The sequence below is a fragment of the Lampetra planeri genome, chromosome 39 (genome assembly GCF_965212315.1).
Source record: "Lampetra planeri chromosome 39, kcLamPlan1.2.h2, whole genome shotgun sequence".
Taxonomy (NCBI): domain Eukaryota; kingdom Metazoa; phylum Chordata; class Hyperoartia; order Petromyzontiformes; family Petromyzontidae; genus Lampetra; species Lampetra planeri.
Genome location: NC_136145.1, coordinates 6919761 through 7496476, shown reverse-complemented (window position 1 = coordinate 7496476; position 576716 = coordinate 6919761). Strand labels below are relative to the sequence as shown.

Sequence of the window (576716 nt, the reverse complement as noted above, 5' to 3'; positions counted from 1 at the left end):
AGTTAACATCTCATAGCCACCGTGATGATGAGAGAGAGACACACAGACTCCAAATATACAGCAGCACGCATCAGAGTCGGGATCGAACCCACGACCTCCTGTATACCAGGCGAGGTAGTTAACATCTCATAGCCACCGTGATGATGAGAGAGAGAGACACAGACTCCAAATATAGAGCAGGCAGGCATCAGGGTCGGGATTGAACCCACGACCTCCTGTGTACCAGGCGAGGTAGTTAACATCTCATAGCCACCGTGATGATGAGAGAGAGACACAGACTCCAAATATACAGCAGGCAGACATCAGGGTCGGGATCGAACCCACGACCTCCTGTGTACCAGGCGAGGGAGTTAACATCTCCTAGCCACCGTGATAATGATGAGAGAGAGAGACACATACTCCAAATATACAGCAGCAGGCGTCAGGGTCGGGATCGAACCCACGACCTCCTGTGTACCAGGCGAGGTAGTTAACATATCATAGCCACCGTGGTGATGATGAGAGAGAAAGACACACAAACTCCAAATATACAGCAGCAGCAGGCGTCAGGGTCAGGATCGAACCCACGACCTCCTGTATACCAGGCGAGGTAGTTAACATCTCATAGCCACCGTGATGATGAGAGAGAGAGACACACAGACTCCAAATATACAGCAGCACGCATCAGAGTCGGGATCGAACCGACGATCTCCTGTATACCAGGCGAGGTAGTTAACATCTCATAGCCACCGTGATGATGAGAGAGAGAGACACAGACTCCAAATATAGAGCAGGCAGGCATCAGGGTCGGGATCGAACCCACGACCTCCTGTATACCAGGCGAGGTAGTTAACATCTCATAGCCACCGTGATGATGAGAGAGAGACACACAGACTCCAAATATACAGCAGCACGCATCAGAGTCGGGATCGAACCCACGACCTCCTGTATACCAGGCGAGGTAGTTAACATCTCATAGCCACCGTGATGATGAGAGAGAGAGACACAGACTCCAAATATAGAGCAGGCAGGCATCAGGGTCGGGATTGAGCCCACGACCTCCTGTGTACCAGGCGAGGTAGTTAACATCTCATAGCCACCGTGATGATGAGAGAGAGAGACACAGACTCCAAATATACAGCAGGCAGACATCAGGGTCGGGATCGAACCCACGACCTCCTGTGTACCAGGCGAGGGAGTTAACATCTCCTAGCCACCGTGATAATGATGAGAGAGAGAGAGACACATACTCCAAATATACAGCAGCAGGCGTCAGGGTCGGGATCGAACCCACGACCTCCTGTGTACCAGGCGAGGTAGTTAACATCTCATAGCCACCGTGGTGATGATGAGAGAGAGACACACACAAACTCAAAATATACAGCAGCAGCCGGCGTCAGGGTCGGGATAGAACCCACGACCTCCTGTATGCCAGGCAAGGTAGTTAGCATCTCATAGCCACCGTGATGATGATGAGAGAGAGAGACACACAAACTCCAAATATACAGCAGCAGCAGGCGTCAGGGTCAGGATCGAACCCACGACCTCCTGTGTACCAGGCGAGGTAGTTAACATCTCATAGCCACCGTGATGATGATGAGAGAGAAAGACACACAAACTCCAAATATACAGCAGCAGCAGGCGTCAGGGTCAGGATCAAACCCACGACCTCCTGTGTACCTGGCGAGGTAGTTAACATCTCGCTCACCACGGCGCCAACAATGGGAGGTGGCATCAGATCCGTGAATCTCGCGTGTTTACAAAGCGGCTCGCTTCACGGCCGGGTTTCCCTCGCCCCATGACTCTTACTGGAACGACGAGGCCTCCTTCCTGGAAATAGAGGTGACCTGTGGGTTTACAGGAAACCCCGTCTGCTGCGGTTGTGAAAGTTCCACTGCTGTTGTGGCTGGAGTGTCACCCCTCCTGTGATTCTAGTGTGGCTGTTACTGTAGTTGAAATGCCACTGCTATTGTGGTGGTAGTGCCACTATTATTGTGGTTTTGGTGTTACTGCTATTGTGGTAGTACCACAATTATTATGGGCGTGGTGTTACTGCTATTGTGGTTGTGCCACTATTATTGTGGTTATGCCACTACTATTGTGGTTGTGGTGCTACTGCTATTGTGGTTGTGGTGCCACTATTATTGTGGTTGTGGTGTTACTGCTATTGTGGTTGTGCCACTATTATTGTGGTTATGCCACTATTATTGTGGTTGTGGTGTTACTGTTATTGTGGCTGTGGTGCCACTATTATTGTGGTTGTGGTGTTACTGCTATTGTGGTTGTGGTGCCACTATTATTGTGGTAGTAGTATCACTGCTATTGTGGTTGTGGTGCCACTGCTATTGTGGTTGTGAATTCCACTGCTTTCATTTGGGGAACTTGACACTTTGGCCAAATGCCCAGTGAATGAACTGGTGGTGTTACGCCAAGACAAGCACAACGCGGATTAGAGACCATGACGCAGGTGACTGACATCATTAAAACTGTTAAGAAACTTATGTTTTATTGTATGCAAGTGGAGTTGGGCAGGACATGTCATGGCGACAAGGAATGATGATGGGCGGATGGTGAAGCTGGAGTGACGGAGTGGCAGCCAAGGAACGGAACGTGTCCGAGAAAAAATTTAAAACCGGGCAATAGAGCTCAGTGATTGTCAGCACTGTGAGAGGTTGGCCACAGATTGGGGAGGCCTCATCCAGCAGTGGATTGAGCATGGCTGATGATTTCTCAATATCGAAATGAGCATCGAGCGATGACTCATCTCCATTGGGGTGTGCCCCCCCCCCCACCCTGAGCACGTGGTGGAAATTCCACATTCCTGCGGCAGAAACGTGTCTCGCGATACGAAAGGTCGACCGGTCTTGACGACTGCTGTCGTTGTAATGGACCTTCGAAAGACGATGAGACATCGACCCGTGGCCTGAGTAACAGGAAACACCAAAAGTTCAATCTAGATTTGAAGCTTTCGTGACTGCAGGAATTCCATACTCTTTGGTTCTTTCGGTAAAGTCACGTAGGTAGAAATAAAATAAAACAAATCACGACGTTTCGATGGCAACACAAGCAATCGTCATCAGGTGGGACAACCACAGCAAGAAAATGCTGAAGAGCGTGGCCAATTCGTCACTGGTACAGCAACACCGGTGTGTTGGAGAGCCAAGCCCTCTTGTGCCTGGCAAGGTGCACGAGGTTGTGTTGGAGAGCCAAGTCATCGGTGTTGCTGTACTAGTGACGAATTGGCACGTTCTGTTTACGTGACAACCCTTACTAGTTGGCTGTGTCGGGTGGTGGCAGGTTTTAACGACACATTTTTTATTTACGTGATCTAACCCAAAAACAGCCTCTATTATGGATGATATTGGTCGCGAAAGCCCACGTGTTTAACTGTGTTAATAATGGGCAGCTGCCAATTAGACGTATACGGTATATACATATTCACAACAAAATGTTATACATATAATGTTCGGTAAAGTCACGTAGCAGCTCTCCCGCCGACTTAAGCATTTTCTTGCTGTGGCTGTCCCACCTGATGATGATCGCTTGTGTTGCGATCGAAACGTCGTGATTTGTTTTATTGTATTTTCACCAAAAGTTGTTTGCGAGTTTCAGTTCCTCTCTAGTGACGTCACCGCGTGACTTCGATCCGGCACGGCAGTGACGTCACTACATGGGTACTGAAAGTATTTTTTAAATATATTTACTCGTGACCCCAGACCATATGAATACAATGAGTGGCCTGGGCTGTCAAGTAAGGGGCCGTCCATAAATGACGTCACGCACCTAGGAGGGGGGGGGGTCAGACATTTGTGATGTGTGACGAGGGGAGGGGGGGGTTGAGAAATGTGACGTCACATCAAAATGCGCAACTTTAAATAAATATAGACAACACGTTCTACTTAATTAAATAGACTTTCTAATAAATATTTTCTCCTACAACATCAGAGTGCAGCGCCACATTGAATACGCACTACAATGACAATAGTTTAAAGCGATTTGAAGCATGTTTTATATATTTGGGGGGGGGGGCAGAGCTTTGTGACGTCATATTTGAGGGGGGGGGGTCTGACTTTTGTGACGCCGTGTGACGAAGGCGGGGGGGGTCAAAAATTGTTCAAAACTGCGTGACGTCATTTATGGACGGCCCCTAAAGTTTCGTAAGGTGAGTAACGCTTAAAGTGACTTTCAGGTGCGTTCTAGTGACGTCGCCGAAGTTAAGCGTGACGACATTGCTGACGCTTCCACGTGAGTCGTCACAGATGACGCAGTGACGTCACTGAGAGTTATTTTAACGCGAGTCGATTCATTTAAAGTGGATTTGGACGTCAAAGTGGACGTATGTGCTACGTAGGAGTTCGAGTCATTTCCACGCAGCGTTATTGACGAACTTGTTGGGAATGTGGTGGTTTATTTTTTTACGTCTGTTCATAACACCAAGAATAGTTTCTCGGAAAACAAACAATTGTTTCGCATTTGGAATTTTTTTTTGTATTCTTGGCTCGAGCTCCGGCAATGACGTCACCCGAATTTAAATGAGGAGGGCCGCGTGCAGTCGCGCGCGCGCTGATTGGTCCACGAGTGACGTCACCCGAATTTAAATGAGGGCCGCGTGCAGTCGCGCGCGCGCTGATTGGTCCACAAGTGACGTCACCCGAATTTAAATGAGGGCCGCGTGCAGTCGCGCGCGCGCTGATTGGTCCGCGAGTGACGTCAACGAATTAAAATGAGGAGGGCCGCGTGCAGTCGCGCGCGCGCTGATTGGTCCGCGAGTGACGTCACCAGAATTTAAATGAGAGGGCCGCGTGCAGTCGCGCGCGCGCGCGCTGATTGATCCGCGAGTGACGTCACCTGCAATTCCCCCCAGGAGGATGGTGGTGATGATGGTCATGATCATGATGTTCATGATGATGGTGATGTGAATGATGGTGATGATGTTAATGATGATGTTCATGATGATAATGATATTCTAGGTTCTTTCGGTAAAGTCACGTAAATGGGAAATAATAAATTGTATTGTTTTATTTTTATTAAATTGTTTTATTTTTATGATTTTAAACAAATGGTTTTATTTGTATTATTTTATTATTTCTCTTCTACGTGACTTTACCGAAATAACTAAGAATATGAATCGCTTTAAATCGAAAAATGATGTTAATGATGGTGATGATGTTCATGATGATGTAAATGATGGTGGTGTTAATGATCGTGATGATATTCATGATGGTGATGATGTTAATGATGTTAATGATGATGATGATGGTCATGATAATGGTGATGATGTGAATGATGGTGATGTTAATGATGGTGATGATGGTCATGATGATGATGTTCATGATGGTGATGTGAAATTATGTTAATGATGATGTGAATTATGGTGATATTAATGATGGTGATGATCATGATAATGGTGATGATGTGAATGATGGTGATGTTAATGATGGTTATGATGTTCATGATGATGATTATGTTAATGATGATGTGAAATTATGTTAATAATGATGTGAATTATGGTGATATTAATGATGGTAATGATAAGGATAATGGTTATGTGAATGTTGGTGATGATGGTGATGTTGATAATGGTGTTAATGGTGATATGAATGATGATGTTAATGATGGTGGTGATGTTAATGATGGTAATGTTAATGATGTGAATGATGTTGATTATGCTAATGATGATGTTAATGGTGATGTGAATGATGATGGTGTTAATGTCAACGCTTACTTCTGTCGGATACAAATTGCTACAAACGCAATGGCAAAGTTTTGATATCCTAGATGATGATCTGAGTGGAAATGATGAGTTTTGTACGGCCAATACGAAATCAACTGTCAAGAGATGTCCTTTCATAATACAAATATACACTCAACACTTTCAAATAAGCACATCCAAGCAGTGTGTAACTCTACGAAGATATCCATTCGGCTCTTAAGTGATTCATCCATTTGAAGTGCTACCAGAGTGTGTTAATTTCAGATAGCCACTATGACGGCGGCATGTTTACGCATGTGGCGGGCAGTGCAAAGTGGCAGGGGGGGGGGGTCACAGATGGTGGTGGTGTGAGTAGCAAAGGCCAGATCCACCTTGGGTGCCCAACACGTGGTCACGGTCTTCCTTCACCGAGCCACATGGATACCTGAAGCACAAAAGGAAAAACATGTCTCTTATCGTTGTTGTGTGACCACTGTCACAACAACAACAGTACCCCGATCCACAGCACATATGGCGCTGACACAACCACTACCAAGTCCCTGTCTGTGGCTTCATCAAGCTGAGTGTGAAATTGTTGACATTGCACTGCACCAACAACAACAAAGTCCCAGTGAGTGACCCCTCCCCACCCACCCCCCCCCCCCGTGTCTACTGAACGTCTGTGACTAAAGAGCTTGGCAGCTCTTCGGATTCCTCCCGCAGTCTAAATACAGATTCTGCTGGAATTCGTATGTTTTGGGTCTTTCGGTAAATATTATTTGGTTCTTTCGGTAAAGTTACGTAGAAGGGAAATAATAAAATAATAAAAATAAATAAAATAAAATTCTCACGTTTCGGCCACAACACAAGCAGCCGTCCTCAGAGCTGTCGGGAAAACAGTGTCTCAAAGAACCAAGAATATGAATCCATGCAGTCACGAAAGCTTTAAATCGATAAAGTCACCGAGATAGGTTCAAAGAACCTATCTCGGTGACTTTACCGAAAAAACCTAAGAAGATGATTCCTTGCAGTCACGAAAGCTTCAAATCTAGAATTAATGCCCTCTACGGGGAGGAATTCCACCTATCTGTTAGAGTTTTTAACAGACAAAGAGACAAGAAGTCACAGCTTCTCGAGACGCTGGCCTTCCTCAAGAGATGCCGAGATAACAAAGTAATACCCATCGCTTTCACACTCACATCCGCTGCTGTGTCCTCACCGAACTCCAAACAGATCTTATTTAAAGCCAGCCTATCACTAATCTCGGAGAGAATAAGGTTACTCCGATCTGAACTCGATAATTTAGACAAGACTCTCTTACAAACACATTTAATGTTAACACAAAAAATGTCACCTTCTGATTGGAACCACGTTGATAACATGACTTCTGCTTCTGCTGACTCACTGTCAGCCAAATGCAAAGCTAACCTGATTTCTAAATTCAACCTCCTATCTAAGAAGAAACCAGAGCCACACATCGCAAAGCTGGATGTTAACAAGACCGTGATTAATCAGAGTAACATCCCAATTTCTGACACTCTAAAAACGGTACTGGCCAAAGGACTAAATTTCGCCGTCACCCCTAAATATATACCAGTAGAGGATATGATTTCCCAGATTGATGTAGCCCTCAGAGGCATAGGACACATCCATGCGGATGTAGCAAGAGCTGAAATAGCTACTATTCTTAAGAATGCTAAGAAACCCACTAGTAACATCAGCAAAAACGAACGCTCTGAACTCGCGGACCTAAAAAAGAGAGATGATATAGTCATCCTCTCGGCAGACAAGGGCAATGCCACGGTCATCATGAATAAAGATTCATACAACAACAAAATCCTGGACCTTCTTAATGATGGGAGTTACTCCAAAATTAAAAACGATCCCACTAAAAGCCTAACGACGAAAACCAACAGTATCATCACGAGTTCGACTTCCCTAATCGAACCAAGCAAACGTCCCTCTCTAAAACCATCGGCGGCAAGACCTCCCAGACTCTATGGTCTTCCCAAAATCCATAAGGAAGGCACCCCGCTACGACCCATTGTGTCGACGATAAACTCTCCTACGTACAAACTAGCCCGTTTTCTATCAGATACTCTGCTCCCTTTCACAGGCAAGACCTCTTCAGCAGTACTCAACTCAACCCAATTAGTCTCTATGGTTAAGGACATGGTACTATCTCCTGATGACATCCTCGTCAGCTTTGATGTAGTATCTTTGTTTACCAAAGTCCCAGTACCGGACACCCTAACAATAATTGAGGACTTAGTCCAACATGGATTGAATTCTGATGCACCTGCGCTGGTTAGGCCTTGCCTCACCAACACCTATTTTACCTGGAATGGCACCTTCTACAAACAGAATGAGGGTACCCCTATGGGCTCCCCTTTGTCACCAGTTATAGCCAACATATTCATGGAAAAGTTTGAATCAGACGCCATCCAGACATCCACCCTGCGTCCTTCCCTGTGGAAGAGATATGTGGATGACACTTTCGTCATCTGGCCACATGGCCTCCCAGCATTGAACCACTTCTTGGACCACATCAATTCTAGACACCCATCCATCAGATTCACCATGGAAGTGGAGAAAGACGGTAAACTACCATTCTTGGATATTCTGTTTGAGAGGAGTCCTGACGGTTCCTTGGGACATTCTGTCTACAGAAAAGCCACCCACACAGACTCCTACTTGAAACCGGATTCCCACCACCACCCATCTCAAAAGAACTCTCTCATCAAAACGCTATACCACAGAGCACATGGCATTTCTGACAAACACCACCTGACCGGTGAATTAAGACATGTACATCGGGCCCTCAGGATGAACGGATACTCTGACCGTACTATCCGCCAAGCTGTCTCTCCGACCACACAGAAACAGCCACATGAAACTCCGACCAAAACCATCACGTTACCATACATAGCTGGCGTGACCAAAAAGATCTCCAAAATTCTAAACAAACATAAGATCCAAGTCCGATTCAGTACAGTGCATAAAATCCGTGATCTGATTCCATCTGTGAAGGATGTCGTTCCTGACTTACAGTATCCTGGAGTCTACAAATTGAGTTGCATTTGTGGTGATTGCTACATTGGAGAAACGAAACGTCATGTTTCTGATCGTGTCCGCGAGCACAAGTCAGATCTGAAACACGGCAGAACTGATTCTTCTGCCGTGGCCGATCATTGCTACAACTCGGTGGGCTCTCATGAAATTGTCTTTTCCGAGACCAAGGTTCTCTGCAAACCTCCCGGCTACCATCAAAGGTTTGTACACGAAGCCATACAAATATACAAACACAGACATAATTTCAACCGTGATGATGGGTACAAACTTAGTAATCATTGGAAAGATGTTATCAACCACGCAAAAAAGACTTAATCACAAATTTTTTGGACCATCTTATCTGACAGGCACTATTTTACTGTACTTTACCGAGTGTTAACATCCCCAGTTATTTTAACAGTACTCTCTTCATTGTTCAGCCAGCATTGGTATAAACATGGGCATTTTCGTTCTTTTGTCTATCATGTGTATTAGACCTCCCCCTCCTCCTCTCTGCCCATTGTGTTGGCGTGTGCAGTAATTGGCCGCTTGGGCACAAGCGCTTCCACGTCCATCGCCCACCCTTTTGGCCTCGCCCCCCCTCCCTCCCGATACGTTCCATTCATTGGCTACCATAGTCTGATGAGCTCCCCCTAAGTTTGTACCCATCATCATTTTCGTTCTTTTGTCTATCATGTGTATTAGACCTCCCCTCCTCCTCTCTGCCCATTGTGTTGGCGGGTGCAGTGGCTGGCCGCTTGCGCACAATCGCTCCATTGTGTTGGCGTGTGCAGTAATTGGCCGCTTGCGCACAAGCGCTTCCACGTCCATCGCCCACCCTTTTGGCCTCGCCCCCCCTCCCTCCCGATACGTTCCTTTCATTGGCTACCATAGTCTGATGAGCTCCCCCCTCCCTCTCCCTCCCCCCTCAACTCGCTTTTAAGGGATTACATCTTGAATCATTGCCTCACTTGATACAGCTAATCTGGCTGTGACGGTCCCACCTGATGACGGAGACTTGTGTTGCCTCCGAAACGTCGTGATTTTTGTTTTTATTTTATTTTACTTTCTACGTGACTTTACCGAAAAAACCTAAGAAGATGATTCCTTGCAGTCACGAAAGCTTCAAATCTAGAACCAAAAACAACTACGACGTTTCGATCGCAACACAAGCTGTCGTTGTGTTGCGATTGAAACTTAGTTTTTAGTTATTTTCTTTGAACCGATCAACGTGACTTTAACCGAAAGACCTCAAATAATATACAGATTTCGATTTAAAGCTTTCGTGACTGCAGGGATTCATCTTCTTGGTTCTTTCGGTAAAGTCACGTAGAAGGGAAGTAATAAAATAATAAAAATAAAACATAATAAAACAATTCTCACGACGTTTCGGCCACAACGCAAGCAGCCGTCCTCAGGCGAAGAATGAGAACATTATCAAGCTAGGAGCTTATGTAGGTGTAGCGAGGAGGAGCGCCTTAACAAAAGAATGTGCATATGAAGAGGAATTTAGCATACCAATGGGCAATGAGTAGGAGGTGGGCGGAGGGGTTTCAAAGTCCCATTATGCCCATGCATTATGCAGGATAAACAGCACCACGGGGGGGCGCAAGGAACAACGTTAATAAAGGAAAGGAATGTTAATGATATGTAGCTGCATTTACCCAACAACCACGTAGAAAACCAAAGTAAAAACTACATAAAAAACTAAAATATAAACTGATACTTACTATACTCTACAATAAGCTGAGTTGCTAACAACAAATAATAACTTACAATTCTACGTCGTAAGAAGTATATAATATACTTCCATCTAAACTTTATTCTCTTAGCATATACAGTACTATATACTGCCATAGATAAACCCAACATTAAATTATATACTGTATTGCTGTAAACCACCCTATACTTTATACATTTTAATATAACACTATGTATTATTCAACTCACCCTAATGTGTATCGAAATGGTTTATTACGTCCTTCCAATGATTGCTAAGCCTGAATCCATCTTCTCGGTTAAAATTGTCTCTGTGTTTGTATATGTGGATCGCCTCATGAACGAATCTCTCATGATAGCCAGATGGCTTGCAGAGAACCTCCGTCTTGGAGAAGTCAATGTCATGTGAGCCCACTGAGTTGTAACAGTGGTCTGCCACGGCTGAGGTGTTTGTCCTACCGTGTTTTAGATCAGCTTTATGTTCACGAATGCGGTCTGAGACGTGTCGTTTGGTTTCCCCAATGTAACTGCTACCACAGAGGCAACTTAGTTTGTAGACGCCAGGGTACTGTATGTCTGGAATCACATCTTTTACAGACGGTACCAGATCACGGATTTTATGTACTGTGTTGAATCGGACCTGGATCTTGTGTTTAATCAGGATTTTGGAGATCTTTTTTGTGACCCCAGCAATGTAGGGTAAGGTGATGGTCTTGAAAGGCTCCTCAACAGGATCTTTCTTGATGGTTGGAGTGATGGCTTTGCGGATTGTGTAGTCGGAGTAACCATTAGCCTTAAGAGCTTGGCGTACGTGTTTGAGTTCACTGGAAATGTGTTCATGGTCGGAGATGCATTGGGCTCTATGATATAGAGTCTTGATGAGGGAATTCTTCTGGGATGGATGGTGGTGGGAATCCGGTTTTAGATAAGCATCCGTGTGGGTGGCTTTCCTGTAGACAGAGTGGCTCATTGAACCATCAGGTCTCCTTTTGATTAGGACATCCAAAAAGGGTAGCTTGCCATCATTTTCGACTTCCATGGTGAATCTGATGGCTGGGTGTATGGAATTGATGTGGTCGAGAAATTGGTCTAAAGCAGGCCGGCCATGTGGCCAGATGACAAAAGTGTCGTCTACGTACCTCTTCCATAAGGTCGGGCGTAGAGTGGCAGTCTGGATGGCGTCCGTCTCAAATTTATCCATGAAGATGTTGGCTACAACCGGAGATAGGGGGGAGCCCATTGGGGTGCCCTCAATTTGCTTGTAGAAGGTTCCATTCCAGGTGAAGTATGTATTGGTTAAGCAGTGTCTCACCAGGGGGGGTACCCCAGCATTTAGTCCTTGATGAACCAAGTCTTCAATGATTGCGATGGTGTCAGGCACAGGCACCTTGGTGAACAAGGAAACCACATCAAAACTGACAAGCAGGTCGTCTGGGGACAGGGCAATCCCCTTGATTGTCGATACCAGGTCAGTAGAGTTTAGTACTGCAGAGGTGGTTTTTCCAGTGAAAGGCCGTAGGATTTCGGACAAAAAACGAGCCAGTTTGTAAGTGGGGGAGTTGATAGTAGAGACAATGGGACGAAGAGGTGTATCTTCTTTATGTATCTTTGGCAAGCCGTACAATCTTGGTGGCCTAGCTGCAGAAGGTTTCAACGAGAACTGTTTGGTCTGATCAAACACAAGATCCAGGTCCGATTCAACACAGTACATAAAATCCGTGATCTGGTACCGTCTGTAAAAGATGTGATTCCAGACATACAGTACCCTGGCGTCTACAAACTAAGTTGCCTCTGTGGTAGCAGTTACATTGGGGAAACCAAACGACACGTCTCAGACCGCATTCGTGAACATAAAGCTGATCTAAAACACGGTAGGACAAACACCTCAGCCGTGGCAGACCACTGTTACAACTCAGTGGGCTCACATGACATTGACTTCTCCAAGACGGAGGTTCTCTGCAAGCCATCTGGCTATCATGAGAGATTCGTTCATGAGGCGATCCACATATACAAACACAGAGACAATTTTAACCGAGAAGATGGATTCAGGCTTAGCAATCATTGGAAGGACGTAATAAACCATTTCGATACACATTAGGGTGAGTTGAATAATACATAGTGTTATATTAAAATGTATAAAGTATAGGGTGGTTTACAGCAATACAGTATATAATTTAATGTTGGGTTTATCTATGGCAGTATATAGTACTGTATATGCTAAGAGAATAAAGTTTAGATGGAAGTATATTATATACTTCTTACGACGTAGAATTGTAAGTTATTATTTGTTGTTAGCAACTCAGCTTATTGTAGAGTATAGTAAGTATCAGTTTATATTTTAGTTTTTTATGTAGTTTTTACTTTGGTTTTCTACGTGGTTGTTGGGTAAATGCAGCTACATATCATTAACATTCCTTTCCTTTATTAACGTTGTTCCTTGCGCCCCCCCGTGGTGCTGTTGATCCTGCATAATGCATGGGCATAATGGGACTTTGAAACCCCTCCGCCCACCTCCTACGCATTGCCCATTGGTATGCTAAATTCCTCTTCATATGCACATTCTTTTGTTAAGGCGCTCCTCCTCGCTACACCTATATAAGCTCCTAGCTTGATAATGTCTCATTCTTCGCCTGAGGACGGCTGCTTGCGTTGTGGCCGAAACGTCGTGAGAATTGTTTTATTATGTTTTATTTTTATTATTTTATTACTTCCCTTCTACGTGACTTTACCGAAAGAACCAAGAAGATAATATACAGATTTAATATGTATATTAGTACAGTATACTAATACTGTGTACTAATATAAGGATTCTGATTGGTCGACCCAGTTTTGGATGACGTCACGGCCATCTCTTCCCGCCCCCCCCCCCCGCCGCCGCCCCCCCCCCCCGCTGCAGGCTCCACCCACTGCCTCTCTGATTGGTCACCGCGCCTGGCGCGCTGATTCGCTGGTGACTTGCCTTGGCAGTGGTGCACAAGCACCGTCAACAACAACAAGGTAGCCAGCACGTTCGTCAACAACAACAAGGTAGCCAGCACGTTCGTCAACAACAACAAGTTAGCCAGCACGTTCGTCAACAACAACAAGTTAGCCAGCACGTTCGTCAACAACAACAAGTTAGCCAGCACGTTCGTCAACAACAACAAGGTAGCCAGCACCGTCAACAACAAGATAGCCAGCACGTTCGTCAACAACAACAAGTTAGCCAGCATGTTCGTCAACAACAACAAGGTAGCCAGCACCGTCAACAACAAGATAGCCAGCACCGTCAACAACAACAAGATAGCCAGCACGTTCGTCAACAACAACAAGTTAGCCAGCATGTTCGTCAACAACAACAAGGTAGCCAGCACCGTCAACAACAAGATAGCCAGCACGTTCGTCAACAACAACAAGATAGCCAGCACGTTCGTCAACAACAACAAGTTAGCCAGCATGTTCGTCAACAACAACAAGGTAGCCAGCACCGTCAACAACAAGATAGCCAGCACGTTCGTCAACAACAACAAGATAGCCAGCATGTTCGTCAACAACAAGAACAAGATAGCCAGCACGTTCGTCAACAACAACAAGTTAGCCAGCATGTTCGTCAACAACAACAAGTTAGCCAGCACCGTCAACAACAACAACAAGATAGCCAGCACCGTCAACAACAACAACAAGTTAGCCAGCACCGTCAACAACAACAACAAGATAGCCAGCACCGTAAACAACAACAAGTTAGCCAGCACGTTCGTCAACAACAACAAGTTAGCCAGCACCGTGAACAACAACAACAACAAGATAGCCAGCACGTTCGTCAACAACAAGTTAGCCAGCACGTTCGTCAACAACAACAACAAGTTAGCCAGCACGTTCGTCAACAACAACAAGATAGCCAGCACGTTCGTCAACAACAACAACAAGTTAGCCAGCACGTTCGTCAACAACAACAACAAGTTAGCCAGCACGTTCGTCAACAACAACAACAAGATAGCCAGCAAGTTCGTCAACAACAACAAGATAGCCAGCACGTTCGTCAACAACAACAACAAGTTAGCCAGCACAATCGTCAACAACAACAAGTTAGCCAGCACGTTCGTCAACAACAACAAGTTAGCCAGCACGTTCGTCAACAACAACAACAAGTTAGCCAGCACGTTCGTCAACAACAACAACAAGATAGCCAGCACGTTCGTCAACAACAACAACAAGTTAGCCAGCACATTCGTCAACAACAACAACAAGTTAGCCAGCACGTTCGTCAACAACAACAAGTTAGCCAGCACGTTCGTCAACAACAACAACAACAAGTTAGCCAGCACGTTCGTCAACAACAACAACAAGTTAGCCAGCACGTTCGTCAACAACATCCCTCCCCTTGTGTGTGGCCTTAAAAGGAAAGTTATACGGCAGGCGACGTTTCGGACCATTGCCCTTATTCACAGCATATAAATAGGGCGGGCCAGAGAGTGAGAGAGTGGATACGAGTTGAAGTGTGCACTGTACAACACGTGCGCTGATAATAATGTAACTTATTACGTTTTTTCCCCCGATCAATTAAAAAACCCCACTGGCATTTGAATAGTCAAAAACAGAGATTTAAAAACGGCATTTAAGTAGTCATCTCAAGTTTTCGTTTTTTTCTCGATTTGCATGACTCGGGGAAGATCTGTTGTGACATTCTGACCAGCCCCTTACTGAAACATCTTTGACAAAGAGCTTCACAGCTCATCGGATTCCTCCACTCTCAATAAATAACTGAGTCGCCCCGCCCACCCCCACCTTTCGCCCCGCCCCCCGCCACCTTTCGCCCTCTCCGATTGGTCAACACCGCCGTGATTGACGTCTTCCGCTTTCCGAGCTCCTCCTCCCTCGCGTCGCCTAGCAACATGCGCGTGACGTCACGCGACGGGTACCCCCCCTCCGGCCCCGTGGTGGGCAGCAGTGGAAGATGGCGGTGCTGGGCGAAGGCCGCGAGTTTGCGTTGTCGTGCGGACGGCTCGGCTCGGACCCAGAGCGCCTCACGCTCCTCCACGTCAAGCTCACAGACACGGCCATCAAGGCTTTCGAAGTGCACCAGGCGTCCAAGGTGAGAGGGGGTTTGTTGGTGAGGTTGGGGAGGTTTGTGAGTTGCTTACTGTACAAGTACGTACATTTGCTGTCGATCTCCTCCTCCAACACTGATGGACGTCCTCGCCCCAGGATGGTTGGTCAGAGTTTGGTTGCGAAGGGTTCAACAGTTAGTATATATTTGTTTCATTTACCGGCGGTTGAATTGTGATTGTGACGAGTAACTTGCTGGTCTTATTGCTACGACTGTAACGATGGAAGTGGTGTTGGTGGTGGTGGTGGTTGTTGTGTGCTAGAATAGAAATCGCTTCTGTGCACTTTATAAAAAGAGGTTATCGCTTTGACATTAAGCGAATTAAAATAGTTAAAACGATTAGACGAAATCGTCAATGGAGCCTTTCGACTGCGTGTGTCCATTAAAAGTGATTGGTAGTGAAACTAAAAACAGGCGTTGTCGCACTTAACCATTTATACTGGAACTCAGCAACAACAGATGATGTTAACACAAGATCTCAACTAGTTTTCACCTAAAGGAGGTTAGTGTCTTGTATGTTAGGTAACGTGGGTTTATTTTGTCAACGTGGTTACGAGATAAATCGATGTCTGCTGGTGTGGGGTGGGGGAGAGTGGTGAGGGAGAACGTCTGGAACGAACTAGAGGCCATTACAAGGCGCAGTGCTTCTTTAAATTGTTTTATCTTCGCACAGTGTCTTTAAAGTATATAAATGTGCATCGTAAATGGCTTCGTGATGTTAACGTTTTGGTAAATTAATGTAGAAGCTAATGCCAAGCGCAGTGCGGTTTCGATAAACGAAACTACTGAGGGTGGTTGTCGTGGTTGTTGTGGTGGTGGTGGTCGAGTTTGGGGTACGTGGACATTGCAAAGTGCAATTCGTTAGTTGATCAACGATGCGCTTTCTCTGCCCTTAATTTTAAATGTTTAAAAGACTGTTTAACACGTAGCAGGCTTTCGCGACCAATATAATTGATTATAATCAACGTTTTTGGGGTTAGATCGCGTTATTTATAAATGTGTCGTAACCCTCCACCACCCGACACGGTCAATCAGCAAAAAAGTGTCACGTTGACAAAATACAAACATTGTTGGTTCTTTCGGTAAAGTCACGTAGAAGGGAAATAATAAAATAATAAATAGAAAATATTTATTTATATAATTTTATGAATTCCCTTCTACGTGACTTTATCGAAAGAACCAAGAATATGAATCCCTGCAGTCACGAAAGCTTTAAATATAAAAGACAAATAGTTCACTACTTTAGCCCACCGGTGTGTTGAAGAGTGAAACCACAACATTTAAAACATTTTTGAGTAGTACGACGTTTCGCTGGTAATTGCATCCAGCATCATCGGGCAATTCACCAGAATAAAAAAAAAGTGTGACAATTTTTTGCTGATTGGCCGTGTCGGGTGGTGGAGGGTTACGACACATTTATAAATAACGCGATCTAACCCAAAAACGTTGAATATGTTAAAAAGACTGTCGTGGATTTTGGGACTGAGGAATTCGCGAACTCTCTGCGTCACCCTCTCACACCACCCCCCAATCCGCCTTCCTCCTCCTCCTGACAAAATGGACAGAAACGCCTTTCCCTAAATTATTGAACGGACGCCAAGTCCAAGCAGTTCGGAATGCGAAAATGTGTTCACCTATAGAGCGCATATGGTGAATAACATCTATGCACTCTACTGCACACGCAAACGAGTTATTGTTTTTTAGTTTGTAATTAAGTAAAAGCTCGGCCGAGGTTCGGACGCTAGCTGAACAAATAAACAACGTAACGGCGGGGGGTACACTTTTAAAGTGAACAACATCAGCGGTTCAATGGGCCACGCCGGAGAGCAAGCGATGAGTAACTTGTGTGTCTGTATAATGTGCAATACACAGGCGCGCACGCATGCTGATATAGCGCCCAGCGGAGATGCTAATCTGCTGATGGTTTGCCTGCTGTAAATAGAACCCTGCGTGTGTGTGTGCGTGCTGCGTTCTGCTGCAGTTGCTTGGCATGGGCACGCCGTAGCAGCCACTGCACTGCTGGGGGGTGATGGCTTTGTTAGCCCTTGTATGGAGATGTGACACTCGGGGATATTCCACGGGTCAAGGGGTAACAACTAGGGGAGGGTGGGGGCAGTGTGGCCGGAAAATGGCAGTAACACAGCAATCGTTACTAGTACAGCACTCCGCGGTGTGCTGGAGATCAAAGCCAGTTCATTTACAATCTGAGTACGACGTTCGCCAGTAATGTCGTACTCAGATTGTAAATGTTGTGGCTTTGCTCTCCAACACACCGGTGTACTGTACTCGTAATGAATTGGGATGTTCTGTTTACGTGACAAACTTTACTAATCGGTTGTGTCAGTGGTGACCGGTTTAACGATACATATTTACGCGCTCTAACCCCAAAAAACCCTGTATTATGGATGATATCGGTCGCGAAAGCATGTGTGTTAAACTGACAGCAATCGATGTTGAATGTATCCGTAACGAGTCTTGAATTGAGGCCTGCTTCGTATGTGTGCGTTTATCCAACCGCTCTGGTTTTAACCGCGCAGCACCAAACACTCCGTAATGGAGTTAACCAAACATCCCCACTATTTCGGGAGACCCTCGTGAAATTGCCTGGAGACTTTCCTGGATAAAGGAGAGGGGATTTGATTATTTTTAGGAGAGGGGATTGATTATTTTTAGAAGAGGGTTTCCCCCATCTCTGGCTCCCATCTCGTCTACCGAGAGGCACCCCGATTATAAAAGCATTGCGCAACCTAAACATATACGTATACCTACTATAATCACCCAGGAACGTCTGTCCTTAACGCTCGTGACGTCACTCCATATCAACCAGCCCCCCCTAATTAATAATCATGAGCAGGTGACGTCACTCCACATCAAACAGCTTCCCTCATTAATAATAATGAGCAGGTGATGTCACTCAACATCAAACAACCCCCTCATTAATAATCATGAGCAGGTGACGTCCTCCAAATGCACCCACCCCCCTCCATTATTATTACCTACTATAATGAGAAAATGTCTGTGTGCAACGCTCGTGACGTCACTCAACGTCGACCAGTCTCGCTCATTAATAATCATGAGCAGGTTACGTCCTCAAGATGGACACGCCACCACATTCATAATGATTAGCGGCTGACGTCACTCCACATGGGGGGCCGAGACGCCTCCTCCCCCCTCCTCGGCGTCAACTTACAACCCTCACTACAAAGGCAGAACCCTCACGTCACGTGATCTCCGTAACGCTATTGAGACATCGAAGTAAAAAGGACGTCATGATGAACAAGGGATTATAACCTTAAAATGAAATAGGTCTGTGTCACCGCGCCCTTACAAATTGCACACGCAAGTTTCAGATTTACTTCAATACACCCGTCCTTGGACGGGCAAAAGGCTAGTTTAGTAAATAGTAGGTGAACGAATGTAAACATTTCGGTTTTATTCGAATTGTTAAGGATATTTTTAAAGCTTTCGGATTTAAGATCACTTATGTCAGTAAAAAGTAACACGATGGCAGCGACGTCACTACTTGGGACGTCATGTCTTCGGATTAATCCTAAACAAATCGGATACGACATTTCGTGTCAATGCTCGATTCGTGGGATCAATTCCGGAATGAATAACACATTCCTATTATATTTGTATCCAGGCTGTGTGTTATAGACTACCAAGAGATTAAGCTTTGTTATTCTGAAAAAGTACTTTCATAGTGAGCTCTGGCACATTAAACATTATTTATTATTATGCTTCTTTACTCAGGAACGCCTTGCTGAGTCTCACGACTCATTTTCAGGAGGGTCCTGCCAGGTTTTGCTATTTATGGGCGATTGCTATTTATATTAAAATGGAGTAGTTTCTGGGGCATTTAAAAATGGACTACACAGTGGTCTGCTATTAGGAATGAAGTCACAGGAACTTTAATGGCCACCCCGAATCAAACTGGATATCTATTTCGTGAATAATACACCTGCGGTAATAACCAGGGCGGCCGCTGAATGAGAACCGTGAATCTGCAACAAGTGGTGGATGCGCTACCACTAGGCCATGCCTTTGTCACAGCCGATTACAGTGAATGTGACTTTATAATATTTTTTCCTCACGAACAAAAATTTCACTAAGGTCAGTATCCTGTTTATAAACCTACATGCAAATAACAGATGTTTATTGAGTTGCCTCTTTAGAATTGCTGCCTTGTATTGTCCTGCAGCTGTTTTATTTGATCACAAGCAGGCCTAAGATGTGTGTTCTTGTCATTTTCGAAAATTAGCCTTTTATGCACGTGTGTGGCATACATTTGGCTATAAATTAATGGAAAGTCACACGGGATTTAAATCTTTGTGATGGTGTGTAATAGAGTGCAGACATGAACGTGGAGCGCTTTCTCAGTTACCCCGTAATTGTACTTGTTACATTTGCCGAGCAGATGTCGCATGTTTAAAAGTTCGCTGTTGCGCCGGGTCTTGATGCATCTGGGAATATTATAAAACCATCGAAACATTGATGTAATCCTCACTTGAATTTCAAACCATTATCTCTCCCGCAAACAAAAATGTTGGTTAAGAAGCGGATGTGCTCAGTAATGCAAATCGGCGGGTAATTGTGCACGCTTTAAATTGTCAGATGTAACCTCGAGTGTTAACTCTCTGACGTTTGTCTAACGGACTGAGCTTTTAAACCAGTGTTAGGTAAAGACTGGTGTCGAGAGTGCACTGGATGCAAGGGTTTAAATGGAGAGCTGAGGCCGAATCGTCCAATAGGATGATGTTATGGTTAAGAACCTAAGGACACTATGTTGCTGCATGCCAGTGCAGAGATTTTTGCACGAAAAAAGAAGCAAATATTTGGCAGGAATCGCACGGCTCTGGACTGCATTCATTAAGTTGTGGCCTTTACGCTGTATAGCATTTAAAAATGGATATTTTCTTTCTGAACGGCTTAGATTCGGCTTGAGTTTCAAAGGACTGGATCTTCACTTTTGACATTGAATGTTCTTTGGCTTCGTACGTTTCGTGCAAACACACGCTTGTTTTCTAGTTTACCTTTTTAAAACAAAAACACAAATTCCTTTCGCTATTTTGCTTAAAGATACACTTTGAGCACTCGCTTTTAATATCATATCCGTGAAGGTCAGTGTAGAGTTTATAATTTATTTGCACATTTGTGTGCTTGCTTGTTTATGCTTTTTAGCACAACGTATCACATTGCATGCATCCCTTGCATACTTGACACGATTCTATTGCACGGTCCTGCCCCCGCCGTTCCTTTGAGTCATTTTACACATGGAATACACCCCCTCCGAGTGAGTGACATGTCACTGCAACCGGCTCCACATGTTGGTCGCCCAATTGAACAAACGCAGCGAACTTTCAGGAATAGCCATTTAATCACGCGCGCAGGTAACACAGTGCCGTTCTGTTTTAAGATGCATGTGTTCGCTTTAACTGCTCCACAGGTTGGTTGCACGGCGGGGAGGTCATTAACCATTCTTGTGGGGCATAATTCAGGTGCCGGATAAATGCTTTGGGAAATGGGGAATTGAATACACTGCATGCTGGTGTTGCAGTAAGAAACATGGTACATTTTCGTTTGGAGATTTTGTAAAAGCCAACGGTGTTTGTTCAACTTAGGAAGAAGGCGGCAGCAAGTCTTTAATTATTTGGCACAACGTGATTGATAGCAATGATAAATGGGGGATTTGTAATGTTTCAGCCTTTCGGACAATTGATACTGTTAAGAAGGCAAGCACTTGTGTATTATATGAACACCTGACTGCATAAAGATGTAATTTTTAAACTGGGGGAATTGTTTTTAATTGCATACTGTTTAGTCTGTCATCATACTTAAGTTGCATCGCATTCACTCAAAGTAGAGAGTGTAACATGACAACAAATAATGAATAACATTTCTGAAGGATGTGTACTGTACCCATTCAAGTAATTTTCTAATACAGCTTCTAAAATGTCATTGTGGTAAAACAAATAAACCTTGTATTAATGATAAAAAAAAAACTTTCTCTGGATCCGCTGTGGCCACATGTTTGCATGTGCACACCGTGTCCCACGTTCCATGCCGTGTGAAATTCGCTGCTTCATATTACATTGCCGTGCCAAGAGAGAGCAGTGCAGTCAGTGCAGGGTATAACTTTATCCTCGCTGGTAACCCTAACCCCCTAACCCTTTAAAACCTGGCCTTTAACCCCGTGCCTTAACCCTCCATTGAATGCAGTGGTGGCAGTTCAGCACGGAAGCTCAAGCGTGGCCGGAGAAACCCAAAGATTGGCGAGGACTGCCGGGGAGCGGAGGGATAAAGGGTGCAGAGACGCCATGGGGTTGCAGCCGTTGTATCTGTAGCTCCCTGCGTCACTCGTGGGACCGTATCCGATTGCACCCGTTGCGTGACCCACGGTACCAGCCAAAACAGCAAATTAAAACAAATTGAGTCTTAATAGTGTATTCATAAATATCACGATGTTATTGCAAAGCGATTACAATTGATGAAGTTAGTAATCCGCGTGTCTTTGCGCCAGCTCGCACACTTTGGCGTCTGCTGTCTGCGGCTCAGTGCGGTTTCTTTCCATTCAAAACTATGCCTGCCCCGGTTGTGGGGGTTGACCCAGGCTTCTGGTTTTAGCCAACTTTTAACACTTTGAGCACTTTGCCTGTTCTAGTCATTTTCAAAATGCCACGGTGTTTTGTGGTGCTGTGTAGCATATCGCCCTCGCGTACGTGACTAGGTATTTTATTTTACACAATACAAGACCTGTTGGTCAAGGCATGTATGGGGGGGGGGGGTGGTTATTTTATCGAAACAAATTGGAGAGCAAAGTGACGTAACAGATTTAAATGATCTCTGTAATTGTTTTTGTCAAACAAACCGTCAAATTTTTTGCTTTCTTGCCGAGTACGAACTATAATGGATGGATAGTGATACTGAACTTGTACACAATATGGAGTTTGTTTATTATTGCTTAATGTTGTTTTTCATTTTGTGGAAACTTTTTACATTTTGCTCTTTGGTACTACAAACAAATATCTGGATAGCTTCCAGTCTATGTCTGGACGAAAAACTGATATGTACCTTTGACAGTGTGCTTTGAGGCTGCTGGTCTACCTCTCTTCATAGTGTTTGCATTTAGATCTACTGTATTAATAATGAGTGATTTGCCCTGGAGGTGTACTTTGTATGTGTCATAACCCCTGTAAAGCCACCTTATTGCATTCTTTTATCGCAAGCTCTGTTAAGAAGAGGCATCATAAAGCAGAGTTTCTGCTGCGTGACCTTGTTTTTCGTGGGTCAGGAAGTTTTAAAAGCCACGCTTTTAAAGGCCAGCATAGTGTGTTTTTAAATGGCAGACACAGATCCGTAGGGTTTACTCACACTTGGCTGTACGCTAACGGTAGCATTAGGGGCAAACAAAACAAGCCGCACACACACGAGTGAGTGTCGCAGCCTCCAGTACAGTTTGAACCTTACACTCCATTGATGCAAATAGACGTTTTGTACGTGGAAGAAAATAAAAGGTTCTCGTGGACATAAACTGGTTTGACTAAATCGGCTTAAACTGTTTAACCTGTTTTGAAGTCAAAATCTGCATCCCTGCGATGGGTTATAATTCGCAACATTTTGGGAAATGTTTTACCCGCAGAAGATACGTTTGTGACCGTAGGATTGGTCCTGGGCCTCCCCGAGGTCGACTCAGCCTCAAATGAGTACCTGGTGCGGTGTGTAAACATTGCCACTGGGGAGATAAAGACGTGGTGCTTGCCACCCACCCCTCGTGTACCGTGTCGGCTTTGATAGGTGACAGCACTTTCCCCAACAGTCTATTGAGACTATATGGGGCGTCTTTGTCCTGCGATCATGCCTTGTATATCACATGACATCACCATACTTGGCCAGTAAATGTTATAATCGGCTAATTTAACTTTTGTTTCGTGTAAAAGGTGTTGTGGCTGATTGTGGATGCCTTTTTCCAGCAAATGGATTCACCATGGCTGATAAAGATTTAGTTTTTTCTTCATAATTTGCATTAAATTGGTTTAATATCCTGTTGTGTAGGAATAAGCGGCGTTTCATCCGGCAGACCTGAAGGGATGGTGCGGAGATCATGCTTGCGTTTGGTTCAGATGTGCTTTCAGTGCATGCAAATGCGAAAGGGAAAATTTAATTTCCGCAGTGTATGCAACAGCAAGATATTTTTCTAAGACGTGCATTTTTGTTAGTTAATTATGCTTTTGGCTCGTTATTAAATCAATGTACCTATAAAGTCTGCACATAATGCTGTCAAGTTTTGTTGACAAAGCACAATGCCTTTGTGTGATAAACAAATATTTGGTGAAAGAGAATTGAGGCCTTTGGTTTTTTTAGAGGCAGCCGGACATGGTTTTTTTTTACATGAAATATTTATGTTCGCACTTTATAATGTGCTACAGAAAATGCCAGCTGCGCAGTATTCCTGTCTGTGGAGGGTTTGTCAGCAAAAGTTGGCGTGAATTCTGTTAATTTCCTTTCAGGCTGCCGAGTGTTGAGATTAACTTTAATGTATGAGAGCTTTCAACCAAACCAGGAATGTTGGCTATGCGACCAGGTCTGAACCATTTTTGTGGATTAAAAGATTAATTTAAAAGATAAATATATGTTCATTTCATCCTTTCTGTTTGGAGGTCATTTAGTTAACTGGGCTTATCCATCTGCTGCCTACATACTTCGATATATCATTATATGCTGAAACTTGATACGAACCATTTTCATTTTCACTTCTAAAATACCATGATCTGGTACTGAACGGTTATTTCAATGGTAAGCAACGCACGTTGTGTAATATATATACACACACTTGCTTATGACCAATGTGCGTGGCGGTGTACAACCGCGGCACTGTACACGAAACCATGCTTCCATATTGGGAAATGCCTATTATTAAAATAGGTTCAAGTTAGTGTGTCGCGTGTCACACAAGATAAACTCGCACTCTGGCAAGAGTTTGGCTAAAAAAAGTAATGCGCTCTCCTCAACTCCTTCCATACGGTAGTCTAGCGGGCGCACTTAACTCTCACGGCAATTAAAATAACTATACTTGTAGTTTATAGCCTTAGTGAAATGTCAACGCTTAGCATTTAGGGTTTGCACTATTTTTAATCGGTGGACATTAACTGCTATGGCGAATGGATCAGTCAAATTTACATTGATGATAAAAACATAAAGCAAGCTCAAAATTGCTTAAAGAAGCATGGGGACAATGGCGGAGCCAGGATTTTCAGGTAGGGGGGCAACCCCTCCAGCAATGAGGAGTTGTTAGTAAGTAAGGACTTGTCCCTTGCTTTTTATTCGACTCGTGTGCGGCGATGGCGCAGCCATCGATCGAGGGTCGAATTCGAACCGCGTTGTGTGATCGGCATCGCGCTCGCTAAAGGTGTTTGCCTTCAGGGAAGTTGTGTACTGTATACGCAACTGAGCACAATTCTGTGAGTCACTTATAATTGCTTTGCCGTTACTTATTGCCAATTATGGACTCAGACTATTATCCTATCATCTCGTAGAGTCCCTGGCACATAATAATATGCTACACAGTGGCAGTGGGGGGTCGCAAAATGCCGATTTATTACTAATAATGATCCGATCGAAATGAGGGATTTCGATCGGATCATTGGGGGGCAGAGGTCGCAACCGGGTACCCGATACCCGTACCCTACCCGATACCCGGCTACCCGTACCCGGCCAGGTACGGGTACGGGGAAGCCGTTTGCGACCCTGGTGCGGCCGGGTACGGGTAGGCCGTGAGTCACCGGTGAGTAACCGTTTGTCACTCATTTCGGGTAGGGTACGGGTACAGGTAGGGAACGGGTACCCGTACCCGGCTGGGTATGGGTACCCATTTGCGACCCTGGTGCGGCCGGGTACGGGTAAGGAATCAAAACCCGTTTGCGACCTCTGTTGGGGGGGCACATGCCACCCCACCCCCCCCACTGGCTCCGCCAGTGCATGGGGAGAACTACATTCTTGCCATTGAATTGAGAGACAGAACATGAGAGCACACGTAGGTTAGAGGTATCGGTGTTTATAAAACTACGACAGCTTGGGCAGGATGCCGATGGAAGGGATGATGGTCGGTGGCCGAGACTAAAAATGGAGCGGCAGCCAAGTGAGGGAACGCATCCGAGCAGACGTTCACCACATCACAGCGCCGAGAGATGGTGACGGCTCGGATGACGATGATGAGAACTGCACTACTAAGTCAGGGAGTAGATGGCACAGTAGTCTAACTTGGGCTACCTGGCTGTGGAGCCGATTCCGCGTCACTGTTCTACACATTCTGCTGCCCACCTGCCACCAACACTGAGGCAGAAACTAATAACAGCTCAGGTCAGTACTGGCTCAAACGATGTGGGCCCTAGTTATAGCCAGGGTTTTACAGAACACCAGGTTACATGATAGCATCATTATTATACATGTACAGGCCATCGCTGTACTATGAGACCTCCTTTACCAGTGGCAAAATATAGTAATAGGTTTTCACCCTTTCAACTGGTACAAAAACTGACACCTTTATACAAGGGATCATGTTTGCAATAACCACAACACAGTGCATATCATTATCAGAGTTGTTTCTTTTTGTTTGAATTTTGACTGCTTGTGTTGTGATTATTGCAAACATGATCCCTTGTATAAATGTGTCATTTTTTGTACCAGTTGAAAGGATGAAAACCTATTACTTATCCAGGCCATCGGTCGCTCCACTGCTGGATAAGAGGCTCTCTATGCCATGTGTGTTGTGGAAGTTCGTTGACAGTGCTTGGGCAGAGTGGTCAGTGTGGGTTTGTGAAGACGGGGAAGAGCGTAAAGGTACAGTAAGACGATGCATTTTACTGCTCTGTCTTGTGCTGTAAATCGCATAGCCCCACAGCCTGTAGCAACTTGTTATACTTGGTGGTTACTCATCCAAGCGTTATCCAGGCTCAACATTGCTGATCTTTGGAAGCCTACCAGGATCGGGCACCTTCCAGCTGATTGGTTCACTGGCAGCATCATTGGGGGTAGCAACATATCCTTGGTGTTTGGAGTTGGCCATCAAGGCAAGTATTTTTTGTTCAGGGAAAGATAACGCGGTACATTTGATATTGTTGTAGCACAGGTAGAGAGACATGTGCTCTGTTATCTCAAAACACAACTTGCCCAGCAATGCAGAGTGTATTCTAACCTGGATGCTCGTGTGAATGACAGCCAGGCATTTACAAGTGCCATCCTTATTTGTTTTTTACGTTTTCTGACCCTAGCTGGTTTCTGCAGTGGTTATTATCGTATCGGTTTGTTAAATTATTGTTTTACGTTGCACATTGTACACCCTGACAAGATAATTATCTTTACAGAGAACGAAATGAGTGTGTTATGCAAGTCACACTACAGTGCAGTAGTTACAAATGTACGGTTATTAATTGCTGAATAAGCGCTGAATGTATTTTTCATTGAAGAGCGATTTAAAAATCACAGGCATTTGCTAACTGAGCCATATGCATTGGGAGTTTGACAGTAACGTTGTACCCTTTCTTTTATCTTCTCCAGCATTCCCTGTCATCCCAACCGACCATCCGCTTTGGAGGAGGCAAAGGGGTAAGTCAATCGCATTGGCCGTGTTTGCCGACCATCTGTATGGCACGCTGGGGAAACGGTCTGCCGAGGTCCTTCCCTCTGTGTGTGTGCGCGCGCCTCTGTACATGAAAGTGTCCTTGTCAAGATGTGCCACAGTGTGGGCCAAACCATTAACTGTTGAGTGACAAGCCAAGCATGTGCAGTGCATCGGTTGTGTTGAAAAAAATGGCATGTTTCGTCAAATCCGCTCTATTGATTGCCGTTCTCCATTTGTCCTAAAATTGATTGTACTGTTTGTAGTAGTTAGCACACGGTGCCAGCACTCTTGAGTTCGATACCCAGTCATGGCCAATGTCGGCAGTGGTGAATTCCACTTCACCCGTTCCACACTGATCAGCTTAGTGAAGTTTAGTAAAACAAAACCATTGTGGGGGGAGACCTTAGTCTAGCACTGGCTGTACATTATTATTTACATTTCACTTGCATCCTGCGATTAGTGCACATGGGGGACGTGACTGGACTAGATCCTGTGTTTGTATCCGAGACCGCTGATGATGATGGTTTCATCTGATCCTTGAAATGTCTGGTTCAGTAAATATGAATGTGAAAGAATGCCCAAGAAAAACGAAGGTTCCTGAGTGCAGGCTGAACACCTGCTCTGACATAATGAATAAGTTGAGGTCGTGGTAGGACCAAGTACGTTAATTATAGTTACAAAGATGTCACCGCAGCGTCCAGTAAACCTTTATTTTGTTAGGGGTATAAAGATCCATCAATTTACTGCTTGCTATAGATTATTAAGCTCCCATTACATGTGTAGAATCTCGTGTGCAAGAAGTAATGTTTAATCTTTTTTGGTGATGGTTTCATGTGACCCCTCCAGCCACTAGAGGCAGCTAGAGGCACAACACTGTTAACCATTATTATTGTTGAATTAAATTGTCACCCAGAATCATCATGACAATTCCTTGAATCTCATTGGGGCCAAATTTTTACACCCCTATCCGTTAAACTTTGTCGTTCAAAGTGGAGTTGGTGCTGAGAGAGAGGTCACTTTGTATCCATGTACAGTACTTTATGTGCTTTTTGTTGAGCCCCAAAATCTAGCGCCATGGCATGACCGTGTGTTTGTGTGGTTTCAAGATCCTGAAGGCGCTTCAAGTAACTAAAAATGTTGTGTCGTGTCAGTACAGGAGGAAATGTTGGCTTTACCGTGTGTAGGATTTATAAGCTACAGCGAGCAAACAAAGCCAAAATTTCTGTAAAATATTTATTTGGGCTGGGTCAGTGTTTGCAGCTTGTTGATCTAGATATTGACATTTGGCCACAGGTCTTAAAATCATAACATCTAGCAGCTTGAAAAGTCAACTGCTTATATTTTGGCTTGGTCACGTAATCCTGAAATCATTCTTCCAAAGAAAATTCTGCTAGGAATCACGATGATTGCCAAAAAAGACATTTCTGTGCTCTATAATAACTATAACCAACAATTCTCTCTACTGTTAAATGACTGCTTTTATCTTCATCTGGCCATGATTCTTTTTTTAAACATATGCAAAAATGTTGGATGGAACCCCTTCTGTTAAATCAGATCCAAGAAAAACTCGAATTCACACGATGCGTACTTGTTCCAGGCGAACTGTTACCTCTTTATGGGCACATAGAAGCTGACCTAAATGTTCCCATTTAATTTGGTTGAATAAATAGTGGCACGCTATAACATGAAACCCATAATGCAGTAATGCATTGAGCATGGTACTGAATGCCGCGCAGTGCCCTCTTAACACCTGTTTATGCATGATGAACCTCTTGCCCAAGCACAATCCATGCTCAGTGCTGCATTGCTTCTGAGATCAGGCACTTTCTGGGTTAATTTGATGGGGTAATATTTTGGGACTCAAAGGGTAGTGCAGCAAATGCATTGGTGTGTGCAGGCAGTCCTCGACTTCGGGAACGGGTTACGTTTCCGAGACCCTGTTCCGTAAGTCCATTTGTTCGTATCTCAGAACTCAATAGTTAATTGTATATTCGGTCAGTGTTATAAAATCTGTTATCATTCAGCAAAAGAGAGAAGCATTGTTAAACTCATAAATAAAAAATAAATATTGTACTTTTCCACGTAATACGGTCATAAATACTATGTAGTAAATAAAACATTAAATAAAATAACATAAAAAAAACGTTTTATTTTCACTTCCATTGCGTCCTAATGCTGGCTTGCTTGTTGCCGGAAGGGGCATTTCTAGGAGGAGACTCGTTACATCTCGTGGAGGATTGCTCCGCCGAACAAAATAGTTCCGCGGTTTGATTCATAAGTACGACAGAACATTTGCAAATCGGATGGTTAAAAAAAAATTCCATTTTGCGGGGGTTCATAATTGTGGATGTTTCTAAGTCAGACGTTCGTATTTTGGTGACTGTGTGTGTATTGTATTTTTATGCTCCCATGTCTGCTCTCTGCGTTCACAAACTCACTGACTCGCGTGGTGAAGTATGGTAAACAAACCCCCACAACCTGCACGATGGGGGGGGGGAGGCCCTCATTTGGCTGTGGATTAACAAAACGGCTGTACATGTGTGTACATGTACACAAACAATGAGATATTTGGAGATATTTTAATTATAGTTTTTACAAAGAAGAGAAACAACACCGGTCACGTGAAATGTGTCTGCCAGTTTGAGTAAACACGGACAATTCGGTAGGGTCACGCCGTTCCCCCATGCGCCGCAATCGGCAGCTGCGAGCCAGAAGTCGCAACCGGGTACCCGATACCCGTACCCTACCCGGTACCCGGCTACCCGTACCCAGCCGGGTACGGGTACCCGTTTGCGACCCTGGTGCGGCCGGGTACGGGTAGGCCGTGAGTCACTGGTGAGTAGCCGTTTGTCACTCATTTCGGGTAGGCTACGGGTACGGGTAGGGTACGGGTATCCGTACCCGGCCGGGTACGGGTACCCATTTGCGACCCTGGTGCGGCCGGGTACGGGTAAGGAATCAAAACCCGTTTGCGACCTCTGCTGCGAGTCGAGCCTGGACTGATTGCCAGCCTCGGTCTGTCCGTGACCCCACTCGACCGGTGGAACGTGTTGCGGCCGCCACAGGTGTCTGACCTCAGGCATCTCGTCCCCACCGACCAACTTGGCATGCAACCGCCCTCATCGCCACTGGCATTACTGGCGTTGGGTAAAATGATGGGGGGCGGAGAGGCATACCTGGTGGAATGGGGCCACATGATCATAAAAGGCCGCTTGTCCGGGTTAAAATGTGAGCAGACAAACAAAACCCAGCGATGGATTAGCTACCCAATAGAGCCGATTCAGTGGTCTCAAGGTAAAATATGATGACTTGCTGCAGTTCATAATTTCTAAGACCTTTTTACTTTCAGTAGGTATTTGTGCATTCTGGGTTTCATGATTAGATCGGCGCCCTGTTGATTTCGCCAAATGAAAGAAAATAGCAATATGTTGAGCCATTTCTGTGCCCATAGCGAGAACATTTTTAAGGAAGAGGTGCACAATATCATTCGAGTTTTATTTGGTTGTAATCGATGGAAAAAACTTGAGTTATAATATGGATTGTCCAATGCCTTTTAGCTCCAAAGTGGGTAGCTAAAGTCATTTGAAGCATCAGGCATGTACATGTGTTACCACGTCAGTTGAATTGCTGAGTACATGGACAGCCCGTTTGTCAATCCAATACTGGATGAAGGCCTCACCACTCTGTCCAGACAGTTTGGGTTATTTATCCATATTTTACCATATTCGTTTTGTTAAAGTTGATGGTGGCACAAGTACAAATACAAGTTTAGATTTTTCTACACTGCCATCTCCTGCCCACAATGCCTACTGCACGCATTTTGTGTGAATGTGATCACCCATCCAAGCACTATCCAGGCTCAACCCTGTTTAAGTTCCCCGGTCTGATGGGATTGCATGCCTTCCGAGTGATTTATTATGCGGAGTGAGACTAGAATGCCGTCACTAAGGAGATGCCCCTGTGGCGATGTATACTCTGCCTCGTTGGCTGTAGGTGACGGCTGCATATTACTGCTCTGTGTGTTATCGCAGAGAGGAAGAGAGAACGAAGCTAGGCCTATGTTTAGTAATGCCACAATCTAAGGAAAACCCCAAACGAAACGCAGTCACCGAGCAAAGTGTGAATTTGTAGAAGCACTGACTTCACTTTTCATGTGTTGTTCTGTACGATATGTGTATTCATGTTATAATGTTATACCATATGTCTAATGCAGGTTACCTACCGTGTGTATATTCTTACAATAGTTTCTGGCTTCGGCAGTAAAGTGTGTATAGAAACAACCTGGTTGTGAGATTAGCCGAATCTGTCGGCGTACATGCGGTTGATGTATGTTCAATCTCTTGTGGGCTTGTGTCGGCAGTTCGTTATAAGAGGAGGAGGCTGAAGTTGCCGTGTAATTGTGCATGCCCACGCATGTGGAAATGTACAGTTTGGCTGGTGCCTTTTTAATTGTGGCTGAGCAACTCTCACAAGTTGAACGAACGTGATAAGCAGCCAAAATGTTGGATTAAGGCGTCCAAAGCTGCCCAAACAACTCTACCTTTAACGGTAGTTTAAAGGCTATGTCAACATGGCCACAATCGTAATCGCATTATTATGCGATTTGCATAATATGTTGCTTTTCTGATGAGGTAGTAGCTTGGCTTCGTATTGTTGACGAATTAAAAAACCCCAGCACCACCGTGCTCATATGCATGACATGGTCGCAGGGTTTAAAGTTACACACAGCTGTGATGCTACTGTCATCTCTCGCGCATAAACTTATCGTACCTTTTGTACCCAATTGTTGGCATTTTTGGAAAATCCTATGACCCAGTAAACTTACCCAAAAAAAAAAGTAGTGTGATCACGTGCGCATATATATGGCAGTGGTAAAATGTGGGGTTACCTCTGTTTGAATGTTTCTTCTTAGTCAAGCGACTCTGGGGTTACATTCACGTGAACTGGGGTTTCCAGTAATGCTGGGAGTAGTCACATCCTGTTTGTATTCGCCGTGACAGTCATATTGGGGTGTTGCAGGATGTTTTAAATGCCAAACGGAGTCTCGTTGAGTGGTGACTGATCCTTACAGCACAGTTAAAGAGAGCTTTAAGAAAGGTTAATGCAATCTCTCTAAACGCGGTGGTTGTGCAATACATTTTGAGAGCCGGAATGATTCGTCGCTTTTAAAAAAAACATTGTTAAACTCGTTGTGTACACACATCACATTTTTTTTTCCGGAAGAAGTAATAATTTTTTACGTGCGTTGACATTTTTTTGTGAGGCTAATTGTCTAACGAAATGACACCAGCTTGTTTCAACGAGATATACAGAACAGACGAGACGTCACGTCACAAATGAGAGACTGTACGAGCAGCACCGTACAGACCGGAACTACCTTACAGAAAAAAACAAATGATTGACGGTACGGAAGAGACAAATATTGATGCTTGAATCGAGTTGTGACCCAAAGTGGTGAGAATTCACGGAGTTAACCGGGAGTTTCAATCATTACCTACCCATGGTATCTGTTTCAATGCACACGAGGTGCGTGCAACCCTTTGTCAGGCCGCTGCTGAATCAGTCGTGGGGCTTGTGTGGCCTTGCTTCACATTGCGGGTTGGTGAAGAAGGGGGGGGGAGGGTGCCAAGAACCAGCTCGGATATCACGCACTGACGATAACCGTGGCTGGGGATCGAACTCGGGTTGCTGCATTCACGGCGTAAGCGCGCTAATTATGGTGCCACGGCTCCTTGTGTGCGAATCAATTTTGGGCTCTGCTGTCTTTTTGACTCGCACAAATTAAAGTGTTTAATGCCCCTATATAGCCAGCGAATGTATTTTAGAGAAAGGAGTGCCAGCAAACTCTGTGTCCTCATGTATTTATAGGAGGTCTGTGCAGATATTTAAATATCCAGTGACGTGCACATCACCCGGAGGTAACATGGTGGCTGCATTATTGCACTTTGCTACCATTGATCTTTTTTTTAGATCCTTAAACTTGTGTTTCGTTTTAGCCACCACCACATGGTTCGGGGTGACAGGCTACAACATGTGGCTACGACATCGTGCATATTAACAATGTTGGTTGGGGTCTTTTGTTATGTTAAAAAAAACCTCAAGTTGTGGATACCATCAAAAAACATTGTGTCATCACAGCAAAAACAACTTTTGGCCACTCACATTGCCTGGACAGCTGATGTGTATGTATAGTGGTCAATTATCAAACCTGCTCTTCATTTGAAAGAGCTGTGTGTGCAACAACATTTTTCATTGTGCCTACTCTACTGATAAAAAAAAACCCCAGTGGCCACCGTGTATCGTGTTTAATGTAGGAATGTTAACAGTGCTTCTACGTTACATACGAGCGCTGGAAGAAAAAACAACTTTACAGCTGCACCCAAAGAGCACCTGGAGCCTGCTTTCGCTCACAGGTTCTATTCAAGACTGATTACGAAAAGTTAGGGCTATTGATCATGTCACAAAAGTGAATCACAATAAGTTTAGTTTTTTGGGTTTGGCTGTAACCCCCACACACACTGGTCTCCTGCTACGGTGGCAGGCCGAGCCCTTTAAATTAACAGCTCAGTTAAATGGCATTCTTTTGTGTTTGCTTGTGAAAAATGCAGCCCTTTTATTGGACCTCGGCTAATCGGGTTGCATCCTGTTATTGGCAATGCAGCCAGTGGGTTTTATGGTAACTGGACTTAAGCAATAGTGATGTACCATCATTTGTGTCGGTGATGACAGAGTTTGGCCGTATGCTGCAGCAGCAGAAGTGCAGTGCCGGCAAAGATGGCGAAAATAGATTATCGTTGTTATATACTCGGTTTACACGAAATTCCCCCTGAATTAGATGAAGCTTAGAAACTCGGTAAAATACGATTAAATCTCAACGTATGTACAGTGCAACATTGGATTACACTTTCAACCGCACCCCAAACCGCAGTAGTAGCACTAAGGGTTAGCAGTTGCCGTAACTATGATAGTAAGTTGTCCATGTACTGCCCTTTTGTAAATCCACTGCTGGATAATGTTCGTGCGGATTATTATCCAGTACTTCACCATGCTGGTCGGTGTGGGTTGGTCAAGGCAGGCAGCAGAGAAGTACAGTACATTTTAGATTTGAAGCTTTCGTGACTGCAAGGATTCATATTCTTAGGTTTTTTCGGTAAAGTCACGTAGGTTAAAAATTAAAATTAATAATTAATAAGTACAGTACAACAATTCATTTTGGCACGCTCCTTTATGCTGCACCACCACGTTGCCTCACAATTCCAAGGACAAGTCGGGTTCAGGTTGGAGCTGGGCTATTCGATTTTATTTGAGTACTGTAATTGATAAGGATACCGATTGTCGGTTTGGTTTCTGGACTTTATAACTTTTTTATTTTACCAGGGAAAGGCCACTCAGCTATATAGCTCTTTTTCAGAAAAATTCTCGCCACAAATTATAGCTCAACGAAGTGACTTATCGCGTGGAAATTTATAGCAGCCAAGTACTCGTAAACGCATGTTTCTAAATGTGGAGGGGAAAACCGGAGGACCCAGAGAAAAATCCACGCGACCACAGGGAGAGAGAGACACCGCAAACTTCAAATATACAACAGCAGGCATCAGGTCTGGATCGAAGCCACGACCTCCAGCATATCAGGCGAGGTAGTTAACATCTCGCCACCGTGGCGCCCCTTAATCGGACAATGCCAAAATAATTCTAGATTTGAAGCTTTCGTGACTGCAAGGATTCATACTCTTAGTTCTTTCGGTAAAGTCACGTAGGTAAAAATTGAAATAAAAATTAATAAAAATAAAACAATAAAAATCACGACGTTTCAGAGGCAACACAAGCTTCCGTCTTCAGGTGAAACGGAAGCTTGTGTTGCCTCCGAAACGTCGTGATGTTTATTGTTTTATTTTTTATTAATTTTACCTACGTGACTTTACCGAAAGAACTAAGAGTATGAATGCCAAAATACTCTTGAGGTCTGTTCCCACGTGTGCCACTGGACGGGAGATCAAGGAAGGGGCTTGATGACATCAGCCTCGTCACGCTCGTTGTGATTTGTTGGGAATTTCCTGCCTTCAGGGGGCAGGATGTCGGGACAGCTGTAATGTTTTGAGGGAGCCCGAGTAATTTACCCAAAATAAAGTAGTCGGTTAGAATTTTTATTTGACTCATTAACTAAATGGACTGATTTTCCCGGCTGTAGCTTTGGGTGGATTTCGTGTGATGTATGAATGAAGTGAAGGATTGAGCACAATGGCACATGCATGTACATGCACTAGAGGAACGGTTTAACACTTTCTCAACACAGTTTCATCAGAATCTTTATTTACGCTGCAGGATGAAGCCGATGAACTATAAAACTCTTTGACAGATGTCCAGTCGGGGCGGGTCAGAACGATGCAACAAACAATACAAAAACATGATAGTGCAACGTGTAGGTCAAGTAAGCAAGTGACACAAAAATAAACAATTTTTATTTTACCAGGAAAACCCCAATGAGCTATGAGCTTCTTTTTCAGAAGCGACCTGGCCACAAATGATAGCTCAACGAAGTGGCTTATCACGTGGAAATTTATAGCAGTCAATTAATCTCAACGCATGCTTCTATCCTGTGTGCCCCAGGGCAGTCTGGCTCCAGTTGTAATATCTGTGCGAAAAAGACGACAGTCACGATTTACGTGTTTCATTCAAGTACTTGTGACATCACTGCATTGGCTACTTTGTCAGCAGAGGGCAGTGTGGAAAAATACATTGTACAGTACTCTGCTATGCTCTCCAATTTCACTAATTTGCTGTAAACAACGTGGTCAAATTTCGATTTAAAGCTTTCGTGACTGCATGGATTCATATTCTTCGTTCTTTCGGTAAAGTCACGTAGAAGGGAAATAATAAAATAATAAAAGTCAAACATAATAAGATAAAATTCTCACGACGTTTCGGCCATAACGCAAGCAGCCGTCCTCAGGTGAAGAACAGGGCTGTCGGAAAGACCGCGTCCTAATGAACACTGCTAAGCTTGGCAGCGTATTTTTAAGCTGGGTCGGAGGAGGAGAGAGCCTTGACAAAGGAGTTTACGTGGTCAAGTACGGTAAATTATATCCCATGACCTGCGCTGTATAGGGAAGCCTTTACCCAACAGTGGATTGTCCAGTCCAACAAATTGATGTCACTAAAGGTTTGCATAGTGATGCATTACCTGGTGGAGGGTTTATTCTCGATAAAGAAGCTTCTTCTAACTCGTATCAAGTGGCTTGTTATGCACATGCCAGGTAGAGCTGTGTAAGCTGAGAGCTTTGTGTTTTTTGGGCATCGTTTTTGTAAAGCGACAAGCCATACTTTACATAAAGTATGCTCGTTGTTGTGTTTGTGTGCTTGGGAGGCCGTTGGCGATTAGCTGTATGCTGGTAGGTAATTTCTCAAATTAGAACAATTGCTATAATCACACGAAGATTTTCATAATAATCCCCCTAAATGGTATTACATCACCTCGGCATTAATGGCATGTTTTACAAAATACAACTGGATCTCTGGTTTTAGATTCGAAAATAGTAAAATCAACATTCACTGCATTTATAATCCCTTATTATAAATGATGCTGACCAATTTCTCTCGTAAAACCGAGGTATTTTATGTAATTGCCTAGATTACCTTAAGCACTTGAATCATGTTGGCAGGCATCACAATGACCCCCCTTCCCACTCCCCCAATATTTGTACCGGAATCTAATGAAATTAAATCTTGTTATAGCGTTATTTTTTTTATTTAGTTTACTGCAAACGGCTCGTTTTTGACATCGCGAGCAGTCACTGGCAAGCCCGGGCAGTGATACCGTGTCTCACGTTGGACTTTGGCCGAAACAGCGTGATATTTCCGCACTGACGTTTGTGGCAGAAACCACAATCAACACGCACTTGTTTTCCCATTTAGCAGTGTCACCGACCACGGGGGGGCCATACGGAGGACACACGCACGTGGGATCACGATTTATTGTTGACTTGCGATTGGAGCAGATCGTATTGCCGGAGGCACCTTTGCAGATTCAGGTGCCGTCACTGCAAGCTGCATTGACGCCTAAAAGTTTGAATCGGCATGCTTGTTTAAAAAAAACAAAAAAAGTGAAGGTGTCTGCGGCATGCCGGCTCTTGTTGCGTCAGGCGAGGATGCAGGAGTGACGCGCCAGGAGGCGCTTACCAGGAGGCGGTGTCGGGTCTTTGGAACGGTGATTTAATGCGCGCACGTCACGTGTGTGCATTTCAAGTGGCATTTCACCTGTGCGAAAGCCATCATTGCGCTGGAGAAGTCCGGCGGCGCGCCGTCGATGCTGTTAGGAATCGCTGCGACGGCGGGTTGCCTTTTTAAATCCTTTATATTAAGTTCGCTTGCTTGCTTAGGACCGTGCAAATCTTTCGGTCGTTTTTTAACCCACTTCCCGTGATCCAATCGAGCTGACATTTTCCACACAGACTCGTTGTGCGTGACAATTAATGTTCGTGAAAATTTTTTTCAAAAATTTTACACTTTTTAGGACAAAAATATTATATTTAATTACCAATTGCTTAATGGTGCAATGCAATCATCTGACCCATAGGTGGCAGCCATCTCAAGCCAGAGGACGAGAGGACTCTAGCCGCCACGCATATAAAGGATTTATAGTGAAAAACTTTGTTTTTACGGGTTATACTTATTATCCTCGTGCCTTGCGCCAGAGCAATTACATTGTCTCCGTGACAACGCAGGTCGGCTTCCGTAGCGTCAACACATTTAGTTAATGCATGCGTTATAATTTGTGCCGTGCATGGCTCGGCGGCTGACTATTATGGACCCATGGGAGTCTGTAAAACGCGCACGGGGGTGCGTGCTTGTGTTTTGTTTACGCGTGCAATGTGTTATTATCAGTAGAAAGCAGTAGATGTAAATATTGAGTCAGCTTTTGCTTGGCCCCTTTCTAATCTCGAGTCTGTGATTTGATGCCTCGTGCTTCAGCCATTTATCCCCATATGGCTGCACGTAAAACAAGTTCAGAAGCACCCTGTCTTAATCTATCTTAATTCCTGTATGCAGGGGATTGCGGGGAAAGGACAGAAAATGAATGGAACTTGTAAACACAATAATGGAGATGGAGCGCTGACAAGAGTTCGATGCCTGTAATGGGTGTTCTTCATTAGACTCGGCACATGAAATGTGACATGGATTGACTGCAGGGCATCACAACTCGAGTTTTAATCTGGGAGAGCAGCGGCAGTGCCGTAAATTCACGCTACGGGGGTTGGCCTTGTCGCATGTTTCCAAAAACGTCCCGGATTTGTGCCGGAACCCGGGACAACCCCCCCCCCCATCCACTTACTCGTAGCCGCAGCTTGCCGTCACGCCGCTGATGTGACTACGGGAACGGTCGCTGAGGTCAGCCGCGAGTGGGCCGTCCTTAGTCTCGCATCGGCGGACGCATGCAGCGTGTGACGCAGGCAGACTTGGGAGCATATTGATTTTCTCTCGTCGCTATACAGCGGGGCGTGAGCGTCTGCGTCAGCTCTCGGGCGATTTGCGTGCGTACGCCGCGGTCCGTGGCATCCTGTGTCGCTTTCATGCTCGTTGACTGACATATCGGAGTATCTCCGTGAGTCACCGGGGACTTGTCGCAAAGCACAGCTCCTGCAGCAAGGCAGGGGTAAACGGGTGGTCTGTTGTCATCGTATTGATAGCTACATTTCGGCTACATCCGGTGGCAATGAGTACAACTTTTCCCGAATACTGCTTTCTATTCATAAATGTAACCTGGGGTTATTATGTTTCTGCGTCATGACGGGATGGGCTGTGTGTGTGGATGTTTGAGGGCTAATACAAATATTCAGGTGTGTAGCTGTTGAATTATCCACAGACTTCTATATTTACTGATTTATACTTTTAGTAAAGGAATCTTTTATCTTTGCATTCCAATTAATCGTGTGTAACAAAACATCTACGTGACTTTACCGAAAGAACCAAGAAGATGAATCCCTGCAGTCACAAAAGCTTTAAATCGAAATCAATTGATAGATTAAAATGTATTCTTGTGCTCATGATATTATATCGTCAAATCATGGTTGTGATAATTGGTTCATAACAATTAATTTAAATTAAATGCAAATGTTATGTTACCATTACGTTTAGGGTAATATGCAAACTAAACTGTAGAGATAATACAATACCAGAGAAAATGAGCACGAATACAAATTAGACGGGTAAATGAGACAAAAAAAAACTGGACATGTTTTTGAATTTTGACAATTCATATAATTTACGGGGAGTGGTGTAGGGTTAAATTGTCACATTGCCATGGTAATGATGATGTTTAGTGGCCTTTGTAAAAGGAGATGTTGGTTTCTCTATATACGCCTTCGTGTTGTGCATGTCCCACCTATTTGCCAAGTGTCTGGATTTGAGGTTGCATTTATACGTTCTATAAATACAAATCTTATTACATTGCTCTGAAAATAGTCTAGACTCGGCGTTCAGTCATGGCTGAAAAATATGCTCTTCATATTTTCTTTCGTGACGTTTTTCGCTGCTTGTTATACAGGATGTGGAACTTTCTCGTGCCATGTTTTTCACGTTAATAAATTAATGACGGCCATTTTCATTCTGCCAACGGATGGAGGCCCCCCCTCCTGTACACACACACACCATGTCAGTCATGGTGTTTTTTTTCCATGCCACACTGGTGAGTGCCGATTGGTGAAGGGAAAGAGAAGGCAGACAGGTCTGACATCACTTGCCACTGATGCAAGCTGTGAACCGGGAATTAAACTCGGGTTACCGGCTTTGTAGGTGCACTGCACCACTGCTCCACAACAGATATTCTCCAACACAAATAAACCAATGTCGTTGCTTCTTTTGTTATTCATTTGTCTTGTCCGCAGGTTATGAAGATCCCTGTGCCAAAATCGGAATGCCTGTCAGGGCTGCGGTGTTTTTCCTTCGATGTGTCGAGCGCGGGGAGGGACGGTCCCCAGGCGAGCCTGGAGTGCATCAAGCAGTACACGGACAGGTACGGTGGCCCCGCCGCAGCCTGCCGTCACGCAGAAGCAGCAGCAGCGCAATTGCGTCACCGCCCATCCTTATCTGCAGTCTGCACGCGCCGGTTTAAAAAATCTCGTCTGCCCAAGTTTCCCAAGTGGCTTGTGTACAGTGTACACAGCGAGAGGGGGGGGGCGCTTGTGGCAATCTATTCTTGACACAAGCACATTAGTGGTCGTATAATTGCCCACCCCCCCAATTCTGCATACCTTATAAATAAAGCTGAAAGCGTAATAGCGTGTGCTAGATAAATAAACGCGCGTAGGCTCTGTTTGTTTGTTTTTTACGCTCGGCAGGATGGTGAAGTGAAATGTCTCTCGGTGTCTGCACCAGCATTGCACATTGGGGTGCGCTATCCCTTCCTATGTAGGCAACGCAACTCATAAATCACCACGCTTTACAGCATTTACATCATGTGGTCCAACACCATGTGAGACTAGGCTCTAAGGAAAGCTGTCTCGGGTGTGGACCAATCAACTTCAAGGACAGTGCATACATTATCAGAGTTATGTTATTTTTGCATTATGACTGCAGGTATTGTGGTCTATGCAAACATGACTCCTTGTAAAAAAGGTGTCAGTTTTGTTGCCAGATCAAAGGGTAAAAAACCAATTATCACCACGCTTTACTTACCAGGCCATATTCATGAATGTCTTGCTTTTGATGCCTTTCCTATGCAAAGGCAAATGTAGAAAATTCCATCATTGTGTACATTTATGCTCCAAAATCAAATGGTTCGTTGACGTGGCGTAGCGGTGCAGCAGTACGGATCAATCAGCTGCCCTGGTTATTTAATGCAGGTGTAGTAACCAAAACAGTTACGTGAAGTCCGCTTCACACTGGACAATTAAGGTCCTGTGACATCGTTTGAAACAAAAAATTGCCTGCAAATTATTTAGTTGAAATAGACGCAGCAATCATCGCCCCCTCCTGCAAAAACTTGGTAGGAGCATCCTGAAAGAGACGTGAGGCTCGATAAAGTATGGTAAACTATTCCCACAACCTGGGCGGCATGGGGAGGCTCTCATCCAGCAGCCGATTAATAAAAGGCAAGTGCATGTGCATGCCTTTACTGTTTCAGCAGTAGTTGACGACACCAGACAACAACATGAATCATGTTGATGCCGTTGTCTTGTAGAGCCATTAGAAATTAGAAATGGCTCTTCTTGATGTTTCGCACTTTGCACACAGATTGTTTGTGCTTTTCTACGCTCTGTTTTGGATATGTCTGTGCGCCCTGGTTTCACCGAGTGCCTTAGAACCCTTTCATAAACACGTTGTCAATGCTTCTGCAACGCTGTTTGTTTTTAAACTATAACGTATTAACACAACTGTTGTGGCTTTTGGGGGTCCTTTATTGACCTTACTTTGTCTGACAGTCGTTTGAGAGGCTTCAGACAGTGTTTTTATTTTGCTGTTGTCACCGTGAGCTCATGGAAATCCGCCAACATCGGAAGCTCCTCTTTGAAGGAAGAGAAAAAAAGCAATCAGCGTTTTTTTTGCGTGCATTTTCTCTCTCCGCAGCCTTGCACAGTTTTGGTTTACGCAATTCCGAGTGGCACAGTTTCCACAAACTGTAGGACTTCTCTTTGTTTTGCAAAGAGCATTTTGTCGGCCCCCTCCCCAAGCCCCTGACCGAGCGAGCGGCACTCGGGGACATAGTCGCACATGCGGGGTGGGGCGTAGAGTGTGAAAGGAAAGGCACCGTTAAGCACGGGGAGGCTTTGCGGGGATTAAGCTCCGCTTGTTTTACCTCTGCTCCTGATAAACATTGCCAGACTGGCCCCCCCCCCGCGTGCCCCAAGGGTGTAGAGCTGACATGAAATGACCCTTACCGTTTACAGTGCTTTTATAAACAGAAAGAGCCCCCCCACCACCCCAGGTGGATTGCAGATGGAAAAATCGTGTCGTGTGTCCATTGAGCCGTTGCTAGCATCTGTCGTACCACATTCTAAACAGATCCAACATTGTGCAAACAGCGATCCCGATTAGCACGTTTGTCTGCGTACGGTGAGAAAGAAGTTCACCGTACATACGTGCAAGGATTAGCTGCGGTTAACGTTAATGTTGCCTTATTGACACCGTTCGAACGCAGTGGATCATTTTTACCTGCTAACATTTACGTGGGTGAGAGGTAGTCCATTTATTATTGGGAATCCAGAACGCTGTTTCGCATGGTTATAACATGTAAACCCTGGAGTAATTATATTGCTTGAATAAATGTAGATGCCGTGTAGTGTGCGCACCAGCAAGCAATGTGCAGAGGTGGTTGTTTGTCTTTTTCTGTTACAGGGTAGGCACGTTGTGTTGTAAATCATCATGGCTGGTGGATGATTAATATGCCCCTGGCACGGCACAAATCGGCCGACTTATGTGAATTTATTCATAATAAACGATTTTTGGGTTTAGATCGCGTTATTTATAAATGTGTCGTAACCCTCCACCACCCGACACGGCCAATCAGTAAAAAAGTGTCACGTTGACAAAAGACAAATAGTTCACTGCTTTAGCCCACCGGTGTGTTGAAGCGTGAAACCACAACATTTACAATTTGAGTACGACGTTTCGCTGGTAATTGCATCCAGCATCATCGGGCAATTCGCCAGAATGGTGAGGCTCTGCTGTGTCTCCCGTTCTTATATAGAGCAGCAGCAGGGTGACGTCATCATTAACTCATTAACTCATCATTATGTGAATTTAAGATGGCCTCGGTGATGTAATATATGCATCGTATTTCTCATCCTGTTAACTAGTTATTACAGTGTCATCGTCTGCAGTGGGGGAGAAAAAGCAGCTGCTGAATAAATAAGTAATCCGTGGAATGCAAAGTCACGTTTGCACGGCTGAAATAGTGCGAGGGACACACACGACATGAAATTCTTAGCAAAATCAACAAGTTCTTGACTGGTGGCACTGCAACGGCTACTGTCGGTAGCTCGAGAAATAGTGCGCTTCACAGTGTGATAGCATCACGTGAAAACATCTCGCCGATGATGAGCATTTTTTAATCCTTTATATTAAGTTCACTTGCTTGCTTGCTTGCGCGCTTACGACCGTGCAAATCTTTCGGTCGTTTTTTAACCCACTTCCCGTGATCCAATCGAGCTGATATTTTGCACACAGACTCGTTGTGCGTGACAATTTATTTTCGTTAAAAAAATTTTTCCGTAACTTTACACTTTTTAGGGAATTTTTTTTTTATATTTAATTACCAATTGCTTAATGGTGGCAGGCAATCTGACCCATAGGTGGCAGCCATCTCAAGCCAGAGGACGAGAGGACTCTAGCCGCCACGCATATAAAGGATTTATAGTGAAAAACTTAGTTTTTATGGGATAATTTTTTTCAGTTGTGATTAATAGCACAATACATGAACTGTGAGCGTCCCAGTTGGATTTTAAAACCAGGTAATGAGCTTATGTATGGAGGATGCGATGCAAAAGAGCACAACGATTGTATTTCTTAGGTGTGTCGAAGGTGTACGTCCCAGATTGTCCAATGTAGATGGGAAGCGTTGATATTTAGAAAGAAATTAACGAGCGCTCCGATGCCACCGTTTCACTCCTGTTCTTTTTTGTCACAACAGTAATGTTGTCCAGAGCTCTTTTGATCGTAATTTTAAACTCATTTATTTTTAAACAATGACGTTTTAAACACGTCGCGTCAGCCTGCGACACGCAGTGCACCTATTTACAAGATTTGCTGTTAGCGAATTGTGGTGTACCTTTAAGTACTGGATGTCCCAAGCTTTTGAAGGCTGTTAATTCTCTCTCGGAAGCGTTTTCGTGTCATACCGCGTGTTGTTTGGTGCTGACTCCGACGTTTCGGCCACATACTGGGAGCTTCTTGCCGAACTAAAATGAAGAATATTCATATTCTTAGGTTTTTTCTGTAAAGTCACGTAGGTAAAAAATTAAAATAAGTATTTTATTTTACTTTTATTAATTTTAATTTTTTACCTACGTGACTTTACCGAAAAAACCTAAGAATATGAATCCTTGCAGTCACGAAAGCTTCAAATCTAGAATTAAAATGAAGAAACCCATTCGAGAGGCTCCCAGAACGTGGAGCGAACGTGGGGCATCATTTCGAAAAATGTGGTACAACCAAAAAACACGTCGCAAAGCTATGCAGCACAACTGTGAAAAAGGTTTCAAATGTATTAGTTCATGTACAGCCCTTATGTCTATCCACTCTCTCTTTTGCGGTTCATTGGGTTGTTTGAATGCACCGCGACAACCTGCACGGTGGTGTTAACTCTGCACTACACCTCCAAATGTACAAAGCCGTCGCCTGTGCTCTATCCCCAATCCGCTGCGTGCACAGCAACGGCTCCTGCCTGCTGGACTGCCTGGGCAGCGTTCAGGACAAGATAACGGTGTGCGCCACCGACGACTCGTATCAGATGACACGCGAGCGCATGACGCAGGCCGAGGAGGAGACGCGCAGCCGCGGCGTCATCGAGATCAAGCCCGGAGGCCCCTTCCTCGGTGGGTTTCGCCCGTCGCGGTCGAGCAAAACGCGTTCGTTGCCTCCGTCTCAAGCGGGGTGGGGGGGGTTGGCAAGCACGATAACGAGAAGAGCCATGTTTGTGATAATTCGGCACAAAACTCAATATTTCAAGAGCCGCGGTGCGTGCGGGTACGTACCTCCTCTTTAAGGACCGCTTCGAGACGTAATGTTATGTAATGTACGCAATTTTACATTACGTAGCGTACGTACATTACGTAACGTACGTACGTACATTACGTCTTGAACAGAGGTCGCAATCGGGTACCCGATACCTGTACCCTACCCGATACCCGGCTACCCTTACCCGGCCGGGTACGGGTACCCGTTTGCGACCCTGGTGCGGCCGGGTACGGGTACGGGTAGGCCGTGAGTTACTGGTGAGTAATTGTTTGTCACTCATTTCGGGTAGAGTACGGGTAGGGAACGGGTAGGGAATGGGTACCTGTACCCGGCTGGGTACGGGTACCCATTTGCGACCCTGGTGCGGCCGGGTACGGGTACGGGTAAGGAATCAAAACCCGTTTGCAACCTCTGGTCTTGAAGCAGTCCTTAAAGAGCGGCAGGTTTTGGCGACCCCTGGTCTAGAGTTATGGTCGTGGACGTGGCGGCGTCAAAAGCGTGTCCACAGCTGGCGTTGTGGTGAAAAAAAATAAAAAAGACGTTCCTCTACAAAAGTGCAGCATTACGGCAAAGGTACAGCCCTGCAATGACTTGTTAATTCCGCAGGCGGCAGAAGGGCCTCTCCTCGAGGGAGCTCTCGAGAGCTCTTCTCAAAAGCGTTTTGGTTTACACTTCTCCCAAGGGACTAACGAAAACCATAGTGCGCTTGGGAGCACAGTGCACTTAGTTGGCACCAGGAGATAAGGCCTCTTTTTTTTCCCTCCTGATGACAATGGCTTGTGTTGTGATCGAAACGTCGTAGTTTATTTATTTATTAATTTGAACCTGTATACATGACTTCACGGAAAGACCCAAAGAATAAAAATAAGGCCGCAGGGGAAGAGGAGGAGGAATGCTCTGAGGAAGAGGCCACCTCCCCCAAGCGGGCTAAGGCAAGTAGGGAGGCCGGCGAGCGCTCCTCCTCAGTCCCGTCTCGCTCGGCAGGGAATGGAGGCTCTCGCCAAACACTTCGTTCGTGGGAACGTCAAAATGTGAAGAGGGAGGAAGTTGATAGTGGGGCTGGAGGTTATAGCTTCTAACTTTGCCACAGAGTATGTTCAGGATAAGGACAAGGGCTGTAAGCATGCCGTTCAACCTGCGTATGTTAGACATGGCGCGCCGAGAATGAGGAAAACCGGCAAAGAGTTTTCGGTCGTCCCAAGTCTGTTGAAAAGAGATATGACCTCTCAGAAGACCGGACGTGTGATAGTGCTGTCTTTGGTGGCGGTGGCAAGAATAGTCATGCCGCACAAGCCCTCGCTAGTGGAGGATGCGGTGCTGCTGCTGCTGCCCAATGTATTGGGCAAGGCGACACAGGGAGCGCTGCAAGGAAGCCTTCTGGTGCAGCTTGCACTTGCAGGGGCTTATGTGGCATATTCGGGCAAGCTCTCTCACTCAGGCGGCTCTTCAAAACTTTATGGGCAGAGCGAATGGCAGGACCTTGAAGGAAGCTTACGAGGAGTTGCGCCTGGTCACCGATGAAAATCGCGTGTATATTAAAATCCTGCTTTTTAAATGCGTTAGCTTAAATTTAATACCGTTGTTTTCTTTTTGCAAATTGCTTTTTGCCATGCAATTTACGGGCATTCAAGTGCTGGCATCCTTATAAAATAAGAAAAAAACATGTAAAATGTATGTTCCTTCATCAATCCACAGCTGTGAATATATTAGTAAACGAGAAATAACGACGAGATAAAAAAAAACATATCCCAAGTGATCGGGGTGCGTTTAAACAAACGCGCTGTTTGCAGTTCATTGGCATCGCTGCTTTCGGGTAATAATACCCACATTCTAGCCGAGGCCTCTCTCCGTGGTAAATAAGCGTCGCGTGACGTTGCCGATGTCGATAAAGCTGTCGTGGACGATCGCTTCCAACCACAACACATTGCCCCGTTTGCGTAATATGTATCCTCGCCACACAGCATCCTGTACATTACGTTGGCGCACCGGGATAAATATATGTCGTGATACCCACGTAGGCAGTCTCATTCCCCTTTCATATTGACAGCTTACAGCGGTGACTGCCCACTACCACCACCACCAGCATCTTCCTTTCAACGCATTCCAGTGGCTTTACTCGGCGCAGGTGGCTGGGAATTGCGTCACTTGAAAAAAATATAAATATATATAAATGTGTTGCCGCCGGTAAGCGTTTGACGTAAGAAGTCGCAATGGAAACGGGAGGAGGAGGAGGGGGGGTGACAGCGGGAGAGAGGGAGGGTTGGAGCAGCTGGCCGCTCTTTCCGCGCAGCGCTCCCTTTTAATCAGGGCGAGACGCTTCTTTACGTGACATTTTCCGGACCGAATTGGTAATCTGATTTACGTTTCATTTATTAGCGGCGCGCTGCTGTAAGTGCACCGTTGATAAAAGGAGAAGAAGAACAACAAAAGTGGTGATTTGTTGCAGAATGAGACATTTTGAGGCAGGAAATCGTCACAGCATCGTCATATTCTTCTCTAACTAGGTGTTCTCATTAAAAGTACACTTGGAGGTGTTTATTAAAATAATTGAAACCAGAATTGGTGATTACACCGCAGACTTTAAAACGTAAATTGAACGTTTATGCAAACACTAAGGGTTTATGAGCTGTGTTTTTGTTGAATAATAAAAAGAGTGCCCATTAATCATCTCTGCTTTGGTGCATATGACAGGTTCGTCTAATTGGTAATTTTCATCTCCATGAAGGGTATAATGTACTCCACAGCACATTCAGTAACTGTTTAATTTTATTCTTCCCCAGGCACCCATTAGCGGTGTTTGAAAAGCGTATAATTTCCATGCAGAGTTATTGCTGAACACGACAGTGCAGTGGGAGGGAAAGTGGGACGTTTTCTGCTCCAAACGTAAACGCTCCGTCAACGTGGCAGCCTGCATCCTCGATTGATGAGATGCCTGGCAGGAGTCCCATTTGTTCCCCTGTCATCTCCTCGTGGGGCGGACATTTTTCACCCGCGATCCGCTCTCCAGGTCTGCGCGAAAACGCCACGCTGACTCGCGCGATTTGATTCCGATTCAATTTCATCCTTTCCCTAATATACCTGCACATATATTATTTACGCGGCTTTGTACACTGTTGTTGCGTACGTGCAGCACTGCCAGTCTGAACATTCACTTTTTTCTCTCTCTTAAGTTACGTTAAAAATAAGAGGGCATAGTTGGGTGAAATTGACAATCGGAATGGACATCGCTTCGGTGGTTTCTCTCAGATTGCTTCTCGGCATTGAGTGGCTTTTCCCACGTGTTTCTCCTGATTAAAAGATTTAGTTGCTTGAGCTCTCAAAGCCGCTGTGGTGTCCTACAACACTCCGTCCTCGACCCTCCCAAACCCGCTCATCTCACTATATCTCCTCCCTCCTGGAAAAACACGCGGCTAGTTGTAATGCCGACCATCACTTCCATGCCGATGACGAGCAACTCAATATTTTTCGATTTAAAGCTTTCGTGACTGCAGGGATTCATCTTCTTGGTTATTTCGGTAAGTCACGTAGAATGGAAACAATAAAATAAAAAAGCATATAAAAATAATAAAATAATATTTTATTATTTTTTATTGTTCTTTTTTATTATTTCCATTCTACGTGACTTAACCGCAAGAACCAAGAAGACAACTCAATATTGCCGTAGACTCTATGAACCCGGCTTCACTGTGCACTCTCACATCCTGCCTTAACGTCAAGGCTCCCAGTAAAAGCCCCCCTGTCAACCTTTGCCGAATGAGATGTTGCCCGTTTTCTTCTGATGCTCACATGCTGTCAACTCCCTGCCACAGTTCAAGTTCAGGCTCGACAACTGCCTATTTCTTCTTATGACACTCTTTTTAATATAAAATTTAAAACATTATGCCCAGTGCTCTGTGCAGTGTCTTGTGATGCATTTTAATGCTGGATAAATTTAATACTTATTGGAAATTGTAAAAGGTTTCTGTTCAATTGAACCCATTGTATATCCGGCGGATACAGGAGTGAATACACTCGGGTTGTGTCCTCTGCGCAAGTGGCTCTCCGTACGGGGAGTGTCTTCGTATGGGGAGGGGGGAGCCCATTTTCTACTTAACCCTGTCCTGTTCCGATAACCTATGTGTGCGTGATGATGTACGTGTACGTCTTCCGTTTTTCATCCGATTCCGTATGTTCACGTCATTGGAACCGATTACGGATGGAATCGGAAGTAAAAGGCCGTGCGGGAGGGCGTGTGGCACAGTTTGGCGCCAGCTATCGTAGAGTGAGGTCGTGTCGCTCCATTTCTCTGCAGTCAGTACAGTGTCTTTTAAAAACAGCGGCGCTGCACCTCTAAATAAAATGAACACTGAACCGCTTGAGCATTCCAAGATTCAGCGGTGGACGGAACCCACCTTGAAACTTGCAGACGTCTTGGAATTGGTTAAGTAGGGGTGGGAGGAGGAGGGGGGGGGAAGCGGGGGGGGAAACTATATCTTAAAGGGGGGGGGGGGTCTGAGACTGACTTCCAGGTGGGTGGTTAAAAAACTACGGTCTTTAAACACTTTCCCCTCACCCTCTCCTCCTTTCGTTTCCCGGCAGTATATTCAGGATAAGTTCACCTCTTTACTTTTGTTCCAGACCCTTCTCCAAGAAGATTCTGGATGGTGGGGGGGGACTATATTGTGTGGGCTGTTAAACAAAGAATCTGATATTGCGTCCAATTCTCTCTCCTTTCCTTTTAGTTTATAGCTGAGATCTTCCATCGCTGCCAGTGTATACAGTGAATGGTGCCAGTGTTTCGGGGGTGGGTGGCTGGTGGTCCTTCCACTTTGCATGGCTTTCCTAGCTGAGATATCGAACGCCTGGCTTGGGTCGTGCTGCAGATTTGATGTGCCCAAGGTTTTGAGCCTCAAAGGGAGGAGTCAATTGAGGGTGTAATGTTTGTGGAGCTAATTCTGTTGCAGTGTTTAGTGATGCGTAAAGTAAAACCTCAGCGATATCCGGGCATGACCAGAGAAGGCATGGTGATATGTCTGGGTGGTATCTGGGGCAGTCCACAGAGGTGGTGGAATATGTTAACCTCCTGTCATTGGCGAGGTATCTTCCATGTATGAATTAGAATCTGATGGTTTTTAGTGGGAGAGATCGAGGGCTTAAGGAAGTGGCGCACGCCAGATCTGTGTCCCTTTCTGCCGGGAGGGGGTGAGTTGGCCCAACTGGCTCTCCCATAATCTCTCTCTCCCATAACCGTGGAGTGTTTGGTCTGGTCTGTTCCTCCCCAGGGTGAAGAAGTCAGTATGCTTCTGCCATCTTGTATTTCTCACCACCTGAGGTTACTTGATCGGGGGGTGGGGGTGTGCCGCACAGGTCTTTGCTCGGGGTTTTGTGTAATAATGTCTCCGATCGGAAGGAATTTGTAGAAATGGGAGTTTGGCAGGTCATGTTGGGGGCCCGTATGTTTTGAAATGAATCAAGGTTTCCATCCCCAATTGTGTGAATGTTGGCTGCCTTCCAGAATGGCCTATAAATTGTTGATGAACAACCACAGCATTGTCGGTGCAAAGCAACATCTATGCACAGGCACTACCTAGCAAAGTAGCAGCACTTATCCTGAGAGTCAACCATCATCAGCATGGTTCAGGCCTGCGCTAACCGTGCATTCTACGATCGTCAACGCTGAAATAAACAATGGCTGCTGCTGCTGCTTTTGCCTCCCATCCCACGGCTTGCAGGCAAGCGCACGGTGCGCAAGCTGCCCGCCAGCACGCTGGACCTGGCGCCGGGCCGCAAGCGCTCCATGCCTGTGAACGTCGCTGGCGCGCTACGCAAGAGCAACGTTGCCACCCCCCCGAGCGTGCCATCGTCCGTGTCCCAGCGGTCGTACCGTGAGCGCGTCATGCACCTACTGGCGCTCAAGCCCTACAAGAAGCCGGAGCTGCTGCTGCGCCTGCAGCGGGATGGGGTGAACCAGCGCGACAAGATGCAACTCTCCCCTGTACTCACACAGGTGTGTATGTTTGTTGAACGTCTTTCCCACCGTACGTAGCCAACCGTGCTAATCGGAGGTGCGAGGAAAGGACAACAAACTGAGCACAGTAACACATTCCTGCGGAGGGAGCTGGTAGGAACGTTGGGTTGCTCGGTCAATGGCCAGGGTCAACGGCGGTGTGGTGTATTCCGCAAATATGCCCGACTGTGAGGGCGGGCACAAGCCGGCGTGAGTAGGTTAAAAGTTTAGTTTTATAAGGGCACCAGGGGTTACCAGCCCCTTCCCACCCACCCAGCCCCACCCAGCCCCACCCCACCCCCCACCCAGCCCCACCCTCCCACCCAGCCCCTCCCCACCCAGCCCCTCCCCACCCTCCCCTCCCCACCCAGCCCCTCCCCACCCAGCCCCTCCCTCCCCACCCAGCCCCTCCCTGCACGACGGACGGACGGACACAATAATCCCCAGTGGGCTGGTGTAACCAGGAGGTTCCTACCAGTATCAGTTTTCAGTCTAGGTGTAAAAGTGCATAGCTCGAGTGGCTTCCTAATATCGGAGGGGAGAGCGTTCCAGATGGCCGCAGAAAAGCATCTGCACGTGCGCGATACAGTTGACCATCTTTGTTCAATGGCAAGCCAAAAGCTGCTGCAAGGATGACCAGAGTTCACGTGATGGTTTATGCGCCTTGACGAAATCAGCAAGGCATTGTGATTCATTTGCGGCTCATTTGTGGAAAGCACTTTGTGTACAATGAGCGCGACCTTATAATGTATCTTTTGGCAACCTGAAGCCAATGCAGCTCAGCAAGCACTGGACAGGCATGGTCGGATCTTGCAGTACCCGTGACGACATGTGCCAAAGAATGTTGTACACGCTGCAGCTCTGTAATGTTTTTATCGGACGCTCCGTAGAGTAGTGAGTTGTAATAATTGAGCCTTGTCGATACTCCGCCGCATGCCATCACCGTGTTGGCCACGAGGTGAGCGGTGGCGTTGCGACGGCGCCAGCAACCCCCCCCCCCCACTCCGCTGTAGTGGCACACCGTGTCTTCTGTCTGGTGGCAACAACCTCGACTTGGGTGCTATTACAGGTGTGGCCGTTGACGGTTCATAACAAATGATGTTGTGGTGCTCATGCAATACGGTAAATCCACTATAGCGGATGTGTGAAATTACACATTGTTGGAGAATTAAAGCAAAACATGGGCTCTGGCTTTTTTTGCATAATTGCTTCAGTTGTGTTGAAACCAAACATGGGGATGTAAGCGGAAGTGGCAAAGACATTTCAAAATTGCATCAAGTAGTTTAAGACAACATTTGTTCCTACTACATCCATAACAGGTTTTTTGGGTTAGATCACTTCAATATGAATGTCATTAAACCCGCCACCACCCGACACAGCCAATGAGTAAGGTTTGTCACGTGAACAAAACATGCCATATTCTTTGGGTCTTTTGGTAAAGTCACGTAGATATTAAAAAAAATAATGAAAAATAATAAAATATCACGACGTTTCGACCGCTTGTGTTGCGATCGAAACGTCGCGATATTTAGAAAAATATTTTATTATTTAAATTTTCTATCTACGTGACTTTACCGAAAGACCCAAAGAATATAAATGCCTGCAGCCACGAAAGCTTTAAGTCAAAACATGCCAATTCGTTACTCGTGTTGGAAAGTAAACCCACGACATTTACAATTCGAGTACGACGTTTCACCGGTAATTACAACCAGTAAAGCATAGGAAATAGATTATCTTGTGATATATGATGATTATAACTTATATTTTCCTAGAGAAAAGGACACGTTTCATTTTCCTGTTGGCTAAAAAATATCAGAAACGCTGTAATCCTGTAAAAATTCTGAAAACATTTGATATTCTAGTAGGATAGTTGGAACAAAGTTACAATCTCGCCGATGTGTTCCACTTGACTCACCGTCTTTCAGCTTGGGTCTCCTCATTTTGAAAAATGGACATTGCTTCCCTGTGCGGGCCTGGGACATGAAGATTGATGTACGCCACTTAGCGTGAAATTTGCATCAGTGGCGAAGCAGTGACATCTTTATAAGCGGGACAGCGAGGAGCAAATTTGTGTTTCGCAAGCAGACACCACCCACACCTGGCTGTGCAGGGATGGGGGCCAGCGTTTGAGTACAAATAGGATTTACATTTTCTGCTATTTTTGTCTGGCTTTTATCAAGCAAGTGACAAGCCTTTGCACTCTGCAGTAATGAAAAGCTATTGCTGGGGCCGATGCTCTGGGGTTCTGGTTAATGCCATTATAGATCTAGGTTAAGTCACAGCTGTGTATTCGTGGCTAATATATGCATCCACCGCTTTACATGTGTCCTTAAATGCACCGTGCAGCGTCTGTCATCTCTGTGCAGCAGTTGCCCCGACCGTTTTTAAATGAGCACCGACAATTGCTGTCGGATGCTTGCACCCAAAATGCACCCCGATTATCATTTCCATTCTGTAATTCATTGTTTTAGTAGAGCATCTGCAAGATTAGAGTCAAATACGGTAGTATATAGATACATCTGTGAGACTGTGTGTAATTTCGGTGTATTACAAAGTCTCTTGGACTCTTTCACGATTGTCATGAATGTTTTATACGGTTTCATGCGTACAGTAATTCAGGTGTATATTAGCAAGTCGGTATACTGCGTTCCTAATTTACACGTAGGCCTGCCATTCCTGCATTCTAACAGTATCGCCTCTTCAAATGCTGACAATTGCGAGGCTGGTTTTTCACACGTGAGCATGCCGTGCCCGTTGTGATTAATGACCCAGGGATTACCAGGCGCGCTCTCTCGTGCATTGTTTCGGACCATCTGTTCACCGGGGACTTTGATTGGAGGGCAGTTGAAAGAGCGTTTGAAAGATTGATGGAGGCTCTCACGCTTTTGACTAGCCAGCAGATGTCACCAGCGCCCAGTGATATTATTCAGGTTCAAGGCACTGATTGGTTGCTCATTGTTGCTTTAATGAGCCATTCTTTGTCAAGCATCAATCGGTGCGACTCAAAACGAGAGGGGAGTTCCGATGCACTGGAGGCAGCTAAGAGAAGTCACCTTTGAGCGAGCCCGCAATTCACGCTTTTATCACCGTAGATGCCGGCAATGTACACTTGCGAGAATCCGCTGTCACTAAGCAACCGAATGCATCGGCTACATCTGTTGCGTGGTAATGGAGAGGAGTCCAGTGAAAAGTCTGCTTGTGTACGAACCCGAGGGGGGAATAGAGGCTTCTTTGTTTCAGGGGTCATTGACCGCCCCACTGCTTGACACAAGCGAATTGTCTGTGAAAGTAAAGCGGTCTCGAGTGGTGTTCTGAGACTCTGTTGTTGTTGTTGTTGTTTGATTGTTGTTTTTCATTTCCCCCTCCTCATCAGGTGGCAGTGCTCAATGCGAAGGACAACACGTTCACCCTCAGAGACTCCCTCTACCGCGAGCTCCAGAAGGATTGGCCAGGCTACTCGGAGGAGGAGAGGCAGCTGATGCAGAGGCTTGTGGCACGGTGAGAAGCGTCGACGTGCCGTGTCTCACAGCTGCCTAGCAAAATAGACGCTGTACTCTTTGGTTCTTTCGGTAAAGTCACGTAGGTGAAAATTATGATAATAAAATTAGATTAAATAAAAAGTGAAAACAACTAAATTAAATGATTTTATTTAGTAGTTTTCACTTTATTTAAAAAACATTTTTATTTTTTTATGTTCACCTACGTGACTTTTCCAAAAGAACCAAAGAGTATGGATCCTTGCAGTCACGAAAGCTTCAAGTATAAAATAGACGCTGTTGCATTTCCACGGTACGGCCAGTGATGTATTTTTAATTTCCTTTTGTCGGGATACGTTTTCACTTCATTAGCTTTCAAATTGGTTCAATGAGAGACCTCGGTTTTTTTTCTTCTAGCAGGCACATGTTTAGCGGCGGGGTTCAGTGTGTACTGACATCTCAATATTAGTCGCATTCATTTCTGAAGTTCATAAAGCCTCTATTTTTGGAGACAGCCAATGGTTTTGCAAGTTCTCCCTATACAATGAAATTGTTGGAACGTGTAAATGGCTTCTTTATTGGAAATGCTGCACCAAACTTGACCAACTGCTTGGCATTGTATGGCAGTAATTTTCCACGGCTTTGTGAACTAAAAATGTATAAAATAAATCCAAACGAGCAAGGGGAGGGAATCATGAGCTTTGTGTAATGGAAAGTGAATATCGATGTCTTTAAAAGATTTTGCTTAATTAGTAATCATGTTGAGCCTGGCATTTCACTTATGACCTTAATGCTGTGAATCTCGGCAAGTTTATGTAACACGACTTTTCTAATGATCTGCCTCCATGGATTACTGTTGCGTAAGAATAGAATTGCCCCCTTGAGGCGTTTTGGCCGCTTATGAACATTTTGTAGTTTTGTGAGGTGTTGAGAGTCCGTGTGAATACAAGTTGGCTGACTCACTGGCGCCTGAAAATGCGCTTGCTTTGATAAGCCATGCAATGTGTTGTGTGATGCCGTGGCCCTTTTGGATTTTGTAGTTTTGCCTCTGATTTAATTCCCTTTCGGCACTTAAATATTTTTTTTATCAGATTGTACTTGTGCACTTTCTAGACTGGTCTCCCCTACTGCGCGTGTGATGATGCAAGCAATTCTGCCTTTAATTATTTCAACGAAAGTGTCCCCAAAAACAGCCCGCTTGCCCAACGTGTTCTTGGAAATGTCGCCGTTGTAAGAATTTGCAGCTGTGCAAAATCTACGGCTAAATTTAATGAGCACAGGGTCAAAACGCACGTGAGGAAAGGACGCCACAGTCACCTTGCATAGCCTCCCGTTGCCCATGGAGCTGCATTTTCCATTGTGAAAGCGAACGGTGGAGTATATAACACCATGGTGGTAAGAGGAGCAGGGTAAGCCGCTGTTACAGTTATGACACCTGGAATGCGTCCGCTGTCGTGAGAGCTCAGAAGCTAAGCTGGTTTGAGCTTGGATATTGCTTTGATAAGCAACCATTGTGCATGAAACAGGTGTCATAAGCTGCTTCTGTTGCTGCTGCAGAAGGCAGTTCAGCATTCTCCCTTGTACTATACCATGCTCTGACGTTTCTGACCCGCACTGACGAGCGTGGTGAAGTATGGTCAAATAACACCCCCCCCCCGCCCCGCTTGAGGAGGCCCTCATCCAGCAGTGGATTGACCAAGGGGCACGACACGTACAGGGATGAGGAGAGTCGTATGCGACTTTGTGAACGTGTCTTTGTGTTGAGACACAGACCCTGTAGTTCCATCATCGAGCATCAGTGACCACTTGTCTTTTATCAGATGAATATGCATTAGCCAACCATGTTGTGCAGGGAACCAAACTCAAAAAGGCACTGCCGCTCTTTGCAGTATGTACATCTGTACAGTTGGTTCCTCGGGATGAGCCCAGGATTTCTCTGTAGTGCAAGAAACTAACAAAAAACTTAACACGGAGCTACCTGTGCTTCACCATATGCTTCCTGCTATTGAGCGCGATGTGATGTTGTATTTTATAGGAAATCCTCTGGACTGCAGAGCTCGCAGAGTCAAAATTCTCCAGCTATGGTTGAACCGCTGGCAAGGTTGAGCCCTGTTAAAGACAGCCATGCGTCTACTCCACAGGTAACAGCATCCTCTGGAACAATCGCAAGATGTTACTCAGCATTGAGTTTGTGTTCAATCCCAGCGATTTTTTTTACGTTGATGCCAACATTTTTCTTTTATGTTTGCATCGGCTGCATCTGTGCATTGGCGGCACCACACAGCCTTGGCACACGTACATGTGACCAGAACTCATTTTTACAACGTAAATAATTAACGTCCAGGTGTTTACAATGTTATTTCTTCTCACAGCAGCAAAAGCGAACGCTTCCGGCAGAATTTGTGGACCCAAAGGCGAGCAAGAAGCAGCGTGTCTCGCATCTGACGAGCCGCGTGCCGCCCACATTCAACGGTCACGCAAACAACAAATCCGTGGGTCCGCGGGCGGCGGTCCCCAAGCCCCACCGCCCGATCCCAACCACCGGCAACGCGTACACGACGGCCAGGCCCAGCTCGGACGGCGGCGCCGCTGCCGACTCGGCCAAGCGCCGCTGCGACACCAACTTCACGCTTGTGAGCAGCTCGGACGAAGGTGCCGCGGCCGGCGTGCAGAACGTCTCCAAAGCTCCGGCGGAGGAGTCGAGCCAGGTGAGCTCCAGCTCCGTCGCCAAGACGTCGTCCTCGCCGGGCGGCGATGCCGAGCCGCTTGCCGCCAGAGCGACAGAGCACAGGACGGCCACCGGCCTCAGGACAGATGACGTTTGCGTCGCGGACAAGGAGAGCAAGTGCCAAGCCGAGCGAACGCTTGCGAATGACAGCAGCGCCACGCGGGAGGGAGCCTCGAACTTGGCCGAGCGGGCCTCCGACGCCGGCGCGAGGAGTAGAAAGAAAGCCAAGAAAAACCGAGACCGGGAGAGGAGGAAAGATGAGGATGCACGGAGTCTCGCGGAGGCGCGCGAGGACATCGAGAACATCAAGGAGGAGATGGACCTCAATCCCAAAGTGAACGAAGGTACGCGATCTCGCTCCCTCGGTGGCGTCCCGCGGCTCTGGATCAACGAGGTAGTTAAAGCCCGCGTCGGCTTCTCTCCCGTCTCCTCGGGTGCTTCGCATGGATTCATCGAGTAAATAGAACGCGCTGGCGGTGGCGGCGTCATCATCGGCGTGTACCGCGGCAGACGGGTGCAGACAGCCCGTGCGGCTTCCCAGGAGAGCTGGCGTCTTCATGGGTGCCCGGCTCTGGTGCATTATCGCCACGCATCGCGCCTAGACTAGCATGGAGACCCATAGACTCTGGTAGAGAACTGGAATGTGCTGGGCGTAGCTTCATTGTTGGCGCTTTTTACACCGGATGGGTGGATGCAGCCCAAGTAGCTCCCCAAGAAAACGTGTCCGGTGGGAGCCCAGCACCGGTGCAGAAGCGAGATTGACCTTTTTGACTTTTCAGTTGGCAGCCACGTGGTAATACTGCACTTTATTTATTGGCCAACATATGAGCACACCCTTAAGTTTATCAAATGTTGATTAATGACTCCGGGAGTGGCCGTGTTTTCATGTCATTGTTGAACACTTGGTCATCTTTTTTAAGATTCCTGTTGAATGGAGTTGGTTCCGGAGAGGAAACCTCGAACAAGGGGCAGGATAAAAAAAGGCAGTGATTATTTACTGACTTAGAAAGGGTAGGAGCCACTGGAACCTTCATCTGTAAACTTGTTTTGAGCCTTCCGCTATCTGCCTGGAACATCTTTAGACTCTTAAGACAGTGTTCATGATGGCCATAACCTAGGCAAGAAGGGTTAGCCAGCTACAAGCTTTGATGGCTATAACCCTCCCTTTAAATTAATATCAAGGGAAAGAGCAGTCGTTGAGAACATCCCCAGAGTTTGTTCCCAAGGCCTTGGCAGAGCTTCACGTCAACCAGGATATTGTACTTGCTGTTTTCTGCGCTGGGCCTTGTCGCTGGCACGTGGCGGGGGGGGGGGCAGGCTGCACGGGTTGGGTTCGGTCAGAGCCGCTCTTTGTGTGTTGTACGGTCAGCACAAGAAGGCGGCAACCAGCCTCTATGCAGAGGGTGCCGGAGTGCATTCAAGAGGCATATACGGCAAGGGTCCGGTGGGCCGGTGTCATCGCCACTCGACCGGGGCAGTGGCGGCCTTGTGAGCTCGGAAGGGCTGCAGTTTATCTGGCCGAGATCTGCAGAGTGGCCGTGTGGCGTTCTCCCCCGCACCATTGACACGGCATTCTCGGCTGGACATGCTGCTGCTGTCCCAGGAAGGCCGGTTAGGGAGGGCTGTCTCTAGGCGGCGGCGTCACGGTAGACCTGACACATTTCCCAGGCAGGGAGGGGAGAAACGTTTTCCCTCCGCCTGAAAAAGTCTCCGTTACAGGTTCATAAGTTCGGATTTGGATTGTCGGCACACCGCCCTGTGAATAAGCAGTGCCGTTGTACTTGCGTTCAGCCCAGTCTGTATAGGCAGTCACCAACACAGTCCGGTCCCGCCCCTCTTCCCCACACAAAACGTTTCCAGGAAAAGAAAGGAGGAATGCATATAAAAAATTGGGTTGAATTGTTAAGTTTTGATTTAAAGCTTTCGTGACTGCAGGGATTCATCTTCTTGGTTCTTTCGGTAAAGTTACGTAGAAGGGAAGTAATAAAATAATAAAAATAAAACATAAAATAATTCTCACGACGTTTCGGCCTTGGTGGTGTTTCATTCTTCACCTGAGGACGGCTGCTTGCGTTGTGGCCGAAACGTCGTGAGAATTATTTTATTATGTTTTATTTTTATTATTTTATTACTTCCCTTCTACGTGACTTTACCGAAAGAACCAAGAAGATGTTAAGTTTTATTGTTAATTATCATTTGGTGATGTTGGTCAGATTAGACCTTTCTCGAATTTGTTCTCACCGAAGGCGGAGATGGCGCATCCCGTTTTTGTAGAGCCCTCGGATAGACTCGTCTGCAAGGGACGATGTGCCACGTGGTGCGGGCAGGGAGAGACCTGCCTGGCATTAAGTAAATTATTTATTAAAGTATGTTAGTTCCTGGGTTTCCAGCACAGGATGTAGATACAGATTTGGAGTGCGTTGGCAACCGCCTGTTCAAAATTGGGCTTCACGTCGGAACAAAGCCGTTTTATTTGTTGTGCAGCCTTTGCCATTCTGCTCTACGAGTGCGCTGCACAGATTGAACATTGGCCTCTGCGAGGCTAATCAGTTTTCAAGCGAGGATGGCAGCTACAAAGCAGCTGTATCGCATTAGTCACTGGGATGCTGCCCACTGTGGGCGCCCCGCCAAGGCGCCGTGTAGGCGGCATTTAGTAGTAGCGCTCTGCTGTGGGGCGTCGATTCAGAGAGTGTAAACCCTTCTTGGCCCACGTTTGGAACTACTTCCTGTCATTAACATCGGCGCAGTTTCTCAACTATAGCGTCGAAACGGTTAAGTCACCGGTTAAGTCACCGTTGGCTTTCGATACATGAGGGCGTAACAGTACCCAAGCCTTGCTTCACTGCTTGTTGTTAGGGATGACCTCGTTTGTTATTAATTTCACAGCTGACAGGTTGGCAGTTTTGCAAGTGTCATTCCTATATTTTATTTGATATTAGGCGTATGCACGTTGAGAATGGATTGAATTACTCGGGGCTTGTATTTATGATTCGTCCACTCAGCCTCGTACGTAATAAGATTTTTTTTTAAATGTATTTCAAAAATATTCAGTAAAACTCTGCACAGCTGAAATTAGCGATCCACACAAAATGTGTGCTCGTATTTCACTACACTGAATTATGTTTCTGTTCCTGGGATATTTTTGTTTGTACGGATCCAAGAGACAACCCACTTGGTAAGTGGGCTGCAATGGTGAACAGGCGAGTGTAATGAATGGTGGCACAATATTGCCCTCTGGCGTTGCCTTGCAGCTGATTGGCAGTCGCTGTAGAATCGGGGACAACGCGCGGTGGACGGACCGTTCCGTCGGCCTGATTTTCGGCACCGACAAATGTGTTCGTCGCTCCGTGTAATTGGCCTGCCATTATGTGAACACTTTCATTCTGTGAATGCCCTTAGTTCTAGATGATTAGTTTGACACGATGTCACACGGTGCACTTGCCTAGAGGATTGTTGTTTCCACGGCGGCATTTGCAAACCGCGCATCCAACATTAATTGTGGAGCAATTATTTTGATGGCAGTCCTATTAACGGGTTGGGGGGGGGGGACAATAAAGTTATGGAGCATCGCTGTTTATTTCGTGTTGTAAATTTCGGGTGTCTGCTTGGAAAATTGAATCGTGCCCAGGATTGAAAACAACATGACCGGAAACAAATTATTGGAACTTAGGTGCAGACCTGATGGAGGTAATACGCACTCACTTATTTGTCGCTGGCACTTAAAATGTCTCGAGTCTTTAAGTGAGCGCCTAATGAAATCGCCTCTTCAGGTAATTTTCATTCTACCCATTAGCCCTGGTCGCATAAAACGTTTGGGTTTGCGAAGTACTTGCGTGCGTATTGTTTTTAACGTTGTATTTTGTGTTTTTTTTCCCAGGGGACACCGAGGCTGACATGACTCTGAATGTCACAACTTCAGCGGCAGATGTCCCCGACTACGTGATGTGAGTCTCGCACGTTGTACGCGTCAGGGTCTGCCCCTGTGAGCGCGACACCAACTTCACGTGTCAGAGTTTGTGTACCAAGTAACGAAATCCACCTCCCCCTTATGAAATGTGCACCGAGCACTGTCCTGCAATGGTCCATAGTAATTCCCGGTTGTAAAAAGTCATGTTTTGTTTGTTTTATAGGAAGTGTTGACATGAACTTTTGCACTTGTTTACTGCTAAAGTCCAAGGTTTCCATCTGAAAATGTTAGTTGTCATTTTTACAGTAGAAACGTACTGACTAATGCGTTGGAATTTATGTATACAGTACGTAAACTTTGTAACCAGATAAGAGTCCGTTGAGATGACAATCTTTACTTGTGGGTTGAACTTAACATGATAATTTTAAACACTGCCGATCTAGAACCTTGAAATCTTTTCTCGTCAAAACAGACATCGTTTCGCTAAAACACATTAAAAGTCAAACCACAGCCACAAACAAAAATCCACACAGCTGTGTACAACACGAGCCTTCGGGGGTGTATCATGACACCCAAATCCCATGATTGCCAACCCCCCCCCCCCCGAACCCTTGCCACCCGACAGAAACTACAAACCCATCGCGTCCCCAGAGCAGCGTCAGAGTTACAAGAACGACTTCAACGCGGAGTACGAGGAGTACCGGGAGCTGCACGCTCGCATCGAGAATGTCACGAAGCACTTTGTGCAACTCGACGCGAAGCTGCGCAAGCTGCAGCCCAGCACGGAGGAGTACAAGGTCGGAGCGCGCGTGGCCACGCACTCACACACACGCACCTCGCTCCCGCGCGTGCACGTCTAGACCAAAATAGCCGCTGTAAATAAGTCGGGGGCGCAGCAATAAAATGTGCACTTTGATGCGCCTTCATGCGGGCTGTGATGCGGTAAACGGATATAAGCTGTGTTGTGAAGCTGATTTTGTTTTGCTTTTTGATGTTGGGAGGGTTTTCCTTTCCTTTCGCCTAAACATTGGAAGGGCCTTTCTTCGATGTTTGTAGTACATATCTAGTAGAACGCTGTTGAAGCCAGGCTTGCGGATCCAGCTGCGTGCACCCCAGCGGTCAACCTAAGTCTGGTTATGCCGTTGAATAAACATCTTGCCATAACGCTTTTCGTTTTATTTTGCAGAGTGTTCAGGACCAAGTTTTGAAAGAATACAAGCAGATAAAAAAGGTAAGCATATCGGGGTACGAGAGTCATTAATTCAAGTTGTTAGATTAATATTTGAAGGTGCCTGCTGCTGCTCCGTGTAGATATAAATTGCTGCTGTAATAGATTGCACATGCTTTGCTTGCTTAGATAACAGCCTTGTGATGCACTAAGCATGACCACACTGCCGCGCTCATCAAAATGTAATCACTTAAAATATATTATGTTTCGTAATTTGATCTTGCATCACAGCATTGGCTTGACTTCGAGCTCATGTTAGCAGTTGTTTGAACCCCCCCCCACCCCCCTTCCTTCCTTTCAACTCCAGATCAACCCAAATTTCCGTGAACAGAAACACCGCTGCCAGTATCTGCACCACAAGCTGTCGCACATCAAGCACCTCATCATGGAGTACGATCAGACCAGCGTGACCGTCTGGTAGCACCGCTTCAAACTCCGTAGCATTTCCCCCCCACCCCCCCCCCCCCCCCACGTCGTGACAACGCCGTTTTGCATTTCGGCGATCCCAAATGTTGTCGACCAGCTTCTGCGAGCTTCTCAACGTCAGGCATCTCTTTGAGGCGGAGGGTCAACCGGGTGAGGCTCACTTCAGCCAAGCTACGAGGAAGCCATACAAAAAACTAAATAAAAGCAACTGCAAAAAAAAACATTTCATAGCGGGCATTGGCAGATGGTACGTGTAAGGCAGCGTGGCCAAGTTTCAATTTATATTCCTTGACCATGGTCGTTGTTTTCCCTTCGGCAGCCCAAGTTGATGCGTTTCATGGTGTAATTGGCATAAGGTCTTGGATTGCTTGACTAAGAAAAAAGAGGGTTAGCGTGGTGCCGATTTCCCTTGCGTCTAGAAGTGGCCCCCTGAATGGCCTGTGGCTTCACGGCGCTTGATTTCCTGCGCAGTGGCGTTACGCAGCCTGGGGCTGCACGGGTTTCACTCTGGACCATCACCGTGCATTGCTGCCAAAATAATTTCGTGCACTAGAACTGGGTGCAGTACAGGGGGCTTTTGTTTCATGGACTGTGGCATATGTGTAGGGTGTTGGCCCTTTGTAAAAAAACAATTATATCGGCTGTTGTGGCGTAGGCGTTTTCCTTTCTCGGTTCGGTTATTTAATATTAGGCGCTTTTCAAGGGCTCTCTTAGTTATTTGGGGGGTTTAACCGAGAAGCTCCATTGAGCTCACGGGGGTTCAGGTGTGGAGTCGTGAGTCTTTTGATCTGTTTGCCCTCCCCTATGCCAAGGCACGAATTGCCCTTTCCCATGGCTCCTAACAAACCTTTTTTAAGTGTATTTTTAGAAATAATGACCAGTATAGTACAAGTTGTACGCTTCCACACACACGGTGGTACACACATAAGCAGTGGCTTCGAGCCAAATCCTTCTTTGGGTATAATCCTTTTTTGTCTGTGAAATAGGGAGAGGCTCATGCACACCCCTACTCCCCCCCCCCGCCCGTGTTAGGTGAGGTCACTCATATAATTCAACTTCGCTTCTTATCCTCTAGGTGTCACTGGCACACGCGGTGACATGTATATTTTGTTTTATCAGGTAAGGCCCACAGAGCTACATAGCTCTTTTCAGAAGCGACCTGGCCACAAATTTGAGCTCAACAAAGTGGCTTATCACGCGGAAATTTACAGCAGCCAAATACACTCTAAACGCACGTTGATTCTAAATGCGGAGGGAAGAACTAGGAGGAAAATCCACACAACCATGGGGAGAACATGCAAACTCCAAATGTGTAGGCTTCAGTGGTTGGGATCGAACCCACGACTTCCTGTATATTAGGCGAGGTAGTTAACATCTCACCACCGTGGCGCCCGATATGTAGCGTGGTGTTAACAATTATCGCGGCTACAAAATTGCCTTGACTGCCTCTCTGCTCATTCATTACACAGCTGTGTGCAAGGCTGCTGCAAAAAGGTGTCTTAAGTGTATTACTCTCCTGCTTGTTTCTGTTAATCTGCGTTACATTGCGTCTTTACCAGTCTTGGTCATTAACTGCCGCAGGAATTACACACTTGCCACAGTGATATACACACACACACGCTGACCTGCATAGGTTACCACGTTATTGTGAAGATGCTCTACTCCTTACACAACGTCGCCATCTTTCAGAACAACAGCACTTTATATTAATTTACCCCCCTGACTCAAACCCGTGCAACACAACGAACATGCATGCTTTTATGATGCCTCATGTCAGGGAGAACCATTTAACTGTGCGGAGGAGTTAATTTCTTTTCCCCGAAACGTCTTACTACTTGTGGTGTAAATAGATGCACTGCGTGGTGCGTGGGCGATATGGGCAGTATGGCTGTAATTGGGGCTTTGGGGTAAAAGTTTACCTCTTACCCAGTGGCAAACTTTTCCTTAAAGTTACTTTTAAATGCAAGCTATTTTAGACAAAGGAGACAAAGTTGGATACAACTGGTTTAATGCGATGCTTTCTTTTGCGCCGGTGGGGGAATCTCAGCTGCCGCTAAATGTTTGGATTTAGTGTTGTACATTGTATTATATTCCCTTACTCGTGAACACGACCCGACACTTCACGTTCTGTTGTGGACAAAGCTGGTGGTGCTTGTGGATCAGAACTACAGAATTGGGATGTTTAACGGGGACGTCATGCCGCCGAGGAAGACTCACTAAATGCGTGGGCTTACTCTTGAGAATGTTTTCTGTAATTTAATAGTTTTGTTTTGATGTTCACTGGAAAATCCAGGGAATTTAAAACTGGGGGGGGGGGGGGGCGGGAGGGGAGGGGAAAGACTAGCCTATGATCTTCACAAAGACCACATCTAAATGATGCTTTTCAACTAGTTTTGCTTTTTGCATCGGTGCACATTTGACACGATACGCGCACAAGGTCTAAACATCTGGATTAACTTAATGATAATTATTTACGACCCAATTCTCAGCATATTTATGGTGACAAACGAAACGGATTGACAAAAATAAAGCGTCCATTTCAATCCTTATCAATCCACTGCATGTGTCTTAAAAGTGCAAAAAGCAAAATAAAGGAATTCGCTTCGCTGTATCTTCTTCTCTACCGGGAGTTGCCGAGTGCACAAAATAATATATAGTTACGCTAGTTTTTCGGATGGGGAAAAAACAGCTGCCTACTTTCCCTCTCTGTTGAAAGAGAGAATAATGTACTTTATTACTTAATTGCATTTCCAAGCCGAATCCTGTACTGCTAAGCATTTAACGTGTAGTTAATATGCGCAAGTTAATCTTAAGATGTTGATAACATGATTACAGTGGGCTTTTGAATGAGTTTTGATGACCAGCCACTAAACATGCATAGGATGATTAGAGTGCGTTTACTGGTAGTCCATTTATAATTCAGTATTGAATGCTGCTATGGTGCGTACACTTTCTGTGCAAAGCTGAAGTCGTTATAAGACTGCCAGGGCATGCAACGTCTCATGTGGCATGCGGTGGAGCCTGAATTCCATTTTGTTTTCGTCACTCACATGGAAGTGAAAAGTGGCACCTGGGCTGGCCTGCCCCAGGACTGAAGCAACCTTGGCCAAAATTCAGCCCTGGAAATTGGAAATGTTGAGAGAGTGGTTGTGTGCTGAAGGGATGGATGGATGAGCGAGAGAATGCTGTGAGGGCGAGCACGGGGGACACACGTGCTTGCCTTTAACTTAAAACAAAGTACGTGTTTGGTTGCAGGAGCAAACAAAATACTTTAACGGCTTTGCTAAACAAAACCTGCAAGTTTTGTGTAGTGTGACCTGCCCTATTGTTTAAAATGAAACGACCCTCGCGTAAGAGCACGTGAATGGTACTCGTTTTTTTTGCCGTCGTGATAATCTGGGAAATGATAGTTTGTGCATTTTCGCAGCGTTGCCATGTGCTGCGCCATCACGGCTCTCGTGGCTTCCATGCAAACTTAACATCAAAATTCGTGCTGTTTTTCCACGCTCCGTCAATGTAGAATTGAGGGGACAGTTTACCAGATGTTCTCGGTGCAAGAGAAGCCTGGGGTTTTCAAAAGGTTTATTTTCTGTTTGTTTTTAAAAACTCGACTGCGTTGGTCATTTTGAATTGCTGTACAATATAAAATTTAATCGCCTGTGCAACGGTAGAAATTCATATTTTGAGAACTGGTGTACTCGCCTAAATGCGGCGCTTGGATTGGCTCCGGCTGCAGTGACACGAATATTAAAGCTGGCTTGCCCTGCAGCCACTGTTCCAAGAATAAGCATGCAGATGGATCGGTCTTTTCAGAACTGCATTCATGCCACATACTTCTGGTGCCAATTTCCAACCAGAACAAATCCAGTTTGATTGCATCTCCATGTGCAGGCGATGGTGCGGTCAGTCATACCAGTATTCTGTGCCTGCTCATGGCGTTTATATTCTCATCTACGTAGAAACGCACTGTTTTTTTTTCTGGCCGGCATTTAGGGCAGGATGTGCTGTGTGTACTTGCTGTTGATTTGTCCGGCGTTTTGAGAACGGTGATGTCTTTGCAATCTCTGCCCAAATAAAAACTATTTTGGGACAGCATGCCCAAGGACTTCGTGGTCTTACTCTGTCAACACGACATTCTCTTCGTCGTTTTCCTTTGTAATGAAAAAAAATGATTCTAGATTTGAAGTTTTCGTGACTGCAAGGATTTATACTCTTTGGTTTTTTCGGTAAAGTCACGTCGGTGAAAAATTTAAATAAAATAAATCACGACGTTTTGGGCGCAACACAAGTGTCCTAGCGAAAACACACCACTTAAAATGTCCAACAGCCCTGTCAGTCTGCCCATACCAATGTCGGTCATGCTAACATGAACCCACTGAGAGAGACATGGCCATTGTGAGTCCACTGAGAGACACGGCCATTGAGAGACGGCCATCATGCACCATGGTTGTAAGGTGGGGGTCACTGACCATTTTAGTAGTCAATGATTTTGGTCTTGACCAGACGTACAACTGTTTTACAAGTGTATAGCTTGGTTATGACCAGTGCAGAACAGCTCCAAACGTCGCTTTCATAAATACGTAACTGAATATCCACAATCACAATTTAAATTGAGAAGGTAATAAGATATATATTTTTTAATCCATTCAATTTTGAACAGGATTATTGTTCTCGTAAGATTAGGCATTACAACTCGATGTTTAATTTTATCAAAAGCCACGAGCATTCAAGAACCCCAACATCCAATGTACTGCTCCAAATGTAGTTACTAAACGTGCTTTCAATTCAATTTACACCAAACATTCAAATGTGTCAGAATAATCTTTAGTTCCGTGTTATATAAAGGGTCTGAAATTGACAATTTTACATTTTCACCCCAAATTTCAGTGAGCTCGTTCTTCACATCGTGTTGACAGGGGTTGCATTCTTATATACAAAACGTGCATTTAAGCTGTTCAATTGTACATGTGTTTATCAAAAGTTATTTACATTGATGACGTTGCAAATTAAACCGCTGCAAAATGTTATCCAAAGTGTTGCTTGTAATTTTCCAACCGTTTCGGGTTCATCGCATCCAAGCAAGTCGAACAGCACTTACCCACGCAAATAAACGCACTACAGTTGTAGAGAAAGCAATTTTGCATTAATACACAAAGCAAAATGAATGTTCCTTTGCGAAATGCACTCGGTTCAAATTACGAAAAGGATATACGGAAATGGCTTAACTGTCCATTAGTGCTTCTTGTCAAGTCACAAACTGTTGCTGCAAGCGTCGTGTGTAGTTTGTCAACCATTCGTAGGTGGAGTTCCATTCGGAACGCCTAAACGTGATGTTAGCAAGTGTGAAGTATGCAGTCAACACGTTCCTTCGGGGTGGGCAGGTAGGAACTTGGTTGGACAGCGCATTCGTGCAATCCGTGTCACGTGGCGCAAGCTGCGTGGGGCGACGCGTCACGTGGTGCTGAGCATCACGTGGTGCTGAGCCCACCCGAAGCGCCCTATGAAATACAAATCGAGGGCATGGCTGTGCACGACAGACAAATAATCCATGGTGGGCAGTGTGGAACTGTTCCTACTTGTATTAATCGTTCTTTATAACGAACAAAAACTCCCAAATATAACTTCGTGGGCAGCTACGGAGTTTGTCACGATTGTCTGTTAATTTTCGTAAGTGCAACTTTTTAAAATGTTATCTATATGGTCACTAAATGTGAGACGAGTCGTCACCATCCATGATCAATCTACTGACGGATTGAAGGGCTCCACGCATTGGGCAATTTCATTGGTTTGTCTTTACAGTCGACGTCCCCTATACCGTCAATCTCGACCGCAGGCCAAAGTAAAATTCGGCGCCAGGGAATTGCCGCGCGCTTTTAAAACACCAAACTTGCGCGCGCCAAATTTGTCATTGAACACATTCGATGCCACCAAAATCATGAAAGCGAAATTAACAAAACCCGTTGGTTTTTTTCCCTCCCTTGGAAATAAATTCTCACAATCGGAGCAGCAAAGAATCGATGGTGTTACACAGTATTGTTTTTGGTAGAGTACCCCCCCCCCTTATCCATTGGCACATTAGGAGCCGGAGCAGGGCTCTGGGCGGTGCCACAAAGTGGTTCTCCACTGGATATTTGCCACGTTGAACGGAACCCAAACCGTGATACGCTGGCCTCAAACGGGATCCTGTATCTGGCTGGAGACCAACTCCTGCCAGGGGTGGTGCTAATGACGCATTCATCGAATGCGACTTCGCTCAATACACCCGAGGACAAAGCATCACTGCGTTTTCGACGTGCGCCTGCATTCACAGCGTGTTACCTTGTTGGCACGGCTCAACTTCTGCGGTGGAAAAAACAAGCTGACGCGGCTCTGATGTGCAATGAAAAAAAAAGAGGCGTGTACGAGCTTCCCCCGGGGTGGCGTAGCCGACGGGCTCAGGGCTTGAGCTTGAGCCAGGGGTGCGTGATCTGGAGGATTCCAAGCACGGAGGAGATCACCCCGCACAGGCCCACGACGCCGGGCGACGATTGACGCAGACCCAGGCGGTCCAGCGGGATGACGACGTCGCACAGGTTCTTCACCAGGTCCAGCAGCACCGCGTGGTTCGTCCGCATGACGTGGCACGTCAGCGCGCAGTACCCACGCACCTGCACGCGCAGCAAAAAATCGATGGTGTTACAGTCTTGCCAAAACTCGTACGTAAATATACGTACGGCCTCACTATGCTGTGTCAGTCATGGGGGGGGGGGGTTTTCGGAGCAAATTTCACTGAGGGTTGGTCGGAGAAGGGCCGATTCTAATACCATTGATATCAGCCATATCCGAGAAACAATGGGTCACCGAATTCATAGCATAGCCCGCTAAGCACCTCAGGTTTCTATAATATACAAACAAATCTATTTCATGTTTTCCTAAGATGAATCGGCATCCACAGCCATACCCAGTATAACCTTTTAAACCGAGTCGCCGTAACGATGATGAATACAATTTCTAGAATTAGCATAGGCCGGACAAGCGTGTGCGCGTGTCTGCAACGGTGGACGTGAAGACAGTGCGTGTGCCCGTGTGCCCGCGTACCCACGTACCCGCGTACCCGTGTACCCACGTACCCGTGTACCCACGTACCCGTGTACCCGTGTACCCACGTACCCGTGTACCCACGTACCCGCGTGCCCGTGTACCCGCGTACCCGCGTGCCCGTGTACCCGCGTACCCGCGTGCCGGTGTACCCGCGTGCCCGTGTACCCACATACCCGCGTGCCAAGCCGCGCCGGGTCCCCGCTCCCCTGGGAGTACTCCTCTCCGTTGGCCCACTCGGCCACGGCGCCGCCGGACCGGCCCCCTCGCTTCCCCCGCGCTCGTGCCTCCCTGTCCACCAGCAGCGCCACCTCGTAGGCGTCGCGCGCCAGGCCCATGAGCAGCACCAGCAGGTAGAAGCGGAACGCCCGCTTGCTCCACTTGTCCGAGTCAAGCTTCGCGATCAGCCCCAACCTGATGCAAGCGCGCGTGCACACGCGCCAACGCGGGTTAACGTGCTTCCCGTAGGAAACGTTTTTAAACTACGGGCAGCAAGCCTTCAATGCATCAGCTCTGTCTTTACTGGAATGGAAGAGAAGACAGAAATGAGAGTGGAAGGGATTATTTGCGATGTGCTGTGCACCGGGGTCCACAGTGATCATAAAATACTTTCAAACACAAGGGCATGTTGGACGGCGTAACTTAATCCACGTGGATACAGACTTTTCCTAACTTGTGATAAGTTTAAATTTGATTTAAAGCTTTCGTGACTGCAGGGATTCATATTCTTGGTTCTTTCGGTAAAGTCACGTAGAAGGGAAAACAAGATAATGATAAGTTTGTTTCTCCATCGGAACCTCAATTGCCAGTAGCAAAATATGATAATTGTTTTTTTACCCTTTTATCTGGCAACAAAACTGACACCTTTTTTTTTACAAGGAGTCATGTTTGCATTGACCACAATACCTGCAGTCGGAATGCAAACAAAAAACATAACTCTGATAATGTATGCACTGTCCTTGAAATTGATTGGTCCACACCCGAGACAGCTTTTATTAGAGCCTAGTCTCACATGGTGTTGGACCAGATGATGCCAAAAGGCACAAAAAAAAGTGTCAGTTTTGTTGCCAGATAAAACGGTAAAAAACCAATTATCAAGTTTGTTTCTGTTTACTCAAGTTTTATTCCGTTTGTGCTGTCGGTGTCACGTCAAGCGATGGAAGTAACTTATCGGAGCTCACACAGCAGTGCCGCCCTCTATGTGACGAGAACAGCTCACTGAAGTAATGTCACAGTGGGGAGGGAGAGACACTTCCCATCTGCCCTGCCACTGAGACGCTACGACGTTGGTGACACGTGCCATTTATTGGTTCGCAGAAAACGTTCATGTTTCAGGTCACTCAAACACGTTTAACATACAAACATAAATAATAAGATAACTAATTGGGCGTGTGGTCAAATTGATGTTTTATGTCTCACAGCTGAAATTATCCATATTAAGGAGACAACCGAACGCAAGATGACGCGTTTTTTTACTCGGTCATTGGTAACTGGGCTTAGACCAACAACTCGCAACGCTTGAGAAGCCGTCTGTGAGGCACAGGAGGAGCGCCAGAAGTGGAATCTAAACACGTGCCTGCTCCTACTGGTGTGTGCATGTAAGCACACACCACCGGTGCTGAACGTCTTCAGCTTGTTGATCCATTACAGCAAGGTCAGGTCTGACACCAGCATTGAATTCAAGATGCGATCGTGACCGCACCATGTAACTCGCCAAAAATTAAATCTTAGGTACTGTTACAGACACCGTGATCCAATGTGCCAAGTTTAGCCTTCGATGGCGATAATTTTCCAGGGGCGACCGCGTCACACGGCGACACGGAGCTCCGTTCGCGTCGGTGAGGCTCGTGCAATCGCTTGGCATGAGTTGGCCAAAGCAACGGGGGGGGGGGGGGGAACGCCTATGACAGGCTGACCCGGTACACCCAGCACACGCCTGGCGAGTGCTGCCACTACGATCAGCGAGTCGGCTGCCCACTGGCATGGTGTGTTGGTGCCACTGCCGCCGCTGCATACTTTCCAGCCCAGAGCAAGTTGTCGCAGGCGAGGTAGAGGCCACGGTTCAGCTGTGCCACCGTCAGACACAGACGCAGCACGGGGTCGGACAAGTGCACGGTCCTCCGGGCGGCAACCACGCAGTCTGCCGACTGACCCAACCGTAGCACTGCAGAGGGGGAGGCTCGTTGTTATTCTCAGAAATAACCTCCACTCTGCAATATAGTGGCTGTGTGTAGTACGGTGTTTGTATTGGCAGTGCGTAGTGGCTCTGTGAGGTTTTTGTTGTCGCAGTGTATAGTGGCTTTATGTCTTGTTGACTCCATAATGCGAATTGACCCTCAACATTGGACGTCAATGTGTAATGGCCCTGGCTTTGTATCTCTGCAGATTGCCGAATGGAACGTGTGCGTCAGTTACTGTCACAGTTTCCTCTTCCACAGCACCAGGATGGCTATGGCTGCATTGGGATTGTTTTTTGTTTCTGAAAATCAAAAGGTCAAATGTAGGCTCCCTTGTGATACGAAGCATGTATTATTCATTCTGAGTCTCAGGCAGCCAGACTAAGGTGTCAATCTCCTACGTCGTAATCTACACGTCACTGCATCAGACACGATTTTACAGAAAAAGGATGAATTTTTGCCCGGGTCACTTTTATGCGCACCATCTATAGTGATATAGAAATATCAAGTCAACACTTGCTTCGTGTACACGTGACACAAAAAAATAAACACGGGGTGTTTTGTTTTTTTGAAGCTTCAAAAAGACAATGTAATGCATCGCCATTGAAACACTTGCATATATTTTGGTTTTATATTCAACAAAACGTACATCGCATTCTGTATATTGTTATTCTGCAAGTAAGAATATTTTGTCAATCCACTGCTGGATGAGGGCCTCCCCCACACCCTGTGGGGACGTGGGGATTATTGGACCATACTTCCTGGTCAGTGTGGGATGATGGCGGGGAGAATAAAACATTGTACAAATAGATTTTTCCAGACAAACCTCTGCTGCCCATATAGCCCCACAGTTGATAACAACGTGTTGTGCATGGTGGTCACTCGTTCAATCACTATCCTGGGTCAACGCTGCTTAACCTCCAACATCTCATGAGATTGGGAACAATACAGGTGATTTGTTCATAGGTCATCTCGTTATTAACCTAATGGGATTGTTACCGTTTAAAAACACCCCGGCTGCCACGCGAGTGAATGGACAAGCGAGTGTATGGACTCACTCTTCCTGCCCATACTCAGGTGAGTCTCCAGCTGCTTGAGGAGGGCTGCCACGTCGCCACTGAGCCCAGCCGTGCCCGCCAGGTGGTGGAGCAGCGTGCAGGTGTACTGCGCTGTCCTGCAAGACAGTCGCCCATCCTCGCGTTCAACACCGCGGCTCCACGGAGCTTCTCGTCGCATGGGAGCTGAAGCAGCAATCGCCTTCCTCCCTTCTGCAATTAACCTGGGTTTTCTCAAGTGTCGTGAGCTGATGGGTTTAGCCATTGGCCGGCTCCAGAGGGGTGCTGGGATGGGCCCATTTGGCCCACCATAGTTCACTCTCCTTAGCGGCATTTAAACTAAATTATGCAAAATTATTATTTTTTATCATGTAAGGTTCACTGAGCAAAAGAGCTCTTTTTCAGAAGCAGCCTCTCCACAAATGATAGCTCAACGAAGTGGCTTATCACGTGGACATTTATGGCAGCCAAATACTCGAAAAACATATTTCTAAAAGTGGATGGAAAATCCCATAGAAAAATCCACACGACCACGGGGAGAACATGCAAACTCAAAATATACAGCAGGCGTCAGGGTCGGGATCGGGATCGAACCCACGACCTCCTGTGTACCAGGCGAGGTAGTTAACATCTCATAGCCACCGTGATGATGAGAGAGACGCAGACTCCAAATATTCAGCAGCAGGCGTGAGGGTCGGGATTGAACCCACGACCTCCTGTGTACCAGGCGAGGTAGTTAACATCTCGCCCCCCCACACAACAAGTCTACACCCACCCCCCTACCCGACCCCCATCCGTGAGGAGCTGGTGCCAGACCCTCACGCGTAAAAATGTAACGTTAAATGCACTTAATTTGGCTTTACATAGACCAGGGGTGGGGAACGTCCGACCCGCGGGCCGTATAAGGCCCGCAAAATCATTTAATCTGGCCCTGCCAAGGCAACCGCAGGCGGGACTCGAGATTCAATAAATCTAGGAGCAAACCTGGAAAAGCAGTTGCGAGTAGCAACACCATCAATACCGGCTAGCATCACACGCCTCGCCAAAGAGAAGCAGTTACAGCCATCACATTAGGGGCGAGTTAATTAAATGTTTGACCAAATATAACGGACTAATTTTTAAGTTGATAATTTTGTATGGCCAGCGAATGATGTTATATAAATATCCAAATGGCCCTTGGCAGAAAAAAAGTTTCCCCACCCCTGACTGAGACGAGGAACATCACTCTGTGCAGCAGCAGTGGGTGGGTAAGTGCCGCCCCCTACTGTATGGACCAGAGGTCACTCGTTAACCTCTCAGAGGTAGCTCTGCGGTATCTGCTTTCACGGATCGCTGTCCTTGCCACAGACTGAATGTCTTTGTCAGTCTCATGATGCGATACCTATCACGCAATTTGGACAAACATGTGGAGGCAGATTCTCATGTTAATTCGACCGTGCCGAGAGACGCTGTAACAGAGTGTGGGACAAGGAGAGACAAGATGGAGCCAATGGAGAGGACATGATGAGGGGTCTAGGATTAATGTACACTCACAGATTCACCCCACCCACGGAATCGATTGTCAACATTTCGAATTGCGAGGCAATTCTTGTAATGTATAACCACGTGGTGGATGTAGTTGTAAGTGCCAAGTGAATTCATTGCATACAAGAAACCAGCATCACTCTTAGCCATGGTCTATCCACTGCTAGATGAAGACGCCCACCCTCCCCCCATCACCATCCCTCGCGTTACTGCAGCACATGCAGTAGCAATGCGGAATAATCGATTCTCACAGCAAGATACAAGGCACATTATCGTCAGTGTGAGACTCAATGCAATCATCGCCGCATGATGCCCAGTGGGGGCCCAACGCGTGCGGCAGATACAGGGAGAGAGGGGCAGAGACAGGGAGAGAGGGACAGAGAGAGAAAGGCAGTGACAGGGAGAGAGGGAGAGAAGGGACAGTGCTGCGGCGCGTGCGGAGGTCACTCAGTCTGGGGTAGAGGTCAGGTGCAAGATTTTCATAAATTAAACAAAAATAAACAAAAAAAGTTACCAGGTAAGGCCCACTGAGCTATGTAGCTCTTTTTCAGAAGCGACCTGGCCACAAATGATAGCTCAACGAAGTGGATTATCACGTGGAAATGCATAGCAGCCAAATACTCTAAACGCCGTGATGTTGATTCTAAACGTGGAAGGAAAACCAGAGGACCCGGAGAAAAATCCACGCCACCACAGGGAGAGAGACACCGCAGACTCCAAATACCAAATATACAGCAGCAGGCGTCAGGGTCGGGATTGAACTCACGACCTCCTGCGTACCAGGCGAGGTAGTCAACATCTCTCAGTGTCTGGGATTGAACCCACGACCTCCTGTGCACCAGGCGAGGTAGTTAACATCTCTCAGTGTCTGGGATCGAACCCACGACCTCCTGTATACCAGGCGAGGTAGTCAACATATCTCAGTGTCTGGGATTGAACCCACGACCTCCTGTGCACCAGGCGAGGTAGTCAACATCTCTCAGTGTCTGGGATTGAACCCACGACCTCCTGTGCACCAGGCGAGGTAGTCAACATCTCTGTGTCTGGGATTGAACCCACGACCTCCTGTGCACCAGGTGAGGTAGTCAACATCTCTCAGTGTCTGGGATTGAACCCACGACCTCCTGTGCACCAGGCGAGGTAGTTAACATCTCTCAGTGTCTGGGATTGAACCCACGACCGCCTGTGTACCAGGTGAGGTAGTTAACGTCTCTCAGTGTCTGGGATTGAACCCACGACCGCCTGTGTACCAGGTGAGGTAGTTAACGTCTCTCAATGTATGGGATTGAACCCACGACCTCCTGTGTACCAGGCGAGGTAGTCAACATCTCTGTGTCTGGGATTGAACCCACGACCTCCTGTGCACCAGGCGAGGTAGTTAACATCTCTGTGTCTGGGATTGAACCTACGACCTCCTGTGTACCAGGCGAGGTAGTCAACATCTCAGAGCAGGAGGCGGTGTTGAAAGGGAAGCGAAACTCTATCCAGGCTGCACAATCAGAGCCCGGTCCCTGGGCCAACGAGGTGAGGGGTGACGATGGCGCTTCGAGGGTTGTTGCGGCCCTTTGGATGGGAGCCACCCCACGTCGTACGGGTCGCGTGGCGCTTACTTTGACCATACTTCACCGCGCTGGTCAGTGCGTGATCGGAGGCGTCACTTGGAAAATATTTATTTTGTTGTTTATTAAACGTCCTTCATTGCGAGAGTGATTATAATCAGCGCTGCCCTCGCGAGAGGCCCGCCGAGTCCTCACGCCCCCGACGAGAGCGGGCGGCTCAAGTTGTTTCTAACATCGCGGCCTGTTGACGACCTTCTTCCAGCAGTGGACTGAGCATGGCTGTAATAATTAGCAAAGGAGGGCTCACTCGACGTTTACAAAACCTAACGCGGATACGCGCAGACAGGTAGCGCGGCGCACGCGATTGGTCAATCTCGCCCAAGCCCCACCCCCCTCGGGCCGCTTCGGCCAATGGCGGCGCAGGAACGCATCGCGCCACGCCCCCACCGCGCGATGCGCTGTGCGGATTCTAAAGCGAAGGCTTCTTCACAAACAGCTAGGCCGCGGCTGTCGTTCGCTCCCTCAGCGTTGCCCGCAGCCTCCGCAGCCTCCGCCGCTCGGCTAACGAGGGCGCGGCCCCGCCACCCACCGATAGATCTTCTCCTTGGCCGGACTCTGCGCCGTGAACTTCACGAATGGCTCCATGGCGACCTGGGGGGGAGGGGGTGGAGGTGGTCGCCTCAGCACCGCGCGACGAGTGGCGAGCCGAGTGCGCAAAGGCCACGGCTTCTGTCTGCCGCGACGTGGTGGCCAACAGCGCAGGAAGCAGTTTCTGTCTGAATCGCTTCTGTCTGCCACCGCTTCTGTTCGTGTTCGCGCATTACGATTGAATGACTTTAAAACCCTCACTCACTCACCCTCACTCACCCTCTCACTCGCTCACCATCTCACTCACTCACCCTCTCACTCACTCACCCTCTCACTCACTCACCCTCTCACTCACTCACCCTCACTCACCCTCACTCACCCTCACTCACTCACCAAGCCTCTCTCACTCACTCACCCTCTCACTCACTCAACCTCTCACTCACTCACCCTCTCACTCACTCACCCTCTCACTCACCCTCTCACTCACCCTCACCCTCACTCACCCTCACTCACCAAGCCTCTCTCACTCACTCACCCTCTCACTCACTCACCCTCTCACTCACTCACCCTCTCACTCACTCTCTCACTCACTCACCCTCACTCACGCACCCTCACTCACTCACCCTCTCACTCACTCACCCTCTCACTCACCCTCTCACTCACTCACCCTCTCACTCACTCACCCTCACTCACCCACTCACTCACCCTCTCACTCACCCTCTCACTCACTCACCCTCTCATTCACTCACTCACCCTCTTACTCACTCACCCTCTCACTCACTCACCCTCTCACTCACCCTCTCACTCACTCACCCTCTCACTCACTCACCCTCACTCACTCACCCTCTCACTCACTCACCCTCTCACTCACTCACCCTCTCACTCACTCACCCTCTCACTCACCCTCTCGTTCACTCACCAAGCCTCTCTCACTCACCCTCACTCACTCACCCTCTCACTCACTCACCCTCTCACTCACTCACCCTCTCACTCACTCACCCTCTCACTCACTCACCCTCTCGTTCACTCACCAAGCCTCTCTCACTCACCAAGCCTCTCTCACTCACCCTCACTCACTCACCCTCTCACTCACTCACCCTCACTCACCCTCACTCACTCACCAAGCCTCTCTCACTCACTCACCCTCTCACTCACTCACTCACCCTCTCACTCCCTCACTCACCCTCTCACTCACTCACCAAGCCTCTCTCACTCACTCACCCTCTCGTTCACACGCTCACCCTTTCGTTCACACGCTCACCCTCTCGTTCACACGCTCACCCTCTCGTTCACACGCTCACCCTCTCGTTCACACGCTCACCCTCTCGTTCACACGCTCACCCTCTCGTTCACACGCTCACCCTCGTTCACACGCTCACCCTCTCGTTCACACGCTCACCCTCTCGTTCACACGCTCACCCTCTCGTTCACACGCTCACCCTCTCGTTCACACGCTCACCCTCTCGTTCACACGCCCACCCTCTCGTTCACTCGCTCACCCTCTCGTTCACACGCCCACCCTCTCGTTCACTCGCTCACCCTCTCGTTCACACGCTCACCCTCTCGTTCACTCGCTCACCCTCTCGTTCACTCACCCGCTCGTTCACACGCTCACTTTTTCGTTCACACGCTCACTTTTTCGTTCACACGCTCACTCTCTCGTTCACACGCTCACTCTCTCGTTCACACGCTCACTCTCTCGTTCACACGCTCACTCTCTCGTTCACACGCTCACTCTCTCGTTCACTTACCCTCTCGTTCACACCCTCACCCTCTCGTTCACTCACCCTCTCGTTCACACGCTGACCCTCTCGTTCACACGCTCACCCTCTCGTTCATACCCTCACCCTCTCGTTCACTCACTCACCCTCTCATTCACACACTCACCCTCTCGTTCACACACTCACCCTTTCGTTCACACACTCACACTTTCGTTCACACACTCACCCTCTCACACACTCACCCTCTCGTTCACACACTCACCCTTTCGTTCACACACTCACCCTCTCACACACTCACCCTCTCATTCACCCACTCGCACACCCTCTTGTCCACTCGGGGGCCGTCCCTAAATGACGTCATGCGATTTTGAATAATTTTTGACCCCCCCCCCCTCTTTGTTTCACGACGTCACTAAAAGTCAGACCCCCCCTTAAATATGACGTCACAAAGCTCTGCCCCCCCCCCCCTTAAATAAAACACGCTTCAAATCGCTTTAAACTATTGTCACTGTAGTGCGTATTTAATGTGGCGCTGCATTCTGATGTTGTAGGAGAAAACATTTATTAAAAAGTCTATTTAGGGGGCCGTCCATAAATGGCGTCACGCACCTAGGGGGGGGGGGGGGGTCAGACATTTGTGACGTCACGTAAAAATGCGCAACTTTAAATAAATATAGGCAACACGTTCTTAATTAATTAGACATTTTTTTGTGTCCGCTGTCCGCGTGTCTGCGTTGCTCTCTGCGACCGCTAGGTGGCGCTCATCGCCGCTTGCTCCGTCGATGGTGGTGAACATTCGAGGTTTATAAACCGCTTGCCCTCGGAGGCTAACCTCCCTGTCTGTCCCTGATCGAAACGTCGTGATCTATTCAGTTTCTAGCTACGTGGCTTTGACCGAAAGAACCAAAGCGTACGATGGCTCCCTGTTGCTGATGACGAGCGCTTGTGTTGCGATCGAAACGTCGTGATATTTTTGTTCACTTTATTTTTATTCTTCAGACGCTGTCTTTCTGACAGACATGTTCTTCACCTGAGGACGGCTGCTTGCGTTGTGGCCGAAACGTCGTGAGAATTGTAATTTATTATGTTTTATTTTTATTATTTTATTACTTCCCTTCTACGTGACTTTACCGATAGAACCAAGAAGATGAATCCCTGCAGTCACGAAAGCTTTAAATCGAAATATATGTACCTCGTTGTGTTTTTATATTACATTTTTCAAGTGATGCAGTCATTTTAGCTGTGACTGCATCAAGTGATGCAGTCATTTTAGCTGTGACGGTCCCGCCTGATGACGGAGACTTGTGTTGCCTCCGAAACGTCGTGATTTATTATTTTATTTTATTTCCATTATTACTTTTATTAACTTTTATTTTTTTACCTACGTGACTTTACCGAAAAAGAAAAAAACACCTAAGAGTATGAACCCGTGAGATGAATCCACGCGTGCGAGCGAGACGCATTATGGAATCATCGTGGGGCTGTGCGGAGTTGTGTCTGTGGCGTGGGCAGTCCGTGACTCAGCAGTGAACTGAGCATGACTGATGATGATGATGGGAAGACAGCCGATGTTGAGCTCCAGCGTATAGCAGCACAGCGTCTGAAGGATGAGTGAAATCGTTTTATATCGCAATCTCCGTCAAGGAAGCACAGCCAGATAGATTCCAAGGGGGGCCATGCTCATACGAGTATTAATGTGAAATAACATCCTTCACAGCGCGCTCTGCGTGCATCATGTGAACCATGTAAGGCCGGGGCTGTGTGTTCTCGTCGCGTTTCGCAGTGAGAAAGAGCTGCCTGGCGAAACGTGTGTGTGTTGTGGTGCTGGCTTCTCGCAACATCTCAATTAGAGACAAAGCAGACGCACGCACGCACGCACGACGCTTCATCCACCCACTCCCCCCCCCCCCCCAATTTTTCACATCCACCTCCAAAACGAACACCGAGCGTAACGAGGCGTGAAATACGCCGCCGCAGGTAACGTGAAGAACAAATAAACCCGTAAAACAAAGTTTTTCACTATAAATCCTTTATATGCGTGGCGGCTAGAGTCATCTCGTCCTTTGGCTTGAGATGGCTGCCACCTATGGGTCAGATGATTGCATTGCACCATTAAGCAATTGGTAATTAAATAAAATATTTTTGTCCTAAAAAGTGTACAATTTTGGAAACATTTTTCACGAACATTAATTGTCACGCACAACGAGTCTGTGTGGAAAATGTCAGCTCGATTGGATCACGGGAAGTGGGTTAAAAAAACGACCGAAAGATTTGCACGGTCCTAAACAAGCAAGCGAACTTAATATAAAGGATTTGAAAAAATAAGAACTCAGCGCAGCAGCGCTCACAAATGGCAATGAGGCTTCCCAGAATGTTGGCGTGAGACGTTTCGAGACGAGGCCCCCTTGGATGCCCCCAGGTGCCGACTCGCTGCGTCCGGACAAACTCGGTCCATGATGTGCAGGAGGGGGGGGGGAGTTCGTTGCCCTAACAAGGCCGAACCTCGCGCCCTGCGTGCCCCCCCCAACCCACGGAGTCGTTGCTTCGTGACTTGCCTCGTCGTGACGACTTCGTGGCATTGCGTCGGTTCAATCTCCCGGCCACGGCGGTTTCGAACAACGTGGGGCGAGTTCGTTTAAACTCGCCTCGCCAGTTGCCCGCCCAGCATCAAACAAACATGGGCACGGCGCAGTTAAGCCCGCACGTTTGAGATTTATTTGACATTAGGGGCCGTCCATAAATGACGTCACGCACCTGGGGGGGGGGGTGGGGTCAGACATTTGTGACGAGGGGGGGGGGGGGGTTTAAGAAATGTGACGTCACATCAAAATGCGCAACTTTAAATATTTGAGGGGAGGGGGGGTCTGACCTTTTGTGACGCCGTGTGACGATGGGGGGGGGGGGGGGGTCAAAAATCATCCAAAATCGCGTGACGTCATTTATGGACGGCCCCTTAGGTTAACCCACTACAACACTTGAGCTTGGGTTTCCTGAGTTCGATTGCCGGCCACGGCTACACATTAGCGGCGAGCGGTACCTGAACCGGTCATTCGCCGCCCACCTTCACCAACCAGCACTGACCAGCGTGGTGAAACAACCCCCATAACCGATATTGTGCAGTGGATTGACAAGAGGGTGGGGGCTATGATTGTGTCAATTTGTATGTATTATGCAGCCCGCGATGCAGTAGAAATTAAAAATTCCGGACACCACGTGTTGAATCTGCACGTGCGTTCACCTGCTTAGGGACGTTGGTTAATTGACCAGGCGCAAATCCCCAGCGACTGTTCACGTGGGTCAACGTGCGTTTAGAATCCGCGATGAACCCAGACAGGTCACCGCACGCTTTGCTTTCTCCGGCACGGATCGGCGTTCGTGGTATCGCGACACCCCAAATAGTTTTTTTTTTATTTTATCTCGAGAGTCAATCGCGCGACTCTGCAATGAGAATTTCTGCTGCGCGAAACCAAATGTTCCCGTGCAAATCAGATGTGCGCCCTTTACAGAACTCGTTGTGTTCTCAGTTGTGCTCGTGCGTGGAACGCATTTCCTAGCTCCACGATAGTCACGATGCTTTTTTTTATTCTTACGCAACCAAATCGGCTTATTCAGAGAACTCGCTCGGGAGGTTTTCAGGAAAACGTTTTCGTCCAATTCACGGGAAATCGGTGAAATGAGAAGGGCACCGGGAGTAGTTGCCACACATTCTCATCATGCCGCTTTGTATGCGCACGTGAGACGCCTCGATCACCTGTGCATTTTCACAACAATTCCGACTTGAATTTCGATGTAAAGCTTTCGTGACTGCAGGGATTCATCTTCTTGGTTCTTTCGGTAAAGTCACGTAGAAGGGAAGTAATAAAATAATAAAAATAAACATAATAAAATAATTCTCACGAATGACACTGTCTCCCCGACAGACCTGGGTCTTCACCTGAGGTCGGCTGCTTGCGTTGTGGCCGAAACGTCGTGAGAATTATTTTATTACGTTTTATCTTTATTATTTTATTACTTCCCTTCTACGTGACTTTACCGAATGAACCAAGAAGATGAATTCCGACTTCGTGTCAATCTTTCCGGCATCAACGCTGATAACGGCACAGCCGATCGGACGTTCATTACAGCAGCGATGAAGGCAGCAGCCTTTGACAAGGCAGCGGTGGCTTTAGGCAGTGTAAAGTCATTTCCAGCTACCCTGCTACGTTGATTTGGGGGACCGTGGCTGATGTGTCCTGGCCAATGCGTGCATCGTCGTCATCGTCCCGTGTTCCAGCATTGCCACCCTGTGAGTCGATGCACTCCACACATCTTCTCCGCGTTCTCTCATCCTCTCATCTCTCCTCCTCTTTCTCCCGCAATCTCCAGTCCCTCGCCTCTACCCACCACGCCGCAACTTCCTTCATTAAACCCTCTCGCGCGTCGTGTCCGCTGTGACGGGTACGCGATTATTCACGTGACTGATATGGAACTATATGACGTTTATTCCACGCGCTTGGGGTTGTATGTTTGCGTGTACGTTGAACTTGTTTCGCACAGTTGTGAATGCACTAAGGTCCATAAGTCGGCAGAAAACATCTCGTGATATTTAACACGTAGCAGGCTTTCGCGACCAAAATTATTCATAAATTTCGATTTAAAGCTTTCGTGACTGCAGGGATTCATCTTCTTGGTTCTTTCGGAAAAGTCACGTAGAAGGGAAGTAATAAAATAATAAAAATAAAACATAATATAATAATTCTCACGACGTTTCTGCCACAACGCAAGCAGCCGTCCTCAGGTGAAGAATGTTGCTTGCGTTGTGGCCGAAACGTCGTGAGAATTATTTGATTATGTTTATTTTTATTATTTTATTACTTCCTTTCTACGTGACTACCGAAAGAACCAAGAAGAATATTATTCATAATCAACGTTTTTGGGTGAGATCGCGTTATTTATAAATGTGTCGTAACCCTCCACCACCCGACACGGCCAATCAGCAAAAAAAGTGTCACGTTGACAAAAGACAAATAGTTCACTGCTTTAGCCCACCGGTGTGTTGAAGCGTGAAACCACAACATTTAAAATGTTTGAGTAGCACGACGTTTCGCTGGTAAGTGCATCCAGCATCATCGGGCAATTCGCCAGAATGGTGAGGCTCTGCTCTGTCTCCCGTTCTTATATAGAGCAGCAGCAGGGTGACGTCATCGTTTAACGTACCAGGTGCATCGTAACAATTGCCTGATTTTTCGATTTAAAGCTTTCGTGACTGCACGGATTCATCTTCTTGGTTTTTTCGGTAAAGTCACGTAGAATGGAAATAATAAAAACATAAAAATTAAACATAATAAAATAATTCTCACTATTTTATTATGTTTTTTATTTTTTATTTAATTATTTCCATTCTACGTGACTTTACCGAAAGAACCAAGAAGAATTGCCTGATTACTAATCTAGTATATAATTACAATACCCCCCCCCTCCGCCTCAAATCGTTGCACCTGATGATTTAAATGATGACGTCACCCTGCTGCTGCTGCTCCATTTAAGACCGGGAGCCGAGCAGAGCCTCACCATTCTGGCGAATTGCCCGATGATGCTGCATGCGATTACCAGCGAAACGTCGTACTACTCAAAAACTGTAAATGTTGTGGTTTCACTCTTCAACACACCGGTGGGCTAAAGTAGTGAACTATTTGTTTTTTGTCAACGTGACACTTTTTTGCTGATTGACCGTGTCGGGTGGTGGAGGGTTACGACACATTTATAAATAACGCGATCTAACCCAAAAACGTTGATTATGAATCTCGTGATATGTTGAGGACTGCAGCGCTTGGGCAATTGTCGACGCCGTCTCCACGGGCTACCTGCTGCTGCTGCCTTTCAACTTGGTTCCTCGGCGATTGCGAGAGACGCAATTCGAATGACCGCCGCGATGCACACAACTAAGACGGAATAATAGCGGTGCATTCACAATCGGCATCCTTGGAGTTCGTGATAAGCTGCAGGGATTCACGTTCGTTTCCTCAAATCCCACCCTCGCCTCTGTCCGCCCAGCAGTAACACTGCGGGTCAGAACACCACCACGGTTTAGTCGATTGGTAGGTGGATACGCTCACCTCTTTCAACACGCCTGTTCAGCGTGGAAGAGGAGACCAAAGTTGCAGGGCTGAACCTTTGCCTTCCTTTTTTCGAGCGACGCGCGCAGTAATAACAGCACCCAGAACCATTCGCGCTCACCGCAAGAGCTGCGCTCGAAGGGAGAGGTTGTCCAGCACCAGCGGTGGCTGTTGGATCCATCACGTGGTGCGGTGGTTCCAACACGTGGTATGGTGGATCTATCACGTGGTGCGGTGGTTCCATCACGTGGTGTTGTGGCTCCAACACGTGGTGTGATGCCAACACGTGGTGCGGTGGAGTGGTGCCGACACTGCGGCAGCCGGAGCGGTGACGGTGGGGTTTGGTCTACGGAGGCAGCCTCGATATCATTCTTTTGCAATGACGGCGGCTTTGTTATTTGCCAACGCCGGAATTATTTGCGCCCATTTTCACATCGTTTAAAAAATATATATATAAATCAAATTATCTGGGCGATGCTGCTGCTGCGCTGGCACTGGTGCACAAGGCATACATAACAAAGACTCGACACATTTGTCAACAATAACAACACCGTGGTGTCTGTGTCGCCTTATAAGGAAACATAATATAGGTGACGGTTCGGGCGATGGCCTTTCGTCATAGCACGTGCAGGAGGGCTATTGCCCAAAACGTCTGTTCCCCCCCCCCCCCAACTCCCAGACAAAGGGTAGCAGCACTCCCTGTGTGTGAATTGAATCGTCCGATGAGAGGCCGAGATGCGCGCGTCACTGTGGACCGACATTAACCACCCTGGGTGACGACGATTATTATATTATTTTATTGTATTTTTATTTTATTTTACTTTTTATTCATTTTAATTTTTTACCTACGGGACTTTACCGAAAAAACCTAAGAATATGGGTGACGTTTCTTTGCCTCTATTTTGTCCCAGCTCAATAACGAAATGCCAAAACAAAGTTAATTTACTCCGATTAGCCTCTCGTCGAAATTGTTTTTGGGTGATGTGTGTTTACATTTCTGCATTTTGATGTATTATCTCCTTTGCTGTTGTGTTTGTTGTTGTTGCCTGGATGAGTTTGTTGGGCCACAACCGCCAGGTCCCGGAGCGAGAAGCTGACGTGGGGTGGCTGCTACACTCGCAACCATTTATGGTTTCGGAGAAATTGGCCCCGAGACTCCGCTGTTGTTGCGAGCTCTGCGTCGTTCTCAAATTGTATTTCAACGCAATTAATGCAGAAGTTTATGGTGACATCGGTGGGGGGCTTGGGGGGTGGGATGCAATGGAAGAAAGATGAAAGAGGAAGATGAAAAAATTGTCTGTGCAAGAAGCGAGAGCAGTTTTCTTAAACAATTTATGTAAATCGAGGTCACGCATCGTCGTGGTTTGCCGCACACACACCCCGTGGTATACGGTGCCCCGATTCTCTGTTCTTGAAGTTAAACGACATGTATGTTAAACTTCTTTCGCACCATACGTAGCCAACCGTGCTAATCGGAGGTGCGGGGAAAGGAAAACAAACTAGACACAAAAATAAGTTCTAAATTAATTAATTAATCTAGATGATTTGAAAGTGCATAGCTCCAGTGGCTTCCTAATATCGGAAGGAAGAGCGTTCCAGACGGCCGCAGGATGACCGGAATTCGCGTGAAGGTGGTTTATGATCAGCAGCGAGGTGGTGGGGTGGTGATGGTGACGGTAAGGGGCCGTCCATAAATGACGTCACGCGATTTTGGACGATTTTTGACCCCCCCCCCCCCTCTTCGTCACACGACGTCACAAAAAGTCAGACCCCCCCCCCCTCAAATATGACGTCACAAAGCTCTGCCCCCCCCAAAAAAATAAAACATGCTTCAAATCGTTTTGAACTATTGTCATTGTAGTGCGTATTTAATGTGGCGCTGCACTCTGATGTTGTAGGAGAAAACATTTATGAAAACGTCTATTGAATTAAGTAGAACGTGTTGTCTATATTTATTTAAAGTTGCGCATTTTGATGTGACGTCACATTTCTCAACCCCCCCCCCCCCCCTCTCGTTACACATCGTCACAAATGTCTGACCCCCCCTAGGTGCGTGACGTCATTTATGGACGGCCCCAAAACCGTCCAGTGGTGTCCTCTTTGCAGTCTTGGTGCTTGCCCAAGAGATGGAGCGTGCAGATCAGGGGCGGTTTCTTCATTAGGGCGATCGGGCGACGCACCACCAATGTCATTCAACCACAGTCACGCTAGCCGTCACTGTCAGCCTCTGGATATAGTCCAATCAGCGTCATGCTACGTTCTGTGGAGTACCGCCTCTTTTTGGGCGATTTCCCTCCAGCTGAGAATCGCCCCGAGTGGTCCCATAGACTTACATTCAAAGATGCTTTTTTTCAAACGGGGGCGCTGCAATGCATTCTCTATGGCTTCCGGGAGGGCTCGCCCTAACGTGCTTACGTCATCATACGTGCTAACGTCATCATACGTAAGCACGTTTCATCCAATAATATAATTTGTCGCCACCTAGTGGAATCTTTAATAAAATAAACTTGAGTGGTTTGTTTTAATAGTGAGTATAGAAACAAACAAGATGTATTGTAAGAGTCACTTTATTTTTCATTAATATTAAAGAAGTGAAGTTGCCTTTACATGCTTAAGCTGTTAATTTATCCATTGCATGGGTGGACCTTATCCTTATCAATCATCCAGACATTTGCCCCCCCTGAGAGATTTTGCAGGAGCCGCCACTGGTGCAGATATAGACACCTGGGAAGGGGTGGGAATACCCATATTTGACCTCACCACGCGCGACCTCGATCAATCGACCAACTTTGGTGTCCAGACGTCTACGGCTGGGTGGACAGAGCATCCCGGGGGTGGGGGGAGTGGGGGGAGTGAGTGGGGGGAGTGGGGGGAGTGGGTGGGGGGAGTGGGGGGAGTGGGTGGTTGATAATCTTGCGCCACTCTTTCAACTGCCGCGCCAGGAGATCGAAACGGCGGATGGAACCGGCGACCTCTGGTTTGTAAGTCCGTTGTGCGAACGCTTATGCCGTGGCAGCGTCCCTTTAATCGTAATAGGAGCGTTGCGGTGGCTATGAGATGTTAACTACCTCGCCTGGTACACAGGATGTCTTGGGCTCGATCCCGACCCTGACGCCTGCTGCTGCTGTATATTTGGAGTTTGCGTGTCTCTCTCATCATCATCACGGTGGCTATGAGATGTTAACTGCCTGGCCTGGTATACAGGAGGTCGTGGGCTCGATCCCGACCCTGACGTCTGCTGCTGCTGTATATTTGGAGTTTGCGGTGTCTCTCTCCCCGTGGTCGCGTGGATTTTGTTTTCTCCAGGTCCTCCGGGTTTTCCCTACACATTTAGAAACATCACGCGTTTAGACGATTTAGATTATGTGGCTGCTATACATTTTCACACGATATGCCACTTAGTTGAGCTCTCATATGTGACCAGGTCGCTTCTGAAAAGAAGCTCAGTGGGCTTTACCTGGCAAGATGAAAAAAAAAAGTGTTTCTTTTTTTATTGTTATCATTACTTCCTTACGTTGCCTAAACTTTGCACTTCGATCGTGTTTCTGTATCGTTTGTTGTTGTACCGTTCTGATCCAGTGCCCCGACTGGACAAAGAGCTTTATAGTTCATCGGATTCCTCCTGCAGTCGACATACAGATTCTGATAATGCACGTGGTCTTTGTGCAGGCGGCAAGGGCTCAACTTCAATAAGCCCGCGTGTCTGTGCCTCTGCCAACCATTGAAATCTTATTAAGAGTTAAAACAACATCTTGTTAACTCAACATTGGGCAAACGTGGTTTAGTGAGTGCAGCCTTTGTCAAGATGCTGTTTCATTCCATTAAAAAACTCGTTCACGCGGCTTTCAGTAAGCTCTGCCTCTGAAGTCGAAACGCGTTCCCTTTGTCAATGCGTCTGATGTGCTAAATGGTTTACCTTCATGCACATCCTCACGGCGAGATGAAGCGGGCTAAGGGGCCGTCCATAAATGACGTCACGCGATTTTGGAAGATTTTTGACCCCCCCCTCTTCGTCACACGCCGTCACAAAAAGTCAGACCCCCCCCCCCCTCAAATATGACGTCACACAGCTCTGCCCCCACCCCCCCCAAAACATGCTTCAAATCTCTTTAAACTATTGTCATTGTAGTGCGTATTTAATGTGGCGCTGCACTCTGATGTTGTAGGAGAAAATATTATTCAAAAGTCTATTAAATTAAGTAGAACGTGTTGTTCATATTTATTTAAAGTTGCGCATTTTGATGTGACGTCACATTGCTCAAACCCCCCCCCCCTCGTCACACATCGTCACAAATGTCTGAGCCCCCCCCCCCCCCCCAGGTGCGTGACGTCATTTATGGACGGCCCCTACGGTGACACGGCAAACCCACATTTATAGCCCGAATATCTATCCCGGCGGTGCAGCGGTGCGGCGGAACTCGTTTCAGCTTTTCGTGGGAGTGACACTCTGAGGCAATAATGCTGCGTTCTCTAGAGGCGCCGTGGCTTTTCGCTTTGCCGAGTCGATGGCAGATCGGTTGGGCTGAACTTGGGGACGCCTCTGAACTTATTAACGGTTGCGTGGCGTGACATTTCCCATTAAAGCCAGAGTAAATCCGAATGAAAACAACTTAATTTGTTACATCATGGGACCTCCTCTGCCAGTACCAAAATAAACTAATAGGGGTTTCCCCCCTTTTTTCTGGCAACAAAACGGACACATCTTTTGCAAGGAATCATGTTTACATTAACCACAATACTTGCAGTCAAATGCAAACGAAAAACAATACTCTGATAATTTATGCATTGTCCTTGAAACTGATTGGTCCACATTGCATTTGACTGCAAGTATTGTGGTTAATGTAAACATGATTCCTTGCAAAAGGTGTGTCCGTTTTGTTGCCAGAAAAAAGGGGGAAACCCCTATTAGTAAACTTAATTTGTGTTGAATATTATCTTTCGATTTAAAGCTTTCGTGACTGCTGGGATTCATCGTCTTGGTTCTTTCGGTAAAGTCACGTAGAAGGGAAATAATTAAATTATTTTATAATACATTATAAAATAATTCTCACGACGTTTCGGCCACAACGCAAGCAGCCGTCTTCAGTGGAGAACAGGTCTCTGGCTTTCGACAGACCTGTTCACCTGAAGACGGCTGCTTGCGTTGTGGCCGAAACGTCGTGAGAATTATTTTATTATGTTTTATTTTTATTATTTAATTATTTTCCTTCTACGTGACTTTACCGAAAGAACCAATAAATTGAATATTATCGTTCAAGCAGTCTCACGTGCGTTCTTGGGTTGTACCCACGGTGTCGTTCGTCACGATGTACCCACGTGTCGTTCGCCACTGTCGGCCACGTGAGCACCTCCAGCTTCACCACGTGACCCTTTTACCGTTACCATAGTTACCGAGCTGTGTGTGATGGCCACTGTTGTGTGCAAGAAGATTTTTGTTGGGCCCCCGTCTCCGGATGCCGACCTCCCCCTTGGGGTCGGCGAGGTTGTACACCGATGATGATGATGATGCTCTATGAGACATCTCCTTTACCAGTAGCAAAATATAGTAATAGGTTTTTACCCTTTCAACTGGTACAAAAACTGACACCTTTATACAATGCATCATGTTTGCAATAACCACAACACAAGCAGTCAACATGCAAACAAAAAGAAACAACTCTGATAATGATATGCACTGTCCTTGAAGTTAATTGGTCATTTGGTCCAACACCAATGGAGACTAGGCTCTAAGAAAAGCTGTCTCGGGTGTGGACCAATCAACTTCAAGGACAGTGCATATCATTATCACCAGAGTTGTTTCTTTTTGTTTCCATTTTGACTGCTTGTGTTGTGGTTATTGCAAACATGATGCCTTGTATAAAGGTGTCAGTTTTTGTACCAGTTGAAAGGGTAAAAACCTATTACTAGATGATGATGCTGTTGTCCTTCCCCCGCACGTCCGATTAGCAGGGTTGGCTACGTACGATGTGAAAGCAGTTCAACATACACACATACATAGATGCTGCCCCCCAACCCAAACGTTCTCTGCTCATGACCCCTCAGCCTCCCTGCCGCTCGAATTTTCGTCCCCCGAACTCACGGCTTCTTTTTTTGTGTTGGTCAGTGTTATTGTTCGTGCGAAAATCCATCGCTCATTTTTTTGTTGCAATAACTCAAAATTCCTCCACGGTATCCGTCACGATGATGCTCTGGGTTGACGATGAGATTAAAACATTCCACCGTGTAATTTGTTTATTCAAGAAACATACACACACGCGTATCGTTATTTTATTACAATATCCCAACGTGTGGAGTAGAATAAACTCCTTCAAAAAAGTTTTTATAAAAAACAACGATTTTATTATTAACAACTTCGTTTAACTCACGGTTGAGAAGTACCTCAATGGCACCTGACACGTGGCGCCTGCTTCTTTGGCGAGGCGATTCCACAGTTTAGGGACTGCGGAGTTTTTGACCTGCACAAAAATATATTTAATTAATAAGCCGTCCATACAAAATGTAAATTGCTTTACAAAAAGCCAATTAAATTATGCCAATTTTGATACAGGTGTAGCGCCGTAGATGGGCCACACTTACCTGCAGTGGTGGACAGGGCCCATCAAGGGCGGTACCTCGTGCCGGCAGGGGGGTCGCTGCATTACCCAGCCCAAAAGCAGGGGGGGGGGGGGGGCTGCGGGGTGTTCCGGGATCCGCCGGGACCCCGCCCCTCCGTTGGGAAGGGGTATAAAAGGCGGACCTCTCCAGAGGTTCAGGGCCAGTCCAAGACAGAAGCCAGAAGACCAGCCAGCCTAGGACCCTGGGACCCCTAGCCCCACTGTCCTTGTAAGGGCCGTGGCTCTGTGCGGGCCAGTGGTGAGACCCTGAGACTGATGTCATTGTAAGGGCCGTGGCTCTGTGCGGGCCAGTGGTGAGACCCTGGGCCTGATGTCACTGTAAGGGCCGTGGCTCTGTGTGGCAGTGGTGAGACCCTGGGCCTGATGTCATTGTAAGGGCCGTGGCTCTGTGCAGGCCAGTGGTGAGACCCTGGGCCTGATGTCATTGTAAGGGCCGTGGCTCTGTGTGGGCCAGTGGTGAGACCCTGGGCCTGATGTCCTTGTAAGGGCCGTGGCTCTGTGTGGGCCAATGGTGAGACCCTGGGCCTGATGTCCTTGTAATGGCCGTGGGTCTGTGCGGGCCAGTGGTGAGACCCTGAGACTGATGTCATTGTAAGGGCCGTGGCTCTGTGCGGGCCAGTGGTGAGACCCTGAGACTGATGTCATTGTAAGGGCCGTGGCTCTGTGCAGGCCAGTGGTGAGACCCTGAGACTGATGTCATTGTAAGGGCCGTGGCTCTGTGCGGGCCAGTGGTGAGACCCTGAGACTGATGTCATTGTAAGGGCCGTGGCTCTGTGCGGGCCAGTGGTGAGACTCTGGGCCTGATGTCATTGTAAGGGCCGTGGGTCTGTGCGGGCCAGTGGTGAGACCCTGGGCCTGATGTCATTGTAAGGGCCGTGGGTCTGTGCGGGCCAGTGGTGAGACCCTGGGCCTGATGTCATTGTAAGGGCCGTGGGTCTGTGCGGGCCAGTGGTGAGACCCTGGGCCTGATGTCATTGTAAGGGCCGTGGGTCTGTGCGGGCCAGTGGTGAGACCCTGGGCCTGATGTCATTGTAAGGGCCGTGGCTCTGTGCGGGCCAGTGGTGAGACTCTGGGCCTGATGTCATTGTAAGGGCCGTGGGTCTGTGCGGGCCAGTGGTGAGACCCTGGGCCTGATGTCATTGTAAGGGCCGTGGCTCTGTGTGGCAGTGGTGAGACCCTGGGCCTGATGTCATTGTAAGGGCCGTGGCTCTGTGGGGGCCAGTGGTGAGACCCTGGGTCTGATGTCATTGTAAGGGCCGTGGGTTTGTGTGGACCAGTGGTGAGACCCTGGGCCTGATGTCATTGTAAGGGCCGTGGCTCTGTGTGGCAGTGGTGAGACCCTGGGCCTGATGTCATTGTAAGGGCCGTGGGTTTGTGTGGACCAGTGATGAGACCCTGGGCCTGATGTCATTGTAAGGGCCGTGGGTTTGTGTGGACCAGTGATGAGACCCTGGGCCTGATGTCCTTGTAAGGGCCGTGGTTCTGTGGGGGCCAGTGGTGAGACGCTGGGCCTGATGTCATTGTAAGGGCCGTGGGTTTGTGTGGACCAGTGGTGAGACCCTGGGCCTGATGTCATTGTAAGGGCCGTGGCTCTGTGTGGCAGTGGTGAGACCCTGGGCCTGATGTCATTGTAAGGGCCGTGGGTCTGTGTGGGCCAGTGGTGAGACCCTGGGCCTGATGTCATTGTAAGGGCCGTGGGTCTGTGCGGGCCAGTAGTGAGACCCTGGGCCTGATGTCATTGTAAGGGCCGTGGCTCTGTTTGAGCCAGTGGTGAGACCCTGGGCCTGATGTCATTGTAAGGTCCGTGGGTCTGTGCGGGCCAGTGGTGAGACCCTGGGACTCCCGGCCTGACGTCCTTGTAAGGGCCGTGTCTGGTTGAGCCAGTGGTTGAAACCCTTGGCTGGGTCGGGTCAGATAACCTCCCCTAGGTAATTCATAGCCGGAGGACCTGAGAGCGTAGCCGGTGTCAGGCACGCTAGCCGTAGGCTGTGTTCCGAGGCTGTATAGATGGGCTGTTACTGTTGTGCGTTATAAATAAACGCGTTGCCTCTAAAAGTGTCTCCAAGAACTCACTACACAGGCATGCATTGTCACCGGATCTGAGTACGTGTGCAAAATTTGGAATTGATTTGACAACAGGAAGTAGACTAACTTTTGATTGCAAGATTTGACCACGACAAACACGAGTCAAGTTAATAAAACCGTTCAATTAAACACGACGCACCGGATTCGTGTTTTTGGCCAAAAAAAACCCCAAAAAATTGTCAGCTGCACTTTTTTTTCGTCAATGCCTCAATCCACGCTGACACCATACGGAGCTCTTCGCTTTTCATAAAATAACAAAAAACATGATTGCAGCAGCAACAACAATAATAACAACACCGTTTTTTCCAACATCTTGAGTTTAATTTTTTGTATGTTAATACAATTCCTGTAATGTACTTGTTTTTAACATAACTCTATTTTACGTTGGTAAACAATTGATACTGCTCATTATTACCTTTTGTGTTTTGCGTAAATGTGCGAGTGCAAAAGAATTAGATTTCTGCAAAATGTGTTCAAGATAAACAAACGTAAAAATATAACAATTGCAGCGTGTATACATACACACAAAGATTCCCCGAATAGCCTCTCACAGACTGTTGGGGCAAGTGCTGCTAGCGAGTAGCACCTATGAAGGCCGGCACTGTGGCACACGAGGGGGTGGGTGACCAGCACCACGCCACCTTTGTCTCCCCAGTGGCGATGTTTACACACCGCACCAGTTACTCACTTGAGGCCGAGTCGACCTAGGTGAGGTCCAAGACCGGTTAAAATAATCGTCACCGGTACTGGTCTTGAGTGGGAATCGAACTCGGGTCACCAGGAGTCGCCAGGGTCCATAGTGCAGCGCACTAACCACTACACTACCGCCCCCCACTGCGTACACACACGCAAAGACTACGATCCCCCAACTTGTCTTAACAACACACTGTTCGGGCAAGTGTTGTCAGCGAGCACCTATTAAGGCCGGCACGGCTTGACACATGGAGGTGGGTGACCAGCACCACGCCAAGCCGCCTTTGTCTCCCCACTGCTGATGTTTACACACCGCACGAAGTACTCGTTTTTAAGGCTGAGCCGACCTGGGGGGGTGCCTAGGACCATGTTTGATATTCATCACTGGAGGTGGCATTGTGTGAGAATCAGAACTCGGGTCGCCGGGTTCATGGCGCATGGCGCTAACCGCTGCGCCACCGCTCCCCCCACACACTTATTAACTCCCCACATTGGCATGCACGCGCCTCCTCACGCCTACCACATCATCTACATGCGCACGCGTTCGTGGCACAACTCTCTCAATAAAGAGTTTGCTCGCGCCTTGGCTGTTAAGAAACGGGTGGAATATATCACGTGATGATGTATAGCAGGGGTTTCTTCTGTGTGTGTGTGGTGTGCGTGCACAGAATGATGTAAATCACGGTGCTATTAGGACAATTTTACCAAAACAAACTTTTGTTCTTTGGGGCCGTCCATAAATGACGTCACGCGATTTTGGAAAGACAAAAAGTCAGACCCCCGTCCCGTCAAATATGACGTCACAAAGCTCTGCCCCCCCCCCCCAAATAAAACATGCTTCAAATCGCTTTAAACTATTGTCATCGTAGTACGTATTTAATGTGGCGCTGCACTCTGATGTTGTAGGAGTGTTGTTATAACAATTCTATATTTATCTAAAGTTGCGCATTTTGATGTGACGTCACATTTCTCACCCCCCCCCCCTCTCGTCACACATCGTCACAAATGTCTGACCCCCCCCCCTAGGTGCGTGACGTCATTTATGGACGTCCCCCAACCGGTGTATCATCATCTGTGAAAAAAAGAGTTTCATCGCTGATCGGATTCCTCCTCCCGTCTAACTCGCGATTCTGATTCTGATGAATCCACCAGAAACTTTCGAACCCGCTGCATCTTTACGATCTGCGAAGTTTCTTTTTTTTTTACGACGCCACACGAAACGACAGCAAACCCTCTTCCTGCTCCCTCACGCGGGTTTAGGGGCCGTCCATAAATGACGTCACGCACCTAGGGGGGGGGGGGGGGTCAGACATTTGTGACGATGTGTGACGAGGGGGGAGGGTTTGAGAAATGTGATGTCACATCAAAATGCGCAACTTTAAATAAATATAGACAACACGTTCTACTTAATTAAACAAACTTTTTAATAAATGTGTTCTCCTACAACATCAGAGTGCAGCGCCACATTAAATACGCACTACAATGACAATAGTTTAAAGCGATTTGAAGCATGTTTTATAATTTTTGGGAGGGGGGGGGGGCAGAGCTTTGTGACGTCATATTTGAGGGGGGGGGGGGTCTGACTTTTTGTGACGCCGTGTGACGAGGGTGGGGGGGAGGTCAAAAATCGTCCAAAATCGCGTGACGTCATTTATGGACGGCCCCAGGCCACGCGAAGTTCCAAGCCTCCTCCAGCGAGGCTCAGCCGCCTAACATTTCTCTCCCTCCACACTGCCACACAGTCTACACTGCTGTACAAACTCGTGTTAAGTGTGCAATACTGTGCACGGATACACGCGCAGTATTGCACGCTGCGTTATTAGTTTTCATTCTGTGCATTTAACGTGCAAGTTATATTCAACGCTAACAAAAATATTGATCATATTTAACAGTAGAAATACTTCCTGTTTTTATTCATATTTGGGTTGATGTAGGCCAGGGGTCGGCAACCTGCGGCTCCGGAGCCGCATGCGGCTCTTTTGAACCTTGACCGCGGCTCCGGGGCGGATGCTAGCGAGGGGAGGAGGCGCACTGTGACACCTGCTCTGGCGTTGCCGCTGCTGACAGGTCGCCGCTCCGCTCCACACTGCCCGCCCGGTGACAGGCAATAACGTTGCCGTTGCTTTGTCACATGTTTGGAAGAAGTAAAAACCTTCCTGGGCAGCAAAGAGCTCACCTTTGCTGAGCTGGAACAGCCAGAGTGGCTGGAAAAATTACATTTTATGGTAGACATGACAGCACATCTAAACACGCTAAATACAACCCTTCAGGGGAAAGGAGGCACAGCCCTGCACATGCTGGAGGAGGTTTTGGCATTCGAGCGCAAGTTGACAGTGTTTGTCAAAGATTTACAGAGAGGTACACTGTCTCACTTTCCCTCTTTGAGAGAGTTCAAACAAAGTCATGATACGATAAATTTGGAATATTTCAAGTCTGCAATCACCACAATGCAAAGTTCGTTTGGGAAACGATTCTGTGAGTTCAGAGAGGAAAAAACGACATTATCCTTCCCTGTCACTCCCCTGGCGATCGATCCATCCCTATTGAATATGACTGCATTTGCAGGTGTAAGTCAACCTGATCTTGAGATGGAACTGGCCGATATAGCCGACAAAGATATATGGGTGTCCAAGTTCAAATGCTTGACCGCTACTCTTGAGGATGTTGCCCGTCAGAAGGCCATTCTGGCTCAGAATCATAAATGGAGTGATATTGAAAACCTTCCCAAACAGGACAAACTTGTATTCGAAACATGGAATGCCATCCCCAACACTTATATAAACATGAAAAAGTATGCATTTGGAGTCCTGTCGATCTTCGGCTCCACATATGTATGTGAGCAGGTCTTCTCCAACATGAACTATATTAAAAACAAACATCGATCACGCCTCACAGATGACAGCTTGCAAGCCTGTGTGAAAATGAAGGTGACGTCTTACAGCCCTGATGTGCAGACACTGTGCACTGAGGTTCAGGAGCAAAAATCCCATTAACCAGGTAATTTAGCTATTAATTTGCAAAAATATATTTTACATTGTTAAGTGAAAAAGTCCTTTTTTATTCAGATTGACAGCTGACTGCACGATCCTGTATATAGCAATAAGGTAAGAAACAATATATGCAGTGTTATATTTGTTTTAAATGTTGCAATGGTTTTGCGGCTCCCAGTTTATTTTTTCCTTCGGAAACGGGTCCAAGTGGCTCTTTATGTCTTAAAGGTTGCAGACCCCTGATGTAGGCTAACGTAAAACAACAGGGCGGGGTGGCTGGGTGTCTTATTACGAACCGTTACCCAAACCACCGGAGTTTATCAAATTTTCCTTTCAATTTTCAGATTGCGGATAATTTCACGAACGTGACGGTCAAGGGTTTGCCTCAACCGACGGATTCAAATCGCGCCGTCAATTTGTCTGTAGGGGAAGACGTTTCGCGGAGCGCCCCGTCGCAGGAGCACACTTTGAACGGCCATCGCACGACGTAACGATGTTCCTGCAAAAACCTTGTTGAAATTGTATACGGAATATATAGCGATGTCGCCGAGTAGCGCAAATTGGATTAACAACGCAATTTCAAGAAGGCGCAGTGGGTGGGTGGGGGGAGGTTAGAACGTTCGTCAAGCCGAACGTGCCCAGCCATGAATATTTACGATGGGTCGGTGAAATTTCTCGCGCAAAGTTGCAACTTTCACAAGCCGCTGGTTTATAGGCGGCCGTGCCGACACACTCACCCGATGTTCCCACTCGAGCCCAGCATCTTTTTGACGTTGCAATGAAACTCAAGTTAAATTAAGTCGGATAATTAGTTTTTTACCCTTCTAGCTGGCAACAAAACTGACACCTTTTTTTACAAGGAGTCATGTTTGCATAGACCACAATACCTGCAGTCATAATGCAAACAAAAAACACAACTCTGATAATGTATGCCCTGTCCTTGAAGTTGATTGGTCCACATCCGAGACAGCTTTCCTTAGAGCCTAGTCTCACATGGTGTTGGACCAGATGACGCTAAAAGGTTCCAATGGTGTTAAATTAAGTCATCACTCTATAACCCGGTATACATGCCAACGACGTCGGGCCAAAAACGTTGGTTGGAACCATCGGACTAACGTTAGCCCAACGTTAGTCCAGCGTTGGTCCAACGTTGTACCGTGTTTTAAGCTCTTTTTTAAAATCCTTTATATTAAGTTCGCTTGCTTGCTTACGACCGTGCAAATCTTTCGGTCGTTTTTTAACCCACTTCCCGTGATCCAATCGAGCTGACATTTTGCACACAGACTCGTTGTGCGTGACAATTAATTCCAAAATTTTACACTTTTTAGGACAAAAATATTATATTTAATTACCAATTGCTTAATGGTGCAATCATCTGACCCATAGGTGGCAGCCATCTCAAGCCAGAGGACGAGAGGACTCTAGCCGCCACGCATATAAAGGATTTATAGTGAAAAACTTTGTTTTTACGGGTTATACTTGTTTACAGATGATGACTTGATTCAATATGAGAGATATGGCTGGTTCTCTCTGGGCACTGCACTTCCTGCTGGAGTTGACTGCACGCAAAAAGTCCGTCACATTAAGTTTGCTTCTGTCTGCTCTGAGAATGATGAATATCGGTTGGGCGGTCATGTGACGAACATCATCACTCTCAGTGGCGGGCGGGATGAGTGGGAGAGCGTCGTCCCTCAAGCGTTGTGGACGGGAGGTCACCGGAAATTATCTCAGAGGCAGCTCTGTGAGATCCACTTCCGAGGGCAGATCTATAACGCGGAGGGATGCTCTGCTCTGTAGGAAATCCGAATTAATGATTCGTCATGGAGAGTAAAACCTGGATAAAATTGGCAGATTTTTTTTTGTACAACTCTGTTATGTTAGCCCGTCGAGGCCTGGCGGAACGAGGCCTGGCACGTGGAGGCATGGCGCACAGCTAACCGGGCTTGCATGTGAGAAGCAACTTGGCGGAATGCATTTACAAATGACAACAGAATAAACGTGTACGGTGTTTAGGCAGCAGTGTCACAGCCAGCGGGAGAAAAATTGTGTCACGCACCCATAATCGCCACACATGGAAATAAATTCGCCTTTTGCTGTAGGGGCTGGCTGGAGACTACACCAAATTATTCTTGTCAGCTGGAGAAATAATGCTGCAGTTGTAACTTCCTTATAAAGGCAGTTATGGTTGGACGATTTTTTTTACTGCTTCCTGGCCCTGATAAATGACGTTTGATGATGGTGGTGACGATGATGATGCTGGCTCATGTCGGTGGCTACGGTGGTGAACGTGGACGTCGCTTGTTTAAATCTTCTCCACCGAATCTTGCCACCTACGTGGACTCAGAACTACACAACAGCTGGCCCAGACATCTTACCGCTGGCTCAGACATCTGACGGGTGGCCCAGGGTTGGCCCTTGGAACTCACAGGTGGCTCTTCTTTACGATGGCTCAAGCGGGCTCAAGAGTGGCCGATGCAGCTTTAGGAGTGGCCCATGGAGTAGGTGAGTAGTGACTCTAGGAGCTCCCTGCTATCCCTGGGTGGCTTGAGGTTCGCACAGTTGGCTCAGAACGTACACGGCCGTGGGCGACGGCTCCCTTGCCGGCGCGCGCGTGTCGCGGTGCGCCCGGCGACCGTGCCAGTGGCTTCGGACAAGATCCACGAATGCCGAGGACACGGAGAAGGAGAGGTATGACCTCCACGGGGCCAGGTGCGCTAAGTGGCCACTGGTCGGATCTGAGTCCACAGTGTTCTGCTGCTGCTGCCCCTGGTGCTTGTGAACGGCAGCCGAGGCGGCGTCTCTGTCCGTGGATGTCGCACGGAAGCAGCGGCAGCGGCAGCAGCGGCGGCGGCGGCAAGCGAAGCCGGGACCCAGTGGCACGGAGAAGAAGCCGTAGACGACCGGGTCGACGCACGCGTTGAGCAGCCCAAAGAGGAAGAGGCCGTGGCTCACGGCCTCGGGGATGTGGTCTTCGGAGGCCATGGCGGGCCTGATGCAGTACCACACGCCGAGCAGGTAGTACGGCGTCCAGCACACGACGAACGAGCTCACGATGAGCGCCGTCATGCACAGCGTGCGTGCACGCGCGCGCGACAGCGTGCGCAGCCCGTGGTTGCATGCGCGCATCTCCCTCAGCTCCACTGCGGGGACAGGGGACACCGGGGGATGAGGACACGCAGAGACACGGGCATACAGGGACATGGACGCACGGGACAGAGTGGGATAGAGACACGGGGAGAGAGGGGCACGGTTTAGTTTGAAGGCGTGGGGGGATCCACACGGTGGGATTTGTCTGGGGCCCGCACCCCCCTATGGACGGCCAAACATGGGGGTTTGGGGGCATTGGGGCATGAAGAAATGAAGACGATTGGGTACATTGAGATTCTGCGACACACAAAAGACAAAGGTATGAGGGCATAAAGGAGATTGCTCGAGAGCGCATGACGTAGACACGTGGGTGTCAGGGGCATGGCGGCACAGAGACAAGGGCAGCACGGAGCATGGGACTCGGGGGGGGGGGCACAATGGGACACGTGGGGGGGGGGCACAATGGGACACGTGGGGGGGGCACAATGGGGCACGTGGGGGGGGGGCACAATGGGACACGTGGAGGGGGGGGCACAATGGGACACGTGGGGGGGGCACAATGGGGCACGTGGGAGGGGGCACAATGGGACACGTGGGGGGGGCACAATGGGACACATGGGGGGGCACAATGGGACTCGGGGGGGGCACAATGGGACACGTGGGGGGGGTCACAATGGAGCACGTGGGGGGGGGCACAATGGGACACGTGGGGGGGGCACAATGGGACACGTGGGGGGGGGCACAATGGGGCACGTGGGGGGGGCACAATGGGACACGTGGGGGGGGCACAATGGGACACGTGGGGGGGGCACAATGGGGCACGTGGGGGGGGGGGGGCACAATGGGACACGTGGCACTGGGATGAGAAGTCATGGCCATGAGATCACAAAGACACGGATTCCACAATTATCCTCCGTTCCATGAGAACAAAAACAAAGCCGTGGCTGAGAAGATGCCACGAATTGGAAGTTGCCTGAATTAACCGGAAGAGTAACAAACTCTACCGCATAATCGACGATTTACCATTCTGGCGCGGTGCACTCGATAATTTTTGCAATGTGCTAATGATGCAATTGAACCGATACCGATGCCCATTTATAAATGCAATTATTTTTGTTAATTATCACCAACATAAATTTCTATTTAAAGCTTTCGTGACTGCAGGGATTCATCTTCTTGGTTCTTTCGGTAAAGTCACGTAGAATGGAAATAATAAAATAATAAAAATAAAACATTATAAAATAATTCTCACGATGCTTCGGCCACACAAACTGCTTACGTAGTAAATGAGTGAGTTTTGCTCTTTAACTTTTTAAAAATCTTTTTCGAATTAGAGGGGGGGGGAATGTAAATGGCATGCGGCGGGGGACATCGCGCCTCCTCGCATCCCGCACGGGGGGAGGGAGCATCGCTCGTACCACTGGTGCCACTTCCATATCACCACCACCACTCACACGCAGACAAAGGTCCCCCGTGTAGCCTTAACATACTGCTGGGGAAAGTGATGTTAGCGAGTAGTAGCACAACTGTTAAGGCTGGCATGGTCAGGGCAATGCCCGGCCACCTTTGTCTCCCCAGTGACAAAAAAATGCAGCCGGCTCTGGGGAGGCCCAGGACCGGTTAAAATAATCGTCACTGGTGTTGATGGCCGTGAACGGGAATCGGATTCGGGTCGCCGGGTTCGTAGCGCAGCAAACTAACTCTTACACTACCGCACGACCTTTCGCACATACAAAGAAAGCGCCCCCATAAAACCTGAACAGACTGTTGGTTGCAAGTGCTGTTACCAAGCACCTAGGAAGGCCGGCACGGCACACGAGGGGGTGGGTGGCCAGCACCACGCCCGGTCAACTTTGCAACCCAGTGGCGATATTTACACACCGCACCAGGTACTCATTTGAGGCCGAGTCGACCTAGGAGAGGCCCAGGACCGGTAATAAAAAAAAATCTCAATGGTGGCGGTGGCCGTGAACGGGAATCGAACTGGTGACCGGGATCGTAGCGCAAGCATAGCGCTAACCGCTGCAGCACTTTGACACACACACGCGCGCGCGCTCTCTCGTCCATGCACTGCCTCTCGCCCGCTTGCTCCACTGACCGCTGTTGACGCGACGCGAGATCTGCAGCAGGATGCGCCCGTAGGACGCCATCATGACGACGAGGGGCAGCAGGTAGAGGCACGAGAAGGTGAACATGAGGTAGCACACCTCGTGCCAGCGGCGCGGGAAGCTGCCGTGCGTCACGCACTGCGTGAAGCTCTCGGTCGACGGAGCTCGCGCCACGTGGAAGAGGAACAGCTGGGGGGGGGGGGGCAAAGAAAGACGAGAGAGGTCCCCCGTCAACGCGGAATGCGGCAGGTACAGGGCAAAGACCCCCCGTGTAGCCTTGACACACTACTGGGGCAAGTGCTGCTAGCGAGTGGCGCCTATCAAGGCCGGAACGGCACACAGGAGGAGGTGGGTGGCCAGCACCACGCCCGGCCACCTTTGGTGACGTTTGCTACGCACCGCAACGGGTGCTCATTTGAAGCCGATTCGACCGAGGGGACGGGGCCCAGGATGGGTTCAGATAATCATCACCGGTGTTGTCGGTGGCCATGAACGGGGATGGAACTCGGTCGCCGGGTTTGTAGCGCAGTGCGTTACGTTGCTGTGCCGCCACTCCTCCGTGATGTAAACCACGCGCACACGCACGCATTGTGACTTTGCGTCACGATGTCAGTAGCTGATTCAGAGACTTACCAAGGAGAGGGAGGAGGGCAGTTCTGAAATGTGAAGCTTTCAAATAGGGGCCTATTTTAGTGAATACGTAATTCAATGTATGTTGTACAGAAATGATTATCAATACCTGTACAATGCTACATTTTGGAGTTTCAAGGCGAGTGGGGTGGCGAAAGCCCCCATCGTGGAAAGTTATCATTCCTAGAGCCGGGGCACGGATATCTATTGGACAACCACCCCACGAAATGGTACATATTTTATCGACCCCGGAGAGTTGATGGCCTGAGTCAATTGCCCCAGTCAAGATGTAAACTCACAACCTTCCAATAGCGAGCCGCTCGCTCTACTGCTGAATCGCCAGGCTGGCTATAGCAGCAATCACAATCATCATCATGGTTACCGTATTTGTAAGAGTACCTGGGGTGCCACGTTGGAGAGATGTTAACTACCTCGCCTAGTTTCCATGAGGTTGTGGGTTCGATCCCGACAATGACGCCGGCTGTATATTTGGAGTTTGCATGTCTCTCTCCGTGATCGCGTGGATTTTTCTCCAGGTCCTCCGGGGTTTTCCCTCCACAATTAGAATCAACATCACGCATTTAGAGTATTTGGCTGCTATAAATTTCCACATGAATAAGCATCATGTGGCCAGGTCGCTTCTGAAAAAGAGCTATATAGCTCAGCAAACCTTACCTGCTAAAAGAAAGTACTGTGTAGTTTTGCACTGCTTCCGTGCAGTAATCTCGAGGTACGGGAACCAAGGGAACATTTGAGATAACCACTTAAATAATTACTGGGTACGGACGTGAGTGCAGACCAAACACAATGTCCACAAAACATACAGTATAGATGATACAAACAACACGTTACAATAAACGACGGTGATTTATCCGCGCGCCAATTTCATTCGTTTTAAAACTGATCATTGTGGGTTGCATTCACATTATTCCTGAGTAAGCTGTTCCTCGACTCTGCTGCCAAAGCACCAAATTGACGAAAGTGAAAAACCAAACCACTTTGGCTGAAACATCCAAAGTGGTTTGATGCTCACGGTGGTGGCGAGTAGACTTTGTCACTCACCCACAGTTAGCACGGACAAGAGACATCGTTCTAGATTTGAAATTATCGTGACTGCAAGGATCCAAACTCTTTGGTTTTTTCGGTAAAGCCACGTAGGTGAAAAAGAGAAAATAAATTAAATCACGACGTTTCGGAAGCAACACAAGCAACCGTCATCAGGTGTTGACTGCAGTCAAAAGAGTAGAGACATTGTCGTTGTTGTTGTTGTTCACATTGGGGTCTCTTAGCCACAGTGGGGTGAGCACGTGGCGGCCTCTGTCAGTCGATCTGTAACCACCCAGGTCTCTGTCCCCTCGATAAACACATCACGTGGTGCTGCTGCGTTGACAGCGGTGCACAATGCACAAAGACGCATCTCAACACATTCACCAACTGCACTGTGGCTTTAAAATAAACGAGCATCTTTGCCCGTCCTAGGGCGGAAAGCCGGTAATATTTACGAAAACATCGAGCAGAGTATAATTGTATTGCTTGTGTAAATGTAATGGCAGTGAATCTTGCACGAAAGTACGTCATCAAACACTTCACTGCAGTTAACTGTAGCGCTGTATTAATGGCAGTGAATCTGGCACAAAACTACGTCATAAAACACCTCACTTAATGTCACTGTAGCGCTGTATAAAAACTGACCTTCAATTTGTTCAAATTCACTGCTCTGATACTTTATTATCTTCTGCTTTCGGTCGCTGGGGTTGAAATAAATTGGAAATCGATACAATATTCATGGAAAAACACCGAGAAAAGTAAATTTAACCATAATGTAGAAGCATCAATTAGGCTTATCTTTTGTCTCAAGTGTTGAAGAAATAAATAAAGACACAAAATCCACTTTGTTGCTGCGTAGAATTATTTATTAGATTCACTGTCAATGAAGAAACGTCAAACAAAATTGGCGAAATAAAAAGTTTATTTCCACTCGACCTACGTGAGTGTAAAAATCCACCCGCTCATGAATATTAATTAGGGGGGGGGGGGCTATTTTGCAGTGACGTCACGTACTGATGTAGCACTGTGCTGCATATATACATTTTTTACCGTCACTTTCTGTAAAGAAACGTCATATTTGAAGCGACTCTGCGAAACCAAATATCTTTCCACTCGACCTTCCGCGTGAGTGTAAAAATCCACCCGCTCATGATTATTTTATTATTAATGACGGGGGGGGGGGCATGTTGAGTGACGTCACGCACGTTACACACATTTCTGGGCTATTGTAATAGTAATGTGCAATAGGTGACGTTATGGGTACGAGTTGTGACCATAACTTCACCTGTTGTGTTTTTGGTTTTTAAGGCAGTGTTATACTGGTAGGAACCCACTGGTTCCACCAACCCACAGGGGATTGTTGTGTCCGTCCGTCCGTCGTGCAGGGAGAGGCTGGGTGGGGAGGGAGGGGCTGGGTGGGGATGGGAGGGTGGGGAGGGGCTGGGTGGGGAGGGAGGGGCTGGGTGGGGAGGGAGGGGCTGGGTGGGGAGGGTGGGGAGGGGCTGGGTGGGGAGGGTGGGGCTGGGTGGGAAGTGGAGGGTGGGGAGGGGAGGGTGGGGAGGGGCTGGGTGGGGAGGGGAGGGGCTGGGTGGGGAGGCTGGGGCTGGGTGGGGGGTGGGAGGGGTGGGGCTGGGTGGGGAGGGGCTGGTCACCCCGTGGTGCCCTTATAAAACTCAACGTTTAACCTACTCACGCCGGCTTGTGCCCGCTCTCACAGTCAGGCATATTTGCGGAATACACCACGCCGCCGTTGACCCTGGCCATTGACCGAGCAACCCAACGTCACTACCAGCTCCCTCCGCAGGAGGAATGTGTTTGGCGAAGTGTCTGCGGGTCTCTTCCATGAATTGCGGGCCAACGGCCACTCACTCAACGTGGCTTCAGAGTGAACCAAGCCTGGCACAAACTCATACACACCGTACAAACATGTGTGCGCATGTTTGGTGTGTATGAATTACACTGTGTAACAAAACATTCTTTGTTTTTTGTTCCTGGCTAGTGTTACTTTCCAATTGCTTATGCCTCAAAAGTAAAGAAATTGCCTGTTATTCCGCACAAACTTTGCTTCTGTGACCATGACAGTGATATTTTAAAATGCACCTATTTTCAATGAGAAAACGCGGTGTGCATTTGTGTCATTCCTTCACATAAAGTCCTGGTCACAGAAGCAAAGTTCGTGGGGAATAATAATAGCCATCTTCTATACTTTTGAGGCATAAGCAATTAGAAAATAACACTTTGTATTCAGGAACAAAAATCGTGTTACATCGTGTTACAATTGCAGACTATTGCTGGACAGTGACAAGAGACGCTTCAATTAGTGAATACAAAAGACAGGCCAAGAAGCGCCGAGTAGACTCTGAATAAAGGACAAAACTAAGAACTTATACATTTTGATTTAAAGCTTTCGTGACTGCAGGGATTCATATTCTTAGTTCTTACGTGACTTTACCGAAATAACCAAGAATACGTACTTATATATATACATAAAAGTTTGTTTCAAAATAAATTTTATTTATATAACCCTTTCGCTGATTTTTAAAGTGTTACGTGAACAGGACAGGTGACACATTATCATGTAAAGCAACCACAAACATGAAAAGACCCAGGTTGACAATTTCTGAGTAAAACTCTTCACAAAACACATAGACGTGAAATGTGAAAACTCAAATATCTTGGGAACAGCCGGCAAACAGTTGTTTTAATTGTCATATTCGAATTCAGCACATCAAAATCCATAGCGAACGGCACATTACATCTCTGAAGCAGACGACGTCTAAACAATAGTAGACCAAATTCAGACTCTGCCTTCTCGACAGACCTGTTCTCCACCTGAAGACGGCTGCTTGCGTTGTGGCCGAAACGTCGTGAGAATTATTTTATTATGTTTTATTTTTATTATTTTTTTATTTTCCTTCTACGTGACTTTACCGAAAAACCCAAGAAGATGAATAGTAGACCAGTGTTATGGACGCGGGCTGTTCGTTTGTGCGAAGCGTGCGAATCAATGTGGATGTCCAAATCCTGAGTGGACACGCACCCGCAGCACGTGGTGGTGGATGTGCCAGCGAGCTTGCGCCTGTGTGAATGTCAATGTGCGCGTGTGTGTGTGTCATCATAATGTGTATAACGTGGAGGAGGCTCGTGAAGGACGCTGCTGCTACAGCTGCTGCTGGGCAGTTGGAGGCAGTCGCCCTCCAGCAACAACGGAGGGCAGAGGAGCGACGCTCACAACAACGAGCGGAGCGCCGGGCGGTTAAAACACAGCGAGTTGGCACAGCTGGTGCATCGGCCACTCGGGTCGGTCCCGCGTTCGACACTTCACGTGGCATTATCGTGCACCTAGCCTGGCATAAGCGCCGTGGTGACGTCACCGCCACTTAGTGGCGAAGATCAATTTTGATTCCAAGCTTTCGTGACTGCAGGAATCAGGCCTGATGACGGTCGCTTGCGTTGCGATCGAAACGTCGTGATCTTTTATTGTTTTCTTCTACCTACGTGACTTTACCGAAAGAACCAATGAGTAATGTTGAAGTGCTTTCGCACCGGACGGAGACAGCCGTGATAATCGGGAGGTTCTATACGAACCCGGCGACCCGAGATCGATTCCCGCTCACGGCCAACACCGGTGACGATTCTCTGAACCGGCTCTGGGGATCTCCTAGGTCGACTCGGCCTCAAATAAGTACCTCGTGCGGTGCGTAGCCATCGCCACTTGGGGAGACAAAGGAGGCCGGTCATGGTGCTGGCCACCCACCCCCTCGTGTCCCGGCCTTCACAGGTGCTCGCTAACAGCACTTGCCCCAACAGTCTGTTAAGGCTACCTGTATTATGGATATTTCGCGACCAGTGTCATCCATAATAGAGGTTTGTTTGGGTTAGATCGCGTGAATATATAAATGTGTCGTTAAACCCGCCACCACCCGACACAGCCAGCTAGTAAGATTTGTCACGTAAACAGAACGTGCCAAGTCGTTACTCGTACAGCACTAACCGGTGTGTTGGAGAGCAAAGCTACAACATACAGGTAGGAACCACAGGTTCCACACTGCCCACCAGGGATTATTTGTCTGTCGTGCATATGGGGAGGGGAGGGTGGGAGGGGTGGGGCTGGGTAGAGAGGGGAGGGTGGGGAGGGGCTGGGTAGAGAGGGGAGGGTGGGGAGGGGCTGGGTGGTGGGTGGGGAGGGGCTGGGTGGGGAGGCGAGGGTGGGGAGGGTCTGGGTGGGGAGAGTGGGGCTGGGTGGGGAGGGGAGGGTGGGGAGGGGCTGGGTGGGGAGGGTGGGGCTGGGTGGGGGGTGGGAGGGGTGGGGCTGGGTGAGGTGGGGCTGGTCACCCCGTGGTGCCCTTATTAAACTCAACGTTTAACCTACACACTACACTATACACTACTTATACAGGTAGGAACAACAGGTTCCACACTGCCCACCAGGGATTATTTGTCTGTCTGTCGTGCACGAATGCGCTGTCCAACCAAGTTCCTACCTGCCCACTCCGCAGGAACGTGTTTGACTATCTGCAGTACGACGATCGCCAGTAATTAACGACAGATTTATATATTTACGCGATCTAACCCAAAAAAACTGTATTATGGAGAATAGTTCTATATCCACGTGTGTTATTAATAAACGTTATTTATGCATTAACTATGAATCTCCCCACAATAATATACGTATTTAAACAATTGCCATGTATTTAAATTGTGTGTATAAATATTCTTAGGTTTTTTCGGTAAAGTCACGTAGGTAAAAAAATAAAATTAAAATTAATAGAAATAAAATTAAAATAAAATTAAAATCACGACGTTTCGGAGGCAACACAAGCTTCCGTCTTCAGGTGGAACCGTCACAGCACGATTGCTGTATCAAGTAAGAGAAGATAAACACACACACACACACTTCAACGTGCTGTGTCTTTGGTCAATCCACTGCTGGATGAAGGCCTCGCTCACGTGTCACCACTCAGCTGACCCTTGCCTGACCCCCCCATCGTTCAGGCTCACCGCTCACACACCAATAACTCGGCACTCACCTCTGCTGTAACGGGCAACTGGCTGTGTGTGTCTGCGTGATGGGGCCGCACCGAGATCCGTGTCGACAGCAGCGCCGCGTTTTGCTAAAGTGCGTTATTCCTCCCAGCGACTTTCTGTGTGTTCCTCTGCATGTGTGTTTCTCTCTTGGTGTGGTGTTGCTCTGGTTGTCCCTCTGTGCTACCCATAACATCTTTCCCTGTGTGTCTTCTCTGTGTATGTACCTCGTGTCTGTCCACGAGTCCTTGTCCTCTGTTTTACGTTGGTATGTTCAGCCCAGAAGATTAACACAAACAAGTATATCCCGTAAAAACAAAGTTTTTCACTATAAATCCTTTATATGCGTGGCGGCTAGAGTCCTCTCGTCCTCTGGCTTGAGATGGCTGCCACCTATGGGTCAGATGATTGCATGGCAGCATTAAGCAATTGGTAATTAAATATAATATTTTTGTCCTAAAAAGTGTAAAATTTTGGAACAAAATTTTCACGAACATTAATTGTCACGCACAACGAGTCTGTGTGGAAAATGTCAGCTCGATTGGATCACGGGAAGTGGGTTAAAAAACGACCGAAAGATTTGCACGGTCCTAAGCAAGCAAGCAAGTGAACTTAATATAAAGGATTTAAAAATGTAGCAGTCTTTTTAAATACGTGGTCAACCAGGTTAGTGTCTAACTGTGTTGTTGGCCGACTGGTTTGCATCGCGTTATGTTTCTAAGGTTTGTTGAGTTTTCGTCTCCCATCTTCTTGCTGTATTTGCCTCCATACAGTTTGCCGTTCTCTGTGTAATATGTGCGTGGTGTCCCCCTGTGTGTTCCCTCGCTATGTGTTTTACCCCATTTCTACCTGATGATGAGCGCTTGTGTTGCGTTCGAAACGTCGTGATTTATTTTAATTTTATTTTATTTATTAAAATTTTATTTTATTTCTACATACGTGACTTTACCGGAAAAAAAAAACAATGAGTATAAAGTGCCACGTGTTGTCCGGCAGGTGGAGAACCAATCACAGCGCCGTACGGGCAGCCCCCGCCCTTTATCAGTCGGTTACCAACGAGAACGCTGAGAATGAGTTGTGTGGTTTTTTTAAATCCTTTATATTAAGTTCACTTGCTTGCGCGCTTACGACCGTGCAAATCTTTCGGTCGTGTTTAAACCCACTTCCCGTGATCCAATCGAGCTGACATTTTGCACACAGACTCGTTGTGCGTGACAATTTATTTCAACATTTTAGGAATTTTTTTTTTATATTTAATTACCAATTGCTTAATGGTGGCAGGCAATCATCTGACCCATAGGTGGCCGCCATCTCAAGCCAGAGGACGAGATGACTCTAGCCGCCCGTTTCAAAGACCAATGTGGGCTGGGTTGTGGCCCATTGAACACGCATATAAAGGATTTATAGTGAAAAACTTTGTTTTTACGGGTTAATTTTTTAAAGAGATTCTCTTCTACTACACCGGCCCATCTCAGAGCGCCGTTTACACCACAGGCGACTTGCTCCACACGTCATTTCAACCGTTGGTGCGATGTTAACTCCCTCGCCTGGTATGCAGGAGATCGTGGGCTCAATCCCGACCCTGATGCGTGCTTGCTGCTGTATATTTGGAGTTTGCGGTGTCCCTCTCCCCGTGGTCTCGTGGATTTTTCTCTGGGTCCTCCGGGTTTTTCCTCCACGTTTGGAATCGGCGTCACGGGTTTATAGTATTTGGCTGCTATACAGTTGAATAGAAGCCACTTTGCCGAGCCATAAGTTGTGTGTACAGGTCGCCTCTGCTCAAATAAAAAAAAATTGTTCAGTTTAAATTTCGATTTAAAGCTTTCGTGACTGCAGGGATTAATCTTCTTGGTTCTTTCGTTAAAGTCACGTAGAAGGGAAGTAATACAATAATAATTATAAAACATAATAAAATCATTCTCACGACGTTTCGGCCATAACGCAAGCAGCCGTCCTCAGGTGAAGAACAGGTGAAGACCAGGTCTGTCGGAGAGACAGCGTCCATTCAGACGTTGTCTTTCCGACAGCCCTGTTCTTCACCTGAGGACGGCGTTGTGGCCGAAACGTCGTGAGAATTATTTTATTATGTTTAATTTTTATCATTTCATTATTTCCCTTCTACGTGACTTTACCGAAAGAACCAAGAAGATGAATTGTTCAGTTTAGTTTAAACATTTAAGAAAGGGTACCCCCAGTGGCAGCTGTCCATGTGCGACTCACGAAGCGACTGCATCTGGCCTGCAAGCGGCATTCGTATGCCAGTATGGGGTGCGACGATTAGTTGTTTAATCCCGATTGAACGTGACAAAACGACATCGTCAGCGTTGTTGTCAAAAATATACAAATAACGCAACTCAGCAGACAATTACCCTCCCATCATATAAATATGTTGATGGGGGGTTGCTTTTTTGTTTACACCCTATCAGCTGCACGGCCTTGTGGGTGTGCATTATTTCAGTAGCATTGGTTCAACACAAACAAACTTTGGCCCGGCTTTGACATTCAGGCTGCCATCAGCAGTCAGCAGACTTGCTGGGATCAACGTTGTCGCTGGGATGGGTGAAAACACCCCAGCAGTCGTGTTCGTGTGCGGAGAGGCAGATACTGGGAGTATTCCCAGTAAACAGTTCACCGTGTTGTCTGTCCGCTTATTCATTGTGTAACACGCTGTGTATATTAATAGGGGTTTTCCCCCTTTTTTCTGGCAACAAAACTGACACATTTTGCAAGGAATCATGCTTACATTAACCACAATACTTGCAGTCAAATGCAAACAAAAAACAATACTCTGATCATTTATGCATTGTCTTTGAAACTGATTGGTCCACACCAGAGGCAGCTTTCTTTGGAGCCTAGTCTCATATGGTGTTCGACCAGATGACGCCAAAAGGCTGTGTATATATTTATTGTGTATGCATGCTGTGTATAGAGTACACATCGTCGGCTCTGGGGGTGTTGTTTGTGAATGTAAACAGGGCTACGCGGCAGGGTTGACCGAGTGTGAGCCGCTTATCTTGTTCATGGAAGAAGAAAAACAAACTGATGTAGAACCCCCCATATTAATAACAATGAATACTTCTAGATTTTAAGCTTTCGTGACTGCAAGGATTCATATTCTTGGGTTTTTCGGTAAAGTCATGTAGGTAAAAAAATAAATAAAAGTAAAATAAAAAAATAAAAATAAATAAAAATCACGACGTTTCGGAGGCAACACAAGCCTCCGTCTTCAGGTGGAACCGTCACAGCACACTTGCTGTATCAAGTAAGATGATTTTTATTTATTTTACTTGTATTAATTTCAATTTTTTACCTACGTGACTTTACCGAAAAAACCCAAGAATAACAATGAATACAACAAAAAGCGCATATTCGGTATTGGCGCCACGATGATTATTGTACAGCTCAAGACCGTCACGCAGGAAGGCGCTGCTGTTTCACAGACAGAGCCTTGCGGTAGTGTCACTGCAGGGGCCGATGTTGCCACACGTGGACTCACAGTTGAGTACATTCGCAAGGAAACGTATTCACGTTTTGTTGTTGCAAATGTGGGCCGTGCAGCCGGGCACACAACGGCCCACTCTTGTCAAACGACGCCACGGCTTCTTTACCTACCGTCCACTGCGAAAGCGAACGGCGGGCAGCAGCAGCAGCAAATGTTACGATTAAAATACACCCGCGGTGTTACCCAGGGCGGACTGACGGAGTCGAGCCGCGGAGCCTTCTCTGGCAAAACAAGCGGGCTACCCCTTGCCTCCTCCCCTGCCCACTCACCCACCCCACCCACCTCACCCAACTCACCTTACCCACCTCACCCAACTCACCTCACCCACCCCACCCACCTCACCCAACTCACCTTACCCACCTCACCCAACTCACCTCACCCACCCCACCCACCTCACCATACCCACCTCACCTCACCCACCTCACCCCACCCACCTCACCCAACTCACCTTACCCACCTCACCCAACTCACCTCACCCACCCCACCCACCTCACCCAACTCACCTTACCCACCTCACCCAACTCACCTCACCCACCCCACCCACCTCACCATACCCACCTCACCTCACCCACCTCACCACACCCACCTCACCCCACACCTCACCCACATCTTCTCACCCACTCACCCACCCACCTCACCCCACCTCACCCCACCCCACCTCACCTCACCACACCCTACTCACCATACCCACCTCACCCACCTCACCTCACCCACCTCGCCACACACCGCACCCACCTCACCACACCTCACCCCACCTCACCACACCCATTTCACCATACCCACCTCACCCCACACCTCACCCACTCACCAACCCACCTCACCCACCCCACCACACCTCACCCCACCTCACCACACCTCACCCACCCACCTCACCCACCCACCTCACCCACCTCACCTCACCACACCTCACCACCCCTCATCCACCTCACCCCACCTCACCCACCTCACCCCACCCACCACACCACACCTCACCCTCCTCACCACACCCCACTCACCCACCCACCAGGATGAGTGAGTGAGTGGATTGCGTGGGTCCCGCGCCACCGACCCCAACCCTCGCGAATCGCACCTGGGGCAGAGCGAGCAGCGCGCTGAGGCTCCACGCGGCGCACAGCAGCGTCTTGTTGCGCCGCTTGGCGCGCGACACCCGCAGCGGGTCCGTGACGGCGGCGTGCCGGTCCAGGCTGATGACCACGGTGACGAAGGCGCACGAGTACATGGCCACCAGCTTGAGGAACATGAGCAGGCGGCAGGCCGCGTCGCCTCCCCGCCAGCCCACCGTGATGTTCCACGCGGCGTCCAGGGGCATGACCACGCAGGCGGTGAGCAGGTCCGACAGGGCCAGGTTCACCAGCAGGATGCGCACGTGGGAACGCCGCGGGCGTCGGTCCCTGGACGCGCTCCAGAGCACCGCGGCGTTGCAGCACAGCGAGAGGGCGCACAGCGAGAAGGTGACCGCCACGCGCACCTGGGACGCCGTCGTGAAGGAGGGGATGACGATGCCCTGGCTGGGAAGGCTCGCGGTCGGGGATTGGAGGCGATGGATTGTCGTGGCGGGTGATGATGAGGGTGAGGATGGTGGTGGTGGTGATGGTGACGAGGTGGTGGTGGTGGTGGTGAAGCTGAGAGGAAGGCCGCTTGATGGTGAGATCTGCCACATGACGGTCCACGTGGGCGATGATGAATTCATGGTGATTTTTTGCGAATCTAGCCAGGATCCTGCAAAATAGACGTCACCTTTAACAGCCTGTACTATTAGCATCATTATCGCCATTAATAACAATCTGGAAAATTAGAATGATCGCCATCATTAACAATCTGGAAAATTAGAATAATTAACAATGTACTATGAGAATCATCATCGCCATCATTGACAATCTGGAAAATTAAAATAATTAACAATGTACTATGAGAATCATCATCGCCATCATTAACAATCTGTAAAATGTTAATAATCTGCGCAAGGTGCCACTTTAAAATTAAAGAGGTATTGCATTGTCGCGTTATAGGCGTGCGTGAGTTTAACCGCACAATCAATTTGTAGCTGCGCCCGTTACAGAGACACACCTCCTGGACACACTCGGGAACGAGCCGGTCCCCTCTCAAGGGGATGACACACGCGCTATATTTTAACAAACTAAACACAAGAAATGAAACACTAGGTAAGCATCTCGTTGCAATGCCACTGCCATTAAAACAAGTGTCTGCCACGTGGTTATAGTAACGTACCTTATTTACGGTAAAGCTCTACAGCTTTTAAACATCACAACCCAGGAAGAAGACGCGCGTTCCACTCTTGCATACAAAGATCCTCCGTATAGCCTTACCATACTTTTGGTGCGAGTGCCGTTAGCGAGCACCTATTAAGGTAGACGTGACCACGCGCACACGTGTGCAGCGCACACACACACGTGTGTAGCACGCGCACGCTGTGTGGTGGTGGTGATGCTATATATAGGCGGGGCATGCCTCATCCCATAGGCGGGGTGCTGAGTTTAGACATCCGCAGAAGTTCCACGAGCACGGTCGTTACTCAGCACTGGCATCATCGACGCTTGGAACGGTGGGAAGGCGTACGAGACTTCCGCGGATTTCTTCGCTTTTACCGCTGATCCCATTTAGCGGCGCTGAATAATGTGGTGCATAGATCGAATGGTTTGTGTCTGTCTTGCCGAGGTGTTCGTGGTGGTGGTGGTGGTGGGGAGGGAGGGAGGAGGGTGGGATGAGTCGGCGATTATCGAGTAGTCATCATCATCACTCCTCCCTTCGCCCGCACCTTCAGTTTCATTTCAGTTTCATTGATTAGGTATCGCCCTGTGAGCCATTCGGCTCTTGAATCGGGTGCAACCGCAACAAACAAAATACATGAACAAGAAAACATCTTAAAGTGACTTTGCGCAAACAGAAAAATCCAGGAAAAAACAGCAATGTCTTCCAGAAACAAAGCACCGTACACCAACGCTGTGCAAAAAACCCAGTGGGATGCAAGTCAAACAACAACAACAACAAAAACAACAAATTATCACGGCTGGGCTACGTACGGTGGCGCGAAAGAAGTGAAACATTCATACAATCCAGCATTCAACCATCAGTCACCATTATCACAACTATCCATCATCACCAATGGTCATACCCGTCGTCATTAATGAAGCATCATCGCCGATGAAATCACCAATAAACCAATCATGACGTCATCATTATCAACCAAGCGAGCATCACCAATGGGATGTCATTAATCAGCAATTAAAATCAAATCGAAGCATTCGGCGTCACCACGAATCAATCCAGAAACATACTAATCGAACATTCTAATCATCAACCACGAAATCGCGGTGATCATCAATAATTCATTCAGAATCGAGACTCGTCACTAACTTAGCATCATCGGGCATAAGGGGACGTCCATAAATGACGTCACGCACCTAGGGGGGGGGGGGGTCAGACATTTGTGACGATGGGGGGGGGGGGTGAGAAATGTGACGTCACATCAAAATGCGCAACTTTAAATAAATATCAACGACACGTTCTACTTAATTAAATAGAATTGTTATAACACTAATTTAGATTCATTTTCATCATTAACTATTTGATTATTTAAATTTACTAAGGTCACCTTTTATTTATTCCATGAAGGAGCATTTGCTTCTCCATGGGAGAATGGAATGGAATGTTATGCTAAATCTCAGCTTTCCAACGCCTCCTTTTTAATAAATGTTTTCTTCTACAACATCAGAGTACAGCGCCACATTAAATACGCACTACAATGACAATAGTTTAAAGCGATTTGAAGCATGTTTTTTTTTGGGGGGGGGGGCAGAGCTTTGTGACGTCATATTTGAGGGGGGGGCGGTCTGACTTTTTGTGACGCCGTGTGACGAGGGGGGGAGGGGGGGTCAAAAACCGGCCAAAATCGCGTGACGTCATTTATGGACGGCCCCTAACTCATTCCGAGGCATTCTGGGACGAAAACGTTGAGCACCACTTGCTGCAGTAGTAATCTCCTTTCGAGACTGGTCCCTGCCACAGGAACGTGGCATTTCAAATAGTGGCAGAGCACAGCCAAATCAAAGCCATCACTGACAAAGCACGTGGCTGGGTGAAGAGGGGAGGGGGTCGTGGACCGGCAGCGATGGCCGCCGTGTCTGGCTGGGCCACGTGGGGCAACCGAGCCGCGTGGTAGGGCGGAGAGCGCTCCCCTCTGGCCTGCTCGTCGACCGTCAGGGCACGCCGAGAGGCGGCCACAGAGAGAATGAGAAGGGAAGACAATTTCGATGTAAAGCTTTCGTGACTGCAGGGATTCATCTTCTTGGTTCTTTCGGTAAAGTCACGTAGAAGGAAAATAATAAAATAATAAGAAATAAAACATAATAAAATAATTCTCACGACGTTTCGGCCACAACGCAAGCAGCCGTCTTCAGGTGGAGAACAGGTCTGTCGAGAAGTACTAATCGCATATCTGCATTTGCCATAAATATGCTAAATTCCTCTTGATATGCAAATTACTTTGTCAAGACGCTCTTCGCCCCTCCATCCCAGCATAAATAGTCGCTCCAAGCCTGGGGCGTGCCATTCAGACTCTGCCTTCTCGACAGACCTGTTCTCCACCTGAAGACGGCTGCTTGCGTTGTGGCCGAAACGTCGTGAGAATTATTTTATTATGTTTAATTATTATTTTATTTTCCTTCTACGTGACTTTACCGAAAGAACCAAGAAAAAGGAAAGACAAATTGGCTTTTACCCTTTCTGGTGTTAGGATTTTCAAACTTCAGATATATGCCGAGTGCATTGCCTTTGTCCTGTTCGCCTTTTGGCGTTCTCTCGCTTGCGTGCATGTTTTGCCACAAGTAGGTGTGGTGCTACAGACTCGACGCATTTAAATATGAATCTATTTTAGTGGTTGAACACTTAACACATCCTGCTTTATTTCCAGAAAGGGTAAGGCCTATTCTTATATTTTAATCATTTTTTTAAATTGTCAAAAAAGTTCCATAGAGATAACAGTAATATGAGTTGGAGACTACACTCCACATTATGGGGCCTGAGAAATATTTTTAAAAAATGGCGTATGAATAGTTACCTCACAAGTCGTTATTGTGACAAACACTTCAAAAGTCTTTGCAGAAACATGTTAACTCCCTTGCCTGGTCTGCAGGAGATCTTAAGTTCGATCCCCCGCCTGTATATTTTGAGTCTTGGGGGGGAGGGTGGGGCAGAGCTTAGTGACGTCATATTTGAGGGGGGGGGGGTCTGACTTTTTATGACGCCGTGTGACGAAGGGGGGGGGGGAGGTCAAAAATCGTCCAAAATCGCGTGACGTCATTTATGGACGGCCCTTAACTCATTTCGAGGCATTCGGGGACGAAAACGTTGAGCTTCACTTGCTGCAGTAGTAATCTTCTTTCGAGACTGGTCCCTGCCACAGGAACGTGGAATTTCAAATACTGACAAAGCACGTGGCTGGGTGAAGAGGGGAGGGGGGCGTGGACCGGCAGCGATGGCCCCCGTGTCGTCAGTGACGGAGGTGTTGGTGCGAGAGGCGTTCCTCTCGGGGAAGGGACAAAAGGCGCCGAGGCATTCCCGCACGAGCCCGACCGGGATGCAATAAACGAGCGTGGCACAAAGGGATGTCCACGGGAAACGGAACGGACAAACCAACAAGCGGCCCGGAAACTAAAAGAAAACAAACCTCGTTGGACTCGGTGAGAGCAGAGGGTAGCAAGCCCTGGAGGCCGGACCTGGTTCGCTTTCAACAACAACAACCCTCCAACAGGAGGGGGTAAAAGAGAACTACATTACTGACTGCCATCGATGCTCAAACCACCTTAGAGGAGATAGAGAAAACCCAGACACATTATGAGGGAATGGAAGAAAGGAAGGGGGCGAAGCGTCACGTTGCAAGACTCCACCAGGCGCCCTCCACATCTCTTCTCAAGCCGCTAAAACTCAAGAGGCTGCATGGCAGGAGATTCCGTTTTTTTTGTTTTAGAGCACAAGGCAAATGCTTCTTAATGTAGATGAGCGGTCCTTGGGGAGCGTTGCCCTCTGCTCCCTTCGGCAGGCCGAATGCTCTCAGTTGACACTCCCCCTCCCCTCTTCTTGGTTCTTTCGGTAAAGTCACGTAGAATGGAAGTAATAAAAATAAAACATAATAAAATAATTCTCACGACGTTTCGGCCACAACGCAAGCAGCCGTCCTCAGGTGAAGAACAGGTCTCCTCGACAGACCTGTTCTTCACCTGAGGACGGTTGCTTGCGTTGTGGCCGAAACGTCGTGAGAATTATTTTATTTTGTTTTATTTTATTATTTCCCTTCTACGTGACTTTCCCTAAAGAACCAAGAAGATGAATCCCTGCAGTCACGAAAGCTTTAAATCGAAACTCCCCCTCCCCTTTGAGTCCAGCCTGCGTATTGGCTTCTTGGAGCTCCAGCAAGTCCAGCCTCGTTCGTCTTGACCTTACCAGCCTCTTCCCGCTGAGCCTTCGCTTAACTTCTCATGGAGCTTCAAATCAAGATTATTAGTTGTGCGCCTTTTGGCGTCATCTGGTCCAACCCATGTGAGACTAGGCTCTAAGGAAAGCTGTCGCGGGTGTGGACCAATCAACTTCAAGGACAGTGCACATTATCAGAGTTATGTTTTTTGTTTGCATAATGACCGCAGGTATTGTGGTCTATATAAACATGACTCCTTGTAAAAAAAAAGTGTCAGTTTTGTTGCCAGATAGAAGGGTAAAAAAACTATTATCATATTTTTACTGGCAAATGAGGTTCCAATGGTGTAAACTCCCCCTCCACTTTGAGTCCAGCCTGTGTATTGGCTTCTTGGAGCTCCAGCAAGTCCGGCCTCGTTCGTCTTGACCTTACCAGCCTCTTCCCGCTGAGCCTTCGCTTAACTTCTCATGGAGCTTCAAATCAAGATTATTCTCATTGAGAAGCAGGAGAAGAGGGCAGCGTTTTCCTCTCTCCTTTCCACGAGGGTTTGTAGATGTTCCCACGCTCCTTTCTCCAGGAAGCTCTCTGGTCTCGTCCTTGACCAGGGAAGCCAGCGGGGACGAAGGCATGGGTGTTTTTTTCTTCCCCCGAGGGCCCCAAGGCCGTAATTATAATATATATTGAGGGGGCCACATCCCCCCCCCCCCCAATATTCAAATATGCTCAAAGTGCCCCCCCCAATTTATTTCTATAAAATAGATTTCTATTTATATGATTGTGGTTATGGTTGTACTTTATTAATCCCTAATCTCTGCCATTACATACAATTAAACAAGAAAAAAAAAGAAAAAACAGAGCAATGTAATACAATACACTATTAGACATTACTGTAAAATAAAAAAAAAGTCCATCCTGTGTGTTCGTGAATTTTTCATATTTTAGGCAGGAATTTCGTTTTAAAATTTAGATTTTTTTTTCTGGGTTGGGACTCCCAGACCCCCTGGAAGATTTGGTCCCCCCCCAATGTTGACTCCGTGGCTACGGCCTTGGAGGGCCCTATCCACCACGACGCACGAGGCGAGAGGGGTGAAATCTCCCTCGCCTGCCACGGGAGCAGACTTGAGCTGCGCACTGTGGGCTCTGGAGCACAGACAGTTTATAAATTGCCCTGAAAGGCAACAACAACAACAACCAACAAAAATCCCACCTGGAGCTAAGAAATAAAGAAAAAAATCGGCTGAAGAGAAAAAAACAAATCTGGTGTACGGAGTAAACAGGGTTCATATTCTTAGGTTTTTTCGGTAAAGTCACGTAGGTAAAAAATTAATAAAAGTAAAATAAAATAAAAATCACGACGTTTCGGAGGCAACACAAGCTTCCGTCTTCAGGTGGAACCGTCACAGCACGATTGCTGTATCAAGTGAGAGAAATTCCAAGAAAACAGTCCTTGTATATATACTGGTTGAGGGTGGGAGGAGCCAAGGTAGGCCCTGAATATTATTTTTGTGAGGTTCGGTGCGGCTGAAGCACGCTGCTAGGAATGAGCCTTTGTTGTGTAAACTAGGTGCGGATGATGAGGGTTGTTGTTGTTTACAGTAGGGGTTGGAGGTCCGTTCAGCGCCGCTCACTCGGCCATAACGCCACCGGAAGTCTATCCTTTCAATTCGTCATCCGATCCGTCATCGGACAGGCAAGCAAGACGTTCCACAATTTAAGTGTTGTCATGATATCGATTACACTTGCTTCAATAATTTTCATTCTCAAGTCTTCATTCCTGATTCTGTTCCTTCTCGTTAGGATTCAAATCCTCCCGTCCATTGCTAGATGGCACACCTGCAACTTTCTCACTTGGTTCTATGGTTAGGGACCACGTGCGTGCCCCATTAGGCCATCAGTCTTAAAATACAAGCAACCATTCATACATTCATGCACGTTTCATCATTAACGCAGCGTTAATCAAAGCTTTGAGATATATAAATGCGGCTATGGTGATTGCCACTGGGCTGTAAGGCAATGAAAATGAGAAAATGGCCATGTTGCCTAGAATGTATTTTTATTGATGGAACCCAAACAGCAAGTTGATTTGGACGTAAATTGTATCTACATTTAAAACAGTGCATAAAAATGTAACGGAACTCCTTACGTTACAACTGACATCTTGGGCTGGTAAACCAAAGTGACAGCACGCATTTACACACAAACCGGACAGTGCCTCGTTGTGTTTCACATCACTTTCTTTTTTACAAGCTTCCAAAACACGAATGTCCCAATAATGTATAATACGTTCACTGGAAGAGCAGATTTTTTTGTTTTTAAACAGAACGCAACCCCCCGTTGTCCAGGAATTAACCCGAATTTCGTCACGGACGGCTGGCCCAGTTTGCAGTGGGACGCACGGATCAGGATTGACTCCGGATCTGCACCAAGGATGGATTCTCCCCAACATCAGATCAGAGCATCATTGTGCCTTACGACGAGAAAACAACAGAACCATCACACATTCGGCAAACCGGAGTGGATATCGGTTAAGATGTCAAACGCTACCAAAAAATAATAATTGGAGAAAAATATTAATTCAAAATAGCTTCACCAAAACAACCTGCATTTTGTATTTTTTTGCGACTGCATACAAAAATGTGTTACGATCCAACTAAACACGAGCACGATCACTTAACACTGGCCATATCGCCCGTCCGCTTAGCTTTCGTGGTCCAAAAAAAATCATAGAAATCGCTGTACGAGTAACTTCTTAATCCCATCTCCAAGCAGATTTTTTTTTATTAAGAAATGGGGGTGGGGGGGGGGAGATCCTGCTAAGCTCAAAAGGCATTGTATTTTACAGCATTCTCTTAGAGTTTACCCAGAACACGCCCGGGGTCCACGAAAATCAGCAGAGCCGAACGTGTACGTTGCAAAAGCCGGGTTTGGTTTCACCTCTGGATTAACACAAAAAAACACAATCCCATTTTCAAAGTCGGACTTCCCCTGTGTACGTTTGCTTTTTTTGTTTAACAACTTAATAACACTAAATAAAAAAAACACACACATTCGTGACTTTATTCAAGGTGTTACGAGTGGTTCTTGCACGAGGCCCCGCAGATGCCCACGAGCACTGGGAGACGACGCGACACCTGCCAAGTGGTTCACGCCGCACGCAAAAAAGGTAACACTGCCTCCAAACGGAACCAACGCGCTCGTTGTCATCACAGTATGCCGACAAGAGAGACGTTTTAAAACAACTGTGGAGGAGGTAGTCTTATACATGTCATCTGGGTGGTTTTTTTGGGGAGGGGTATGCGTGTTTCACTCGTGAACAATTTTACGTTGCAGAATTATCATGACGTTTAAACGTGACGCGAACACTGCCGCCTGTCACGGCGACATCGCTCAGTTGCGGAGGGGTGAAGGGAGGGGGACAATTTTTTGCTGTCGTGGATTTCATACAATTGTTAAGATTCCTCCCCCTTCTCCGCCCTTTAATAAGTGGGGCGCCGCGGTGGCTATGATGTTAACTCCCTCGCCTGGTATACAGGAGGTCGTGGGTTCGATCCTGACCCCGATGCCTGCTGTATATTTGGAGTTTGCAGTGTCTCTCTCCCCGTGGTTCGCGTGGATCTTTCTCCGGGTCCTCTGGTTTTTCCCTCCACATTTAGAATCAACGTGTGTTTTAGAGTATTTGGCTGCTATAAATTTCCATATAAGCCACGTTGTTGAGCTATCATTTGTGGCCAGGTCGCTTCTGAAAAAGAACTGTATAGCTCAGTCGGCCTTAACCGGCAAAATAAAAAATGGTTTAGTTTTATAGTTTAAGTATGCCAAGCGCAGACCAACGGGGAGAATTTGCTTAAGCACCAAGTTGCCGATGCGTCCGCGCATTTTTCGAATAACCTCTACAAAATAAATTAAAAGTTCGTGTGAAACTGTCAAAGAATTCCACATCCACGTGCTGTTGCTTTACAAACGTTAAATACTATATATAGGCATCCTCAAGTCAAACGTACTGCATGCCTTTAGCGTAACGGTTAAAAAAACAGGTCAGAGAACTCAGAGCCATCTCATTAACCAGAATATTACTGCAGCTTACAGAGCTATACACACACACACATATGAATGTGGTCAAAACTTTTGATAATGATGAAATAATAAAGATTACAAAATCTTTTAGATTTTTCAAAAAATTTCCCAGCCTGCGACGTCAATGCTCTTCATCTGCGATGAGACCAGGCACACGGAAATCAACTGGCGTTGAAAGGAAATCTGCATAAAGGGTGAGCGAAGATTAATTAATTTACGAATCTAAACGTTTCGACTGCCCGTCATATACACGTACGAGTGTAACATGCTTTTAGCCAGTTTAATGGGTTGCTGGAGTGATTTCGATTTAAAGCTTTCGTGACTGCAGGGATTCATCTTCTTGGTTCTATCGGTAAAGTTATGTAGAATGGAAATAATAAAATAATAAAACATAATAAAATAATTCTCACGACGTTTCGGCCACAACGCAAGCAGCCGTCCTCAGGTGAAGAACAGGTCTGTCATTTAGACTGTCTTATCGACAGACCTGTTCTTCACCTGAGGAAGGCTGCTTGCGTTGTGGCCAAAACGTCGTGAGAATTATTTTATTATGTTTTATTTTTATTATTTTATTATTTCCATTCTACGTGACTTTACCGAAAGAACCAAGAAGATGCTGGAGTGATGTTTGGAAGTACACCATACTCCTTTGTTAAGCCCCTTGGCTTCCCTAAGTCTTCGTTGGAGGTGTGAAACATCAAGTTTAGACCTCCCAGACTGCATGCCAGCAAGCGACTCAGCAATTCAACCAAATCAGACATGCTCATGAGAAGAAGCCGGGACAAGGAGCCATTGATTTAACAAGCGAGACATCGCAGACGACTGCTGCAAGGAGATGACAGTCGCCAGCAGTGTGCGGCATTTCCCCAACCCGCCGAGAGTGGTGGAGATCGGCGCGGAACCCATCCAGGTGAGTGGAGGGTGCAGACACACGCACACACTACACGCACAGCCCCTAGTGTCAATCCACTTCCCCCACACGGTGCGGCTCCTTGTGGGTTGAAGGCGGGGGGCGCGTGTACGCGTGAGCGGAGAGCGGTGGTGGTAGGACTGTGGATTCCGCTGCGCCCAGCGCCTGCCGTTTGTGTATGGCGGTTTCTCTCATGCAAGCAACTTTTCGAGGCTCAACCCGTGCATGGAGTCCTAAATCTGACGGGTTCGATCGCATCCTCGGTGATTTTGACATCGGGTGGCCAGTTATGTGGTGCACAGCTTAGTTTCCAAACCTAAGGACGACCCACACCAACATTCCAGATGACACGCGTGAATTACGAGATAATGCGCCGGGGATGGGGAAGCGTGAAACGAGGGTGCGGATTGGCGGGCAAAGTTGTACGTGCCAGCAAACGTGATCTCCTTGCAGTAGTCGAATCTTTGTCCCTTGTCAATGAGATGCTGGGTGCCCCAACTTGTAAGTCCTGAGCGATCACATTCCCAACCGCCCTGGGTGTCTATCAAGATGAGACAAGACTGCCATTCATCATCATCATCTCTCCATCTCTCTCAGCTTACAAACCAATTACACACTCTCGCGTAAAAAAAAACGCCAAAAATAAATTTCAGAGAATTGACAACTTTCCGGCCTAGCTGTATATTTTATATAGAATATGACTGACGTTAAGTTGTTACAGCGTCTACTGGCTCCTTGGATTGGTTCAAAAACAAACTTCGCACTCAACTATAACACGTTTCTAAACTGTTGCTTTTCCAAGAGAAGTGGATTGTTACGTGATCGCTTCAATTGCGCGAGTTGGAATGCGCCGTTGTTGAACAAACTCCCGGGTGGCTTTGGGGGTAAAGCATTGGCGAGGCTGCGAGTTAAACGACGCCAACTGGAATCCCTGGTGGCTGGTGTCACTCCAACAAGTTAAAACCTTCAGCGGTAGGCATCGGCTGTTTACGGTTTAACCACTGCTGAACGACTCCATTTATTTAACTTAACAATCAAGACTCACGAGTTATGGGATGTTTTGCAAAGGTCCCCTGAACCTTAATGTTTTTCAGTCAAACCTTTCCCTCCGAAGTAACCCCCGCCCCCCCACCCCGACTCATGCGAGAACTCAACTCCAGGCAGTTTAATACTTCATTCAAAATGTGTGAGAGTTTACAAACCCCACACCCCCCCTGCAAACCCCCGCGATGTCCCGTTTCTGGCATTTTATTCACTTGCAAGAGCGAGCGATGCTTCATTACGCAGGGCGGATTGGACAGATGTGTCAGAAAAGTTCTACTGGTATATTTACTTTGCTAGAAGGAAAGGTACCAATAAATAAGGCAAACAGGAACACTGTCATGTCGGGTGAAGCAAGGTTTTCTCACTTGTCGTACGCGCCTCACCCGTCTGGTAACTGCGGCAGGCATCTTCAGAAATGAACAGTACAAAAATTTACTTATTTTACACCACACCCCTTCCTCGTCAGTTTGTACACCTGCAAGACAGAAGGAAATGCGCCGCGCCGGTTAGAAACATGTACAGACCGCCAGGACACTTTAAAAAAACTCAGATAAACATCACAAGCACTCAGGTTACAGGAATGAACGTGTTTGCTGGAGGCAACAGCTGTGCATGGTTTTCTATTCGACTCGTTTATACGATCTCTTTTTTTTTAATCTCCGTCTCATTGTGGATGAATTAGACCCACATGGTTGCAGGCTTAATGAGTTTCATGATTTTCAAAGTGTAATGATTGCATATCTCCACGGGCCACAGCCGCACGTTTATCCCAACTTTTCCAGGTCATTCTCTCGCAGAGGAGACGATCAGCTGGACATAGGAGCCTTCACTGAAACTCGACGCTCACTAATAAACTGCGTAGCCCTCAGAGGGGCTTTCGGCTTGCACCACATGTTGTTGGGCATGGTGTTTCCCACAAAGTTCCAAGCGCGTGCTGAGAAACGTCTGACGTCGTGCCGAACAGCACGTGGTATAACCCGAAAAAGCTACAGAGCAGCAACAACCGCGACAATCTGCGCAGGCATAACCCACCTATTCGAGACACGCGCATGCAGGTTTAATGGAAATCTATACTCTAACGCATGTGTGTGTCTGTGTCACACACATGCTGCGGGTCACAATTGTTGGGAAGTTTATGATTTGATGGCACACGTATGTGGCTACACAATTGACGTGATAATGTTTACAACATACCAAATCAGCATTCCAGACTCCCATTCAAACATGAAGGGACACACCAACCGTGCAGACATTTTTGTTCTTCAAAAGGTGTATTCATATCTATGGTCTATTCCTTACAATAGGTTTAATCAGTCATTCTGGGTCAACTGTTACGTCCACACTATGGGGAAAACGCATTAAACTTCAGTCGCTCTGCGTATTAACTGGCGGGCCACCCAAGATCCGTTATCTAAGATCACCGCCCACCACCTAAACACCACCACGAAATGGCGCTGTGCATGCGCTCACCGCTCGACCGCGTCCGCCCCCTCCGCCTCACTTCCCCAGGTCCTGGCCGAGCGTGGACATCCCCAGCGCCAGGCTGCCCTGGTCGCCGGCCTCGCCGCCGGCCGACGCGACGCGGGCCTCCTTCTTGGCCAGCTTCCCCACTCCCGAGTCGCTGTCCGAGAGGTCGTTGTACACCACCACGGGGGGTCCGTCCGCTGCGGCGTAAAGGGGCAAAAAGGTCGTCGCCCGAGCGCTTGTTCACGCTCGCGTTCGTGCGCGCCGCTGTACGCGCGTGCTTTGCTCGTTCACGACGTTCCGATATTTGGCTCCGCGTTGCCGTGAGCTTCTTTAGGAGCCGAATTATTTTCCGAGTGAATTGGGAATTTAACCGAATTGATTTTCCGAACAAGCTCCCAGCAACGCGGGGGCCAAATATCGGACGTCGTGAACGAGCAAACACGAGGTACTACCCGAAAATGCGTCGGAGCCAAAATGAGAAATAATCTAGACCACTGCCATGGCCACGATGGCGCCCTGCAATTCATGAACCCCGTGTGTGTTGTGTTTAACAGCTCGGTGGAGCTTCTGTGAAAACCATGGCTATAGAGGGGCTTCAATGTAAAATGTTTGGGCAGACAATATAATTACACTCTAATCTGCAAAGTATTTCACAGCACTTCGGCAAATCTAATGAAGCTTTAAATTACAAGTCATGTATAATATATTTTCCAGAGCCTTTGGGCAAGTTCACAGCACGCAGCAATTAACACGTGGCCCTGTGCGCGTTCGCGCCAGAGATAGCAGCCAGAATTTTTCAATCTCGTAATGAATGGCAATAAATTGTGCAAATCAAAGGCGCATTTTAATAATTGAAAGGACCGCAAATTAATAATTTAACGTTTGGTAAATTACATACATTTGCAATTATATCAATCATTTCCTATCACCGTTATGCAGTAACAATTAAAATGTTATCACAGGGTGATCTATTTATACATACCCTAACGATTTCTAATGACTCCCCTCGTCTCTCCCAAAAGGCATTTGAATATTGGCGAAAGCGATAGCGATGCTGAACTAGGCGTATCGGCAGTGTTAAAATACTTAATGCGTGTAATTGAGATTTATGGAAGACATGTGCAGGCTTTGAACTAAAAAAATATATTCTCTAAATTTTAGTGGAGTATCTGTAAACAAATCATGCAAGATCGTGGGTTAATGGGATAAACACGGCCTTCAGTCAAGTGCTGCGTAATGCACAGCGCACGCACGCACATGCGTGCACAAACTACAACTTTCAATCACTCCACCAACGACGATTTGTAAGAGCCGTGCTATAAACAGGGCGTGTAATTTGCGATTACCCATAACGCGCCGCGAAGCACGCCTGGGCTGCTGGTGAAGCAGTACAAGCGGCAGATGAGACACGGGTGCGATGAAGTCATCCGTGAGTGCCGCAGGGGAGTGGGAGGGCATCGGGGTGGGGGGGGGCGGCCGTCTCTCCGATCGCTAACGCGGCAACTGCAGCACTGCCAGGCAATCCCTCCCTGCCAGTTGTACCCCGAGCGTCTGTTTTGGGTTTTTTCAGCTTCCCGCCCCAGCAAAAATCACAGCAGAGAGGTAAGGGAGCGTTAACTGCTACTTCAAACGATGATGGATACTTATCACATTCAAAACGCTGACACTGCGGAGCGGTAACAGCACCAATAACGTTCACGATTCATGAACGTGTGTTTGCGAGTGCCACTGCAGCTGGAATGCGCCGTGTAAACCCCCAGTACCCTTCATCTTGCTTGCCTGCCTCTTGTGCAATTGCGGTCTGGGCTAAATGTGTCTCGACTCGTGTAAGGTATCTTGGCTCGTGCGACGTGTCGGGAGTGCATTCGGGGCGGTCGCGTCAGTGGGTTGATGCTCCCGTCTGGTATGGACAGCTGAGAGTTCGAAATGGTTAACGATACAAACGGCTTTTTGTTGGCGGTGAGCAGCTATATCATGGGGCCTTATTTTCTAGTATCGATGCCATATATTATCATAGCATGTTTGTTTACTTGTTCACCACAAGTACGTGCGGTTAATGCGGATTTGATTCCTTGCAAAAGGTTTCTATTTGGTGTTTGAACATCTTAATACCTGAGAATAGGTTTTCCCCTTTTATCTGGCAACAAAACAGGTCATACTATATGCAGAGTATGTTTTCTGTTTGCATTTTGACCACAAATATTGTGGTTAATGCAGACATGATTCCTTGTAAAAGGTTTCAGTTTGGTGTTTTAACAACTTAACAAAACTGTTTTGTTGCCAGATAAAAGGGGAAAAACCTATTCTCATATTTTGGTACTGGCAAAGGAGGTCCCATGATCTTAATAACTGTTTTATTACCAGAAAGGGTAAAAGTATTTTTCTTTTTCATAGCCTTTTGTTATTTTGTAAAAAGTCACATGGCCTATTATTTTTTATTTGTTGATCCATGCATTTAAGAAACTAATTTATAAATTCCTTCTATGGGGGTTTAGCCCCTTCTCTTGCGTCAATGTGGTTCGCAATGCTTAACGTGCTCAGATTCAATTTGCGTGAACGATGCAATATAAAATGATTATTCGCTTTTCACAAGGAAAAAAAAACAGTCATTAAAAAGTTAAGGCGTTCTACAAAAACGTATCGCTCTGTAGACACAATGCCAAATTTACTCCGCCGACACATTTTACAGGTGCCACCACTTATCTATACTGCGCGCACGCACAAAATGGGAGTGGTGGCGCAGCGGTTCACGCACCGCGCAATGAACCTGGCGACCCCGAGTTGAATTTGTGGCCACGGCTAACATCAGTTATGGGAAATAACTGAAACAGTTATACTGGTAGGAACCACCTGGTTCCACCAGCCCACAGGGGATTATTGTGTCCGTCGTGCATCCAAAAATGGGAGGGGTGGGGCTGGGTGGAGAGGGGAGGGTGGGGAGGGGCTGGGTGGGGAGGGGCTGGGTGGGGAAGGTGGGGCTGGGTGGGGGGTGGGAGGGGTGGAGCTGGGTGGGGAGCGGCTGGTCACCCCGTGGTGCCCTTATAAAACTGAACGTTTAACCTACTCATGCTGGCTCATGCCCGCCCTCACAGTCGGCCATATTTGCGGAATACACCACGCCGCCGTTGACCCTGGCCATTGACCGAGCAACCCAACGTCACTACCAGCTCCCTCCGCAGGAACGTGTTACAACCTTCATCCCCGCCATTGCCTTCTTCACCAACTGCACTGACCAGCGTGGGGAAGTATAGTCAAACAATCCCCATGAACTACAATTCAGTCGTGGAACGGAATAGGGCTGCGAATGACTTTACTCAATTATTTCTGTTTTGAAGTACCACAAAGTCCACATGCTTAGCACTTGACACACATAGCTCATGCACATATCAGTGACATAATAACAACACGGCATTCACATATATCCATTACGACCACACCAGTGCGCTACACCACACACAGCCTTTGTGCTATCACCACCACAGCACTCGCCGCAGCGTTCACACTTACACCACGACGCTTACGGCCACACTACTCACGCCACATTACGAACTTGCATCTCCTAAACTCTGACATCGCAATGGTTGAGAGCGTTCGAACCTCACAGTCGTTGTCCTTGAGCCTGAGCTTGTTATAACGCTCTTCCAGGGCAACCCTCTCAATCGAATGGTGACACCCAAATGACAAAAATGGATTCGCCAGGGGTGCCGAGCTTTCAAACAACAACTGTCAACTGTCATACCCCTTTTCCACTTGCACATCCAAGCAGGGGGCCAGCACGTCACGGGTGGTTTTCCACTGCCATTTTCCCGAGCCGAGCGAGAACCAAGCCGCCATGCTACCTGGCCTCACAAGGCATCGAATCCGACTCGGGTCCAAGCCGTGCTAGGAGGCGGGGCTAACGACGGGCGCAAAGCGTGCGACGTCAGCGGCGCGGTTCGGCAATCGGTGCTTCTCGCACCCTATGCAGTGCTAGCTCGGCGGTGGGTGGCGCTTACGTGGCGGCTGCGCGGGTGAGAGCACGCGGCCTCGCGCGTCGCTGTCGCTGCCGCCGCTGGAGCGGCTGGTGCTGGAGGACGAGGAGCTGCAGGAGGAGGAGGACGAGGAGGAGCTGCTGTAGGGCAGGCTCGCCAGCTTGCGCTGCACCGCCGCCTCGCGCTTGCGCCGCAGCTCCCGCAGGCGCTCCTTCTGCTGCTGGCTCCGCCGTTTCCCAACGCCGCTGCCACCGCCGCCGCCTCCGCCGACGCCGCCGGCGCCCGCGACACCGGCGGCGTTGCTTACCTGGGCCTGGGGGCAGCCGCGTGATTCGTCAAGGAGCTACGCAACGCCCACCTCTCAAATTCCAACGGACTACGAATGAGTTTTGGTTTTTTTAAAGTTCGGATTTTGGATTTCTGAGGACAAGTTTGGATTTATTTCAGCTTCTATGATCATCTACGTAACGTGATCATTTGAAATGCCTTCTTGCCAACGGTAGCGACGTCGCCCGGCGTGACGTAACACCACGTTTGGTGTCATTAAAGTGACTTCACTTCATCCGATGTCATATTTACAGATCAATCGGAAACAGAAACTGAATAATTCCAGAAACATCCCTCCAAGAGACAAATACTTCCTTTACAGGACTGGTCACACAGAGTGGGGAATTTTGCCTAAGTTTGTCATTTAAGACCAACTTAAGGAAATATAAAAAACATAACATCAGTTATTCGATGCAATCAGCCACTGCACTACAGCCAAACAACGATGCAGACTAATCGATTAATGTTGAGTCTTACATTCACAACACACGCATCAATTCATGCCACTAAAATGCCATTCTTTTCAATTTGTACGTGTTCTAAATGTGCCCACTGTTTTTTCAACAGTATCTTGGGATGCTATTCTATATATATCCACATTTTATTTTATTCATACACATTGAGTAAAATACTCAAGTAAATCGATCCATTGCAAATCAAATTATGACCTCAAACTGTGACAAATAATAATGGTAGGTTTTTACCCTTTTAACTGGTACAAAACTGACACCTTTATTCAAGGCATCATGTTTGCAATGACCACAACACAAGTAGTCAATAAAGCAAACAAAAAGAAGCAACTCTGATAAGGATAATAATATGCACTGTCCTTGAAGTTGATTGGCCCACAACCTACTTGTGTTGTGGTCATTGCAAACATGATGCCTTGAATAAAGGTGTCAGTTTTGTACCAGTTAAAAGGGTAAAAACCTACCATTATATTTTGCCACTGGTAAAAGAGATCTCATAGTGTGACAAATAATGTTTAATGTTGGGTAATTGTTACACCCCTACTCGACTCTGTAAACCCTCGGTAACATTGTCTCAACGAGTCAAGAAGTTGTCCACTCACAGAATGGCTTGGCGAAGCCTTCACTCATTAGATTCATAATTTCTGCACGCTAGGCGGATCGCCACACGCCCGCTATGTTGTAACGCGGAGGTCACGGATGTCACTGCAGTCACAAAAATCTTAAAATTAGCTGTTGCAGCTTCTAGCCATCCCACATGCTACACACTCAACTCCAGTCTTCCCGATAAAATCCCAACGATGATCTCTGTAAATAAGGAAGCACATGACCTGTAATGATGCCGGGCAGTGTGTCTATTGTTGGAATGTTCCATGCGTCAGAAATGTGAATAAAGGAAATATTTTTTTGAAGTGGCTGTTGCAACACGTCAGATTAGGCACTTCCTTTATATCTTTTCAAACATGCCACACATCCGTAGGAGAGCGATCCACTTTATTCCGTGACCTTTCTGTGAATCGTTATTATTATTTTTTCCCCCGCACCACAGCCGTGAAATAAAAAAATAAACTTAGTGACAAATTCGTGGTCCCCTAATGATCACGAACGAAATGGCACGGTTGTAAAAAATATATATATATAAATGCAACGGCCTCACCTGACAGGGTCCACGCCGCAGCCAAACCTTCTTGCCGGGGCTCCCCGACGCACGGTTCTTCTTGCTGGCCACGGCCGACGGGTCGCTCTCCGAGCGGGATCGTCGCGGCCTGCGGTGGCCCCCGCTCGACTCGCTGGGGCTGCCCCGTCCGGGCGTCGTGGGGTCCTCGTCGTCGCCCCGCCTCGCGGCCGCCGCCGTCGCCGCCGGCCGGTTCGCCGTTTCACCGCCGCCGCCATTGTCGTTGGCGGCGGCGGTCGTGGCGGCGGTCGTGGCGGCGGCGGCGTTGTCTTCGGAAGAAGAGCCGGTCTCCGAGTCGCCAAACTGCAGGCTGGAGGACGGGGACAGCGAGCCCGAGTCGCAGCCCGCGTCGCTCTCGCCAGCGCCACGCACATCGTCGGTGGCCTGCGGGGAAATCGGCGACGTGTCTCACACGTTAGGGTCGCGAGGGGGAAAGGAGTTCCTGTCACAACCCCACTCGAATAACACGATGACTGCAGGCCCACCGGAATACACAACCTCACACCGACCTAAACACAAGTCATTCCTGTTGTGGCAGTAGTGGGTTTATTCTTTTGTAGAGTAGTAGATGTTTGGATTGTGGTCGCTGAGAACGTTATTGCGTTAGTTGGTGTCTTGTGTGCGATGGTCCGTTATCTTCTATCACTCATCCACTATCCTATTGACATCCTGACTTGTCTTCAAATTATAACCTCACTCTTGCCAACCGTATACGATTCTCGCCACAACACAGAATTTAATTCCTATCAAAAACTTCAAAACCAACTCAAATCACGAGAAACGCCCACCGCAATAATGTAAACTCAGACCCTAACACAACCCCATTCCCATTACAACACACGACCTCTCTCTTTTACAAACATAACCGCACCCCAACCTAGGACGACATCTCCAACTCACACCGCAACAAGCAAATCCAACTTCTACAACACACACCGCCCCCAGCGGTAAGCAAGCACAACAACCGCACACACACACCACAATACGAATCGAAGCACACAACTTATCTGCCATCAGGGGCAATCACACGGCTCAGTGACAGCGTATTCACCGCTTACGGCAGAGGTTCGCAGTTGGCAAACCGGAAGGCCGCCCTGGTAATTACTCCAGGTGAAAAAAACGTGAAATACGTGCTGTCTGCTGCACAGTGGACGTAGAGATCCCCTGACGTAATTGGAAACCAGTGGGCTATTGTGTGCTGGTGTCGTGGTTCTAATTTAGCAAATTTAAAAATGGCCCGCAAATTACTCAATTAGAAATTACACAATCACCACCCGATTGCAGGCCAGGCGGTATACCACTTTGTGCGCACAGGGACAGTTGCAAAACGAGGGTGTGCAATGAAATGTTTGAGATGACACAAGTGATGGCATGCTAAGCGCTACGAGACGTCCCAGGGTAAATGGCGCTGTCAAAAAAAACATTAACTGACTCCTCACGTAGCATTACTCAAGCACAACAAATAAATCTAGTTATCACATAAAACACCATATAAGGCCTACCATCATACAACCACCGCTTCGACCTCACCGTACAACCTCGCTCAGTGGGCCCTGGTGCTAGGAAATAAATCAAGGTCTTCTTTGAGCAAATTCCACCCTGCTCGAAGCCCAGTCTCCCCTAGGCCCTTGCAGCATGTGGGCCAAGTTGCAGTCGCATCATGTGCACAATCAACAGGTACACCAGTGACCCCCCTCCCTACTCTAAACCAGAACGCACGCCCGCTCCTACCACCGTGACACCACACGGCTTAATCACCTGCGGCTCTACGAGGTACATTGGCTCTGCGCGGCCCCGCGCTTACCTGCGCTACGGACGACGGGAGCGACTCCTCCTGGCTGACCTCCATGTCGGATCCGGCCGGCAGAGGCGGCACCGCGTGCTGGCTGTTGGCGAGCGCGCCCTGCCGCTTGGGCGCTGCGTCGACGCTGCAGGCGGGCACCTCAGCCGCTTCGGCCGTGGCGCCGTCACCACGCTCCGCCCACGGCTTCTGTCCTCGGCCGCTGGCGACGCTAGCGGTGTCGGGCTGGCAGCCGGGCTCCATGCTCCCTCCTCTCTCCTCCCCCCCTCCCTCCCTCCCTCCCTCCGCAGGATAGCGGGGGTCACCACGTGAGCCCTTCCTTCTTCCGCCGAGACCTCGGTGAACCCTTGAGATAGAGAGAAAGCTGCAGACAGGCGACACGGCCAATGCACAACGCTGAATCGAGGAGAAATGATAGCTGGAGGCGACATCTATTTTTAAAAGCGGCTATTACCTCTGTGTATCGATTGCACGATTGTAAACAGCATGCCGAGGTCAACCGTAACAATGACTTTAAACTTGCGTGGCTCAGGGGAAAGAAAAAAAAATCGGATTTAATGGTGCCGCCTCTACTCAGTGAAACCATCAGTGAGCACACACCACAAAGGCGAAGTGTGCTGCAGACTCGTAACATTCCATTACACACGCCTCCCTTTCCGGGCCACTGCGTCCTGCATGTACACAGATGCATTCCTCTGAAGACATTAGCTGCATGTGCAAGAGCTGACTCGGGACACAGGCGATGATTTCACCTCAAAATGCATTTTAACATCAGCAGCAACTGGATCTGCACACACCACACGTGGAGGTGCAGCCACACCGGGGAGATGCTCCAATGGGAGGCTGCCTGGCGGTGGGACGTGTCCTACATGGACAGTTCCCAGACGTGAAATGTTATAGTTAAAGTTTGGGTAAGGGTTGTTGTTGTTGTTTCCTTAAGACTATTGATTGTTAATGAAATGAAAATAATAAAACAGTAACTAACCCTGGAAACCTCCTCCTGTATTTCATTGTGGTGGTCAGTGAACAGCACACAAAGATGACGGTTTTGAATAATACTAAATTATTTCGTAATTATCGATGTAATGATTCTCACCCCACAGCGAATCGATTCATTTTCATAGTTTGGGGTCGTGATTAGCTGCAACAATCAACGATTTCACATCTTGTTTCCACGGTCTCGTTTGCACAGCTTCTCTTTTTTAATGTCTTATTGTACAGTTTTGTTCGCACAATTAGAAAATCGTCCGCAATAAAATACACATATTGCATGTATGTTGAACTTCTTTCGTACCGTAGTACGCAGCCAACTGTGCTAATTGGAGGTCCTGGGGAAGGACAAGTAAAAATCTTGAATAATCGATTCTCACACAAGATATGATGTGTCACGAGCTCAAAATATATTTTCACCAACGCAATGCAGTGGTACATGCTAATTGAAAATCAACGGTTTGAAACCTTAGCTTCTTAGGGTTCCATGTACAGGATAAGGAAGGCTCGCGCAGACAAACCAAGGGTACGGCACAGCAAGGAGAGGGCCCTACACAATCACTTTCCTGGGACTTGGCATGCCTCCCTGCGAGTGCATTTGCTGGCGTCAATATATCCACGAGGCGCGTAACGCTCGCCGAGTCTTCTATCTGCAACTCCTGCTCAGCAGCGTAGGGGCAGGCCCCATCCATTCTGCTGCCCCGTGCTTCGCGTACCGCCACCACCCCGCACACTCCGAGTGACATCATGCACACGGCAATCCCGCGGAATCAAATTGCACAAATTAATGAGTCCAGCATCGGGGTTGGAATCAAATTTCACACCAACGGGCCAAGCACAGCGAGATCCCATTGCAGGTCAACAAAGCTGGCCCACGACCTTACTGCGTGGGTTAAAATTAAATTACAGATTGCTCTTTTCAGGGTTTTATTGCCAGGGGTAAGCGATTAACTTGCGAGAGTTCTGGGTCAGAGAAAACTAAGGCCTGCAAGGATTAGGGGTGAGGTTAGACGTTAGGATATTATTTAAAGGTTATATTTTTTTTGATTATGGTAAAATGTGAAAAAGAGCTTAGCGTGTGAGGGTTAAAGGATAGGGCTAACGTAAGGACTATCTTATTAGGGTCAGGTGGTTACGGTAAGGCCTAGCATTTTTGAGTTAGGGTTAGAGTAAAGGTTAGCCTTGTTCAGGGTAAGGGTTAGGTTTTTATAGTTAGTTGGTTGGGGTAAATGCTAGGTTTTAATGGTTGGGAGAATCTTGTTATAGTTAGTTATAGGTTAGGCTTGGTAGGCTTAAGAGGTCGGTCATAGGCGAATAGGCCAATGGTTAAGTTGTGAGGATATCACCATGCGATCAGGTTCCACTGACCTTTCTGTGATACTTCACTACCAGGGGCTTGGATTCCAAGTGACTTAATCTGAGACTATAACATATTGTCCTGGCATTCAAATATGGACCTGATAAGGGCTCGGGACAGTGGACAAATCACAGCTTTGATACATAAACCCAAAACGCCCAAGACAAATCCCCCTCATCAACAGCAGCAGTAGGCATGGGCCTGGTCTCGAGTTAAGGGAAACCGCTCGGACAGACAAAACCCCAAATCCACTGCGGAGGATGAGGAATGGAGAATACATGGGAGCTCTGCGCAACAACAGAAACCTGCATGCCTCGACACACTTGCGTTGCCAGGGTCGCTTTGTGCTTAGGGAGCCCTGGGATTTGAAGCAGAACAATGTGCAAATGCCAGCCCAGATCTACATTACAAACCAGATCCAAATCCAACCTAGGCAACAACTCATACGACAACCGTAACATGGACAAAAATTCAGACCCCATCTCAGACCCAGACCTCAATCTCAATCCAGCCCAATCCAGACTCAACCTCCAATTCTAAACCTGGCCATAGACCAGCCCTCAATATCAACCGAGAGATCAACCCTAACGCACCCTTCAACCTAGTCCCCTGCCCCAAACCAGACCCCAATCACTGCACCAGCCGTAACCTCAACCCCGATGCCAACCCCGGCCCAGATTTCAAACCAAACCTGGACCCACCCCTACCCAGACTTAAAATTCAGACCCCCAACCCACTCGTATCACTTTCCGAATGGCACATCAACAGTCGTGCCAGCGTGGTCTCCTGGCGGTGCAGGCGGTTTTCCCACTGGCCATTCCGAGACGAACTAAAACGAAATCATTTAACTCTGGTCCAACAAAACATCTCAAACTGGCTCCGTGCCAAGCAGGGCCAGAGATGGGGTTCATTAATTTTCATCATACAATTGCGTCAGTCAGTACATTCTAGGAAGATTCACGTATTCATCGCGTGATAGGTCAGCAGGTCAGTAACCCCGTGAGGACAGCGACGTTTCGACTCGCTCACCGCGTGTGACGTCAACAGCAGCACGCCTCGCCTTCTGCAGTGGTAACAAAAAAACACATCAACAGCAGCAGCAGCAGCATCAACCTGGAGACTTCCACACAGAATTGAAAATAACCAACACCTAAACGAAGCCTCACACACATGCCCAGGCCCCGGCCTTCGATGACGCCGCCAGTGATGATGACTCAGGCTGACGATGTGTGACTGTCAAGAGGCGTTGAGGGGGGCCCCTCTTCCCGGGGGGGGGAGGAGGGGCCCCCTCACTTCGCCAGAGTCGGCTCCCACCCAGGCCCCCCCTTAGCTCGGGTCCCCCTTAGCTCGGGTCCCCCTTAGCTCGGGTCCCCTTTAGCCTGGGTCCCCTTAGACTCGCCCACCTCGCTATCCTTTGTCTAGGTTCCCTCTATCCCCTTCACACGAGTTCCAAATCCACTCTCTCCTTCTTCCCCGGGGTGGCATGTACCTGGGTTCAGGAGCCCCTTTGACCCCCTTGAGGCCATGGTCCCCTCGGCCCCCTCGACGGGGGTTTCCCTTTCGCCTGGGTCCCTAGGCCCCGGTCCCCTCCTCTCGCCCCCTTGCCAGGGTTCCCGGGACCCCTTTTCCTGGCTCTCACGTCCCTTCGCTCGACTCTGCCCTGGTCATCTATTCCGGGGTCACCCATTCCACCTGGGTCCCAGGTCCACTTTTCACGGCTCTTCTTCCCCCGTGCCCTCTTTAACCAGGCTCCCAGGTCCCCTTTACCTCGATCCCAAGTTCCCTCGGAACCCCTAACCCGGGTCCCCTATACCAGGGCCCCCTTTATCCCGGGCTCCTTTAACCTGAAAACCAGGCCCCCTTCACTCAGCCGCTTTAACCTGCCTAGGTCGCAGGTCCCACCAGATCCCCTCTGGTCTCCCATCATTACTTGGGGGTTCCCGTTCACCCGTGGGCACCCCTTTAACCTGGGGTTACTAGGGTCCCCCTTACCTGAGCCCCAGATCCCCTGCGGTCCCCCTCGCTCGAGTCGCAGTTCCCCCGCTGCCCGAGGCGTGCGGGCCCCGCCGCTGCGTTCACGTTGCCTACAGCGCATGCGCGCCGCGCTCCCCCCATCCCCATTGGTCGAGAGCCCCGCGTCGGGGGGAGGGGCGAACAGCCACGCTTTGACCAATGGGAGACGAGCGAACGTCCCCCGGTGCGGTCTACGAAATGTAGACTCGCGGCCCACATCCCTCTCCAACCCACCGCGCGGGGCTGTTTGTATTTCCCAGAGCGGTTCGGCGCGCTGCGTTTTGTGTCGACGGACGCGATTGGTCGGTTTGTGGCCGGAAACGGACCAATGGTGGGGGGGGGGGATAGTGGTGGGGGCGGGGGGTCGCGCGCCCACGTCATGTGACGCGCCTAGCGAGCGGAGCCAATGGGATTGCTCGCCTAGCCGGCAAGGTCCCCTCGCTCTGTCACGTGCGTCCAGCGTGGGCGCAGAATGAGAAGCATCGACGGGAGTGATGGGAGTGGAGGAGGAATCCGATGAGCCGTGAAGCTCTTTATCACAGATGTCGGGGGGGGGGGGGGGAAATAAGAACGTTACAAAAAAACTATATAAAAACACGTGGGCTTTCGCGACCAATATCCATAATACTTTTTTTGGGTTATATCGTGTGATTGTGTCGTTAAACCCGCCACCACCCGACACGGCCAACTCGTAAGGGTTGTCACGTAAAGAGAATGTGCCAATTCGTCACTAGTACAGCACATCGGTGTGCTCATTTTGTGTTCATATTTTGTTTGTTGCGGTTGCACCCGACTTAAGAGCCGCATGGCTCACAAACGAATTGTCACGTTTTGTTTACGCGACAAAACTATACTAATTGGCTGTGGCGGGTTTAACGACACATTTAACAAAAAAAACTTACTGAATACAAAAAACACGATGGGAGTCCAGAGTACAGAAAAGGCAAACCACCCAAAAGCCGTACGAATACAACTAAACCATCCCCATAACCACGAGCCAAAGCCTACAGGCATTTTTTCCAGAATCTGGCCACAAATGATTAAAAAAGTGGCTTATCATGCAGAAATGTACGGCAGCAAAATCATCTCAATGCATGTTGATCTCAACGTGGAGGGGAAACTCGGAGGACCCGGAAGAAACAAATATATCCGAGCGACCACGGGGAGAGAGAGAGAGATAATCGCAAGCAGCCAGACGTCGTCAGGGTTCGGGGTCGAACCCACGTACAGGGCCCTCGTGGCCCGGTTGTGACGCACGCATTCGTTGTTGTTGTCTGCCCCCACCACCAACAACAACCACCACCACCACGGTGGGCGCCTGGAAAGACGCGAAGCGTGGAGGCCAACGCGGCCTCGTTGACCGGGTCGCTTCTGAAGCGAAGATCTCAGTGCGCGCCCTGAGCTGGGAAGATACAAAAACACGTTTTTTAAAAATTTGTGAATATTTATTTTAAGTGATTTAATTTAGCTTTCCTATACAGTACTTTGCACTCCCATTGTGTTTTTGCATTGCTTCTTGTTTTAACGTTGTGACCCCCTTACTGGCACACCTGTGACAAAAGAGCTTCATAGCTCATCGGATTCCTTCTGCACGATTAACACGGACTGTGACAACGCCAGTTCTGCACGCGCGTGACGTCATCGCGTATCGGTGACGTCATCGCGCGTTGTGGACGTCATCGTGTGGCTATGACGTCGCGCTGTAATTCGGTACACTGGTGAGGGGAGGGGGGGTCCCGGCGGGGAGGGGGGGCCTCGGGCGAGGGGGGGTGTCTCGGTGGAGGGGGAGTGTCTCGGGGGGGTCTCAGGGGGGGTCCCGGAGGGGGGGGGGCTCGGGGGGGGGGTTTCTCGGTGGGGGGGGGGTTCTCAGTGGGGGGGAGGGTCTCGGGGGAGGGTGTCTCGGTGGTGGGGGGGGGGATCGGTGGGGGGAGGGGGTCTCGAGAGGGGGGGTTCTCGGGGGGGTGTTTCGGTGGTGGGGGGGAGGGGGTCTCGAGAGGGGGGGGGCCTCAGGCTGGGGGGGGTGTCTCGGTGGGGGGAGGGGGGGGTCGGTGGGGGGAGGGGGGGTTTCGGGGGGGGGGGTGTCCCTACGCAAGATGGCCGCGGGGCCTCCTCCCCGCGTTGTGTACCCAGGGCGTGGTGTGTGGCACGCGGTTGTTGTGGGTCGGCACGCGGTTATCACAAAGCCGCCGCTGTGTTTCCACTTTCACTACAAACGCTGAAGCAGAAACAGCAACACTCGAGACGGAAGCGAGATCCCTTGAAGGCACCAGTCGGGCTGAATGATTAATCGATTTCAAATCGAAATCGCAATTTGAAACAATGTGATTTTTTGCGATTTGAAAAGTCATACAGCGTATTATGTACTTTCTTATTGGAATTGTTTGCTTTTTTATTATTATAACTTTATTTATTTAATTTCACAATTGTTCTATGTTTGATTGTTTTATTTCAATTAAAATGTTTTGAAATAAATACATGTTGGAAGCAATTCATATATATTAGAATATATAGGGCAGCTCATATTTTGCTGGTATCATGTGACAATGCTCCATCACATGTTAAATCTATTACAGTGAATATTGAACCGAAGCTTGACTTTAAAAAATTTTTAAATCACAAATCAAATCGCAATTCGATAATTTTCCACAAACCGTTCAGCCCTAAACACCAGTGGCCACTTTCTTCGATGCAAGTAACGTTCATCACGAAGGCGACCACCTGAATGTGAAATTGCTGTCGTTTCTCTGCATCTACATCGACCATACAAAAGATCACCGGTCTCATTCGTCGGTCATGATCCATTGCATCCGCATGCTCTTCTGCCCACGTGTCTCCAATATGCTACTAACCCACGTGGTTCCGTTCTACCTGTGTAATCGCAAGTGTCTTCTCCACGCTTGTGTGCACACTTTTCGACATGTTCGTGGTCTCTTGTGTATCAGTTGTCCACGTTTCGGATCCGCATGTCATAGGCGGTACACTGATTTTCACTGAAAACATCCTTAGAGGCAGGCACTTTTGTATATTGATTTTTGAATAAAAATTACCACTACTTCATTGTGCCCTTGTTGGCCTCATTTTATCATTTTGATCCTGATATACCCAGTCATTTTCCGAAATAAAATGTTTTACTAAGCCACCATATCTACCGCTATTACAATCCGCTGCCCGTTACTACAATGGCATCACCATAACAAAATAATCCGACTTGACTCCTTACCACACCTTACGATTAGGACTTTTCGATTTAAAGCTTTCGTGACTGCAGGGATTCATATTCTTGGTTCTTTCGGTAAAGTCACGTAGAAGGGAAATAATAAAAATAAAACAATAACATTCTCACGACGTTTCGATTGCAACACAAGCAATCATCATCATGTGTGAAAACCACAATTTTTTTGCTGTGGGTTTCGCACCTGATGATGATTGCTTGTGTTGCAATCGAAACGTCGTGAGAATTTAATTGTTTTATTTTTATTATTTTATTTCCCTTCTACGTGACTTTACCGACAGAACCAAGAATAGAATTACGACTTTCTCACACACAGACCACCACCACCGCCCTCCTCATTCATACATGTCAGCTTAAAACTCTGAATGTAGCTTCTCATTCACGACCAGCCTGCACACCGACACCTGGCACACACCCTGACAACTCTATAGCTACTATGACTAACTCTGTGCGTTAGCTTCACAAGTGTGCGGGTGATTGCGGTTCGTCAATAAATTTACATTATATTATCCACCATAAACTCACGTTTTAACTCTTATATAAATAAAATATCCCTTTATCTCACACCCAACCATCCAGCTTAGCAAAACGAAAACGTCGGATATCTCATCTCGACCTCAGGTCTCTCCTCTTTACTTGAGCAATGTTGACAATTAGCAAATTAACTTTAGAACGACTCCAGTTCCAGCGTGCACCTCCTAAACTCTAACCTTACACTGTCAAAGAGTATAGGACACCTCGATTTAAAGCTTTCGCGATTGCAGGGATTCATCTTCTTGGTTCTTTCGGTAAAGTCACGGAGAAGGGAAATAATAAAAAATCTAACAATAAAATAATTCTCACGTTTCGGCCACAACGCAAGCAGCCGTCCTCAGGTGAAGATTCAGACGCTGTCTCCCCGACATACCTGGTCTTCACCTGAGGACGGCTGCTTGCGTTGTGGCCGAAACGTCGTGAGAATTATTTTTATTATGTTTTATTTTTTATTATTTTATTTCCCTTCTACGTGACTTTACCAAAAGAACCAAGAAGTATAGGACACCGTGAAGTTGTGAGTTCATCTTTACTCCCCCCCCCCAACATGGCTCAACTCTGCAGGACTTCGGTACCTCTATCTGTGCAACACCTCCTGCAATAAAGATGTCCTTACCCCCACGACCACCAAGACCCTCACTCACTCATTACCCTTGGTCAATGCTGGATGGACGATTAAGTGGCGTTTTATCATGTGGTTTGTAATTGTCCAATAAATTCACCAAATATCTGAACAGCTGCCAATAAACTGCAGATTTGTTCTTTTTGAAAAAGTGGTCAAAGTTGAAATTTGTGCCGAGCCAGTCTTCCAAGTGTTCATAATGCCCTCGAATAAAAAAAAATATATATATGGGTGTTATGATAGCATCTGCCTACAGCCCGTCAACCAGGACATTGCTTACATTTTTTTATTTGACACAATGCGCATGACAAATCGTATAAATTAAAATACAAACGATCTTTCAAAACGCAGTTACATCACTAACATGTACAAAAGGTCAACCGCTATTACATTTCAATGGGCACGCAATCCCAACAGCCCTTGGGGACCAGGACCACGACCTCCACTTTCTCGTGAAATTTTATTACTTTCCCAAACTTGTCCTTAAAAACCCCTAACATTTAAAATGCAAGACTTCTCATGAAACGCACTATGGTACTGTGTATCTGGTATATATCATTCACTGAATTCTGTATAATTCCCACAAACAAGAATTCCAAAGATCTGTAAGGGAAATAAAACACAAATAGCAACTGTGAATTAAATAGAAGTCATCACAGGCAACACTTTAAACGGCAGATTTACATTCCAGGATAATTACAAGTTTACAGTAATTATGCTATGCAAAGAACTGCAAAACGTCTGCAAAAGTTACTGTCCACACGCAGTGGTGTAATAAAACATTGTCAAGGATATAGTAAAATAAAATATCTGTTTTGAAATCTCTGTTATATATAGCAATTAAAAAGTAGGAAGTTGCATGAATAAGAAGCTGCAGTGTTAACTTGTTACTCGTGGCAGCATTTTAGCGTCCAAACTGCAGCAAAGAAGTCACAGAAAAAACCCAGAAACACACGAAGTCCCGTTGCACGCACACAGAAAATACTGGCGACAATGTTTGCATGAGCATGCCACCTGCATGCCGTTCCTTTCATGTCAATGCTACCACATGAAACATTGAAACACAAACAAAACACCCTGGTTAATATCTAGATTGTCATTCAATTCAACTTTAAAAAGAGAAATGTACAGTATACTTATTGTAGAAGGTGCAACACAAGTGGATACTTGGATGAACCCTAACCTGGCAGTCAAAGCTGGAAAGGGCTTGTGCGGAACGAGAGCAATTTATAGTCAACCTTCCAATACAATCAGGCAATGCACCAGAATAATTAGAATGAGAATAACGTTTCTGGTCTTTAACACTTTAATTTCCATAAAACGATGTTGGTGTTAAGCATACTCTATACCAAATTACAACAAAACCATACTAATGAAATGCAAGACTCAGCCCAATCAGGTGTTTGTGAATGTGCTACCACGAGATTGCCACTGTGTGTAGTGTGATACATTTTGCACACGTGACCATTTTTCCCATCAGTGTTTGTAAAAAGCACGCGTTTTCTTTACAAAAGTGAAAAAAATAGAGGTTTATCACAATACAAATCTTAGCAAAAACTTTAAGCAGTACTATAGTACTTGACGACAGTGCCTGCACCTACAAAGAGAGCAACATGCAACTGGTTTAGGCGAGTGGTTGAGTGTGGTGCCCTTCTGTCCGGTTAGTGTAAATCCAAGTCAATTTGTACAAAGAACACAGCTTAATCTGGTAAAAGACCATACAATACAATAAAAGCAACCTTTGATAATTAGTATTTTAAGTTCCACCATGCTTCATGTTTATACTGTTGAAAAAGGGTTCCTGAGAAACCAAACAGAACAGCTTAAATTGTTATCAAATATATCAGCAGGTTAATGCAGTTAATAGAATTGCTTGTTCGACTTCTGTGGCAAACCTGCATGTTTTTTGTCAGACCGTTTGCCCTCTAACAACCTTTAGCTCAACATCTCGGTAAAAAAATGCAGATATGCATCGATAAAGGTACGTATAAAAGCAACCATTTGCAGCAACACTTTTGATCACCGCCATGTGTTACCACACTTTGAAGTCTGCAAGTTTACAACAGTCGAGTGGGCTCAACTGGTAGGGATAATGGGCACAGCATTGTTACGCCACCACGGTGTTCCACGTAATGGCGTAGAGGAGTGGGCGATCTTAACTCTGTGCAGTTTCTTCATTGTCATGAAAAAATGTGAAGCCACCAGGACCTCAAGGAAGGTGCAAACTGTGCCAAAAAAGTGTTCTGCATCGAGCGCCGTTTCAAGTGGCACGCTACGAGCGCTCAGCTTGTCTGGTGAAGGTTCGGGGCACTGAGGACACTGGGTTCCCGAGTGCGGTAGCTGCCCGATCGTTGGCTCAGTCTGGTGGCAGGAGGTCATGGAGACGAAACTTGTCCCGAATGTACGGCCGTACATCAACGTCCTAGAGGCACGAGAACAACCACAACGACAAGCTCAAGTTTACTCTCTAGTGGAGTTGTACACCCCTAGCTGCCACTGCAATTTATTGGCCTAAAATACAATGTTTCGCTCCGGATGATCGCTGCAAAGTATGCAAAGTATGCAAAGTATGATCTGTGTTTTGATTTAGTGTGCTGATCTTAAAGGTGCATTGAAAAATGTTGATACTCCAACTGATGCTCCTACTATTGTGGAGTGACTCATGCAGCCAGCTATGGCTGCAGAGTTTGGTAGTACATGTTGTTACCATCGTTTATTGTGAAAATTCGGTCACAGTTCCCATGACCACTGTTTCATTGCTTTTATGGCTTTATTTTGGTGATTTTCGAAAAGTTTTTTGGTTTGGCCATGTTTGTTTGTTGTAGTACAGAGTTAGACTGATGGCCTTAATCTAAGTTGTCTTATGGTTGTTGTTGCTTGACTTGCATCCCACTGGAATATTTGCACAGGGTTGGTGTACGGTGATTTTTCTGCAATATTTTGCTGTCTTTTCTTGGATTTTCTGTTTGCACATAGTCACTTTAAGATGTTTTCTTGTTCATGTTTTTTTGTTTGTTGCGGTTGCACCCGATTCAAGAGCCGATTGGCTCACAGGGCTATACCTAATACATGAACTTTGATACATGGGCCAGAACATATTTTATTTATGTTAACCTCATGTAAATAATACGTGACCACTCGCTTTACATTTACGGCAGAGAAAACAAAGCAACTGCACAAACTGTATAAAAATATGATGGCAACTAGGATGGTCAAATCAGCAAAAATTATTATTGAATAAAAATTTCAAAACCGAAATTTATCAATTTAATTACTTTGAGGGGAGGGGGTAAATTGTGCATGTCCCAACTTTACTCATTCACTCTTCTAAATTATCACCATTTTTAAGACTGTACACGCCATGCACTTTTACCCATATTCCCTCTCTCTCTCTGTTGTGCAATCGCAACTCGTGCCTCACAGGCTCTGTGTGAAACATGTTTGTCCTTTATAGCTGCACCGTCTTATAAACCAGGCCACACAAATCTGGCCCAAATTCACAGTAAGCCTGGGGGGGGTGTGGGTAGCATTAATCTGGTTGCATCACCAAACAGCAAAAGTTTGTTGCAATTTCTAACAAACATGCGGTTCTTAGGACATCATAGCCGGACTCTGACCGCTTTAGTGGACAAGTCATGGGGGTCAGTTGGTCTGATGTATGTACGTAGAATTTCTTTCGCACCGTACGTATCCAACCGTGCTCATCGGTGGGTATACCTTGCTGGCACTGATAGGCACAGCCACGCAAAGGAAATGGAGCACGAGTGGTGGCATTTGAAATGGTCGCGTTGGAAAATAATGCCATCGGCACAAACGCTGCAAAGTATGATCTTGTGTTTTGATTTAGTGTGAAGATCTTAAAGGTGCATTGAAAAATGTTGATAGTCCGACTGATGCTCCTGCTGTTGTGGAGTGACTCATGCAGCCAGCTATGGCTGCAGAGTTTGGTAGTACATGTTGTTTATGACGTTTATTGTGAAAATTCGGTCACAGTTCTTATGATCACTGCTACATTGCATTTATGGCTTTATTTAAGTGATTTCAAAAAGTTTTTTGGTTTGGCCATGTTTGTTTGTTGTAGTACGGAGTTAGACTGATGGCCTTAATCGAAGCTGTCTTGTGGTTGTTGTTGTTTGACTTGCATCCCACTGCGATTTTTGCACACAGCGTTGGTGTACGGTGCTTTTTCTGCAATATTTTGCTGTCTTTTCTTGGATTTTCTGTTTGCACATAGTCACTTGAAGATGTTTTCTTGTTCATATTTTTGTTTTTTGTTTGTTGCTGTTGCACCCGATTCAAGAGCTGAATGGCTCACAGGGCTATACCAAATAAATGAAACTGAATCCGACGGCATTCGCTGGCACTCACCATGCGCACCAGCCTCTCCAGGAAGGGGATGAGTTTGAGCAGCTCCGTGTCGCCCCGATCCATGAACCAGCTCTCAATGGGGATCCCATTGGACAGCTGTCGAGATGGCACACACACACACGTATGTAGAACTTCTTTTGCACCGTACGTAGCCAACCGTGCTAATCGGAGGTGTGTGGGGAAGGACAACAAACTAAACACAAAAAGTAGTTCTAGAGAAATGAGTTTTCAATCTAGAATAGCTCCAGTGGCTTCCTAACAATCTATGACCAGCCATTGACAAATCCGAAATAATTTCCCCTTTGGTCAATTTCCAATGCATGTACAAGTTTGGCTGCCCCTCCACCACTGCTTTTATCCATACACTTGTATTCCTCAAGGCAGCATTCTTCATCTCTATTTTAAAGTGGATCACACAATAAAATTGGCATGCACTCGGATAGTGACATCATAACATCTGTACATGTGACCATGTGGGACTAGGCTCTAAGAAAAGCTGTCTCGGGTGTGGACCAATCAATTTCAAGGACAGTGCATACATTATCAGAGTTGTGTTTTTTTTGTTTGCATTCCGACCGCAGGTATTGTGGTCAATGCAAACATGACTCCTTGTAAAAAAAAAGGTGTCAGTTTTTTTTTGCCAGATAAAAGGGTAAACTAATTATCATATTTTGCTACTGGCAAAGGAGGTTCCAATGGTGTGACCACTAGTTTCTGTACCTCTTGTCTCCAGGTCCATTATTGCTCTCATTTATCTCATTTTCATCTCACTAAATCAACATCACTTGTCTACATCTATCTTATATCTATTGCTCCCTCATCTCACTAATCTGTATCTCTTTATGTGAACCATATCTCTTGGAGAGCCCCTCCAAGGGCCTTTGCCGGCTAAATGTGGCCCATGGGCTAATCGTTTAATAACAAAGGGAATAGGTTTACTTACTCTTAGGATTTTCGGTAAAGTCACGTAGGTAAAGTAAAAAGTAAAAAAAAAGAAATAATAATAGAAATAAAATAATAAATCATTTTATTATTTTACTTCTAATATTTTTTTTTTCCTACGTGACTTTACCGAAAAACCTAAGCGTATGAATCCTTGCAGTCACGAAAGCTTCAAATCTAGAATAGGTTTACACCAAAATGATCAAATTTGAAGGGCAATAACTTAGATGACTGCTGTGCAATCCATATATTTTCAGCCACATATTTAATCTAACCTGCATCATGTACCCTTAACACATTTGTCTTTTGTGAATCCCTCGACACATTAGCCAATAGGTCTACGTATAGCAGCTGTGCCATACAACGCTAGTCCCACCTGGTAGGCAAATGCCTGTGGAGAATTGTCAATGATGATGGTCTTTGAGAGGTCGCGCCCAAGGATGTTGAGGTCCTTGATGTAGTTTCCTTGTACGCACACGCAGTGCTCTCTGAATAGCCGGTGCCTGCATTCAAAACGAAAAATTAATTTACAAATTCAACAAACGTTGTAAAGTTCAAGTGGCCTTCATTACAACCGTTCGATGTGTGCTTAATCAGGTGATTCATCGTACCCACCTCACTAGTTTCTTGGCTGGATCCAAAATATTGAGCAGTTTGTCAGCATACACTTTTTTGGATGCAGTGAAGAGAATGATCTGATAAAAATGACATGAAATAACACAAAAATAATAACGTGAACACCATTTCACATGGATGTTTTTCTTCATCATTCCCCAAATTCCTATAGAATATTGAATGTTAAAATTAAATATCGTTCTAGTTGTTACGATATCAACAACATATGCAATTCCTAAAGTCACCACAATTCAGCTCCCGTGGCACAATAACTCACCTCAAAATGTTTCGACATCCTCTCCAAAAACTCCCGGAAGTATGGACGCAGGCGAACGTACACCTGGACGCGACAACGGCACGGCAAGTCAGCACGGATCCTCGGTTCACATTACACCGAGAAAATATTGGCTGACATTCAGCCTCTCAAGTGCGTGAAATTCATCATGACTTTGGGCAGTTCCGCTGACCGGCCAGCGATTTCTAATTAACCTCCTTATTTAATTGCGCAAGTTAGGAACAGCTGTTGGTGCATTCTTTGGTGTGGTCTGCTGTGATCGAGTTGCCAAGTCCTCAAGGCATAAGCAGGCGCGTTGCCGTACCTGGTAGTTAACATCCTGAAAGAGAACAGGGAACGTGAGTGCTGCATCCTCCAGATGAATGAGGCTGCAATGGACCAGGGTTTCATCCTGTAATCACACGGGCACAAACGCACGCTTGAGCAGCAGCAGTAGGAGTACACACGCTTATTTCCGAGAGACATCATATTGACACATCGACTGTTGAGAATGTTACGTGGATTTGGGCAGGACACATCGCTTTAAGGGATCAGGCGAGAAACAAGCTTGTCGTGTTACGTCACGAGCCGACGTCGCATGTTAATAGGGTAATCTTGCAATGCCGCATGTAACGGCGTCATCGATGTGCCATTCACAAGTTCTGGACAACCCTTTGATCTATTTGGTTGGACATCTATGGAGGTGCGTTCCTTATAGCAACAGACTTGTTTACTAACATTTCTACTGGTTCACCTTTTACAAGAGCTATCGCAAGCCTCCCTCCCCCCACCCCTGGTTATACAGAGATGGACAGACGACAAAGCTAATGCATCAACAATTTCAAACTTAGATGGAAAGTGCTATAAACTGCTCAGCACAAGCGCACTCTGACCAGGTCGAGGACGAGCGAGTACTCTGGGGTGCTGCGCGTCTTGAGTGGGAGCGCCGGCTTTCGGGCCAGCTGCTCCTCAGTCAGCGGAGGCAGGTTCTTGATGAAGGCGTATCTGGTGAAATGATGTACACATACACGTCCGGCCGTATTCTCATCAATGCATACGTGTCAATCCGGTGCCGAATTCGGTCCTCCCTTACACTTTGCAGGTCATGGGGTTTTATTTCATCATACTTCACTATGCTGGTCAGTACTGGTTGGTGAAGCAACGGAGCATAGACAATCGAGCAGAGTATTGCACTGAACCCTGCTGACAATGTAGACCCACAGCAGCTTCATAGCTCAGTGGGCTTTATGTATGCTGGCCACCCATCAAAGTACTATGCAGGCTCAACGCCGCCTTGCTTCTGAGATTTGATGAGTTCGGGTGCATAACGGGTGATTAGGTCATAGGCTAGCACCAGTGGTAGCTGGTGGGTGGGTATATACTGGTTGGTCACGGAAGATTTTTAGGGGGTGGGAAATCCAGGTAAAAGCAGCCGCCTTTGCGAAACTACTTACTGAGTGTAGAACGCTAAATAATATGCAGTTTACAATCTTTATAATGAGCCGTTAAGTATTATTTCCTTTTTTTTCCACCGGCGGGGCCTGGCCCCATAGGCTTTTTATGACGAGCCGCCAAAAGCCAACACACGTACAAGTCAATCAAAAGCAAAACGGTTTTGAGCATTTCATTTGAGCATTTTGTTTCACGTCGTGTGCTGCATGGAGATGTTGGAGCGCGCCACGTACGGGTCGAACACTTCCCAGTCCTCGTCGTAGCACGTCTCGGCAGGCGTGGCGGACGGCTCTGGATACGAGCTCTCGGGCGGCATCATGGCCGGCTCCTCATCTTCCGTCTCGCCGTCGTCTGCAGCCGCGCCGCACGCCAAGTCCACAACCGCGCGCGCCAACGCTGAGCAACTCCTTGCCTTGCCGACCGAAAACCTCCACGTGTAATCAAACGCTCCTCACGCCGCTGTGCCACTGATAAAACGTGCTGCCCACAGTGTAGCGCCGGACTTCAGACTTTCTACTGGACATCTGTGAAAAAGAGCTTTATAGCTCATCGCATTCCTCCGGTATAAATACAGATTCAGATTTTTTTTTCCTCTTAAAGAAAAAAAGTCAAATCATATCTACGCATGGATTCTGGAACACTTTCCAAAATGCGTTTTTGCTCAAAAGTATTTAATTAGCAATACAGTAGCTGTCAGCAGAATACATTTTTATATTTGCAAATAGTTTTATCTGCGATTGTTTGTGTTTCCACATTTTGGGCAAACCATGTATTGATTTGGTCATTTTTCCATAGGGTAATTTTCTTATAGCAACACGACTTCATACAAATAATTTGTTAATGTTGGATCGACTTAATACATGCTATCGAGCACCATTGTTACTGACAAAATGGCTGGATAAATCCAGTCGATACATCTTGCGTTAAATCTGGAGTCGTTTAGCACAAATCATTAAGATTAAACTTTTTCCCGTCAAAAAAAACATTCCTGATATACACTAGACAACATTTACCCATAGGTTGTACCGTGTGTGAAGAATTGGAAAACTGGTGAGAAAATGGTCCCCAACAAGTGTGTTCTTGGTTGGGACTCGGCATCTGTGGACTCCTTTCCATTTTGTTTGATTTCATTTCCTCCGCCAACATCTGAAAATTACATCAAGCGCCATTACTACCGAAAGCTGCTAAAATAAAATAAGAACATTTGGTCACGGTTTCATTAGTATGAATGTACTGGCAGTGCCTCTCAAGGAATTGTGCCCACTCCACTGACAACTGACCTCCGTTATGCTGGGATTTTCTCCTCGTGACAGATGACCTGGTCGCAGAAGTGATCAAATCCTCTTGAGCATTTTTCTTGCCTCTGCCCTCTCTCTTCCATTTCGTTTTCACTTCCACCTGCAAAGAGGTAAGAGTTGAATTTTGAGGCTGGGAACCTGCCTAAACAATATGCGACACAGTATGCACATGATATTCCAGATCACCTCTCATAAGTTAGCATGTGCTTTTAAGATGTTAAAAAGACAATTATAACTCACCACATACAAACCCTTTCTATAACCAAATTTACACTGACATGAATTGGCATAAGAGTCACCTCCTCAGCTGTGCAACATGTATGAATTGTCACAATTCAAAACAATTCAAGACGCAATAATTTTTCGTCACATCTGCTGTCTCGGGACATTTCTGTCAAATACGACTTGACGCATTTTTCACAGGGATCGATTTTAACCGATTAAATCTCACACGATTTAAAGCTTTCGTGACTGCAGGGATTCATCTTCTTGGTTCTTTCGGTAAAGTCACGTAGAAGGAAAATAATAAAATAATAAAAATAAAACATACTGTCTACTTGACAGACCTGTTCTCCACCTGAGGACGGCTGCTTGCGTTGTGGCCGAAACGTCGTGAGAATTATTTTAGTATGTTTATTTTTATTATTTTATTATTTTCCTTCTACGTGACTTTACCGAAAGAACCAAGAAGATAAATCTCACACGCATAATGAAACTCACAATGACTTGCGTACCACCATACGCGCATAAGCCAAGATGACGAGTGCTGGGGGGGGGGGGGGGGCTCACGCACCTTAACGGGACTTGCCCTCGCGGCTTTCCTCGTCGGTCGTGCCTGGCGACCAGCCGTTGCCCGTTTGGCCGCAGGCGAGTGTCCCAGGGAAGCAAGCTGCCCGGCGACAGCGCCGTCGCCCCTCTTCCTGGAAGCGGCCGCCCGTGGGGCCGAGACTGCATCCGCTCCGGGCTTGCCATCAGACTGGCTGAGAATGCGGTTCCGGAGCCTCATCTCCAGCACTGCATGACTGCAAAGGGCAGGAGAACACGCGCGGGGTGTGAATCGCAGTGAATACGCGCCGGCTGCTAATACTTAACAAAGATGCTACACGGCAGTGAACCCACACTGATGACAATAAGTGAATACAAACTGACGTTAATAACGCAAAATATACACCAAAGTTATTAAGCACACATTATGAAAATAATGTATATCTGTAAGGCGCATATCATATGTAGATCCCAATGCGCCATGTATGGAAAGCAGCAAATAAATAGAACCTGGGAAAATGGCCACAACAAGGGGGTAGAGGCCAGTTTAAAGAGGCGAGTTTTCAAGACAAGCTGAAATATATCTACCGATTCTGATTGTCTTATAAGCAAAAGGCAAAACGATACAATGCTAGGTAGCTGCACTGGCAAAAGCCTTAACCGAAGATCTCAGCGACCTCGGAGTACAAGTTCCTGTAAATATTGTGGGGCTAATATTGAAGTAAACGGGTCGGTGACATGACCAAGCAGTAGCGCATTTGCACTTGCTGCACAGGTTAGCGCAGGGGTCGGCAACCAAAACAACAAGACATTTTTTTGTTATTCGGTAAAAAAACTCAAAATTGAAAGAGCCGCAAATGCATGTGAATACGAGTCGGTGGTGGTCCTTGCTAAATAACGTCACGAAGCCAGTCCTTGAAAGAGCCACCGCGTGCGGCTTCAGAGCCGCAGGTTGGCGACCCCTGGGTTAGCGGTTTGAATCTGGCGGATGCCCTGGTTAATACTGCGGTTGTGCATGAACCAGAAAACACGCGCCGCCTGCTTCACAGTGGAAGCTCAAGATCCAGTGACGTCATTCTAAAAGAGGAGGCCAATGTGCCTGCGTCACGGTATACATTTCCAAATTAAAAAAAATACGAAATAACTTAATTGGGGACACAAAGCAAACGTCGCCCCCCACTGCGGAAAACTTAGCAGAAACATTGAACAAATAAATATTGGGGCTCATTGAGGCTTTCCTGGGTAAACAAAAACAATGGCAGCGAACACACCGTGATGCTGCCATGTATTCAACAAAAATCCTCACCAAGTATCAATATAGTTTTTCCAGAAGAGTTGTACAAGGCGAACCCCAGCAACCTATGTCCGCAAATGGGTTGAAGACCAATTTACTGTATTGCAATGCCTTCCACCGTCTGACATTTAAACCCCAACAGGTACTGTATTGTGGAGTTTCGCATAAATCTCTTCGTGATCCACTAACCAATCCATCCAAGCCGTTTAATTATAAACGCATAGCAATGTTAAGTAAAAAAAAAAATGTCATACTATGTGACGATAAACAACACTTTTAAAACACGAGCTAGCACCAACATTGCATTCTCACACGCCGCAAACGCCGTAGCCGTTCCCAGACCGAGGCCGCGTACGGCGGCCGCCTCTCCCGCAGACCCGGGGCTGGCGAACTATCCGAGGGCCGTTGAAGGCCCGACCCATTCCCCCGGGGCCCGACCTGCGTCGGATCTGGGCTCTACACACGAGGGAATCCCTCCCCATCCCCCACACACACCGACCCCGAGGACCACTGGGGTACACGGGGGGACAAGGAGGGAGATTGTGGGGGGCCAGGGGGAGAGGCGGGGACCCCGGGGGCCGAGGCTGCAGGCCGCGGGTAATGGCGGACGCGAGTCGGGCAGTCGTTGGGAGGGGGGGGGAGTCGCCATCGCGAGGCGACGGGGACGACGACAACGGTGATGGAGCCGAGCGAACGGGGCGGCAAGGGAGAGACGGGGTGGGAGTAGCCGTAGCAGGCGAAGGAGGTCGACTCACGTACCGTCCGCGCCGTCTAGGCCTCTCCTCCTCCCGCTCCCCGTCGTTGCCGCTGCTGCTGCTCCACTCGCCTCGGCTCGTGGTGACATGACGCAATCGCCGGGTTCGATGACGTAATTGTTTATTTTGATTCGCACGGGGGGGAGGTGGGAGTGTGGGGGGGGGGGGCCTCTGTGACGTCACGCGGCGCGCGCACGTGTGGTAGGGGTTGCGTAACAACAGGCAAGTCGCTCTCCAGCAACAACGGAGGGCGGAGGGGCGACGCTCACAACAACGGGCGGAGCGCCGGGTGGATAAAGCACAGCAAGTTGGCATAGTAGGGGGCACAGGTGGTGCATCAGCCAGTCATCTCGGTCATTTCAGTCAGTCGACCCGTGGCACCTGCTGGGTCTGCCCCGTGACCTCCTGCCAGCGGGCGTTCGACACTTCACGTGGCCTCAAGGTGCACGTGGCCTGGCACAAGCGTCGTGGTGACGTCACCGCCACTTAGTGGCGAATGGCGGTTGTTGTGTAACAAGTCTGCATCAGCAGTAGGCCACGCTTTCCTACCTGATGACGGACGCTTGTGTTGCGCCCGAAACGTCGTGATTTTATTTAGTTGTTTTCATTTCTTTTATTACATTTTTTACCTACGTGACTTTACCGAAAAAAACAAAAAGTATGAATCCTTGCAGTCACGAAAGCTTCAAATCTAGAATCAACAACAACTCGCAACACGCGCCTCGTCAAGAACACCCCGTGTGACCTTTAAAGTAAATGTGTGTGTGTATTAGACGACGTTTCGGGCAATGAACTTATTTCGCACCGTACGTAGCCAACCGTGCTAATCGGAGATGCGGGGGAAGGACACAGTCAAATTTAAAAAGGGTGTTAAATCTTGACTTAAAGCTTTTGTGACTTGCAAGAATTCATATTCTTTGGGTCTTTCGGTAAAGCCACGTAGACAGAAAAAATAAAAGTGTGTTGTTTGTAAAAATGGAAGGAACCAGAAAGAGAGGAAGACCGAACAACGACGACTTAAGAGATTGGTGCGAGAAAGACATGGCCATTATTTGAGCATATTGGCACAAGAGAGTGGAAAGTGGAAACAAATGACGAAATGTGAACTGGACAACCACGGGGCTATCTGCCCACATGGATCGTGATGATGTCTCCCGTTCCAACCTGGATCTCAAGAACATCCCTTACTGCCGTGTGGAGTCGTGCAAGCCCTTTTCAACCCAAGCGCTTAACCCTCAACGATGCAACTTCAATGCTCATGATGAAGCTTGGAAAGCCGATTGGAGTTCACAAGAAGTCACATCTTGTGAAAGACCCCACGCAGAAGCTCCCTGCCGTCGATCTTCCACGAAGCTTCTGGACCACGACAACCTTGAACCGCATCCACGCAAACCATGGCAGCAGCAGATGCCGATACTTGATGCACAAATGGGAAATAAATAAACTATCCATTTTGTGGCTGTGGCTGTGGTCACCAAGAACAGAGCGTGCAACAAAACGATTCAATGCCCAATTCACAAATATGAATGAGGCAACATCTCAGCGATACGCTCCGCTACTCCCAACGTGATTATCTGGCTCAACCACCTCAAGATAATATTACAGTTCTTTCTCTCCATCAACATCGGCCATACGAAGAAGATATCACATAAAGCGCAGTGTTGCATGTATGGCATGGGACGTGCTGTGGCCTCATTGTAGGACACATTCAGCTAACGAAGCCGAGACAACGCAGGGCCCCGTCACTTGAGACACAACGCACACACTGGGAAGTAACCTCCTTCCCAAATTACTACGAATCCTCGTCTTCTGATCGGTCTCCATGCTCCATCCTCCTCAACAGGTCCCCGAAGACTAACCTTCCCTCTACTCAGAACCCCCGCTGGTGCGAGTGACCATTTCCCTGCAAACCTTGGCTTATGCGACCAATAACAGTGTAACAACAACAAAAATTTGTCCCTGGGTAGTAAGTGTTATTTCCTAATTGCTTATGCCTCAAAAGTACAGAAAATGGCTATTATTCCCCACAAACTTTGCTTTTGTGACCAGGACAGTGATATTTTGAAATGTACCTATTTTCAAAGAGAAAACGGGCAATTTGTGTCTTTTCGTTCACATAAAGTCAGAAAAAAACTACATATGAATCAAAATATACATGTATTTATACTAAAGTAATACAAAAATGACGACTCAAAATCTGGCAGAAATCTCCATCTCCTGCACCTATCCAAGCCTCATGTAGAACTTATTTCGCACCGTACATAGTTGACTGTGCTACTCGGAGGTGTGCCGGTTGACCCAGCCGGCCCATCATCACCTCGGGTCGATAAACATCTTCATCGAGAAGGGGGGGACCTGGAGATTCGCAGCTGGGAGCTCCATGCAACCTTTCTAATGGAGATGATTTGAGATGCACATCAGAGCAGATATCCAACAAGTAAACAACAACAACGACAACGTGATGATCCATTGCAGGGCTGTGAGAGACTCTGAACACTGTGAAACACCCGTGAGCAATCCGTGAGACTTGACACGATCTGTAGGTCGGGGGCCTCCATTGGGACCGGCATTGCCACTAGGCCTCGGCAAGGTAAGGTAATTTACCCTTTTTACCGGGTAAAAAGGTAAAGGTGTCGACATGCCAAGGTAAAGGCTAGGGTAAAGGTAGCTCGGAAGAATTACCTGGTAGAGTAAAGGTAGCGCGAAGTATTACCCGGTAAACACGGTACCTTGTTTACCGCTAAAAGCTCCGTGGCGCAGTCCGTGGCTTCCATTTAATAAGTAATATTTTAAAATACTTTTTTTTAAACACGCTTTTATGAAATGTACTAGTAATGGCAGAACTCCACGACTCCAGGAAGTGGCCCCGAAGCTTGCCATCATAACGTAAGGGCACCGTGGCCAATTACAGCCAACGTGAGTTGACCGTAGACAATTAGACCCAAGCCGAAACATAACATGTAAAAAAGAATGTTTAAAAATATATTTTTTATTTTTATTCCATGCCAGCCAACCTCAGGCACATTCTCACAGGGTGTAAAACAAGCCTCACCCAAGGACGCTACACTTGGCGTCACAACCAGTCCTTAAAAACCTTGCGTCCGCCCTGGAGGACAAGCGAGCTGCCACCAACTCCCTACCACCCCCAGCAGCATCACACCCCTTACGGACGACCTTTGTCCGCGAAGGGGCTAAACCACCGAAGAGCGGCTCTACACCAATAGAGCGAGACCAGCTGCGCTTAGCCCGCGACTGGAAAATGCTAGCTGACATTGGCCGGCAACTTGTGTTTCCTCCGGAGATCGCAACCACCACCCTAAGACCTGACATGATGCTCTGGTCCCGTTTGCTCAAGAAGGTCTTCATCATTGAGCTCACAGCACCCTGGGAGGACTCAGTAGATGAGGCTTATGAGCGAAAACATCTGCGCTATGCCGATCTAGCTGCCGAAGCACGGCATCATGGCTGGAACACAGAAGTCCGACCAGTGGAGGTGGGCTGCAGAGGTTTTGTGGCAACATCTACAACCAGACTGCTTAGAGACCTGGGAATTAAGGGCCAGAGCCAGCGTTCGGCAATCAGAGCTGTATCAGAGGCGGCAGAAGGCAGCAGTCAGTGGCTCTGGATGAAGAGGAAAGACCCCAGCTGGGCCCCAAAGTGAGAGGGCCAGGAGGTATGCAGTCAACAATGCTTGACTCAGGGCGGAGGACACCTCTGCCATGCATAGTCCCATGGGATGTTGGCTATCAACAACAAGGCAACTCCTATGACTAATTGGGAATGGGACGCAAGCGTAGGATTGATCACCCTGTCGCTGGCCGCCTTTGGGGAGGGTGTATAGTGTGAAAGGCCGAAACACCCTAGGAACCAAAGGTTCACTACTGATGATGCGCTCCCCAAATTTCACCAGGCTCACTGTTCATGAACTCTTGGAAGTGCTTGCACAAAGGATAGTAACATCTCATCCTGTGTTCTTTGGAATCTGAAATTGTCATCAGTATGACATAAGAATACCAAGTTTTGCAGTCGATACCACATTGGGAAGTGGGTTAAAATTGAGTTACAAGATTTGAAGATACAACAAACAGAGTGAGTTCTAAGAAAGCGTGTAAAATTGGAATCATCGAGAGTATTCTATATGAGTAATGCACTCTACCTAGCATTTACCGTTATAAACCTTTATCATGTGTAGTAGTACCCCAGGAATTACCCTGTAATATGGTAATTTGTATGGGGTAAGGGTAAAAGGTAGGGTAAAGGTAGGCTCGTTGCTTTTTACCTTACCTGCTAAAGGGTAAAATAAAAGGTAGGGTAGAGTGATTGTATTGTGTTAAGGTAAAAGGTAGGGTAAAGGTAGGCTCGTTGCTTTTTACCTTTTACCTTGCCTGCTAAAGGGTAAAAGGTAAGGGTAGAGTGATTGTATTGTGTTAAGGTAAATTGTAGGGTAAAGGTAGGCTCGTTGTTTTGACCTTTTACCTTACCATGCCGAGGCCTAATTGCGACTGAATCGTGCATCACATTCCTCACATTCCAGGGCCGTGGTGTAACTCAGCTTCCGGGGCCACAGTGTAACTCAGCTTCCGGTAACTCAGCTTCCGGGGCCGTGGTGTAATTCAGCTTCCGGGGCCGTGGTGTAATTCAGCTTCCGGGGCCGTGGTGTTACTCAGCTTCCAGGGCCGTGGTGTTACTCAGCTTACGGGGCGTGGTGTTCACTCAACCTCCGGGGGCGTGGTGTAACTCAGCTTCCGGGGCCACAGTGTAACTCAGCTTCCGGGGCCACGGTGTAACTCAGCTTCCGGGGCCACGGTGTAACTCAGCTTCCGGGGCCACAGTGTAACTCAGCTTCCGGGGCCACGGTGTAACTCAGCTTCCGGGGGCGTGTTGTAACTCATCTTCCGGTAATTCAGCTTCCGGGGCCGCGGTCATGGCGACTCAGCAGCAGCAGTCGGAGGTGGACGCGCTGTTCGACGTGAAGAACGCCTACTACATCGGCTCCTACCAGCAGTGCATCACCGAGGCGCAGAAGATCAAGGTGTGGTGGACAACTCCCTCGGTGGCCATAGAATCTCCCTCGGCCCCCCCCCCTCCTCCTCCTCGCCCGCCTCGCTCGGGACGCGGTGTTACCCCGGGGGGTTCGCATCCACGTCAGCGGGATGAGGCCTACCCGCCGTGGCCCCGACCCAAGAATGTGGAGTTTCCACGGGTGGCGGTGGAGATTCGCGTCTTGGTTTTGGGCGTGGGGAGCTTAGCGCAGAAGGATGTTGGACTTTGGGCAAGGCGATTGACTGCACGGCTGTCGACCCACACGCTTTGACACGGATTCTTGTTGAGTTTTCAAGTCCATACGACGTACAGACGTTTCAATAGGGGCACATATTTGCGTCTATTTTGTCTTTGTGTTTCTCCCTTGTGATGGGGCTTTGTAGGGTGAACGTTGAGATTTATAAAGGGCACGGGGTGATCACTACGGTCTGAATTGGTCTGTAATAAGGTTGGCACTGATAAGGGGTTGACAGGTATGTAGTAGTGGAGTGTATTGTATAGTGTAGTGTATAGTGTAGTGTATAGTGTAGTGTATAGTGTAGTGTGTAGTGTAGTGTATAGTAGTGTATAGTGTAGTGTATATGATGAATGTTGAGATTTATAAGGTGCACGGGGTGACCACTAAGGTCTGAATTGGCCTGTAATAAGATAGGGCACTGATAAGGGTTTGACAGGTGTGTGACTTTGTTTGAGTGGCAGCCAACGATTAGAATGCGTCCGAGATGATGTCCACCGGGGAGATGGAGCGATGGAATCGGCTTGCGTGCAGGTGATCTGTGGATTGTTGCATGGCTCGATCGTGAGAGATGACGATGGCTGGGTGAGGCCTTCACCCGGCAGTGAATGTATTGATCGTGGCTGATGATTGAGATAAGGCGACTGAACCATCCTAAGAATGATGTGTCAAGGTACAGACTTACACTCTTAGGTTTTTTCGGTAAAGTCACGTAGTAAAAAAAAATGAAATAAAATCGATTAACTAATTGATTTTTTTCCCATTTATTATTATTTTTATTATATTTTTTTACCTACGTGACTTTACCGGAAAAACCTAAGAGTGAATACTTGCAGTCACGAAGGCTTAAAATCTAGAATTAAGGTACAGACTGTAGGCCACTCACCTGCGATCTAGAGTCCCAGCACTGATCTATGGGAATGCTACTGCGTGCCAACACAGACGAATCATGAACGGTATCGTCGTAATCGTAATGTTGAATTTCGTTCGCACCGTACGTATCCAGCAGACTACAGATCTTCTATGATATTAACTACTCTGATATAAAATATACACACGACTGACCTGTGCTGTAATATAGAATGATGTTACATGGTTACTGGATAGACGACTTGGCTATACGTACTTAGCCCCGACACTCCAGGTAAATCATTAAGGGGCCGTACATAAATGACGTCACGCGATTTTTGACGATTTTTGACCCCCCCCCCCCTCGTTACACGGCGTCACAAATGTCTGACCCCCCCTCCCCCAGGTGCGTGACGTCATTTATGGACGCCCCCTAACTTACTGATCTGTTATATACCTGTGCTACATACTACTGGGATTGACATCGCTGAGATGTTAGAAAATGACTGACCTATGTAGACTTCTGTGCTCTTATATATTACTAATATATACTGAATGTGTTAGTCTTTTGAGCTCTATTAACTGCTAAAAACCATTGGGCTGTCAGACCACAATGACTCAATCTACTGAGCCCTGATATAGATTACCGAGCTGTGATGCATATTGATGAACCCTGATATGCAAGTAAAATACTCTGATGTGCTTAATAATTTACCCAGGAAAGTCTCACTGAATCACGAGACTCTTAGGAGGTCTCTGCCAAGTTTTCGCCGTTGGGGGGCGATGTTGCGGTGTGAAATCCCAATCGATTAATTTGCAGGTCATCATATGTCAAATCTAGAATTGCAGGTCATCATTCAGTCTTGGGATGTTTGGCCAACGCTATTTTACGTTGTTGTTTTTTATTTGAGCTATGGGAAGAAACCATTAAAACCCAGAAGAAACCCTTGCCGAGGGGAGGGGGGAGCCGAGGGGGGAGCAAACTCCTCCAGGAAGGTGCCGAGTCAGGAATCGAACCCACGTCCTTTCGGCTATGCGGCACATGTTATCAAAGCACCACCCTACCACGAGCCACTAAGCTGTTAGGCTACTAATCCCTGCGAGTGACGTCTGTGCTCTGCATGCATGTTGAACTTATTTCGCACTGTACGTAGCCAACCGTGCTAATCGGAGGTGCGGGGGATGGACAACTCCCGAGCGATGATGGAGACGACCGACATTGGTTATCGACCTGCGATATTGACAGTAGCTGGCTGGAAGTGCTGCTTGCTCAACATGCTCAGTAGAGAGGCTGAGCAGAGACGGACTGCTCACACGAAGCTGACTCTTGGACTGGATCCTTCTGTCTGTGCTTTTCAGCCATCTGGCCAGGAGAAGACCGTGGAGAGAGATGTCTTCTTGTACCGAGCCTACATCGCACAGGTACGAGGAATACTGAAATTACTCTTTTTGGCATTGCGACGATTTGAAATCTAAATAGGATTGATATTATAGTAATAGGGTTTTTCCCCTTTTTTTTCTGGCAACAAAACTGAAACCTTTTTTACGAGGATTCATGTCTGCGTTAACCACAACACTTGCAGTCGAAATGCAAAATAAAACACACTGATAATATATGCATTGGGTCGAGGCTCAAAAGAAAGCCGTCCCTTGGTGTGGACCAATCAGTTTCAAGGACAATGCATATATTATCAAAGTGTGTTTTTTTTGCATTTTGACTGAAAGTATTGTGGTTAATGCAGACATGAATCCTTGTAAAAATGTTCAGTTTTATTGCCAGAAAAAAGGGGAAAAACCCTATTATTATATTTTGGTACTGGCAAAGGAGGTCTAATGATGAGGATTGATATTCTCTTCTGCTGTTCCCATAGTCTGGAATCCCCTTGCCCAGTTATCTGCACTGTCAATTTCCTGCCCCTGTTCAAGTCTAGGATCATTCCTTTCTTTTTAAATCCTTTATATTAAGTTCACTTGCTTGCATGCTTGCGCGCTTACGACCGTGCAAATGATAATTGGTTCTTTACCCTTCTATCTGGCAACAAAACTGACACCTTTTTACAAGGAGTCATGTTTGCATAGACCGCAATACCTGCAGTCATAATACAAACAAAAGAACATAACTCTGATAATGTGCACTGTCCTTGAAGTTGATTGGTCCACACCCGAGACAGCTTTCCTTAGAGCCTAGTCTCATATGGGTTGGACCAGATGACGCCAAAAGGCGTCATCTGGTCCAACCCATATGAGACTAGGCTCTAAGGAAAGCTGTCTCGGGTGTGGACCAATCAACTTCAAGGACAGTGCACATTATCAGAGTTATGTTCTTTTGTTTGTATTATGACTGCAGGTATTGCGGTCTATGCAAACATGACTCCTTGTAAAAAGGTGTCAGTTTTGTTGCCAGATAGAAGGGTAAAGAACCAATTATCATATTTTTACTGGCAAATGAGGTTCCCATAGTGACCGTGCAAATCTTTCGGTCGTTTTTTAACCCACTTCCCGCGATCCAATCGAGCTGACATTTTGCACACAGACTCGTTGTGCGTGACAATTTATTTTCGTGAAAATTTTTTTCCATAACTTTACACTTTTTAGGAAAAAAAAAATTATATTTAATTACCATTTGCTTAATGGTGGCAGGCAATCATCTGACCCATAGGTGGCAGCCATCTCAAGCCAGAGGACGATAGGACTCTAGCCACCACGCATATAAAGGATTTATAGTGAAAAACTTTGTTTTTACGGGTTAATTTTTCTCGTCTTATAACCGACTCGCGTCTTTGTGTAAAATATATGTACCCACAGTTCCTGTAACATTGTCTTGAGATGTGGTTGTATTTAGACTTTAAATAAATACAAATTCTACTGAATGAGCAATTAAATAGTAGTTTACCACTGATATATAATTGCCAACAATGCCCACTACTGTGTGGAAATGAGTCAAATGCTGTTCATACGATATTGAATTTAAATTAAGTGTTGTTTTTTCCTACGCCTACTTCCACACAAGAGAGACAAGACTCTTGGAATATATTTACAAACAGACGTGCATCGCCACCTCGACGCGGTTGATGTGAAAGGTGCTTGCGCTTGTGTGCGGTTTGCGCTCGCAGCGCAAGTACGGCGTGGTGATGGACGAGATCTCGGGCAGCTCCCCGCCGGAGCTGCAGGCGGTGCGCATGTACGCCAGCTACCTGGCCCACGACGACAAGAGGTGGGGGCGGCGGTGCCGACGGCTCCGGTCTCACTGGGTGCTGGTCGCTTGGCAGCAACGCGTCGTACACCGTAGCACAGGATTGATTAAGACCGATAGGTAGATAGAAGTTTAACACGTAGGCTTTCGCGACCAATATTATTCATAATCAGCGTTTTTGGGTTTAGATCGCATTATTTATAATTGTGTCGTAACCCTCCACCACCCGACACGGCCAATCAGTAAAAAAGTTATTTTCTTTTTTTATTCTTTATTTTCTATCTACGTGACTTTACCGAAAGAACCAAAGAATATGAATTCCTGCAGTCACAAAAGTTTTAAGTTAAAATTTAAGACCGATAGGTTCATGCTTTATCAATATCGATTTCTACATATCGTTATTTATGTGTGCAGTGTTTTTGTCGTAAATAATTTTGATAGGATTATCAATTTCGTTTACGATAGCCAGATCACCCATAATCTGAGAAGCCGAGCAGTGACGAGCCTGGACAGTGCTTGGATGGATGACTACAGTGCAGGAGAAGGCAGTGCAGACAATGCCATTGTGTTACTTGGACACTTGGTACTCATACTCTTTGGTTTTAAATCACGACGTTTCGGAGGCAACACAAGCTTCCGTCTTCAGGTGGAACCGTCACAGCAAAATCACTGTTTCAAGGGTACTCGTACAGTCTGCTGTTGGAGAATAGCCTCCCCACGTCATGCAGCTAGGGGGGATGATACATCGCCACGACACGCGACCTACCAATCGACTATTCAGTACTGCCGGCTGGACAGAGGCGTGGGGGTTGGAGTATTGTATCATACGATAGATTTTGCTGCACCGCTCTACTGATGTTGCGCCGCAGTTAAGCCAATAAGTGCAATTTTTTTTTTTGCGAATTAAGGATTGACAGCCGTCTTCAGGTACTGCTTGCGTTGTAGCCGAAACGTCGTGAGAATTATTTTATTATGTTTTATTTTTATTATTTTATTACTTCCCTTCTACGTGACTTTACCGAAAGAACCAAGAAGATGAATCCCTGAAGTCACGAAAGCTTTAAATCGAAATTTGGGGTTACCTCTTCCGGATGCTTTCCTTCATTGTCACTCGTGGAGATTGCCCCGGGGTTTTGCGTCTGCCTAACTCGACCGCGCCGCGCAGGGATGCGGTCCTGAGCGAGCTGGAGCGCAAGATGGCGGGCAGCGTGGACGTGAGCAACGCCAACTTCCTGCTCATGGCGGCTTCCGTCTACGTCCACGAGGGAAACACGGACGCCGCGTTGCGCACCCTGCACCAGTCCGACAAGCTTGAGTGGTGGGGATGCGATCGAGATGATTAGATGTCACTTTTTAGTGAAGTTGTATTAACGCTTTCCAACCGAGGCTGGAAGTAATAATGCGTGAGGTCCGTGTTTGTATGGGGGGGCAGTAGTGTAGCAGTTGGCGCGCTGCGCTACGAACCCAGCAATCTGATTTCGATTCCCACTCATGGCCAAGACCGGTGACGATTATCTAAATCGGTCCTGGGCCTCCCCTAGGTCGACTCGGCCTCAAATGAGTACCTGGTGTGGTGTGTAAACATTGCCACTTGGGATACAAAGGCAGCCAGGTGTGGTGCTGACCACTCACCCCATCGTGTGCTGTCGGCCTTCATAGGTGCTAGCTAACTAACAGCACTTGCCCCAACAGCCTGTTAAGGTTATACTGTGGGTCTTTGTATGGGGGAGCATGATAATGCTTGTGAAGATAATTCAACGTTAATGAAAAGTGATGCGTAAAACTTAAAGACAAGTTTAGAGCACAAAGGACTTGGTAAACACGCAAAACATTTTGCCCTAACAGCTACTCATGAATACGCATTATTTAATGCTTTCCATTAAATAATGCATGTGCATGACTTTTCTGATCCTAGACCACCAACTCGCGTCACCTGAGAGCCCAGTTTCACCATAGGGAGTTGCCCGGATTCGAACGCAGAATCCCAGCGGTGACGGCTTTGTGCCCCGACACAGAATCATCGTCATCATGCCTCTGTGCCACCTGTCCTTGCGTCAACAAGCCATCTCCTGACCTTCAGCCACATGGGCAGCCTGCTTACGAACCTGAATAAGATTACTTGTTAAAATACTGCACGTAATAACGCAAACACGTCATTAACGAACGGGCAAAGTAACACATAATAATGCTTTTGAAGAATGTGTTGACTGTGCTTGCCAGGGATTGTGCTGTTACTGAAAGACAAACTGTTTATCTCCGTAGCATGGCAATGATGACCCAGGTGTACCTCATGCTCGACAGAGTGGACCTGGCAAGGTAACGCCTTTTCGCTTAACATTTGTACACGTTTTTGTTTAACGTCTCGGTTGTCGTTACAAAAATAAATTGCACACGCACAATAAAATATAAATATATAATTGTGCTGTTATGATCCTCATGCATTTTCAGTTACTTTAAAACTGTTATATTGATATATTACTTTAATTTATATATATATACACACACAATGTTAAACATAATTACATTTTGACTGTCATTCAGTTCTGGTCATGTACAACTCCTTTGTAATCCACTGCTGCATGCCACGTGGGTCATGAAGATTACTTGACCATACTTCACTACGCTGGACAGTGTGGGTTGAAGGTGGGGAGCATAGATGTACTAGCATACTACTTTATAACAAGTTTTTGTTGCGCTGCTCTCTGATGCCCACAACGTTCTTCTGATGTATGAGCGTGTAAATGCGTATGCTAACGTGTGTGTGTGTGTGCTCGCTCCAATGTGTGCGTGCGCGTAGGAAGGAGCTGAAGAAGATGCAGGAGATGGATGAGGACACCACTCTTACCCAGCTGGCGCAGGCCTGGGTGCATCTGGCCATGGCAAGCCACCACCATCACCACAATCACCTCCACCACACAGACCTGACCATAGCAAGCCACCGCCATTACCACAACCACCTCCACCACACAGACCTGGCCATGGCAAGCCACCACCATCACCACAACCACCTCCACCACACAGACCTGGCCATGGCAAGCCACCACCATCACCACACCCACCTACACCACACACAGCTATCAGACCTGGCAGTGGCTCACCATCCGTTGCCCTCATCTCTCAACCCCCATCACGAGCGTTGATGCGGCGTGTGTGGCAACTAGCGATAGTGCATTGGTCAGCGCACTGCGCTAGGAACCCGGCGATCCGAGTTTGATTCCCGCCAACATCAGTGACGGATATCTGAACCGGTCTTGGGCCTTCCCGAGGCCAACTGAGCCTTTAATGAGTACCTCATGCGGTGTGTAAACATCAGCACCAGGGAGACAAAGGCAGCCAGGCGCAGTGCTGCCCATACTACCCACTAGTGTACAGCACCGGGCCTTACGAGATGCTCGCTAACAGCTGTTAGAGACGATACGAAGGATCTTTGTTTTGTGTGGCAGGGAGGGGAGAAACTGCAGGACGCGTACTACATTTTCCAGGAGCTCGCCGACAAGTACAGCTCTACCCCACTGCTGCTGTGCGGGCAGGCCTCCGCCATGATGGCGCAGGGCAAGTGGCAAGATGCGGAGGGCACGCTGCAGGAGGCACTGGAGAAGGTCGGAGTCAGAACATTTAGTTATACTGGAGGAATCCGATGAGCTCTAAAAATTGTTCACAGATGTCTAGTAGGGGGCGGGTCAGAACGTTAGGTGCTAACCACACGGTGCACAGATGGTATACACGCGGCACAACCCGGGCTATGTGTGTGCCAAGTGAAAATGCGAGTGGAAATTTGGGTTTGCCACCTCTCCCCATTTTTCAAGAATGTCCCCTTTTTACACGCTTTTATTTAACTCACTTCGTCTGTTGTATCCTCAAAAAAGAAATCTTGTAACTCAATTTTGACACACTTCCCAATGAGCTATCGACTGCAAACTTCGTATAGCTATGTCATACTGATGACAACACGATATTCTATCATAAAAAAATCAAAAACCTCTATTTTAAAACGTTTTACACGCGTTTATTTAACTTACTGTATGTGTTGTATCCAAAAAAATTGTAACTCAATTTAAACCGTATTCCCAATGTCGTATCGACTGCAAACTTGGTATAGGTATGTCATACTGATGACAATACTATATTCTATCATTGAAAATAAAACATATTTTTAAACAATCTTTTTAACGGCTCTAATTGCCCACGCTCAACTCACGTTGCCTGTAAATCACCACGTGGTCCCTTGTGTCACGGAAAGCCTCGGGGAGCCACGCCGAGGGGCGGGGGATGTGGAAGGAGGGGAGGGGCAGCTCGGACAGTACATTTCATTAAAGCGTGTTTAAAAAAAGTATTTTAAATATTTTATTTTAAGGTAGCAGTCCGGGGCAATCTCCACGTCCTCTTCCGGGGACATTTAAGGGTCTCCATACTTTTTCAGTTGCATAATAACAGACGACCCAAGACAACGCATTGACGTAAATGTAGCACCTCTTCCAGTATTGTGAGATGTTCTTATACACAAAGGTGGAAACCCTCGTGGGAATTGCGATCAATAGTTCAGTTGACTCAATAGTACAGGGTGGGCCCGATAAACACAAACAAACATGGATAATTCAAAACATTGTATTGGGTCTATAGAAACATTGTTTGCTTAACCGAGAATGGGGGCGGAGATCTACGATATGCCATCTGTTTTTATTGTTTTTTTTACACTCAACCGTTGACGGAAACAAATTGTATTTCGATTTAAAGCTTTCGTGACTGCAGGGATTCATCTTCTTGGTTCTTTCGGTAAAGTCACGTAGAAGGGAAATAATAAAAATAATAAAAATAAAACATAACATTAAATATAAAACATAACATTGTTATACAATGTGTCTTCTTGGTTCTTTCGGTAAAGTCACGTAGAAGGGAAATAATAAAATAATAAAAATAAACCATAATAAAATAATTCTCACGTTTCGGCCACAACGCAAGCAGCCATCCTCAGGTGAAGAACAGGTCTGTCAAGGCGCCCCTTCCCCCCCTCCAACCCAGCTTAATCATACGCTGCCAAGCCTGGTGGTGCCCATTCAGACGCTGTCTTTCCAACAAACCTGTTCTTCACCTGAGGACGGCTGCTTGTGTTGTGGCCGAAACGTCGTGAGAATTATTTTATTATGTTTTATTTTTATTATTTCCCTTCTACGTGACTTTACCGAAAGAACCAATAAGACAAATTGTATTGTTTTTTTTCAACAGGACAGCAGCAACCCTGAGACCCTCCTCAACCTGACTGTGCTGACTCAGCACCTGGGCAAGGCTCCAGAGGTACCTTGGCATTGCCTCACCCTCCGCAACATTCCGTTCTCATCGTCAGCCACAATCATTACACCCCATTCTCAATGACATCATCTCTTTGTTTTGTGCCGAGTGGATTAAATGTGTTTTTTTATTTGGTCCCAGGTGGCAAACCGTTATCTTTCCCAGCTGAAAGATGCACACAAAGGACATCCCTTCGTCAAGGAATATTTAGCTAAGGTTAGTGAAACTGAGCAATGATTGCCGTTTGGGCAAGCAATTCAAGTATTGAATAAAATAAAAACCTCTGCTGTTATAGATGCCTACCTATGCCATGTGTTCTGGGCTGCCCGACATGAATGCGTGCTCTTAACGATGCCGCTGTCGTGAAATTGTCCCTGAAAGCTAACCGCGATCGCGTTGCCACGGCATCACTGGAGCGCTATGGCAGTACGCGCAAGTCACCTTAAAAGTTTTTTTAACTTCATTAACAAAGCATTAAACTTGGGCTGAAAAACACGGGGGCGTTACAGCCTTGGTACGTAACAGATAAAGCTGCAGCAGCTCTGCAATTACTCCATCACGCCACTGCTGGCAGAAGGGACTGCTTCAGACGAAGCTCTCCAGTCCCTCCGTTTGGCCTCCTTTCTCATGCTGGCAGGGCATCTTGGCAGAGGTACGAGTTCCCCACGCTTCACCCCACGACACGCCAAACGACTAACCGCGGTGGACCTATTCAGTGCTGCCCAGTGGACAGAGGCGTGGGGGTTTAATTTTCCCGTTGATTTAGACGGGCAGATCGAATCGGTGACCTCTGTCTGGGTTACAAGTCGCCAGTGTGCGAGCCATGACAGCATGGCAGCACCAAGAGGTATTTGTTGTTTGGGTATTCTCTCACTTATGCGGCTTCGTCTTTTGTTGTCGACAGGAGAACGAATTTGACCGTCTGGTGAAGCAGTACGCGCCGAGCGCATGAGGAGGACTGCCGCAGTCCACTGCAGGTGGCGTCATCAGCTTCACGAGGAACCGTGGCGGATTTGACGTGTGCATAAAATATTACAAAAAAGCAGTTACCACTCTGCAGGTTGCGCGTCAAATCGTACAAGGTGACGTCACGCTCGGTGGGTGTGGCGGCGGGCCAATGTTCCTGTGCATAGTTAAATAAAATGTTTATACCGGCCATCCACCCCTGCTTTACGTTGAGTTCGTTATTTCTCATCGAGGCGCGAGTCGATTTGGACGTCTTGAATTTAAATTGTGGTTTGTAAACCGGAGAGAATGCTCAGTCCGACCCAATCGGCTGCTCGCTGAAACAAAACACAAAACCACAAACGTGGATATTCCTTGGGTACGGCAACAGATGGAAGGTGATGCACACACGGTGGCAATTGTACTCGAAGAAAACGGTTCTGTACTCTTCAGCCAGTGGGCGAACTTAGCCACATGCAGATTAGTCAAGATTCAATACAATAGATCTTTACACACAAACTTGTGTACGCAAGTGGACTGAAAACTAAATAACTTGACTAAATCGCCCTGAATGTGCCTCAGATCTCAACAGCCCAGTTAGTACTCGAATGGGTGACCACCAAGCTTGCTTGGCAGGTGTTGATTGGATGCATGGGGATGGAGATTGTTGCCCACTTTGTATGCACGGGGGTTGTCTGGGGAGTTCAGTGTCTGACCACGTGACGAAGGTTATTGGAATTGACCAACATCCGAATGCATGCAATATTCCTGAAAAGGACACGAAACAAATCAAGGTATATCTCGGTAAAATAAATCGCTCTTAAAACATGCGTGTCCAAGTAATGTTCACTTAATACATTTCTGATTTAAAAAAAAAACAATTTATGACAAAAATTACCCGGGCTGATTTACAGTTGACATCGAAGCCACAATTTTTTAATCCTTTATATTAAGTTCACTTGCTTGCTTGCTTGCGCGCTTACGACCCTGCAAATCTTTCGGTCGTTTTTTAACCCACTTTCCGTGATCCAATCGAGCTGACATTTTGCACACAGACTCGTTGTGCGTGACAATTTATTTTCGTGAAAATTTTTTTCCAAAATTTTACACTTTTTAGGAAAAAAATAATTATATTTAATTACCAATTGCTTAATGGTGGCAGGCAATCATCTGACCCATAGGTGGCAGCCATCTCAAGCCAGAGGTCGAGAGGACTCTAGCCGCCTGTTTCAAATACCAATGTGATAAAAATGAAACTCTTACTCAAGAAAAACAAATGAATAATAAAATAAAACCGATGCCACGCATATAAAGGATTTATAGTGAAAAACTTTGTTTTTACGGGTTAATTTTTTAACCTTCCAATGTGGGAGTCGAGCACTCTCACCACAGCACTCCCCCCCCCCTCCCTGCATGTCACGGAAGAGACACACCTGGACCCAGGTGCCCAGCAATAGCGGGGCAGTAGCCACCCTGGCGGCAAGTGGTCCTGCAGGAAACCTCTACCAGCTGCTGCAGCCGTTTCCCCTTGTTGGTGCAGCTGGTGCCAATATGCTGTGGCTCGTAGTGTCAGCATAGCGCAGGGCTCAGCAACCTGCGGCTCTTAAGCGCTGCTTCTTGACGTCATTAACGACTACCGTTTCGTATTCACATGCAGTGTGAATTCGAAAAGAAATGCTCTTGTTATTTTGGTTGCCCAAGCCCTGGAATAGAGAGGATCGCCGTTCTAATGCAGTATGTCCTCAAGGTGTGTGCTGTGGAGGCAGGGTGGTTGTATGCATCGTGCAGATTTCTTCATGGGTACAGGTGCCGCCCATGTTGGGCGATGATACGGAGTTGAGTATTTATTGCCACCTTTTCCACAGACATATTCCTCGGTAAGCCTCTGTCTTGGTTCTTTCGGTAAAGTCACATAGAAGGGAAATAATTAAATAATAAAAATACACTCATTCTCACGACGTTTCAGCCACAACGCAAGCAGCCGTCCTCAGGTGAAGAACAGGTCTGTCAAGGCACCCCTTCCCCCCCCTCCAACCCAGCTTAAATATACGCTGCCAAGCCTGGTGGTTGCCCATTCAGACGCTGTCTCCCCGACAGACCTGTTCTTCACCTGAGGACGGCTGCTTGCGATGTGGCCGAAACGTCGTGAGAATTATTTTATTATGTTTAATTTTTATTATTTTATTATTTCCCTTCTACGTGACTTTACCGAAAGAACCAAGAAGATGAATCCCTGCAGTCACGAAAGCTTTACATCGAAATTTAAGCCTCCGTCTATCAAAACTGTGCAGTAGCCTTTTTATAATAAAGTTAAACACGATGCCATGGAATCTCAGTACAAGTTGGTCCCTGCCACCCAAACAAAGATGCCAAAGCTGGACAGGTGGCAACCTTGGTTTGGGGGGGACAGATTCGTGCTTATTAAAAAACAATGATGAAGAATGTGATATTATGATACATGACGGATGAGGATGATAGCAATGATCAGTTTATGGTGATGAAAATTACAAATTAAGATAAATCAAGAAATGTCAAACCTTAAAAAGAGATACGTAAACTTTTATTGTTTTTACTTTGTCTAGAACTGGTGGAACTAAACCATCGACATTAAATTAGACATTGCTTGACCATACACAAATCTACATTAAGGTTCACTCAACTATTAATTACCGGTGTCTTACCAGGCCCATACAAACTCTCACTCGTCCCATAAAAAGAGATTGCATTTACAATCAAACCAGATGTATATATTAAAAAATAAAATAAGTTCTGTGTTGTCCCTATCAGCATATCCACAGGCATGGACTTGCTGAAGGACAGCGATAGCAATCGTCCGTAGTCACCGCACATGGGCAGTGTTCACATACCAGCGCAGCAGTTGAAACATTTGGCGAGTTTCTAAATTCCCCCTCCGCCCGCCTCTATCCTCGGAGAAGTACAAACGCGTGCACCAGTGAATCGGCAGATCACGTCTGATGGGGGTAAAGTGTGGGCACTGCTGCATCTCTCAAGGTGTTAGGGCAGCGTGGAAGAGCCCAAAAGAATCCTCTAGAGCTCCCTCTCATGGATGCCCAACAGCGTGAGCAAGCCATTACAGGGCTGGCCCCTGTACCCTTTCAAATATCTTGTCATCTCAGTACACAGCTTATCGAATTACTCGGATTAAACATTTTAAAAAATACCGTATACAAGTAAAATTGATGCTGTAATTGTCACCGAATCTTTCCACTGACTGGCCTTGCAGAATGTATGGGTACATTTCATGCTCATTCGGGCTCATCAGTAAGGCAAACATTTGGTCACGCGAATCATGGCTTGAGGTGTGAGAAAAACAATTTATGGAAATGTGATGGAATAAGGTGCAGCGGTGTACCACCTAAAGTATAAATAGTCCAGCGCATATCCCCCACAAGTGGAGAGCATTTCCATGCCAAGCAGGCCGGATTTACCGACGAGCACCTGCGACCACATCCTGGCACTGACAACGTTAATCGAGAACAGCTTCCAGAAACACCTGCGGACAGCAGCGGTACTTGTAGACCGGACTGCCGACTGCTGCCGGCCTACGACACGGCCTAACACGGTGGCCGTCTGGTCGAAACGCCCCGAGTCTTACCAAAGCGGGCAGCCGACACCAATGAACTGCGGCTTCACAGACGCACGGTTCAGGGTGCACGTCGGGGGGGACAGCAAGCCAACGGCCTACCACGGGGCTCCGTGCTCGCGCTGCCTCTGTGAGACCTCTACGCAGGTCACGGTTCGCCACCCACCCACGCCAATGGCGTCTGTCGCGGCACACGGACGCGCGCATTCTCTAAACTTGGAAACGTCCCCAATGCCGACATCGCCAAACCGGCCGAATAATGCAACAGCTGGCGCCTGCAGCCAAGTCCGGGCCTTGTTCGTCTACAAAACGGGCCCCTGCTCTGCGGGTTTCCCTACCGCCAGGAACGCGTGCGGCCTGTGGGGGGTGGGGGGGGCACGTGACCACAAGCCGCCCGGTGGTCACGGTCGTCGCGCGTCGTCCACGAGTGGCCCCTGCCCCGGACTCGCCGCCGACGGAGCGGCCGTCTGGCCTCGGCAAGACGCACGTGCGATAAGAATAATGAAATCTATATATGAAAAAAAAACACTTAATTTATTTTTAATTAAAAGAGAATTGTTTTTTCGTTGAAAACTGTTACAATGAGCGTCCGTCGTGCGCTGTAATTTCAGCGCATAGAGGACTGTCTTTTAGGAAGTGAAAGACGTGTCTCACGCGTTTCTGCAGCCATTCCCAACATTTTAGGGACCTAATTAAAATTCACGACTTCCGTGACCTCCGGAATAAAATCATAGCCTTACTCATCAGCATGTCGAAGCCACAAACGCTTGGACTGCAAGGAGGCTACAGCTAGGCTGTGGCAGAGGTCGCAAACGGGTTTTGATTCCTTACCCGTACCCGGCCGCACCAGGGTCGCAAATGGGTACCCGTACCTGGCCGGGTACGGGTAGCCGTTCCCTACCCGTACTCTACCCGAAATGAGTGACAAACGGTTACTCACCAGTGACTCACGGCCTACCCGTACCCGGCCGTACCAGGGTCGCAAACGGCTACCCGTACCCGGCCGGGTACGGGTAGCCAGGTATCGGGTAGGGTACGGGTATCGGGTACCCGGTTGCGACCTCTGGGCTGTGGGGGCCGCCAAAACCATAATCACCATCATCATCGGTCGGCATGATACGGCATGGTAATGTACTGGCTTTACAGTGACCTCGGACAGGTCAGTTTGGTGATGTCCTCTTCCTCCACCTCCGTTGTGTTGCTTGAGCTTTGGCAGGAGCGGATTCCCTCTCACAGCGGTGGCCAGCACAGAGCGAGCCTGTTCTGCTGGCTCTCGGGAAGCCACTGACAGTACTCTGCCTGCAGGACTGCACAAACAAACGCCACGCACGCGTGCGCGCAATCAGACAACACATCATAGCCACAATCCTGAAGGTAATGTCTACGCGCACGCGTGTGTGCAGGCCCTCCCATGCCATGCGAGCCCTCGGGGTTATTTGACCATACTTCACCACGCCGGTCAGTGCGCGGTTGCCTAAGTTGGACAGCGTAGACACGAGAGGTTAGAAGCACGGAACAACAAATTATTTTGCTGTACTGTGCTCTGCTGATTTATAATGTTTTGTTTCGTGGCTCCACGGTGTCTGTACAGTGCAGTCTCCAATTATGATTCACTCAATCTCTGTGTGTGTCTCGTCTCTCGGCTGTCAAGACGGGCCATTGCTCGAAACGTCGACTAATTATGCACGTTCTCTATTTAGGGCAGTATTATTGACGGGCGTGTCGAGTCTTGCCCGGACTGCCGGCACGCGTACCACACGCACAGCACGCGTACTGCACGCGTACAGGGTACGGCACGCGTACAGGGTACGGCACGCGTACAGGGTACGGCACGCGTACAGGGCACGGCACGCGTACAACAGGGTACGGCACGCGTACAGGGTACGGCACGCGTACAGGGTACGGCACGCGTACAGGGCACGGCACGCGTACAGGGCACGGCACGCGTACAGGGTACGGCACGCGAACAGGGTACGGCACGCGAACAGGGTACGGCACGCGAACAGGGCACGGCACGCGAACAGGGTACGGCACGCGAACAGGGCACGGCACGCGTACAGGGTACGGCACGCGAACAGGGTACGGCACGCGAACAGGGTACGGCACGCGAACAGGGTACCACACGGCACGCGTCGACTCACACTTGGGCGAGCGCTGCCACACGGAGAGCAGAACGTCGCGACAGTCGGCCTCCTCTGCCACCAACGCCTGCAGCAGGGCCTGTGTGCGAGGCTGCAAACTGCGAGTCACAGAGACAGAGAGATCCCCCGTGTAGCCTTTTAAAATAACTGTTGGATCAAGAGCTGTCAGCGAGTGCCTATTGAGGGCCACCTGGATGGCACACGGTGGGGTGGGTGGCCAGCATCGCACCCGGCCACCGTTGTCCTCACCAATGCTGATATTTATACACCACTTATTTAAGGCTGAGTCGATCTAGGGGAGGCCCAGGACTGGTGCAAATTGTTGTTGATTGTGAGCGTTCGTAGCGCAGTGCGTTAATCACTACACTACCGCTCCCCCTACTACCGTTTGTAAACGACACACCATTGCTCATTTAGCCACACACACAGATTGCTCTGTGTGGGGGCAAGGGCTCCCAGCCAGAATCTCAAGAGTGGCACGGCACGCGACGGAGTGGTGTGGTCGACACTGTGGTCGACCGCCTCCGTCTCCCCATCGCTGATTTATCCACACTGCACCAGGTAACCATTTAAGACTGAGCAGACCTAGTGGAGAACCAGAACCGTCTCGGATACCACATATCACTGCTTTTACCAGCGACGAATGGGGAAAAAAAACCCGGGTCACCTTGTTAATAGCACGCGGTGTGCGAACAACGGACAGGCCATAGGACAACCCGGTGTTCAAGTCCCTCGCAGAGTTGTATTCATTTTATAGACCCCGGAAAGGATGATGGTGTGCATCACCCAGCCTTGAATATAATACAGTAATCCCTCGCCACTTTGCGGTTCAAGTTTCGCGGCCTCAGTGCATCGCGGATTTTTCTAACTGATTTAAAGGCCTCATTATACCTGTGCAGTAACACCATCATCATCATCATTCATCATCACATTCATCGAACTGCACAGGTCTGTCATCGTCGTCATTGTCATCGTCATTGTCATCGTCGTCGTCATTACTGGAGTCAAGTCTCAAGATACTACTGTCATTGGTGAGTGTAGAACACCATAATACGTATCGTATGAGAGAGAGTGAATGTATAATATTAAGGTTTTATAATTAAATAGATTTAAGTAAAATATATATATAAAGTATAAATATACATATTTTAAACATTCTGGTACCCACACACACACACATACGGAAATTCCTAGGGGGCCAATCCTACTTCGCGGATTTTCACCTATCGCGAGGGGTTCCGGTCCCCATTAACCGCGATAAACGAGGGATCACTGTATTGCTGTGGTAATGAGTTTGACACGCAGCCCGAGTGGAGAGTGCAGGCATGCCACAGCGTACTTGGCCCAGGTCTTGCACATGGTGGTGGGAGGAGAGAGAAGCAGTGGGGTGAACTCGGCCAGTTTTGGTACCACCTGTGAACGCACATCGTCGTTGTCGTCAACATCACCGTCGCCATCAACCATTGTCATTGCCATCATCAACATCGCCATCGTCAACAACATCACCGTCGTCATTATCACCATCACTATCGCCATTCCCATCAACATCGTCCATCATATCATCGTCTTGGTGATCTTCACCACGACCATTATCACTTGGATGTGATGTTTCAAGTCTTATTAAAAAAAATACAAAATCATTTCTCACGGAGTGCTAATGAAATGTGTTAGATATAACAGGTTAATACAATTACACCTGAGTATGCATTCATTAATTAATTGCAATCTGCCGGACATCCCCAAAAACTGGAAGAATCCTGCCCTCAATCAGTTGTGTCTTCGAGGGGGTTGACTGCAGTCTGATGACGACTGCTCCCTGTTGTTAACACGGAGGTGGTCTCAGTCCATCGCTGCGTAACGTGTGTTGGTCGTGCTTACCTGGCCACCCAGCAGGAACTGGGCAAACAGTTTGTAGCGCATCAACCCGGCGGGATAGTCCACCTCCACAGGGGGCAAATCCCATCCCAGCCGTGCTAGAGCACACAGCAGAGTGTGAATGAGCACAAGCACACGCATGGCTCATGCATTCAATCAATCGATACTTCCTGCTGCTACTCAACTAAACCTTTATATGCATAATCAACGTTTTTGGGTTTAGATCGCGTTATTTATAAATGTGTCGTAACCCTCCACCACTAACTGATTACTAACGTAGAATAATTACAATAAAACACATTCCAACTGATTACTAATCTACAATTCGCATCGTAACAACTGCCTGATTACTAATCTAGTATATAATTACAATAACCCCCCCCCCTCCGCCTCAAATCGTTGCACCTGATGAGTTAATGAGTTAATGATGACGTCACCCTGCTGCTGCTCTATATAGGAACAGGAGACACAGCAGAGCCTCACCATGCAATTACCAGCGAAACGTCGTACTCAAATTGTAAATGTTGTGGTTTCACGCTTCAACACACCGGTGGGCTAAAGCAGTGAACTATTTGTCTTTTGTCAACGTGACACTTTTTTACCGATTGGCCGTGTCGGGTGGTGGAGGGTTACGACACATTTATAAATAACGCGATCTAAACCCAAAAACGTTGATTATGAATAATATTGGTCGCGAAAGCCTGCTACCTGTTAAACTAAACCTTTATGCTCAACTCAACCTTTTATTTTACCAGGTAAGGCCCACTGAGCTATGTAGCTCTTTTTCAAAAGTGATCTGGCCACAAATGATAGCTCAACGAAGTGGCTTGTTGTGTGGACATTTATAGAAGCGAAATACTCAACGCGTGATGTTGATTATTAAAGTGGATGGAAAAACGGGAAGACCCGGAGAAAAGAAAAATCCACGTGACCACGGGGAAAACATACAAACAGCAGGCGTCAGGGTAAGAATCGAACCCACAACCTCCTGCATACCAGGCGAGGTAGTTAACATCTCTCCTCTCTGCCCCCCTCCCCTCAGCTATGACCAGGCCTACCCCAACCCCTCTCCTTAACCACTCCCACCTGTTCTCTTGTCATCACAACGACACCACCACCACTTTCAATAAAAACCCCACTCTTCATCACAACCACCATCACCTTACACACACTTGTATAATTGTACGTAAAGCGCCTTGGAACCAGGTGCTACATAAATCTACGTGAGATTTGCTTTTGCGAGAGCCGCCCTCCTTTATGCCGGCACGTCTTGGGGCGCTTTGCCCGCAGTGGGCCACGCGGGATTGTGAAAGGGCACCGCCCCCCCCCCGCCCCCCCCCCCCGCCCCCCCCCGCCCCCCCCCCGCCCCCAGCTCAGCCCTCTGACCTCTGAGCCACCCGACCCGACTCTGTGTCTCTCTGAGCTCCCTCTCCCACCCCTCCCTCCCCCCCTCCCTCCCCCCCTCCCTCACTCCCCCCTCCCCCCTGCCCTCCCTCCCTCCCTCCCCCCCTCCCTCCCTCCCCCCCCACTCCCCCCCGATGCCGGTGACGTAGAGCAGCGTCGCTCTCACCGAGGGTGCTGGAGCGGTGGCAGCGAACTCTCCCCTCGCTCAGCCGCGCCGAAGGCTCCGCCAGGGGCTCGCCGTAGCTGCACATCTGAGGCAGCTGCACCGGGATCCACTCGAGCTCCACCGCCGTCACCCCTGCAGAGTGCGGCAGTGAGGTCACGGGGGCAGCGGGAGAGAGAGGGAGGTCACGGGGGCAGTGAGAGGGAGGTCACGGGGGCAGTGAGAGGGAGGCCACGGGGGCAGCGGGAGAGAGGGGGAGGTCACGGGGGCAGCGGGAGGGAGGTCACGGGGGCAGCGGGAGAGAGAGGGAGGTCACAGGGGCAGCGGAAGTGAGGGGGAGGTCACGGGGGCAGTGAGAGGGAGGTCACGGGGCAGCGGGAGAGAGGGAGGTGACGTGGAGCATCACGGCAAGTTTCGTCGTCAGCATTTACAACATTAAAGGACTAAATGAAGTCCTCTCAGGAAAGCGATAATGCAGCAGCGAGCCTCTAAAGTTGTTTGTATGTCCATACTTCACCACGATACTCAGTGCGGGTTGGTGAAGAGGGAGCCAGGATGGGAACAGACGTCACTCATCACACGTCAGTCATGGCAGGAAATCAAACTCGGATCGCTGCGCAAACCACGCAGCGCGCTAATGGATGCACCGCCGCTGCCTCGCCATGACAATGCTTGTGTACCGTTGTTTACGCAGCGAATCCAAAAACGTACGGTGTGAAAGAAGTTAAACATACATACATACAACTGGGACCGAGTTAATTGCATCAGAGAATCTACAGAGTGCGCGTTTGGAATGTGGAGTCGAGCAGGAGGCAGTGGTCGGTGTGGCCACATGAGCGCGTGCACGAACGCGTGTCTGTGCGCGTGCGTGGTGAGCGGTGGCGCAGTGCTTAGCGCACTGCACTACGAATTGAGCGACCAGAGTTTCATTCACGCTCACGGCCAACATCGGTCACGATCTAAACCGGGCCTGGACCTCCGGTTGTCTCAGCCTCAAACGAGTATCTGGCGCGGTGTGTAAACATCGCCACCCGCACGCTCGTTTGCCGTGCCGGCCTTCATAGGTGTTCGCAAACAGCACTTGCCCTTAAAGTCCGTTCAGGCTATACAGGGGGGATCTTTGTGTTTTTGTTGGCGTGTGCAGTAATTGGCCGCTTGCGCACAAGCGCTTCCACGTCCATCGCCCACCCTTTTGGCCTCGCCCCCCCTCCCTCCCGATACGTTCCTTTCATTGGCTACCATAGTCTGATGAGCTCCCCCCTCCCTCTCCCTCCCCCCTCAACTCGCTTTTAAGGGATTACATCTTGAATCATTGCCTCACTTGATACAGCTAATCTGGCTGTGACGGTCCCACCTGATGACGGAGACTTGTGTTGCCTCCGAAACGTCGTGATTTTTGTTTTTATTTTATTTTACTTTCTACGTGACTTTACCGAAAAAACCTAAGAAGATGATTCCTTGCAGTCACGAAAGCTTCAAATCTAGAATCTTTGTGTTTGCGGTTGCTTGAGCGTACCGTTCATGTACATGTGAGATGTCTCCAGCAGCTCCTGGTACACCACGTACTCCGGCAGTTTCTTGCAGAGCACCGAGCTCGGGTGGATGTAAACCGAGTCCTCAAGGTACGCGGTCTGCACCCGGAGACACGCAACCGCACAGAAGCCGGCAAATGGCACGACACTCACGAGCGTGCGAGGCACACCGCCCGCGAGTTTTTACGTTTTGTTTGGCCGATATAAATCTGACGGAGATATCTCGCTTCGCGATTGTTATTACGTTTTTTTATTACGATCGTTTACCCAGGAATGCCTCAACGAGGGCCCTGCCACGTATCCGCAGTAGGCGGCGATGTTGCTACTGCTGCTGCTGCTGCGTTCAATCCAAAATGAGTAATTTGCACTGCTCACAAGGAAACTCTGCTCACGTTGTGTGCGTTGTAGATTGTAAAGTGGCAATGGCTAGAAGGCTTATGCCGAGTGAATCGCAGCTGAATAACTTTGAAGCGATATATTCTTACTTGAAATACATATATCAGGGGACAAGGCTACGACTATATCAACGCTAAATACAATTGAAAAGTTACAAATCACAGATTTCAATAATGAGCTTTCATTCAAGTCGTACTGATTCAATTTCGATTTAAAGCTTTCGTGACTGCAGGGATTCATCTTCTTGGTTCTTTCGGTAAAGTCACGTAGAAGGGAAGTAATAAAATGATAAAAATAAAACATAATAAAATAATTCTCACGACGTTTCGGCCACAACGCAAGCAGCCGTCCTCAGGTGAAGAACAGGTCTGTCAGAAAGACGCTGTTGTGGCCGAAACGTCGTGAGAATTATTTTATTATATTTTATTTTTATTATTTTATTACTTCCCTTCTACGTGACTTTACCGAAAGAACCAAGAAGATCGTACTGATTCGTTATTAATTCTGATAATATTTTTACGGGGGCTCTGCCAACTTTTGGGAATTGAGCTTTCCAGAAATGAACGTATTGATTTATTGATCGCGAAGCTTCATATCGCATGATGATGAAGAAAAATTAAATCTATCGTGGCAGCCCTAATTGTCGGACAAGCAATGAGCGGGACAGCAAGACTGCGTGCGGTACCCAGTACGTGTTCAGTGTGTGCAGTGTGTGTGGTACCCTGTACGTGTTCAGTGTGTGCGGTGTGTGTGGTACCCTGTACGTGTTCAGTGTGTGCAGTGTGTGTGGTACCCAGTACGTGTTCAGTGTGTGCGGTGTGTGTGGTACCCTGTACGTGTTCAGTGTGTGCAGTGTGTGTGGTACCCTGTACGTGTTCAGTGTGTGCAGTGTGTGTGGTACCCTGTACGTGTTCAGTGTGTGCAGTGCGTGTGGTACCCAGTACGTGTTCAGTGTGTGCAGTGTGTGTGGTACCCTGTACGTGTTCAGTGTGTGCGGTGTGTGTGGTACCCAGTACGTGTTCAGTGTGTGCAGTGTGTGTGGTACCCTGTACGTGTTCAGTGTGTGCAGTGTGTGTGGTACCCGGTACGTGTTCAGTGTGTGCAGTGTGTGTGGTACCCGGTACGTGTTCAGTGCGTGTGGTACCCAGTACGTGTTCAGTGTGTGCAGTGTGTGTGGTACCCGGTACGTGTTCAGTGTGTGTGGTACCCAGTACGTGTTCAGTGTGTGCAGTGTGTGTGGTACCCGGTACGTGTTCAGTGTGTGCAGTGTGTGCGGTACCCGGTACGTGTTCAGTGTGTGCGGTGTGTGTGGTACCCAGTACGTGTTCAGTGTGTGCAGTGTGTGTGGTACCCTGTACGTGTTCAGTGTGTGCAGTGTGTGTGGTACCCGGTACGTGTTCAGTGTGTGCAGTGTGTGTGGTACCCGGTACGTGTTCAGTGCGTGTGGTACCCAGTACGTGTTCAGTGTGTGCAGTGTGTGTGGTACCCTGTACGTGTTCAGTGTGTGCGGTGTGTGTGGTACCCAGTACGTGTTCAGTGTGTGCAGTGTGTGTGGTACCCTGTACGTGTTCAGTGTGTGCAGTGTGTGTGGTACCCGGTACGTGTTCAGTGTGTGCAGTGTGTGTGGTACCCGGTACGTGTTCAGTGCGTGTGGTACCCAGTACGTGTTCAGTGTGTGCAGTGTGTGTGGTACCCGGTACGTGTTCAGTGTGTGTGGTACCCAGTACGTGTTCAGTGTGTGCAGTGTGTGTGGTACCCGGTACGTGTTCAGTGTGTGCAGTGTGTGCGGTACCCGGTACGTGTTCAGTGTGTGCGGTGTGTGTGGTACCCTGTACGTGTTTAGTGTGTGCAGTGTGTGTGGTACCCTGTACGTGTTCAGTGTGTGCGGTGTGTGCGGTACCCAGTATGTGTTCAGTGTGTGCAGTGTGTGTGGTACCCAGTACGTGTTCAGTGCGTGCAGTGTGTGCGGTACCCTGTACGTGTTCAGTGCGGTGCGGTACCCTGTATGCGTGTCTGCCCTTGCCGTCTCCTCCGCCCGCCTGCGGCGCGCTCGGCGCCCTGCGTGCCAGGCGCTCCCCGGAGGCGGCGAGCACGAGCTGCCGCAGCGTCTTCACCTGCGCCTCGGTGGGCGGCCGCATGCGAGGGTCCATCACGGCGTTCGTCCCCGGGCACACAGAGTTCACTGCAGCGGAGCGCGCGGCCGGCAACAGACAACGCGTGAAGCAGCGGCACTGCGGATGCTCGCTGCCGCCGCGGCCTCCACTCGGCACGGACACAACGGCCAAAGCACCATCACCGGCGCGGTCGGATACACAACATCGCACGCCTCTATCTTTGGACGCCCACCGCATCTCCCTTCGCTCCGTTCACCCGGCACTACAGCTCGAGGTAGATCCCACTGCAGCGGCGCTACTGACAACCTCCTCCTCCTCTCCACACCGTCACTGCTCGGCGTTGTTTCTCCGTGGCAGCCCCCTCCGTCTGGAAAGCGGCTGCCATCATCATCGACCATCGTCATCGTCGTCCCACTGCCACGTTCGCAACAGCAGCGTTCAATCAACACCGGCTTGAAAGAGGCACTTGAAGGCCCTGCCACCATCTCTCGCCTGGCTTTCAAGCGACACCTCGGAATCACAGTCACTTATGTCCGTGAAATATTATACACACTACACCGCCTCAATGTTCTCTCTTCCTCCCGTGAACTCGTGTATGTATGCTGAACTTCTTTCTCACCGTACGTAGCCCACCGCGCTAATCTCTAATCTTGGTGGCGTTGACCGTCATGTACTTGTAAGAGAGTGCGTGCTGATCAAGGCCTACCGGAGTTGGTGAGCTGCCCTCTCAGGCGTCTGATCTCTCGCATTGCCTTGAGGCGAAGGCCGTGGTCTGCACAGAACGCGGGTGTGCAGCCTGCGAACTCGCACGCACCAACCGCACCTGCACACACACGCACACACACACGCACACACGCACACACACGCACAGTTTCACACGATGATCCCCCGTGTAGCCTAGGCAAACTGCTGGGCCAAGTGCTGTTAGCGAGTAGCAGCTGTGAAGGCCGGCACGGCGCACGAGATGGTGGTGTGGCCAGGGCCACCCCCGGCCGCCTTTGACTTTCCAGTGCTGATGTTCCAGTGCTGATGATACTCGTGTGCGGTGTGTCAACATCACCACTGGGGAAACGAAGGCTGCGGAGCGTGAAGTTGGTCACCCGCCCCCCCTGGTGTGCCGTGCCGGCCTTCACAGGTGCTACTTGTCAACAGCACTTGCCCCAACAGTCTGTGCAGGCTATACGGGAGATCTTTGTCTTTGTTTGCATGCAAGCTGAACTTCTTTCGCACCGTACGTAGCCAAGCGCGCGTGCGTGTGTGTGTGTACGTGTGTGGCGCTTACTCAGCATCACCATGAGGTCCCCCAGCTGCAGGGATTGCCCGTGACCAGCCCACACGCGGCGTGTGTGGGCCGAGCAGGGGCGCGCGCCGCCCTCCGCATCGGCCTCCCTACACGCACGCACAATCACGCGCGAGGATCTCCATCATCGCATGAACAGACTGTAGGGGCAAGTGCTGTTGGCGAGCACCTATTAAGGCCGGAACGGCACACGAGGGGGTGGGTGGCCAGCACCACGCCCGGCCGCCTTTGCCTCCCCAGTGGCGATGTTTACTACACACCGGTTTACTCATTTGAGGCTGAGTCGACCTTGGAGAGGCCCAGGACCGGTTCAGATAATCGTCACTGGTGTTGGCCTTGAGCGGGAATCGAACTCGGGTCGCCGGGTTCATAGCACGGCGAGCTAACCGCTGCACTATCGCTCCCCTCAATCTCACACGCAATCACACACATAATAACACACGCACAATCACACATTCACAAACTCACACGCACAATCACACGCACACAATCACACACACAATCACACACAATCACACACAGACAAAAAAGGAACAATCACACACACACAACAACAACAACCGCCATTCGCCACTAAGTGGCGGTGACGTCACCACGACGCTTGTGCCAGGCCACACACACACAATCACACACACGCACACACAATCACACACACACAATCACGCACGCACACACAATCACACGCACACACAATCGCACACACTCACAATCGCACACACACACACACTCACACACACACACTCACACACACAATCACACACACACACACAATCACACACACACACAATCACACACACACACAATCACACACACACACAATCACACACACACACAATCACACACACAATCACACACACGCACACACACACAATCACACACACGCACACAATGGAACACGTTCCAGAGAGGATGTCCCCCGTGGAGACGGGGCAACCAAGTTGCTGGGCGCGCACCTCGTGACGAACATCTCGCGGACGGTGAGCCCCGCCACCAGCGTGATGGCGTACTCGGCGAGGCCGTGCTGCGGGGACAGCGCCAGCAGCTTGGCGAAGCGCGGCGCCACGGGCAGAGTGGCCATCACGCGGCCGAGCGGGGTGATGCGCTTGTGCGTCACCCCGCGGAAACCCCTGCGCGCCAACAGCACCCACGACGACAAGAAGACGATCACGGCGGGGCCTTCGTGCTCGCGACGGCGAGGTGGGAGCACCAACCATCACCACGCAAACTCCGGTGGTCATCCTCGCAGTGGCGGCTTCTGGCTCGGTGGTCACCGCATCGCGCCGCGCTTTCAGACGTGCTTCGGCGGCCGTCTGGAACGCTCTTCCTTCCGATGTTAGGAAGCCGCTTGAGCTATGCACTCTTAAATGATCTACATTGAAAACGCTTTCCTTGAGAGCTGATTTTTGTGTGTCGTTTGTTGTCCTTCTCCTGCACCTCCGACTAGCATGGTTGGCTACGTATGGTGCGAAATAAGTTAAACATACACACATGTGAACTACCTTGCCCGCTATTACAGCAGATTGTGGGTTCGATGCCGACCCTGACGCCTGTTTAGTTTGCATGTTGTCCTCGTGGTCGTGTGGGTTTACAGTACTTGGCTGCTTTACATTTCCATGGGATAAGCCACTTCGTTGAGCTGTGATTTATGGTCAGGTCGCTTCTGAAAAAGAGTTATAGAAATATAATAATAGGGTTTTTCCCCTTTTTTCTGGCAAACAAAACTGAAACTTTTTTACAAGGATTCATGTCTGCATTAACCACAATACTTGCAGTCGAAATGCAAACAAAAACACACTATGATAATATATGCATTGTCCTTGAAACTGATTGGTCCACACCAAGGGACGGCTTTCTTTTGAGCCTCGACCCAATGCATATATTATCAGTGTGTGTTTTTGTTTGTATTTCGACTGCAAGTATTGTGGTTAATGCAGACATGAATCCTTGTCAAAAGGTTTCAGTTTTGTTGCCAGAAAAAAAAAGGAGAAAAACCCTATTATTATATTTTCGTACTGGCAAAGGAGGTCTAATGATGATAATGAGGTATAAAAATAGTTTAACTTAGACGAGTACAATGGGTTCAAGTAACACCAACGTTTTCGCAGCCAACACCATGGGGTCATCATTCATGTTTGGGTTTGGGCAGGATTTCCTAGTAACCGACTACCTGGATCTTCGTCCTCATGATGGTTTGACAGTAACAAAGACAAAGATCCCGCTATAGTCTGAACAGACTGTTGGGGCAAGTGCTGTTAGCGAGCAGCACCTACGACGGCCGGCACGGCACACGACAGGGCGGGTGGTCGGCACCACGCCCGGGCGCCTTTGTCTCCTCCGCGGTGATGTTTAGACATTGCACAAGGTACTGGGTTTAAGCTGGGGGGGGGGGGGGGCAGGACCGGTTCAGATAAAATTGTCACTGCTGTTGAAGGCCACGAGCGGGAACGCGGGATGCCGGGGGGTTAATTAGCGCGATGGCAGAGGTCGCAAACGGGTTTTGATTCCTTACCCGTACCCATAGCCGGCCGCACCAGGGTCGCAAACGGGTACCCGTACCCGTACCCGGCCGGGTACGGGTAGCCGGGTATCGGGTAGGGTACGGGTATCGGGTACCCGGTTGAGACCTCTGCGCGATGGGCTAACCGCTGCACCACCGCTGCCCCTACGCACAAACCTGCCGCCGCCATCTTTAGGAGATCGAGTTGTTGACTCCTCCAGAGCTCCCAGCAGCTGGAGAGACTCCTCGGCCGCGAGCAGCACGCTGGGATCCGGGGGAGTTGGGAACGGGAAATTCATCACCTGCACGCGCACAACGCACAACGGGGCACGCGCAAGAAGGCGGGGCCGTGTCCAATTTCACGCTCGTGTACAATAACGACAATCGTGTTAATGACAATGAGACCGGTGTGTAACGAGCGTACGCAAATCTGAGGCCTGCCGAGATTCTCAAGCCAGTGGCGATCCCCCATGTTCTGGGGTCGACTGGCCCACGCAGCCTGGCAGACAGCACCGTGCGTTGATTTTGACCCGAACTAATGTTTTCCCCATAGACGGAGATTCCCTTTCACAAAGAGCGTTTGGTGATGCCGCCGCCGCCGCCGCCTCCACTGCGTTGGGCAGCGGTGCGCGGGCACAACGAGACGCTCAAAACACCCGCCGTCAATAACAGTGCGTGTGTGTGTCGCCTTAAAATGGATGGCCCATCACGACACGTCGAAGGAGGGTGGCTGCCGTCGCGTGAAGATCGGCAATACTGGAATTGCAACCCCAGAGGTTCAGTTTGATCTCCCGACGCGGCGGCTGAAGCGACGGGAGCAAGTTTCTAAAATAAAAAAAACCTCCGCAAGAGGCTTCGTCTCACCCGGTCAATGTTGAGCGCCTTCATCTGCAGCACCAGGTCTTCCACGGGCCGTGTGGTGATCTCGGGCGGAGAGAACATCTCCAGGTCAGAGAAGACCGCCGAGCTGTAGAGCCTGGAGGTTCCGCACAAAGAGTGGCACAGCGCCGTCTTCACAACCGCCGCCGAGCTCGCAGCGCGCAGCGCGCGTGCGGCTTCAACAATCAAGAAGCACTCGCACCTCCGATTAGCACGCTCGGCTACGTACGGCGCGCAACGAGTTCAACGTACGTACGTACTCGAGTTTCTACCGATCACGTGCAGATCTATTTCGCCTCGACGTACGGTGCTCGTTGCCTTCTTGGTTCTTTTGGTAAAGTCACGTAGAAGGGAAGTAATAAAGTAATAATAAAAAAACGTCAAAAATTTATTTATTTTATTTTTCTTATTTTATTACTTCCCTTCTACGTGACTTTACCGAAAGAACCAAGAAGATGAATCCCTGCAGTCACGAAAGCTTTACATCGAAAGGTGCTCGTTGTGTTTAAGGCGACGTGAAAACACGCAGCAGGTGGGGCCTCACCGCTTGAAGGTTCTCGTCTACCGCACAACTATGGAGCGTCGAGTTAACCGCTCTCCTAACTAAAGCCCTCTCGGTGTGTGTTCAACTTCTTTCACACCGTACGTAGCCAACCGTGCTAATCGGAGGTGTGGGGGAAGGACAATAAACTAGAGGCAAAAAGCTGTTCTAAAGAAGTAACTCGTAGAAGCGTAGAAAAATAATTTGTAACGAACTCGCTGTGCTTCTGTGCGAGTAATTAACAGAGGCGGCATCTGTTTCATTGTTAAAACATCGGAGCATTTAGGCTCGTCTGCAATTAGGCCTTCTAAATTAATCTCATCCAGCGGTATTGATTTAAACGATACAAACCATGGACTAGTTGTGACTTGTCCAAGTATCATCAACATCACATTCAGTCGAGTATAGGCCAGTGCTCTTCATTGCAAGACCCGCGGGCCACTGGCGGCCTTTAATGCGGCCCTGACGTGCGGCCCCCGGCAATCCACAGATGTGAGCACACCCCCATCATCATCGTGCTGCTGCTGCTGTCAAACTCAGCAATAGTTTGAAATGTGTGGCGGCCCTCACACTGACGATGTCTTAATGGCAAAAGTGCCCCCCCCTCCCCTCTGAAAATTAGTGAAGAACACTGGTCAAGGCAAATTGTCCACGTGTACTTATACAGCCCGTACTTTAATCAATTTGCCTGTTGGATGAGCGCCTCTCCACTGACCATTGCGGTGAACCACAATGGTCAGTGGCGGGTTGTTGAAGGAGGGTCGCATGTCTTTGGCAGCGCAGATTAACAGATACTACGATGGATGTTGCTGTACCGCCCTCTGCTGGCTCCAACATAGCCACCCACGCAGCAGCAGTAGCAGCAGCCTCCAGCAAGGCGCCATAGACGTTGGCAACCGATCCAAACACGATCCATGCTCAACCCAGCTTGGCTCCCGAAATCGCAGGGTCACAGCGTGACATTGAATCTATCAATTGGCCCATCCCGTCGGCGAGTATTGTCCGGCGCGAACATGCGCTCACCCCGATCCCTCGTGGGCGCCTCTGCACGAGCGGCGTTTTGTGCTGCGCTGTCTGTGCAAATTGCACAATCTCACAATGCAGGGGAACCGCGGGCAAACCGGAAGGTAGCAGCCTGCGCTGCCAACACTTGCCAAAGCTCTGCAGTCCTCTACATTATGAACCCTTTCCCACTCCGAGACGTCTGCAAGATGCAGGGCGGGTCCCGTCCACCGCTGAATCTCGGAACGCTCGAGCGGTTCAGCGTTTAATTTGGAGAGGCGCAGCGCCGCTGTTTTTAAAAGACACCGCACTGTCCTCACCGCTGAGAAACTGTAGCGACACGACCGCAACTCTACGATGGCTGGCGCCAAAACTGTGGCACACGCCCTCCTGCACGGCCTCTTACTTCCAAATTCCGTTGGGAATGGACTCCGTTCCGATGAGGTAAACGTACGGGATCGGAAGAAAAAAAAAAACGATGACGTGCGCGATGACGTACACGAACGTCATCGCAACGGCAAAGGGTTAAGAAGTTGTCAAACAGCAAATCAGACGCTGCCTTCTCGACAGACCTGTTCTTCACCTGAGGACGGCTGCTTGCGTTGTGAGAATTATTTTATTGTGTTTTATTTTTATTATTTTATTACTTCCCTTCTACGTGACTTTACCGAAAGAACCAAGAAGATGAATCCCTGCAGTCACGAAAGCTTTACATCGAAGGAAACCAACCGACGAGCGTTAACACGCGCGCAGGGCGGGGCGGGCGGGGCGGGGCGGGGCCGCCGTGTGTCACCTGTAGCAGTGGCCAGCCTGCGTGCGGCCCGCGCGTCCGGCCCGCTGGTTGGCCGAGGCCTGCGAGACCCAGGCGACGCGGAAGGAGCTGACGCCCGTGACGACGTCGTGGTGGCGGCGCTTGACGCGGCCCGTGTCGATGACGTAGCGCACGTCCGGCAGCGTCAGCGACGTCTCCGCGACGTTGGTGGCGACGACGCAGAGGCGGGAGCCGGCGGGTGGAGGGCAGAACACCTACGCGGTGATGGGGGGGGGGGGGCAACCGAATAAACATCATTATCATTATCATCAACAACAGCAGCAGCATCAGCATCATCACCAGCGTCCTGGATACTATGTGCATCAGTAGATAGTAGCAAGGGTTCTCCGATTAGCACCTGGCACCTCCGATTAGTATGGTTGGTAGACGTATGGCGCGAAAGAAGTTCAACATATGTACAACATACATCAGTGGCGCCATCATCGCCTTCAATTCTATACTTTATTTAGATTCATGGCCTCTCACGGGGGGGGGGGGTGGGCAGGAGTCCGATGCTCGGCTTCGAAACGCGGTTTCGTTGACTTGCCGGTGTTGTCGTTATGGAGGGGGGGGAAGGTGGGGGGAGGGGCAGGGGAGGGAGTCGTTCAAAGCGAGTTTCTTGCTTCGTGCTGCGCTCCGCGTACCTTGGCCTGCTGCTCCGCCGACAGCAGCGAGTAGAGGGGCAGCACGTAGAGGGGCTCCGCGCAGCTGCGGCTCGGATCTGGAGAAACAAACGAACGGCGGCAGTCATCGCTGCGACGCGGTACGGCGGCAGCGCCTTCGCCGCTCGTCGCAGTTCGAGAATAGCGGCCCGGTTAACGCCGCGGGCGTACGAACCGGAAAATACCACGGCGCTGTACCAAGCGTAAAATACTACGACACGCTGTCTGCTTGACAGCGAACTCCGTAAGGATCACGCGGCGTCATTCCAAGGAGAGAGAGGGCCATCGCGTGGCGGCGCCGCGGCCCGAATTATAAAAATAACGCCGCAAAATGTACTCAGTTGGGAAGACGCGCAGCAATGGTCACGAGCTGATGATCAACTTTGTCGCAAAGTCTTGCGAGTTGGTGAGGTTTCCCGGGTAAACAAGCGTGATGATCACAATAATTACACACACGGCAGTCACTCCTGTCACTGCAAAGAAAGAGCTTGCAGTGACAAGATGTGACCATCGTCAACACCCTGGTCCCTTTTGATCGGAATGAGCCTTCAAATCAGAGGTTCCCAACCCCCGGGTCGCGGACCGCTACCGGTCCGTGGCCTGTTAGGAACCGGGCCGCACAGCAGCAGGAGGTGAGAGCGGTGAGTCCACGCATGGCCCGCCCATTATTTTATTATTTACCACTTCCGTCCGCGCCTCTTTCCCGCACTGCGCACTTGTCTCAGTCACAGTGTTGGTGAGCCCACAAGCTGCTAGCCCCTAGTAGCCACGGTGAGTGAAAAAACAAACGTCGCTGGAGAGCTTCTTTGAAAGGGGGAAGACTCAATGATGACCCCCCCCCCCCCCCCCCCCCCCGGTCCGTGAAAAAATTGTCTTCCACGAAACCAGTCTCAGATGCCAAAAAGGTTGGGGACCGCTGCTTTAAATAAGATTACTCAAACTACTGCTGCAGCTTCTGACACACGAGAATTGTCAGTCGACCTCGAAGTCACTCTCACCTTGTTGAGCTATTTCATCATCCTCCGAGTACAAGTCCAAGTCATCTCCCTCCTCATCCCCCTCTTCCACCTCGTCTTCACCGTCGCTGTGATCTTCATTTTCCATAGGCAAGACGGAATACTGATCCAGGTCTATGCGTGGCAACTAAACACACACACACAGAAACACACAGATACCATGATTAAATTTCGATTTAAAGCTTTCGTGACTGCAGGGATTCATCTTCTTGGTTCTTTCGGTAAAGTCACGTAGAAGGGAAAAAAAAAACATAATAAAATAATTCTCACAATTATTATTTTATTATATTTTATTCTAATTATTTTATTACTTCCCTTCTACGTGACTTTACCGAAAGAACCAAGAAGATGAATCCCATGATTAGTTTAATCATCCAACTTCCTTGTGAGGCGACCATCAGCCCAAGATCTGACTGCCCTGCCTCCCCGGTTCACCATTGGGAATGGAACGGAGGTCATCAACCTCGCAAGACATTTAATAGAGAATGCTCGTAAAATCCGGCAGGCTGTGATGCAGTAAAGCAAAACATTTTTTTTTTTATACTATGAGACATCTCCTTTACCAGTGGCAAAATATAGTGATAGGTTTTTACCCTTTCAACTGGTACAAAAACTGACACCTTTATACAAGGCATCATGTTTGCAATAACCACAACACAAGCAGTCAGAATGCAAACAAAAAGAAACAACTCTGATGATGATAATGATATGCACTGTCCTTGAAGTACAGGAGGTCTCAGTGTAAATGCTTACCCCGAGCTCTCAATACTCTGTTTTTGAGTTGTACGCCTTTTGGCGTCATCTGGTCCAACACCAATGGAGACTAGGCTCTAAGAAAAGCTGTCTCGGGTGTGGACCAATCAACTTCAAGGACAGTGCATATCATTATCATCATCAGAGTTGTTTCTTTTTGTTTGCATTTTCACTGCTTGTGTTGTGGTTATTGCAAACATGTACCAGTTGAAAGGTTAAAAACCTATCACTATATTTTTTTTATGTAAAAGGAAATATGTGCAAGTCCTAGTGAGATAGCAAATCTGGGGGCACAGCAGTGGCTGCTAGGGATGGCGTCATCACTGCCACGGCACCAGCCAATCGGCTGCGAGGAAGACAACCCGAGAAAACATGGCCACCGTGACATCATCGGTCTGTACGCTTCAGCTGGTCTGTGGTGAATATGCTCTTAACGTTTATTATAATTATTATTGTTGTTTTGAACACGATCATTGTATTTAATAGTTGTCAATAATGCTACTTTATTATTTATAGGTCTACGTCCTTCAACTTTAACAATCGGTGTAACAGTGGTCCCGGGTCCACCCTTAAAAGTTCTCTTAACTTCACAAAAATTAATTTGTCTAAACTCCCTCGTGGAATCAAAGTCGAGAACGGTTTTATCACAGTCGGATGTGCAGACGCGTTGGCACCCACCTTGACGGCGCTTCTGGATTTCTTGACGTTCACCTCCTCAGAAGCTTCTGGATCCTCCCCTGTAACGGTAAATGTGCGAGTGCGCCCATTCAGACCTCGAAAGCCTTCTCACTTCAGTCGATTAAGTCCAATACGTAACCCACGACAGACCAATTCATTACAAATTATTCGATGACGCTGCTGCTGCTGCTTTGACAGTTGTGCACAAGCACAATTAACAAGAAAACACATTTGCCAAAAACACTGTGTTGTGTGGCCTTACAAGAAAAAGAACAAGTGACATTTCTCGATTTAAAGCTTTCGTGACTGCAGGGATTCATCTTCTTGGTTCTTTCGGTAAAGTCACGTAGAATGGAAATAATAAAATAATAAAAACAATGAAACATTCAGACTCTGGTCTGTCGTCTCGACAGACCTGTTCTTCACCTGAGGACGGCTGCTTGCGTTGTGGCCGAAACGTCGTGAGAATTATTTTATTATGTTTTATTTTTATTATTTTATTATTTTACTTCTACGTGACTTTACCGAAAGAACCAAGAAGAGGTGACATTTTGGCAATGGTTCTTGTTTATGGCACGTAAATCGTGATTTATGAAGGAGATGTACGCAATGGTGTGTTGATGTTCTGACACGGGTGATGGTTCCACCAGTGTCTTCAGGGAATGTCAACAGAACCAGGAGGTGCAATGTTTGTGTCTCGAATTCGGTGTTTATTTCTGGACGTCTGCGTCGTTCCGAACTGTTCGCCAGCGTTCTTCTGGATCTGGCCGAGTTTCTAGGATTGGCAGCAGCACGATCCCAAAACGGTGATCGGGACTTGAGTTGGAAGCAATGGTACATTCTTGAGGTATTGCTTGATGGGTCGGTTGTCGTTAGCAAGAAAACGTGTAAACTCCCTTGCAGTTTGCGTGACGTCTCTGCGGAAATGATGATGGATAATGGGTGATGATGATGACGATGATGAAAAAAATTGTGATCGTTGTTGCTGCTGCTGTCACCCTCACAGGTCACTGCCACAGCCATCGATAAAAACGATGATGATGTAGTACGTTTGTTCAACTTCTGTACGTATGTTGAACTTCTTTTGCACCGTACGTAGCCAACCGTGCTAATCGAAGCTGCGGGGGAAGGAGCTTTCAATTCAGATGATGGCCGGTACCTGCTTGTGCGGCGGTCTGCGCGCCGGTCCGGCGTGGGAAGGCCGTGCGGAGGCGCCTGCACAGCGCCTGCACCTCCGCCTGGCCCGTGACGAACACGAGCACCCCACCTGGCGGCAGCAGGCGGTGAATCTTGCTGACCTTGCGGAACGCCTCGCCCACGTAGTCGTCCGGCGGCGTGCGCTTGTTGAAGTGCACCGTCACCGGGAACTGCCGAGCGTCCACCTGCGTCGCGCGCGACGGGAGATCGACAGGGACACCAGGGACTCAACTAAAACTAAACTAAAAACTAGATATTTTTTAACACGCAGTAGGCTTTCGCGACCAATATTATTCATGATAAAGGTTTTCGGGTTAGATCGCGTTATTTATAAATGTGTCGTAACCCTCCACAACCCGACATGGCCAATCAGTAAAAAATGTGTCACGTTGACAAAAGACAAAATGGTTCACTACTTTAGCCCACCGAAGAGTGAATCCACAACATTTACTATTTTGAGTACTGCGACGTTTCGCTGGTAAGTACACATCCAGCATCATCGGGAAATTTTCCAGAATGGTGAAGCCCTCCACCTGCTCCCGGTCTTAAATAGAGCAGCAGCAGGGTGACGTCACCATTAACCCAATCAGGTGCAGAGATCAGAGGCGGAGAGGTGGGTAGGTTATTGTAATTATATAATAGATTAGTCATCAAATTTTGATCTAAAGCTTTCGTGACTGCAGGGATTCATATTCATGGTTCTTTCGGTAAAGTCACGTAGAAGGGAAATAATAAAAGTATAAAAACAAAAACCTTTTTATTTTATTATTTCCCTTCGACTTGACTTTAGCGAAAGAACCAATAATATATATTAGTAATCAGTTAATTGTTCTGATTAGTAATCAGTTGTTGATGGTACTGTCCAATATAGCATCTGCCACATCAGCCATTAATCCGATATACACCTTCTGTTGATAATTTAGGTAATTCGTCTTTAGTACAAGATACAAGCTTTTTAATTTTGTGTACTGTACCAAATCTTACTTTAATGTTTTGCTTTTGCAAAACACGGTCTAAATTGTCAGTTACTGCTGAGAGATTGTATTTTAATTGTTTTAATAATCATCACTTTCAGCGGTGTTGCTTTGCGATCGAGTTAGATACCTCAAGTAAGGCCCACTGAGGTAAGCAACTCGTTTTCAAGAAGCGACATCGCCACAAATGATAGCTCAACAAAGTGACTTATCCCGTGGACATTTACAGCAGCCAAAAATACTCCGTTTCTAAATGTGGAGGGAAAACCAGAGGACCCGGAGAAAAATCTATACGTCCACGGGGGGAGGAGAGACATGCACACTCCAAATATGCAGCAGGCGTCAGGGTCGGGATCAAACCCACGACCTCCTGTATACCAGGCGAGGTAGTTAACATTTCCTAGCCACCGTAGCGCCCTTACACAAGCATAAGGGCGAGACCAGTTGCAGACACGCACCTACCCTACTTTTATTTCCACTGGTGTATCCGAGCCGTGTCAACGCCGGGGGGGGGGGGGGGGGGGGCCATCACGGTACGGTTGATTTTCCCACTGGCTATATTTGGCGAGCTGAGCCAGAAGTGAACCGTGATTCCTCTGGCCTCGCAAGGCCTCCACAAGTCTGTCTCGAGCCCTGCGAGGAGGCGAGCACCGGGACCGCGAGCTCGTGGTACATCTCAGTTTTTCGCGGCGATATCAACGATTTGGGGCTTCTGGAAGCCGCGCTGAGTTGGCTTAGCACGGGTCCTGGCGGCGCTCAATTAGAGGAAGCTTTTGAGGGTCTTTGGCCTACTCATCCAAACCGACAGGGAGACGGTGCGGATTTTGAACAACAAAAAACTTGCTTTGTTTCACCTGCCACGCAGGGGCGAACGAATCGGACCGTTGGCGTCTGTGTTGCAAGTTCAACGTGCTTGGCATTACGCCACGGCAGCGTCACCCGTGTAATTAGAAGTCAGCTATAATTTGAAGTTGTTAGGAAGACTTAGGTGGCCCATACCGTAAGTGCAAAATGTGAGAGCCGCCTCAGCACTCGAGTTGGTGCGAGGATTGAAGGGGGGGGGGGGTCACCTTAATCACGGGTGGAGGGGAGGGGAAGAGACGCAGGTTTTCCGTGAAGTCCTCAACGCGAAGAGTGGCCGACATGATGACCAGCTTGAGAGGGGAGCCTCGCTGAAACGCAAACCACGCACACGCTGGCTGCTCACACAGCACTACACGCACGGCACCACACGCGCACGGCACGGCTCCACGCGCATGGCACCACGCATGGCGTCACACACGCACATGTGGCACCACACCACGCGCATAAACACAGCGCCACAACATACACGGCAGCACACGCAGTAGTGTACACTTACAACACGGACATCGCACGTGCTGCTGCGCCATTTAGCGCAGCAGCACTTGAAAAATCCCCCGCCCCACCCCCGTCCCTGCCCCACCCCCGCCCCACCCCCGCCCCACCCCCGCCCCGCCCCGCCCCGCCCCACCCCCGCCCCACCCCCCGCCCCGCCCCACACCACCCCCGCCCCGCCCCACCCCACCCCCGCCCCGCCCCACCCCCGCCCCGCCCCACCCCCGCCCCGCCCCACCCCACCCCCGCCCCGCCCCACCCCCGCCCCGCCCCACCCCCGCCCCGCCCCACCCCACCCCCGCCCCGCCCCACCCCCGCCCCGCCCCACCCCCGCCCCACCCCACCCCCGCCCCGCCCCACCCCCGCCCCGCCCCACCCCCGCCCCCCCGCGGCGATCACCTTGTGGCGCAGGGGCACGATGCGCGACAGCAGCCCGATGAGCACGTCTGTGTGCACGCTGCGCTCGTGGGCCTCGTCGATGATCAGCGCGCTGTAGCGCGACAGCACAAAGTCCTGCCCCCGCACAGCCCGCGTCACGCAAACACAACAAAGACAAACACCCCCCCACCCCACCGCGTAATAATAACAACAATACTTTCATTTTATATAGCGTCAGTCATGCCAACAACATCCCACAACGCTGCACATTAATTATATATGAGGACCAAAATGCATAGACACGCGGTTGGCTATGCATGGCGCGAAAGAAGCCCAACGACTACCAAGCAAAATATTTAAAAAAATGACATCAAAACAAAAAGCGCAAACAACAAGAAAGTTATCAAAACAAATAAACTAGTCCACGAGGTCACGTCCCAGCCATAGCAGACTTTTGGGACAAGTGGTGATCGCGAGTAGCACCTATGGAGACCGGCACGGCACGCAGAAGCTGGGGAGCCAACACGACGGCCGACCGCCTTTGTCTCCCCAGTGGTGATATTTTTACACACCGCCACCAGGTAACTCATTTGGGGCCGAATCAACCTAGGGGATGCCTGGGACCGGTACAGTTAATCGTCACCGAATTCGGGTCGCTGGGTTTGTAGGGCGGCACGCTGCAACAGCTCGAACCTCGTCACATTTGTAACGTTTCAGTTTCATTTGTTAGGTGTAGCCCTGTGAGCCATGCGGCTCTTGACTCGGGTGCAACCGCAACAAAACAAAAACATGAACAAGAAAACATCTTAAAGCGACTACACGCAACAGAAAAAAACGTGCGGCGCATTACAACGCTGACACGATCAGCGGGCTGGGTGTGAGCTGGGATTCTTAATGAAGGAGGAGAATCGCTGCTTTTGAAATGAAAGCCTTCTGGTAAAAATCCCAATTTGTAAAGCTGTTTTATGAAGAGCGAGGAAAAGCGGAAGAAATTCCGAGAAAGAAGAGGCACAGAAACAGGACCTAGGCTAGCGAGTCAGGTCAAGCACAGAAAGCTGCGATCATCCGGGTCGGTAAGCGGGATGAACGGTGACCGGCTGTGAAGGACGGTGATGGGGGAGAAGCACAGGCAGGTGCCAGGGGAAGACGACCACGTGAGATGACGTCATACGGTACACGGGAAGTCGGGAGATGACGTCACGCGTAACGATGTCATCGCGAGGCACGCAAACACACAGAGCTAAGGCATTGTCGCTTTCAGTATGGGTTGGAAGGTATTTCAGTCACACACACACACATGTATTTATAGATACGCGTACACCCAGACGTACCTTCTGTACTTCCCGTAGTAAGACACCGTCTGTCATGAATTTAATTTTGGTTTCGGGCGTCACGTTCCCATCGTAGCGCACTTGGTAAGACACAATCCTGCACGGACAAAAACAAAAATCCCTCACTTTAGTTTCACGAGCGATCGGGAAACTGCCTCCAGAGAATATTCCTACGTCTGAGGGTGCTGTCGTAACGTACAAAACTCCGTCTTCACGGCGAGCCACGGTGGAGAGAAAACTACCTCGCCTGGTATGCAGGAGGTCGTGGGTTCAATCCTGACCCCAACACCTGTACATGTGGAATTTGCGTGTTCTCTCCCTTGGTGGCGTGGATTTTTCTCTGGGTCCTCCGGTTTTTCCCTCCACATTTAGAAACATGCCTTTAGAGCATTTGGCTGCTATACATTTCCACACAAGCAATCATTTGTGGCCCCAGCAATACAGCTCAGTGGGCCTTACCTGCTAATATAAAAACTAGTTTAGTTTTTGGCTTTAGAGTACAAACTCTTACTTCTCAAGCCGACGAACGTGTGCGTCGTTGTGCGTCTCGCAGACGCAAGTGAGAGACGGATATTCGTCGGCGGCGGAGTCAACGTCTCACCTGCTTGGCAGATTCATCTCGTGAGCAACGCGGTGAGACAGCGACACAGCGGCGACACGGCGAGGCTCCGTCACACCGATCAGCCCCGTCCTGCCAGCGGCGCGCACACACAGACAATAAGACACTTTCATTCAACTGGAGGAATCCGATGAGCTAGGAAGCTCTTTATTTTTTTTTTTTTACAGAAGTCCAGAGTCACGAGCGTCCGCAGCTCAGAGGTCGCAAACGGGTTTTGATTCCTTACCCGTACCCGGCCGCACCAGGGTCGCAAATGGGTACCCGTACCTGGCCGGGTACGGGTAGCCGGGTATCGGGTAGAGTACGGATATCGGGTACCCGGTTGCGACCTCTGCCGCAGCTGCCCGGCGAGGCGGAGGCTCAGGGGTCAAAGTGCAGAGCCGGTACCGCTAAGACCCTCGGTTTAAAGCCGGGCTTCAGCTGCCCCGTACTTTTATTTTATTCGTGGAAATATTTTCCCCTGGAAAATTCCTTCGGATGGAAGGTCTCGTTTGCGAGAGTGGCCAGGGCGCCCGAACGACGTACAGATTGTGAATACGTGCTGCCACGTACACACTCACGCTCGTCAAACGAGTACCAGCGAGTTGATGGACTCAGCCCAGCTACCAATAACTGCGCATATAAACCACCGCATTTGGGTTTTTTTCTGAATTTGACGAAATCATGGCTGAGAATTTAAATACAAATAAGAATTGGTCTGAATGTCACGTGGGCTGTTATGTCAAAATAAAAAGGCCACGTGAAAAAGTCTTCCAAAGAGATTCCTCATCTCACCGCGCCAATCGATTCCGATGAGTCGCTGGGCATGCCCAGACATGTAATGTGTTACTTACTGCTAGTAGCTCAGCTTATTGGAGAGTATATTTAGTATACTGATGACACTATGTAGTTTATACTTTAGTTTTTTACGTGGTGGTTTAGTTACTGCAGCTACATACTATTAACATTCCTTCCCTTTATTAATGCTACCCCTATCCCCTCCCTTTGATGCTGCTAATCCTGCATAATGCACGGGCATAATATGACTTTGAAACCCCCCGCCCACCTCCTACGCATTTCACAAGTAGTACTAATCACATATCTGCATTTCCCATAAATATGCTAAATTCCTCTTGATATGCAAATTATTTTGTCAAGTCGCTCTTCCCCCTCCAACCCAGCTTAAATATACGCTCCAAGCCTGGGTGTTTCATTCAGACGCTGTCTTCCCAACAGACCTGTTCTTCACCTGAGGACGGCTGCTTGCTTTGTGGCCGAAACGTCGTGAGAATTATTTTATTATGTTTTATTTTTTTTATTTTATTATTTCCCTTCTACGTGACTTTATCGAAAGAACCAAGAAGATCATAAAAAAACGTGAACACACCTGCACAGCCTGTTGGGGAAAGTGCTGTTAGTGAGCACCTATGAGTACCTACAGCACACGAGGGGTTTTGGTGGCCAGCACCACTCCCAGCTACCTTTGTTTCCCCAATGCTATTTGCACATCGTAGCAGGTACTCGTTTAAGGCCAAGTTGACCTAGGAGAGGCCCAGGACCGGTTTAAATATTAGTTACCATGAGCGGGAATCAAACTCAGGTCGCCAGGTTTGTATCGCAGTGCACTAACCGCTGCACTACCGCTCCCAACCACACTCCACGCAAAGATCCCCCCTATAGCCTTAGCAGACTGTTGGGGCAAGTGCTGTTAGCGAGCACCTATGAAGGCCGGCACGGCACTAGGAACTCATCTGAGGCCGAGTCGACCTAGGGGAGGCTCAGGACAGATTCAGACAATCGTCACCGGTGTTGGCCGTGCGCGCAGCGCAGAGCGCACACGCACAGCGCACACGCACTCACCTCGCGTATCCGGCCTCGTACAGGAACTGAGGCAGCTGCGTGCTCTTGCCACTGCCCGTTTCTCCACACACCACAGTCACCGGACTTTCTCCTATTGCCTCCATGATGGCCTGCTCCTCTCCCAGGATCGGCAACGCCAGCCGTGCCTCCTGAAAGTCGGAACAAGATCACCAAGGTAAACCCAAGAGACGGTCGCGCAAGACAGTGATGCGGCATTGGTAGAAGACACGCAAACTCAGAAGTGATTTGCAGCATGTCGGACACCTTCCGCAACTGGACGGGCCCTTCCCCAAATCGGTTTCGGCTTCGTGGCATCTTAATGGTAACACCTTGAACTGCTCACCTGCACCTTGGCCCGGCGGTTCACGTGAACAAACACGGCAGCTTGTTTGGGGAGTCCACACGGCAGCCCAGCTCCCGCACCGCCACTCTCCGCACCGGCTTTTCCCTCTGCCGCCTTCGTGAGTTCGGGGGCCTTCTTCCCCGGCTCAATGGAGGTTGCAGGTTCCCCGTCCGCCGTGCCGTCTGCGCGCGGCTCGCCCATCGCCTCGCCCATCGCCGTGCCCTCCTCCTTAGAACCAGGCCGCTGTGCGACGTCGCTCTCATTGTCCGACGCGGAGCTGACGTCCGACTCCTCCGAGGTCGTGTCCGTCTGGGCGACCTTGCCCTCCTCGCCGTCTTCGTTGTCGCTGTCGTCGTCGTCGCCGCACTTGCGCTTCCTCTTGCCGACCCCGCCTTTAATCGCATTTAATTTGGACGCCGGCAAATCCCCGTCAGCAGCCTCGTTGTGCCTGGGGGAAGGAACAAATCGTCCCATGGAGGGTTGTAAACTCCGACTGATACTCATCACCACCACCTTATGAAGAGGAGAAGCGGTGAATGTCGTGGTTAGCCCATCACAGACGTTACAGCACGGGAGGTGCTGCACGTCCCGCACTGGTGTTATATTAGACCTCGCAAACACTCAGCAGCGAGTGGTAACCATCACCGCACAACCTACACTAAGCTGAGGTTTCGCCGAGATATTCCATGCAGCCAAAATCAAATAACTGCACGAGCCTTCAAATTGTTATTGGGGGGCGCTGTGCATGTGCCAGTGCCACCCTGGCGGGCACCCCCCAACGAAAGCTGCATTTCAAAAAGAGTTTTATACTTCTTCTTGGTTCTTTCGGTAAAGTCACGTAGAAGGAAAGTAATAAAATAATAAAAATAAAACATAATAAAATAATTCTCACGACGTTTCGGCCACAACGCAATCTGAATCCATTCAGACGCTGTCTCCCCGACAGACCTGTTCTCCACCTGAGGACGACTGCTTGCGTTGTGGCCGAAACGTCGTGAGAATTATTTTATTATGTTTTATTTTTATTATTTTATTATTTCCATTCTACGCGACTTTACCGAAAGAACCAAGAAGATGAATCCCTGCAGTCACGAAAGCTTTAAATCGAAGTTTTATATTTTTTCACCAAATTGATCCCAATTTTGCTATTGGCATCACGTCCAGAGACAAAACATCCACTCGGATCTCTCAGATCGCGGTGTGGACCTCCGTGTTAAAGGACGGCCCGCGGAAGTAGATCTCACAGGGCTACCTCTGAGATCCCTTCAAGCGTCCTTGAGAGGATGGCGATCGTAGATCCTTTCAAGCGACCGCTGTTCCACACAAATAGCGGCAGCACTTTCCCACCTCCCCTGCCACTGACATTTATGCTCGTCGCGTGATAATCGAAGCCGACATGTTAATTATGATAGGCATTTTACCTATTTAAGTGCAGGACCGAATTTTATGTGATGTTTTCTTTTGCAATCATTGGTGACCAAGCTACACATTTCCACATAACCCACTTCGTTGAGCTTTCATTTGTCGCCGGGTCACTTCTGAAAAAGAAGCTCATAGCTTAGTGGGGCTTTACCTGGTAAAATAAAATTTACATTTAATTTGTTTCCTTTTTAAGTGATTTGTTTACCTTTCCTCGACTCTGCACTCCGACCGTGTTTTTGTATTGTTTGTTGTTGTTATAACATTCTTACCTGCCCCTACTGCACACCTGTGAAAAATAGCTTTATAACTCATCGCATTCCTGCAGTGTAAACAATGTTCTGCTTCTGATCAACTCGCTACACTTGAGAACCAGATTTAATCTCAGGCGGCTGCATGGGTTTGAACCCAGGATCTCAGCATTGCGGGATCAGCACTCTGACCTCTTGACCACGAGGCCACCTTGAGAAAGCTGCATCGTAAAAATTGCCTGACATGATGCGCTCAATCTCACCTGTGCTGGTGTGCAGGGATATGTGATCCAATCTGCGACGTTGACTGCAGCTGCCTCATTACATCCTGCGTAGCCTGGCACTCGGCCAGTCGCTCCAACAGCTCCGACCTCTGGACAGCAAATACAGCAACAAGAACACCAGACGCTTGTGTGACTCATCGCATCTTTGGCGCAGGGAAAGCAGTGCGTGTATTCTCATCGTCGCCACCACATCTGCATGCAGTAGATCTGGAGACGCTCTGCGGCAGGGGCACCCCTGCGGCAGCTGTCCCTTCGTGGTAGAAGGTGAACGCGACACCAGCCAGCAAGCGGACATTACATTTGGGAAGTGTTGTTGCGATGTGGATTTCCCAATGAAGAAAAGTGCGAGTAACTGTTAACGTGATAATTGTTTTTTTACTCATCTATCTGGCAACAAAACTGACACCTTTTTACAAGGAGTCATGTTTGCATAGACCACAATACCTGCAGTCATAATACAAGTCATAATACAAACAAAAGAACATAACTTTGATAATGTGCACATTATCAGAGTTATGTTCTTTTGTTTGTATTATGACTGCAGGTATTGCGGTCTATGCAAACATGACTCCTTGTAAAAAGGTGTCAGTTTTGTTGCCAGATAGAAGGGTAAAAAACCAATTATCATATTTTTACTGGCAAATGAGGTTCCCATAGTGTAACTGTTAACGTTTTAACTATGATAGCGGCACATAACGGCCTGCTCTTTTTTCGAATGACATCACGGCATCTCTATTACCTTCTGTGAAACAGATGGCACAAATTTCTTGGTTAATACACCAGCAGTATTTACCAGGACTGCCGCTCGGTTCGAACCGGGAACACGCTACCGCTTGGCCACGTCATTCTGGCTGCCCAGGATTAAATATATGTTGGTGCAGTGCCTACTGTGATGTCATGAGTCCTCTAATTACAATCCTCGTTGCAAAAAAGCAAGCGTGTACTGCGGAAGAGAACGACCAAAAAATGTTTTAACTGAAAGCAGATTAAAATCCCGTGACAGATTTGCGTGGAATGGAGTCTATTCTTAGTCTTAAGCCTCACCTTACCATATTAATAAAAAGTGTGCCAAACTTGGCCCTTCCCCCCTCTCCAACCATTATATAAACGGAGTGGTAGCTCCTGCAATCTCTCATTTACTTGATACAGCTGTCGTGGCTGTGACGGTTCCACCTGAAGACGGAAGCTTGTGTTGCCTCCGAAACGTCGTGATTTTTATTTTACTTTTATTAATTTTAATGTTTTACCTACGTGACTTTACCGAAAAAACCTAAGAATATGAATCCTTGCAGTCACGAAAGCTTCAAATCTAGAAAGAATCGCGTGGCTTGACGAGTCAAAGCCAAGCATGACGGAAGCACCTGAAGTTTCTTCTGCTTCTGTTCGAGAACTTTCTCAAGGAGTTTCCGCTGCTTGCGGCTGAGTGGGCGCTTGGGGCGGCCACGCGGCAGCTGAGGAGCAGCGCGAGGAACCGCCGGGGCTGCTGGGAGAACCAGCGGATTGCTGCTGTCCACTCCCTTCTGTCGCAGGACATCGCCTGTAACACATCGCACACACACGTCGCCTGTAACGGATTGCCCATAACGCATTGCCTGTAACGGGATCGCTCACACAAGGCAGCCATTCGCATCAACTCGAAACCAGGTTGCAGCACAGTAAGGCAGCAGGCCTCTTAGGCAGGCGGAGACTCGCGATCAAATACGAGGATAGCAACTGAAGGGGTCAAACACACTCGGTTCAGGACGAAAACAATCGGAGAAAACAAAACCGCGTCGGCAACTGTGTAAAATACAAACCAGAGATAACACACAACGATTTGTTTATAACTACAACGAGTCATGCAAAATTTGTCATTTATAAAAAAAGATGTAAATGACAAATTTGGTATCAATGTCTCTCATGTGTAAATCCAAGTAAATCTTGCAAGCTTTGTTCCATTTTACTCGTCACTCTCCATGTTTCTCATCCACATCTCGTAGCAAGCAGGTGATGTACACACCGATCGAAAACGCAGTCTCATAAAAACAAGTATAACCCATAAAAACAAAGTTTTTCACTTTAAATCCTTTATATGCGTGGCGGCTAGAGTCCTCTCGTCCTCTGGCTTGAGATGGCTGCCACCTATGGGTCAGATGATTGCATTGCACCATTAAGCAATTGGTAATTAAATATAATATTTTTGTCCTAAAATGTGTGAAATTTTTGCATTTTTTTTCATGAACATTAATTGTCACGCACAACGAGTCTGTGTGGAAAATGTCAGCTCGATTGAATCACGGGAAGTGGGTTAAAAAACGACCGAAATATTTGCACGGTTGTAAGCAAGCAAGCAAGCGAACTTAATATAAAAGGATTTAAAAATCACAAATTTTAAAAAGACAAGCAACTCGAGTACCTTGCAAGAAGATGTTACAGTAATCATTAAATCAGGGGACACAGGAATGGTCATGTACCTTCGAGAGTGATCTCCTTGGCTGCCGCGTTCTTGGAGGGCGTGAGACTCTGCGAGGACGGCTGAAGGCGGCCACGCCAATTGTGTCTACGCTTTAGCCGGCCCATGCTGCTGCCAATGCTGCTGCTGTGGGGGGCACACACGTGGGGGGCACGCACGTGGGGGGCAGGCACGTGGGGGACATACGCACGCGGCCACACACCGGAGGACACACGAAGCACATTGCATTCTTATTCTTAGGTTTTTTTCGGTAAAGTCACGTAGGTAAAAAAATTTAAATTTATAAAAGTAAAATAAAAATAAAATAAAAAATCACGACGTTTCGGAGGCAACACAAGCTTCCGTCTTCAGGTGGAACAGTCACAGCACGATAGCTGTATCATACAGCTGTCGTGCTGTGACTGTATGATACAGCTATCGTGCTAACTTAATTTGGAGCTTTCGTGACTGCAGGAATTATTCTTTGGTTCTTTCGGTAAAGTCACGTAATCAACCAGATAGGGTGTTGACTGTTATGTTATCCGACTCTCTGTTGTATTACATTACATTTCTAAGTATACTAGATTTGTGTTTCTATTTAATGCATACCTGATGATGATTGCTTGTGCTGCAATCGAAACGTCGTATGCTAGTATTTAATTTAATTTATTATTTTATCTTTATACGCGACTTTACCGAAAGAACCAAAGAATAAGCTATCGTGCTGTGACTGTTCCACCTGAAGACGGAAGCTTGTGTTGCCTCCGAAACGTCGTGATTTTTATTTAATTTTTATTTAACTTTAATTAATTTTATTTTTTTACCTACGTGACTTTACCGAAAAAACCTAAGAATATTAATCCTTGCAGTCACGAAAGCCTCAAATCTAGAATTACATTGCATTCTTGTCAAACACCAGCTCACGCGAACATACAGAATACATTTATATACACGTATACCACTGTCTGCGGCCGTCTGGAACGCTCTTCGTTCCGATATTGGGAAGCCACTGGAGCTATGCACTTTAAATCCGAATTGAAAACTAATTTGTTTAGAACTGCTTTTTGTGTTTAGTTCGTTGTCCTTCCCCCGCACGGTTTACTACGTACGGTGCAAAGTAAGTTCAACATACATGCTACGTTATGACCCTCTTACTTTAATCCAGTGTTAATTTCGTTAAAGGAATTCGTTTCATATTTGGAAACGATGTTTATTAATTTATTTAACCATGACTGAGCGGACACCAATCATCAATCCGAACGAAAAAAAAACAACCACAATTTATAAACATCCCTGTTATAGATATCCATACTAACAATCCTCCTCTCCTTCTAACTTTCTTCCCGACCTGTGTGATTGAACACAGCCCTGTGTGTAAGCAATGGCCATTCGCCACTGCTTGACCAGTGCCCGTGCCAGGCTACGTGCACTTCGAGGCCACGTAAAGTTAGCGTATTAACCGAAGGCTCACCGGCAAGCAACGGGGCAGAGACCCAGGTGCTGTGGGTTATCCGAGACGATTGTGGTTCATTTTCTTGGTTCTTTCGGTAAAGTCACGTAGAATGGAAATAATAAAAATAAAACAATAAAATAATTCTCACGACGTTTCGGCCACAACGCAAGCAGCCGTCCTCAGGTGAAGACCAGGTCTGTCGGGGAGACAGCGTCTGACCTGGTCTTCACCTGAGGACGGCTGCTTGCGTTGTGGCCGAAACGTCGTGAGAATTATTTTATTGGTTTATTTTTATTATTTTATTATTTCCATTCTACACGACTTCACCGAAAGAACCAAGAAGATGAATCCCTGCAGTCACGAAAGCTTTAATTCGAAACGATTGTGGTTGTTTGAAGCGCCCGCGGCGTTCGAGACACACGTGGTGTCCACACCAGCGGCGTACGGAACACTCACCCGGCACGCCAAGCACAGGCACGGAGAGCACGACGAGGGATAAATCCGTGGACGTACTGAAGACACGGGCGCAGTGTGACTCTCACTGAATCGTCGCCACCGTCATCATCATCATCATGGCCGCGCGGTATAAACTCGAAACTTTGAAGAAGCCTCCTTCCCACAAACCACGCGCCACCCACGTGCGCGCTTCCACGGGGCAGATTGTTTCCCGTGCCGTCCGGGTTTGTTTTTTACGTTCCGCCCAGTCGGTTTGGCGGAGGTTCCGGAAACAAACCGCCGACTGTCGAATAGCGATGGGCGTACGACATCGGCGGTGTCGGACGCCACACGATGTAACAGTGATGTTTAAAGAACGCGGTATCCCGAACGTGATGCTTGTTGCGTGTAAGGAGGGCTTCAGTGATATCCGCGGGGCGATTTAAACTCGGAACCCGGGACCAGAGTGGCCGGGAGGAAGTGACGTGGCACAACTCCGACTTCACCGCTGACGACTTCCGCTTTCACGCAGCAGCAGCAGGCGAAGGTTTTCGCGACCAAAAATGTCCGTTATGTTATTATCCATCATACTCTTATGTTCTTTCGGTAAAGTCACGTAGGTAAAAAATATAATAATAATAATAGAAATAAAATAAAAAATAATAATAGAAAAAAATAAAAAAATAAAATAAACATATAAATAAAAAAAATAGAAATAAAATAAAAAATAATAATAGAAATAAAATAAAAATAATAATAGAAATAAAATAATTAATATTTCCATTATTTCTATTTTTACCTACGTGACTTTATCGAAAAAAAACTAAGAGTATGACTCCTTGCAGTCACGAAAGCTTCAAATCTAGAGTTATCCACAATGTTATGCAATATACATAATATTCAATATTATCCATAATATTATTCAACATTGTCCATCATCACATTATCCAATATCCATAGTTATCCAATATTGTCCATAGGGGCCGTCCATAAAGGACGTCACGCGATTTTGCATGATAGCTACATAATTCTAGATTTGAAGTTTTCTTGACTGCAAGGATCTTTGTTTCTTTCGGTAAAGTCACGTAGGTAAAAAAAAAATTAAAATGAAAACAATTAAATTAAATCATCAACGAAATTTTTTTTTTTAATGAAAACAATTAAATTACATCATCAACGGTTGCTTGTGTTGCTTCCGAAACGTCGTGATTTAATTTAATTGTTTTAATTTTAATTTATTTTTTACCTACGTGACTTTACCGAAACAACCAAACAGTATAGCTACATAACTCAGTGGGGCTTAGTATAGTAAAAAAAGTTTAGTTTTATTTGTATATTTGTAAGTGATTCTAGATTTGAAGCTTTCGTGACTGCAAGGAATCAATTCTAGATTTGAAGCTTTCGTGACTGCAAGGAATCATATTCTTAGGTTTTTTCGGTAAAGTCACGTAGGTAAAACATCAAAATTAATGAAAATAAAATAAAATAAAAATCACGACGTTTCGGAGGCAACACAAGTCTCCGTCATCAGGTGCGACCGTCACAGCCGAATTAGCTGCATCAAGTGAGGCAATGATTCAAGAAGTAATCCCTTATAAGCAAGTTGAGGGGGGAGGAGAGGGGGGGGAGCTCATCAGAATGTGGTGATTTTTGTTTTATTTTATTTTCATTAATTTTGATGTTTTACCTACGTGACTTTACCGAAAAAACCTAAGAATATATTTGTAAGTGATTTGTTTACATCTCCTATACTTTGCACTCCGATCGTGTTTTTATTGCTTTTTGTCGTTCTGACTTGCCCCTTACTGGATATCTGTAAACATAAATAACTTTATAGATCATCGGATTCCTCCTGCACTATAAATAATTCTGATTTTAAAACAATTCGATTCTGTAATCGATTCGCCTTGTAGGGGTGAATCGCGCGGCAAGTAGCCAGGAATCGATCCGCACAGATCGCGATGACGTCGTGTTTACTCGCGCGCGCGGCGCCCGTGACGTCATCGTCTTGGCGCGTGACCACGTGGGCCGGGCCAGCAACAGCTGTTGGTGTGGTGGTGGTGGTCCACGTTGCAAGTGACAGCAGCAGCAGCGTGCTGCTTGGAGGAGCGGTGGTGTCGTGCAGAGCTTGTGGGAGCCTACAGACCAGTCTATGGGATTGTAGAGAGCCTGTGGGAGTGTAGAGAGCCTGTGGGATTGTATAGAGCCTGTGGGAGTGTATAGAGGAGTTTACAGAGTCTACAGGGGTGTACAGAGTCTATAGGAATGTATAGAGTATACTGTATAGGGGTTTACAGACTATAGGGGTGTACATAATCTATAGGGGTTTACAGTCTTTAGGGGTTTACAGTATATAGGGGTTTACAGTCTATAGGGGTTTACAGTCTATAGGGGTTTACAGTCTATAGGGGTTTACAGTCTATAGGGGTTTACAGAGTCTATAGGGGTGTACAGTCTATAGGGGTGTACAGAGTCTATAGGAGTGTACAGAGTGTGTAGGAGTGTACAGAGTCTGTAGGGAGGGGTGGGTGTCTTGCCAAGTCATCTTCAAGTCAGTGAACACACAACACCGGACGTGGTTTCCTGCCGGCGAGGAACCCACAATACTTCCCGCGGTAGCCTCCAAGTGCACCTAGCCTGGCACAAGCTCCGTGACGTCACTTGGTGAATGGTGGGCTGTTGTCAAAGAGCCTTCGTGTTCATCGGGAACCAGCATGCGTCGGACAACGTGGTGACGATCAGGTACAGCATGTGCCGCTACACAACGCACGTGTCACGAGTTCGATTCCCGTTCACGGCTAACAACCAGTGACGATTATCTGAACCGGTCCTGGGCCTCCCCCTAGGTCGACTCAGCCTCAAATGAGTACCTGGTGCGGTGTGTAGTAAACATCGCCGCTAGGAAGACAAAGGCGGTCGGGCGTGGTGCTGGCCACCCACCCCCTCGTGTGCCGTGCCGGCCTTCATAGGTGTTCGCTAACAGCACTTTCCCCTACAGTCTGTTAATGCTATACGGGGGATCTTTGTCTTTATCTGTGTAACTTATGTGCTCGCTATCAGCACTTGCCCCTACAGTTTGTTAAGGCTACACGGGGGATCTTTGTTTTTATCTGTGTAACTTATGTGCTCGCTAACAGCACTTGCCCCTACAGTCTGTTAAGGCTACACGGGGGATCTTTGTCTTTATCTGTGTAACTTATGTGCTCGCTAACAGCACTTGCCCCTACAGTCTGTTAAGGCTACACGGGGGATCTTTGTCTTTGTGTAAATTATGTGCTCGCTAACAGCACTTGCCCCTACAGTCTGTTAATGCTATACGGGGGATCTTTGTCTTTATCTGTGTAACTTATGTGCTCGCTAACAGCACTTGCCCCCTAACAGCACTTGCCCCAACAGTCTGTTAAGGCTACACGGGGGATCTTTGTCTTTGTGTTACTTTGCCTACTTTTCAAAGTGTGCGTTGCATAATCGATATCATCAACCATGATCAATCCACTGCTGGATTAATACAATTCTCCCGCTGTCCAGCGATGTAGTAGTGAGTAGTGGTCATAACAATCCACCCCACTCCTGCACACACCCACTCACGAGCTGATTTCGCCGCTCCATCTCCTGCATGTTCGTCACTCTCTCTCTGTGGTTGCTCTGCCCATCAGACATGGTGTGTACCCTGTGTTGTGATTGTTCTGATCATCAGACATGGTGTGTACCCTGTGTTGTGATTACTCTGATCATCAGACATGGTGTGTACCCTGTGTTGTGATTGTTCTGTCCATCAGACATGGTGTGTACCCTGTGTTGTGATTACTCTGATCATCAGACATGGTGTGTACCCTGTGTTGTGATTGTTCTGTCCATCAGACATGGTGTGTACCCTGTGTTGTGATTGTTCTGTCCATCAGACATGGTGTGTACCCTGTGTTGTGATTGTTCTGATCATCAGACATGGTGTGTACCCTGTGTTGTGATTGTTCTGATCATCAGACATGGTGTGTACCCTGTGTTGTGATTGCTCTGATCATCAGACATGGTGTGTACCCTGTGTTGTGATTGTTCTGTCCATCAGACATGGTGTGTACCCTGTGTTGTGATTGTTCTGTCCATCAGACATGGTGTGTACCCTGTGTTGTGATTGCTTTGATCATCAGACATGGTGTGTACCCTGTGTTGTGATTGTTCTGATCATCAGACATGGTGTGTACCCTGTGTTGTGATTGCTCTGATCATCAGACATGGTGTGTACCCTGTGTTGTGATTGTTCTGATCATCAGACATGGTGTGTACCCTGTGTTGTGATTGTTCTGATCATCAGACATGGTGTGTACCCTGTGTTGTGATTGTTCTGATCATCAGACATGGTGTGTACCCTGTGTTGTGATTGTTCTGTCCATCAGACATGGTGTGTACCCTGTGTTGTGATTGTTCTGATCATCAGACATGGTGTGTACCCTGTGTTGTGATTGTTCTGCCCATCAGACATCAATCGTCGCTTCGAGCGACCAGAGGAATCCTGCCACAAGCCCACAACTCACTTTTCTGTTCCAGACGGACTCACAACAGCGCTGTACACGTCTTTAACTCTCCAATCCACGCCTCCCTCCTCCTGCCTTAGCTCATTATTCGTATTAGCAGCCAGGTCATTACTGCTTCTTCTGGACGTGACTCTTGTTATTATTTGTTTCTTTCGGTTAAGTCACGTCGAAAGATAAAATAATAAATTAAATTAAATAATAGAATACGACGTTTCGATTGCAACACAAGCAATCATCATCAGGTATAATGAAATAGCGACATAAAATCTAACCAGAAAACTATAGACAGACATATTAGCGATGTCCCACATTCACAGCTGTCAACCCAAACGCTCTACCCCGTATTCTTGTCCAGAGAAATTGAGTTTTTCAGGGTCCATACGGCGTACAGCCGTTTCAATACGGGCACAACCAAAACAATAATAGGGTCAAATAAAATAAGTGTATTGTGTAACCCTTCGTAATTTTATTGTTGTACATTAACAACACATATCAAGCATCAGCATGCAATATCACAGACAGAAGCATGATAAGTAGCATCATTGACACCAATCGTCATCATTAATAGATAAAACTGCTTTTGTTTAGCAACATAAGTGTTGTCTATTTGTTTGTGTTTCTCCCTTGTGATGGGGTTTTGTAGGATGTTGAGATCGATAAGGGGCACGGGGTGACCAATAAGTTCTGAATTGCTCTGTAATAAGGCAGGGCACTGATACTGGTAGGAACCTCCTGGTTACACCAGCCCACAGGGGATTAGTGTGTCCGTCCGTCCGTCGTGCAGGGAGGGGCTGGGTGGGGAGGGGCTGGGTGGGGAGGGGCTGGGTGGGAGGGGTGGGGCTGGGTGGGGAGGGGCTGGTCACCCCGTGGTGCCCTTATAAAACTCAACGTTTAACCTACTCACGCCGACTTGTGCCCGCCCTCACAGTCGGCCATATTTGCGGAATACACCACGCCGCCGTTGACCCTGGCCATTGACCGAGCAACCCAACGTTGCTACCAGCTCCCTCCGCAGGAGGACAATGTGTTAAGGGGTTGACAGGAATGTAAATGGCATTTCAGCTGGAAAGGCACCAGTGCGAACATTGCCCATTGATCAACATCGAGGCAATAAGTGGCACGAGCAAGAGACACGTGGAGGGTCGACTTTGATTGATGGGAGCACAGTTCACACACCCCCTCGGCTCTCTCTGCCTGCAGTCTGATAAGTTTACTAATCACTTACTCGGTTGATAAAGACCAGAGGCAGATAGTTTTCAGTGAAACAACAGGGTTGTTTTTCAATGACACCGTTTGGGAGTGGGACTGTTAAGATAAAACATCCTCTTTGGTTCTTTCGGTAGAGTCACGTAGGTATAAAATAAAATAAGTAATATTTAAAAATACTTTTTTTTAAACACGCTTTAATGAAATGTACAGTACTATGGAAGAACTCCACGACTCCAGGAAGTGGCCCCGAAGCTTGCCAGAACGTAAGGGGTCGTGGGCAATTATAGCAACGTGAGTTTACTGTGGACAATTAGAGCCAAGCCGAAACATAACATATACAAAATAATGTTGAAAAAAATGTTTTTTTTATGATAGAATATAGTATTGTCATCAGTATGACATAAGTATATACCAAGTTTGCAGTCGATACCACATTGGGAAGTGGGTTAAAATTGAGTTACAAGATTTGAGGATACAACAACAACGACAACAACAACAGACAGTGAGTTAATAGAAAGTGTGTAATAACAACAACAACAACAGACAGGTTGAGTTAATAGAAAGCGTGTAATAACAACAACAACAGACAGAGTGAGTTAATAGAAAGCGTGTAATAACAACAACAGAGTGAGTTAATAGAAAGCGTGTAATAACAACAGCAACAATAGACAGAGTGAGTTAATAGAAAGTGTGTAATAACAACAACAGACAGAGTGAGTGAGTTAATAGAAAGTGTGTTATAACAACAACAACAGAGTGAGTGAGTTAATAGAAAGCGTGTAATAACAACAACAACTGAGTGAGTGAGTTAATAGAAAGCGTGTAATAACAACAACAACAGAGTGAGTGAGTTAATAGAAAGTGTGTAATGACAACAACAACAGACAGAGTGAGTTAATAGAAAGTGTGTAATAACAACAACAACAGAGTGAGTGAGTTAATAGAAAGCGTGTAATAACAACAACAACAGAGTGAGTTAATAGAAAGTGTGTAATAACAACAACAACAGAGTGAGTGAGTTAATAGAAAGCGTGTAATAACAACAACAGACAGAGTGAGTTAATAGAAAGCGTGTAATAACAACAACAACAGAGTGAGTGAGTTAATAGAAAGCGTGTAATAACAACAACAACAGAGTGAGTGAGTTAATAGAAAGCGTGTAATAACAACAACAACAGAGTGAGTGAGTTAATAGAAAGTGTGTAATGACAACAACAACAGACAGAGTGAGTTAATAGAAAGTGTGTAACAACAATAACAACAGAGTGAGTTAATAGAAAGCGTGTAATGACAACAACAACAGACAGAGTGAGTTAATAGAAAGTGTGTAACAACAACAGAGTGAGTTAATAGAAAGTGTGTAACAACAACAACAGAGTGAGTTATTAGAAAGTGTGTAACAACAACAACAGAGTGAGTTAATAGAAAGCATGTAATGACAACAACAACAGAGTGAGTTAATAAAAAGTGTGTAACAACAACAACAACAGAGTGAGTTAATAGAAAGTGTGTAATAAATCACGACGTTTTGGGCACAACACATGCGTCCGTCCCACCTGATGACGGAAGCTTGATTTTATTTTTCTACCTACGTGACTTTACCGAAAGAACCAAAGATAAAATAAAACTAATATAATATAAATTATAATGGTACAAATAACATCTTATTTTAGTTTTATTTTATTTTTCTACCTACGTGACTTTACCAAAAGAACCAAAGATAAAATAAAACAAAAAATATATAAATTATAATGGTACAAATAACATCTTATTTTTGTTTTATTAAATTTTTCTACCTATGTGACTTTACCGAAAGAACCAAAGAGTTTGGATTCCTGCAGTCACGAAAGCTTCAAATGAAGATCAAACATAGTTTAGTTTTATTTGTATATATTTCTTAATTTTTTTGTTTACCTTTCCTATACTTTGCACTTCCTGTCGTGTTGTTGTTTTATTCGTTCTGACCCCGTGCCACTACTGGACATCTGTAGCTCATCGGATTCCTCCTGCAGTCCAAATAAATATTCTGAGGATGAATATAACTAATGCTTAATATTTTACAAGTAATTTTAACAATGTAATGTGGAAGGATAGTGATTTATCTGCATTAACCCACACGGTAGAATCAAGTTAAATGAAAACATCAAACTATATTCTTGGTTCTTTCGGTAAAGTCACGTAGAAGGGAAATAATAAAATAATAAAAATTAAACATAATAAAATATTTCCCTTCTACGTGACTTTACCAAAAGAACCAAAAAGATGAATCCCTGCAGTCACGAAAGCTTTAAATCGGAACATTATCAAACTAATATTGCTTCACTGTAATTCAACTGTATTCAGAGTAAACTATTCTTGTCCGTATTCTCTTCAGGGAATACTGAACACAAACTGTGGTGGACAGCGACAGCTGGTAGCAGCCACGAGCGTGCTAAATGACAGCGCTCTCTGCCCTTATGAATCTGTGTCCAGTTGGACGCGTCTCACACGATGCTAACTCGTGCAGAAACCTTCCTCCCTCGCAATATATCACCCCCCGAACAGTGTCAATTTGGTTACTTTGGGATTTTTGCACACAGCGTTGGTGTACGGTGATTTTTTTTCTGCAATATTTTGCTGTCTTTTCTTGGATTTTCTGTTTGCACTTGGTCACATATTCACTTTAAGATGTTTTTTGTTCATTTTTTTGTTTGTTGCGGTTGCACCCGATTCACGAGCCGAATGGCTCACAGGGCTATACCTAATAAATGAACTTGAACTTTACTAGAGCTGTGGCAATTAACCAAGTAAGTCGATTGAAATTGTAATCGACCACTTTTGTCGTCACCGACAAGTCTTCTGATGATGCCGATTGCCTCTCCAAGCTCCGTCCATCACCTCCCGTCCAGCGACACTCGTGGGACAAGAGGTGAGGCTTTTTTTCCCCACCGTGTATTTTGATGTTGTCCGATTCGTCGAGAAATCCAATCGATAACCGGTAGGGTGATCGATTACTTAGTTGGATTACAGCACAGCACTACACTTTAGTGGGCTGCTTATGGAGATACTGTGGGTCTCACTCAACCACACCGAGGAGTGGGACACGCTGAGAGTTAATCAAGACTGGTTGTCTCGAACCATCACGTGTGTCATCTGCCTCTATATCCAGTGTGTCTGCAAGGCTTAGAGTTGATTCTCATGCCCACCGTCCGTGGGTATGACCTCACATCCCACCGCACTTTGTCGCACAAGATGTGCGTTTCTCGAAATTCCACGGGATGTGGGATGGGGGTCATCGCTGCTTTGTGTGTTTAATTTGTTGTCCTTCCTCCGCACGGTTGGCTACGTTCGCTGCGAAAGAAGTTCAACTTAAATACATCCCACCGGCCAACTTCATTCACCACCAATAACTCGTTGAATATTCGATGGAGAGAAAACCGACCTGCAAAATATTGTGCTTTTTGTTGACGGCCCTTGTTACACGCTTTCTATTAACTCACACTGTCTGTTGTTGTTGTATCCTCAAATCTTGTCACTCAATTTTTACCCACTTCCCAATGTGGTATCGACTGCAAACGTGATATACTTATGTCATACTGATGACAATACTATATTCTATCATAAAAATAAAAAATCATATTTTTCAACAATCTTTTTTACATGTTGTGTTTCGGCTTGGGTCTAATTGTCCGCAGTAAACTCACGTTGGCTGTAAATGACCACGGTCTCTTACGTTATGGCAAGCTTCGGGGCCACTTCCTGGAGTCGTGGAGTTCTGCCATTACTAGTACGGTACATTTCATTAAAGCGTGTTTAATTGTTTTAATATTACTTATTTGGTGTCAGCCTGAGGTCACCAGTCGCTTACAGAGGTGGGACAAAGTCATTGTTATGCAAGTCCAAGTCGAGTCGCAAGTCATCAAATTCATGACTCGAGTCTGACTCGAGTCCAAGTCACATGACTCGAGTCCACATCTCAGAGGTGGGACAAAGTCATTGTTATGCAAGTCCAAGTCGAGTCGCAAGTCATCAAATTCATGACTCGAGTCTGACTCGAGTCCAAGTCACATGACTCGAGTCCACATCTCATAGGTGGGACAAAGTCATTGTTATGCAAGTCCAAGTCGAGTCGCAAGTCATCAAATTCATGACTTGAGTCTGACTCGAGTCCAAGTCACATGACTCGAGTCCACATCTCAGAGGTGGGACAAAGTCATTGTTATGCAAGTCCAAGTCGAGTCGCAAGTCATCAAATTCATGACTCGAGTCTGACTCGAGTCCAAGTCACATGACTCGAGTCCACACCTCTGGTCGCTTATCACGTGTGTTTGTGGGTGGCACCCTTTTGCCAGTACAGTATCACCATGTTGGTGTCATTTGTCCTGTGTCCCGGGCTCTCCACGGGATCTGTTTACCATATTCTTAGGTTTTTTCGGTAAAGTCACGTAGGTAAAACATCAAAATTAATGAAAATAAAATAAAATAAAAACAAAAATCACATCAAGTGATCACTTGATGCAGCTAATTCGGCTGTGACGGTCCCACCTGATGATGGAGACTTGTGTTGCCTCCGAAACGTCGTGATTTTTGTTTTTCATTTTATTTTCATTAATTTTGATGTTTTACCTACGTGACTTTACCGAAAAAACCTAAGAATATGATTCCTTGCAGTCACGAAAGCTTCAAATCTAGAATCTGTTTACCAGGTTCCAAGCTTTCTGGGTAAAACTTGGTGGTCTGGCATGGGCCACCAGCTCAGGCTGACTGGGCTGTTGTTTGCTGCGCTCTGACAATGTCCCTTTGTTAAGAACGACATGCTTTTAAATCACTCCCCCATTTCTGGCTGTTGATTTAATATACTTTGGTACAGTACTTGTTGTTTTTCACAGATTTTTTGCATTCTTGCATTGCACTCTCATGCCTTTGGATTGCTCTCATGCTTACATGTCCTTTGGATTGCACTCTCATACTCACATGCCCTTGCGATTGCACCCGTTGGGTTGCACTTTTTCGTCGAGGAGGCCGCTCTCCTATCTTACAGTTACATGCTAATCTCTCACATTAACATCACTAGCCCCGGCCACTTCTTTATGACCCTTGGGATACACCCATTTCAAACCTTTAAAAAAAGTCTGCCTCAGCAAGCAGACCATGCTTTCCCACCTGATGACGGACGCTTGTGTTGCGCCCGAAACGTCGTGATCTATTTTATTTTTCTACCCACGTGACTTTACCGAAAGAACCAAAGAGTATGGATTCCTGCAGTCACGAAAGCTTCAAATCAAGATTCTTGGGCAAGTTTATTAAAATCCCCCGATCGACAGGTCCCATGTGATGGGGGCACAGTGTGGGTTATTCCACCTCTACCAAGCGTGGAAGAGTAGGCCAAATTACCCTCGAGAAGGATATTCAAGATATCCGTCGAGTTAAGTCCCTTCTGCCAGCAGTGGCTTGAGGAAGTGATTGCAGGGCTGTGCCTTTGTGTTTGTGATATTATTTTTATAACTTAGAGGATCCAATAGTTCCATATCCTAAGGCAGGGGTGTCCAAACTTTTTGCAAAGAGGGCCACATTTGATAAAGTGAAGATGCCCGGGGGCCAATAGATCCTTCTGACATTGTTTTAACCACAAAAGTTACGTGGAAATACACACACCGTTATAAAAAAATTTCATTGTCACAATTACCTTTATTTTTCAAATGACAATGTAACCAAATATAAGCCACTCAGGCAGACGGGAACAACTCTAAAAACGCAATTCTGCCTTTCATTCAGTCAGATAACATTGAACAAACTGTATAGAATACCTTAAATTTCCACGAGTTTTATGATGTATTTATTCTGACAGAGCTGGCGAGCCATAACTAACACATTATAAGACCGAAGCTGCCGTATGAAATCTGACCGCTGGTCGTGATTGGCCCGCGGGCCGGACTTTGGACATGCCTGTCCTAAGGAGTATGCAGTGTTGTCGCTTTACGAGGGCGCACGAGCCGGTTGGGACACACAGGGTGTGTTTGTTGAGCAAGAAAAGAGCATTGGACATGATTCATAAGGATGTGACTGAGTACATAAATAATCGCCCATGGGCGAGGTCCGGCCACCCACTAACTATAGCCCGGCCACCTCACCATCTGACCATGCACAAGTTTCGACGACAACAACACAAAAAACAACGGGATGAAAACTAGTCTTGTAACATTTTACCTAAACACAAACTTGCTTTTTGTGTTTATAGTGTCGGCCTTACCCGCACCTCCGATTAGCACGGTTGGCTACGTACGGTGCGAAAAAAGTTAAACATACGTGCGTAATTCATAATCAACGTTTTTGGGTTTAGATCGCGTTATTTATAAATGTGTCGTAACCCTCCACCACCTGACACGGCCAATCAGCAAAAAAGTGTCTCGTTGACAAAAGACAAATAGTTCACTACTTTAGCCCACCGGTGTGTTGAAGCGTGAAACCACAACATTTACAAAAAAATTTGAGTACCACGTTTCGCTGGTTATTGCATCCAAGCATCATCGGGCAATTCGCCAAAACTTGTAAATGTTGTGGTTTCACGCTTCAACACACCGGTGGGCTAAAGCAGTGAACTCTTTGTCTTTTATCAAGTGACACTTTTTTGCTGATTGGCCGTGTCGGGTGGTGGAGGGTTATGACACATTTATAAATAACGCGATCTAAACCCAAAAACGTTGATTATGAATAATATTGGTCGCGAAAGCCTACGTGTTAATACATACGTAATCCATGTAAATATGTATACATTTGTATTCACTAAGTCGGTAAAGGTGCAGCCCTGCAATTTACTTGCTTAAGACAATGCTTGCCAGTGCGAAAGTGTAGGCCAGTTATTTATTTATTTAGGTTCCCTTATTTAACCAAGAAAGCCACACTGAGTCGTAAGATTGTCTTTTTTCCAGGAGGGTCCTGCATTGGCTTTTTATTTTTCAAAGTTTTCAGACAATGAATGAGTGACGAGTGTTTGTACAAGTGCAGGAAACCGGGGGACCCGGAGGAAACCCACGCGTGAAAAGGGAGCAACGCTCTATTCCCGTACGGATGGAAACGGATGGCACATAGGCCACTTGCTGTACTGCCTTTCTGGCAGGGTCAGGGTTATGACACCTTTTCACATCGTACGTGCGCTCCGTCAACCCTCGCTGCCCTCACCGTGCCGGATTACCGGCTCCTAGTGACAGGCAGAGGTGGGACAAAGTCATTGTTATGCAAGTCCAAGTCGAGTCGCAAGTCATCAAATTCATGACTCGAGTCTGACTCGAGTCCGACTCGAGTCCAAGTCACATGACTCGAGTCCACATCTCATAGGTGGGACAAAGTCATTGTTATGCAAGTCCAAGTCGAGTCGCAAGTCATCAAATTCATGACTCGAGTCTGACTCGAGTCCAAGTCACATGACTCGAGTCCACATCTCATAGGTGGGACAAAGTCATTGTTATGCAAGTCCAAGTCGAGTCGCAAGTCATCAAATTCATGACTCGAGTCTGACTCGAGTCCAAGTCACATGACTCGAGTCCACACCTCTGGTGACAGGATATAAACGTTTCGTGTTTATCAAGTCTAATTTGCCCATGTGCCCAAAACAAGTGGCGTGGGACCTCGTACACAGTGTTTATACAGTGTCAGATATGCGCTGGCTAATGGCCATAAATTAAATCTCTAGCGGTGAAGAATTCGTACAGGTTATGTTACTTCATCTCTGCGTTGCATTCTTATTTGGCAATGCTGTGCCAGGTTCAGATTCTCGTTGAACTTGTCATAAGTTTCGCAATTTTATATATATAGTTCACAGTCGTATAAGGGAGGGTAGCAGCGTGATTATCACGGCGCACTGTGAACTCGGCGAACCAAATTCAATTCCCGGGTGATATCCGAGCCAGTCCTGGACTTTCAAGTATGGGCCAAACAACCCACATGGCTGACATGGCTAAGGGGGGAGACCTTCATCCAGCAGTGAATTTGCAAGAAGCTGTGTAAACCAGGACTGTATTCATGTTTTTTTTCCTACAAGCATTGTGTTGGTCAGTGGCGTGGTAGATATCTTAATAGCAATACACATTGTAGGTGCATAGTAGATATCATTACAGCAATATACATTGTAGGTGCCATCAAACCCTAGCTTTAGAAGGCCAGTGTACTCTTATGGTGCTGTGTTGCGTATTTGTTGCGTACACATTTCTTGGGACGTTATCGCAAAGTTATTTCCATGTCGGTTGTACAAAGAGCCTATGAATTCTAAGTCAGTGGAGTGTTAAACCGAGAGCTTCCTCTGTGGTTGTGCATTGTGGTTTTTACGCATAAATAACCTGTATCTCATAATTCGTATTACTATCACGCTCGTTTACCCAGGGGAGTCTCGCTGAGTCACAAGAAACCTTTTCAGGAGAGCCCTGCCTGCCGAGTTTTCAGCCGCAGGCAATGTTGCCGTGTCTTGCTACGTGTCATCCGAGGCGAGTACGGTAATTTGCAGGTAATTTTTAGTGTTGGGATGTTTGGCCAATACCAGTTAAACTTGTGCGGTTTTTATTTTCGCCTAACACTGTACCGCAACTACTTTATGGGTCCTGATGCATAGAAATCAATGCGTTACGGTGTCTCACGCTTCGCTCGTTGAATATACAGTAAAACCTTGGATTGCGAGTAACTTGGTCTGCGAGTGTTTTGCAAGACGAGCAAAATAAATAAATAAATATTAATTTGATAAACGAGCGAGGTCTTGCAATACAAGGAGTACGTGTATACGCTTTGCCTGCCGAGCGTCACGTGATCACAACTCATATACAAGTGCTTTGATAAACGAGTGCTTTGATATACGAGTGCTTTGATATACGAGTGCTTTGATATACGAGTGCTTTGATATACGAGTGCTTTGATATACGAGTGCTTTGGATTACAAACACGTTTCCAGAACGAATTATGCTCGCAGTCCAAGGTTTAACTGTAATTCGTATCGTTTTGCATTCCTGCCAATGGTAGAATCACCCAGAATGCACTCGATCTCATCAGGTCTCAGATGAGAAGATCGAGCCTGGATAGTGCTTGGATGGGCAAGCGCCATGCATAATAGCTGCTATGGGCTGTGGGACAATGTTTTGGGCAGCTTAGGAGAGTGCAACAAAGAGTCATTCGTGTCCTGAGCTTTTATTCAACACACATCTCTGCTCCCCCACCTTGATCAAGCCCACACTGACTTGCGTGGTGAAGTATGGTCAGTAACCTCCACAATCCGCACGGCGGGGGCAGACCCTCGTTCAGCAGTGGGATGCCAAAAGCGCTGTATGTGTTTGCGGGTGTACACGTTTGTATGTGTGTGCGTGTGTACACGTTTGTATGTGTGTGCGTGTGTACACGTTTGCATGTGTGTGTGTGTGTACCCGTTTGTATGTGTGTGCGTGTGTACACGTTTGCATGTGTGTGCGCGTGTACACGTTTGTATGTGTGTGCGTGTGTACACGTTTGTATGTGCCTGGACACGTTTGCACCACAAGTTGTTCAGGCACTGGGCATCACACGTGTGGTTTCACTGGGTAAACATTAACTGTGTTCTCTGTTTTCACTCCCTCGCAGCAGTGCGGTGAAGCAGGATGGAGGGTCAACAGGACGTGAGCAGCTGGGGCACAAAGGAGGTGGGTGTTTTTATTTTAGTCGAGGATGACCGCAACTATAATGAAAATCATCAAGCGGGACCTTGGCTACGTACGCATGCATGTTGAGCTTCTTTCACACCGTACGTAGCCACCTGTGCTAAACGCAGGTGCTACGACTACGACTGCCCGCCAAATAACAATACTCCTTTCATCTTCTTGGTTTTATTTTTCGATTTAAAGCTTTCGTGACTGCAGGGATTCATCTTCTTGGTTCTTTCGGTAAAGTCACGTAGAAGGGAAGTAATAAAATAATAAAAATAAAACATAATAAAACAATTCTCACGACGTTTCGGCCACAACGCAAGCAGCCATCCTCAGGCGAAGAATGAAACACCCCAAGCTTGGAGCGTATATTTAAGCTGGGTTAGAGGGGGGGGAGGTGGGAAGAAGAGCGCCTAAACAAAATAATTTGCATATCAAGAGGAATTCAGCATATGGAAAATGCGTAGGAGGTGGGCGGGGGGGGTTCCAAATCAATACTATGCCCGTGCATTATGCAGGATTAGCAGCATCAAAGGGGGGGGGGGGAAGGGGGGGAGCATTAACAAAGGAAAGGAATGTTAATAGTATGTAGCTGTAGTTACTAAACAACCACGTAAAAAACTACAGTATAAACTGCATAAAGTCACGTAGAAGGAAAATAATAAAATAATAAAAATTGAACAATAAAATGTTTATGTTTTATTTGTATTATTTCATTATTAGAAGGAAAATAATAAAATAAATTAACATAATTGGTATGTTTTATTTTTATTATTTTATTATTAGAAGGAAAATAATAAAAATAAAACATAACAAATTTATTATAATAAAAATAAAACATAATAAAATTATTATATATATATATTTTTCCTTCTACGTGACTTTACCGAAAGAACCAAGAAGATGAATCCCTGCAGTCACGAAAGCTTTAAATGTAAAAATACTCCTTTGTCAAGGTGCTCTGCTCTTCCCATTCAGCTTAAAATACGTTGCCAAGCTTAGAAGTGTTCATTAGGACGCTGTCTTTCCGACAGCTCTGTTCTTCACCTGAGGACGGCTGCTTGTGTTGTGACCGAAACATGAGAATTTTATCACGTTTTATTTTTATTATTTTATTATTTCCCTTCTACATGACTTTACCGAAAGATCCAAGAATATGAATAGCAATACTATTAATAATACTATAATAGTGGTCATAATAACAATGAGTCCGATCTTCATCGCGCGCTCGTTATTCGTGCAGCGAGTCGCTGCGCATAATCGCCGTGCCGCGTGTGCGAGGTTGGGCGTCGCACGCCATCGCCGTGACGCGTGCGTCGCACGGACTCGTGGCGGCGCCGCCTGTGACCGCCACCGCCATCTGCTCCTTCGCGCGTCTCCACCAGGTGGGCACGTGGCTGCACAAAGAGGGCATGGGCGAGCTCTCGCAGCTGCTGAGCGACGTCCATCGCCTCGACGGGCCGGGGTTGCTGAGCCTCACGCAGGCCGAGCTGCTGTCGCCCCCCATCTGCATGAAGGTGTTGGGCGACGCCAAGAGGCTGATGCGAGCCGTCGCGTCGCTGCGTGCCGCCACGCGTGGTACGTGCCACGCGGCGTTGCCGCACATTTACTTGTCACCGTTGGCTCGTTCGTTGGCAGCGGCGTGGAGGGAGAGCCCTGAGACCGCCGTTGAGTCGGGTCGGGGGCCGAAATCCACGCTGGGCACGTCCGCGGAGTGGGTTGTGGTCACATCGGCCCCAGTCGTAGAGGGATGTCGGCTGAACGTGGACCCTGGCCTGGTTGGAAATCCGTTGCGAGAAGAGCCTGTGACCGCCGTGGAAGACGAACCGTGGGGTCGACAATGAGAACGTGGTTCTTAATGTCGTCAGCCGTTTAATCCACGTTTCTACATTCACATTTTACCTCGGGATGAGGAGTGAAGTGCGATCAAACAACCCCCAAGAAGGCCTTGCGAAAACTTCACTTGGACTTCATCCAACAGTTGATTGACAACGGGCTGTGAATTTGGAATTTTTATTATTTTTGAAGGGCTATTGTGACATTGCGAAAAAGTTTTGCTTGCGTGGCGGACATATATTTGTCAAGGTTGTCACTGATGAAACCTCAACACTACAACTAGCAATGTGTGTTGGAGTTTCTATTTTTTTTTTTATAATAAATGATATGCAAGGACAAGGCAACACATTTGACGAATACATTTTCACAGCTGCTTTTAATCCAAAATGTGGATTTCCAGGTGGGGGCTGCACTGCTGTCGACATCTTCATCAGTTTAATTCAATTTCAGTATAAACATTAAGAAACATCCGGGCGTGTGTTCCCTTCCCGGTGTAGTTTTCTGGGCGTCTTCGGGAGTTGAATTAAAATCCCGAAGACGCTTCAGAGTAAAAATGCTCAACACGCAGCTAAATCCAGAAAAAAATTATTTGGAAGGGAACACACGGTCTCATGGGTGTTGTTGTTGTTTTGCTATTATTTGTATTTTTTTTTATATTTGTAGCCCGGTGACGTATTCTACTTCTGTTCAGTCAGGAAAACCTCACGGGTATTTGACTTTGTGCGTGCTGTTACCAGGATGGCTCACGTTTGTTTTGTGGGAGCGTTGTTAACAAACCTGGCGATAGGATCACAAATCAAAACAAACATCACCAAATTTCGATTTAAAGCTTTCGTGACTGCAGGGATTCATCTTCTTGGTTCTTTCGGACGCTGTCTCCCCGACAGATCTGGTCTTCACCTGAGGACGGCTGCTTGCGTTGTGGCCGAAACGTCGTGAGAATAATTTTATTATGTTTTATTTTTATTATTTTATTATTTCCATTCTACGTGACTTTACCGAAAGAACCAAGAAGAAAACATCGCCGGCTTCGTCAACGACATTGCCCTCTAGCAAAACATACGCGGGCGGTCACGAGTGCCGCCTAGCTTTAAGAGCAGGGAGCTGCTGCTTCTGCTGCTGCCACTCTCGGTTCTGTCGGTTAATTAAACAAGACAAATTGTACGACAGAATGCCTAGCTTGGCCCATTCACGCTGGCCCGCTGTATATGCATTTGCTAGAGGTGCTCAGGCACAAACAACACAAAAACCAATGCATTCATCAATAACATTGCCTTAAAAGTAAAATATATGTATAGAATGGACGCTGTATCGTGCAATGACCCTTTTTCCCAAGCAGAGAGACAAAGAGGCTGGAGAATTTAAATTTCGATTTAAAGCTTTCGTGACTGCAGGGATTCATCTTCTTGGTTCTTTCGGTAAAGTCACGTAACTTTACCGAAAGAACCAAGAAGAAGAGGCTGGAGAGTTTGAATCGTGGTTGGAGACTGCTACCCTATACACCCCCTGCAGTCGCCAACTATTATTCACTTGTTTGCCCTGGCCTCTTTATCTCTGTGCTATGATGGAGGGTCATTGTCCAGAGCATCACCTATTACACGTTTTACTGGTAGGAACCTCCTGGTTACACCAGCCCACAGGGGATTATTGTGTCCGTCGGGCAGGAAGGGGCTGGGTGGGGAGGGAGGGGCTGGGTGGGGAGGGGAGGGTAGGGAGGGGCTGGGTGGGGAGGGGAGGGTGGGGAGGGGCTGGGTGGGGAAGGTGGGGCTGGGTGGGGAGGGGAGGGGCTGGGTGGGGAGGGTGGGGCTGGGTGGGGGGTGGGAGGGGTGGGGCTGGGTGGGGAGGGGCTGGTCACCCCGTGGTGCCCTTATAAAACTCAACGTTTAACCTACTCACCCCGGCATGTGCCCGCCGTCACAGTCGGGCATATTTGCGGAATACACCACGCCGCCGTTGACCCTGCAGGCCATTGACCGAGCAACCCAACGTTCCTACCAGCTCCCTCCGCAGGAGGAATGTGTTCATGATTGCACCAATGTTATTGGCGAATGTGTTGAGTGTTTGTTGGCTGTGCTTGTGCGCCACTGCCAAGGCGGCATAACTTTTATTTTGTTTAACTCCAAATTGGTGAATGATCGGTAGGGCGGTGCTTTTGTGAGGTTTGAGGGGGAGAGCCGTTTGAGGGCTTGGTGACACGAATACGCAGCACACGTGCGTGGTGGTCGTGGTGCCAGGGGCACCTGACCACAGCTCGCGCAGTCCTGAACGTTGTATCCCGAAGTGACTTGCCACTGCATGGAGGCTCCATTTTGCAATCCGAGCAACGGTATCGATCGTCCTTTACTTTCACAGCACTTTCTTCGCTGAGTCTCACGACTCGTTTTTGTTTGTTGCGGTTGCACCCGATTCAAGAGCCGAATGGCTCACAGGGCTATACCTAATAAATGAACTTGAACTTGAACTTCTTTCTTCAGGAGGGTTCTGCCAAGTCTTTTTTGAGCAGTCGGGGACTTTTAATTATTGCTGTGAATCTTACAATTGAGTGATTTGCGGGGCGATACATTTTGTTTTTGGCAAATTCGGACCGTGACGCCAGCACGCAGTGCCCTCACTCTCATTAATTAACGGCAATTGCGACACGAAGGAATGTTACGGTTAATGCGCCCGCAGTATTAACCAGGGCGGCCGCTGGAATCGAACCGTGAAGCTCTGCAAGAGGGGGGGTGTATGCACAACTACTAGCGCTCAAAATCTATCTACACGCAGATGTCAACAGCCGACTTGCTGTGGCAGGCAGGCACGCATCGCACACAGTGATGGTGACGTGTCCGTTATGCAATAGAACACCATGTGGATTGCACTTCAACCCTGCATTGCAGCTGTGAGCCAGGATAGCACCATTCACGGTAAGCTCAGTTAGTTACTGTCTAATTGCCATGTATTTTTGTAATTGTGTACAGGAAGCTATGAGTTGGAAGGCCCATGCAGCTCGTATGGCCAATGTTGCTGTTTTCACTTCCACGAGCACCAGTTACTCTCATCAGATCAAGGTTATGGTGCAAGGTCGCAGCAGCAGCAGCATATGCAGCAGGTGGCGGAGAGAGGGAATGATCATCGCTACACCAACGGTTCGTATTTAAAAAATCTCCTAAAGTTGTATTCCGATTGCGCTATTGAGAATGGCTCATCGAAGTGGATGTGACAGAACTACATCTGAGATCCCTTCCAGTAGGGGGCAGCACTTTCCCACCCACCCACCTGCAGAGAGTAATGTTCGTTGCATGACAAACAAATATTTTAAAATTCTCAGAGCTCGAATTTACTCAAATTAACATGCAGAGCCATATTTAATACGGTGGATTGTTTTGCGTGCAGTTGTTGATGACCTGGCTGAGACTATGAACTCTACTTTAAAAAAAACCCATGCAATGGTTGGTCTATAACTTCTATTGCACGAATATAGCTCTCCTTGGATGCATTAAAAGTTCAGACGTCACGTCTCTAAAGGGCATTATAACTGCCGGGCCTACGGTGCGAGTTTAAACAGAGCCGGCGTTTGCGTCGCACCCGCGCCGCTCATCAACCCCGTCTCCGGCTCCTCCGCAGGCGTGCCGTATCGCAGAATCGCGTTGCGCGCGCACCAACCAGGCGGCGTGCAGTCGAGCCTGCAGAACGCGCCGCCTGCAGCGCCGGCTGGCGGGGCGCGGGGGGGCGGCGGGCAGGGCAGAGGTCACGGCGGCGGGCGTAAGCTCGACCCCGAGTACTGGAAGACGCTCGTGAGCTTGGTGTACGTCGTGCTCGTGTTCGGGGCCACGGCCTTCGTCATGGTGATCGTGCACGACCGCGTGCCCGACATGGAAACCTACCCCCCCCTGCCCGACATCTTCCTTGACAAGTGAGGCAGTGCGGCAGTGCGGCATGCTGCTGGGTCGGGGTAACGAAAGCGATGGGCGAGAGTTACAAGGAAAAACGAAAAGGTGCAGCCCTGCAATGTCTTGCTCCCGTCACTGCTGGCGGAAGGGTCTCTACTACAGGGAGCTCTTGAGAGCCCTCTCTAAACGGCATTTGGCCTACTCTTCCACGTAGGCCAGGCGTCTTGGAAGCGGTGGGAGTTCCCATTGTCGCCCTAGCAACATGTGACCTGCCAGTCGACGAACTGTGGTGCACCCATTTATACAGCTGGGTGGACGGAGGTGGAGGGATTTGTGAAACTTTGTTTCAGCTGCCGCGCCGGGAGATCCAATCCACCCCGTTACCTGTGCATGGCAATTCCAGTGTGCTAGCCATGACACCGCCGCAGCATCCCTGGGTGGGGGGTGAGGTTACAATTATGTTTCTTTTAAGCAAGGTTTTTTGTTGTTATAGATAACATAGCTTGGAAATGTAATATACTTATTTTGTCACGGCAGATGTGTGTTGAAATCTTCTTTGGCACCGTACGTAGTCGGAGGTGCGGGGGAAGGACAACAAACTGAACACAAAGAGCAGTTTTAACGAATTTTGTTCTCAAATTCGATGTCTCAACGCGCGATTGTGAAATTCCCAGACCCGTAATTAAAGGTTTGCTCCTCTGACCGATGTTGGGTCGGGGTGTAATATTTTAATGCAGATTTTGCAACAATTAATTTCGCAATACAGCGACGTCATGCACCTGTGTGGTCGTTGTTTGCCGTGCTGATGGCAGTGCCGCTGTGCGTGTCCCAGCGTTCCACGGATCCCATGGGCCTTTGCCATGACCGAGGTGTGTGGCCTTATCCTCACCACCATCTGGAGCTCCGTACTCGTGTTTCACAAGCACAGGTAAGCGCATGACCATGTGCAGTGGATATTTTCGGGCCAGCGCCTGCCCAGTATTAATCTTGGGGAGGGTTGTTAAATAAGACTTTAAGCGCACGTCACTGCTGTACAGTTTAACCCGAGTCACCGTCATGACGAAGAAATAGGTGGAAGGCTGAAGAGATCAAATTAAGAAGCAAGAAAACATCCAGAAATTGGTTTGGAACGTTTCTGTAAAAATATGAGAGGGCACCTGCGACACGTGTGGTTAACGGAAGAGTCCAAGGGCACGAGTTCTCCCTTTGCATCACTCCACCACGTGGTCCAGAAATAAACTTTTCTAACTCTTTTGTAATTCGACTTTTTGAAAATACACCAAATATTGATTTTGATGAACGAGGCTATGGAGTCTCACCGAGCCAAACGTTGGCCACTGTTGAGAATTCTAGGAGAAGGGGGTGGAATGGCCCAAAGCTGGCCTTTGTTTTTCAATCGCGCGCACGATTTTATTCGATATAACTCCTGCTACTTATGCAGCGAATTAGACTCAGCCTTAAATGAGTACCTAGTACTGTTTAGACGTCATCACTGGGGAGACAAAATAGTCGGGCATGGTGCTAGCCACACCGCTCACTCGTGCACCATTCCGGCCTTCATAGGTGCTGGATAATAACACTTATCCAGTTTGTTAAAGGCTACACGGGGGAGCTTTGCCTCTGTGTGTGTGTGTGTGTGTCTGCTCAGGTCCATCCTGCTGCGCCGCATGTTCTCGCTGATAGGCACCGTGTTCCTGCTGCGCTGCGTCACCATGTTTGTGACGTCGCTGTCGGTGCCGGGCGTGCACCTGCAGTGCTCGGGGAAGGTACGTGCTGCGTGCGCTGCTCCCTTGGTGACAGTGATCGCCTACAAGCCCCCAATGTCGTGCTAGGGGGTTGGCCCCCACCCATAGCAGACGACGAAAAATCCCTGACCCGGGCAACTCGCACAAAACTGGCTCAACTCCGTTCAGGTTACTGCTGCTCCGTGCTAGCCGATTACCAAAATCGAATCGACTCAAACGCCCCAAACTGTTGGCCCTTTGTGCCAAGCAATGCCAGGAGACGTCTCCCATTTTCTCAGTTGCCCAAAACGCGGGCCAAAAATTAAATCGATTGATCTCTGGCTAAACCCTTCCAAAGTGGCGACACAACGCCACCTATAAACAGAAAGTGCGAGGAAAACAACAACAGCAGCAGCCACCATGCCGCCACGAGCTAGCGATGACATCACCACTGTGCAGGTGCCAGACACAGTCAGCTGGCCAGCGGATTAGTTGATTACTTTACAGGATCGCTTATTGGCACTCATTCGACCAGTTTTTTACTAAACAAATTGACACGATTGAACTGTGGTTTGGAAATACAGGTACTGCAGCACCCATTACATGCGTACGCATTCGTAAGACGGCGATAGTCAACGCAGCATGAGCACACCGAGTAATAATAACATTTCGATTTGAAGCTTTCGTGACTGCAGGGATTCATCTTCTTGGTTCTTTCGGTAAAGTCACGTAGAATGGAAATAATACAATAATAAAAATTAAACATTCTAAAATTATTCTCACGACGTTCCGGTCACAACGCAAGCAGCCGTCCTCAGGTGGAGAACAGGTCTGTCGAGAAGACAGAGTCTGAATCTCTCAGTCTGAATCTCTCAGACGCTGTCTTCTCGACAGACCTGTTCTCCACCTGAGGACGGCTGCTTGCGTTGTGGCCGAAACGTCGTGAGAATTATTTTATTATGTTTTATTTTTATTATTTTATTATTTCCCTTCTACGTGACTTTACCGAAAGAAACAAGAAGATGATAATAACATTACGAATAATAATTTAACAGCCTTTTGTCAATCCACTGCTGGATAGGGCCCTCCCCATACCGCCTTGTTCGCGAGGGTTGTTGTACCATACTTCACCACGCCGGTCAGTGCAGAGCGGTGAAGTGGTGGGGCAGAATTGGCTCCGGTGTCGCTCGCCACCGATGATCGCCGTGGATGGCGACCAAACTGGGGCCGCCGGGTTCGCAGTACGCCAAAGCGCCACCACTCCACCTCCCACTTAGCAGCAATTTGAGGATCTCCAGTTCTTTCGGTAAAGTCACGTAGAATGGAAATAATAAAATAATAAAAATAAAACATAATAAAATAATTCTCACGACGTTTCAGCCACAATGCAAGCAGCCATCCTCAGGTGGAGAACAGGTCTGTCGAGGAGACAGACTCTGTCTGTCTCCTGACAGACTCTGTCTGTCTCCTGCTTGCGTTGTGGCCGAAACGTCGTGAAAATGATTTTATTATGTTTTATTTTTATTATTGTATTATTTCCATTCTACGTGACTTTACCGAAAGAACCAAGAAGATGATCTCCAGTTGTTCAGACGCGGCACCAGGATGGACGAGTCTTTGTCTCGTGACGATGTCATCGGTTGTAAAATCCAAGCACACGCGTGTTTGGAGCGGAATGAGTATATTCCAGCGGATGACCAAATATGAAAATGCGATGGTGCCACCTCCGATTAACACGGTTGGTGACGCACTGTGCGAAAGAAGTTCAAAATACATGCGTACAACAGGCCATGTATGGGAGTTGGCATTATCGGGGTTCTCCAAGAATGTCAGTGACCTGAGCACAGAGTATGGGATGAAAGTGGTTGATTGTGATGCTGTATTCTGGGTAATGTTTACACAGTACGTTTAATTCCACTTTGATTCTCCCCTCCGTGCTTTTCTCTGTCCCTTCTCTTTCTCTGATCTTTCCCTCTGTCCCATTTCGTCTCATCACCCTCCCTTCAATCTGCAATTTTCAGGAAAATCAACAAGTAAGTTACCTGAATTTCTCCGACTCGGTACCCGAACGGCTCAATGGAACTAACGGACCTCGACAACGCGGTGCGCGTGTACCTGTCTGCGTTACGCGTCTCGTGGCTCTCACTGCATGTGCTGACCAACGCCAGTCTCCTCCAGAGTTATGGGTTGTTTTTTATTTCGCGCACAAGTGTGTTGTCGGGGTGTGCGCGCGACAGAGGTGGAAAACGGGTTTTGATTCCTTACCCGTAACCTGTACCCGGCCGCACCAAGGTCGCAAATGGGTACCCGTACCCGGCCGGGTACCCGTTCCCTACCCGTACCCTACCCGAAATGAGTGACAAACGGTGACTCATCAGTGACTCACGGCTTACCCGTACCCGTACCCGTACCCTGCCGCACCAGGGTCGCAAAAGGCTACCCGTACCCGTACCCAGCCGGGTACGGGTAGCCGGGTATCGGGTAGGGTACGGGTATCGGGTACCCGATTGCGACCTCTGGCAGCGCGCCCACACGCCCCACCACTCCGTGCCAGTCTGTGCCGGAGCGTCCGTGCTCGTGCCAGCAGCAGCGGCAGCAGCAGCGGCAGCAGCAGCGGCAGCAGCAGCAGCGGCAGCAGCGGCAGCATCAGCAGCGGCAGCAGCAGCACCCCCCAGAGGGCTCGCTTAGAAACGGGCGCCAAATCCTCTTCGCCACGGTGGGCCCAGCACCGGTGGTGATGTCAACCCCGCTTGGCTTCCGAGATACGAGCTCTTCGTGCCGCACGTGCCCGGGTGATTCGGTCGTTGGCTAACCTACATTGGACGGTAAAAGCTCACAAAGCCAGACTCCGGCGAGCCCGGATTTTTGGGTAAGCTGGCGAGACCACCGATATGAAGACATGGATCAATATAGACGTTATAAACTCAGAGCGGCACGCTGCTGCGTGCGGTAGGGTGCGGTGTAAACGGCTGTGCTAACCTTGCGGGAGGAAATTCTCTTAATCGCCTACGAGGAAGTGTAAGGCACCTTCCCCAACCAACCTTTGTCATCCACTAAAATGCAACGTGTACGAGAAATGCTAAAGCTATCAGCATCCTGTGCTGTTCTGTTTTATAGGTTTGGTGCCATTGAACGTATTCTCCTACATCCTGCTTTTATTTAATTTTACAAAAATAAAAATACCGTAAACTCTACCGTACATCTTCTTGATTCTTTCGGTAAAGTCACGTAGAATGGAAATAATAAAATAATAAAGTAAAACATAATAAAATCATTCTCACGAATTATTAAAATAATAAAACATAATAAAATAATTCTCACAAATTATTTTATTATGTTTTATTCTTATTATTTTATTATTTCTCTTCTACGTGACTTTACCGAAAGAACCAAGAAGATGAATCCCTGCAGTCACGAAAGCTTTAAATCGAAACTCTACCGTACAGTTTATTGGATGTAAGTATCAGCCTCCCCCCCCCCCGCTCTGCCTCTTGGTGATGGTGATTTAAATTAAACAGTGCAGAACACAAATGATTAAAAATAATATATTATTAAACGTAAAATATGAAGATTAGAAATACCTACTGATATGTTGTGAAATTATTACGTGCTAATTTAATATGTTAGGTGTTCAGTATAAATTTATGGGAATAATTTATTATTTATTTGACATTTCGCAGGCATCCGCCATAGCAGGAAAGCCTCTGTCCCACATGAGTCTGGCTTTTGGGGGTTTTACTTGATCGCTGTGGATGCAGAGCGGCTAAACGTTTCGCTTGACCAGCTCTGTAAGTCGGCACACGGGAAGCACCAAGTGGCCGCACGCGTAAAACAACTTAAGTGAAAATCGCCCCTTAACTGACCACTGATTTAAATATAAAAGTATATACCAGGTGAAATTGTTGCTAGTGGCCCTTGTGACAGATGGCCATTGCCCAAAAAGCGTCACCTGTGAAGAAGAACCGTTACCCGAAACGTCCACCTCTTCTATACTTTATCGTGTGAAGGCCACGGCACTGTTGACGAACGTTATGCGTGCCTGTGCACCACTGCCAATGCAGCAGCATCGCCACCAAGTAATGTGTCTGAGTTACGTGTGCGGGTGAAGGCAATGTTGCACTTCAGTTGTTCCGTGCCTCCCCTGGCCCCAGCACGCGGTGGCTTGGTCGCGGGCACGCGAGGTCTCCCTGTGCAAATCGCACGCGGCCCGTTCTGTGGCTACGCGCTGGCTCCAAACACATTTCTGTGCAACTACCCATGGCTTTCGGACGGGGCTATGCTTGCACGCTGTCGGTGTGCTGCCCATGCGGCCGTGGTCTCGGTGTCGGCGTTGTGCATGGCTCAGTGCAGCTCCTGGCAAAACCCATGGCTTCTGGCAGAAGCGGTGCTTTCCATGCTTTGTGCAGGTGTCGGCGAGCGGGTGTGTGACGCGGCCACGCATGCGTGCGTTGCGCGTGTTTGTGCGAACACTCTCATCCGCGTACCTGGTCATACGCTGTGCGCGTGGTCGTGCCTGCTGGCGGGCGGGCGTGCGTGTGTGTTCACATGGAAACGACTAGGGTGCCATCTCATGAGTGGCGGTGCATTCTGGGTATTGGTCTTTGCACAGCTAGCGAAATGGGGCGTCCCCCCCCCCTCCCCGTCCCTTTTCCCACCTGTGCCTTGTGGGTAACCCTGGCACAGTTGCGACTGCCAGCACACTTGAAGGCTCCGCCGCCGGGTTTGAAACGTGGTCGTTGACGTTGCGACGGGTTTGTGTCTCGCGCTGCGCCCCAGTTGTACAGTGACTTTGGGGCGAAGCTCGAGCGAGCGTTGAAGATTTGGTCGGGGTTCGGGATGACGCTGACGGGCGTGCACACGTGCGGGGACTACATGTTCAGCGGACACACGGTCATCCTCACCATGCTCAACTTCTTCGTCACCGAGTGTAAGCCGCGCTCTGCTTATCAAATGCACCGGACGTAACCTTGAAATGCACTCTTCGCACATTAATTTCGAACGGTAACAATAGTTGCAACGTGTTGGGCGCCGTCAGAGTATTCGATCCCTCGCCGAAGACGGAGAACGATTCAGAGTGGTGAGGAGGGAACCGTAGACAAGCGGGAAGGCAGTCACGCGAATGAGCTGGCACCAAAAAATGCTCAAGCTCTGCAGTCCTCTACATATTAAGGTGTTACCGGCCAATTAATGAGGGATTCAAAATAGATTAATTTTTTTGGGTCAGATCGCATAAAAAACATTGTGTTTACATGTGGGAGGAAACCGGAGCGTTCGGATACAACCCCCCACACGTGCGAGGGGGAAACACTCTATCCCATACGGATGGAGCAGGAGGAGTCCACATTTTTGCTCTAGCGCATTTTGGCGAGCCGCGACGCAACATTTGTGCGGCGATCCACCAACCCTCACCTCCACAGTGCTGGATTGCAGGCCACGTGCATCACCACCGTCACCGCCACCACGACCGCCCACGTATTGATCATTTCTGATTGACGATGACGACGACACCACAGTTAGGAAGCCGGGTGGTCTCTGCCTTTGCGTGCGTGCTGCAGACACGCCCATCACCTGGCACTACCTGCACACGCTCTCCTGGGTGCTCAACCTCTTTGGCATCTTCTTCATCCTGGCGGCCCACGAGCACTACACCATCGACGTGGTGGTGGCCTTCTACCTGACGACGCGCCTCTTCCTCTACTACCACACGCTGGCGGCCGCGGGCACCTCACGCCACTCGCGCCGCGCCCGCGTCTGGTTCCCCATGTTCTACTTCTGCGAGTGCCGTGTCGACGGGCCCGTGCCCAACCAGTACCACTACCCCCAGTTCGTGTCTGCGGTGCGAGCCAAGGTGGGGCTCTAGGGCACGGCACCTGGGCCCGCGTCCCCCCCCCCCCTCCCCCGTCACCGGTGGCCCTTCACTCGCGATTGGCACGGTTGGCTACGTACGGTGCGAAAGAAGTTCAACGTACACACGTACGTTCGCGCCGGTCCTGTGAGCCAAGGTGGGACTGGAGGCCGACGCGACACCGGCTTGCGGGGCCCGTGCTGGAGCCGCGCGCGCGAGACTTCCACACTCCTGCAGTCTCCCACCGTGCACTTGAAGGGCTCAGACTGATAGAAACACGAACGGCTGTGACTGTGATCGCCGTGGCTTCGCTTGAAATGCCACGACGCGTGGTTGTTCTCTCTCCGCTGTTTTCGCGCGGTACGACATTCAAACAGACCTGACAACTGAACGGATATCTCCTGAGTTCACGAAGATACTCTGCACTTCGTCAGCGTCAACATACATACATCGGAGCCCGATTAACCGTGGTGCCATTGTGACTCTCATGGGTGGGCACCGATTCTGTACAGGGACCCCCAAACATGATGGTTATGGCTGGTGGGCCTTAAAGTGGCTATTGCTACCACTGCCTTCCCTCTACGTAGCGAATGAGAGCAGAGACGTGCGTGGCGTGTACGTCACTTTTCTGGTGGTGAAATATATACGCGCACGCGCGTGCGCGTGCGTAAGTGGGCGTGCAATTTTATTTTCCGTAGTTTTGTGTTTACAAAAAGACCCTTTGACAGTTTTGTCTGTGGTGGGCAGTGTGCGATTCAAACTCTAGGATTAAATATAACAAGTTGCTTTGAGGAAGGCTGCCTTCCAGGTGACTTATACGATGCTTAGTTCGTTGTGGTAAAGCAATAAGCAATTAACGGAATGTTTGATTAAGTGTTAAAAATACACTTTACATTTACAGTGATGACTCGTTTTAGATTTCAGTTTCCCCGCAAATTGGTATGGTTTGTTTTATCGGAGACTTTTTAATCACTCACAGGTGTTATTATATCTCATCGCATGTGTTCACATTTAATTCATTGTTATTACATTTCTTTACCTTGTGCCAATGAGCGATGGAGCAATGTGTGGGTACTACCCACCTCTTTCAAGACATCCGTGTGACCGGCGGGGAAAAGTAGGCCAAAAGCACTCTCTGATGCCTCCTCTTCGTGGGGAACCTTCTGCTAGCAGTGGTGTGAGCGAGGAATTGCAGAGCGACATCTTTAACTTTTATTTTTACCGTGCGTAACTGGGCAGCCGCATCAACAATACCCATTAAGTTTGCTACATTTTCCACTCGTTGAGTTGTGAACATTCTTAAGTTTCTACCTCTTATACTCTGCAAAGTTCTCTATTACCTCTCATTATTGTCACATCCTTCTACTTATATGACTGACCTGATGTTTTATTTTGTTCGTCATATTGCTGAATGCTGGCCTTGCAACCCCGACGTCACAGTTCGATTCCCTTGGCGCGCGACATTTGAAACGATGGAGCAAATTTGCAAAAATAAAAAAAAATTCTAAAATTTTAACATTTTTAAAAATTTCTAAAATGTTAAAAAAAATTCAAACATTTTAAAAATTTAAATTTTTTTCAAAATTTCAAAAATTTCAAAGATGTCCCCCTGCACTTTGGTCCACCCAGCAGTATGATTGCGGACGCCACGGTTAGTCGATGGGCAGGTCGCTGCGGGAGGGTACGGCCGCTTCAAAGACCGCTTGCCAGCGTGGAAGAGTCGGTCAAATATTTCCCAAAGGGGCCTCTGTAGAGCTTCCTCTAGTGGAGGCCCTCTCCCCTAGCAGGAGGTGTGACCAGGCAAATCGCAGGGCTGCACCTTCACCTTATTTAAATGTATTGTTGTACTTTGATTTCATCTTTTATTCACATTTCAAGTGTGCTCCTGGCATCACCGAGGCACGAGGCCAACAAGCGTCCCGGCACGACTCCCGCAGCGAGCGACGCGCTGTCATGGCGCCAACTGTTGAAGGCGTCTCCGTGGCGAAACTATTTCCAGCGTCGTCGTGTGGTGGTGTGGTAATGCCGCGTCATTAGCGGGATGATGCATGCCGTTTGTATTCAACATTTCTTTATGGCCTCGGTGCTAGGCCGTACCGAATTGAGTGGCAAAAAAACGTGTGTATATTTTTTTGTACGTTCATTGGTGACCGAGTCGAGACTTTTTCAACTTTCTTCGCTTGAGAACTTGGTTTTATTTTGGGATGTGGGGGGGGATGGTGGTGGGGGAGTGGGTGGGAATGTGTGGGGAGGGGGACATTGTGAGGGGAGTGAAGGCCCCTGACCAGTTTGTGAAGCCAGGATCTCGTCAGTGCTGCCCCATGAGCCATTGGACTGCGTTTTCTGTAGCATCCCTCTTAGCAAAAGGATATGAGGCTAATTAAAAAAAACATAAGTAATGGAGAGATTTAGACTGATAAAATGATTGTGATAATGCTGTGTGGTGGTTAAATATTTGATGCCAAATCATACAAACTTACATTTGGTGACCTAAAGAGAATTTTAAAAGTTTCGAGTTGTGAGAATTCACACAATCGATACAAGGGGGCCGGGGATGCTCCCGCAGTGTAACGGTGTGACGGTCAGCACACCGGACTTGCAATCCGGAGGTCACCGCATGGATACGATCTCCCGGCGCGGCAATTGAAACAACGGTGCAAAGTTTTTTTTAAATCCACCGCGCCCCTGTCCACCCAGTAGCATATAAATGGGTGACACCGCAGTTGATCGATCGGCGGCTCGTGTGTGGTGGGGCAAAGTGTGGGTCGCCCCACCTCTTTCAAGACGTCTGGTCAGTTGTGCAAGAGTCGGTCTCTTAGAGCAGCGGTCCCCAACCCCCGGGCCACGTGGCCTGTTCGGAATCGGGCCGCACAGCAGCAGGAGGTGAGAGCGGTGAGTCCGTGCGTAGCCCGCACCCATTGTTTTATTATTTACCACTTCCATCCGTGCCTCTTTCCCGCACTGCGCACTTGTCTCAGTCACAGTGTTGGTAAGCCCACAAGCTGCTAACCCCTAGTAGCCAAAATGAGTAAAAAAAACAAACGTCGCTGGAGAGCTTCTTTGAAAATGTGGAAAGACCCAATGATGACCCCCCCCTCCCCCGGTCCGTGAAAAAATTGTCTTCCGCGAAACCGGTCCCTGGTGCCAAAAATGTTGGGGACCGCTCTCTTCGAGGTTTCTCTGGCAGGCCCTTCCACCAGCAGGGGGCTGCATGGCCTCAATCGCACCGCTGTGGCTCGTCTTTAATGTTCCATTCATGAAGGAGATGTACCCATCGGCCTGCCGGTGATGTTCTGCTTCGGTGTCTTCGAGCAGGAATGCCAAGAGCCTGGAGGTGTGCGATGTTTGGGTCTTGAGCAGAACAACATCGACGGCCAGTACTAAACACCCCATAGGAGTACTGGCTTTGTCCATCCGCACGTTTCCTGAATGTGGGAAACCCGCAGAGGAGAGAGTCTGTGGCTCGACCCAAACTGGATCCTCTCCTCTCAGAATTCCTTGGACCCGTGGATCGCGCAGAGCAGCGTGGGACGATGCAGCGTGCAGTGGGGAACCACCGCAGGTCGCCCTGGAGTGCAATGTGAAATAGGTCGCGTGTGAAAACTATGCAATCGGTGTACAATGGGTGTTTACTGCAGCGCATGGTGACACAATGTAGCGCGGAGATTTGGTGCTCGTTAGGTTTTTGTATTGGTGAAAAATAATGGCACCTGAGGGACAAGCGCTCAAAATTTTCAAGGGCATGGATTGCAGAAAAATAATTCTGTGTTCTCGGGATTATTATAAGACGTCCCGGAAGGTTAAGCCGCAACGCAAACTTTGGGGTCATTTTGGAAAAAAAGTTGATTTTATTTACAGGAGAATACGGTTCTGTGGAGAGCCAACTTCCAGATGATTTGGAATGCGCCCTTTGAAAATGGGGGATTGGTGTCTCCTGGAAGATGAATCTCAACAGCGGATGGTGTCTTATGTTCTCTGGGTGGGCATGTGTTGCTATGGACAATTGTCTTCCGGAAAATTAATATGAATAGCTGGTGTTAAAACACGATATCCAGAGGACGATGTCTTCTCCGGATTTATAAGACACACTGCCAACTTTTCATCTAAAATACAGGGAGAGAAAAAAACACCTTGCATCTTGTCATCGAATAAATATATATTGCTTATCAATAATAATCTCCAGCTGAATAATCGGAACTTTTCCTTTGCCACAATTTTACAAATGAACGTTTGCTACCACGTGACCTGCAGCTGTTTGACAACGAGCCCTTTACCCAGAAAGGCCCCGACTGAGTCTCAATCTCAAGGCTCTCTCCGGGTAGGGGGTGGCTGCTTCACAGATGTCTGCTTGATTACGCGTTGAGAGCCTTTGTATGGAGCACGTGTGGAGAGCCAGGCACCTGTATGGAGCACGTGTGGAGAGCCAGGCACCTGTATGCGGCACGTGTGGAGAGCCAGGCACCTGTATGCGGCACGTGTGGAGAGCCAGGCACCTGTATGCGGCACGTGTGGAGAGCCAGGCACCTGTTTGCGGCACGTGTGGAGAGCCAGGCACCTGTATGGAGCACGTGTGGAGAGCCAGGCACCTGTATGGAGCACGTGTAGGGAGCCAGGCACCTGTATGGAGCACGTGTGGAGAGCCAGGCACCTGTATGGAGCACGTGTAGGGAGCCAGGCACCTGTATGGAGCACGTGTGGAGAGCCAGGCACCTGTATGGAGCACGTGTGGAGAGCCAGGCACCTGTATGGAGCACGTGTGGAGAGCCAGGCACCTGTATGGAGCACGTGTAGGGAGCCAGGCACCTGTATGGAGCACGTGTGGAGAGCCAGGCACCTGTATGGAGCACGTGTGGAGAGCCAGGCACCTGTATGGAGCACGTGTGGAGAGCCAGGCACCTGTATAGAGCACGTGTGGAGAGCCAGGCACCTGTATGGAGCACGTGTGGAGAGCCAGGCACCTGTATGGAGCACGTGTAGGGAGCCAGGCACCTGTATGGAGCACGTGGAGCTTCCACGAGTGGCTAGGGGACGAGCTCGCAAAGCCGAGCGCCGGTCCGTTGTCACTTTGCGACTTTTGGGTGCGAACGCGAACGCGGAGAGACGGCGCGGAAAACCTCGCCCGTGAGAAATCCGTGCCCAGCGTGTGACGAATGGAAGAGTTTCTCGAAATGTGGATTTCTAAAATCCCCTTTGGTGTGGAGTTATAGGGCCTGTCTATGCATTGTAAAACTAACACGGTTGAGAAAATCTACACTCCCCCCCGCCCGCCCCTTGAAATTTCCGCACAATGTTTGTGATGTGGGTTTTTTTTTATCCATAAGTGAAAGCCAACGTGTTAAACTGTGATTTGTATTATGATCGCACAAGTAAAGGCAGTAGGTGTGGAGTGATACGAGGTGCATATGACCAAATCACCTCGTGTTGTACCTGGTCTCTTCAGATCTCGCAAGCCAAGCAGGTTTGAGCCTGGATAGCACTTGGGATTCTTGTCCACGTTTAGATCGATGGCCTTTCCCCTCACCTTCCGATACGCACGGTGCAAAAGAAGTTCAAGCAGGTGTCATTGGCTCTTGCTTGGCTACGTGGGCAGTGCATACACATACACATTGTTGTACTCTACTTCTGTGCTCCCCTACCTTTACCAACCTGCACTGCCTAGCACGGTGGTGAGATCTGGCGAGATAACCCCCAGGACTTGCACAGCTGTGTGTGGATGCCTTGATCCGGCAGATTGACAACAGCAGGGATGTAGCACGTGCCACACTACACACGTGTAGTGTGTAGTGTGGCACGGCTTCTTGGTTCTTTCGGTAAAGTCACGTATATAAGGAAAATAATAAAATAATAAAAATTAAACATAATTAAATCATTCTCACGACGTTTCGGTCACAACGCAAGCAGCCGTCGTCAGGTGGAGAACAGGTCTGTCGAGAAGGCAGAGTCTGAATGAATTCAAACTCTGTCTCTCGACAGAATTCAGACTCTGTCTCTCGAAACGTCGTGAGAATTATTTTATTATGTTTCATTTTTATTATTTTCCTTCTACGTGACTTTACCGAAAGAACCAAGAAGATGAATCCCTGCAGTCACGAAAGCTTTAAATCGAAATTTAGTGTGGCACGCTTAGATCGTTGGCGGTGTTTGTGGTTAAGTTGTGGTTAGGTTGTGGTCATGTTGTCATTACGTTGTGGTTATCACAGCTGTCAACCCACACGGTTTAATCCCGTCTTCTTGCACGTGGGAATTGAGTTTTCAGGTCCATACGGCGTACAGCCGTTTCAATACGGGCAACATGTTTTTGTCTTTGTTTGTGTTTCTACCCTTGTGATGGGACTTTGTAAGTTGAACGTTGAGATTATAAAGGGCACGGGGTGACCACTAAGCTCTGAATTGGTCTGTAATAAGGCAGGGCACTGATAAGGGGTTAACATGTATGAAAAACACAAAGATCCCCCGTGTAGCCTGAACAGACTGTTGGGGCAAGTGCTGTGAGCGAGTAGCACATGTGAAGGCCGGCACGGCACACACGAGAGGGGTTGGGTGGCCAGCACCACACATTTGTATTTACGCGATCTAACCCCCCCCCCCCCAAAAAAAACCTGTATCGTGGATGATTTCGGTCGCGAAAGTCTAGGTGTGAAAGCGCTATGGGTTATGTTGTGGCTAAGACGGTCACACCGTCCCGGTTTATGACGCCTCTGCCCTCTCTCCTGTTACGTCGTTTCTCTAATACGTCGTCACTTTATTAATGACTTGCTGTCGCCTTACCAGCCCCACCCCACCCCACCCCACACGCTCACGTCGCTGACGGCATCGTCCCCTCCTCGTTATGCGTCGCCTCGAAGTCCTTCGCCACCACCACCACAACCACCACCACCACCACCACAACCACCACCACAACCACCACCACAACCACAACCACCACAACCACCACAACCACCACCACAACCACCACCACCACAACCACCACCACCACAACCACCACCACAACCACAACCACCACCACAACCCACGACTACGACTACGACTCTGTACGTCGATTTCATTGACGTCGTCTCGATATACGTCGTCGCACATTTCGGGAACGCATCCAAGGGGCCGTCCATAAATGACGTCACGCACCTAGGGGGGGGGGTCAGACATTTGTGACGATGTGTGACGAGGGGGGGGGGTTGAGAAATGTGACGTCACATCAAAATGCTCAACTTTAAATAAATATAGACAACACGTTCTACTTAGTTAAATAGACTTTTTAATAAATGTTTTCTCCTACAACATCAGAGTGCAGCGCCACATTAAATACGCACTACAATGAACATAGTTTAAAGCGATTTGAAGCATGTTTTATTTTCAAAATGAAAATATGGTTTTGGGGGGGGGGTGGGGGCAGAGCTTTGTGACGTCATATTTGAGGAGGGGGGGGTCTGACTCTTTGTGACGTCGTGTGACGAGGGGGGGGTGGGGGAGTCAAAAATCGTCCAAAATCGCGTGACGTCATTTATGGACGGCCCCTTTTTGAGATCTTCCGACTCTCGACGGGAGCGGTGGCAGGAATGATGTCGTCTCGCGAGACAGACCCCACAAACAGCGAGTCGGTGAGAGCGAGTCGGTGAGAGCGAGTCGGTGAGAGCGAGTCGGTGAGAGCGAGTCGGTGAGAGCGAGTCGGTGAGAGCGAGTCGGTGAGAGCGAGTCGGTGAGAGCGAGTCGGTGAGAGCGAGTCGGTGAGAGCGAGTCGGTGAGAGCGAGGTCACGGGCGCTGGGTGTGGGTGTGTCTCTCGGCGTCCAGTTCCATTGTTCCACTGTTCCACTCGCAGTGGCTCTTCATTCAAACTTGGCGGCCTCCGCTACTGAGGTTGCTTTGCCGCCGTCGGCGGTGGCTGAAGATGCCGTCTGAGATCTAGGGCTTCGCGGAACGCGTGCGCGTCGATTTGGGTATCGCTCTGTGCGGGTTCCACCGTCCCCCGGGGTAACTTTTTTTTGTTTTACGCTCATCTACTGTTCCTTGTAGAGAAAGAAAAAGTTCAATAAAAAAGTTTTTTGATCGATCTCGGGTGTCTCTGCAACCGCAATGCCGAGTATCTCTGGGGGACATGAACCCGGCCACGTGTTTCGTGTCAACGGCATTTGGAACAACAGAGACAAAGATCACCCGTGTAGCCTTAACAGGCTGTTGGGGCAAGTGCTGTTAGCCAGCACCTACGAAGGCCGGAACGGCACACGAGTGGGTGGTTGGCCCCGGCCGCCTTTGTCACACCAGGTACTCATTTGAGGTTGAGTCGACCTGGGGGAAGGCCCAGGACCGATTCAGACAATCGTCACTGGATGTTGGCCGCCGTGAGTGGGAATCGAACTCGGGCCGCCGGGTCCGTAGCAAAGCTACGCTAACCGCTCCACCACCGCTCCCCACCATCGGAAACAACAGGTCCATTGTGGGACGTGAAGGCGGCCTTCTCGTTGACACCGAGAGCCCTGCCACCCCGAGATGTGGAGGCAGTTGTCTGGGTAGCTCGCCGACATTGTGTGACAATGCTCCACGCTGCAGGGCTGCGGACGTGACCAGGAGGTGGACTGCAAATAGTTGATGGAATTGAATGAAACATTTGTTTTCTTTTCGTTGGGTTTCCACGCGCGTGTTGACCAGGCGCATTCTTGTCCAGAGGCATGCATACTTTGGGTAGGCGTTCATGCTCGGGTGAGGTTTTCACACAAACATACAAATCTGGTAAGCGAGCATTGGGGTGGTGAGCGGTGGTGTGGTTCCTGCACCTATCAGACGTTTTATAAAATATACAAATGTAAACGTTTACCTAATTTTTTTTTTTTAAGGTGGGGACAATTTCATCCCGTTTGTGAGTAGGGTAAGCCTCGTAAAATGCAGTGTATATATTTAATCTATCTTGGTTTTCCAAAGAACTTTTACTCAAATTATTAGCATTTATATCTTTAAAAAAACAACATACGCTGGAAATTGAGCCTCAATGTTGTACATTCCAGTACCACAACACAATATTAGTGTGTTTTATTTCAAAAATAAATAATAATGCGCCATTATCCCAAGGTGTTCACGGTAGCATTTTAATATTCCAAAAGTGAACACGTGCCCGCTTGAGTGAGTGCGCGAGGTCCACCTCTTCCAACTACTGTTATTATCACTATACACGTTATTTGTTTTTAGATTTATAATTCTGATTTTAATAAATTTTGTTTAGACATCTTCGTTAAAAAAAACATTTTGCAAAAATCGAATTGCTTTAAAATGCACGTACACATTAAATGATGATTTTGACTTGATGTCTATAATTGGGTTATAAATTGTTAACATTGGACGCGTGACGAGATTTCCATTGAATCCCATCCGCTATCAACCCACCAATGGCTCAAAGCATCCCCACACCACACTTCAACACGGTGTGGGTTGGTGATAGGTGATGGGGATGCGGTAGCAGGACCGGTTCTGATCAAACTCGCCACTGACCTTACCCATGGCTGGGAATCAAAACTCGGGTGACGGAGTATCATAGCGCAGCACGCGAACCACTACCACTGCTCCACCCCATACTTTCATCTTTGCTCACTTGCTGGAATCAATTAACAGCAAGAGACTAACAGGGGGCCGAGTCGTAACGCGTGTATGCCCATTTCCTCCACACGCGCTCACAACAGGGTATAGCTGAACACTGAGCCATGCCCCACAGCGCTCGACGATGTATTTCAACTGCGGTTTTATTGCTTACAAAACGGCGGATTAAAACACTTGAAGGGTGACCCCCCCACACACACACGCCACCCCACCCCCCCTTCGGCAAACACCACACGCGTCATTTTTGAATACAATCTCAGTGTTAAATAATACACGGATGCTTATGTAAAATACAAAAAAACTGTAAAGTAATTCTTTTAGTACAAATCGTATTTTTGTAAGGGTTACTTTTATCAAAAAATGAATTTGCATAATTCGGTTTTGAAACACTTTGCGTGGAACCCAGACGGCGGAACTTCTACCACGTGACTCGCGCCTCTCCCACGTGGCGCTGCTTTAGCGTGTCACGTGACGGTGAACGTCACCCACCACCCCACGGGGGGGAGGGGCCTCAACCACCCCACGGGGGGGAGGGGCCTCAACCACCCCACGGGGGGGAGGGGCCTCAACCACCCCACGGTGGGGAGGGGCCTCAACCACCCCACGGGGGGGAGGGGCCTCAACCACCCCACGGGGGGGAGGGGCCTCAACCACCCCACGGTGGGGAGGGGCCTCAACCACCCCACGGGGGGGAGGGGCCTCAACCACCCCACGGTGGGGAGGGGCCTCAACCACCCCACGGGGGGGAGGGGCCTCAACCACCCCACGGGGGGGAGGGGCCTCAACCACCCCACGGTGGGGAGGGGCCTCAACCACCCCACGGTGGGGAGGGGCCTCAACCACCCCACGGGGGGGAGGGGCCTCAACCACCCCACGGTGGGGAGGGGCCTCAACCACCCCACGGGGGGGAGGGGCCTCGACCATCCCACGGGGGGGGGGGGGGCCTCGACCACCCCACGGGGGGGAGGGGCCTCAACCACCCCACGGGGGGGGGGGGGGGCCTCGACCACCCCACGGGGGGGAGGGGCCTCGACCACCCCACGGGGGGGGGGGGGGCCTCGACCATCCCCCGGGGGGGGGGGGAGCCTCAACCAGCGACCCGTTCGTAAATGGTGAACAAAACAGTCTCAAGTGTGTTGCGTGTTAATGGGTGTTGTGTGTTAATGTGTAGTAGTGTGTTGTTAATGTGTTGTGTGTTAATGGTTGTGTTAATGTGCTGTGTGTTAATGGGTATTAGTGTGGTGTGTGAATTGTTGTGTTAATGTGTAGTGTTCATGTGTGTTAATGTGTGTTGTTTTAATGTGTATTAGTGTGTTGTGTTAATGGTTGTGTTAATGTGTATTAGTGTGTTGTGTTAATGTGTTGTGTGTTAATGTGTATTGGTGTGTTAATGTGCTTATGTGTATTAGTGTGTTGTGTTAATGTGTTGTGTGTTAATGTGTATTGGTGTGTTAATGTGCTTATGTGTATTAGTGTGTTGTGTTAATGTGTTGTGTGTTAATGTGTATTGGTGTGTTAATGTGCTTATGTGTATTAGTGTGTTGTGTTAATGTGTTGTGTGTTAATGTGTATTGGTGTGTTAATGTGCTTATGTGTATTAGTGTGTTGTGTTAATGTGTTGTGTGTTAATGTGTTTATGTGTATTAGTATGTTGTGTTAATGTGTAGTGTTAATGTGTAGTGTTAATGGTTGTGTTAATGTGTTGTGTTAATGTGTATTAGTGTGTTGTGTTAATGCTGGTTTACTAGTGTAGAGAGCGGTGGTGTAGCGGTCAGCGCGATGCTGCGCTACGAACCCGGCGACCCGAGTTCGATTCCCGCTCACCACCAACCCCAGTGACGATTCTCTGAACCGGTCCTGGGCCTCCCCTAGGTCGACTCAGCCTCAATTGAGTACCTAATGCGGTGTGTAAACATCGCCACTGGGGAGACAAAGGCGGCCGGGCGTGGTGCTGGCCACCCACCCCCTCGTATGCCGTGCCGACCTTCATGGGTGCTGGCTAACAGCACTTGCCCCTACAGTCTGTTAAGGCTATACGGGGGATCTGTGTCACTACAATACTGCGTGTACTTTGCACGCACAATGAAATCTACAATTGCTAAGTCTAAAATTAAAAAAATGCTATGTTTAGTGAATTCATTAAAAACCAGAAGTAGTCTGCCAACTTTTCATCACGTTGAAAAGTGCTTTTCCGTATCATTTCAAATGACCAGTATTTAAATAAAAATTAAAACCTCACTTGCATCAGCAGAGTTCGATGCACAGAGCAGTAATTAGCGGAGCGGGAAGCCGTGTGCCACTGGGGCGCCGTTCAACTTGCGGAGCCGGGAGGTGATTGGTGAAATTCCTCATTAGCTCATCCGCGAGAAAATATTTTTTCCAAATTTGGAACACCCGGCACGCAAGTGGCCCTGTACCTTTCTTCGTTAGACGTCACGGGACCTCTGCCCCCCCCCCCCACCGAGATGCAAGCGGCGTGAATCCAACGGTCAGCAACACCCGGCGGTAATAACCAGGGCGGCCTGGCCGCATTCGAACCGCGAACCTCTGAGAGCGACCGCCGGGTTAATCGCGCCGCCCTTTTGGCTACCGGGGAAATCCTAAAGAAGAGGCCAAACAACGGCACGGCAGGCGCACGAGCTTTGCCGAACAGCAGCGAAGGTACCAGGGAGTGTGGTTGCGACTCACGTGTTGTCGGAGCGACATGTAAATAATAACACTGGTCAACAACAACAAAACACATTTTTTTCTGGCCTGGACTTTTGCAGCTGTTCTAGACTAATTTCAGGGTGCTGATTCCAAATCTGATCTCAGATTTGCTCTATCACATCTCATTGTTATGCTATCGGCATACCCCATTTTCATTGATTTTACCCGAAATTAACTCTGTCACTTATGATTGCAAGTTGTTGCGAGTCAGTGACTGCTTTAGTGTTAAAATATGGTGCTTTATTTTTAGGATAGTGTGTTTATAATATCATTTTATGTAGATATCCACATTTATTTAATTTTTTTCTTTTGCAGTTTTTATTGAAAATGCAATATTTTATATCTCAAAAACCTGATGTGATAGACAAAAACTGATGCCAGATTTGGAATCAGCACCCCAAAATTACCTTAAAACCGTTGGAATACCTTATGCCAGAAATAGTGTGTTGACCAGTGTAATAGAGACGAATAACTTGTTTTTTTACCCATGGCACCACCAGTGGGTAGGGGAGTAAAGATCAAGAATAAAATGACTGGGACTAATGAACGGGAATGGGAGAAAAAAAGACAGAATGGGGAAATAAGAGAAAGGGAGGGAAAAGGAATGGAAACATGGGGACCACAGGGTCAGGAGAGATGAGGATATACGGAGAGAAAGGCTCCACGCGCAAGGGCCTCAACACTGCACAGGGCAGCGTCTGTTTTCACAGGGGGCGGGGCAGAGAGCGGAGGGATCAACACAGAAGTCGCGTGATTTGCGGGGAGGCTTGAGGTGATGCAGAGAGATGCGTGCCTCAGCAGGCCGGAGTGTCCCTCTGCCCGGCTGGCAAGGGCTCCCACACACCCCTCCACCAACATGGGAATGGCGCCCCATGGCTTTTCCTGGCGACTGTTAAGTTTAGCACCCTTCGAGAGACCAGCGGTTAACGCCCTGACATCGCGTAAATAAGTCCTCTATGTGGCTAATCGCGTCGTTACGAACGAGACACAAACTCGAGATACACAAACCGTCCGCTTGCGTTAATAGCTGCGCATTGTTAACAAGCCGGGGGGGGGTGGGGGTGGAGAAAACAAATGGCACATTCGGGGGACGCGATCAGAGGGGTTCATCAGCCACGACGCGGCGGCGAGAATTCCGCGTCGTACGCGGTTGTGTTGGTGCGCAGAGCGCGCGAGGACGGACCCCGTTGTGTGAAAGCCTCAACGACCAACGTTCGATTGGGACGAGCTGCACGGAACACGTTTTAACGGTACCTCGTGTACGCAAAAGCGCCTGCGTAGACTGAAGTTCAGGAGCACCTCTTTTGAACGGAATAAATTAGTGTGCGCGGTTTGGCATCCAACGGACGTGTTCCAGGGGTCACCGTTTGGTAACGCGTGGAGCCACGCTCCGTGCGTGCATCTCCTGCCGTGATGCAATAGAACCATCCGCTAACACCGAAGCCTCGCCCAGACAAGCCAATTGTTCAGGCTAAATCTAAATACATTAATGTGAACCATGCGACTGGTTCAAACACGTGTGGTACAAGAGGCACATTAACGGCACCCACTTTTTTTTCTTATAAAAAAGGGGCAACATTTCCGACACTTTTCAGATAGGTCTGAAGTTGGCATAAATAACCTTAATTTACACGAGGGCATTCGTTATGACCAGGTGTTGCTTCACGTCCTTTAGTGTCACCGGTCACAGCCATTTTGTTGCCACGACAACCGTATCCAACACGTGGGTCCGTTGGGCACGGTCCGCTCTCTAAACATCTCCGTCTCTTTAAACATCGCTCGCTGGGACTCGTCTTTACATTCCCGTTGTGCGCGGTGCGCGTCACGCGGCGATGACGCTTCCGTTGAGAGCTTCCCGCGCAAGCGGCGGCCGCGACGTCACGACGCGCCGTGCCGAGCGGCTCCGTGGAATCCAGACGTCGCGAAAGCGCTCGTCAATTCTCTTCCGAAACAAGAGGGCGACGGCGGAGCGTCTCAATCGCGCCGGAGAGTGTCCGTCGCATGGCAGTTGAAGCCGAATTGGTGGCCTTCACGGGTGGAATACGCCGATTTAAGCGACGACTCGCATACAGTCATCGACATAACACTGCCCCAGTCATTGGTGACCAGGCCGAAACCATCAACTGGCTACGTTTGAGAACCCGGTTCCATCATGGGAGGCTGAAACCCAGATGACAGGAGCTCTATGAGCAATGCGGCCAACTTTTCACCACCGTCCATGTGGGGAGGGTGGACGAGTGGGTTTGGGGGTGAGGGTGTGGACAGAGAGAGTGTCACAGCGATCACTCAGAACCTGCATCGGTCCCAAACGGTGTCTGCCTTCGAATGAAGCACGTTCAGAACTACGTCCGTTAATTAAAGTTAGTTACACGTTGCTTGCGTCTCTATCAACTGGCCATTTAGCTCTCTAACGCGCGTTTTGTTTCGGTGTGCTAAACACACCGGTTCAACAGAGTCCCTGAACAAGCTCCCCATCACGTGGAGCGACACGTCGGACATCGTGCTGAAACGAGACGGAGCGGTACAACGCAAAGGACACAGCGGAGAGACACGTAGCACCACCGCCACCTCACAACCACCACGAAAACCTTCGCAAACACGTCAACAAGCTGCCAAGTGTAAACACAGCTACCAAAATCCACAATAAACTCATCCAACGACAGCAGACGACTTGCTCCAATTGAGAGTTCGTGATCTGAAACCTGTGGCAGCCGTGCAATTTACCCGAGATTCTCTGTAAAATTTTCAAACGATTTCCATAATACCCGACGCAACTCAAATATACCCTTTTTTTGTCTCGCTGTGCAATGGAGCTGTGCTGGGATCGGTCCAGGCCAAGCTTGTCACGGCTCAGGAGGTGGCAGGTTTTTAAATCCTTTATATTAAGTTCGCTTGCTTGCGCGCTTACGACCGTGAAAATTTTCGGTCATTTTTTAACCCACTTCCCGTGATCCAATCGAGCTGACATTTTGCACACAGACTCGTTGTGCGTGACAATTTATTTTCGTGAAATTTTTTGTTCCAAATTTTTACACTTTTTAGGAATTTTTTTTTTATATTTAATTACCAATTGCTTAATGGTGGCAGGCAATCATCTGACCCATAGGTGGCAGCCATCTCAAGCCAGAGGACGAGAGGACTCTAGCCGCCACGCATATAAAGGATTTATAGTGAAAAACTTTGTTTTTACGGGTTAATTTTTTTTCTTTTACATTACCGCGGAACCCAAACCGTGGCGTTGACACAGCGCGGAACGAACGAGTCGGGGGTCGCACGGATCCCGAGGAAATAACTCCCGTCCCTGGCCCTGCCTGGCTCCGAGCCGAATTCAGGTGTCTTCACGAGGGCCGAGTCTCAGAGATTGGTGCTCACTCATCTTACGTTCACTGAAAGCACTCCCCCCCCCCCCCCTGTTTGGCTGCACCTCCGACAAGTGCTGTCCCGTTGTTGCCCGTTCCTCTCGACGTAATCGCTTTGACGTTCTTGTTCTGCGCCGATGCACTAGCAATATCCCCTTGCAAGCTCGCCGGCAGTAACTGCCGAAATGGGATTTTCCGTGTAACAAATAATCATCGACGCTGAGAGCCGGTGGAAAAAGCACCCACGCCGCCACTAGGGCCCTGCCTTGGACCGGCTTAGAAATGTCAGTGGAAAAAGTTCTGAAAGTTAACGGAGCCAAAAATACATATATATATTCGTACGTGAACTTAATCTGCATTCCTTCCATATACTTGCGAGTGCAGCCTTTTGTAAAAATTCTCTTTTTTGTTAAATCAGTCACCAGATAATGTCACTGGCGGTGTAACAGTGTGTGTGCGAATTGCATAGGTAGCTTTAGCTCATTGCTTTACGTGAGCAACGAGCAAAACATTTGGTAAAACTTGAGCAGTAAATATTAATGTCATTGTTTTTATGTGATCATTCAAGTTTCTTTTTGTTATATATATACCAGGGTACTAAAGAGGTAAACTGTGGATGGAATTATTCCGACTCGGTGAAACGAATTCTTCTAAACTCACCTTCACGTATTTACACGAGATCATTTGTGGCATATACAGGTCTGTACAGGCTGGTGTTGTTCCAAGTGTAAGTATTGCAACCAGTGCACTGGGGGGTGGGGGATGGGTGGGTTAGCGGGCACGTGCACGCGCGTGTACACGTGCATTGTACGAGTGTGTAGCACCAGTGAGTGATGTCCACATACGCACACTCAGGTATGCACGCACGGGAGCGTACGCGAACTGCCGGCCGCGTGTATGGGGATCAGCTCGCTACATTGGCGGGAAACTGCAATGAGACAAGGCAGATGGGGTTAGAGGTCAGGAAAATAAAAGATGCATATAAAAGATTACAGGCAATGTGTTTTAGCTGATAGTAATTTGATGTTGCTGCTGCTGCTGCGTTGACAGTGGTGCACAAACAAATGAAAAAAATGACAAAATATTTTAAAAAATGGTTCATAATTCTGCCAGAGGTCAGGTGACTTGGGGCAACTTTGGCCGACGTGCTGTGAAGGAGACGGGCACTTGCCTCGAAATCTTGCCTCTTACAGCTAGTCCCCGACATACGACGGAGATGCGTTACGACGACCCCATCGTAAGTCGAAAATATCGTAAGTCGAAAATGGCCTAGGCTACCCAGGAGTCTTAAATGGTGATAATTTAGCAAAACAGAGCAATTTACGGTACCGTACTGTATAAACTATATGCGTACAGTACATCCCGGCAGCGTCCCAACGTACAGTATCGTACCTCGTACGCTGCTGCGTTTGCCTGCCGCGCGAAATGTAAAATATTTAACAATTTTGTCATATCGCTATTGCCATCGTAAGATCGAAATATCGTAAGTCGGACCATCGGAAGTCGGGGACGACCTGTATTTATCCTTTCTTTGACGTGGAACGTGTTTTTATGTCTGTGGTGGACACGTGGTGCGATGCGTGTAAAGGGTGCGTGTAGTGTTTATGGTTATTGTTCATGTGCATTGTGTTATATTTTCATGGTTTTCAAATTTCATTTGTTCAACCAGGTGAACACTCAAGAGTGCAGGATAAGTGTCATTTACATCGAGACTCGGATTTGCAAAATTACAAAAGCCAAAATAACATACATACAACTAAGTAGCACCACATTGAAGCAAATAGAAACCTGAGCAACTCAATTTCCAGGAACCAAAGTTGGGAAAAATCTCTATAAAAAATTTACTTAAAAAAAAATAATTTAAAAGCCATTCATAGTAAAATCACAACTGCTGTTAGCCGCGGCTGGGGTTTTAACTCGCCGGAGAATGTGCAGCGCAGTGCGCTAACCATCGCACCACCGCTCACGGCACTTTCCCCAAAAGTGTGTCGGAGGGGGTGGGGGTGGGGGTGGGATCTGTGTCGTCGGTGCCTGTTGAGCGTCGTCACTCACCAGTGTAAAGTGGTCGAACATTGTCCTGAGTTCGTGCGAGCTGTGTTGCTGAATGACGGTGAACGGCTTGAGCTGTGGGCTCACGCGCATGGCGCACGCTCGGCAGTACACGCGGTAGGCACGCGCGCCCGGCACGGAGCGCACCGCAAACAGCAGGCTGAACACCTCGATCTGTATCGGCACGGCGAGTGGGGGGGGGTGTGCAGGTGAGACATCGTCGTTGTCATCATCAGCGGCGGCAGCAGCATCAACCCATCCCCCCCTCAACCTTCCAAGAGGTCACAATCTCTCACGAACCTGCGATGTGACGATCCGCGCGCAGTACGCGTGCACACGAGCTGAATGAAGCGCTCCATCTCCGTGGCGGATGGAATCTCTGCCGTGTTTTATTCCCGCAATACAAAATATCATATCGGTGGCTGTCACAGACATCCCAATGCATATCCAGCATCGCTGAAATGATATCCACTTTGTCAGAAGTCAAACGATGGCTGTTGGCGAAAGTGACAAAATAAATGTCCTTTTCGCGCGATCCCTTCAGCGATTTAGAAGCGTATTACATATATTTACGAATGTATTCTTTCACGCAAAGTTTGTATCAGCAGTCGGGGGCGATGTTGCTGCTATGTAATCCCGAATGAGTGATTATTTGCAGCGTAATTTTTCACGATTGGGATGTTTTTGGCCAACGTTGTCTTAGCTCTGGGAAGAACCCAAGAAAGCTTGGAGGAAACCAATGCAGACAAGGGGGGAGTCCATACAAACTGCATACACACACACAGAGCTCGCCCGAGTCGGGAGTAGAACCCAGGCTCACCCCAGCTGGCGACACCCCTCAGCCGCCCAACAACGCAGCACCCAACAATGAGAACTCCCCAGTGGGGAGGGGCGGCACCCAACAATGACAACTCCCCAGTGGGGAGGGGCGGCACCCAACAATGAGAACTCCCCAGCGGGGAGGGGCGGCACCCAACAATGAGAACTCCCCAGTGGGGAGGGGCAGCACCCAACAATGACAACTCCCCAGTGGGGAGGGGCGGCACCCAACAATGAGAACTCCCCAGTGGGGAGGGGCGGCACCCAACAATGACAACTCCCCAGTGGGGAGGGGCGGCACCCAACAATGACAACTCCCCAGTGGGGAGGGGCGGCACCCAACAATGAGAACTCCCCAGCGGGGAGGGGCAGCACCCAACAATGACAACTCCCCAGTGGGGAGGGGCAGCACCCAACAATGAGAACTCCCCAGTGGGGAGGGGCGGCACCCAACAATGACAACTCCCCAGTGGGGAGGGGCGGCACCCAACAATGATAACTCCCGAGAGGGGAGGGGCGGCACCCAACAATGAGAACTCCCCAGCGGGGAGGGGCAGCACCCAACAATGACAACTCCCCAGTGGGGAGGGGCAGCACCCAACAATGAGAACTCCCCAGTGGGGAGGGGCGGCACCCAACAATGAGAACTCCCCAGCGGGGAGGGGCAGCACCCAACAATGACAACTCCCCAGTGGGGAGGGGCGGCACCCAACAATGACAACTCCCCAGTGGGGAGGGGCAGCACCCAACAATGAGAACTCCCCAGTGGGGAGGGGCGGCACCCAACAATGACAACTCCCCAGTGGGGAGGGGCGGCACCCAACAATGACAACTCCCCAGTGGGGAGGGGCGGCACCCAACAATGACAACTCCCCAGTGGGGAGGGGCGGCACTCAACAATGACAACTCCCCAGTGGGGAGGGGCGGCACCCAACAATGAGAACTCCCCAGTGGGGAGGGGCGGCACCCAACAATGACAACTCCCGAGAGGGGAGGGGCGGCACTCAACAATGACAACTCCCCAGTGGGGAGGGGCAGCACCCAACAATGAGAACTCCCCAGTGGGGAGGGGCGGCACCCAACAATGAGAACTTCCCAGTGGGGAGGGGCGGCACTCAACAATGACAACTCCCCAGTGGGGAGGGGCGGCACCCAACAATGAGAACTCCCCAGTGGGGAGGGGCGGCACCCAACAATGAGAACTCCCCAGTGGGGAGGGGCGGCACCCAACAATGAGAACTCCCCAGTGGGGAGGGGCGGCACCCAACAATGAGAACTCCCCAGTGGGGAGGGGCGGCACCCAACAATGAGAACTCCCCAGTGGGGAGGGGCGGCACCCAACAATGAGAACTCCCCAGTGGGGAGGGGCGGCACCCAACAATGATAACTCCCCAGTGGGGAGGGGCGGCACTCGCCTCGCAGTCGTGGCAGTAGTAGACGCTCTCCCCGGGGGCGCGCGGCTGCACGATCGTCCTCTTGCCCAGCTGCTCCAGGATGTTGAGCGTGCAGAACCACTCGCACAGGCTCTGCTGCAGGCAGTACCTACCACCCACAGAGGCGAAGGTCCCGCGTGTCGCCTTAACGAGGCGGTGGGGGCGAGCGACGTTTGTTGGCGAGGGGCAGCACCTATGAAGGCCGCCAACATGGCGGACGGGGCATGGGTGGCGTGGAAAATCACCACGCCCGGCCACCTTTGTCTCCCCATCGCCCGTGTTTACACACGGCACCGGGTGTCTCATTTAAGGCTGAGTCGACCTAAGAGAGTACACCGGACTGTTTCAGATATTGGCGATTGCCGTAAGCGGGACGCGAACTCGGGTCACCGCATTGGTAGCAGAGTGCGCAAAAGACTGCGCCACCACTCCCCACGCACGTGTTGGGGAAGGGCTGTGTGCGTGTGGTCTACTTGCTGCACCGCCTTGCCCTGCGGACGAGCGTCTCAGGCCCATGATTTCTCCATGATGTTGCGGTCCACCGACCCCCCCACCCGACTGTTGTTGCTGAATCATGAATCACAGGCGCATTGTCGACTGGTCACATCCCTATTCCGTGATGAACCCCGCGCAGCCCACCCCTCTGATCAGCACGTCAAGTGCGAGAGAAGTGCAACATACACACGTGTGCAACCTTTTTCTCGCCGTGCGTTCACCTGCGTGTGGCCCCCACCTCATATGCGAGTAGAGCTGAGCGTCCTTCACCCGGATGTTCTGCGCCAGGTTCCAGGAGAGGTGCACCATGGGTACGATGGACTGCACGCGACTCCGCCGGTTCCACTCGTAGCGCTCCACCGCCAGCTGGTACTGGTGGGCTGTGACACGCAGCGAACGTCAGGCAGGGCCAAGCGGCATCACAACCAACGAGGCGGTTGCGACACCCGATGGCCGATCGCGCCGCGCGTATGGCAACAGCGCACGGCCGTCGCCCAGCAGCGTGGCTAACCATCGAAAAAATACGGTCTCCGCATTGTGTACAGACAGTCCCCGGGTTCGGGACGGGTTCGGTTCCCCAGATCGATCCGTAACCCAAGTTTTCCGTATGTCGGAAACTGAACAATTTCCCCCCCAAAATCAAAGATCAATTACATTCACCTGAATCTTAGTGAGGCTCTATCGAGGCGTAAGGCAGCTGCCTCCCCCCCCTCACTCCACGCTATTCATCCGCAACCTCACCGCTCTGCGCTACTTGCGCTTGCGTATCTAACGCAAAAAAATCCGCGTATTGATTTTTTTTTTTTACACGATTAAGGTCGGATTACCGTAAGTCTGGTCCCTTCCGCAACCCGGGGACTGTCTGTACTTTCAGTTGCACTCCTACAGGCGTCTGCAACGCTCTTCCTTCCAATATTAGGAAGCCACTGGAGCGGTGTACGTTTAAGTCTAGGTCGAAAACTCATTTCTAAAGAACTGATTTTTTTGTGTTAAATTTGTTGTCTTTCCCCCGTACCTCCAATTAGCACGGTTGGATACGTACTGTGCGAACGAAGTTCAACATGCATACACGTACAATCCAACCAAGCCACTGCTGGATGAAGGCTCTCCCAAGCTGTGCGCGCCTTGGGGGTTTGTGTGGCCATCGACGCCGCACCGAATGGTGAAGGGAGTGACCCAGGACCGGTGCAGACATCACCTCCCACCCATGTAAGCCGTGGGTGGGAATAGACTACGGCCGCCGGGTTCACAATGCAGTGCTCTGTACTGCTGCACTGTGCAGTAACTGTAGTACCCAGTAGTACAGCAATGTGCACGGATGCCCAATGTATTAAGAGGCGATTTTAGCACGTAAAATAAAGGTTGATCGAGTACTACAGAGTACAGTATCGACTGAGCTATACAGTGGAGTACTAAGCTGGGATTGCCCGGTGTGTGATGCTTCTGTGCCCCCCCCCCCCACCGTGCCCACCCCACCCACCCTCCCTCCCCCCCATACAACATCTTAGCTTGTCGGAGTTTGTATAGCGCCTTAACCAAGGTGCTAACCAAGGCGCAGCCACATCACGTTCCACGGGATGTGGTTGCACCCCCCCCCTCATGGCCCCCCACCCCCCCGTGCCCCCCCACCCCCCCCCGTGCCCTGCCCCCCCCGTACCGGTGAGTGGCCCCACGTTCCACGCGATGTTGTTGCACCAGCCCAGCGCTTGCACCCAGTGCACGGTGCCCGGGTTGATCCACACGAGGTCGCCCGGGCGCTGCACGAAGCGGTACAGAGGCACCTGCTCGGCCTCCAGGTGCGCCAGCACCGGCCACCACGAGCCCGTCAGGTAGTTCACTCCTTCCCTGGGGCGGCAGCGACGACCACGCACACACGGTCACACGCACGGTCACACGCACAGTCACACACACAGTCACACGCACAGTCACATGCACGCACGGTTCCCATACTTCATCACACCGGTCGGTGCGGCTTGGTGGAGGTGGAGAGCACAGATGCGGGGAGCGTGGAAAGGTTACGCTACCGTCTACGCGGATAGTTTACATGGAAAGACGACTGAATGTGGAATTGTCACCGCACAGTGTGCATGCTGAACTTCTTTCGCACAGTACGTAGCCAACCGTGCTAATTGGATGTGTGGGGGGAAGGACAACAAACTAAACACAAAAAGTGTTTCTAAAGAAATTAGTTTTCAATCTAGATGTTTCAAGTGTGCCATATACCACAATGGAGCTCACCATAAACCCGCAACAGTTGGCATGATTTCATCATTAAGCACAAATATTTGACTCAAGTTGGAATCCTGTTGTATTACCCGTGGCACAGCGCCCAGTTCCTATCCTCAATGCACTGGACAGAATCAACGAAAGCAGTCGGGGTGACTGATGAACGAGCACTCACCGATTCACTCGTCTTTCGCTCACCAGCAGTTACAGTCGCCTCCTCATCGCTCTTCTACAGCTATTACTACTTTACTAAACCCCTTCACCTCGCTCATTGATTGGTCTACCCATATGGAAGACTGTCTCTCAGACTCACCGCTTTGTCTCCTCCACCACGCTGTGCTCAATCACCAAACCGCAGGTCACAACCACACACACTCACAACCACTCACAAACTCACTCACAACCACTCACACATACTCACTCACAACCACACACACACACACAAACACACACACACACAACCACGCGCACACTGACCCACTCATTCCACTTTCTCACCCACTACACTGCAGGTCACAACAACACTCACTCTCACAACCACACACACACTCACCCACTCACTTCACTCCCTCACCCACTACACTGCAAGTCACACCTCACATCTCTCTCTGCTTCTTCCCGTGCACGACTTCACTTTGCATTTCCCTCCCATCGTCTCTCCCCACCCCCTCCGCCACAATTCAAGAAACGCGTTAACTCTTTATCAATCACGCCTTCAACTGTGCTGTTTGTTGGAGCCAGTTGGGCAAAGTCTGGCCTTTGGTTCGTGTGCTCAGCAACCGTGATGCTAGAATGCGAGTAGAGTAGGAAGGTCAGGTGGGTACGTCTCGCACAGCGAGCGAGTGAATCACCCCCCAGTGATGAGAGAGTGAAAGTGGAGTAGGAAGGTCCGTGTGGGTACCTCTCGCACAGCGAGTGAATCACCCCCCAGTGCTCTTCGGGGACACAAAACCACTCGCACTCGCCGGGGCCGATGTTGATGTTGACCGAGCAGAAGTTGTTGTTCTCCTGGTGCCCTGAGGAAAAGCAGGCACGCACACGCAGAACACACGTGCACGCACACACACGTGTACACACACACGTCTCGGACAAGAAGACAAAGATGCCCCCCGTATAGCCTCAACAGACTTTTGGGGAAAGTGCTGCTAGTGAGTAGCACCTACGAAAACCCGCACGGCACACGATTGGGTGGGTGGCCAGCACCACGCCCGGCCGCCTTTGTCTCCCCAGTGGCGATGTTTACTACACACCGCACCCAGGTACTCATTTGAGGCCGAGTTGACTGAGGGGAGGCCCGGGACCGGTTCAGATAATCGTCACTGATGTTGATGGACGTGAGCGGGAATAGAATACATACACAGACACTCGAACCCATGGTAAATTCACCACAGGATCACGATGAAAATGAATGCACAAATGAAAGTACGGCATTGCTCACACCACCTACGTTTTGGTCATCTCCAAATATATAAAAGGCAAAGTTGTGATTATGTGTGTCTGTTAAAAATGTTTAGCGTGCTTCCCGACATGCAACAAACTGGATATTTGCCATGTGGGGTACTTTCCAGACTGTACACCACGCAAAAAATATAAAAATACACTTTTTTTTTGGGGGGGGGGGGGGAGCTCAATAATGCATTCATTTTTTGCACGGCAAGTGAGCCGTGACGTCACATCTGTCACGTGACCCACGCATGTTGAAGCATAACGCATTGTAGTGTAGTGGTTAGCGTGCCGCACTACGAACCCGGCGACACGAGTTTGATTCCCGCTCACGGCCACCACCGGTGATGATTATTTTAACCGCTCCTGGGCCTCCCCCTAGGTCGACTCAGCCTCAAACGAGTAACTGGTGTGGTGTGTGAACATCGCCACTGGGGAGACAAGGGCGGCCGGGCATGGTGGATCTAAGTCTCGGGCGAAGCCGGGTAGTACAGCTAGTGAATAAAATAGGGTGCTTAACAAATGTGTTAACACTTATACGAGACTATCTTTTTTATTGAAAAAAGAACGGATATTACATGATGACAAAAGTATGTTAATAGCTTCAAAAAGTCAGTCTCCACTTGTTCGCAATCATTGTCAACAAGACTGGAATCTACTCCAGGTGGTCTCCAGAGCCCGGAGGCACATTGTTGCAAATTCTCAGAAGCGTTCACATTTTTGTTTAGCCCAGCAAGTGAGAAATGTAGTGCGGCAATGTTGTGCAATTCAAAACACACAACAGCAATCAGGGAAAAACAACGTTGATGGACCTTGCCAAGGAATAAAACAACTGTAAAACCGTACAGATGTCCAACTAAGGTTGTAAAGGTTAATCCGTTATCTCTGTCCACCCGTCCAGAACAGGGCAACTCGATATGATGAGCCGGTAGTGGGCGGGGCCACCAGAGCAGTGGGTGTGGCCTATTAGAGATGTCGGCGGAGCTGCTGATTGGTTGAGCCTTCTTTTAGCCCCGCCCCCCTCCCTCCCGATACGTTCCATTCATTGGCTACCACATTCGGATAATCTCCTCCCCCCTCAACTTGTATTTAAGGGCTTGCATCTTGAATCCTTGCCTCACTTGATGCAGCAAATCTGGCTGTGACGGTCCCACCTGATGACGGAGACTTGTGTTGCCTCCGAAACGTCGTGATTTTATTGTTTTTATTTTTCATTAATTTTAATTTCCTTTTTTACCTACGTGACTTTACCGAAAGAACTAAGAGTATGAATTCTTGCAGTCACGAAAGCTTCAAATCTAGAATTAGTGGCTATGAAAATCTGGGCGGGGCTGACGGCGCTCACCGTGTGACTTGGTTGAGCCACCCAGAAAAATCCTAGCTGGCTTATCTACATATGCCATCTACATTACAAAGGCTCAGTTCCAGCAGCAGTACTGACCATCTCACAACTCCTCCTCTCTCTCCGGCCCTTCCTGGCTCCTCCCCCCTTAACCAGTATATAAGGTCGTGCCTCTTGGGACTTCTCTTCACTTGATACAGATATTTTGCTGTGACAGTTTCACCTGAAGACGGAAGCTTGTGTTGCTTCCGAAACGTCGTGATTTTATTATTTTTATTTTTTATTAATTTTAATTTCATTTTTTACCTACGTGACTTTACCGAAAGAAATAAGAGTATGAATCCTTGCAGTCACGAAAGCTTCAAATCTAGAAAAAAAAAGACGGTAGCTTTGTTTAACTTGGCGTCAAATTACGCAGCAGAAACTCGCTTAATGGTCTGGTTTACAAGTGGGGGCGGTGGGGGTTTATAGGGCTTCAGACGCTGCCACGCGGCTAACGGACAGAGCAGAGTGAGAGCACCCGCGGTTACCTGGCGTGCGGCTTCCCGGCACCTTCATGTAGAGCTGCAGCGTGTTCATGCCCTCGATCTTGTGGCCCACGTGGCTCAGCATGTTCCCCACCGAGTGGAGACGCATGAACGGAGGCAGCTTGCACACCTCGGCCAGCTGAGCACTCCACCTGTTCAGCGGGAGTCGAACGCCCGTCGGTAAGTGTGGACGGTGAAGGCGCGGCTCTGCGATATCTTGCCGGGGTGGCCTCGGTTTTAAGGGGCTGCAGGCGTAAGCTCGAGGGAGCGCCTGTAGGGAGCATGTAGGCCTCTTCCTAAACATTGGCCAGGTGTTTTGGACGATGTGAGAGTCTCTCAACACTTTACCCCACCACACATGAGCTGTCACACATCAATTTGGCAGGCCGTGTGTGAAAGTACGGGCGCGCGTAGCCACCAACGCCCGGCTCATAATTCTTCTACGAAGCACTCAATATTGTGACTCAAACGCAGCGGAAAAACGTAAACCTTCGCCTGCGCACGCCCCACGCACACGCAAAGCAACTCACGTTTTCTCATCCGACAGGTCAATGTTGGTGCCGAATTTGAGGGTCCTGAAGGGGGCCATGGACTCCAAGCCGTCCAGCCTACGAGGAACACGGGACAAGCTTACACGGCCGCCACCCCCCTCGCCGTCACGTCGCACAAGGACCGTCAAAGAGAGAAACGAGAGAGGATCCTTCTCCTCTAACGTGTGGTAGTTGCACCGGTTCGTGCAGCACCACTCTGCCGAGGCACTCAGTGGCCATGAGCCGGTCCAGAGTTGAATCAACGCTGCTGAACTTGTGCACTCCCCAGAAGGCGGCAGGGGCCGAGGCGTCGTGTAATAAATACTCTTATTCCTGACGCCCAGAGATTTGCGAAGGAGACGAATTGTCTCTTTATTTATTTTGTTACTTATCTTATTCACAAACAAGGCTAATGATTACGTTGCGTTTAGAACCGTAAATACTACACCGGCCTCACGAAGGAATGTGTCGTGACGCAGAGTCCACTTGCAGGGATCCTGCGACCACGCGGGGAACCTCCCCCCCCCACCCCCAATGGAACAATCCCTCTCATCCCCTGATATTTTGCCACCCTCCACCCCATCTTTCCCCCTCTGCTCCCCGTCTCTCTACAAGACGTAAGGCGGATCAATACAACCGTAGAAAATCACATGCAGCATTTGTCCTTTCCTGAAGAGAGTTAGTTTCGTCTCTTCTCCTTGTGGAAGATTTCCACGCCCGTAGGCAACGCATCTTCCTCTTCCAAGAGAAGGCACGGAACCCCAGCGAACCGGTCCGCCCTCTTTCCAAGAGACGCGCTTCAGGGGACTGTTCGTCAGTCTTTTGACAAAGTGGTAATTTAATTAGCAGTACCCAGCTTGCAAGTCTGTGGTCTTTCTTTCCAAGCTAATAGATGATCGGTCACTGCGGAGTTATCTATATATACACACGGTGCAGTGTGTGTTACACTTGGTGCAGTGTGTGTTACACTTGGTGCAGTGTGTGTTACACTTGGTGCAGTTGTAAACAAGACCCAATTGAATTTCGATTTAAAGCTTTCGTGACTGCAGGGATTCATCTTCTTGGTTCTTTCGGTAAAGTCACGTAGAAGGAAAATAATAAAAATAAAACATAATAAAATAATTCTCACGACTTTTCGTAAGACAGCGTCTGTCTTTCCGACAGACCTGTTCTTGCGTTGTGGGCGAAACGTCGTGAGAATTGTATTTTATTATGTTTTATTTTAATTATTTTATTATTTCCCTTCTACGTGACTTTACCGAAAGAACCAGGAAGAAGAAGACCCAATTGAACATCACTAAATATTATAGAGGTCCAACACAAGCATAGACAACCTCGCCACCCCCAGTGGCAGCGCCTCAACAGGCTACAATCTGCTGACGAGAGCTAGAAAAGTTTAAAGTGGTCCAAGTTACACGCCGATGCTACATGTATATACTGTGCAAAGGCTGGCATCCTTACCTTTGACTTGTATCAAAGATTCTTGTTTGTACGCCATTCATCCGATTACATATGTTATGCTCCTGTACAAAACAAAGGGTACATCATATTTTAAGTACCGAGAATCGGTACAAGACGGGTGATCAGTCTCGTCTCAAACGGTGTTGGGCTCAATAGAAAGCCGTCTCTGGTGTGGACCAATCAGTTTCAAGGACAATGCATATATTATCAGAGTATGTTATTTATTTGCATTCTGACCACAAGTATTGTGGTTAATGCAGACATGATTACTTGTGAAAGGTTTCAGTTTGGTGTTTTAACGTCTTAACACCTGTTTTGTTGCCAGAAAAAAGGGGAAAACCTATTCTCATATTTTGGTACTGGCAAAGGAGATCCCATGATGCCTTTGTCTACCTCGTGGCGATGTTTACACATCGCACCAGGCACTCATTTGAGGCTTAGTCGACCTAAGGGAGGCCCAGGACCGGTTCAGATAATCGTCACCGGTGGTGTCCGTGAGCGGGAAACGAACACGGGTCGCCGGGTTCGTAGCGCAGCGCGCTAACCGCTACACTACCGCCCCGAATGCTGCGCGCGCACACACACATGTGCACACACACACACGTGTGCACACACACACACACGTGTGCACACACACACACACGTGTGCACACACACACACACGTGCGCACACACACACACACGTGCACACACACACGTGTGCACACACACACACGTGTGCACACATACACACGTGTGCACACATACACACGTGTGCACACATACACACGTGTGCACACACACACACACGTGCGCACACACACACACACACGTGTGCACACACACACACGTGTGCACACACACACACACACGTGTGCACACACACAAAGATCCCCCGTGTAGCCTTAACAGACTGTCGGGGCACGGGGCACGAGGGTCACGTGTGGCCAGCAGCCACGCCCGGCCGCGAGGGTGCGTCGGCTTACCGCCAGGGCGCTGTGGAAGGTCTGTGCCTGGTAGTACGCATAGCGCGCCAGCGTGGTCTGCGTCTTGTGGCTCAGGCAGAGCCAGCTGTGACGTGTGCGCCCCGGGTCCAGGTTGCCGTCGCGAGGCTGCAGCGCCTGCGAGCGAACCTCCACCTCCTGCTCGGGAGCGACGCGCACCAGCGACTTGGTGCTGAACACGCCGAGGTCTGCGGGAGGGGAGAGGTTCAAATCGGAATCGAGGGGCACGCTCGCCGCTCGTGCCAATCTTGCAGCGCGGCGAGGCGCTGGTCTATTGTTTCGATTTAAAGCTTTCGTGACTGCAGGGATTCATCTTCTTGGTTCTTTCGGTAAAGTCACGTAGAAGGGAAGTAATAAAATAATAAAAATAAAACATAAAATAATTCTCACGACGTTTCGGCCACAACGCAAGCAGCCGTCCTCAGGTAAAGACCAGGTCTGTCGGGGAGACAGCGTCTGACCTGGTCTTCACCTGAGGACGGCTGCTTGCGTTGTGGCCGAAACGTCGTGAGAATTATTTTATTGGTTTATTTTTATTATTTTATTATTTCCATTCTACGTGACTTTACCGAAAGAACCAAGAAGATGGTCTATTGTTGCGACGATGGCAGCAACAATGCGGTTCAGGAGCTAAAATGGCAACGTTGAGGTTTGCGAGCCACGACGAGAGGGCTTCGGGAGAGCGTCTGTGTAGTTGTTGCTGTTCCTCCTCCTCCATTGCAGTACCGCGCAGATGTCAGCTGTTGACTATGCGGTCTATATGTTGGGTTGCATGGCCACAATCGTACTACTGTGACTTTAATTTTACATACTCTTTGGTTTTTTCGGTAAAGTCACGTAGGTTAAAAAAGACAACAAATAAATTAAATCACGACGTTTCGGAGGCAACGTATGCTTCTGTCTTCAGGTGAAACCGTCACAGCAAAATTGCTGTATCAAGTGACGGTTACACCTGAAGACGGAAGCTTGTGTTGCCTCCGAAATGTCGTGATTTAATTTATTTGTTTTCTTTTTTAATCTACGTGACTTTACCGAAAAAAACTAAAAGTATGAATCCTTGCCGTCACGAAAGCTTCAAATCTAGAATTTAATTTTACATTTATGAAGGAGGTGTGTGCATTGGCCTGTTGATGTTTGGTTGCGATTGATGGTTCCACCAGCGTCTTTGAGAAATATCAAAGCCGGGAGAGGTAAGATGTTTGATTGCGCTCTGTTTCACAGACACAGACTGCAGTAGTTTCACAGTTATTATCACGACGCTTTGTTTAAGAAGCCCATTGTTTCAACTGCCGTGTCAGGATGTGGAACCGATTTTCTTTTATTTATGAAGACTGAACCCAATCTTGCAACGATGCGCTTCCACGAACACCACGGCGAGATGTTAACTGCCTCGCCTGGTATACAGGAGGTCGTGGGTTTGATCCCGAAGCTGATGATGTCTGCTGTATATTTGGAGCTTGCATGTCTCTCTCCCTGTGGTGGTGTGGATTTTTCTCTGGGTCCTCTGGGTTTTCCCTCCACATTTAGAATCAACAGCACGCATTTCGAGTATTTGGCTGCAATAAATTTTATAAGCCATTTCGCTGAGCTATCATCTGTGGCCAGGTCGCTTGAGTGGACCTTACCTAGTAAAATTAAAACTTTAGTTCTATAAAATAAAAATAGTGCTGTTGCGAAACGGTACAAGATGCGGCCCCACACGCTCACGACACTTTGTGGCAGAAGGGCCTCCACTAGAGGGCGCTCTGGAGAGCCCCTCTAGAGAGGGTATTTGGCCTAATCTTCCACACTGGCCAGGCGCCTTGGAAGAGGCTGACGTACCCACACTTTACCCCACCACACGTGACCTGCCGATTTAACTGCTCGGTAAACCGAGGAAGCGGGGGAGGGGGGAGTCCCATCCGGTACCTCTGCATAGCCAGCGCTGCATGCTAACCATTACAACCACACGGTTAAAAAATACCAACAATGTGTGAATCGGCAACTAAACAGCACAACTACATTAAAATCCACTCCTGGGAGAGCCCCACCGAGCGTCATAACTATCTAAGGAAGGCCGCGTTCGGGATGTCTGCCAAGTTTAAATATATACACGTGCTATTTATGGGTTCCGGGAAAGCCTAATCTTCGGATGTACAAGCCACAGATTTGCATGCATGAGACAAATGGAGTGCCCCAGAGGAAACACGCCCAAAAACTACAATAACAATCCAATAACTCAGTTTCACACGTAGGCTTTCGCGAACAAATTAATCCATAATATCTGTGTTAATCATCTGCTGGATAAAGCCCTCCCTACGCCGTGCCGATCATGGGGGTTGTTTGACTGTACTTCACCATGCTGGTCAGTGTGGGTTGCCGAGGTGAGGTGGTGGGGGCGGCCCGGGGGGAGCCTCGGAAATCAGTGACCATTGATGTTACCCCGTAGGTGGGAAATGCACTTATGTTCTTAGGTTGGCGGTGCAGTGTGCTAACCACTCTCCTGCCGCTCTAGTCATCATCGTTAAACAGCTACACGAGGAACACTAATACGCCGTTCGATGGACAAGATGCCATGAAAATGAAATTCACAATTAATAGTATCTTCTTGGTTCTTTCGGTAAAGTCACGTAGAAGGGAAATAATAAAAGATTAAAAATAAAACATAATAAAATACAATTCTCATGACGTTTCGACAGCGTCTGAATGACGCTGTCTTTCCGACAGACCTGTTCTTCACCTGAGGACGGCTGCTTGCGTTGTGGCCGAAACGTCGTGAGAATTGTATTTTATTATGTTTTATTTTAATTATTTTATTATTTCCCTTCTACGTGATTTTACTGAAAGAGCCAAGAAGATGAATCCCTGCAGTCACGAAAGCTTTAAATCGAAATTAATAGTATGTATATTAAAATGGCCTAAGACCAAATCAACCGGGATGCATCATATCTCACAATCTAAGCAGGGCTGAGTGTCGAAAAGTGCCTGGACGCGCATAAAACAGGGTTACAGGTCGTCGTGGGCTATGCTGTGGGCAACAGAAGACAGTGCAGCAAAATCCAATGTTGTACTTCTATGATCTCACATCTACGCTCAACACCTTGGCTAACCACAACCAGCAGTGACCAGTGTAGAAACGTAGAGTTCAAATAAACTCCCGATCAGCACAGCACGTGGGGAGACGCCCTGATCTAGCATCGGACTGACAACACGGCCATACGTGTACACATTAAAATAAAGAACTCAACACCTTCGTCAATAACACTGTGGCCCTAAAAGAAAAAAAAAATTGGCGACGTTTTGGAGAATGGCCCTTCTTCATAGCACATAAAACGTGCGACGAGGCATCGTTATTAACGAACGTGTTGAGGTTCTTTTGGTTACTTGTGCTTGTGCTCTACCGCCAACACAGCAGTAGCAGCATTGCTGCCGAGGTCGTGTCATGCACGACGGCAATCGCACACACGGTGGAACGCGGTGGCGGTGGTTACCTATGCCCAGCACTCCGGCCATGCCGCGGACGATGGTGACCGGGTTTGCCGGGTTTGTGCAGAACTGGTGCAGAGCCGGGCTGAAGGCATCGCAGCGCGTCTCCAGCTGCACACGCCCACACGGCACAGGGTTCAGACGGCACGGGGCACCGCACCAAGCACTTCAACACAAAGACAACCCACCCACCGCCGCTGTGTAGCCTTAACAGACTGTTGGGGCAAGTGCTGTTAGTGAGTAGCAGCTGTGAAGGCCAGCACGGCGCACGCGGGGGTGGGTGGTCAGCACCACACCTGGCCACTTTTGTCTCCCCAGTGCTGATGTTTACACACAGGTATTCAATTAATAATTAGTCGACCTTGGAGCGGTCCAGGCCCGGTTCAGATATTCGTCACCGATGTCGTACCGTGAGCTTGGGTGACCAGGTTTGTTACGCAGTGCGCTAACCACGGCACTACTGCTCCCTAAACCCAGCACTTCTCACACACACACACCACAGGCTCAAACCGGACAGTTACTTTGTCCTGACCGCCCCGGTGAGTATGTTTGACGATTGAGCAGCCCAAAGGTTCTAAAAGGTCAGGAACCATTGTACTAGAGCAGTGGTTCCCACCGTGTGGTCCGTGTACCACTGGTGGTTCACAAGGCTATTGGGTGGTGGTCTGTGTAACTATTGCAGGTACGGTGATTTAGAAGTTATGGGTAATGGCCTTTCTCTATCGATTATCATATATTTTTCCTCATAAGGCCACAGTGTTATTGACGAATGTGGATTTAAAAAAAATATTATTTACCCAAACAGACCAATGCAGATAATAATTTCAGCAGATAACAGGGAATTCTACACTGGCTAGCGCCGAACACAAATGACACAATAAAGCGGTCTCGGCTACAAGATATTGCTCGCATTTGTAACCATTTGTGCCACTGCAAGTGAGCGGGGAATGACGAATGCTTGTGGTCGTTTAAACTTGTTTTACCGGACTCCAGAGGTCCAATAATGCGTTTGTGTGCGATATTTCTTTACGAGTTGAATCAGGTTCCAGAATTTACACAGTACTCTTGCCAATAACATTTGGTAATCCGGCAGCATTTGTTTAACAAGTCTAACGCTGGTATTTTTTTTACGCATTCCATTAGCCACATTGACTTGTTTGAAGTGAATAATTGCAGCAAAATTGATTCAATACTACAAGGTAAGGTTTTTACATTTAGTCTTTCATCAGCAGAGCCCCAAGGTCAAAACTGGTCGAAAGTTGACTTTGCTAAAAACATGTTCGGCTTAATAATATCGGCCTGGAAAAACAATAGGTTGATGGCGAACATCTGTAAAAGATCAGATTTCTCTAGGATAAATCAGGATTCGGATTCTGTTCATTTATATGCGGAGTCAGAGAATGGCATTCTGCTTTTATTTCCTTTATCCCAATACCACCAAGCTAACCTGAATTTAAAGAGAGGCTCAGTATAAGAGATGGATCGTGGTAAGTTTCTGCGATGTCTCCATTTCCCTTGTGTCCCATCACGGAGATATGGGAGCCGTACAAAGCACAAGACCCCAGCTCGTGGGACGAGGCGGTGCCTCGAGGTGGCAGGACAGGAAGTCGGGCTGTATGCATCTGCCATCAGGGCTTTACAGTAGCACTGAAGGGACAATGCGCAGATTTAGCAGGGGAATATCTTAAAAACCAGGGCAAGTGTCATATTCACTTGCATCAACTTTCATATTTTATGGAACTGAAAGTGCAGCTTAAGCGTGTACCACCCTCTAAGCTAAATACAACACAGGGGCTTTCGCAGAGGTCGCAACCGGGTACCCGATACCCGTACCCTATCCGATACCCGGCTACCCGTACCCGGCCGGGAACGGGTACCCGTTTGCGACCCTGGTGCGGCCGGGTACGGGTAGACCGTGAGTCACTGGTGAGTAACTGTTTGTCACTCATTTCCCAACGTCTTGTCTCTTCTCACAATTCAAGTTCCTAGAATCAACCCACCCGCACCTGCAACATGGCTTCATCCCAGAGGTCGCAATCAGGAGGTCGCAATCAGGTACCCGATACCCGTACCCTACCCGTACCCAGCCGGGTACGGGTAGGGTACAGGTACGGGTAAGGCTTCAAAACCCGTTTGCGACCTCTGGGCTTTCGGAACAAACATTAATCATTCACTATTTTTGGGTTTAGATTGCGTGAGTAAAATACGTGTCGCACATCCTCCTCCACTCGACACGGTTGGGGGGGGGAGGAGGGGAGGTGAGAGAAAGCGATGGGGGCGGCACGTGCGCCGCGTGGGTACGCGCGTGACGTGACGTACGTAGATGCTGGCGGTGTTTGGGTGGAGGGCCTCGTGCGGCAGTTCCAGGGAAGGGTTGGTTGGCGGTCGCACGTTCCCACTCCGGCAGATGTGCCACACCTTGCCGCACTTTCTCGTTCTCCTGCGCGCACAGGAATGTGATGGCACGTGAGATCAGCGCGTAACGTAGGCGGAACTGCGTGGCGACGCGGCAAGGCTCGTGTGTAAAAATTAGAAAAAGATGCCTAAAACAAATAGAACACATTCAGTGCTCGTTCACAACCGTTTCAAGCAATGACGTGAGAAATTTCACCGCAAATGTAAGTAAAAACTTTGTACATTCCGACTTTGTAATGCTTTCTAACGTGTGTTTGTCCTTGCAAGTATTGCTTAGAAGTGTGGAAGCTGATGGGTAGCCGCCTGGGCAGACTTCATTTGCAAATCCGCTAATTGTTATTTTTTGCTCTGTTTTTTTTGTCTCCAAGCTTTTGGGCAACGCTATGACCAACTTGGCCAGTTTTCTCTCTGGCAAGACCCTAATGGCAACACCGCTGTGTACGACAGTTTGGTCCAAACCGGATCAACTTTACGAGAGTTATGTTGCCCGACTCGCTCCCCGTCATGAACATACGGACAGCAATAGAGGCAAAGATACTCTTAGTTCTTTCGGTAAAGTCACGTAGGTAAAAAATGAAATTATAATAAAACAATAAAAATCACGACGTTACGGAGGCAACTAAGTCTCCGTCATCAGGTGGGACCGTCACAGCCAGATTAGCTGCATCAAGTGAGGGAGGGATTCAAATCTAGAGGCAAAGATAATGCAACGACCTTCAGTCTTAGAGATGGAAAAATGTAAGTTTTTACCATCGCCATGCCAGCACGTGTCCAGATAGAGTCTATGTTCGTGTGAATGAGGCACAATGTGAAAGCGAAAGGCCGTTTTCCCGTGTACCTGGCAATACGAGCCAATTCCGCAGAGTCGCACGTTCCCAGCCGATCGTTCAGCTTTGCTTCTGGAGGCAGGTCTTCATGGTCCCCTTTCAATTCTTCCCCTGCCTTGTTTGATTGTCCATTACTTCTATCAGCATCGCCACCGCCGCCACCACCACCACCGCCGCCGCCACTGTCACCGCTATCAGCACCACTATCACCATCACCGCCACCATTACCACCTTCCCCAGTGTTATCATCACCACCGTTACCACCACCGTTACCACCACCGCCGTCGCCACCGCCGCCACCGTCGCCGCCGTCACCGCCGTCGCCGCCACCGCCGCCACCACCGTCGCTATCCTCCTTGGCGTCATCGCCGGCCGAGTCGCACGACGGCTCGCTGGAGAAGTCGCACGAGGGGTCGCAGGACGAGTGCGTGGGCAGGTCGCACGACAGCTCCGTGCACACCGAGCTGGCGCGCTCGGGACTGCACTGGAACACGGCGGCGCCGTTGGCGGGGCGCCCGGCGCCCGCCGAGCAGCCCGACTGGCTCCCCGACGTGGGGGGGTCCCATTGCCCCCCCGTGCCGCCGCCGTCATCGTCGGCTCGGTCGCCCTCCGAGGCGGCCGTGGCGGCGGCGCCGGGCGACGTCGCCGTGGGCGGCGCGTTGAGGAGCAGCGTGATGCCGGGCCGCGCGTGTTCCGCCGTGGCCGTTGAGGCATCCGGCGTGAGCCGTCCGGCCGAGTCGGCCTCCGGCGCTAACGTCGCGGCGTCGGGCGGGGCGAGCGGGGCGGTCCTCGCGTCCGGAGGGTTGATCGTCACCATCTGCTCCAGCGACAGGATCGGCTCCGCCTCCGCCTCCTCCGGCCGCTTGGGCCAATCGCAGCGCTCGCCCCCCGACGCGGCGGCGTCGTCGTCATCGTCTTCGTCGTTGTTGTCGTCGTTGTCGTCGTCGCACACGATGATGTAGTGCGAGGTCAGAGGGCACGACTGGATCTGCCACCGCCGAGATGCTGCGGAATCGTGGCAGAATCGTCCTGTGTAACACAGAGAGAGATACAATGCTTAGACATATAGAATATAAAGGGATGAACACGGAAATAATAACTTCCGTAACAGTCTCACACTTATTAATAGACTTACATTTAAGGCAATCGTTATATTAACACTTGTGTAATCATCGACTGCATCAGAACATCACAAGGCCGATGCGCACATCTCCTTCATGAATGGAAAATTAAAGACAATCCACAGCAGTGCGAGCGTGGCCATGCAACCCAAACTATGGACCACACAGTGAACCACTGTCGTCTGTGCTGCTTTAACGGAGGAAGAAGAGCAAAACTTTATTAACTATCTCCTGAAGCCCTCTCGTGACTATATTTTAGCTCCTGAACATCTTGCCATACGCAGGAATAGAAAAAATAGCGTGATAATAGCATGATAATATCGTGATAATAACGTGATAATATCGTGACAATATCGTGATAGTAACGTGCGATGGAAGCGAGTTGAGAACCGAGCTAGAACGGCTGCAAAGTGGGGCTACATAACTATTGGAGCTTTGCGCTTTTAAATCGTCGAGATTGAAAATTCATTTCTTTAAACTGCTAATTTGTGTTTGGATTGTTGTCCTTCCTCCGCACCTCCGATGAGTCGGCTGGCTATGTACGGTGCGAAAGAAGTTCAACGTACAGTACACACGTGCGGATAAGTGCGAGAGACAATTGTCTTGGTACGAGTTCGCAAAACAAACGTGGAGTAATAACTGTGCGAGGCCCACAATTGAAAACCCCGATTATAGCAGCGTGCACCATTACTAGGACAATTGAACCTTATGGTGGGGGACCCCGGGGTCCCATAAGCCCCCGGCTCTCACATAAACTGCATTGCGACGTCATTTTGTCTGTTGAAGGCGAACGACACGGCGATCTATTCCTCTCAACGAGCTCTACACGATGCGCTAATCAAAGTTTAAAAGTTGAGTTTCTTCTGCGCATTCGTCCTCGCTGCGCTTGCACGACACGACAACAGAATTATCCGCGCCAGGTGGGTCGCGGCGTTTATGTGCGCGGTGGGACGGAGTCGCCAAAAATCAATAAATGACGATTTTGACTTCCACTTATTCGGGACCCCGGGGTCCCGCCATAAGGTTCAATGACTGAAGGCGGACCAGGATCAGAGTGAAGGCTATTGTTGCGAGTCAGGGGAAAAGATGGGAGTAATTTTAAAAATAAATAATAATTTAATTGAACCGCAACAAACCACAAAAAAACATATTTTAATGAGCGTATTATTCCTATGAGAACTTTTTGCCAGTATAAAAAGTACAACATAATAATAATAATAAGTGTTGCATGCTTTGCCACATGCACGTGTGGTTAATGCAGACTTGATGCCTTGGTATGAAAAATAAGAATAGATTTTACCCATTCTGGCAATTAAACAGGAGGCGTTACGATGTTCAAACACCAAATAAATTCATTTAGAGTCTGAACATCTTAACACCTCTTGTTCTATTGGCAGAAAGTGTAAAACCCATTCATATTTTTTCACACAGTCTATTATTACCCGCTATTAACGATGAATGCAAAACTTGGGCACTGACGATAGAGAGAGAGAGAATATCAACAGTGAAGAGGGAAGGGCGCACGTTACTAAACAAGTAGAAGGTGCACACGTTTGGACTTGGAGCCAGACAGGAAGTGGATCAAAGAAAGAGCAATCGAAAGTTAAATATTGATTGAGTGGGGCCGCACAGGACGACACATCACCAGTGGCGACGATGGCTCGTGCATGGACGATGTAGAACTTCTGTCGCAGGCCGAGGCTAACGACGGAGTGGGCAGCCAAAGGAGGGGAAACACCTCGGAGGTGGCTGCTGCTGCTGCTCTAAATGGCCACGTGATGATGAGCCAATTCGTCGAGCTATCATTTGTAGCCAGGAAGCTTCTAAAAAACAGCTGCATAGCCCAGTGGGCATTACCTGGTAAAATATTTTTTGTCTTAGATGGAGCAATAAAATCAGCTCCGATGTCAGGTTACGGCATCACGAGACCGTGAGTGGACCGTGAGTGACGGTGACGACTATGGGATGGGTTTTCATCTTGCAGTGGATAGACCCTGGCTTATGACTGACGACAAAACTGCGATCGCACGAGCACCTTGAGGCCACGTGACCTGTCAAAGGCTCGCCGGAAGGTCACGGGACAGACCCAGACGCCATGAGTTGACTGAGATGAGTGACAGACGTACCAACTGTGCTCCCTACGGTCACCCGTGACCACCACCACCCACGTGTGCCCTCTCATCGGCTCCAAACGCCACGTGGAGAGAAAACAAAACTCGACCATCGCGAGCCCGCGAGTCAAAGCGACGACGTGTCAAGTCCTTCACTTAGCAGTGGATAGACCATGGTTGGTGATGATGACACACCTGTCAACCCCTTATCGGTGCCCTACCTTATTATAGACCCACTCAGACCTTAGTGGTCACCCAGTGCCCTTTATATAATCTCAACGTTCATCCTATACACTACACTATACACTACTACACACGACACTATACACTACTACACACGACACTATACACTACACAATACAATACACTACTACAAACCTGTCAACCCCTTACCGGTGCCCTACCTTATTACAGACCAACTCAGACCTTAGTGGTCACCCCGTGCCCTTTATAAATCTCAACGTTCACCCTACAAAGTCCCATTACAAGGGAGAAACACAAAGACAAATTTTTTTTTGCCCGTCTTGAAACGGCTGTACGCCGTATGGACCTAAAAACTAAATTTCCCTGAACAAGAATACGGGATAAACCGTATAGGTTGACAAGTATGCCACTATATACTGCTATACTACACTATACACTACTATACACGAATAGACACAAATAGAAATGTAAAAAAAATAGACAAAAAACATTTTGCCCGTACTGAAACAGCTGTTCGCCGTATGGACCTGAAAATGTTATATTTCCCCTGCACAAGGGTACGGGCTAAACCGTCTGGGTTGACAGCTGCGTGACGATGGAGATGACAGAGGGGCCCAACTCCGAGACGACCTCGCCATGGCGACACTCAATCACAGCCACCACTTTGGGGGTCGAAGAGAGAGAGAGGGGGGGGGTGGCTGGGGGCCTCCACCCCCGTCATCGAACAAGTGAACCGACCAAGTCCCAAGAGACAAATCGATTAATCGAACGCGGCAACCGATTAATCGATGGGGGGGAGGGGAGAGGCGCATAACGCCAATGGGGAGTCGCGGGTCGAGTGACTTTCACCGCGGCCACAGACAGCGGGTACCGTAATGCCCCCTCAGCTCCGCACTCAGACTCCCTCCCCCACGACAGCGCACGGTGGCGGCGGCTCTCGATCTGCTGCGCGTCTACTCGGGGCAGTGCGGCTCGCCGCGTTAACAAAGAACCCGGGGCCGCCTCGCTTGTCCCACCGCTCCCTTTGCCCGATCGAACCCCGCAGTCGCCGGGCAGTGTTCGCTGGGTCGCTGTCTCTCCGCGGTTGTTGTTGTTGAGGGTCGTCCCCACCCCCCTCAACAACAACACCACCACCGGGCACCACCACCACCACCACCGTGTCGCGTCGTGTTGGTAGCGGCAGCACTTTGTGGTAACGCTGTTGATCGGCGAACGAGGTTTGTGTCTCACCTGGTATCCCAGCCATGTTGACTCTCTTCTCCGCCGCGTTGTGCCTCGCGAGAGCGAGCGAGCGAGCGACTCCCTCCTCTCTCTCTCCGCTCTCTCCGCTCCGTGTGTCAGACGACGACGACGACGCCGCCTCCTCCTCCTCCGCCCGTCTCACCGCGTGTCTCCTACTCGCCCGCGTGACGTCACGGGGGTTATGGCGTCGGTGACGTCACGCGTCCGGCGCGAGCCCCAAGCAAAAACGCGCGTGCGAGCGGTGACGTCGACGCGGTGTGGGGGTGGGCGGGGGTGGGCGGCGTAACGTAATCGCGCAGCCTGAAGGGGTGACGGACGTCATCGCGCGCGCGCGGGGGAGGCGCGGATGACGTCATCCCGCGAGGGAGAACCCGAGGGATCGTTGCTGGTGACGTCACGCCAGGTCGAGCGTCAATTGTTCCAGCCCCAGCTGCATGCCAACAACAACAACAACAGCCGCCATTCGCCACTAAGTGGCGGTGACGTCACCACGATGCTTGTGCCAGGCCATGTGCACCTTGAGGCTACCACGTGAAGTGTAGAACGCCCGCTGGCAGGAGGTCACGGGGCAGACCCAGCAGTTGCCACGGGTCGACTGACTGAGACGACCGAGACGACTGGCTGATGCACCACCTGTGCCCCCTACTGTGCCAACTTGCTGTGCTTTAGCCACCCGGTGCTCCGCTCGTTGTTGTGAGCGTCGCTCCTCCGCCCTCCGTTGTTGTTGGAGGGCGACTGCCTCCAACTGCCCAGTAGTCTCAAGGTGCACCTAGCCTGGCACTGCCCAGTAGCAGCGTCCTTCACGAGCCTCCTCCACAGAGGCCGATCTTGACACCGCTGGTACCAGTCATCGGCAAGTCCACTCAGCTCCATGTCCTCCTGTACCACATCACTCCATCTCTTCTCTAGCCCGTGCCGCGCCCGTTTAGCCCCTTCGATCCGGCCGCAAAGACAAACCCATGTGTAGCCTTACAACAGATTGTTCAGGCGGAATCGGAGTGCGTGTCTACACTAGAGGAATCCGATGAGCTATGAAGCTCTTCACAGTGGTGTTGGCGAGCACCTATGAAGGCCAGCTACACGCCGGACCATCCTTTGTATCCACAATTACAATGTATACAGACTCTCATTTGGGGCCGTCCATAAATGACGTCACGCGATTTTGGACGATTTTTGACCTCCCTCCCCTTCGTCAGACCCCCCCGCTCAAATATGACGTCACAAAGCTCTGCCCCCCCAAAATAAATAAAACATGCTTCAAATCGCTTTAAACTATTGTCATTGTAGTGCGTATTTAATGTGGCGCTGCACTCTGATGTTGTAGGAGAAAACATTTATGAAAACGTCTATTTAATTAAGTAGAACGCGTCTATATTTATTTAAAGTTGCGCATTTTGATGTGACGTCACATTTCTCACCCCCCTTCACGTCACCCATTGTCACAAATGTCTGACCCCCCTCCCCCCCCAGGTGCGTGACGTCATTTATGGACGGCCCCTTAGACGTCGCCGGTTCGATTCTATCTCCCGGCGCGGCAGTCGAGAACAATAGTTGCAAGTTTTTTCAGTCCCTTGACGGGTTATCACCACAGTGGGTCGATGGCAGGACGTGTGTGTGTGTTGGTGGGGTAAAGAGTGAGTGCTCACACCTCTTCCAAAGACATCAGGCGAGCGTGGAAGAGTAGGCCAACGGTGGCGTGAAGAACGTTTTACAGCAGGGCTGCGTATTATAATGTTCATATTTTACACGGCATGGGAATGTGGAATTTCCACCAGGGCCGCCAGGAGAGATGACGATGTTTATTTGAGCAGGGAGCCTGTGACTTCTACGCTGGACATTCTCATGAGAAGAGACGGATGGGTCAATATTTCAGCCAAACTCATTATTTGGAAGTGGTGCACACGCACAATCAACACAAAATAAACTCAACACATTCGTCAATAACACAGTGGCCTTCATATAACAAAAATAATAAAAGGCGACGTTCAAGCAATGGATCTTCACTTCATTGCAAAAAAAATAAAGGCCATTCCCCGAAACTTTTGCCCGTTTAATATTTTTCCTTTTTAATGGCATCGTCGTGTTCTTGAAAAACGTGTTTAATATTTATCTTCTATATTTAATCTGCGGCACCAAAATCTGTTTACAGACTTTGGAAAGGTCACCCGAGGCTTTCGACTTTCTGCGCCCAGCATCGCAACGCCTCTCTCTCGAGAGAGAGAGACGCGTGGCACTGCGGGCCGCACACGTGTCGGGGAAATTGTTGGTGACATGCCGAGTAAAAAAAACCGCAGCTCACATTTGTGGCAAGAGGGCAAAAGAAAAGTCGTAAACACGTGTTAGGGGAATTAATGTGGCGAGCCGCCCACCTTCATCGTGAGTCATTCCCTCTACGCAACTCAAGAAAATGGTCAACTTTACTGCGAGGGAAAAAATAATACTATGGGCGATAATTAATTGTATTTAAGTTATTGATGAGCTTTCCTGGTGGACATCGTTTAAATTTCGATTTAAAGCTTTCATGACTGCAGGGATTCATATTCTTGGTTCTTTCGGTAAAGTCACGTAGAAGGGAAATAATAAAATAAATTTATTTTATTTTTAAATAAAACTACATTTTGTTTTTTTTATAATAAAATAAATGTCTTTTCTTTTAAAATAAAAATAAATGTATTTTATTTTAAAATAAATAATACAATATATGTATTTTATTTTAAAATAAAAATACATTTATTTTATTTAAAAATAAAAAATAAGAATTTATTTTAAAAGAATAAAAAAAATACATTTATTTTATTATTTCCCTTCTACGTGACTTTACCGAAAGAACCAAGAATGACGTCGTTTAACTTGACGCGTGGACGCATTGGTGGCTTGGTGGGCCCTGTGGGGAGCGGTGGCACAGAGAGGTTAGCGCTCGCTGCTGTCTGAACTTGGCGACCCGATTTCCTAAGTCTACTCAGCCTCAAATGAGTACCTAGTGCGGTGTGTAAACATCTCCACTCGGGTGACAAAGGCGGCCGGGCGTGGTGTTGACCACTCACTCCTCGTGTATCGTGCCAGCCTTCATAGGTGCTTCTGGCTGACAGCACTTGCCCCAACAATCTGTTAAGGCTACACGGGGGATCTTTGTCTTGGTGGACGCTAAGCAGAGTAAATTTTGGCTCCTAGTGAAGTGACAGAAGAGAGTATATTATATGCGAGATAATAAAAACGTAGAGTGACGTAGAGATGCAGTGAGATGAAAGAGAGATGCAGAAAAGATAGTCATTGCGTATTTATATTTATTAGGATTTGAATTCGAGCTGATATTGGACCGCACTCAATTTTATTTTTAATGAATCCTGTGCTACTTGAGCCTCTTGGGGCCCTAAGCCTTTGCTCGGGTTGTTTACGCCTCGCGCCTGATTGGGCAGTGTGTGTGTAGAAGACGTCATCTTCTTGGTTCTTTCGGTAAAGTCACGTAGAAGGGAAGTAATAAAATAATAAAAATAAAACATAATAAAAGAATTCTCACGACGTTTCGGCCACAACGCAAGCAGCCGTCCTCAGGTGAAGAACAGGTCTTAGAGTCGCGGCATCTCTTCAGAAAGGTGAGACCTGTTCTTCACCTGAGGACGGCTGCTTGTGTTGTGGCCGAAACGTCGTGAGAATTATTTTATTATGTTTTATTTTTATTATTTTATTATTTCCCTTCTACGTGACTTTACCGAAAGAACCAAGAAGATGAATCCCTGCAGTCACGAAAGCTTTAAATCGAAATTTAAGACGTCAGCTGTTTGGGGGAACCGATTGTCGCGTTTTGTAACCTTGTGTGTGTGGGGAGGAAATTTTGTTCTAGGGAAATGTCACTGGCTGAATCTGGCCGCGGTTCCAGGAAGACGTGGTCACGAGCACGGAAACCGACACTTTACCACCACTGACGCTCTCGGTTGAGGAAATTACTAATTTAAACAAACTAGCAAGCGACCATAAAAATGCCCCTAATCAACATTCGCTCAGTGGAAAGTTGCTTGTTCTCCTCGACTGGGTTGTGAATTGTTATCATTATTATCATCATACAGTACTTTGTGTAGCTGATCAGACCTAACAAGTAACAGTTTATATTCTTGGTTATTTCGGTAAAATCACGTACTGTAGAAGGGAAATAATAAAATAAAAAAATATATAAAACAATACAATTCTCACGACGTTTCGACTGCAACACAAACAATCATCATCAGGTGTGAAATAAACAGCAAGAAAATTAGAAAGTTTTATATTTTTATTATTTTTCTTCTACGTGACTTTACCGAAAGAACCAAGAATATGAATCCCTGCAGTCACGAAAGCTTTAAATCAAAAGTAACAGTTAACAGAGCTTCCTTGAGTGTGCTTTCAGACACAGATGAGTTTCAACATTCATTCAATTATCTGTGATATCACAGTTAAGAGGGATATTTCGCACAGACACAAAAAAACAAACGTGAACACCATTCTTAATATAGGTTTATTTGGGTTAGATCGCATACATATTTGGGTTTGTTTGTGTAAATATTTACGCGATCTAAAAAAAAACCTCTATTATGGATGATATTGGTCGCGAAAGCCTACGTGTTAAACAAAACTTCTTAACCGCAGAATTGCTTGTCTGTAGATTCTCCCACAATAGAGTGTATATGGAGTAAGATGTATTTGTTAACATACAACCTCGTGCACTCAGCATGTTCCCGCTGCATTCGTTGCATAAGGTGGCACAACCGTTGAGCGACAAACATCACGTGACGTTGAAAAGTAGTTGGATGTTGCAACTCGTCAGTTTTTACTTGTCGGTAAGACTGGAGGAACACATAGCAACCGAAATATTAAAATCATCACAACTGCATTATGTAATTGAAAAAAAACGTAAGACTATTAACCAAAGCAATCAAGGCTGTCATTAATAGCCGAATAAGTTCTTCATCACCACAATAACTTATTCGGTTAAATTTCGATGCAAAGCTTTCGTGACTGCAGGGATTCATCTTCTTGGTTCTTTCGGTAAAGTCACGTAGAATGGAAATAATAAAATAATAAAAATAAAACATAATCAAATAATTCTCACTACGTTTCGGCCACAACAGCGTCTTTCTGACAGACCTGTTCTTCACCTGAGAACGGCTGCTTGCGTTGTGGCCGAAACGTCGTGAGAGTTATTTTATTATGTTTTATTTTTATTATTTTATTATTTCCATTCTACGTGACTTTACCGAAAGAACCAAGAAGATGAATCCCTGCAGTCACGAAAGCTTTAAATCGAAATTTAACCGAATAAGTTATTGTGGTGATTATTGTATTAGACAGATTAATAGGGTCACTTAAATGGCTCCCCCCCCAACAAGACATGCAACGTTGAATCAACATTAGCACGTGGTTGCCACCGTTGGTCCAGCGTTTCATATTTACTGGCTCAGGGAATCAATACAATGCCGGAAAACTAAGCTAGCAAGACCGAGGTTCTCAGTTCGAATTTAACCAGCCATGTGCGGCTTTTCATCCACCGTGACAACAGCCGGCGGGTATCATGTGTCCTCTGTAACAGCTGTTATCTGCCGGAGCCCATTTGCACTACAGGGAATTATGTTTGTGCAATATTCTTAATTTCTCATGTGATAACAGTTGTTTTTGGTGTGACCCAGAATCACTTTTGCAAATGAGATGTATTCTGGTCTCTTAGGGTGCCACGGTGGCGAGATGTTAACTATTTCGCCTCGTATACAGGAGGCTTGTGGGTTCAATCCCCACTGACGCCTGTTGTATATTTGGAGTTTGAATGTTCTCCCCGTGGTCGCGTGGATTTTTCTCCGGGTCCTCCGGTTTTTCCCTCCACATTTAGAATCAACATCACGGCGTTTAGAGTATTTGGCTGCTATAAATCTCCACATTAATAAGCCACTTCGTTGAGCTATCATTTGTGGCCGGGTCGCTTCTGAAAAAGAGCTACATAGCTCAGTGGGCCTTACCTGGTAAAATACAAACATTAGTTTAGTTTAAGTTCCCACCTGGTTAAACAAATTTTGCTTTGTTATCATAGGCCCCTCACTAAACTTTCATCACAAGTCTGGTTTTGTCATCGAGCAATGTTACGCGACAGCACTCGAACAACTTCGACTTGAACCGATTTGTTCAGTTGCTCTTGGGTTTGCATTTGCTCACACACGACCCAAGCTGCGCTGCCAGAGAGAAGGGGTCCATGCGGGAGTCATCCTGCAACACACAAGCACCAACACACACATCACCCGATGTCGCTGATACAGGCTGCTGGGCCATGTGATATCTGGCAAGCACCTATGATGACTGGTACGGCACATTTTTTTTGGGACTAGCCATCGGACAAAGACGGTTACCGCACCGCGTGCTTTCAGATGCGCTTCTGCGGCCGTCTGGAACGCTCTCCGATACTCGGGCACTGGAGCTATGCACTTTTAAATCTAGATTGAAAACTCATTTCTTTAGAATTGCTTTTGTGTTTAGATGCCTTTCCCCACACCTCCGATTGGCATGGTCGGCTACGTACATATGTACATTTGACGGGGGTGACCTGTCCAGCACCACGCCCAGCCTCCTTTGTCTCCCCAGTGCTGATGTTTACACAACAGGCCAAGTACTAATTTTACGTTTTAAGGCTGAGTTGACTTAGGGGAGGCCCAGGACCGGTTCAGATATTTGCCACTAATGTTAGCCGTGGCTGAGAATCAAGCTTGGCGCACTTGGTGCGTAGCGCGGTGTGAGCACCTATGAAGGCCAGCATGGCGTGCGAACTTGTGCTGCAACCAGCACCATGCCAAAGTGCAGCGGTCAGCGCACTACGCTACGAAGTTCGATTCCCGTTAACGACCAATAACAGTGCCGAATATATGAACCGGTTCTGGGCCTCCTCTATGTCAACTCAGCCTTAAAGGGGTACCTAATGTGGTGTGGCAACATTTGCACTGGGGAAACAAAGGCATCCAGGCGTGGTGCTGGCCACCCACCCTCTCGTGTGCCATGCTGTCCTGCATAGGTGCTACTCGCTAACAGCACTTGCCCCAACAATCTGTTAAGGCTATAACGGAGGATCTTTGTCTTTGCATGTGTGAGAGAGAGGGAGACTTCGTGCGTGCGTGTGTGTTACGTGCACACGGCGTGAATCCCTTCGGCAATTCCGCGGCTGCGCGTGCTGTTGTTGTTGGCAGTGTTTGACGCCGCTTCTCACCGCATTTCCTGTGCAGGACTCTGCGCCCTCACTGAGCTCCATGGAGAAGTGCGGGGCGAGGCGCGAGGTGCCGATGACGGTCGCCAACTCCGCGTCCACCGCCACGGGCTCTCCGCGCTAGAGACGCAGTCACAAAACCGTGCGGAGGGAACGATCTACCAGACGGGCCGGCTCTTCCGTCTCATCCACGCGACAATGATTTGTCAATTCCAATTCCTAACGCTGCCCGGTGTTTGTCTCCGTCTCAAAGAGACTAGGCTAAAATGAAATGTTTTATTTCACCAGGTAAGGCCCACTGAGCTGTGTAGCTTTTATTCAAAAAGCCACCAGGCCACAAATGATAGAGCAGCTCAGAGCCGCGAGCAGGAACCATAGACAAGCGGCAGAGGCAAGGCAAGTGAGCCGGTGCCAAATTTCACCCCCCCCCCTCCACCCTCTCAAAGCTCTGCGGTCCTCTGGTGTTGTCGGACAAATGTATACTTATTTATTTTAACTACCACGTAAAGCCCACTGAGTTATTAACTCGAAAAACACACATTTATAACAAGTATATCCCGTAAAAACAAAGTTTTTCACTATAAATCCTTTATATGCGTGGCGGCTAGAGTCCTCTCGTCCTCTGGCTTGAGATGGCTGCCACCTATGGGTCAGATGATTGCATTGCACCATTAAGCAATTGGTAATTAAATATAATTTTTTTGTCCTAAAAAGTGTAAAATTTTGGAAAAAAAATTTCACGAACATTAATTGTCACACACAACGAGTCTGTGTGGAAAATGTCAGCTCGATTGGATCACGGGAAGTGGGTTAAAAAACGACCGAAAGATTTGCACGGTCCTAAGAATGCAAGTGAACTTAATATAAAGGATAAAAAAAAAAAACTGGTGGAAAATCCACACGACTACGGAGAGAGAGAGAGGACCCGCGAACTCCAAATACACAACAGGCATCGTTGGGGGTCGGGATCGAACGCACAATCTCCTGCGTACTCGTAGGTGATAACACCTCGCCACCGGGGTTGTGTTTACATACGGAAGGAATCCGGAGTACCTGGAATGAACCCACGCGCGCGAGGTGGCACACACTCACCTGGTCAAACGAAATGAAATCGAAATGCTGTATCGTATATAGTATCGTGAAAACACATACCGCGGCAACCCTCGTGAAAATAATTAGCGATGCCGCATCTCGATGTGTAACGCTGCGCGAGCACGGTTAGCGAGCATCACGCACCTGAAAGGTGTGCTGGTGGTCGAACGCCAGCGTGTCGCCACAGTCTGGGGCCGAACCCAGGTAAGTGACTCGGGCGCCAGGTCCAGGCGGAGTCCCCTCCGATGGCAGCTTGAACATGCGGTACGTGCCCGAGGCGTAGCGCAGGGGACCTGGAGAAATGGCCCACGGTATTGCGGCCCAAACGAGAATGAGACTCATATTTAATTTGGAGCTTTCGTGACTGCAGGAATTACTCTTTGGTTAAATTTCGATTTAAAGCTTTCGTGACTGCAGGGATTCATCTTCTTGGTTCTTTCGGTAAAGTCACATAGAATGGAAATAATAAAATAATACAATTTAAACATAATCAAATAATTTTCACGACGTTTCGGCCACAACGCAAGCAGCCGTCCTCAGGTGTAGAACAGGTCTGTCGAGAAGACTCTGTCAGACCTGTTCTTCACCTGAAGACGGCTGCTTGCGTTGTGGCCGAAACGTCGTGAGAATTATTTTATTACGTATTATTTTTATTACTTTAATATTTCCCTTCTACGTGACTTTACCGAAAGAACCAAGCAGAGGACCGGTGTGTCATGCTGCACCGGCGAACCGCCAAAACGTCCTACTGGCTTACCGCCACCCGTTAACCGACGCACCCAGTTTCTTGCAGGTGTCGGCGTTGGTGATGGTGATGTGGCTCGCCGTCACCAGGTAGGGGCGGCTGAACCCCAGGGCCCGAGCGACGCCGATCAGATCCTTCCAGAACATGGCCCCACCCATCCCTTCCCCTGCAGAGAAACACAAGGACCAGGCGACGCAATGATGCCATGTGCTCGTGTGTACGCGGCGAGATGTTAACTGCCTCGCCTGGTATACATAGAGGTCGTGAGTTCGATCGCAACCCTGACGGCTGTATATTTGGAGTTTGCGTGTTTTCCCTGTTAATGCTCTTTGGTTCTTTCAGTAAAGTCACGGAGGTATAAAATAAAATAGATCACGACGTTTCGGGCGCAACACAAGCGTCCATCAATCTGGTGGGAAAGTATGGTCTGCTGCTGAGGCAGACTGTTTTAACAGTTTTAACTGCTGCTGATGCAGACAATTTTAACAGTTTTAACAGTCTGCTTCAGACTGTTTTAACAGTCTGCATCAGCAGCAGACCATGCTTTCCCACCTGATGACGGACGCTTGTGTTGCGTCCGAAACGTCGTGATTTATTTTATTTTCTTCCTACGGGACTTTACCGAAAGAACCAAAGAGTATGGATTCCTGCAGTCACGAAAGCTTCAAATCAAGACTCCCTGTTGATTTTTTCTCTGGGTCCGGATTTTCCCTCCACATTTAGAAAAATGCGTTTCAGAGTATTTGGCTGCTATAAATGTCCACGTGATAAGCCACTTCGTCGAGCTATCCGTTGTGGTGGTCAGGTCGCTTCTAAAAAAAGAGCTACACAGCTCAGTGAGCCTTGCCTGATCAAATAAAGATAGTGGTCAAAATAGTGGCAGTAATCCACTGCTGGATGAGGGCCTCCCCACACTGTGCAGGTCACGGGGGTTATTTGACCATACTTGGGGCGGTGGTCGCTAGCCACGTGGCCTGCAATCCAGCACTGTGGAGTCAGCCAGGGTTGGTGGGTCACACAGATGTTGCGAAACTCCCTTCCCGTGGGCATCGAAGTGCCATGCCCTGGCTGACCAGGAGAAGACGCTACAGCAAAGTGTGGAACTATTCTCCATCTGCTCCATCTGTACGGGATAGTGTGTTGCCCCCTCGCACGCAAGCGTGCGTTTTATCCGGGTGCTCCGGTTTCCTCCAACTTATTCGTTGGCTGAAACCTACTCAGTGTATTCATGCACCTCAATGTGCCGCGGATTGCACAGCGTTGTTAGATGCAGTTCGCAACAATGATGCATCTGTATAAAAACGCTCGTTAATTATCATTGTTATTATACTTCACCACGCCGGTTCAGTGTGAGTTGAAGCCAGAGGTGTTAGGAGCATGGGATGGATGTTGGCTGTACTGCCCTCTACTGACACAGATGCTGGGTAGCAAATTGTGAAATAGTTCAAATACATCCATCGATCGAGGTAAAGGTACAAGATTTGCTGGCTTGCTTTACAGTGGAAAAGGTGGCGGCCGTAAGCGTGCACATGAATCAGGGGTGGGGAACATTTTTTCTGACAAGGGCCATTTGGAATTTTATAACATCATTCGCGGGCCATACAAAATTATCAACTTAAAAATTAGCCCGTTATATTTGGTCAAACATTTCATTAACTCGCCCCTAATGTGATGGCTGGAACTGCTTCTCTTTGGTGAGGCGTGTGATGTTAGCCGGTATTGATGATGTTGCTACTCGCAACTGCTTTTCCAGGTTTGCTCCTAGATTTATTGAATTTCGAGTCCCGCCTGCGGTTGCCTTGGCAGGGCTACACCAAATGATTTCGTGGGCCTTATACGGCCCGCGGGCCGGACGTTCCCCACCCCTGACATAAATACACACACACACGTACGTACCCCAGAGGCACGGGTCTGACTTTATATCGCTGGGCACGACAGCACTGGCGTACATATCGCTGTAGTACATCTCTCCACCCGTCTGCAGGCAATGCACACGTGAAACACACGCGTGACACACGTGTGACACACAAACACGCGCGCGCACATGCCAACACATCAAGGCCGTAGCCATGGAGTCAACATTGGGGGGGGGACCAAATTTTCCAGGGGGTCCCCCCCCAGAAAAATAAATACATTGAAAACGAATTTCCTGTCTAAAATATTTAAAAATTCACTAAAACATGGGATGGACTTTTTTTTTTACAATAATGTCTAATAGTGTATTGTATTACATTGCTCTGTTTTTTAATGTTTTACCTTTTCTTGTTTCATTGTATGTAATGGCAGAGATTATGGATTAATAAAGAACAACCATAACCACAATCATATAAACAGAAATCTATTTTATAGCAATATATTGGGGGGGGGGGCATTTTGAGGGGGATGTGTGTCCCCCCCCCCCCAAAATATATTATAATTACGGCCTTGCAACACATTAAGGGTGTCGCCTGGTCCTTGTGTTTCTCGTACTGCAGCAGCGGCCGTAAACCGTAACCTCGAGTGTGCGCGTGCATCTCGTGCCGCCCACCTTTAGAACTTTGTGTGCTTCCTTGAGAACCAGCTTCTTATCCGGACACAAGCAAATGACGCAGTTGGAGCTGGCACGCAGATCAAGAAAACATCGCAGAGTCAATATCGTCGAGTATTCTCATTCCGCTGGTGGGATGACAACCAGCGGTGGAATTCTACATCCTGAGACCACAATCCACATTTTAGACGAATCTCCCAACACATTTCAAGGCCCTCTGTCAATCCACCGCCTGACGAAGGCTTCCCCGCACCCTCCGATTAGCGCGGTTGACTACGTACGGTGTGAAAGAAGTTCAACATACGGTAAAAACCTTGGATTGCGAGTAACTTGGTCTGCAAGTGTTTTGTAAGACGAGCAATTTTTTAAAATAAATATTAATTTGATAAACGAGCGAGGTCTTGCAATACGAGAAGTACGTGTATACGCTTCGTCTGCCGAGCGTCACGTGATCACAACTGATATACGAGTGCTTTGGATTACAAACACGTTTCCGGAACGAATTATGCTCGCAATCCAAGGTTTTACTGTACGTACATACATGGGGAGGTCGTTTTATATTCTTAGGTTTTTTTGGTAAAGTCACGTAGGTAAAAAATGTAAATTAATAAAAGTAAAATACAAGTATCAAGTGAGAGAAATTCTCACTTGATACAGCTATCGTGCTGTTGACGGTTCCACCTGAAGACGGAGGCTTGTGTTGCCTCCGAAACGTCGTGATTTTAATTTTATTTTAATTTTACTTTTATTAATTATAATTTTTTTACCTACGTGACTTTACCGAAAAAACCTAAGAATATGAATCCTTGCAGTCACGAAAGCTTCAAATCTAGAGGTCGTTTTTCTCTACTTCACCACACTGGTCAGTGCCGGTTGGTGAAGGGGGTTCCGAGGCCCGGATAAGATATCTGCTCACCATTGCTGGCCTCAGGTCAGAATTAGAATATTTATTTACGAGCCTTTTGCCCGTCCCAGGACGGAAGCTGTAATATTTAGGAAAACATTGAGCTGAGTATAATTGTATAGCTTGTGTTAATTTAATGGCAGTTAATCTTGCAACGAAAGAATGTCATCAAACACTTCACTGAATTTCACTGTAGTAGTTTTTTTGTGATTGTAAATTTATTTAGGAATTGTTGCTCGTACATTTTTCTTAACTTAAAAAATGAAACCTCGATATACGATATTTTGTGTCAATCTCTTGTACTGTATTAATGGCAGTGATTCTTGCACAAAACGATGTCATAAAAACACCTCACTTCATGTCACTGTAGTACTAAATGTGGAGGGAGGACCTGGAGAAAAAATCCGTACAACCACGAGGAGAGAGACAAGCAAAATCCAAATATACAGCAGCAGCAGGCGTCAGGTTCGGGATTGAACCCCCGACCTCCTGCATACCAGGCGAGGAAGACAACATCTCACCAGGCCACAGCCAAAGTACCTGGGGCATTACGCACGCAGTCAACAAAGGCGAAGATAAAGATCCACCCGCGTAGCCTTTAACAGACCGTTGGGGCAATTGCTGTCAGCGAACACCGATGAAGGCCCACGAGGGGGTGGGTGACCAGCACCGCACTCCAGTGACCTGTGTTCGATTCCCGCTCGTGACCAATTTCAGCAGCGAATATCTGAACCGGTCCTGTGTCTTCCCTCGGTTGGCTCAATGCAGTGTAGTGTTTAATGACATTCTTTCGTTGCAAGATTAACTGCCATTCAATTTACACAAGCTATACAATGATACTCTGCTCAATTTGTTTTCTAAATATTACAGCTTCCGTCCTAGGACGGGCAAAAGGCTAGTAAATAAATATTCTAATTCTGACCTTGAGCCCGGTGCCTGAAGCGCTGCTCCACTTCTCACTCCGCAAACTCCTAAACACTCCGCACGCCTCCTGTGACGCAGTGACGGCTCTCGACTGGTTGCGAGGGCCGGGCGGTGATGCGGCCCAGCGGTAGGACGTTTGCCGCTTGTTGCGAAGGTTTGTGGTTCCAATGCATTGGCTGCCCTGATTAATACTGCGGTGTCGCTGCAGTATTAACGATACGCTTGCGTCATTCGCAAGGGTAGGCCGTCGTGCGCTGCCGGTGTCACGGTCCAAATTTGAAGGGGAAAACAATTACACAAATGACTCAATTGGAATCTACAGTACGTAGCAATCATCGCCCCACTCCTCTGCGAAAAATTGTCAGGACACTCCTGGAAAAGAGGCGTGAGGCTTGGTGAGACTTTCCTGGTTAGACAAGCATAGTGATAAGTAGTAATAACGATGAGCGCGTCCGCGTCTCCTTACGCACACGATGATGTCAAAGGTGTTGTCTCCAAGCCCAGCCTCTCCCAGCTCCTCCAGGTAACCGGAGACGAAATTCACGTTGGACTTGGAGTAGCCAAACCGCTCGCGATGGTATTCCACTTGCGCGTTCCCCGTCTCAATCTGTGGTCACGGGGATTGAAGCAAATTCTTCGTTGTGAAAACAGGGAGTAGTTAATGCTTCCAACAAATATGGGGGGGTGAGCGTGCATGGTTGAGGGGAGGGATTTGGGAGCGTGTGGTGGGGGGGGGGTTACTGTGGCACCATTTCCGTCGTCATGTCGATGCCGGTGACACTGCCTCGGGCTCCGACGAGCTTGCCGAGCAGGAAGCAGTCACGGCCAGAGCCACTGCCCAGGTCCAGCACGGAGCAGCCATCCAGACACTCGGGCACCACCAGCCCACAGCCAAAGTACCTGGGGCATTACGCACGCAGTCAGCGAAGGCGAGCACAGAGATCCACCCGCGTAGCCTTTAACAGACCGTATTCTTGGGTATTTTCGGTAAAGTCACGTAGGTAAAAAATTTTTAATTAATAAAAGTAAAATAAAAATAAAATAAAAATTACGACGTTTCGGAGGCAACACAAGCTTCCGTCTTCAGGTGGAACCGTCACAGCACGATTGCTGTATCAAGTAAGAGAAATTCCAAGAAAACAGTCCTTGTATATATACTGGTTGAGGGTGGGAGGAGCCAAGGTAGGCCCCCTTTTATTATTATGGTAAGGAGGGCCTACCTTGGCTCCTCCCACCCTCAACCAGTATATATACAAGGACTGTTTTCTTGGAATTTCTCTTACTTGATACAGCAATCGTGCTGTGACGGTTCCACCTGAAGACGGAAGCTTGTGTTGCCTCCGAAACGTCGTGATTTTATTTTATTTTTATTAATTTACATTTTTTACCTACGTGACTTTACCGAAAAAACCCAAGAATATGAATCCTTGCAGTCACGAAAGCTACAAATCTAGAATTTAACAGACCGTTGGGGCAATTGCTGTCAGCGAACACCGATGAAGGCCCACGAGGGGGTGGGTGACCAGCACTGCGCTCCAGTCACCTGTGTTCGATTTGCCGCTCGTGACCAATTTCAGCAGCGAATATCTGAACCGGTCCTGGGTCTTCCCTCGGTTGGCTCAGCCTTGAATAAATGCACACCTGCTGGCAGTGTGTGAACTGGGCATGGATTGGCCCCTACAGTCTGGTAAAGTCTCACACTTAGACTTGGTTTCAAGCTCAAGTTTAATTTATTAGGAATAGCCCTGTGAGCCATGCGGCTCTTGAGTCGGGTGCAACCGCAACAACTAAAATGTGAACAGAGAACATCTTAAAGCGACGACGCGCAACAGAAACATCCTGGATAAACCAGCAAATCTTCCAGAAAAAAAACACCGTATCTCCGCAAGAAACATGGCTTAACCATGTTTTCGAAATCACCAAAATAAAGCTATAAAAACAATGTAGCAACAATAATCAAAGGAACTGTGATTAAAATTTAACAATAAACGATATACATAACATGTACGTAACGGTGAACCTAGTGAATTGAGTCCTTGACATTAGCAGAGGTTTCGATTTCAAGCTTTCGTGACTGCAGGGATTCATCTTCTTGGTTCTTTCGGTAAAGTCACGTGACTTTACCGAAAGAACCAAGAAGATTAGCAGAGGTATCAAGATATGAAATTTATTAGAACTATGGAAGCCAATGAATGACGGGATGGCTGCCATGAATCGATGAGCGTCGTAGCATCAATCAATCAAATTGCTTCGTGGTGGATCCATTCAGCAGAGTTTGGGGCAGGAATTAGGTGACCTTACGAAAGAAAATTCCAACGTCTGCCTAAAGGTATTTTGAACATTGATGCAATCATCGCTCTGTGCTTGTGTTTCCAATACTGACCCCTGTCCGTTAAATCTCTCTCCGCTCTGTCTCCCACAATATCCCCTGGGAAGCTGTACATGCAGACCCGTTGGGCGAAGTAGTTTCTTACAAGGACGACCAGCCTACGCTGGAGATCTCCGTGTTTATCTCCGCATGTGACTGACCTGCTCATGATGGCGGGGTGTATGAGAGCCATCGCGTCCTGTATCATCTTGCTGGGTTTCTTGGCAGGCAGGGTGCACGCCACATCAGTCTGCAGGTCCTCGGAGGTCTGAAGCTTCTTGCCATAGTAGTCCTATTTACGCGCACAGAGGTCGACACGCGTTCAATCCGTGAGTGCACGGGCACAGGGAGTCATCTGTAAAATAATTATCTCGAGATATCAGAGTGAGCGGGGGTCAATAAACCTACAGTGCAACCTCACGTATCCGACCATCACATATCTGCGCCGACCGATTAACCGCCCACAGCCAGGGCAGAGTATATGTGCAAGGGATGTCAGGAGAAGGATTCCCACCAAAAGGAGGGGGACAGTGGAGCAGAAACAGTGGAAGGGGGAGGAGCAGGCGAGGAGATATAAGAGAGAGAACTGTTGGGAAAGGGGGAAGAACGAGTAGGAAACGGACGGAGAAGGCTGGGGACGAGTGTGGACTGGGGGAAGAAAGAAAGGACGAACCCTCTGCAACTTCGTGTCGGCTCTCCTTGAAATATGCGCGGAGTTGTCACTGCCGTTCTCCATCGGCGTAAAGTTAAATCCGATCGTTTTACGCACGGCCATGTCTTCTTGATGGCGCGTACGTTCGCTCACTTGCAAGGCACAGTCAAAGCATGTCCCCGTGCTTAAAGCAGCTGGCGTTGTATTTTTGTCCAGTGGCCAGAAACCGGCCCTAGACCTTTGGGGGCCCTAAGCAAAATTTGGTTGCAGGCCCCTTTGATGTATGATTTTTTTCACCCACTAGCTCGCAGTGACTCTAGGGGGCCCTCTGCTGGCAACGGGGCCCTTTGCAATTGCAAGGGTCGCTTCGTGGCTGGGCCGGCTCTGCCAGTGGCTGAATATATGTCCACGGTGGTGTAGCTGTCACTTTGGCCGGATGTTCACATATCCGCCCATTCGAGTCGGACACGTCACGTTGTACTTCACAGTACTCTAGGGCCGCGTTCTTCAGTCATTCTCAGAGGAGGGGACACTTGTCGCCGATAAGACATCATCAGTGAGAGGGCCGCCACACAATGCTGACGATGGGGGGGGGCGGGTGACTTCACTCTTTGTGGATTGTCGGGGGCCTACTAAAGGCGACAAGAGGCCGCCAGTGAAGAAGAACTCTGAGCTTGGAAGTGTAAATGTTTTATTTGTGTGAGCTTCTTCCTTGGAAATGAGACGCGGGGAACCTGTATGCCACATGCACGAAGGGCCTACCACTTAATAAGGGCACGCAAACGATATTTGTCCCTTACTAAACTGCATTGGTAGTGATGTGCAAACGACAAAACACTCAACACATTCGTTAATAAGACCCCCATATAGTCTCCCCAGTGGCGATGTTTACACACCGCACCAGGTACTCATTTGAGGCTGAGTCGACCTGACACACACACACTGACACACACACACTGACACACACACTGATACACACATACTAACACACACACTGACACACACACACTGACACACACACACACTGACACACACACTGACACACACACACTGACACACACATACTGACACACAACAACAACAACCGCCATTCGCCACTAAGTGGCGGTGACGTCACCACGACGCTTGTGCCAGGCCATGTGCACCCTGAGGCCACGTGAAGTGTCGAACGCCCGCTGGCAGGAGGTCACGGGGCAGACCCAGGTGCCACGGGTCGACTGACCGAGATGACCGAGATGACTGGCTGATGCACCACCTGTGCCCCCTACTGTGCCAACTTGCTGTGCTTTAGCCACCCGGCGCTCCGCTCGTTGTTGTGAGCGTCGCTCCTCCGCCCTCCGTTGTTGTTGGAGGGCGACTGCCTCCAACTGCCCAGTAGCGTCCTTCACGAGCCTCCTCCACTGAGGCCGATCTTGACACCGCTGGTACCAGTCATCGGCAAGTCCACTCAGCTCCACGTCCTCCTGTGCCACATCACTCCATCTCTTCTCTAGCCCGTGCCGCGCCCGTTTAGCCCCCTCGATCCGGCCGAACAAAAGCTGTTTAGGCATGCGGTGGCTGGGCATGCGGGCTACATGACCCAGCCAACGCAGCCTTGCCTGCCGGAGGAGCTCACTGATGGGACTTTGCCCAGATCTTTCAAGGACTTGTGAGCTCCTCACACAATCCAGCCTGGTTAAACCCAGGATGGATCGTAGGCAGGCCAGCCTAAATGTTTCCAACCGGCGAAGATGCTCCACTAGGGGGGTCCACGTTTCGCAAGCGTAGAGAAGGGAGGGAATGACCGTGGCCGAGAAGACCTGAAGCTTCGTGCGGAGCGACAGACCAGGTAGCTTCCACACAGCGTTACGCAACCGATGAAAAGATATTGCCGCTCGACTGATTCGGAGTGAGACCTCTGCTGATAAACTGGAGCCGGTCATAAGCACACTGCCCAGGTATGGGAAACTCTCCACTCTCTCCACAACTGCCCCATCACCGATTGAGAGTTGTGGGGGTGGAGTGCCCGATGGTACAAAATACCCAGGCAGGTGCTTAGTTTTGGTGGGGCTGATGGTAAGGCCCCACCTCTTAGTGGCACGCTCCAGTCTCAGCAGCAGCGTCTCCAACTCCTCTTCTGAATGAGCAGCTATTACCAAATCATCGGCATACATAACGTGGTTGACCAATAGGGAGCCATCCCTTGATCGCACCCGGGCGTCGATCAGCCTCCCATTATATCTGTACCAAATGGAAATTCCCCCGGTATAGCTATTGAAGGCTTCACGAACTACGCAGTCGAAATAGATGTTAAATAATGTGGGAGCCAGAAGACATCCCTGTCGCACCCCAAGGTGTACAGGGAAAGGCTCCGACTCCCGGCCACGTAGTTTTACCCGGGCCCGCTCACCATCATGAAGGTCCTTAATGATCGTGAGCAGAGGGTCAGGGACTCCGAAAGCACGAAGAACAACCCAGAGCCCAGGCCTACTGATGGTATCATAGGCCTTGACCAGGTCAATAAAGCAGAGATGTAGGTCTTGTTGGAATTCCCTATACCTCTGCTGTAGCAGACGGACAGAAAATATGGCATCTGTACAGGACCGCCCTTTCCTGAAACCGCATTGGGGTTCCGCAAGCCTCTCCTCAGCGTGCCTAGCAAGGCGATGTTGGATAATCCTTGCCAGGACCTTTCCCGGCACACTGAGGAGTGAGATGCCCCTGTAGTTGTTCCAGTCTGTGCGGTCCCCCTTCTTAAAGAGGGGGACCACCAGGGCATCCTTCCAGTCCTGCGGTACCCGTCCAGCGGTCCAGACTGTTGTAATGATGTCATATAGGGCAGTCTGTGCACAAGCGCCACCCTCCCTCAGCATTTCGCTTGGGAGATCATCTCTGCCCGGTGCTTTTCCTGGTCTCAGACTCCGGATCGCCTTCAGTACTTCCTCAACAGATGGCACCTCAGCCAGCCACTCGCAGGGGGTGACCTCCTCCAATATTTGAGGCACCGAAGCCTCAGCAGGGTTATCCCCACTTTGTGCCATGATGTTTTCCTGGCTGAGAGATTTTCCCTCCCCCAGGACCTCACAGAAATGCTCAGCAAATCTGCAAACCTGTTCCTGGGGGTCGGAGATTGGATCACCGTTTTTTCCCCTAATGATGGTAATAGGTGTGGCGCTGCAGGTTACTTTTTTGATGGAGTTAAATAGTGATTTGTGATCGCGGGCCACTGAGGCAGATTCCATCTCCTCAGCAACCCGCGACCACCACCCATCCTTGCAGCGCCTTACGGCTCTCCGAACCTCCGAGCGAAGGCTGCGGTAAACCTCCTCATTCTCTGACGTGGGATGCTGTAGCCGATGAGAGTGGGCCTGTCGCTTTTTCTCAATTAACCTGAACACCTCCTCTGTCAGCCAGGGTTTCTGGGGAGGTCTGGACCGCGTACCCAAAGCAGCCATTGCAGCTGCATGAGTCACAGTCTTAAACCTCGCCCATTTACCCTCGACATCAGGTGGAGTGGGGGACGATGCCAACCCCAGCTGCAAACGATGATGAAATTCTCGCTTGCAACTTTCATCAGCTAACTGAGACCAGGCCACTTTTGGTTGGAATGGGATCCTGGGTGTACACCCACCACCGGAGTGGAAGAATGGCAGGCGCATCTTACAGATGACTAATCGATGGTCAGAGGGCAGATCAGCTCCACGGTAGGTCCTGGTGTCAAGGACATGGGCTCGCATCCGCTGGTCCGTCACTATGTAGTCCAGCAGATGTTCTTGCTTGGACCCGGCATGCATCCATGATGTTGTGTGGATGCGCCGATGCCGGAAGAGCGTGTTGGTAATTACAAGCCCATGGGCTGCACAAAAATCTAGCAGCCTCCTACCGTTGTTATTGAGCTGATCTGGCCCATGCCTTCCAATCAATCCAGACCAGGTGCCAGCATCATGACCAACTCGGGCATTGAAGTCACCCAACAAGATCACTCTGTCCCGAGTGGCCACTTTAGCCAGCACACACACACTGACAAACACACAGACACACATTCTGACACACACATACTGACACACACACTGACACACACATACTAACACACACACACTGACACACACACTGACACACACACAGACACACACTCTGACACACATACTGACACACACACACTGACACACACACTCTGACACACACACACTGACACACACACAGACACATTCTGACACACATACTGACACACACACACTGACACACACAGACACACATTCTGACACACACACATTCTGACACACATACTGACACACACACACACTGACACACACAGACTCACATTCTGACACACACACTGACACACACACACACTGACACACACAGACACACATTCTGACACACATTCTGACACACATACTGACACACACTCTGACACACACACACTGACACACACACTCTGACACTCACACTGACACACACACACACAGACACACACTGACACACACATTCTGACCGGGCCAGTACAGCAATGCACGGCGTAATGACGCCACTAAAATAATTTTCAGTCGACAACAAAATAATCCGAGACTCCCCGCCCCCCCCCCCCACTAACCTGTACCTCCACGCCAAACATTCACGAAGTTTGTTTTTGTGACCCTCCCCCCATCAGCCGCATTGGCACTTTCCGATAATCGCGGTGGAACTGCGTACGGCGCTAAAGAAGTCCACCGTGCGTGGGGCAGAGCGCGTGCGTGGGGCAGAGCGCGTGCGTGGGGCAGAGCGCGTGCGTGGCCTTCTGGCAGCAGCGATTGGTTGGCGGCACGCGAGCAAAAGTCTGGGACTGGCTTCGACGTTGGGTGCCTCGTCAGGACGGCGAGGCTCGCTCGCTGCCCAACTTGCCACGTGTGCGAAACGTCGTGAGTTTTTTAAAGTTTATTATTTTAATATTTGTTATTTTTTATTTTATTCTTTTATGTATACTTTTTATTTTAATCTTTTTTATTTTGATTTTATTCTTGTTATTTTTATTGTATTATTTTTATTTTAATATCTTTTTTTCTTTTTTTTATTGTATTATTATTTATTTATTTTCTTTCTACGCGACTTTACCGAAAGAAGAAAATCATTTGCCACGCGCTGCTGGATGAGCAGTGCGCCATGTGCGTGCAGCAGTGCCCCTCTCGCCTGCTGCCACCCTGCCTCTCCGCTCCCCGCCTTCACCACCCCGCACTGCTGCAGCACGGGGTGAAGTATGGCCAACCAACGGCGTAGCGAGCCCTTCATCCAGCAGTGGATCGATCGTGCATGCCTGATTTGATGATGGTGGTGGTGGTGATACATCGATAGGCTCCGTGTACCTTAACGCTGTCGTGGATTTGCTGTCCGTCCATTGCGCGCGAAGCTGCTGCAGCTGCTGTGGCTGCTTCTGTGCTAAAGTTCATCGGGAGAACTTTGGACGTTGCGATGGTGCCGGGTGGGGGTGGCTTAAGCGAGAACGCAGCAGAGGCGGGAGCATTCCAGAGGCAATGCAGAGGCAGGCAATGCTCCTGGAGCATTCCAGAGGCAATGCAGAGGCAATGCTCCTGGAGCATTCCAGAGGCAATGCAGAGGCAATGCTCCTGGAGCATTCCAGAGGCAATGCAGAGGCAATGCTCCTGGAGCATTGCAGAGGCAATGCAGAGGCAATGCTCCTGCAGCATTGCCTCTGCAATGCAGAGAGGTAATGCTACTGGAGCATTGCAGAGGCAATGCAGAGAGGCAATGCTCCTGGAGCATTGCATCTGCAATGCAGAGAGGTAATGCTTCTGGAGCATTGCAGAGGCAATGCAGAGAGGCAATGCTCCTGGAGCATTGCATCTGCAATGCAGAGAGGTAATGCTCCTGGAGCATTGCAGAGGCAATGCAGAGAGGCAATGCTCCTGGAGCATTGCCTCTGCAATGCAGAGAGGTAATGCTCCTGGAGCATTGCAGAGGCAATGCAGAGAGGCAATGCTCCTGGAGCATTGCATCTGCAATGCAGAGAGGCAATGCTTCTGGAGCATTGCAGAGGCATTGCAGAGGCAATGCTCCTGGAGCATTGCAGAGGCATTGCAGAGGCAATGCTCCTGGAGCATTGCAGAGGCATTGCAGAGGCAATGCTCCTAGAGCATTGCAGAGGCAATGCAGAGAGGCAATGTTACGGGAGCATTGCAGAGGCAATGCAGAGGCAATGCTCCTGGAGCATTGCAGAGAGGCAATGCCTCCCCGATTTGGCGACAGCCCCGCTCCAGTTTCATTCTTTCCGTCGTCGCTACGCGGTCAGTGAGGCCTGCGAAAGGGGTCTGTGGTTGTGAGTTTAGAACGCAACAGTTAATGCAATGCGCGTGTTTATGGGTTTTTTTTGTATCTCTCTCTCGCCTTCAAACTAACTGGGAATAAATGGCGTGGACACTTTGGCGTTGCTCACAAAATGGCTATAAAAAGCTCGCGACGGCGCGGGGTTCGTTCCCGAACGCCGGAATCGCCTCGACCCCCTCTCCTCCACTCCACTCCGCCCAATGTTCACGTCTCCGTCGCTTAAAGGGCGTCGTACCAACACCATGCCGCGTCAACCGAAACACTACACTACACTATACACTACACTACTATACACTACACTATACACTACAATACTATACACTACTATACACTACACTATACACTACACTATACACTACTATACACTACTATACACTACACTATACACTACACTATACACTACTATACACTACACTATACACTACACTATACACTACAATACTATACACTACTATACACTACACTATACACTACAATACTATACACTACACTACTATACACTACACTATACACTACACTATACGATACACGATACGATACACTACAATACTATACTGTACACTACACTACTATACACTACAATACGATACACTACAATACTATACACTACACTACTATACACTACACTATACACTACACTACTATACACTACAATACTATACACTACGCTATACACTACACTACTATACACTACACTACTATACACTACACTATACACTACTATACACTACACTATACACTACTATACATTACACTACTATACACTACACTATACGATACACGATACGATACACGATACGATACACTACAACACTATACACTACACTATACACTACACTATACACTACAATACTATACACTACACGATACACTACACTACTATACACTACACTACTATACACTGCACTACTATGCACTACACTATACACTGCACTACTATACACTACACTACTATACACTATACAACACTACTATACACTGCACTACTATACACTGCACTACTATACACTGCACTACTATACACTGCACTATGCACTACAGTATACACTACACTATACACTACACTATACACTACTATAAACTGCACTACTATACACTACACGACCATACCGTGTCAACCCAAACGGCTTTACCGTATTCTTGTACAGGGAAATTGAGTTTTCAGGTCCATACGGCGTACAGCCGTTTCAATACGGGCACAACAAGACAAATGTGTCTATTTGTTTGTATTTCTCCCTTGTGATGGGACTTTGTAGACTGAATGTTGAGATTTATAAGGGCACGGGGTGACCAATAAGGTCTGAATTGGTCTGTAATAAGGGAGGCAATGATAAGGGGTTGACAGGTATGAAAAACAAAAAGACAAAGATCCCCCGTAAAGTCTGACCAGACTGTTGGGGAAAGGGCTGTTAGCGAGCACCTATGAAGGTCGGAACGGCACAGGGTTTCGGGTGGCCAGCACCACGCCCGGCCGCCTTTGTCTCCCCAGTGATGATGTTTACCCATCGCACCAGGTACTAATTTGAGGCTGAGTCGACCTAGGGGAGGTCCAGGACCGGCTCAGATAATCGTCACCGGTGCTGGCCGTGAACGGGAATCGAACTCGGGTTGCCCGCTTCGTAGCGCAGCACGCTAACCGCTACACCACCGCTCCCCACACACTACACGCGCACACGCACATACACACCCCACACGCACACACACACCACACACGCACGCACACAAACCTTTATACTGTGGGACAACCACTGGAAGGCAGAGTAGAGTCAGCGATGGTCATGAATGGGAAGTTGGTTTGTTTTTCTGGTTTATGGCAAAAGGCACGAGAGGAGAGAATGAATGTGAAATGGGAGTAGGGTCATCGAGAGAGAGATTAAGCTCGTGCAGGGCAACGTGTGCGGGCTTTTTGTGATCGTTCCTCATGCGAATGCGGTCACCCAGAACAGCCTGTGCTGGCCTCCTTGTTCTTCGCTGCTACGCCTGTCCTCCTCCCCATTTGTGCAGATACTGCCGACTCTATTGTATGAATAAATTGCTAAATAAATTAAACGTTTTGTTCAAGTTCATTTGTTTGGTGTAGCCCTGTGAGCCATTCGGCTCTTGAATCGGGTGCAAACGCAACAAACAAAAAACATGAACAAGAAAACATCTTAAAGTGAATATGTGACTGAGTGCAAACAGAAAATTCAAGAAAAGACAGCAAAATATTGCAGATAAAACACCGTACACCAACGCTGTGTGCAAAAATCCCAGTGGGATGCAAGTCAAACAACAACCACAAGACAACTTAGATTAATTCTAGATTTGAAGCTTTCGTGACTTGCAAGGATTCATACTCTTAGTTATTTCGCTAAAGTCACGTAGGTAAAAAATGAAATTAAAATTAATAAAAATAAAACAATAAAATAACGACGCTTCGGAGGCAACACAAGTCTCCGTCATCAACTTAGATTAAGGCCATCAGTCTTACTCCGTACTACAACAAACAAACATGGCCAAGCCAATAAACTTTTCGAAATCACTAAAATAAAGCCATGAAAGCAATGTAACAGTGATCATAGGAACTGTGATGGAATTTTCACAATAAACGACATAAACAACATGTACCACCAAAACCCTGCAGCCATTCGTTGGTAACCCTGGGGCGGGTCCACTTTCTATAACTTTTTGATTCAGGTCTTCAGAGAGGCTCTTATCATTTAGTTGACTGACAAGCGGAACGCCGGGCTTTGATAATTGGACAAATATTTACACACAATCTTGACTTAAAACTTTCTTGACTGCAGGAATTCATATTCTACCTGGCTTTACCAAAAGACCCAAATAATATTTAGACGCATTAAGGCGATGGGTTTGGGCAATGTCCCTTCTGCAATTGTACACAGATGCCACTGCCCAAAACGTGAAGGGTCATTGGCCGAAACGTTGCCAATTGTCATTTTAAGGCCAGTGTTGTTGATGTGTTAAGATATTTTGTCTTGTTATTTGTACCAAATCAGCCGTTCATCCCATAAATATACTTCTGTACTCTACACATTTTAACCAATTAATTGTAAATAACAAATAATGATCAATATTTGCCAATTGAACGTTTAATATTACTGCCCATGGTTACACATATACACTACCGGTAAAAAACATTAATACAACTGTATGATGTAAACGAATTAATAACTTTGAATTGGCATACCCAGGATAATTAATCTTATCCGCGGTTCTATTTGTCGGAAACTTGATGTGGGTCACCCCTTAGTCGACTCCGTTCTCAAGAAGAGCACTTGGCATTGTGCACAAACACGTGGGATTTGCAAAGTGCGGGGTGGACAGGCGTACATGGTTCTCGCCACACCAAAATTAAATATTCCCCGTATGGCTGGCCATACCACCCACTCCCATGAGCTGCCTCTCACCTTAATAAGTGATTGCTAACAGCACTTATCTCAATATGTTTTTAGGTAAGTTTTCCAAAACAAAACCACGGTATTTTATTATGCTTTATTTATATATTTATAATTTTAAAAGAAAAGGCATATTTTAATATATATTTTTAAAAAAATACATTTATAGTTATTGAAAATGTTATTGTATTATTTATTTAAAAATAAGAAAGTTATTTTAGTATATAGTTTAAAAACAATTACATTTATAGTTCTGAAAACAATAATTTATTATTTATTTTAAAAATACATAAATGTAGTTTTATTTTAAAATAAAATACATTTATTTTATTATTTCCCTTCTACGTGACTTTACCGAAAGAACCAAGAAGAAGAAAGGTATGGTCACATCAGCCGCATTTGACAGGGATATAAATGTGTTTATTACAAGTTGTAGTGATACACACAAAACATGTAAATGCAATGATAAGTTCAATGGAAATGTAATTCCTATCCGAAACGTTATTTCACTAAGCATTCATATGTTCACGCCGTATATATAAACACAAGTGCAGTAGTGGAAGCATACATTGTTACATAATTTGAAATGGACACGTTTGTAAAAAGATAAAATAAAAAAACTCGTTATATTGTTTTTGTTACAGTATAATTTCGCATAATCTACTCGATGGGGACTGCGGTTATAGGCGGATTTGTGAGGATATCGGATGTGTGAACATCCATAGAGAATTACCGTGACACCGTGCACACACAAACAATGCACTGGCACCTCATTTGCCAGTAACAAAATATGAGAATTGTTTTTTTACCCTTTTATCTGGCAACATAACTGACACCTTTTTTTACAAGGAGTCATGTTTGCATTGACCACAATACCTGCAGTCGGAATGCAAACAAAAAAATAACTCCGATAATGTATGCACTGTCCTTGGAAATTGATTGATCCACACCCGAGACAGCTTTATTTGTTGCTAGATAAAAGGGTAAAAAATTAACCCGTAAAAACAAAGTTTTTCACTATAAATCCTTTATATGCGTGGCAGCGAACTTAACATAAAGGATTTAAATATATATTCGCCTGTGGAGGACGTGGGGATCGATCCCGCGACCTTTGGCATGGGAAGCAAGGGCGCTACCAACTGCCCTACTCCGCCACGGCCTGTGGAGGGGTTACGCTCTGGGCTCTTACACTCTGACGTTCAGCCAAAGCCATGAATGCGTTCTATTTGAATATATGTAAAATACAAATTTTTTGCCTAAAAAGTGTAAAATTTTGGGATTTTTTTTTCACGAACATTAATTGTCTGGCACAACGAGTCTGTGTGGAAAATGTCAGCTCGATTGGATCACGGGAAGTGGGTTAAAAAACGACCGAAAGATTTGCACGGTCCTAAGCAAGCAAGCAAGCACGCAAGCAAGCACGCGAACTTAATATAAAGGATTTTAAAAAAACAATTATCACTGCACTGGCTGTAGGCGGTCAATTGGTCAGGGCAGATTGACCACTTGTTGCTGCTGCTGAACCTGAAATTAAATGAGGGCAATGATTTGTTGGCACGAAGTCAATGTGCCGATTTGTTTAATTGACTAAACGTGCAAAATAAACACAATCCACTTGTTTTAACCATTGTCATTTTGTAAAATGTTTCTGTTTAAGTAACGTAAACACAATGCTAAATTGAACTCCGAGCTGCAGTGCCACTCGTTGGCAAGTCGAGGCATTGCCATTCTACACACGGCAGTCAGCATCGGCCAGGGGTCGGGAACCAAAATGACAAAGAGACAATTGTTGTGAAATCGGTACAACAACAAAAAAAACACCCTCAATATTTCAAGAGCCGCAATGCAAATGTGAACACGAGACGGCGATGCTTCATAAATAACGGTCACGTGATCAAGTCACACGTTGGGACGCTCAGCAGCCTTGAGCCTGGATCGTGCCTGTATGGGCCGGCCACCGATGCACTGCATCAACCGTCGATTGTTGTGCTGCACTACTATGCTCCCCAGTTTATTCATTGAAATATTTCACTTGGGTAAACCGCTCGAGATGGAACATCTCTCGTTTGCAAGGGTGTCAAGTCAAACACGAAATTACTCGCATGCGCGTTTCAATCTGCTACAAGTTACAGTATATTTCTACAATGTCTAATACATTTACAGCGTCAAGAACATTCACAAGAGGCCAGGTGCACATGAAGGTCACACCGTGCAGTCAGCGTTCACGAAACCGCATTGGCCAGCGTGGTGAAGTATGGTCAATTAATCCCCAAAACTCAAACCATGGGAAGGCCTTCATCCTGCAGTGCTGACAAGGCTGTATATATATAGACACATATGTCATCATATGCAATCTTTAGGGCTGTTTTCTTTTTAGTTGTCTCTAAGGACAACATTTGGGAGTTTAAGGCTGAAAACACATTTGTTTTTACTGTAGGGCTGGTCAAAAATAGAAAGTAATATCGCTGCACAACTTTTATTATCTAAAAAAAAAATCGACCATGCACACCCTATAATTGTATCCATGATCAAATCATTTTTCATTCTTGTGCGAAACTCACATGGGCATAAATCATCTTATGACAGGCCCATTATACAACGTACTCATATCCTTGGGAAAAATGTGGAAATGTGGAGTCGGCATTGTAAACATTAGTTATGCAGTGTTTGGACATCAGACCACGTGATTTCTTGTGTGCACCTTGGGCAAGCTAAACAGTAAAACAGGTTATAGTCACAAGGGCAGAAGTTTTCATTTGAACTGCTGGGCCAGATAGGCACTCTCCCATTTGAAAAATCCGCAGCCATTGCAGTCTCCATCACAGCCAAGAGCTTTGCTAACACGGCAGGAGAAGAACATCCTTCCCTCGTTCGGGCCCGGCTTGGAAACGGTGCGTCGTTTTGAGCGTCGCCCACACTGACACAGAGGTGGGGTCACCTTGCCCACGTACGAATGTCTGGAAGTGGAGGTCACTGGCGTAACCGTCATCGATGTCCGCGAGGTGAGATTGACAGGTGTCGGTGTACCATTCCTAGAATCGCTTCCACGGAAGACGACATCTGGTGAACTTTTCTTCTCACCGCACAAGACAAATCCTTCTGCGGGTTTACAATTGCCGGCCTGTGGGTTTGATGGAGTCCGCATGCAATTTGTGTTTCGCTGTTTCAAAGCGCTGCCCGTCGGTGGACCTGGCTTTTTAAACAGCCCATTCTGAGGTGTATAAACGTCACATTTTGGCGTAGACATGTCGCACACACGTAACGTCCGACTGCCGCACATCGGAGTTGTGAAGATTTGTCGATTTGAGGCGTCATCCTTCTGTTGTTTTGAGTAACCCTGGATGGGTGATGCGAAGCCACCACTGCGCACCAGAGGCGGTGTCATCATCTGCTGCCCTCCAATATGTTGATCATTCAAGTTCATATTGACACCGCCTCCACTACTCATCACGGTGGGCACCATGACATGTTCAGCAGTGGTCGGTGACCGACCAGTATTGACAACATTGGGACTATCGTGCAGAAGTAGCCTTTGCACAACAGACGTATCCGGTGCTAAATATACACTTCTCCTGTCAGTTTCATTCAGATGTCCTACGGACACATTTCCTGCTATTAAGGTACGAGGAGAAACAATGCTCTGGAACACGGAATTGTGGGTTGTTGAAGAGCTGCCATGACCAAGAAAGGGATCACCATTGGTGCTGTTAGACGCAGTGGGTGTACGCACCTGGGGCCCATTTTCTTTGCCGTTCGAGGCTTCGATTGAGACACGTTTTGTGTTAATCTCCGAATGCTCAGAGTATATCATTGCTCCTCTGCTGGGGCCTGCTATTTCATCAAGCCCTTTGCTGGACCCCCTCTCCTCTGCTGGCTTAGTGATCGGTGGGACACTTGATCGATATCCCTGGTTTTAAATGACAGAAAATGAATCAAATTACGGGACTGTAAAAATAGGGTTTTTTTTATTGTGCACATAACTTAACATTTTTAACAAAATAAAATATCACGTTGGGAAACAATCATGAAAATTATCTAAGGGACCGTTCAACATCATCAACATGTCGCAGGCAAGCTATTTGTACGCCGAGGGCACGTAAGGTGCAGCCGAATGAACAATTTTTTAATCAATAAAATGTTATAAAAACTCTTAGCAGATTTTCCCGGAGGATGGAGTGGAGGTACTGTGATTAGCACACTGCGATCTGAACCTGGAGATCTGAATTGAATGACTGGCAATGGCTAACATCAAGCGGTGAGCAATATCTAAACCGGACTTGGGTAACCCTTCCTTTAACAACCCGCACTGACCAGCTTGGTGAAGTATGGTCACACAAGCACTCCGACTAACGCAAGAGCCGCATAGCAGAGGTCGCAACCGGGTACCCGATACCCGTACCCTACCCGATACCCGGCTACCCGTACCCGGCCGGGTACGGGTACCCGTTTGCGACCCTGGTGCGGCCGGGTACGGGTAGGCCGTGAGTCACTGGTGAGTAGCCGTTTGTCACTCATTTCGGGTAGGGTACGGGTAGGGAACGGCTACCCGTACCCGGCCGGGTACGGGTACCCATTTGCGACCCTGGTGCGGCCGGGTACGGGTAAAGAATCAAAACCCTTTTGCGACCTCTGCCGCATAGGTATAAAATAAAATTAATCACGACGTTTCGATTGCAACACAAGCAATCATTATCAGGTGGGAAAACCACAGCAAGAAAAAAAATTGCTGTGGTTTTCCCATCTGATGATGATTGCTTGTGTTGCAATCGAAACGTCGTGATTTATTTTATTCTATACCTACGTGACTTTACCGAAAGAACCAAAGAGTATGGATTCCTGCAGTCACGAAAGCTTCAAGTCTAGATTTAACACAAGAGCACTGGACAAAGGGCCTTATTATTGTAATTATAGATTTACTGGTGGTTCATTATGTGCCACCTAGCACCCAATGATCTAATCAGGATGTGTTACCTAGCAACCACGAGCGAACAGTGACCTGACCTATTTTTTTGTATATGTGTGTGCATGAGCAATGGTACATTTATACGAACTTAATGTTACTTTATATAGAAACGGTAACAACGCAATGCGTAAAGGGGAAGCCAATGCAATTACTCAAGCCAGCGTTGATGGGAACTCTAAGAGACCCTCTAGAGGGTATTTTGTTGTAGTTTTACATGCAATACATGTGGTATGTGATAATACATTCATGGTTGTTAGATTAACAACTGTATAGAGGCCCTATATATTAATGTATTCTTCCATGCATTATTTCTGAGCGGGGTAGGAGAGGATGCATGCACTTGTGAATACATTTATAATGCTGAAAATGACGTTTTATCATCAACATCATCGTCTATAGCGAGGCACATCCCAGCCAGCGAGAAAGGGTGCACTCACTGCTCTATCGATAGACTTGGTGATCTTCATGGTGCATCCGTCACAAATCATCCTCCACGCCAGCTGTGCTGTATTTCTGGCATCATCAAGACCTGTCAACAACAACAACAACAACGTGTCACAAGATACAACGATCATCGCAAAGTGAAACTTTAATTACGGGTCCGAAACGAAGAGACGAGGAAGAAGGCAAGGGTGGTATCCATCTTAAGACGAGCTGAAATAATATAGTCTCAGATGGCAGGGACATATCGTAAGAAAAAGGGGGAAAATAACAATGGAAGAGAGGTGATGAACATGGAAGCACCAGGGCTGAGACGGAGAGGCAGGCCCAGAAAAAGGTGTTTTGAATTGGTTCACAACTTTGGACGTGGAGTTAGCGTAGGACAGGAATGAGTGGGGAAAAAGAGAAGGAAAGTATGACTTTCTCTCACAAAGCATTGTCTTTAAATTTCGATTTAAAGCTTTCGTGACTGCAGGGATTCATCTTCTAGGTTCTTTCGGTAAAGTCACGTAGAAGGGAAATAATAAAAAAATAAAACATAATAAAGCATTGTCTTTTAATCTGTCCTGCAATATATTCTGTACATCGGCCACTCAAACTCTGTAACAAGCTTAACACCATAACCTGTGTCGGAGCTATCGAGTGTACAGGAAGTGGTGCAACTGCACAGAGACTGAGGGCTGGAGGGGCCTAGGTGCCGGATATGGGGGGGGGGGGCCCATTAAATACCTATCACAATCCCAAACACGTCGTGCCGCTGACCATAGGAAGGGAGCTCGCCTCGGGGCTTTTCACTCACCACGCATAGTCAGCCAAGGACCGTCGCGCCAAAATGTGTGAAACCTCTCGCGTGAGCATTCGCATAAACCGCTCTTGCTGCCATACCAGAGGTCGCAACCGGGTACCCGATACCTGTACCCGGCTACCCGTACCCAGCCGGGTACGGGTACCCGTTTGCGACCCTGGTGCGGCCGGGTACGGGTACGGGTAGGCCGTGAGTCACTGGTGAGTAACCGTTTGTCACTCATTTCGGGTAGGGTACGGGAATGGAATCAAAACCCGTTTGCAACCTCTGTGCCATACTGGCGTCTCGAGGGATTTGATCCACGGATCACGGGGCAGGGGCGACGACATTTCTTCGAGGGTCGCGGTCCACTTCGAACGTCAAGGCCAGGCGAGATCTCAAGGAAGGAAGCACACTTGGGGAAGCGGGGCCAGGGGGGACCTCAGGGGGTTGAGCGCTGGAGAGCGGATACTGCCGTGCACTGTCCCGGCGTACACTCACACACTTGAATTGAATTGGAAATTGGAACGTGTGGTGCATTCAAACTATGCAGCCACGAACCTGAATGCTCTCTTCCAGTAAAGCATATACCAAGGTCCTGCAATGCTCCATTCAGACCCTTTGGCTTGCGTTCATAAAACATCTGAGGAAATTATAAATGGCATGTTTTATCCGAGAATAATTACACCGCCGATCACAAAAGAATCAAGCATTAGTCATCTCGAACTAACAATATGGTCCCTGCAGTTTTGTTACAGATGACAGTTATATATGTACCTCTAAAAGTGTTTCGGTTGTCACAATAGGTATTTATCTTGAAAGCATTCACACAGCTATCCACTACAGAGACACAAAGCCCGACGCGATTATAGTTTCTGTGGGGGCCGTTTATTAATGCCATACACAAGATCGGGAAACTCGATGGGATTTGAAGATAGGCAAGGGTCAGTGAAAAATATACAGAATTATTTCATTACAATTGAAGGTATGATATAAATGGAATGTTCCTGGTAAATTAGACCTTTTTAATGTTTGTAAAATAATTTTGAGCCCTTTGTCAAAGCAAATGGAACAAAATGTGAAAAAATGCCACAAAGCAGCACGGTGAAATGCATGTTAGGAACACGTGGATTAGAGAACAAATTAGAGACATTATTTGGACTTAAGGATAGCAAGGCCTGGGAAGGACACATTTCACTTCACATGATGACGATGACCGATGGATGAGTAGACATTACAGAGAGGACCACCACCATGCAGATGACGCGATGGGTTTATCTCATGTGCAGGAGCGACATGGATTATGGCTACACGACGTTTTTTAGGGATGGTAATGACACGGCGAGGCCTTCATTCAGCAGTAGATTGATCCTGGCTGGTGATAATATAATATAAAATGCTAACAACACTCTCACACACCAGTCTGTTTCTCTCTTACCCGGTAAGTTACTCTCAAATCAATCCAGCTGTTGAGAACATCAGGTCTTCGTATCTGTTTCCTCTGACACTCGCCCTTTAGACACACTCCTAGATCCCAGTCTGCAAAAAACAATAGCATCCAGCTTTCATTCAAGTTTAAATGTTTCATTACACATTGGCATGCGAATGTAATCGCTTAACGAAAATAACGCAACTGTTATGCCAAAGACTTAGAAATACAAGACCACGCAAACAAGACGTGTTGATTCTCCCAGTTAAATTCCCACATGGCAATCGATGTTACATCACGAGGCCACTTGGAACTCTCCGAGTGAGTAGTGCATCAGCTTGTTTCAGAAAACCCCAAGAAGATGATAAAGAGCTACTTGTGACGCCGCTTGATTTGAGTTCCGAATGGAAATGTATTTCTCTCACAATGCGACCTGCCAATGGACCGTGCGTGTACCCATTTATACCGCTGGGTAGACAGAGGTGGGGAGATTTCAGAAACTCGCACCGTTGTTTCAAGCGTCACCTTGGCAGAGAAAACCGGCGACCTCTGAATTGCAAATCCAGTGTGTGAACACCACTCCAACAGTCCTGATTTGAAGCTTTCGTGACTGCAGGAATCCATACTCGTTGGTTCTTTCAGTAAAGTCATGTAGGTATACAATAAAATAAATCACGACGTTTCGAAAAAACCAAAGAGTATACACTCCAAGGGGACCACTTTCGCCAATAAGACATCATCAGTGTGAGGGCCACCACACATTTGAAACCATTGGGGTTTGACAGCACAATGATGATGATGGGGGGGGGGGGGTATCTTTACCTTTGTGTAGTCGGGGGACGCACGTCAGAGGCCGCACTAAAGGCCGTTAGGGGCCACCAGTGGCCTGCGGGCCTTGCAATAAAGAACACCGCACTATATCAGAACATCATTTCACGACTGACAGGGCAAAAATGGGGTGTTCATGCGTGATAACAAAAAAAAACAATCTCAGAAACCCGGTAATTTAACCACCAGCAGTACACATCTGAACCACCAGAGTACATTACCTGACCACGTTACAAACGCACACGGCTTCTTGCCTTCGCATGCATTACTGTCAAGGTCTCTTGCAAACACAATGTTCTTCTCTTCTTGCAGTTTCCTCAGCCAGTGACCAAACTGCGAGAGGCAAATGTGCAAGGGCACGCCAGCCTCCACTTGGTGCTGGTGACAAACGAGATTCATTTCAGAACAACATCGTCAAGGCGCCCCTTCCCCCCCTCCAACCCAGCTTAAATATACGCTGCCAAGCCTGGTGGTGCCCATTCAGACGCTGTCTTCCTGACAGACCTGTTCTTCACCTGAGGACGGCTGCTTGCGTTGTGGCCGAAACGTCGTGAGAAGTATTTTATTATGTTTTATTTTTATTATTTTATTATTTCCCTTCTACAAGACTTTACCGAAAGAACCAAGAAGAACATCGTATTTACATGGTGCAAATTCCCACAATACTTCAGTGTTTTAAGATGGCACCCAATGCTACTTTACAGCATCGTAATGCCTTTGCTTTTGGAACAGGGAGGTAACGTATTTTAGGATTAACGGCTTAAAACTATGCTGCCTGTCACACTGGCTTGGTTTAAAGCTTGCACACTCTACACCGTTTCCATGAACCACTTGCTTTCATCATTTCACATGGTGACTTCTTCCCGCTGCATCACATTGAGCTGGTGGTGCACGACTGTAATCCAGTGCAGTGCTTTGAAAGTGAGGGTTAGTGGGTGACTCGAAGCGTGCGACTCCGTACCCATGGCCGCCGAGGTTGCCATCACTTGGCTGTTCAGGGAATATCGCTACTGCAAGTGGATTCATTTCCATCTGTACAGGGATTGTGAGCTAACCCTCCTCACACGCGTGGGTTGTCGCCGGACACTCCGATTTCCTCCCACACTCACAAATGGAATTGACCAAACACTCCATTTTTAGGACCGCAGAGATAAAAAAACGGTTGATTTAATTGTCACCGCACACGAGAAAGGTTTTCTCCAAGCACTCTGTTTTTCGTCCCACGTGTATAAACACTCATTCGTGGAGTTGGCCAAACATTTCAAAGACAGGATCAGGGAGCTTGGCGCATGTTCCGACTGCCTTCTCACTTGTCTGCGATTTCCCGCACCTCTGAATTATTCTGTCTCTCTCTGCAGTTATAACTTGACTCTCTCTATCCCTGCATATATGGGTGTACTAATTACTGTGTAATCAGATGTCTGTACACACACCCCTGTCATGAGACATATACATTCCAAGCTAAACTGTATTGGTCACCAGACCACATTTGATCCTTTGAGTGGGGTGGTGACACAAGTTTCCCCTGCTGTGTGTATGCCACTGCTTGATGATACTCGGTCTCCTGGAACAGAGTTCTAAGCCATGTGGTGGCCCATATTTTTCAACTCTACATCAAAAGTCACATGTATCAGGTTTCAGTGGTCAGAATATCAAGCAAAATGCATTGAGCTTTGAAATGTCAAGCAACCATTAACAAGACTATGGGAAATATGTGGAGAATCGTGATACGTACATGGACGTTACACATTTTAGTTACAAAACAATTACCAACATTTAACCTTGTACGGTTTCTGTTTTTGTACTTGCCCATAGATCGATTTGCATTAGATTTCAAAACATTGTAAATTGCAATCAATTGGAAAGATGATCGTGAGGAATCTCATAGTTAGGCGGCACAGGGGGAAAAAAAATGTTGGCAAGCGTTTTGCACGGCAGGTCATTGAGGAAGAGCAGGGTGAGACGAACACGGGTAGAGCAACATGAATGTGTAACGGCTTAAGTAGCGCAGGAGACGTTGACGGAGGCAACACGTATTTATTACAATTAAATCCAATACAGCAGAGTAACGACTCTAACACTCGAAGAGGTATCGGCCCCTTCACCCGGTTCTATCCGAGGCAGTGTCCCTCAGCTAACGTTTCCCCGTTAGCTCCTACACCCCTCTAACCCAGACCATCCTATAGAGGTTCCACCTGAAGACGGAAGCTTGTGTTGCCTCCGAAACGTCGTAATTTTTATTTTATTTTACTTTTATTAATTTGTAATGTTTTACCTACATGACTTTACCGAAAAAACCTAAGAATATGCATCCTATAGAGGCTAACTGACCTGGCCCAGCTTCGGCTCAGGTCCGACCCTCAGCCACACGAGCCTGGCCCTCACAAGGACACAGACCTCGCTGCTCTGAGGTCGCCCCCTGGCTTGCCCTGCTCGGCTCTTATAAGAGCAGCGAGTCAGGGTAGTAGTCCCAGGGCTAGCTAGCTGGTACTCTTAGTAGGTGAGTGAGTGGGTGAGTGAGTAGGTGAGTAAGTGAGTGGGTGAGTAAGTGAGTGAGTGAGTGGTGAGTGAGTGGTGAGTGACTGAGTAAGTGACCGAGTGAGTGAGTGGTGAGTGACTGAGTGAGTGACTGAGTGAGTGAGTGACTGAGTGAGTGGTGAGTGAGTGACTGAGTGAGTGAGTGACTGAGTGAGTGAGTGGTGAGCTAGCTGGTCGTCAGTCTTCACTGGCTCTTCTGGTGCAACGACTCCGCGAGCTCTCTCGCGCACCGCCTTATATACCCAACTGCCCCCCCCCCCCGAGGGGCGGGGCTGTATGCGGACGTTGATGTAGACACCCCAACGTAACGGCTTGCTACACCCCTCTACGTAATACCTCTACAAATGTATGGAGTGATGCTCGGAATAAACTTAACAATTTTTTTAATGTCATCAGGTAAGGCCCACCGAGCTGCGTAGTTCTTTTTGAGAAGCGACCCGGCCACAGATGATTGCTCAACGAAGTGGCTCATCGAGTGGAAATTCATTGCAGGCGAATACTCTAAACGCACGTTTTTAAATGTGGAGGAAAAAACCGAAGGACCCAGAGAAAAATCCACGCGACCACGGGGATAACATGCAAACTCCAAATATACAGGCCTGAGGGTCAAACCAATGACCTCCTGCATACCAGGGCGAGGGAATTAACATCTCGCCGCCACGGCACCATAATGTGAGACAGTGCCCAATAAAAACACAGCACTTGTAAAAAGAGGCAACCGAGTGATGATAAGAGATGTACGAGACATACAGGGCTGACAACCAATTACATTCTACCAAGAATGAGGAAAAATGTTTGACATCTATATTAGTATTACTTCTTACCTGCTGAATACCTGTAAGCTCTGTACAAAAGGCGGAGAGTAAAGGATGCTCCTGTGGTTGGAGGTACGTGCGAAACTCATTTTCAATTTGTCCATTGGCGGCATTCAACAGGACGGCAGGAAACTCAACTGACAACACAAAACATTAAAATACAATTTGGATTTATAAACGATTGATAGACAAATGCATCCTCAGATGCTGTACAGAAAGATTGATATTCGCATCATGTAGACAGTAGTACATATCATATATGTTCTCGTGAAAAGCCTGTCACTCGGACAAATGGCAAGAGGAAGAGGTCTGGAGCGTGGACTGGAATGGGGGCAGAAAATTCAGAGCACTGATAGCTGGGAGAAGACTTTGATATTTCCAGGACAGCAGAAAAGGAGCAATCTACCACACTTAGTAAGTGGTTGATCAAGGGATTAGACAGAAAGCATTGACATGCAATCCTGTTGATTACAATTGCACATTCAAGAGACGAGCAGATATCCCAAAGGAGTCGATTATGTTCAAGCTAGAGCACAGGCAGCATTTCTGAGATCATTGAGGTCTCAAACTCCAGGTACACGCAGTCTGGGATGAAGGTTGCGTGACAAATCTCCCCCTCGCCATTGGCATGAAATGAAGGGCTGCTTTGTATCCTGGGAACAAGAGATCCACTGATGGTGCTCTGAGGCTAGGAGACACTCTGCATCATGTCCTAATTCAAATAAGGGAAAAATAAAGAGACTAAGTGGCTGGTTCGCTCAGGTGAGTCATAATCCCCATGTCAAGAGTACATCAACAAAATCCCGGAATTGAATGCGAGTTTCTGCCAACTCCAGTGGAGTGATGGTATAAGCTTGGTTACGAATGATTGTGCAAAAAAAACACACTGACATTTGCATTTATTCGATTACATTTGCATATTCCAGCTCCAAGGACTAAAGGCTTTCATTTGTTTTGCATTTTAATTGTGTACAGGGAACTTAAGGGTGTTCTTTGGTTGAGGCTCAATGCTGTGACTGGACACTCTGTAATGCCATCTTCCAGGGACTACTCTCCTACATCGTGTGATGTTACATCTGCTGTTAAGAGTTTACAATAGAAGTTTCTTCATCTCAAGACCCAACGCCAAAATATAAGTGGAATGAACGTTAGACTAAAAATAGTATGTAGCGTGTATGTGTAGCCTTTTGCCATTCCACCGCTGGAGGCAGGGAACAGACGTGGGTACATCGAAGTAGTATACACAAATTGATTTTTCTTTACTGTCCTCTGCTGCCCAGTGCATCAAAATCCTCACAGTGCATATCTCTGTAATGATCCCATTGCTTTGGGACATGAGCAACTGCAGTATTATCTTCATGCCCACACATGCCACAATCTCATTGTCTTACATCCCCTGTAGACACCCCATCGTGTGGACTATCTTTCTTAGCTGCCCCTGTCTTCTGCCAATCGCATCTTATCTTTTCATGGCACGCTCTGCACAAGCCTACTTGGGTTTCACAACAGCGATGATATCTGTACTTTAGTCACTTAATCCATGTGCTGTTTTGCCTTGTATTTTTACATCAGTGCATTCATTAATTGAACCAGAGAATTGTATACGAACAAGCAGCGTGCGAGTTGATGGGAGAGATTTCCCTGGCTCTGCTTTTTTCCCCCAGGACTGCACTTTCAGCTATCACCCATGGGTGAGTGGGGGGGGGGGAAGGATACTACTCATTGGTAAAGATGTCGAGCATAGACGTGGGTGCATAGAATAACAGTACAAATGGATTTGTCTGCACTGGCCTCTGCTGGTCAATGCTTAGCAAACTCTGCAGCCATCTACGACAACCTGGTGTGCATGATGGTCACCCATCCCTGCTTAGCTTCCTGATATGTGATGAAATTGGGGACACTTCAGGTGATTTGAATCAATTTACCCAGACTATAGAGACATATATTGAATTGTCCGATCTTTCGTCCAACGAAGCTTGAATGCAACAGGCAGTCGACAGCATTGTATGGCATCATGCATTGGGGGCAGGTTTGGTGGATTGTGCAGAGATTATCATATGAGGAGATGGTCAAATGCAGTGGGCTGCAGAGTAGCCATGGGATGGTAGCACAGCAAGAAGATTCCTCACTCATCTGTGCAGACCTTTGGAGCATTAACCGCTTGAATGGATAAGTTATCTCTGGGTACTCTGGTTTACTTTCACATGTTGCCTGCCAGCCAAGTCGCCCTTGAAAAAGATAATCGTCGCTGAAATGGGCTTTAATCGGGAAATAAACTTCTGATTCTGAACTTTCCATGTAAACACTCATTAAAAAACTAATTGGTCAGACATCCCAAAGCAGGGCCTGCTGAAAAAAAGACTCGGGACTCTATTAAACTATTTATTTTATTTTACCAGGTAAGGCCCACTGAAGTTGTGTAGCTCTTTTTCTGAAGCGACCTGGCCACAAATTATTGCTCAACGAAGTGGCTTATCGCGTGGAAATTCACTATAAGTGCACGTTTTTAATGTGGAGGAAAAAAACTGGAGGACCCGGATAAAAATCCACACGACAATGGGGAGAGAACATGCAAACTCCAAATATACAGGCATCAGAGTGGAAATCAAACCCACTAACATCTCGCCACCATGACTCCGTGAGGCCCTTCTAGATTCCAAGAACACAGGATGAGATGTTACTATCCTTTGTGCAAGCACTTCCAAGAGTTCATGATCAGTGAGCCTGGTGAAATTTGGGGAGCGCATCATCAGTAGTGTACCTTTGGTTCCTAGGGTGTTTGGGCCTTTCACACGATACACCATCCCCAAAGGCGGCCAGCGACAGGGTGATCAATCCTACGCTTGCGTCCCAATCCCAATTAGTCATAGGAGTTGCCTTGTTGTTGATAGCCAACATCCCATGGGACTATGCATGGCAGGGGCGTCCTCCTCCCTGAGTCAAGCATTGTTGACCGCATACCTCCTGGCCCTCTCACTTCGGGGCCCAGCTGGGGTCTTTCCTCTTCATCCAGAGCCACTGACTGCCGTAGAAGACACAGATGACTGTAAGCTATAATATGGGGGGGGGGGGTTCAATATAATTGTTGAGATTAAATATTGTAGTCAATACGAGTGAAATTAAGCGAATGTAATACTCAACGTACTTATTTCTTGCCCATTGCGTGGCCGTCCATCATTCCAGCAGGTTGATTCAAAATCAATGACGATGAGGTAGGCGAATAGTTGATCTGTGAAATAACAACAAGGCAACAGTGAAGCTGCAGGAAAAGGATCGCGCCCGAGGACATGAGTGACATGATGCTTCATTAGAAAAAAACGACATTAATGTAGGCAAAGACGAGCCCTGTAATTACTTGCTCACATCACTGATAGCACTGGTCAACACATTTTTTCTGGCATAAGGTATTCCAACGGGTTCAAGGTAATTTGGGGTGCCGATTCCAAATCTGGCATCAGTTTTTGTCTATCACATCATGTTTTTGAGATATCAAATATTGCATTTTCAATAAAAACTGCAGAAGAAAAATATTAAATAAATGTGGATATCTACATAAAATTATATTATAAACACACCATCCTAAAAATACAGCACCATATTTTAACACTAAAGCAGTCACTGACTCGCAACAACTTGCAATCATAAGTGACAGAGTTAATTTCGGGTAGAATCAATGAAAATGGGGTATGCCGATAGCATAAAATGAGATGTGATAGAGCAAATCTGAGATCAAATTTGGAATCAGCACCCTGAAATTAGTCTAAAACAGCTGCAAAAGTCCAGGCCAGAATTTTTTTTTTGTTGACCAGTGTAGTAGAAATTTCTCCAGTAAGGACGATCCAAAGCGCTTCTCTCGAGGGTGATTTGACTGGAGTGTTACCCAACTATAATGCTGGGAGGACACAGGCAAGGCGATTTAAGAAACTTCCACCAGAGTTTTAACTGGAAGATCGAACCATGACCTCTTGATTGCAAGTCCATCGTGCATCCGCTTTAGTTTGACTTCTGGTCATTATTTGTGAGACATTTGTTGAATCAGTTCCAAAGTGTTTCTTGAGCTCAATGAAGTCATGTGTTCAATTATCAGATACCCAGATGATACTATATTTACAAGGCAAGTAATACACAGAGTTACTGCATTCACTGTATCGACGAATTGAGTGTAAAATGTCCAGCTATACCACCACAAATTATATCTACAATATATTTAAAAGACCGTATGTAAACATTTTAATATTGGTCAGAAATTGTCTCAACAAATAACGAATCGGATTGGGTACTTGTGTCACATTCACGCAGCCATGGGAACTTTTATCTTCGGGGCTGTGAATGTCACAGATGTTTATCCATCACTGCAAGCATCCTAGCCAGGCACGAGGTGTGAATAATGTCAACCTGGTAAAAATGCGTTTCTAATTTTAGAAAGCTCAGCTACCTGTGATGTGTCTTAAGTAGTTCTGAGCACACAGTCAACTCGTACATCCTTGTGTAATCAAATTTGTGTGAGAATGTACGTTGTGGGCCCTCGCCAAAGGAATTTGAAAACTATATTTGGCCCTCGGGAAGAAAAACTTTACCACTATCTGCATTAAAGCAATACTCGAATTCAGACTAATTGAAAAATTAGGTTTATACGCACTATACGGTGCCTGAACTTCTGCCAGTGAAATCACATTGTGGAAATCTCAATGACCAGACCCATCAATGAAAATCCAATTTTCATCACCAAACGTACAAAAGTCTGAGAAAAGTGTGCATGTATGTACACGAGCAGAACGATGGATTAATACAGACTGTCACTTCAAACATCTGTTAAGCAAATACATTTTCACGTACGTGATCGTACTCGTTTTTCAGTTGCTCCAGCAACCGACGGAGATGACGTCCGTTTTCTGATAAACCCAAGTTCCCTGGAAGAGAAAAGCAAGCTGTAATGTCAAAATGTCTGCCCATGGCATCATTGCCCTCAGAGGGTGGGTATCATGGCATTGCGACGTTGCGTGCCAGAGATCGGTAGCGCGTTTGCGGAGGCTTTTGGTTCGATTTCAGTGGCTGCCCTGGTTAATGCTTCCAGTAAATTAAATACTGCATCCGCTCCTTTTGCAGCGGAGGTTTCAAATCTTACGGGACGTTATTCGAGATTAGAGTCGGTCACGCCTTGCAGTGCCCCTCGGTCCAACTTAAATATTAATCTCAGATTATTTATCCGTGTGGTTAAAGCCACTTTGCAAAATTCACCCTCCTAATTCAAAAGACTGAGACACCGGTGACACACACCGTCGCCGCGATATTTAGCCTTGCGTTATAAGAATGGCGCGATAGACCAACATTATGATAATAGTTTTTTTACCCTTTCATCTGGCAACAAAACTGACACCTTTTTTTACAAGGAGTCATGTTTGCATAGACCACAATACCTGCAGTCATAATGCAAACAAAAACATAACTCTGACAATGTATGCACTGTCCCTGAAGTTGATTGATGACGCCAAAAGGCGCCTTTTGGCGTCATCTGGTCCAACACCATGTGAGACTAGGCTCTAAGAAAAGCTGTCTCAGGTGTGGACCAATCAACTTCAAGGACAGTGCATACATTATCAGAGTTATATTTTTTGTTTGCATTATGACTGCAGGTATTGTGGTCTATGCCAACATGACTCCTTGTAAAAAAGGTGTCAGTTTTGTTGCCAGATGAAAGGGTAAAAAACCAATTATCATATTTTTACTGGCAAATGAGGTTCCAAGACCAACATTACTCAAATACTATTAATATAATTCCAGGGAAACGCGTGAAATGCACAGAATTAGATGGGAGAATAATCCCAATACAATACAAATAGTTTTATTTTTCAATTTAAAGCTTTCGTGACTGCAGGGATTCATCTTCTTGGTTCTTTCGGTAAAGTCACGTGGAAGGGAAATAATAAAATAATAAAAATAAAACATTAAAATACAATTCTCACGACGTTTCGGCCACAACGCAAGCAGCCGTCCTCAGGTGAAGAACAGGTCTGTGGGAAAGACAGCGTCTGAATGACAGCCCTGTTCTTCACCCGAGGACGGCTGCTTGCGTTGTGGCCGAAACGTCGTAAGAATTTTATTTCATTGTTTTATTTTTATTATTTTATTACTTCCCTTCTACGTGACTTTACCGAAAGAACCAAGAAGAAGAAAAATACAAATAGTTGTTCTGAGTAGACGTCAGCTGTCGTGTCCCGGTGGGGGGTGGGGTATAGGGACTTCCCGTCCACCCCCCCTCACTTTGCCAGTTGCTTCGTGGTTTTCTTCATCGCTCGCAAGCTCGAGTTGTAAGCGACGTTGATCCCTTCTTGTCAAGTCAACCGGCTCCGTAAATATGTGAACATCTGTAAAAAGGAAAATATAAACACCAAGGCATGAGACACGTGTCGTCGATTAATCGATTTCCGAAGTTAATTAGATGATTGCGCGAAAGAAACAGAAAATATTCGTAAGTAGTATTTAAATCGTGTTAAATTAAATTGGAAAAACGAGAGCCACGAGATTATTATTTTCACTCCACGGAGACAAAACTAATCGATTATATATTTGAAAAAAAAAATAAACAATTCTAATATCGTTTCAATGTCAAAAATATAATCGTTAACACAGCGGCTGAATCGAACATCGAAGCATTATACACTGTGGGTGTATACCAGAGGTGTGGACTCGAGTCATGTGACTTGGACTCGAGTCATGAATTTGATGACTTGCGACTCGACTTGCATAACAATGACTTTGTCCCACCTCTGGTGTATACGCAAGTAGTTTACCCCCAAACTCGATGGTAAATCGATACGCAATTATATTCTTAGGTTTTTTCGAGCTCATCAGACTATGGCTACCATAGTCTGATGAGCTCCCCCTCCCTCTCCCTCCCCCCTCAACTCGCTTTTAAGGGATTACATCTTGAATCATTGCCTCACTTGATGCAGCTAATCTGGCTGTGACGGTCCCACCTGATGACGGAGACTTGTGTTGCCTCCGAAACGTCGTGATTTTTGTTTTTTATTTTACTTTCTACGTGACTTTACCGAAAAAACCTAAGAAGATGATTCCTTGCAGTCACGAAAGCTTCAAATCTAGAATTTTTCGGTAAAGTCACGTAGGTAAAAAATTAAAATTAATAAAAGTATTTTTTATTTTAATTAATTTAATAAAAGTATTTTTATTTTACTTTTATAATTTTTTTACCTACGTGACTTTACCGAAAAAAACCTATGCATATGAATCCTTGCAGTCACGAAAGCTTCAAATCTAGAACGATACGCAATTGTCATCACGAACCATTCTCAATCCCCCGCTGGATGGAACCATCCGCATAACGCGATCCGCGACAAACAAAACATTGAAGCCCTAAAAACACGAGCTGATGAATGATCTCATCGCTTTCACGTGGCTGAGCACAACTTGACATTTAAAAAGTATCACACAAACGCAGCGTCACCTTAATTGATGTTTTTTTTAAAAACAAAAATCGCTCAAGAAAATCAGCCGCGTGGCGGGGGAGAGAGACTTTTTGAATCTATATCCCAGTCATGACGTCACGTCCGCCAACCGTCCCTGCACCACCCACCCCCTCCCCCTCCCTCCCCCCCACTCCCCCCCTCCCATTCCGTCTCCCCCCTCCTTTCCCTCCCACACCCACTCCCTCCCCTCTCTCCTTCCCCCCCACTCCCCCTTCCCCCCCAACTCCCTCTCCCCTCTCCCTCCCCTCTCTCCTTCTCCCTCCCTTCCCCCTCTACCTTTCCCCCTCGCCCTCCCCCCAACTCGCTCCCCCCTCCTACTCCCGCCCCCCTCTCCCTCCCCCCTCTCCCTCCCCCTTCTCCCCCCCCTCTCCCTCCCCCTTCTCCCCCACTCACATCCCCCACTCACATCCCCCTCTCCATCCCTTCCCCCTTTTCTTCCCCCTCTCCCTCCCCCTTCTTCCCCCCCACTCTCATCCCCCTCTCCCTCCCCCCTCTCTCTTCCCCCCTCTCCCTCCCCCCCAACTCCCTTTCCCTCCCACTCACTCCCTCCCCCCTCTTCCTAATCCCCCTCTCTCCCCCCCTCTCCCTCCCCCCTCGTCCTCCCTTCTCTTTCTCGCCCCCTCCCTCGTCCAGCCCACTTTTCCTTCGCCCCGCCCCCCTCACCCCCACCTCTCACACCGCCCGTGCGCAGTTTTCTGGCCAAATCCAGCCCCATCATCATTCAACAGGCATCGAGGTGCTGTCAATGTGTGGTGCTCGTGCCGTTAGAATCAAACAACAAATAAAAAGTGATTTAGTGTTCTTGCCTATAAACATCTGGCAGCTCACCGGCATTAGTTCGGACAAACTAAGTCAGACTGCTGATGAAACAATGAATGCCGACACCGAACCAGAGTTTTGCTTGAGTTGAATTGGATGCTGCTATAATTCTGAATCCCACGCGACCGTGTGATATAATGTGTTAAAACATAATGTTGCTTAAATGAACACTGAAGCGGTTCTCATATGTTGGCAACCGTGAGTAAGTGGTGGAAATTCCACATTCGTGTGGCGGGGGGTGAGTATTAGAGGCCGTCCATAAATGATGTCACGCGGTTTTGGACGATTTTTTACCCCCCCCCCCTTCGTCACACGGCGTCACAAAAAGTCAGACCCCCCCCTCAAATATGACGTCACAAAAGCTCTGCCCCGCCCCCCAAAAATATAAAACATTCTTAAAATCGCTTTAAACTATTGTCATTGTAGTGCTATTTAAAGTGGCGCTGCACTCTGATGCTATAAAGAAAAGTCTATTTAATTACGTAGAACGTGTTGTCTATATTTATTTAAAGTTGCGCATTTTGATGTGACGTCACATTTCTTAACCGCCCCCCCTTGTCACACATCGTCACAAATGTCTGACCCCCCCCCCCCCAGGTGCGTGACGTCATTTATGGACGGCCCCTATCCATTGGACAACCAATGTCGATTTCCCCACAAAGTGGTACTAGTTTTATCGAAAGTTTCAACTCTACAGCTTCAACTCATCAGTCTCATCAGCAGTCAGGCCAACCCAGGAGGGTGTTAAACAGAATCTGTAGTTATACTGCAGGAGGAATCCGATGAGTTATAAAGATATTTTTTCTACAGATGTCCAGTAGGGGCAGGTCAGAACGTTACAACAACAAGGAATACAAAACAGGATAGGAATGCAAAGTAGAGGGAAAAGTAAACAAATCACTTACAAAAATATATACAAATAAAACGAAACGATTTTTTTTTATCTTACCAAGTAAGGCCCACTGAGGCTTCAAAGTTTAAACAAATAATACTAAACAATGTTTCCAACCACACAAAAATGTGTGAAGAGCACACAGTCTTTGGTGCATGTGTAGTGGGTTCGAATTAGGTGCACACACACACAGCTTGGAGGCAACACTATTTATTAAACGGTAAGTAATATAACACTGGACATGAGGTGGTGACCACCTTCCTCAACTCACTAACACTCTGGAACACGACACAGAGTGGGACCAGGCAGGTGACGGGCTGCCTGGTCCAGGACGACGACCCGGGACTTGAGGACTGATGATGTCGTCTTCACTTCGGAGTTCAACAGCCCCGCTCTGCGTTCACACCCCGCTTATATCCGCTCCGCCCAGGCCACGCCTCCCTTCCCAGGCCACGCCTCCCTTCCCAGGCCACGCCTCCCATCCCAGGCCACGCCTCTCATCCCAGGCTACGCCTCCCTTCCCAGGCCACGCCTCCCTTCCTAGGCCACGCCTCCCTTCCCAGGCCACGCCTCCCATCCCAGGCCACGCTCTCATCCCAGGCTACGCCTCCCTTCCCAGGCCACGCCTCCCTGCCCAGGTCACGCCTCCCTTCCCAGGCCACGCCTCCCTTCCCAGGCCACGCCTCCCTTTACAGGCCACGCCTCCCTTCCCAGGCCACGCCTCCCTTCACAGGCCACGCCTCCCTTCCCCCACCTCACGGGAAGGTCTGGGTCCCTCCACCACGTGACCCCCCAGGCACCCACTTGAGGCCCCCAGCCCTCGTACGGGCCGACACAGTAGTGACGTCCTATGTCACTACACATGTGCCAAACACCATCATCACCATAATTACTGTGAACCTCTTGCCTCACGGGACCACTGCTGCTGCTGGCAGTCGGTCACGTTTGGTGCCACTTTATTTTGATGTTTGACCAAAGATAAGATGACCACAACCCACTTATTCAGGAACCGATGATGGGTTTTTGTTCCATGAGAGTTTTTTTTCTGGGGGGGTTAGATCCCGTAAATATCAATGTGTCGTTAAACCCGCCACCACCCGACACAGCCAATTAGTAAGGTTTGTCACGTAAACAAAATGTGGCCAATTCGCTACTTCAACACACTGGTGGGTTGGAGAGTGAACCCACGACATTTTCAATTCGAGTACGACGTTTCGACGATAATTACAACCAGCATCATCAGACGATAGCCAGAATTGTGGATAAATCCTCCTCGTGTTGCGGCCTTAAATAGAGGGCTGGGTGAATGTGATGTCGTCCTCGTGAGCCTAGCAGGTGTGAAGACCAGAGGGGGGGGGGGGGTTATGTAGTCGTAACACATTACAATGGATGTCTATCATTAGTTGAGTTATTCACAGTTAATTAACATAATGCACATTATGTACGTACATTACCAATTTTTGGGGGTCAAAAATCGTCAAAAAAATTGGCCTCTGCCGTTTTTGGGCCCTAATTATCACACACACATTTCTCTCTGTGTGTGTTAATTTAAACTTGTGGCAATTAATGGACAGAGGTGCGGTGGAGTGTCTCGAGAACAATCCTGGAAAGCAGATATCACAGAGCTCCCCCTCAAATCCTCCCATGTGACCTTAGAACTACACAGTAAGGGGGGCATCACTACCCCACCGCTCTACTGTAGAGAATATTTGGCATCATGCCCTCAGAGGGTATCATGGCCTCGTGAAGTTGCGTGCCACAATCGATCGGTAGCGCGTTTGCAGAGGTTTTTGGTTCGATATCAGTGGCCGCCCTGGTTAATACTTCCAGTAAATGTAATACTGTATACGCTCCTTCTGCAGTGGAGGTTCAAATATTATGGGACGTTATTTGAAATTAGAGTCGGTCATGCATAGCAGTGCCACGATCCAACTGTGAAAGATTATGCTTGAATTACCCCGTACAATTATTAATTGTACGGGTCCACCAGATCTGAATCACAGAAAGTATAGAGTATTCCGGGGAAGCGTGGCAACCCAGAGAATTAGACGGGCGAATCATCCCAATACAAACATTGAAGAGTCTGAATTTAGGCAAAGTTTAAGTGCAGTTTCAAATGTAGCGTGATTTTTTGTTGTTCAGTCATGTATATAAATGCAGTACGTGCTAAGATCATAAATGCAGTACGTGCTAAGACCATAAATGCAGGACGCAAATCTACACACGGGTAATAACACACACACACACGCGGTGCATTTTACCTGCCTGCGCATGCTGACGATCACCACCTGTGAACATTTTTTTTTTACAAACATTTCCCTGCGTCAGGGTTGTGGGCATTTTGTTTTATCAGCCTTTCCAGACGACACGCCGCCACCACATAAAGTTGTCCGCAAAAACCACTTGCAGGAAGGGCACGGTTGGCAAAATGTGTAGGAGGAGCCAGACGGCATCAGAGTGGTGGGGGGGGGTAAGAAAGAGAAGTAACCCAGAGGACATCGTGAAGCGCTGACAGAGAGAGAGAGAGACACGCAATAGAATAGCATCGCCGACACGGGTATTCAAATGAGAGACGCAGTTTGGGAAAGAAAAGAAAAAGAAACGCTCTCTGCGTCGAGAGGGCCGTCGAAATAGGTGTGCACAGAAAAGTTTCAACGAAAGTGACAGAGACGCAGATAGGTCGGGAAAAGACTCAAAGACCTCGAGGAAGAAATTGTTCCGTGAGACAAGGGGACGAGAGATAGAGAGAGAGAGAGAACAGACAGACAAGAAGAGGGCGGAGAAGACATTTGCCACGGCGATGTTTTCAGAGCTCGTCAGATACATGAGCGGCCACTCTGCAACTCTGCAGCGGCTGCTGGTGGCTTTGCTCGCCGCCGCTGCGCAGCAAATCTTCCAGGCGCTCTCCTTCCGCTGTCCGTGCCTGCCAGGGCGCAATTCCGCATACGCGGCCGTCTCCATCGGAGTGCCGGCGCTGCTGCTGCTTTTGGCCTCTTGGGCATCGGGGCCCCGCGTGTGGAAGCTCGTCACGGGCTGCTGCGTGTCTCGGTAGGTAGGGAGGGCATCTCCCACCACCACCGCCACCACTTCTTCTCCTCCCCATCACAACACACACTCACTTAGGGCACATTTAGCACGCACGTTTGGACTAGGGCTGAACGATTAATCGATTTTAAATCGAAATCGGAATTTTAAAGAATGCGATTAGCAAATCGCAAAGGCTGCGATTTGAAAAGTTTTATTACTTTCTGATTGGAATTGTTGTATTTATTCATGATTATAACTTTATTTATTAATTGAAATAAAACTTGATTGTTTTATTTCAATTAAAATGTTTTAATAAATACATGTTGGAAGCAATTCAGATCTTTTACATTTTCATTCTTGCATTAGAATAATAGCAGTTCATATTTTGATGGTATCACGTGGTAATGCTCCATCACGTGTTTTAAATCTATTACACAGTGAATATTGAACTTTAAAAAACTTATTCGCAAATCAAATCGCAATATCTGTCAGAAAAATCACAATTCGATATTTCCCCCAAATCGGTCAGCCCTAGTTTGTACCCTCGAACACCAAAGACAAAGACCCCCCGTGTAGCCTGTAACAGACTGTTGGGGCAAGTGCTGTTTGCAAAGTAGCACCTATGAAGGCTGGCACGGCACATGAGGTGGTGAATGTTCAGCACTACGCTTGGCTGCCTTTGTCTCCCCAGTGGCAATGTACACAGATCGCATAATGTACTCTTTTTTAGGTTAAGTCGACCTAGGGGAGACCCAGAACCGGTTAAAATATTCGTCACTGTTATTTGTCGTGAGCGGGAATAGACTTCGGGTCGCCAGGTGTGAAATTCAGTGCGCTAACCACTTCACTACCGCTACCCACTGACATACACCCACATACAAGCGCGCACACACAGCTCAATACGTGCTTTTCGTCTTCATAGGAGCTCACAGGTACCAGAATCCTTATGCATGCGCGCGTCTGTGTGTGTGTGCGTGCATCGGCTGTGGTGCTGGCCACGCACACACTCATCTACCGGGCCGGCCTTCACGTGTGTGCCGCTTGCTAGCAGCATTTTCCCCAAGTCTCTTGATGCTATATAGGGCGAGATCTTTGTCTTTGTAGCACTCACACGCACGTGTGATCACAAGTGTGCGCGTCGGCACTTGTCACATTTTGCACAAGTGCTACTGCATCGATTTAAAGCTTTCGTGAATGCAGGGATTCATCTTCTTGGTTCTTTCGGTAAAGTCATGTGTTGTAGCCGAAACGATGTTTCGGCTACAACACAAGCAGCCGTCTTCTTCACCTGAAGACGGCTGCTTGTGTTGTAGCCGAAACGTCGTGAGAATGATTTTATTTTATTATGTTTTATTTTTATTATTTTATTACTTCCCTTCTACGTGACTTTACCGAAAGAACCAAGAAGATGCTACTGCATCAGTTCAGTGCCGGATTAAGCTAGTGCGGGGCCTGTAGCATGTTATAAAGGGGCCCTAATTAATAACAACACAAATATTAAAACACAATTTTTTTAACTTGCACATGAAAGTAATTGTATTTTTTCATTTGCTATACAGCCAGATAATACGACAAATCGCTAACCTTAAACACCCAGTCGTCCATAACAATTGAAGGCAGTATAGTACTATAGTAATAGAGAAAGTGCAGAATCACTGAATCGGAATTGATAGCTTGAAAGCATTTAGCGCGGGGTCCTTGAAAGTGCGGGGTGAGGAGTTATGGGTCTAGTTGTTTCAATCAACTATCAGCTGTGCACACGTCTACACGCCTAAGAGGTTGGGTGCTTTTTGAACAATGCTGAAATTGCAAACAGTGCATGTTTGACGGCTTGCTCCGATACATCCGAGGGTTTGTGCCTGGTCACTGCGGTTACATCAGCTCGTGTGCGATGCAGCGACCACTGCGGGAGCATAAACAAACAAAAAGGGATCAAGTTCCCGTTATAACAACTAAGAACTTCCTGATTTAACAAAAAATACAGTATATTAATGTGCCCTTTTTAATGCAGCCATCGGTGACCGGGTGGAAACCATCGGCGCAATTAAGTCGTGGGACGTCTCAAACCATTTGAACCTCACGCTCTCAGCGGCATCAGCTCAGCGCTCTGACCTCTAGGTCACCTAGCATCCACTATCTCCTTGAAATGTTAAATGTACAAGAGGAATCGTGTGGATGAGGACATTTTAAGGGGCCAAAAGTAAACAAATGTGGGGTTTTAATGTAAAAACTAGGTAAAATGTTGACTTGGCACTGTTAAAAACCTTCAGATGCTTACTTCAAGAGCTAAATGATCAGAATCATAAAGTTACACATTTTCACCCTCCAATACTGGAGAGCCCCAATTTAATGTTGATCTTGCTATTTTTTTAAGTTAAGAGCATTTCCTCAGATTTCTAACCATTCTTTAATATAATGAACTCACCAAGGATCATATGTGCGTCTTAAAATACGTGAATTTACTTATTCAAACTTTGTTAACAAAAAAAACTCAAACAAATATTTGTTCTTCATGAGGCCTCCATTGCCAGTACCAAAATATACTAATATGGGGTTTCCCCTTTATTCTGGCAACAAAACTGATACCTTTTGCAAGGAATCATGTTTCTGCAATATGTTGCTGTCTTTTCTTGGATTTTCCGTTTGCACTCAGTCACATATACACTTTAAGCTGTTTTTTTGTTCATGTTTTAGTTTTTTGTTTGTTGCGTTTGCACCCGATTCAAGAGCCGAATGGCTCACAGGGCCACACCTAATAAATGACCTTGAACAACTTCTATCCGCCCGCTCCGCACGCAGGCGCCACGGCTCTGGTCCCGGCCTGGCCTTCAAGCTGTCGCAGGTGGTGGTGTCCGTGTCGGGCCGTGCCTTGGTGGCGCCCATCAGCTGGATCGCGGTGGCGCTCCTCAACGGCTCGTACTACGTGTGCGCGGAGAGCGAGCGTGTAGACACGAGCCCCTACGCGTTGCCCCCCGCGGCGCGCACGCGCGAGCTGCTGGCGCGGCTGCCCTGCCTCGCAAACGCGTCGCTGCCACCCGCCCTGTTGCACGTGCGCAACGACATCCTGCGGCACCTCTCCACCGAGTCGCAGGTGACGTGCGGTGCGGTGTCGGTGACAGTGACGGGCTGGTGGTCGGCGCGTGCCACGCGCTTAGGGGCCGTCCATAAATGACGTCACGTGATTTTGTAGGATTTTGGACGTTTGACCCCCCCCGCCGCCGCCGACTTCGTCACACGGCGTCACAGAAAGTCAGACCCCCCCCCCCCACACCTTCGAATATGACGTCACAAAGCTCTGCCCCCCCCCCGAAAAAAAATAAAACATGCTTCAAATCGCTTTAAACTATTGTCATTGTAGAGCGTATTTAATGTGGCGCTGCACTCCGATGTTGTAGGACATTTATTAAAACGTCAATTTAATTAAGTAGAACGTGTTGTCTATATTAATTTAAAGATGCGCATTTTGATGTGACGTCACATTTTTCAACCCCCCCCCCCCTCGTTACAAATGTCTGACCCCCCCCCCAAGGTACGTGACGTCATTTATGGACGGCCCCTTTAGCGACCGACGGTGCCCGTCGGGCTGCCGGGGGGGGGAGGAGAAAAATTGGGTTTGGCAGCGTTTTGATTTTGGCTTCTTCTCCAGGGAGATACTTTAAACACTTGGCATTGGGACTCGACAACTGGATTATGTCAGCTGGTACGGAGGCCCCATTCGGCTCAGCAAACTCTGGCACAAAAACGACCACAAGCCACCAAACTGACGGCAGAGGCAGCAGTGGCAGGTCATTGCAGTTGCAGAGTTTCATAGAGAGCCAGAGTTGCATGGAGATTCGTCGACTCGAGATTTTATTTCAGCTGGTTAGGGCCCAATTGAGCTAAAGTAGCCCATCGTGATAATCGCACATCCGATTAGCACGGTGGGCTACGTACGGTGCGAAAGAAGTTCAACACACACACACACAGCTCTCTGAGATGGACGACCCACAGCTCACGACGAGTGGTCGTGGTGGCAGTTACAGTAACATCGCAGGATTGCGAACTTACAAGAGCAAAAATAACAACATTATTATTTACACGAAACATTCAAGGCGAGATCATTTTCGCGATGCATTTTCGCACCGAACGGGGTCACATATTTTATATGGACTACTCTTGCCAATAACATCTGATAATCCAGCAGCAAAACAATAATAAGCAGACTGTCTACCTCACGTGTCCCTCTCCACATAAAGGATATTTTTTACACATCCTTCTGGGAGTGCATCATCTTTATCAACAATAGTTCAACACAAACACAAGTTTCAACGTGCACACTCACCGATATTTTAATAATAACAAACAAAACATCGACACTTGCATCAATAAACATCGCCTCAAAAGGAAAATCGAGGTGATATTTTGGGCAGTGGCCAGTGCCGGATTATCGTAGTAGCAAAAGTAGCTACACGTGTAGTAGCTACACGTGTAGTAGTTACGCGTGTAGTAGCTGCTACACATGTAGTAGCTGCTACATGTGTAGTAGCTACACCACGTGCAGTAGCTACCACACGTGTAGTAGCTACATGTGTAGTAGCTACGGGCCCCGCACTTTCAAGGGCCCCGCGCTAAATGATTTCAAGCTATCAATTCCGGTTCAGTGATTCTGCACTTGCTCTATGACTATAGTACTATACTGCCTTCAACTTTTATGAACGACTGGGTGTTTAAGGTTAGCGATTTGTCATATCTGGCTGTATAGCAAATGAACAAATACAATTACTTTACTATGCAAGTTAAAAAACACTTTTAATATTTACGTGTTTTATTTATTTATTTAGGGCCTCTTTATAACATATGCTACAGGCCCCGCACGAGCTTAACCCGGCACTGGCAGTGGCCCTTCATCATCATCTGGCACGTGCAGCGCTGTTGACGAATGCGCTGAGTGTTGTTGTTAATTGGGCGTGTGCACCACTGCCTACACAGCAGCATTGCCAAATCATATTTCACTTTCACCGCTGGCGGCTGCCTCTGACCCGTAACAGCAAGTCGATGGTTGTTGACTTGCGCGCGTGTTGCGTGTGTGTTGCGTGTGCGCGCTAGCTGCTCGGGTGGACCGTACTGGGCTCGGCGGGGCTCCTGGGAATGATGTTCATGTGCTTCGCTCACTGGATGTCCCCCGTCAGCTACCACCAGCTGCGCTTCTGGCGATCTTACATTGAGGTACGTGCCGTGGCAGGCAACGCCACACCCGCCGCTTTCCACCGGGGTCCCGAATATGCAAGCAGCGACACTTTGCCGTCTCCATTCCATCCACCTCATTTCATTTCATTCATCTCCCTTGACAGTGCCGAGTCAATGGTTCGAATGCCACAGGCATATGTCATGGATAATTCAATTCACATGGCAGCCAATGTTTGCTTTCCTGCACCAAACGATGCAATCTCGCCAGCTGATACTGATTTTATACACCCTGGGGAATGATGGTAAACCGAGGTGGGGATATTACGACTGAGCGCTCGACTGTTGTACTGTTCTGCCTGTGGTCAGCGTCTTTAGATTCAAATGAGCGTCGGGGGGGGGGGGGTCTCTACTCCGCTCTCGGCCCTGCGCATGCAGTCGGGGTACATTCGACACTGATGGCAGGAACCCATCGCATGAATATTCTTAGGTTTTTTCGGTAAAGTCACGTAGGTAAAAAAAAATAAAAATTAATAAAGGTAAAATAAAAATAAAATAAAAATCACGACGTTTCGGAGGCAACACAAGATTCCGTCTTCAGGTGGAACCGTCACAGCACGATAGCTGTATCAAGTAAGAGAGATTCCAAGAAAACAGTATTTCTCTCACTTGATACAGCTATCGTGCTGTGACTGTATTATACAGCTATCGTGCTGTGACGGTTCCACCTGAAGACGGACGCTTGTGTTGCCTCCGAAACGTCGTGATTTTTATTTTACTTTTATTAATTTAAATTTTTTACCTACGTGACTTTACCGAAAAAAACTAAGAATATGAATCCTTGCAGTCACGAAAGCTTCAAATCTAGAACCATCGCATGAAGTTGGGATAGCGGTCTGGGATGCGTTCTTAACGGACTAATTTTTGTGTTGTGATAACTTTTCTTGTTCTTTGTGTCATTTTGTTTTGGTGACATTTCTTTATTTGTTTATTATTTTCTGAGAGTTTTAATTTGCTTGGTAGTAACTGATACATAGGATGTGGCCTAACGTATAACGTTGCAGGATGCAATTAGCACGAATGACGCAATGTACAATTAAATTCGTATTTATTATTCTAACCTGTTGGCTTCACGTAAATATGCTACTATTTTTGTAACTACACCCAGAGGAATGATGTAATGTATCTGTTGCTTGATTGTACGTTTACTTGTACAGCTCCGTTGTCACTCCGCGGTGTGTACGTGTGTTGAACTTCTTTCGCACCGTACGTAGTCAACCGTGCCAATCCCGAGGTGCTGGTGAAAAGCCTCCCCACACCATAACGGTGGCGGGGGATTATTTGACCATACTTCACGCCAATCAGTGCGGATTAACGGTGGGGGTGGTGTGGGGGGGGGGTATAAATAGTTGGTCATCCCACAGATAGACTGGCCACTGCCACGGTAATGTGGAATTTCCTCCGCTGGTTCAGGGCCAACGAATGGAAGAGAGCAACGCTGCACCACTGCTCGTTTGAGCGGAGACGACACACGCTTGGAGTTTCTGTTTTTCGTGGTGGTGCTGCTGTATCTGTCACTGATGTGTTATCGGGTTGTACTGCCCGTTGTCCGGCACCGTGTCTAACATTGCATATTCAGTCCTCAGTTACTGCGGAAGCATCTTCTTCAACCACGGTAGCTCCTGTGCACGTGTGTGTGTGTGAGCTGGAGTGGGGAGCGGTGGTGCAGCGGTTAGGTGGCTCCTGTGCACGTGTGTGTGTGTGTGAGCTGGAGTGGGGAGCGGTGGTGCAGCGGTTAGGTGGCTCCTGTGCACGTGTGTGTGTGTGAGCTGGAGTGGGGAGCGGTGGTGCAGCGGTTAGGTGGCTCCTGTGCACGTGTGTGTGAGAGCTGGAGTGGGGAGCGGTTAGGTGGCTCCTGTGCACGTGTGTGTGAGCTGGAGTGGGGAGCGGTGGTGCAGCGGTTAGGTGGCTCCTGTGCACGTGTGTGTGTGAGAGCTGGAGTGGGGAGCGGTGGTGCAGCGGTTAGGTGGCTCCTGTGCACGTGTGTGTGAGCTGGAGTGGGGAGCGGTGGTGCAGCGGTTAAGTGGCTCCTGTGCACGTGTGTGTGTGAGCTGGAGTGGGGAGCGGTGGTGCAGCGGTCAGCGCGCTGCGCTATGAACCTGGCGACCCGGGTTCGATTTCCGCTCACGGCTATCACCAGTGACGATTATCTGGACCGGTCCTGGGCCTCCCCTAGGTCGACTCAGCCTTAAATGAGTACCGGGTGCGGTGTGTAAACATCGCCACTGGGGAGACAAAGGCGGTCGGGCGTGGTGCTGGCCACCCACCCCTTCGTGTACCGTTCCGGCCTTCATAGGTGCTCGTTAACAGCACTTGCCCCTACAGTCTGTTAAGGCTATACGGGGGATCTTTGTCTTTATCTTTGTGCGAGCTGTAGTGTGCCTGCACCAAAGCATTTGCCACGACAAATTGTGGCGTTCTTCACGTGAACGTAATTTAGGTAAATGTGCAGCGGAATCTTCGACAAATCGCGCAGAACAACACGCGGCACGTCCCGAAAACACGGCGGAGAGAGCTGCACTCTTGAATAGTTTTGTATTTCTCTGCTCAGATAGAGCACAAGGAGTTTGACCGGCGGGCGGAGGAGCGAGCCCATGACCTCGCCGAGACGAACGTCTCCATCTTCTTCGGTCCGTCACACCCGCCACCGCCCGCTGCCGCCACCCCAGCCAGTGCCGCCACCCCAGCCAGTGCCCCCGATGCCGCGTCCGGGCAGAGCGACGCCCCACCGCCTCCTCCTTGTGCCCCGGCGCCAGCAGAGGAGGAGGGCTATCCCCTGCCCAAGAAGGCCGACTGGGACATCGTGTCGGGCCTGTACGCTTACCAGCTGCTCGACGGCGAGCCCCTGTACAGCACGCTGCACGCGTGGGCCGCCAAGCACGCCGTGGACAAGACGCTGAGCCCGCGGCACCTGGACCAGGGCAGCGTGCGGGAGACGCTCTCGTTTGTGGACGGGCGCGAGTCGAGGCCGGAGGGGCCCGCGCCGGTGGCACGGCGACCCCACTCGCCGGAGGAGGCCGCCGTCGACGAGCTGTCGAAGCTGCTCGACGAGTGAACGTGAGAGAGAGCGCGACGCCGCGCCGCGTCACGGGGTAACGAGTCCTAGGCGCCCTTCTCAGGGCCGCTCCTTTTCCTCAACGTGAGCTCGGCGTCAACACCACCGCGAATTTTTTTTACCGTTTGATGACGACATCACCAATTAAGTCAACATCAGTAACACTGCTTTAAGAAGAATTATATAATAGCTGACGTTTCGGGCAATGATCCTTCTTCATAGCACACAGAGAGGGCCGAGGGATTGATTATTGAGACTGCATTTGTCACCAATGGCTTATCCAAAGGGAACGCTGCTCTCCAAAGTTGGCCAATGTCAGATTGCTGATTTTTGTTTGGCAACGTCTCTGCCGATTGTTAATGTACGAGCTAAGTAAAGTCTAAGAGGCAGCACCCAATTTGCGAAACATATTGAAGCCTTTGTGGATAAATAACGGGTGGCAGGGTGGCGCAGTGGTAACACCGCTGTGCCTCACAGCAACAAGGGCCTGGACTCCGTTGCTTGAGTCAGGCTCCTTTCTGCGTGGAGCTGAGCTTCTCCCCCTGTTCTGCGAAGCTTTTCTCCAGGTTCCCCGGTTTACTGCCAAAACGTAATAAACATAGAATGTAATTTGTAATTTGCTGAGTGGTGCTGAAGCAATGCGGAAGCATTACACTGCAAATTACTGTAGTCAATACTCTTTGGTTCTTTCGGTAAAGTCACATAGGTGAAAAATAATAAATAGAACACACATTTTATCACGTATCGATTGCAACACAAGCAAACATCATCAGGTGTGACAAGCACAGCAAGGACATTCTACAGGAAAAATTTCCTTGCTGTGGTTGTCACACCTGATGATGATTGCTTGTGTTGCAATCGAAACGTGATTTTTTTCTAGTTTTTATTTTTATTTATTATTTTTCACCTACATGACTTTACCGAAAGAACCAAAGAGTATGAATCCTTGCAGTCACGAAAACTTCAAATCTAGAATGATACTGTAGTCAATTTGCCTTCCACTCAGCAGCAGCAACATCGCCCCCCTACTTTGAACAATTGGCAGCACCCTCCTGGAAAATAATCTTGAGGCACAGCGAGGCCTTCCTGAGTAATCAAGCACAGTAATGACATTGATAAGTAATCCGCGTGTGCATGCTGGTTTAGATTTAAGTTGTGGGGTTTGAGCGATGTCACATTTTGGGGACACCATCCCTGCCCTTTGCTCACATTGCTGTTCCTTGTGGCCAATCTAAGACGGCATTGGCAGCAGAGACGCCTGTTTCATTATAAATGCAGACTCCCAACTTGTTTGGCTATTAGATAGCTGTAGAATTCAGCAGAGTGAGCCGGCTGCAAACCTGTCCATGTAGATTTTAAGTGCTTCTATGCCACAGGGCTTCTCAATGTTATTCTAGTTTCCTGCCACATGCAAAGAGCCCATATATGATGATACAACACGTAGATAGAATTAATTGTGGACGAGCTTACGGTACCTTCGGGAAACGTTTTCCAGCGGCAAATTGCAAAGCAGCCAACTCTGGCTTGGTTTTAACTACCATTTGCCAGGTCCCCCTCGCAATGTTTTTTTACCTGGTTAAATAAAGGTGAAATAAAAAAATAGGCCAAGGGACCAAAACGTAATCCGATGAAACAACGCCTTGCCTGTCTCCGTGTAATACTGTACACCTTACGCTACAATTTATACGGGCAGCACATCGTAAATGTTGTGCACGTTAAGAAATTAGTGGAGGATCCTAAATGCAGGACCTAAATGCAGGACCTTGCGATAGAGATTGGAAATTGGGACGTGCGGGAGGGCCTCATTTTAACCCTTGCACCGGGGCCCCATTCCAAACACACTCGGCCGCTGTTGGGATAACGCGAGAGTCTTGGGGGTCGAGGGTCAACAGTTGCTGGATCTTGCAGGACGAGGCTACGGCGAGACGCGGCGGCGTACGCTGCGACGACTTCTTGCTCCCGAAGCCGATTACAGGATTCTGCTATGAAATATTTACGGACCAATTCTCGCGCGTCTTGCCGACCGCAGCCGAAGTCTCATAAGCGTTTGTGATAAATCATAAATGGGGAACATGAACGGTGTTAAGTTGTGGCATTCTCCGGGGGAGCATTGACACGTGCTGTCTGTCTAGTCAGCGTAGTGGAACGCTGTATCACCTATTGGGTGTGCTTGGTACTTGGTAAACTTTGGGAACATCCTTAAGTGTGCTTTGCCTGTATAAGATAATTACTGGAATAAAAATGAAACATTTCACCCTCATGTCAATTCACTGATGCTTGAAGTCCTCCCCACACCGCAGCAGTCATGGGGAGTTGTCATTTTGACCAAACTTCACCACACTTGTCGGTGAAGGAGCGGTCAGGACCGGGTCAGATTATAATCACTTGCAACCGATATTAACCATAATACAGGTTTTTTGGGTGAGATCACGTAAATATATAAATGTGTCATTAAACCCCCCACCACCCGACACAGCCAATTAGTAAGGTTTGTCACATTAACAGAACGTGGCCAATTCGTTACCAGTACAGCAACACCGGTGTGTTGGAGAGCAAAGCCACAACATTTACAATCCGAGTATGACGTTTCGCCAGTAATTACAACTAGCTTCATCAGGCGACAGCCAGATTTGTGGAGAAATCCTCCTGTTCCGTTCCTTAAATAGAGGCGTAAATGTGGTGACAATCTTCTAAGCTTGCCTGGGAATCAAACTCTGATGGCTGGGTTTTTAGCGCGGCGCTCTCACGACTGCATTGCCGCTCCACTCGAATTACTGCCAACATCATCATCATCATCGCCGTCATCTTTGAATCTACACACGTGAGCACCTTCAGCTGCCTCTCCGGAACTGGTTCCACCATCGCCAAAGCCCACAAGCGACTTGGCCAAAAAACCGGCCAACATTAGTTGCAGGTTTGCCTTCGTACAGGGCAGGCGAGACGCGCACCACTCCTCTCACACGCAACTAATCACGGGGTGATGCTGCCTTGTTGGTATTGGTGCACAAGCGCAACAACAACAAAAAAAACTCCAACAGATTTGTCAACACCGTGGTTAAATAAGGACAAGTAAATAATCGTCGATGTTTCAGGCAATGGTTCTTCTTCATAGCACACACCTTCCGCGTGTTGTTTTCGTTGTGTTTAGTTTCTTGTCCTTCACCCCCGCACCTCCGATGAGTTCAACGTACATACATAGTGGCCTGTGACATCTGGATGAGAGCGTCGTCTTACGACGACGCTCTCATCAGAAACCAAATACAAAGTGAGCGATGGCACGATAAACAAATACGATCGGGCCCAAGCGTAGGTGGGCCCGACGACTCGGAGGAGAGCAGTGCGAGGCCCTCATCCAGCAGTGGATTGACAAAAGGGCTGGTGCACGTGACGTGTACACGGAGCGGACACGACACTCGGGGGGGCTCTCCGACCAGGGGTGCGTTACCTATTGGCACGCGGCAGAGCAGAATAGAGTTTCGCTCCAGGATGTGCCTTACACCTGTTGGGCTAAGAGGGTTAGTTCATCTCACAGGGGGAAACTTTTAGAGTAACGAGTCAATTAAATTAGACTGACATGCGTTTGACTGCACAAACAACATTGTCTTCTTGGTTCTTTCGGTAAAGTCACGTAGAAGGGAAGTAATAAAATAATAAAAATAAAACATAATAAAATAATTCTCACGACGTTTCGGCCACAACGCAAGCAGCCGTCATCAGGTGAAGACCAGGTCTGTCGGGGAGACAGCGTCTGAATGAAACACCACCACGCTTGGAGCGTCTATTTAAGCTGGGTTGGAAGGGGGGAAGTGCGCCTTGACAAAAGAATTTGCATATCAAGAGGAATTTAGCAGAACCAAGAAGATGAATCCCTGCAGTCACGAAAGCTTTAAATCGAAATTTAAACCACATTGTGTTAATTGATGAGTTCACCTTCGTTGGTTTGCTCTCAGAAGCTGTCATCTTATTATGTTAAAATAAAAAAAATGTTTCTCTTGCTGGAAGGAACACAAAGGACATGTTTGATTTTAAACCCATTGCGTGGACAAATAACCAAACCCGTCAACAATTTTCACAATGCGACCTACTTCTCGACCAAATATCGGTGAAATTTTCCATTCTGTTGAAAATGACACGTGAATAAAAAAACACACACGTCCTTGACATATCTTGGTGGCAGGCGTTCTCCGAGAAGGCAGAATTATGGTTCAGAGAGAGTGACAGAAAGACATCTGCGATTTTATAAGTACGGTATCATCATGAACTGGCTACAGAGAGGTCCAGGTATGTTTACATGCAACCTGATCGCTCCGGTGCAGATGCCTAAATTCTGCTGAAGAAGCTTACAAAGACAAAGACCTCCTAATAGACTTTAACAGGCTTCATGCTCTTAGTTCTTTCGGTAAAGTCACGTAGGTAAAAAATGAAATTAAAATTAATACAAATAAAATAAAAATCACGACGTTTCGGAGGCAACACAAGTCTCCGTCATCAGGTGGGACCGTCACAGCCAGATTTGCTGCATCAAGTGAGGCAAGGATTCAAGATGCAAGCTCTTAAATACAAGTTAAGGGGGAGGAGAGGGGGGAGGAGCTTATCAGAATGTGGTAGCCAATGAATGGAACGTATCGGGAGGGGGTGGGGCGGGGCTAAAAGAGGCTGTTGGGGCACGTGCCGTTACTGAGCACTAATAAAAAAGGCTGGTGTGGCACACGTGGTGGTGAGTGGCCAATGGCACGCCCGATTGCCTTCGTCTCCCAAGTGCTGATGTTAACACACAGCAACCAGGTACTGATTTAATGCCGAGTCGACCTAGCGGAGGTACTGGACTCGTTCAAATATTCGCCACGGTTTATAATCGCGAGCGGGTCGCTGGGCTTGTCGCAAAGTTCGCAAGCCACTGCACCGCCGTTCTCCGAAGAAGCAGACATGCCCAAACCCACACACGCAAGAGCTGTAACCCCCACCACGATAGATTTATTTACGCAATACTTTTGAAACAATGCCACCTGTGCATCAACATCTCAATGCACCACATCACCACGCTACAGGACACAGGGCAGGGAATGTTAAGGCAATTCACTGAACCACTTAACACGTAAAATACATCTCGTATAGTAAAACATATACATATAGTATCCGCCGGTCACAGATGTGCATTTCTCTACATTATAAAAATGTCTATTGAGGCATGAAGATTTACGGCTCTCACAAAGCAATCAGGACGACCACTACAGCAACATAGGTCTACATGGGAAGGAATAAGTGACCTCGCAAGCAGGAATGTGCAAAAATATAAAGAGCTCATACACTCTATCGGGAGTCATAATTCATCAGTGGTTAAACAACATTCAGTACAATGCCAATTATCCTTGTGGGCTGAGACTCCAAAGCCTTAAGACCAACACGAGGAGACATCACGGGCACAGCTGTTAGCGCGAGTGACCGGTACACCTCAGGGCGTGTGGACACACACAGAGTGAGCGGTACACTCCAGGGTGTGTGGACACACACAGTGAGCGGTACACTTCAGGGTGTGTGGACACACACAGAGTGAGCGGTACACTTCAGGGTGTGTGGACACACACACAGTGAGCGGTACACTCCAGGGTGTGTGGACACACACAGTGAGCGGTACACTCCAGGGCGTGTGGACACACACAGAGTGAGCGGTACACTTCAGGGTGTGTGGACACACACACAGTGAGCGGTACACTTCAGGGAGTGTGGACACACACAGTGAGCGGTACACTTCAGGGTGTGTGGACACACACACAGTGAGCGGTACACTTCAGGGTGTGTGGACACACACACATTGAGCGGTACACTTCAGGGTGTGTGGACACACACACAGTGAGCGGTACACTTCAGGGCGTGTGGACACACACAGTGAGCGGTACACTCCAGGGTGTGTAGACACACAGTGAGCGGTACACTCCAGGGTGTGTGGACACACAGTGAGCGGTACACTCCAGGGTGTGTGGACACACAGTGAGCGGTACACTCCAGGGTGTGTGGACACGCACAGAGTCAGCAGTACACCTCAGGGCGTGTAGACACACACAGTGAGCGGTACACCTCAGGGCGTGTGGACACACACACAGTGAGCGGTACACTCCAGGGTGTGTGGACACACAGTGAGCGGTACACTCCAGGGCGTGTGGACACACACAGAGTGAGCGGTACACTCCAGGGTGTGTGGACACACACAGTGAGCGGTACACTCCAGGGTGTGTGGACACACAGTGAGCGGTACACTCCAGGGTGTGTGGACACAGAGTGAGCGGTACACTCCAGGGTGTGTGGACACACACAGAGTGAGCGGTACACCTCAGGGTGTGTGGACACACAGAGTGAGCGGTACACCTCAGGGCGTGTAGACACACAGAGTGAGCGGTACACTTGAGGGCGTGTGGACGCTGGTCTCTGACATTCAAGCGCAGGGCTTCCGGGTTTCTGGTCAGTGTGGCCCATACTCATGCACATCGAGGCAACGTAGACCGCTCGATGTCTGCTTGAAATGGCAAAACCGAATTGCACTTCCGTCGACGAATTGGTCCGTAACGTGGTCCCAAATCTCTCAGCGTCACCGTCTCTTGCGTCCGAGCCTGTCAACACGATCGGCAGAGCCAATCGGGCTGTTTAATCACGTCTAATTCTTGTGTCTCAGCACCTATATGATATAACACATTCCATCTTCTGTACTTTAAGATGCAACGTACATCATCTCTCCTTTTCTTCTGTGTCCGTAGACTCCCGTGGAACGTTTGGAATTGCTGCAACGGTAGCTTTCCAGCGTAAATAACGTTCACCACTCAACAGTAATAATATCCGGGTTGGGAGAAAAATGAATGGGGGTCAGCAAACATCTTGTGCAAAGTTGCCAATTGGTTTACAACATTAATAATAATAATACTCAGACAGCGATGGCTGCCCAGGTCCGAGGCTCGGGCGGTTTTTCCTTTAGTTTGATCGCTTTCGACGAGCACGGAACGGACCCCCCCCCCACCACTTCCAGCACAAAAACATGCACGGCTGGGAGTGTGTGGGGAACACGCAGGCACGCGACGTAGACACGCGGACGCGACAGGCCACCATCACCACCACCACCACGCGGCAACGGGGCTCTGTAAACTCTCACCCCAAGCTGAGCCCCAACGGCAAGTTCGCGGCGATAAAGTCCGTGGGGGTGTGGGGGACGGGGTGAAGGAAATGAAATGAGGATGGATAAAGCTCTCCCCCACGCGCTTCGTGTTGTACCGCGTGCTGCTCGGACGTTGTCCGACGTTCCGCTCCGTGTGCCGGGGCCTTCGTCAGCAACCCAACTGAGCAAGCTCGCTTCTTCTCTCGACAGGAGAGCGTCTGCCGCACGCTGCCGTTGTTGGATCTTGACGCCGATTGGACAAAAGCCCGGTCGATGTTATCTTTGCGTCGTTCAGCGGGCTCAGACAATCGGTGTCAAGACGCAACAACAACAGCAGCAGCAGCGGCGGCGGCGGAGCCACTCTACTACAGAACCAAGGGAGAGAGTGGGCCGCTCAAGTCAGCTCCTGAAGAAGCTCCTGTCGCGTGCAGCGAAACGTGGGACACGGCGCCGATCAACACGCGGCACAAACCGACAACGCAACGGAGAGCCGTACAGCACGACCGGTGAAAATATCATGTACAAGGCTACGGTACACAGCGCTTCACGAAACCGCGCACGGGGCGCCGCTGTACGTACATACGGTGAACTTCTTTCGCACCTTACGTAGCCGAGCGTGCTCGTCAGAGCTGCGGGGGAAGGACAACGCGACAACGCCGTGCGTCGCGCGCGCTCACAGAAAACAAGCGACCGTGTTTGGCCTCTCCCGCGTGTTTTGTTGGGGTCGCGGTGTGCGTCTCCCTGCGCGACGCCCGACGTTTCGCTCCACGCCCCGGCAGCTTCTTCGGGAAATGTAAACGTCGGGCGTCGTTGCCGAACAACGCCCAGCGGCACAACCGCCGAAAAACAGATCGGGGAGCTACGCGGCAGCACAACCGAAAAAAAAAAAACGCACGAAATCGCGATGCAGAGGCACAACCGCGAAAACAGACTCCGGCAGTTATGTAAACGGCTTTGTTCGTGTCGTGGGGTTTGTGCCGCCAATAACAATGAGCTCAACTTGTAACGTGCGCCGCGCGGCATTCGCTCGCTCTCGCAGAGAGAACGACGAGCGGGGGGAGGAGCCACGGACGAGCGGGGATGGCGGCCACGCTCTGTGCCGCCAGCGCCAACAATGACACAACCTCTGCCACCGACCAATCGCCGAGCAGGTGCGGATCACACGGGGGAGGAGGGGGGGGGGAGGTGCCGTACACGGGAGTCACAAACCGTTCCACGAGGCGTACGTCGAACGACAAACGTCGTCAACTTACCAATATTTTTTTTCTCGCTCCTTTTAGATGCGCCGAGACGGACGAGATACACCGCTCTGCCCTCTCCGACGCCACGTCGAACATAACGGCAGTAACACTTCTCAGTAACGGATCCCTACGCGGCCTGCTTCAGGGCACTTTTGGAGATAGGGCACTTGACGCTTGGCAAAGTGTTCGTCGCGGGAGCGACAATCTGCAACGGGCCTTTGCTAAGCGCCGCGTTGCCTCCCGGTCTGCGCCGTACGCGTGCACCGCTACACCTTTGCGGACACCGTTGCCCCGTTAACAATCTGCCGCTTCCCCTGCACTCCCGCCGGCGTTCCCCCTCGGCACGCCGAATCCGCCCCCTGCGTTACCATCGAGCGAGCCGGTGCCAAGTGGCCGATGCCGTGACGGGGAAATGGGGGGTTGGGGTAGGCGGAGGGGAAGGAGGTGGGGGGGGAAGGGGGGGGAGCTCCGGGGCGCTCCCCCGACGGTCACTGCGGCAGTGGCACGAGCACCTCGACGTAGTTGATGGGGAAGAATCCCGACTGGCCGTGGATCATGCCCTCGTACCAGTTGTCGTCGATCTGGTTGGTGAGCGTGATGACGTCGCCCTCCTTGAAGCCCAGCTCCCCGTCGTTCTCGGGGTCGAAGTCGAACAGCGCCTTGCAGCATGGCTGGTCCATGGGCGCCGCTGCTGGGAGGAGATCACGCCCGCCAGTTAGAAGCCGTTGGGCTTTCGCGAACCGCGTCGGCGCCGTTCGCGAAAACTGCACCTCAAAAACCGCCGCTCGCAGGGTTTTGCGACGGGCGACAGTTTGCGCGGGAAGCTGCAGACGAGCAGGGAAGCTGCAGACGAGCAGGGAAGCAGTCAAAACCAGCGGTGGCCGACAATCGCACCAGCTCTGTGGTCCCTTACTGGGCTGTGGCCACAACTACAATTTTACTAGTGTGGGAGGAGGGAAGCGGTGCGCCCAGCGAAAACCCTACGCACAACACACAATCCCCGTACAGATGGAAAGTAATCCACTTGCTGTACCGCCATCGTACCCTGGTAAGCCAGGTGACGCCCACGTGTAGGGGAGGGCGGTTCGCGAATCTGCGTGCGTGTGATCCAGAGGTCACAACCGGGTACCCGATACCTGTACCCTACCCGATACCCGTACCCGGCCGGGTACGGGTAGGCCGTGAGTCACTGGTGAGTAACCGTTTGTCACTCATTTCCCAACGTCTTGTCTCTTCTCACGATTCAAGTTCCTAGAATCAACCCACCTGCGCCTGCAACATGGCTTCATCCCAGAGGTCGCAATCGGGTACCCAATACCCGTACCCTACCCGTACCCGGCCGAGTACGGGTAGGGTACGGGTACGGCCGGGTACGGGTACGTGTACCCGTTTGCGACCCTGGTGCGGCCGGGTACAGGTACGGGTAAGTATTCAAAACCCGTTTGCGACCTCTGGTGTGATCCACCGACCCGCATTGCAACAGCAGCAGCGGTAGCAGCAGAAACAGAATCAGAATCTTTATTGATCCCGGAGAAATCCGATGAGCTGTGAAGCTCTTGTTCACAGATGTCCAGTAGGGGACAGCGTCTCAACAGCTGAGATCATCTCCAGGAGGGGGCGGGGAAAATATTGACTTTACCGATGGCTGAATAGGAAATCGGAATGCCTTTGGCGGGGCAACACAAATGACCACAGACCTCGGCGTCATCGAATAATTATACTAATAGTAGAGAAATAATTACAGGTGACTGTAATGTCCGATAGTGCTCAAAGTCCAAGTGATTTCTCGCTCTAACGGGCATCGGGCTGGGTGCTCATCCACCGATTGCAGCAGCTGGTCGAAATTCCACGTTCCCATGCTGGGGACGAGCCTATCCATAGGACAACCACTGCTGCGCTCCGCCATAAAGCGGTACCCATACATATTCCCCGCTAGGACCCGATCAGCGCGGCCAAGATGCTCGCAGCAATGGATAAAAGGGTAAATATCCATCGCTGGGCCGTATGGAAGTGGTAGACCACGTGGGGCTGAGGGCCTGATCAGACCTGCAGCCTGTACACGGAGACATTGAGCAGTTGTGAGATCTCAAAGGGAGAGAGATATATAGACGAGTAACACGATTCGTCTTTTGCTCACGGAAGCTTGACTGTGCTTCGGCTGCCCGCTGTTCAGGACGTGGTGCTGCCACGTGTTTGTCCCGCCAATCCCTGCTGAGCATTGTTTGGGCGGGTGAGGAAACCGGAAGCGTCCCTGGAGGAAACCCAACCCATTGCTGATCCACCAACCCCCACCTCCATCTCGCAGGATTGCAGGCGCGCGCCGCCACGCCTGCCGATTGGAAACGCTCTAATTATTGCCACGGCGGCTAACACCATCGTCAATTTGGTAGAATTGGTATCGGTGCCATTCGTCATGCAGTCTGCCGTTAGAGGGGCGACGTTGCTGCGTGCGGTAGTTTTTCCAACGTTTCATTTCTCACACTCGGGCCGCGACGAATGCGCACGATGGCCGACTCCTTTTCAAAGTAAACGTCGTGGGATCTCTCACGTTTGCTGCCAAGGAGCCGGCGTCACGAGCGCACCCTCCGCAGACGTACGGCTTGACGCATTTATAACACTGGTCAACAAAAAAAAACATTTTTTCTGGCCTGGACTTTTGCAGCTGCTTTAGACTAATTTCATGGTGCTGATTCCAAATCTGGTTTGCTCTATCACATCTCATTTTATGCTATCGGCATACCCCATTTTTATTGATTTTACCCGAAATTAACTCTGTCACTTATGATTGCAAGTTGTTGCGAGTCAGTGACTGCTTTAGTGTAAAAATATGGTGCTGTATTTTTAGGATAGTGTGTTTATAATATCATTTTATGTAGATATCCACATTTATTTAATATTTTTCTTCTGCAGTTTTTATTGAAAATGCAATATTTGATATCTCAAAAACCTGATGTGATAGACAAAAACTGATGCCAGATTTGGAATCGGCACCCCAAAATTACATTAAAACCGTTGGAATACCTTATGCCAGAAAAAGTGTGTTGACCAGTGTTATTGCCAGCGCAGGAGGGGAGGAGGGGTGTGCGGGCAGAGGGGGATCCGGGCGGCGTCGGGGGGGGCCGCCACGCGACGGACCGCACTATCGCTAGAGATGTCGTCGCAATCTGGTCGCGAGCGATTCGAGCAGCGGGCAGCGCATCAAGAGGCGCGATGGGAGGACGGACAGCAAGGTCGTGAAGCGCACGAGGGTGTTAAGCTCCCGTTGGTTTAGAGCCGAGCTGCAGCAAAGATCGCACGCGAAGCTCTGGGCCGGCTACAGGAAAGTAGCAGCGGCGTGATTGGTCAGCCACGGTGAGGCGCGTTAATCACAGGCGGCGTCATCTTGCAGTGCCAGCCTGGGCACAACGCCACATGTGAAAGCAAAAACAATCAGATTTTTTTTCACAAATCGAACGCAGATTATTTAATGCAGATAATTAACAAGAATTGTAAGAGCTTACAGCCCTTTGTCAAATCAGTCATGGAGGTTTGTCTGACCATACTTCACCAAGCTGGTCATTGTGGGTTGGGGAACCAGTGACAAGGGGCGCCCATGACTGGTTCAGATGTCACTCGCCACCAGAGGTGTGGACTCGAGTCATGTGACTTGGACTCGAGTCAGACTCGAGTCATGAATTTGATGACTTGCGACTCGACTTGGACTTGCATAACAATGACTTTGTCCCACCTATGAGATGTGGACTCGAGTCATGTGACTTGGACTCGAGTCAGACTCGAGTCATGAATTTGATGACTTGCGACTCGACTTGGACTTGCATAACAATGACTTTGTCCCACCTCTGCTCGCCACCGTACGACGCGTGCAGTGCTCGGGAATCGAACTCAGGTTGCCGAGTTATCCGTGCAAGTTACACACAAAAATAATCATAACTCAGCGATGGAAACGACGACGTCATATGATCACCACGTCGTCAATTACTCGAGAGATTTTTTTTTTTTACTTACAGAGCAATCATTTAATTGATAACCGCTCGTGTATTTACAATTCGAATTTGTGAAAAAAAGTTTGTCGGAAAAATAAATTAATAGAAGAATTGAAACGATCAATGATAATCATGATGTAAGGATATTTAGACGATACGATTATCGCGCGTCTTCTTTTCCTACGATGTATCACAGTCCTGGTGGAGAGTTAATGACGGAAGATGATGAGGTCAATTTGTAAGAATTAATTAAATTATGAAAGAAAGAAAACGATCGTCAGCTTGATATTTTAGCAGCAGTCAGCTCAGCGAGTACTCACCCAGGGTCTGAATCTCTTGCGACCAGCTAAAGTTCCCCGATTGGCTGAGCCTCGGAGAGGAGTCTGACGTTGGGGGTCACGTGACAGATCATGCGGCGGGTCATGTGACATGGTGGGCGGAGGGGAAAAACGTCACACGTTAAGGCGGGATGAGTCTGCGAGCGCGTGGCGCAGGGGAAAATAAAAACAAAAAAATAACGAATGGAAATACACTGAAAATGAAATGCACGGAACCGCAAATCGTTGACACGCGATTCTGTCACGACGCGATTAACAATGAGGACAACATGCGTTCGGGCTGCGCGACACTCGCAAGCAAGACGTCCGCTTTGCACCAAGCGGGGCTTAATCTCTCACTCAATGTCTTCTGGGAGTTCGACGGACTGGAGCAGGTGGTCCGTGCAATAGCGGTCACTGCCAAAGCGAATATTTTTCAGGTCACCGAATCAGACAGATCCGGCTGAAATTAGGCCCCACTTTACGAGAACCTACCGTGGTATAATTTCGATCTAAAGCTTTCGTGACTGCAGGGATTCATCTTCTTGGTTCTTTCGGCAGCGTCTGAATGACTTCTCGACAGACCTGTTCTCCACCTGAGGACGGCTGCTTGCGTTGTGGCCGAAACGTCGTGAGAATAATTGTGTTATGTTTTATTTTTATTATTTTATTATTTAAATTCTACGTGACTTTACCGAAAGAACCAAGAAGAACCTCCCGTGGTGTTAACCATTCGCAGCACGCGCTCTCGCAAACACACGCACACGGCATTCGGTGGACAACACAGCGCAATGTCTGCACGCTGCGTGTGGAAAAGCACGCCGATGGCTGTACGGATGTGGCGAATCACAAGGGTCAAAGTTCGAGTCGAGGTAAAACAAGCAATGGGCGGAGCTCATCCACACGGACAGGCATGGGCGGGCGAGTGGGCGTGAATTCCACATTCCAATGGCAGGAGTCGGCGTCCCTACAATGACAAGGCAAGCCCGTTGCGGAGGGCGATGGTGAATGGACGCTAACCGCTAACAGGTCACGTGAGACGGGAGATCCCCGTCCGTTTCCCCGGTGCAACCGGCGGTGTTGAGGCGGTGGGAAGGGGGGTGGGGGCGGGGCGCCACGCCCCAACGGGAGCCCCTCGTCAGCGCCATCCAACCGAGAGGACGCGCACGACCCGCGCCCGTCCCTCACGGCGCTGTGAATCGCCGCTCACCCCCCCCCCCCCCCGCCGGTACCTGAGGACTTGGAGGAGCGAGCGGAGGAGGAGGCGTAGGAGGCGGCGCTGACGCCGCCGTTCTGCTGGCTGCTCTCCTGGAGGTCGCAGGGCGCGAACACGGGCTTGGGCTTGAACTCTCGCCTCGGCCGATCCGACGTCTCGCTTATCCTGCGCCACGGGTCGCCGCCGGCACGCACCGGGGGGGGGGGGGGGGGGGGGGGGGGAGGGGGTCACATGGCGCCCGCAAACACCACGAGGGCACTTCGAAGAGAGACGTCGAGTTGCGGAAAATGAGAATGGCGAAGTGGAAGTCGAGTTCGGTCGTTCTTAAGAGTCCTTCACAGTTGAGCCGCACTCCCAAATGTGGAAGTTAACGAAGCGCTGGTTGTTAACCCTTTCGCGTTCCGATGACGTGCGTCTAGGTCGTCGGTTTTTCTTCCGGTTACGTTCCGACGACTTAAGTGTAAATCGTCAAAACGAAACCAGAAGAAAAACTAAAATAAAATAACTTTATCGGGTACAGAGGCTCCCACAAGGCCGTGCGGGAGGGCGCGTGGCGCAGTTTGGCGTCAGCTATCGTAGAGTGCGGTCGTGTCGCTACGGTTCTCTGCGTTGAGTACGACGTCTTTACAAACAATGGCGCTACTACGCCTGTCGAAAAAAAATTCACGTTGAGCCGCTTGCAGGCATTTTGGAACGAGGAAGGGTTAAGTGAATTAAGTTTCACGGCGATTCCCCTGCTAGGCACGCACGCACGTTCGTCCCCACGGTGTTGTGACGCCTTCGTGCGTGGAGCGTAGGATTCCCGAGGACTGAACGTCGCATTCACATCCTCGTCGCTTTGCAGCGAGACGCGGTGTCCCTGAAGCAGTGGCGGCCGGTAGCCTCTCAACTGCGGCTCTGCAACCGACGGATCATCGATACGGCCACCCGAGTTCGATTCCTGGTCACGGCTACCATCAGTGGCGAGCGATGTCTGAACTGCTCCTGCCATACGTATGTATGCATGCGTGCATGTTGAACATCTTTCGCACCGTACGTAGCCAACCGTGTTAATCGACCTCTTCGCCAACGCGCACTGTCCTCTGTGGTAGCCTCGTGCCATTCGAAAGGTGCCGAAATGGACGCCTGGTTTGGTTTAAAGGGGCAGCAGGGTGGGGGCGGGGGAGGAGGGAGGTAGGGGGTGGGGGGAGGAGGGATGTAGGGGGGTGGGGGGATGAAGGGGGTATGGGGGGTGGGGGGCTGGGGGAGTAGGGGGGGGGGCGTCACCGGCGCTGCAGCTTCTGGTGCAGCTGCACGAGGATGACGGCTGACTGCTGGTGGTACTCCAGCTGAGCCTCCACCAGCGCCGCCAGCTGGCTCACCTGCTCCACCTGCTCCACACACAAAAGACAAAGACCCCCCGTGTAGCCTTAACAGACTGTTTGGGGCAAGTGTCGTTAAGCGAGCAGCACCTGCGAAGGCCGGCACGGCACACATGAGGGGGTGGGTGGACAGCACCACGCCCGACCGCCTTTGTCTCCCCAGTGGCGATGTTTACACACCGCACCAGGTACTCGTTTGAGGCTGAGTCGACCTAGGGGAGGCCCTGTACCGGTTCAGATAATCGTCACCGGTGTTGGCCGTGAGCGGGAATCGAACTCGGGTCGCCGGGTTTGTAGCGCAGTGCGCTAACCGCTACGCTAGCGCTCGCCACACACACACGCACTCACACAACAACAACAACAACCGCCATTCGCCACTAAGTGGCGGTGACGTCACCACGACGCTTGTGCCAGGCCAAGTGCACCTTGAGGCCACGTGAAGTATCGAACGCCCGCTGGCAGGAGGTCACGGGGCAGACCCAGCAGGTGCCACGGGTCGACTGACACATACGCACTCAAACACACACACCTAAACGCACACGCACGCACACACGCGTGCACTGCGTTACGAACCTGGCAGAGCGTGAGCTGCATTCCCGCTCATGGAACAACATTGGTGATGAATATCTGAACCGGTTCTGGGCCTCCCCTAGGTCGACTCAGCCTAGTATGTAAATAACGCTCCTCGGGAGACAAAAGCAGGCCGGGGTGGTGCCAGTCACACCAACCCGACCATGCGACGTCGCAGCCTTCACAGCTGCTCACCATCAGCAGTTTCCACAACAGCCTTCGTCGCCTGTACGGGGGACCTTTGTCTTTGTCTGCGTAGGGGGGCAGGGTCTGAGATCTCCGTTGAAGAGTGCGGTCGTCATTCAGGATGAGTCTGTCTGCGAGTCAGATTGTCGTGTCTGTGTTAATGTACTTGTGTTATCCGTAGCCCTCCGCCACCCGGCAGAACCCAATCAAATCCGGTTGTCACGTCCTGGGCAGATACGCCAACCGAGATTGAGCTCGTCAGCGAAACACCGGAGCGATGTTGAAGGGCAAAGCAAGAGTTGGACACGTTTTTTTTTCCCCACGACGTTTCCGCTGGAAGTCGCACAACCACGGCAGCTCGACCACGCCGCGTCTCTTCCTCGTAAGCTCCGAGGATGCCACGGACGCACGTGCGGCAGTGACGGCACTCAGGGACCGGGGGACAAAAATAAAATTTGGCGTGAAACTCGTAGAGCACACGGCTGTCGCGACGGAGTGGGCATCTCGAGGGGCTGCACTTGCAGGAGAAAGTAGGTCATCCTCAAACGTGTTCCAGAGATCCAGCTCTGCAGGGGGGCGACTCCCCCTGGGGCAAGACGGAGAGTCCTGAGTGCGAAGTGGCATTGATCGCACTTGACAAACGTGATGATGGCCGCTGCTGCTGCTGCTGCTGAAGGGAAAGCAAAATTCGAATTCATCTTTGATGGGGGAAAAAAAAACATTATTAAATTATAAGAAACGTCATCGGGTGGCACTCTTCACAGACTGTGGTCGTTGCTGTAAATAATGAACATTCCACATTACTGTGGCAGGGATCAGTCCATCCATTGCATGAACATGGTTGGCTTCAGAAAAAATTAAACCCATCATTTTATTGACTAAAAAGGCTACGAGGGATTGGTTTGGACTCCCGTCAAGGATTTTACATTAAGAATTTTCGATTGCAAATTTTAATTAAAAAATCAAAGAGATTCCCTGCTCAAATCAGAATCTAGCTGGCACTCATCTCGTGTTTGAAGCCCTGAGCCAGTGATGGAAATTCCACGATCCCATGGCAGGGGCGAGGCTTTACATAGAACAACCGCTCGCTGTACTGCCGTGCAACCCGGCCGGATAAACGACTGCAGTCGTTGGCATTTCCAACAGCACTGCTCAGCGGCCAGATCGTTTACGACTCACGAATGGGACAGTGGCCATCAATACGGCTTTGAGAATTGCCTTTTGTGTTTAGTTTGTTGTCCTTCCCCCCCCGCACCTCCGATTCGCACGGTTGGCTACGTACGGTGCGAAAGAAGATTTCAACATACACACGTACATGGTGAGACTATCCCCTGCCACAGTAATGTGGAATTTCGCCCAGAGACTACCAAATGAGGTGTGTGCTGCTCGCCCCCACCCCCTCCAACTGCGTGCACGAGCAGAGAGAGAGACTCGCGCGACTTTGATCGCGGTGACGGCGTGAGCGGTCGTTTGTTGTTGTTGTTGTTGTTGGTTTTTTTCCACGGTGGATTTTTCCACTTCGGCTACGGCATCGGAGCTGCGGCACGGGGGACGCACCGGACCTCGCGCTGGCCGGAACGTCGTGTAATGGACGTGCGGAGCAGGGGCGGTCAGAACTTCACACGCACATGGCCGAGGCAGAGCCACGAAGCCCGTGACGGGGATAACTTCACGATGGACGGTAGAGGGTCGGTCGGTCATTCGTTTCAGAGAAGCCTACTGCGCACGATTAAACCAGATCCGCACAAGTGCAGCGAGTTAACGGGCTCAACCCAGCCGCTATTTTGTTTCCGTGTTTTCACGACATAACAGACCCTTCCCTGTTATTTTGCAAACTAGATTATATATTATAATTTGGATTGACGCAGCATATGAATAAAATACGATGTGGATATTCACTGAATAGTCCGCTTTCCAGTTTGTCTTTTGTGTTTTCGAAACTTGCGGAGATTAGACGGTGCCGCGTGGCTGAGAGGTCGAAACTTGCGGAGATTAGACGGTGCCGCGTGGCTGAGAGGTCGGAGCGTTGAACCGGCCCCGCTGATTACAGGCTGCTCCCTGCGATTAAACCGGGTTGGTTCTCAAGTGCGGCGGAGTTGATGCTCTCTGCCCAGCCATAAATAACTTCACGTAAAAAAATAACGCCACGTTAAACTTTGGCTCGGCACATAATTTGGTTAAATTCCAGGTCTGCGAATGAAAATGCATTTATCCATGTGACTCAGCAGGGTGCATGGGAAACTGATTCCCCCTGCTGTAGGGACCAGGGATCATCTGAAGTGATCTCAAAAATCATCATGGCTTGGCTTCGCGAACGAAGATCTAGGGAGGACATCCACGTCTTCTGCAGGCACGCTGGTGGCTGACGAGGCCTATGCGGGACAAGCAGGTCCTGCCACAACGGCTGCAAGTATAGGTCTAATCTGGGTCTGATCTCAAAAGTAGTTCTATGATGTCCGCTTCCACGGGTCATTCTCTAACACTGCTCGAGCGAGAGACCCAAATTAATACTTGGTATCATGACGCTGGGCACGTTGGATAACATTTGATGGGAAAAATACACAAATCAAAATCGAGCGTCTCGCATCTTCATGCAGAAACTCGGAGACGTCGCAACGAGGCGGCCAAGGAAGTTTTGTGTCCGGCCGTTAAATGTTTACGTTGAAATATTTGACGTGAATATTTTACACGCCTCCATTTACCCAACAGTTTCGCAGCGAAAGGATTCGACATTAACGGCGGGGGGGTGGGAGGGGAGTGGAAACACCCAGAAGAGCCGTAAATTGTCATTTGGCGAAGGCCGAAATTGTCTCGCTTCGTACAAATTGGTTTCGTGTTCCTTCGTCGGACCCCATCTCTTCCCCGGGAAGATTACCATAACACAACCATCTCACCGCCACTGCCGCCACTTACTTGAGCCATCACCACCACCACCAGACCGTGCCTCGCCTCCCCCCGTGCCGCATTAACCCGTCTCTACCTTGTTCCTCTCGTTCATCCGCGCGACCTTAATCGCTCACGGTGCACCTCTCCCTTCGTCATCATTCTTTGTCCTTCCAAAATGAAGTTGGATTCTCACTTAAAAATCGGAGCTCTATTGTTCCACCTTGTCGCCGACCATATTCCCATTGGGGGCGGCGATGTTTGGCCCAGCGATTTCGCGGTTGGAATCCGGCAGGACGTTCTGGTTAACACCGCGGGGCGCATTAAGAGATCCCGTGATGCCATTGGATAGGCGCGGGACCATTGCGTGCCGACATTACACACTAAGTTCTGGCCGCAAATGAACCGCGATAACCTGATGATCTCGCCAAACCGTCACGCGAACTCTGGTCATTCACGCAGCGGCTTTTGGCGAGCCGTCGAACAAAGCCGGTCACCATGAAGGGCATATGGGAGGGCGTGTGGCACAATTTGGCGCCGGCTATGCTCGAGCGCGGTCGTGTCGCTACGGTTCTCTGCGGTGAGTACGATGTCTTGAAAATAACGGCGTTACGCCTCTCTGAATAAGATTAACGCTGAACCGCTCGCGCGTTTAGAGATTCAGCGGTTGAACAGGATGCACCCTGCAACTTACAGATGTCTCGGAAGGGGAAAGCATTAAACTGCTACGCCGGGAGATCAATGCAGCGATCCCTGGATCATGTCCATCTGCTATGACGAAGGGCCACTGCCCAAGACATCACCTAGTACAGGCACACCCCGGTTGACATCCAAGATGCGTTCCTGAAAACCAGAACGCAAATTGAAAGTACTTAAATCGAAGATGGGATGTTGGATCGTAACGTGGTACAGAACCTACTCGTACTACTAGTAGCATTAATACTAGTAGTACCTACTACTAATAGTAGTTGTACCTACTATTAATAGTAGTTGTACTATTACTATGGATGGGATGGTGGAGCGTAACGTGGTACAGAACCATTGGTGCGAAAAGTAAGTTTATATTATTGATAGATGTATTATTATTATTAATTGCTTTTAAGACGAAAAATAGTTTACACTTGTGTGAAAAATAGTTTCCATCAATACAGTGTGGGGGGAAAACAAATGAAGAGAGTAGACATGAGAAAGACCGCAGCCTGTCAGGGACACTCACGCTGGGAGGTGCCATCTGGCGCATGAGTGTTCGCTGTGGAATGTAAAACTATGTGGGGCCTAGCGGCGAAGTTCGTAGCTCTCGAGTAGATGACGGCAAGGCACACAGTTCGTAAAACGGGATTGGGTATCGATAAGTTCGGGAGGTTACGGCGAAAGTCCGTCACGTGAGAGGGCGTAAATCGGGGTATTGCTGTGTAGATATCAGTTTTTTTATGTTTAAAGGCCACACGGTGGTGTTATTGATGAATGTGCGGAGCTCTCCTGCATTGCAAGTCCGGTGTGCTCGCCATGACACCACGGCGGCTGCTGCAGCATCTCCTCCGGTAGACCTTACGATCAAACAATCGTCCGCCTCTTTCTCTCATCGCCACCTCGACGAACCGAGCGCGCGGGGTTGGCGAGGACGCGCGGGGGTTTTACGTACGTCGCTCTCCAGGAGGTTGAACATGCTGCTCTCGGCCACCTCCTTGGACTCCTCGAACTTCTCGGCCGACTGGCGGATGTCCTCCTCCAGGATCTTGCCCTGGCGCTTCTTCTTGTAGTCAAAGTCGAGGCGCCGCCCCTCCAGCTTCTTGAGGTGTTGCTGTAGCAATGGCAGCAGTGGCAGCAGCGGAGAGCCGAGAGAATCGCGACGGTCATTGGCGGTGGCATCACAAGGCCGCACGCAAACCCTTGTGCCGTGGCTACGGCTGCCACAATGTTATTTCTCACGATGCCATACGCCGCGATATCAATATTCACAACGACGATTATCGCGGTATTGACGTCTATCCATAGAACAAACCACGGTCGACTTCCAAACAAAGCGGTACTCAGTTGTATTGACCCTAGAGGGATGATTGGCCGAGTTAACCCCCGCCTCCATACCAACCAGCAATTTTAATTCTCAACCGGTGGATATCAGAACCAGTCCTGGGGCCTCCTCCCCTCGGTTGACTCAGTCTTAAAAATGAGCAACTGGTGCGGTGTGTACACATCGCCACTCGGGAGACAAAGGCGGCCGGGCACGGTGTTGGTCAGCCCAACCCCCTCGTGCGACCGTGCCGGCCTTCGTAGGGCGCTACTCGCCAAACGGCACTTGCCCCTCAGAGTCCGTTAAGGCCACACGCACGGAGGGGGGGGGGGGACCTTTGCCTTTGACTGCGCGAGCACCGGCGACGGACGACTCGCGGAGCCGCGCTCACCCCGATCTCCCGAAGCTCCTTCTCCTGCAGGCCCTGCAGGGGGTCAATGAAGTTCTGCTTGACGCCGATGTCCAGGCCGTCCTTCACCTCCGCCATCTCCTTGTACGACTCGCCCACGTCCACAAGGGCCTGGCCTGGAGGCCGGTCGGCGGAGGGGCGGAGGGGTTGGTGGGTGGGTTAGGGGAGGGAAGGAAAGTCCGCTCGCGATCGGCTCGAACTAAACCCGCGCGGTTGTCACACGATCCACGCAGCGTTTGGATTTACCCCCCCATCGTTCCGGCTCTTTCGTTCCATCCCCGAGTTCTCGCTGTGCTCAATCGGAGACCCGTGTCAACCCTGGCCTGCTGCTGCACTTTGAATGCTGCCCACTGGGTGGGCTTTTGGGTCCATGGGCACGCTGCTCGGCAACTGTGGTTTGCACGTCCATGCTCTAAATTAATTCAAGAGCGACTTGCTTAACAGTTCTACCTTACTCCAGAATCCCTTCTTTGCAAGATGAATGTGACTTGCTGACCCGCCCCTCCCGGACATCTGTGAGAAAGAGCTTCGTAGCTCATTGGATTTACTCGTACTGTGAGATCGCTCGCACGCCAATTTTGCTCGCACTGCGACGTCTGGCAGAGATAAGCGAGTAGGCGGGTTCAACCGCAGGGAAGAGAGAGAGACACGCTGCTCGATCATGTGTTTCCGGTTGTCTCGCACTTTGGTCCACAAGGTGGCAGCTTCTTTCGCTTCTTTAGGAACTGCATATTCAAATTGCCGCGTAAGTGACGTTGGTGTACAAATGACATTGCGACGTTGCCGTGCGAGCGGCGTTGTCGTGTGAGCGGCGTTGCCGTGCGAGCGGCGTTGCCGTGCGAGCAGCGTTGTCGTGTGAGCGACATTGCCGTGGGAGCGGCATTGCCATGGGAGCGGCGTTGTCGTGTGAGCGGCGTTGCCGTGGGAGCGACGTTGCCGTGGGAGCGGCGTTGCTGTGCGAGCGGCGTTGCCGTGGGAACAACGTTGCCGTGCGAGCGGCGTTGCCGTGGCAGCGGCGTTGCCGTGGGAGCGACGTTGCCGTGTGAGAGCTCTACATCCCAACCGTCAAAACCTACAGTGATAGAGATACACACGGCCACGCCACCATTGCAGCTGGGGAAGACGAGAGATCGCCTCGGCTCGCGACGGGGACGTGCGGCGGCGCGCGACGGCAGGGCCCCTACCGAAGTTGGACTCCTCGCCCAGGTCCTGGCCGTACTTCACCATGCACTCCCCGAGCGTGCCCTCCGGCTGCGGGTATCCCGTGGACTTGACCTGGCCGCGGATCTTGGACATGGTGTTCAGCATCCCGAGCTTGGCGCGCGATGCTGAGGCGAGAGAGAGAGAGAGAGAGCGATTGACGGGATGTGGAAAACAACTCGGCATCTCTGGGCACCTGTTTTTTTTTGCCAGTATCAAAATGGTGAAGAAAAAGATAGCAGTAGGCTTCACCCTTTCTGCCAATAAAACGGCAGGTGCTAAGATGTGCAAACACCAAATATATCCCTAATAATTCAAGGCATCAAGTCCGCATTAACCACACGGTACTTGTGGCAAAAACAAGCAAACAAACATGCTCCGATTATAATTTGAGCATTGTCTTTGAATCTGATTGGTCTACACCAGAGGTAGCCTTATTTACGGACTTGCCTCTGCTTCAGTGTTAGACGACCAGAGAACAAACACCGAAAGGTCAAGTCAGAGCGAGGCAACAACAACTGTCATTCGCCGCTAAGTGGCGTGACCACACCGTTCGTGCAGGCCAGGTGCACTGAGGTCACGTGAAGCGTCGAAGGCTCGCTGGCAGGTGGTCACGGGACAGACCCGATTAGCACGGTTGGCTACGTACGGTGCGAAAGAAATTCAACGTAAATACACGATGGGTTGACCGACTAAGAAAGCTGGCAGATGCACAGACCGTGCTGCCCACTGTACCACCGCAATGGGTTTAAGCCACGCGGTGCTCTGCCCATTGTGAGCGGTGTTGTTGGAGGGCACCAGCCTCGATACGCACGCACACGTATGCACACACACACACACACGAGGAATGTGTTCAGGGGGCCTAGATGCGACATTTCTGGCGATCCGAATATATTTCAAATTTCACATCAGCCCAAAAGTATGCCATCTACAGAAACGGGCTCACTCACCAATGGGGAAGTGCCGGGCCACCGCATCGTTAATGAACATGCCGGCGTTGAGTCACTGGCGTTAAATTTAAACCCCGTATTTATTGAGTGTGGCGTGTAATGTGCATTATTAAGGCCTCACACGTTGGCCTTAATGGCACGCTGCTGCTGCGGCGCAGCCACGACCGGTGAGAGGGAGATGCGAGGCGTTTTATTGCCACGTCGGGGAAACGTTCCCCGCTCGTTCAACCGTCTGACTTGCGCACCCTTCACGAGCGGCGGGCGCGGGCGGTTAGCGCTGCGATGCGCTGCAAAGTCGGCGACAAGGGTTCGATTCCCGCTCATGAACAATCATCGCGCGCTTTCAGATGCGCTTCTGCGGCCGTCTGGAATGCTCCCTTCCTTCCGATGTTAGAAAGCCACTGGAGCTCTGGTTCTTTAATATCATCGAGATTTAAAACTAATTTCTTTAGAACTACTTGTTGCGTTTAGTTTATTGTCCTATACCCACACCTCCGATTAGCAAGGTTGGCTACGTACGGTGCAAAAGAAATTCAACATACATACGTAACAGTGGCGAATATGTAAACCGGTCCGGGGAATCCCCTAGGTCGACTCAACCATAAATGAGTACCTGGTGCGGTGTGCAAACATCAGCACTGCGGAGACAAAGGCGGCCAGGCATGGTGCTGTCCACCCACCCTCTCGTGTGTCATGCTGTGCTGGCCTTAATAGGTGCCCGCCGACAGCACTTATCCCAACAGTCGACTAAAGGCGACATCTCTGTCTATTTGCAAATTGGACTGGCTCGTGTTTAATTCACTACATTTGTCGAGCGATTGGACCTGTCCTGTGGGATTTCTCAGTTCAGCTCCTGCACCCAACGCATTCGTATCGCTCCTTGCACACAAGCAGCCACGTTCGTACGCTTCAAGAATAGAGGTGGAAAGGTGACAGGTCAAAGTCGAGGTTATTTGTTGCTCGGACGAGCGTTGCGGTGGTGCGAAAGTCTCATTTACAGCGCTGAGCCGGTGGTGGTAATTGACATTCTTATGGCCGGGGCAAGTCTATCCATAGGACAAGCCGTACTCATCGGTGATAATAATAGGAATAAATGTGGAAAAGGGAAAGGTGCAGCCTTGCAATTACTCCCCGAAGCCACTGTTGGCAGAAGGGGCTCCAAAGGAGCTCCAGAGAGGCCGTCTCCTGGAGGGTTATTTTTGGCCTTCTCTTCCACGCTGGCCAGACGTGAGAATACCCACAACTTCACCCCACCGCACGCGACCTGCCGATCGACTCACCATGCTACGGCCGTTCATACCGCCGGGTGGATAGGGGCGGCGGGAGATTTAAGAACCTCGCAGCAGCAGCAGCGTCGTTTCAACTGCCGCGTCGTAAAGTGGACGCTGAACACACACACACTCTGGCCTCGACGACGATCGATCTTTCGCCAACCCGCACCGACCCAGCGCGGTGAAGTACGGTCAAGTAACACTCCCCCCGCTGTCCTCACGGGTGCACTGGGGAGCCCCTCGCCCAGCATTGCGTTGACAGCACGAGCCGTGAAAAACACCGCACGCATACGCACTTTAGCAGGCCCGTTAGACACTTTGGACAGATGGTGATGGAATATTTGTTTGTCACTGGCTGCTCTTGCAGCGAATGGCCTCTACTTAAGGCCCGTTAACATGTTTGTGTACACGCGTCATTGCCTGTTCGCTACCTGAGAGGTAATCGACAGCCCGGACACCCTTTCAAACGAGATGTTCCATCGCAAGAGGGGATTGTCCGGGTAAAATATTGTAATAAAACAAAAATGTGTTGATTCATCCATCCATGTGCAGGCCCACCCAGCTGGATGCAGAGGGACCGATTTGACAACCCAGATGTCAGCCTTGCGGGTCGCATTGCATTTCGAAGATTTGCGTCCTTTTCCCGTGATATACACAACAAGAAAAAAAACTTTGTCAGGACGTGGCCTGGTGGCTCAGAGGTCAGAGCGATGAGCAGCCTGGGTTCGACTCCAGGTTTCAGCCGCTGCCTACTGTGCGATTAAAGCGGCTTATCGAGCGTGGCGGGCGGGTCGATGGCCTCTCATCCCAGTCACCAAGAAAAAATAAACACTTCACAACGAATTCGTTTTTATTTGGCTAAATGTCCACCATGAGAATGAAAAACAAAGTGGCTCTGGCTTGCTTTTCTTAGGTCTTTCGGTAAAGTCACGTAGATAGGATCTTGTATTATCAAAGAACCTATCTACGTGACTTTACCGAAAGACCTAAGAATATGAATTCCTGCAGTCACGCGATACCATGTCACCGCCGTGTGCAGGGCCGGTGGGGAAAGTGCCGCGATGATTGCAGGGCCACGCAGATTCCCTCCCCGGAGAAACTCGCAGGCGGACGTGGGATTTAAATCGTGGACCCCACACGGACGGAGGCCAAGGTGAACGAGACGCCTGCTGCTGCTGCTGCTGGGTAATTCACAGTCCCCTTTGCTTTGACATTCCAGGCAGAAGGCCTCTAAGCACGCCAAGACATTCTTGACACTGAACTAATGTGTGAGTTATCACTGCACTCAAAAATTGCAGTTAAGATTATTGTTATGGTTAAGACAACTTTAAAACATTCTCGAGTACACCGGGGGGAGAAGATATCAGAGAAGACATCACTTTGCAGTATAATAATCAGCAGCAGCATGAGCAGTTTAATAATCAGCAGCAGCATCAGCAGTATAATAATCAGCAGCAGCATCAGCAGACTAGACGACCTGTTGCCACACGAATCTAGCACAATAATTACAAATGTAACCAGATGGAACAGTTTTCCCGTTCGGTTTAACCTGCATTTACACTTCAATTCTTTAGTCATCCACGTCTGCAGGTGTTGACAGAATGGCTGCGTTTTACCGCTCAAACTGCCACTAGCCGGGGATCCGGAAGCCTTCAATTTCGCACGAGGATAATTCGCGCTCGTTTGACGGACGCTGAAGGCTGCTTCCAAGGACGTGGGTGTCCAACCCCAGTAATTACGTCTCTTTACAAACGATGAAGCCCAATCCGGACAGCTCCCATTCATATTCAGATTCACGACTCACGCTGCTGTCGCATCGCTGCAACGGATCATTCGATACCCGGACACGGCACCCCCTATTCCCCCTCGAAGACGCCGGCGGTGTAAACGTCAACGGCATCAGAACATCGCCGGCAGAACATGGCAATTTGTTGCGAGTACAGCCCACTGGTGAGTTGGAGATCAAAGCCATACGAGCACGACGTTTCGCCAGTAACGTCGTACTCAGATTGTAAATGTTGTGGCTTTGCTCTCCAACACACCGGTGTGTTGTACTGAACAGAACATGCCAATGAATTGGCATGTGAATTGGCACGTTCTGTTCACGTGACAAACCTTACTAGTTGGCTGTGTCGGGTGGTGGCGGGTTTAACGACACATCTCTATATTTATGCGATCCAACCCAAAAACACCCTGTATTATGAGCGTTAACAATGCCGTTGTGCGGCTGTGTTGGCGGACGGCAGACAGATGGCTCAGTGTAGACACCAGAAACCCATTACCCTGGTGACATTCAATATTCGACAGAAATCATTAGGACATGCATATTAACGCCATAAGCGGCAGAGGTAAATGAAGTCGCACAGAAGGCACGGTGTCGCCAGTTATGCAGCGTAAATAATATGACGATACTTGCATTCATTTTGTGCCCACAACGTAACAAAACGTTGTCACAGAGCAGTTTAGTTTCTTTTTCGCCTCGGAGACCCCTAATTGCCGCTTGTCCCTGTGTGGAACAACGTTAAGTGGGCCATTAGTCTGCCCGTAGGAGGCCAAGGTGATTGCTGCATGTAATCCCAACAAGTGTCATTTGATTCGAATTTTGGAACTTTGGGCCACGACTCCGGCACACACAACGGCCTCCTCTCTGTTCGAATGACGTCACGGGATCTTTAACGTCCACTGTGGAGCAGAGAGCACCCATTTATACGGCTAATACACCCGCGGTAATAACCAGGGTGGCCTTCCCGGATCGAACCGAAAACCTCAGCAACAACAGGTCACAGCTGGGCCATGTCACTGCCCAATTGGGAAGCTCTCTGTCATCGGCACGCGCCCCCCCGGTGCAACTGCACCGCTTGCACACTCGATAGCCAGGCCACTGGGTGTCACCGAGACATCAGGCGTTGCACCCAGTTGACGTCCATCCTCGTCTGTTCACATACGAGTGCAATGGTCACCCTATTTCCGTTCAATGTTTCTGTAGTTTAATTGCAATCACACTATATGATCATATTCTTGGTTCTTTCGGTAAAGTCACGTAGAAGGGAAATAATAAAATAAAAAAAATAAAAGACAGCGTCCATTAGGACGCTGTCTTTCCGACAGCTCTGTTCTTCACCTGAGGACGGCTGCTTGTGTTGTGGCCGAAACGTCGTGAGAATTTTATTATGTTTTATGTTTATTATTTTATTATTTCCCTTCTACGTGACTTTACCGAAAGAACCAAGAATATGAATCCCTGCAGTCACGAAAGCTTTAAATCGAAACTATATGATCAGTCTAACAAAAATCATCCGCACCAGATGACATAATCCTACAGGGAATTATTTGACAACGATTTCTTTTGGGCAATATTCTTTGATTTCTCAAGTGGACACGGTTGTTTTTGCACCGATTTCTATTTGCTTCTTTGCATAACTTTACTTTTTTGTTATTGTTCTTGGCGACGCAAGATCGCTCTCGCGAACGAGACTCATCCTGGGTCCCTCAAATTCTCGACCGGTCGCGCAAAAATAAACTTAAAACCTGAATCCAGTTGGGTTAAAGCCCCTTTTCCCGGCGAGCGAACACAGCGCTCCGGCCCGACTTGGAATCGCGCCGCTCGCGCACAAAGCCGACGAGCCGGGCGTCGGGCAGCGAGTGATCTTGTCGTCGGTGGTCAGCAGCGAGCGCGATGTGAACGCGACGGACGGCAGACGACGACGAGGAGCGGAGGGCGTGTGCGGACACCGCGTTCGGAAGGTGGCGCACGAATCCGCGCGAGTGAAATCCGCGTCGATTCGGAGGCGCCGTCGCCGATCGGCAGGTGCGCTTGCGTCGCTGAACACGCGTCCAGGCACGTGGCGCCTCCTCCTGGGTTATTAAAACGTTCGGAAAGGAAAGTGGCCCATCGTCCCGTTGCAGAACCCTTGTAAAAAAGAAAAAGACTCTCAGAGAGACACGGATGCTTTCCTGGATGAACGAACGGCATTCTCGTTGTTGTCGTTATTATCGTGACTGCTGCCTGCCGTTTTGCCTGTGCGGGGAAAAGCGAGGTTCGACGAAACGAGACGCGCTCGGACGGAGTGGCGGGGGGGGGGGTGGAACTGCTAACCGCGACATGAAACGGGCTTCCAAGAATCCGGCCTCTCAGAAGCGCCGTCTCGTTACGTGCAGAGACTCGTCGCTGCCCGCCACACGCCCTCGGGCGTCGCCTTCACACCTCAGCTCATAATCACGGTCCCCCGTGCGTGCGCGTCGTGCGCGTCGTGACAAAACCACGAGAATGCATCGCCGGCCGCCCTGGACTTGCAACCGAGAGGTCGCCGGTTCCATTCAATTTCCCGGCGCGGCAGTTGAAACGATAATGGGCAGGTTTCTTAATCCCCCGCCCACCGCCAGCAGTATAAATGGGCGACAAGGCAGTCCGTTGATGGGCCGGTCACATGTGTGGTGGGATAAAGTGTGGGTACTCTCACGCTTTTGGGCGCCAGATGTTAACTGCCTCGCCTGGTACGCAGGAGGTTGCGGGTTCGATCCCGACCCTGACGCCTGCTGCTGTATATTTGGAGTCAGCGGGGTCTCTCTCCCCGTGGTGCCATGGATTTTCCTCCGGGTCCTCCGGGTCCTCCGGTTTGTCCCCTCACATTTAGAATCAACATCACGGCGCTTAGAGTATTTGGCTGCTATACATTTCCACGCGATGAATCACTTTATTGAACTATCATTTGTGGCCAGGTCGCTTCTGAAAAACAGCTACATAGTTTAAATAGTTTACTTTCGATTTAAAGCTTTCGTGACTGCAGGGATTCATATTCTTGGGAAATAAAAAAATTCACAAAAATTAAAATTGTCACGACATTTCGATTGCAACACAAGCAATCATCATCAAGTGTGAAAACCACAGCAAGAAAAAAACGTACCCGGCCGGGTACGGGTACCCGTACGCTACCCGTACCCTACCCGAAATGAGTGACAAACGGTTTCTCACCGGTGACTCACGGCCTACCCGTACCCGGCTGCACCAGGGTCGCAAACGGGTACCCGTACCCGTACCCGGCCGGGTACGGGTAGCCGGGTATCGGGTACCCGGTTGCGACCTCTGCGCTACACGCGACCTGCCGATCGACTCGCTGCGGCGTCGCCCGTTGCCGTGTGGACAGATGCGGCGCAGGTTTTCAAGAAGCCTGCGCCGTCCTTTCGCCTGCCGCGCCAGGAGGTCAAACCGGCGACCGCCGGATCGCAAGTCCAGTGAAGTGACCATCGCGCAACTGCAGCATCCCGCTCTGTGTATTGACGTTTCATTATTTTCACGAGTGGAAACTAAAACAAAAAAATTCCCCCTCAGTGTCCTGTCTTTTCTTAGAGCCGGCTTCTTTTTAGTTGCTCCCAAGGGGAAGGAAACTGCCCTGGGCAGAGTTTCTCAAGCGCACGTCTCTCGCAACAAGGCAGCCGCCAGTCAGGTCGGCCGCAGTTCGATTCCCCAACGCGCGGCGTCAGTCAATCTCCGTTGTCCGCCAGGAGATGAAATAAACCTTCGACTTAAAAGCTTTCGTGACTGCAGGAATTCATATTCTTTGGGTCTGTCGGTAAAGTCACGTGGATAGGTTCAAATTAATAAAAATTTATATAAAATAAACAAAAAAACTACGACGTTTCGAGCACGACACAAGCGATCGTCATCAGGACAAAAAAAGAGAAAATGAACCCATTGGGAGAGATGGAAAAACCGGCCTCTACTTTGTTTTTAGCAAGGGCGACGACACCTGGTTACTTCAGCAGAACTCGACGCATTCGTCAAGGCAACTCGGTGGCCCTTAAATGGACAAATACATAACGGGCGATGTTTTGGGCATCGGCCCTTCTCTACGATGAACCTGGGTTCTCAAGAAAACTCATTTGATGGTCTCGGCCACGAACTGCATAACATTATTATGGCCCTTCTCCTTCACAGCCATGAATCGAATGTAATTTATATTTATAGAGCGCCGCCTTTGCGCAAGGCGCTCGATGACATCGCTTACAGAACGGCAACAGAGAATGGAACGACCGAATTGACGGAGGGGGGGGGTGCTACAATGCATTGATGAATGAGTGGCAGCAAGAGAGGGGGACTTGGGGATCACGAGAGGGTTATAGGGGCCGTCCATAAATGACGTCACGCGATTTTGGACGATTTTTGACACCCCCCCCCCCGTCACACGGCGTCACAAAAGTCAGACCCCCACCTCAAATATGACGTCACAAAGCTATGCCCCCCGACCCCCCCCCAAAAATAAAACATGCTTTAAACTATTGTCATTGTAGTGCGTATTTAATGTGGCGCTGCACTCTGATGTTGTAGGAGAAAACATTTATTAAAAAGTCTATTTAATTAAGTAGAACGTGTTGTCTACATTTATTTAAAGTTGCGCATTTTGATGTGACGTCACATTTCTCAAACCCCCCTCCCCCTCGTCACACATCGTCACAAATGTCTGACCCCCCCCCTAGGTGCGTGACGTCATTTATGGACGGCCTCATAGGGGAGGGACGGGAAGTAGTGGAGGGTCGAGGGGAGGGAATGGGCGACGGGGAAGAGGTTAAGGAAGGGCACTGAAGGGCCACTGCCGAAACGCCGCCGACCAAAATTATTTATTTATTTACTCGTTAAGGTCTCGCAATGTTATTGGCGAATGTGTTGAGTTGTGGTTTTGGTCAAACCGTTTGCTTGTGCACCGCTGCCAACGCAGCAGCAGCAGCAGCGCCGTAGAATTGGGTTTACCATCAGGACGATTTAAGTACGTTAATAAGCATTTAAATTGAACAAAGCTAGGCTTAACTTTATCAACTCGATAAAAAAAAAATGCTAATAATGCGCAGCAAGAATGTGAATTATACACGTAAAACATTTACATTCGCATTTGATAATATATACGAGATAAATTACGTAGAGGAAAGCGACCCAAGTCAGCGGGGAGAGGCAATGTTCATCTGTAAACAAACTGGCTCTTCAGGGCAGTCGGAAAAGATGTCAAAAAAACATTCACAAACGTTGACGTCAAGACGATCCATCATCAGCCACTCTCTGTATTCTGCTCGCTTGGGGTGTTTTCGTCCGATTCCTCGGAGTCCTAAATGTGTCTCGGTTTGCTCCGAGACATCTTGGCGCGACTGCGGTTGTTTAAAAAGAAAAACATTTACGAGGATATTTTTTCCCACTCCTTTTTAAGAGAACCAATGGGGCTCCTTGCCCCCCTGTGCCTCGCCAAATATCACGTGTCCATCAGAAGACACACTTCACGCGCTTTCCCAAAGCTACAAACCCCCTAAACCGATCGCTACGTAACCCTATCAGTTGTTTGCGTCCTTCTCGAGCGTACAAAACAATAAAATAATTACAGTCGATCATCGATTATCCGACGGCTTTGGTGTTGTATATATATTTTGTGTATTTTTTTACGTGTTTACTTTATGAAATTGGCACAAGTAAACATACAAATATACAAGAATAAATATCCTACTGTAAAAAGTTATTCTATTTTGATTTGAATCTTGATTTTTACTGTACTGTACTTACCACTCTAATCTGCATGGGGTGATGTAGGCACATCGCTCTTGTTTCAAACAACTTGTGCCTGACGATTGCCGGACTGGTTACAGCCTTTGGAGCTGTTTTGCCGGATCGACAATGACGCTAATGATTATTTTGAGTCTCACGTTATTGAATTTTGCGTCTAACGAGGACCCGTGTGTAACTGAGAGGGCAGTTTACCAGAACTGGTCTGCTGATGGAGACAGTGAATGTTGAAACCCGTCCAGAGTGTTTCTCGTATTAAACCAAAACTCCTGAGAGAATTCACTCACATATATATAAAAACATTTCCATATATAAATATGTGTCAATGGAAAGCAGGATATGCGGAGTCATATTTATTGTCTGGCAGTACTTTGAAAGGGCATTGTTATTGAAGTGCAACGTGCAGTGAACCAGAATGATGAGCGAGTGTCAGGCCGCTCGGTGCGCGTGTTTCTGTGCGTTTCTCCGTGTGCATTATTTGAATCCAAAAATAAAACCGAGGCTTGCTTAACAGACTGGCTCGGCAGCTTGTGCTTTGTTAATGATCATATTCATCCTCTTGCGCTTTTAGCGAGCACGACACTTCTGCTGTCGCGCGGACAGCGTCCGGCGCCGTGTGAATCTCCGAAAGGATACGTTGGGCTCGCGAGCGAGAGGTCATTTCAGGAAATGCCGTTGGGTGCCACCGCACTTCACGTCATCGCTTCCTTCCTTCTGCTAAACAGCACAGCTGTTGCAAGGTTAACGGCAGACCTTCAAAGTTCGCTCTGACAGCATACCGCCGCCACTACCACAGTCTGCCTTAAGACTTCCCTTGGAGGCTGTTGGCTGGGTGCCACTCCCGTGCCCGTCTTGGAAATGGACCATTCTTGGCGTGACGCACGCGTGTCCCCATCAATTGCAAGATCCTCTCCCCCATTATGCATGTACGTGGGTATGTTGAACTTCTTTTGCACCGTACGTAGCCAACCGTGCTATTTGGAGGTACAGGGGAAGGACAACAAACTAAACACAACAAGCTGTTCTCAAGAAATTAGTTTGTTAATCTAGGTTATTTAAAATTGCATAGCTCCAGTGGCTCCCTAATGTCGGAAGAGTGTTCCAGACGGCCGCAGAAGGGCATCTGAACACGCGCGATGTGGTGAACACCGTCTTTGTTCGATAGGGAGCCAAAAGCCGCTGCGAGGATGACCGGAGTTTGCGTGATGATGGTTTATGCTCCTTGACGAGATCAGCGAGGTATTGCGGTTCATTTGTGGCAAGCGCTTTGTGTGTAATGGATTCGACCTCATAACGTATTCGTTCGGAAACTGGAAGCCAATGCAGCTCAGCGAGCACTGGACGGACACGGTGGGATCTTGCAGAACCCGGCACGAGCCAAATAATTGTGTACACACTGCAGCTTGGTAATGTTTTTTTGGCAGATGTCCCGTAAATCGAGAGCAAATGTTGTTGCATTCTCCTCCAAACTTCCTAGTTCCTGACACCATCGGGTCGTGACATTTCTCGCATCCTCCGCCATGCCTCTGCATTTACAAGCCGGAGGTTTCTCTGCCAGCAGCTTCATTAAATTACAGCCCTCTGAGCCACACGGCAACACCCACACACCGCTCAATGTTGCAGCGAGCGCTCATCTCTAAACTTTTCTATTCTTCTAACGTTCAAGTTCAAGTTCATTTATTAGGTATAGCCCTGTGAGCCATTCGGCTCTTGAATCGGGTGCAACCGCAACAAACAAAAACTAAAACATGAACAAAAAACATCTTAAAGTGACTTTGCGCAAACAGAAAAATCCAGGAAAAAACAGCAAAAACTTCCAGAAAAGCACCGTACACCGACGCTGTGTGCAAAAATCCCAGTGGGATGCAAGCCAAGCAACAACAACAACCACAAGACAACTTAGATTAAAGCCATCAGTCTAACTCTGTACTACAACAAACAAACATGGCCAAACCAAAAAACTTATCGAAAATCAACAAAATAAAGCCATAAAAATAAAACGTTAAATGTTTCTGCGTTATGCACGCTCGATCTAAATACAAAACTCATAATAGTAATTCTCGTCGTTGTGGAGAATATAAATAAATTGTAACAGAGTGGATACTATGCCTCCTTAATATTTCTGTCTCTCTACGTAAAAAAAGAAAAGTATTTCTCATGCAACCTTCTGAGAATGCACAATTTAATCCAATACAATGAAACTCTGGCTTGGTTTCCACACAAGAGTGTCTCATCAGCAGAGCAAGGCTTGGTTGAATCCACGCTCGTGAACTGCCGATGAGTTGTGCTAGAAATGCTTCCGACTTTTTTTCTTTCACGCGGACAGATGGATCTACGAAGGAGACACACCGCCTGACTTTCTCCATGGACACATCAACGTAGCCTTGCGGTGCACACACAGAGTCTGGCGATAACTCAACGGAGCCCATCATCACTCCGGTCAGCTAAAATGTATATATCACTCTGTGGGCGGTTGCGAGTGATAATGGGAGTATGCCATTTCTAGTCCTGGCTATGGGCCACCAAGCATGAAGAGTGCTCTCCTGTTGCTTGTGTGCAGCAGGAGTCACTTACATTCAACTTGTGCTGCCTTTAAATTCAATACCAATTGAATTATTTACCCCGGAGTGGTGGAAGGGGAAAGGCGAGCGGGGGAGCTGTGGCACAGCAGTTAGCGCACCACCGCACTAATGAACCCAGCGACCTGGTGATACTGCTGGTCGCAGATAATAACAGCGGCGAGTGACGTCCGAACGTGCTCCTTCCCCATTACGTAGACACACGTATCTGTTACTATTTACGCATCGGTGCCGCTGTCACCGTACACCTGTTGAATATTTAACACGTAGGAGATGTACATATGACTGACCGATGAGCTGCCATGGAATCGGGCTACAGGGAATTCAATATTTCACTTTGATTTCACTTTGATTTGGAAGAAAAGTTTTTTTTCTCTCGATTGCATACTTAAGCCATGCCATTGTTGGCCAAAATTGGGCAAATTTTTACAGCTTTAATTTTCAACAAAAAAGCCATTTCTCGGTTGTGTTTAGCTTTAGAATGCTATACATTACATTAAAATTGGGAAATTTCACCATAAAATAAAAAAAGCAAATCGGCATAAAATTGGCCAAATATTCACAGCTTTATTTTTCTACAAAAAGGCATTCCTCGGTTGTGTTTAGCTTTAGAATCCTATATATTCCATTAAAAGTTAGGAAATTTCATCATAAAATTTTCAAACAAAAAAAAGCTAATCGGCATATTGACCTATGTAATTTTTGTCCAAAATTGGCAAATTTTTACAGCTTTAATTTTCCACAAAAAAGGCATTCCTCGGTTATGTTTAGCTTTAAAATCCTATACATTACATTAAAATAAGGAAATTTCACCATAAATTTCCCAATGAAAAAAAAAGCAAATCATTTCCAGGCCACCCTCTCCTGCTCCCTCCTCGAGTTCGCACGTGGTTAAAGCAAACTTGAAACTTGAAAAGTCCACACCGACCAGCGTGGTGAAGCATGGTCAAGCGATCACACTGACACGGCACGTGCACAACTTCATTCAGCTGATTCCGAGCAAAAAACGTGGACGAACGGCGGCAATGTTATCGATATCAGTGCGTGTTGTTTTAAGAAAAACACTGGAACTACGGAACGTGTCAAATAACCGAGTGATCCCACACAGCAGGGCTAGCCAAAATTTTCACAAAGACGGCTCACAATTAAATCTGGGGGGGAGGAGGAGGGGGGGGGGAATATTTGCTTTGGAAGAGTTTGATGAGGGTACAGTATGTGTTTTATTTGGGGTTATTTAAAAAAAAATTACGTCTGTGAGCGAGGCCGAGACTTCTTTCGGCAGCGGCGGCGGCGATGAAGGAGTTCTCGTTTAACACCGAGCGCAGCGTGGCACCGGCGGCACCGCCACGCGGGAGTCACGGCGCGTAGAGTAGGGACCGGCGCCAGAGGTCGCAAACGGATTTTGATTCCTTACCCGTACCCGTACCCGGCCGCACCAGGGTCGCAAATGGGTACCCGTACCTGTACCCGGCCGGGTACGGGTAGCCGTTCCCGACCCGTACCCGTACCTTACCTGAAATGAGTGACAAACGGTGACTCACCAGTGACTCACGGCCTACCCGTACCCGGCCGCACCAGGGTCGCAATAGGGTACCCGTACCCAGCCGGGTACAGGTAGCCGAGTATCGGGTAGGGTACGGATATCGGGTACCCGGTTGCGACCTCTGACCGACGCCACGAATTCCGCTCAATAATTCAGCGCCAATTTGACGACACGTGTCCCACAAGGCCGTTGCGTCTGATCGCTGGCGGCGCCGTGAAGCTCTGCTGACGGCGTCTATTTGTTTTGGTCTTGCGCCGCTCGTTGCTGCCGGCACAGAGCGAAACGTCGGACGCAGCGCCTAACGACGCTTGAAGCGCACGACCCGGCAACGCCACGGGATAGAAAGAGAGGGGGGTGGGGGGGCTATGCGCGCTGCTCCCTCTGCACAGCGGGTTCCTGGGAAGCCGTGCCGTCGCCGGGCATCTCGCGAGCCGCCCTGCCACGAATAAATTAGATCGCTTGCCACCCCTTCAGGGTTCTGTCCATGTTCCGACGGTTCGACTCCGTCAGAAACGTCACCGTTGCACCTGCGATCGGTCGCTTTGCGGACGCGTCGTCCCGTCTTGATGCGCAAACTCCAGCAGCAAATAGTGCGCTTCGGTTGGCGGTCGAGGTGAGGGACCGCGACTCCCCTCAAAGGAATGGCGCTCCCCCTGTGATCGCCTCCCCTCCTCCTCCCCCCCGTGCTCCGTGGATCAAACAAATCACTCGAGACGGCGGTGTACGGCAGCCAAGAGCGGTTCATGCAAACGCTGTCGCAAGGGGTCACACGTTTGGCGCCAATGCTCCTTCCACCGACTGTGGGTGACGAATGAACGAACGCGCGAGAATCAATGCTCCGCTTTCTCTCTCTCGTTCGTCACCGTCTCGTTTGCATTGATTCCTCGATTGTACAAGTAACTAATAAATACTGAAACACGTTCGTCAGTAGCACTGCGTGTGGCCACCACATTCACGCCTTTGTTGTTGTTGCTGCTGCTGCTGTGCTTACGAGCCACCGATCTCCCGTGCACAATAGCGGAGCAAACTGGCTGAACATCCGTGTAACGAATCAATTTAAACTTAACACTCAAACAAATAATAAAGGTGATGTTTCGGGCAACAGCTCTTGTTCATAGCACAAGGAACAGCGTTAATAAAGGAAAGGAATGTTAATGATATGTAGCTGCATTTACCAAACAACCACGTAGAAAACCAAAGTAAAAACTACATAAAAAACTAAAATATAAACTGAGATAAGAGCTAAGCTAGTTCTAGACAGAATTCGTTTCGCATTAGAAGAAGTTACAGCAGCAGATGTTAGTGTAAATGCGTTTGGTATTACCTTAGAGTCGCGGCATCTCTTCAGAAAGGTGAGAGACTCGATTAGCTGAGCCTTCTTATCCCGGAGCTTGTTGAAGGATCTCAAAGTTATGTGGAAACCCTCCCCGTAGAGGCGGTTAAATTTCGATTTAAAGCTTTCGTGACTGCAGGGATTCATCTTCTTGGTTCTTTCGGTAAAGTCACGTAGAAGGGAAGTAATAAAATAATAAAAAAATAAAACATAATAAAACAATTCTCACGACGTTTCGGCCACAACGCAAGCAGCCGTCCTCAGGCGAAGAATGAGAACATTATCAAGCTAGGAGCTTATATAGGTGTAGCGAGGAGGAGCGCCTTAACAAAAGAATGTGCATATGAAGAGGAATTTAGCATACCAATGGGCAATGAGTAGGAGGTGGGCGGAGGGGTTTTACTTTGGTTTTCTACGTGGTTGTTTGGTAAATGCAGCTACATATCATTAACATTCCTTTCCTTTATTAACGCTGTTCCTTGCGCCCCCCCGTGGTGCTGTTGATCCTGCATAATGCATGGGCATAATGGGACTTTGAAACCCCTCCGCCCACCTCCTACTCATTGCCCATTGGTATGCTAAATTCCTCTTCATATGCACATTCTTTTGTTAAGGCGCTCCTCCTCGCTACACCTATATAAGCTCCTAGCTTGATAATGTTCTCATTCTTCGCCTGAGGACGGCTGCTTGCGTTGTGGCCGAAACGTCGTGAGAATTGTTTTATTGTTTTATTTTTATTATTTTATTACTTCCCTTCTACGTGACTTTACCGAAAGAACCAAGAAGATGAATCCCTGCAGTCACGAAAGCTTTAAATCGAAATTGTATAGTTTTGTTCGACACGTTAACATCAACGTGACGCCACCATATCAACTGCAAATGATTTGCGTAATAAACAGTAAACAATCGATTCTCACGAGCACACTGTGTTGCGTTCACCAATTTTGGTCTTTGGCAAATATGCGGAACATGGATGGAGACGCAGTGAAGGACAGAATGGATTTTTCTGCACTGCCCTCTGCTGATCACCATATAGCGCAGCCCTGCTGCCACCTATAACAACCATGGGTTTCCTCCAGCTCCTCTGGTTTCGTTCCACAAAACACTCAATAACGAGGGCTCGCCTAAATATCTGAACAGAGGGCCCTCCTAAACATGACCGTAAGACTCCCTGAGGCTTTCCTAGATATATAGATGACATCATACGAACGAGCATAATGATGCCCACGACCACGACCATCATCATCACGTGCCCTCTGCATTTGACACAGGCCAGAGCAGTATCACTCGGACACACAGACCAACCGGCGTAGCTGTCACGTGTGCAGGCCTCAGTGCAACTGCACACTCGGTAGCTACGCCGGAACTCGGCGCAACTGCACCGAGGCCTGCGGGGCCAAGACGGGCCCAGGCGCCGGGCTACGAGGGAAGAGGTGGAACAATGAAGCAAGTGGGCCCTCAACCCCATGCCACGCGCCACCACGGCCCACGCCAACCACGTGATGCCACTGCCAAAAAGGCCCCCCCCACCTTCCACCCCCTCCTCCTCCTTCATTCTGATGCCGAGGGCATTGTCTTGCCTGCCAGGTGGCCGCTTAAATATTTCATTCGTCCCCATTGCAACATTCCACTGGGCAGATATCGTGCGGGATCCGTCCGTGTGTTGTGGGGGAGCTCCGGGGATCCAGTTCCCTCCTGCGCTCCGAGCCCGGCACTTGCTGTCACGATCCGATGCTCTTTCGCACGTCTGTTTGGGGGGCTTTAACCGTTGTGGAAACTCTTTGATCAGGACAGAGAGCCTCGCTGAGTCTCAAGGTTATTTTAGGGCAGGGTCCCGGTTTGGGGATGTTTTGCTAATTTTATTTAGAATTAAAAAAAAATGTCACATGTGGGAAAAAAACAGATAGTCTGAAGAAAATGCAGGCATTGAGGTCCACACGGACAGGTCATGAACCCGCTTGCTGTACTGCAATGTCAAACAGTGATAGGAAACCTGTTTGGCACACAGTACTGCCTATTACAGGTACATCTTTGCCTGCACTGCGTCTCAAGCATCTTAACGAGAGGGTTGGTGCTCATCACATCTGGCCATTCACCGGCATTGATGAGGCACTGAATGTCAAAAACGGTCCAGAGGTAGCTTGCGATGAACTCTTGCTGCTGAAATTGTGCACTCCCAGAAGGCCGTGGGGCCGTTTGGTTGTGTAAAAGAATACGTTGTATGCTTTATGTGGAGAGGGAGATACATGAATGAGACGTTACTGCCTGTTTGTCCACGTTGCCTCGCACACGCGACCACTGCAGAATATTTTAACCCAGCGTTCACAGCCGCGAAACACAAGACGTGCTCCATGAATACTTGAATTGGGGAAACCAAATTTCACAAACGCTGCAGCCAGGTGACACTGTGGCCAGAGCCCTGCAAGGGTGACAATTCAAATCCTGGCTGGGTTTTCTACTCAGCCCATCATCCCTTCGGGGTCAATAAAAAACAGAACTATTTTGTGACGTAAATGTATTACATTTTCCCATAGAAGAGGTCACTAACGGGTTCAGAAATGCAATAATTACTTGACTCGTTTACCCAGGGGGGCCTCGCTGAGTCTCTGAACTCCTTTTCGAGAGGTGCCAGCTGAATTTTTTCGCAGTTGGGGGGGGCGACGTGCGGAATGTTTCCAATTGAAGTAATTTGCAAGTAACTAACTTAAAAAAAATTTGACCGATATTTTGTGTTTGAGCGCTGAGCCAGAAACCGCTGCGCAAGTTATTTTGAAAGCAGGTTTCTGCCACTTGTGCGTTAGACAGCTCTTGAGGGTAGCGAGTTGATGGGCGTAAGCCAGTTTACAAAAACAAAGTATACATGCAATTTTTGTTCAAATTAATTCAGTAGGCAAGTCACAATGTGTAGAGAGATACTGCACACAACGCGACTGGCTTTGGGTGAGGCACTGTTTACCACTCTGCCTTCTCTCTCTCTCTAAAAAAATGTGACATTTCAACCCCTTGCCTTCGGACCTCTCTAATTGCTTCCTTTCACTCATTCCCTTGCCGGTCCCCCCCCTCCTGCGTCCCCGCTTTGTCGTTCTGTGCTCTAAGATGTTTTCTTGTTTCATGTTACGGGCGCGATGAGAATGTCAGTTGCTGCCGCTGCTGCTGCTGTTGTTGTTGGTTGTTGTTGGTTGTTGTTGGTTGTTGTTGTTGAGTAGAAGAGGTAAATTGAGGTGAATTCAGAAGCGTTGCCCTTCTGGGAGCCATTCCTTCCCACGACGCATTGCTCCGACTAGCTTAGAGAATTCCAAGAAACGTCTTCAGCAGACGAAGCAAACACAGCAACAACAACATCAGAGAGCGACTTAGCTTCCCCGATCTCACGAGATCGGGTGTGTTCCCGGTGATCTGGTCACTGGCGATCGAAATTACTCCGAACCGTAACACGATTGTGTTATTGATACCAGAAGGTCAAAGGGTCAAGAGGCTCCCACAGGTGCCCTCCTCATTCCACGATCGAAACGGCGCGGCCCCTGCAATTGCTCGCTCACGCCCCCGCTGGCGGAAGGGGTCTCTGCTAAAGAGACCCGTAGAGAGCCCCTCTCAGACGGCGTTTTTGGCCTACTCTTTCGACGCCGGCTGGACCTCTCGGAAGCGGTCGGAGTACCCACGTTGTTACCCCGCCGCACGCGACCTGCCGATCGACTCGCTGCGGTGTCACCAATTCACCGCCCGGGAGATCGAATCGACCGCAAGCGCAGCGCTAAACGTTACCCCACGGTGGCGGCGGCGGCAACACCGCACACGAATCTTGACTCGAGGCAAAGCGGAGAGGGACGTGTGGGCGGAGGAGGGGGACGAGTGGAGTCCATCTCATCTCCACGTGGCCGATCAGCTCGTGAGGCGTTCCCACACCGGGAGGTGCCCCGTCGTGGCCTAACGGGCAACGTTCAACGCCCCCCCCCACGCCCATGACCCCCTCCACCCTCCCGTGTAGCACCACGGCCGTCCATCAGATGGCGGCTCGCTGCCCATCACGCTCACGTCTTGCCTGCCTCGTTGCTTTCGCTTTGTATCTTTATGATGTTAACTCTCTTTAACCCCCCCACCACCCCTTCTCTTTGCCACATGCTACTGGACATGTGTAGAGAAAACGAGAGGAGCGAATATGAACGTGTTTTGACTGGGGGATCATTAGGGGGTGCAAGAAGCCGGGGAAGGCAGCGAATTAGGCGACGTGAGTAATTGGGACAATTGGATGCGGCTGGGAGGAGGCCCGAGTACCTGATGCACATCCATTCTGGTGTTTGTGTCACTTGACTTCACAATAAGCAGTTTTTGGAATAGTTATTTGCCCGAGCCAAATTGCATTACTTCGAAAGGTATTTTCTGTACCAGCGATATTTGCCTTGTGCTGCAATTTGTATTCCTTCTGTAACGCAGTCGCTTTTGCTCCGTTTTCTATTTTGGTTGTTTTTGCCCCGATTTTATATTTGCTAGATGTTCCGCTCTTTGTCTTTATGTTGTTGTTTTCTTTCGCGAAATGTTTGTGTGACCCATGCCACTCTCGCAAACGTGACTCATCCTTGTCCCTTGAGCCCTCACCTGGTTAAACAAAAATCAACTTCAAACACTGAAACAAAATAAACTTCTATTTCCTGCGTTGGCTCTTTTTTTGATAGAGCCGTTTGTCTGTACTGGACACGGCGTTTCAGGGCGTACTGCTTCTGTTTGTCTCTGCTTCCTTTGCTGACAATAAACACAGAGGTTCAGCCACAGCGTGAAGCTACCGTGGCATGATGTTGTGCTAGGCTCTTCGCGTCGGGAGCTCCAGTTGTTGAAAGAGATGTTAACTACCTCTCCTGGTATTCAGGAGGTCGTGGGTTCGATCCAGACCCTCACGCCCGCTGTATATTTGGAGTTTGCGGTGTCTCTCTCTCTCCCCGCGGTCGTGTGGATGTTTCTCTGTGTCCTCTGGTTTACCATTCAACTTTAGAAAGATGCATTTCGAGTATATGGCTGCTTTACCGAAAAAAACCAAAGAGTATGGATTCCTGCAGTCACGAAAGCTTCAAATCAAGATTGAACCACCTCTATGGGGAGGGTTTCCACGCATCTGTTAGAGCTCTTAACAGACTTCGAGACAAGAAGGCTCACCTGATCGAGTCGCTCACCTTTCTCAAGAGATGCCGCAAGGTAATACCGATTGCATTTACACTCACATCTGCTGCTGTCACTTCTCCTAACGCTAAACGGATCTTGTTCAAAGCTAGCCTATCGCTAATCTCAGAGAGGATAAGGCTGCTCCGTTTTGAACTTGATCATTTAAACTTATGTCTCTTACAATCACACTTAGAATTAACAGATAAAATGTCCACATCTGATTGGGACCTTGTAGATAACATGACTGTTTCTTCAGCCGCGACAATGTCAACCAAATGTAAAGTTAACCCGATTGATAAATTCAACACCCTGTCAAAAAAGAAGCCAGATCCACACGTTAAAAAGTTAGATGTTAACAAGATTGTCATCAATCAGAGTAACAGCCCAATTTCTGAGAGCCTAAAATCGGTACGAGTTAGAGGGCTGAACTTTGCAGTCACCCCCAAACACATCCCAGTGGATGATATCATTTCTTCTAGATTTGAAGCTTTCGTGACTGCAAGGAATCATCTTCTTAGGTTTTTTCGGTAAAGTCACGTAGGTAAAACATCAAAATTAATGAAAATAAAATCAAATAAAACAATAATCACGACGTTTCGGAGGCAACACAAGTCTCCGTCATCGGCTGTGACGGTCCCGCCTGATGACGGAGACTTGTGTTGCCTCCGAAACGTCGTGATTATTGTTTTATTTTATTTTCATTAATTTTGATGTTTTACCTACGTGACTTTACCGAAAAAACCTAAGAAGATGATATCCTTGCCCAGGGTGACGTGGCCCTCAAAGGTTTAGGTCACATCCCAGTGGATGATATCCTTGCCCAGGTTGACGTGGCCCTCAAAGGTTTAGGTCACATCCCAGTGGATGATATCCTTGCCCAGGTTGACGTGGCCCTCAAAGGTTTAGGTCACATCCCAGTGGATGATATCCTTGCCCAGGTTGACGTGGCCCTCAAAGGTTTAGGTCACATCCCAGTGGATGATATCCTTGCCCAGGTTGATGTGGCCCTCAAAGGTTTAGGTCACATCCCAGTGGATGATATCCTTGCCCAGGGTGACGTGGCCCTCAAAGGTTTAGGTCACATCCCAGTGGATGATATCCTTGCCCAGGTTGACGTAGCCCTCAAAGGTTTAGGTCACATCCCAGTGGATGATATCCTTGCCCAGGTTGACGTGGCCCTCAAAGGTTTAGGTCACATCCCAGTGGATGATATCCTTGCCCAGGTTGACGTGGCGCTCAAAGGTTTAGGTCACATCCCAGTGGATGATATCCTTGCCCAGGGTGACGTGGCCCTCAAAGGTTTAGGTCACATCCCAGTGGATGATATCCTTGCCCAGGTTGACGTGGCCCTCAAAGGTTTAGGTCACATCCCAGTGGATGATATCCTTGCCCAGGGTGACGTGGCCATCAAAGGTCTGGGTCACATCCCAGTGGATGATATCCTTGCCCAGGTTGACGTGGCCCTCAAAGGTTTAGGTCACATCCCAGTGGATGATATCCTTGCCCAGGGTGACGTGGCCCTCAAAGGTTTCGGTCACATCCCAGTGGATGATATACTTGCCCAGGTTGACGTGGCCCTCAAAGGTTTAGGTCACATCCCAGTGGATGATATCCTTGCCCAGGGTGACGTGGCCCTCAAAGGTCTGGGTCACATCCCAGTGGATGATATCCTTGCCCAGGGTGACGTGGCCCTCAAAGGTTTAGGTCACATCCCAGCAGACGTGGCAAGATCTGAAATCGCCGCCATCCTCAAAAACGCTAAGAAACCCATTAGTAGCATCAGCAGGGAAGAGCGCTCTGAACTCGCTCAATTGAAAAAGAGAGATGACATTGTCATCCTTTCAGCCGACACGGGCAATGCCACGGTCATCATGGATAAAACCAAATACAACAACAAAATCCAGGACCTGCTTAATGTGATGGCAGTTATACTAAAATCAACAAAGATCCTACCAACCACCTGGCTACAAAAACCAACAATATCATCACTAATTCGACTTCTCTAATATAATCGAAAAAGCAGCTCTCTCCAAAACCTTCAGCTGCTAGACCACCCAGATTTTATTGTCTTCCAAAAATCCATAAAGAAGGTACTCCACTCCGTCCTATCGTTTCTACCATCAACTCACCTACCGACAAACTGGCCCCATTTCTGTCTGAGACCCTGCTTCCATTCACGGGCAAGACCACCTCAGCAGTACTTAATTCAGCTCGCTTGGTTTCTCTAATCAAGGACATTTCACTGTCTCCAGATGATTTGCTTGTCAGCTTCGATGTAGCCTCTCTGTTCGCCAAGGTACCTGTACCTGACACCATAGCAATCATTGAAGACTTGGTCAAACAGGGACTAAATCCTGATGTACCAACTTTGGTGAGGCACTGCCTTACCAATTGTTACTTCACCTGGAATGGTACATTCAACAAACAAAATGAAGGTACCTCTATGGCTTCTCCCTTATCACCTGGGTCTGTTATGAGACCTCCTGCCAGCAAGCCTTCAGCACTTCACGTAGTTTCAAGAATGCACTTAGCCTGGCACAAGCTGTAGCAGAGGCCTACCACTGTGTGCAAGAACTAAAACAAGATTCACTATTTGTTTTATAAATACATAAATATATGTAGGGGGCAGCAAATGAGGTTTTTTGTTATAATAATAGTTTTTTTACCCTTCTATCTGGCAACAAAACTGACACCTTTTTTACAAGGAGTCATGTTTGCATAGACCACAATACCTGCAGTCATAATGCAAACAAAAAACATAACTCTGTATGCACTGTCCTTGAAGTTGATTGGTCCACACCCGAGACAGCTTTCCTTAGAGCCTAGTCTCACATGGGTTGGACCAGATGACGCCAAAAGGCGCCTTTTGGTATTGTGGTCTATGCAAACATGACTCCTTGTAAAAAAAGGTGTCAGTTTTGTTGCCAGATAGAAGGGTAAAAAAACAATTATCAAATTTTTTACTGGCAAATGAGGTTCCAATGGTGTAAAGGTTTGTTTTTGTTGCAGAAAGTACAATTTCCCCTATTTAATCCGCAGACTCGGATATGACAGAGCCATCTCTGAGGCCCCTTCAGATGCTCTCTGGTCTACATAGTAGTGGGCAGCGCTTTCTCGCACGCCCTGCTACTCACAGTCAAGTTCGTCGCATGGCAGTCAGACCTACACTCTTTATACAATTCCCAGCGCTGGAATTCAAGAGCAACTACACTGCAGACACGAATTTAATGTGCTGCGCTTGAAAACATGGCGGGCTGAAACCTGGATTTGAACCCAGGGTGCCACAGCTCCTGCACTCTTGGCCTCCCCCGCAAAGTAAGTTGACATTATTTCGCTAATCAGGGTTAGGCCCCACAATGCTGGGCCGTTGGCTTTCTTACTCCAACAGTGCTGGCCTCAATTGGGGCATACTCACTGCTGATGAGACTCGCTGAACAAACAGCTGTTGCTCGGGACATCCATCTCACCATTGCCATGAGATGGATGCAATGTTATTTCCTTGAGGCAATCCGTACAAACTCCATCATTTTCTTTGCTATGTTAGTTCTGCATTACCCACAAGTCTGCCAAGACAGCACATTTCGACAAAGTGAATCAACGGCGCCGGTCGTCATTTAAATCCAGCCGTGTGGCGGCATCCACCGACGCACAACGCCGACCGCAGCGGTGAAGTGCGGTCAAACAAGCCGCACAATCCGTACGGATTCGCAGGGGGCCGTAAAATGTAACCGGGGGTCAGTGGGACTTGCCGTAGAGTTGCCCCCCCCCCCCGCTCACCCCCTTCCCCGCCCCGTGAATGTTTTTTTTTTTACCGCAACACGAACGGAATTGATCGGACGGGTGGCGACAATCGATGGGACAGCGCCGGCACAACCACGCAAGGTCACATGAGAAGCAGCAGGGCGCCGTCGCCACCACCGCTGTCATCGTCGTTGCGTGCAATGAACGTCTACGCGCGTCCGCCCGCTCGAGCGCGCCCGATCGGTAGCCGCCAAAACCGCACCGCTTGAAAAATGAGATCGCTGTGTCACTGTTTGAGTTGGGTGCTGCTGCTGTCACAGTCGTAACTTAAGAGGTCGCCGGCTCGATGCCGCCCCTCCCGGCGCGGCCGCGCAAGCGACGGTGCGAGTTTCTGAAATCCCTCCAGTCTCTCTGCCCACCCGGCAGTGTGAAGCGCGTGCAGCACAGTCGATCGGCAGGTCCCGTGTCGTTGGGGGTAAAGTGCGGGGGATCCCACCCTCTTCCAAGACGTCTGGCCAGCGTGGAAGAGTAGGCCAAAGATACTCTCTGGAGGAGCTCCGTCGAGCTTCACCATCATCAATCATCATCAACCCACGGCGAGACGAAGGCTTCCCCAAGCCCTCGCCATCCCTCACGTTCCAATGAACAAACGAGACTCCCGGCACATTCATCGGAGCCGATCTCATTACTCCATCTCCATGGGGGCGCGTCCTCTTGGGTGCGTTCCCCTCCTTAGGCTGCCACTCAGTAGTTCATCTCCGCCACTGGTCATCACCGCTGCCAGCACCACGTCCTGTGCTCGTGCCCACTTGCATTGGATAGCTTTACATTTATTACTCAAATTCACACAGAGGAGACCCCCCAAACTCGCTCCCATTGACATTGATGTCCAGTGCCCGCCGTGACAACGATCTACAGCGTAATTAGTCGCGCTTGGCGAGGCCAGTGCCCGTGTTGACCTCTGGCGGAATTTCAGCTGACACGGCGCGGCTTTGCAACACCCCCACTCTCCACTTCATATTTAGCGACAGGGAGTGAAGAGGGGCGGCCGTTATTAAAGCTCACAGAGGAGACAGGAATTATTCCAGAGGAGGCCTGCTCCTCCTTGTCGTGATCCCCACCCCGCCCCACTACCAGCGCCACCACCGCCGCCACCACCTCAAGCTCGCGCTGGGAATTTCACCCCGAGGGCAGCACGCTTACACAGCACGCGCAACGCCAGCCAACCACCCGGCTACCCACCAGCCATCCGTGCAGCCACCAAGTCACATACTCACCCACCCACCCTCCCCCACCACCCACCCAGCTACGCACCACCCCAGTCACTCAGCCACTCTCCCAGCCACCCTCCCAGCCTCTCACTTACCCCCCCACCCAGCCACGCAGCCCCCTCACAGCCACTCACCCAGCCACCACCCGATCCCAACCACCGACCCACTCGAGCAAATGCATTCCAAGTGCTTCCATAGCCAATCAATAAACAACAAGCAATTAATCAATAAACCAGGCCTGCCAATGCAATTTTTTTAGACGTGGCAAGGCTGAGGCTACAGGGGTTCGTTGTGACGCTTTCCACGTCAGGTTGAAAGAGTTTTACAATGAACTCTGTATGTCTGTCTGTGACAGGGGGCCCATGATCACTCTGGCAATGATGATCCAAAATAAACACCTTCTTAGTCATATGGTTGTGTTGCTATTAGGGATCTGACCGAAAGAAAATGAGCCAAATTAATCCAACCGTTGTCTAAAACCTCGGCGATATAAAAAAACGGCACTGACAGTATTTGGCCCTGCAGGGTAAGGCGATGACATCTCGCTGCACAGTTCGGATCGTAACGTCGCGATGACAAGGGCATGTCGGAGAGCGCGACGGAACCCAACGCACACGCGTCACTTTCATGTCCTCAAATTCATTATTTTTTCAGAACACACAATAAGGTGAAGATGGATGCGGCTGGGTGCCAAAACAAATCCCGCGACAGTGTTGCGGATCGACCGGCTTAAAAGTCAAGCGCCGGGTACGGTCCCCAGTGCCGCCACCACCACGACCACCCACGGCGAAAAAGGCGAAGCAGTCAAACAGCAGTGGGAGACGAGCGGGAGGAGAAGGAAGGTACCTGGGTTGGGCTGCAGGTACTCCTGAGTCTTGGTGACAATGTCCACCACTGCCTTCTGGGTCGTGTCAATTTTCTGCACGCGCGTGTCGCACCATCAGACGCACGCCGAACGAAGGCATTAGAAGGTCGCACTCGTCACACACAAAGCGCTTGCCAGAAGTGAACCACGCCACCTTGCTGATCTGGTCAAGGAGCAGAAACCATCGCGCGAACTCTGGTTTATCCTCGCACCTCCGATTAGCACAGTCGGCAAACATACAGTGCGAAAGAAGTTCAACAACAACAACAACAAACAACATACATACACCACGGCCAGCGCCACGTGTCGTGCGAGATGGATCACGCGTGTCAACAGTTCCACGACCACTGGCTCGGACGACGCAGTCGAAGATCCGGGGTGGGTGGGGAGGTGGGGGGGGGCGAGGCACGGGATGCAGTATCTCTTTACTTTTACGTTCTATCACGGTCGCTGAGCACAAGGGCCCGAAGGCCCAAAATATAGCAAGTGGTCAGCAACAAACAGCACCGTTGAAGATGTAAACAAATAAGCTCGCTAACACGTTTCTTGAGTGTAGCGAGGTTGGAATAAGTCAGAAAAAGGGAGTCATTCCAAAGTCTGAGATGACGTCCAATCCTCGTTAGAATCCACGAAACCACAGTGGCAGCAACCCCACTTGGGATACAATCGGTGGTAATTGAATAACCGCGCAGCCAAGCGCCACAAACCTTTTCCATCTCCAGGAAGTCATCGTCGAGCTTCGTCCCCTCCGCTCCGCCCACCTTCTCGCTAACAAACTGCGGGAAAACACACGGGGAGGGAGAGAGAGAGAGAGACACGTGGAGTGAGCCCAAAGCCACCAGCAGCCAACAACAACACCCAGCGCCATTCACCACTAAGTGGCGGTGAAGTCACCACGGCGCCTGTGCCAGCGCAGGTGCAATTTAAGGCAACGTGAAGTGTCGAAGGCTCGCTCACAGGAGGTGGCGGGACAGACCCAGCAGGTGCCATGGGTTGACTGAGATGACTGGCAGATGCACCAGCTGTGCGCCCCCTGCTGTGCCAACTTGCTGTATTTTAGCCGCTCGTTTGTTTGCATGCCACCACCGGCACCACCACCGCCACCACCAGCACCACCGCCACAAACACCGCCACCACCACCACCACCATCACACCCAGGGACAACGAGAGCAGCCGAACGCGCTCAGTAACGACGTGGTCCGTCCGGTCACAGTGCCGCCCGGCACGAACGGGCGCGCAGCCGTGCTCCTCTCAGCGGTAATTCCACATTCCTATGTTGGGAGGCAGTCTCTCCGTGATACAATTAATGCCAACATAACACAACACGGGTCTCAATTTGGGGCACCTAGGTGGCTAGGAGATGTTAACTACCTCGCCTGGTATACAGGAGGTCGCGGGTTCGATCCCGACCCTGACGCCTGCTGCTGTATATTTGGAGTCTGCGGTGTCTCTCTCTCTCCCCGTGGTCGCGTGGATTTTTCTCCAGGCCCTCCAGTTTTTCCCTCCACATTTAGAATCAACATCACCAGGTTCAGAGTATTTGGCTGCTATACATTTCCACTTGATGATTAGCCACTTCGTTGAGCAATTATTTGTGATAGCCAGGTCGCTTTTGAAAAAGTGCTACATAGCTTAGTGGGCATTACCTGGATAATTTACCACAAATCTGGCTGCCACCTGATGATGCTGGTTGCGATTACTGACGAAATGTACTCAGATTGTAAATGTTGTGGATGTACTCTCCAACACACGGGTGTGCTGTACTAGTAACGAATTGGCATGTTCTGTTTACGTAAAAAACCTTACTAATTGGCGATCTAACTAAAAAAAAAACCTGTATTATGGCTTTACTTGGTAACTGTTTAATTTAGACCGGTGGGGGGGAGGCAGGATCGCCACGTACCACGTCGTAGCCACGCGTCAATATCTGGTCGAGAGGAATTTAATTAAAAAGCGCCGCGTGGACTCGCCGATCTGCCATGACCGCTACCTCAAGCGACGCGTCCGTGCTCCTAACGCAGGCAGCAGCACGCCGCTGCCGCCGCGACGTGCCGCTCAACGTTCTCCAGCCGAGCCTCTGCCGCGCGTGCAATGCCCTCGCGTGAAATACCGCAGTGCAGATGACATAGTTCGGGGGGGGGGGGGTGGGGAAGTAAATGCTAACGCGGTAATTGCCGCAACCAGAAGCCGGAGCGGCACTTGCGAGAAACAGTGAGGAGCCGCGGCCCGACAACGAGGCAGCGGCGTTAACGGAAGAGGACGTCGCGTTTGCTGGAACCGTTGCTTGCAACGCCACACCACTGCCAACGTGGGCCTCCGTGTTTACTAAACAACGTTTTAGCAAGACGTGCGGGAATAGTCCGACTTGCAAGGCTCCGGGGCGAAACCGTGACTTTCACAGGGCCCCTAATGATCATTCCGCGGCCGTGCACGCATCAATAATAATGCCTCGACAATTGGCTCACGAAATCCACCGTGTATAGCTGCCAGAAATCACCGCGTACAGTTGCACTTCAATATTTTCCTGGAATTTAAATGCGGCAAGGCAGGGGGTCAGGCGAGGGTTAAGGCGGCGGCGGAGGCGGCAGTAGCGGTGGCGGAGGCGGCAGTAGCGGTGGGCCCCAAGTTGTTGGGATTACCGCGTGGCAATGAACGTGATTATGATTATTATATTTGCCGGTGCCTCTGGGATTCGTGTCGAATTCGAGGAGAGGTGGACACGGCTGCCCACCCACCCATTGCATCGTATTACGATGACAGGTTCTGCAGGATGCGCGGGGTTTTCATAGCTCCGGTAAATCCAGCAAGCTCCAGGGACTGCAGCGAGAGTTGCAATCGATGCATTATTCACCGTGCGTCTCTCCTTGCACGGTTTGCAATGCAGCGATATGTTGCATCGTTACATTTAAAACCAAATCGCGATTCATTTATACATGCATTTATTTGTAAAAAAAAGTGTCAAGATTTTGTATTTTAATATTTTATAATAATTCAAACAATAATAATTTATATTATTTAATACCAAACAATTAGTGGCCAAGACTATCAAATCAATACACTTGAGAATCCAGGCTCATTATAAAGAAGGGCCAATTCCCAAAATGTCACCTATGTTATATTGTTCCCATTTAAGGCCACGGTGTTATTTACGAATGCGCTGAGGTTTAATCAATGTGTGGCCGACACCCGGATTCAAACCCGGGATCTCAGCGGTTGCGGGCCCTTTCATCTGCGGCATGGCCACGGCAAGACCCACGAGGGGAGCGGCAACCTCTGCACCCGGTGTTCGTAGCGAGAGCCAGGCAGTGGGAACGCAGAGCGGGAGATGACATTGACGGGCAGCGAGACTCCAGCCAGGGCGCCGAGCTTAAACGCTTTGAGTCCGTACAAAACAACACTGGTCAACAACAAAAAAACATTTTTTTCTGGCCTGGACTTTTGCAGCTGTTTTAGACTAATTTCAGGGTGCCGATTTCAAATCTGATCTCAGATTTGCTCTATCACATCTCGTTTTATGCTATCGGCATACCCCATTTTCATTGATTTTACCCGAAATTAACTCTGTCACTTATGATTGCAAGTTGTTATGAGTCAGTGACTGCTTTAGTGTAAAAATATGGTGCTGTACTTTTAGGATAGTGTGTTTATAATATAATTTTATGTAGATATCCACATTTATTTAATATTTTTCTTCTGCAGTTTTTATTGAAAATACAATATTTGATATCTCAAAAACCTGACGCGATAGACAAAAACTGATGCCAGATTTGGAATCGGCACCCCAAAATTACCCGAAAGCCGTTGGAATACCTTATGCCAGAAAAAGTGTGTTGACCAGTGTAATAAGGAGAGATTTCGTACGCAGAGCTCGTGCAGGTTATTCTTCTGTACGACGGGGGAGGTGGTTGGGAGTCATATTCTTGGGTTTTTTCGGTAAAGTCACGTAGGTAAAAAAAGTTAAAATTAATAAAAGTAAAATAAAAATAAAATAAAAATCACGACGTTTCAGCCGCACCAACCTTACCATAATAATAAAAAGGGGGCCTGTCCTGGCTCCTCCCCCCCCTCAACCAGTATATATACGGGGTAGTATCTCTTGGAATTTCTCATTTACTTGATACAACAAGCGTGCTGTGACGGTTCAACCTGAAGACGGAAGCTTGTGTTGCCTCCGAAACGTCGTGAATTTTATTTTATTTTATTTAGCTTTTATTAATTTGTATTTTTTTACCTACGTGACTTTACCGAAAAAACCCAAGAATATGAATCCTTGCAGTCACGAAAGCTTCAAATCTAGAATTGGTTGGGAGTGTGTAACAATGCTCGTGTCAAGGATAGAGGGACAGTCCGTGGGGGGCTTCAGAAGCAGCCTCGTGGCGAATTCCCAAAAGGCTGCCGGCGAATGATCGGAGCGGGCGGTGGCGTTACACCTTGTGGTCGTTGGTTTGAGATTGGTGACCGCAGTGAAGCTGCGGGTAAACTTTTAAATGTCCGTTAGCGCAGGAGAGAGCCGCATCTGCCCCTGCGGTGTTCTGACCTCCGCGATTAAAGTGTAGAGCAATATTAATTAAAGCGTTGATCTGTTGCGACCGAATTGTGACACTTAAACGCGCTGGATGCAGTGATGTTGGAGATGGTGATGACGAGGATTGGGTTAAAATGAGGGTGTGGCTATGAGGTGAGAAGACAGTGTGTACGAGGGCTGCCACAGTGCAGTGTTTGCTGATGCGCGGGGTGAAGGAGGCCCTGCGGCCAATGACAGCGAGGGTCAAAGGTTACTGCGCGTGCGTCGCAGAATGCCGCAGAGCGCTGGAGAGAACGGTTTTGTTCAACTCAATGATCCAAAAATGCCGGCCAATCGGCATAGGGTGGGGGGCGATCCTTGGGAACCAACGGTTGGAGAGTCAGGGACCCCAAACAAGAGATCTGAATTTTCAACCCCCAAGAATGCGGGCTACTCGCTCTGCCACCGAGTCGCCTGACCGGATTGTAGCTCATAACTGCAATTAGCGCATCACGACACTCACTCGATGGCCCCCGCACAAAGGAGCCAACGGAGTTCGGGAGGCGACGAACCGCTCGGGGTCGTGTGAGGGGCCCCGCCGTGGATCCGCAGAAGAATCGCGAGCAAGCCGTCACCTGTTCCGCCGCTCCCACACGCCCGGCAACAAAACCACGGGGTGTGCGCCCGCGCCCCACTGTCGCCCGACGGCGGCCGAGCCCGCGTCTTCCCGATGACTCACACCGCACATCTCGATTCTAATTGTCTGGGAGGAGGACGTCGCCCGTCACGACACTTTCATCGCCGCCGCCCAGCTCTCGATCACCCATCGCGCCGGCCGGCATCGGCGCACGTTATTTTTCTCGCAGCGAGCGGAAGAAGAGTCACCGCTGTGCTTCAATGAGCACGGAGGAGCGCCGCTCGTCCCCACCCAGTTTCTTGACACCGAAAATGGAAACGGAAACCTCTGCGGGATGGGCGCAGAGGGCACTCGCCAGCCTAACACAAGCCCTCCCGTTAGCCACACTCGCCAGCAACACACCCACTTGACTCCTAATCCCAACATAGCAAACTAGACACGAACATCACCATTGGAACCTCCTTAGCCAGTAGCAAAATATGATAATTGGTTTTTTACCCTTTTATCTGGCAACAAAACTGACAAAAAGGTGTCCGTTTTGTTGCCAGATAAAAGGGTAAAAAAACAATTATCACACGAACATCACCCTATCCGTAACCAGACGATAGCCAACCAGACGCAAGCTCTCACAACTCTAGCCAACCAGGCCCTATCCCAACCCTAGCCCTGACTATACGAGCCAACCAAAGTTATCCCTAACTACACTAGCCAACCAGGCCCTATCCCAACCCTAGCCCTGACTACACTAGCCAACCAGGCCCTATCCGAACCCTAGCCCTGACTACACAAACCATCCAAAGTTATCCCTAACTACACTATTCAACCAGGCCCTATCCAAACCCTAGCACTAATTGCACTAGCCAACCAGGCCCTAACGAGCTCTAACCCTGGCCTTAACTACATTAGCCAACCAGACCCTTGCCCAAATGTAGCACCTAACCCCACGAGACAACGATCTCCGAGCAGCATCACACGACTCAAGTGCAGGTGTATTGTACTACAGCAGCAACTATGTCAATGAGCACCACAGAAGTATTCACAGGGCTAACGTCATTTCTCAATGACCGGGTTTTAGATCGCCAAAATATCGTCGAGGTTTTTGTCCCCCCCCCCCCCCGACTAAAGGGGACGCAGGTCAGTGACCATTCAGCACCGAGCTGAAACATTTGGCCTGGGTTAATTCCTAATGCGTAACTGCCACGACACAGAATATCAGCAAAATCTCGACACGGAATGACCCTAACGGGATGACCGCGTCCACTGCCGTGTAGCCCAAGAAAGCCCCATGGAGTCTCAAGACTTTTTTTCAAGGAAGTTTCGACAAAGTTTTTTGTAGTGGGGGGGGGGACAGCGATGTTGCCATGAGTGATCTCACTGGAATAATTTGCGTGAAGCTTGTTTAGGGACCATCAATTTAGTACGCACCCGTACTTTTTACACTCCCCCCCCCCCCCGACCTGCGTACGTACGATTGACGCACCCCCCCCCCCCCCGAATCCTAGGAAACGACCGATATTTAATCCACGCAGAAAAGATCACGGAGTAATAATATTGACGTGTTTAAGCAAACATAGTCCACCGCCGGATGATTTAACTCATTTGAATGCCAATGGAGACAAATAATTATCGAGGCTTCACCCCCCCCCCCCCCCCCCCGTTTCCTATGCGTACGTACATTGTCATTGGACCAGCCGTACGGATTTGGGTTAACCCCCCCTCCCCCTCCCATGCGTACGTACTAAATGGATGGCCGAAACCCAAGAATCTTGTCATGAGCATAAACCATCACCACGCAAACTCCGCTCGTCACCGCATCGCGTGGCGCTTTCAGGTGCGTTTCTTCGGCCGTCTGGAAAGTTCTTCCTTCCGATATTAGGAAGCCACTGGAGCGATGCACTTTCAAATCATCTAGATTGAAAACTTATTTCTTTAGAACTGCTTGTTGTTGTGTTTAGTCTGTTGTCCTTCCCCAGCACCTCCGATTGGCACGGTTCCTTACGTACGGTGCGAAAGAAGTTCAACGTACATACAAAGCTTCACTGAGTCTCAAGACTATTTGACAGGGAGGGTCCTGTCAGGTGTTTTGCAGTCGAGGGCAACGTTGCTCTAACGTAATCCCCAATTGAGTAATTTGCAGGTAATTATTCAGCATTGGGATGCGTGGCCCAATGCCCGTGTCTTTTGTTTGTTAGCTATACAAGGAGGAAACCGGAGAACCCAGAGGAGAACAATGCAGAAGAGGAGGGGAGAGAAAACACGGACCGCATACAGAGACGCCCCGGTCGGGAATCTAGCCCAGGCCCTTCTTGCTGCAAGGCACGACAGGCGTTAGCGCTGCCGCCGCCGCCTAGCTGCCCGGCGAGCATCGCCGTGCAAAGTTCACGTTGACGTGTGTCCATGTGGCTGCGGCAAAGGTCGCAACTGGGTACCCGATACCCGTACCCTACCCGATACCCGGCTACCCGTACCTGGCCGAGTACGGGTACCCGTTTGCGACCCTGGTGCGGCTGGGTACGGGTACGGGTAGGCTGTGAGTCACTGGTGAGTAACCGTTTGTCACTCATTTCCCAACGTCTTGTCTCTTCTCACGATTTAAGTTCCTAGAATCAACCCACCCGCGCCTGCAACATGACTTCATCCCAGAGGTCGCAATCGGGTACCCGTACCCTATCGATACCCGGCCGGGTACGGCTAGCCGGGTACGGGTACCCGATTGCGACCCTGGTGCGGCCGGGTACGGGTAAGGAATCAAAACCCGTTTGCGACCTCTGGGCTGCGGGGAGTGGGAATGTGGCGGTTTGCGCGCTGCGGTCCGAACCCAGCCACCCGGGTTCGATTGCCGCTCGTCGTCAACAACCAGTGACGATTACCTGAAATGGCCCTGGGGCTCCCCTAAGTCGACTCAGCCTCAGATGAGTACCTGGTGCGGTGTGCAAACATCGCCAGTAGGGAGACAAAGGCGGCCGAGCGTGGTGCTGGCCACCCACCCCCGAGTGCCGTGCCGGCCTTCATAGGTGCTCGCTAACAGCACTTGCCTCAAGTCCGTTTAGGCTATACGGGGGATCTTTGTCTGTTGTTTTTTTTTTGCCTCTCCAGCCAGATATTCATCATCTCTACATGGGCCCTCACCTGCCACTTAACACTGTACATTCCTCCGGTCGGTCTTACGCAACCTCTCGTCGCGCCGAATCCGGTTAACAATCGCGCTGCAAAAACAATACAGCCATGCTGACAGAGCGCGGCTACTCTTTTGGTTCGTTCCTCCCTCACGTTTACTCTCGGCGCTCTCGCTCTAACATCAATCCACTGCTAGATGAAGCCTGCCCCACGCTTTTCAGTCATTGGGGTTGCCGGATCCGGACTTGGGGTCGCCTAAGTCCGGATCCCCCGGACTGACCCGGACAGTCAGGGCAAGTGGCTTCTGCATTCGGGCGACGGGGAATTGATTTGTGCCGACTCCTGGTACCCGGCATTGTGGTTGAGCTTTATTTGAGGACACTGCGCGGTGCCGATAGAGCCGTGCGCCGAGTGAGGAATACGCCGCCTGGGTTTGGTCGGTGGAGAAAGTGGCAACCATAACCATGCTTCACCACGTGGGCCATTGCGGGGTGTGGTGAAGTGGGGTGCCCAGATACCTGTTCAGATATTCTTTCGCCACCGATGTTGGCCGTGGCTGGGAAACCAACTCGGATTGCCGGATTCAGAGCGCGGTGCGCTAACCGCAGCGGCAGGTCCTCAATCCGCCTACCTATTTATTTGTTTATTTATTTATTTGAGTCTACTACTGAACTCCAAACACGTCGGTTGGGTTTCGGCAGCTCACGGTGAACCGGCAGGGGCAGCGGCGGTGGCGGCGGCGGCGAGGGTACTCAATTTCAAAAGACGTTCGCTGGCTAGTCACGGACCACATTCCGTTATGTACCAAGTGCAACGGCTTGGGGGAGGCCTTCATCCAGCAGTAGACTGATCATGGCTGATGCTTTGTGTGATCCACACGCGCCCCCTTCTCAACCACAAGTTTGTGTTTCCTATTCTCGTGTTATTTTCAAACAACAATAACAATCGAGCGTCCGAGTTCACGCTGAGATATGACGCGAACCTCCAAATTTTAATCGCCAATCTGTCCGAGACCCCCCACACCCCCCCCTGAGCTGCTTGGGGGGGGGACCCCTAAACTTTGGTTTAGTTTGCTTTTAATGGCGAGCGCTGCCGGCAGACGCGAGCACATGCCTCGCGCTCGACGATGCCTCGCCGCAAGCCAAGCGTGCCGAGTTGGGATCACGTACGCACGTTGAACTTCTGTCGCACCGTACGTAGCCAAGCGTGCTAATCGGAGGTGCGGGTCTGGACACGGCGGTTGGCAACCGCCGCGGTTTCCCACGAAGCGGCACAAAACACCACGGGGCCCGTGGCGGACGCGGATTCTGCCGACGACCGCCCCGACCGGCCGGCCGAGCCTCATCTACCAGTCCCCTCGCTCGCCCGTTGGCTCGCCCGTCACGCAGCGCTCGCGGCGATACACTGCGGCGGTCCGACAATGGTCGGTCGCGCGCGCACTCCACCCTCGTGACCCTGGTGGGAGTTCGTCAGTTACAAAATTACTGGGCCTAGATGCTGAGCCGGCACCCTGCGCCTTCAGATTCTGAATGTGTATTTATACTGCAGGAACGAGATGAGCTATGAAGCTGTTTGTCACAGATGTCCAGTCGAAACATGTCAGAGCGTTACAACAACAACACAAAAATACGACAGGAGTGCCAAGTGTAGGAAAGGTAAACAAATCACGAAAAAAAATACAAGAAAAAAAAAGATTTTTTTTTTTACCAGGTAAGGCCCACTGAGCTATTAGCAACCGGAGCCACAAATGATAGCTCAACAAAGTGAATTACCACGTGGAAATTTAGAGCAGCCGAATAATCTTCCCCGCGTGACCAAGCTGTCCTGACCAGCGCAGAATGAATAATGGCCAAGTAACCTCCCCCGTGATGGACAGGGCATAGCGAGGCCTTCATCCAGCAGCGGACTGACAAACGGATATACTTGCAATGTGTTAAAAATAAACGATCATCCGGCCATGTGGCATTGTGGTTAGCACACTCGACTCACGTTCGGAATTCCGAGCTTGGGGTCGACTAAGCCAACAGTGGTCATCCCCCTGTCATGGCAACGTGGAATTTCCACAACAGGCACGTGTGCGAATGAGCACTTTGGCTGATGACTGGAGATGTAATGAGTCTAGATTTGAAGCTTTCGTGACTGCAAGGATTAATATTCTTGGGTTTTTTCGGTAAAGTCACGTAGATAAAAAATTAAAATTACTAAAAGTAAAATAAAAATAAAATAAAAATCACGACGTTTCGGAGGCAACACAAGCTTCTCATTTCTCATTTACTTGAAACAGCATGCGTGCTGTGACGGTTCCACCTGAAGACGGAAGCTTGTGTTGCCTCCGAAACGTCGTGATTTTTATTTTATTTTACTTTTATTAATTTTAATTTTTTACCTACGTGACTTTACCAGAAAAAACCCAAGAATATGTGATGAGCCACGGAGTCTGATGATCACGACGCAAGATTCAAACTGCGACACAATAATTTCCCATTCATTCGCGTCACGACCACAGTCGATTCTACTCAATCGTCCCACGGCGGGCACGACCGGAGTTGCTTCTCCGCGGTGGTGAGACGTTAACTCCCTCGCCTAGTGTGCATGAGGTCGTGGCTTCGATCCCGACTTGTATATTTGTGGAGTTTGCACATCTCTCTCGCTGTGGTCACGTGGATTTTTCCTCTGGGTTCTCCGGTTTTTCTGTTCGCATTTAGAATCAACATCACGGCGTTCAGATCAATTGGCTGCTATACATTTCCACGCGTTGAGCTATAATTGTAGCCAGGTCGTTTTCTGAAAAAAAGCCATTTAGCTCATGAAGCACTCCTTCATGCCCGGCGTGAAGGAGGATGGGGCCCTTTCAAAAACAAATCAATCTCATTGTTGTTCAAACTAGATTCGAAGCTTTCGTGACTGCAGGAAATAAATTAAGTAAAATTATTATTATTATTTGATTTATTTTCTTTCTACGTGACTTTACCCAAAGAACCAAAGAGTGACTCATTGTTGTTATTTGATCCGCTGCATATTATACCGAGGGCAATGAAGTGACCTGATGTCTTGAACAGCTGCTTGAGAATGGGAGGTTGATGCTTCCCCACTTGAACGGTGGAAGTCACCCAACCGAATGCGCACAGGGGTGGTCACCCGCTGCACGAGTGGGAGGCGAGGGACTGTGACCCCCAAGTGCGACCGTGACCACGAGTCCCAGGCCGTGGGACGCACCGCCCTGCCCTGCCCTGCAGAGATCTGTTGAGGGAGGAGGCACCTCATTTCTCCACTCGGCATCTCAGGAAGCCACAGAGTGGATCGCCAAACTAGACATCCAATTACAAGCATCTCCCGTTGTACTAGAGAAGAAGGTGGGGGGGGAGAGTAACCTGAGACGTTCATTTCCTTCGATAAAAATGTAAACAGAGTGCGGATTTCGCCCTCTGTCGACAATGGCGGCGGCGGCGGCGAACACCGTTCGTTAACGGTATAGCGGATGACGAACACGAAACAACGGCTAGCACGCAATGACACGGCCCACCGGGCATTGTCCCGAAATCTCACGACCACGCCGTATTTGGCAACAGCTGCATTTACCGCGGAGGTGAACAGCTGACGCAGTGGTGACCTCACCGCAGTCTGAACCCGACAATGCGAATTTGATTCGTGCCCACGACAAGCACCAGTGGAGAGTGATATTATCTGAACCGGCCCTGAACACCGCCCTTCCCACTGCTGTACTCCCCCCCCACCCTCACCTCCTCCCACTTTCACCAAGTGATCAGCACGGTGACGTATGGCTAAACAATCCCCAGGACTGGCACAGTATGGGGAGGGCTTCATCCAGCAGTGGATGCAAATCATTACTTTAAATCATCATTAGAGTGATTCACTCGCGTCACTCGCTCATCGACGGTCAGTCGCCTCCTCTTCACTCTTCTATCGCTAGTGCCATAATGACTCTTGTCATGAATTCCACCAACGTTGAGTCTCACTGTGTTGCCTCATCCACGCCGTGTGTTCAGCCACCACACTGCAGGTCACCACAACACACTCACCCACTCACTCACTCTTCCTCCACACTGCAGGTCACCACAACACACTCACCCACTCACTCACTCTTCCTCCACACTGCAGGTCACCACAACACACTCACCCACTCACTCACTCTTCCTCCACACTGCAGTCACAACAACACACTCACCCACCCACTCACTCTCCCACCACACTGCAGATCACCACAACACACTCACCCACTCACTCACCACACTCACTCACTCCCTCACCCACTCACTCCCACCACACTGCAAGTCACAACAACACACTCACCCACCCACTCACTCTCCCTCCACACTGCAGGTCACCACTTGCTTCACTTTGGCATGCCCTCTCCCCCATCATAATTGCCGTCGTCCTAGTATTCCCAACCTCTTACCAATAAGCTGGCTTATTGGTAAGAGACGAATCAACTCTCATCCACGACACCTTCGACGGTGCTGTTTGTTACTGGCCGTTCGGCGTTTTGGGGGCTTTTGGGCCTGCGCTCGGCAACCTTGAAGGGAAAAAAAGAAATCACACGTCCTGAATTATTTTATGACAGCTTGATTCAAATTCCAGAAGAACCCCCCACTGCCTTCTCCCCCCCCACCTCTTCCTCCTCCTACCTCCCCACGCCTCCCCCACTCAGCAATGCGGCCCTGTCCTGCCCTGCCCCTCCTGGCAGACTTTCCATGTGGCTCACGTTGCTTGCATCAGGGCAGTGAGCCAGCCAACAGCCACCACTGAGATTGGGGGGTTCCAATCCAGATTGTGGTCCGTGATTCCACCAAAGTGTGTCAATGTACACGTGAGTGTACGTTGAACTTCTTTCTCACCGTACGTAGCCAACTGTGCTAATCGGAGGTGCTGGGGGGTATGACAACAAACCCATGCAGAACGGGGGAGAATGTACACACTCCACACGCAGAATGGTGGCTGAGTCGGGAGTCGAACCCAGGTCCTTCTTGGGTGTCACCAATGTGCCACTGTCGCCCAAATTAGACTCGTAACGGGGCATCGATTGTCAAAAAAAATCTCTTCTCAACTTCACAATACGTGCTTTGAACTTTGTGTGCCAAAAATCGATTAGTTAGAATGCATGGGCATTACGAACAAGCTATGCATACGATAATGGAGTTCACAATACTGCACAAAGAGGATGGGTTAAATGAGAAACAACACAAAGAAGATGCTAATATTGAGACTAAAATAGCTAACCCATTAACTGAACAGAAGCCCAGAATCATTGGACAGGGGCTTGATTAATTTGCAGGTTGGAGTAATTTCAGATCTGGTGTCATTACACGAAGAGCGGATGTCTCGGCACAGTCGATAATAACCGTACAAAACCTACGCAGTGTTATCAAATGATACGAGTCAAAGGGATTTCCTGGTGTGTTTGTGTGTGTGTGATGTCTGCAGTGTGTTTTGCATGCCATGTACAGAACACAGTCTGTGCCATGTATGGTGCGCGTTCCCTGTGAGCATGTGCGGTGTGCGTGCGGCAAGATCCGCGTGGTGTGGTGTGCGAATGGTGTCTGCAATGTGTTCGGTCAGTGGCGTGTGTGCCTGAGCGTGCCTTGTAATGTGCACAGTGTGTGCCACGTGCGGTGCATTCACCGTGTGTGTGTGCAGTAAGATCCGTGCGCGCATAGGGTGGGGTGTGCGAATGATGTCTGCCACGCGTGTATATGTGCGGCACGTGCCGTGTGCGGCGCTCAGCGTGTGCCGCGCAAATCAATGCCTCCGGCGTGACAGGGCAGTGGCAGAGGTGGCAGACGGCTCCGTAATCGCCACGCATCTTTGTTCTCCCCTCCCAGCCGCACTCCAGTCGTGTTTGGCTTGCAAACGGGCACGGCCCTTCCCGGCAGGGTTTAATAACGAGCGGCAGCTGGCGAAGAGGAGGAGAAGGGGAATACCAGTGGCTAGGCCGGTGTTGTGGCGTGCGCCTTTAGTGAAAGAACCTCTGTCGCGGGGTTGTGGTTTCTGACCTATCCGTGTGGTTTTTTTTTACGTGCCACTCCAGATGACTTCTATTGCCACCGTGAAATGTTATTGTAATATCAACACAAGCTATATGGCGACTTGCCGCGTGACAAACACCGATTTTCATTTCCACATATAAAGAATCTCCCAACCCTTTTGCGACCTGTTGAATGATTTACCGGTGACACAGAAACGACTACGCAAATGACTGCGTACATGAACTCTAGGACACGCATTATCTCATACTGTATACACATGACATAGGTTATCCTGAGTGAGCGAGCGAGTCGGTCATTGAGCAAATGAGCAGCTGAGTGAGTGAGTCAGGAATTGAGTGAGTGCACAAGTGATTGTGCGAGTGGGTGAGGAGGTGAATAGGTGAGTGGGTGGTGAGTGAATGTGCGAGTGAATGAGTGGGTGACCGAGTAATCCAGCGAGTTAGTGAGCAAGTGAATGAGCAGGTGAGTCGGTAAATCTGCGGATGAGTGAAAGGGTGAGTGTGAGGGTGAGCCGGAGAGCCACCAGGTGAGTACGTGGGTGAGTGAGCGAACGAGTGGAAAGGTGCACAAGCAGGTGAGCAAATATGAGTTCACCAAATGTTGACACTCCTACTCTACAAGCATGAAGGCACACTGTAAGGCCTCACTTCACAAGTTATTGTTGAAAACTTGGCCTGAACATCAATGGTTGACTAGGCAGCAAGCCACAGTCAATCTGAACGATCAAACGCGACGTGAATTGTCGAGCAGTAAAACAACTCGAACGACGGATCGCTCGGCTGTAAACCCTCCATCACGCAACGTTCACGTATGAAACGGCGATGGCGGCGGCTATGTCGATGACACGGCGATGGTGACGGCGGCGTTGACGACACTCGCGTTCACATCGCTGCCCGGCAACTACGACGTAGTGCGCAATGCGCAAACTAATTTATTTAGAACCGCTTGTTGAAATGCGTTTAGTTTCTTGTCCTTCCCCCGCACTTCCGATTAGCACGGTTGGCTACGTACGGTGTGAAAGAAGTTCAACAGCACATACGCACATCCCGCCTGACACCGTGCCAAACGGAGAAATAACCGAGACCTTACTCGTGGATATTAACTCCGGCGGGACCACAACGCACGCCCGTCTGCCATAACGCGGTCAGTGCAGACCCACGACAAAATCATTTTGCGAGAAACGAACGTCTCATCTTAATGACTGCGTGTGTGTAACCAAGGCCTTGCGTAAAAACCCAGCTCCGGCCAATGAGAGGGCATCGTCTCCGCTGCTGCCCCCTCTGGAATTCACCACCAGTTCGGAACTGTCACAACATTTTCTCTGTTGAAGTCCAGGCTCAAAACCTTCCGCTTTCCCCTCTGCCCTGTGAACCACTGACCCTTGTTTACGAGTGTTCTTATTATTTTTTGAAAATTGGTAGAAAAAAAATGTCACGTTCCTGTTCGCAAATCAGCTAAAACTATAAACTAAACTATTTGTATTACCAGGTAAGGTCTAGTGAGCTATATATCTATTTTTCAGAAGTGACTTGGGCACAAATGACAGCTCAATAAAGTGCCTTATCATGTGGACATTTATAGCAGCCAAGTACAGTACTCTAAACGCATGTTTCTAAATGTGCGGGGAAAAACCAGAGGACCCGAGAAAAAATCCACGCGACCACGGGGAGAAAACATGCAAACTCCAAATATACAGGCGTCTGGGTCACGACCGAACCCACGACCTCCTGTATATCAAGCGAGGTAGTTAACATCTCGCTAACGTGGCACCAGACTGGCTCCGTGAAATACAAATTTGACCGAGAATAAAAAGTTGCATCGTCATCATCACGTTGGCCATTGAGGCAATTGGGTGGCACCTCGAGACCATGAGGGCATCGTGCCTCGGGGAAGGGGGGAGGAGGTGATGGCCGACGATCGATGGGACTGGCCATGGAATCGCCAATTCCCTGACTTAGCCACTTTCGCGGCAACGACAGCCTACCGCTCCTTCGGCCGAGGTGTCAAATCATAAAGCGCAGAAAACGCCGCATTTCACACTGGCCGCGAGCCAAGCCGCCGTTGGTGGGGGTCGAACTGACCGAGCGGCCGCTCACCGGCCGGTACAACGCTTGGGCGTTGCGTGCCGAGCGGCTTTGCGGGAGGGCGGCTCGTAGTCCGAGGTCTACCGAGCTCGGCACGACCACGCGGCCCCCGCCTGCGCGGCAAAGCAACCAGGTGGCCCAAGTCATGGGGGACCTGCTTGGGGGTGACCAAGAAGATCTGGGACCCAGGTAAAGGGGATCCTGGTGGAGGGCGACCTGGTACCCAGCCAGGTGAAAGGGGCCGAGTGAAGGAGACCTGGTTTTCAGGCTAAAGGAGCCTGGGTGAAGGGGATCAATGGGATCTGGGACTCAGGTAAAAGGGGTCTCTGGAACCCTGGCAAAGGGGAGAGAAGGGACCTGGGACCAAAGTGAGCCAATCAATCCATTGCTGGATGGAGGCCGCGTCGACCGCGTCGATCGCTTGACCAATCTGCATGGCCCACCGACGCTGCTGGCCCAGCGTGGGTGGGCAAAGATGGAGACGGGGCCCGGTCCGGACATCACTCGTCACCGACGAGCAGAGCAGCAATGCGCTAACAGATGCGCCACCACTCGGCTGCCCTGCTAACATAACGAGAGTAAACTCCTCGACTCGCCAAGGTGTCGCTTGTTTTTGCGGAACGGCCTCGTGCCGATTCTTGTGGGAGGAGTTTTGGTATTCGTGGGACAAGCGAAGTGCTCTCAGACGAAGCGTGACGCTCAAAATAGCCACACGAGGTCAATGGTCTACTTGATGAACTGCCTTCCGCAGGCCATCTAAAAACGACACCGGTGGATGTTCAACTCGCACGAATTATGAATTAAGAGCGGTTTAATGGTTGCCACTGACATCGCTTTACTACAATTTATCTCTGAGCAATCTCCACTCATGGTCCTTGCGGACTAAACACAGTCCGCACTTCCACGACGCGGGAAGGTTGCAAATTCAAGACCCGATCAGGGTGGGAAACGTGAAATTTCATCCCTCCAAAGTCAATAAAATAAATTTCGATTTAAAGCTTTCGTGACTGCAGGGATTCATCTTCTTGGTTCTTTCGGTAAAGTCACGTAGAAGGGAAATAATAAAATAATAAAAATAAAACATTAAAAAATTAATGTGTTTATTTTATTTATTTTATTATTTCCCTTCTACGTGACTTTACCGAAAGAACCAAGAAGATCAATAAAATAAGTACCACTTATGTGGAAAACGAGCAGTGGTCGGGTGATGGGACAGACTGCTGGTCCGCCATGGGAACGTGGAATTTCCACCACCTTCTGGGATCCCCCTGATGGGAGTTGCGCTCTACTCCCGTTTGTCGGGTGAGCGAGCAGGGAGACTCACGTTCCCAACCGGACTCTCTCTCGCTCTCTCGCTCGCTCTCTCGTACAACCCAGTCCGTCCCTGGCCTGCAAAACTTAACGAGCAACGCGAGGCGGCCGCCTGTTGCCCGGTCGTCATGGAAACTTGGGAATCTGTGTTGTTCCAGGCTTTAATTTGAGCAAATTTAAACCCCGCGATATTAATTGGCGCAATCCCAGCGTACATGCCGAGCGAGCCATTCGCCACCGCCGCATTTAACCCCTCCCCCGACCATAAGAGCGAACAGCCCCACGTGGCGTGACGGGGCTGCGGCGAGCTGTGTACGGGTTAAACAATTCTAGATTTGAAGCTTTCGTGACTGCAAGGATTCATATTCTTAGGGTTTTTCGGTAAAGTCACGTAGGTAAAAAAATTTAAATTTATAAAAGTAAAATAAAATAAAAATCACGACGTTTCGGAGGCAACACAGGAAGCTTGTGTTGCCTCCGAAACGTCGTGATTTTTATTTTACTTTTATTTAACTTTTATTAATTTAATTTTTTTTACCTACGTGACTTTACCGGGTTAAACAATGTGCGATAGGAACCCGGCCACGTCATCGGACATTACGAGGTCCGACGACTTGAGCACGCGGCGCGCACTCAACTCGCAGCCTAGGGGCAGGGAGATGACAGACGAGCAAATTGACTTCCCAACACCTCGGCTGGTCGTGTCTAGTGATGCGTGTCGCGCCTGCCGGGTGGGGTGGCACAATGTCCACGATAGCCACGCCAGGGTAAAAAGTGTCTAAAAGCGATGATTGAGGCTACGAGTTTAACTTTGTGGGGAAAGATTTATAATTCACTGGGGAGGGGGAGCGGGGTGGTTATTCAAGTGGCTTATTTTCGTCAATTTCTGGGGTTTGTTTTTGACATTTCAAATCGATTTGGAAACAATAAATGTAAAAATATTTGAAATATGGGTTCCCGGTTTGCATTGGGACAGCGCGATGACCCCTCACCTCCCCTTCTCCCCCTCCCCTCGTGCCTCCAACCCCCCCCTCCACACAGCTGCCGTGGCACTGCCAACCACTACTCCATGTCCATGGACTGAAAATGACAGATTTGTACTTTCAGCGTGTGACTTATAGCATTTTTGAAAGGTAATCAAGAAAGCGCCAAATCTTGTGTTTATACACAGGTTATCAAGCATTTAACTTCGGACTTTACTCAAATTCACGATCTCCACGACGATACTTTGTGACCGCGATGCCAATAAGTCTTCACGATGACGAGTTAATTTAACGATTAATAACGATTTCTTAGGCTCGCTTTCGCTCGTCGAAACACGCACGTAAGAACTTACGTTTGTCGACTTGCGCAAATTATATCCCAATTAGATTCAAAGCTTTCGTGACTGCAGGAATTACTCGTTGGTTCTTTCGGTAAAGTCACGTAGAATGAAATGAAATAATAATTTCTTTACCGAAAGAACCAAAGAGTTATATGCCAATGTTGAATTGAGGCTAATAGAGAGAACAAAACAGCACAAAAATTACGTGAGAAAAAACAAGAAACGATACAAACGAGAAGGCAAATCATTAAATAAACAATCATTTCTCGAACAAAGTTGACGCCCCTGAATCGCAGAGATTTATCGGATAGTGGCGATCCGAGGTGAATCATCACAATGATTCACGCAACTCCGATTATCACTGTTGGCTACATACGGTGTGACTTACATACAAACAACACTTTTCGTTTTGATTTAAAGCTTTCGTGACTGCAGGGATTCATATTCTTGGTTCTTTCGGTAAAGTCACGTAGAAGGGAAATAATAAAATAATAAAAATATCAAACAATGAAAATTCTCACGACGTTTCGACTGCAACACAAGCAATCATCATCAGATGTGAAATCCACAGCAAGAAAATTTGAAAAAAGTCGAACCCCTTGTTGTGGATTTCACACCTGATGACGATTGCTTGTGTTACAGTCGAAACGTCGTGAGAATTTGTATTGTTTTATATATATTTTTTTTTCCCTTCTATATGTGACTTTACCGAAAGAACCAAGAATATGAATACTTTGCGTATTTTTGCACAGCACCTACATGCAACTGCATCCCAAGACGCAGCCACAAAACGTGGGATGTGTGCATCACGGTGACAACACAAAGGTGTTGACACATATCTATATTTTGTTAAGATAAACGCCAATGGGATGACATTGTAGTTGGGAGACTGCTTTTGGCAGCAGGGCAGAGAACAGGAAGGTCAAAGACGTGACCTTGGGCAGTGAGTAAGTAGTACAGAGAGCCGAGGGCACACAACTCCAACAACAAGAGGTCCGCAACACTTTTTGAAAAGTCCTCATCAGCAATCTCTCAATGTTCCAGGTCTACCTCGTTTGGCACGCGCGATCGTGGCCATGCTGCGAGATTACCTCCGCCACAATTGCGAGCGCAATACTCCGAGCTCCGTTACGTCTGAGGCTTTGCATGCGGTTTATTTACACGCGTCTGTGATTAGCATGCGAGCCCCGTTCGTTGTTTATCCGGGGTTCCGTTTGTAAATAATTTGTTGTTGTTTTTGCTCCGGTGAATTTGCACATTCCCAGCCCGAGTTGTCTCTGCAACTACCGCCACTACCGGCGGTCTTGGGCTGCGGTCGCCCCTGCAGACGAACTGCCCAGCTCAATGGGGCCTTACCAGCTGAGATAAAGTCTCGAATCCGAGCAGCAGGGAATGAGCGACCACCAAGTGACTCCACTGCGAGCAAGACAGCTTGCAGCGCTAGGAACGAATGCAATGCTGCAATCGCTTTCAGATGGCCACAGTGAAGGAACATGTTTTAATCACGATACCGTATTGCAGTTGCTGTGAGAAGGCTCAATTAACTTAAGCTCAGAACTCAACTGCTGAGAATGCCATTCCTTGGCAAAAGTCTTCTTAGGAAAAATCAATGGAGGTTTTCAGGCGGATGAATTTACATCTCTTAAAATGAAGCCTAATTGAGGTGCCTGGCGCAACGCTGAGTCGGCACGGCTGAGATCCTGCGTTTCTAACTCTGGTAGCTGCCTGTGACTACTACGCCACGTTTTCAAGCGTAGCGAGTTTCTGGTCTCGGTAGCCACTGGCTCAAGTAGGCCATAAGACTTACATCGAGAAACATAGACTCACACAGAGACCCGCAGATTCACATAGACTGGGGTGTGATTAAAACGGGTTCTCGAGCGTAGTGAGTTTACAAGTCTCAGCTTAGTCACCACTGACTCGCATAGACCAATAAGACTTACATAGAGAAACATAGACTCACATAGAGACCCATAGACCCGCATAAAGACCCACAGACTCGCATAGAATGGGTTGTGACAATACAGGGTTCTAAAGCGTAGTGATTTGATGTTCATACTCCAATCATCAATGACTGCACAAAAAAAAATCATCACCTTAAAAATTGTTCTGCACTTAACCCTGCTAAATTACAGCTGAGAACTTAAAATGGTTTTGCTGTCAAAATTACTCTCACGTGGCAGGCTGGCTGGGAGAGCACTCTCCCCTACGAACGTCACTTTGAGGGGATCTCATAGGGAGCTCTTTGATATCCGTTTCCGTGGGCCGTTGTCTAACAGTGCACTCAGCTCTGCCACAGATCCAAATGGATGCTTGGTCTCATGGCAAGACGCCAATATCACAGAGCAGATCAACCCGGGGCGGGAAATATAACAAGAAATGTAAATGAGAATATTAAGCATATTTGATCACGAACCCTAGATTGATAGCGGATTTGCTGGCAGTTTCATCTGGCAGGACAAGGATGAATAGTTGCTTCGTGCGCGAATTTTCCGTGGTGTCGATCGATTTTTTTTATTCCGTACGGCAGACACCCTAGGGGCTCCAGGAGCAACCCAGCCAGCACGCAGCGAGCGCATTTGCAAACCCTCGCGGACAGCTCGGCATCCCTCCTTTGCTCAACTGCAATCAAAGGTTCCTTGAAGTCCTGCACGTGGGTGTCTTGGTACGCAGGGGGTCGTGGGTTCGACCCTGACCCTGACGCCTGCTGCTGTAGATTTGGAGTTTGCGGTGTCGCTCTCTCCGTGGTCGCGTGGAATTTCTTTCTGGGTCCTCCGGTTTTTCCCTCCACAATTAGAATCAACATGCATTGAGATTATTTAGATTAGTTTGGTGCTATAAATATCCAAATCATGGGCCATTTTGTTGAGCGATCATTTGTGGCCAGGTCGCTTCTGAAAAATAAGTTAATACCTCAGTGGGCTTTGTCTGGCAGAATGGGGGGATGGTTTATAGTGTTGTATTTGTATGTGTTTGAGTGATTTGTTCACCTTTCTTGTACTTTGCGCTCCTATCGTGTTTTTGTATTTTTTGTTGCTGTAACGTTCTTACCCGCCCCTACGGGACATCTGTAAAAATTAGCTTTTTATCACTCATGGGATTCCTCCAGAAAAAAATAAACATTCTGATTTTAACACACAAGACGGCTCCATCTCTGCGTGTAAACACCAACCCTGTTTCCAAGTTATTATGGCACAAAAACTCACTGAGCAACTCACGCATCTGTGATATTAATTCCGCCCAAGCAGGAACTGTTTTAAATTCTTCATCAAATAACTCGCCTACCGTTCCCTGCCCCCCACGTGGAAAATGACCTGCATCTTAGACCCATGGGTAAATACGGTTGAGGCTAGTCTGAGAGAACAATAATCCATTGTTGTACTCTATTCATTATTTAACTGCATTGCTATGCAACCTGCGCTGACCAACTATAGTATGCGCCGTATATAATCCCAGTGACCGACACAGCTTTGGAAAGCCTTCATCCAGCAGTGGATTGACAAAAGGGATGTACGTACGCGTCGTACGCATGTACAGTGCAGTATTTGATTGCCTGGAATGCACCAATACAGCATTTTGGCGAGGATTTTTATGCAACATTGCACTTTTTTGTGCCTACGACCCCATGGTGTGTAGAGAGGGTGCACTCACCAACAACATCTTGTAAATCAGCGACATTCGTTTAGCACAGCTGACTGCTGATGAGACCCATAAGGTCGAAGCTGATCCAGATAAGCACGCACCTCAAAGAGAACACTCCTGGTTAACCTAACTATTGAAGGCTCATAGGGCGATAGGCTAAAAATGGTTTTATTTTTTTACATGGAATTTTTTTAAACGAGATATTATTTAATTACATTTATTATCGAAAATAATAGCCAACGAAAGGAACGCGTCTGAAAGAACGTCCGACGAGGAGATGGAGTAGTTAAATGAGCTCATGTACGGGCTTCTAGGAGAATGCTTACACAGCAGAGCCGTGAGGAACGGCAAACAACTTGGATCAATCATCCAGCAGTGGATTGATCATGGCTCACGATGATGATCTGGAATCCTCTACAGGGTGCTACAGATGTCTTGTGATCCCCCCGTTAAATTTTCTAAAAGTTAATATTTTTCAAGGTTTATTTAAAACAGAAATGAATATGCAAAGGATTTTTTTTACAGGTTTATTAATTGGGGGGGTCACAAGACATTTGGCCCACAGTGTACTTCAGCACTCTGTGGGGCTTCTCAAGGGAGGTCAGGAAGAGTCATTAGAAAAGAAACGTACAAGTCCACCACAGCACTGCCCCCCAATTTCCCAGCGTCAGAGGTACCACAATGGAAAATGCCCTCTCCAAATACTCAAAAATGCTACCGACTCACGACCCTGAAGAAGGAAAATTGCCTGAAACGTTAGCCTGCTTTACTGTGCATTGTCCTGTAATACGGTGGCGTTATAATTGCGATGATGGATTTATGTTTTGTTTCCAGCCTGTGCCATTATCATAAAAATACATCTATTTATTTATATTATACTAAAATTAGGCCTTTGGGCTATGGGATTAGCCAACAATGTTATACTCCCAATATTAATCATAAGTGTAATTTATTTATAGGGGGAACAGTGAGTCTGACGACTACATTCAGGTGGATCATTATAATTGGGACATTAGGCCAACAGCTGAATCGTTGTGTGCAGCGACATCATAAGCTGTCTCTGGTGTGGACCAATAAATTTCGAAGACAATGCAAATACTACCAGAGCAAAAGGTTTCTGCTTGGTTAGCATCTTAACACCTCTTTTATTGCCAGGAAGGGTAAAACCTATTCTTATATTGCCGAATCCTTCTTTTGGCTGTGGGGCGAAAACTTTGGACCTTACCTGGGGAAAACCCTCCACGCAATGTAGCACCCAAAAGTGGCGTGCACAAATACGTTCGCAAACCTATTTGCTGTACTACCACCTCCTGGCCACCCCGCAGCCCAGCAGAGTTTCACGAACCTAGGGGTAGGCGGATCGGTACGGGATTGGTGAGAGGTGGTTGGCGGCAGTGGCAGGAGCCCTTCATCCAGCAGTCGACTGAACATGGCTACTGATGGTGACATGATCCAACAACTCTCACCTTCAAAGTGCCGCATTACAGACGTGCACCACCACAAAGATCCCCTGTACAGCCTTTAACAGCCTGTAGAAGCAAGTGCTGTAAGCGAGCTACCATGAAGGCCGGCACGGCACACAGTGGGTGGCCAGCACGACGCTTTTGTCTCCCAAGCGGCGATGTTGACGCACCGCACCAGGTACTCATTTGAGGCTGAGTCGACCCAGGGGGGAGGGCCCAGGACCGGTCCAGATCATCGTCATCGCCATTGACCGCCAGTGGAAATCGAACCCCGGGTTGTCGGGTTTGTGGCGCAGCGCGCTCACTGCTGCACCACCACGGCCCCACCACAACCCACGCACGCTACACTTCCACCCAACGACTTGCTCTCGGAAGATTCCAGACGAGAATCACGAGACGAGAGAATCATCAAACGCCCGCCATGGAATGCGAACCGTGGCAGGCGCGCGCTTCACTTCAAACGCCGAGCGGCAGGCAGCCAAAAGCAACCACCAACCCCACGCACGCCGCTACGAGCACCTCTTGCATGTAGCCACAGGTGCTTGCTCTTCTGCCACCGCCGCTGGAACGTTGCTTGGCTGCCTATCGTTGTGGCCGCTGAGTCGTGCCAGTAGAAGTCGCCGCGTGGGTAACTCACTCGCTTATCTCTCGTCTCCCTCCAGGGCAAGTTCGGGGTGGTTATCGCGTGCCGTTGAGGCCATGACGTCCGACGTTTTTCGCTCCGCGTGCTTGAGAGCTTCGTCGGGGGCTGAACATCTATTACTAAATGTGTATTGGATAAATATTCAGTCATTCATCGCGATGCTCATCGAGAACAATAAACTGAATCGCGTTCGTAGAGCAGCTGTGTGTGTGTGATGGTGGTGGTGGTGACAACACCTGGGGCTCAGCTGGCTACACGTCGCACCGGTACACACGTGTGTCGCGCGACACGTGTGTGTGTGTGTCGCACGACACCGATGCGCGTCAAACAGGCACACAACGGACGCACAGATTCACTGGCGAGCACCGATCATGATGGTTTACGTGTCGTGCATCGGCACGTGTGCAAGAGTTGTTGATTAATTCGTGTTGTATCGGGTGCTAGGCTACCGGCAGCAGAGGGGAAGTTCCGCGAAATCCCTTGTTTCTACTGGACGCTGTGAAGTTCCCACACCTTCACCAACACGCACTGACCAGGGTGGTGAAGTATGGCCAAAATAACCCCCCACCATGACCCACAACGCCACTGGGGGAAGCCCGTCAAGCAGAAACGGGGCTGACAAAAGGGCTGTACGTACACGTACACGTGCCGTGTTTGTGGGGAGTGGTGGTGCAGTGGAACGCACACTGTGCGATAAACTTGGCTATGGATAACATCGGGGAGGGTGATATCTGAACTAGTCCTAAGTCCCCCCCCTCCCGACCCACCCCCCCTTCACCAACTACTATGGCCAATAAAACGTGGAGAGGCATTCATTCAGCAAAGATTCGGTGAGTTGCATATTAAACCCGCTGTGACATATGGATCTGAAGACAAGAAACGGACACTGACGAACAAATTTGGAAACTCTTAATACGCATGGCAAAGATGCACGAAGAGGTGTAATACGGCACTGGGAATCATCATCACATCGAGAGGCAGAATAGAGGAAGACGTGGATCAGGAAGAAAACACGCAAGTTAAATAATACATCCAATTGATTGGTGCGGAGAATAAAGTGGTGTTAAGGTCGGACACGTCGAGGCCGTGGGAGTGTGGGACGATGACGGTGGTCGATAGGACGAGACTGGCGACGGAATCGCAGCCAACGGAGGGCACAACAGGAGGAGGAGAGGAGAGCGACCACCGCGGAGATGGAGCGATGAGATCGGCTCACGTGTAGGCGCGAGCGGGATTCGTTGCATCGCAGGACTGCGGGAGGTGATGGCCAGAGTGTGGGCGATGCCTTGACCCCAAGGTGAGCCACAAGTGGCCGATGACTGCGAGAGACGTTGTCACTTGTCACGCGTGTCGCGCTGCGAACCAGGCGACACGCGAGTTCGATTCGCGCTCACAGCCATTATCTGAACCGGTTCTGGGCTTCCCGTAAGTCCACGAAGCCTTAAATGAGTATCTGGTGCGGCGTGTAAACATCGCCGCTAGGGAGACAAAGGCGGTCGGTGGGGCTGGCCACCCAACCCTCGTGTGCCGTGCCGGCCTTCTTCGGTTCTCGTCAACAGCACTTACACCAACACAGTCTGTTAAGGTTTCACAGGGGGATATATTTGTCTTTAATTGTGTCATTTAAGCCCTGGTAAGCCAAGAGGTTCTGCATTCAGGAGAATTGAGTCTTGATTATACAGGCGATATATTTTCACTCGCCATTATTAATTGAATGAAGATGGAAGCAAATCATTACGCATCTAACATCCAGTCAAAGTGTAAAAGATATTACGTCGGTCCGGTAATCTCATTTAGTATTCATTACAACCGATATTCCCAAAAAATATCCATTCCAAGCAGTTTCCATCCCTGTCGAAGCAGCAGGCCCCTGACACGAGCGTGTAAATTCCACATTCCTATGACGGGAACCGATGAGGCGAGAGCACGTCCAGTGTGGAGACGGAGTGATGAAATCAGCCGGTGCTAGTTGGGATTGCTGCCACCACACTCACTGCAAGACCGTGAGAGATAGTGACGGCTTGAGGAAGCCTTCATCCAGCAATGGATCGATCATGGCTGCCTTCAAACCAAAGCGACGACGAAGATGATGAGGATGTCAATGATGAGTGGCCCATCAAAATTGAGAAATCTGTCGCTAATCGAAGTTTTATCCACATACATAGACTAAAAAAATACCCTCTCGTTAAACTCCTTCAATCAACTCCTCTCGTTACCACTCCTGCACCACCCCGTGCACCACTAGACTTGGGACTATATACAATCATATTTTAAGGCTCTTATATAGCAGCGGGTTTAAAAAAAAAATTGTAACTCCCTTACAACAACGCAGCGTGCGAGGGGGGTGCAACTCGGATGGGACTGATGGAGATTGGTCCACACTTGCTGTACTGACGTCCAGAGGGAGGGAGTTGATCCACCAACCCTCACTCGCACCAGGTACTCATTTGAGGCTGAGTATACCTAGTGGGAGGACCAGGACAGGTTCAGATAATCGTCACTGGAATTGGCTGTGAGCGGAAATCGAACTCGGGCCGCCGGGTTCGTAGCGCAGCGCACTAACCGCTACACTACCGCTCCCCACACACCATCATCACACACCCCACCACCACACACCCCACCAGAACCACAGACCACCACCACACACCACCACACACACCACCACCACCACACACACCACCACCACCACACACCCCACCAGCTCCACCCACCACACTCACACACCACCACCACCTCCACAAACACCACCACCACACACACCACCACCACACACCACCACCACCACCACACACCACCACCACCACACACACCACCACCCCACCACCACACACACCACCACCCCACCACTACACACACCACCACCCCACCACCACCACCACACACACCACTACGCACACCACCACCACTACACACACCACCACCCCACCACCACCACCACTACACACACCACCACCACACACACCACCACCACACATACCAAACGGTGCTCGCTTCTGTGGCTGCTCTCAACCCACCGCCCAGTGTCCAGAGGTCGCAACCGGGTACCCGATACCCGTACCCTACCCGATACCCGGCTATCCGTACCCGGCCGGGTACGGGTACCCGTTTGCGACCCTGGTGCGGCCGGGTACGGGTAAGGAATCAAAATCAAAACCCGTTTGCGACCTCTGCCAGTGTCTCACCGCTCGCCGCTGATCGTGGTTCCCGCACGCCCACCCACCCACCCAGCCACCCCACACCAAGTCCCAGGGTCCCCACGTCTCTCTCCCCACCACGTCCCAGGGTCGTCACGGCCCCATGTTTCTGTGTCTCGCTACGACGACGATGGTGATGGTGGTGATGATGATGATGGTGATGATGATGGTGATGATGATGAGGGTGATGGTGGGGATGGTGGAGGGGATGGTGGTGGCGATGAGGGTGATGGTGGTGATGATGATGGTGATGATGGTGATGATGATGAGGGTGATGGTGGGGATGGTGGTGGCGATGAGGGTGATGGTGGTGATGATGGTGATGAGGGTGATGATGATGATGGTGATGATGGTGATGATGATGATGGTGGTGATGGTGATGAGGGTGATGATGATGATGGTGATGAGGGTGATGGTGGGGACGGCGGTGGCGATGGTGATGATGATGGTGAGGGTGATGATGGTGGTGATGATGGTGATGATGGTGGTGATCGCGAGGCTGTGATTCGGCGTTTGCTGTCACCAGAATCCCAGCGCCTCCTCGTCGCGTCTCTGCCGCCCCTCCGTGCCCCCCACGTCACTCCCGTGTCTGTCCCCGTGCCCCCCACACGGCTGCTGTGTCTGTCTCCGTGCCCCCCACATCGCTGCTGTGTCTGTACCCGTACCCCCCACACGGCTGCTGTGTCTGTCTCCGTGCCCCCCACACGGCTGCTGTGTCTGTACCCGTGCCCCCCACATCGCTGCTGTATCTGTCTCCGTGCCCCCGTGTGTCTCCGTGTATAAATATCCCCGTTCCCATTCTTTGTCGAGCCATACCCCACCCAGTGTCTTCGTGCGTCAACGTCTCTGTCCACATGACTCGGAGCCTCCGTGTGTCTGTTCCTCTGCGTTACCGATAGCCTGACCCCGTGTCTGTGACCCCGTGTCCCCATGTCTCTGTGACCCCGTGTCCATGTCCCCTGTGTTCTCACGTCTCTGTCTCTGCCCCCACATCCCCGTGTCCCCGCGTCTCTCCACGTGAACCTGTTTCGAGTCTCCGTGTCTCTGAATTCCCCCCCCTCCTCCCGTCTCCCTCTCTCCCCCTGTGACTGTCTCCCAGTCTGTCCCCCGTGTCTCCTGTACGCCCGTGTCTGTCTACAGATGTCTCTCTCCCCGCGTCTCTTTCCCTGCGACTCTGTCTCCCGCGTCTCTCTCACCCCGCGTCTCTCTCTCTCTCCGCGTCTCGCTCTCCCCGTGTCTCTCTCCCCGTGTCTCTCTCCCCGTGTCTCGCTCTCCCCGTGTCTCGCTCTCCCCGTGTCTCGCTCTCCCCGTGTCTCGCTCTCCCCGTGTCTCTCTCTCCGCGTCTCTCTCTCTCTCTCTGCGTCTCGCTCTCCCCGTGTCTCTCTCCCCGTGTCTCTCTCCCCGTGTCTCTCTCCCCGTGTCTCTCTCCCCGTGTCTCGCTCTCCCCGTGTCTCGCTCTCCCCGTGTCTCGCTCTCCCCGTGTCTCGCTCTCCCCGTGTCTCTCTCTCCGCGTCTCGCTCTCCCCGTGTCTCGCTCTCCCCGTGTCTCTCTCCCCGTGTCTCGCTCTCCCCGTGTCTCTCGCTCCGCGTCTCGCTCTCCCTGTGTCTCTCTCTCCTCGTGTCTCGCTCTCCCCGTGTCTCTCTCCCCGTGTCTCGCTCTCCCCGTGTCTCTCGCTCCGCGTTTCGCTCTCCCTGTGTCTCTCTCTCCTCGTGTCTCGCTCTCCCCGTGTCTCTCTCCCCGTGTCTCTCTCCCCGTGTCTCTCTCCCCGTGTCTCGCTCTCCCCGTGTCTCGCTCTCCCCGTGTCTCGCTCTCCCCGTGTCTCTCTCTCCGCGTCTCGCTCTCCCCGTGTCTCGCTCTCCCCGTGTCTCTCTCCCCGTGTCTCGCTCTCCCCGTGTCTCTCTCTCCGCGTCTCGCTCTCCCCGTGTCTCGCTCTCCCCGTGTCTCTCTCCCCGTGTCTCGCTCTCCCCGTGTCTCGCTCTCCCCGTGTCTCGCTCTCCCCGTGTCTCTCTCCCCGTGTCTCGCTCTCCCCGTGTCTCTCTCTCCTCGTGTCTCTCTCTCCTCGTGTCTCGCTCTCCCCGTGTCTCTCTCCCCGTGTCTCGCTCTCCCCGTGTCTCTCGCTCCGCGTTTCGCTCTCCCTGTGTCTCTCTCTCCCCGTGTCTCGCTCTCCCCGTGTATCTCTCCCCGTGTCTCGCTCTCCGCGTCTCGCTCTCCCCGTGTCTCGCTCTCCCCGTGTCTCTCTCCCCGTGTCTCGCTCTCCCCGTCTCTCGCTCCGCGTCTCGCTCTCCCTGTGTCTCTCTCTCCTCGTGTCTCGCTCTCCCCGTGTATCTCTCCCCATGTCTCCCCGTCTCTCTCTACCCGTGTCTCCATATCTCAGTCCAGTACTCGGGTGCATCGATACGCCGCGTGTATTAACAATAATTATCCATCTCCTCCACAATCTCCCCTCCCCCAGATCTCGGTGGTGGGCCCACTAACACCCCCCCCGGGCCCCCCAACACCCCCCCCCCCCGGGCCCCCCAACACCACCCCCGCGTGCTCACCTGGCTCGCCTTGTGGAACTGCTTCTTGAGCCCCGCCACGGACATGGCGCCAGCCTCGAGCCCGCAACGCCGACAGCGGCAACAGCAGCAGCGACAACAGCGGCAGCAGCAGCAGCAGCGGCGGTTGACGGCGGCGGAGGAGACGAAAGGAGCACGCGGGACGGACGGGCCCCGGCCAACCGCCACCGCCACCACCGCCAACCACGTCGTGAGAGCAGGCTGCTGCTGCTGCTTGTAATCGTTCTAATTGGCGACGAGGAGGAGGAGGATGATGGTGGTGGTGGTGAAGAGGAGGAGGACTGAGCTCCTCGCTGCGGCGCCGATCCTGGCCGTGACGTCACCGCGCCGGGGAAGCCCTCGCGTGACGTCACCCCCGCGTGACGTCACCCCGACAAACCAACACGTGCGGTGGCAGCAGCAGCAGCAGCAGCGCGTCGTTAGGTTTAACACGCAAGGGATTCATAATCGTTGGTTCTTTCGGTAAAGTGACGTAGGTGAAATAAATAAATATATAACTAAAAAATAAATTACTAAATTAACTCACGACGTTTCGGAGGCAACACAAGCTTCCGTCATCAGGATTAGTGTAGTGCCCACCACAGTAATTCTGTTTTTTCTGCTGTGGTTGTCCCACCTGATGACGGAAGCTTGTGTTGCCTCCGAAACGTCGTGAGTTAATTTAGTTATTTTTATTTTTTATATTTTTTATCTTCACCTACGTGACTTTACCGAAAGAACCAAAGAGTATGGAGGATCCTTGCAGTCACGAAAACAACACGCGACCAATATCGTCCATAATAGAGGTTTTTTGGGGTTAGATCGCGTGCTCTGTTCACGTGACAACCCCTAATAGTTGGCTGTGTCGGGTGGTGGCGGGTTTAACGACACATTTATTTATTTACGTGATCTAACCCCCCCCCCCCCCCAAAAAAAAAACTTCTTATGAATGCATCGAGACTTCATCATCATCAGCCATGGTCAGTCCACTGCTGGTGGTTAAAGGCCTCCCGCAATCTTGCTCACGGTTCCGGCAATGTAAACACAAGGGGCCTTTTTGTTTGTTGTCCTTCCCCACCCCCCCAACTCCGATTGGCACGGTTGGCTACGTACGGTGCGAAAGAAGTTTAACATACATCTAGCAACTTGACACGATCATTCTCAGACGTATTTCATTCCTGGCCGGCCACTCCACAATTATTCGTATTATTCTAGGTAATGGCATCAACAATCTCTGTTTCATATTTCCACAAAAAAATCTAATATGTTGGAGCCAAAATCTGCATTTTGACCTAACATAGTTATGTTAACCAGCGGTGATTGTTTGAGCACCCACAATCTGGTTTTGCCCTTCTGGGACTCGTCAGCAGTCAGGCGTGCTGAACAAACACCGCTGATGTCAACGTTGAGTTTCATTTAATTTCAATTTAATTTACTTGGTAGAGCCCTGTGAGCCATTCGGCTCTTGAATCGGGTGCAACCGCAACAATCAAAGACAAAAACATGAACAAGAAAACATCTTAAAGTAATTTACACTATGAGACCACCTTTACCAGTGGCAAAATATATTAGTAGGTTTTTATCCTTTCAACTGGTACAAAAACTAACACCTTTATACAAGGCATCATGTTTGCAATAACCACAACACAAGCAGTCAAAATGCAAACAAATAGAAACAACTCTGATAATGATAATGATATGCACGGTCCTTGAAGTTGATTGATCCACACCCGAGACAGCTTTTCTTAGAGCCTAGTCTCCATTGGTGTAGGACTAGATAACGCCTTTTGCAAACATGATGCCTTGTATAAAGGTGTCAGTTTTTGTACCAGTTGAAAGGGTAAAAACCTACTACTATCTTAAAGTGACTATGTGACTATGTGCAAACAGAAAATCCAAGAAAAGACAGAAAAATATTCCAGAAAAAGCACCGTACACCAACGCTGTGTGCAAAAATCCCAGTGGGATGCAAGTCAAACAACAACAACAGAGTGGTATTTGTGAGAGCGCCCTTCCTGCACCACGCGCCGTTATTCCCGATCCGCCGTCATCCCGCGATCCTGCGATGCGAACATTCCACAGAGCACATGCACGCAAAGTGATGCAATCCCTCCATCTCCGCGGGGAACGTCCTCTTGGGCACACGCTATCGTTAGTCTCGACCACCGGGCCAAAACAAAGTTTCTAAGTAACAGTTTGCATGATATCAAGTGGTTAATTCACGCGTTCCTCTATATGCCTGGGGTTGCCAGGTATAACGAGGGATCATGAATTGATTTGCCCCGACATCTGGTTACAGTATTGTGTTGAACTTGATTACAGTCTTGATAGACCTAGTGTGGGATCAGAAACATATCCAGGTTTGGTGTGTAGGGGAAAACGTGGTAGATCAATATCTGACCTCTCGGTGTATTTTTAAATCCTTTATATTAAGTTCACTTGCTTGCGCGCTTACGACCGTGCAAATCTTTCGGTCGTTTTTTAACCCACTTCCCGTGATCCAATCGAGCTGACATTTTGCACACAGACTCGTTGTGCGTGACAATTTATTTTCGTGAAATTTTTTTTCCAAAGTTTTACACTTTTTAGGAAAAAATAAATTATATTTAATTACCAATTGCTTAATGGTGGCTGGCAATCATATGACCCATAGGTGGCAGCCATCTCAAGCCAGAGGACGAGAGGACTCTAGCCGCCACGCATATAAAGAATTTATAGTGAAAAACTTTGTTTTTACGGGTTAATTTTTCCACGCTCGGATCTCTCCGTTCTTCTTTTCGCACTTCTGAGTGCCCGATTCTCAATGCAACGCCTGGCGCGCCGCCTGCTGGACTCGGCGTGATAGTTCGCTTTGTCTCGTGATGCTTGCCAATGAAAGAAGACTTGAGCTGGCACCGTTCGAGTCGGGATTCATCATCATCAACTTTAGTTTTGTTCTAGATTTGAAGCTTTCGTGACTGCAAGGATTCATATTCTTAGTTTTTTTCGGTAAAGTCACGTAGGTAATTTTTTTTTAAAATTAATAAAAGTTAAATAAAAATAAAATAAAAATCACGACGTTTCGGAGGCAACACAAGCTTCCGTCTGATACAGCTATCGTGCTGTGACGGTTTCACCTGAAGACGGAAGCTTGTGTTGCCCCCGAAACGTCGTGATTTTTATTTTATTTTTATTTTACTTTTATTAATTATTTTTTTCACCAGGGGTTGGGCCCGTTGAGCTACAGCAACTATTGGCAAGGGTGACCCCCCCCCCCCCCCCGGTTTGTCTGGGGCGGAGGGGGCCGAGAATAAAATGAGAATACAAAAATATACAAAGCTATCAGAAATCGCATAATTGAAAACTAGGGCAGCGAACAATTTTGAAAAGGAACTAAAATTGTAAGACTGTTTAATCTTGATTTGAAGCTTTCGTGACTGCAGGAATCCATACTCTTTGGTTCTTTCGGTAAAGTCACGTAGGTATAAAATAAAAGAAATCACGATGTTTCCATCGCAACACAAGCGGTCGTCCTCAAGTATTTTTGGTTCAAAATCCTTATAAAGGGCAAAGTTCGTATTGTTTCAACTGCGAATCGGCAAGCTCTGGCTTTTAGGGGTCCAGAATGCGAAGCATTATACCACCACAACATCCATGCAGATAAGAACACAGGAACAATCACGAACACGTACTATTTATTACGTTTATAAAGGCAGGTTCAGTGCCGGATTAAGCGAGTGCGGGGCCTATAGCATTTGTTATAAAGGGGCCCTAAATAAAAAACAGAAATATTAAAAGACAAAATTTTTACTTGCATAGTAAAGTAATTGTATTTTTTCATTTGCTATACAGCCAGGTAATACGACAATTCGCTAACCTTAAACACCCAGTCGTTGAAAAAAGTTGAAGGCAGTATAGTACTGTAGTCATAGAGCAAGTGCAGAATCACTGAACCGGAATTGATAGCTTGAAAGCATTTAGCGCGGGGCCCTTGAAAGTGCGGGTCCCGTAGCATTTGTGGCTACTTTTGTCACTAGGATAATCCGGCACTGGGCAGGTTGCTTTATTTTTTAAATCTGCAAAATGAAGATACGAACCCAATATGACAGAATAATAGTGCTGGGTGAAGCACAATGCTTTTCAAACAACACACGCGGGAACGTGTAACACAACGCACACGGGAACGTGTAACACAACGCACGCAGACGTATGCATTATGCAAAAACCATTAGCAGTTCCTGAACAAGTCCGTTGTCGTCTCCTTGTCTTGGGTCACCAGTAAAATAACGTTGAGCATTTGTGATTGACTGACATCATGAGCAGCTGCAGCAGGGATGTAGTTATATGTGGGGCAGTTTTATCTTTATTGGGACTCACCTGTCAACCGGTGCCGACCTTATTACAGACCAATTCAGACCTTATTGGTCACCCCGTGCCCTTATAATTCTCAGCGTTCATCCTACAAAGTATCATCACAAGGGAGAGAAACACAAATAGACAAAAAATAGTTTTTGGCCGTATTGAAACGGCTGTACGCCGTATGGACCTGAAAACTAAATTTCCCTGTACAAGAATACGGGGTATTCTGTCTGAGACCCTGCTTCCATTCACTGGCAAGACCACCTCAGCTATACTTAACTCAGCTCACTTGTTTTTTCTTATCAAAGACATCTCACTGTCTCCAGATGATTTGCTTGTCAGTTTCGATGTAGTCTCTCTGTTCACCAAGGTACATGTGCCTGACACCATTGCAATCATTGAAGACTTGGTCCAACAGGGACTTAATTCTGATGTGCCAACTTTGGTGAGGCACTTACTTCACCTGGAATGGTACATTCTACAAACAAGAGGGTACCCCAATGGGTTCTCCCTTATCGCCAGTGGTAGCAAATGTTTTCAAGGATAAATTTTAGACAACTGCCATCCAGACATCCACCCTACGTCCTTCCTTGTGGATAACACGTTCGTCATCTGGCCACATGGTCAGCCAGCACTAAACCAATTCTTCAACCACATCAATTCCATTCACCCAGCCATCAAATTCACGATGGAAGTGGAAAAGGATGGCAAGTTACCATTCCTGGATGTTTTGATCGAGAAGAGACCTGATGGCTCGTTGGGACATTCTGTCTACAGGAAAGCCACCCACACGGATGCCTATCTAGAGCCTGACTCCCAGAAGAAATTCCTCATCAAAACACTACACCATAGGACTCATTGCATCTCCAACCAGCACCACCTAGACAGTGAGCTGGAGCACGTACACCAAGCTCTCAGGATAAATGGATATTCTGACCGTACAATCCGTAAGCTGTCTCCCCAGCTATGAGGAGACAACCATCTGAGGACCAAATAAAAACCATCACCTTGTCATACATAACAGGGGTTACAAAATATTTCTGAAATCTTAAACAAACACAAGATCCAGGTTCGTTTCAACACAGTACACAAAATCCGTGATTTGATCCCATCTTTCGATTTAAAGCTTTCGTGACTGCAGGGATTCATCTTCTTGGTTCTTTCGGTAAAGTCACGTAGAAGGGAAGTAATAAAATAATAAAAATAAAACATAATAAAATAAAATTATTTTATCATGCTTTATTTTTATTATTTCATTACTTCCCTTCTACGTGACTTTACCGAAAGAACCAAGAAGTTGATCCCATCTGTAAAGGATGTCATTCCTGACATGCAATATCCTGGTGTCTACAAACTAAGTTGTGGCTGCGGCAGCAGTTACACTGGGGAAACGAAACGACGTGTCTTGGACCGTGTTCGCAAACACAAGGCGGATCTGAAGCATGGTAGGACCAATACCTCTGCCGTTGTGGATCATTGTTTTAATGCTGTGGGCACACAAAATAGATTTTTCTAAGACGAAGGTACTCTGCAAACCCACTGGCTATCATCAGAGATTTGTTCATGAAGCCATCCAGATATATAAACACAGACACAACTTCAACTGAGAAGATGGGTACAAATTGAGCAATCATTGGAAGGACGTGATTAACCAGGTAAAGTCTTAACCTGCTGTGATGTTTCCATCCTTCCTGGGATTTTAGCTGACTCTCAGAGTTGCATTATTAGGTTGGATGTCTTTGTATTGACGGGTTGGATGTCCTCGCTCAGTCACCAATGCTGCGACATACTAGGCAAGTCACCGATGCTGCCACATACTAAGCTCGTGCATTGACATGCTAATCTCTCACAATACAATAGCCACTTCAACAGCCTCAGGGAGACCATCTCTAGCCCCGCCCTCTTACCATGAGGCTGCACCCATCTCAGGCCTGCATAAGACCTTGTTTCAGTAGCTTTCTCTCTCTCACCTGAAGACGGTCGCTTGTGTTGTGATCGAAACGTTGTGATCTATTAATGTTCTATCTACGTGACTTTACCGAAAGAACCAAAGAGTATGGATTCCTGCAGTCACGAAAGCTTCAAATCAAGATTAACACGGGGTAAACCGCATGGATTGTCAGCTATGAGACTCATCAGCCCGGCAAAGTCACCAAAGCTCACTGCTGCAAAGTCTGTCTCTGGGAACCATAAACAGTATTATGGACTTCCCACCTCCACACGATGAGGCCCATTCATCACCTTTGGCTAATGCCAAAAATAGTCAACTCCGAAACGCAAGCTTGGCTACGTACGGTGCAAAAGAAGTTCAGTAATACATTTTGAAAGAGGGGAGGAGGGAGGTGGTCGAAGGGGGGGGGGGGGGAGAGAAAGGGGGGAGGGGGGAAAAAGGGGGAGGATAGAAAGGGGGGAGGGGGGGAAAGAAGGGGAGAGGGGTGGGGGAGAAAGGGGGGAGGGTGGGGGAGAAAGGGGGGAGGGGTGGGGGAGAAAGGGGGAGGGTGGGGGAGAAAGGGGTAGGGGTGGGGGAGAAAGGGGTAGGGGTGGGGAAGGGGTGGGGGAGAAAGGGGGGGAGGGGTGGGGGAGAAAGGGGGGGAGGGGTGGGGGAGAAAGGGGTAGGGGTGGGGGGAAAGGGGTAGGGGTGGAGGAGGGGTGGGGGAGAAAGGGGGGAGGGGTGGGGGAGAAAGGGGGAGGGGTGGAGGAGGGGTGGAAGAGAAAGGGGGAGGGATGGGGGAGAAACGGGGTGGAGGAGAAAGGGCGTAGGAGTAGGGGAGGGGTGGGGTCGCAAGTCTCGCGAGAACTCTGGCCGCGAACGGGACGACGAGAACCCGTTTTTTTATGTTGCGCGCGCACGTCACCCGCTTCCCGCCAAAATACGAGCGCGAGGCCCCGGCGCCATCGTCACCCGGCAGGCGAGTGTCGTCCCTCCTCCTTCACCCTCTCTCCTCACTTCAGCAATCTCCTGTCTGCCCCCCACCCCCCCGCATCTCTCTATCTCTCTGTGGCGTCTCTGCTGTGAAGGCGTCAAGCGAGAGGCGAGCGCTGCTCCTCACTCTCACGACCGCGATGAGGGAGACGACGGCGGGCGCTGCGGGGCCACTGCGCTCGGTTGTGAAGGAGAACGACGGTGAGACGCGAGACACGGATAACCTCACCCCACACCCCCCTAACACCACTCATTATCTTCCTACCGTACCCCCCTAACAACCCTTTCAATCTTAGCTCGATTCCCCTACCTCACCCCCGTGGAAAGTGCACCTAGCCTGGCACCGCCATTTAGCGGTAATTGGCGGCTCTTGTTGCCCAACAATCCGTGTGTCCACTCCACTCTCTTTGTCCTTCAATGCCACAACCTTACGCTAAAACACCAACGCAAATGTTAACCGGATAGCGTTGCGCGGGGCCGTGCCGGGTCTGTAAGTTGTTAATTGTTGTGTTGCATGCAGTGCGGTGGTAATTAAGTCGTGTTTGCGTGTGGGGGCTTGTTAACAATCAAAGTGTAGTCAAAGTGTAGTGTGAGAGAGAGACATCCAGCAGTGGAGGAAAGTTGTTTGTGGGGGAGTTGGGGAGAGAACGGGAAGGGCGTCGATTGGCGCCGTTCTTTAATCTGGTGCGGAACGAGGGGGGCACATCGTAAAACAAATACATTGTGCACGCTACTCACGAGGTTTAACACTGCAATTATACACTTTTAATACGCGAGACGTAATCACGATGGGTGTAAGGTGTGTGTTGTGTATCTACGCCGACGTTTTGTAATTGCCCGAGCACGTAACACTCATACTCTTAGGTTTTTTCGGTAAAGTCACGTAGGTAAAATAAAAATAAAATAATAATAAATGAAAATAAATAAATTAACTCACGACGTTTCGGAAGCAACACAAGCCTCCGTCATCAGGTGTAACTGCTCCAGTAACATTACTGTAACGTAACACTCAACGTTGATGCTGCCCCCCCCCTCAACGATGATCGCCACGGTATTCAAACTTAGACGTCAACTAACGCGGACATTAAACACTTATCCACTACAATCCCGTCACTAGTTCTAGTATGACAAATTAATCAATGAATAACGAGCTAACACTAACCCTGACATTATTAGGACTTACACTTTACGTAAGCATGAACGCCAAACGGCGTAACGCGCTAACCTTGTCATTAACACTAACCTTGTCATTAACACTTACCATGTCATTAACACTAACCATTTAACCATAATGCTAACCATTCACACTTATATAAAACACTAATCCTCAAGTAACAATATCTCTTACTTAAACCCGTAGAATAATAACTTACAATAGGCCTAAATATAATCCGAACGGTTAACTGGAATACGAAATCTTCTCACGAGTTCGTGGGAATACTAGCGCCAACATCCTAACTTATAATAACTATTATTATCCCTAACACTGACCAACATTGACTTAATACTACCCCATAAGGCTAACAATTTACACTCGTCATATCATCAACATCAGATAAACACTCGCAAGCCCTTAACACAAACCTTAACCGCAAGTCTTTTTATTAACACTAACTATAGCCTAACATTAATGTGAACACGCTTAAACTCTGTACCATTCCTAATTTTTATTTTTATTAATTTTAATTTCATTTTTTACCTACGTGACTTTACCGAAAGAACTAAGAATATACTTTCCAAAGGATGTTTATTTCCCTAATTGCATTGATCAAGGGGCCATTATCGCCGATCAATGAGCGGCATGTCACTGTCAGCTAGGGCTGCTGTCAACTCTGGTTTAGGTTTACTTGGCTTAGGCCCTTTAGGGTTATCTTACCACTGGACCCAACTTTCTTCGTGTACAGAATAAAAAACAAGATTTGGGTTATCCACGTGGATTGGATTAACCGTGCTTGCATGGAAATGAATATTAAATCGGGCATTCGATGCTCGTGTGCCTGTTACTCCTAAGTGACCGATTAAAAAACTATTCAAATATACGACACGTTTCGCCTTCGCCCCCATTTCACATATGTAAACAATGCATTATTTTTTAACGATATTATTTACAATTGTTTTGCACTAATGGGTTTTGTTGAATCTGGGCCATCCCTCCCCGTCATGGTGTTGACTACCGTAATGTAGCAGCAAAATGGTTTGAGCTGTTACAAAAAAAGTAAGAGAAAAAAACACAATGATAACATTACAAAAATGTTTACATTCCATCCAGGATAGAATGCTAAGGAAATCTATATTAAAGAGTTGAAACATCGGGGTTGCATTGAGTGCGGTGTTACATAGAAAAGGCTTTTCTCCTTTGACTTTGTGAGTGAGGCCCAGCTGGCTAGGATGGCGACATCTATAACATGGCCGATTGCCTTTGAGCCCCAGAAAAAAAACCCCAGCTTTTTCTGTCTTGTTTAGGTTTATGCTCAGGCTGAGAATGAGAGATTATTTGAGGGGTTTTAGCCTTGAAAAGTAAACCACCATATTCGAAGCACTTTAAAATTCGCCTCGGCATATTTGGTCTGCTCTGGATGCTTTACATTTTGATTTAATCGAATATGACAGGATCGTTTAATTTTCCGTTTAATATATTTTATCACCTTTTTCATCTCCAAAGCAATTACATCTATTGAGTAGTGAGCCTAGGCTTCTACAACTCGACCAGTGAAGCCATGTAAGCGTTAAGATAATCCATGCAACTATTTTCCTGCATAACTGTTGTGCAGTGGTGTTTTTGCAGTGTGTTGCTTTGTGTGTTAAGTGGATTCAATCGGTATCATGTTGTAACCAATGCGTCTTGAGTTGCTGTGAGCTGTTGCAAAATGGCTGCAACAGTTAATTGCTGCACATTTCTTCAATCCATTGAATGTGTGCGAGAATGCATAATTGTTAACATTTTATATCTGGGTGTTTCTGTCTTCGGTTTGACCGTCAGGTCTTTTTCTTCGTGTTTTCTTTGCAGATGCCAGTGAAACAAAAGAACCGGGTGCTAAGAAACTTGTGCAAGGTGACACCCCCACCTCTTAAACACCAGTCACGTTACATGCCTTTTGAAAAGAAAAACTCGCGCGTTCTCGAATTAAGTTTTCAAATTCACTGTTCCTTCACTTTTAGAGCTGTGCATAAGTAGCCTCCTGTAGTTTGTGTGTTAATTAAGAATACTATCTGTATGTGGATGGAGCGGTGGGGCTGTTGAACACTGCCACGAGTTTTATTCCTGGACACGGCCAAAATGAGTGTAGTGATTATGATATGACGTGGGGAGGTCTTTTTCCTGCAGCGAATTAACAAAGGATTGTAATTTATAACATATATGCATATGCATTGGCTGTCATCTTTGTATAAAATTAAGAACTGCTTAGCATAGTATATATTTCAAAATCAAAACAATACGTTTGAATAACCGTTGTGATGGTGTCAACTTTAAAATGGATTCTTTCTTCAAATATAAAGGCTAGAAGACTCCTGAATTCAAATTCTGTGGCAAATGGCCAATCATATATAATCCTCATTCGCATGCAAAGAGGGTTGAGCATTGTTCTCTGGAACACAAAGGAACAAATTAGTTGTAATGCTTTTAAAGTATATTCACTTTTGAGTACTTGTGGAAGGGAAAGATGGTGAATAGTTTGACAGCTACAAGTTGGCTGGCATTTTAGCAGGCTGGAGTCCAAAAGGTAACATTTTTTTGTTGGTTTCTGAGAATGCAAGCCAAACATTATATGACCAAATCATCCTGAATCTCATGTCTTAGACTATACGCAGTATTGAGTCTACATATTAATGGGTAGGCGATCGTCATCCATAAAATAGATGTTAGAGGCTTCTGCGTGACTAGAGTGTGGACAGCGGAAGGCAGGTTCTTCCGGTAAAATCGCGTAGAAAGGAAATAAAAAAAACATAATAACATGTTTAATTTAAACATAAAATGTTTACATTTTATTATTTCCCTTCTACGTGACTTTACTGAAAGAACCAAGAAGATGAATCCCTGCAGTCACGAAAGCTTTAAATGCTTATATGCTATTATGTAGATCTATGCTATTTGCCAACCCGCACTGACAAGCGTAGTGAAGCACGGTGAGAATTCTTGTGATCCTCACGGTGTGGGGAGAACCTCAATCGGCAGTGGGGTGACAAATTAGATGGACGTATATATATTACAGTTTACTGGCTGGGTGGTGGTAACAATCAAGAGTTTGTTCAGTCCATCTCTCCTGGGGTTGTTAAAATGGATACCATTGTCTGTGATTCTGCAGTGATGTTCCTATGGAAACACTGCTCCTCATCTTAGGGATGCGCAGTTTTCACCACTCTCAGGAGTTAGTGCTCGCAAATACTATTTGCGCAGTAAGATACATTTACTTTGTTATACATTTTTTAACATCTATTTAACTGGTGTTATGTAATAAATAATGAGATTTGTTTATTTTGGGAAGTGTTCCAGTTGTTCCCGACACCAACCCGCACTGACCACCATAGTAAAATATGGTCAAATAACTCTCACTGTTCACATGGCGTAGGGAAGCCGTTGTCCAGCAATGAGTTGACAAAATTGCTGCAAATATTATGATTTCTAATATTGAAATGGTTTTTGGGCTTAATTTTTTTTCAGCACGGCTGCCTTTTAAACGCCTGGACCCCCTCTCAAGGCAAAATGGCCCTGGTACCCCAAATGCAAAGCGTGCCAAGCTCTCGCCATCAAATCTGTCCAAGGAAGCACTTCCCAAAGCCAAGCTGGTGAGCCTTTACGAGGGGGATAATGCAGTGAGCTCCAGTTCGGAGCACGTCAATCACAAGGACAGCGTGCGGTGTGACAGGACAGGTGGCAAGCTGCCATTGCTACGGGGTCCCCTGGACAAGCTCATCAGCTCAGCCCAGGAGAGACATATCTCCACAACAAACGTCATTGACTTGACCGAGGAGTCGAATGATGGGCTTCGAGAACAGGCGGCTGCTGCAGTGGCAGCATCTAACGCTCTGGACCAAGACATGGCTTGCGGTGTTATAAAACCTGAAGCGCTATTAATATCAAACGCAGAGATCACATCAGAGCCTAAATTGGAATCATCTACCTCAACGGATTTGAAACCGGAAGTGACTGTTGTAGATGTAAATCCCATGCCCTTAGATGATTCTACACTGAGTACAAAGTCCAACCTTTCTGAAGTGAAGCAAGAGATTGAAGGCCATGAGCAGAACTGTGCAGTGGCAGAGGACCTGGACACAAGTTCTGAGCCCATGGATGTCGCTGAAAATATTTCTGAGAATGCACAAGACTCGAAGACACTTGAATCATCTAAAACATCTGATGCCAGTAAGTGTGTGGAGATGTGCACCACAATAAAAGAAGACAAAGAACATGAAGAAGAAACTTCCAAAGGTGAAGAAGAAACTTCCAAAGGTGAAGAAGAAACTTCAAAAGATGAAGATGAGGACACATCTCAGGAAGAAGCTGAGGAGCCACAGAGTGAGAATGTCACTCAGCCAGAGTCCCTGGAGCTTGTAAAGCCATCGGAGTGTTTCGCTACTCCACAGCGGAAAAAGCTGCTGTCTCCGGCTACCTCCAGGAACGACTGTCCTGACACTCCAGCATCCCAGGCCTCGGCATTCAGCACCACCTTAAGCAGTTTGGACATCTCCACCAACCTCTCCTCGGAGGAGAGTTTCTCTCAGGACAACAGCCCCACTGCTTGTAAGAGCCTCCTGAGTGCAACATCAAGCTCAATGGTGAGGCTGATAGTGACTTAATTTCATTGTGTGACCATAGGGATGCGAAATCAACTTTAAAGCGTTAATAACAATTATGTCAATTGTTCTTACAATTTTTTGTTCTTAAAATGTACGCAGCTTTTGGAAATGCAATTAATGTCAAAGTGTTTCTTGCTGTACGTGAGTTATGTCTGCCAATTGTTATTGACTGAAACCATGCTTGTAAGATTAGCCAATATTCAGTACCAGTCAGGAATTTGTCACGTTTGAGTGATTATTTCTTTTTTATTCATTTGTGAACTATTTGTGTTCCAAATTGAATTGCAACCCTTGCACCTATTGTTGTGCTCGGTGCTTGTTGTGCCCGATGGTGGAATGTGGCATTAAGTTTATTTAATTGTCCTGCTTTTTGATCAGATGTAAACAGTCAGTAGCCACAGTAAGTATTTCTGCATGAACATAGAAAAGTAATGCTATCACCTTATAAAGCATTGTGTTTGTCTTATGTTATAAAAATAAGTTGTTTGAAATGTCTAGTTATTCTGCTGTGTAATTGATGCATTTTCATATAATAGGGATTTAAAATGAAGCATCAAGTTAAACATTTTTAGCAACGCAAACATTGCCTCGGTTAATAACATTAAATGTTCCTCATGTGTAAAATGATTGCTTTGCTCTTGCTATATAATATTTAAGCAGGATTTATGGTTATTTCATGCATCCTTTTTTTTCCAGAAACTTGGGAGTGTCAAGAAGAGAACAGGTGTCCGTAAACAGAAAATGGTAAACTGCTTAAAACCAGACTAATTATCCCCCTGAGGCAATATCTTTAAGCACAATGTCAGATCTCATTAATTAGTAAATATACACGTGTGTTGCTTCGTGAAATGTTGCATTTTGTGATCATTTAGTAATCTCTTTATTAAATGCATTGAACTTACCACCGACTTCACATAATAAATAAAAAATGAGGCGGTTGGGTGTCTCAGGGCCTCCACGATCATGTTATGACACAGCTGGAACCAGTAAGGTCCTGGGCTGAATCTGAGCAAACACCCCAGATTAAACCATGTCATCATTTGTAAATGGTCTTAATTGGCCATCAAGAATGCAGCATAGCATCATATAAAAGTTTTTTTTCTGAATTTAGTTTCAACTTTTAAATATATCATCACACCTTACATAGCATGAAAGATCACCATGCATTGTTTGGTGAGATGTGTATGCAAGTATTTATTCAAGTAGTTTCTGTGTTATCAAATTCCAAGGACATTTAATTCACACTATGATCTGCTGGCTTTGAGAATTTTGTAAAAAATATACTTTGTTTTGTGGGACTAATGTTATTTAATTCGTGATACAAATTACAAAGAATGATATCACTGTGGATCCGAATTCGGAGGGCTGAGCTGACCTGCTCCTACTGTACATCTGTGATAAAGAGCTTCATAGCTCATCAGATTCCTCCTGGATACAGAAATAAAGAAATTCTGAGATCAAAGGTGACTTTGAATCAAGGCCCTTTGATTTAAAATTGGATTTTTAAGTAGCAAAATGGTCTCAGCCCTGTGACCAATGACTGGAAAATCATCACATTAAATTTTGGAATTTTCTTTTTTTGGCTCTTGAGAATAAAAACAAATGTACTTTCTAACACAATGATTTGTGTTATTAGCGAGTAAGGAACAATAAAGAAGCAAACGTGTCATTCCTATATAGTTTTTATGTGACGCGACATGTATCAAGGCGATATATTTTTCAGAATTGAAAAACCTGTAGCCATTTTGTGATACGATGCACGGCTCTGCAACATTTAAAAATGGGTTATTAATCTGGACAGACGGATAGCACAATTTGAATAAATTGAAAAATGCTCATCATCCAAAATGTGAATGATTAAATGAGAAATGCTGTTCATGAAATAAGGTAATTCCATTATATTTAGCATTTTAAAAGACTTACAATTACTAAGGAATCCATTTTTAACTGTTGAATTCATGTAGATTAAAAAGCTTTAAATTCAAATTCCAGCATATTTATTAAGCTGTGTACGTACTGTTGCCCAATGTTTCCCATATTATGAATAATGCAGAGGCATATTGGCAGAGTAAAGAGCTTTGTTATTTTAAAAATGTATCCTGAATATGCGAGGTGGCCTTCGAGGTCAGAGCGTTGGGCTGGCACTGATAAGATCTTTAACACGTAGGTTTTCGCGACCAATATTATTCATAATAAAGGTTTTTGGGTTAGATCGCGTTATTTATAAATGTGTCGTAACCCTCCACCACCCGACACGGCCAAACAGTAAAAAATTTGTCACGTTGACAAAAGACAAATAGTTCTCTACTTTAGCCCACCGGAGTGAATCCACAGCATTTACAATTTTTGAGTACGACGTTTCGCTGGTAATTACATCCAGTGAAACGTCGTACTCAAAAATTGTAAATGCTGTGGATTCACTCTTCAACACACCGGTGGGCTAAAGTAGTGAACTATTTTGTCTTTTGTCAACGTGACACATTTTTTACTGTTTGGCCGTGTCGGGTGGTGGAGGGTTACGACACATTTATAAATAAAGCGATCTAACCCAAAAACCTTTATTATGACTGATAAGATCTTGGGTTTCAAATCCGGGCAGTCGCCAGTGATTCAACCGCGCTCTCATTTGCAGTGAGTTAATGGTCTCAGTCCTGTCCCTAATGACTTAACAAAAATAATTACTTAACATAAATATTTGGTTATGCACTAAATCTGGCAGCATTTTAGCTCCGGGATTTAAAAACGAGCAGGTTGACTATCGTGCAATGAAGAGTGCTGCTCCCTACTGTGGCCACTGGAAGGGCTCTCTGAGTTAACCTCTTTGATATCCACTTCCTTGGACTGTTATCTGACGATTGTAATTTTAGGCAGAGCTGGATCAGAAACAACGACATCGGCAGGAAGAGAAGCTGGAGAAGGAGCGGCAGCGTGAGGAGGCTCGCCTGGCACGAGAGGAGTCTCGCCGCAAGATCAAGGAGGAACGCGAGCAGAAGGAGCAGGAGAAAGCAGAGAAATCTAAGCTCAAGGAGGAAAAGAAGCGCGAAAAGCAGGAGGCCATAGAGTGAGTAAAGAAACTGCCGTGGTGCTGTATTTCCATTATCTCTGGGAAGGTTGTTGTTGGTTTTGTTCGCAAGCCAGACTTTCTGGCTCGTCATGTGTCCCCATGGTAGCTTAATTGGCAGACCTAATACCAAGTTGGTTGAGAAAGCAGCCTTAGGAGTTTACTTTCATAATGGATCTGCATCTTTTACCTGGGACAGCCTCAAAACCCATTGTGACGTCTATGGGGTCAGCATGGAACTAGACATTTGTGGAAAATTACAAGGTTAAAAGATTTTAGTTTGATGTTGGAGTGGATTTGCAGTGTTTAGCGCGCTGCTATTAACCCGGTGACATGAGTTTGATGCTCAGCTTCACTTAACATCAGTAGTGAGTGATATCAAAACCAGTTCTGGGTCACCCCTTCACCACCACATTGGGCAGCATTGTGAAGCATCAAACAACTCCCATGATTGGCATGGTGTGGGGATGCCTTCAGCCCACTTTGTATTGACAGGGCTGTACATTTTTTATCTAATCCAAGCCGACCGTAAACACTGTTTATAACAAACCTTTAATGATTGCCATTCGACCTTCCACCCTTGTCGCTGAGTGTAGGTTGGTAAAGCCTGAATCCGTTTGGTCTTGGAAACTTGTATACACAGTGTACGGGTCATCATGTTAGGTGGCTGGTTGCCTCAGGCAGTTAGTGTTATACCTGATGTTTGCGAACCAACCCTCACAACAGAGGTGGTTGCTCAATGTCTATGTTGAAACAATGTGCCAGGACTGATGAGATCCTAGGTTACAACTGTCAACAACTGATTAAATCGGGTTTTCAAGTGTATCAACTTTATAGTCTAATATAGTTGAAGCTCTGGTCCATGGCTGCCACTATTTCCTGCACTGGCAGCTTGGCATTTTAATGATTCACCTCTACTGCAATTCATTGAATTGGGTTGGACATGTTCAATAATTGTCGTTCATTAATTGTTGTTTGAGGAGACTATCCATGGCTAGCTGCTCGTCTGTAAAAGGAGTGTATATTGTGAATATCATAAAGTAAAATACGATTACATATTCGACTATTGGCATAAGACAAGCCTGTTGGTTATCTTTTAATGTACACTAGTAAGTTGTCAAACTCGAGTAAGCTATACATAATTTTGAAACGATCAGACTGGGGTGCAAAACATTTGGTTTGTATCAATCAAATAATCAGCTCATTTAATTGAGTGAATCTTCATAACTTTTTTTGCTTGGGGAATTGTACAGATGGACCACTTGTGCTGTTGTACATTTGCTCTGTAAATGCTTTATACATAACAAAAACTGATGTTACGTACATTAAAAGCCACATGCCCATCATACAATAGACCTGCTCTGGCTCTTCTATGTAAATTTATTTTATCCATGTGACAATAACACCACATGCACAAAACACAAAGTCATGTTACAATGTAAGTTATCAACCTAGATCCATTGATTGAGAGACTGGTTACTTTAGTTCCTCGCCAAGATCAGTGCTACCACGTACATCTGTTGTGCTTTCTAATTTCAAATGTGTATCGTTTTCTTGGGTGTCCAGGTTAAAGCAGGAAGAAAAACGCAAGAGAGAGGAGGAAAAGAGTAAAATGGAAGAAGAAAAGGTATTTCATACAATATGAAGTTATGGACGTGTTTTTAAATTGATGCTTGCCGAGTGTTTTACTGTTGGGTTGCAACTGGCTTCACATTAACTGTCCATTCGTTCATTGCAGCGTATGAAGAAAGAAAAATCCAAAGAAGCTTTTGCCAGCTTTTTCACCAAGGGTAAAACTCCTCAGGCCCCCAAGGTTGGTATTAAAATCATTCAAAAGTTGAGCTTGCCAGTTGCAGAGGGCTTGCAGTGATTTTCAGCTCTTGTATGTCTTGTTTCAATTGTGATAATAGGAATTTTGAGTCGGGGAACAAATCTAAAATATGAGATTCTGTCGACCATTTCCAAAAGCAAGTGGGATTTGGGCAGGATAATGCCAGGAGGACTGATTGTGTGGTTGGATAAGCTTTCCGGCAGAATCCGATCGTTTCAGCTAATGATGCGCAAGGGTAAGATACGATTGTGGAATTCTAGGACAGTGAGGTATGGTCACAGACCTTAATCCAGCAGTGGATAAACAATGTCAAAATGATTAGTAATAAAAAAACATTTCTTCTCTAGACACTCACGGGGACCTGCGGACCATTTGCGCCGTTTGAAATAAAGAACAACATGCGAGTGGCTCCTGTGCGGCGTGTGGAGGTGCTGCTTAGCGCTGTCGATGAGGCTATCGAGAGCCAGGCGGCCCAGAACCTGTACCTACACGAGCTGAAGCGGCGCAAGCCAAAAACGAGCAAAAAAACATACCCGTACGCCGACTCCATCTGTACAGCTCAACTGGAGAGGCAAGTCATTGCACGTTTGTCACATTGTTACTCCTTGCAAATGCACTTTAAGTCGGGTCCACAACTGACCGATCAGTTGTGCGGACAAATCGGTCTCGAAATTTCCCACTGCTTGGTCGCTCAGAGATATCAAAATCTCCCTCGCATTAACATGGCCACTTCCGTGCCCTCGTTTAGGAGGCCGCTCTTCTATCTTACAGTTACATGCTAATTTCTCACATTAACATCACTAGCCTTGGCCACGTCTTTATAACTCTTGAGCTACACCCATTTCAAACCTTTTAAAACAGTCTGCCTCAGCAGCAGACTTACCCACCTGATGACGGATGCTTGTGTTGCGCCCGAAACGTCGTGATTTATTTTATTTTATACCTACGGGACTTTACCGAAAGAACCAAAGAGTATATCAAAATATTTATCTATACTGGAGGAATCGGATGAGCTATAAAGCTTTTTTTCACAGATTTCTAGAAGGGGCAGTTTAGAACGTTACGACAAACAATACAATAGGAGTGCAAAGTATAGGAAAGGTAAATGCATCACTTAAATTGTATACAAATAACACAACTATTTTTAACTTACCAGATATGATGAGATTTGGGACATATTGGGTGATGTGGATATAAACCTCCCCCTTACAGGTATTGCGTAACAAATAGAGATGGAACATTGCATTGATTTTTCGATTAATATCGGGTTCCCAGGGTTTTGCAAAGGGCCGTTGTGAAGTTCCGCTTCTGCTGGCTCAGGGACACTGACGGAGATGAGTGTCTGCGATGCTTGTTTGAGCAGGGAGACATTTTGAGACTGAATAATGAATATGCAATCATCACCGTTCCTCAAAGGGATGCTGCGGTTCTTAGCCACATTTCATTGTACGTCGTTGGCATTTTAAATGTGTAACATTTTAAACGAATTTGGAAATTTCAATGGCTGCTTGAATTAATATACAGTACCCCGAGCTTTGCTATACATATAGAATAAAAAAAACACTTGTGTACAAGGTTGATCCATGATCATTGCGTATAGCATTATTGTATAAAATATGTTAGAATGTAAGAAAGATAATGGTTATAAAAAAATTCAAATGCTCGGGAATACATTTCTGCTTTAGCCTTGTATGAAAACTAGATTAACGCATTCCATCTTCTATGGCATTGGTTCACATGGGTTTGTATTCTAATTTTTTGAACTCCAATTCAGTTGTGTCCAAATCGAGTTCTTTAAGTGCATGTACATGGCGGTGTTGTGCAGAACTGAAGCTAAGGGTGTGTGAAGATGTTTCTATAATTTTTTTGTACGGCAGATGTTCAAGAGCCAAATGCCAATATTGAAGTCTTCAGGATATCATTTATGTACTTTTGTTTTTATATGAACTGTTTATACCGTATATGCATTAGCAGGCAAATACATAAGGCTTAAAGGTAATTGGTATTATGAGTTTTAACATTTCCTTATACGCGCAAAGTCTAGTTTACTCCAAAGCTCAAGACTGATGGTGTATGCCTGCATGAAGGGTTGGTGGGTCACACGTGTTAATTTAATTGGTTTCATTTTGCTCCGTCAAAGACAACCTATGCAATTTAAGTCAAGACTTCTTATATAGATTAAAAAATTCTAAATTAGTATAGTTCACTCATTTATTAAATGTTGGTGCAAGGGTTTTGTACTTCCTCCCCTAATACCAGCAGTTCAGCTAATCCGTGAACTTATGTCCACTATAACTAATTCCTACTTTGTTTCTCAGTGCACTGCTGTCTAAACATTGCAAAATTTGCTTTGTCTTATTCATACTTGTTCATGTAGCCTCGTCGCAGTCATGCTTTGGTGTTTGTCATTGTCTTGCTGCATAATTTTTCCCACTCAGTAGTCGTTGGCCAATATAAAATACGTTGACACATTTTTGTCACTAACCTTGCCCACCAAACTAACACTGGTCGCACATTACATCTTGTTCATGAGACTGAACTTAATAGACTGCGAGGTGGTCCTAAGGTTGGTTGGTTTTTGACCTGTGCATATGGAATTTGGAGTTGGTTCTGCGTATGCGATTTTTTTTTTTATGAGGCTACTCTGATTTTATGCTTCAAAATTTTTGTATTTTTTTGACTTATGGCTTCTTCACCCACAGCAGTGAACTGGAGATCATTGAGAAGGTGACGGAAAACAGAGTCTCCTTGGAGGAGCGGAAGAGGTTTGGCCGCATGAAGCTACTGCAGTTTACTGGGAGCAATCGGCCTGCTTACTGGGGCACCTGGAGCAAGTGCAGCAAGCACATCAACCCACGCAACCCCCTCGCCAAGGACAAAGTATGGAGAGACCCCAGTCAACGCACTTTCAATCTTAATTTCCACATGGCTTCTCTGTTGAGCTGTATTACCATTTGCAGTCACGTTGTTTGTATTATGACCTACTAACTCAGGTATTCAATTCCATGGTAAGATGATGGCAGCGCAGGATCTGATGAATGCACATTTTAACATGAATGTAACATCACTTTTGATGTTACATCACTCAAAAGTGTTAGAATGCTTAGTCTGCCTTACTGGCTTTCTTGAAGGTGCATGTCAGCAGATATATTGAGCAGAAATTTTCAGTAATGTAAACTCATTCTTGTTTCTCTTGGTAAAAAGTGCTTTTGATTTAAAGCTTTCGTGACTGCAGGGATTCATTCTTGGTTATTTCGGTAAAGTCACGTAGAAGGGAAATAATAAAAAAAACTATAAAAAATTCTCACGACGTTTCCACTGCAACACAATCCTGATGATGATTGCTTGTGTTGCAGTCGAAACGTCGTGAGAATTTGTATTGTTTTATATTTTTATCATTATTTTATTTCCCTTCTACGTGACTTTACCGAAAGAACCAAGAATATAAAAAGTGCTTTCTTGAATATGTCATTGCCAAAAAGTTCAAGTTTATTTTTGTATTTTATTCCTCTCACATTGCATAGTTTTTTAAGGTAATGTGCAGCCATTATTTTTGCTTAAGAATTTGTTCTAAATGCAGCAGACCTTCAGAGAGAAAAAAAAAAACCTTTTAATTACGGTGTTGCTTATTTTCATATCTGGGGTTTGCACTCGTGTCGGTCCGTCAGTCACGGCGAGTCTCCCCGGCGTGGGCATCTAGTTTCATATTCTAGATTTGTCTCCTTGCCTGTGTAAAGAGCAGCGAGGTGTTGTGTGACAGCTCCAGGTTAAAAGTGTTGTCTGGCTCCTGTCGGGCAGCTGAGCCGCTTCGTGTGGTCGTATGTGTGACGGACAGGAGTTGCTGGACTACGAAGTGGACAGTGATGATGAGTGGGAGGAAGAGGAACCTGGGGACTCCATCTCGCACAGTGAAGGGGTGAGTGGAACAGAATAATAATGCACGTTTATTTATTATAACCGTCTGAATGTTCAACACGGGCATTTATCACCAGCGTATAAACTAAGCGGAAGCCTAATGTTAACTTTTGAAAGCAACTAAAATGTTTTAAATCACCTTCTCTGGAAATCAACCATTAATTTGACATGGATATTCGCTGAGCTTGTCGCAGTGATACGGTTTCCTGATCAATGTTTAGCGTGCGATACTGCAGTAATCGTCAAGGTCAGGGGTCTCCCTGCTGAATCGAGCATTGGGCAGTTAATGTTAATTTACATAGTTAAGGTCCCGTTATAGTTTTTCAAGTGCAATAATCAATGTGGCTCGTGGTAAAGGCATGTGAAATCGATGCCATGAGGATCCCGCTGCCAAAATGATACCACATTTTGCCGATGTCTCGGGTATGTTATCCGTCGGTGCTGAACTAAGATTTGTTGAACTTCGTCCGTATGTATCTCTTATTCGACCAGGAACAAGACGACGAGGAGGAGGATGATGATGACGATGACGACGGGTTCTTCGTTCCTCACGGTCACCTTTCTGATGGAGAGGGCGTCTCCGATGGGGAGGTACGTGTGTGACCCATGGATTCACATGTTTGGTTTACGTGGTGTTTTTAGACTGAACCAGAGGTCATGACTTTAAAAAAATATATAAAATGTAATGTGTTGCAAAGTATCAGTAGTGGTTTGCATATTTGAATGAAATCACTTCTTTTTATTATGAAGTCATTAAACTATGAAAACCGATGCAGACATGCTACACATGCTTATGGGCGCTAGGGAAGCAGAAAATGCCATCCTTGAACTTGCTTAGCCGAATTACCTTAGGGGTGTTACAGCCTGCTACCAAAAATACGATTTTTACAACTCTGAGGTTGGCATTTTCTGTTTCTGTAGGACCCAGAAGCATGCGTTTATCATTCAATAAAATTTAGTAAATGTAATTAATACATTTTCCACGCAGGTTTTGTGTTTTATAAATGATTAATAAAGACATGATTGACACCAACAGAGAGAAGTGGAGGAGTGTAGCAGCTACAGATATAAAGGTTGACAGCAGTGTTGCCTTGCACCTACAAACAAAAAAGACGAAGGTTATCAACATTTTTATGGAAAAGCCAAAACACATCACCTTGGCAAAATTGCTCTGTTGTTAGAGATGGAAGCCTCACCACTGTTTCCAATGAGTCTGCTGCAAGAGCTGTACGCACACGTGTTGATTTTATTAATGAATTTCGTGTAAAACTATTTGTCAACAAAGTGTTAAAAAGACCAAAGCTTGACTGTCTATGGTGAGACAAAATTATGTTGTGAGTGAATATGCAGACGAAGATAATTGAGTAACATTTAAAAGACTAGGGCACCAATATATATTTGAAATGATTTTGTGGCGAGTTCCCCAATTAGGTCACTTGATAATATTGGCTAGGGGGGAAATTGTACCACTCACACCAACAGATAATAATTCGAATTTTACTAAATGTGTATTTCAGTTCACTAGATTAAGAGAATGGCAAAATGAAATTCACACACCAAGACTTGACTAAAATTCCACAGGCTGTCATCGCCTAGACGATGACAACACCAAAACGTTAAGACCTAAATGAACAAATTCACACACCCCAGTTATATCTCGTCACTGTGCCTGTGTAACGCCCTGTCCGAGAGGAGACACATTTACAAAGTGATGAGACGTTTACAGAGCAGTGTCCTTCCCCACCCACCCCCCCATGTGTAGGGCAAGCTGAGCGCCGAGACAAAAAAGCTGCGTGAGCGTCTCAAGGCGAAGGAGTGGGACGATCTGACGCGGACGCATCGCTGCCAGCGTCTGGAGCCTGTGGTGATTGGCTGCGTGTGGGAGGGTGAAGGCGCGGACAGCGCAGCCCTACAAAAGCTGCTGCCCTACAAGGGCCAGCGCTTCGATCTCGGAGCCGAGGAGGAGGAGGAGAAGGAGAATGCCCGGGAGACCAAGCAGCTCCGGGACATGCAGAGTGAGGAGTTTGTGCTTTCGGCAACTTGTCATGAATGGAAGAATCCATTAAGAACTCTCAGTGGTGCAACGTCCCATGTTCAAGAGTAGCTCGTGGGAATTTGATATCGGAGCTATCTTTCGAGATCCCTTCAAGTGACCTCTTGCACAGTCGGGGGCAGTTATTTTCCACCCACTCTGCCACTGAGAGTAATGGTTGTTTCATGACAGTGGGTGTTGCGGTGGTCTTAATGTTAAATACCTCCCCTGGTATGCAGGAGGTCGTGGGTTTAATCCAGACTCAACGCCTGTATATTTAGAGTTTGCATGTTTTCCCTGTGGTCACTTGGATTTTTCTCCAGGTCCTCTCGTTTTTCCCTTCACATTTAGAAACGTGGATTTTGAGATTGTCTGCTATAAATGTCTCCATAAGCCACTTCATTGAGCTATCAATTGTGGCCAGGTTGCTTCTGAAAAAGAGCTATATAGTTCGGTGAGCTTTACCTGGTAAAATACAAAGTTTAGTTGAGTGAAACCAATATTTTTCTTAATTCTCAGCTGGATTTAGGCAACGTAAAATCTCAGTGGTGCCAGCTCAGTGCTGTGACTCCAAAGGTAACACTTAATGGTGGGAGCAGATAACGTTGCCAGGTATAATGGTTGCACGCCTGTAATCTGATTACCTCCGTTCAATGGGATGTCGCTCCTATTCTGCTCCCCCCGAAGTCTAAAATTCTCCCCATGATAGCACTCAAGTCCAAGGTTTTCCTTAATTTTATATTGTTCCTATGTCATCTCTTTGGGGTGTCTTACATCGTACCTCAGCACTGTCCCATTTTTTCCTGTAGCTTCTTAACATATCACAGTCCCCTATAAAAAAGTCATAAATCTCAAATACATTCAGTCGGTACAGCCCCTCGAGTCACGATATGGCCTCAAAAGAATAACTTGTTTCTGTTCCTTCATGTTTTGTCTGAATAATTCCATATGAAATGATTTGGAGTTTTTTCAATGAATGGTTATTTGGCTGAGACCATTATTTCACTTAATGGAAATGTAAAACCGATCATGCAATGCCTGCTCCACAAAAGGAAACCTCACAGCGATATAGCTCTTGATTATCACAGTTGGCTTTATATGGTGGGAAAAAGTTCTACATTCATACATAGTGCGCTGTTCCTGACACTGTCTGGCTTGACCACCTGAATGTGAAATTGTAGTTGTTGCTCTCCATCTGCAGCAGCCGTACGAAGAAGATCATTTCACGACTCTTGAGAATTAATTTGCTTGAATTTTAATAATGAATGTCAGTGATGCGAGCTGTACTGAATTATTTCCTATAATTTTTTACAGAACGCTTATCACGATAATCGGTCGTGTATCTTACGAGATCCAGCTTAACAAGAAGTGTGTGCTGTGGATGTGTCCGGCTGCTCCCCTTCCCCGCCAACACCACCGCCTCATGCCCCACTCCTACAGTCTTACGAGATCTCCTGCCCTTAGTGCATGGCAACATCAACTGCAGCAAATTCATGATCGAGGAGTTCCAGGCGTGGTGGCTGCAACGGGAGACACAGGAAGAATCGCCGCCGAGGGAAACTACGCTGGATACGAAGAAACGGCACAGGAACAGGTTGGACACGGCGCTGCCCTCCAAGTTGCGGTTGAAGCGTCTGATCAAGGAGAGCGCCGTGTACAGGAAGTGCAACGAACTGAAGCGCGTGTGCTGGTACGTGCACGCCGACGTGTTGCTCAAGTACGGCCTGCAAGATCTGCCCGTGCCGAGCCGCTGGAACTACGTGACTGCGCTGCCCGTGCGGGAGAGGGACGGCGAGGCGGGGTCCGCGGTGCCCACGCAAAGTTCGGGGACGCCCCCTGCTGCCGCCGCCGCACGGGAAGGAGGGAGGAAGATGGCCACGTCCACCCCCGTCAACACTCGCAAGATCACGGCCTTCATACAGAAGCAGGAGCCCGGAAAAGCGGTAGGGGCACGTCCGCATTGTCAAAAAGATTAATGCACCCGGCAGTCGGTGTTATGGTACTGCACATAATATAACCTGGTGCTGCTCGTACGCTACTGCTACGGTCACAGAAAATGATGTTGCCGCACACGTTCCTGTCAAACTGACAGCACGTGCTGCTTCCCGGTGCCATAGTTTACACTCGTGCCAAACGCAGCGTACGCTGCTGTTGCACACAAGGTGCTGCTGCCACACAGCACTGCTACTACTCCCATAGGATGTGCTGCTGTCACTATGTATGACTCGCATATAGAATATGCTGCTGCCACTCACAAAAAGTACTATGCCACTTCTATGCACGTGGCTATATCATTGTCATGTTAGGCAGTGGATAATTCCTCATTTTCAAGATGGGGATCGATCTCTGACACCTGCTGATGTTTCAGGCCGGTGCTGATTTATTGACCTGGGACGGATAATGGGCTGAATTACCTCCTGACTGGAATTTGTAATCATGAGTCAAGCGCTCTACCAGTAGTGCCATCAAGAGTTGGGCTATCCGATATTTAATAGATTACTTGATAAATCAGAAATCATGGGCCACTGTACAGGAGGTTATGGACAGGACATCATTGGCATCATCAACATTCTCTCGCTGGGTGTGGCCTGTTAGGATTTTCCTGCATTTGTGAGGCAGGTTATTAATTTTGAAACAGCCTGAGTAATCACCAATCACAGAATGATGATGGTGGCTTAATAAATATCATCGACTAATTGTCCCAGTTCTCGTGCTCATTTGGTAAAATGGAAGAATGTGTTAGCTCGGACTTAGAACGAAGCAGTGGTAGAGTTGCATTATCTATAATGGTAGAGGTGCCATGCATTCTCATGTGGCATTTTCCTATGGTGTGTGGAGCGATGTACACCGATTACAGTTTAATGTCGATTTAAGCGGTGCTATTGGCTCATACATGTCAGGTGTGATGTCATGTCCATGCTACTTTGATAGGTGTCTGACGTAAAGCTGGAACAGGCGGACCCTGCCGGTGATGACTGCATTATTTTGGGGGAGCAGGAACCCACTCTGCCTTGCAACGAAAGCACAGATGGTAACATCTTTTTCTTAAATTAACATTCCACTTTTCACATGGAGTCTTGCAGAAACATTACACCACCTCTTCTACCTGCCTGTTGGGCATCTCGCTCTTGACGAATGAATATAACGATGCATCGATTCGTATGTTTATCATGTGTCGAATTATGCATTTAAAATACATTTTTATTTGTGTTTTTGGTTCACGGAAATCCTGCAAACTGCTGTGCTTGTACTAAACTACAACGGCATTAAAATAATGGATTCTTGAATCGTGGCTCAATATTGTCGATTTGTCAAATTACAAGAGGGTGAATTGTTACATTCATAGTCTTCACCCCCCCCCACTACCCCTTCTGCACTCTCCGTGTCACCACGTAATGTCGCATTCTCTTGGACTCAAGATGTCAAATTCAAGGTGGCCTGCTGGCTCAATCAGGTGGCTCGCTCATACAATGCCCATTGCAGAACAATGAACCGATACTGAGAGTGCCTCCTGGTTAAAACAATTCTCAAGTATAACTAGTTGATCGTCTTGGCTCATTTTCTAATGACGGTACAAAAAGTTACGTTTTTAATTCATGTAACCTTTTTGTATAACTAAGTTAAATGAAATGTATCCAATCTCATCAGATATCCAGAGCTAAGGGCTGTCCCTGGATAGTGCTTTGATTAGCCACTGTATTAAGCAGACGTTACAGACTGCTGCCTGGCTGTATTGTTGGCAGCAGAGGGCAGTGCAGAATTATTGTACTTTGCTATGCTTCCACATCTGTTCCCTGTCTTCACCAGCCCGTGCTGACATGCTTGGTAAACTACAGTCTTGTCAAATAATACCTACGACCCATGGCACGGAGACTCAAACAGCAATGCATTTACACATTCTACCTTTAGAGAGGTGGAGCGATGGCGCAGTGGTTAGTCCACTACTGCGCGAACCTGGTTTACCCGAGTTTGGTTCATGGCCCCTGCTAAAATCAGTGACGCGTGATATCTGAACTGGTCTTTGGCCCCCCATACACTTTACCAGCCCATGCAGACCAGCGTGTTTAAGTATTGTCAAACAAACCCCTCGTGACCAACATGGCATGGGGAGACTTTCGTTTAGGAATCCATTAACAAAGTGGTGTGAACATTTTTTTGTCGGTATTCTTTCTGTATTTGAGGAATACAATTTTGCATTTGCCAGCATACTTCACAGGGCATATCAGGGCCTCTGTTGGGTGCGGAGAAGGCCTGTTCCAGTGACTCTCAACACTAGGACTTTCTGCTGATTGGCAGTTGTGATTAGGCAGTACAATTGGGATATAATTTTTAAAACCATAAGTATATTTACATGATTTCACCATCCCAATATATTCTAAGTTAAAAGTGACTTTTAAGTGGTTGGATGCTTGTGTACAGCCCAATTGTAATCAACTGCTGGATGCAGGCAAAGTCACGCCATGCGAGTTGTTTGACTACACTTAACCACTTGTCAGTGCAGGTTGAGAATACAGAGCATAGATGTGGGAGCATAGATTCGGTAAAGTCACGTAGGTAAAAAAAAAAAATTATAGACATAATAATAGAAATAAAATAATAAATTTAGCTGTGACGGAGACTTGTGTTGCCTCCGAAACGTCGTGATTTATTATTTTATTTCTATTATTATTTGTATTATTTATTTATATTTTTCCCTACGTGACTTTACCGAAATAACCTAAGAGTATGAATCCTTGCAGTCACGAAAGCTTCAAATCTAGAAATACATAGATGCACAGTACAATAATCGAATTTTCTGAACTGCGCCCTGCTGTCCACAATTAAGTACAGCCCCTGCCACCTTTTAACAACTTATTTGTGTACCGTAGTCGGTCATCTAAGCATTATCCAGGCTCAACTCTGCTTTGCTTCTGAGATCTGACAAGATCAAGTGCATGGTATATGTGAATTGAAATGATGTGTAATTTGAGATCTCTGATTGTTATTGTTTTTCAGTTGTACCTCAAGTTCCAGCCGAAAGCTTGCACTGAAAAGAGATAAGGAAGTAAAATGAATCTCACCACGTTTTTAATGTTTCCTACTGTATATCCTGTATGTCTAGATCATTATAAAAGCTTGAATCGGCGGAGCACGTGCGTACAGCACAGCATTTTTCAGACTTGACTAAATGCTTATTTGTACCATTCATTCTGAAATGCAAAAAGATCGTGAAGAGGAACAGATTTTTGTAGTTTATTTGAAACTGTATTTCATTTAATAATAAATCTAATAAAAAAATGAATGTTCTGCACAAATCACATTGCTGTGGCAGTGGAATATCAGAGCAGAAACTAAAGCTGCATAGTCATTGGACTTGGTGCCAAAATTATTGAGCAGCTGATGTACAGTTCCCATATCTACCGAACGGTTTACTTGGCCCAGTGCTTATTTACAAATGGGTTCTGTAACCGTATCAGTTCCACAGATCGCTTGGAATTGGTGGTGGTAGTGGTGGGGAAATATTTGTCCAAATATATTAAGCATTATAAAAAGGTAACATTTTGTGGAAACATCTTTTTTATAGCACTCTTTTAATGTGGGTCAACACAAGATACCATAATTCCAATGTAATGCCTCTTACATATTTGTATATGTTTGTGCCTGTGTGTTTATAGGAACCTATAAGTGACCTGTGATCCTGTTGTGGAAATTAAATGGTTCGGGCTGCAGATCTAAACTGGACGGAAGTGCCAATAAAACGGCAAAGCAGTACAAGGCGAGCGAGATACGTGCCGTTAAAATGGTTGGTTAAGCCAAAATTTGATAAACGATCGGTTTCATTATACAGATTTTTTGGGTTAGCGTAAATTACGCGTTCTAAACCAAAAAAACCTGTGGATAATATTGGTCGTGAAAGCCTGTGTTTCCCCATAATACAAGTTTTTTTGGGTAGAATCACATAAGTTACACGTAAATTACGCGATCTAATCGAAAAAAAGTTTTTTATTGGGTTAGATGGCGTAAACTCCGCGATCTAACCCAAAAAAAACCTGTATTGTGGATGTTGGTCGCGAAAGCCTACATGTTAAACTGATGGGTTTCCCATTGACTCCCATGTTAAAAGCGGCGTTATATTTCAACCCCAAAATGTTCCACGCTTGAGCAACTTTATTGTGAGAAATGCAAATTCTAATTTTAAATAAAGTAAACCATGAAATATAACACCACACATGAAGAACAACCAGTGCTTGCAAGTGCATGTCCTCGGCATCTGCAATTAATTAGCGTCGCCACCACCTCTCCCCCACCCACCCATTATAAAAGTGCACAGCTCCAGAGTCTTCCTAATATCGGAAGGAAGAGCATTACAGACGACCACAGAAGCACATCTGAATGCGCGCGCGCGATGCAAACAACAAAACTACGGGCTGTGGTGCAGCCACGGAACACATTCGATCGATCAGTCTCCGCTTGTTACGCGAACATTTGCTCGTTTTTCAAACGGTGGTCTAATTTCAAATGTATTATAACGAATTCTCGTAGAAAATGCTCATTAGGCGAGACACCTGTACTGGACTTTAGCTTTGCACTTCAGTTTAAGTCACATTGATTTCCCACAGTGATTTTAACATGGTGTTCTAGCAAGTGAAGGGCTGTCCTGGGATGCTGCTCTTGAGCTTAACACTATATAGGTCTCTGAAATATAAGACGGGACCAATTGGAGAGCGTGGTTTGATTAGTGAAAAGTTTTCCCCCATTACAGTAGATGGGAATTAATTTGTTCATGATTTTATGGTGCTATTGATGACCGTGAATAATGCAAGCTCATTCTCCGTTAACTTGGTTGCATGCAAAATATAATCGACCAAAATACTATCTGCACATCCGCCTGGTTTTAGGTGAGCCAGAGCCTCACAATCTGTGCTTACTGATCAGTAATTTCTTACGAGTACTTGTACTATATTTTTTGTTTTGTCTGGACTGTGTTTAATGCTTTCCAAATAATGTTGCTCTGTCCGTCCATCCTTAATGGGGAGGGGGGGGGGCATAACTCTTTTCAAGAAGATGCAATATGAACCAAAAAATGAGTGTCAACTTGTGTTATTAGGGACTGACCCAGGTTGCCCAAAACTTGGACAGAAATTGGCTCAAAGGACACGCTACGGTGTCCTGTCTCTCCCTGCCTTGTGTACCTTCCTGGTCAGAGCCACTATCAAACTCATTGTATCATCACAGCCTCCAGACATCCTGCGTGCCTGGCTTGAGCACAACTAGCACTCAATATTATTTGTATTTCTGCCATCTTTTGTACCATTTGTACTCTCCTGTATTTGTATTTTTGTTCGCACGAGCATTATTTTCGTAGTGTTGTCCATATTGTTCTCTCCCTCGCCATTGTTGGCCTACCTATTTCTATGCCGGCTTGTGCATTTACATAAATTAACAAAAATAACAGTTGTCCATAAATGAAATTTCAACTGTTGGTCATTGTTTTGATGCATGATTCGTACGGGTCAAGAATCAAATTTCATCAATGTGTGGTTCTGGCCCTTTCGGAGACCTCGCCCAGAACTTTTAGAGAGCCTCGTTTGAAGTGGTTGGGTTTCTTCGGGTACGAATGACATTGTAAAAGTATTGAGCCCACACTGCTGAGATAGTTTAGGTTTTGATTTATTTGGTATTTAAGTTGAGGGTAAACATTTTTGTTGTTGCCATGTGCTGAACACTCTGTAGGGCATAAATATGTGCCATCTTGTGTTGTCACCCGAAATCCCTGTGATCAGATTCCAGACGGAGATATATTATTCATCTGAAATAGGCTACAATTTGTATTGATAATGTGTCTACAACCGCATCAAGACACTGACAAACATTGAGGTTTAGAACCGTTGACCAATCTAAACAATTTTTCTTAAAAAGGATTGTAGTTTAATAGCTTGGGAGCTCAGGAATCAATGGGTTCTTGTCTAAAATCACTAAACCAGATCCTGAGCTCAGAATCGTTTAGACTGGAGGAATCCGATGAACTACAAAGCTCTTTCACAGATATCCATCATGAGCTACAACCATAGACTTCCAACCAAGGTGAAAACTGGATTTTAGTGTTAACCCAGTTGCCCATAATTCAATAAAAAAATACATGATCGATTATATACTTCATTGTAACAAACTTGAAGGGTGCATTTGTATTTAGCTACTATGCACAGCTGAGGTGTATTCAGTCATGGTGGCTGTGTAAGATACAGCCTTAAACGATGTTGGGCGAAAGCATACTTGATCCAGGGAGTTGGAAAACATTGGTGAGCGGGTAGATGCTGTAACCAGAAAAAAAAACATTGAGATACACATGTACAGTAAATTGTAAAAAACAAAAAAATACAATAAAATGAACAGCGAGTCTGGTTCACATTTATTCAAGTGGCTTTCTGCTGCAGGATGTTGTGTGTTAGCTGCAGTTCTTCCTCCATCTTCTCCACCACGAGTTGTAGCAATCTGTCTGCAAATGGACCCTGAAAGCAACATCAAATGAACGGCAGTTAGCCTTGTAATATGAGAAGGGATTTCTACAGTAACCAAACCCTCTGGCAGAGTTTGTTTGTGGATCTTGAGAATTGTATCATGTGAATCCCGACTTGCAGAAGAACAAGTGAATGTTAACCATGAGCATCAGTTTATCATCTTCTCCAGATAAAAACTGGTCATTTAGGAACAAAAACACTGTAAAATACAACATTCTAGGAAACTGATGTAAACTATAAAGCTACAAACTAGAATGGACGTTGGATAAAATAGTACATGTTAATCTGCAGCATCAACTTTTCATTTACAATACAGTAAAGTAACTATTTGGGTCTTTCGGTAAAGTCACGTAGATAGGGTCCAAGAAAATAACAAAACTACGACGTTTCGATGGCAACACAAGCGGTCGTCATCTACGTGACTTAACCGAAAGACCCAAAGAATATGAATCCCTGCAGTCACGACGGCTTTAAGACGAGGTTTAATACAGAAAAGTGCCAATCCAGTAGCAAGACGCACCTTGCTAATAAGATTGGCTTAAAAATAATCCCAAAGTTGCCATGCTACTGGTAATGATTAATCTGGAAGGCCATGAAGTCCAGTGGAATTCATGTTTGCTTCAGTGATTTACCTAATATGCTATTTTTGGTTATTTATATTACAACAATTTGCTGGGGAAAAAAATGCTTGATCATGTTTCTGCCAATTGAATTGACAACTTGCCGTTTAAACAGTACAGCAATGAAGAATAGAAATCCGAACAAAACTGTTAAAGTTTATTTTTAATTACCCTGATCCAAGAAGCTCACATGAGAAATCGAAAACATTGCACAAACGTAAATCTATATATACCACAAGTCGGCTCAGGCAGATAGTTTTTTTTATACATCATAGTAAAAGGACAATGATACATGAAATGATCCTGTTAATCTCAGTCCTGCATGTGTACAAACACCCTGAATGTATAAGCATTGGGGGGGGGGGGTTGGTGGTTAAAGGTTACCTGGGTATCCAAGAGTGCCTCCACTTCACTACACCACCGCTTATCCCTCTGCAGCGTCGCATTGGCCTGGTGAAACGGTTGCAGTTTGTCAGACAAGAGTAAGTTCACAAAAGCCATCACTATTGACGCACTGTAATAACCTTCACGTTCATGGTCATAAAATCGCAGAGCCTATATCAATCGCTGAATAAAGGTCTCCGTGGGGCCATTTCATGGGATGTTATTTGACGATACTTCATGCTGAGGAGTCAGCTTGGACTGGTTCAGAAATCACGGCTGATGTTGGGTATGGCTGGGAATTGAACTCAGGTGGGGTTTATAGTATAGCGTGCAAACCATTCTGCTGAACTAACCTGCATAATAATCAGCCTAACATTTGTGGCAGCATATATTATTGAGAGCAGGGAAATATTGATACAGTGGAAGCCTTTACTCTGGTTTCTTTCGGTAAAGTCGCATAGTTAGAAATAAAATAAAACATCACGACGTTTCGATCGCAACACAAGCGGTCGTCATCAGGCAAAGGAGTCTGCCTCTAAAGGCAAACTGTTTATAAAGGTTTGGGCGTAGCCCACGTACATCAACAGCACCAGGAGCATGGGCGGTGCAGCCTTTGCCAAATTCAATTTCTTAACCACGGGAGGTGCGCCTGTCAATAAGATATTTTAATCCTGTTGTGCACCACAGCCAACACAAGTCCCTAAAGCTTTTATTATGTCTTAAGTAATTTCTCATACTGCATGTTGGCATTACATTGCACGGTATGGGGTAGAGATCTGAGGTGAATGGTGGCTTCGCTGAAGAGCAACCAGAGCCATGGGTGTTGAGCGGCTTTCTATACTCTTGAGCAGCGATCAATGCACAGCTGCAGGCCATTGCTGTGGCCCACCGGAACCTCTTTGTAAACAAGTGTACTCAAATCAATAAACTAAATTACAACAAAACTTTAGTTGCGTTTTCTCTTACAAAACCGCAAACACTGCACCACATTGCATAATTTTGTCGTTGATAAATTTCACGACGTTTTGCCAAATGAGGGCTGAAGAGGTTTGCACGCTGTGCTGTGAACTTGGTTATAGGTTTGATTCCCGGCCACAGGTAAAATCAGTGGCGAGTGATATCTGATCCGGTCCTTGGCTTCCTCTTCGCCAAGCCTGCACTTGCCAGCACAGTAAAGTGTGGTCAAATAACCTAATGACTGATGCACAGCACGGGGAGGCCTTCATCTAGCAGAGGATTGACAAATGAGTAGATTATTATGGTGAGAATTCATAAGAAATCTGTTGAATTTTTACAAATGTAAATAATACGTGAGGGACAACTAAACAATTTGGTGTCTGCTGAAATGATATATAAGCGGTGCTTTAATCCATTGGTGGCCCTGAGCCTTTGGTAAAATGTTCACGTTGGTGGCCAGTCTACTCCCCACAACAACTACAGGTGACCCTCCGCAGGTGGGTACTTTTATCAACCCTGAAAAAATAAATGACTAAATTTTGATTTAAAGCTTTCGTGACTGCAGGGATTCACATTCTTGGTTCTTTTGGCAAAGTCACGTAGAAGGGAAATAAACTAAAAATATAAAATAAAAATTCTCACGACGTTTCGACTGCAACACAAGCAATCATCATCAGGTGTGAAATCCACAGCAAGAAAATTTGTGGATTTCACACCTGATGATTATTTCTTGTGTTGCAGTCAAAACGTGAGAATTTTATTGTTTGATGTTTATTATTTTTCCTACATGACTTTACCGAAATAACTAATAAATGACTAATTCACTACCATCAGGTTTCAAATTCACAAGCTTTCACTTGCAAGCCGAGTGCTCTCACCACAGCCGTCTCCTGACCAGAGTATGCAACATATTCCTCAACAATCTCCGCTGTTGTTTACTTGGTAGAGTGAGGGGGTAAATATTCCACCTGAAGACGGAAGCTTGTGTTGCCTCCGAAACGTCATTTTTATATTATTTTTATTTTACTTTCATTAATTTTAATTTTTTACCTACATGACTACCGAAAAAACCTAAGAATATGAATCCTTGCAGTCACGAAAGCTTCAAATCTAGAACTGAGGGGGTAAAGCCTCACCTGGGCCTCGTCCACCTCCAGGATGTCTGAGAGCTCCGCCTCGGTGATGTTGAGGATGGAGGCAGCGAGGAACTGAGCTCTGCTCGCCGAGTCTGTCCGCGCGACCGTGTCGCTCGGATGCGCTCGCCGCAACAGAGCGTGCGTCTCCCGTGTGTGACGCACAAATTCCCCCGCCAATGCCTGGCTCACGCATGCACGCACGCACGCACACGTAACATTCACAGGCACAGATACGTGCACGAACACTCAACTGCCAGGGCAGAGGTCACAGACAGGTACACACCAATGTGCACTCGCATGTACGCAAGTATGTACGCAAGTATGTACGCACTTCCCCGCCAAGGCCTGAATCACACACGTACACTTACGCAGAGACAAAGATCCATATAGCCTTAACGGACTGTTGGCGCAAGTGCTGTTAGCAAGCGCCTATCAAGGTCGGTAGGGCACGCGAAGGTGGCCAGCACCACGCCCTTCGCCTCTCAAGTGGTGAAGTTTACACACCGCACCAGGTGCTCCCCACAATGCACACACATTATGCGTGTGCATATTTGCGCACGTGCACACCGGGCCAACACGCACTCAGGGAGAGACCAACACGAAGCATCGCCGCGGGGGGTTCTCCCCACCCCGCGGACCCCCGCACCTTGACGAAGTTGGCGAACTGGGCGGTCCGCGATTGAGACGCGTTCAGCTGTTGGTGCAGGTCACGCAGCGTCTGCTGGCTGTGGCTCGCCAGCTCGTGCAGCTGCTGCGACGCCGCCGCCTCCAGCTCCTCGGCCGCCCCCTCGGCCGCGCGTAAACGCTCGTTGTGTTCGCGCAGCTTCTGCGTCTGCGGGGTTGATAATGCACAGCGGACACGTGGTCCTTAAGCAGATGATAGGTTTGCTGCTGTGGATTGAATTAGTAAATACGGTTCGGCATTTATAAAAATCGAGGGCAGCGTTTGACGGCGCAGCTGTAAGTCTCCTCTTCGGTCCCACCTTCTTGTCCAGCTCCTCCTTGGCTTTCTGGTAGAGCTGCTCGTACTCGCCCTTGGCCTTCGTAGCCACGTTCAGTCGCTGCTTCATCGAGTCGAGGGCGACCTTCCTGCCGCTCCCCTCCTCCGTGAGGGATTTCACCTGGACGCATCGCATAGCGAGACATCGGACACTTTCGGGGTGACGGGATCCACTCAAACTTGCGTGTTTTTGTAGTTTGCCTGTAGGCAGTAGGGATGAGTTTACAACATCTATGATATTAAAAGGCACTTTTTTATTTTAGGATAATTTTCATTAAATAATTTAACTTGTGACATCACCCAATGACACATAAGACATTTGGTGGAAAGCACGGATAGTGGTGTCACATCAGGTGATGTTATATTTTTCAGATTAATCAGACACCAAACATTTTTTCGGATCATCTTAAAATGTTAAATAGGCAAAATAATGTTCGTAAATTAATCTGCTTTTCGTCAACATAGTGTTAGTAAAGCATTTGTGTCAAGTTGTGAATCCGTGTCTTTCTGCTACTGCAGTGCGGCGCAAATGTTCCCCGCACACATTTAACATTTCTCCTGAACAAGTATCCATGCTGCAGCCAAAGCTCCTCTCAGAATGCGACCCACAGGTTGAGAACCCCTGGTGTAGAGTGTGTGATTGACGCGTTAGCGCGAGAGGAGCAGCCCGAGTTTGCGGAGTTGGTGCTCCGGGCCGCGTGGGCTCGTTACCGACCTTCCCCTCCAGCTCGGTGAGTGTGGCCCGCTGAGCCGCCTCGCTCAGCTGTGCGCCCTTCACGCGCTCGCGCTGCTCCTCCAACAGCTGACGCTTCATGGCGACGTCGCGCTCCCCACGTGTCACCCTGCCCCGTGGCACGCGCACACACACATCGCCTCATGAGAGATGACTCCGGAATCATCACTCACTCGCTGAGGTTCCAGCTACAAAAGGGGGAAATTAATCCACTCGTACGAATACAAAAAAATACTACGAGTATTTTTCTCATTCACTGCATATTGAATACAGTTATTTTTTAAAGTAAATTAAGGTTGGAGGTCGTGGGTGACTCGGGTCAGCGCTGAGCTTGCAGCACTAAGATCCTGGGTTCAAATCTAGGCACATTACTTGGCAAAAATTATCATCTTTTATGAGGTTTCTTGGTCTGGGTTTTTTTTAATTTACTATCTTTGTTTTAACCAGGTAATGGCCACTGAGCTATGTAGCTCTTTTTCAGAAGCGACCTGGCCACAAATGATAGCTCAATAAAGTGGCTTACCACATCGAAACGTATAGCAGCCAAATACTCTAAACGCCGTGATGTTGATTCTAAATGTGGAGGGAAAAATCGGAGGACCGGGAGAAAAATCCACGCGATCACGAGGAGAGAGACACCGCAGACTCCAAATATACAGCAGCAAGCGTCAGGGTCGGGATCGAACCCACGATCTCCTGCATACCAGGCGAGGTAGTTAACATCTCCTAGCCACCATGATGATGATGAGAGAGAGAGACACGCAAACTTAAAATATACAGCAGCAGGCGTCAGGGTCTGGATCGAACCCACGATCTCCTGCATACCAGGCGAGGTAGTTGACATCTCGCTACCGTGGCGCCATTTAGCTACTGTGATTAACTGTCATTGGCATGTGAATTACATACAATGAAAACATCACATTTGTCAAATAAGCCGGAGAGCAGATGCTGTACGAGTTGAATGACCGCATAGCCAGGAGGGAGAGCTGTCTGTTGGGGATGTTCAAGGGATTGTGTCGGCAGTGACGGTCCACATTTGAGCTTTTCATTGTATCGAGCGGCACGGTGCGTGAATCGACCTGCACTGGCGCACAAATCTATAACGGAGACGGGAGGACAAACGCCGTTTGAAAGAGACCACACAGCCCGCACGTACGGAAAGCTTTCAATTACAACTGCACGTTCACAAATACACATTAAAATAGAACAAAATCTCGTGCACACAAGCGCCAGTGCCCTCTTTGCAATCGGTGGGATGAGGAACTTTTAGCAAACAGTTGATGTTTTGTGTAATGCTGTAAAATTAATTTGCATGGCTGCAGACATATAAATGTGACAAGGCTGTAACAGTGAGGTAGACCCATACGCGGGGCCTCCTTGAACAGACAAATTGTTGTTGTTCTTTGTCGTTTGTTTTTACCGATGTACTGAACCACTGTGCCACCAGTCCCCACAACATGTAGCCTACACAGTGTGTTGGGGAAAGTGCTGTTAGCAAACCCCTACAAAGACTGGCACGGCAAGGGGTTGGTGTGGCCAGAACCAGGTCTGGCTGCCATTACCTCCCCAGTGTTGATGTTTGCACAATGCAACCAGGTTCTCATTTAAGGATGAGCCAACTTGGAAGAGGTCCAGAACCAGTTCAGATAAGCACCACTAATGTTAGCTGTGGCCTGGAATCGAACTTGAGGCATCGGGTTCGTAGAGCGATGTTCTAACATCTTCACCACCGCTAGCCACTACACACACGCACACAGATGTGCACTTGCGATCACTACACACCAAACCCATCCACCGTGTGGCTCGGATTTCCTAACGAGCAAATCAATGAGGCAGACACTTGCTGAATCAATGACATAGATCTGTGCATTGTGGCTCAATTAACAAGCCACTGCCATTACCCTCATTCCAACAACGAACATGAGCTCCCAGAAAAGAAGCTGTATACAGCTGAGTGGAACCACCATCTATATTCGAGATCTTCAACACAACACGCAAGAGTTGCTTGGTAATCAACCTATATCACAATTGCTGTTATTCACAAATAAGATTATTTGCACTTAAAGAGGGTGGGGATTTCCTCCAATCTTCAATAGCAGGCCACTTTACAGCTGTACTAAATTGGTGCTCGCTAACAGCGGTACTTGTAGTAGTGTGCCTGAACCTCACCACATCTCGCCAGGTAGCAACTGTATTGGCCAGTCGGAAAAAAATCTCTCTGCTCAGCTGCTGTTGGCCACTAAGCACGATAAAAGCTTCTTAACCATTCTAAGTTTTTGTGACTGCAAGGATCCATACTCTTGGTTTTTTCGGTAAAGTAACGTAGGTAAAGAAAATAATAAATAAATAAAATCACGACGTTTCGATTGCAACACAAGCAATCATCATCAGGTGTGACAACCACATTGCTTGTGTTGCAATCGAAACGTCGTGATTTAATGTATTTATTTTATATTTTCATTACCTACGTGACTTTACGGAAAGAACCCAGAGTATAAGCTTCTTAACCCTTTCCTGTTCCGATGACGTACATGTATGTACACCATCAGTTTTTTTCCCAATTCCATTCTGATAAACTTATGCGTACATTATCAAAACAAAACCGGAATAAAATAATAATTAAAATAACTTTATCGGTACAGAGGCTCCCACAAGGCCATGCGGGAGGGCGTGTGGCACAGTTTGGCACCAGCTATCGAGTGTGGTCGTGTCGCTGCAGTTATCTACGGTGAGTACAATGTCTTTGAAAACAACGGCGCTACACCTCTCTAAATAAAATTAACCCTGAGCCGCTCGTGCATTCCGAGATTCCGAGGTGACCAGAACACCGACCCTGCAACATGCAGACGCCTTCGAATGGGAAAGGGTCCCAGAGCTTGGGTGTCCCATCACGGTGCTGAATGATGTTGCAAACCCAGCATCACAACTACCAGCACCATCATCATCGTCGGCAGTCATGCTGTATCTACTGTTGGATGAAGCATCCTCACAGTTTCCCTCGCCGTTTGCGTGAGAGGCTGTGGTTTCCTGGTAAAAACGCACTTGTCTTGGAGCTCTGAGATGTGCTTCTCCTTCTCCTGGAGCTCCATTCGCAGCTCCTTGATGGTCGCGAGTTGCCGAGACATCTCGCCCGCCGAGCCCTGCACGCGCAGAACAAAGTCGGTTTGTAGATTATGATTTCAACATATACCTTTATTATGTTTTTCTCTGCAGCCGTTGGAAGAAATTTCATGGCCAAAGGCGCTTATATGAAGCGCTCTAACCACAGGATCACGTGGCTAGATTGTTAGCAGAGATCAGCGACAAGTGCCGGAGATACACCTTCAGCCAAGAGAGGCATTCCACATTTCTATGCCAAACAGCAGTCTTAATAGGGCAAGGACTGCGGACTTGTCATCAAGTGGCACAGCTTCACCAGGTGGTGCTCGTTTTAATAACACAAGGTGCACCTGTATCTGGCCGGTCACACCGTGGAAGTTTTGCGAGTTAGAATCCCGATGGAGCGGTTCGACCTCTCACCCTGAGCTTGAGCTGCAGCTGCTTGATCTCCGCGTCTTGGTTGGGTGGCGGGGCTGGCGGCGCCACAGCGGAGGCTGGCGGAGGAACCGGTAGCGCCGGAGACGGTAGGCCCCCCCTGACCTCGTCTCCGCTTCGCTCCAGGACTCGGATCTTCTGCTGCAGCTCGGACACCTCGGCACGCAGCCTCTGCACGATCGCACGCACGCGGGCACAGCTAATGCAACCGTCTTCTCACTGCACGTGAAGCCCGGTTCACACGCGCACGTACGCGCAATGTACGATGTTTTGTATGCCGCAAGGACACCCAATTAACCTATAACTGTCGCGGACCACTAGTGCCTGCTGTGAAGATGGCCAGGGTGAAAGAGGGCATTACAGACAGTGGGGAAGTGAAGCAGGTGGAGGAGCATCCTCCCCCTTAGCGGAGGTGTGGAGGCTTTATGAGACGACAGGTGGGCAAGGAAGGGAGCTCCAGACAAAGGTGTGCAGGAGATGAGGAGGAGTGACCTCTCATGGACAAAAGATCACTGGGAAGTCTTGAGAGAGAGAGAACAAGGTTCAACTTCAGTAAGGAGCACAGCAGAGGAGAGGAAAGCGAGCGCCCATCAAGCAGGAGGCGTAGAGAGAGAGAGCTTCCCTGACCTGCGTCGCGAGCCGCTGCATCTCGGCGCGCTGCTGCGCCTCCGAGAGCCGCGTGCCGAGCAGCGTGGCGTGCTCGCGCAGCCTCGCCGCTGCGCCCTGCGCCTGCAGCCGGGCGGAGCGGAGCACGGCGACGCGGCGCTGCAGGGACGCCACGCGGCGCCGCAGGGCCCCCGCCACGGCCGGCGGAGGCGCCCGGTGTGGCGGCGCCGGGGACGCGTGGAGCGACGCCGCCTCGTGCTGCACGCGAAGGTGCCGCCTCCACCGTGGGTAGCAGGGCTGAGGGCGCGAGGGAGCACGCGCGCAGAGAATACGTCAAGGGTGGTAAAATTCACCGATGTTCTGTTGGGTATAGCTGGTTGAGAAGACTATTTATAAGTCTATGTCCAGCTTTGTCAGCCGGGAAACGGCTTCAGTTGATGTGTGGCGGATTGCTTGATGCATGTTAGTTTGCTACTGTGAGGTCTATGGTTTGGTCAATTAAGGGCCGAGGCTAAGCCATGAGTTACTGGTTAACACCAATAAATCCCTGGGTTATAGGCCGAGGCTGTGTTTGCGAGTGTATCCGCGTGTGGGTCTGACCCGTGCGGGGCCGCCCTTGGCCGTGCGGGGCCGCGCCGTGTGGTGCCGCGCTTGGGACGCTTGCGCAATCAACGAGCCCAGGCTGCTGCTGGGAGTCGTCCTCTCCGTTGTCCCCGAATCCGTGTCGCTGCTGCACAGAGGGCAAGGCAATCACTCGAGGTGACTCACACGCCCCATCACGTGAGGGAAAATCTCTACACGTCGCCAAACGGTGGCAACTTGTGGCTATCAATTGCAGGAGGCTACCGACTCTGTCGTGGGATTTACAACATTAGCAGGTGAACTAGCTGATGAATGAAACATGCAATGTGCAACTTGCCCCCGTAACTTTATCATTCTGAATATTCCACAGTGAATTAGCAAACCTCGATCAATGTCTGCTGATCAAGCACCATCTGCTACTCTCCCATCAGCCAGGGGTGCCGGGGCGCAGCACCTGTAGTCGCTCATGTCCTCCCATCCGTCCTTGCTGAAGTTGCGGAACGTGTTTCCCATCTCCCGGATGGATCGGTTCAGCACGGCCTGGTGGTGCCGGAGGTTCCCGCTGCGTCTCCTGCCAGGCCTCCTCTTCCTCGCGGGGCCTCTGCTCCCCTCCGCGCATCTCTCCGCGAGTCTCTCCTCGCATCCCTCCGCATCCCTCCCGAACGCGTCCGAGCACGGCGCGCCCCCGCCGTGTCGTGCCGTCGATCGCCGCTTCTCCGCTAGCGCCGCGTTCTCGCGCCGCAGCTGGCGGCAGCGCTGCCTCAGGGCCCCGTGGCCCTCGGCGAGCGCCAGCCTCTGCGCCTCGAGTCCGTCGAGCCGACGCTCCAGCTGGCCGCACCGCTCGCTGGATTCGGCGCCCTCCCGCCGCAAGCGCGCCACTTGCCGGCGAAGCTCTGCGTTGGCGTCAAGGGCCCGCTCGCCATCCCGCGCCCGGCCCCGCAGCCCGGCGTTCTCCTCCTCCAGCCGCTTGAGCTGGCTCTTGAGCCCGGCCATCCTTCGGCCCAGATCGGAGTTCTTGCAGGACGTCTGCTCCAGCGTCTCCCGCAGCTGAGCGAGCTTCTCTTTGAGCTGCGAGCTCTCGCGGTCGGCAGCGGCCGTCTGCCTCGTTCTGTCCTCCGCCATTCTCCTCAGTTTGGCCACGGCGGCCTTCAGTAGACTCCTCTCGCCGGCCAGGGCATCGCGGGCCTCAGCCAGTCTGCCAGCTTCCCTCTCCACCGCCTTCAATTGCCGTTGCAACGCGAAAATCTGGAAGAGCCAAGAAAACGTCCGTCAATTGAAGGCTTGCCAAGGCTGACGGGATGGGATCAGAAATGCCAACACTGCTGAGATGCAGGGGAGCTGCGCTTTGTTGGAATTTATTTGTGAAGGGACCTGGAGAGCCTGGACCCCCTCCCGACCTCCCTCCCTCATTCCCTCCCTCATTCCCTCCCTCCCTACCTACGCTCCCCCCTCAACCCTGACCACTTCCTCCCCCGACCTCCACAAGCTTCAGTCTTGCCCCGATATACGAACCCCCTGGCAGTCACTGCTGGTGGCTGCGTCTTGAGTGCTGCTCGTGGTGGCTGGCAAAGGCAAGGGGGAGGGGGGGGCCACCTGCATCTGCTGCGAGTCTCGCATCTGCTCCGGCTGCAAGGAGCTGCTCCCCACCCCGCGGTGCTCCAGTCTCCACAGCAGCTCTGCAGCAGCAGCAGCAGCAGACGACAAACGGCAGAAAAAACGACAGATTTAAGACGGCGACAGTCGCTCTCCAGTCTTCACCGCGGACATCGCCGACCGATGCTCGCCACCATTAGCATCACCCCCCCCCCCCACTCACTGGCAATGCCTTTCAATCTCGCCGATTATTCTGTCAACAACAGTTGCAGCCAATTCAAATAACCTAATTGACAGTGCTTAGCACACTGCAGTGCGACACGGTGACCTGAGTTCGATTTATGGATGTGGCTAACATCAGTGGCGAGAGCATTACCTGAAACGGTCCCGAACTACACTCCCCCCCCCATCCCCTTCACCAACCCGTGCCTCGGATAAACAAAGAGCGGTGCGCGGTCAATATTGCATCTTGAACACCATTAAAGTAAACTAAAAACTATTTAAAAATATATTTTACCAGGTAAAACCCACTGAGCTATTTTTCAGACGCGACCTGGCTATCACAAATGATAGCCTCAGAGAAGTGGCTTATAGTGTGGAAACGTATAGCAGCCAAACACTCTGATTCTAAATGTGGAGGGAAAAACTGGAGGACACGGAGGAAAATCCACGCGATCACGGGGAGAATACGCAAACTCCAAATATACAATTGTCAGGGTCGGGATCGAACCCACGACCTCCTGTATACCAGGCGAGGTAGTTAACATCTCGCCACCGTGGCGCCCCGATTGTCGAAGAACACAAGACTCCATACCGTCGCGCTCATGATGCAGGCAGTGTGAGAGCTGAGCCAACGCGGCGCGGTCTGTGGCCGCCTGCACGCGAAGGCGATCCAGCTCCTCCTGGAGACGCAGCCTGTGACAACCACGGCCACGAGAGAGAGAGACAGTGCACCATCACACGTGGCACATGCACCATACAGCCAGCAGCACCGTCATGGGCCCACTGACACACCGAATGCAACAAACATACCTAGCAGCACACACGCCCACCAAGACCCACACAGACAGAACAAGCACCGCACATACCCACAATGATATACATTCACAATACAAGTATTGCACACACCACACAACGCATGTTCCAAACACACCCTGCACTGGTCATATACGGCAACATGCATCACTCACACTCAATAACACCATCACACACACACACACACAGAGCTCAGATACACACACCCAGCAGCACCTTCACACATGGCACATGCATCACACATACCTATCGGTCACCACATGACACGAACATACACACGCAATAACACAAATGTAACGATTCATTGATTATGAGCCATTCTTGCAATTGGATACATACGTAAGTAAAAAATCATGCACGTGAGAATAAATAACTTCTGCTTCATATAGTTCGTACATTATTGGTTCATAAAAAGCCTGCAGGTACATGCCATTGCTGCGCAATGTAAAACATATATACACATATCAATTCATCTTCTTGGTTCTTTCGGTAAAGTCACGTAGAAAGAAATTAATAAAATAATAAAAACATAATAAAATAATTCTCACGACGTTTCGGCCACAACGCAAGTAGCCGTCTTCAGGTGAAGAACAGGTCTGTCAAGGAGACAGAATCTGAATGACGGCTACTTGCGTTGTGGCCGAAACGTCGTGAGAATTATTTTATTATGTTTTTATTATTTTATTAATTTCTTTCTACGTGACTTTACCGAAAGAACCAAGAAGATGAATCCCTGCAGTCACGAAAGCTTTAAATCGAAACATATCAATTCGTGAAGCCATAACTGTGACAACTCATCGGGTTGTGGAGGGCGAATCGTTACACCCCCCCACCGGTGTCCGACCGCCGTCTCACTTGTCGGCCTTCAGCTCGTGGTTCTCCCGCTGGACGAAGGCCAGCTCGTTCCACACGCCGTCGCTGTCCTCCTGACGCAGCTCGTGCGGCGCCGCTCTCTGAGGCCCACCCTTTCGGCCGCCCCTGCAGAACAAAGCGCCGCTGCCCGTGACCCCCGTGTTGTATATGTTGGGTTATGAAATTTTGATGAAAATATAAAAAATTAATAATTTTACGAAAAATGCGCAAAGCGCATTAATTATGTTAATGTGTGTATTAACATGCATAAATTATGATCATGTGTGTAATTATATGCATAAATTATGATAATCGCGGAGATAATCGTAGTAATTTATGCGGATGCTTGCGATTATGTTACTGTGATCAGTTATGAAAATTAGGCTCAGCTTCGTTTATCCAGTGTTATATCAATCAGGATAACACGATCATCATCGATTAAACGTTTATCGATTATCTTAGTGTGTTGTTATTTTAGGTCTCCAGTTTCAGATCTCATCACAGGCTACAGTTCTCAAGAATTTACTTTAACATTTTGCCTCCCTCTATCTGTGAAGTTGTCAGTCTCACATGTTTTTGTTTGCATATGTATCTCTCCATCCCTTCTCTCGAATTGTGAGGGTTTCCCTTTGTCAAGGATTTTTTGTTCGATATCCATAATTTTTGTGTGATCAGTCCCTGGACTCTGTCCACGTACCCAAGAGTGTGATTTACTGTTACTTCCATATTTATTCTGTGGATCAACGTTTGTGAGTTTCGCTGGTGTCGCGAACACTGATTTCTCCTCCTTACGATGGTGTGAGGACATTTTTCCTCGTTTATTAGAGACGATTTCTCTCCTGTTTCCTTTCCGAATTTTTCCTCATTCCACAATCCCTGTCTGTATGCCTGAGTGGGAAGGCATGAGTCCTGTCCTGCCTTCTCTGCAGTTTTTGCATCGTGTTTGCCTTCGTTACATTTTATCCAGTCAATTAGTTTCCCTCGGGGTGTGTTCGTGTTATCGATACAGCTCCCTTCCCATATGTCTCTCTGACTGTACTGCTTTGCAGAGGTGTGGACTCGAGTCATGTGACTTGGACTCGAGTCAGACTCGAGTCATGAATTTGATGACTTGCGACTCGACTTGGACTTGCATAACAATGACTTTGTCCCACCTCTGCTGCTTTGTAACAGATCGATCGGTACGTTTTAATACGAGTTCCCAGTACCCCGTAATCCATTCAAAAATTATTCTTAATCCTAGCATCTCAAGTGTGGCGGGAGTTACTTTGACATTTCCTTTCAGAGTGCATATAAAACAATTATCTCACAGAGTGTAGTCAATTTGACTCGAGCTATTCTGTTATTTTCCGATTCAGAGTGCGTACCTCTAACACCATTTATCACAGGATGCAATCGGTTTGATACGATATTATCTTAATTCCACTGTCTCTGTTTCAACCTGCTATTCTGGGTTTTAACCTTAGAGGGCGTTTTTTTTGTTTACGCCCGATTACAATCACCATGCAATGTTCGATCACGATATACTGTTTAACATCCATGCAAAACACTGTCTGCGTGAGATCCCGGACGACGCCACCCATTATGTTGTATATGTTGGGTTATGAAATTTTGATGAAAATATTAAAAATTAATAATTTTACGAAAAATGCGCAAATCGCATTAATTATGTCAATGTATGTATTAACATGCATAACTTATGATGTGTGTAATTATATGCATAAAATATGATAATCGCGGAGATAATCGTAGTAATTTATGCGGATGCTTGCGATTATGTTACTGTGATCAGTTATGATAATTAGGCTCAGCTTCGTTTATCCAGTGTTATATCAATCAGGATAACACGATTATCATCGATTAAACGTTTATCGATTATCATAGTGTGTTTATGTTATTTTAGGTCTCCAGTTTCAGATCTCATCACAGGCTCCAGTTCTCAAGAATAAGACAGTTTTGCATGGACTTGGAAGAAACACTCGAGACTTGGTGTTAAGCAATTTTAATTCTAAACAAGCACATGACACTCTAGTATGCGAAAGCGAGTATACGTCAATAAATTAATGGGCAAGATTATGCAATTAACGAAATTGAATGACTAAAACATTTCTTATTCATGTAACTCGACGGCAGCAACTGCTTTGCACGATCAGTTGGTAGTGAATGCACCACCTCGAAATGGCAACCCTTTTGAAACGCAAAGATACATTTTTTTTTTTAAGTCTTATTCGTGTGCGTGCTGTGTGTGCGTTGTCCCCTCGTAATATTAATTAAATTTCTTAGAGCCGGGAGTTGTGTCGTTAGCTTGCGTGGTGTGGGAGGATACAACCCGCCGCCAGCGAAGTTCCTCTCTGGGTTGGGCGTGGCCGCAGCGAGCCCCTGCTGCTCCCTCGCTCGGACGTCTCTGCTTGTGCGCTCTCTCTCTCTCTCCACTGCTGGATGACGAGTTGGCACGATGCTCGGTGACGCCCGGTGACGTCCGAGTCGTGCTGCTCTTGCGCTCTCTCTCTCCCTCTACTGCTAGATGACGAGTTGGCACGACGCTCGGTGACGCCCGGGTCGTGCTGCTGCTGTGGCTCTCTCCTTGATCGTTGCCAACTTCACACGGACACTCGCCCTTGCTTCAGGCTGTGTTGGCTTGTGGCTCTGGACGACGCGGCTGTGCTTACTGGGTCGTTGGTCGGTGTGCGCCTCAAACACACTGCGCATTCGATGGCGCTGTCCTCCTCCTCACAGCCGTTTGACCAGGCTTTCTCCACTGCTTCGCGCTCTCTACTTTGCTCGCTTGGCGATCTCCGCCTTTCCTGCGGGTTGTTCGCTGGTCGTCACTCTGACGAGGAGCGATGCTTCGTTCGTGGCAGGGTGGACGTTGGCGTCTTTGTTGGCTTCACTCGCAGCTCGGCGACTCAGGGTAGCGATTCTTCTCAGGTGGTGCAGACCTCGGCTTGTTGCTGCACGTCGTTACCCCGCGAACCTCGTCATTCTGGATGACGAAAAACTTCTTCGTTGGCGGTGACGAGAGGAGGTGGAGCCGACGCCCCGTGACGAGATGGGGCCCAGAGCCCCTGACGATCTGCTTTGAATGGATTTTTCCTCGGCTTATATCGGGAAATTCCACTCAGTTTCCCGAGTTGTTCAAAGGCTGTCATAAAGCCTTCCTGTGGGGGTGAAGTTGTGCGTCCGTGTGTGTCGTGTCCGTCCGTGTGTGTTTGTCCGTGTGTGTTAGTCCGTATGTTTATTAGCTTTGAAGACACAGCTGTGTAATTATTCTGGAAGGAGGGGTGGGGGCCTCGTGACGGCGCCACCTAAGTTATCCATTAACCAGACCGACGATTGCGTTCGCATCGAGTTATAAAAAAAAAAATATTCTAATCCATGTTTTTGTTTCTGAATAATATTTGTCGCGAAAACCTACGCGTTAAGCGAGCTTAATGATTCCCTCCCTTGCTCGGGAATCATATCTTTGTCTCGCACAGCTCAAGTTGGAAGTTGGAAGTTGAAATGCGACTTATTTGCTGCTTAGTTCCATTGTGACTTGATTGCGAGCGACCCTGATTATGCCGTAACCGTGTTCACGGTGTTTCATCATGGCCCGATCTCCCCATAAAAATGTTATTTGCTCGCGTGTGCAATTTTTGCTGTCCGTGTTGCGGGGAGACAAAGACGGTTGTTTCCACGGTGGAAGCACCCGGCGCATGCGCTTATTTATTTATCTTCGGAGGCATGTGTTCCAACCTTTATTGGGGCAATCTCCTGGCCCCTGGTGTGTGGGTGTGGAGATCCTCTTCGGGAAAACAAATACGGCCGTGTTGCGTTCGGTTAATTATGAGAGACTTCTCCACCCTTAGCTCCTCTAGGAGATCCACTTTAATTCCGTACTTATTATTTGACTTCTTGTGATTATTTAATCTGATATCCCGGCTAGGAATTTTTGTTTTGGAGCAACCCAAGCCATCATTATTCTTTGATGCTTCGGCCCGGCCGCGTAGAAATTATTGAAGGTAAATAATGTCCGTATTTAATTAACAATTGATGAATCGCGACTCTGGTGCAGACTGTAGTCTGGTTCCCAATTGGAGTGAGGATAGATAATGTTTGCTTAATCTTCATGGCTAAGTTGGTAACTTGTTTATCTAACATGGTTCAAAACCCGTCTGTGCTTTTTGTCGTCAATGTTGTTTCCTTTGTTAAGAATATAATTATATATTTCGTCCGTGGTGCCTGGTTTTGTAAGGCTTTTTAACGAAAGGATGTCATTCTAACCCCCCGCCTGCAATTCTCCCCTCCCTTGTTCCTCTTGTGTGAAATTCGGGGAGTTTTTATGACCTTTATTGCCCTCTTTCATGCCCTCTAGCCCTTTGAGGTGAGGTATGCGCGCATCTGTGGGAGTGTGTGAGTGTGTTTGTTCCCCCATGTTGCCCCGTGTCTATAAAAAAAAAAATATTATATATGTTGGCAGAATAATCCTTAAAAAAATATTTTAAAAAAATAAAAAGGGGGTATATACACAACACCCGCAATCACAGCAGCGGCCTCGCCGCAGCGTGAGCCGCTCACATCGGGGAAGGCGGACCGTTTCCTTCGTGAAGGCTGCAAAGTATGATCTGTGTTTTGATTTAGAGAGCTGATCTTAAAGGTGCATTGAAAAACGTTGATACTCCGACTGATGCTCCTGCTTTTGTGGAGTGACTCATGCAGCCAGCTATGGTGGTACATGTTGTTTGTCGTTTATTGTGAAAATTCGGTCACACTGTTACATTGTGTTTATGGTTTTATTTTGGTGATTTTGAAAACGTTTTTTTTGTTTTGGCCATGTTTGTTTGTTGTAGTACGGACTGATGGCCTTAATCTAAGTTGTATTGTGGTTGTTGTTGTTTGACTTGCATCCCACTGGGATTTTTGCACACAGCGTTGGTGTACGGTGCTTTTTCTGCAATATTTAGCTGTCTTTTCTTGGATTTTCTGTTTGCACATAGTCACTTTAAAAGATGTTTTCTTGTTCATGTTTTTGTTTTTTGTTTGTTGCGGTTGCACCCGATTCAAGAGCCGAATGGCTCACAGGGCTATACCAAATAAATGAAACTGAATAAGACTTTAAAGTGCTTTTTGTGGGTTACACATTAACACATTGTGTCGGCAGGTGAAATCGATGTCCCTCCAGTACCCGCTTCATAGGGCTAAGAACCTTGCAGTGACAGATATTGTTTGGGGGGCTATTGTGAAGTGGTAGGAACTCATGTGGCCATGGTGCCTATGAATTGGAGTTGCAGGCCTGGGGTTCCCCCTCACTTCACGAAGTGGTTCAGGGGGTTAATACAATTAAACCATGTTGTCAAGTGCAACGAGTTAATGGTCACAACCTCATTGCCAAATGATGAATTGAAAAAAAAAAACATCGGGTATTCACTTAATTTGGTGTCTTGCAGCTTGATTGACAAACAACGCTTTGTAAATCATATTACAAAAAATACTGACGTGATGAAATGACGTATTAAAGTGATATCACCTTGATGGTTGACTGCTTGCTGACTTCAAAATAGAGATTTATTTGCCTTCTTATGTGATTCTAGATTTGAAGTTTTCGTGACTGCAAGGATCCATACTTTTTGGGTTTTTTCGGTAGTCACGTAGGTAAAAAATAAAATAAAAACAACTAAATTAAATCACGACGTTTCGGAAGCAACACAAGCCTCCGTCTTCAGGCGGAACCGCCACAGCAAAATTGCTGTATCTACAGCATATCTACAGCAATTTTGCTGTGGCGGTTCCACCTGTGATGCTTCCGAAACGTCATGATTTCATTTAGTTGCTTTCATTTTAATTTATTTTATTTATGTGATGCTGCTAGCATGAGTGGATTACAATTTGGATAAAAAAGCAGGAAAGTATAATAATGGAGATTTGCATTTAGAGGATGCTTAAATGCCTCAGCAACTCAACGCACCTTACATGAAGAGGACGCCCAGTTGCAGCTGTCCCTGTGCAACACAAGGTGTATCCAGTGCCTGCTATGCAAATAGGTATTGTCTGCCAATAGGGGAATATATTCCAATTTGGTTTTGCCCAATTAAGTGATTTGAGCATAATTCACACGAGCATACTTATCCTAATGCTTTTAACTTGAACGAAATTAAAAGTGAATGAACCAAGGCACGTACACTGCACGTACACTGCATGAATTATATTGAGATGCAATTGCATGTATGCATGTATGTATGGTGAACTTCTTTCGTACCGTACATAGCCAACCATGCTAATCGGAGGTGCAGGGGACGAGGCTCAAAAGAAAGCTGTCTCTGGTGTGGACCAATCAGTTTCAAGGACAATGCATATATGATCAGAATATGTTTTTTGTTTGCATTCTGACCACAAGCATTGTGGTTAATGCAGACATGATTCCTTGTAAAAGGTTTCAGTTTGGTGTTTAAACATCTTAACACAGCTGTTTTGTTGCCAGAAAAAAGGAGAAAAAACCTATTATCATATTTTGTTACTGGCAAAGGAGGTCCCATGATGGAGATTTAGACTCTATACAGATTTAGACTAAATAGATTAAGACTCTATACCGATTTAGAGTGTATACAGATTTAGACTCCATACAGATTTAGACTACATAAATGTATACTCTTTACAGATTTAGACTAAATAGATTTAGACTCTATACCGATTTAGACTCTAGACAGATTTAGATTCCATACAGATTTAGACTCTGCATAGATTTATACTCTTTACAGATTTAAACTAAATAGATTTAGACTAAATAGATTTAGACTCTTTCCTGATTTTGACTCTATACAGATTCAGACTAAATAGATTTAGACTCTATACCGATTTAGAATGTATACAGATTTAGACTCCATACAGAATTAGACTCCATACAGATTTAGACTGCATAAATGTATAGTCTTTACAGATTTAGACTAAATAGATTTAGACTCTATACCGATTTAGACTCTAGACAGATTTAGACTCCATACAGATTTAGACTCTGCATAGATTTAGAATCTTTACAGATTTAGACTAAATAGATTTAGACTAAATAGATTTAGACTCTATACAGATTTAGACTGCCGTTATTGTTGCAGTCGCGGCGCTGGCCCCACGACGGGGAGGCCGCCGTCACTGACCGTCCGTGCTGCTCCTCGGCCTGCCGCAGCTGCTCGGCGGCCACGCGGAGTTTGTCCTGCAGCGCATCGAGACGCTCGCAGCGCCGGTCGTGCGCCCGGCGCAGCTCCTCGCTCTCCTGCGCCTACGCCAGATGGGGCGACGATGAAAGCGGGAGCGCGGTGCTGCGCGATTTCACTATCACTACAAGCCACAATGTTATCATCGCCATCGCAGACAAAGGCAAACAAAGACTAAGATCCCCCGTGTAGCCTTAACAGACTGTTGGGGCAAGTGCTGTTAGCGAGTACCTATGAAGACCGGCACGGCTCACGAGGGGGTGGGATGGCCAGTACCAAGCCAGGCCGTCTTTGTCTCCCTAGTGGCGATGTTTACACACCGCACCAGGTACTCATTTGAGGCTTAGTCAACCGAGGGGAGGCCCAGGACCGATGCAGATAATCGTCACTGATGTTGGCCGTGAGCGGGAATAGAATTCGGGTTTGTGTTTAGTTTGTTGTCCTTCCCTCGCACCTCCGACTGGCTCGGTTGGTTACGTACGCTGCGAAAGAAGTTCAACATACATACACAACATACCTGCACCTGCAGCAGGTTCTCCAGGCCACGCACCCTGCCCTGCAGCAGGAGAAGCTGTGCTTGAGAGTCGGAGAGGCGCGACGAGCGAGTTGGCGAAAGCGAGCGGGCGCGTGTAGCGGCGTCTCTGCCCTGTGGAACGACAAGACACTTGCCCTCGCCGCCCTTGTCCCACAGATGCACGCAATGCTCTTGTACAAGACAATGTGATAACGCGGGGCAAACTTTCAATGTTGCGCCACTCAGAGGAGGGCCACCACAGCATCTTCAAGTGACGTCACTGGAATACCTTTTTAATGTATCCACAATATGACGCACTGGTGCGCTGCAAGATCTCGCCAACGGGGGCCAGTGTACGCCAGAGAATTGAAATGACAGTGCTTGGTCCAGTTGGAGGTTGGAAGAAATTTTGAAGGTGAGTCGGCAGTTTTATATTGACACAAGCCGACAAAAACAGCAGCTTCATCCTGGACCAAACCCACTTTGGAAAACAAAGTAAAATCACAGCTCGTAGTATTGTGTGTGCCATCTTCATGTAAATGTGAACAAATAGGACGAGCTTTGCTACTGCTGTGTGGCCAGCACCTGAGCGGTGGTGGAGGCGATGCTCTGCCGGCAAGGGCTTCTGTATCTCCCGTGCACCGGAGCCGTGGCCGGGTTTGACAGCTGAGCCAGCCTCGTGGTGACGTCATGCAGCCTCTCCTGCAGGGCCTCCTTGTCGGCGAGCAACATGTCCAGCTCGCGGGTGCCACTTGACTCACCCTGCTGCCAACACCAAGGCAAAGATCCCCCGTAAAGGCTTTTAAACAGACTGTTGGGGCAATTGCTGTTTAGCGAGCACCTGCGAAAGCTGACATGGCATACGAGGGAGTGGGTGGTCAACACCACGCCTGCCCAACTTTGGCTTCCCAATGCGGAAGTTTACCCGGCACTACGTACTCATGTAAAGCTGAGTTGACCTAGGGGAGGCTCAGGACTGGTTCAAACATTCCCCACGATTATTGGTTGTGAGAGGGAATCGAATTTTGGTTGCTGGGTTCGTAGCAGTGTGCTAACCACTACACTACCGCACCACATCCATATCTCACACACAAAGACACATATCCCCCCGTGCCGCCTCTTTATAACCTGTTGGGCCAAGGACTGTTAGCAAGCACTTATTGAGGCTGGCACGGATCATATTTTTCAGTTTTAAGAGCAGCAAAGCCATGGGTACCAACCTATTGTACAAACGGAGTTTGTTTTTGGATTACGTCTCACTTGTATTGGTTAGAAACCTCAAACTCCTGCATGTGAGTTACCTGCTGCATCCCAGTAAGGTTGGTTTGCCTGCTGCTGCTGCCGCCACCTCCGTCCTGCATCTGGTCTGGTTGCTGCGGTTGTGAGCTCGGGGTGCAGGGGCCATGCCTCAGTTGCACCACACTGGCCTTCAACGCCTCGTAGCGCAGATGCAGCTCATCGTGCATCTACAGACAGCAATTCGTATCATCATCATCATCAACGATGTCATCCTCTCTTACAGTTCTGCGACATAATAATCAACCTAGCATCTATACATGAACCGATTTTATCACTCCATCTCCGCGGTCGACGTCATCTGGTGCTCATTCCCACCAGCTTTTAAGTCTCGACTACTTGCCATTATCTCTTCAAGCGATGAGTCTGGCCCAAGCCCACTAGCAGTCAAAGTGACATTTAATCTGCATATCTTCTCTAACCCATGTGCTCCCCTTTCTGTCTCTCAATGTGATTCCAAGTAGGCATCTCTCAAGGGTTCTTTGCGAATATTTCAGCTCTTGTTCCATATTCTGCATCAATGTCCATATTTCTGATCCGTGTCACAGCAGATAATATATACACCAATTAAAAACAATTAGCGGCACGCCGCTCAAATAATTTACACAGGACGCAGCTAACTTGGCCACAAATCTATGGGGACCGTAGCCTCAGCCACAAAGTATCATCATCATCAACATCATCATCATCATCTTCTTGGTTCTTTCGGTAAAGTCACATAGAAGGGAAATAATACAATAATACAAATATAAAACAATAAAATTATCACGACGTTTCGACTGCAACACAAGCAATCATCATCAGGTGTGAAATCCACAACAAGATTTATTATTGTATTATTTTCCTTCTACGTGACTTTACCGAAAGAACCAAGAATATGAATCCCTGCAGTCACGAAAGCTTCAAATCAAAATCATCATCATCATCGCTATCCATGCGTGTGGTGGCACGCGCCCCTGTGCACCTGCTGCAGCGAGGCACTCTCAGCCCTGTGCGTCTCCTCCTGCTGGTGCAGCACCCGCTGCGTGTCGCGGGTCAGCTCCTGCAGCTGCTCCACCAGCTGCGACTGCTGTGCGGCGTGCTCCGCTTGCAGGCGCTGGTCGATCTGCAGCTCCTGCAGCTGCTCCCTGCGGATGGCAACAGGAGCATCGCTCGGTCAGCCTCAATAGCTGCTGAGACAAATGCTGTCAGTGAGCACCTATTAACCCTTTCCTGTTCCGAGACGTCAGCAAGTTGCTGGGTGTGGGTCCCGTTCACCGCTGAATTTTGGAACGCGTAAGCGGCTCAGCGTTAATTTTATTTAGAGAGGCGTAGTAGCGCCGTTATTCAAAAATACAACGTACTCACCGCAGAGAACTGTAGCGACAAGACCGCACTCTATGATAGCTAGCGCCAAACTGTGCCACACTCCCTCATGCATGGCCTTGTGGGAGCTTGGGTACCGATAAAGTTATTTTATTTTCGTTTTTTTTCCAGTTCCGAAATGGTTAAGGCCAGCATAAGCACCGCCTCCCCACTGATTGATATACAAACACCAGGTACATGTCATAGGCTGAGTTAACCTAGGTGAGGTGCAAGCCAGGATGTAATGTACATTGTCAGATATTTTATCAAGCCACGCCTGCAAAGCGTGGGGGCTAGATGATTATTCTTCACCGCACTGGTCAGTGTGGGTTGCTGAAGGTGGGTAGCATACGCGTAGGAGCACAGTACGCTACAACAATGTATATTGCTAAACTGCCCTCTGCTGCAACAAGCATTACCCAGTTTCAAACGTAGCTTCTGAGATCAGAGGAGTCTGGATGCATTCCGGTTGATGCGGTCATAGTTGCAGGGTGCAGTAATGGCGTGTAAATAAGTCAGGTGGAGTGTGGTGCCCCTGATATATTATTACGCCATTTGCTTATCGAGATGAGGCTCAGTGAATCTCATTGCTATATGTATTTGCAATTGAGTAATTAGTAAATAAAATGCCATTCGACTATTGGTACTGTAGTGATAACACTGTAGTGATGCAACACAGATATGACAAGCATGCTTCAGAAATGACAGTCGAGGGCACTTTCGATTACGCAACTAAAAGTCAAGTTTTGACGCTAGGAAATAACTTATCTCGTGGAGAAAACTTGAGACTCGTGTCAGACGGCCAGGGACACACACAGGCACGGTGTACAAAACAACAACGTCTTCGTGCTGTGTGGTTGTCGGCCACGGTGGCGAGATGTTAACTACCTCGCCTGGTATACAGGAGGTCGTGCGGTCGATCCCGACCCCTGCTGTATACTTGGAGTTTGCGTGTCTCTCTCCCCGCCGTCGCGTGGATTTTACTCCGGGTCCTCCGGTTTTTCCCTCCACATTTAGAATCAGCATCATGCGTTTATTTGGCTACTATACATCATTTGTGGCCAGGTTGCTTCTGAATAAAAGAGCTGTACAGTTCAGTGGCCCCTACACCTGGTAAAATAAAAATTAATAGTTTCAGGTTTGCATCTCCCTTTTGAGTCACCTTGTTTTGGCGAGCTCGGCGTTGCTGCGTGACAGCTGAGCCTGGCGTAGCGTCACCTGGGCTTGGAGCTCGTTGCAGTGATTGGTCCGCTCCTCCGCCTGCTGCCGCAACTCCCTTAACTCCTGTTCCAGTCTCTGAGCGCACGAGCACGACGAGGTAAGAGGTGAATTGCAAATACAGGTAGTCCTCTACTTACGATGGCGATGCGTTACGACGACCCAATCGTAAGTCAAAAATATCGTAAGTCAAAGATGGCCTAGCCTACCCAGGAGTCTTAAAAAATGGTGATAATTTAGCAAAGCAGAGCAATTTACAGTACCGTACTGTATAAACTATATACTGTATGTATGTATTAATTACAATACTGTATTGCACAGTAAAATGTAAAGTAAAAAAACAAGGTAAATTCTTAGCCTACCTATATGAACTGCAATTTAATATAATTTTTTTTCAGGAAACAATCCTATCTGCTATAAAGACTTTTAACATGCATTAAATGTATCGTATCGTGGTAACCCTAAAATGAAATCGTTAAAGCTATGTATCATACATGCATTGAACGTATCGTAACGTATCATATTGTACTGTACAGTACGCACCTGCCGCGCGAAATGTAAAATATTTTACAATTTTGTCGTATCGCTATCGCCATCGTAAGATCAAAATATCGTAAGTCGGACCATCGTAACTCGGGGACTATCTGTACAGTAAAAGCCCAATAATGATAATAATGAAGCGTCCCCCATTACACCGCGGATTTTGATCTACTGCGGATTCAATGCATGCAGCCCCTAAAAAATGATTCAAATTAACTTCTGTTTAATTCTGTGGAAGAACCAATTATAGTAAAAGCCCAATATAACGCGGGCATCGAGGGACATGAATAACACCCGCATTATTGGCTACTCGCGTTATAATGGAAATTGCACCCAAGGTCGCATTTTACATGTTAGTTGGGTGGCCATCATCGAGAAGGCACCTGTGGCAATGTGACTAATCGGGTACGCACACACACGTGCTTTGCAAAGAGGATGCCATGAATCACTCGCGTTCCCTCCACACACAACACAAAAACTCACAGGTGATTGACAGAACATCCCAAGTCCGGCTTTCCAGAAAAAACTAAACTCTTACTTACTGAATGTTTGAAATTACATGAGCAGCAATCGCAGCGGAATAATAATTATCATAATAATCACAGCCTCATTGTATTATACGCCTGCAGAGGGCAGCATACGCCAGAGGGATTTTACATGTAAATTTGAGTAAGGGGCCGTCCATAAATGACGTCACGCGATTTTGGACGATTTTGGACCCCCCCCCTCGTCACACGGCGTCACAAAAAGTCAGACCCCCCCTCAAATATGACGTTACAAAGCTCTGCCCCCCCCCCCAAAAAAAATAAAACATGCTTCAAATCGCTTTAAACTATTGTCATTGTAGTGCATTTTTAATGTGGCGCTGCACTCTGATGTTGTAGGAGAAAACATTTATTAAAAAGTCTATTTAATTAAGTAGAACGTGTTGTCTATATTTATTTAAAGTTGCACATTTTAATGTGACGTCACATTTTTAAACCCCCCCGCCCCTCGTCACAAATGTCTGACCCCCCATTCCCCCCTACGTGCGTGACGTCATTTATCGATGGCCCTTAATGTCCCTATTTGTAAATACACAGTGTGTGTCTTTTTCGAAATGATGTATCTTACATAAAGATATCTGTGGGTTCAGCAACTTTCCAGGGTGCATTTTTCATTATAACGTGAGTAGCCAATAACCCGAGTGTTATTCATGTCCCCCTGATGCCCGCGTTATATCGAGCTTTTACCGTAATTGGTTCTTACACAGAACTTGATGGCTGCATCGTGAGAGTAAGAATGGATATTTATCAAAGAATCCATTTATGCCTATGAGCAAATTACTTGCAATGAGCCAGATCTCGTCAGATCTCGGAAGATGAGCAGCATTGAGCCTGTAGAGTGTTCGATGGGCAACCACCACGCCTAAAACAGCTGTGCTAGGTTGCTGCAGGCCTACGGTATCAGCAGAGGACATCGTTGTACTGTACTATACTTCTATATCTGAGCTCCCTGCCTTCACCGAACGTGAAGTACAATAAAATAACCCCCATGACCCGCATGGCATGGGAGGGGCCCTCATCCAGCAGTGGATATCAAAAGGGCTCTACTTGTACGATAACCAGTTAAACGTGTCTACGACTGACATCGGCTGTGGTTACGGAAGGAGCGAATGTAAACGGCGTCCCCGGCGGCCTCCTCACGTTCACGTTCTGCTCGGCCGCCTCCTGCTGCTGCCTGCTTTGCTCCGCGCGGCCGCGCAGGGTCTCCACCTCCACCGCCAGCTGCGTGCAGCGCTGCTGCAGCTCCTGCCTCTCACCGTCGTGTCCCTGCAGCAGCCGCTCCGTCAGACGCTCGCTCTGCTCGTGCATGGCCTGCAGCTTCTGCAGACCCAAACGCGCGATTCGCGCGCCGCACACGCGGCGGTAGGGATCGTCACACACGAAGTGGGGGCGGGCAGCAGAGGTCGCAAACGGGTTTTGATTCCTTACGCGTACCCGGCCGCACCAGGGTCGCAAACGGGTACCCGTACCCTATCCGATAACCGGCTACCCGTACCCGGCCGGGTATCGGGTAGGGTACGAGTACCCGATTGCAACCTCTGGGATGAAGCCATGTTGCAGGCGCGGGTGGGTTGATTCTAGGAACTTGAATTGTGAGAAGAGACAAGACGTTGGGAAATGAGTGACAAACGGTGACTCACCAGTGACTCACGGCCTATCCGTACCCGTACCCGTACCCGGCCGCACCAGGGTCGCAAACGGGTACTCGTACCCGGCCGGGTACGGGTAGCCAGGTATCGGGTAGGGTACGGGTATCGGGTACCCGATTGCGACCTCTGGCGGGCAGCGCAGCTGAGTAGAGGGTGAGCGTGGAGGTTGGCATGATGGCGAGCGGTGAGGTGAGGAGTCCGCTCACCTGCAGCTCTGCGCGTTGCTCTGCATACTGCGCCTGCAGGCTCGACAACTGCTGCTGCAGCGCAGCGTTCTGCTCGTCCGTCGCTTGCTTCCTCTGCACAACATTGCTCACCTCCTGCTGCTGCCCTCCAACACGCTGAAACACACCGGCATGTCAGGTCACTCAGTCGGGCAATCGATTCATCTATGGGTCGGTTTGGTTGTCACCAAAATGTCGGCAGCCTTCGTTCAAACAGTTGACAGCCCAATGACAAAGTAAATAAAAACAATGTTATTGTCTCCCAACACAAACAACATCTGGGGTCCTGAGTCAGTGGTGGGAATTACACATACCTATGGCAGGGACTAGTCTATACAAAAAGCAACTACTGTTGTCTTTTTACAGAATCATATCTGTGGGAGTGTATTATGATTGGCACGGTTGGCTACGTACGGTGCGAAAGAAGCGAAAGAAGTTCAACATACATACATGCAGTGTTTTAGCAGTATTGTGGCAGGAGTGAAAGTTCCACATTCCGACGCCTCACACTCGTGCAGCCATCGGACAACCACTTTTCAGACAGTAGTACTCAATGCATTAACCCCTGAAAGATAATGAGCCGAATTGAACAGTGCCATCCAAGCGGACAGGGTACCGTGTAGGTGGTGCATGTTGCCCATTGGCAACCGCAGAAAGTGACGTGACCATGAAAGTCCAAGGACCTCACCTGCTCAAGTTCGAATATCTTGTTGTCTTTGACCTGCAGTATCTCCAGCACCTTCCTGTCCTTGTGCTCAGCCTTCTGCTTCTCCCTGCATCCCACAATGCGATGTAAGTTCACTATAATGTACTATTTAGTTTTTTTTATCAATTTAGTGGATGTATCTTATTTTATTTTCATGACAATTACAATCAACTCACGATGAATATCCTGAAAATGTCAATGGTTTCCAAAATAAAAAATATGCTCATTTTAATACCACGTAAAATGTGTTTAATTCTATTTTCCAACATAAATTAGTATTATGTTTGGATACAATTCTTCCAAATAATTTTCGGTTTTCTCAATCGAGTTAGCATACAAACCGATGGAATACAACACAAGCCCATGTAGAATTACTGCATACAGCATTTAAATGATCGTCTTCCAAGATGTTGTATGCATTGCCATGTGTCACACACCTCCCCTGCCTTCTCTCAATCCTTTCCTTTTTATTTCCACACTCACTCCCTCCCCCACTCCTGCACCACCACCTTGAGATGTGGCAGTTCAACGTTCCAAAAATTAAAATTGTACGATAAGATATCGGCTAAGAGGAGGAGCACCTTTCCAGCACCAGGCTGATAGCTTGAGAGACATCTGGATTGGCCACCTGGAGGCGCTTCCACAGGGACCACACAAACTCCTTGTCTGCCTGCAAACATTATCACTCCATCAGTTGGCATGCTTACATCATTCCGGTCAAAATCACAATTCATGCGGTACAGCACCTCCTATTAGCACGGTTGGCTACGTACGGTGCGAAACAAGTTCAACATAAATACGTACATACCTGAGGTTGTTTACACTATAAAAGAGCTTCTGGATTGTGTAAGCCAAAATTCATCATTGCAAAATCAAGTATGCAACAAAGCCAAACAATTAAACACTGTAGGTAGGCAGAGGTTTGCTCAGGTTAATTTCTCAATTCTAGATTTGAAGCTTTCGTGACTGCAAGGATTCATACTCTTAGTTTTTTCGGTAAAGTCACGTAGGTAAAAAATGAAATTAAAATTAATACAAATACATTTTAAGTTCATTTTTTACCTACGTGACTTTACCGAAAAACTACGAGTATAACTTCTCAATGGTCCTTCTAACTATTTAATAATGCATATTGTACATATTCCTTTATAACAAAGTGCTAAGATCCAGAGGTGTGGACTCGAGTCATGTGACTTGGACTCGAGTCAGACTCGAGTCATGAATTTGATGACTTGCGACTCGACTTGGACTTGCATAACAATGACTTTGTCCCACCTCTGCTAAGATCTGGGGTTAATACATTACAATTAGAGCAGCATTGCTAGATACAATAGAAATTATACTGTGATTACAATTTATGGTAAATTAACAATTTCAACTATACTGTAATTGGCCTCAGCTCAAGTTGAGGGTAGCCATGTTACTGCTAATGCAGTCCCCCTGAGGTTTTGTAGTAAATTTAAAACAATGTCGTATTTATATTCTTGGTTCTTTCAGTAAAGTCACGTAGAAGGGAAATAATAAAATAATATAAATATAAAACAATAAAAATTCTCACGACGTTTCGACTGCAACACAAGCAATCATCATCAAGTGTGAAATCCACAGCATGATTGCTTGTGTTGCAGTCGAAACGTCGTAAGAATTTGTATTGTTTTATATTTATATTATTTTATTATTTCCCTTCTACGTGACTTTACCGAAAGAACCAAGAATATGAATCCCTGCAGTCACGAAAGCTTTAAATCAAAATGTCGTATTTGCTTCAATACAGCTTAGCAAGTTGTGGTTAAAGGCACACTACAGGAACGTTGAGTTGGTGTAAATGCAAAGTTTACCATAAAGCAGAGTAAGTTAGCAGTTAGTATCTTGGCGACACGGTGGCGAGGTGCTATCTCGCCTGGAATACAGGCCGTGCGTTTGATCCTGACCCAGACGATGCCTGTACATATATTTGGAGTTTGCATGTCCTCCCCGTGGTCGCGTGGATTTTTCCCCCGGGTCCTCCGGTTTTCCCCTCCACATTTAGAAACATGCGTGAAGAGCGTTTGGTTGCAATACATTTCTACGTGATAAGCCACTTCGTTGAGTTATCATTTGTGGCCAAGTCGCTTCTGAAAAAAGAGCTATAATACAGCTCAGTGGGCCCTTGGTAAAAAAGAAAAAAGGATTTTAAACTTGCCAATAAAATAACGGAAAAGTGTGAAAAAGACTGATGACAATGATGGTGTGAACTATGCGTGAGTCACGAGTAGCACCCATCCGTCTCACCTGACATTGTACCAGCTCCTCCGACAGCTGCTTCACTTCCTCCTCCAGCTGATGCACACCAGCCTGGCTCGGCTTCTTAGAAGCCATGGATGGCTGCAAGGTGTGGGCAAAACGTGACATTGTCAGTCAAACATTTTTTTTGACCTTACAATTCACCTTCTTTACTTAGCTCCGTTATACTCTGCGTTGTTATTGTAAAAACAGTGTAGATTTGTTGTTTTAAACATAAAAAAATATTTTCTTGTGTTCTAAATTGCATGATGTAAGACATGTGGCCCTTGCAAGAGGCAATTCATCACGTGTCTCATCAGGTCTGCATTTCATCTCCTGGTTGAATAAAGGATACTACCAGCTGAATATAGACACTGTGTAATCCACTTGGTGTCTCTGTGTGCTCGTGTGTGCCGTTCCGGCCTTCATAGGTGCTACTCGCTAACAGCACTTGCCCCAACAGTCTGCTACACGGGAGGTTATTTTGTGTTAGATCGCGTAACTATATAAATGTGTCGTTACAACCCGCCACCACCCGACACAGCCAACTAGTAAGGGTTGTCACGTCAACAGAACGTGGCCAAATCGTCACTAGTACAGCAACACCGGTTGTGTGTTGGAGAGCCAAGCCACAACATTTACAATCTGAGTACGACGACGTTTCCGCTACACGGGGGATCTTTGTCCGTATTGACATTGTGGCGAGCTGGGATTGGCGAGTCACGGCCAACAGTCACCAAGGCAGACTGACCAGCGCGGTGAAGTATGGTCAAATGACCGCCACGCCCAGCAGCGGGACAGAGCGGTCACCGTGCTGAGCTGTCACCTGTTCCGTGCTGAGTGGTCACGTGTCCCGTGCTGTCCCCTGTCACGTGCTGAGTGGTCACGTGTCCCGTGCTGTCCCCTGTCACGTGCTGAGTGGTCACGTGTCCCGTGCTGTCACCTGTCACGTGCTGAGCTGTCACGTGCTGTCACCTGTCCCGTGCTGTCACCTGTCACGTGCCGTCCCCTGTCACGTGCTGAGTGGTCACGTGTCCCGTGCCGTCCCCTGTCCCGTGCTGAGCTGTCACCTGTCACGTGCTGAGCTGTCACGTGTCCCGTGCTGTCCCCTGTCACGTGCCGTCCCCTGTCACGTGCTGAGTGGTCACGTGTCCCGTGCTGTCACCTGTCACGTGTTCCGTGCTGTCCCCTGTCACGTGCTGAGTGGTCACGTGTCACGTGCTGTCACCTGTCACGTGTTCCGTGCTGTCCCCTGTCACGTGCTAAGTGGTCACGTGTTGTCACGTGTTGAGCTGTCACGTGTCACGTGTTGAGCTGTCACCTGTCGCCTGCTCCGCTTCATTTACCGGCGCCCGCGGCGAACCGCGCCGGGCGCGCCGCCCGCGACCGTCGCCATAGCAACGGCGGACCCAACCCCCCCCCCCCACCGACCCACTTCAGCACCTGATGCGATCGAAACGTCGCGATTTATTTTATTTTCTACCTACGCGACTTTACCGAAAGAACCAAAGGGCGTTGATCCCTGCAGTCACGAAAGCTTCAAATCTTCAGACTAAAATAAATCCGCACTAAACGTCCACACGCTGACGGGGCGGGCAGGGCTCATGGGCTGGCGCTCGAGTGAGTTGCTAACTCGCCACTTTAAATCTCCGCGCGGTGTCGAAGAGCTCCCTCAGAAGTCTCCCTCAGAGCCTCACCACGAGCCTCACCATGAGTCGCTCACCACGAGCCTCACCCCGAGCCTCACCCCGAGCCTCACCACGAGTCGCTCACCCCGCGCGCGGGGACCGCCGACCGAGAGAGCCCGCGGCCGTTTGAACGGAGACCTAATTTACGGCAAGCCGTAAGGGCGGTCACGTGGGGCGACAACGTCTTGTGAAAGGAGTAGAACCCGAGGGGCGTGACTCGCTTTTACGACACGTCGTGAAGGAGTAACGAGAGGGGCTTCACGAGAAGCCGTGAAATAGAACGTGAAGCTTTAACGCGCTTCACGACAAGCCGTGAAGAAGTATCGATAAGCGATGCGCTTCACGACACGTCGTAAAGAAATAGCCAGAAGTATAATCACTACACGTCGTAAAGTGGTATCGATCCACGCTTTGACGGCTTTGTGTTGCACCAATGCGGCTGAATCTTGACTGAAAGCTTTCGTGGCTGCAGGAATTCGCTAAAGTCACGTACATATGTTCAAATTAATGAAAAGAAAATAAACTAAAATTTATTTTTATTTAATGAAAATAAAATTACCAAAAAGTACTTTTTTTATTTGAACCTATCTACGCAACTTTACCGAAAGACACAAAGAATATGAATGCGGCTGAGTTTGATGATTCACTCCCCCAAGGCCGTGCGGACGATGGTTTGTGTAAAAAAAAATACTTGCATTTGTGGAGAAATAAAACAGAATTATGCTGTTAACGTGTTCCAGCAGTGAATTTACAATATCACTCCCACGCACTGACTTTTTATAACAACAAGAGGTCTTTCATGAGCAATTTTGAATCTTGTAAAACGTATTTTTATATTTTTTGTTCTTTCGGTAAAGTCACGGAGAAGGGAAATAAAATATAAATATAAAACAAAAAAGTATTAAAATAAAATAATATGTATTATTTTATTATTTCCCTTCTACGTAACTTTACCGAAATAACCAACAATATGAATCCCTGCAGTCACGAAAGCTTTAAATCAAAACGTATAATTTTGCCATAGAAATGTGTAGTTCCACAATTTCCTCGGGGCCAAAGCAGACCCTGAAGCCATCGGATGCTGAGATGCCAATTCAAGTAATACATCTAATACTATAATCACTCAGGAATGTCTGTCCTTCACGCTCGTGACATCACTCCACATGGAGTACTCCCCCCCCACCCTCACAAATAACACTGTGTAACAAAAAAAAATTGTTCCTGGGTAGTAAGTGTTATTTCGTAATTGCTTATACCTCAAAAGTACAGAAAATGGCTGTTATTCCCCACAAACTGTGCTTTTGTGACCAGGACAGTGATATTTAGAAATGTACCTATTTTAAATGAGAAAACGTGGTGTGCATTTGTGTCATTCCTTCGCGTAAAGTCCTGGTCACAAAAGCAAAGTTTGTGGGGATTAATAGCCATTTTAATACTTTTCAGGCATATTATTACCTACTATAATGAGCCAAGAATGTCTGTGTGCAACGCTCGTGACGTCACTCCACGTCAACCAGCCCCCCTCATTAGTAATCATGAACAGGTTACGTCCTCCACATGGACCCCCCTAATTAATAATCACGAGCACGTGACGTCACTCCACATCGAACAGCCTCCTCATTAATAATCATGAAGAGGTGACGTCCTCCAAATAGACCCCCCCATTAATAATAATTAGCGGCTGACGTCACTCCACATGGGGGGGGCGAGGCGCCTCCTCCCCCCTCCTCGGCGTCCACTGACAACCCTCACTACAAAGGCAGAACCCTCACGTCACGCGATCTCTATAACGCTTCTTCTTGGTTCTTTCGGTAAAGTCACGTAGAAGGGAAATAATAAAATAATAAAAATAAAGCATAATAAAATAATTCTCACGACGTTTCGGGAAGACAGACTCTGTCTTCTCGACAGACCTGTTCTCCACCTGAGGACGGCTGCTTGCGTTGTGGCCGAAACGTCGTGAGAATTATTTTATTATGTTTTATTTTTATTATTTTATTATTTCCCTTCTACGTGACTTTACCGAAAAAACCAAGAAGATGAATCCCTGCAGTCACGAAAGCTTTAAATCGAAATTTTACTCTATAACGCTGTTGAGACATCAAAGTAAAAAGGACGTCATGATGAATAAGGGATTAGAATCTTGAAATGAAATAGGTCTGTGTCACCGCGCCCTTACATATTGCACACGCAACACAAAAAGTACATTTTTTAGCGCGTTCTAAAACACGTTCCTTCGGAGTGGGCAGGTAGGAACTTGGTTGGACAGCACGTTCGTGCACGACAGAAAGCTCGCGGCCACGTGACGCACTTCAACCAATCCGGGAGCGTACTACATGTTTGGGAGGGGCTATGCACGACAGACAAATAATCCCTGGTGGGCAGTGTGGAACTGTTGTTCCGACCTGTATTAATGCAATTAATATCACGTCGCGGTTTGTTTTTCGCTTGCAAGTTTTAGATTTACTCCAATACACCCGTCCTTGGACGGGCAAAAGGCTCGTGCTGTATATTGCTGCTGCTGATAAACCATTGCACTTCTCTCTCATACAGATTTTGGACACAAGGTGGCAGCTGATGTTCGGTAAAAATGTTAATCGTGTGTTTGCTCTTCATTCCCCTGCTGCGGCTGATGATGCTCCTTATTCATGCACGGTATTCAACAATTTCAGCGAGGTACAGTATTCTATGGAAGAGCACCCCTAGTAGTGAAAGAGCAGCCCATGCTTGTAGCACAGGTGGTTAAATATTGTATTAGATTCAGGCAGAAGCGTTTTTTCTGTTCTTTCTTTTTTTTCTCCACTCCATCTCTTTTTTACATTTCTCTCCTAGTCCCTTCATGCGTCCTACATTTACAACTGTGGGTCTCTGACGTGCAGGTTTGTTAAGATCATCAACTTTACACACCAACGTCAACTAAGAGTTCTGGAGACAGACACTTCCCTTAGTCACAGACCCCAGCTGACGCCATCACAATCTGAATCTAATCTTGACTGAAAAAACCTGGGATCTCAACTCCATTTTAGTTTTCTGTCCAAAGTTTGAGTCCGTCTCAACCTGGACACCACATTCTCTGGAGGTCCCTTCGTGGCATAGCATCATCTCAGGATATATTTCGAGGACTGGACATTCTCCATTACACCTGAGACATGGCCACAATGTCGAAAGCCTGTAAAGAAGAGCTCTTAAATTTGTTCGCGAACATCGGACGCTGACCGTTGTGTCACCGGATCCGAGCAGCACTCTTACAGGATGCGAGGGTGGCCCAGATGCAGAGGTCGCAAACGGGTTTTGATTCCTTACCCGTACCCGTACCCGGTCGCACCAGGGTCGCAAACGGCTACCCGTACCCGTACCCGACCGGGTACGGGTAGCCGGGTATCGGGTAGGGTACGGGTATCGGGTACCCGGTTGCGACCTCTGCCCAGATGGCAGCTTGGGAGGGTGCTCGACTGGCAGCCGTGAGGGGTGCCCGGTGGCCAGCAGGTCGCCAAGGCGGCCTGGCTGCCGGTCGCAGATGGTGGCCAGGCCGGCAGTCCCAGGGGCAACCCGCGTTGTGGGTGCCACCAGGCTGCTGGTCACATGGGGGCAGCTTAGGTTGTGGGGGCAGCCGCAGCCATCAACTGGACTGGTGGTCGGGATATCCATCAAGTGGGCGGCTCACATGTGAGCTTCCAGAACAATGCAGCTTTGTGTGACTTCAACAGCAGATACATATAAGCTCCTGTGCTATCTTGAAGAGGCAGTAGCGCAAATCTAGCAAGGAAGGACTTGTGGCTGCACCTCAGAGCTCTACATCATCCGTGACTTGTCCAGTGTGCCACAGAGAATTCCGGGCTTGGATTGGCCTGTTCAGCCATCTGCGCACTCATCAAAACCCAACAAAATGACAAACGTGCCATGGTCATCATCAGCTATGATGGACGAACAAGAGAGAGACATATATATACACAGTGATACCTCGATGTACGAAGAAGATGCGTTTCTGGAGATTTGAATAACTGGAGTAGCACATTATCGACACCATTCAGCTGCAAGGGCAAGGTCATCGGAAACCCTCAATATAATCGTAAGTAGTATTGCAGTAATGTAATTTTCGAATTAAAGAGTACTTACAAAAATACTTTTAAATGCTGGATAATCGATATGAATGAAGACGTTCATTTGTATGTCTCATCAACTTCCAGGGTACTTCCCGACAAGGTAGAACGATACAATTTGGTACATAGGTAGCTTTTAGGACAAAACACATTTTAAGGCCCCCAAATCTCGATTTTAAGCGCCCCATAAACATGTTTGTGCGTGACATTCAGAAACCGTCCAAAATATGAGATTGCGGTAGTTTTTCCTTGGACAGCATTAAACAGAAAATAAAATTAAAGCGAGAACCAATGTTCTATCTTATATTGTTTTTTTAAAGATATTTCGGCTTCAAGCGGTTTTGAACGATTTAATGATCTTCAAATCTGAATAATAAAAAAACGGTAAACGCTAGGCCCTTCCCCTCGTGGAGTATTAAGTTAATTAGTTTTTGTTCTTTGTAATAAAAAAAGAACGGAATCTTTAAATTGGGCAGTTTCCGATGGGTACGCCTTTAAATATAAGAAGTTGTATCAAGTCGTCAACAATTTTAGTTTTTGTGTGAAAAAATACACTTTTTTGGAGTAGTTATTAGCGTCTGATCATAGATAAAAAAAAATTGGAAAATAATCACATCAGGTTCGTAATTATATTATTGAAAACGTTTGCCTAGCGAAAACAGGCTTTGTGAACTAATATATATAAAAGCATGAAATCAGGAACTGGAGTAGCCGTTTCCTTGTTACTCGTCCAAAAGTGCTTGATCTGCTCAGTGTGATTGTCATCAAACCTAGTGGCTCTGTCATTCTGTAAGGTTGTGAAGTCCGGCAAATCAGTTGAGCCGTCGTGTCTTTCAATGGCCAGATCCATCCCGGGTATCCAGGGGCGGTTGTTGTTGTTGTTCATTCCGTTGTCTGTGGCGCCTGGAGGCACGGCATCTGACAGTCGTAATCAGCGCACATGTTGGCGATAACGTCTTGTTTAACACTCGAGAGGCCTTCGACATTTGCAAATATTGTCAGGGTCATTCCTGACGAGGGGCCTTTTTTGACGACGCGACTGCATTGACCTGCAGGCATAGTAATCATTTTGTGGCGGTCGGTGGTCAGCAGGATCCGACGATTCAAAGAGTTTGACAGGGCCTCGCAAACGTGAACGCTCCTGCATTGGTCCCTTCTGGATAATAATAATAGACTGACAGACCAGTCGCTGATAGGGTCTCCAGACAATAGGCTGACAGACTGATTTCTCAAGGGTTTCCATACAACAGACAGATGGTTGTTTGATAGGGTCTCTCTGCAACAGACTAACATACTGGTGTCTCATGAGGCTTCTAGATAATAATAATAATGGACAAACCAGTCCAAATTTGTTTTCTCCAGACAAATTTTTATCAAATATATAACAAATACATCTCACTCATCATGGAGTCGAGGGGTATGTGAGGCAATTACAATGAGAACACAGAGTACACATTTAATGACAAGTGAGGAAACTTAATTATTTTTGTTCATTATTTCCAAATTACCTAATTTGGAGCAAGGCCAGGAACATTATTTTCCAATTAAACCTCGCTGCTGGATTGCTTCCCTTGACTCAGAGGGGGTTTACGAACGGTCTCTCTTTAGGGGTTCATAATGGGCAGGTCAGAGCCAATATTCCAGTGTCTTGTGTTTCTAGGTTTGACCCCAAGGCAACCCTGCAGTGTGACCTTGTGTACAGCGGGAACGTACACACACTCAGGGTGTACGGTCAGTTAATGTTAAACACATTTTAGACATTTTTTTTATTTAAAGCTTTCGTGACTTCAGGGATTCATATTCTTGGTTCTTTCGGTAAAGTCACGTAGAAGGGAAATAATAAAATAATAAAAATATAAAACATTAAAATATTCTCGACGTTTCGACTGCAACACAAGCAATCGTCATCAGGTGTGAAATCCACAGCAAGAAAATTGGAAAAAAGTGACTTTTTTTCTTAACGTCAGCACCACGGACAGCGATTTGGCAGTTGGTCAGATGGACGAGTCCATCTATGTTCGGAAAAGAGGAGGGAGGAGAAGAACAAAATGGAATGCGGTCTGAAAGTCACTGTGAGCGTGAACACACTTTAAACATGTTAAACGCTCAACAGAATGGAGCAATGCGTCAATCTGCTTGTGTCTGTCGCGCATTCTGCCGTAGTTCTCGCTCCTCGGAAACGACGAGGCAAGGGGCCGTCCATAAATGACGTCACGCACCTGGGAGGGGGGGGCAGTTTGAGAAATGTGACGTCACGTTAAAATGCGCAACTTTAAATAAATATAGACAACACGTTGTACTTTATTAAATATACTTTTTAATAAATGTTTTCTCCTATAACATCAGAGTGCAGCGCCACATTAAATACGCACTACAATGACAATATTTTAAAGCGATTTGAAGCATGATAATTGGTTTTTGACCCTTCTATCTGGCAACAAAACTGACACCTTTTTACAAGGAGTCATGTTTGCATAGACCGCAATACCTGCAGTCATAATACAAATAAAAGACATAACTTTGATAATGTGCACTGTCCTTGAAGTTGATTGCAGACATGACTCCTTGTAAAAGGTGTCAGTTTTGTTTCCAGATAGAAGGGTAAAAAACCAATTATCATATTTTACTGGCAAATGAGGTTCCCATAGTGTAAGCGATTTGAAGCATGCATTATATTTTTTTTGGGGGGGGGGGCAGAGCTTTGTGACGTCATATTTGAGGGGGGGTCTGACTTTTTGTGACGCCGTGTGACTAGGGGGGGGGGGGTCAATAATCGTCTAAAATCGCGTGACGTCATTTATGGACGGCCCCCAATACCACAAGAAACCTGCTGCATCCGGGCTCTGGAGACCACCTGGAGAAGATTCGAGGCGCGCGTTGACAACTTTTTAAAAGCTATTAACATGACATTTGTCATCACGTCACTGTGTATTATTACCCGTTCTTTTGCCATTAAAAACGATAGTCCCGTGTGAGTGTTAACATTTTATTGAATCACTCTGTCCATCAGCCGCTCCGCCTCAAGCCCCGTGGCTCTCTGTGTCACCGACGGGATCGGATCTTGCGCTTGAACATCTATGAACTTACCACACCTGTGATTGATTGCATCTTGATTGCATACTTGATTAACGAATCGATCATTGAAGATGGATGGATGGGCGATGTGGCCCACACTTATTTGACTTTGCCGCCGAGGTCTACAAACAGCGTTGTTCAGATCTCACCCCACGCCCCACCACCACCACCGCCGCCGCGTGTTTGGAGTATAAATCTCAATAAATGCGTGACAAATCAGGGTGTCACTAAAGTGCCAAGAAGGATTTTTTCACTTGGACGTAACCTACGTTCACGAAATATGACTCCACAGTACGATACGAGGCAAAGTTGTTGTTGACAATTAGGTTAAGTGCGTTTGTAGCAGCGCGAACACGCGTGTCTATCAGTCTTTGCGCGTGCGATGTGCACTCGGTCATAACTAATTTGGCGTGCGCGTCGTCTGGATATTGTGTATTGGTGCGTGCGAGCGTGTTGAATGCATTTATGGGGCCGGCCATAAATGACGTCACGCGATTTTGGACGATTTTTTACCCCCCCCCCCGTCGTCACACGGCGTCACATAAAGTCAGACCCCCCTCAAATATGACGTCACAAAGCTCTGCTCCCCCCCCCAATAATAAAACATGTTTCAAATCGTTTTAAACTATTGTCATTGTAGTGCGTATTTAATATGGCGCTGCACTCTGATGTTGTAGGAGTGTTGTTATAACAATTAGTGTTGTTATAACAATTCTATATTTATTTAAAGTTGCGCATTTTGATGTGACGTCACATTTCTCAACCTCCCCCCCCCCCCCCTAGGTGCGTGACGTCATTTATGGACGGCCCCTAATTGCAATATCTTTCCGGCTACTTAAAAACTCACCTCTACGACGCGACTTTCGAGTGACTCTGAGCTTGGCTCCGCGCCTCCGAGTTGCGGCCGTTCTATCTGCAAATTTTGCGCGCGTTACAAATTGCATCATCATCATTATTATGAAACAATAACATTCTTGGGGACGGAATAAAAAGAGGGGTATTTAAGATACATCCCTGCCACTGGTTTGCAACTCTCATCTTACGGATGAGCAGGAGGAGGATGATGAAGTGGCGGACCAAGGAGTGATCTCACGCTCTCCTCTCATCGTGACTTTAGCGTTTCAGTTTCATTTATTTGGTATAGCCCTGTGAGCCATTCGGCTCCTGAATCGGGTGCAACCGCAACAAACAAAAAAGAAAAACATGAACAAGAAAACATCTTAAAGTGACTATGCGCAAACAGAAAAATCCAGGAAAAAAACTGCAAAGTCTTCCAGAAACAAAGCACCGTACACCAACGCCGCTGTTGTTCCTTCAGCACGAAGCCGCACGTTGACACGACGAGGGTTTCATACCGGGCGCAAGGACAATACTCGTCGTCGTGATCGCGAGAAAGGACACCTTCCCGTGGCAGCCGTGTGCAGTAACAACAGCTGGGAGGGAATGTTGTAAGAACGATGTTAATGTGGTGGCGGTCTTTTTTTTTAATGGGCACTTTTATTGTTTTTTTTGTGTGGAGGGGGATTTACTTGAATCTGTCACGCATGAGTGACATACAGGAAAATTTAAAACGGTGACCCCCTCCTCCCCCACTCCCCCTCCCATTATATCTCGCCTCATCAACCACTTTCGTGCAGCACATCGTTCCGATCGTCCTTGAGGAGACGTTCCTGGCGTTGAGCAGTGCCGGATTACGCTTGCGTGGGGCCTGTAGCATATGCTATAAAGGGGCCCTGAGAAAAGACACGTAAATATGAAAACACGAATGATTACATTTCGATTTTTAAAGCTTTCGTTACTGCAGGGATTCATCTTCTTGGTTATTTCGGTAAAGTCACGTGACTTTACCGAAAGAACCAATAAGACAAATGATTAGCTTGCATAGTAAAGTAATTGTATTTTTTCATTTGCTATACAGCCAGATAATACGACAAATCGCTAACCTTAAACACCCAGTCGTTCATAAAAGTTGAAGGCGGTATAGTACTATAGTAATAGAGCAAGTACAGAATCACTGAACCGGAATTGATATTAAAGTCACGTAGGTAAAAAATAATACAATTTAAATTAATAAAAGTAATAATAGAAATAAAATAATAAATCACCGGGAATTTTTATTTTATTTTAATAAAATAAAATAATAAAGCACCGTGATTTCTTATTTTATTTTATTCCTATTATTACTTTTATTAATTTAAATTGTATTATTTTTTACCTACGTGACTTTACCGAAAAAACCTAAGAGTATGAATCCTTGCAGTCACGAAAGCTACAAATCTAGAACGGAATTGATAGCTTGAAAGCATTTAGCGTGGGGCCCTTGAAAGTGCGGAGTCCGTAACATTTGTAGCTACTTTTGCTACGAGGCTTGCCCGGCACTGGCGTTTAGCATCGCGTGACAAAGATTCCTCGTTGGAAAGAAAGAGAGACACAAAGATGGTAAAATCGTCACCGAGGGTATTCTTCTTTTGTTCGTGGCACGGCAGTTGCCACCGATGGCAGGATGGCCCCCTGTCTGCGTTCGACCCGGGCAGTCTCGGAGTTGGCATCTGCGTTCGAGTGGCAGGAATCGATTTGCACCGAGGTCTGGTTACCGGCATTGTTGGTGAACGTTTCGTTACGGTAAATTGCAAAGTCTTTTTTTATACATGTTGTGGGTTTACTCTCCCACACACCGGTGTGCTGAACGAGTAACTTTTTATTATTTTATTATTTCCCTTCTACGTGACTTTACCGAAAGAACCAAGAATATGAGTAACTAATTGACACGTTTTGTTTACGTGACAAACCTTACCAATTGTCTGTCGGGTGGTGGAGGGTTTAACGACACAAAATACATCTCTATTATGGATAATATTGGTCACGAAAGCCTACTGCGTGTTAAACTGCAAAGTCTTCATAGACATAATGCTGACTGAGAAATATGTCCGGGTTTGGACTGAAGTGGAAAAGGTGATGACCCCATGCTGGTGGCAGATAAACAGCAAATATATTCTCCGTAATTTTTCTGCAGATTGCAGAATATTTTTTACGTTGAAATTTGAAAACATTTCAAGGCAGAGCCAGCACCGGAATCACACACTCTTTGAGTTAGAATTATTGACACAGCACTTACATTTTTTTTTATCGAAAGACCCAAACTTGTGCACACTGTATGTGAAAGATCTAAATGTTTCGATTTAAAGCTTTCGTGACTGCAGGGATTCATCTTCTTGGTTCTTTCGGTAAAGTCACGTAGAAGGGAAGTAATAAAATAATAAAAATAAAACATGATAAAATAATTCTCACGACGTTTCGGCCACAACGGCTGCTTGCGTTGTGGCCGAAACGTCGTGAGAATTATTTAATTATGTTTTATTTTTATTATTCTATTACTTCCCTTTTACGTGACTTTACCGAAAGAACCAAGAAGAAAGATCTAAATGTGTATTTGTATGTATGTTGAACTTTATTCGCGCCGTACGCAGCCAACCACGCCAATCGACATCTACAGCAAAAATAAATCCTTCTCACTCGCTATGAAACGTGAGCACCATGCCCCTTGTCCGAAACGGAGCGGACCACGGCTCCACTTACCACCTCAAGCAAGCAAGACCAGTCGCGTATTTACTGACGCTTTCCACGTGCGCGTTTGTCATTGTAAACATCTCACTGGCGAGGAAGCTGACGATGAGGATTGACGTCTCACGTCCCCGCTCCTGATCCGCTGTTTGACCCTCGCGGCCGATAGAGACGGGCGTGGAACAAAGTTTGAATGTCAAATGCGATCAAGGCTGTGGGAACACGTGAAGCGAAACGAACTAGAATTTGTTCTCACGCAGAGTTATGCGGAATAAAATACCTTGATGACTGTTTTGACCTGATGCTTTGTAACGACTGAGCTGGATACATAAAAGTAGTTTGAGGCACATTCATCTGAGTAGAAAAAAAACATGACCAGCTCATCTTCACGCTGGTGTGCATGTTCGATGTTTGTCAAGGCCTAATGCGAATGCTTTCATGCTCTGAAAGAAAAATGTAGAAATATATAAAGAGCGCTTCAGTCATCACCTGCTAATTGAGGGCCTCCCCATGGCCATGCGTGTGGTTGGGGAGGTGGGGAGGGGACGAGGGGACGGGTTATTTGACCATACTTCACCGAATTGCGTTAGTGCGTGTTCGTGAAAGCGGAGTGCAGAGGTCAGGGGTCGGCATTCTGCGGTGACTCTTTAACGACGGCTCCGTGACGTCATTTATTAATGACCGTCTCGCATTCACCAGAGGGCATTGCGGCTCTTTAAATATTGAATGTTTTTTATGACCGAATTGGAAAGAAATGGCGATAATTGTTTTGGCTGCCGACCCCTGGTATCGTACAATCTTGATAGACCACCGCTCCCCTTACACACAAAGACAAAGATCCCCCTATAGCCTTAACAGACTGTAGGGGCAAGTGCTGTTAGCGAGCATCTATAAAGGCCGGCACGGCACACGAGGGGGTGGGTGGCCAACACCACGCCCGGCCGCATTTGTCTCCCCAGTGGCGATGTTTACACATCGCACCAGGTACTCATTTGAGACTGAGTCGACCTAGGGGAGGCCCAGGACCGGTTCAGATAACCGTCACTGGTGTTGGCCGTGAGCGGGAATCGTTACCTGGGTCGCCAGGTTCGTAGCGGAGCGCGCTAGCCACTACACTACCGCTCCCCTTAAACACACACACACGTGCGCGCAGGAAATCACTGGTTAAAATGGAATTTGAGTTGAGATTCAGTGAGGCTTTCTTGGTTGATAAGTAAAATTAAGTCGTTATGAACGTTACACTTTTTTTGTGAGTGCATAACACAATCCAAACCTTGACGTGAAAAAAAACACTTCTTCGACAAGCCACCGGCAAGCACACGTCCGGCGCGTTTGCGATACTGCGTTGGCAGTGGTGCACGGGCACAGATTAAAAAAAACCCATCACATTCGTCAATAACGCAACCTGAAAAATAAAAAATAAACATAATTGGGGACGTTTTGGGCAACGGCCCTTCTCCATGGCAGAGATGTAGATGTTTGTATATATGTATGTTAAACTTCTTTCGCACCGTACGTAGTCAACCGTGCTAATTGGAGGTGCGGGACAGATGGGCCTTTGCCAGAAACATCAGCAAGCGGTGACTGATTGCAATGCTTAGCTACGGGATTACAATGTGGATATGGCACCCCCCCCCCCCTCAACCATTATATATACGGAGTGGCATCTCTTGTAATCTCTCATTTACTTGATACAGCTGTCGGGCTGTGACGGTTCCACCTGAAGACGGAAGCTTGTGTTGCCTCCGAAACGTCGTGATTTTTTTTATTTTTATTTTACTTTTATTAATTTAAATTTAAAAATTTTACCTACGTGACTTTACCGAAAAAAACTAAGAATATGGCACCCTCTGTTGATGAGACTCAAAAAGGTGACGCTGGTTATCTCTGGAATTCCCTCCTCCTGTCTGTCCACAATGCAGACCTCACTCCTCTGCTCAGTCAAGACTGCTCTTTCCCTCTACCCATAATTGATCCTTTGCATCTGTCCTGACGTCTCAATCCATACTGAATTCCACTTTACCCCATTCATTCCTCCCTCTAACTCCCCATTTCTCCGAGAAATAAAATGCCCTCCTCTTCTGCACAATCTCACAATGTGTGGGTGTTTCTCGCGAGATGCGGTCACGTTTAGAGGCGTTGTAAATTTCCAGTGGCACTGTAATTGAATCGTAATGACTTCACTTGGCTTTGGGAGTCCTGTCAATAGCTCTGGCGAACGTCCATCAATAATACCCCGTCAATAAACCCATCGCCGTGAGAGGAAGCGATCTTAATGTCAGGTCAAGATCGAAGGATCTCCCCGCTCAAATGAGCAATGGCGACGATGGTGGCAGTGACAGCGGTGATGGTGGTCTACCCATGTACCCATTGGGGGGGGGACGGGACGGTGGAGTAGCGACTCGGGGTTCGATTCCCGCTCACGGCCTACACCGGTGACGATTATTTGAACCGGTCCTGGATCTCCCCTAGGTCGACTCAGCCTCAAATTAGTACCTGTGCGGTGCGTAAACATCGCCACTGGGGAGACAAAGGCGGCCGGGCGTGGTGCTGGCCACCCACTCCCTCGTGTGCAGTGCCGGCCTTCATAGGTGCTCGCTAACAGGACTTTCCCGAACAGTCTGTTAAGGCTATACGGGGGATCTGTGTCTTTGTGTACCCATTTATACAGCTGAGATATGGAATGCCTCGTCCCCGTCACAGGAACGTGGAATTTTCACCGGTGGGCCAGGGCTTCAATGCTCGGTTTAAGTGGAGACACCGATTAAACACGTGCTGCGGGATGGACAAAGGCGGGTGGATTTAAGAAAAGTTGGCCATAGGTTTTAACTGCCGCGCCCGGAGATCGAATCAAAGCGGCTACCTCTGGATTGCAGCAAGGCAAGTCCGGAGTGATGACCATTCCACACCTGCGGCAGGAAGTCCACCACTCTCATGGTGACGTTACATAAATTCAAATTGCACATCGCATTTCCCGTGTAACCATAACATTAACCCCACGTGGCCCCATTCCGTTCCATATGACCACAAATGCCAACCCCCCCCCCCAATCTCTCCCCCCCCCCAGGCCCCCCCCCCCACACTCCACCTCCTCCCGCCAACCGTGTGGTTATGAATCCCACGGTACGGTTGAATTCTCGGGGTGTCCACGTGGGGGCTTTTGGCTGTAATTGTTGGAGCGAAGTCCGGCCCCTCCCCCTCCTCTCTCTCTCTCTGAGATTGCAATGAGGGCTAAAAGCCACCGGCGGTCGGTGTGCATTTGCTGGCCGTCTGTCACGGAGAGGCAACGCGTTCCACTCTCGTCCCAACAAGCACACACATAAATAACTGAGCTCAGTTTTGGTACAAAGAAATATAGCTTTTTTTTTTGAACCGTCGCAAATGTAATGGCGCAGCTCTGCAATGACTTTTTTTCCTTGCACACAGTCAGTAACGACATCATTATTATTATATAAGTTGTAAAGGACTTTGGCGATGCGGTTCATTCGAAACCAGTACGGAACGTTGTTCTGCGGAATTAAATTGACAGCGCCACAACCGTAGAGTCTTCTTGAACGAAAACCCCTTCAGACAACAACGGTGAGTGCATCGATTGTATTGAAACGTGTTCATAGATTTTCATCTGGATTTGAAGCTTTCGTGACTGCAGGAATCCATACTCTTTGGTCTCTTTCGGTAAAGTCACGTAGGTAGAAAATAAAATAAAATACCTACGTGACTTTACCGAAAGAATCAAATAGTATGGATTCATAGATTTTTTAGGAATATTAGGTACAGGACTATATAACAATTATTATGGATAGGTGGTCGCTTGTACTGTGATGGTAGTGCCTTACTCTAATGCTCAAATCTCTACTTAAGGCGAGCCAGCGGTCTGGGAATTATCAAGTGTGAAATGAAGCCACGATTACAGATATAGAAACACGGAATGATAACGGTGCAAATTTAATAACGTTTTGGCGGTATTTTTTTTAGATTTACGCCGTTTTCAGCTGTAAGGTCTGGATGGTCTAACCGCGTTATCCAGATTATAAGACGCCCACCGCACTCCCCTGTATTGTAAAACTAAAAGTTGGGGCGTGCGTCTTACAATCTGGGCTGTGTGAGTATGAGACACCAGATGTCGCCTACCTTTGTGTGGAGCGGTAGTGAAGCCGATGTTTACTATACACCGCACCGAGTACTCATTTGAGGCTGAGCCGACCTAAGGGAGGCCCAGGACCGGTTCAGATAATCGTCACTGGTGTTGGTTGCCACGAGCGGGAATCGAACTCGGGTCGCCGGGATTCGTAGTGTCAAGTCATTGCGACACCACTTCACCCCGAATGAGACGGCGGTGATATGATTTCACGAGCTGAAATAAGATGAACATCGTGTGTGTAGTATACAGTATATGTGAATAATAATGTGTGTAAGAGGAGTGGTGGTGCATTGGTTCATGTACTGCGCTAGGAACCCGGCGACCAGAATTCGAATCCCGGCCACGGCTAACATCCGTCCCGAGTGGCGTCTGAACGGGTGCTGATGGTCGTCTCCGCATCCAATGCGAATGATCGCGTAAAACCACACAGATGGCTTAGAATCGGAACTTCATTTTTCACGGAACGTTTTCCCCGAGGCCTTCCAAACCCTCGTCGGGCAGTGCAATGACGAAGTGCCGTGAGTGACCGTTCTCTGAACGTGTGTAAACGTGTACGTGCGTGAAGGAGGGGGACGAGGAGTCCCAGAGTTCATCTTATTCATCCGTACGGCTGCTGATGTCGATGCAGAGCAACGCGTTCAATTTCACATTCAGGCGGCCAAGCCAGCAGACAACCGAGCCAGGAGCAGTAGCGGCGTAGCGCATCATCATCATCGATGTGATGGTCTCATTCGTATTTCTGGATCGAGACATTGCGTCGTTACGCGTTGCACGGTCTGTCCTGGATGACCGCAGTGGCACACCGCTGGATAGTTTGTTTGCTTTTATTTTCCATTTGTGCATCAGGTATCCGCGTCTGCCGTGATTCGTACGGATGCGGTTTAGGGTCGACCACGAGTTTCGTGGAAGTTCCAGAGTTGAATAGCGTGGAGATATGGAGATGACAATGGGACGCGACTGGCACGGCGAGATGAGGTGAGATGAGAGGACACGAGTGAGTGACAGTGGCGGCGGTGACTTGACCCAGCGGTAGCGCGTTTGCCGCTTGGTGCAAAGGTCCGCGGTTCGAATCCATAGGCCGTCCTGGTTAATACCGCCGGTCGCTTCCCAGTGAAAGTTAAAGCTCCCTTGACGTTGTTCGACAAAGAGTCGGCTACGTGTGCCGGTGTCGTGACCCAAATGTGAAGATATTAATTGGTAAAATCTCGTAAGCAACATCACCACCGCCTTACTGACAGGCTACACCTGTCTGCACAACATATCGCCTTCGTGATAGCCTCCTTGCGTTGCGAGAATTAAGATGTGAGCGAATGCCAAATGTACTCAATTATCATGATCATTAAATTTGCGATACTTCAGAAGATCACGAGCATCGGTAGCAGTGGTAGAAGAAGCAAAGATAGGCAACTGAGACGGTACGAAAGGCAATGGAGGCAGCCTGCAGGCCATCAATATGCCGAACAGCTGTTAAAAATAGGCAACACACTTGCCAATAACGCAATGGCCTTAAAAGTAAAAAAAAACATAATAGGTGACGTTTTGATCAACGACTCTGTCCATCATAGCACGTAAATGGAGACCGCCAGTAGAGAGACAGAGTAGACAATAAAAGTTGGAGACCGCACTTTGCACCATGTATGTGCTGGATGTTGAACTTTTTTCGCACCGTACGTAGCCACCCGTGATAATCGGGAGGTGCGGGGGTATGACATCAAACTAAACACAAAAAAGCAGTTTTAACAAAAAAATGCGTGCATAGCTCCAGTGGCTTCCTAACATCGGAAGAGCGTTCCAGACGCCGCAGAAGTAGCTCATCTGAGAGCGCCGCGCGACGACTTTGATGATGATGATGATTCCGTGACCGCCGTCTTTATTAGATGAGCAGACAAACGCCGCCGCCGCAAGGATGACCGTGGGGGGGGGGCACTATGAGAATTACATGAAAACATTTGTCTTCCTACGTGCAGTTTATTTTTTAAGTGGCTAATGACTCGAATAGTTAGTTAGTTACTTAATAGTAGCGGGTGGGATTCTACCTCCAAGTTCTGATGATGACTTTGATCTCCACCCCAGATGTGGATCCTTGAACCAGCGACGATTTCTCTGTGCGAGAACTTCTCTCCCACGAAGACGGCAACAGCAGCAGAAACAATTTCCAGCGGAGCGTAATTTCAGATGGAGCTGTACAGGGCTGAGCTCTGGAAAATAGTTGGGGGGGGGGGTGCTTCAGAAAAAAAATCCGTGAGCAATTAAGTCCTGATTAATTAGAAGCCAGCTGCGGCTAATTGTTATCATTCATATCCAAGGCAACGTCGCTTTGTGCTTTGTAATTTTACAGCACGTCTGTCAATCCATTGCTGGATTGCGACCTCCACACATCGTGTGAGTCCTGGAGGTTTGACCATACTTCACCACGCTGGTCAGTGCAGGTTGGTGAAGAGGGAGGAGGGGAAGATATCACCTGCCGCTGATGTTAGTCGTAGTCGTGGATTGAACTCAGGATGCTAGGATAGCTCTTATTTATAGATATATAATTATACCAGAATCAGAATATGTATTTATACTGGAAGAATCCGATGAGCTATAAAGTTCTTTTTCACAGATGCCCAGTAGTATATATATGGAGAGATAGTACATAGACCACAATATTGAATGTCGATGCCATATATCCGTGCGTGTGTATTTTATTTTGCCTTGTGTTGGAGACTGTACAGGGCGATCAACGTGTAGATACCCCAACTAAAATAACAGGGAGAAATAGCGACTGTAACACGTTGTCTCAAAGTCTCTACACGTATTCCACCCATCTCAATGCACTTTAATTAAATCCTTTATCACTCTCCTCTGCACGATATGGGAGCCATCGCATTCACGATATTCACTCAGCCGTTGAGAGCAAAAGATGGGTGGTTATAAATCAGAGCGGGGGTATCTTTAAATGTATGTTCAGCATGGAGCACCGTCGATATTAACGAGGACGTGAACAAGAAATGAGCAGAGCAGCTGAACACAAAAACCGAAACGTTTATTAAATCCTCCCTGCCACGATCTCTGTTCAACCAGCAGTCGTAAACACGTGGGAACACCACAACACGTCCGGCAGGCCAAAAAACACACCCTTGTCCAAACAGAGCCCTCTCTCTCTCTCTCCGTCGAGCTCCGTGGTGCGTTGACTTTGAGGCCCTTCCGCCAACAGGGGCTCTGGCGTGCGATTGCAGGGCTGCGCCTTGGTCTGCTCCAACCGGAGGTGCACGCGGGTTCCGTGGAGCGGTGAGCACCGCGCTACGAACCCGGCGACCCGGGTTCCATTCCCGCTGGCGGTCAACGCCGGTGACGGTGATCTGAACCGGTCCTGGGTCTCCCCTAGGTCGGCTCAGCCTCAAATTTGGTTACCCGGTGCGGTGCGTAAACATCGCCACTGGGGAGACAAAGGCGGCCGGGCGTGGTGTTGGCCACCCAACACCCTCGTGTGCCGTGCCGGCCTTCGTAGGCGCTGCTCGCTAAAAGCACTTGCCCCAATAGTCTGCTGCGGCTATACGGGGGGCCTTTGTCTTTGTGACTAAGTGCAGTCGGTCACTCGTAACGCCTGGGTAAGGTGGCTTTGCAAATGACGGCGATTATGGCATTCCAACCGAAAAATCGGGTGTCGTTTCTCATTAATAGCATTTCCAAACCGCAGACGTTCTCATTTTATATTACACTAGCGGGAAGTACCCGTCGTTGCCCGGGCGAAAATTTTATTTCAAAACCTCTCTTAAAAACATTACATCTACATACACAGATACTAAGCTATTGTGAAAGCGCGGTGGGCCCTTTGTCCATTTCTCCAGCAACAAAATTACAAGAGGCTTGCAGGAGTCCAAAAAGTGATATAAAGTGGGGGGTAAATAGTTGATCTAAAAGGTTTCCGAAAATTGTCAACCCACCCCCCTCAATTTTTTAATCCTTTATATTAAGTTCGCTTGCTTGCTTAGGACCGTGCAAATCTTTAGGTCGTGTTTTAACCCACTTCCCGTGATCCAATCGAGCTGACATTTTGCACACAGACTCGTTGTGCGTGACAATGCATTTTCGTGAAAAAAATGTTTTCCAAAATTTTACACTGTTTAGGGAATTTTTAAAAAATATTTAATTACCAATTGTTTAATGCTGCCAGAGGACAAGAGGACTCTAGCCGCCCCGATGCCATGCATATAAAGGATTTATAGTGAAAAACTTTGTTTTTACGGGTTTACTTGTTTTGTTTACCCCCGCGTAGGTATATATACCTACACACCCTACATACAACAGACTAAGTAGTATCTATTGACTCTGTAGTTGTATCTACTGACTGTACAGTAGTATCTACTGAGCCAGTAGTAGCTAATGACTGTATAGTAGTATTTACTCACCGTAGTGGTATATACTGACTGTTTTAGTATCTACTAACTCTATAGTAGTATCTACCAACTCGATAGCAGTATCTACTATCACTACACCAGTGCATACTGACTAAGTTGGGACCTGCTTTAACTAAAGCATTACATACCGACTGTAGTGGTACCTGCTATTCACTACAGCAGTGCATACTGACTGTGGTGGTATCTGCGATGACTACAGCAGTGCATACTGACTGTGGTGGGACTTGCTTTCACTACAGCAGTGCATACTGACTCTGGTGGGACTTGCTTTCACTACAGCAGTGCATACTGACTGTGGTGGTACCTGCTTTCACTGCGGTAGTACATGCTGACTTTATAGCAGTATATATCGACTCTATAGCACAAACTACTAACTTGACAGAGCGCCTACTAACTTGAGGCCTAGTCCCGTGCAAAGCCCCTGGCCTCGCCTAGATTGCCCAGCCGGCGGAGGTGGCATCTTGGCAGGCTGGGCCGCTACACCCCCCCACCATCTCCCTGCCCGCTCTACAATAATAGTAGCTAAGCGCTATAATATTAGTATCTACCGACCCTATAGTAGTAAGTGCACACATTGGGGTGGGGGGGGGGTTGGACAAGAGGACATGACACTTCGAAGCATTTACCTCAGCATTGTGTTTATTTTTTTGCATTTTTAACGTGAAAGATAATTCCCCCCTCCCCTCCCAACGAACGCGTGTGCGTTGTTAGGCGCAACCCCCGGTCAGCTTTGTCGCGCATGGGTGCTTTGGCGTGCACTGAGTGGCGTAAGGAAATCGATAAATAATAATAAATAGCACTAAATTGTTAATTTAACTACTTTAAAGTTGACGGATAGGAAAATGGAAGAGCGCTGGCTCGCCATGGGGTTTATGGCGTGGTACCTGGGAACTTATTTTTTAAAATGTAAACCCCACGGTTTGCAAGCCAAATCCTTCACAAGTTTCTTACACAGACAGACAGACACACAGACAGACAGACAGACAAAAAATGACATTTATAGGTAAGATAGATGTTAAACTAAACCGTATGTCTGTGTTACTCCGTGTGGTGTTGGAGGTGGGGGAGGTAGCGTAGTGGTTAGCATGTCGCGCTAAGAACCCAGCAACTCCGGTTGGATTCCCACTCCCATGACAAGATCAGTGGCGAATATCCGAACCAGGACCACTCCCAGCTCCACTTTGCCTTCAGCTAGTGCCCAATATAGTCAGTGCCGAATGAAGCTATTGTAGAGCCTGTAGCAGATGTTATAAAGGAGCCCTAAATAAAAACAACATAAATATTAAAACACACATTTTTAACTTGCATAGTAAAGTAATTGTATTTTTTCATTTGCTATACAGCCAGTTAATTCGACAAATCGCTAACCTTAAACACCCAGTCGTTCGTAAAAGTTGAAGGCAGTATAGTACAATAGTAATTGAGCAAGTGCAGAATCACTGAACAGGAATTGATAGCTTGAAAGCATTTAGCGCGGAGCCCTTGAAAGTGCGGGGCCCGTAGCTACATATGTAGCTACTTTTGCTACTAGGATCATCCGGCACTTGGTGTAGTGTGTAAACATCGACCCTGGGGAAGACAGTTCAACATGTTTCGAACGCTCTATTTGTTCCTTGATCCACGTGTTCCTGCTCATGTCTCTCGGTGATTCCAAGAATGCATTGCTCCATGCTCAGCTTTTGTTCAATTTTCCTTTGTCATTGCGGATATTTCCAATGCACAGCAGGTAATATAAACTGATTGAAAACGTCCTTCTTTAGATATATTGGAATGTGGCTTTTCATTATCAAATTACATTTTATATCAGCACTCCATTCTGCTCTCGCCTTGCCTTTCGTTTTCATCATTGTGATCGCGGTCTGCCTTAAATAATTTCCCTGCATATGCACTCTCCGCTGCATATTTCATTTGTGTCTGCCCAGAGAATATCGATTCTGTTCATCGAACTCGTGCAAAACTTTTCCTTTCGTTTGCATTGATCTTCATCCTCCGCCCTTCTTGTTGAGTGAGCTCTTCAATCATTTCCTCTATTTCCTTTCCATTGGTTCATTACAATACGACCGCATTGACTCACGTGCAATGTTTCTTTCTTCCACATTTTCCCAACCGGATGGCAGACGTCTCGCGCCACCAACTACGGCGGCGGCCGCGAACACCTGAACATCGGAAATAGCGGCGGTCCGTCAATGCAAATGTGTGTTTAGTTCTTATTTGTGGTCGGAGGGTGTAACAACAAAAAAGGCCAGTGAAATCTCTCGAAGTACGAAGCAGAAAGAACGCGGAGACAACTGTGGCGGCATTTTCACGCGGGAGAATCAACTGCGAGCGCGTCTGTGGTGACAAACGTAAACCTGGACCCCAGCGGTTTGAGCCAGAGGCTGAGCGCCAGCAGACTAGATGGCAACGACCGGGCTCTCCTGTAGAGAACAACATCAAGTCTCAATCTTCTGCCGGCGGGGTAACGATGACAGCTTACTTTGGAATGAACAGCGACCAATGAACATTTGTCCACCGGGAAAATCCGACGGACTGTCAACCGGCGCTTTGTACTGTCACTTACCGGAGAGCAAAGTGAAGGGTGACATTCGTCAGTGATGCCGTGGACTCTTGAGAAAGGGAGTGGAGTCTCGGCAGGGCATATCCACACTCTGCGCACGCAGCGATGTAATTGCTATGAAGACTTAGATGGGAAGTTTGCGCGACATCCGGCACAGAGCCCAGATCTAGCCCCTTGGGAATCTCATCTTGTTAGGAGCTCTGAAAAAAGCTCTACCTGGAAGCGGGTTTGACAGGAGAAGAGAATGTGAAAGCAGTGTTTGCAGTCATGACTTTGGGACCATCAGGAAGCGTGTGGGCCTCTGGTAGAAATGTATTTCAGAAGAGGGTGCAATCAAAGGTTCAGTTAAAATTAATGCATTTCCTTTATTAAAACACCATCTTGTATATCGGTACGAGCTAGCAAACAGGAGCTATGAAAATCAGCTACGCTCTCAACCACACTTCCTCCAGCTTGGGCTTCACCCTGGGATACATTGACACAGCAGCAGCAGCCACTCAAAGCACCAACATCTCCCACCACCAACACCATCAGCCCGGGCCGTCGTTGCTCTACCAGACCGCGACTTCCTCGGCGCTGGGTGCCCTCATCGCCTGCTCCATCGCGGGCAACGCCTTCGTGCTCGCTGCCATCTACCTGGAGCGCTCCCTGCAGACCGTGGCCAACTACCTGATCGGCTCCCTGGCCGTCACGGACCTGCTGGTGTCCGTGCTCGTGCTGCCCGTGGCCGCGCTCTACCAGGTGCTGGGCCGCTGGACCTTGGGCCAGGCCGTGTGCGACGCCTTCATCGCGCTCGACGTCCTGTGCTGCACCTCCTCCATCCTGCACCTGTGCGCCATCGCGCTCGACCGTTACTGGGCCATCACGGACTCCGTGGAGTACATGAACAAGAGGACGCCCCGCCGAGCGGCGCTCATGATCGCCATCACCTGGGTCGTGGGATTCTCCATCTCCATCCCGCCCATGCTGGGATGGAGGCAGGCGGAGGACAGGGCCGACCCAGACGCCTGCAACATCAGCCAGCACCTGGGCTACACGATCTACTCCACATTCGGCGCCTTCTATATCCCGCTGGTGCTCATGCTGGTGCTGTACGGGAAGATCTTCAGCGCGGCCAGGTTCAGAATTCGGAAGAACGTTGCATTTAAGTCGGCGTCGCACACGGACAACGACTCTGCCGATGGCCCCATCGCTGTGACGGCTCGCAGCTCCGAGCCAGCGACTCTGCTGATTGTCGCACAGGTGTCGGAAGAACGGACGAGCGATGGGCCAGAGGGTTTGCTTCTGCCGATTGTCATCAGGGATAGGGAGGAGACAGACGGTGATGGTGGTGGTGGCGGCGGCGGGAGGGTCGGCCAGGAACGGAAACGCAGCCACGATCAGCATCATCAGCACCATCATCAGCACCATCATCATCATCATGACAGTCACACCCAACAGTGCGGTCATGAGCACAGAGATAGTCAGCAGTCTCATCACGGACATCATCGTCACCATCATCAGCATCATCACCACCATCGTCACCATCAACATCATCTCTACCGCAGCAGTCAACGACCAGAGCAGCAGCATCTTCAGCAGCAGCAGGAGCAGAATTCTTCGGACCAGCAGCAACAAAGTCATGGTCATCAACATCAGCAGAAATCTCATCACCAGCATCGTCAACATAAATCTCAGAGTAATCATTGCCATGTGCAGCAGCAGCAAGAGCAGAAACAGCAGCAGCTAGATCAGCAACATCATCACCATCATCGTCGTCATCATCACCATCATCATCGCCGCCAGCAACATCATGATGATGATCATCAGCAGTCTCAAGATCATCAGCAGCATAAACATCAGCAAAGGACTGGTGACCGTGATCAGAAACAGCATCGTGGTCATCACAGTTGTCATCAGCATCATGAGCAGCTACAACTGCAATCTGCAGACAATCGGCAGCAATCAGCTGATCATCATCAGCAGCAACATAAGCAATCTACAAACAATAATGATGATGCCGATCAGCAGTATCGTCATCAGCAGCAGCAATCTACAGAAACTCAACAGCAGAAATCTACAGTGCATGAGGGGCAGCAACAGAAACCTGCAGATCAGCAGCAGCAACAGCAGCAACAGCATCAACAACGACCTGCAGACGAACCTCACCACCACCAACAACAACAGCAGCAGCCACAGCAACAACAACAGCAACTCGAGAACAACCAACAGCCTCCCGACCACCAGAAAACACTCGGTCCATCGCAGGACCTCCAAGCCAAGCAGGTGATGGACCGCGCCCAGATGCACCGGATGAGAAGCGCCATGGCACGAGAGCGCAAGGCGGTGAAGACGCTGGGCATCATCATGGGCTCGTTCGTGCTGTGTTGGCTGCCCTTCTTCGTCGTGGCGCTGGTGGTGCCGTTCTGCGGACCGTTCTGCGAGCTGCCCCCGATCCTCATGGCCCTCATCACGTGGCTCGGCTACTCCAACTCCCTGCTCAATCCCGTCATCTACGCCTACTTCAATCGGGACTTTCAGAACGCCTTCAAGAAGATCGCCAGGTGCCGATGCTGCAGAGGGAGGTATTGAGGTGGCCTGGGGTGGCTGTGGTTGCGACCTGTCCCGGTTTGAATTAGAATGTGTATTTTTACTGGGGGAATCCGATGAGCTGTAAGGCTTTTTTTCACAGATGTCCAGTAGTTTCACAGATGAATACTTGTCAACCCCTTATCAGTGCTGACCGTATTACAGACCAGTTCATCAAGTCACAGGGTCACTGTGTGTGTATTGCTACCAATGATGTGCCGACATTAGAATTGCTTTGAACTTTTGATTTCGCTTTACAATTCACAATCGCATTTATAAACCAGAATGTAAATCACCAAGGTGAATAAACATGGAATGTTTGGCAACATCCGGGCATGGCTGGTGGTAAAACAGTCAAGAGAAGGATTTAAATTCACAAGGAGGGATCCTCCGAAACTATAATAGCCTCAGCCGCCACCCCCCCCCCCCTCAAACTTAATCCGGCCTTGGGAACACAGTGAGTGGTTCTGGGATCAGAGCTCCATGCTCTGCCCCTGAGAGTCTGGGTTTGAATCTGGGTTCGAATTCGGCCTCTCAGCCACGCGTGATTAAGCCAGGTTATCAAGTCCACCAATGACTGCAGGGAAGAAAAGAAAAACCCCCCATTGTGTTCAATTAAAATCTTCACGAAATTTCATCTCTGAGCATTAAACAAAGACGAAGACCCCCCGTATAGCCTTAACATACTTTAGGGGCAAGTGCTGTTAGCGAGCACCTATGAAGGCCGGCACGGCACACGAAGAGATGGGTGACCAGCACCACGCCCAGTCGCATTTGTTTTCCCAGTGGCGATGTTTACACATTGCACCAGGTACTCATTTGAGGCCGAGTCGAACTAGGGGAGGCTGGTATTGGTCGTGAGCGGGAATCGAACTTGGGACGCCGGTGTCGTAACGCAGCGCACTAATCGCCGCACTGCCAGCTCTGTACGCAACTATTTTGGGGCATTTGTAGAATAGTGGTGGATAAATAAGACTCTTGACGTGACTGCAGCAGTAGTTCTGTGACTTGGCATCAACCTCCAGGGCCGTGATGGACTTGTGACTGCCAGACTTCGGGATGTTAACATCTTTCCTCACACAATCCGTGATGGCGATGGCACAAGTGGGGTACAGTGTGATTATCGAGGGTTAGGGGGGGGGAAACAACAACATCAAAATGAGATGGTCATTCCAGTGACATGGGGCGAGTCCTGGGGTTTGAATCTCGGTTGAAGTCACTCATTACCTTAAGTCTCCTGGAGGTGATGGTCTTGGCCCGGTCAGCGGCGACTCAAGTCAAAGCACCCTTCTCCATTGGTGTCCTTAAGCCAGTGATGGAAATTCCACGTTACTATGGTTGAGCCCAGTCTGTCCACAAGACGAGAATTGTCTAAGACTCCGAAACAGAAAATACTGCTGACATTCTGTGTTCGAATTCGGGGTTTAGCCGCATCGACATGAAACTGGCTTCTCGAGTGTTGAGAGTTGATGATCTCGGTCAGCCCGGTTACCAGTTACTGCACAAAACAATTCTAAAATCTGTTTTTCGTACTCTTTGGTTCTTTCGGTAAAGTCACGTAGGTAGAAATAGAATGAAATAAAACAAATCACGACCTTTCGATCGCAACACAAGCAATCTTCATCAGGTGGAACAACCACAGCAAGAAATTGCTGAAGTAGGCCTGAATTAGGCCTGAACGTCGTGATTTGTTTTATTTAATTGTATTTCTACCTACATTACTTTACCGAAAGAACCAAAGAGTATGGACTCCTGCAGTCACGAAAGCTTCAAATCAAGATCTGTTTTTCACTTAAATACCCCTACCCCAGATGTAACTCCGAAACATTTATAAGCATGTGGGAAGCCTGGTAGGACTGGTAGGTTAACGAGTGCCAAAGAGTCATACACAGTGCTACCGTCTATGCAGTGCCGGATTAAGCTAGTGCGGGGCCTGTAGCATACGTTATAAAGGGGCCCTTAACATACATAAAGGGGCCCTAAACATACATGAATATTAAAACACACATTTTTAACTTGCATAGTGAAGTAATTGTATTTTTTCATTTGCTAAAGAGCCAGATAATACGACAAATCTCTAACCTTAAACACCCAGTCGTTCATAAAAAGTTGAGGGCAGTATAGTACTATAGTAATAAAGCAAGTGCAGAATCACTGAACCGTAATTGATAACTTGAAAGCATTTAGCGCAGGGCCCTTGAAAGTGTGGGGCTCGTAGCATCTGTAGCTACTTTTGCTACGAGGATAATGCGGCACTGCATCTATGTGAACCACTCAACAAAATTCGTCAATAACAATGCCCCCTCCCTCCTTTACGTCACACATGTGAACACCTGGGACCTTGTATTTACCCTTCCTGGCAATAAAACAGAAGGTACGCCTTTTGGTGTCATCTGGTCCAACACCAATGGAGACTAGGCTCTAAGGAAAGCTGTCTCGGGTGTGGACCAATCAACTTCATGGACAGTGCATATCATTATCATCATCAGAGTTGTTTCTTTTTGTTTGCATTTTGACTACTTGTGTTGTGGTTATTGCAAACATGATGCCTTGTATAAAGGTGTCGGTTTTGTACCAGTTTAAAGGGTAAAAACCTACTACTAAAACAGAAGGTGTTAAGATGTTCAAACACCAAATAGAAAAATGTTGCAAGGAATCAAGTCTGCATTAACCACACATACTTGTGGTGAACATGAAAACAAACACGCTCTGATTATATATGGCATTGTCTTTGCAACAGATTGGCCTACACCTGTTTTATTGCCAGAAAGGGTTAAACGTATTATTATTTTTTCATACTTTTATACTGGCAAAAAAGGTCCCATGTTGTCGCTGCTCATCCCTAGCTATGAATGCCCTGACAGTGGCATTGTTTTTGTGCTGTTCACCTTTTGGCGTTCTCTGGTCTGACACTGGTGAGACTAGGCCCTAAAGAAAGCTGTCTCTGGTGTGGACCAGTCAGATTCAAAGACAAGGCATTATATGCTATACTCTTTGGTTATTTCGGTAAAATCACGTAGGTACAGAATAAAATAAATCACGACGTTTCGGGCGCAATACAAGCGTCCGTCATCAGGTGGGAAAGCATGGTCTGCTGCTGAGGCAGACTGTTTTAAAAAGGTTTGAAATGGGTGTAGCCCAAAGGTTATAAAGAAGTGGCCGGGGCTAGTGATGTTAATGTGAGAAATTAGCATGTAACTGTAAGAAAGAAGAGCGGCCTCCTCAACGAGGGCACGGAAGTGGCTATGTTAATGTGAGAGATTAGCATGATGTTAATGTGAGAAATTAGAGGGCACGGAAGTGGCTATGTTAATGTGAGAGATTAGCATGATAATGTGAGAAATTAGAGGGCACGGAAGTGGCTATGTTAATGTGAGAGATTAGCATTAACATAGCCACTTCCGTGCCCTCGTTGAGGAGGCCGCTCTTCTTTCTTACAGTTACATGCTAATTTCTCACATTAACATTACTAGCCCCGGCCACTTCTTTATAACCCTTGAGCTACACCAATTTCAAACCTTTTAAAAACAGTCTGACTCAGCAGCAGACCATGCTTTCCCACCTCATGACGGACGCTTGTGTTGCGCCCGAAACGTCGTGATTTATTTTATTTTCTACCTACGTGACTTTACCGAAAGAACCAAAGAGTATGGATTCCTGCTGTCACGAAAGCTTCAAATCAAGATTGCATTATATACTATCAGAGCATGTCTGTTTGCTTGTTCACCGCAAGTACGCGTGGTGAATGCAATACTTGATTCCTCGCAAAATCTTTCTATTTGGTGTTTGAACATCTCAACACAACTCCAGTTTTATCGCCAGAAAGGGTAAAACATGTTCTTTTTTTGTAACAATGTGAACATCTGTGTGTGTGTGTGTGCCCCCTGGTTGGGAACAACATCGTTCCCTTCGGCGGCGGCGACGTCTTTAACGTTTCCTTTGAACCGAGGGCGTTTCGCAGGGATGCCGACGTGATGGGCTGATGGGGGAAACTCCCCGTGGACTGGCCTAGAGTGGGAGTGGTGCTACAGCAGAGGGTCGACTGTTCAGTGCAAACTACGGTCACACGTACCGGTAACTCTCAAGAAGGGGCACTGCAGAAGGTGAACATTTACCCCCTTCTCAGGAGCGTAACGAGTGTGGGGGGCAGGCAGGGGGTGCCTTGCCCCCCCCCCCCTCCGCCTGGTGTACAAAGCTACGAGTTGGGGGGGCCCCCTCGGCAACCACCACGATGACATTTGTTTTCAGCAACAGTGTCAAAGAACAACAAACTGATTTGAAACGCGGTTTAATGCATTGTTGTTCAAATGCTTTCGTTTACGTTCCACGTTTTATTTGAATGTACAGTAATTAGAGTGGTAACGTAACATTGCAAAGAGGCACTACTACGGAGCTGGTAGTGGCTGCATTTTGCGAAGACGGAGCGCCCCCTACAGCGTTAAATGTTCGAGACCGTGAGCGTGTTGATGCGATTAGGCCGTGATATAGAATAGCCGAGGTGCGACCGTGCGAGACAAATCAAATATCGGGGCTCCACCTAAGCGATTGCAATATCACCCGAGCTGATAATGTAGCTACGACGCCACTGCCCATACTGACAGACTAATTGCCCAGTTGGCAGGACAGTGCTACGTCACCTTGGTGCTATACAGGGACAGCTGTCATCGAAAAGAAAACTGCATCTGAGCACTGGAATGATTAAGATGATGTGTAAGGCACTCTGAGATGTTGGGGCATTTAAGCCACCTATTGAATGCCAATTCTCAACCTTGACCGTCATGTTTGACATATATTTTAAATCCACTTGTATTTGTGTGTTGATGGAAACGTGGAGAAGGTCGCACTCATCCCGAACTGCCTGCCAGTGCCTTCCACGTGTCTCCGCAGCTCGGGACTCGCTCGTGGGGAAAGTGATTTCCTCTCGTGCTGATGAAGCGACGTGAGATTTGAGTGGTTTTGAGGAACGAGGCGAAGAGTTCTTCCGGCTAGGGATTAAATCCTTGTGGCATCAATGATGATGATGATGGGGGTGATGATGATGGTGAGGATGATGGACCATATGCAATGCATTTCAAGTGGTCTGTGCAGAGAAATAATACAGATTCACCAAGGCCCGCTCACTGCTTTTTGTATAAGGACAAATTATTTCCCATCAGTAAAAAACATATATACGTACAATATACAAAAAAGTAAAATAATCCACTATAATCTTAATTTTAGAACTTTCGTGACTGCAGGAATTATTATTTATTTCTTTCGGTTAAGTCACGTCTAAAGATAAAATAATAAATTAAATTAAATAATTATTTTATCTTTAGACGTGACTTAACCGAAAGAAACAAATAATAGTTCCTGCAGTCACGAAAGTTCTAAAATTAAGATTGAACCACTTCTACGGGGAAGTTTTAAACTTATCTTCTTTTTTCTCTCTCTCTGACTACTTGTTCTCTCTGCCTGTGTCCTCTCTTTGGAATGTTCACACTTAAATTCTAACGTAGCAATCTTTGAAATACGTAATCAACCAGGCTATGCGTTAATTGTGTGTTGACCGACCCTCTGTGTTGTATTACATTACATTTCGATATTTTACTAGGTTATTTAATTTTAGTGTGTCCTTCTCCTGATTTTCAGGCTTGCTTGCCGTGCCATCGCATTCGCAGCACCACGTCTGTTGACCACTCATTGATATGCTAATTTTTTCTCTAACCCTCCTCCCTCTCTCTGCCTCCGCCCCCCCCTCTGTCTATTTAAGGCCACCACACAGAGACGATCACCCCTCTCTGTTACCTGTGTTGCTCTCGCTATGTATCTTGGTGATATCTGTCTGCTAATATGTCTGTCTATAGTTTTCTGGTTAGATTTTATGTCGCTATTTCATTATACCTGATGATGATTGCTTGTGTTGCAATCGAAACGTCGTATTCTATTAATTTAATTTATTATTTTATCTTTAAACGTGACTTAACCGAAAGAAACAAATAATAATCCACTATACATAGTCCTGTTTTTGTTTACTGGATATTTCTATCAGTAATTTTAATAGGTTTAGGGCTAATGTTGTTTAGCAATATTTTATCTGTCAAACATTAATGCACTTAACCTATACCGTGATGCGATATGTGTGGTGGCATAAAAATGTCCAATTTTAAAACCTTTTAGGTGCCCGTTTGTCAACCTTGTATCGGACATTGATGCGTGCATATGCTGTCTATGTGCTAATGTACATTGATGCGTTGCGAAGATTGCTTTTCAAATCAAACGCAGTGTTGTTGATTGTATTTTGGAGTGTGTGTACAATCGTGTGGGGATCGGCAGCACACTGCACTACGAACCCGGCTATGCGAGTTCAATTCCCGCTCACGGCCAACATTTGTGTGGGAAATCCGAACCGGTCTTGGACTTGCACTGAGTCGACTCAGCCTTCAATGAGCACCTTGTGCGGTGTATAAACATCAGCACTGGGGAGACAAAGACGCCTGGGTATGGTGTTGGCCACCCATCCCATCGTGCGCCGTTTTGCCCTTCATAGGTGCTTGTTAACAGCACTTGCCCCAACAACTTGTGTAGGCTATACAGGGTATCTTTATCTTTGTTTTAGGTGCTGACACAAACATTTGGGTTATGTCATCTTCTTGGTTCTTTTGGTAAAGTCACGTAGAAGGGAAATAATAAAATAATAAAAATCAAACATTATACAATATATTTTATATTATATTATTTTATTATGTTTTATTTTTATTATTTTATTATTTCCCTTCTACGTGACTTTACCGAAAGAACCAAGAAGATGAATCCCTGCAGTCACGAAAGCTTTAAATCTAAATCTGGATTATGCCCCACGACCTGCCTGCAAGACCACTCTACATGGTGTCAAAGTGCACCTAACCTGGCACAAGCACTGTACTAGCAATGCCACCACTGCGGCTGTGTGTGTGTCTGTTGCAACGACTGTTGAAACAAGCTGTTAGTGAACACATATTAAGGCCAAGGAATGGATTAGCACACTGCACTACACTCATAGAAACCTGGGTTTGTACCCAGTCACAGTGCGTATGATTGATGAATTTTAACGTGAACAAGTTCTGCACTCAAAAATGTATTTCTATAGAAGGATACTGCCGCATCTAAACTGGACCCGAAGTCAAGGTATAAGTAAGAAAAAGGCTGCACGTAGAAGAAGACAACCTGATGATGCAGGCAGTGACGAAAATGAAACTGGCACGATTGGGACACACACGTGGAGTCGGATAGACGACAACAGAAGAAAATGTGTTGTTGTTGTTGGGAAAAATGGAAGGAACCGCATAGAAAGGAAGGCCTCACAGAGAATGGCTTCAGCGACGACATCGCAAGAGATTGGTGCCAGCGAGATGTGGCCACTACGTGAGCATATTGGCACAAGACAGATGGAAAGTGGAAACATTACGAAATGTGCAGTGGACACCCACCAGGGCTATTTGCCCATGGATGGTGATGATGACTTTGGTGACGTTCTGCTTGACGAAGACCTCTTCAAGCCATCACCTCCTGCATCTCAAGCCCACGAAAGAAGGTTTCAGTCTGGGGAGGTCTTCATCCATCAGTAGATTGATCATGGCTGATGACGATGATCTTCTGTTCTGGAGCATAATCGAGTCGAGTACTCTCTTTAATCGACTGGCGTAGTTACGACATTAGTGCTGGAGAGACAAAGGCGGTCGGGATATAGTCTAGACTGGCCTCACGACCTCCACTTGTGTGTACAACGACGCCCTTTAATAGATGCTCTCAAACAGCGCTTTCCCCTCTGGTCAATAATATAAAACAGCCGCTCTTTGTCGACGTGTGTGCCTGACTGTGTATTTGTGTGCGCGTGTGTGTACTTACGCCAATTTGAAATTTAAATCAATTTTCCAGTAAATTGAATCAGGCTGATTTGTGGCGCATTAATGCAATTGAATTCAGTCTATAATGTACTGTCTAATTAAACATTAAGCCCACCCATTTAAATGCCCCGTGTATTCAGTATTCGTTTGGACATTCATTCTCTGTTGCCTGCTACCGAAGCAGTGCAAAGAAAACCCCTCTGCTCTTTCACCCCACATCGCACACGTGGTGAAAATATTTTAGCCGGGCAGTAATTTCCGACCGCATCCCATCTTTTTTTTCTAATTAAATTGTTGTTGTTGTTTTGCAAGGTGGTTGGCTGGAATAACTAAAACAGGTCAAATGTCAGTGATTTCCTGCTCAAATGAGCATCGTTCATTGGACAACCGCTGTTGACCTAACGCAAAGTGGCACTCAATTTATCGACCCTCGAGGAGATGATTGCCTGAGTCTGAACTTGAACCCGCAACGTTCCAATTTGTGAAGGCAAAAAGCGCCCAGAACCACAGCGCGCCACGCGGCTGGATTTCTTGCTGATCCGACCTAGATGAGGGTGTGTGCATGTTCTGTATAATCGCTCTGCCCCCAGGGTGAAAGCGAGAAACAACAGGATACAATTATACAACAGGATATTATACGACAGGATATCATTATAGAACAGGATATAGTTCTACAATAAATGTTATTCACCGCCAGTTTACCACACGGGGCCGATGCAGATTGCAAGGCAAATGCTTTGTCATGCGGTGCTTCGTTTTCACGATTTCAAACAATCGTGCATAATTTAGTTTAATAAAATAAAAATGCTGAATTGAACTGTGACGTTATACAAATGCAGTATTCGGCAACCGATTTATATTCTTTTGTATAAAGATACACAAAATAATATAAATATATCATTGCATTTTAATTTTCCTTTCAATATTTATAAGGGCTATTATCAGTAGGTGTAATGACATGTGTGTGGGTGTCTATAAGGTATCTCTGAACCTGTGCCTGGCCTCTCCTAGGTTGACTCGGCAATAAATGTTCACACGTTGAGGGGAGCGGAGGTGTAGCGGTTAAGGGCCGTCCATAAATGACGTCACGCGATTTTGGACGATTTTTGACCCCCCCCACGTCACACGGCGACACAAAAGAGTCAGAGCCCCCCCCCTCAAATATGACGTCACAAAGCTCTGCCCCCCCCCCCCCAAAACCATATTTCCATTTTGAAAATAAAACCGCCTCAAATCGCTTTAAACTATTGTCATTATAGTGCGTATTTAATGTGGCGCTGCACTCTGACGTTGTAGGAGTGTTGTTATAACAATTAGTGTTGTTATAACAATTCTATATTTATTTAATTTTGATGTGACGTCACATTTCTCACCCCCCCCCCCCTCGTCACACATCGTCACAAATGTCTGACCCCTCCCCCCCCCAGGTGCGTGACTTCATTTATGGACGGCCCCTTAGCGCGTTGCGCTTTGAACCCGGCGACCAGAATTGGATTCCCACTGAGGGCCACCAACAGTGAAAATTATGTGAACCGGTCCTGGGCCTACCCTCGATCGACTCAGCCTCAAATGAGTACCCGGTGCAGTGCATAGAAATCCCCACTGGGGAGACAAAGGCGGCCGGGCGTGGTGCTGACCACCCACCCCCTCGCGTGCCGTGCCGACCTTCATAGGCGCTACTCGCTAACAGCACTGGCCCCAACAGTTCGTTAAGGCTATCCGGGGTGATCCTTGTCTCTGTATGCATGCATGAATGTGATCAAATACATGTGATTAAATAAGCGGGGATTGATCTTGTAAGACCTTGCAGGCTGAAGAGCAGGGGTCGAGCTTGGTGACAGGCTCCGAGGCTGTGCCGAATGATGGGCACAAGATAGTGGGAACAAGTCCATTGCAGTACCATCCAGTAGATGTGAAGCTTTCGTGACTGCAGGGATCCATTACTTTTTGGTTCTTTCGGTAAAGTCACGTGGGTATAAAATAAAATAAATTTTCATAAAATTTGATACAATTGTATTTTATGCCTACGTGACTTTACCGAAATAACCGAAGAGCATACTCTTATGTTTTTTCGGTAAAGTCACGTAGGTAAAAATAAAATTAAAAGTTAATAAAGTAATAATGGAAATTAAATTGAATAATAAATCACAACGTTTCGTCACAGCTAAAATTACTGCATCAAGTAATTGATGCAGTAATATTTAGCTGTGACGGTCCCACCTGATGACGGAGACTTGTGTTGCCTCCGAAACGTCGTGATTTATTATTTTATTTTATTTCCATTGTTACTTTTATTAACTTTTTATTTTTTACCTACGTGACTTTACCGAAAAAAACCTAAGAGTATGAATCCTTGCAGTCACGAAAGCTCCAAATCTAGAACCAAAGAGTATGCTTTATAATATACACCACATTTTCACCGTGGTCTCATTTTTGTATCATCCGAATGTGTTTTTTTGGGGGGTGGGGGTGTTAATCCGCATAGTTGACGTGGCGAGACGTTACGTCGTTTTCCCCAAAGTCTCGTCCGTGCTTAGTCCCGCCAAAAGCAAATTTGGTGTCACGTGGCACCTGGCGACGTCACCTTTGTCCGCTCAAACACGTGGATTTGTAACGCAATGCAAATGACCCAGTCGCGATTTTATGTTTACAAAATCCGAAATTTTTTTAATGCGAAAGCTCATCCCTCGTACCTCTCATAGGAAAAAAATTAATTGTGCAATTGTCCCTGAACCAAAATCATTGGAGGTTATCACCAAAGATTCAACTTCAGCTATTCAGCAACAGCGAATAACACGTAGCCCCAGCCGGACTCGTAAAAGCATATTATAACATCAGCTCTTTATCCGAATGGCATTTATACAACAAATGCTGACTCGGCAAACGTGCACAGCAGTTTACCCCCACTGTACGTGTTCGATAGACGTTCACAAAGTATGACCTCAGTGGCCCAGGTAGAATCACGCACACACGCACCCATGAGCGATATGCGAAATAAGCACGTGCCTAATACATTCCTCAGTCCCCTGCTCCGTATAACACGCTGACATAAATACGTCCGTACGTACGAACGATCGGGGAAGTGACCTCTGACCCAGGCTGTAAAACTGTTGGGTGAAATGTCTGATGTATTTGGTCCGAGCACGTGCGTTTCCCGTTGCTTTTGCCACTGCAATATCGATTTGACATCACGAGAGCGTGCGGTGAATGACAGCCAACTCGCTGTCCTTTATGTGACCACACACACACACATATATAAATGATCATTTTGCAATTGCGTTGTGTTTGTTTGTTTTTATTCAACATTTATCGACGCGTAGGCAATGTTTGAACGGTGGATTTCTTTGGGAAGGGTCACTCCACCGCGTTCAATTTTAACGACGACCTCGACCAGTGCCGATGGTGCAGTGAACGCAACACGTAAAGCTGAACCCGGTTTAGAAATAAGATATAAATAAGTAATATTTAAAAATAGTTTTTTTTAAAACACGCTTTAATGAAATGTACCGTACGAGTAATGGCAGAACTCCACGACTCCAGGAAGTGGCTCCGAAGCTTGCCACAACGTAAGGAGCCGTGGTCAATTACAGCCAACGTCAGTTGACTATGGACAATTAGACCCAAACATAACATAAAAAAATATAGTTTAAAAAAATATATTTTAATTTTCAATGATAGAATATAGTATTGTCATCAGTATGACATACGTATACCAAGTTTGCAGTCGATACCACATTGGGAAGTGGGTTAAAATTGAGTTACAATGTTTGAGGATACGACAACAACAGACAGAGTGAGTTTATAAAAAGCGTGTAAAAGAATGTTTTAAAATATATGTGTTTTTATTTGTAATGATAGAATATAGTATTGTCATCAGTATGACATACGTATACCAAGTTTGCAGTCGATACCACATTGGGAAGTGGGTAAAAATTGAGTTACAAGATTTGAGAATACAACAGACAGCGTGAGTTAAATAAAAGCGTGTAATAAAAAAGACTAATCGGCACTCATCGGCTCGTGAGTTCCAATCGCGTGCTCGACTCTCATCGGCGAGGGGGTGTTTGTGTTGCGACGTGAGGCACACGAACCGAGTTGAAGGTGGGGAGCCATTCGAATCGGATTGGTCGTCAGGGTTAATTTTAAAAGAAAAAAAATCCCGGGAACAAAAATGCGAATGAGGGGTCGGTTGGGTGTCCGTGGGGGCCACGATGGGCGAGATGTTAACTTCTTCTTGGTTCTTTCGGTAAAGTCACGTAGAAGGGAAATAATAAAATCAAAAAAATAAAACATAATAAAATAATTATCACGACGTTTCGGCCGCAACGCAAGCAGCCGTCCTCAGGTGAAGAACAGGTCTGTCGGGAAGACAGCGTCTGAATGGCAGACCTGTTCTTCACCTGAGGACGGCTGCTTGCGTTGTGGCCGAAACGTCGTGAGAATTATTTAATTTTGTTTTATTTTGATTATTTTATTATTTCCCTTCTACGTGACTTTTCCGAAAGAACCAAGAAGATGAATCCCTGCAGTCACGAAAGCTTCAAATCCAAAGAGATGTTAACTCGTTGGTTCTTTCGGTTAAACGTAGAAAGAAAATAAAATAAACAATAGAATACGACGTTTTGATTGCTACACAAGCAATCGTCTGTGTGTCTATGTTGTGTGTCTCTCTCTGTGTCTCTGTGTTGTTTCTCTCTGCTTGTGTGTCTGTCTGTGTGTCTCCGTGTGGGGAGCGGTGGTGTAGCGGTTAGCGTGCTGCGCTATGAACCAGACGACCCGAGTTCGATTCCCGCTCACGGCCAACACCAGTGACGATTATCTGAAACCGGTCCTGGACCTCCCCTAGATCGACTCAGCCTCAAATGAGTACCTGGTGCGGTGTGTAAACATCACCACTAGGGAGACAAAGGCGGTCGGGCGTGGTGCTGGCCACCCACCCCCTCGTGTACCGTTGCGACCTTCATAGGTGCTCGCTAACAGCACTTGCCCCTAAGTCTGTAAAGGGGCTATATGGGGGATCTTTGTGTCCTCGTGGCTGTGTTTTGTCTCTCTCTCAAATTGAGTTCTACCTGATGACGACTGCTTGTGTTGCAATCGAAACGTCGTATTCTACTATTTAATTTATTTTCTTTCTACGTGACTTTACCGAAAGAACCAAAGAGTGATTCCTGCAGTCACGAAAGCTTCAAATCAAGTTTGAGACGTTAACTCCCGCGCCTGGTATACAGGAGGTCGTGGGTTCGATCTCGACCCTGACGCCTGCAGCTGTGTATTTGGAGGTTGGGTGTTATCCCCGTGGTCGCGTGGACTTTTCTCGGGGTCCTTTGGGTTTTAATTCTCCAGTATTTGGCTGTGATCAATTTCAACGTGATAAGCCACTTTGTTGAGCTATCATTTGTGTCCAGGTCGCTTCTGTTAAAGAGCTGCGTAGCTCAGTGGGCCTTACCTGGTCTAATAAAAAAAATAGTATTTTGTTAAATTGTTTTTTGTGAGGAAGGGGATTGGTGGACAGTCAGGGAAAGTTCCAGAACGAACAGGGAAGAGGATAAAAGGAGCGGAATAAAAGGAGATTGAGGCACTTCCTGAACGGAGTAATTCCTTGATGTGTTACGTCTTGAGCTGAAGACGTAATACAGTCAACTAAAACTCTTCTCTATTTTACCAAGTAAGGTCCACTAGAACTATGTAGCTCTTTTTCAATAGCGACCAGGCCACAAATAATCGCTCAACCAAGTGGCTTATCATGTGGACATGTACAGCAGCCAAATATTCTATATGCGTGAATTTGATTCTAAATGTGGAGGAGGAAAATCGGAGGACCCGGAGAAAAATTCACACGACCACGGGGAGAGAGACAACGCAAATTCTAAATATACAGCAGGTTTAACACGTAGGCTAAACATGTTAAAGAAGCACTAAGACAGAATGGCTACAATAATGCTCAAATTAACAGAGCACTAAATGCCAAATCACGATCGCAAAGCAACACTGCTGAAAGCGATCAGATTATTAAAACAATAAAAATACCATTTATCTCAGGAGTAACTGACAAATTAGCCCGTGTTTTGCAAAAGCAAAACATTACAGTAAGATTTGGTACAGTAGACAAAATTCAACAACTAGTAACGTGCACTAAAGACGAATTACCTAAATTATCAACAGAAGGTGTATATCGGATTAATTGTGTATGTGGCAGATGCTATATTGGACAGACAGGGCGTAACGTTAGTGTAAGACTAAAAGAACACCAGAGAAATATTAAACTATCGCAAACACAACTGTCGGCAGTGGCTGAACATGCTTGCCAACAGGGACACTCAATTGATTTTGACAACGTTGAAGTGTTGTGTAAAACTAGTTACTACTGGCAAAGACTAATTCGAGAATCCATTGAGATTGAGAGAAACAGAAATAACTTTAATCGCTCAGACAGCTACAGGCTTAGTGCGGCCTGGAAGCGTATTATTAAATAAGATGCATTACAATTCCTTATAAGGGAAACAAGCACTAACTGATTATTAATGTAGCATAATCACAATAGAACACATTCCAAATGATTACTAATCTACAACTCGCATCGTAACAATAGCCTTATTACTAATCAAGTATATAATTACACTTTGGTTCTTTTTGGTTAAGTCACGTCTAAAAATAAAATAATAAATCAAAATAAAACAACACATTACGACGTTTCGATTGCAACACAAGCAATCATCATCAGGCATAAAAGAAATAGTAACAAAAATCTAACTAGAAAACTATAGACCGACATACAAGCAGACAGACATCACAACGGCACACATAGAGAGGAGTATACAGGCACACGAAAATTAAATAACCTAGTAAAATATTGAAATGTGATGTAATACAACACAGAGAGTCGGTTAACACACAATTAACGCATGGCCTGGTTGACTACGTGTTTCAAAATTTGCTAAGTTAGAATTTTAAGTGTGAGCAACAAATATCTAACTAGAAAACTATAGACAGACATACAAGCAGACAGACATCACAACGGCACACAGAGAGAGGACACAAATCGGCTGTGTGAGCAACAAAAATCTAACTAGAAAACTATAGACAGACATACAAGCAGACAGACATCACAACGGCACACAGAGAGAGGACACAAATCGGCACAAAGAGATGGTCATTTCTGTGACGGTCCCTTAAATATAGAGAGGAGGGGGAGGGGACGGGGGGAGGGAGAGGGCGGGGAGATCAATGGGATCACGCCAACGTACTCCTATTGTAAGTGAGATGATAGACGCGGCACGGGAGGCAAACCTGAAAATTAGGACAAACGCGGCACGGGAGGCAAGCCTGAAAATTAGGAGACAAGCACACGAAAATTAAATAACCTAGTAAATTATCGAAATGTGATGTAATACAACACAGAAAGTCGGTTAACACACAATTAACGCATAGCCTGGTTTATTACGTGTTTCAAAATTTTTTCGGTAAAGTCACGTAAGTAAAAACATTAAAATTAATAAAAGTTAAATAACATAAAAAATAAAAAATCACGACGTTTCGGAGGCAACACAAGCCTCCGTCATCAGGTGGAACCGTCACAGCCACGACAGCTGTATCAAGTAAATGAGAGATTTCAGGAGCTACCTCTCCGTTTATATAATGGTTGGAGAGGGGGGGAAGGGCCAAGTACAGCACACTCCCTATTCATATGGTAGGGTGAGGCTAAAGAGGTTGAGCCTTTGTTATGGTTTGTGACAACTAAACATGGTGAACATGGTAAACATGGTACGCCTGTAATAGTTGTCTGTCAAATAATAAATAAGATTGGTCAAATAAGTGTAGTTAAATCTTCTCTCTCACACCTTCCAAACTCTCTGGCCACTATGGAAGAGAAAGTCGAAATTTCGTCTAAAGAGGCGGCTGTCTAGAGCTCCCCCTAGTGGAGGCCGTTCCGTAGCAGTGGTGTGAGCGAGTATATTTTCCAGGGCTTGCACATTTTACCGACATAATTAATGACATTCATCAACCTAAATGCATTCGGTAGCAGGGAGGTGAATGAATTCACTTAGAGTAATGTATGACTTGGATCCCATTGAGCACCTCTCTTGGGAACTCGTACGCAGAAGTCGTTTTTGGCTCGGGGATATAAACAAAGACACTGATCCCCCGTACAGCTATAACAGACTGTTGGGGCAAGTGCTGTTAGCGAGTAGCGCCTATGAAGACCGACACGGCACATGAAGGGGGTGGGTGGCCAACACCACACCCGGTCGCCTTTGTCTCACTAGTCCTGATACTGAAAAACTGCACCAGGTACTAATTTAAGGCTGAGTCGACCTAAGGGGAAGCCCAGGACGGGTTCAAGTATCCATCACCGATGTTGGCTGTGAGAGCCAAACTCGGGTCGCCGCGTTCGTAGCGCAGTGCGCTAACCATGACCCCCCCCCATACACAGACACACACAGACATTCAGACACACGTACGTAGGCACCATTACATACACAGACAAACACACATAGACACGCACGTATGCGGAGCCCTGCCCGTGGATATGTACATATGAGTGATCTGTGTCGAGAACACACGTGGGCCCATAACGACAAGAATCCCATCACAGAGATAGAATGGGCAATTTTGGAATTTATAAATATGTATTTCATTTTTACAAACCCACTGGATGCATTTCCACAACAACAAAAACATTGTGAACTAATTGCCAATTAAGTACAAACAGGGCCAAGGTTATGAAGCCATGCCAGCCAAGATGATGTGGGTCCCCGCATCTTGCTGGTTACTGAGCCGAGACCCAAACCTTCTAGCACTGCCCCGGCAGTCTGGTGACCACCGCCAATTGGGCTTTAGGCACTCTCCATGTGACACAGATGACGCGGCCTTCAAGGACCGACGGTCTCGTGACCGTCACCACCGTCTGAGTTTAGGTCTGTCTTTGGTCGGTGACCTCTGCACGTCACCGCAATGCCTGTCTCGTTAACCTGCCGTATAAAAATAAGTATAACAACACGTTATTGTTTTCTAGCGACTTTCATCGAAAGATCACAAAACGATGTGCTACTGTACGTGTGAAACCTAAGCACTCCACACAAGACAAGATCAATAAGGCAACCAAGATATCGTTGATTTTATCTTGCTGATCTCCTCAAGAAGCATGAACCATCACGCGAACTTCGGTCATCCTCGCAGCCACGGCTCTTGGCTGGCCATCGAACAAAGACGGTCACTGCATCACGCACTTTCAGATGCGCTTCTGCGGCCGTCTGGAACGCTCTTCCTTCCAATATTAGGAAGCCACTGGAGCTATGCACTTTTAAATCATCCTCGATTAAAAACGAATTTATTTGAATTTATTTTTCGTGTTTAGTTTCTTGTCCTTTCCCCGGACCTCCAATTACCAAGGTTGGCTCTGTACGGTGCGTAAGAAGTTCAACGTACGTACGTACGCACATATGAAGGATGCACGGATTTTACCGAGTCGTCGTTCTAGTGCTCCCACAAGCGATTGGCTAGACGTGAGCTTTCAGTCGTGACTCAAGAACATCGACAGGGCCCCGAGTCGTGGGTATGGCCGGGTAGGAGGGCGCTCCCAGGTCCCGGGGCCACGCGACAGGAGGCCCTTGGAGCGACGTCTCGTGCTCGCGATGCAGACACGACCGGAATCCGCGGAACGCAGATTGTCGAGATGGAGCATATGGATGAGATGGAGCATAGGGATGGGATGGATCATTTGGGATAAGATGGAGCATTTGGGATGGGATGGAGCATTTGGGATGAGATGGAACATTTGGGATGAGATGGATAATTTGGGATGAGATGTAGCATAGGGATAAGGTGGAGCATTTGAGATGAGATGGAGCATTTGGGATGAGATGGAGTGTAGGGATGAGATTGAGCATTTGGGATGAGATTGAGCATTTGGGATGAGATGGAGCATTTGGGATGAGATTGAGCATTTGGGATGAGATGGAGCATTTGGGATGGGATGGATAATTTGGGATGAGATGGAGCATAGAGATGAGATGGGGCATATGGATGAGATGAAACATTTGGGATGAGATGGATCATTTGGGGTGAGATGGATCATTTGGGATGAGATTGAGCATTTGGGATGAGATGGAGCATTTGGGATGGGATGGATAATTTGGGATGAGATGGAGCATAGAGATGAGATGGGGCATATGGATGAGATGAAACATTTGGGATGAGATGGAGCATTTGGGGTGAGATGGAGCATTTGGGATAAGATTGAGCATTTGGGATGAGATGGAGCATTAGGGATGGGATGGATCATTTGGGATGAGATGGATCATAGGGATAAGATGGATCATTTGGGGTGAAATGGAGCATTTGGGATGGCATGGAGCGTAGGGATGAGATGGAGCGTTTGGGATGAGATAGAGCGTAGGGATGGGATGGATCATTTGGGATGAGATTGAGCATTTGGGATGAGATGGAGCGTAGGGATGAGATGGAGCGTAGGGATGGGATGCATCATTTGGGATGAGATAGAGTGTAGGGATGGGATGGAGCGTTTGGAATGAGATGGAGCGTTTGGCGATGAGATGGATCATTTGGGATGAGATAGAGTGTAGGGATGGGATGGATCATTTGGGATGAGATGGATAATTTGGGATGAGATGGAGCATTTGGGATGAGATAGAGTGTCGGGATGGGATGGATCATTTGGGATGAGATGGATCATTTGGGATGAGATGGAGCATTTGGGATGAGATGGAGCATTTGGGATGAGATGGAGCATTTGGGATGAGATGGAGCGTAGGGATGAGATGGAGCGTAGGGATGGGATGGATCATTTGGAATGAGATGGATCATTTGGGATGAGATGGAGCATTTGGGATGAGATGGAGCATTTGGGATGAGATGGAGCGTAGGGATGAGATGGAGCGTAGGGATGGGATGGATCATTTGGGATGAGATAGAGTGTAGGGATGGGATGGAGCGTTTGGAATGAGATGGAGCGTTTGGGATGAGATGGATTATTTGGGATGAGATAGAGTGTAGGGATGGGATGGATCATTTGGGAAGAGATGGATCATTTGGGGTGAGATGGAGCATTTGGGATGAGATGGAGCATTTGGGATGAGATGGAGCATTTGGGATGAGATGGAGCATTTGGGATGAGATGGAGCATTTGGGATGAGATGAAGCATTAGGGATGAGATGGAGCATTTGGGATGAGATGGAGCATTTGGGATGAGATGGATCATTTGGGATGAGATGGAGCATTAGGGATGAGATGGAGCATTTGGGATGAGATGGATAATTTGGGATAAGATGGAGCATTTGGGATGAGATGGAGCATTTGGGATGAGATGGAGCATTTGGGATGAGATGGAGCATTTGGGATGAGATGGAGCATTAGGGATGAGATGGAGCATTTGGGATGAGATGGAGCATTTGGGATGAGATGGAGCATAGGGATAAGATGGAGCATTAGGGATGAGATGGAGCATTTGGGATGAGATGGAGCATTTGGGATGAGATGGAGCATTTGGGATGAGATGGAGCATTAGGGATGAGATGGAGCATTTGGGATGAGATGGAGCATTAGGGATGAGATGGAGCATTTGGGATGAGATGGAGCATTTGGGATGAGATGGAGCATTTGGGACGAGATGGAGCATTTGGGATGAGATGGAGCATAGGGATGAGATGGAGCATTTGGGATGAGATGGAGCATTTGGGATGAGATGGAGCATTTGGGATGAGATGGATCATTTGGGATGAGATGGAGCATTAGGGATGATATGGAGCATTTGGGATGAGATGGATCATTTGGGATAAGATGGAGCACTTGGGATGAGATGGATCATTTGGGATGACATGGATCATTTGGGATGAGATGGAGCATTTGGGACGAGATGGAGCATTTGGGATGAGATGGAGCATTTGGGATGAGATGGATCATTTGGGATGAGATGGAGCATTTGGGATGAGATGGAGCATTTGGGATGAGATGGAGCATTTGGGATGAGATGGAGCGTTTGGGATGAGATGGAGCATTTGGGATGAGATGGATCATTTGGGATGAGATGGAGCATTTGGGATGAGATGGATCATTTGGGATGAGATGGAGCGTAGGGATGAGATGGAGCATATGGATGAGATGGAGCATTTGGGATGAGATGGATCATTTGGGATGAGATGGAGCGTAGGGATGGGATAGATCATTTGGGATGAGATGGAGCATTTGGGATGAGATGGAGCGTAGGGATGGGTCAGATCATTTGGGATGAGATGGATCAATTGGGATGGGATGGATCATTTGGGATTAAATGGAGCGTAGGGATGAGATGGATCATTTGGGATGAGATGGAGCGTAGGGATGAGATGGATCATTTGGGATTAAATGGAGCGTAGGGATGAGATGGATCATTTGGGATGAGATGGAGCGTTTGGGATGAGATGGAGCATTTGGGATGAGATGGAGCATTTGGGATGAGATGGAGAATAGGGATGAGATGGAGCATTTGGGATGAGATGGAGCATTTGGGATGAGATGGAGCATTTGGGATGAGATGGAGCATTAGGGATGAGATGGAGCATTTGGGATGAGATGGAGAATAGGGATGAGATGGAGCATTTGGGATGAGATGGAGCGTTTGGGATGAGATGGAGCATTTGGGATGAGATGGAGCATTTGGGATGAGATGGAGCATTTGGGATGAGATGGAGAATAGGGATGAGATGGAGCATTTGGGATGAGATGGAGCATTTGGGATGAGATGGAGAATAGGGATGAGATGGAGCATTTGGGATGAGATGGAGCATTTGGGATGAGATGGAGCATTTGGGATGAGATGGAGCATTTGGGATGAGATGGAGCATTTGGGATGAGATGGAGCATTTGGGATGAGATGGAGCATTTGGGATGAGATGGAGAATAGGGATGAGATGGAGCATTTGGGATGAGATGGAGCATTTGGGATGAGATGGAGCATAGGGATGAGATGGAGCATTTGGGATGAGATGGAGCATTTGGGATGAGATGGAGCATTTGGGATGAGATGGAGCATTAGGGATGAGATGGAGCATTTGGGATGAGATGGAGCATTTGGGATGAGATGGAGCATAGGGATGAGATGGAGCATTTGGGATGAGATGGAGCATTTGGGATGAGATGGAGCATTTGGGATGAGATGGAGAATAGGGATGAGATGGAGCATTTGGGATGAGATGGAGCATTTGGGATGAGATGGAGCATAGGGATGAGATGGAGCATTTGGAATGAGATGGAGCATTTGGGATGAGATGGAGCATTTGGGATGAGATGGAGCATTAGGGATGAGATGGAGCATTTGGGATGAGATGGATCATTTGGGATGAGATGGAGCATTTGGGATGAGATGGAGCATTAGGGATGAGATGGAGCATTTGGGATGAGATGGAGCATTTGGGATGAGATGGAGCATTTGGGACGAGATGGAGCATTTGGGATGAGATGGAGCATTTGGGATGAGATGGAGCATTAGGGATGAGATGGAGCATTTGGGATGAGATGGATCATTTGGGATGAGATGGAGCATTTGGGATGAGATGGAGCATTTGGGACGAGATGGAGCATTTGGGATGAGATGGAGCGTTTGTGATGAGATGGAGCATTTGGGATGAGATGGAGTATTTGGGATGAGATGGATCATTTGAGATGAGATGGAGCATTTGGGATGAGATGGATCATTTGGGATGATATGGAGCATTTGGGATGAGATGGAGCGAAGGGATGAGATGGAGCATATGGATGAGATGGAGCATTTGGGATGAGATGAATCATTTGGGATGAGATGGAGCGTAGGGATGGGATAGATCATTTGGGATGAGATGGAGCATTTGGGATGAGATGGAGCGTAGGGATGGGATAGATCATTTGGGATGAGATGGATCAATTGGGATGGGATGGATCATTTGGGATTAAATGGAGCGTAGGGATGAGATGGATCATTTGGGATGAGATGGAGCATTTGGGATGAGATGGAGCATTAGGGATGAGATGGAGCATTTGGGATGAGATGGAGCGTAGGGATGAGATGGAGCATTTGGGATGGAACATTTGGGATAAGATGGATCATTTGGAATTAAATGGAGCGTAGGGATGAGATGGATCATTTGGGATGAGATGGAGCGTTTGGGATGAGATGGAGCATTTGGGACGAGATGGAGCATAGGGATGAGATGGAGCATTTGGGATGAGATGGAGCATTTGGGATGAGATGGAGCATAGGGATGAGATGGAGCATTTGGGATGAGATGGAGCATTTGGGATGAGATGGAGCATTTGGGATGAGATGGAGCATTTGGGATGAGATGGAGCATTTGGGATGAGATGGAGCATAGGGATGAGATGGAGCATTTGGGATGAGATGGAGCATTTGGGATGAGATGGAGCATAGGGATGAGATGGAGCATTTGGGATGAGATGGAGCATTTGGGATGAGATGGAGCATTTGGGATGAGATGGAGAATAGGGATGAGATGGAGCGTTTGGGATGAAATGGAGCATTTGGGATGAGATGGAGCATTTGGGATGAGATGGAGCATTTGGGATGAGATGGAGCATTTGGGATGAGATGGAGCATAGGGATGAGATGGAGCATTTGGGATGAGATGGAGCATTTGGGATGAGATGGAGCATTTGGGATGAGATGGAGCATTTGGGATGAGATGGAGCATTAGGGATGAGATGGAGCATTAGGGATGAGATGGAGCATTTGGGATGAGATGGAGCATTTGGGATGAGATGGAGCGTAGGGATGAGATGGAGCATTTGGGATGGATCATTTGGGATAAGATGGATCATTTGGGATTAAATGGAGCGTAGTGATGAGATGGAGCATTTGGGATGAGATGGAGCGAAGGGATGAGATGGAGCATATGGATGAGATGGAGCATTTGGGATGAGATGGATCATTTGGGATGAGATGGAGCGTAGGGATGGGATAGATCATTTGGGATGAGAAGGAGCATTTGGGATGAGATGGAGCGTCGAGATGGGATAGATCATTTTGAATGAGATGGAGCATTTGGGATGAGATGGAGCGTAGGGATGGGATAGATCATTTGGGATGAGATGGATCAATTGGGATGGGATGGATCATTTGGGATTAAATGGAGCGTAGGGATGAGATGGATCATTTGGGATGAGATGGAGCATTTGGGATGAGATGGAACATTAGGGATGAGATGGAGCATTAGGGATGAGATGGAGCGTAGGGATAAGATGGAGCATTTGGGATGAGATGGATCATAGGGATAAGATGGAGCATTTGGGATGAGATGGAGCATTAGGGATGAGATGGAGCATTTGGGATGAGATGGAGCGTAGGGATGAGATGGAGCATTTGGGATGAGATGGAGCATTTGGGATGGATCATTTGGGATGAGATGGAGCGTTTGGGACGAGATGGAGCATAGGGATGAGATGGAGCATTTGGGATGAGATGGAGCATTTTGGATGAGATGGAGCATAGGGATGAGATGGAACATTTGGTATGAGATGGAGCATTTGGGATGAGATGGAGCATTTGGGATGAGATGGAGAATAGGGATGAGATGGAGCGTTGGGGATGAGATGGAGCATTTGGGATGAGATGGAGCATTTGGGATGAGATAGAGCATTTGGGATGAGATGGAGCATTTGGGATGAGATGGATCATTTGGGATGAGATGGCGCGTTTGGGATGAGATGGAGCATTTGGGATGAGATGGAGCATTTGGGATGAGATGGAGCATTAGGGATGAGATGGAGCATTTGGGATGAGATGGAGCATTTGGGATGAGATGGAGCATTTGGGATGAGATGGAGCATTAGGGATGAGATGGAGCATTAGGGATGAGATGGAGCATTTGGGATGAGATGGAGCATTTGGGATGAGATGGAGCATTTGGGATGAGATGGAGCATTAGGGATGAGATGGAGCATTTGGGATGAGATGGATCATTTGGGATGAGATGGAGCATTTGGGATGAGATGGAGCATTTGGGACGAGATGGAGCATTTGGGATGAGATGGAGCGTTTGGGATGAGATGGAGCATTTGGGATGAGATGGAGTATTTGGGATGAGATGGATCATTTGGGATGAGATGGAGCATTTGGGATGAGATGGATCATTTGGGATGATATGGAGCATTTGGGATGAGATGGAGCGAAGGGATGAGATTTAGCATATGGATGAGATGGAGCATTTGGGATGAGATGGATCATTTGGGATGAGATGGAGCGTAGGGATGGGATAGATCATTTGGGATGAGATGGAGCATTTGGGATGAGATGGAGCGTAGGGATGGGATAGATCATTTGGGATGAGATGGATCAATTGGGATGGGATGGATCATTTGGGATTAAATGGAGCGTAGGGATGAGATGGATCATTTGGGATGAGATGGAGCATTTGGGATGAGATGGAGCATTAGGGATGAGATGGAGCGTAGGGATGAGATGGAGCATTTGGGATGGATCATTTGGGATGAGATGGAGCATTTGGGACGAGATGGAGCATAGGGATGAGATGGAGCATTTGGGATGAGATGGAGCATTTGGGATGAGATGGAGCATAGGGATGAGATGGAGCATTTGGGATGAGATGGAGCATTTAGGATGAGATGGAGCATTTGGGATGAGATGGAGAATAGGGATGAGATGGAGCGTTTGGGATGAGATGGAGCATTTGGGATGAGATGGAGCATTTGGGATGAGATGGAGCATTTGGGATGAGATGGAGCATTTGGGATGAGATGGAGCATTTGGGATGAGATGGAGCGTAGGGATGAGATGGAGCATTTGGGATGGATCATTTGGGATAAGATGGATCATTTGGGATTAAATGGAGCGTAGGGATGAGATGGAGCATTTGGGATGAGATGGAGCATTTGGGATGAGATGGAGCATTTGGGATGAGATGGAGCATTTGGGATGAGATGGAGCATTTGGGATGAGATGGAGCATAGGGATGAGATGGAACATTTGGGATGAGATGGAGCATTTGGGATGAGATGGAGCATTTGGGATGAGATGGAGCATTTGGGATGAGATGGAGCATTTGGGATGAATCATTTGGGATGAGATGGATCATTTGGGATTAAATGGAGCGTAGGGATGAGATGGAGCATTTGGGATGAGATGGAGCATTTGGGACGAGATGGAGCATTTGGGATGAGATGGAGCGTTTGTGATGAGATGGAGCATTTGGGATGAGATGGAGTATTTGGGATGAGATGGATCATTTGAGATGAGATGGAGCATTTGGGATGAGATGGATCATTTGGGATGATATGGAGCATTTGGGATGAGATGGAGCGAAGGGATGAGATGGAGCATATGGATGAGATGGAGCATTTGGGATGAGATGGATCATTTGGGATGAGATGGAGCGTAGGGATGGGATAGATCATTTGGGATGAGATGGAGCATTTGGGATGAGATGGAGCGTAGGGATGGGATAGATCATTTGGGATGAGATGGATCAATTGGGATGGGATGGATCATTTGGGATTAAATGGAGCGTAGGGATGAGATGGATCATTTGGGATGAGATGGAGCATTTGGGATGAGATGGAGCATTAGGGATGAGATGGAGCATTTGGGATGAGATGGAGCATAGGGATGAGATGGAGCATTTGGGATGGAACATTTGGGATAAGATGGATCATTTGGAATTAAATGGAGCGTAGGGATGAGATGGATCATTTGGGATGAGATGGAGCGTTTGGGATGAGATGGAGCATTTGGGACGAGATGGAGCATAGGGATGAGATGGAGCATTTGGGATGAGATGGAACATTTGGGATGAGATGGAGCATAGGGATGAGATGGAGCATTTGGGATGAGATGGAGCATTTGGGATGAGATGGAGCATTTGGGATGAGATGGAGCATTTGGGATGAGATGGAGCATTTGGGATGAGATGGAGCATAGGGATGAGATGGAGCATTTGGGATGAGATGGAGCATTTGGGATGAGATGGAGCATAGGGATGAGATGGAGCATTTGGGATGAGATGGAGCATTTGGGATGAGATGGAGCATTTGGGATGAGATGGAGAATAGGGATGAGATGGAGCGTTTGGGATGAGATGGAGCATTTGGGATGAGATGGAGCATTTGGGATGAGATGGAGCATTTGGGATGAGATGGAGCATTTGGGATGAGATGGAGCATAGGGATGAGATGGAGCATTTGGGATGAGATGGAGCATTTGGGGTGAGATGGAGCATTTGGGATGAGATGGAGCATTTGGGATGAGATGGAGCATTAGGGATGAGATGGAGCATTAGGGATGAGATGGAGCATTTGGGATGAGATGGAGCATTTGGGATGAGATGGAGCGTAGGGATGAGATGGAGCATTTGGGATGGATCATTTGGGATAAGATGGATCATTTGGGATTAAATGGAGCGTAGTGATGAGATGGAGCATTTGGGATGAGATGGAGCGAAGGGATGAGATGGAGCATATGGATGAGATGGAGCGTTTGGGATGAGATGGATCATTTGGGATGAGATGGAGCGTAGGGATGGGATAGATCATTTGGGATGAGAAGGAGCATTTGGGATGAGATGGAGCGTCGAGATGGGATAGATCATTTTGAATGAGATGGAGCATTTGGGATGAGATGGAGCGTAGGGATGGGATAGATCATTTGGGATGAGATGGATCAACTGGGATGGGATGGATCATTTGGGATTAAATGGAGCGTAGGGATGAGATGGATCATTTGGGATGAGATGGAGCATTTGGGATGAGATGGAACATTAGGGATGAGATGGAGCATTAGGGATGAGATGGAGCGTAGGGATAAGATGGAGCATTTGGGATGAGATGGATCATAGGGATAAGATGGAGCATTTGGGATGAGATGGAGCATTAGGGATGAGATGGAGCATTTGGGATGAGATGGAGCGTAGGGATGAGATGGAGCATTTGGGATGAGATGGAGCATTTGGGATGGATCATTTGGGATGAGATGGAGCGTTTGGGACGAGATGGAGCATAGGGATGAGATGGAGCATTTGGGATGAGATGGAGCATTTTGGATGAGATGGAGCATAGGGATGAGATGGAACATTTGGTATGAGATGGAGCATTTGGGATGAGATGGAGCATTTGGGATGAGATGGAGAATAGGGATGAGATGGAGCGTTGGGGATGAGATGGAGCATTTGGGATGAGATGGAGCATTTGGGATGAGATAGAGCATTTGGGATGAGATGGAGCATTTGGGATGAGATGGATCATTTGGGATGAGATGGCGCGTTTGGGATGAGATGGAGCATTTGGGATGAGATGGAGCATTTGGGATGAGATGGAGCATTAGGGATGAGATGGAGCATTTGGGATGAGATGGAGCATTTGGGATGAGATGGAGCATTTGGGATGAGATGGAGCATTAGGGATGAGATGGAGCATTAGGGATGAGATGGAGCATTTGGGATGAGATGGAGCATTTGGGATGAGATGGAGCATTTGGGATGAGATGGAGCATTAGGGATGAGATGGAGCATTTGGGATGAGATGGATCATTTGGGATGAGATGGAGCATTTGGGATGAGATGGAGCATTTGGGACGAGATGGAGCATTTGGGATGAGATGGAGCGTTTGGGATGAGATGGAGCATTTGGGATGAGATGGAGTATTTGGGATGAGATGGATCATTTGGGATGAGATGGAGCATTTGGGATGAGATGGATCATTTGGGATGATATGGAGCATTTGGGATGAGATGGAGCGAAGGGATGAAATTTAGCATATGGATGAGATGGAGCATTTGGGATGAGATGGATCATTTGGGATGAGATGGAGCGTAGGGATGGGATAGATCATTTGGGATGAGATGGAGCATTTGGGATGAGATGGAGCGTAGGGATGGGATAGATCATTTGGGATGAGATGGATCAATTGGGATGGGATGGATCATTTGGGATTAAATGGAGCGTAGGGATGAGATGGATCATTTGGGATGAGATGGAGCATTTGGGATGAGATGGAGCATTAGGGATGAGATGGAGCGTAGGGATGAGATGGAGCATTTGGGATGGATCATTTGGGATGAGATGGAGCATTTGGGACGAGATGGAGCATAGGGATGAGATGGAGCATTTGGGATGAGATGGAGCATTTGGGATGAGATGGAGCATAGGGATGAGATGGAGCATTTGGGATGAGATGGAGCATTTAGGATGAGATGGAGCATTTGGGATGAGATGGAGAATAGGGATGAGATGGAGCGTTTGGGATGAGATGGAGCATTTGGGATGAGATGGAGCATTTGGGATGAGATGGAGCATTTGGGATGAGATGGAGCATTTGGGATGAGATGGAGCATTTGGGATGAGATGGAGCGTAGGGATGAGATGGAGCATTTGGGATGGATCATTTGGGATAAGATGGATCATTTGGGATTAAATGGAGCGTAGGGATGAGATGGAGCATTTGGGATGAGATGGAGCATTTGGGATGAGATGGAGCATTTGGGATGAGATGGAGCATTTGGGATGAGATGGAGCATTTGGGATGAGATGGAGCATAGGGATGAGATGGAACATTTGGGATGAGATGGAGCATTTGGGATGAGATGGAGCATTTGGGATGAGATGGAGCATTTGGGATGAGATGGAGCATTAGGGATGAGATGGAGCATTTGGGATGAGATGGAGCATTTGGGATGAGATGGAGCATAGGGATGAGATGGAGCATTTGGGATGAATCATTTGGGATGAGATGGATCATTTGGGATTAAATGGAGCGTAGGGATGAGATGGAGCATTTGGGATGAAATGGAGCGTTTGGGATGAGATGGAGCATTTGGGACGAGATGGAGCATAGGGATGCAATAGCCCCAAGGTAAGGTGGATGCCTTGGCCTTTCATTGCTTTATAAGTCCCTTCAGTGCCATGTCCTCCGCTCGTCTCCCACCTCTCGCAACCTCATCTTTCCGAATAATTCTGCAATGCTTCCTGCCACAGTCTAATACCCAACCTCCAAGTTGCTCACCTTTCCTCAATCCTACTACGACACACGTGCCGCGCCCATTGCAACCTCCTCATACATCATCGCACGTGTAACTTGCCACGCTTGCAACTTGCTTATCATGCAATCCTGCCATTCATGACATACGATTGATTAGATTGTAAGTTTCTCATATTGGTACTATATTAAGAAAAAAAAGTATACACCTAATAAGTCAGTATTAAAAGTAACTGCAGTTGCATGCAGAGGATGTCAAGGATGCCATAGGTAAGATGAAACAACTGGAAGATTCAGAACAGATGTCCGTAGGAAAGTGTCGTCGACGCAATCGGGAAGATCTTTCAGGAGGGCCCTGCGCTGAGCTATTTGGCCGTTTCCTTTTTAATGAGTCTTTTGACTCAATGTGGGGGAGGAAATCGGAGATGCCAGAGAAACCCCACCACCACTGCCATCACTTGGCCATATCGCAGTCCTGACCGGCTTAGTAACATCACAATTCCTCTCACGATCCACCAATTATCGCTTGCCCCCAAAACCTTGGAACACAAGTGTGTGCCACCACGCGTGTTAATTATTCATTTACAGTAATTGCTTAATTAGCGAGGCTGTGGTTGATGTGCAGATATTCCCATGAGTTTGTCCGCCTTGATTATACAGGTGACAACGTCTAGAGATGAATGAGGGCGGCATAGGGAGTGGGTTATGCTTGGCCGGACCAATTTCCAAGGTTAAATGTGGGTCCGTTGGTAAACCCAACATAAGAAATTGGTACAAAGTCAAGCATTTTTTTTTTACTAACTCAAATGTGGATTGAGGAGGCATTGGTGGTCTGCTCCCTTTAACAGTCATGAACCAGTGGTGGAAATTCCACATTCCTACGGTGAGTTCATCCATAGGCATTGATTGCTCCCACAAAGTTGTTGATTTTTCGTCACACAAGTGGTAGGTATTTTATTGACCCCAAAAGGATGATGGGTCGAGTCGACCCCCGACCAAGCTTTGCACTCGAAATCGTCTGCTGACAATGCAATGGTGTTCCTCATATCATGTCACGTTCTCCCGAACGCTACGACTTTGTATCTCTTGATGATAATTATAGAGCGCTCAAAGCAGGAGATGTGCCCATGTGTAACGCGTTACTCTACGCCTGTTGCACGGTCAACATCCATCCTTCAAGGACCGCTCTTAAAGTCTCATCACTACCACCATCACCACCTTCTCATCTGTCGCCAACCTCTGGGTGCCCCTCCGATGCATCGGTGAAAAACGCTTTATAGCTCATCGGATTCCTCAAGTATAAGGACATTCTGATGTCTGCCTCGGTAACCTGTCCTCCTCCACCCTGCTGCACACGTCCCACCCATCCCAACCCCACACGTGTCCCACCCATCGCAACCTCCTTCATCCTCCTGATGCTGGTAGGAACCACTTGGTTGCACCAGCCCACATGGGATTATTGTGTCCGTCCGTCGTGCATCAAAAAATGGGAGGGGTGGGGCTGGGTGGAGAGGGGAGGGTGGGGAGGGGCTGGGTGGGGAGGGGCTGGGTGGGGAGGGTGGGGCTGGGTGGGGGGTGGGAGGGGTGGGGCTGGATGGGGAGGGGCTGATCACCCCGTGGTGCCCTTATAAAACTCAACGTTTAACCTACTCACGCCGGCTTGTGCCCGCCTTCACAGTCGGCAATATTTGCGGAATACACCACGCCGCCGTTGACCCTGGCCATTGACCGAGCAACCCAACGTTCTTACCAGCTCCCTCCGCAGGAATGTGTTTAAATCTGCAACACTTTCCTGCCACGTGGTTTTCCCAATCTCCAAGTTGCTTGCCCGATCCTCTTTCACCTTGCCCACGTTTCCCATCCATGGCAACCCCTTCTTAATTGCATCTACAACGAAGTCCTGTAACGTTCTAAATACCGAATTTCCAAGTTGTTCACCCTATCTTCCACCCTCCACGCGTATCTCACCCATCACAACCTCTGCTTCCTGATTACATCTCAACTCTTTACATCTCCTAATGTGTTCATAACTCCCAAGTTGATTCCCCTATCCTGCCACGGAATTATTAGCATCGTCCACACGCAGTTATATTCGATGGCCATGGTTTTTGTTTACTTCTTGAAAGTCCAGCTCCAATCAATGCTCGCCAATTATAATCCCAGCACATTCTGCTGTCACTGGAGAATGTCCACATACTGACAAAAGCTGATGTCATCTGAAGAGAGTGCATCTCTGTGTGTGCAGTGTTTTCCGTGCGTCTGTACACATACACAGTTTTGTATCACCTGGCCACCTGAGTTCGATTCCCGCTCACCGCTACCGTGAGCGGCAAAACATCTTAAACGATCCTGGGTCTCTCCCCCCAAGTCAACTCGATCATAAATGGGTGCCTTGTTGCGGTGTGTACGCCGGGGAGACAAAGGCGGCAAGGTCAGGGTGCTGTCCTCGGCCCTTCACTGGCGCTTGCCAACTGCACTTTCCCCAACGGTCACGTGAGGCTATACGGGCGATGTTTGTCTTTGTGTGCGTACAGCTTGAAATGCACTACGGCCAGTGCAAATATCCCCTTGAGCCATTGTCGGGGACAATCTGTTCCATCAAAGAGAAATGGATGAAAACGCACGTGGCTTTAAAGAGACGTGCTACCCTTTGATGGAGAAGTGTTTGTTTGTGTGGCTGTGTGTGTGAGCACCTGCTTGAGATGAGCGGTGGTGCAGTGGTTTGGTGGACACTGGCGCTACGAACACGTCGACCTGTGTTCGATTCATGGCTACGGCGAGCATCAGTGGGGAGTGGTGGCTAAACCGGTCCTAGGCCTGCCGTAGGTCGACTCAGCCTTGGATGAAGTTCCTGGTGCGGTGTGTAAGGGGTCGGGGGAGGGGAGGGTGTGGAGGGGCTGGGTGGGGAGGGTGGGGCTGGGTTGGGAGGGGAGGGTGGGGAGGGGCTGGGTGGGGAGGGTGGGGAGGGGCTGGGTGGGGAGGGTGGGGCTGGATGGGGGGTGGGAGGGGAGGGGCTGGGTGGGGAGGGTGGGGCTGGATGGGGGGTGGGAGGGGTGGGGCTGGGTGGGGAGGGGCTGGGTGTGGAGGGTGGGGCTGGGTGGGGGGTGGGAGGGGTGGGGCTGGGTGGGGAGCGTCTGCTCACCCCGTGGTGCCCTTATAAAACTCAACGTTTAACCTACTCACGGCGGCTTGTGCCCGCCCTCACAGTCGGGCATATTTGCGGAATACACCACGCCGCCGTTGACCCTGGCCATTGACCGAGCAACCAAACGTCCCTACCAGCTCCCTCCGCAGGAACTACAGGTGGAGAAGGTGAGCACCACTAGGAACTCGTTGGAGCAGAATGCCCTTTGGCTCGACTTGGCGTGTGTACAGTGTTCCCGTTGACTGCTTCATGATTCATTTAATCTGATGCTCTTCTGCGATGGCAGCCCCCAGAACTGATGGATAATCAATCAGGACGGAGCCTCTCACAGCCTGCAACTGTGTCAATAAATCAGGGGCTTTGAGTGAGCAGTGTTCAGACTTCCCCCTGCAAAGGCCAATCTCTTAAGAATCAGAATCTCTATTTGGACTACAGGATGAGGAATCCGATGAGCTATACAGCTCTTTATAACAGATATGCAGTATGGGCGGGTCAGCAAATTACAACAGCAAACAATACAACAACACGATAGAAGTGCAAAATAGAGAAAGTGGCAAGCAAGTCACGAAATAGAAATGCATAATCAGTTATTTAATTAGAAAAGTCCAATTTATCAAGATTGGGCAAGGCGGCAAAAACAGCAACAATACAGTCCCAGACCACACCGAGATGACATCAAATAGCAGTCGTCCTTCAATACAATGGCACATTAACACTGAACTATCGTACATAAGTAATGATCAAAGTTACAAATCACATTTTTCAGCTGCTCACCTCCTACATTATAGAAACACGGACAACGATATTTTTTCAGCCACATTTATAAAAAAAATATGACATAAAAAATAAATTCAAGTTTGACATTTGGCAGGTTGTTCTCCTGGGTTTTATAAATGCTGTCTCAGAGACACGATGTTGGCACCGCTGGCATCTTGCGTTAAATTCCTGGTTTCAGCCACCCGTGATCTCACAGGGCTCTCGATTGTAGGAGAGTCCGAGAGTCACAGACCCCCGGTGGCCAATAACTGCACGAAAAAACAAGCTGTTGTTATTGGCAGCAGGTAACTTTTTGTGTTTAAGTTGTTGTCCTTCCCCCGCACCTCCGAATAGTACGGTTGGCTACATCAGGTGCGAAAGAAGTTCAACATACTGTACATACAAAGGCCTTTAGTTTATTTCATCCCTCCCATTCCCTCCCCTTTCCGAGGTGCCCCTCTCTAAATGGCCTCCGAACTCTTTGATTTCATCTCGCTGCTGCTGTCTCGTCGACTCTGTAGGACATTCAATTTGTGTTTTCATTTAAATGTGGCTACATTCCGCACGAGAATACAAGATGTATCTATTCGTTTGACTGCCTTGTGATGGACATTTGTCTGTAGAAGGACATGTGGAGAAGTGTAATGCCCCCTCGCATGTGGATTTAACAAAAACATCACTTGCAATTATGTCCAAAGTTGTTCTGTCATGTATGCTTCTGCGGGGCATTCTCTTAAATGGGGTCATCCACTGCTCAGTTCTCCAACAGTGAGAACCCAACTTTTGGCTTGGTTACCATGTGACGAATGCTCTTGGCGGGGCATGTGAGAAGGCGAGTTCACCTAATGTGAATATCGGGCAACGTAAGTGACTTCAAATGCAGTTCTGTGATGTCATCTTCCAGGGCTATTCCCTGACACAACGTGATGTTACATTGGTCGGAGTGAGATTTCCAAAAGTGAATTTCTTTGTATCTTGGATATGACGCCGTCTTACCACAATCTAGCCTCAGGTCTTCCCCTTTGTTAGACAGCTGACACACCCTTCAAGGACAACTCCTACAGTCTCACCATCATCACCGCCACCACCATCTGGCTTTAGGACATTCCCTTGGTCAGTGGCCTCTGTGTGCCACTCCAATCCCTTTCTCAGTCACCTGTCCTCTCCTCCACCCTGCTGCACACGCGCCCCACCCATTGCAACCGCCTCTCTCGAATTCCATCTGCAATGCTTTGTTCACGCACTGTGCCCCCAACCTCTGGGCTAAACTAACCTCTGGGCTGCGCACATCGTCCATCTATGAAATTCCTAGCGTCCTCCAAATGCACCACTACTCAAAAGCCAGAAGAACCTTTGTTTGTCCAGTGGCATTTTTAAAGTCCATATGCTTTCAAATAGAAAAACGTAAATAATATAAACCTCCGTTGAATTTACAGAGCTTTTTGTCCGGAGTACAATCAGTATTTTGCGTGCATTGCATTCACATTTATCATTGCATTTAAATCGTTTTATACGTTTTGACATCATACATTTTGCTGCGAGACATTTCTGCATGGTTCATTCACCATTCATTCATCAGTGTGAGAAATGATGTCTGTTTGCAGATATTGTTTCATTATTTACTTGTTTTTAAATACAAAAACAGCAATTGCCCTTGGGTATAGGAGGAAAAAAGCCAAATTATTTTGGCACTAGTGAATAGGTTAAGACAGCATGAAATTTATTCCATAATTTTTTCAATAAAATGTGTGTGTGCCGATATGTCTGTGTGTGTGTGCGCGCGTGGGTCTGTGCATTTGTGTATGGGTTTTTTGGTCAGGCTGACTTTTCAACAATTCCACCAATTAAATGTCAATTACGTGACTTCCTCCCTGCTGAGTTTGCTTCTGTTGCTCCGTGGAATTAGATTTGCAACTGGGCTCATTTAAACAACAAAAAGACTGCTCCAAAACGAATCATCGTCATCAGCCATAGCCATCCACTGCTGGATGAAGGCGTCATCGAGCCTGGAACCGAATCCACGCTTTCAGCCAAGGGTGGCACAATCGGGGTTTTTTACAATCGGGGTTAATTGTCTTTTTATATTAAACCCGATCATCTGAGATTAGGAGAAATCCGGTTTAATTGGTTCTAATTGCAGAACCGCACTTCTCAACGATGGGCTTCATCCATTCCAAGCTAAGGAACTCACTGGCGCCCACGATTGTGCAGGAAAAGCTCGTGTTCATGAAGACCAACCTGCCCGCCGCATTCTACGACTACCCCGTGCCCGACGGCCCCCCCCCCCCCCGAGTACGATAGCAGCACCGACGAGGAAGCAGCCTAAGCCTTGGATCAGAGTTTCGTATTCATTAAACCAGGTTTTAATTCCCCGAAATCGGGTTTAATTGTATTAAAGAAAAAACCCGATGCCTGCCGCTGGAAAAATCGGGGTTTTTCCACCCATGCTTTCAGCAGTGTCGGCACAGTGACGCTCATGCGCCCATAATGCACCTCGTCGTGGATCACCTGGCCACCACGCGCGTTGGATTTTTATCTCCGCCACGATACCCAAAAGCACCCACATTTTCATTGCGAATGTCCCCGAATAATTAAACGCATGCTGCATATTCATGTCTCAACAAAGACGACAATGTTTCGCGTTAGTATGCAATGGTTCCATGGAAGAAAAAAAAACCGCTTGAATAATCAACTCTGATTAATTTTGAATGAATTTTAATAAGTAGATGTATGAATTATTGATGTAAAATCATCATCTTCATTAATGCAGTCAGTACCACTGAGGTAGCCATATGTGGCCCAGAGGTGCCATATTTGTCTGGGCCAGGAGGCGAGGTGCACATGGATGTAGGGCTGAACGATTTCGGGAAAATATCTAATTGCGATTTTTCTGACAGATATTGCGATTGCGATTTGATTTGCAATTCATATTTTGAAGTCAAGCTTCAGTTAAATTTCCACTGTGTAATAGATTTAAAACATGTGATGGAGCATTACCACATGATACCATGAAAATATGAACTGCTCTAAAAATTATAATGCAAGGATTCAAACTTAAAATATACTAATTGCTTCCAACATGTATTTATTGAAATGTTTGAATTGAAATAGAACAATCAAACATAGAACAATTGTTAAATAAATAAAGTTATAATAATAAAACAAATTCCAATAACAAAGTAATAGGACTTTTCAAATCGCAAAAAATCGCAGCCTTTGTGATTTAATAATCGCATTGTTTCAAATTTCGATTTGAAATCGATTAATCGTTCAGCCCTACATGGATGCCACGGTCAAAGTGGTGATGCTCGGTGTGTATTTGCAATCATTCTAGATTTGAAGTTTTCGTGACTGCAAGGATTCATACTCTTTGTTTTTTTCGGTAAAGCCACGTAGGTAAAAAAGAAAATAAATGAAAACAATTCAATTAAATCACGACTTAAGCGGTTGTGCTTTCGCTAAGTTGTCCCCATCTGAAGAAGGACGCTTGTGTTGCTCCCGAAACGTCGTGATTTAATAAAACATTTTTTTACCTACGTGACTTTACCGAAAAAAACAAAGAGTTATGTATTTGCACTCCATCAGCTGCCGTGGTGTAATGGTGAGGCACACTCGACTTGAAATACGGAAGTTGTCGCTTCAATGTCCCGGCGCGGCAGTTGAAAGATTTGGGCACGTTTCTTAAACCCCCCCTCTCTGCTTCTGTTCACCCAGCATCATGAACGGGTTCACTGCAGGTTGCATGTGGTGGGGTAAAGTGTGGGTACTTCAACCTTTTCCAAGGCATCTGGCCAGCGTGGAAGTGCAGGCCAGACGAACCTCTGTAGTGTATCTCTCGAGCTCCGGCAAGAGGAGACCCGTCCGTCAACAGCGGCGTGAGCAAGGAATTGCAGGGCTGCGCCTTTAACCCGCTTTTTTTTTACTGGAAAATATAATTGTCAATTTAGAGATCTTTATCTAGTTTTGGTTGTTGGTGAGATGCCAGTAAAGAACTAGGCTACCCGATTTTTTCGTACGCAATTAAAATTTCACGAAATCAATTTATGTCAAAGCCACCGTGAAAAAGCATTTGGGGAGTGATTGGTTTTGCAAGGTCACAACGGAACGCATCAAGGTCAGTCTTGAGTCCTGAAAATTATATTGGAATACGTATATCCGGCTGCACGCTGCCCCTGTCTGTGATAATACGTTAGCTTCTCAGCCCCCTACAGAGCTATTCCAGTGTTGTTTTGTTATATTTTGAGTTACTCTATTATTGAGTAAATTATTGAGTAAATAAGTCATCGTTGTTGATGTTGACGAAGATATCTAAAATTTTCCACTCTGCGGTTGGGGGGCTGTAAATACACCTCGGAGCATACAAATACTATCGTCTATTTTTATACACTTTAAACATTTCTGGATTTTTGTTAACCTGAATTTAAAAGGTATGTGTTTTTCTCTCTCTCGAACAGTAGCCTCCAATGCACGTTTTGGAGTACCCAAAGTGACGAAATGTTTTTTTGTTCGTAATCAGCGGGAGTATAATGACTTCAGCGAAAGACAAATTCGATGTGATGGGTTTTTTGTGCAGTCGTTGGTGACCGTGAGGCTAATGCCATCAACTCGCTACACTTGAGATCCTGCTTTAATCACAAAGTATGTGGTGATACTGCTTCATTGGCAGTGGTGCAACAAGCACAAATAACTAAAAAAAACTGAACACATTCATCAACAACGCCGCCTTAAAATAAAAATAACTCTATGAATAAGGGCAATTGCCTGAAACGTCGCTGATTATACGTGCTTCAGTTTAATCATCGCTGGGCTGGGATGACTTTCCTGAGCCACGCGACCATCTCAGTGGTGATAACTGTATCTGATGATTATGTTAATGTCCGCTCTATGGCATTTAATATCCCTGAAGATATTTGCCGCAATCGTTATTTATCATCAACTTTGTTTAACCGTGAGAAAGCCAGGTCATAGTCGCTCCCTGCTCGGGCGGTGACCCACCTCCATTCGCAGCCATGAGCCATCACCCTTACCATCACCCTTACCATCACCCTTACCATCACCCTTACCATCACCCTTACCATCATCATTATCAGCTATGATCAATCCTCTGCTAGATGAAGGCCTCCCAAATTGTCACAATATTTTTTATCAATGCACATGTTTTTTTTCAATCCGTGTATAACAAATCATTCGGTGGTGGTGCTGCTGCTGCGTTAGCAGTGTTATACAACCATAATTAACAAAAAACCGGATTCGTTAATAACAGTGGCCTTACACGGCAACGTATTGGGCAATAGGCCTCCTTCATAGCACATCAAAAGCAAGGCCAGAGAGAAAGTGTGGATAATAGGAGTGAGAGACTGCACTTTATACCATTGGGTGTGATGAGAATTACATTTTCTTTCCATGTTTTCTGATTACCAGATGTTTTAATTAGCATATGTATAGTTGCATAACAGTAATTACTGAGTAACACACAAGCCATTCAATAATCATAAAGTATTATTACAAAATAAGCGAATTTATATTAAATGTAAAATGAAACATTGCATTGATGGGAAGATTTGTTCTTATGAGCATAAAGCAAAAGCAATCCACTTAGCCAGGTTGCATTACTTCACTGGCCAAAACCGTTACCTTCATCATTATAAAGTTCAGATTTCCAAAACGCCTCTCCAACCCACTCTCATATGTCCTTTTATATCACCAATTTGATTTCCGTCTGCTGTCACATCTTTATGCTGTGTTTCTTTTCAGATATCTCCCACCAACTGGCCAGGAGCCAGCCACGGAATATTTTTTTAGATTCCAATTGCAAGGCCTCTTCTACGCATGCATGGGAAAGTTGCTTGACGCGTAGCTGTATGGTGATGGGATAGTGGTAGTGGGCTCCAATGTGGCGAGATGTTAACTACCTCGCCTGGTACGCAGAAGGTCGTTGGTTTGATACCGACCCTGACGCCTGCTGCTGTATATTTGGAGTTTGCATGTCTCTCTCCTTCTGGTCGCGTGGATTTTTATCCAGGTCCTCCGGTTTTTCCCTCCACATTCAGAAACATGTGTTGCACACTCAAAATGAAGGACGTGGACAAGTGCTCCAAATCGAGGGCAAACACATTTATTCTGGTAAATCTGTAAGATGCAACAGCACGTGTGTCACATACAGCAATTCTTGAATCGAGTCGCCATTAACCACGTGACTGATGTACAAATGCGGTTATTCAATAACCAGAGGTGGGACAAAGTCATTGTTATGCAAGTCCAAGTCGAGTCGCAAGTCATCAAATTCATGACTCGAGTCTGACTCGAGTCCAAGTCACATGACTCGAGTCCACATCTCATAGGTGGGACAAAGTCATTGTTATGCAAGTCCAAGTCGAGTCGCAAGTCATCAAATTCATGACTCGAGTCTGACTCGAGTCCAAGTCACATGACTCGAGTCCACACCTCTGTCAATAACCCTGCCAGCCACCTACAGGACCAACTCAGTTATTACATGTTCCTGTACACACATGCCATTGATGCACTGCACAGCACACCATGACTTTCACAAACCACACTTGACTCCCTTGCTGCACAAGGAAATCATTAAAAGAGTGGCCCATTCCTAATGTGCCACACATGCGCTTACGTGTATTTGGCTGCTAAAAAATTATCCACACGATGATGAAAAGTCACTTCGTCGAGCTATCATTTGTGAGAGACAGGTCGTGTCTGAAAAAGAGCTACACGGCTCAGTGGGCCTCACCTGGTAAAGTAAGACGAGTGGTAAGTTTCGATTTAAATTAGTAATTTAATTTATATTATATTATTATTTTATTATGGTTTAAAGTATTATTTTATTATATTATTTTATTATGTTTTACTTTTATTATTTTACTATTTCCATTCTACGTGACTTTACCGAAAGAACCAAGAAGACGAGTGGTAAGCTTCACGCCTCTTAAGCTCATAGGTGGAATACGATAAATGCATGCAAAATAATTATGCCGCTTATTTCATGTATTGACTTCAGGGACTGATTATTATTGACCCTCATTAAGCTGTCAATTGGAATGAGTGCTGAGGATTTATGTTGTGACTCATTTCCTCAGCTGACCTCTACAGTGTTCTTGCCAAACAAAACAAAACAAAAATCTTCTGGCACGTCTTTAAAGGAAAGACGCACAAAAATAAAAAAAATATACCACAATCGTACATTCTTAAGCCAGCACAGCTGTCGATCCTACATTTTAAATCGCTGTTTCAGCCACCCCGTGATGAAACCGGGCTGATGAAACTGATGACGGACGCTTGTGTTGCGCCCGAAACGTCGTGATTTAATTTATTTTATACCTTCGTGACTTTACCGAAAGAACCAAAGAGTATGGATCCTTGCAGTCACGAAAACTTCAAATCGAGATTGAAACCGGGTTCTTCAGTGTAGTGCGTTGACGGTCTAAGCCTGGTCGCCACTTGATCATGTAAACCCGTAGGCCTACGTAGATACATATACTCAGACACCCGTGGAATCGCATAGGAACCAATAGGCTCACATAGACTGGGTTGTGATCATCATGCTAATCTCTCACATTAACATCACTAGCCCCGGCCACTTCTCTTTATGACCCTTGGGCTACACCCATTTCAAACCTTTTAAAACAGTCTGCCTCAGCAGCAGACCATACTTTCCCACCTGATGACGGACGCTTGTGTTGCGCCCGAAACGTCGTGATTTATTTTATTCCTACGCGACTTTACCGAAAGAACCAACAATTATGGGTTCTCAAGGGTAGTGAGTTGATGTTTCTCAGGCTGGTCACCAAAGACTGCACAAAGATAATAAGATCGTGGTATATTTAGTTTTGCACTTAATATGTCTAAATAACACCCCTGAAAATAAAACAAATATCAGTTATGTACAGTATGTATCTTCTTGGTTCTTTATGTATGTTTAACTTATTTCGCATACTGTCATGCGATGAGCATTACTCTCAGTCGCAGGGCTTTGTGGGAAAATGCTGCCCCCTCCCCCAACTGTATTGACTTGAAATAATCTCAAAGGTAGCTCTGACATTAATATCTGTGGGCCGTTCTCTTATCCGGGAGTCTCAAGGCTCGATTCCAGGTGGATCCTGCATTGGCTTTTTGGCCAAGCCACTGATCAGCATTAAGTACTACCTGGGAGAAGATCAGAGAATCCAGATTAAAACAAGTTATATTTAAAAAAACTTTTTTTTAAACACGCTTTTATGAAATGTACTAGCAATGGAAGAACTCCACGAGTCCAGGAAGTGGCCCTGAAGCTTGCCATAACGTACGGGACCGTGGCCAATTACAGCCAACGTCAGTTGACCGCGGACAATTCAACCCAAGCCGAAACATAAGATATAAAAAAAATGTTTAAAAATATGTTTCATTTTGTATAATAGAATATAGTATTGTCATCAGTATGACATAAGTATACCAAGTTTGCAGTCGATACCACATTGGGAAGTGGGTTAAAATTGAGTTACAAGATTTGAGGATACAACGGCAACAACGACAACAACAGACAGAGTGAGTTAAATGAAAGCGTGTAAACAGACACCCACTACGCACACATGAGGTACGACATTCACCACTGCCATCTGCTGGCCAGCACGCAGCCCCACACCAGCTGGTGTCAGCGGAGCTTTCGAGGGTGCAGGCGGTGTAACTGCACCCAGTGCATGGTGGGACGGGGGTCCAGGATCCAGGTTACAAGGAACGCTACCACCCCCCCCCCCGTATCATTCCTTGTACCGGGGCCCATGCCAACCATGCTGCCAACTATGCTGCGCTGCCAGATGCATTCCAACGTTCTAATAATAATAACATTTTATAGAGCAGCGTCGTTCATGGCAAACATGCATTCCATAACGATGTACATTAATTGCATTTAAGGGACCTAATCGCATGTACGCGGTTGTCTACGCACCGCGTGAAAGAAGCCCAGCGCACACTCACGTACCGAGCCGACGAAAGCCCTACGACCCAGTGAAATCGAAAAATGAATAAACGAATTAAGAAATGGCACCAAAACAAAAAAGCACAAACAACTGGTCCATTAGATCTGCACATCTCAGACCACAATCCCAACTTCACAATCAAGCCAGGAAACCTCTACAGGAGGGGTGGTGGAGTGCCAATGAGTCACGACTCGTTTATATCAATCGGTCCAATGTTCTAAAACAAAAGAGTTTCCAGGTCCTCCACAGCCGCATTGCGTGGATGCTACTCCCCATCCGGCCGTGGCTGATATTTCGTCTGTTGTTCTGATGGGCGGTCTCGTCATTGGCAGATCTGATCGTTGCGGCTGATATTTCGTCTGTTGTTCTGATGGGCGGTCTCGTCATTGGCAGATCTGATCGTTGCGGCTGATATTTCGTCTGTTGTTCTGATGGGCGGTCTCGTCATTGGCAGATCTGATCGTTGCGGCTGATATTTCGTCTGTTGTTCTGATGGGCGGTCTCGTCATTGGCAGATCTGATCGTTGCGGCTGATATTTCGTCTGTTGTTCTGATGGGCGGTCTCGTCATTGGCAGATCTGATCGTTGCGGCTGATATTTCGTCTGTTGTTCTGATGGGCGGTCTCGTCATTGGCAGATCTGATCGTTGCGGCTGATATTTCGTCTGTTGTTCTGATGGGTGTTCTCGCCATTGACAGATCTGATCGTTGCGGCTGATATTTCGTCTGTTGTTCTGATGGGTGTTCTCGTCATTGGCAGATCTGATCGTTGCGGCTGATATTTCGTCTGTTGTTCTGATGGGCGGTCTCGTCATTGGCAGATCTGATCGTTGCGGCTGATATTTCGTCTGTTGTTCTGATGGGTGTTCTCGCCATTGACAGATCTGATCGTTGCGGCTGATATTTCGTCTGTTGTTCTGATGGGTGTTCTCGTCATTGACAGATCTGATCGTTGCGGCTGATATTTCGTCTGTTGTTCTGATGGGTGTTTTCGTCATTGACAGATCTGATCGTTGCGGCTGATATTTCGTCTGTTGTTCTGATGGGTGTTTTCGTCATTGACAGATCTGATCGTTGCGGCTGATATTTCGTCTGTTGTTCTGATGGGTGTTCTCGTCATTGACAGATCTGATCGTTGCGGCTGATTATTTCGTCTGCTGTTCTGATGGGTGTTCTCGTCATTGACAGATCTGATCGTTGCGGCTGATATTCCTGGGATTGGAGTGCTGCTCTCGATAACTCTTCGGCGCGCCCGATCTGCAGACGGCTGTGCGCACACCGCTTCGCTGCTCTGTGCCAGTGGAGTCGCTCTCTCTCTCTGAAGATGCCGCAGGGGAGAAAATCAAGCGGCTTCTAGATTTAAAAAAATACATCGTGTTCTTTAGATTTCTCTGATTCCAAAATATACCCATGAAATACAACTGTTGAAATGCCTGTTTTGTAACGTAATGGGTAAAGGGTGGTAAGGGCGCAGCCCTGCAATTGCTCTGTTCACGCCACTGTCGGTGGAAGGGCCTCTTCTGGAGGGAGCTCGAGAGTTGTTGTCTTGCACAGGTTGACGTTGAACAATTTCTCTCGTAGCCCCGCCCACCACCCCCACGTTCCATTCCCTGGTTACCACATTCTGATAAGCCCCTCCCCCCTTAACCTGTATTTAAGGGCTGGTCTTTTCTAATTTTCCTCACTTGATGCAGTAATTTTAGCCGTGACGGTCCCACCTGATGACGGAGACTTGTGTTGCCTCCGAAACGTCGTGATTTATTATTTTATTTTATTTCCATGATTACTTTTATTAACTTTTAATTTTATTTTTTTACCTCTACGTGACTTTACCGAAAAAACCTAAGAGTATAGCTCTATAGAGCCTCACTTCCATGCTGGCCCGACGTCTTGGAAGGGGTGGGAATACCCACACTTTATCCCACCATGCGTGTGGCCTGCCGATCGAACCCAACAGTGGCTGTACCCATTCATCCTGGGATTTAAGAAAACTTGCGCCATCTTATCAACTGCCGTGCCGGGAAATGGGAGTAACCTCCGGCGACCTCTGGATTTGCGAGCTGAGCGCGATGACCCATTGCAACGCGCGCACGAAAAAAAATACAAAACGTTGGTCCGTTTCATCAACCCGTCTCGGTGTCCGCTCTTTAACCTGAGAGGGGTAGGGGAGTGAGTCCCCTTAGGGGCCGTCCATAAATGACGTCACGCACTTGGGGGGGGGGTCAGACATTTTTGACGATGCGTGACGAGGGGGGGGGGGGTTTGAGAAATGTGACGTTACATCAAAATGCACAACTTTAAATAAATATAGACAACACGTTCTACTCAATTAAATAGACTTTTTAATAAATTTTTCTCCTACAACATCAGAGTGCAGCGCCACATTAAATACGCACTACGATGACAATAGTTTAAAGCGATTTGAAGCACGTTTTATTTTTTGGGGAGGGGGGGGGGAAGAGCTTTGTGACGTCATATTTGAGGGGGGGGGGGTCTGACTTTTTGTGACGTCGTGTGACGAAGGGGAGGGGGGGGGTCAAAATCGTACAAAATCGCGTGACGTCATTTATGGACGGACCCTTATCTCGAACCTACACCTCAACTCACGGGCGCTGCGTTCGGGCTTTTTGTCCGCGGAATTTCGTGTGCGCCGCTTTCCCCTTGCTACGGTCTGCGCTGTGTATCGTGGCTCATGTCGGATTAAATATTTAAAAAATAAAATAAAAACCTAGGCGTGTAGAGGTGACCAGGTGGCTCTACGTGGCCATGTCAAAGACACTGATCCAGCACCGCTGAGACACATCAAGCACCGATGGGGCTTTCGGCCACCATGTTTAATGTTCAGTTTCACTGCTTCGCGTTGTTGAGTCTCCTCCACCGCGGAGCGAGAGATTTACAACTCCGCCTGGAGACAGCGAAGGTTCTACTTTAATCTCATCGGCACCGTTTGCCCGCCTTAAAGAGATTTTACCTTCGAAAATGTAACCGAGGTTATTTCACTGCTCGCTACCTCCTCCCCCCCCCCCGTGGAGTTGTAAATCTTTTGCTCGCAACGTGAAGCGGCGAAACGCCACATTACCCAGGTTGCGTACGACAGCTCGAGCACAAGTTCAGACGCGTCTGATAAAGAGATCAATTCGAACCGGCGACCTCTGCATTGCAAGCCCATCGTGCTAACCATTACATTGTTATACTGCACTTTAGACAATGCGGCAAAATAATGTAAGTATGATGAACTTCTTTCGCACCGTACGTAGCCAACCGTGCTAATCGGAGGTGCGGCGAAGGACAACGAACTAAACACAAAGGCAAGAACTGTTTTTTTTTTAATCCATTATATTAAGTTCGCTTGCTTGCTTAGGACCGTGCAAATCTTTCGCTCGTTTTTCAACCCACTTCCCGTGATCCAATCGAGCTGACATTTTCCACACAGACTCGTTGTGCGTGACAATTAATGTTCGTGAAATTTTTTTCTCCAAAATTTTACACTTTTTAGGACAAAAATATTATATGTAATTACCAATTGCTTAATGGTGCAATGCAATCACCTGACCCATAGGTGGCAGCCATCTCAAGCCAGAGGACGAGAGGACTCTCGCCGCCACGCATTTATAGTGAAAAACTTTGTTTTTACTGGTTATACTTATCTTAAATCACCACAGGGATGATCTTGTTTGATTGGACCCAAGCTTTTGTTACGCATTTATTTTGGGTTTTTTTGTTGTTGGATTTCGATTTTCAATGAAGAGATTTCTGGATCTTGTTCACACAGAGCTGGCTAAGTGCTGCGGGCTTCATCGAGATCCTGTGCGGGCAGCGGTCACCTAGTGGGGTCATGCAATACTGGGCCACAGGCGTTCAGTGAATGAGAGGGCTAACGAATTCATGTTTACCCAGTTAAGCCTCGCTCAGTCTCACGACTCTTCTTTTCAGGAGGATCCTGACTCTTGAAAAGTAGGGGGCGATGGTAGCCACGTGTCATCCCAATTGTACTTTTTCGAAATGTGGGAAATTTGGATCATGACACCAAAGAAAACGATGGGCCTGCTCTTGCCAACAACGTCACGGAATCTTTAACGTCCTCTGTAAAGTATAAGGCGCTCAGCGTGTTTGCGGTTGATACACACCGCAGTATTAATCAGGGTGGCCGCTGGGCTCAAACTGCGAAACTCTGCAATAATTGGCAATAAACAAGCTACTGCTAGGCCATATCATCATCATCATCAGCAGCAGCAGCAGCAACATCAACATCGATAGCAAATGTCTCATCACCAGCAGCAAGAGGGGCGATGTGATCATCAGCTGTAGCATCAACCTCAGAATCGTCACCATCATCAGCAGCAGCAGCAGCAGCACCAACGTCACGATCATCAATGACAATGACACCACCAACATAAAACTCATGAGCAGAAGCATCAATGCAATCGTCATTATCATCAACACAATGATCATCATCGTAACAATCGTCATCATCAGCATCAGCAGCAGCAATATTATCATAATAATTGTAATTTCCGTAAGACAGCATTCATCGATAGCATCGTTTATCTAACACACACACACAAACAGGACTTGCCACGTATCCAGGGCAGAATCCTCGTGGAGACAAAACTTTTCATGAGACTCTGCGAGGCTTTCCTAAATAAGTGCAATACAATGCAGTTATTTTTTATACACTTTCAAACCAAAGTCTTATATTTGAAAAATATAAATACAAATCTAAAAGAACTCCAGCCAACTGAATAACAAGCATAACATTTTTACGTGATTACATTTTTCCTCTCTGCCAAAAAAATCTTTACAAATAAATAATTCTATGAATGACCTTGACACTGTGAGTCTTTGTAAAATGCTTTTTTGTCCACGACACAAGCCACAGTTCATGCAAAAAGAAAAAAAATCTAATTATTTATATTATATTGTATATTCCAGCTGGGTCTCCAAAGTTAATTTAATTTCTCTGTCTCTGTTTTCACGGCCGCGCTGTGGAGCTCTTTGAAGCGTTTGCAGGTTGTAGCGCGAGTCACCAACAAGACACATCGACAGCAGTACAGCAAGTAGGTTCACGGACAGAGTGCTCTAGCAGCCTGGCGTGCAAGATGTGAGGGAACGCTCTCCGATTTCCTCCACGCATGCACAAGCCAATGAGCTCTCCTCGGGGTGCCGCAGTCACTCGCCTCTCATGCGCGAGTGATGATGAAAGCAAAAAAACATCGGCTGGTCGACATTAAACACCAGCGCCACCATCAACAAGTGATATCATCGAGGGGAAAAATATGAACTGCGCCGTTCAGTTCCTGAAGAAGATCCCAACAAGTGGAGTGAATCGTCGGACATCATCCCGAACAACACGTGGCAAAACACAACCCGAAAGCATATCAGAGATATACTGGGGGGCATGTGTGGGGGGGAGGGGGGGCATGTGTGTGTGGGGGGTGCATGTGTGTGTGGGGGGCATGTGTGTGGGGGGGGGGGGGTGGCGGGGGGGGGCACAGGCAATGCTTTGATAAACGTGGGCCCGTTTTCTCTAAGTTCGGTCCCGAATAGCAACACAATTTTTAACCAGAGTTTAATTTATATTGGAGGGTCTTTTATCTAGGATGGTCTTTTATCTAGGATGGTCTTTACGAGAGTTATAGTGCCCTTCCTCCTCTTAGAGAGAGGCAACCAGACAGACAGCGAATCCAACAAATGCTTTCAACATTAAGTTGAGAGACGTGACGGATTTGAACACTACGCCCGTTTGCTACCGATGAATTATTGCGCAGTGCATTCCAGACCTTGAGCACTTAACTTGCGTGGGTCACACACAATTAGGAGAGTAATTAATTACGAACGCTTTTTGTCAACTTGAATTCAATTTGAAATAGGACGCTTTAACAGAGGTGGCTGGCTGGCTCAGAGGGTTCATAATGGCCATCTCAGTCACTGAGCCAACACTCGTGAAATCCTGGATTCAAATATTCATTTTTGCTTAAACGTAGGGCTTCTTTCCCACCATAGCCAGCGTTATTCTCTTGGTGGTGCTGTCGATGGCTTTGTCACGAAATTAGAAAATAGATCCCATGGGAACTCCCGTAACGAACAAGTGTCAGGGAGCAGCCCTGTTCAGAATATTGATTAATCCCGGAGAAATGCGATGAGCTATGAAGCTCTTTCCCACAGATGTCCAGTAGGTGTTGACGTCACCAGAGGTACTCCTCAAGTCACTTCACACGGGGCTCTTTATCCGCAGTCGGCCACTCATCGTTTAATGCCGTGGTGAGATTGTTCGTGACACGCGTTAACGCGTTACACGTAAATCAAACCAACGTTTTCAATTTCTCAGAGCCGGAATGAGTGCACTCATTAAGAGCAGTCATTGGTGACTTGAGCTGAGAACGTTAACTCACTGCCACATATTGTACATTTACATTCATCATGGTTGCTGAATAAAGGCACAGAGGCCACTAAATCACCGAGTGGCCAGCAGCAAACAGCACTATTGCAAGTGGCATAGAATAGTTTAATATTGCGACCAATATTATTCATAATAGAGGTTTTATTGGATAGTCAAAGGGAGTTACAGCTTCAATGAGCCCCAAGGCATTGATACTCATCTCCTCTTTACAGCCCCGAGCCAAGTTGGTGAAAATTCCACATTCCTATGGCAGGGGGTGAGTCCATCCATCGGACAACCACTGTTGACGACCCCACAAACGTGGTAGGCATTACAAGCGTTTATACCTTTCTTGAATTGAGCAAGGTTAAATTTCGATTTAAAGCTATCGTGACTGCAGGGATTCATCTTCTTGGTTCTTTCGGTAAAGTCACGTAGAAGGGAAATAATGAAATAATAAAAATAAAACATAATAAAATAATTCTCACGAATGACGCTGTCTCCCCAACAGACCCGGTCTTCACCTGAGGACGGCTGCTTGCGTTGTGGCCGAAACGTCGTGATAATTATTTTATTATGTTTTATTTTTATTATTTTATTACTTCCCTTCTACGTGACTTTACCGAAAGAACCAAGAAGATGAGCAAGGTTATGATACATTTCGAGAACCCGGTTAATATATGGATGTATCGAGCAGGGGTGACCAACCTCTAACAGACCAAGAGCCAAACGGACCCATGAGTTCTGCAACGAGCCAAGGGTATATATAATAGTATATCATACAACTTATCATGCAACGTGGATTCATTATTATTTGCTACTACTGTGATAGTAAGTTCGATGTTATGCCCCTTCGATGGAGCCGCATATTGATGGATTAAAGAGTCGCCGCACGTGGCTCGGGAGATGCTGGTTGACCACCGATGGTCTAGAATGTATTTGTATCTGAGAGAGTGGTTTTGTCACTGGCGGCTCAAACCCAGATTTGAACCGAATACCTCAGTGGCACCATTTCAGTGGCCTGACCCCCGAGTCACCCGGCCACTTTGAAATTATTATTTTTTTGCAAGTGTGGTGGATTTGATGGACTCAGCCTGGCCACCGATGTCGAGGCAAAACGTCTCCTTGCTCAATCCAGCGTGACGCGCTGGGTGCTTAATTCCATTGGGTGGCTCTGAGCCAGTGGAGGATGGGGGGGGGCATTCCACATTCCCATGGCAGAGGCAAGACTATCCAGGTGACAACAACCATTGTTGTTGACATTCCAACGCAAATCATTATGCCACTCATTTTATTGATCCAAAAAATATATGTGAATGATAGCAATTAACCTTCGTGTCATCATTTTCGGATGGGTCCAAATTCAAATATCGATTTTCAGATGCTTTAATAGATGTAAGCATAAGATTCCACTTTACATGTGCGTGCTAAATATGTGCTTTCTAGCCTCTCTAAAACATAATTCACATTCACATGAGTCAGTCAGTCTTGTATATATATATTAGATATACTGTACATGCACAGACTGCTGTGTGTGTGTACTATGCAGCATATAAATGGCCATGTGCACTAACCTGGGTAATTAATTATAGAAAATGGCGTTTACACTCCTGACAAAATAATTCATTTCTTAACCCCTTTACTTTAATTAAAGTGATGACAAAGTAAATTACATCTTGGCTTACGTAAGTTAATGGATTTCTTTAGGGGGTATTCCCTCTTTGAATCTATATCTCATTTGAGAATCCATCTCTCCGTGTCTATTGTCTCTGGCTGTGCGCGTGCCTTGCTGTGTGAGCGTTAACAGAGCATTGTATGGAGGCAGTACTCTGCACGAATGCGTGACTGTGAATCAGATGAATGAGGTAATTGTGCTGCTGCAGCACCATCAATATCATCATCAGCAGCAGCATCAGATTCATCAGCAGCAGAATGATCATCATCAGCAGCAGCAGCATTGCCAGTCAAAAAACAACAGTAATCACCATCATTATCAATTAAAAACGTAGATGATGTTCAAGCCTAATTACTGTTCATAAAAATAAGTGGGCTTGGCAAGGACAGATCGCGAGAGGGGACGATGGTCAACAATAACAATAAAAAATAAGTAACGTAAAAAAAACTTTAAAAAAAAACACGCTTTAATGAAATGTACCGTTCTAGGAATGGAAAAACTCCACGACTCCAGGAAATGGCCCCGAAGCTTGCCATAACGTAAGGGACTGTGGTCAATTAGAGCCAACGTCAGTTTCCAGTGGACAATTAGACCCAAGCCGAAACATAACATGTTAAAATAATGTTTTAAAATATATATTTTAATTTTTTTATGATAAAATATAGTATTGTCATCAGAATGACATAAGTATACCAAGTTTGCAGTTGATACCACATTGGGTAGTGGGTTAAAATTGAGTTACAAGATTTGAGGATACAACAACGACAACAACAGACAAGAGTGAGTTAAATAAAAACGTGTAATAACAACAATACAAAAATAACAACAATAAAAAATAACAACAACGGAGTGAAGTCTGCCGAAGGGATGACAGCGATGACGTCAGTTCGTGTGCACGTGGTTGGGTTGATTGTTGCATCGCAGGATCGTGATAGGGGGTGGGCAGCTTGGGGGGAGGCCTTCATCCAGCAGTTGATTGATCATGGCTGCTGCAGAAGATGATGACAATGTTTCTTCGAAAATTGGCCAAAGAATTTCAGTGCAGAACCCTCTGGAATTTAATCCTGACACTCAAATAGGCCTTCCCAAGTGAATATTTGACAAATAGATTAGAATGTTCTCTGCACATGAATATACTGTGCAGTGCATATTTATACTGCAGTGTGTAGGACTTAGATGTTGATATAGATTTGCATACCATTGCCTTAGCGTAATGGTTAACTCGCAAAAAGGTATCTGGTTCAATCTCCGGGCGCGGCAGTTGAAACAATGGGAAAGCTGATTGCATTCTTCGCATCTCTGCCCACCCACCTCTGCCCACCCACCTCTGCCCACCCATCTCTGCCCACCCACCTCTGCCCACCCACCTCTGCCCACCCATCTCTGCCCACCCAGTGGAATCCTGGCCAGCGTGAAAGCGTAGGCCAAAGTGTCTTCTCAGCTTTCGAGAGCTCCCTCTAAGTCAGTGGTTCTTAACCTTTCCTGCAGCCTTCAATTCTCAATCGTTAAAATATGTATGATGTTAATAAATACGTAAGTTTGATTAAACAAAGTAGTTGTATCTTGACTTAAAGCTTTCGTGACTGCAGGAATTCACATTCTTTGGGTCTTTCGGTAAAGTCACGTGGATAGGTTGTTTATTTAGTTGTTATTTTCTTTGAACCTCTCTACGTGACTTTTCCGAAAGACCCAAAGAATAAAGTCGTTGTACTTACGTGCCGGTGCTTAATTTGTGTTTCGATGATTCACCTTCTAAATTAATCTGACCATGCCTCGCACTCCCAGAAAGGGCATCTCGCATCCCCAGGGGGTGCGTGCACCCCATGTGGTAGAAACCACTGCTCTAAGTGGAGGCTCTTCTGGCCAGAAGTGACATGAGCAAGCAATTGCAGGGGCTGCACTTTTAACCCTTCACCGGTCTGCATCGCGTGCATTGGTGGCAGGGTTTCATTTTTTTCCGTCAGGGCTACGCTTCTGAATTTTTCAGTCATCAACCTTTTGCCTGCTGCTCTCCTGCTCCCAACGCTGGCGACGACGTCTTCAATCACATTCGTACTTTGCCATCCCATTTCTTTTCTCAGTCTTCGCCAAATCTTTTTTTTTCCAGATTTTTTTCCCCGTACGTTTGTTTTTTTGAGTTAGCGTCTCAGTCTCTTTTCATATCTCTCATGGCTCGTCACCATGTCGTTTGTGGTTTTAGATCATTTGCGCTCTCCTTGTTTCAACCGCTCTTCTCACTTTGAATGCACTCTCCATCGCTACGACAGTCATTGCATTATTTCCAGTTGTGCCATCCATTTAATCGTTTTGCTCTGTACATTGTAATCTATTGATCGGGAGTTGTTCTCAAATTATCTGTGATACTAATTTATCTCAGACCGCCGCGTCCTCATTCCGAAAAGTGTCAATGGCATCTCATCACACTCCTTTTTTAAACTGGAGGAATCCGTATTCTTGGTTCTTTTGGTAAAGTCACGTAGAAGGGAAACAATAAAATAATAATAAAATATTTTTATTCTTATCTTAATAATAAATCAAATATTATTATTATTTTAATAATAAAAATAATAATAACAAATATTTTTATTATTTTATTGTTTTCCTTCTACGTGACTGTACCGAAAGAACCAAGAATATGGAGGAATCCGATGAACCATGAAGCTCTTTTTCACACCGAGGGACCTTTGTAGGGGCAGACGTAGCAATCGTCATGCTTACGACGATGCGAGCCCAACCGCAGTGACGTCGATTAAAATAAATTGACAATGATCATCTTCTTGGTTCTTTCGGTAAAGTCACGTAGAAGGGAAGTAATAAAATAATAAAAATAAAACATAATTAAATAATTCTCACGACTTTTCGGCCACAACGCAAGCAGCCGTCCTCAGGTGAAGACCAGGTCTGTCGGGGAGACAGCGTCTGAATGATCATCGTCAACTCTTCACCAAACGTTAACACCGCCAGCGACACGTGTCCATGGTGTGTTGCTGCTGTAGAAGAGCCGCTTGTTAATTGGGATGCATTCTACATTGAACCTCCTCCCCCACCCCCTGGGCAGCACTCAAAGCTTCGCCACTGGTCCCAGGGCCCTCGGACCAGTGGCGAAACGTCCACATTCTTGATAATTGGTTTTTCACCCTTCAATCTGGCAACAAAACTGACACCTTTTTTACAAGGAGTCATGTTTACATAGTATTGTGGTCTATGTAAACATGACTCCTTGTAAAAGAGGTGTCAGTTTTGTTGCCGGATAGAAGGGTAAAAACACAATTATCATATTTTCTACTGGCAAATGAGGTTCCAATGGTGTAAATGCTTACCCCGAGCTCTCATATTCTGATGGTGCATTGTCTTTGAGTTGTGCGCCTTTTGGCGTCATCTGGTCCAACCCATGTGAGACTAGGCTCTAAGGAAAGCTGTCTCGGGTGTGGACCAATCAACTTCCAGGACAGTGCACATTATCAGAGTTATGTTTTTTGTTTGCATTATGACTGCAGGTATTGTGGTCTATGTAAACATGACTCCTTGTAAAAGAGGTGTCAGTTTTGTGGCCGGATAGAAGGGTAAAAAAACAATTATCATATTTTTTACTGGCAAATGAGGTTCCAATGGTGTATAAGTCCACATTCTTCTTGATGCAGGGGAGTGGAAGGTGGCAGCAGCCTTCACGCGGGCCCACTCTGTTGAACGTCAGATAATACGACGAATTTAAATTTCGATTTAAAGCTTTCGTGACAGCAGGGATTCATCTTCTTGGTTCTTTCGGTAAAGTCACGTAGAAGGGAAGTAATACAATAAAAAAAATAAAACATAATAAAAAAAATTCCTCTTGATATGTAAATTCTTTTGTCAAGGCGCCCTTCCCCCCTTCCAACCCAGCTTAAATATACTATCCAAGCGTGGTGGTGTTTCATTCAGACGCTGTCTCCCCGACAGACCTGGTCTTCACCTGAGGACGGCTGCTTGCGTTGTGGCCGAAACGTCGCGAGAATTATTTTTTATTATGTTTTATTTTTATTATTTTATTACTTCCCTTCTACGTGACTTTACCGAAAGAACCAAGAAGATGAATACGACGAATGCTATGAATGTCGATCATCGATCTCTCCCGGTCTCCAGAGCAACACGAACAAGGCGAGCGAAATTGTAGTTGTTGTTGCTCTGCATCTACATCAGCCACACGGAACAACAAGAAGAAGTTTCGATTTAAAGCTTTCGTGACTGCAGGGATCCATCTTCTTGGTTCTTTCGGTAAAGTCACGTAGAAGGGAAGTAATAAAATAATAAAAACAAAACATAATAAAATAATTCTCACGACGTTTCGGCCACAACGCAAGCAGCCGTCCTCAGGTGAAGAATGAAAAAACGTCGTGAGAATTATTTTTTTATTATGTTTTGTTTTTATTATTTTATTACTTCCCTTCTACGTGACTTTACCGAAAGAACCAAGAAGATGGTAGTAGCTGTTTAATCTGCCGCCGCGGGCATTGTCGGTGCCGGATGAACTGAGTCGACTCCCCCCTCACCCACCCGAACCGGGATTTGAACTCAAAACCTTTCGATCATAGGTCGAACGATCTAACCGCAGCAGCACCCGTGTTGGACTCGAGTGAATAGCTGAGACCGGGGCGTGATTAATGAGTCAGTCTGAGTGTGGTGATGCTGAGAATCCTGGCTGTAATCTTTTAGTGACCCAAAATGAATTATGAAATAACGTCAGGGGCTTGTCATCATTTTTCCTGCACTATTTTTCAAGTGCTTCGGAAGACACTTAATAAAATTGCTTCTGCGCGCGTGTGTGATGTGTGTACGTGTGTGTATGTATGGATGCGGCGTGTTTGTGATTGTGGACGTATAAGTACGTGGTATGTGAGTGAAATTGAATGCGTGTATGGATAGTTGTATTATGTATGAAAGCAGTCCATGTGTACGTGTGTATTTATGTGTCTGTTGATATGTTTGTGTACATATGTATGTGGTATGTATGTGCAAGTGAATATGTTGTATGTAAGTATGGGTGTTTGTATGTATATGTGTTGTGAGTGGACACGTGTATTAGAATGTGCGTGCCTATGTGTATATATGTTTGTTAATCTAAGTATGTGTGTGTGATGAGTTATGGCATGGTGGTAAGCGGCACCGTAACACAATCCTGGTGACCTGGGTTCGATTCCCAGCTACGGATATAACATTAGTGGATAATTCTATATGAACCTCCCCAAGGTCAGATCCAATGTGTAAACACCAGCACTTGGGAGACAACGGCGGCTGGACAATGAATGGTGATGGTCATTCCACCACTGAACACTGTGCTGGAACCTAACGAACTGAACTGCACGACTGAGAATTGCCTCTAGACGACAACAACAACAACAAGTCTTAGGTTTACACCATTGGAACCTCATTTGTCAGTAACAAAATATGATAATTGATTTTTTTACCATTTTATCTGGCAACAAAACTGACACCTTTTTTTTACAAAGAGTCATGTTTGCATTGACCACAATATCTGTAGTCGGAATGCAAACAAAAACCATAACTCTGATAATGTGCACTGTCCTTGAAATTGATTGGTCCACACCCGAGACAGCTTTCTTTAGAGCCTAGTCTCACATGGTGTTACTGGCAAATGAGGTTCAAATGGTGTAAATGCTTACCCCGAGTTCTCATACTCTGATGGTTCATTGTCCTTGAGTTGTGCGCCTTTTGGCGTCATCTGGTCCAACACCATGTGAGACTAGGCTCTAAAGAAAGCTGTCTCGGGTGTGGACCAATCAATTTCAAGGACAGTGCATACATTATCAGAGTTATGTTTTTTTTTGTATTCCGACTGCAGGTATTGTGGTCTATGCAAACATGACTCCTTGTAAAAAAGGTGTCAGTTTTGTTGCCAGATAAAAGGGTAAAAAACCAATTATCAAGTCTTAGGTTTAGACAAATGTAATATATTAAATGCATTTGCGTGTACTTTGAACCGGAATAAAAAAAAATCCCGCACCAAAACAATCTGGGTAAAGTAGAATATTTTCATTATCTCCGGCGTCGTCGCTTTCGCTCGCAAAACACGGAGCCAAACCAATTCCCCTGCGGTGGTTGCCGAATAAATCACGGGCGCTCCGTCCGGCTAAAGCGATTTGCCTGCAGAGACGACGCCAAGTCGTGTGCAGAGCTCGATGACCAGGGGGCGTGGCCACGAGGTGGTGACGGCGGTAGCTGCCGCAGCGGCCGCCCTGGTCAATACTGAAGGAATTGACCGTCAAAAGTAACACAGGAGACCCTTGAATATCGCCGGGTGGTTACGTTCTTGGAAAGTGTCGCGAAAGTCAAAACCGCGATATTCAACACACTCATCAAGCCTTGCCTAAATAATAGGGGTTAGGTACACGGCAACCAAACATAGACAACACCACAATTGAAATAGTGGCTTTGCTGTATGCCAAGTAAACTGCAAATAAAATAATTGAAATGAACATGTAAAAACCCCGTCCACAAAACATTCCTAGACAATAAATAGTAGTATGAATACCGTATGAATACTGTATTTACCGATGATGATGATCCAAAGCGGGTGTGTGTGCGTTTGTCTGCACTACGAACCTGGCAACCTGAGTTTGATTCCCGCTCACAGCTGCCAAAACCAGCGACGATTACCTGAGCCGGTTCTGGTCCTCCACTAGGTCAACTCAGCCTTACATTAGTAGCTGGTACAGTATGTGTAAACATTGTCACTGAGCTGTATTAAAATGACAGTGTGTACACACATGTCAATATTGGATTTAGGAGATTTTCCCTTTGACTTTTTTTTTATCGATTGCAATTTTTTCACCTGGCTACTCCATGGAGAAGGCACGTCTAATTTGCGAGGGTGTCTGGCGGGGTGGCTATTGACAGATAGGCAGCAAGCACATAGTAACACGTGTATGATACTCATAGTTTCATTTTATAGTATTATATGGTGATCATCAGTCAGTCAGGGACAGCGATCGCCTGTCACGGGAATGTGGAAAGTTTACATCGTTGCACCTAAAAGGGGCGAGGGAGTTCTGGATAAAAGGAAACATTTAAGTCGGGAGTTGTGGCTGTACAGAGAGTAGGATGCAGAGCTGATTATATTATTGACTAGCTGTACTACCCGGCTTCGCCCGGGACTTGGATCCACCACGCCCGGCCGCCTTTGTCTCCCCAGTGAGTCGACCTAGGAGAGGCCCAGGACCGGTTCAAATAATCGTCGCCGGTGGTGGCCGTGAGCGGGAATCGAACTCGGGTCGCCGGGTTCGTAGCGCAGCGCGCTAACCACTACACTACAATGCGTTACGCTTCCACATGCGCGGGTCACGTGACAGATGTGACGTCACAGCTCACTTGCCGTGCAAAAATATATGCATTATTGAGCTCCCCCTCCCCCCCCAAAAAAATAAAGTGTATTTTCATAATTTTTGCATGGTGTACAGTCTGCAAAGTACCCACATGGCAAATTTAAAGTTTGTTGCATGTCGGGAAGTACGCTAAACATTTTGAACAGACACACATTCACAACTTTGCCTTATATATATGGAGATGTTTTGAGTGTGGGGTTATTCCCTCGTGTGCAAGGGTTTTCTCCGGGCACTCCGGCTTCCTACAACACTCATTCGGTTGTCATGTACAGCTCTGTTTTTTTTTATCCGTCGGTATGATGTCCGACGTTTCACCAGATAACTTTTGCCAGATCCCTTAGGATCTGCTTGTTCGGTCTCATCATCACCACCACCACCATCTTGGCTTTAGCTCTTCCCCATATTCTTGGTTCTTTCGGTAAAGTCACGTAGAAGGGAAACAACAAAATAATAAAAAATATAAAACAATAAAATTCTCACGACGTTTCGACTACAGCACAAGCAATCATCATCAGGTGTGAAAAACACGGCAAGAAAATTTGAAAAAAGTGGCGGTTTTTTCTTAACGTCAGCACCACGGACAGCGATTTTGGCAGTTGGTCAGATGGACGAGTCCATCTATGTTCGGAAAAGAGGAGGGGGGAGAGGAAGAGAATGGAATGCGGTCACCAATCTCTGGTTACCTCTCCGATGCCTGCCTCACTAACCTGCCCTACTCCACCCTGCTGCACACGTGTTCCACCCATCGCAACCTCCTCCTCCTCACCCCGATTACATTTCAAATGTCTTCCCGCGATATTCTAAGTTCCTTAATCTCTAAACAACACCCGAGCATAAACGATACAAAATGCCACACTCTCAAATCTATTCCTTAGAAAACAAATCGATGACTTAAGTAATTTCAAATCAATTCTTATTTTCATGTTAATTCCTCTGGATTAATGTGAGACACCGTGGGATGTGTGTGGCGTGGACAAGAATTTAAAATAGCTGTGTGGGTTGTGTGGATTTGAACCGGCTTCGAATTTCAGTCTCAAACCAACCGTCAATGGAGCTGCCACAGAGGTCCAATGGTCAGCACAGTGGACTTGCAACTTTCAAAGCTCTCTCCGGTTCATTTCGATCTCCCGTTACACCACAGTTGGTCAATTACCCACAGGTCACCTGCAGTGGGGTAAAGTTGAGGCACTCCGACCTCTTGTGAGACGTCTGGTCGGTGTGGAAGAGTAGGCCAAAAATACTCTCTCGATTCTAGAGCTCCCTTTCGTTGAGGCCCATACCTCAGGTTGAGATGGATACCGTACACCATGGATTTATTCAGCGTCTAAACACAACGGCATCGCTAAGACGCTGTACGGAAACAATGGGACATGCACACATAGCATAGAGCATTGACAGTAGATTTTTTAAATATACACTTTAAGAGAAGAGATATCCATAGGCAGAAAAATTGAGGAAGTTATTGACCCTGGACTTAAACAGGGGCAGAGAATCGATAGCACGAACCGCTGGGGGAAGGGAGTTCCAGACGGTGGGAACTGTGAAAGAGAATGAGAGAAATAGGTGAATTTATGTAGCCCTTTGTGGGAAGTCAACGGTGGATGCTGCCCCGTGACTCGGCTGGGTCTTACCATATGAATGTGCAATTTCTTGCACTGTTTAAGGGTTGCCAATGAACGGGCAAAGGGAGTCAACAGCACGGATCGCTAGCAGCTTATACCTGGATTCTAACCCAGGTTCTCAGCAGTAACGGCTGTGAGTCCTCTGAGGCAACCTAACCACTCAGTAACACATTCCTCCTGCGGAGGGAGCTGGTAGGAACGTTGGGTTGCTCGGTCAATGGCCAGGGTCAACGGCGGCGTGGCGTATTCCGCAAATATGCCCGACTGTGAGGGCGGGCACAAGCCGGCGTGAGTAGGTTAAACGTTGAGTTGTATAAGGGCACCACGGGGTGACCAGCCCCTCCCCACCCAGCCCCACCCCTCCCACCCCCCACCCAGCCCCACCCTCCCCACCCAGCCCCTCCCCACCCTCTCCACCCAGTCCCTCCCCACCCTCCCCTCCCCTCCCCACCCAGCCCCACTCTCCCCACCCAGCCCCTCCCCACCCTCCCCTCCCCACCCAGCCCCTCCCTCCCCACCAAGCCCCTCCCCACCCTCCCCTCTCCACCCAGCCCCACCCCTCCAATTTTTGGATGCACGACGGACGGACATAATAATCCCCTGTGGGCTGGTGTAACCAGGAGGTTACTACCAGTATTATTTGTGTTCGTAAAGAAAGTGCCTCTCCGCCCTCTGGTGGATGTAAAGAGTAACTTCCGCAGGGAATGCGGTTACCTGAACATGAACAAATCCATGACCACAAGGAGAGCTAGGAAATTCCATTAGTTGAGGGTTCGACAATTATGAGACCTCCTTTACCAGTGGCAAAATATAGTAATAGGTTTTTACCCTTTAAACTGGTTTACCCTTTAAACTGGTTTAAATGGTAAAAACCTACTACTATATTTTGCCACTGGTAAAGGAGGTCTCATAGTGTAAATGCTTACCCCGAGCTCTCAACACTCTGATAGTGCACTGTTTTTGAGTTGTACACCTTTTGGCGTCATCTGGTCCAGCACCAATGGAGACTAGGCTCTAAGGAAAGCTGTCTCGGGTGTGGACCAATCAACTTCAAGGACAGTGCATACATTATCATCATCAGAGTCGTTTCTTTTTGTTTGCATTTTGACTGCTTGTGTTGTGGCTATTGCAAACATGATGCCTTGTATAAAGGTGTCAGTTTTGTACCAGTTTAAAGGGTAAAAACCTACTACTATGGTTCGATAATTAGTCACTTGCATTACTCGATGGATCGGAAAACACGAAAATGTTTGAAAACGAGGTTTCCACGCGTGCCGTTAGACGAGACGTCAATGTGCGGGGCTTGGTGAAGTCGTCTGCATGAATAAGCTTTGGGTCTTTCGGTAAAGTCACGTAGATAGGTTCAAATTAATAAAAAATTAATTAGACAACACAAGCGATCGTCATCCTCCTGATGACGATCGCTTGTGTTGTGATCGAAACGTCGTGGTTTTTTGTTTATTTTTATTAAATCGAACTTATCTACGTGACTTTACCGAAAGACCCCAAGAATATGAATTCCTGCAGTCACGAAAGCTTTAAGTCAAGATTTCATCTGTATGAATTCCAACCGTCACGATGGGCGTGGTTTGCAGGGGGGGGGGGGGTTCCCGCCTTCCCGCCCTCGCCTGGCAGCACGTGGTAACGGCCGCCATTTATAAATGGGCCCGAGTAATCCAACCAAAAAATATTTAATTACACAAAATTATAATTAGCGAATATAGACAAAATATATATGCAGACAATACGCCTCCCACATATACATGTTTCTCTCGGCATAAAGCATTAAAGTAATTTAGTTACACAACCCATTGGCCAATGAGACGCTGAATGCCGAAACTGGACCAGAGTTTGCTCATACTGAATCGATGCTGCTGAAATCATTGCAGAACCCGGGACCATCTCCAGGAGTTTGCCCGTGCGAAGGGCAGATCAGCAGGAATACGGTCTTCAGAGACAAGACTTTGCAGCAGTGATCATTGGTGACTGTACTGTGCTGATGAGTCACAATCATAATGAAACCAGTCCGCAGTTGTCTATCACTGCATCACTCTTGCTGTCAATCGGTCACATTTATTGTCATGCTGATCCAAGTCAAGAGTACCAAAATACACTTCAAGAAATGCTGATCGGTAAAAAAAATATATATCTCGTGGCATTTGTTATTCTTTGCACAGTCGGGCTCGCACGATACTCGTCATCGCACGAGACTCAAAGCCATTCCATTAATTCGCAGAGCTAGAAATCTGGCCAAAATAAGAGCAAGCCAAAATGTAATGGTCACGTGATTAGGTTTTTTTTCTTCCTTAATTGAAGCGCGGCCATTGCTGACAGCACGAATACTACGACACTGTGGCCTCCCTGTCCCTGCTTGGCAGGAAGTAGCCCAGCACAGGGGCCAGCTGGACAGAAACGGTGCACGTGGGGCCTGGACGGCTTGGTCGATGGCGTTTTCATAGCTCCCCGCAGAGACAAAAGCGTGCTGCTGTGGTCAGGGCCGTCCATGGGGAGGTGCAGGCCCGGGGCAATTCCCGCTGTGTAGCAGGGGTCGTAAACGGGTTTTGATTCCTTACCCGTACCCGGCCGCACCAGGGTCGCAAACGGGTACCCGTTCACTACCCGTACCCTACCCGAAATGAGTGACAAACGGTGACTCACCAGTGACTCACGGCCTACCCGTACCCGTACCCGGCCGGGTACGGGTAGCCGGGTATCGGGTAGGGTACGGGTATCGGGTACCCGGTTGCGACCTCTGGGTCAGGGCCGTCCATGGGGAGGTGCAGGTCCGGGGCAATTCCCACTGTGTAGGTCCCCCGACGCATTTAAAGATCGAACCCACAACCTCCACCCTGACAGCTGTATATTTGGAGTTTGCATGTCTCTCTCTCCCCGTGGTTTCACGGATTTTTCTCCGGGTCCTCCGGGTTTTCCCTCGACATGTAGAATCAACATGCGTTTAGAGTATTTGGCTGCAATACATTTTACACATAAGCCACTTCGTTGAGCTATAATTTGTGATAACCAGGTCGCTTCTGAAAAGGAGCTATATAGCTGTGGGCCTGACCTGGTAAAAAAAAAAAAGTTTCGTTTATCAGGGCTGTCCATGGGGGGGGCGGTGCAAGGCCCGGGGAAAATCCCACTGCGTGCCCCCCCCCTCAACGCATTCAAACTAAACCGGGACTATGACACGTGACACAGTGACGTCAAAGCGTGGGGCCCCCCGAAGTGCAGGGCCCAGGGCTGCTCGCCATGAATTGCCGTGCACCCCTATGGACGGCTTTGGCTGCGGTTACTGCGGGAAGGATCTGTGGCACAGTCGGATCGATCTGTTTAGCCACAAATGTTCCTGCATCAAAAGTTTTTAAACTATAAACATGAAGAGTAACTCCAAACTTCCAAGACAGCCATTGTCATTTCGAGGGGTAGAAGGCCACTGGTTACTGGGCTGTGATTTCGAAAACATGGTTAAGCCATGTTTCTTGTGGAAGTGTGGAGTTGGCCTGATAACTTGAATCTAAGTTGTCTTATGGTTGTTGTTGTTGTTTGACTTGCATCACACTGGGATTTTTGCACACAGCGTTGAAATATGGTGTTTTTTTAATGGAAGATTTGCTGGTTTAAATTTCGATTTTAAGCTTTCGTGACTGCAGGGATTCATCTTCTGTCTCCCCGACAGACCTGGTCTTCACCTGAGGACGGCTGCTTGCGTTGTGGCCGAAACGTCGTGAGAATTATTTTATTATGTTTTATTTTTATTATTTTATTACTTCCCTTCTACGTGACTTTAACGAAATAACCAATAAGATGATTTGCTGGTTTATCCAGGATGTTTCTGTTGCGCGTCGTCGCTTTAAGATGTTCGCCGTTTATATTTTGTTTGTTGCGGTTGCACCCGACTCGAAAGCCACATGGCTCACAGGGCTATTCCTAATAAATGAAACTTGAACTTGAATCTTGACCCTTGGCTCACGACAACTTCCTTGAGAACCTAGTTTCATCACAATTTATATTGATCCTGGAGAAATCCGATGAGCTATGAAGCGTCTGAAACCTCGATTCGAACCTAAGATCTCAGGAATACGGGCTCAGTGCTCCGGTCTGCATCCACAGTACTCTATAGTCACCGGTGGTTACTACTGCCAAGTCTGCCTTTGATGGGCTTTCTCGTCATTTTACAAATTATAATTTAATTCCGTGGTTACGGATTACATCCACGAGAGGGCGATGAAGCACTTTACATTCCGATTTAAAGCTTTCGTGACTGCAGGGATTCATATTGGTTCTTTCGGTAAAGAGCTGTCGGAAAGACAGCATCCTAATGAACACTGTGTCGGAAAGACAGCATCCTAATGAACACTGTGTCGGAAAGACAGCATCCTAATGAACACTGTGTTCATTAGGATGCTGTCTTTCCGACAGATCTGTTCTCCACCTGACGGCTGCTTGCGCTGTGGCCGAAACGTGAGAATTTAATGTTATTTTTATTATTTTATTATTTCCCTTCTACGTCACTTTACATTCCTGCCAAATACTGCAACAGGTGGCAAAGAGGGCCCATATCAGCAATGTCAGTCACTGAGCTGACGTCATCATCCTGGGGCGCACAGGGGTGCCAAGGACCATGCAACCTAAGTTCGAATTCTGAATGGGTCTTGGGCACCACCCTATCTCATCACCAACCCTCACTGACTAGCGTGTGGTGAAGTATGGTCAAATAACCCCCATCGATAATTATTGTAACGTGTAGGCTTTTGGAGCAGGCAACATTTGTGGGGCCGTCCATAAATGATGTCACGCACCTAGGGTGGGGGGGGGGGCAGACATTTGTGACGATGTGTGACGAGGGGGGAGGGGGGTGAGAAATGTGACGTCACATCAAAATGCACAACTTTAAATGAATATATAATTGTTATAACAACACTCCTACAACATCAGAGTGCAGCGCCACATTAAATACGCACTACACTGACAATAGTTTAAAGCGATTTGAAGTATGTTTTATTTTCAAAATGGAAATATGTTTTTTTTGGGGGGGGGGGGGGCAGAGCTTTGTGACGTCATATTTTAGGGGGGGGTCTGACTTTTTGTGACGCCGTGTGACGAGGGGGGGGGGTCAAAAATCGTCCAAAATCGCGTGACGTTATTTATGGACGACCCTTGTACTCACGAAGCAAATAAACAATACATACGAGACGGTGGAATGAAAAATAATTGATTCTTCAAATAGAATCTTCGAATTGTGACAATTCAGCCAGTCGCTGGGGCTCTGAGTTCATAATAATCGCCATCGGCCATGTGGTCAATCCACTGTTGAACGAAGGGCCCTCCACGCTATCGCCTCGTCTTATGATCCTTGCGACAACGGACTAATCCACCCAGCTCCTGCACACGAGCCGCTTTCATCACTCCATCTCCTCGGCTGACATCCTCATAGCAGTGTTTCATTCCCTTAGCTGTGACCCCAATATTCTAGATAGTAGGAACCCACTGGAGTCATGCACTTTTAAATCTAAATGGAAAAACTAATTTCTTTAGAACTGCGTTTGGTATTTAGTTTGTTATCCTTCTCCTGCATCTCCGATTAGAATAGCTTGGTACGTACGGTGCGAAAGAAGTTCAACGTACATATATTACTATAAGCAGGAACCCACGGAACTTCCGTGGTTAAAGGATGGCGAATTTGTATAGAGGCTGATGATGTCATAAACTGATGATTCACACAGAAATTTCGATTTTTCACATTTATTTTCCAAAAATAAATTACAATTATTCACGATTGTATCTCGATTACAAGACACTTGATCGATAAACGTGGAAAAAAGAACACAACACAAAACAATCTACCCGATTGTTTGTGCGGTAAACACCTGGGGACACCGCGTCGGACAAGACTCCTTGTACAGGAGGACGAAACTAAACTTCAAATAAGTAATATAAAAAAACATTTTTTTTTAAACACGCTTTTATGAAATCTACTAGTAATGGAAGAACTCCACGACTCCAGGAAGTGGCCCCGAAGCTTGCCATAATCGTGGGCGATTACAGCCAACGTCAGTTTACCGTGGACAATTAGACCCAAGCCGAAACATAACATATAAAAAAGAACGTTTAACAAAATAGATATTATTTGTTATGATCGAACATAGTATTGTCATCAGTATGACATAAGTATACCAAATTTGCAGTCAATACCACATTGGGAAGTGGGTTAAAATATAGTTACAAGATTTGAGGATACAAGCACAACAACAACAACAACAACAGACAGTGATTTAAATGAAAGCGTGTAATCAAAACAGCCTGCACGCTCTACCCACTGCGACTGGCCGGTCGAACTGAATGGACGCGCGGCCTTTCTCTCTGCTGAGTCGGAAGGAACAGGACAAGACGTGTCGCAACTTTGTTTCGTCACGACAAGTCACAGCTTTGTTCATTTTCGGCTTTTGCTGCAATGGCCACACGGCGCAACGCACGGGGTTTCGTTTGTCAGAAAGAACAGGGCGACAGAACCCATCCAAACTTGCTCACCCCGAGCTCTCATACTCTGATGGTGCATTGTCTTTGAGTTGTGCGCCTTTTGGCGTCATCTGGTCCAACACCATGTGAGACTAGGCTCTAAGGAAAGCTGTCTCGGGTGTGGACCAATCAACTTCAAGGACAGTGCATATCATTATCAGAGTTATGTTTTTTGTTTGCATTATAACTGCAGGTATTGTGGTCTATGCAAACATGACTCCTTGTAAAAAAAGGTGTCAGTTTTGTTGCCAGATAGAAGGGTAAAAAAACAATTATATTTTTTTACTGACAAATGAGGTTCCAATGGTGTAAATGCTTACCCCGAGCTCTCATACTCTGATGGTGCATTGTCTTTGAGTTTTGCGCCTTTTGGCGTCATCTGGTCCAACACCATGTGAGACTAGGCTCTAAGGAAAGCTGTCTCGGGTGTGGACCAATCAACTTCAAGGACAGTGCGTACATTATCAGAGTTATGTTTTTTGTTTGCATTATGACTGCAGGTATTGTGGTCTATGCAAACATGACTCCTTGTAAAAAAGGTGTCAGTTTCGTTGCCAAATAAAAGGGTAAAAACCCAATTATCATATTTTTTACTGGCAAATGAGGTTCCAATGGTGTTGATTTTCTTCGTTTACAGTATGTCCCGGTGCGTTATAGGCATACATACGAACAGGCGTAGTACAAGCGTATTATTACATAGACTTCTTAACCGTGGTGGATTATTACATGTGCATATGTTTTGCTTTTTTCCAGAGTCGCATCTCCGTTGAGGCTGAACGAAATATGTAAGGGAAATTATACAATAGGGGGTTTAAATTGGATGAACCCACACGGAACTCTTTATCCGAGTGTGTATAATGAGATGTTTGAGCCACCGGGTGAAGAGGTGGAAAGGGAACAAATGGGGCAGTAAAGCCACAACCCCCATTATAAAGATATGAGAATAATAAGGCGATGCATTTGGTGGATCCTGTCCTGAGTAAAAGCAGGGATTTTCTCTGTCGCGGTAATAAGGCGGCGAGTTATTCAACACGTCTAGAAACGTGGATGAGACGCCTGGGGTTTGCTTTGTGATGGCCGTGTCACAAACGCGCTGCACAAGCCAGCACAGTTCGAGGAACTGGAATTGAAACAAGCTTCTATTAACATTACAAATACTTAGGTAAAAAGCTCGTTTTTCAATACACACACTTTTGTTTGCACTCAAAAGTAGAAACTTAATTATTTTTACCCCAGAAGAAATACAAATTTATGTGCTGAATAAAAGTGTGGCGTTTCCTTTCAATATGTTTCATTTGCTTTATGCAAGCCATCCACGTTTATTCAGCACATCAGATTTGATTTATTTTGGAATTAAAAGAATAGATTTTTTTTACTTTTTGGTGCAAGCAAAAGTGTGTGCATTGAAACACTTTTTAAAACAATTTTTTTTACGTGAAAACGATTTCAAGTATTTACACGCTTTTATTTAACTCACTCTGTTGTTGTTGTCACATCCTCAAATTTTGTAACCCAATTTTAACCCTCTACCCAATGTGGTATCGACTGCAAACTTTGTATACTTATATCATACTGATGACAATACTATATTCTATTAAAAAACATTTTAAACGATATTTTTTACGTTATGTTTCGGCTTGGGTCTAATTGTCCACGCTCAACTGACGTTGGCTGTAAATCACCAAGGCTCCGTACGTTATGGCAAGCTTCGGGGCCACTTCCTGGAGTCGAGGAGTTCTGCCATTACTCGTACGGTACATTTCATTAAAGCGTGTTTAAAAAAAAAGTATTTTTAAATATTAATATTTTACTTTACACGGTAAGGTCCACTAAAGCTATATATCTCTTTTTCAGAAGCGACCTGGCCACAAATGATGGCCCAATGAAGTGGCTTATGCTGGTAGAAACTACCTGGTTCCACCAGCCCACAGGGGATTATTGTGTCCGTCCGTCCGTCGTGCATCCAAAAATGGGAGGGGTCAGGCTGGGTGGGGAGGGGCTAGGTGGGGAGGGGAAGGTGGGGAGGGGCTGGGTGGGGAGGGTAGGGCTGGGTGGGGGGTGGGGCTGGGTGGGGAGGGGCTGGTCACCCCGTGGTGCCCTTATAAAACTCAACGTTTAACCTACTCACGCCGGCTTGTGCCCGCCCTCACAGTCGGGCATATTTGCGGAATACACCACACCGCTGTTGACCCTGGCCATTGACCGAGCAACCCAACGTTCCTACCAGCTCCCTCCGCAGGACTGTGTTCACGTGGAAATGTATAGCAGTCAAATACTCAAAGCACATGTTTCTAAATTTTGGAGGGAAAAACCGGAGGGTAGACACACAGCAGGGTGGACACACAGTAGGATTGACACCAAATAATATATTGTACGGAGCAATACGATACTAAGCTTCACAGGATGGCGGTGATCGCGATATCAGTTTCCCGTAACTTTTTCCGCTGCATTTCAAGTTTGGAAAATTGCATCGTTTGTGTAGTACAGATAATTACGACTCGAATTTCCTTCAATGCCCTTCATAGCCCACTATAAGCCTCCTAAGCGTTGTAACTTTACAACATCTATATTCTGTGGTCACTTCAACATGTCGGCCCCGAGTGTATTTTACATTTACGTACACATTGCTTTATAAACTATAGATTGTTATTCTTAATTCGCAAATGTTAACCAAGTGCTACGCATCTCGTGCTTTCAAAACAGCCCCCTTTTCAATGTATAACGGCCCCTCTTTATCGCGAGACAAACGTAATGAACAAGAAGACAGCACGCCAACTTTGCACTGAGTGGTGCCAATTATTTAACGGGCACATTTAGCGAGACAATTTCGGAGCTGAGCACCACTGCTAAAGAGATCGCTGTACGGCTACGTTCGGCTGTTTGTATCCAATGCATTGCAGATGAGTGGTGGTGCAGTGGCCAGCGCAGCGTGCCTCACGAACCCGGTATGAAAGCCACTGCTGTCAGCCATCAGTGGCGAGGGACGTCTTAAATCGGTCATGAACTCCTTTTTATTATTTAACATTTATTTCAATTTTTTTTAATTTAATTTTACTATTTTTATTGTGGGGTTTTTGCTTTTATTATTTTCAATGTATTATTGTTTATTATTATTATATATTTTATTATTTTTAGTTCAAATTTTTTTGGTTTTCTATTTACTTGACTTTACCGAAAGAACCAAGAATATAAATTCCTGCAGTCACGAAAGTTTTAAGTCAAAAAAATTATCCCTTAACCCATTCCCTCCATCGCCCCACTCCACACCCTACGCCCAAACCCCACATTGACCGGCGTGATGTCAGGCCAAGCAACTGCCAGCGTGCGGTGACCTTCATCCAGCAGTGGATTAACCACTGCTGCTGCTGCTGATGATGACGACGTTGGTATTGGTGGCACGGTGACCCCAGGTGTCGTCTAGCACAGTGTCTTCTGCTACACGCGTGGCTGTAAACGGCAGAGCAGTGCATTGCTATTTGCCCGGCATTACCTGGGATTTGCCGAGCGCGAGCGGCGCCTCCCCCGTCTGTAGATTCCCATCACGCGAGGCCACGGGGGCCAGGCGGTGGCACCCGCACGGTGATAATGGAAAAACGCTCCGAGGCTCCGCGAGCCACTCACTTCCACCGGGGTCCCTTCCCCCTGTTCACTCCAACGCCGCCTTCAGCTCGCCCGATGCAACATTCTAAAGCAGGGCTGTAGGCAACCTGCTATTTACGGGCCTGTTTCATTCCTGACGTTATTCAACGTTGCATTGCGGCTCTTGAAATACTGAGGTTTCATCTTCTTGGTTCTTTCGGTAAAGTCACGTAGAATGGAAATAAATAATGCCTCGCCACGTAGAATGGAAATAATAAAAAAATAAATAATATAATAAAATAATAAATTATTATTTATAAATTACTTTTTTCTTTTTCCCATTCTAATTTATTATTTTATTATTTCCATTCTACGTGACTTTGCCGAAAGAACCAAGAAGATGAATCCCTGCAGTCACGAAAGCTTTAAATCGAAATTTATACTGAGGTTAATTTTGCGACCCAATTCGGAAGAATGAAAACGGCTCTTCTCGCGACGATGTAATTGATGCTGTCTTTATTTGCAGGAATCCATACTCGTTGGTTCTTTCGGTAAAGTCACGTAGGTATAAAATAAATCACGACGTTTCGGGCGCAACACAAGCGTCCGTCATCAGGTGGGAAAGCATGTTCTGCTGCTGATGCAGACTGTTTTAAAAGGTTTGAAATGGGTGTAGCCCAAGGGTCATAAAGAAGTGGCCGGGGCTAGTGATGTGAGAAATTAGCATGTAAATGTAAGAACGGAGAGTGGCCTCCTCAACATAGCCACTTCCGTGCCCTCGTTGAGGAGGCCGCTCTTCTTTCTTACAGTTACATGCTAATTTCTCACATTAACATCACTAGCCCCGGCCACTTCTTCATGACCCTTGGGCTACACCCATTTCAAACCTTTAAAAACAGTCTGCATCAGCAGCAGAACATGCTTTCCCACCTGATGACGGACGCTTGTGTTGCGCCCGAAACGTCGTGATTTATCTTATTTTATACCTACGTGACTTTAGCGAAAGAACCAAAGAGTATAATTGATACTGCTCTATAACGTAAACAAATCTCTATATAGTCGGTTCTGCGCCTTGCAATGTAGGCTGCGGTGGAATTGTCCTAGTGCAGCCCTGCAATTTCTTGCTCACAGCACTGCGGGCAGAAGGGCCCCTCTCGTTTACAGAGCTACAGAGAGGCCATGAGGCCTACTCTTCCACACTGGCGCACGAGGGGTGAGAGTTACTCACATTCCACCTGCCGCTCGACGAACTGCGCCGTCGAGCCCCGAGGGCGGAGGGACAGAAGAAAAATGGTGCCGTCACTTCGTCTGTCACGCCGGGAGGTCGGATCGAACCGGTGACCTCCACGTTGAAGTGACACCGGCGACACGGCAGGAAGCACGCACGCACACGCACGCGCGCACACCCACGCACGCGCGCACACGCACGCGCACGCACACGCGCGCACGCACACCCACGCACGCGCGCACACCCACGCACGCGCGCACACACACGCGCGCACGCACACCCACGCACGCGCGCACACCCACGCACGCGCACGCACGCGCGCACACGCGCGCACACAGGCGCACGCACGCGCGCACACACCTCGTTACATCACTCAGGCACGTGCCGGGTCTCTGTATCAGCTTCGGTGGTAATTAGAAGAAGAAGAAAAAACGACGTGAAATTGACTTTCACGCCTGTTCCAGTTACACCAGCCCATCGACAAAATGAAGCATTCGTCAATAAGACGGTGGCCTGAATAAAATAAATAGATCTAAGGCGACGTTTCGGACAATAGCCCTTCATCGATAAATCGGTCATCGCTTTGTGAGTAGTCAATGGTCATCCTTAGGTTCGTGGGGAACTAGCCCCTGCCATGAGAATGTGGAATTTCCACCGCCGGCCCAGGGCCGCATGCCCACGTGAACATAGAGAGGCTCTCGGGCTCGGTTCATGTTTTTGTTTTTTGTTTGTTGCGGTTGCACCCGATTCGAGAGCCGAATGGCTCACAGGGCTACACCTAATAAATGAACTTGAACTTGAACTCTGGAGGATGAGGAGACAAGCCCCAGCCCAGCGGCGAACATCACGATTATGAAGCGAGGCCACAGCGTGGGCAGTAGATATTGGTGGGGGGGGAAAGAATGAAGCAAATTTCAGTCAAAAATAAAAGGGTTGACCTAGCTCCATCACCCCATCATCCCATCACCCCTCTCCCAATACATCCACCGCCCCATTCTCTCATCCCCACCCCCCCCTCGCCATCCATGACTCCTGAACTTGGTGCCCTACCCAAGCCCTCGCTGCTGCTGCTGCCTCCACTCACGGTGCTGGATTAGAGAGGGCCACGTAGCCTCGCCGCCAGCGGCAGACGCTCTCTCTACACCCTCCTAGAGAGACGCCTTCGACAGATTCAACATCATCACATTTCTGCGGAAGGAGCTGGTAGGAACGTTGGGTTGCTCGGTCAATGGCCAGGGTCAACGGCGGCGTGGTGTATTCCGCAAATATGGCCGACTGTGAGGGCGGGCACAAGCCGGCGTGAGTAGGTTAAACGTTGAGTTTTATAAGGGCACCACGGGGTGACCAGCCCCTCCCCACCCCCCGTCAAAAAGTACTCAAACGTGACCTGAATAATGAGAGGGCTTTCAAACATTCTGCAGCGGCTTTCGTTTCTCCCCCCCCTCCCCCCCCCCAAAAAAAAGTCGATCAAACTTGTAGCCACAGCGCGCCCGGTGCGCGTCAGCTGCAGCAACACCGCGTCGGAGTCGCTCTGCGTGTTTGAAGATTGACGTCCTCGACGTCTCTCTGTGAACCACCGCGCCGCCCTCCTCCTCCTCCTCGCGGTGCCATCTCGCTGAGCGCGATCTTCGTTGTCATGCGAAAGCTTTGCCACGCGTCCACTGCCAGCGAGACGCACGCCATCATCTGCATTGCACAGTGTTGGTGATATCGCCTACTTACTCGGGCAGCGGCGAGTGTCACCTGACAGACTAAGCGATGAGTCGTGATGGGTAGTAGCCCTGGATGGCAGCTGTTATTTCTCGACGTGGTTCGCCTTGGCAGTGCGGTGCACTTGGTACATTAATTATCATCCTCAGCATCACCATCAGCAGCAGCAGCATCATGAGCAGCATCATTGTCATCAGCAGCATCATCATCATCATCAGCAGCAGCATCATCATCATCAGCAGGATCATCATCATCATCAGCAGCAGCAGCAGTATCATGAGCAGCATCATCGTCATCAGCAGGATCATCATCATCAGCAGCAGCAGTATCATGAGCAGCATCATCGTCATCAGCAGAATCATCATCATCAGCAGCATCATCGTCATCAGCAGGATCATCATCATCAGTAGCAGCATCATCGTCGTCAGCATCAGCGTGGTCGATGTCCCAAGGCTTCAACCCCCGGCACGAACAACAACAAAGAAGAAACCTCTCCCTGTCCCGCTTCTCAAAACCAACCAGAGTTCACGGCCCGTGTCGTCACTTCATCACCACTTCGGGCGCTGCGGTGGCTCTGTGATGTTAACTACCTCGCCAGGTATACAGGGGGTCGTGGGTTCGATCCATGATCCCGACCATGACGCGTGCTGCTGTATATTTGAAGTCTGCGGTGTCTCTCTCATCATCATCACGGTGGCTATGAGATGTTAACTACCTCGCCTGGTATACAGGGGGTCGTGGGTTCGATCCCTGATCACGACCATGAGGCGTGCTGCTGTATATTTGGAGTCTGCGGTGTCTCTCTCGCCGTGGGTCGCGTGGATTTTTCTCCAGGCCCTCCAATGTCTTTCCCTCCACGCTTAGAAACGCGCGTTCAGAGTATTTGACTGCCACTACAAATGTCCACGTGATGACAAGCCACTTCGTTGAGCTGTCATTTGTGGCCAGGTCGCTTCTAAAAGAGAGCGATATTGCTCAGTGTAACCTTACCTTGTAAAAATGGAAATAGTTTAGTGAGTTAAGTTTGCTTCTCCCTCACAACCGCGAGTGGAGACTCAGTGTGTGGATGGCACTGGAGGTCAAGACGAATGAGTTAGAGAGTTTCTCTCAATGTCTCTGGACTTTACAAAGTGTTGCTGCAACATTTCATTTTCCCTCTCATACCTGCCCCCCCCCCTCCAATCGTTATGCTACTATTTTTAATTGAGAAGTTTTCTGATTTCGTGTTTTCTCCTCTCCACATTTCTAAGGGCAAAGTTTTTCATTATACATCCTTTATATGCGTGGCGGCTAGAGTCCTCTCGTCCTCTGGCTTGAGATGGCTGCCACCTATGGGTCAGATGAATGCCTGCCACCATTAAGCAATTGGTAATTAAATATAAAAAAAAAAATCCTAAAAAGTGTACAATTTTGGAAAAAAAAAATTCACGAAAATAAATTGTCACGCACAACGAGTCTGTGTGCAAAATGTCAGCTCGATTGGATCACGGGAAGTGGGTTAAAAAACGACCGAAAGATGTGCACGGTCGTAAGCAAGCAAGTGAACTTAATATAAGTATAACCCGTAAAAACAAAGTTTTTCACTATAAATCCTTTATATGCGTGGCAGCGAACTTAATATAAAGGATTTAAAAATATATTCGCTTGTGGAGGACGCGGGGATCGACCCCGCGACCTTTGGCATGGGAAGCGAGGGCGCTACCAACTGCGCTACTCCGCCACAGCCTGTGGAGGGGTTACGCTCTGGG

At 47.7% G+C, this 576716-nt stretch overlaps 16 protein-coding genes across 24 annotated transcripts; 6 read left to right on the top strand and 10 right to left on the bottom strand.

The window, feature by feature from the left end:
* Window positions 1-15341: 15341 nt before the first annotated feature.
* LOC144731569 (RNA polymerase II elongation factor ELL2-like) lies at window positions 15342-66660 on the top strand. Its single transcript, XM_078612716.1, has 12 exons — window positions 15342-15512; window positions 27081-27128; window positions 40026-40153; window positions 44509-44672; window positions 50526-50800; window positions 54174-54298; window positions 56312-56417; window positions 56649-57348; window positions 60882-60948; window positions 61537-61708; window positions 62098-62142; window positions 62447-66660. Exons 1-12 carry the CDS (start codon window positions 15375-15377, stop codon window positions 62558-62560), a joined length of 2082 nt encoding a protein of 693 aa, XP_078468842.1. The 5' UTR covers window positions 15342-15374; the 3' UTR covers window positions 62561-66660.
* A 527-nt stretch (window positions 66661-67187) lies between these two features.
* On the bottom strand, window positions 67188-76700 carry LOC144731570 (peroxisomal membrane protein 11B-like). The gene is made up of 5 exons (XM_078612717.1): window positions 76547-76700; window positions 72878-72993; window positions 71659-71806; window positions 69819-70056; window positions 67188-69212 (listed from the first exon to the last, which is right to left on the bottom strand). The coding sequence occupies exons 1-5, from the start codon at window positions 76600-76602 to the stop codon at window positions 69000-69002; spliced, it is 771 nt and encodes a 256-aa protein (XP_078468843.1). The 5' UTR covers window positions 76603-76700; the 3' UTR covers window positions 67188-68999.
* A 21406-nt stretch (window positions 76701-98106) lies between these two features.
* Window positions 98107-113983, bottom strand: LOC144731410 (gonadotropin-releasing hormone receptor-like). Its single transcript, XM_078612428.1, has 3 exons — window positions 113212-113983; window positions 101929-102127; window positions 98107-99883 (listed from the first exon to the last, which is right to left on the bottom strand). The coding sequence occupies exons 1-3, from the start codon at window positions 113914-113916 to the stop codon at window positions 99273-99275; spliced, it is 1515 nt and encodes a 504-aa protein (XP_078468554.1). The 5' UTR covers window positions 113917-113983; the 3' UTR covers window positions 98107-99272.
* Window positions 113984-120608: 6625 nt separating this feature from the next.
* LOC144731567 (uncharacterized) lies at window positions 120609-134082 on the bottom strand. Its single transcript, XM_078612715.1, has 5 exons — window positions 133814-134082; window positions 131992-132393; window positions 130063-130351; window positions 126071-126264; window positions 120609-125075 (listed from the first exon to the last, which is right to left on the bottom strand). Exons 1-4 carry the CDS (start codon window positions 134051-134053, stop codon window positions 126098-126100), a joined length of 1098 nt encoding a protein of 365 aa, XP_078468841.1. The 5' UTR covers window positions 134054-134082; the 3' UTR covers window positions 120609-125075; window positions 126071-126097.
* An 8748-nt stretch (window positions 134083-142830) lies between these two features.
* LOC144731566 (CTD small phosphatase-like protein 2-A) lies at window positions 142831-154410 on the bottom strand. The gene is made up of 12 exons (XM_078612714.1): window positions 154326-154410; window positions 152301-152529; window positions 151490-151607; window positions 151236-151355; window positions 150443-150560; window positions 149651-149762; window positions 149083-149169; window positions 148761-148823; window positions 148484-148563; window positions 148245-148371; window positions 146927-147022; window positions 142831-144980 (listed from the first exon to the last, which is right to left on the bottom strand). The coding sequence occupies exons 2-12, from the start codon at window positions 152511-152513 to the stop codon at window positions 144915-144917; spliced, it is 1200 nt and encodes a 399-aa protein (XP_078468840.1). The 5' UTR covers window positions 152514-152529; window positions 154326-154410; the 3' UTR covers window positions 142831-144914.
* Window positions 154411-159079: 4669 nt separating this feature from the next.
* COPE (coat protein complex I subunit epsilon) lies at window positions 159080-170089 on the top strand. The gene is made up of 10 exons (XM_078612713.1): window positions 159080-159353; window positions 161808-161870; window positions 163562-163662; window positions 164807-164959; window positions 165904-165957; window positions 166439-166520; window positions 167085-167240; window positions 168865-168933; window positions 169069-169143; window positions 169832-170089. The coding sequence occupies exons 1-10, from the start codon at window positions 159246-159248 to the stop codon at window positions 169877-169879; spliced, it is 909 nt and encodes a 302-aa protein (XP_078468839.1). The 5' UTR covers window positions 159080-159245; the 3' UTR covers window positions 169880-170089.
* Window positions 170090-172414: 2325 nt separating this feature from the next.
* Window positions 172415-208215, bottom strand: DHX37 (DEAH-box helicase 37). Of its 2 annotated transcripts, none has more exons than XM_078612712.1 (27): window positions 207572-208215; window positions 205685-205809; window positions 204593-204768; window positions 203211-203320; window positions 201278-201725; window positions 200935-201083; window positions 199078-199167; window positions 198477-198573; window positions 197167-197280; window positions 196482-196583; window positions 194400-194622; window positions 193241-193299; window positions 191792-191936; window positions 190776-190852; window positions 190114-190346; window positions 187763-187874; window positions 187076-187200; window positions 185355-185528; window positions 184384-184490; window positions 183808-183924; window positions 182988-183169; window positions 180576-180690; window positions 179063-179194; window positions 177496-177590; window positions 176957-177030; window positions 175618-175715; window positions 172415-174783 (listed from the first exon to the last, which is right to left on the bottom strand). In XM_078612712.1, exons 2-27 carry the CDS (start codon window positions 205788-205790, stop codon window positions 174707-174709), a joined length of 3537 nt encoding a protein of 1178 aa, XP_078468838.1. In that variant the 5' UTR covers window positions 205791-205809; window positions 207572-208215; the 3' UTR covers window positions 172415-174706. The 2 variants fall into 2 exon arrangements, with proteins under 2 accessions (XP_078468838.1, XP_078468836.1); XM_078612710.1 differs by having other exon boundaries at window positions 205685-205806.
* A 1334-nt stretch (window positions 208216-209549) lies between these two features.
* SAMD8 (sterile alpha motif domain containing 8) lies at window positions 209550-241595 on the top strand. Of its 2 annotated transcripts, XM_078612709.1 has the most exons (10): window positions 209550-210292; window positions 221647-221767; window positions 222865-222923; window positions 224312-224504; window positions 227723-227890; window positions 228369-228657; window positions 229467-229562; window positions 230283-230400; window positions 235135-235285; window positions 235914-241595. In XM_078612709.1, exons 3-10 carry the CDS (start codon window positions 222882-222884, stop codon window positions 236216-236218), a joined length of 1362 nt encoding a protein of 453 aa, XP_078468835.1. In that variant the 5' UTR covers window positions 209550-210292; window positions 221647-221767; window positions 222865-222881; the 3' UTR covers window positions 236219-241595. The 2 variants fall into 2 exon arrangements, with proteins under 2 accessions (XP_078468835.1, XP_078468834.1); XM_078612708.1 differs by lacking the exon at window positions 221647-221767.
* A 10716-nt stretch (window positions 241596-252311) lies between these two features.
* Window positions 252312-276731, bottom strand: LOC144731562 (lysine-specific demethylase 6A-like). The gene is made up of 14 exons (XM_078612707.1): window positions 276533-276731; window positions 271878-272895; window positions 270944-271064; window positions 268630-268735; window positions 265142-265347; window positions 264177-264238; window positions 262716-262793; window positions 262189-262337; window positions 259775-259889; window positions 258305-258492; window positions 256886-257027; window positions 256135-256261; window positions 253904-254074; window positions 252312-252779 (listed from the first exon to the last, which is right to left on the bottom strand). The coding sequence occupies exons 1-14, from the start codon at window positions 276546-276548 to the stop codon at window positions 252756-252758; spliced, it is 2523 nt and encodes an 840-aa protein (XP_078468833.1). The 5' UTR covers window positions 276549-276731; the 3' UTR covers window positions 252312-252755.
* A 4288-nt stretch (window positions 276732-281019) lies between these two features.
* On the bottom strand, window positions 281020-298336 carry LOC144731561 (arsenite methyltransferase-like). 2 transcript variants are annotated; one of them, XM_078612706.1, is made up of 10 exons: window positions 298285-298336; window positions 292476-292606; window positions 290696-290846; window positions 290417-290553; window positions 288119-288188; window positions 287488-287569; window positions 285604-285757; window positions 284991-285139; window positions 283758-283874; window positions 281020-282769 (listed from the first exon to the last, which is right to left on the bottom strand). In XM_078612706.1, the coding sequence occupies exons 1-9, from the start codon at window positions 298315-298317 to the stop codon at window positions 283786-283788; spliced, it is 996 nt and encodes a 331-aa protein (XP_078468832.1). In that variant the 5' UTR covers window positions 298318-298336; the 3' UTR covers window positions 281020-282769; window positions 283758-283785. The 2 variants fall into 2 exon arrangements, with proteins under 2 accessions (XP_078468832.1, XP_078468831.1); XM_078612705.1 differs by having other exon boundaries at window positions 285626-285757.
* A 4723-nt stretch (window positions 298337-303059) lies between these two features.
* Window positions 303060-321988, bottom strand: ERI2 (ERI1 exoribonuclease family member 2). 2 transcript variants are annotated; one of them, XM_078612697.1, is made up of 10 exons: window positions 321925-321988; window positions 320721-320824; window positions 319296-319369; window positions 317605-317688; window positions 314469-314596; window positions 311328-311484; window positions 310288-310388; window positions 309411-309492; window positions 308062-308153; window positions 303060-306568 (listed from the first exon to the last, which is right to left on the bottom strand). In XM_078612697.1, exons 2-10 carry the CDS (start codon window positions 320747-320749, stop codon window positions 305414-305416), a joined length of 1902 nt encoding a protein of 633 aa, XP_078468823.1. In that variant the 5' UTR covers window positions 320750-320824; window positions 321925-321988; the 3' UTR covers window positions 303060-305413. The 2 variants fall into 2 exon arrangements, with proteins under 2 accessions (XP_078468823.1, XP_078468824.1); XM_078612698.1 differs by lacking the exon at window positions 303060-306568 and having other exon boundaries at window positions 307410-308153.
* Window positions 321989-326129: 4141 nt separating this feature from the next.
* LOC144731559 (calcium homeostasis modulator protein 2-like) lies at window positions 326130-337216 on the top strand. Its single transcript, XM_078612699.1, has 4 exons — window positions 326130-326705; window positions 329484-329775; window positions 331770-331889; window positions 334459-337216. Exons 1-4 carry the CDS (start codon window positions 326458-326460, stop codon window positions 334960-334962), a joined length of 1164 nt encoding a protein of 387 aa, XP_078468825.1. The 5' UTR covers window positions 326130-326457; the 3' UTR covers window positions 334963-337216.
* A 2698-nt stretch (window positions 337217-339914) lies between these two features.
* On the bottom strand, window positions 339915-414557 carry LOC144731560 (endophilin-A3-like). 4 transcript variants are annotated; one of them, XM_078612700.1, is made up of 10 exons: window positions 414189-414557; window positions 384432-384500; window positions 383706-383778; window positions 357465-357608; window positions 356263-356396; window positions 355503-355661; window positions 350127-350230; window positions 348877-349025; window positions 347648-347710; window positions 339915-344035 (listed from the first exon to the last, which is right to left on the bottom strand). In XM_078612700.1, exons 1-10 carry the CDS (start codon window positions 414231-414233, stop codon window positions 343833-343835), a joined length of 1143 nt encoding a protein of 380 aa, XP_078468826.1. In that variant the 5' UTR covers window positions 414234-414557; the 3' UTR covers window positions 339915-343832. The 4 variants fall into 4 exon arrangements, with proteins under 4 accessions (XP_078468826.1, XP_078468827.1, XP_078468829.1 ...); XM_078612701.1 differs by having other exon boundaries at window positions 339915-344032; window positions 414189-414556; XM_078612703.1 differs by lacking the exon at window positions 347648-347710.
* A 6711-nt stretch (window positions 414558-421268) lies between these two features.
* Window positions 421269-448527, top strand: CHAF1A (chromatin assembly factor 1 subunit A). Of its 2 annotated transcripts, none has more exons than XM_078612695.1 (15): window positions 421269-421647; window positions 424427-424498; window positions 426107-427221; window positions 427939-427986; window positions 430110-430303; window positions 431870-431930; window positions 432042-432116; window positions 432482-432705; window positions 434837-435014; window positions 435970-436050; window positions 436542-436640; window positions 437812-438064; window positions 439522-440024; window positions 441013-441112; window positions 443077-448527. In XM_078612695.1, exons 1-15 carry the CDS (start codon window positions 421359-421361, stop codon window positions 443109-443111), a joined length of 3327 nt encoding a protein of 1108 aa, XP_078468821.1. In that variant the 5' UTR covers window positions 421269-421358; the 3' UTR covers window positions 443112-448527. The 2 variants fall into 2 exon arrangements, with proteins under 2 accessions (XP_078468821.1, XP_078468822.1); XM_078612696.1 differs by having other exon boundaries at window positions 421292-421647; window positions 424454-424498.
* CNTLN (centlein) lies at window positions 446448-478923 on the bottom strand. Its single transcript, XM_078612694.1, has 26 exons — window positions 478259-478923; window positions 477103-477195; window positions 475413-475501; window positions 474814-474898; window positions 474108-474242; window positions 473393-473572; window positions 471112-471245; window positions 469570-469732; window positions 468611-468775; window positions 467895-468074; window positions 467313-467441; window positions 466739-466860; window positions 459615-459737; window positions 458539-458639; window positions 457725-457807; window positions 456586-457376; window positions 456150-456279; window positions 455571-455846; window positions 454929-455114; window positions 454452-454549; window positions 451392-451518; window positions 450660-450797; window positions 450323-450508; window positions 449677-449856; window positions 447584-447649; window positions 446448-446570 (listed from the first exon to the last, which is right to left on the bottom strand). The coding sequence occupies exons 2-26, from the start codon at window positions 477187-477189 to the stop codon at window positions 446475-446477; spliced, it is 4050 nt and encodes a 1349-aa protein (XP_078468820.1). The 5' UTR covers window positions 477190-477195; window positions 478259-478923; the 3' UTR covers window positions 446448-446474.
* Window positions 478924-500184: 21261 nt separating this feature from the next.
* Window positions 500185-505601, top strand: LOC144731555 (5-hydroxytryptamine receptor 1A-like). The gene has a single exon (XM_078612692.1). It carries the CDS (start codon window positions 501030-501032, stop codon window positions 503184-503186), a length of 2157 nt encoding a protein of 718 aa, XP_078468818.1. The 5' UTR covers window positions 500185-501029; the 3' UTR covers window positions 503187-505601.
* Window positions 505602-576716: the final 71115 nt, after the last annotated feature.

Coding starts and splice junctions, on each gene's coding strand:
- LOC144731569 (XM_078612716.1), top strand. CDS start 15,375: ATGGCGGTGCTGGGCGAAGGCCGCGAGTTTGCGTTGTCGTGCGGACGG. Junction 50,801..54,173: donor TCTCCCCTGTACTCACACAG/GTGTGTATGTTT, acceptor CCTCCTCATCAG/GTGGCAGTGCTCAATGCGAA. Junction 61,709..62,097: donor CCAGCACGGAGGAGTACAAG/GTCGGAGCGCGC, acceptor TTTATTTTGCAG/AGTGTTCAGGACCAAGTTTT.
- LOC144731570 (XM_078612717.1), bottom strand. CDS start 76,602: ATGGAGCCATTCGTGAAGTTCACGGCGCAGAGTCCGGCCAAGGAGAAG. Junction 72,994..76,546: donor GCCAAGGAGAAGATCTATCG/GTGGGTGGCGGG, acceptor ACTGTCTTGCAG/GACAGCGCAGTACACCTGCA. Junction 71,807..72,877: donor CCTGAGTATGGGCAGGAAGA/GTGAGTCCATAC, acceptor CCCCCTCTGCAG/TGCTACGGTTGGGTCAGTCG.
- LOC144731410 (XM_078612428.1), bottom strand. CDS start 113,916: ATGGCGATAATGATGCTAATAGTACAGGCTGTTAAAGGTGACGTCTAT. Junction 102,128..113,211: donor CGCTGCTCGCTCTGCCCCAG/GTGCGATTCGCG, acceptor CCCCCCCCCCAG/CTGTTCCTCTTCCACGTGGC. Junction 99,884..101,928: donor CTCGCGTCGCGTCAACAGCG/GTCAGTGGAGCA, acceptor CTGTCCCCGCAG/TGGAGCTGAGGGAGATGCGC.
- LOC144731567 (XM_078612715.1), bottom strand. CDS start 134,053: ATGGAGCCCGGCTGCCAGCCCGACACCGCTAGCGTCGCCAGCGGCCGA. Junction 130,352..131,991: donor TGCGGCGTGGACCCTGTCAG/GTGAGGCCGTTG, acceptor GGCTGCCCCCAG/GCCCAGGTAAGCAACGCCGC. Junction 126,265..130,062: donor CTCACCCGCGCAGCCGCCAC/GTAAGCGCCACC, acceptor TTTACGCCGCAG/CGGACGGACCCCCCGTGGTG.
- LOC144731566 (XM_078612714.1), bottom strand. CDS start 152,513: ATGAGGCTCCGGAACCGCATTCTCAGCCAGTCTGATGGCAAGCCCGGA. Junction 151,356..151,489: donor AAAATCCCAGCATAACGGAG/GTCAGTTGTCAG, acceptor TGTAATTTTCAG/ATGTTGGCGGAGGAAATGAA. Junction 148,564..148,760: donor GGATGTCGAAACATTTTGAG/GTGAGTTATTGT, acceptor CATTTTTATCAG/ATCATTCTCTTCACTGCATC.
- COPE (XM_078612713.1), top strand. CDS start 159,246: ATGGCGACTCAGCAGCAGCAGTCGGAGGTGGACGCGCTGTTCGACGTG. Junction 164,960..165,903: donor CAGTCCGACAAGCTTGAGTG/GTGGGGATGCGA, acceptor TTATCTCCGTAG/CATGGCAATGATGACCCAGG. Junction 166,521..167,084: donor CCTGGGTGCATCTGGCCATG/GCAAGCCACCAC, acceptor TTTGTGTGGCAG/GGAGGGGAGAAACTGCAGGA.
- DHX37 (XM_078612712.1), bottom strand. CDS start 205,790: ATGGGCCGGCTAAAGCGTAGACACAATTGGCGTGGCCGCCTTCAGCCG. Junction 183,925..184,383: donor GGACCTCATGGTGATGCTGA/GTAAGCGCCACA, acceptor GTGTGTGTGCAG/GTGCGGTTGGTGCGTGCGAG. Junction 177,591..179,062: donor CCACCGCTCCAGCACCCTCG/GTGAGAGCGACG, acceptor TGTGTGCTCTAG/CACGGCTGGGATGGGATTTG.
- SAMD8 (XM_078612708.1), top strand. CDS start 222,882: ATGGAGGGTCAACAGGACGTGAGCAGCTGGGGCACAAAGGAG. Junction 227,891..228,368: donor TGATCATCGCTACACCAACG/GTTCGTATTTAA, acceptor GCTCCTCCGCAG/GCGTGCCGTATCGCAGAATC. Junction 230,401..235,134: donor ACCTGCAGTGCTCGGGGAAG/GTACGTGCTGCG, acceptor GCTGCGCCCCAG/TTGTACAGTGACTTTGGGGC.
- LOC144731562 (XM_078612707.1), bottom strand. Junction 262,794..264,176: donor ATCTTTGATACAAGTCAAAG/GTAAGGATGCCA, acceptor TGTTCCTCGTAG/GCTGGACGGCTTGGAGTCCA. Junction 258,493..259,774: donor ATTCACTCGCTGTGCGAGAG/GTACCCACACGG, acceptor CTGCCGCCCCAG/GGAAGGAGTGAACTACCTGA.
- LOC144731561 (XM_078612705.1), bottom strand. CDS start 298,317: ATGGACGGACAGCAAATCCACGACAGCGTTAAG. Junction 287,570..288,118: donor AAGCACACAAAGTTCTAAAG/GTGGGCGGCACG, acceptor CATTGCCTGCAG/ACGGGTGGAGAGATGTACTA. Junction 283,875..284,990: donor ACCACCAGCACACCTTTCAG/GTGCGTGATGCT, acceptor CTGCGTCTCTAG/CGCGGAGAGCCCGTGGCGGT.
- ERI2 (XM_078612697.1), bottom strand. CDS start 320,749: ATGAAGAAAACCACGAAGCAACTGGCAAA. Junction 309,493..310,287: donor ATTTGAGAGTAACTTACCGG/GTAAGAGAGAAA, acceptor TAATTTCCTCAG/ATGTTTTATGAACGCAAGCC. Junction 306,569..308,061: donor CCAAGTCTATCGATAGAGCA/GTGAGTGCACCC, acceptor ATTTAAAACCAG/GGATATCGATCAAGTGTCCC.
- LOC144731559 (XM_078612699.1), top strand. CDS start 326,458: ATGTTTTCAGAGCTCGTCAGATACATGAGCGGCCACTCTGCAACTCTG. Junction 326,706..329,483: donor ACGGGCTGCTGCGTGTCTCG/GTAGGTAGGGAG, acceptor CTCCGCACGCAG/GCGCCACGGCTCTGGTCCCG. Junction 331,890..334,458: donor TCTGGCGATCTTACATTGAG/GTACGTGCCGTG, acceptor TTCTCTGCTCAG/ATAGAGCACAAGGAGTTTGA.
- LOC144731560 (XM_078612700.1), bottom strand. CDS start 414,233: ATGTCCGTGGCGGGGCTCAAGAAGCAGTTCCACAAGGCGAGCCAG. Junction 383,779..384,431: donor ACTTCCTGGAGATGGAAAAG/GTTTGTGGCGCT, acceptor ACGCGCGTGCAG/AAAATTGACACGACCCAGAA. Junction 350,231..355,502: donor TCAACCTCCTGGAGAGCGAC/GTACGTAAAACC, acceptor TGTGTGGAGCAG/GTGGAGCAGGTGAGCCAGCT.
- CHAF1A (XM_078612695.1), top strand. CDS start 421,359: ATGTTGCGCGCGCACGTCACCCGCTTCCCGCCAAAATACGAGCGCGAG. Junction 421,648..424,426: donor GGTTGTGAAGGAGAACGACG/GTGAGACGCGAG, acceptor TTTGACCGTCAG/GTCTTTTTCTTCGTGTTTTC. Junction 436,051..436,541: donor CCATCTCGCACAGTGAAGGG/GTGAGTGGAACA, acceptor TTATTCGACCAG/GAACAAGACGACGAGGAGGA.
- CNTLN (XM_078612694.1), bottom strand. CDS start 477,189: ATGGCTTCTAAGAAGCCGAGCCAGGCTGGTGTGCATCAGCTGGAGGAG. Junction 466,861..467,312: donor AGAACCTGCTGCAGGTGCAG/GTATGTTGTGTA, acceptor CATCTGGCGTAG/GCGCAGGAGAGCGAGGAGCT. Junction 446,571..447,583: donor AGGCACTCTTGGATACCCAG/GTAACCTTTAAC, acceptor TGTTGCTTTCAG/GGTCCATTTGCAGACAGATT.
- LOC144731555 (XM_078612692.1), top strand. CDS start 501,030: ATGAAAATCAGCTACGCTCTCAACCACACTTCCTCCAGCTTGGGCTTC.